The following is a 513,902-nucleotide window of genomic DNA, read 5'->3' on the forward strand; positions in this document are numbered from 1 at the left end:
GCTGTTTCTCTAAAGATACAATGCTGGGGAAAGCTCCTTGTGCTCAGTACCACCACTAATGGGCACTTGCTTACCAGTCAATAATTCCCAAGCATACTCTTGGGGTGCCTAGGTGGCTCAGTCGGTTAAGCCTTTGACTTCGGCTCAGGTCATGATCTCAGGGTCTGTGAGTTCGAGCCCCGCATCGGGCTCTGTGCTGACAGCCTGCAGCCTGCTTTGGATTCTGTGTCTCCCTCTCTCTCTGACCCTACCCCGTTCATGCTCTGTCTCTGTCTCAAAAATAAATAAAAATTAAAAAATAAAAATTCTCAAGCATACTTTAAGTTCTTAAAGAGCAGCAGGTTCAGACAGCTCCTTGAAAGCGCCACCTGCTGGTAGTAACTTAACCGCATCCCAAAGCCGACTGGAATAATTTGTGCTGTGCTGATGGCCAGTGCTAACACATAACACCTTCTCCAAGGTAGACTCAGACTTCCCTTTTCTCGTCCCTTCTGAGAACTAGTTTCTTCAGTTCCTGGAGAAAGCAATGCCTACCTTGCCTTCTTATAGGAATGCTGAAATGTGATATCCCTGAGCATTGGAAATCATATAAACATGTAAGGAGTTCTTATGATTATTTTTTTAAGCATCTTATCTCTCCTGCTTTATCAACTTCTTTCTTTCTGCCTCCAAACATGCAGAAGTCTCCATTAATTGGACAAAAAAAAAAAAAAAAAGCCAAATATCACAGAACTTTTCAATGGATTTTTCTCCAAAAATCACTGCTAAACCTCTCAAAGGCTTAGTCTGCTCCCTTTTTAGAATTTTCTTTTCCTCCATTTGTCCATGGACTCCCCCTCACCAGACTGCTGCACAGATATCTTCATGGAACTTATTTAGAAAGAAAATAAGGAATGAATAAAATGATTGCTCAGCAGCAGAGGCCACTTGATGTTGGTTGGCATGATTTGGCATTGTTCTCATTTTACACACAAAGACCCTGATGATCAGAAAGGGCTCAAAGGAAGGAAGGGGGCCTAGAATCACACAGAAAGAAGTAGCCAAGGCCACCTGTACAATTTGAGGGTCCCAGTATAAGATGAAAATGTAGACCTGCTTATTCAAAAAGTAAGAAAAGGTGAGGTATTAAAACATAAAAACCTTTTCATTTCTTCTGTGGTCTCTTCCTCAACTTGCAATGGTGTTTTTTACTTGCTATTTTTAATGTTATTCTAAGTCAAGGAAAATCAAAGGTTTAAATTAATGGCGTGAATTTTACCATTCATCTTCATTTAGTGCAATGCTAGTTTTAAATGCTAATACAAGGGCACTTAATTCATATGTAGAATCACCAAGACCACGCAGTTTGTTTTTCAGATCTCATACATGCATGTATACTTTGTTCTTATCAGAACATTGGAAATGCAGTGCAAAACAAACTCAATTGTTATTTTACTTTTTGACATGTGTGTATTCTACCAACACTCTCTACCTTTGCTTACTGAAGAGTAAGAAAAGCCTGAATGGAAAAGGAGCTATGGGTTATCCTGCATTTCCCCTTCCTTCTGTGTCATCATATTTAGTTTAAGTCATTGGCTAATAACATGAACAAGAAAGAATATGATGAGTTTCCTCTGTCATTTGTGTTTCTTAGAATGCCATTGTGGTGGTTGTTTGTTTGTTTTTGCATTCAAACCAAGTTCTGGCTCCAAAGGAATATATGGCCTCTAAAGGCTGTCAGCACCCTGCTTGTTGAGTCATAGACATGACATACTTACTTTGTATTCACTTTGAGTCTCCCTAAACTGCATTGTGGGTCCACTGGTATTCTGTGTGTATGGGGTATCGTGAATGCTCTATGTGAATGGGGTGAAAAGGAATGGTGGGCACATGTGTTTGCACATATCTCCTCTGTTCACCTACATGCTCCATTTCCCCATCAGACTTATAAGACACAGGTTCAAAGATATAACTATTAATAAATTCAGAAGTGTGGGCCCTTCTGAGTGCTGGGCCCTCTGTGACTGCACAAGCTGCATGTCCACGAAGCCAGCTCTGGAGTAGCGAAGCCAGGAGCAGAGCCATATATGACTCCAAAGTCTCTTAACATCACATGGAGTCTCTTCAAATAACACAGGGCAAGTAGCAAAGGGATTGCAATCTGGGAGGAGAATGATAAGGATGGGAAGATGGTTGTCAAAAGGACACAATAGCTCAGTTACTTTAGGCAGACGTACAGACTGGCATGAGCTAGGAGATATGACCTGGAAGCAAGCCAGCTCCCACAAGGGTGGAACAGACAGTGTCCTAGCTTGTAGATGCTTAGAAAGCATTCCTTTTGGCAGCCAGCATCTACAGGGCACTTTCAAAACGAGGCAAAAGAGAGGCAGCCAGTATCAGGCGTCTAAGAAAGTGATATCTTAACAGGTAGGTCATGTTGGAAAGCGTTCCTCAAGAGGCCAGGCAGAAAATCACATTAAGATGGACTATTGGCAACTAGGTAGGACCTACCTAACTATACGGCTGAGGTCAGGGGATGGCCATGATGGAGGAAGGGTCTCTGATCAAGAAACAGACCAGGAGGGGGAGTCATCATTTAATGGGCACAGAGTTTTTGTTACAAATCATTAAAAGGTTTGGGGTATAAATGATATTGAAGGTTACACAACATTGTGAATGTATTTAATGCCACTGGGTTGTATACTTATGAGTGGTTAAAATAATATTATGTTATATATATTTTACTATAATTTTTTTAAGCTGCAAAGAAAAAAGAAAGATAGACCAGGGAGGAGGCAGACATTCAAAGATCAGAATTGAGGCATATATAATATGAGCAAGGAGAAGTAGATGCCAAATCCTATACCACATGTACTCAGCACTTAATAACATCTTGCCTCTAGACCACATAGAATCACTTCTGGAAGTTCTGCACTTTTCCCTTAAGAAAATAAGATCTTGGGGGATGATGGATGTGATCTGGCTGGGGTGAGGGTAGGGCCTCTTAAAAGCTTTTCCCTACTCTGTTAGGGGAGCAAGAAAGGCAGTTCAGTGTGGACATCTCTGGTGGCCTCTTCACTTGCTTGGACAGGTTTCCTCATCTGAGCAGCTACTATGCCAGCTACTGTGGGACAGAACCTGGGGCTGAGACCATAGGGATCTGGGAAAGAGGGAGGGCTAATTCTGCCACATAAGGGGGGGATCCTGTGCACCAAGCCCTGGCACAGGCCATGGGTAAGGGGCACCTTGAGAACTGCTAAGACCATGGTTTGGGCTTGGAATTGTCTCTCAGAATTCCCCAAGGGTCCTTGGAACCCCAGCCCCAGGTGCCACATGGGATCTAGCTTCAAGTGCACTTGGCGAGAAGGCCTGTATTAGCATCCTAGCTCTCCCTTTTAAGAATAATGTCCTTCACCCTTGTGAAATTGGTGGAGTGCATGCCAGGTATCCCTGGTTTAGGAATGAAGGATGTGGTGGACAGGGATGGGAATGTTGCAGAGGCTGGGATGAGATAGGGAGATGGCTGGGCTGTCATTAGGGATGGAGAGAGATGAAGGATGGCTTAATCAGATGGAGAAGTCTGATAGCAGGAATAATCTATAAAGGATGGAGAAGAGAAAGAGAGAAGAGAGAATTGAGATTTAGGTATGCCTGCAGTCAACCATTCAACAAATGTTCACTGGGCACCTAAAATGTACCAGACAGTGGTTGGGGCAGCAATGGGGAACTAGACAGGATGTTCAAGGAACTTGGGGTCTAGTGTTGAAGACAGACCATCAAATGAACAGTTAAACCAAACTGTGATGAGCGTTATGACAGGGGAGCTACACAGGGCCAGAGAAAGAAAATGAGTTTATAATAATCAGAATTAGGTTCTGCTGTATATAACACGCAATCAAAATCCCTGTTGCCCAAATGAGGTATATGTTTATTTCTTTCTCACATAAAAGAAGTCCAAGGCTGCAATGGCATTTCCATATGTCCTCAGAGGCAGGGGCCATTATTTTTTTGTTCCACCATGCTATCACCTAGCTTCCATCTTCAGTGTTACCTCATGGTCCATGTTGGCTGCTGGAACTCCAGCCATTGTTTGTAGGATGAGGGCTGCAAAAAGGAAGGCAGAAAAGAGATCCCTCCCTGTTGAATCCACTTGCTTTGAGCAGCCTTCTCCAAAGTCCCATACATACATTTCATGAAGAGACTTGGGAATAGGCTGTGCCCAACTTCAAGGGAAATGAAGGCCAGCTAAAATTCAGGTTTTGATAATAAGGAGGAAAGAAAGAATGAATTCCAGGTTAGTTAGTACTCGCTGACACAAGTGTTTTCATCTTTTGCGTTCCATATTCCTGAATATCAAAACATGATGTTGAATTCTAGCAGAACTCCCAAAGATTATTATTTTTGGCAATACAGAGTATTCTTTTGTAAGGAAAGGCAGAATTCATAAATATATTTAAATATTTCATTTTAAGACCTTGAGCTTATGGGGGGGGGGGAGGTGAATTTTTCTGCCAGGAATGTACTCAACTAAGGAGATCTTTTCTCTGGCCATCAGTAGCCAGAGATGAGCAAACCACCACAAAGATACTCAAGGCAAGGGCAAGGACCCGGGGCCAAACAGTACAAATCAGGGTATCAGGTCAAGTTTGGTCAAGCACACCTTGCTATTACAAAATTATCTCAGTTGCAGAAAAAAGGAAATTTCTATTGACAACAGTGGTAGGTGGTGTTTTGGAATTTTTCTGTTTTTCTGCTTCAGCAGTCACTTCTTATTGCCATCTCAGTGCCCGCCACCTGAGTCAATGCTAATAACTGTGGGCTGAATGAACACTGGCAATGAATTTGTCTCTGAGAGATTCCCTCTTTTTACTTGCTTTAATATAGAATGACTTGAAATCCATAACTTCAAGTTGCCATAGTATTTCAAAGGAGTCAAGGAGCTGAGTACAAACCTAAAGGTTTAGTTATGGTGCCAGAATTTGGGGTTGATGTCTAGGTTTGGATCTCTACTACAGGGCTTGCTCCAGGGCCCTCACTTCTAATAAAAGCATTAGAAACAAATTAGAAATAAAAGTGGGCACCATAAATAGGAGCAGTTCACTGCTTTTGATTCATCTGTTTAATAACCTCTTTCTTTTTTTAGGTAACCATTTATTTAGTGGGTTTATAATTGGGACAGCCAATCAAAAGTGAGTGACCCCATTACTGTTTTTAAAATGGAAATCAATTCCCAAGTAAGGTTAAGTGTGCTTTTATTCTACTTGAGGCCTTAATTAAAAGCATAAATAATACACATAAATCTTATGAATGCTGAACTCTGAAGGAAATGAAACCGAGCCTATTCCAATATATGAAGGAAGAAGTTAAGATCTATGTGAAGCCTCTGTCCAAAAGGCAATTAGCTGTCATTGCTGGCCGGTTACTCAAGCCAGTGAGAATTGTTACCAAATAATGCGTCTCATTGAGGCAAATCGTGCCACTGAAAAAGACTTCTATCTGAACTTTTCTTAAAATGCTTTTTGAACAAAAGTGAATCCAAATCTATGATTCTCTCAAATAATTAAAGTATTTAGAAGAATATAATTTATGAAGCATCCTTACTATGTCATCCTGTACATTTGTATTTATTTAAACATTCATTCTTGTGCAAGGTGTTTTCACATCCATGATCTCATTTGGGCTTTACAACTCTAAACATGGTGGTTAGGATAAATGTTGAGTTCAGAGAAGCCAGGTGACTTGCTCAGGCTACACAGCCAAGTATGAGCCATTCCTGAGCTCGCATTGAGACCATGCGTTTGTTTGACAGTCGTGCACACACTCTGGGCAGGCAGGTGCCGAGGATGCAATCATAGAGACAGTCGCTGCTGCTCTCAGGGAGGAGCTTCAGTGTGTGGACTCGTGAATGAGTCTGCTGGGGTTGGGTCCTGGTTCTGCTACTCACTGTTTGACTTGCACAAATTAATCGCTGTGTGCCTCAGTTTCTCTATCCGTAAAGGGAGAACAAATGAAATATCTACTTCATAGGGTTCTCGTGAAAATTAGGTAAATGAATTCTTGCAAAAAGCTTAGGATGGATCTGACCTTGATTAAGTCCTCAGTAAATGTTAGGTCGGATTAGTAGGAGAGACAGACATTAGCTATATAAGCATGCTTATGAGTGTAATGATAGACTTGAGATAAATAGAAAGGAAAGTAACAGTTCTATCAGGGCTTGGGGCTAATAGAAGGTTCCCCAAGAAAATGGCTCTCACTGGAACTCTGAAAGACAAACTGGTGTTAACTATATGGTCATTCCAGACTGAGATTTGGGGTTTTAATTCCTGGATTACATATTCATTTTTAAATATACTGCAACTCTTAGTACAATTTATTTAAGACCAATTTGTTGATCTAAAGCATATGGAATCGATTATTTTCTATAGTGAAAAGAACACAAGCCTAAAAGTCAAAAGACCAAAGTTCTAGGTTTAGGTCTGCCATCAACTCACTGTAAGACTGGGAAGGGTCCTTTAGTCTGCTTCTAGGAATAATTTAGAAGTTCAAAAGAATGTTTACCTCTAAGCCTACTAGGGTCTGGCCGCAATAAACTGTCCATGGTTTCCCCTTTCCATATTTATGCTGTTTTATCATCATAAAATACTCCAGTCGTTATTTCTACTTGTGAAAATCCTACCCATTCTCTGAGATCCATTCCAAATGTCCAGAGTGATGTGGGGGTGGGACAGAGATGATTTTATCTGCCAATCCTCCTACTTTTACAGAGGAGGGGACTTCCACTGCCCTCCCCAACATTAGCTAGTACAAGACTTTTCTTTGTTTTGAGGTGAAATTCATATAACATAAAGTTAACCATTTTTAAGTGAACAATTCAGTGGTATTCAGGACACTCACAATATTATGCAATTACTACCTTTATCTAATTCCAAAATATTTTCATTGCTCAAAAAACAAAACAAAACAAAAAACAAAAAGCCCTTACCCATCAGGCAGTTACTCCACATCTCTCGCAGCCCCCAACCCCACCACTGGCAACTACCAGTCTTGTGCTTCTGTGGATTAATTTAAGGAAGACTTCCCTCAACTCCCACCATTCCCAACAAAAATATGACCTTATTCTCACCTAAACTTCCATTCCTTTTCTCTGGTGATACGTTAATTATATACAACTTGAGAGTCTCTCACTCCTTCCCCCTCACCCCAATCTTCCCTGATGTCAGATCCTTTTGCATTAAGGGCAGTGTTCGTGCCACATTAAAGTGAATTGTGTGTAGTGGATTTACCATTAGATTTCTCAGCCCTTGACTCTGGTGCCACATATTTACCTACTTACTTAGGAACTTTAGTGTGGGAAACTGTCCCTCTTAATTGACTCTTGCCACATTGTTGTCTCCGACCAGGAAACTGTCTTTGTGCACCTGGAGCTGCAGCACATCAGCAACACACAGACCTGTGAGGGGTGACAGCGCACAGAAGCACATTAGGGGGCCCCCAGGGTACTTCTTCTTCTCCAAAATTCTTGTATTTTACTTGGAGGAAGAGAAAAAGACGATATTGAGTTTCCTTTTTTTTCCCCCTATATTTCTCTCTTCTTCTTGAAAGTTCTACTTAGTGATGCTTATTTCTCGAATCAATCAATACTTAGTCTACCACCACGGGCCACTGTTCTAGCTAATGCAGATACAACAGTGAACAAGACAGGCAAAATCTTCCCTCTAGTCACGAAGACATAAACAATATGTGATAAACTATGAGGCAGTGACACATATAAAGAAGATAAGGTCCGGTACACAGGTTGGTCAGGGGAAGCCCGGAACCTGTGGCAGAGTGAGCCACGGGGCTATCTGGCGGGCAGGCCTTTGTCTTCAACATTCAAATAATGGCCATAAACAAAGAGGCCTTATTATGATTATTTGTAAAGTTAAAAAAGTACCCTTTTGGTTATAGGAAAAATCAAACTTATATAAACAGTAGAAAGAATGGCATAATGAACCTCCACGTTCCCACTACCCAGCTCAGTGATTATTATCAACTCATGGCCAGTTTTGTTTCCTCTGTACCCATCTCTCCTGAACTTCCTGAAATATCTTGAGGCAAATCTCAGTATCACATTATTTTCTCTGTCAATATTTCAGCATATATCTCTCAAAGACAATAACTTCTGTTTTTTTAACCTCACTGTCAAAAACAATGAGAGTTTTTAGTATCATCAAATATCCACTCAGTGTTCACATTTGCACCACTAGTTTGTGAACTTCAGCCACCACCACCACAACAAAACATTAGTAACTTCCATTAGCCTGAAAATCATTTCCTTAAGGCACTGGATAAAAATATTAAGTACACACGCACAACATTTTTTTAGGCACAGTCTATTCAGCTCCAGGTATAGGCCTGAATGTTCTTAGCTTGCAATGATTGCTAAATCAGGGAATGATGGCAATGCATCCTGGTGATTCATGTGCACTTTTTCCCCTAACACTTCAATATTTTTGGCCACCATGTAATAGGAGCTGAACACAAGTACATTACTCAGCTGAAAGCAGCCAGCAAATGAGGAACCGAGTACTATGACACAACGTCCATTTGCCCCACATATTTTCATCGGCTCCATTTGGCCATCAGCTTCCCCAGACGTCTACACATTTCTCCATAACTCAGCCACCACAGCCATCCCTCACACAACCTTCTGTTTAGCTACCTTTACTTGTGTTCTTTTTAAAGATTAAAGTACTGTATGTGCTATAACATTTTCTGTTAGAATTTAATATCTTTGGAACTTTATCAGACTATTGTTCTTTTGTTGCTGTTGTTAGTGCTCTGGTTACAAAATTGCATAGTTGTTTTTTTTTTTTTTTTTTTTTTAGCAGTCTGTCTCCATTTTTCAGTGTCTCTATTTTTCAGTGTAGCCAAAGACATTAATACATTATGGAAACCATTTAATGGGTGAAATATTGAATTATAAAAAATGAAATAACATTTTTTTTTTAATTTGAGAGAGAGAGAAGGTGTGCACAAATGGGGGTGTGTGAGCTGGGGAAAGGGAGAGAGAGAGAAAAAAAAAAAAAAATCCCAAGTAGGCTCCATGGTCAGGCAGAGCCTGATGTGGGGCTTGATCTCACAACCCTGGAATCACGACCTGAGCTGAAATCAAGAGTCAGATGCTCAACCAACTGAGCCACCCAGGCACCCTTCAAATAAATATCCTTAAAAATAATTTACAAATGATATTGATTTGCACTGTTACCCATAGTTTGAGGGAAAACTCAGTAATGAGTCCTGTTTTTATCTTCCACCTCAACCTCCCAGCAAATCATAACAGTTTTAGGAAAGTAGGAACTTCAAACTGTGGCTCATATAATGATGGCTTACAAAAACATTAAATGAACAAAATATGTTCAAAAACATATAGATAAATCTTTTTCATACGAGCTTACAATGAGAGTCTAAAATATGCTATTGCCAAAGTTCTGGATAAACCGTCAATAAAATGATAAACATATTGCAATGAATAAACTGCTCCTTAATTCAGTATATCATACTAGCTGTTTACCTTGATTTGAGATGCCAACACCTTGAATTTCCCAGGTAGTTAGAGAATCAGGTAGCGTCAACTCTATCTGATGCCTAGAAAATAAAATATTTCACAGCTATCACACACAGGTGAGCCTTAGTTAACCTGGAACCAATTTAACATGGTCTATTAATCAGAAATGTTTACAGTTTTCACATATGGGCTCTTGAAGCAAATCACAAGAAAACAAAGTTAAATCAGTGACCATAGGTGGGGAGAAAGTCAAGAAAAGAACAAAGGACAACAAGGGACTCCTACATTCTCAGGATAATTGCCTATACACCAATTAAGTTGAAATATATGAAATTGCTGTGTGGGTCAAGACTGCTTGGTTACAGGCATATACATATGGTTTGGCATGGATTGAATGTTTGCATCCCCCCCAAAATTCATATGTTGAAATATAATCCCCAGTGTGATGGCATTTAGACGGGAGATCTTTGGGAAGTGCTCAGGTCATGAGGGTGGAGCCCTCATGAACTGAATTAGTGTCCTTACAGAAGAGGTCCTGGGGAATTCCCTCATTCCTTCTGTCATGGCTATCCGTGAACCAGAAAGTGGGCTCTCACTGAACATTAAATCTGCCAGTGCCTTGATCTTGGACTTCTCAGCCTCCATAACTATGAGAAATAAATGTCTTGTTTATAAGTCACCCAGTCAGTGGTTTTCTGTTATAGCAGCCCAGATGGATTAAGACATGGTTCAACATACTCCCATGTTTTGTTTTCATTGCCCTACTTTTATAAACTGAAAGGGCTGTGATAAGTTATCAAATTAAAATTATATTATTTTCAGTGAACTCTACTTTTAAGAAAAGTAGAGTAATCAAAAACAATTGAAACAAAAAGGAATTTTCAGAATATCAAAGTCCATTTAGTCTAAACAGTACATTTCCTAAGTGCCTATCATGTGCATGGCACAGTCCTAAGACTAAATACAGGGATAAGTAACAAGCTGTCTGCCTCAAATAACTTATTCTAGAAGAGGAGAGAAATATGTAAACAAATACATGATCACAGAGGTAATAAGGGCTTCAATACAAGCATGTACAAACTACAGTAAGAACGCAGAGAGGTAAGTATTTAATTCTTTGGGGGCCACTTTCTGGTGAACCCAGTGTCTGAGTTGGTTGTCAAATGTGAAATGCCTTTTGTTAGGAGTGGAGGGTTAAGAAAGAGGATTTCCAGGAAAAGTTAAGAAAACTGCACAGACCAAGTACTGCTGGAGCACAGAGGGCACAATAAAGGATAGTGGCAAGGGCTGCTGGGAGATGGGCTGGAGCCATTGGCAAGAGCAGTGGATGAGAGGGTCTTAATCTACATTGATTTTGCCTGATGGGTCATGGAGAAATGGTTTTAGGTGGGGAAATGGCATGATCAGATTTGGATTTTAACATAATCACATGGGTGGCTGTGCTTAGAGAGTGAATCAGAGAAGTGGATAGAGCTGGAATCAGGGAGAGTAAAGGAGGCTGTTGGACATCAGGCAAGTCATGATAACTGAAGAAAAACTGATCATTTCTCAAACCTTATGGATAATCGGTTATTTACAGCGTGTGTTTATAATACAAGGAAAATATTGCCTTCTCTTATTTGTTACGTAGATAAATAGCATTGGAAATAGATACCTAAATGGATGATATACATTGTTGGTGTGTTTGTTACACACCAGAGTCTGTTTAGAAGTACTGAAACAACTACACAGAAGTATAATGCCCAGATATCACCCCAAACTACATGCTCAGTATAAGTTCAAGGTAAGTGAAATGGCATTCTTCTACAAAGATCAGTGCTCAGTTAACCCTGCTATTGAGGGAAAAACCAGCCCAATAGCCAACCAAATTAACCTTGATCAAATGTCAGTGCTATCTTTAATAATCAAAGAAACCCTCTGAAGATTGACAGACCACTTATATATCATATTTGAATATTTTTTAAAATTCCTAAGGAAAAGACAATAAAATCTTAGAATACCTTTTAGAGACATGATGTACTTCCCATAACCCATTTTCTAAAAAAGTGCTTCTTTCAAACATTATTGGGTACCTGCTTGGTGCATCTAAATTAAAAATATGAAAACACAGGGTAAACATAACATACAATAGAGTTACATGTTAAAGCATGATGGCTAACTTTAAATTAAATATTTTAATGAATTTGATCAAACATTTAATTTTTGTAATATCAAAATAGGAAAATAAAATCCTCGATTTAAGGTGTCTAATATGCATTACATGCAAAAAGCAAAATACAAAATGGTAACCTCCCATAGGTATGAAACAAAATGTTATACAGAGATACAGCTACAGGTGTAGACATAAATATTTACATAGGCAGAGAAAATTTCTGGAAAGATAAAAAATTTTAAACAATGGCAATGTCTTACTTAGAAAGCAGGTAGTACAGGGGTCAGGAATTTTTTACCTTGTACTTCACACTCTTCTATTACAGTATTGTTTTTGTAATGAAAACTAGTGCAAATTTTTAATAAAAGTGTAAAGAAGGATGTGCCAAAGCAAATCAACAAAAGGCAAGAAAGGATATAAAGAAACAATAAGGAAGCATATTCAACAGAAAATATAAGAGAACATGAATAAGTATAAACTCAACAAACTTGAGTGGGCTTAAAATATCTCATTAAAAGTTAGACATTCTCAAAACAGGTTAAGAAAAGAAAACTTATCTAGAAACAGATTTCAAAGCTATACAACAGCACCAAGTGATAGAGAAAAGTTTAAAATAAAGGGATAGAAAACCATATACAGGCCAAATACTGACAAAAGATAAGCTAGTAGTTAAATAATAACTTCTGATAAAACAGAATTCAGAACAATTTAAATGGGGTAAAAAAATATTTTATGTGGATAGAGTTACATTTTGCTAAAAAGAAGAGGTAGGCATAAACTATGTACTTAAGAACACAGCTTTGAAGTACATACAGCAAAAACTGTAAAAAATACAAGGAGACACCTGAATCAATAATTCATATGAAAAATAAATGTAATTAACTTACAAAGTTAGAAAAAGAACAATAAAACAAAAAAAAAAGTAGAAGGTAGAGATTAATGGACCATAGAAAACAGAAAACAATTATAGACGTAATCAACAAAACTAAAAAATTGTTTCTTTAAAAAGATCAATATAATAGAGAAAGCTCTGGCAAGTTTGAGAAGAAAAGAGGACATGAATTAACATGGAAGGCATTATGCTAAGTAAAATAAGTCAGGCTAAGAAGGACAAATATCATATGATTCCACTCATAAATGAAATCTAAACAAAACAAAAACAAAACAGTAAGCAAACAAAAAGCAGGATCAGACCTATAAACACAGAGAACAAACTGATGGTTGCCAGAGGGAAAGGAAGTAAGGAGTTAGAAAAAAATGGGTGAAGGGGAGAGGGAGGTACAGGCCTCTCCAGACAGGCAATGAATAAGTCATGGGAACACAAGGCAGAGCATAAGGAAAACAGTCAACTGACAGAGGTTTTTTTAATGTTTATTCTTAAATATTTTGTTGATTTTCCTCTAAATTTTATTATTTGGCTTTTTTAAGCCTATAGGTTATATTACTTTCATATATTTTTTAACTAATAAAAATATTTCAGTCATATGCATTCATAAGTTTAGGAGGATTTCCCAGCAATATCACTATTATTGAAGATTTAAGATAAGTTTTATATTTTTCAGAGCTTACTTGTTTATACACTTTTATAAGTTCATGGAAAGGCACAAGGAAGTTATTAAATCCTTTTTTTAAAAAACGTTATTTAACAAGGAAAAAAATTGTAAGTATGAGAGGTAACAGATGGTAACTGAACTTACTGTGGTAAACAGTATTTCACTATATATACATAATCCAAATGATTATGTTGTGCACCTTAAACTTACACAATGTTACATGCCCATTATATCTCAATAAAATTGGAAAAAAACTAAAAATAAAAAATTTAAAAAATAATGTAAAAGTTACTGACTTTTTAAAGTACCAGATTAAACTAACATTGCAATATTTTTCTTAATTATGATCATGCCTTAACTTGCATGATCTGCACAGTACGGCAGTTAAGTAGAATTCAGATGAAACCAAGGAAAATAGGTGGAAAAGGTTATTAAAATTAAACAAAATTGTAATAAAAGTTGTACTCATCAGGATTTTCCATGAAACCATGTGAAATTGAAGTAAAGGAAACTCTTTTCTGTATATACTTACTGGGATTTCTTCTACTTCTAAAATTTCTTATTGGTTATGCTTTGTGGCAGAATCAATAATGATATTTTGATTCTTCAAAGTCTCCTATTGTCTCTTTGCAAGATTTTAAGTATCACGTGTGGTCAATGATGTGTGTACAAAATGAGTATCACAGAATCATTCAGTCAAGTATTTCCATTTCACAAACTAGCTCTTAGAGGATAAATAACGACCTGCAACGCTACACACTGAGTTAGTGAGAAAGCTGGTCAGTGGGACTAGTGGGACTAGTGGTATCCAAACTAGTATTATTGCCACTGACCACTCTGTTTTTTTCAAGCCAAATTGGCAGGAGTTCATACTGCATCTTTTCTACGTTAAGCCAAATTTGGAAGTACTTCTTCCAATGGCAGCACAGACTCTGCTTGCACCCTCTTACTGTACTGCACACAAAACAGGAGCGCTTACACATACCATGCCTTCCGATCATTACATAGATGTAAGACGACTCCTCCCGCAGTTGATTTGCCAGCTCACAACACTGAGAGAAAGCTCTGGAACAACGTGGGCCAAGGGTAATCTTTGCAGCTCTCTGCTCACAGCTCTCCTCGCTTTTAAAGGCTCCGTCATAACAGCACTTCTGGATCAATGGGTGTTTGAACGTGGATGCTGAGATAATACAACTGCTCTTAGTCAAGTACAGATTCAAAGTCTTGGGGCTAGACTTACAGGCTCTGGTTCATCTTCCTCCCTGGTACCCCCGGCTCCACCTGCTCCAGCACCAATGGTCAACCAGCCCCTGCTGGAACAGCTATCAGAATGGGAAGCTGCTTCCTCTCCAGGCAACCTGTTCCATTTCAGAGAGCTCTAATTGCTGAAAAACTCTTCCTGACATCTTCTAAATGAAACTCTCACTCCTATTTCTTTATAGGTACTCATGGAATTAATCCTCTTGTGCGGCAAAAGTCACATAACCACCACTTCCTTGAATATTTGAAGACAGTCATCATGACTACCTAAATCTCATCCTTTCTCCAGTAAACATCCCTGAGGCTTTTTTATTTGGACCATGTTTTCACAGGATATGGTTTCAAAGCCCTTGTACAGTCACTCTCCCCTGGACACGCATTTGGCCAAGAAGGTCAAGCCAGCCAGCACAAAGTCTGAGTGAGTGAATAGAAGAGTAAGAACTTTCACTGAGGTTGCCCTCCTGTTTTCTCAAAAACCTCTGAAAGGGACCTTAGACTTGGTCATGTCTTCTCTGTCATTTAGAAAGGAGGAAATAATAGTACAGATAGGGGAAGAGACTTGTCCCAGTGGGTGTAGCTGCTAAGAGGCAGAGCCAGGGCTGGAGCTAAGAGGCAGCATCATGTAGTGAAAAGGCCACTGGGCCACAGAATAGAAGCTCTGACACTTGTGGCTGCCCCACCTCTTCCAGTCATCTGGACTTTGCAACACAGTTCAGTTTTCAGAAACTCATTTTGCCATCATTAAATGATTATAGTTTCTGCCTCGCCTAGGTCAGAGTGTGGCTTTGGTGAGAAAGAGCTTTAAAAAGAATGAAGCACTGGGGCACCTGGGTGGCTCATTTGGTTAAGTATCTGACTTCGGCTCAGATCATGATCTCGCGGTTCGTGGGTTTGAGCCCTGCATCAGGCTGTGTGCTGACAGCTCAGAGCCTGGAGCCTACTTTGGATTCTGTGTCTCCCCCTCTCTGTACCCCCCCTCGCTCATTTTCTCTCTCTCTCTCACTCAAAAATAAATAGGCATCAAAAAATTTAAAGCAATAAAAAATAAAAAGAATAAAGCATTAAACATTAGTTCCTCCTAAGCTAAGTGCTTTACCTGTACAATCTCATTCAATTCTCCTAAGAGCAGAGCAGAGAGAAATTATCTCCATTTAACTTGGCAAAGATCACTTAGCTGTAAGTAGTAAGCTGAGACCCAAACCTGGTCTCTAATTCTAAACACATTGTTTTATGTGATGCCTTCTAAATATGCTTTTGTGGCAAATCCCTGCTGGAAATGGAGGGGGGGGCACTTTATAATAATGTTATTATCATCATTATTCTACTAATAATATTATCATCATTATTATTAATGACATATACTAATGACAATATTATCATCGTTATTATTAAAGCACAATATCTGTAACTCCTTGACATTATTGATAGTATAACTAAAATGTAAGTGCTATATTAAAATCAGTTCTCTCTGTCTCAAAAATAAATAAATGTTAAAAAAAAAAAGGGGCGCCTGGGTGGCTCAGTCGGTTGAGCGTCCGACTTCAGCTCAGGTCACGATCTCGCGGTCCGTGAGTTCGAGCCCCGCGTCAGGCTCTGTGCTGATGGCTCAGAGCCTGGAGCCTGCTTCCGATTCTGTGTCTCCCTCTCTCTCTTCCCCTCCCCCGTTCATGCTCTGTCTCTCTCTGTCTCAAAAATAAATAAATGTTAAAAAAAAAAATTTAAAATCAGTTCTTTCACACACATCTTCCAAGTGACCCGGACAGGTTCTGAACATCCAAAGGATAGAAGTAGTGCCCAGCAGAGCATAGCAGTCACTAGTGTAGTGGGCTTTGCTGTCAATCTGACCTATGCCACTCACTAGCCCAAGATGTTGGACATGTTACTTATTATTAAATTCTCTGGGCCTTGATGATTTCATCTGGAAAATGGAGGTAATAAGAGTACCTACTGCATGAGATTGGTGTGAGTGTTCAAGGAGAAAATCTGATTATGAGGCATCCACAGTGCCTGGCATGTAGTAAGTCCTCAATTAGCATTAGCTATTATTTCAACCTAAAGTTCATCAGACCTAGCTTTTGTGAGAATGTGGGGGGAAGCTACACATTTAACTGCTGCACCAGCTACTCTGAGAGAGAGGAAGATCTATGAGACAATTAGAAAGCAACTCTATCATCACTATAGAGAATGGCTATGGTGGTGACTTATTTCTTTTAAGTTAAGACTCTGTGGAGTAAATGTGTGTTAATTTAACCAGTTTGCTTCACTTGTATAAAGATCAAAAGCTGGGTGTGCCTACAGATCTTTTCATCTGGTCTACATCAATTAGCTAGAATGAGAAAATGTAGCAGATCCTGGATCACTTCATCATAACCTCTGAAAACAACATGAAGCTTTGGAGCACCTAGACTTTCTATTTTGTCTTTTAATTCTCTTCTTGATCTGGGAATTTTCTCCAACAATCCACCTGTTAAAAAACAGAGAGAGAGAGAGAACATACCTCAGAATAAATGCTTCCATCAGATTATCTAAATTACCAGTTCACAGAATGGACTGTGTATATTTTATCAGAGATCTGTTCTATTTCCCACAACAATTCTGATCTGTATACCAGTAAAACAGAGATGTACAAGAGCAGAGTAAGCATATTTTTTGGTAGCACTATTATTATTTGTTCTTTGCTAAAGTATGACCTCAAGAAGCTCAAACATAATAAGACAGAAAGTATAAAATACACACATTTTTAAGGTGTTTGTTCATCTGTTTAAAACACTTAGTGAGTGCCTTTTGTCTCCCAGTTAGGAAACAACAAAAATCAGTAAAATCCTGTCCCTATCCTGGATATCACAAAAATCTAAAGACACGAAATATGGTGGCACAAAGACAGACACTCAGATCAATGGAATAGAGAGCCCAGAAATGGACCCACAAACGTATGGCCAACGAGTCTTTGACAAAGCAGGAAAGAATATCCAATGGAATAAAGACAGTCTATTCAGCAAGTAGTGCTGGGAAAACTGGACAGCGACGTGCAGAAGAATGAACCTAGACTACTTTCTTACACCATACACAAAAATACACTCAAAATGGATGAAAGACCTAAATGTAAGGAAGCCATCAAAATCCTTGAGGAGAAAGCAGGCAAAAACTTCTTTGATCTTGGCCGCAGCAACTTTTTACGCAACATGTCTCCAGAGGCAAGGGAAACAAAAGCAAAAATGAACTATTGGGACCTCATCAAAATAAAAAGTTCCTGCACAGCAAAGAAAAAAATCAGCAAAACTAAAAGGCAACCAACAGAATGGGAGAAGATATTTGCAAACTACATATCAGATAAAGGGTTAGTATCCAAAATCTATAAAGAACTTACAAACTCAACACCCAAAAAACAAATAATCCAGTGAAGAAATGGGCAAAAGACATGAATAGACACTTCTCCAAAGATGACATCCAGATGGCCAACTGACACATGAAAAAATGCTCCACATCACTCATCATCAGGGAAATACAAATCAAAACCACAATGAGATACCACCTTACACCTGTCAGAATGGCTAACATTAACAACTCAGGCAACAACAGATGTTGGTGAGGATGTGGAGAAAAAAGATCTCTTTTGCATTGTTGGTGGGAATGCAAGCTGGTGCAGCCACTCTGGAAAACAGTATGGTGGTTCCTCAAAAAATTAAAAATAGAACTACCCTAGACCCAGCAATTGCACTACTAGGTATTTATCCAAGGATACAGGGATGCTGTTTCAAAGGGGCACATGCACCCCAATGTTTATAGCAGCACTATCAACAATACCCAATGTATGTAAAGAGCCCAAATGTCCATCGATGTATGAATGGATAAAGAAGGTGCAGTATATATACACAACAGAGTATTACTTGGCAATCAAAAAGAATGAAATCTTGCCATTTGCAACTATGTGGATGGAACTAGATGGTATTATGCTAAGCAAAATTAGTCACTCAGAGAAAGACAAACATCATATGACTTCACTCATATGATGTTTAAGACACAGAACAGATGAACATAAGGGAAGGGAAGCAAAAATAATATAAAAACAAGGAGGGGGACAAAACATAAGAGACTTAAATATGGAGAACAAACAGAGGGTTACTGTAGGGGTTGTGGGAGGGGGGAAGGGCTAAATGGGTAAGGGGCATTAAGGAATCTACTCCTGAAATCATTGTTGCACTATATGTTAACTAATTGATATAAATTTAAAAAATAAAATTAAAATTAAAAAAGAATTAAAAAAGAAAGACATGAAATAGGGGTTTCATTCTATTAATATTATAATGTCAGACTGAGTATAAAGGGAGTGTTAGGTGCTGAATCCAGTTTTCCTCCACAAATTCATATGTTAAAGCCCTAACCCCCTGTACCTCAAAATATTTGGAGATGAGGTTTTTAAAGAGGTAATTAAAGTTAAATTAGGTCATTGGGTGGGCCTTAATCCAATATTGGATGGGTCCTTATAAGAAGAGATTAGAACACAGATACATACAGAAGAAAGACTGTGTGAGGACTCAGGGAGAAAGTGGCCATGTGTAAGCCAAGGAGAGAAGGCTTAGAAGAAATCTATCCTACTGACACCTTGACCTTGAACTTCTAGTCTCTAAAAACTGTGGGGAAACAGTTTCTGTTGTTTAACCCACCTGGTCTGTACTACTTTCTTTTGACAACCCTAGCAAATTAGCACAGGGGGAGAGGTCATTCTCCAAGGCCAGCTTGGGAATGGGGTTGGAAGAAAAGGTGAAGCTTGAGCTTTTATGGCAAATGATAGGAGAAAGGCATGCTAGGCAGTGGTTTGACAGAACAAGACCCCCTCTAAGGTGCTCCCCAAGAAGACAAGTGAGGTCTGATCACAGGGCCCTAAAGCAATGCAAGAAAGGAAAAGATCCGGAAGCAGTTTAATCTGACCTAAGACAGACTCTCTTCCTTAGAGGGACTTGGATGCTGGTGGGGGGAGGGGGGGGTTCATGCAGAGCGCTGACAAGCTTATCAGAAATGTGTTGTGGGAGTACAGGATGGAAAAAGATATCCCATGCAAATGGTAATCAAAAGAGAGCAAGGGCAGCTATACTTAGACAAAATAGACTAAGTCAAAATTGTCACAGGAGACAAAGAAGGATATTATATAACAATAAATAAAGTCAATCTACAGGAATATATAACAACTAAATATGCATTTAACATCAGAACACCTAAATATATAAAGCAAATATTGACAGAACTGAAGGGAGAAATAGGCAGCAATATAGTAATAGGAGGAGACTTCAGTATCACACTTTCAATAATGGGTAGAACATCCAGACAGAAAATCAATAAGGAAACAGAGGACTTAAACAACACTATAGACCAAATAGACCTAACAAACATATACAGAGCATACTAACCAACAACAGCAGAATATATATTAATCTCAAAGGCACACAATCCTTCTCCAGAATAGGTCATATGTTAGGTCACAAAATAAGTTTTAACAAATTTAAGAAGACTGAAATTATACCAAGTATCTTTTATGACCACAATGGAATGAAACTAGAAATCAATAACAGAAGGATAACTGGAAAATTCACAAGTATGTGCAAATTAAACAGCATACTCTTGAACAACCATTAGGTCAAAGAAGAAATCAAAAAGGAAATTAGATAATACTTCAAGAAATAAAAACAAAAATTCAACATGCCAAAACTTATAGGATGCAGCAAAAGCAGTACTAAGAGGGAAGTTCATAGCAATAAATGCCTAATTTAAGAAAGAAGACAGATCTCAAATAAACAACCTAATGTTACACCTCAAAGAACTAGAAAAAGACCAAGCCAAATCCAAAGTCAGTAAAAAAAGAAAAAAAAGGAAAAAAAAGAAAAGAACAAAGATTACAGCAGAAATAAATGAAATATTAAAAAAAAATCAATGAAACTAAGACTTGGTATTTTGAAAAGATAAACAAAATTGGCAAACCTTTAGCTAGCCTAACTAAGAAAAAAAGAAGACCCAGATAAGTAAAATCAGAAATGAAAAAGGAGACGTTACAACTAATGCCACACAAATAAAAAGGATCATAAGAGACTACTATGAACAGTTGCATGCTAACAAACTGGATGACTCAGAAGAAATTAAATGGATAAATTCCTAGAAACATAAAACCTACCAAGATTAAATCATGAATAAACAGAAGGACCAAAAACCCCTATAACTAGTACAGATTTTGGGTCAATAATCAAAAACCTCCCTGAAACCAAAAGTCCAGACCAGATGGCTTTACTGGTGAATTCTACCAAACATGTAAAGATAAATTAATTCTAAGCCTTCTCAAACTCTTCTCAAAATTAAATAGGAAGGACACTTCCAAACTCATTTAATGAGGCCGAAATTACCATGATACCAAAGACAAAGACACCAACAAGAAAATAAAATTCCTTGATGAATATAAGTACAAAAATCCTCAACAAAATACTAGCAAACAGAATCCAACAGCATAGGAAAAGGCTCAAACACCATGACTAAGTGGGATTTATACCTGGGATGTAAGGGTGGTTCAACATATGAAAATCAATTAATGTGATGCACAGTGATGCACCACATTAACAAATAAAGAAATAAAAGCTACACAATTGTCTCAATAGATACAGAAAAAGCATTTGACAAAATTCATCATTCTTTCATGATAAAAAAGTCTCAACAAACTGGGAATAGAAGGAAAGTACCTGAACATAATAAGGGCCATATATAAAAAGCCCACAGGTAACATCATACTAACATCATACTAAATAGTAAAAAACTGAAAAGGGGACGCCTGGGTGGCTCAGTCGGTTGAGTGTCTGACTTTGGCTCAGGTCATGATCTCACAGCTCATGATTTCGAGCCCCTTGTCGGGCTCTGTGCCGACAGCTCAGAGCCTGGAGCCTGCTTTGGATTCTGTGTTTCCTTCTCTCTCTGCCCCTAACCCACTCGCATTCTGTCTCTGTCTCTTTCAAAAATAAATAAACATAAAAAAAAAAAAAGAAAAAACTTAAAAGCATTTCCTTTAAGATCAGGAACAAGATAATGATTCCTACTCTCCATCATTTCGATTTAACATACTGCTGGAAGTTCTAGCCAGAGTGATTAGGCAAGAAAAAAAAAAAGGCATTCAAACCAGAAAGGAAGAAGTAAAATTGTCCTTGTTTGCAGATAAAATGGTTATATATATATAGAAAAAAAAACTGCATAAAAAACTATTACACTAATAAACTTATTCAGTAAAGTTGCAGGATAAAAAAAAATCTACATAATCAGTGGTGTTTCTATACAGTAACAATGAACTATCCAAAGATGAAATTATGAAAACAATTTAATTTACAATAGTACCTCTCCATAAAAACCTTAAGAATAAACCTAGTTAAGGAGGTGAAATATGTGCTTGCTGAAAGCTACAAATACTGATGAAAGAAATGAAAGAAGACACAAACAAGTGGAAAGACATCCCATGTTCACAGACTAGAAGACTTAATATTGTTAAAATGTTTGTACTACCAAAAATGATCTACAGATTAGATGCAATCTATCAAAATCCCAATGGCATTTTTTTCATAGAAACAGAAAAAGCAATTCTATAGTTCATATGGAAGCACAAAAGACCATGAATAGCCAAATCAATCCTGAGAAAGAAGAATAAAGCTGGAGGTATCACACTTTCTGATTTCAAGCGATATTACAAAGCTACAGTAATCAAACAGTATGATCCCAATATAAAGACAGACATGCAGACCAATGGAACAGAATAGAGAGCCCAAAACCAAATTCATGCATATATGGCCAACTGATGTTCAATAAGAGTGCCAAGAGTACACAATGGAGAAAGGAAGTTCTCTAACAAATGGTGTTGGGGAAATAGGATGCCCACATGCAAAAAAATAAAATTGGGCCCTTGTTTTATACCATATACAAAAATCAACTCAAAATGAATACAGATGTAAATGTAAGATTTACAACCCCCAAATTCCTAGAAGAAAACATACGGGAAAAGCTTCATGACATTGGTTATAACAATGATTTCATGGATATGATATCAAAAGCACAGCAACACCATTTGCAATGACATGCAAGGAGCTAGAGTGTATTATGCTAAGTGAAATAAGTCAGAGAAAGACAAATACCATATGATTTCACTCATATGTGGAATTTAAGAAACAAAATAGATGAACATTTGGGAGGGGGGCAAGAAAGAGAGAGAGGGAAACAAGTCATAACAGGCTTTTAACAATAGAGAACAAACAGGGTTGATGGAGGGAGGTGGGTAGAAGATGGGCTAGATGGGTGATGGGTATTGAGGGCACTTGTTATGATGAACACTGGGTGTTGTATGTAAGTGATGAATCACTGGATTCTACTGCTGAAACCAGTATTGCACTGTATGTTAACTAGAATTTAAATAAAAATTTGAAGAAAAAAAATATTTCTGAGGAGCTACAAAATAAAAATAAAACAACAAAAGAACAGCAACAGAAATGATAAACAAGTAGAATCGCATCAAACTAAAAAGCACAGCAAAGGAAGCAACTAACAGAGTGAACAGACAACCTAGGAAAGGGAAGAAAATATTTGCAAACTATATATGTGATAAAAGGTTAATCTCCAAAATACATAAAGAACTCCTAGAACTCAATAGCAAAAAACCTAATAACCCAATTGAAAAGTGGGTTAAGGACTCAAATAGATATTTCTCCAAAGAAGATATACACATGGCCAACAGGTATATGAAAACATACTCAATGTTACTAATCAGAGAAATGCAAATCAAAACCACAATGAGAAATCACATCTGTCAAACTGGGTATGATGAAAAAAAAAAAGATAAATGTTGGCAAGAATGTGGAGAAACTTGAACCCTTACACACTGTTGGTGGGAATGCAAAGTAAGGCAGTGAAAAACAGTATAGAAGTTCTTCAAAAAATAAAAATAGAACTACCATATGATCCAGCAATCCCACTTCTAGATACTTATCTAAGAAGAACTGAAATCAGGATCTCAAAGAGATGCTAGCACTCCTGTGTTCATTGTAACACCCATTCACAAAAGCCAAGGTATAGAAACAACTTACATGTCCATTAACAGAGGAATGAATAAAGAGTGTGTATGTATAGTATTCCATTGTGTGTATGTATATATACACACACATTATATATATATATATATATATATATACACACACACACAACATATATGTGTGCATATGTATACATGTAATACTATTTAGCCTTAAAAGAGAAGAAAATTCTGCAATATGCACTAACATGGATGAACCTTGAAGATATTAAGCTAAATGAAATAAGCCAGTCACAGAAAGGCAACCAGCATGGTTCCACTTATATGAGCTATCTAAAATAGCCAAGTTCATAGAATCAAAGAGTGGAATGGTGGTTGCCAAGTGCTGGGGGAGGAGACAATAGGGAGTCACTAATCAAAAGGAATAAAGTTTCAGTTAAGCAAGACAAATAAGCTCTAGAGATCTGCTGTACAACACTGTACCTATAGTCAACAATAATGTATTTAACACCTCACTTAATTTGTTAGTAGGGTAGATCTCATGTTCGGAGTTTTACCACAATAATATAATTTTTTTTTTTTTTTAGTTAAAAAAATTACGCAGTGGAACAGGGAGGATTTGGAGGGAGAATTAGTATGGGTCCAGGAAAAGAGGTGTATTTTCATAACAAGAATATTCAGGTTAGTTGGTTGAAAACAGTTAATTACCATCTTGTTGGGAGTCATCTCCATTTGCATTGGTGAGGACAGTGAGTCCTGCTAAGTCAAACACTTCAGCATTATTCCTGCCACCACTTCCTCCACAGTCCTGGCCACTTTTATCAAAAGATTGCAGTATCTGTTGAGAAAGGAAATCATTCCCCACCCCCCAAGAAAAACAGTTAGTGGCCATTATGAGGAATTCTTGAATTGGGAATAATGTTAGTTGTAAGTCTCTCACTTATTAAATGTTAAAATCTAGTTCCCTGGTTTTCCCAAACCCTACTGCATTTCACTGGGTTTCACTTCTTGAATATATACTATCAAAATTCATTCAATATAACTTTGATATGGAAGTTCTTAGGAAACAGCTTACATTCTCCCTTCTTAGAGCTTTGTACAGTACATTGAATTAATAAAATATCCTTTGCATAAATGTATGAGTGAATGAATGAGTAAACAAAACATTCACTACCTCTCATGGTCCTTTTCTAGCTCTAAATTTTGAGGGGGATCAGACCCCAGGTTTTGTTGCTCTACCCAAGATAGGGCAGAGCATTAAAATCGGTTAGGGATACCCAACGAATTATTTTTGATGACGAGGGTTGGCTCCTCTAAAGAGTTTGTGACCATGACCCAAGTGGCCCCTGAGAGTGGCTGGGGAAGGGGCAGGAGCAGACAAAACAACTATTCATGGCCACAGTGTTCATGTGTAGCCACATAGTCTCCCCCACCCCCTGTTTTTCTGCTCCCCTCTCCATACCTCTTCATTGACTTTAATATATTCAACTCACCAAAACCCCAGCATTTTTATTCATATCCCTGCCCTGGAGTAAGAAATTTAATTTTATAGATTTGCTTAAAAGGTATCCACACACACATGCTGCTCTCTGAGAGTCAATAATGTTATTTTTAAAAAATGGTTTAGTAAACAAGATGATGTCATCAGTCTCTGAAAGGAAGCTAGTTTGGAATTGATTGCATCTGAAGGTTTCTGAATGTGGATCTAATTACATTTTAGTTTATTCCCAGAGAAAACTGCATTTTAGCATTTAACTGAAGATATTCCCAAATAAAGTGTGTTCATATAAAACAAAATAAATTGGAGAGTAAGTTAACTGGATAATTATCCTTTATATGTCTACAAGGATAACCAAAATGGGTAACTCAGATCAAACAAGTTCACTCGATTATATCCTGTGCTGGGATTCTACTCAGGTCACAAGAAACCTAATCTGTGACTTAGTTTTCCTCATTCATAACACAGGAACTCCACTAATAAGGACTCAATACATTTTAAATATCTTTATTGTTGGTTTTTATCTCATAGGATTGTTGTAAATATTCAATGGTATAATAAATTAAAAGGTCTTACAATAATACTCAGCATATAGTGTTCAATGAATGTTAGCTGCTGGTATTGCTATCCTTAAATTTAGCTGAGAAGATAGACATTGGTGCAACCATATCTTTTTCCTTTATTTTTCTCCCATGAGTGACCCACAGAACAACGAGAGAACCATGGTGGCCACCTGGCCCCAAGCCATGTAGTAACATGTAACGACATGTAACGACAGGAATGACAGCATTTATTCTACTTAACTCTTTCCATGTTATTTTTGCTTCTTTCTTGGATGCTATTTATAGCACGGCTCACTGATGATAACGCTACCCACGATTCTGACTGAGTTTCCATAGTGAGAGATACAATTTCGCCTGGAGAATATATATCTTTATTTGGAGACAGATAGATCTAAAATGAATTGAAAAAAAAAAAAAGTATCTCAAGGTGAAATTAAACAGTTACTCAGGATGACCTCAGGCTAGGGAGAGTATCTGTGGCTCACCTGAAGCTGGTTTCTACATTTTTCTTCAATATTTAGACAGACTGAGTCAGATACTAATTCTGTTATCTGCTGTCCTGTGACAATGTAATATACCAGGAGACGGGCTGTAGGAACCATGTGCTGAGTCACAGAAAGGTTTAAAAGCTGGTAAGATGAACCTGGGAGTTTCTTCTCTGTGCCAAAGTGTATGATTTTGCCCTTAGATGAAATCTAAAAATACATAACAACAAACATCTATCAAAGTGGGCTTAAAGTTGGACTAGTAATTAGGCAGTGATTAAAAAAAAAAAAAAGAATTACTATCCCTTGGGCATCTACTATGCATTAGGTATATATAGATGGACATATTTAATCCTCACAATTGTATGTTGTGATTTTATTTATTAGCCCATTTAGAAGTTGTAGAAATTGAAGCTCAGAGATGTAAACTGCCCCATTATCTTAAAAGTTTCCTCTCTCAGAATTGATAAGGTTATTGCTTACTCCAACAAATGGCTTAGTAAACAAGATGATGTTATCAGTCACTGAAAATAAGATAGGTTGGAACTATTTGCTTCTAAAGGTTTGTTTTTGAACATGGATTTATCCAGGAAGTGAACTCTGATCTTCCTGACTCAAAGCCCATGTCTTTTTCAATATATCATGCTGCCATCCTTGTTAGTTTGTATTTTAAACAGCAGTGAGCAATGTCTGGAATCATTATATCTGTTCTTGAGCACAGGACTTAAAGTCTTCCCTTTGTAAATAGGGCATGTTCTTAAGGAATGTTAGCAAGGCCTAGCAATCTAAAACGTGGTAATGCTCTGGTTGGTCATGAAACATTGCTGAGGTCACTGACTAGTCTGGAGACTGAATGAAGGCTGTGATCAACTCTTGGCATCATGCTGTGCAGAGAATATCAGTCCAAGATTCAGAAGACCTTGAACAAAATCCTAAACATACCACTAAAAACTTGTGCAAATGGCAGGTCATTTGACCTCTCCAATTGGTTCCATTGTCCACCGAGCTCAAAGAAGTGTTGTAAGCTCTGTTATGAGGATGTTTGTGAACGTACTTTACAGATTATAAAGTGCTATGTGAGTTCATCCATTCATTCACTAAATATCAATTGGGTACTACTTTGTGTCACGTAAGAAATCATTTAAAGGATTATTTGCATAAGTAAAGAAAATGTTGCAAGCAGGGGTCTAGGTGAATGTAAGATATTATTGAGCTTACCAAGTAATTGTAGTGTGTAATCTTGTCAACATATGGACTTTCAGGGGTAATAGTTATGCTCAGATGTTCTCCCACAAGCAAACTCTTGTGACTGTCTGTCCAGCTAAGGGAAAGGAAACTTTGGCTATGTGATGAGTAGGCCACAGCTTGATAGTCATTGCTGGCCTGATATTCTTCTGGAATGTCTGGATCATCAGTTCTGACCTAAAAAGACAGTGTCAAAAAAAGTACAACACTGAGGCTTAACGTGATGATGATGATGAAGATGGTAAATGTTAACACTTTTCTAGTACCCATTTACTGTCAGGTCTGGCTTTTAGCGCTTGACATGTGTGAATGTATCCATACACCTTATACATCTCTCAAGTTTCACAACATCTTATGAAAAGGCAAATTAGTATTCTACTGCCTTAACATCATGGTAAGCCACATTATCAAGAGATTACAGAAAAGGATGTTGATTTTAAAAATAATAAAGTTAACTATGAAAATCTAGGCTATTGTAGAAGAGTGCAGTGAAGTCAAAGAAAAGATCTTAGATCTAAAGTTGGCTCTCTTTCTTAAATGACATGCCAGCTTACTGACTCATTTCCTTCTGCCACAGGTTGGCAGGAACTAGGAATTTGGAGAGGGGGAAAATATGGGAAGGGATGTAGCAATAATTCTTTTTATAAAATTTTTTAATATTTATTTTTGAGAGAGAGAGAGAGTGAGTGTGTGAGTGCAAGTGAGTTGGGGAGGGGCAGAGAGAGAGGGAGACACAGAATCTGAAGCAGGCTCCAGGCTCTGAGTTGTCATCACAGAGCCGGACATGGGGCCCGAACCCATGAACCGTGAGATCAATAATTCTTAAAAGCTAATAGAGATATTGGTTGTGAATGGAAATGGTGGTGAATAATCTCAATTCTTAGGAGAGTAAACAAGATCTGTTCTTGAGGGTAAAGTTCAGGGTCACAGGGCACTCTTATAAATATATGTGCCATGCTGTGCCAGTTCTTGAACAAGAGATTACAACCATTTATGTTTTCCATGAAGCTGAAGAATTAGATGTCATTTGCTGGGGAAGGTAATTTGATAACATGTGTAAAGGAAAAATGGTTCATGCTATTAGAGGAAAGGGAGACTATAACATTTGGCCCTTGTTTAGGTTTGGAAATAGATATACATTCAGCCAATCAATGTTTAGTGGTCCCTAACATGTGTCAGGAACTATGCTAGTTGTTGGGGACACAACGGTGAACAATATAGACATAGCTCTTGCCCTTAAGGAATTTGAAAACTTGAGGCTTTCAGAGAGTAAAGGATACCTACCCCGATTAGCACAGGGTACTTAGAGAAGGCTTCTTGCAGGACACGATTTAAAAGCTGACCCCCAAATAAGCAGGAGCAAGGGAATCAGAGAAATGGGGTTGGACAGTCCAGGTAGGGTTACAAAGGCCTTGTGGCAACAGAGCACTGGGTGTTAGGGGGCTGCAAAATTTCCAGTGAAGCTGGAGTTTGAGGAGCCATAGGAACAGTGGCAAGCAATGAGTTTGGAGAAGGGAGCAAGGATAAGGTCAATTGAGGTCCTATTTGTGTCTCAGAAAGATCACTCCACCCCCTTTGCCTCAGTAAGGAGAGTGGGAGGAGAGCGAGGAACTGGTTTGCTGTGGGGCCATTCTCTGAACAGGGCACTGGGAGGAGGTCTAGGTTTGAGGTTGGTAGTGGTCCTCAGTTTTAGACAAAGCAATGTTTAGCTTCTTTGAAATATCCAAGAAAAAAATATGGTGAAAATGGTGTCTGTAGGAATCTTGTAGGATGAGTCTTCAGCACAAGGTATGAGAGCAGATGGAATGACAGAGGAAATATGTCAAATAAAAAATGTGTCACATAAGAAGAAAGGAAGCTCTGAATAGAACCCTAAGGTTCCACTTAGAGGGCAAACTAAGGATTATTAGTCCAAAATGGAGGCTATAAAGAAGGAAGCAAAGAAGAAAAATAAGAAAGAAGAAAATGTGGCATCACAGAGGCCATAACATTGTTTAAAGAAAAAGACAATTGTCAATCACACCAAATGTCTTAGAGATGGAAGAAAGACAAGAACTAAAAACTATCCAGTGGTCATAGCAAATGGCTGATGGATATCTTTGGTGAGAGCAGTTTGAATGATATGGTGGGGGCAGAAGCCAGATCTCAGCAGCCTGAGGAGGTATGGAACGGGGAGAAGAATGTAGGCTGTTCTTTAGCAGAATTAGCATGGGAACTGAGGGAGAGATGATAGCTGGAAATACTGGACAAGAGAAGACTGTATTCTTGTATCCTCCTGGCAATTCTTTTTCTAAACTTTCTAGATTTGAGTAGTATTTTGTTTAGCATAAGAAAAAATTATTTCCTAATTACAAAATTGACAGATTCACACCCTTTATGGAATGTTCAGTACACTACATGTTATTGCCTGTGCCTATAAGTCAAATGTCTGAGTTGTTCACTAGATTTGTGCATAAAATCTCACGTATCTTTCCTGTATACTCACTATGACACAGACTGAGGCGACATTTGAAAATACAACAAATGAGAATTCGGCTCACATTAAACTCCAGCGTTGTCACATCAGAGGGAACGTTAACCACAAATGAAGCTACTCCATCATTGTAATTTGTTGTGCTTTTTATTGGATCCAGTTCTCTCTTCTCCTGAGTTTTACCAACTGTTTTTGCTTTCAAGATTACCGCAATCCCTCCTACGAAATGGGTAGAGGCATCCTTCACCTGTACCTGTTGACCAAATCCATTTCATTGGTTGACATTGATTCTTTCCCAAAAGAAAACCCCTAAAATAATCCCCTCCTTCAGTCCCAAGCACAAATTTGTTAGGATTTAATTCAGCAAATGTGGTTCTCTTAAGGTCATGTTTTAACCACTCCAGGCATATATGATATGAATTACATTCAATCAGTGTACAGTTATTGAACATTTAATAAGAACAGAGCACTTCTCCATGTGCCCCATAAGCCATGGGTTGGAAGAAATTATTACCACGTCTGGATCAAGACCATTGTTTTCCTCACAGCATTCGTCATTGCCTTGTCTATTCCTCAACCTCTATTCATGTGTCTGTACTGAAGGTCACAGAGAAGCAAGATCTATCAGACACCCTTTTCCTCTGTCCTCCCACAGACCATAAAATCCACCATATTAGATTTTCTAATCATCTAACCTTGATGCAGTATTGAATTCCAGGCTTCAGGAAAAGAGGAGTAGCAACCAAATCCAGTGTGTAAGGTAAGAGGACGTATTTGATATCAGTCACTTTGGTTTCTTGGAAGAATGTACCTAAGGTAATAAAATGTGTCACTTAGAATTTGGCAAGTTCTACATTGTAGTACATAGACCTGCACGGGTACCCACTCCATCCCTCTGCATTTCTTTATTTGGATAAGGACAAGCTATCCATTCATTCTTTGGTCATTTCACACACAGTTATTAACCCAAGTCTCGATGATTGTTATGGTCGCCCTAGAAGAACCTGGCCACTCCATGACCAGTAAAGCACAGTTTGCAGGAGGTTGGGAAGACACCCATTCACCAGTTTCAGATAGTGTTCTCCTGTTCCAGACCACTTGTCAGATTATTTATCCCATTTTTAACTTAAAATAACTGAGCAGGGCCTCATGCCCTCAAGGAGTCAATAATCCTGTTAGAAGAGGCACTCACATGTAAAGTGGATGGTTCTCATTTCCAAGGCAACATCCAAACAAATACCAGGTAGTATGGTATAAGATATGTGTAAAATGTTTAAGAATAGGTAAGCAAGCACACAAATGACTCAGGGATGCTTTCATAATGTGAATAATTGTTGCAAGTAAAATTTTCTGGTACCATCATTTTATTCTTTTTGAAACATAAAAGTCTATCCTTAGCATGTGGGAGTAGGGCATCATCACTTTCATGAGCATTTCCCTTGCACAGAGCTGGTGGACATGTATTTTGGTGGAGCTCATCTGGCAAAGGCACTTCCCCAAAATGCACCAGTAATAAGCTGCAGATTTCTTTTTTTTTTTTTTTTCAACGTTTTTTATTTATTTTTGGGACAGAGAGAGACAGAGCATGAACGGGGGAGGGGCAGAGAGAGAGGGAGACACAGACTCAGAAACAGGCTCCAGGCTCTGAGCCATCAGCCCAGAGCCTGACGCGGGGCTCGAACTCACGGACCGCGAGATCGTGACCTGGCTGAAGTCGGACGCTTAACCGACTGCGCCACCCAGGCGCCCCGTAAGCTGCAGATTTCTATTCAAACTTTGTAACAAGAACTGTGAGAAATGAATTTGATAGATGAGTTTAAGAACTCACCTGTACTTTCTTGTACTTCCACAAAAATATTAAGATACTTGTTATTTAAATCTTCTAGACTTTTATATGACAGTTTCTTAATTGCCCTTGAAGTATTAAAATTAATTTGTGCAACTCCATCAATCAGCTGATTTTTTAGGGGGAACAAAAAGGTAGAAGTTATAATATTAGAGAAGAATTCATTGAGAGGGAATAACAAATTCTTTTACCAGCCTGCAAAATCTTCACCTGACAATGACATTGTAGTTACAACTTGTGGTAATACAAAGTATAAGCTTGATTCTACACTTATAACTGATTAATATTCAGGTCATTTCTTTCAGGCCTGAAGCTTCAGGCCATATTGCAGGATCAGAGATGGAACATCTCTGATTCGACATCACGTCTCATCCTATTCAGAATCTGAGGCTAGAATTTGGGTACTACTGTCTATCTGATGGAACCTTCTCCAGATTGAAGATAAATATCTCTGTAGCTTATCTGCTTTCACCAGTGGAACTTCTCAAAGCCCGAAGTTCTATTGGTTTGTTTTGTTCTCTTCTGTTTAATTCCGTGGACTCTTGAGGGTGAAAGCCCACTTTCGGTCTCCATGTGCTGGTGAACTGCCTCAGTTCTCCATGACTGTGAAGGTAGCTCAATCTCTCTTTACCTCTGTCTTCTGTGTTGCTTCATGCATCATTTCTTTTCCACTCCCATGTAAATCTTCTCTTATCCCAAAAAAGACAGAAACTTTAGCCTCTGTTACATTCTCACTATAAGAATATCTGTCAAAACGGAATATAATTAATTGCTTTTTGATAAAGCAGTTATAGTAATGACATACAGATAAAATGCGAAATTTGCTTTGTACTCTTGAACTGTGTACACAGTAGTACATCTCATTGTTACACTCTGCAGGTGCAGGGGAAAGTAAGTGTTTTTATTTCTATTGACAGATGATGAAATTGGTTCCCAGGGGGATAAAACAAACTTGCTCAACTTCCCACGGTTTTAAATTCACAGCAAGTTCATGGAGAAGTGAGCTTAGGACCCAGGTCTCTTTGTAAAGAGCCACCTTCTTCCATGACTGTGGCATGGTGTGGCAACAACAGGGAGCCACTCCCCAGTGCTCCTTTTAGCCAAAGGGGCAATATCACATCCAACCTGGAGACGTGTCATTTTCAGTTTAGCCCAATATTTGCCTTTGAGTCCATGAAAAACACAAACTTTCCCTATTTAAATATAAAACAGGCAAGTCTGTGTTCTCATTAGCTCATCTGCCAAGTATGACTTCTGAGCATTTTCAATCTGTTCTAGAACTGCTTTTGATAATTAAGTTGTATGATCAATTAATATTAATGAGGTCATGAATATAAAGAACTGAATGGTTTTTATATCATATTTTTAATACCTAACCAGTTACAGTCACCCGAATAGTCACCATGACTTCAATCTTTAGGGTTCTTTGCTTACAAGAATGTAGAATAACTACGAGACTGAACTCAGCCAATATACTTCAGGCAATTCTCCTTGAATCCACTTCCCACAGCTATTAGATATTATTAATCACAGTATTTTTTACATTGAACCTCAAAGTCTTTTTCAACATAGGACCTCAGGCAAGCACTACTAATCAGTCAACTTTGACTCTTGAAATTAAAGCTGTTTCACATTCAGGGGCTACATTAATCTGAAAATAGTTATTTTCTTACCTAGCTTTTATAGTAATCTTGAAGTCCTCAAAATTTTTATGGCTAATGAAGTAATTTTCTGGTTCTACTAAGATAAAGAAGTGTGGTTTCACTGAATGTAAATCTAGGCAAAAAAAAAAAAAAAAAAAGATATACAGTTTAAACTATGTTTCAAACAAGAAACTTTTCGGTACGTTGGGACTTAACAGTACCAGTCACACAGCCATCCTTCTTTATGACAATCATCAAGCTTCTGAAGCTTCTTTATCCTCAAATCAGGGATCAATCTCATCTTTCTGCTCTAGCAGTGATGCCCTTATTAAAGCACATGTGTTGCTATCAAAGTATGAGCTCCATGAAGACAAGCCCTGATCTTGTTAACCTGTATAAACCTTTGCCCAAGTGCCTTTCATATAGGGTTTGATAAATGTTTATTAAATTGGAAATTCTTTGCTCCTTTAGCATCTAGTGTTTGACTCTTCTTTTCTATTCAGTGTCCAAAATGTAAGTGTAAATCTTCAACTCTCAGGAAAGGCATCTTCTAGTTATTAGCTTTAGAAAATAACTTTCTTACAAAAATGAGAATTAGAACAAAGGGAAGTTTTAGACTGTGCAGCTCTTTGAGGCTATAACTCACAAAGAATCCTTTTTGACTGCTTACAGGACTATGTCTTTCACTTCTGCCCATTCAAAGAGTAACGTTAGGTTTCACAATCCTACTTATGCACTGCTCTGCAGACTGCTTAACCCAAAAGGAGAAGCTGCCTTTCAGAGAGAAGGGAGACTTGGCTCCATGGTGACCAGGACAAATTGGGAGGGGCTGGCTGCAGAAGGGCAAATCAAGTGTCTCACGTTCTGCCTGCCTTTTTTTTGTTGTTGTTGTTAATTTACTTTGAGAGAGAGTGAGAGAGCATGCATGAGCAGGAGAAGCTCAGAGAGAGAAGGAGAAAGAATTGCAAGCAGCACGGAGTCTGACACAGGGCTGGAACCCACAAACCATGAGATCATGACCTGAGCCAAGATCAAGAGTGGGAAGGTCAACCAACTGACCCACCCAGGCTCCCACTGGCTGCTTTTTTGTGTCAGAGAAAAATGCCCTCTGGTAGTGAAAAGATAGAGCAAGGACTTTGTAAATATGAACAGCGTCTAAGAGTGTCAACAAAGCAACTCTAAAATTCAGTTTAATTGCTTCAGAGGATATTCTGTTGCTGTGGTTTTAGCATGTTTAATAATTCAAATTTTTACATGGGATTGTTCTTCTCTCCTAATTATAAATACCTTTCTGTCTCCTCATCAACCTGGTAAGCAGAGAACATGGTTTAAGTAGTTGAGTAAGAAATTTATAGTCAATGAAACCAAGAGTTGTTTTTTTGAAAAAATAAACAAAATTGATAAACCTCTAGCCAGGCTTCTCAAAAAGAAAAGGGAGATGACACAAATAGATAAAATCATGAATGAAAATGGAATTATTACAACCAATCCCTTAGAAATACAAGCAATTATCAGGGAATACTATGAAAAATTATATGCCAACAAACTGGACAACCTGGAAGAAATGGACAAATTCCTAAACACCCACACACTTCCAAAACTCAAACAGGAAGAAATAGAAAGCTTGAACAGACCCATAACCAGTGAAGAAATTGAATCGGTTATCAAAAATCTCCCAACAAATAAGAGTCCAGGACCAGATGGCTTCCCAGGGGAAATCTACCAGACATTTAAAGCAGATATAATACCTATCCTTCTCAAGCTATTCCAAAAAATAGAAAGGGAAGGAAAACTTCCAGACTCATTCTATGAAGCCAGCATTCCTTTGATTCCTAAACCAGACAGAGACCCAGTAAAAAAAGAGAACTACAGGCCAATATCCCTGATGAATATGGATGTAAAAATTCTCAATAAGATACTAGCAAATTGAATTCAACAGCATATAAAAAGAATTATTCACCATGATCAAGTGGGATTCATTCCTGGGCTGCAAAACTGGTTCAACACTCGCAAATCAATCAATGTGATACATCACATTAATAAAAGAAAAGATAAGAACCATATGATCCTGTAATCGATGCAGAAAAAGCATTTGACAAAATTCAGCATCCTTTCTTAATAAAAACCCTCGAGAAAGTCGGGATAGAAGGAACATACTTAAACATCATAAAAGCCATTTATGAAAAGCCCACAGCTAATATCATCCTCAATGGGGAAAAACTGAGAGCTTTCTCCCTGAAATCAGGAACACGACAGGGATGTCCACTCTCACCTCTGTTGTTTAACATAGTGTTGGAAGTTCTAGCATCAGCAATCAGACAACAAAAGGAAATCAAAGGCATCAAAATTGGCAAAGATGAAGCTTTCACTTTTTTCAGATGACATGATATTATACACGGAAAATCTGATAGACTCCACAAAAAGTCTGCTAGAACTGATACATGAATTTAGCAAAGTTACAGGATACAAAATCAATGTACAGAAATCAGTTGCATTCTTATACACTAATAATGAAGCAACAGAAAGACAAATAAAGAAACTGATCCCATTCACAATTGCACCAAGAAGCATAAAATACCCAGGAATAAACCTAACCAAAGATGTAAAAGATTTGTATGCTGAAAACTATAGAAAGCTTATGAAGGAAATTGAAGAAGATATAAAGAAATGGAAAAACATTCCATGCTCGTGGATTGGAAGAATAAATATTGTTAAAATGTCAATATTACCCAAAGCGATCTACACATTCAATGCAATCCCAATCAAAATTGCACCAGCATTCTTCTCGAAGCTAGAACAAGCAATTCTAAAATTTGTATGGAACCACAAAAGGCCCTGAATAGCCAAAGTAATTTTGAAGAAGACCAAAGCAGGAGGTATCCCAATCCCAGACTTTAGCCTATACTACAAAGCTGTAATCATCAAGACAGCATGGTATCGGCACAAAAACAGACACATAGACCAATGGAAAAGAACAGAAACCCCAGAGCTAGACCCACAAAAATATGGCCAACTAATCTTTGACAAAGCAGGAAAGAATATCCAGTGGAAAAAAGACAGTCTTTTTAACAAATGGTGCTGGGAGAACTGGACAGCAACATGCAGAAAGATGAAACTAGACCACTTTCTTACACCATTCACAAAAACAAACTCAAAATGGATAAAGGACCTGAGTGTGAGACAGGAAACCATCAAAACCCTAGAGGAGAAAGCAGGGAAAAACCTCTCTGACCTCAGCCGCAGCCACTTCTTACTTGACACATCCCCAAAGGCAAGGGAATTAAAAGAAAAATGAACTATTGGGACCTCATGAAAATAAAAAAGCTTCTGCCCTGCAAAGGAAACAATCAACAAAATTAAAAGGCAACCAACATAATGGGAAAAGATATTTGCAAATGACATATCGGACAAAGAGCTAGTATCCAAAATCTATAAAGAGCTCACCAAACTCCACACCCGAAAACAAATAATCCAGTGAAGAAATGGGCAGAAAACATGAATAGACACTTCTCTAAAGAAGACATCTGGATGGCCAACAGGCACATGAAAAGATGCTCAACGTCGCTCCCCATCACGGAAATACAAATCAAAACCACACTCAGATATCACCTCACGCCAGTCAAGGTGACCAAAATGAACAAATCAGGAGACTAAAGATGCTGGAGAGGATGTGGAGAAATGGTAACCCTCTTGCACTGTTGGTGGGAATGCAAATTGGTGCAGCCACTCTGGAAAACAGTGTGGAGGTTCCTCAAAAAATTAAAAATAGACCTACCCCAGCAATAGCACTGCTAGGAATTAACCAAGGGATACAGGAGTACTGATGCATAGGGGCACTTGTACCCCAATGTTTATAGCATCACTCTCAACAATAGCTAAATTATGGAAAGAGCCTAAGTGTCCATCAACTGATGAATGGATAAAGAAATTGTGGTTTATATACACAATGGAATACTACGTGGCAATGAGAAAGAATGAAATATGGCCTTTTGTAGCAACATGGATGGAACTGGAGACTGTTACGTTAAGTGAAATAAGTCATACAGAGAAGGACAGATTCCATATGTTTTCACTCCTATGTGGATCCTGAGAAACTTAACAGAAGACCATGGGGAAGGGGAAGGAAAAAAAAAATGGTTAGAGAGGGAGGGAGCCAAAACATAAGAGACTCCTAAAAACTGAGAACAAACTGAGGGTTTATGGAGGGTGGGAGGGAGGGGTGGGTGGGTGATGGGTATTGAGGAGGGTACCTGTTGGGATGAGTGAGCACTGGGTGTTGTATGGAAACCAATTTGACAATAAATTTCATATTTAAAAAAAAAAAAGAAATTTACATAAGAGCATACAAATTAATAATCTAGCCCCTATGAGAAATGAACAGAAGGAATTATTAATAAGTTAGTTATTAGTACAATTAATATTTCCAAAGTAAGTTATACTTTATTTTTTTTCTAAACATTGTAATTTTCCAAACACAGCATTGATTTTTACGGCTGATGGGAAAGAGCACTGGCTAAGTCGGAGGTGCCATTCTCCTTATCGGCCTGGACAAAGTGGTTGTGAAACCTAGACCAGTCTTCCCATTTCTCTGGGCCTGACCCTCCTCACCCGGCCTCATTTTCAGACAAGGGGGTCAGACTAGATGATCCCTAAGAGTGTCAGAGAACCATGTTTCTTGCAAGAACATTATCTAATCCTACCTCCTTACAGGACTTGATTCTCTGCAGAATGATGACAAGGGAACAAGGTTCAGAGCGTTCAGTGACCGAATTGAGGTGAGCCACACTAAGAGCCCCAGGTCTTTGGCCTTCTGTCCCCCAGTCCACTTCTGTCTACCACTCCTCACCGCTCTGTATTTATTCTTTAATGAGTCTTTAGTCTATGAAATCATTGAGAACAGTTTTCAAAAATACACATTGGAAATCTCAGTAATTTATGAGAAATTACCATGGCTTTTAACTTGAAACATTGCAACTGCTGTTGTTGTGAAGTCCTCTTTGTATTTAGCTTTAATTGTCCATGAACCGTATCTGTGAAAGAAATACATTTAAAACTTTAAGTATCACCAAGTAATGTATCTCTAACTCATCCAATGACTGTTGGTAACATTCAAATGAGCACTTAGTAAAGGCCAAACACTGTTTTAAGAGCTTTACATGGATTAACTCATTCAATCCTCAAAAAATACCATAGAACAAGTTATATTATTATCCCCATTTTATCATCAGAGAAATGAGGCTCACAGAGGTGAAGTAACTTACTCAGGGACACAGAGCTAGTAGGTGGTGGGACTGGGATTCAAACTTTGTTACTCTGGCTCCAAAACCCTTGACTACAACTTCATGTTTAGACAACCCTGACAGCAGTTTCAGATTTATGCACCACCTAATTAATATACTATTTTTGAAAGACGTTTTAAAATTATAAACAAAAATATGCATTTTGGGTGGAGTTGTAAATATATTGAAATTTATTTTCATATTACTGACTCACTCTCTAGTATATCATAGTATTTAGCTAGAAAATGTTTTTCATTTAAAGGCATTGTTTTTTCATTTGATGAACCAAGCTTAAAGTTTAAACATATTAATATATGTTACACTATATAACATGCCAGAAAGTCAAGGGTACACTTCTAGGACCATTTGATCAGGTGAAACTTATCAAAATGGTACAAATATATAGTTTTGAAAATTTTACAACTGAGGCCAGAGTGAAATTCCTTTTAGAGGGACAGTGTGGTAGAAGGAAAGAGTACGGATGAACCTGGCCAGAGAGATCTGGGTTCCCATTTCAGGTCCACCATTTAAAGTCGGGTGGTTTTGAACAAGCCTAAACATTTATCTGAGCCTTAATTTCTTTATCTTGAAAATGGCAATAAGAAAGAACTTAGCAGAGTGCTTGGTACACAGTAGAGGATCCATAAATGTCAGTTCTTTTACTGCAGTAAAATACCGCTTTGAGGTGTTACATTTTCAAGACGTTATGCAATGTAACTCTCAAATTGGATTTCAAAATATCTTCCAAGTTCTGGGAATAAATGTCAGAGAAAATTCCAAATCCACTGTAGAATATTAAACACATGTTAGTGGACTTCTTCCTTTTGTACATTTTTTTTCTTTCTTCTATTGTACTCTCAGCATTTAGGGGGTAGGGTCTGTCTCGCACAGTGTCTACTGCCTGGACTTTGTTGTAAAAGGTGCTCACTGAACTGAATACAGCAGACTAGCTTGGTGCTTACAGCTGGCATTATTACATCAGGCCCCCTTCCTCAATGCACAAGAGCCCAAGCAGGCTCCACCTTCCTTTCTGTTGGAAGGATACTCAATAGTGCCTGATAAGGATAGCCAGAACAAATCTTTGTGTACACCAGCACCTTTCAGTCACATGTAAATGGTTCCATAGACTGTTCAATTACCCCAGACACCTCCACTGCTTTTAAGAGAAACAACTTTACCCCAAAATAAGTTAAAATACTTAGGATTCCATGAAAATCCACTTGTTTTTAAACACATTGCCCTTCACTTTCATGTAAGAAGATACCAAGAAATAAAACACCTTCTCTTATGTCTGTACATAGTGGTCTCAGCAACTACACAGATCAATTATTCAATAAAAAAAACCATTATCTGCATAAAATAAAATAAAATAAAATAAAATAAAATAAAATAAAATAAAATAAAATAAATACTTAGGATTAACTGGAATCTTGAAGTCAGGAAAAGTGATAATTCCAGTATAATTTTTTTCTCCTACCATGGCAACTTCTGACCCTGCTGGATCCTTTGAGTGAAAAGAAAAGCAAGTTTTATTTTTTAAAACAACTATAAATACAGAAGTTACACATAAACATGACATGCGGTTGACAGTCTTATAGAAATATTCAGTAAATGCTAAGGAACTTTGTTGAAATTAAGCACATGCAATGTTGGCCTGGTATTGAGGTGATGACACCTGGTCAGGCTTGTTAACAAAGACTAACTTCTAAGGCACAAAAACATATTTTGAACAGGTGTGTAAGTAGTATAGTAAATATTTAAGATACATTAAGCAACTCCCAGCAAGGCTTTTTTTCCACCACCCTTCTTCCTGAACAGGACTTGTGGATAATCTTCAAACACTATTTTCATAATGTTGTGCCATGCGCACAAGGCTTCTTTGGCTCCATGTTTCTTCAAGATCAAACCTGAAAACATCAGGGCATGCCAAAGCAGCAGCCTCTGCCTGTTCAATGTCTTACCTCCAGGGGGACCTCTGACAAGAGAATGATGGGATTTGTGAAGAATCTCAACAGGTTCACTTGAGTCTGTCTGTCCCCCCACAGGTCCCCAAATGTAAAATAATGCTTCATTGTGGTCACTGTCTCTCCCTAAAGTGTTTCTGGGTCAGTCTGCTGTGGCCAAGCCACTGTCATGGTCATCTCCACATTGTGCTTCTTCCTGGCTCCATGACATCTGAGACATCATCCCACTTCTATCAAACCCTCTCCACGGTTTCCATTAAAACCAGCGCAGGACCAGGCTTTGTCCTTTCAGAAGTCCCTCTAGAATAATTTAGTAATCGTCTCTAGCTTTGCCTCCTGTTCGAGCTGGCCTGTTATTGACAATACATTATCCTTTACTTAGTTTACCATATTATGTATGCTTGTCAGGTTGGCTAAACTCAAATATCCACAGAAAGACACATCCCATAATCCCCCAAACAAATCAAGAGAGCTAAGTGCTAAGGTTCTGGAGACAGACAGACCTGGGTTTGAATCCTGATTCAACTCATTAGTATCAGTATGATCTCAGTGGTTACTTAACTTCTTTAACCCTCAGCATTTTCTTCCATAAAAAGGAAATAATTATATTGATTGTATAAGACTGTTGTAATGATATACTGCATGCCATGCACTTCTCAAGGTACCACAATTTATACTTCTAGAACCCTCACTACATCTGCCCATGCTTCTTCACAGATGGCAAGAGGATACAAACTAATTAACTACATCCACTTTGGAGATGGAGTCACTAAAGGGTGTTTTTTAATGGGGCCATATAAAATATATTTCACTATTTAATTTATACACAAAAATTAGCAATCAGGATAAAAGAAGCATAAGATTACCAGGTTGCACCCACAACAGGTGCTAAATAAATGCCTGCCGCTATACAATACTGAATAAATTAATGCCACATTGACTTGTGTTATAGTAAGGAAAACTATTCATATAATGAAAATGCCAAGGTTAAAATTTGATTTAAATTAAAGGCATACTCACTATAAAAGTTATGGTAACTTCTCTTTGTGATGGCTTTAAGTCTTCGTCCAATGAATAAATTCTAACTTTTACTACAAGAAAAAAAAATTTTCATTATTAGAAACTCTGTTCAACTCTTAAATGCTCTGACAATATCATTAATAACCCTATAACATGAGGGTCATGAAATCTATTTTAAAATTTAGAAACCCCAAACATAAAATCCTAGTTTAAAGGAAAAGATGAATTAGGGGTGTCTGGTTGGCTTAGTCAGTAGAATCACGTGGTTCTTCATCTCAGGGTCGTGAATTCAATTGAAGTCCCACTTTGCGCATAGAGCTTACTTTACCAAAAAAAAAAAAAAAAAAAAAAAAAAAAGGAAAAGATGAATTAGAATATTGGATGTGAACTTTAAAGTGAAAAAATAAAAAAAATGTTCTTTTACCAAAAATTTCCTGAATGGGTTCTTTTAAATATTCCTCTTTATGTACTTAAGATATGATTCAACTTACTATTTTCACTCAAACTTTTTAATTTTTTATTTCTTTTTAGTTTATTTTTATTTATTTTGAGAGACAGAGCAAGCAGGAGAGGGGAAGAGAGGGAGACAGAATACCAAGCAGGTTCCATGCCGTCAGCACAGAGCCTGATGAGGTGTTCAAATTCACAAACCATGAGATCATGACCTGAACGGAAATCAAGAGTTGGACACTTAACCGACTGAGTCACCCAGGCGCCCCATTAACTTTTTGTATTTTTTAACCACTGATAGATAAGAAAGACTGCAGCTCCCTGGTATCTGAAATTATTATAGAAGAGAGGAGGAACATAAGTGGTTAATTGTGTCAACAGACCCAGTGAAGCATTCTCTAACAGAAAAAATGCAGGCAAGAATCTGCATACCTCAAGGTGTAATGAAGTACCTAAATGCATAAGCAGGGGGAGAGTCTCATCTCTCCTTGGACACGCAGTGATTTTTGCAACAGGCTTCCAAGAAACAGCTCTGAGTGTCTAAAGAGCAGTTAATGTGTACTGGCAGGGAGCTTGTACTGTTGCTAAAATTATGGAGGTGACCTCCATCCTCGGTCACCTAATTAGCATCATCACCATCGCCATCATCTTTAATGGCAATTCAGAACGCACTGCAGCATTCAATATACCCGTTACTTCACCTGCCTTCTCTCCCTTTAGATAATTTCTAAAAGGGAATTTACTGGAAGAAGACTAAAGCTGTTTCGAACAGAAACACGGGAGACAAACATTGCTAGGTGCATTTTGTAATTTGGTTCACAATTTTCTACGTTAATGTGAAATTGAAATTCTATTCGTAAAAGAAGAGGATATTGAGAATAAACATGAGATTGTTTTCAAGTTAAAATTCAGCCTCTTGTATTAAGTTCTATAATATGTCACTTCAAATTAAAAAAAAAATTTAAAAGGAGACTTGGTATCATTCTAAGAAAGGTCTTCCTTACCTCCAAATTATATTCATATTTTGCTGATTCTTTGTTTTTATAATGTAAAATTTAACCTTTAGTTTGTCAACTCTAGTTTTGTGTATGGTATAAATTTGGGAATTAATTTCATCCCCCCCCCAAAGATAAAATCCATTGGTCTCAATACCATTAATTAGGTCATCCCACTTTTTTTCCCCCAGAAATTAAGATTCCCTCTCTATTATACCTGACTCATCTGAATTGTAAACAGACTTGTCCGTCTGAATGAGGATAAATCCATTGTCATAGCGGAGTGGAATTTTTGTTGCTTTTGAAAAATGATCACATACAACTTCTAAATACACATATGAAACTGCATTTGGTCCTCCAGATAAATCTTTTGGTTGTATCTGTTTAAAAACAAAGTTAAAGAAGGAATATTATATAATAATCTTAAGATAATAAAAGCATTTATCTTTTAGGTAGCTATGAAAATGAGTTGAATAATTGTTTATTTGTAACAAAAATTTTGTAAAATAAAACAGCAAATACAGAGGTGTTCCTGAAAAAATGTATTTCAGTTTCTTCTCAAATTTAGTTTGAAACAATTACTTCAAAAAATTATCCAGATTTAATGTCTGTTAAAAATGACAATCACTGAACAAAATTCAATTTTTAATAGAACATATCTATTAAAGGGTGAGGAAAAGGGTTGTGGACATGTCTCTAATTTTCCTTGAACGTTGTTCACAAATCTGTTTGAAAAAACTTACTTGATTCAAATCCAAACTGAAAGTACAAAAAGCCTATGATAGGTATATACTTTAGGAGAAAATTAATTTTGTAGAACAAAGAGGTTAAAACGTTGTACATAATTCAGGAAAACAAATGTTCAAATTGTTCTCCGTTCACTTCTTTGAGTTTTTTAGATCAACAGAGTCAAATCTATGTCTCTGTTTCTCTTCCTCTTATTTTTTTCCTCTGAATATATAAAATTTAAGTATTTAATTATTTCTTTCTGGTGCAGTTTATGCGTGGAGGATACATTACAAGACTAGGTGCCTGAAGCTGTGGATAGTACAAACTCTATAAATATTGTTTTTTTTCCTATACATAATACCTATGATAAAGTTTAGTATGTAAATTAGGCACAGTAAGAGATTACCATAACTAATAATAAAATAGAATTATAACAATATACTGTAATAAATGTTATACACACGTGGTCTCTTTTTCTCTCAAAATATCTTACTGTACTATACTCACCCTTCTCCTTGTAATGATGTGAGATGATAAAATGCCTATGTGACAGGATGAAGTGAGGTGAACGACGCAAACACATGACATAGTGTTAGACAACTATTGACCTGATGATACGTCAGAAGAACGACCATCTGCTTCTGGACACCATGGTTCACCATGGTTAACTCAAACCACAAAAAGTAAAAAACAGCTGATGGGGCGGGGGGGGGGGGGGCACCACTGTATTTATCTTGAAATTTTTTAAGCAGGTATATGTGGTGGCTGATTTTGTTTTCACCTCATGTCATCAAATCTTTTCATATTAATAACCTTAATCTGCTTCATTCACACTTTTACATTTCTTTACATTGCCTGCAAATCAGAAGCAGATTCTTAACATTTCCCACTTACTTACGTGTATAAACATATGACACTTATCTCTTCTCAACTAGTAAATGCACTTAATAGTATGATGTAACACATTTTTATATCTACATGTAAAAAAGGATCAATGTGTGTTTTATAAAGAAACACTTGGCATATAAAAGAAACTATGATAAGAATACATACAATTAAGTTTACAGAGCTTTGGAATTTATTTTCTGGAGACAAAGTAACTTGGCCAAAAGAATATGTAAAACTTTTATCGGGATAACTTTTAATAGCAATGGTCACAGCAAATGAGTCCATGTATCCATGAACTTGAATTACTACATTTTCAGAGGCTCCAACATAGAATACTTTAGGTGCTGAGACAACATACCTGTTGAAACAGTAAAATTACAGAGTCAGACTGTTAATAAAACATAATTTTTTAAAAACATTTCACTTAGGAGAATCAACTGAAATTAGCACCGTTTCTTATATTTAACAACATATATTTTATTTCTCAATGTTTTATTATCTATGATGAAGCCAGGATAGCTTCCTGAAAGTATCCAAAGGATGAGATTTCAAGGAGGCAGATCCAAGTGGTTTTGATCAGTTGCAGCCAGGGGGGGATGTAATAGAGTCCACTATAAGAAATGCAAATAGGGATCATGCTTCTGTCTTTTGAAGAACCTTTTTTAATCAAAATACCAATCAGAAAGTTACCCTTCCCCGGAGCAAAGGTAACAGCTTGGGAAAAATACAAAGTTTTTGAATACAAGTCATGTGGTGTTCACAAAATACTCATACAGAAAACAGAGTAACGGTATTGGACAATAGAGAAAAGAAGAAGCTAACCTGGAGTTTTCAGAAGTAGAAAATTAATTTCATGTGGCAGTGATTGAGTTCTGTTTTCTATAAAAGCATAACCAAAACACGTTGCAAATGAAAACAGGATTTTTCACTTACGTTTGCTCTTGTGCCCAACTTTTTCCCAAGTAGAAAAAAATACAGACTACACTTAAAATGTCCATGCCTGGGGTAGCATTAAGCTGTTGACAACTTTCTGGAAATTGTCCTCCTTTTTGTGAACTCAGCTTGAAAATTTTGGTTAAATTAGTCTTCAGGTTAATTATTAACATTAGATAGTGGGATCACTGAGAAGGAAAGCTAAGAATTTAAATCATAACCTTTGAATGTCTACAAGTAATTTTGGGATTTGAAATATAAAGCAGATATTGATGAGTAAAGCAGAAAAGACACCCAAATGGGAGTCTCTAGAAAAATGTGTCAAAGCTGGACACAGACACAAAATACTTGGAGGCTGCTCTGGTCTTGCACATTTTCTGGGTGTAGTAGATGCAGTTAATGCCATGACCAGATCCCCCTTACTGGGCTTGGTGCAACCATTCTTTAGATACCTTGAGTGCTGGCTGTTAAAGTTTCTCACTTGCCCCCTTCTCCAAGTAATTCACCTCAGCCATAGATGACAGCTTGCCCAGAAATGCTTGAGATGTTACATCCTCTGTCTGGGATTGGTTCGTAGTCAATAAGTGATTGATTCTGGGGGCACAATAGCCTACCTTCTTTGCTTCAAGGTGGGATAACTTCGTGGTAGCATCCATGCTACAGAGCACCCTGGTAGGGTCGGGGTGAAGCTAGACCTCAGCTGATACCACATCTTTGCTTAGTTCTTGCCCTGCCCTGTGCAGCTTCCCTTACTGTTTACAGGTTTCTCTTGAGAGAAGTCTTGTAATAAACTCACTTGCATGGAATGTCTCCCTGTCTCAGGCTCTACATTCTAATTTTAAGGAGCATGGGAAGGGACTATCATCCTGGATCTCAGGTAGAATGTCTCAGATATGGAAGTGGTTCTGGGGCTTCCATGGAATGGGTCTGGTTGAATGGGGCCCATGAGGTCTGTACTGATCCACTTTAGAGCAGGTCTAAAGTCCCAAGGCAGCTCCCCAAATGCTGAAATGTTCCCAGGGAACTCTAGGACTAGAAATGACTCCTCAAGGTCGACAACCAGGGCATGGGCAAGGGAGCAATGAAGCTATTGCTGTCTTAGGCTTCCTTAAGTCTGCATTCAATTGCACGCATGGTCCCATCCTGAACTGCAAGTCTCTAGGTATATTGGGTGGCTAGTAGTTAGGTTATTGGGTTTTGTAATTGCCTCTTCACTTGACTGTTTTTCTCTCTAGACTGTAAGTTCCATGAGGACAGGTACTGGGTCTAACATATATAATGGGGATATACCCCAGAACTTATTACACTGTCCAAAGGATACTTAGACATTCAACAAGTTGTTGCCAAATGAATGAATGAAAAGGTGCCAAGGAAGATAATGTTGAAAGGCAGGCTGAGGGCAGGTTGTGGATGGCCCTGAATGCCAAGTTAATGAGCCTGGATTTCATTTTGTATGCAACAGGAAACAAAGAATTTCGACATTGCTTCTCTGACCCTGGGGATGTTGCCATCTCCTTATGACTTACTGTTCTTTGTTCCATGGAAATAATAGGTAGTACATTTTATGCAAAGTATTAGTGAAAATGTTCTCTAAGGTAAAATGCAAGCAGAAATTGATAAAATTCTGAGATGCCAAATGTTCATTCACAACAGCAACTTTAAAAACTGTTCTATCATAACAGTTTTAGATTTTGATAAGCAAGAGGTTTATAGCTGTAATGTTAGACTTTATACTTTTGTCGGGACTAATGGCCTTGTGTGAGTAGTTAATGAACTCTCTCATGAAGTGATGTTGCTGACATACATGTTGTTGCAACACATTTTTTTTGAACAGGGGCCTGTAAGCTAATATTTAAACCATTGATTGAGTTCTAAACCATGTCAAGCAGGAGCAATGATAGGAAAATTAGTAAGCAACAATGTATTGAAAAGGATCATTTAATGTAAAAAGACCTTAAGATTGTAGCTGCATAGATCCAGTCCAGAACATTTTCAAACGAACAGTGTCAAAAACACTCTCATCAGAGATGAGACTAATTTTAGCTTTGTTTTAATTTTTGGCCAACCATCTCAGTTACTGAAGCCATCTGAAAGGAAAAATCACTTTATTTCAAGGGCACATTTAATATATATCTTCTTCTCATATAGGTTCAAAATTTGGGCCACAAAAGGACAATCTGTGTTACTCGTTTTGTACTCAGTCCCATGCATGGACTCACATGATTACTAAGAAGGAACAAATACAATGACAAAGATCGGGAACGAAAAAAGTGTCAGGTCAAATTTCACACTATTATCACTTTTTTTTTAAGCATTTTAAAATATATTTTTGAGAAACAGAGAGACAGAGCACGAACAGGGAAGGGGCAGAGAGAGAGGAGACACAGAATCTGAAGCAGACTCCAGGCTCTGAGCTGTTAGCACAGAGCCTGATGCAGGGCTCGAACCCATGAACCATGAGATCATGACCTGAACTGAAGTCGGACACTTGACTGATGCTTGACCAACTGACCCACCCAGGTGCCCCTATTATCAGTACTTCTTAAACCTAAATAGGCCACATACATTTAATATTCCCTAATACTGAAACTTTCAGAGTTTTCTCCCCCCAACCTCGTGATAAATGGGAAGAGAAATTACACAGGTGGAGCTATCTCAAGGCTTCTCAACCACAGCACTACTGACATTTTGGGCAGAGTGATTATAATGGGCAGCTGCCGTGTACATTGTAGGCTGTTTAGCAGCATGTCTGGCCTCCAATCCCACTAGATGTCAGCAGAACCTTCTTCCTAGTCACGGCCACAAAATGTCCCCGACACTACCAAATGTCCCCTGATGGGAAGCAGGGCAAAATGGTCTCTGGTTGAGAATCACTAGATTGCTGTATGTTTTAGTATTTAAGGAGAGAATGAGGAAGGTACTTACTTGTGCCTCTATCAAAGATACAGGGGTGCCTGGGTGGCTCAGTTGGTTAAGCATCTGACTTTGGCTCAGGTCATAATCTCACGGTTTTTGAGTTCAAGCCCTGCATCAGGCTCTGTGCTGACAGCTCAGAGCCTGGAGCTTGCTTTGGATTCTGTCTCCCCCTCTCTCTGTCCCTCCCATGCTCATGCTCTCTCTCTCTCTCAATAATAAATAAACATTAAGAGAAAATTTTTTTTAATAAAAAAAAGATACAGAATTCAGTAGGCTCTTCATTTGAGCTATTTGGCTACTTTAAGCTACCATGGAAATCTGTAATTCCCTTAGTTTCTTCCACAAACAGGAATGTCATTATTTCATTTCTTAATTTAAAAAAAAATTGTTTTAGAGAGAGAGAGTGCAAGCGGGAAGAGAGGCAGAGGGAGAAAGAGAATCTTAAGCAGGCTCCATGTTCAGTGTGGAGTCCAATGGGGGACTCGATTCCATGACTCTGGGATCATGACCTGAGCTGAAATCAAGAGTCAGACACTCAACTGACTGAGTCACCCAGGCACCACTGGAAAGTCATTATTTCAAAGACCACTGATGGCTTCCAAATTTATATCTCCAATTGATATCTGAATGTTGGAGTGCCCCAGGGTTTGGGCCCTTTTCTACTTTTTTTTTAAAAAAAAATTTTTTTTTTAATTTTTTTTATTATTTTTTTTTTTATTTAAAAAAAAATTTTTTTTTCAACGTTTATTTATTTTTGGGACAGAGGGAGACAGAGCATGAACGGGGGAGGGGCAGAGAGAGAGGGAGACACAGAATCGGAAACAGGCTCCAGGCTCTGAGCCATCAGCCCAGAGCCTGAAGCGGGGCTCGAACCCACGGACCGCGAGATCGTGACCTGGCTGAAGTCGGACGCTTAACCGACTGCGCCACCCAGGCGCCCCCCAAAAAATTTTTTTTTAACATTTATTTATTTTTGAGACAGAGAGAGACAGAGCATGAATGGGGGAGGGTCAGAGAGAGGGAGACACAGAATCTGAAACAGGCTCTGGGCTCTGAGCTGTCAGCACAGAGCCTGACACGGGGCTCGAACTCACGGACTGCGAGATCATGACCTGAGCCGAAGTCGGCTGTTTAACCGACTGAGCCACCCAGGCGCCCCCCTTTTCTACTTTTTAATGTGCATTCACCCACTAAGCAATCTCATCCAATCACATGAATTTGAATACTGTCTACATACACTAATGCACTTAAATTTCATTCTCTGGACCACGCCCCTAAGCCCTAGAGTTCTATATCTAATTGCCTTACTTATAACCGACACTTGGATATCTAATTAGCATCTTAAACTTACTACATTCACAACAACTTTAAAGATCTCCTTGCTCTACAACAGAATATCAAAAAATTAGGACAGCTTCTAACATATATGATAAGGATTGAAACATTCAGAAAAAAAAAAACTTGGATATACAGGTTATGCAAAGTGAAGAAAACTATTCATCTACCCCCCCAAAAAAAAACCTCCCTTAATATACTCATAAAAAAAAGAGAAAATATTGCAATCATGAAGCAAGAACAGGATACCATAAAAAAGGAACATTCAGAGAACAAAATGAGCTCTTAGGTATTAAAAACATATAAGAAACTGGAATATAAAGTTGAGTAAATCTTCAAAAAAGCAAAGAGATGGTAAATAGGAGAAAAAAGGATAAATTGATTAGGATAAGATAAAGAAGGATAAAATAAGAGGATTAGGAGGTCCAGCAGCTGAATAATGAGAAATGAGAGCTCCAGAAAGATAGGAGGGAGCTTATTATCAGTGAAATAATTTAGAAAATTTTCCAGAAAAGAAGGATGGGAGTTGTCAGATTAGAAGATCCTTCCAAGGGCCAAGTAAAAAGATGAAAATATATTGATACCAAGGCACATCATCTGGAACTTTGGAGGCACTGAGGACAAGAAATAGATCCTAATAGTTTCCAAGGAAAGAGAGACAGACAGACAGAAAGACACAGAGAGAAATATGACATATAAAGGATTAAGAGTTAGAAGGATTAAGAAGGATTATGAGTTAGAATGGAGAATGGTCTGAACTTTCAATAGCCACAGGGAAGCAAGAAGACAATGGAGGGATACCTTCAAATTTCTAAAGGAAAATTATTTCTAGTTTCTACATTCAATCAAACCATCCATGAGGTGTTAAGGGTAGAATAAAGACATTTTCAGAAATGCAAGGCTTTAAAAAAAATTGCCTCCTATATGTCTGACTTCAATGTGCTAGGAGAATGTGCTCTACCAAAATAAGAGTATAAACCAAGAAAATAAAGATATGCAGGAGGTCCAATGCAGGCTTGAGGCAAAAGGATTTCTCAATGGGATAGTGAAGGGAAAGTCCAGGATGACAACTATGCACAAGATATACAGGAAATCCAAACACTTGTAGCAGTTGAGACTCAAGGGACAGATTTGTTGAGGATTTTCATCATCCAGATCCATGTTGCTGGTTTTTAAAAAAATTTTTTAACATTTATTTATTTTGAGAGAGAGACACACACAGATAGACAGAGCCTGAGCAGGGGAGGGGCAGAGAGAGAGGGAGACACAGAATCTGAAGCAGGCTCCAGGCTCTGAGCTGTCAACACGGAGCCTGACGCGGGGCTCGAACCACAAACTGCGAGATCATGACCTGAGCCAAAGTTGGACCCTCAACCGACTGAGCCACCCAGGTGCCCCCATTCTGCTCTTATATCATCTTTTTCACTTGAGGTCAGAATGCCCAGGTGAACCTGACCCAGATTCTTATTTGTACTTGGCTTGTTGCAATTTGTTCTGATGAAATTCCTACTCTCCATTCCTGATCTACACTACCCCCAACCAGACGCCCAAATGCAGTAACTTCTGTGCTTATCATAACTCACTACATTTACCATGTACACAGACACAGACATTCCCCAATGTGGCTCTTGTAAATTCTCAAGAGATAAAACTAGGTTGTGACCCAGAAACTATTCACCTATCTACTCTAGGAATACTTCATCTACTAATGGCAATCTTGACTTTTCCTTAGTAACTATATTTGGCTTTGTATTCAGTTATTCAAAAGTAAACATTATACAAATTAAGGATAAACATACACCTGGTAAAACTATAATGAAAAGCAAGGAAATTATTCATATGCAACGATTATTAATATAAAAGTCATCCTTTTTTGGGGAAGAGGATGGGACACCATATAAAGAATGGGTACATACAGGCACACAGAGAGCTTCTATTTCTTAACCTGGGTGCCCTGTATGCAAGTATTCAATATGTTATTATTCTCCAAGCTATACTTATATGTTTTACAATCTCTTCTTTATTTATGATAAATATAGTAATAAATACCCTGCAAAAGAAAATTAAATAATGCATTTTGAGAGTGATGAGACTTCTGACACATCAAATTTAAATGAAAAGTAAATATAACATACTTTACAAATATATATTTGTTTTTTCTTCTCAGCTTATTTAATAATCTTATATTTTATAAGGTAATAATTATGTTAAAGCATTGGTGTGTTTGTAGCATATATTTAGGCACGAAGTATAATAACAGCACAAAAAGGAGAAAGAGGAAAGCTTATGAGAACAACATTTTTATGTATCGGTACAGTTAGGTTAGCATAAATATGAAGTAGATTCAGATAAGTTATGGTAAGCCATAGAGAAATCATTAAGAAAATAACTTCTAGAGACACCTGGGTGGCTCAGTTGTTTAAGCATCTGACTCTTGATTTTGGCTCAGGTCATGAGATCAAGCCCTGTGTTGGACTCTGTGCTGAAAGCAGGGAGCCTGCTTGGGATTCTCTCTGTCCCTCTCTCTCTGCCCCCTCCACTCATGCTCCTGATCTCTCACTCAAAATAAATAAATAAATATTAAAAAAGAAAAGAAAATAACTTCTAAAAATAGAGTAAAATTACAGGAATTAAAACTAACACTAGAAAATAGTCATTTAATGTTTTAAAAAAAGCTATAAGGGAGGAATAGAGAAACAAAAAATACATGATATATAGAAAACAAAAAGTAAAGTGGCAGATATAAATTTAGATATATCAATAATCACATGAAATGTTAGTAGGTTAAATTACACAATCAAAAGGTAAAGATTGTCTGGCTGGATTTTTACAAAAACAAGACCCAACTATATGCTGTCTACAGGACACACTTTTGATTCAAAGATACAAATAGGTTTTGGGTAAAAAAAGATATATAACAGCAACCATAAGAAAACTGGAGTGACTATATCATATCAGACCAGGACATATATAACAAGAAGCATTCTCCATTCTCTCATATGGTAGGCTACAAAACAAGCCTCAATAGGGGCGCCTGGGTGGCGCAGTCGGTTAAGCGTCCGACTTCAGCCAGGTCACGATCTCGCACTCCGTGAGTTCGAGCCCCGCGTCAGGCTCTGGGCTGATGGCTCGGAGCCTGGAGCCTGTTTCCGATTCTGTGTCTCCCTCTCTCTCTGCCCCTCCCCCGTTCATGCTCTGTCTCTCTCTGTCCCAAAAATAAATAAACGTTGAAAAAAAAAAATTAAAAAAAAAAAAAAAAACAAGCCTCAATAAATTTAAAAGAATTTAAATTACATAGAATACATTCTCTGATCACAGTGGAGTGAAAGTAGACATTAATAACAAAAAAAATTGGGAATTCACAAATGTGTGGACATTTTTTTTTTTTACCATTTTTTAATGTTTACTTATTTTTGAGAGAATGTGTGAGTGGGGGAGGAGCAGAGAGGGAGACACAGAATTTGAAGCAGGTTCTAGGCTCTGAGCTGTCAGCACAGTCTGACGTGGGACTGGAACCCACAAGCCGTGAGATCATGACCTGAGCTGAAGTCGGACGCTTAACCGACTGAGCCACCCAGGCACCCCACAAATGTGTGGAAATTTAACAACACGTTCCTAAATAACGAATGGTTCAAAGAAAAAATATCACAAAGGAAATTGGAAAACACTTTGAGATGAGTAAAAATGAGGACAACATACCAAAATATATGGGATGCAACAAAAGCAGTGCTTAGAGGAAATTCTGTAACTGTAAACATCTACATTAAAAAAGAAGATCTCAAATCAACAACCTAATCTCCATCTTAAGACAGAAGAGAAGAGAAAACTAAGTACAAAGCAAGTAGAAGAAAGGAAAAAACACCAATTAGAGTTGGAATTCTAGAATAGGAAAACAATAGAGAAAGTCAAACCTAACCAAAAGTTGGTTCTTTAAAAAAAAAAAAAAAAAAATCAACAAATTAGTCAAATCTTTAAGCTCTCCAAGAAAAAAGTATTGTCAGAGTTTTTTAATTTTTATTCACTAAATATTTTTATTCACTAAATTTTTATTCACTAAGATAATGAATAAAGAGGAGACATTATTCACAATATTCCATTAATGGAAAGGATTATAAGGGAATGCTATGTATAACTGTATGCTAACAGATGAAATAAAAAAACAGATGAAATAGAAAAGTTCCTAGAAATACATAAACTACTAAAATTGAAGAAGAGATAGACGATCAGGAAAGACCTATAATAAGTAAAGAAATTCAATTAGCAATTTAAAAACTACACACAAAGCCCAAGTCCAACGACTTCACTGGTGAATTTCTATCAAACATATAAAGAAGAATTAATGCCAGTTCTTCTCAAACTCTTACTAAAAAATATAAGAGGAGTGAACACTTCCCAATTCATTCTATCAGATCAGTGTTACCCTGATACCCAAACCAAAGACATCATAGGAAAACTATAGAACAATATCACTTATACATATAAATGCAAAAATTCTCAACAATGCTACAAACTAAATACTACAAACTAAATTAAGCAGCATATAAAAAGGATTATAAGCCATGAGGAAGTGGGATTTATCCCAGGAATGTAAAGTTGGTTTAACATCCCAAAATTAATTAATGTAAAACACTGTAACACCAGAATGAAGAACAAAACCCATGGTCATCTCAACAGATGCAGAAGAAAACATTTGACAAATTCAATCCTCTCTCATGATTAAAAAAAAAAAAAAAGTCAACAAGCTAGAAATAGAAGAAAACTTCCTCAACCTGATAACAGCATCTAAGAAAAATCCACACTTAACATAATATTTAAATGATGAAAGACTGAATGCTTTCCTCCTAAGATCAGGAAAAAGCACTTGCATTCAAAATTATACTGAAAGTTCTCATCAGGAAAATTAGGTGAGAAAAATAAACAAAAGGCATCAATACTGAAAAGGAAGAAGTAAAACTATCTCTATTTTCAAATGACATGATCTTGTATTAGAAAATCCTAAGGAATCCACTTAAAAAACAAACAAACAAACAAAAAACCATTAGAACTAAGAAATCGGTTCAGCCAGGTTGTAGGACACTGGATCTATACACAAATGTAGATTGTATTTCTATATAGCAGCAATGACTAAACTGAAATTAAGAAAACAGTTCCATTTATAATAGCATCAAAGAAAATAAAGTTACTTAGGAAAAAACCCAAAAGAAGTATAAGTTATACTCTGAAAACTATAAAACATGTTGAAAGAAATTTAAAAAAACCTAAATAAATGGAAAGACATCCCATGCTTATGAGTTGGAAGACTTCATATTGTTAAGATTGCAATATGCCCCAAACTGATCTACAGATTTAACACCTAATATGGCTCATCTGAGCCCCTTTGGCTGTGGCACCTAATTTATGGCTTTACTGCTCCAACTGTGCTCTAGCCCTGCTGATGAACTTCTGGTTTCCTCAAGTTGCTCTCTCAAATATCTTTGGTCCTCGCACAAGCTACCTATTCCTTTTGCCTTAGATGCTCATCTCAACTTTTTCATGTGGCTAACTTCCACAGGTTGTCCTCAGGTCTCAGCTTACAAACCCTATTTTCTAAGATATCTTCCTTGATCTACTCTGAAGAGGATAAATGCCTCTTTCTGTGTGTGCCTTTACGACCCATTCTTACTGATTTCAACACTTCCTATACAATTCTGCCAATCTCGTTTTATATTCTACTTGTCTGTATTGCCTTAATGAAATGTAGTCATATCTGGTAGACAGGGCTGAGTCATATTTGCCATATTCATTGAACAGATAAATTGAACAAATCGAAGAACTCACATGTTGATTTTGTCAAATGATGCTCCTTTCTTTGGCTTCCATCACCACCAAGAGTAGTGGTTCTCAGTCTTACCTGCACATCAGGATCATCTTGGGAGTTTTAAAAAATCTTGAGTCCTAGGTCATACCTTGGTCTGATTAAATCAAGGTCTCTGAATAGGGTGGGGTGGGCAGGCATTACCTCGGGTAATTAAATATGTAGCCAAAGCTAAGAACCACTGTACTAGAAGTAAATTCTCTTCTATGGGACCATCTTCTAAGATTAGTTTGGTCTCTTTTACTTTACTTTTTAGAGTATGAGCTGGAATCTAAGTGTCACCCTAAGTGAGGGCCATCTAAGGCATAATTACTAAGGAGGTCCTCAGAAGTCATTATAAGAGGAAGTTAAGAGGAGTTCAAGTTCCTGCATCAGTCTACATGGAGATGGGGAGAGGACTCTGACAATACATATTGTCATCCTGGCTTTCCTTGGGTTCAGCTTCAATAGGCCTATGCTTAAGTTCCCAGGAAACCCCAATAACAGGTTAGCTGAAATTGTTTAAGTCTCCATGGGGAATTGAGAGACAAGAAGAGCTCAGTAGTATGCTTTTGATTGATTTTACATAGTAGTGATCAGCATTAACAATGAGAAAGAGTCAGTTATATCTGTAAAGGACATAAAGGGGAAAAAAAGAAATAATGACAAGAGGCCAGGACCTCTTGGTTCAGGAGACTCCTCCCTCAGTACAGAAGCACACATATCATCAGACACCAACTCCCTCAGCACATATGCACTTTGGCAACAGAGTGGTATCTTTGGTTGATCAACAGCAGTGTGGCAACCATGAAGATGGTCTGCTTGGATTTCCCTTAAAGAAAGAACTTGCTGGGCGCATGGGTGGCTCAGTCAGTTAAGCGTCCGACTTTGGCTCAGGTCACGATCTCAAGGTTTGTGGGTTCGAATCCCGCATCGAGCTCTGTGCTGATAGCTCAGATTGTGGAACCTGCTTCCGATTCTGTGTCTCCCTCTCTTTGTGGCCCTCCCCCCACTCCCAGCTCATGCTCTCGCACTCTCTCTCTCTCAAAAATAAATAAACATAAAAAGAAAGAGCTTGCCATCCAGCTTCAAGGAGCATATTAGTTAACAGCTTCCAGTTGTCAATGCTTTCAAGACCCACATTAGCTTTCAAGCTGTGCTCTTCCCAGGCAGCCTTCAGCCAATGACTTAACACTAGAACCTGGCCATTTCTAGGTACGAAAATAACTTTATCTTTTAAGACTGAAAGATGATAATGTTAACTGTAAATTGAAGGAGGTTAGCTAGAGGATATGACCAAACCCTGAGATTCTCTCTAGTTCTTACATTCTATAAATCTGTTGAAAAGAATCCGGGAAAGTTTTATATGAATAGTTAATCTTGCTCATCTCTGATTCACCTGGCAATACAAATACATTGTTTTCCTTCTTCTAGAAATTTGTTTCTAGTTCACTTCCTTTTCTGATGCTATCCTGAATTTATTCCCTTTTGCTGATATCTGTACACGATATTTTGAGACCAAGTGAATATATTATTCCCCAACTGTCTTTCACGTAATGGTTTTAATACCTATTGATGATCTTTGAATCAAATATGTTGAGGGTGGCAAAATGGCAATTTGCTAACTTGAGCATTTCATCTATAGCTGGAATGCTTCTGAAAGAAAGGGTTTCCCTTTTGTAGAAATTCAAAATGTTAACTTACAAAAGCTTTAAAATAGGAAGTTACAGGAATTTAGAGCTTAAAATATTTCAAAGCTAGATACAAGCCAATAGTATTTGGAGGCTGTTTTGGTCTCAAATATTCTCTGGTCACACGGGAAAGCCACTCTAACCCTGAAGAGGTAAATGATAGATAATAGTGTGGATTCAGGTGGTATGATTCAGAGACAGAGGAGTTCAGGATCTGCTTGAGTGGGTCTGGTTTGGACCTGAGCACAAAAAGCCTGTTACTGGCCTTTAGATCTGAGCTCACAGAGCAGGCCTCAAATTCTTCAAGTCTCGGTGTCTTTTTTTTTTTTTTAATTTTTTTTTTCAACGTTTATTTATTTTTGGGACAGAGAGAGACAGAGCATGAACGGGGGAGGGGCAGAGAGAGAGGGAGACACAGAATCGGAAACAGGCTCCAGGCTCTGAGCCATCAGCCCAGAGCCTGACGCGGGGCTCGAACTCACAGAACGCGAGATCGTGACCTGGCTGAAGTCGGACGCTTAACCGACTGCGCCACCCAGACGCCCCAAGTCTCGGTGTCTTTACCAACCTTGGCACTGGAAACAGCCCAAGGTTAACCTGGATGGGGTTGTTATAAATCACTGGATATTACAGGCCCTTCCCATTCTGGATTCAACCCATACACAAATTCACATTAGAACTTTAGTGGAACACCACCAAGTCTCTAATTCTATTCCATTATCAGAGTGTCTTACTTTTCTGTATTTCCCACTAGATTGCAATCTTTTTGAGGGTAAAAACTATCTCTTTCACCACTGCATTCCCACAGATCTGGCACATAATAGGGTTTTAATATATATAGGAAAAATGAATAGAGAGGAAAGCCAAGGACAGATGAACAACAATAAAAACAAAAAATGAACCCACTACATTGAGACAAGATGATCAACAGTTTTGCAAACCAAGCCCAACGAATTTGGTATTTTGCAGACAGGTCATTGTACATTATTGTATAGAGTTAGGTTATTTTCACATATCAATATTCATAGGTGTCTAATGCAAAATTTGCATTTAGACAAAGTACATGATTTGTTTTTCTATTGCAAATTATACCTTACTCTGTGAGATTAAAAAAAAACAAACAAGCATTTATTTAAAAATACATCCGTAATTTAGTTAACTTTCAAAAGTCACAGGCAGAAATGGCAGTAATGGAAACTGCTGTCCCTGTCTGATCAGCTAGTCTGATTCTCCTCTAAAGCAAATCTGCGAAATGATTAAACTGGGTTTCATAACATGAGGCAAGTTCAAACAAACAGAATAACTTTGCTATCATTGGGAAAGAACCGTGGGACAGCTAAGTCATTCTACCGTGGCTAATATTTGGATTGTAAATGCAACTCAGAAGAGAAACAACTTTTTCATGTTATCAGATAAATACACATTGGCGTGGAATGAATGAGTTACCCTCACTCCTTTCCAATTTTCACTCTTGCTTTAGGGAGGGAGGTTCCTGTAGCATGCTAAGAGAGGCAGTTAATATTCAAATTACCTAGAGAAAGGTTTCCCCTCTGACATCTTCAAGGCCTAAGGTCTGCCCAACACCTTCATGCTAGACACTTAAATAGAGGGTACTGTATCTGGTTGAAGGAGGAAAATTGGCAATAAGGGACTGGAGAGTATCCATCAAGGCTGACTGGATATGGACTGAGAGACTACCCACAGGAAAAGGAAAAGTGTTTCGCACCATCCTCTGGACTTTGTGTATATTTTTGGTGGCTACTGATAACATTGATAATGAACTATACCAGCACACCATGTGTTGATATTGGAACCCACCTGAATATCGTTGCAGACTGTGAGGCATAGCAGTGAGGTTACGCGATAAATCCAATTCTCTGGGGGAAAAGAAAAAGAAAGGAGTGTCAAAACAAACAAACAAACAAAATGACCGAACAGAAATTCAGCAACGTGCACGTTATTATTCCAAGCTAATTTCAACCTAATTCCCATTAAAAAAATGAATACCTCTTCCTCTTAAATTTAAAACCTGGAGCTTTCCAGGAATTTCACCTTTTCAACAACTCCAAGGGCTTCCTTCTGTGTTGCATAAATAGCGGGAGACAGGTGGGGAAGCATCATTCATGAAAATGTGAAGGCAATATTGCCCCCTGTTGGAAGTCACCTGAATTTCTTATTGAAGTGAATCCACCTGACTTGAAAAACTAGAAGGGCCCAGTGTGGCTTGTAATATGGCTCCTCTTCCACCTTCTTCTTCTTCTTCTTCTTTTTTTTTTTTTTTTTTTAGCTTTTTCATTCCAGATTTTTGCATTAAATATAATGACCTACTTAGCAACCAGCTGATTTTCAAGCTATGTTTTCCCTCCTCCTGGGGTTTGCACAAGCTGTCCCCCTTCGCCAAGCAAATTCTTCCCCCACTCTCCCACACCTTGACTAAATTCTTCTCCTCTTTCAGGCTCACCTCTTCCGGGAAACCTTTGCCTGATAATAAAATACCGAAAACATACTGAGAACTTACTGTGGGACAGGCACTTTTCTAAGTTCTTTCACGGGCATTAACTTGTGTAATTATGAGGAAAACTGTAGGAAGTAGGTGTGATTATCCCATTTCGTGGAGGAGGAAACCGAGACACAGATGGGGGGAAATTTCTAAAAGTGTTACAAAGATGGACCATGAACTCTGACGAAGGAAGAATCTGTGAGCAAATGCCTAAGAACTAGGGATGGGGGGCGGGGGGAAGGAGGTCATAACGAAGTTAAAGATTATGCCGGGATGTTGGTCTTTTGCGCAAACGAGATTCGAAGATTACGGTAAAAGAGAGGTAGTGACTGCACTGGAGATTTCTGGAGATGGTGCAGCCTCTGATGGTGACACGGTTCAAGGTACAAACAGGGGAGTGGGAGGCTGGGGGTGGGAGGGGGGTTAGGTGTTCTTGAGAATGTTTCCTAATTCACAATATCCGCCAAATTCTACTTAAATGAATGCTGAATGTATGTGGTGAAACGTAGCACTTCCAGGAAAGCCCTAACCCACGTCTCCTCAGAAGCTGCTTGCTTTTGCTTCTCGGTCCCCAACCGGAGGAATATTCTGCACAGCGCACGAGAACGTTCGCTGCCCGGTTTCCCGGGCCCGGCTCGCTCCCTGACTGGCCCCGGAAGGAGAGCCCTCGCCTCAGAAACAGGCCGCGCCAGGAGAAGCTGCGGCCAGCACCGAAAGGGCGGTTGCGCGGCGACTGCGCTAAGTCGGTCTCTCAGGTCGGCCTCCGGCTCAGCCCACCAGGAGCGTGTCCGAGGTCTGGCGTGAGGCAGCTGCGGCTTCGCCCCAGGGAAGGGAGATGGGCTGTCGGCGACTGCAGCAGGAAAGCTCGCGTCCACTGGCAGCCAAGGACGCCAAGGCGCCCCGCGACCCAGGGCGCCACGGTTCGGGGCGGCAAAGGCGGCGGGAAGCCGTGCCCCGCCCACTCAACGGCCCCAGGAGAGGCGTGGCCGCGGCAGGCCCCGCCCACACCGCGCGCGCGGCCCCTGGGCAACCGGCACAACACAACAAAATGGCCGCCGCATCGCTGGACGCCTGAAGGGAACAACCTGCGCGTCTCCCGCCCCGCCTCGTCCCGCGGGCCCGCTCGGATCGGCTCCTCGGCGGTGAGTGCCAGGCCGGGTCGAGGCCGTTCTCCGGCATCGGGCGGAGCGGTGGGGGCTGGCGACGAAGGCGGGAAGGCCTGGAGCGAGCGTGGGGTGGGACGGCTCGGGATGGATCCGGGGGCGGGGGCGTGTGCCTGGAAATTGGGATTGGATGAGAAGGAGGGGAGGGCCGGAACGGGCGTGGGGAGGAGGATGAAGGAGGGAGGTTTGGATGAGAAGTGAGAAGGTCACTGGTGGGCATGGGTGTGGGGAGCAGTTGGGAATGGAGAACCAGACTGCGGGGAGGTGTGGACGTTGGGTGCGGCTCCGAGAAGGATGGGGGTCCTGACACCCGGAGGAGGAGGAGGAGGAGGAGGAGGGAGAGGCAGGGGTGTGCCAAGTGTCTGCGGGGAATGGCAGGAATAAAGGACGGCTTGGGTGTCACCGGCTTGGGTGTCCTTACGAGTGTCCTGGTATCCGACAGAATACAGTACGTGGAGAATGATGAAAGTTAGGGTATTGGGAAGAAATGTTGAAAGGAAAAGCAAATACTTTGTTGTATAATGGTTAAAGGATGGGTGAATCCTGATGTCAAAACTTGGGTTCAAGTCTTGGTTCTACCAACTTGTGTTACTTAACCCGCTCTGTGACTTTGGGCATGTACCTTAATCTTCCTGAGCATGTTTTCTCATTTGTAAAAATAACTGCTAATCACCTTAGAGTGTACAGTATGTGTCAAATTCTGCCCTAAGCCCTTCGCGTGTATTAACTAATTGAGAATTTAAAATAACCTGTATGAAGTGACCATCTTCATTTTAAAGTTGAAGAAACTGCGGACCAGAGAGGTTAAGTAATTTGCCTAATGTCACACAGTAAATAGAGAAGCAGGATTTGAACTCCCGCTGTTTAGTTCCAGAATTCAAGCTCTTAATTCTCAATGACATACTGCCACTTGTAAATGAGATGAATAATTCTCACCTTATACATCATCTGTGAGAATTTAAATTTGCTAATGTCTTTAAGAGTGCTTAGCACTGTGCTCTTTTCATTCAACAAATATTTATTGTGCATGCAACAACAGAATCTCTGCTGTCTTGTAGCTTGGAAACAAGCAATAATCAAGTTGTGGCGCAAATGATCATTTAATTGTAATTGTGAGATGTTCTAAAGGAGACTACTTGGTGCAGGGACTGTATATAATAGGGAGATGTAATCCTTTTGTGCATCTTGAGTGTAGAAACCCTGCCTTCTCAGCATTATTTTTTGAGCCTCACAGTTCTTAGTGCATAAAAGTCACTCAATAAAACTGAGTTACTGAATAAATTAATTAATGGGAAGAGATGGGCAGCTTGTGTTTTAGGATACCTGAGTAGAATGGAGAGAGATAGGAGAGGAGAACCCGGAATGTTAATAGGGTGAAAAAGGACATGGAGGTCAGGGTGTTGGAAGGGAACGGCTAGTATCCAAACAATCACATTGGGATGGAGAGGAATGGGTAGAGGTTTGGCTATTTTGTTGGGGGAGAATAATTTGAAGTCAGAGTATAATAACAGAGATTAGGATGTCAGGGTATTTGCTGAGATGAGTAATTTGGGGAGCCAAGATGGATATAGAAGCGTTGAGATAGGATGCTGGAAAGAACTGCAGAGGAAAGGAGGCTAATACAGCGTTTGGGAATTGGGACAGTGTTTGTGGGGGAACTCGGCAATGAGAATGGGATGAAGTATGGGAGGCAGAGGCTGACAAGCACAGGAGTGGAGGATTGCCTTTGGAGAGGAGTGGGAATCAGCATATTCGAAAGGGCCAGAGAAAGTTAGAGTATTTAAATGGCTCAATGTGCATGGGATGAAGTAGAATTGTAGGGAAAGTGCGGAGATGTGATTCAAGGGCTACAGGATGGAGGGGGATGTGGAGGTCAAGAAATGGGGATCAATGTTTGCATATTGAGGTGGGCTGGGAAGAAAGAGGGAGGGTTTGGGGGAGAATGGAAGTCTGTCTCATTTGGAGAAGATCAAACAAGATGGAAAGTTAGAAGTGCGGGGAAAGGCTGAATAGAGGGGGAGGTATGGTCTTTCCTAAGCTGTGTATCAGGGCAAGGGGGTGACAAGATGGATGGTGTTTTCTGACCTGGTCATTTGATTCTGATAATCCCATCATTCCAATAACTTTCTCTTGCTGCGGCAGACCTCCTTCTGGGCCTTCGAAATATGTCTCCAGCTCTGGACTTGTTTTCCCTTCTCTTTATCCTGCCCCTTCACACATTCTAGCCCTGCCTCTAAGTGTCTTATTTCTCTGGCTTGGTCTTTATGGGATTGCAAACTTCATCTAGGGTCAAACAGCATCCCCATCCCTCCCTTAAAATTGTAATTGACAATTTACTATGTCCAGGTGCTAGTCTCTGAGATAATGCCAGCTGCTCTCAAGCACAGCCTAGCTCACTATTACTGAGTTAGCTGTTTTATGAGATTGTAATACATATCTGTTGTTCGAATGTCCAAGTCTTACAGGAGCTATGGCGACCCAGAGAGGGGACCTGAGAATGCATTGTGACTTTGGAGCCATCACTTGGTCTTTCACGTTACAATTCATCAAAGAAAGGAGTTGACCTAGATTTCCCAAATCCATTGTAAGATATTTTTTTAAAACTATAAATGAGTAAAGGTTTTTCTGATCAGAGTTTTTCTGATCGCGAGAGGTAGCAGAGGACTTCATGATAGTCTAGTGAGGTCCAGAAGGTCTTAGTCCTTAGGATGTTATGAGGAGAATTCAGGATGGTTCAGTTCAATATTTTAAGAATTTAGAGAGAAGACTAAGATGTGGGATACGAAATAATTGCATTGCATAGAAATATAAGATGTGCTTTTTTTTTAGCCACGAAACTAAAAAATCTATAAAGCATATCTCTGTAGCATGTGGCACACACTATTATTCTAATTATGTAATTTTCTATCATGTTATAGGATAGAGAAAGATACATAGACGTGACAACTGGGCCCTCCCTGTTCCTCCCCTCTTTTATTTTTTTAATCTCTTGCCCTTATGAAAATTACATTTTAATTCAGGAGTAAATACAATTTTTAACTAATTAGTTAATTAGTTTTTATCATTTTATTTTTAAAGCACATGCCTCTTAGCTGTCCTCAAATTTGAACATACTAATCTTATTTAAGAAGAGAAGCCATTTCAGCTTATTACAGAACCAATAGTATTCCTAAGAGACTGGTTTCCATGGCAGAGTAGTGTGATAGTAACACAAGTTTTTTGCCACACTTGTGAAATTAGGACCAAAAGCCTTGTTACTGGCATAACGAGCTGTTATGTGACTTGGAGGAGGCTTTTCTGAACCATATGGATAGTTTAACATGAAAAAATGAAAGAGAGGGGTGCCCAGGTGGCCCAGGGGGTTAAGCGTCTGACTGTAGCTCAGGTCATGATCTCATTCATGGTACAAGAGTTCAAGCCTCACATCGGGCTCTCTGCTGTCAGCTGAGAGCCTGCTTCGGGTCCTCCGCCTCACCCTCTCTCTGCCCCTCCCCTGCTCGTGCTCTCTCTCTGTCTCAAAAATAAATAAACATTAAAAAAAATGAAAGAGAAAGTAAAGACACATAGAAGTTTGTAGTTTAAAGTGAGCCAGACTATTGATATAAGGAAGTTGCCATATTGTAATATATAATTGTGAAATAATCACTTAAAAATTTTTTCATGTTTATTTATTTTTGAAAGAGAGAGGGAGGGGGCAGAGAGAGAGGGAGACACAGAATCTGAAACAGGCCCCAGGCTCTGCACTGTTAGCACAGAGCCCTATGCGGGACTTGAACTCAGGAGATCGAACCGTGAGATCATGATCTGAGCCAAAGTCGGACGCTCAACAGACTGAGCCACCCAGGCACCCCAAAATAATCCCTTTTTAAAAACAAATGTAACAGGTTTTTTTTTTCTCTCTTCAAACTAGTCACCTTAAGAAACTAGATCATAAATAAGTTCAGTGATGCTGTTGTATTAAATTTTCTGTTTTTCCTCCAGGAATTGTTCTTACATTACATGTTATTCATTGATCAAGGTCCTTTAGTGGCATTTTTTCTGGTCTATTTCGTGTGAGGCACCATGCTAGGCTCTAGAGAGCAAATCAAACATCTGGACTCCAGAAAACTCACCAATATGACACAGTAATGAAGACACGGGCTTTGGAATCAGATCAGGATTCAAGCCTTGGCTTAACCAATTATTTCTGGGACTTTGAACAAATTACTTAACCTTTTAATCTTTATGGGGGGGGGAATAATAACAGCTATTTCGTGGAATTGTATTTATTCCTTCTACTGTGATGATACATGTAAGAGCTTATCACAGTATTTGACACTTGGTAAAGTTAATGATCAAACTGGGAAAGGAAAAAGTTGTAGCTGAAGTAATGGGTCTGATTTTCTTGTGAGATGTATAAATTAATTCTGAAAGCAGGACCCAAAAAAGAATTCTAGAAATGTTTTTGCGTAAGATCAGCATTCCTAGAATGACTATATAGTCATTGAAAGGTGTTACATCTGCCAATTGTTGGTTAATTGATTGACTATATTAATGGCAGCTCTCTTTTTTTTTTTTATTTTTTTTTATTTTTTTTTTTTAAATTTTTTTTTTTTCAACGTTTATTTATTTTTGGGACAGAGAGAGAGAGAGAGAGCATGAACGGGGGAGGGGCAGAGAGAGAGGGAGACACAGAATCGGAAACAGGCTCCAGGCTCCAAGCCATCAGCCCAGAGCCCGACGCGGGGCTCGAACTCACGGACCGCGAGATCGTGACCTGGCTGAAGTCGGACGCTTAACCGACTGCGCCACCCAGGCGCCCCCTCTCTTTTACCTATATTGTGTATGTTCCAACCATTTAACAAATAAATTTCTTCATAATCCCAGCCTGTATAATAATACCCATATACCTGTGAAGGTTTTCACACATCAAACCATTATAATATCTCTTTCTAATACCAATTTATATAGCATTAACGTTTGAGCTGCCCCAAATCTTTGAATTGAAAACTACTTTTCTAAAAATTAATTTGTGTTTTGTCTTAATATTTTAAGAGGGGAGAGTAGGAGAGATTATGGATGTTGAATAAAAATAGGATCATTGTAGGGGCGCCTGGGTGGCGCAGTCGGTTAAGCGTCCGACTTCAGCCAGGTCACGATCTCGCGGTCCGTGAGTTCGAGCCCCGCGTCGGGCTCTGGGCTGATGGCTCAGAGCCTGGACCCTGTTTCTGATTCTGTGTCTCCCTCTCTCTCTGCCCCTCCCCCGTTCACGCTCTGTCTCTCTCTGTCCCAAAAAAATAAATAAACGTTAAAAAAAAAAAAAAAAATTAAAAAAAAAAAAATAGGATCATTGTTAATGCACCCTTGCTCAGGGCCTGTCCATTTTATAAGATTTTTTTTGCCTAAAAGTTTGTCAAACTTATAATTTTTGCAATGCTTTTAGAATGATTATACTTCTAAGAGCAATTGTGTATCATGACAATCTGTTTTGCATAAACCTAACCTTGCATAGTAGGAGTCTTGGGGTTGAGGACTAATATTGCTCAAGAAGATATCCTTTGCTGAGGTACTAAATATCATTTTGTCAGTTCCAAGTTCTTCATGAAGAATTCATTAGGTAAATATTACTTATCTGCTTTCTGCTAAGCTCTGTCCTAGGCCTGGAATAAATCAGTGAACAGTATCCCTACTTTCGTGGAACTTACATTCTACTAGGTTAATTATGTTATTTGTGTTACAAATTAGTTTGAGAAGAGAACTGATTCTCATGGTTAGTACAGCTAGCATTGTGTTTGACCAGGTCATTTACTGTTCTGGGCCTTAATTTCCTTTTATGAAAAGTAAAGGGATTTGACTAAGGCCCCTTTCATCAATAAATGCTTCGTTCCTTCTGGAAGATCTGAACTTCAACAAAATTGATTTTGGACAAGCAATAGAAGCCATGCGAGTTTGAAGTGATCAGATGTTTTTCAAATAGAATGAGACAAATGTGAATGAATATCTGAAGCATAATGTTTAACAAAGAAGGCAGATATAAAAGATACTCTATGATTTCATTTACATGCAGCTCAAAAATAGTTTCTGGGGCACCTGGCTGGCTCAGTTGGTAGAGTGTGCAACTCTTGATCTTCGGGTTGTGAGTTCAAGCCCCAGGTTGGGTCTAGGGATTACTCAAAAATCAAAATCTTTTTAAAAAATAGTTTAAAAAACCTCTGGCATTGGAAATCAGGATAGTGATTCCCCAGGTGTGGGGGTTAATGATTAGAAGGGGGCATGAGGAGGCTTCTGGGGTTCTGGTAATATTCTGTTTCTTGATCTGGATACTGGTTGTATTCAGTGTATAAAAATTCATGGAGCTGTACACTTATGTTTTGTGCATTGTTCTATATGGGAGGAAAATGGAGGTATGGGGGAAATGATAAATTCAGTTTGGACACGTTGAGTTACTAAGGCAATGAGATATCAAGGAGACAGTTGGGAATAGGAGTCTGGACCTCAAGAGAGAGGTTGGAATAAATATAAAAACATCACTATAGAGGTGACACTGGGAGCCATGGGTGTGCATTAGATTGTCTAACGTGAGATTAGAGAGAGTAAAAGAGACTTGAGGAGCTCTGACATTTGAGGATTGACTAGAGTGTGAACCAGCAAAGGAAGCCAAGGAGTGGCCACAGATGCAGGAGGATACCAAGAGAATGTGGTGTCCCAGAAGCGAAAGAAGAAACGTTATCAGGAGGAGAGAGTACTCATTAGTATGAAATACTGCTGGTTGCCAGATATTTCTACCTTCTTGCATTCTAGGACCTTTGTGGGTATGAGGGGTGTTGTGACTAGTTTGGCCCAATAGAGAACAGAAATGACAGGTAAAACTTCTGGGTGGAGCATGTGACAATACAAGACCCTCTGAAAGTCTGCTTTTCCTTTGGCCAGGTGATCAGCAGTGTCTGAAGCAGTGTCCGCTTCCATCTGCCTGGAATAGTATGGATCCTGGCATCTATAGCCTCTGAGTTTCTAATGTTGTCACCTTAAAAACACTAGAAAGAGGGGCGTGCCTGGCTGGCTCAGTCATTAGAGCCTACGAGTCTTGAACTTGGGGTCGTGAATTTGAGCCCCACTTAGGGCATAGAACTTACTTAAAAAATGCTAGAAATTAATAGTTTTGAGAACTCTAAAAAATTAACCTTATTAAATATGCTGAAAACTCTTCCAGGTTTTGATGGACACCTGGCTTTATTCTTGCCATGAAGAAAGGTTCTCAGCAAAAATTTTCCAAAGCAAAGATGCCCCCATCACCGCGTTCTCCTAGTTCACCATCCCTCATGTCCAATATGAGATCTAGGTCACTTTCACCTTTAAGTGGATCTGAGACTCTGCCTTTTCATTTTGGAGGACAGTGGCATGAGCAAGGTGAGATCACAGATGAAAACACTATGCTTCTGGACTACCAAGACCATAAAGGTAATGCTTTTTAATCTTAAGAATTTGAACACAGGGGCACCTGGGTGGCTCAATCGGTTAAGCGTCCAACTTTGGCTCAGGTCATGATCTCGCAGTTTGTGGGTTTGAGCCCCGTGTCGGGCTCTGTGCTGACAGCTCGGAGTCTGGAGCCTGTTTTGGGTTCTGTGTGTGTGTGTCTCTCTCTCTGCCCCTCCCCTGCTCACGCTCTGTCTCTGTCTCAAAAAGAAATAATAAACACTAAAAAAAAAATTTAAGAATTTGAACACATACTCTTGAGTAGAGATGGAAAATACTGAACGTACCTTTTTGGTCCAAGTGAAATACGTATCTTGGTACTAACACGACCTATTGTTTATGCCGACGGAAAGTGTCTAAGGACAGTGGAGGATGAAGTCTTCTGGGTGAGGGTGAAGCTGTCTGAAAGCTGAGGGCAAAGGAGAGCTTCCAGAAAGAGGAAGCTTTATTTCCTGTGGTGGGAGAGTGCCTTAGTGCTCATCTGCCAAATTTACCATCATCCTTGGTTAGAGGAAAAGCGTATGTGTTCACTTCAGAGTGGAGTGCCTTAATTCAGTGCAGAAATGTTATCCACCCTTGCACTATTCCAGTCTGCTTATTGACAGAGTGCCTGTCTGTGAACGGACTGATTTTCCTATAAGGGACATGTAAATATTCCACCAAGGTTTTGTTTTTATTTCTTTCTTAAAGACAGTCTGTTAGTGTGGGAATCTGTTTTCAGATTTTTTTTCAAAGAAACGATTTAATGTGACTAAATGTGAATGAAAACTATGTGATTTCTTTGTTAAGTCATGAAGTCATAGCTATCTATTTGATCGGTTTTTATTAATAAACCTTATCAGATCAGCAATTGAGTTTAGACTATACCCTTGCTGCCAGTTGGTACATTGCTGACTCTAATTTGATTAATATTTTAAAATATTAGTTTCTTTCCAAAGTAAAGGAAAATCATTTTATTTGGAACCAGAATAAACGTAATATTAACGTATTATAAACAGTCATAGGAAATCTTTGTCACACAGCCTGATTCGGGAACCCAGCATTAATTTTTTCTGACTCATAAAGAATTTTCTTTTTACAGCTGCTTTTGTAAAATGTAAGATGGCTTTAATAAACTTTGATAGCAATATGCAGGCTTAGGACAGGGTATGCAATCCATCACATTAGTCTTTATAAAATATGCGGTGTCATTCTCTATTTATAAGACCAACAAATTTGAGTTTCCCACCATTTAAGAAAAGATTTTTAAGAATTCCAGTGTTTCTCACAGACCAATGGAATAGAATAGAGACTCCAGAATTGGACCCACAAATGTATGGCCAACTAATCTTTGACAAACCAGGGAAGAATATCCAATGGAAAAAAGACAGTCTCTTTAACAAATGGTGCTGGGAGAACTGGACAGCAACATGCAGAAGAATGAAACTAGACCACTTTCTTACACCATTCACAAAAATAAACTCAAAATGGATGAAGGGCCTGAATGTGACACAGGAAACCATCAAAACCCTAGAGGAGAAAGCAGGAAAAAAAAACCTCTCTGACCTCAGCCACAGCAATTTCTTACTCGACACATCTCCAAAGGCAAGGGAATTAAAAGCAAAAATGACCTATTGGGACCTCATCAAGATAAAAAGCTTCTGCACTGAAAAGGAAACAGTCAACAAAACTAAAAGGCAACTGGCGGAATGGGAAAAGTTATTTGTAAAGAACTCACCAAACTTCACACCCGAAAAATAAATAATCCAGTGAAGAAATGGGCAAAAGACATGGACAGACACTTTTCTAAAGAAGACATCCCGATGGCCAACAGACAAATGAAAAGATGCTCAATGTCACTCCTCATCAGGGAAATATAGATCAAAGCCACACTGAGATACCACCACGCAGGTCAGAGTGGCTAAAATGAACAAATCAGGAGACTATAGATGCTGGAGAGGATGTGGAGAAACGGGAACCCTCTTGCACTGTTGGTGGGAATGCATACTGGTACGGCTGCTCTGGAAAACAGTGTGGAGGTTCCTCAATAAATTGAAAATAGATCTACCTTATGACCCAGCAAAAGCACTGCTAGGAATTTACCCAAGGGATACAGGAGTGTTGATACATAGGAGCACGTGTACCCCAGTGTTTATAGCAGTGCTTTCAACAGTGGCCAAATTATGGAAAGAGCCTAAATGTCCATCAACTGATGAATGGATAAAGAAATTGTGGTTTATATACAATGGAATACTACTTGGCAATGAGAAAGAATGAAATGTGGCCTTTTGTAGCAACGTGGATGGAACTGGAGAGTGTTATGCTAAGTGAAATAAGTCAGGCAGAGAAAGATACTGTATGTTTTCACTCCTATGTGGATCCTGAGAAACTTAACAGAAGACCATGGGGGAGGGGAAGGGGGAAAAAAGTTATAGAGAGGGAAGGAGGCAAACCATAAGAGACTCTTAAATACTGAGAACAAACTGAGGGTTGATGGCCGGTGGGGGAGAGGGGAAAGTGGATGATGGGCATTGAGGAGGGCACCTGTTGGGAGGAGCACTGGGTGTTGTATGGAAACCAATTTGACAATAAATTATGTATATGTATATATATATATATATATATATATATATATATATACACTCACAAATTATGTAGACAATAATTATATGTACACATATATGTATATATAAATATATATATATATATATATATATATATATATATATATATATGAAGAATTCCAGTGTTTTTGAACTTTAGGTTGGAGTTTAAAAAACAAACCCAGGTTAGTGCCAGTTTATTTAAAAAAAAAAAAGCTAACATCAAAATATTGCTGAAAACTTCAGTGCTGCATAATTATTTTTTTTTTAAATTTTTTTTTTTTTGAACGTTTATTTATTTTTGGGACAGAGAGAGACAGAGCATGAACGGGGGAGGGGCAGAGAGAGAGAGGGAGACACAGAATCGGAAACAGGCTCCAGGTTCTGAGCCATCAGCCCAGAGCCCGACGCGGGGCTCGAACTCACGGACCGCGAGATCGTGACCTGGCTGAAGTCGGACGCTTAACCGACTGAGCCACCCAGGCGCCCCAGTGCTGCATAATTATTAAAAGTGTAAGTTTTAGGGGTGCCTGGTGGCTCAGTTGGTTGAGCAGTTGACTTCAACTCAGGTCATGATCTCACGGTTCCTGAGTTTAAGCCCCTCGTTGGGCTCTGTGCTGACAGCTCAGAGCCTGGAGCCTGCTTTGGATTCTGTCTCTGTCTCTGTCTCTCTCTCTCTCTCTCTTCCCCTCCCCCACTCTCTCTTGTCTCTCAAAAAAATGAATAAACGTTAAATTTTTTTTCAAGTGTATGTTTTAGATTCATCTGCCTGCGTTCAAGCCTGGATTTGCACATCACTAGTTACAAGATCTTGAGCAAACTGTTATAATTTTTTAAAAATAAATAGATATAGTAATTTCTATTTCAAAAATTTGTCCTACAAATCAAATTTTGTAAGTGTAAAGCACTTAGCACAGCGTGGTACATGGTTAATATTTAGTGACATTATTATAGATGCTATATAATTATTATATAATGCTATATAGAGTAACATTTAAACATTGCAATTAGCACTAACCAGCTGTTTTTATATTTGCATGGCTTAAAACAATTTTTTTTTTGTTATATAACATCAAACTAATATGTTTTTCAGAAAATGTATGTCATCTACTGATGATGATCTGTTTCTCTAATTGCAGAAGCTGATTCACATGCAGGAGTCCGATATATTACAGAGGCCCTTGTTAAAAAACTTACTAAACAGGACAATTTGGCCTTGGTAAAATCTCTGAACCTTTCACTTGCTAAAGATGGTGGCAAGAAATTTAGGGTAAGTTATCAGCATTTCTAAATATGGGCATTGTTTTTAATTTTCCTGTGTTTTAAAACTGAAAATTAGGGGCGCCTGGGTGGCGCAGTCGGTTAAGCGTCCGACTTCAGCTCAGGTCACGATCTCGTGGTCCGTGAGTTCGAGCCCCGCGTCAGGCTCTGGGCTGATGGCTCGGAGCCTGGAGCCTGTTTCCGATTCTGTGTCTCCCTCTCTCTCTGCCCCTCCCCCGTTCATGCTCTGTCTCTCTCTGTCCCAAAAATAAATAAACGTTGAAAAAAAAAATTTTTTTTAAATAAAAAATAAAATAAAAAAAATAAAAAAAAAGAAAAAGAAAAAAATAAAATAAAATAAAAAACTGAAAATTAAAAGATTATATTAGATTTACAGTAACATCTCTTGCTAATTTGTAGCAGATATTGTATTGTTTCCAGTGAAAGTTCTGTCTGAACTATGACATTTTCACATTCATAAGCTGTTACTATTCTATATATTATTGGATTCTCTCTAGAGAAGTGATTGGCAAACTACAGCTTGTAAGGCCAAATCGGGCCTGCTGCCTATTTTTGTAAATAAAATTTTATTGGAACATAGCCACACTCATTTATCATGAATATTGTCTGTGGCTGTTTTTTATAAGGCCCACAAAGCCAAAAATATTCATTATGTGGCTTTTTCCAAAAAAGCTTGTTGATCCCTGCCCTAGAGTGTTTACTGCTTTATTCATAAACTATCCAATATGAACACATTGTAAAAGATGACTTAAATTTTTGAACTGGAAAATATATAAACTTAGATGCCTACTACAATAGTCACAAAAATTAATTCCAGAAGGTTGAATATCTTAATGAGACCAAAGCAAAATCAACCCACAAAAATACCGTAACAGTATTAGGAAAGAATATAAGAGAATATATTTTAGAAGAGTCGGGAAAGCCTTTTAAGCAAACACCAGCCTTAATGCCACTTAGAAAAATATTGACAGACTTAGCTTGTGTAAAGATTAAAAAGTGTTTAATGAAAGGTACCTTTTAAAAAGTTAAAAGCAACAAACTGGCAGGGACTGTTTTCAACATCTGTAACAATACCCATATAATGTAAAGAGCTTCTACAATTTGGTAAGAGAGACAACTCAGTGGAAAATGTGCAAAGGGTATGAACAAGGCATTCGCAAAAGTATTATAAATGACTAATGCTGACATGAAAATGTATTCAACTTAATTAACATCAAATAAATATGAAATAAAATAAGAGTTTGGTACCATTTTCCATCTTGTGTGTCTAATGGACAAGAATCAAAAGGATTATTTCATGTTCAGAAAGGTGTGGGAAGTGCATATTATCATATGGTCTTAGTGGGACATACAGATTGGTGCTGCATTTTATAAAGACTGGTAGCATTTATCCAAATGTCAAATGTACTTATTTGATCCAGAAATTGAGTTTATATTTACTGAATTTATACTTACTAACCCAGCAATTCTACTCCTCAATGTCTGTTGTACTTGATTTACGTATACATTTATCCAAAAGTATATAGGCATGTTTATTAAGCATTATTTAAAATAGAAAAGTTGAGGGGCGCCTGGGTGGCGCAGTCGGTTAAGCGTCCGACTTCAGCCAGGTCACGATCTCGCGGTCCGTGAGTTCGAGCCCCGCGTCAGGCTCTGGGCTGATGGCTCGGAGCCTGGAGCCTGTTTCCGATTCTGTGTCTCCCTCTCTCTCTGCCCCTCCCCCGTTCATGCTCTGTCTCTCTCTGTCCCAAAAATAAATAAAAAACGTTGAAGAAAAAAAAAAATTAAAAAAAAATAAATAAAATAGAAAAGTTGGAAATAACCAAATGTCAATAGGGGATTGGTTTTAAATGAATTATGATACAGTATACCATGAAATACTACCAAGTTTTTTAGAAAATTGAGTTAGAACTCTATGTATTAACATGAGAAAATGTCCAGTGTATTTAATAGGGAAAAAAAGCAAGTTCTAAAACATCTTGTATAGTAAGATCTAAAAATTCTGTTTTTATATATGTGTATGTATGGATGTAAATGAATTAAAAGGTGCAGATGTATTTCAACAATGGCTACCTTTGATCAGTGGGATCTTTTACATGGGCCTGGGGACGTGATGAAGAGAGCTTCTTATGTTTTGTTTGAAATTTTCATTAGAATATATTTATGTATTACTTAATGTAATTAAAAAGGAAACAGGAGAGGGCACCTGGGTGGCTCAGCTGTTGGCTCAATCCGACTCTTGATTTTGGCTCAGGTCATGATCTCATGGTCGTGGGATCAAGCCCCATGTAGGGCTCTGCACTGACAGTGCAGATTCTCTCTCCCACTCTCTGTCCCTATCCCCTTTCAAAATAAATAAATAAAAATTTTTAAAAAAGGAAAAAGGAGACATTCTGGAGTTTACAAGTTGCAAAAATGACACCAAAGTGGTAAATATTTACTGTATGCTTATTATATGCCAGGCATTATGTTAGTCTATAGGAACACCATACACAGGTAAATAAGCTCGGTTTCTGATCTCTGGGAACATAGAGCTTCCTAGAAGAATGCCTAGCATTAACAGGAGAAATAGTGAAGGGGAATCAGAGAAAGCACACAGAGGAGAGGCTGAAGGGGCTATGAGAACAGAAGATCTAAGAGTATGATGGAGAGAGGCCAATGGAGGGAGAACATCAAGCACGAACGGATGATGAAAAATGTCACGGAATCATTAAATAGGACTAAAGCTTAGAAGAAGTCATTTGGATCTGGTGTAAAAAGTCCTTCTGTTTCTCAAACCAACCAAGTTCATTCTTTTAGGGCCTTTGTATTTTTTCTTTTTTACTCTGCCTGTTCACACAGCTGGCTTTTTGTTATTTAGGTCTCAGCTCAGTGTACATCCTCTGTGTGCCACCCAGTTGCAATTAACTCCCTTCTCAGTGACTCCTCATTCTTTCAGTCACCGAGTATTTATTCAGTGCCCATTATGTGCCAGGCATTTATGCTATCACAGTGAACACAGCAGACAGATCTGCCCTCTGGATGCCTTGCATGCTGTCATGTCACGTTATCTTTCTTTTCTTGTGAATATGCTTCAACGTCTGAAAATGTTGTTTATTTCTTTACTGGCTTTCTCCGCGAATGAAAACAAGGACTTTGGTTTCCTTATTCAGCACTGTATTTCCAGTACCTAGAACAGTTCCTGGCACATAATCCATGTTTGAGAAATATGTGTAGAATGGATGAATGAATGGCAGTCTTAGAACTATTTGATTACCTAGTAAAGGCAGAAGATATACTGCCTTACCAATAGAGTAAGAGTAAATGGAAAGCAGAATGAACAAATGTACCCAACTCTTGTGAGGACGTGGTCACACATAAAGGAGATAAAATGATAGCTTGATAGGAAAACAGGTTCAGCGCGAGGTGATTTGCTTTATACAGAGGAGACTGAGCCTGTCGAAAAAAGGCTCCTGTAGCAAGGGGGATGGTCTAGTTCATTGGTATCCATTGCCTGGTGCTGTATCTGGTATGTAGTAACTGCATAAGAGCTGTCTTTTGAATAGTGACTTTTCAAAAAAGTTTATTTATTTTGAGAGAGAGAGATAGGGAGCCGGGGGGTAGGGGGAGGGCAGAGAGAGAGAGAGAGAGAGAGAGAGAGAGAGAGAGGGACAGAGAGAATCCCAAGCAGGCTCCAAGCTGTCCATGCAGAGCCTGATGAGGGGCTCGAGCCCATGAACCTTGAGATCACGACCTGAGCCAAAATCAAGAGTTGGACGCTCAACTGACCGAGCCACCCTGGTGCCTCTGAATAGTGACTTTTTAAATTTGATCCAGGAGAGATAGAGATTGAAGATGCAAGAGCATGGGGTGGGGGGAGGGGGGTAGATGAGATGATGCAAGGGTGTACGTACCTAGCTGAACTTTGAAGAAAGGAGAAGAGGGAGAGGGATAGAAAAGTTGAGGTGGAATTCTTGGTGGATAGTCTTGAGTGTCTCAGTACATAGGAAGTGTTGTCTGTCGAAGGGCAAGGAAAGTTTGGGGAGAGCTGCTATTCCTGGTCAAAGGAATCCCGTACCAAGGGATTGTCCAGGAGAGCAGTAAGGGTTTATTATTTTCTGGTGACTGATCAAAACAGCCCCTGATGCACATACATACACGGTGTACTTTATGTCAAAGAATCTGTTGTCTAAAGTATTCATTTGTTTCCAATTAGTATATCGAAAATTTGGAAAAATGTGTTAAACTTGAAGTACTGAATCTCAGCTATAATATAATAGGGAAGATTGAGAAGATGGACAAGCTGGTAAAATTACGTGAACTCAACTTATCATATAACAAAATCTGGTAAGTAAGTACTTCTTTAGGTAGCATTGCAGGGTTGTCTTTGTTAGAGAGATTAATGCCACTCACATTACTGAATTGAAAGAGTCCTTTGAAATAGCAGACACCTGGATCCTCATTCATTGCTAGCCTAGTGCTTCACATATAACTGCTTTTGTGTTTTGGCATTACTAAAGTGCAGAATAATATCTTTCTAGCGTTATCCAAGGAGATACATGAGTACCAAGTTTTATCTTAATTCTGTTTTTGACAGGAAGTTTTCACAGGTAGAGTCTTTGATCCACTGCCTTATTACATTAAGAAAGTTGACAGGAAGCAGTGTTTTAACCCTATCATTTTGATCCTAAAGATACTCCAATGTGTTTTGATCCTATGTGTTTATCCTGAAGTTTTTTGTTTATTGCTCTAAGAAATACACTCAGTCATGTTTCCACTTCATAGTATATATTACTGTGAGAAAGAAACATAATAAAACTGGCAGTGGCAAAAAAATACACATAGAAAACCTGTTATAAACAAAAGGATGCAATTGTCAAATCTTGAAAATATTTATATACTTTGCCCTGCCTTAGACTTGGTAGATACAGTGGCCAACAAAATAAAACAACTAACAGTGGCAGAGGCTCTAATACAGCAAAAATGGAATGGGGGAAAAAACCTGATTAATGAGTTAAATCCTTAACATAAGGTTTATATAAAAAATAATTGATCGTAATGAAAGCAATTTCAATAAAGTGAAAATGAAGATATAAAAGCTTGGAAATATTTGCCCATATAGAAAACTTACCAAGAAATTAATTTGACAATTCAGTTGGGAAAATGTTTCATCAGTGAAAATTCCTCAGTGTGAGTGATGCTTTATTGATTTAAATATTCTGACTGAAATATTTATGTTCATAAATATAGTGTTGTTTTAGGGAGGCCACAAGTTCAAAATGGCAGCCATATCTTGCTGGCATAGTGTGTGTGTGCTCTTGAGATTTTCAGCTCTCCTCTAGCTTCCCACTAGTGCTTCTCACAGTGATTATGCCACGGACAGACTCTTTTCTGTATTGTGGGATCCTAAAGTTTGATAGTAAGATACGTAGGATTCCTGACCCAGTAATGAAGAGTTGGCAGCTTAGCTGTTCTGATCAATTTCTTTTCAGCCACTTTTTGTTTGTTTCTCATTTATAAAAAGGGTTAACAAATTTTAATTACGAAAATTAACCCCACATAAAACCAAGGCAATTTATTCTAAACATACAAGGGAAGCACTGTATCATTATATTTACTAAATTTGATTTTATTTTTTCCAGCAAAATTGAAGGCATAGAAAATATGCATAATTTGCAAAAGCTAAACCTTGCAGGAAATGAAATCGAACATATCCCAATATGGTTAGGGAAGAAGTTAAAATCTTTGCGAATCCTCAATCTGAAAGGCAACAAGATATCATCGGTAAGTTATTCAGAGTAGCAAGGATGTTTTTCAAATTTTTAGACTTGTGGAAAAAAAAGTTAAAATCTAAGTTTTTTTTAAAAAAAATGAGATTTCTTCTTTCAAGGTTCTTGGTCCTGTGACCATTTATCGAATTCAGGCATAATCAAGGGACTCTCCAGGGTAAATACATATAGGCCTTTCTGGTTTTGCAAAGTTCCATGGTAACTGAGAGTTGGCCTCTTAGGATTTCTGCATCTACCATTTCATTTGAGCCTCAGAAAACTTTTTTTAAGGAGGCAGTAAAGGGATTATTTTTATAATACTATCAGATAGTATAGTCTTTTTTCCATTTTCGGGTTGAGTCTGTTACCCAAAGCACACAACGTGGGCCAAAATCCAGGTCACTGAATGTCAGGAACAGAGTTCTTTTTTTCAGGCTTACAAATTAAGCTTGATTATAATGTCAGGTGTTGTAGAAGGTTAATCACTAGCTCTTTATATTAGAACAATTTTGTTATCATGGCTCACACAATCTGATAATCCTGTATATTTTTCTTTGGAGTATAATTTATTATTTTCTTCTGACATTTACAAGGTGTTCAGTATGTATTTGTTAAGTAAAAACATTGATTTACTTAAATTTATATTAAAATGAGGAACAATCATGCCTAATTTAAAGAACATCAGTCATAGAATAGACAATAAAAGCTGTGCCTTCTGGGGCGCCTGGGTGGCTCAGTCAGTTAAGCTTCCGACTTCGGCTCAGGTCATGGTCTCATGGCTTGTGAGTTCGAGCCCCGCGTGGGGCTCTGTGCTGACAGCACAGAGCCTGGAGCCTCTTCAGATTCTGTGTCTTTCTTTCTCTCTCTCTCTGCTGCTCCCCTGCTCACACACTTTCTCTCTTTGTCTCTCAAAAATAAATAAACATTAAAAAAAAAAAAAAAAGCTGTGCCTTCTAATATGGGCCTAGACCTGCCTTCTGTGACCTTGGAAAATCCCTTTATCTGCCTAAAACTCATTGTTTAAATTGGAAAAAAAAACAAATTCTGCCCTGCCTTCTTTCCTTACCAGCATGTTATGGGGCTCAGATAAAATGATCGATGTGAAAATGCTTTAAAAACTTTAAAACACTAAATAACTCTTAGGGTTGTATTCCTTAAACCTTCACCAATGGAAGCCAATAATGATAATCAACATTTGTTTAATTGCGGTGCAATTCACATTGTCTATGCTTTTTTATTTCACCTTTTATAAAGTTGTGGTAAGATGACTCTGTGCCATTTCACTGCAACAGCCCAACAGCCTCAGAAGAGCCCAAGGCCTGTACTATGTTGCACAGCATCACTTTGGAGCTCTTGTGGCTCATGGAGTGATGGAAAGTGGGAGCCATGAATCTAAAATTTGCTAAAAATACTTCTCAAAGTAGTTGATTTTCAGATAGGATTTGGTGTCAGCTGATGTTAACAGGAAAATCATTCAATAAGTATTTATCATCATTTATAATTTTGCATGACTTTCTCATCCCAGTTTATATTTGACATTGACATCAGTAAGAGTGATACACATTCACTTGTGAGAGGATATTTATTTGTACTAGCTATTAAAAATAGTGTTTCTCGGAGCGCCTGGGTGGCTCAGTCAGTTAAGCATATGACTTTAGCTCAGGTCATAATCTCACGGCTTGTGGGTTCCAGCCCTACATCAGGCTTGGTGATGACAGTTCAGAGCCTGGAGCCTGCTTCAGATTCTGTCTCCCTCTTTCTCTGCTCCTTCCCTGCTCATGCTCACGCTCTCTCTCTCTCTCAAAAAATTAACAAACGTTAACAAAATTTTTTTTTTAAATAGTGTTTCTCAACCTTTTAAAATCCCTCTTTGGATAAACATAAAAATCATACTTCAAAAATGTGAGTAGCCCTCCATATTCTTATTTATTTTAACTATCAATTGTAACCGTTATCTGAAGATTTGCCAAAATCTTTTTTTATAGCCATTTATATTTTTGATGTGTTCAATCAGTACAGTGAAAAGATAATAGGTTTTAAGTTACACAGACTGGAATTCAGATCCTGTTTTGTTCATTTGTCAGCTCTGAGCTTTGGGCAAGTTATTTAACTTCTTTGAACCTCAGTTTCTTCATCTCCAGAATTATGGTGGTGTTTATATCATAGGTTATTGTGAGGAATCATGAATGAAATGGTATATGGAAAATGCCTAATACTCCTCTGATATACTCTAGATACTCAGATACTCCCTTTCTGTTCCTCCCCTCACACCAGTTTTGGATAATGGGTTCTATGCATAGGACCATGGGTTCCTTGCCATGCTGATAGCAATTTTCTTGATTTCTTACTTCCTTGGGTATGTTTTTATTTTAAAATTAACTTACACTAATACTAATGTTATATATCATTTCAGCTCCAAGATGTAAGCAAGTTGAAACCACTACAAGATTTGACTTCTCTGATCCTACTTGAAAATCCAGTTGTGGCCCTTCCTCATTACATCCAGTTTACCATTTTTCACCTTCGCTCATTAGAAAGTCTGGAAGGTCAGCCAGTAACTACTCAGGACAGACAGGAAGCTTTTGAGAGATTCAGTTTAGGTAAGGTGACATTTTTAAAAAACTAAATTTGGGTGGGGGAGGAATTTATTTGCAGGAGTTATCCAGAAAAATATATTGACATATGAACTTTATAATGCTATTACAATTTGCGTGGAAAATGCATCATAAATCAATTGACATCATTATACAACAATTGTACATTAACATTATTAAGACTTGGCAAATATTCATTGAGCACGTACTGTGAGCCAGGCACTGTGTCCGGCACCGAGGATACAATGGTGAACAAGATATTGGTACTGGCCTTCAGGCAGCTTGTGTTGTAGTGGAAAAGACAGACAAAAAGCAAGCAAACTCAGCTAAAATAACAGAGGAGGACACGCTTTTGGGTAAAGTGATGTAAAGGTATGGCTCTCTGAGGAAGTGACCTGTAAGCAGAAGGCAGAGGCAGGAGAGGATTAGCCATGTAAACAAAGGCATTCAAGGAGAGGGACAGCTTGCTTGCACTCTCAGTCTGGAAAGACCCTGGTAAATTAAGGAACTGGAAGATCAAGACGACTGCAGAGTCGCTCAAGCAAAAGTTGGGAGAGATGGGGGGAGGCATGAGATGACACAGGGCCTTGGGGCTTGGATTTTGTTTCAGGGGCAATGGGAAGCAATTGAGAATTTTTAGGCAGCAGTGGGACACAATCCAGTTTATATATTAATGATTATTTTTAGAGTACACTTAGCATGATGAGAGCACTGAGTAATGTGTAGAATTGTTGAATCACTGTATTATATACCTGAAACTAATATAACACTGTATGTTAAGAATACTGGATGGGCTGGGGCGCCTGGGTGGCGCAGTCGGTTAAGCGTCCGACTTCGGCCAGGTCACGATCTCGCGGTCCGTGAGTTCGAGCCCTGCGTCAGGCTCTGGGCTGATGGCTCGGAGCCTGGAGCCTGTTTCCGATTCTGTGTCTCCCTCTCTCTCTGCCCCTCCCCCGTTCATGCTCTGTCTCTCTCTGTCCCAAAAATAAATAAAAACGTTGAAAAAAAAAAATTAAAAAAAAAAAAAAAAAGAATACTGGATGGGCGCCTGGGTGGCTCAGTTGGTTGAGCATCTGACTTCGGCTCAGGTCATGGTCTCAGGGTTCGTGAGTTCGAGTCCCACATCGGGCTCTGTGCTGTTAGCGCAGATCCTGCTTCAGATCCTCTGTCCTCCTCTCTCCCTGCCCCTCCCCTGCTCATGCTTGCTTTCTCTCTCTCATTCTCAAAAATAAATAAACATTAAAAAAAAAATACTGGAACTAAAATTTTTTTTTAAACATGATTTTTAATGCAAGATGGAGATTGATTTAGAACAAGGTAAATGGAGATAAAAGGACTTGTTCAGAGGCTATTATGGTAATCTAGGCTAGAAATGGTGGCTTGTATTTAGGTGGTGGATGTGGAATAGACAGATCAGTTTTGGAGGTAGAATTAGCAACATTTTCTAATGAACTGGATATTTCCCAGGCTTCTGGCTTAAGTAAGTGATTCGATTGGTGATATTGTACATAAAAAAGGGAGAATTCAGAATGCTGAGTTTTGAATGGCTGTGAGACAACCAAGAAGAAGGTTGGAAATGTGCGTCTGAAGTTCAAAGAGATCTGTCCTAGAGATAATTGTTTGTCAGCATAACAGAATTTAATCCCACTGGAATTGATTGGCTCACTCAGACAGGCGTTGAGAGGAGCAAGAAGGTGAGCCACCTAAGAAGACTAAGAGAGGCCAACAAGGTAAGGAGAAACCCAGGAAGTAGTGGGTTGCAAAACCCCAAGATTTCATGAGAGGAAGTGGTCAGCTACGTTGAATGTTGCTAAGACATAAAGAGAAAATAAGATGAGCACAGAGAAGTGCTTTAGATGGGCAACATATAAGGAGTGGTTGGAAAAATGCTAGATTATATAGATCCAAGAGTGAATGGAAGGGAGACATTTGGGTGAATATTTGAAATTTTCTCCCATAATTTCTCTCTCCTAGTACCTAATAAATGATTTTTTAAATCATTTAAATTTAAATTTTTCAGTTAAGAAAATATATGTATGTATATATATATATGTATATATATATATACACACACACACATATATATATATATATATACACACATACATATATATATTTATTCGCTTATAGCTTCCATACCAGGAAATGGGCAGAACTGAATGCAGTAACCAAAGAAAGAAAGAGAATATTCAGGAGTGGAGTGGAGAGACAATCATGGCTCAATTCTTACAGCCCAAGATGGGATCAGAGAAAAAGGGGAAGGATTGCCTCTTGATAAGAGAGACACTTAATCAGAAGGGAGCAAAGATGTGTGCAGTTGTGGGTAGTTTTATTTCTTTGGTGGTAGGAAAATGAGAAAGTTCCCGGGGGGTGGGGTCTAAGTTTTCTCAGTGGAATATGAGGTCATCAGCTGAGAAAGAAAATGAAAGGAGTATGGGAGTCTTGAAAAGAAAGAGAAAGGTATGAAATCGTTATGTCAGAGCATTAGGAAATGAGTCTATGTTCTATCATTTGAAATTGATGTTAGTCCATTTTGACTTACGAAAACAGCAGTTTCATATGGTTTGATCTCATGCTTGCGAAATAGGACACATTTTTATTTATTTATTTTATTTTAACTCCATATTTGTTACCCTGGAGTTTATGTTTTGGAATCATTGAAAATATAAATAATGCAAAGGAAAGTCATCATATAAATACAGTTTTCGGGCAAATGTTTAAATTACTTATGAACATGACTTTGAATATTAATTAGGAGCCTTTAAGGCTTTTGGGGTCCAGTAGTGAACCAGACACATGCAGTTTCTGCTTTTACAAAGGTTTAGTGGGAAAGGCCGACAGCCTAGCTATTTGATCACATCTTACAACTCATTGGTGATGAAGGCCACAGCACAGATGCAGGGTAACCTAAGAGCATACCTAGGAAACATCACACCTGGGGAGAGGATCGAGTCAGAGCAGGCTTCTCAAAACATTTTCCAAAATCGAGACCTAGAGGATACAAAATAAGCCAGTAGGAGATAGAGGAAGAAAGTTCCAGGCAGAGGTGTGAATAAAAGCCCGCAGGTAAGAAGAGCCATCACAAATATGAAGGAGTAGAGTCACTTCAGAAAGGCTACAGTGGGGTGGACTTGACAATGAGGCTGGAGAGGGACTTTGGGACCAAATCATGAAGAGCTTTGTCAGTTCTTCATGTAAGCGTTTTGGATCCTATTCTAAGCATAGTTGGAAGCCTTTGAATGATTTTTAAGATCACACAGTATTTTACAAACACGCTTACGAATATGAAATAAAGTATTGCATGTATTTTAGTAGGAGACCTGGAAAAAACCCTCATTTACCAACATACTAATTGAATGAAATACTTGGAAGTAAAGTGTTACCTTTTAAAATTGTTATCCAAATGATAATGCCTTCTTACCTCTTAGTATAAATCACTTTCAAGCTCAAGATAGTCTTTTTTCCCCCAAAACCATAGTGAATAGTTTTCAAAGTAGAATTGTACCTATACTGTTGTAAGACTTCTTTTGCTATTATTTGAGAGATAGTCTTACCTTTATTCAAGTAGAAAATATAATGTTCAATAAACTATTACATTTGTGTTGGCAGAAGAGGTAGAGAGACTGGAAAGAGACCTGGAAAAGAAGACAACGGAAACTGAAGAGCTTCGGAGCGCACAGACAAGGTTCCTTGAGGAAATTAAAAGTCAAGATAAATTGAACAAATCACTGAAAGAGGAGGCCATGTTACAAAAACAGAGCTATGAGGAGCTGGAGAGTAACCTAAACACGAAAAATGAATTGGTAAGCCCATGTTTTACATTGCTTTGACTATGTTCTTTTGAGATAGAGAATTCTTTGTCCTTGGGTCTAAAAACAAAACTTCTTGGACATAAAATGGGGAAGGTGTGTTTTAACAGAAATTTGTGCAAAAGGTCTTACAAGTTGTAGGTAACTGTGTACTGTGTGAAATGGCTCCACAAAAGACGAACACTATCTTGGGCTGCATTATGTGAAGCTGGTATCCAAAACAGGAGGACGGTGAAGCCCCCCACTATGAGGAGTCAGACTGCCCCTAGATGTATGTATTTTGTTTTCAACAACAACATTGTTGGTGAGACTATACATTGGCAAAAACTTTTCAAATTGACAGGGGCGCCTGAGTGGCTCAGTCAGTTAAGCATCTGACTTCGGCTCAGACTTCAGATGGGCTCTGTGCTGACAGGTCAAAGCCTGGAGCCTGCTTCAGATTCTGTGTCTCCCTCTCTCTCTGCCCCTCCCCTGCTTGTGCTCTGTCTCTCTCTCTCTCTCTCTCTCTCTCTCTCTCTCACAAGAGTAAATAAACATTTACTCTATGTGGATCCTGAGAAACTTAACAGAAGACCATGGGGGAGGGGAAGAAAAAAAATGGTTAGAGAGGGAGGGAACCAAAACATAAGAGACTCCTAAAAACTGAGAACAAACTGAGGGTTTATGGGGGGTGGGTGATGGGTATTGAGGGCACCTGTTGGGATGAGCACTGGGTGTTGTATGGAGACCAATTTGACAATAAATTTCATAATAAAAATAAATAAATAAAATAAAACCAGGAGACTGAAAAATAAATAAATAATTAATTAATTAAAAAAAGAAGGCAAATTGACAAAATTATCCAAATTTAAATGGACGTGCCTATGTTCTACATATTGGAAATGTTACATATAATAGTTTTACATATAATACACATTTCTAATGCATTTTGTAGAAATGGTAGCAAGAATGTATGAAGATATTATATATGTACCTATACACACACACACACACACACACACGTGGACATTTGCTACAATATTGTTTATATAAGTAAACTATTGAAAATAGCTAACCTGTTCCTCAGTGGATATGCATCTGGTAGAATACTCGTGTTGCTAAAATGAGGTAGGGCTGTATGTCCTGATATGGAAGTATGTCTAATACATATTGCTACGTGGAAAAAGCAGGCTGTGAAAGAGTAGATCAAGTATGATGCTATATAAGTAGTATGTATGATGGTACAAGTATATATAGGGAAAAATGGTAACCCTTGACATTCTGGGGGGCGGAATTTTAAAGCACTTTCCAATTGCCATTTATGTACATCTATAATGTTTAAATTGTATATAATTTGGCTTTATGGTTGAAACAGGAATAAAAGATATTTTAAAAGAGATTTAGACAGATTAGATTTAGACAGCCTTATAGGGCACCTGGGTGGCCCAGTCAGTTGAGAGTCCAACTCTTGATTCGGCTCAGGTCATGATCTCACGGTTCATGAGATCAAGCCTTGCATTGGGCTCTGGCCAAGGGTGGAGCCTGCTTAGGATTCTCTCTCGGCCCCTCCCCAACTCTCTCTCTCTCAAAATAAACTTTGAACAAACAAACAAAAACCAACAAAAAAATAAAGGTCATTTAGTCCATCTCCCTATCTAATGTTTTTTCTCTTTTCTCTAAAACCTAAGCATATATGCCTGTTTTAGTGATAGCAATCACATTCCAGAGTTACCACATTTTATCTCAGGACAGCTATTAGAAATTTCTTCTTTATTACCGGATGAAAAACTGTTTTCTTATAATTCTATTTGCCATTTCTTAAATTTTTCTCTGGCACCTGGGTCAGTAACTTTAGTCCCTCTTCCATAAAACAGTCCTCTGACTCTCGAAGATAATTTTCATCGCTCACTAGATCTCCTCTTCTCCAGCTTGGACACCCCTGTTGCTTTGGCCATTCTTCACGGAACATGGACTCAAGGCCTCTGAAGTCTCTGGGTCTGGCACCTTCTGATCATAAGTTCATGACCTAAGCTGAAATCAAGAGTTGGCCGCTTAACCGACTGAGCCACCCAGGCACCCCAGAGTACATGACCTTTAAAGGCTTTTTCAACCCAGATAATTTGATTCTATAAAAAAATAGCTATTGCTTTTTTTTTCTTTTGACCATTCTTTTTTCTGCTCTGTTTATAACTTAGAGTATTTGATTTCTCATATAACTAGTAGAATCCTTGATACATTTATCTTTTTCTTGCACCACCCCCCTTTCAAGATTGGCATGCTGGCTTGAATGACTTGATTTGTTGACAAGAATTCTGCTTACGCACTTAAAGTTTTTAGTAAGAAAAGTGTTTCCTCCTCTGTGTAGAGATGGAAATTATTTCTTGAAATCTGAATACTTGACTACCTCCTTCTTGAGCTCTTCTTTGCCTGAGAAAAAAGATGATACAGGGGCACCTGGCTGACTCATTCAGAAGAGCATGTGATTCTTGATTTTGGGGTTATGAGTTTGAGCCCCATGCTGGGTGTAGAGATTACTTTAGAAAAATCTTAAAAAAGAAAAAAAGAAAAGATGATATATACCAGGAGGACATCATGAGAGACATATGTGATATTAGTAATCTGATAATTACCAGTAATTTTATACTATACACCTATCTGTTGCTCTCTATTTCATAATAGAGTGGATCGATGCCTAAACTAATCATTGGAAATTTTTGTGACGATCAGTTTTATTTTAGCAGTGCACTCTTTGGGCCACCACTTAGCATTTGTATTTAAAATGCAAATATAGGGGGGCGCCTGGGTGGCTCAGTTGGTTGAGTGTCCGATTTCAGCTCAGGTCACGATCTCTCAGTTGATGAGTTCGAGCCTCGCGTCGGGCTGTGTGCTGACAGCTCAGAGCCTGGAGCCTGCTTCCGATTCTGTGTCTCCCTCTCTGTCTGCCTCTCCCCCACTCATGCTCTGTCTTTCTCTGTCTCAAAAATAAAGATAAACGTTAAAAAAATTAAAAAAAAAATACAAATATAGGGCACCTGGGTCTCTCAGTCAGTTGTGTCTGACTCTTGATTTCATCATCTCACGGTTTGTGAGTTCAAGCCCTGTTTTGGGCTCTATGCTGACAGCAAGGAGCCTGCGTGGGATTCTCTCTCCCTCTTTCTCTGCCACTCTCCCGTTAGCATGCACACATACACTCTCTCTCTTTCTCAAAATAAATAAATAAACTTAAAAACAAAAAACAAATATAGGGGCGCCTGCCTGGCTCAGTCAATAGAGCACATGACTCTTGATCTTGAGTTCATGAGTTCAAGCCCCACGTTGGGCATGTAGCCTACTTAAAAATAAAAAATAAACCTTAAAAATAAAATACATATATAAAAGACAATACTTACTATGGTATGACTTTGACTTGATATTTATGAACATTTAATAAATTTTCCTGAGTTACTGATCTTTTTTATGTTTTGCTGTGAATAAATGTTTTGTTATTTGTCAACAGTTTTTGCTGGGCTTTTGTTCACTATTTTTGGCTAGAAGACATTGCTCTTATGATGTTATTTTTACCATTAACCATTTAAAAACATTTACATACAAAGTTATTATATATTTATCATAACAAATTTTGACAACACAAATGTATGCAGTAGACAATGAAGGTTTCACTCTTTCTCTTTCCTATTCCCTGGATGTTAATATATATTCTTTTTGTTTTCTATGCTTATAAAATACTATGTAATGTATATGTAATTGAATATATGTACCTCTAAATATTGTGTGATAAAAAAGAAGCTTCCTGTATTTTTGATTATGCATCTTATTCTTTACAAAACAATGTATATCATAGCTCTCCAAGTTAAAAAACATACCCACATGTGCATACACACGTACACACAAATCTATTTTTTCAAAGTCTGTATTGTGTTCCATTATATGGGTACTCCATAATTTAACCTACTCTTATTGATGAATATTTAGATTGCTTCCACTTTTTTATTAGAAACAATAATACAGAGAAAAATCCATGTGTGTATATTCCTATGCATTCATAATAGTAATTCCTTAGTATAAATCACTACAAGTTGGGGCATTTGACTGGCTCAGTTGGTAGAGCATGTGACTCTGAGTCTTGGGGTTATGAGTTCAAGAAAAAATTTAGGGGCACCTAGGTGGCTCAGTTGGTTGAACATCTGGCTCTTGATTTTGGTTCAGATCATGATCCCAGGGTTGTGGGATCAAGCACAGCATTGGGCTCCACACGGAGCGTGAAGTGTGCCTGAGATTCTCTCTCTTTCTCCCTCTGCCCATCTCCCCCACTCATTCTCTCTCTTTCTTTAATTTTAAAAAAATTAAAAGAAATCACAAGTGGAATTACTGTGTAATTTGCATCTTAAATTTTAGTAAGCATTAAAAGCTTATAACAGCTTTATACTTCTACAGCAGTGAGTGAAAGAGCCCAATTCCCCACTTGATATTATTATTTTGAACGTGTAAATAGGATAGGAAAAAAGTAGAATCTCATTGCTTTAATTTCACTTTTGTTTAGCTGTTGGAGAGTTGAGTATTGCATATGTATTTGCCTGTTCTTCTTTCATTATTCCAAAAGACTATACTATGTTACAGAAAGAATTCTGGATCTTATTCTAAGAGCCTACTTTTGAAAAACACTTTCTATTATCTTCTGCAGACTAGTTGGTGATAATATTTTCTTTAGTTGTATAATGCTTTCCAGTTTCATAAAGTAATTCTTCAGGTAGCCGGTCAATTAGCCTATAAAAGAAATGTAGTGACAATGAAGTAAAACTTCTGGTGCCATTTAAACTATAATAGTCCCCTTCTCCTGCCACCAACAAATATTAACTTTAATTAACTTTAATGTTAATATTACTCTTTGTCTTTTTGCAAGTCCTGCCAGCCTCACAGAGTCGTGAGGACCAAGTAAGGTAATACAGGTGAAAATAATTTGAGTTGAATTAATAGGTAATGGAAGATGGTACATCTGTAACCTAGTCAGAATGATGGTAAAATGTGTCCATATAAGAATGGTGCAGGTTCTAATAACATTATGTTCCTAAGGTAAGTTTTCAGTAAAGAGCAGCTTCTATTTAACTACAGCTTAACTCCCTAAAGTTCTCCAGGTGATGGTCTCTGTCTGCTTTTTTCTCCTTTTAGCCCTTGTCTTGGTTTCTTGCAGAGCATTTTCTGCCGATTCTTTATTCTTCCTTAAAGGTAGTTCCTTCAGGGATGAATTGCACACTGTGTTTTTCATGGTTTGCATGATACCTTGTATTAATATGCTTATGTACATTTTAAGTGTTGAATCTGGCTTGCCTTCTCAAGAAATGTGCTTGTGTGTGTGTGTGTGTGTGTGTGTGTGTGTGTGTAATTTTTTTAATTGATGTTTACATAGGACTGTGAATTTGTGAAGGAAAGAATTTGTATCATTTTTCTTATTGGTAAATATGTTAACTGCAGTCAACTCTTGGTTATCCACAGCTAGTACCATAACTACCTTACTTTCCAGGTCCTTAGACTCCTCATTTGCTCTCATTTATGCATTTCTTCAGCAGACATTTATTGAATGCTTACTAAATGCTACGCCTAGCTCTATAAGAGACACAAAGGTAATTTTAAGATGCACAGAGTATGTATCATTTGCCTGCAGAGACAAGTCCCTACATTGTCCATGGATCCCGTCACATTTGCCTTTGTTTTGGGCCTTACTGCCAATGATCTTTCTTTGGGAAGAGAAGCCCAAGATTAGTTGATGTTGTTGGTTGTGAGTTGCCTTCTTGAGATTCAGGGACTTAAGAGCGAGCATTCAGTGAGAACATCAATGTGGGTAATGAGCTGAACACCCTGCAGCAGCAGACAGAGTGTTGAATTTGAAATCCAGGAGACTTGGAATTGAAATCTGCCTCTTCCACTACAAGTTGTGCAATTGGGCAAGTTATCTAGCCTCCTGGTGCAGCCTTTATCATCTCATAGGGTAGTTGTGAAGATTCAGTGAGACAGCACACGTAAAAAAGGCTTAGCACAGTGTCTCCCATACAGTGAGTACTTGATCAAGATTACCTGTTATCCCAGTTAGCCTTACTTCCATTTTGATGGATAATCAGGAGATGACTGTAAGCTAAATCCTGCACGACTTTGATTTCCTGGGCCTTGTAAAATGTTTCTGTCTGTTTATGTCTTATTCTCTTCAGCTTGCATTTTTATATTAATGAAGTTTTTCTGCATGTTTTTGTCTGGTAACTACTATCAGACCCTGTCAAAAAATAAAAAAGACAAAAATCACTTAGCGGACCTTTGAAATGAACTCACCGGATTGGTTTAGTAGAAAGGGGGCTCGTAGTGGTAGTTAATAAAATATGTAGCATCTGCCACTAATCTCATGTGTAACTTTTGACAAGTCAGCTCACCAATCTAGGACTCAATTTCTTTATTTATATTTCAGAGAATTAAATTGGATGATCTCTTTTCTTCTAGCTCTAAAAATTTCTAAGAATAAACTGTAATTATAGTAGAATTATTTTATTAAAAATGTAATATTACATATTGGGATCTGATTGACATTATTTACATCCTTTATCCTCTATTACAAAGAATAATGTTCAGAACACTGAGATACTACAGCAACAACAGTACAACAATTAAAACCAGTCTCTTAATTTCCTCCTTCTCACTCCTTCTTCTGATTCCTTTGTAATTGATCCCAAATATCATTTCCATCCATAATTTGAAGCTGCTATTAAAATTGTAGAGTAAGTTAAATAAATTAGTGTTAATTATTGGAAAGTCTGGAAGCAGGTACTTAATAGATTACATAAAAATAATTGATACAGAATTATTTTCACATTTGGATAAAGCAAATTTAGATGAGTTTTTAAATCTTTATTCATTAAATCTTTATACCCTGAAATAGCATATAAACTTCAAAGGTCTTTTATGTGATCTCTTATGAAGTGGTAATTTTATATTGCATTCTTTATAATCCTTTAGAATGAAAACAAAATGCTGTGAGTGTTCTGCTATTTGCTGCGAGGTTTAAAACAATCTAATTATTAGCTATGATTAGAACTTGCCATACCATCATACTTGTATACTAACTTCCTGACACTGTATGTTGTTTCATATCAAATTGGACCAATAGCTAAAACAGAAGACCATGGAACTAATGCGAGCGTGTCAAAAACAGTATGAGATGGAACAGGAATTGGCCTTTTATAAAATTGATGCCAAATTTGAGCCACTAAATTATTATCCATCAGAGGTGAGTTAAACTTCTTAGTAATCCACAGTTAAAGCCAGCAGGGAGTGGAGTGGGGGGAGGCAGATGGTGGAAAGAAATGTTCAAAGGACTTTATCAGTAATCATTCCACTTTCAGAGTAAACATATTTTGCTTGAAACAGTGAATTTTTGGTTCAGTAAGTTAAAGCAGCCTCCAAAAAAGGTAAAAAGCCCCAAGGGAATCTGTGATTCCAATGAATATCGTAATATAATTTCATAAAAAAGTCAATTATTACCATTTATTAGGTGGGGTTTTACTTACATATCAGCTAAGAAACCAAAATAAAACACTGAAATTTCTGATTTGAGAGATTAAGCAATGCTAATAATCACATACCTGTAGGCAGTTCTTTAATCAACCAAGCTAAACCCACTCTTTGGGGATGGGAAGAGGAACACCTTGAGACCATTTTTTGTTTTAGTTCTTTTTTGGTATGTTAAGGGTAAGACAAAAAAAAAAAAAAAAAAAAGTATATATTTTTTACCTGGCTGCTTAGAAGTTACTTATTAAACCATAAATCTTTACTTATTTTGCTTTTAGTATGTCGAAATTGATAAAACCCCAGATGAAAGTCCCTACATTGGCAAATCCAGATATAAGAGAAATATGTTCACTACAGAGAGTTACATTATTCCAAATGCCCAGACCATAAACATCGTAAGGATGGAGCCAGATGAAGGGGAACAACTCAAAAATGAGCACGTGAACTTGAGAGCCCATATGCCACTGGACATACAATTGGAAGACAAAGAAAAAAAAATAAGTGCAGGTTAACAAAAGTTATTTTAAATTCTTTAAAAATGTAAAAAGATTGGATATATAGGCGAATTTCGTTTTACAATTCTTTTGAGTAATCATGCTGAAGGTTACTGTAGTGTTGTTTACATGAAAAGCCTAAAACAAAAGTAGTAATTCATGGAGCAAATTATTTTTTAATAATTCCTGTTACGTTGAAGAATGGGGTTCTTGACAGTAATTTGGTGGCAGTATGTCCAGGGGATCCAAGAATGCTTAAATCTTGACTGGCCAGCAGGTCCTTCTCACCATTGGAGCTGCACACTCAAAGGCTAATTGGTCATAATTGTAGCAAGTACACTTAACTGATTACTATACATGTAGCCAAAACCTAAAGCAGTACTTTGGATAAGCTGGATCAGTGCACCCTCCTCAGGCTTGGGCCTAAGACCAGCTTCTGACTCTTCCTAACCTGTCCCCAAACATCCGATTGAAAGGATCTTACCACTTCCTGGCAAGTCACAAAGAGGAAGAAGTCAATCCAAAAGGGTACTTAGAGACCCTGCTAATGGCAAACTCCACTTACTCGGTGGGCTTCATGGATACAGAAGCAGAAAGCAGAACTGAGTTTATGCATCCCCTTAGTAATTATGGTCCATGGTGGGGCTCTTTAACAATCCAGTGGAGTAGCTCATCTTTCCTTGGTTGGTAGCTAAATGGAAAACAGGAAAGGCCAGTAGAGAGGCTGACTTGGAGAGGGGAGAAGAGAGACCTGAGATATCCATCTCATACACTCTGTACAAAGTTCTGGAAGAGGAAAGCAGAAATAAATCAGATATTTGTGTAGACTAGCTTCAAGGGGCTCATGGTTTTATAGGAGGCAGTTTTATAGGAAGGGAAGGAGACAGAGAAATTAGAAGTTTGAGGTAGAGAGTAATTGACTGGAGATCACCCCCACCCCAAGCTGGAAGAGTGTTCAGTGGTGAATTTCTTGATTTTGAGCCCTATCATAAAGTAATTACCTCAAATACAGGGTTTTTGTTACAGCTTGAACTTAATTATAACTTAGTGACAAAGAAGTGTGTATCTATCAATAAAAACCTTATTTGCTCAAAAGAGTTTAGTATTGGACATAGCAAGTAAAGCCCCTTTAATGTTAAGAATTTTACAAATTATCAATTATAGTTCTATAGCCTATGATGAAACTAGAGATTAACTGAGAGGAAAACTGTCATAAATTACTTTTTTTAAATTTCTGTGATCTAGAATGACAATTTAATTGGGAGGAGGTGGTTATTGTGAAGAAAAAAAATCTCATAGAAATTTGAGAATTCAAGATTTTTCTTGTGTCTGTCTGCATGGTTTTTAAATTTGCAGCGCAAACTCGACTATCAGAACTACATGATGAAATAGAAAAGGCAGAACAACAAATTTTAAGAGCTACTGAGGAATTTAAACAACTGGAAGAAGCGATACAGCTTAAAAAAGTATGTAAACGCAAAGTAGCAATGCAAGAGGAAATGCAAAATATTAAAGGTTTTCTCCCTTCATAACCACGTAAAACATTTTAAATCAGTGTTGCCTAATTAATTATGGTGTAACAATTTTCAGAGTCAGCTTTGGTTCTAGCATTTTCCAATTACATTTTCCTTCCACCCATGATCACATCCTATTAGTGTTCTATAAAGTACGAAGAAGTAAATGACGTCTAATTTATGTAAAAATACGTGTTCAATAGGAAAGTGTCTCCTTTACCCAGGGAAGTTGCTGTTTCCTGTTGTATCTGTTGTAATCTGATTAAGCACTACCCACCTTTAAGATCCTGGGACCTAGGTTAAGAGTCAGAAGACATCTCTACTATACATGAACATTATCAAACACAAGCAGCAAAAATGTCAATGATATAAAGTATGGTAAACAAAAAGAAGTAATTAATACACTCTCGGAAAGTTTGTCATGCACAAGTAAGCAGCTCAAACCCATGATGTGATTGCACAGGGAGAAACTTAAAAAGGAAGTATTTTGACAGTTTTTCAGTGTGTAAAAGGTTTCAGTTATTTGCAACTTGTAAAAAGCAGTATTTCAAAATTATGATGTTAACTGCATTCATACCACAGTAGGTAAGGCAAGAATGTGAAGTTCAAATTGTAGATTATTTTAAAAGATACACTATTGTGATTTTAAAATCATATACTAACTAGAAATTGATTCAAGTTTATTGGAAGCTTACTATATGCTAGTCCCTGTCTGGGCTGGGCCCAGAGTGATGAATAAAACAGGTATGTTTCCCTCCCACATGCATAGGAAATAGGTAATGAACAGTAGAAAAAAAAAAGAAAAAGGAAAAAAATAATATAAACAACGTGTTATAGTAAAAAAATAGAAAATTAGGAAAGGCAGTAAAAAAGATATAATTTAGATTATGAGGACCACAGAGGCCTCTCTGAGGAGGTGACATTTAGGCTGAAACCCAAAGGATGACAAGGAGCCAGCGAGGCAGAGTTAGGGGGTCAGGTATTCCAGGCAGAAGTGAGAGTGTGCACAAAGACCTTGACACTAGAGATTGCTCTGTGGAGTGAGGGAGAGTGTTCCGGAAGTTGAGGGTAAAGAGTAAATAACCGGTTTCACAGGCTGTAGTAAGGGGTTTGGATTTTATTCGGAATGGAATGGGAAGCTTTTGAAGGACGTTAGGAAGTTAGAATGGCTAATTCTATTTGTGTTATTGTGAGGTCACTCTGGTTACTGCATGAGAGTAAAATGGGGTGAGGGAAATGGAAAGAATGGGGATGTGTCCCATGTCTCAGGGGGCTGTTGTTGAGTACAGGCAAGAGATGACAATGGTTTGGACCAGGAGGGTGACGGTGGATGCGGAGAGAATGCACACTGATTGTCAGCAAAATGTAGCAGTGAACTGATCAGACTTCAAAATGCATTGGAAGTGGGACCTGAGGTGAAGGGAGCCATCAAGAAGGAGCTTACTAATTAAAAAAGAATGTTTTATAATAAATGTTGGCCAGAGCTTATATAAATAGATTGATAGATGTAAATAATGTATATAATGTTGAAATACATGGATGCTTGTAAAATGTGCTTGAAAAAAATTATTTTAAATGAATACATATAAGCCTACATTTTTCATTACACTATTAATTTAGATGACATGCTAGTAACAAGGGTAAGGGCAAAGTCAACTACCATTAATGTTATGGTTATTATTAATAATTTACAAGTTGCTTATACTGAATGACAACTTCGTTTTTACCTATTATGAGTTTTCATAAACTTTTATAAAGTGAGATTTTCCTCATGTAATAAGCATAAAAGTATAAGATGAATGGAATGCCTAGGTGACTTTTACATTAACTTTTATTTAAAAAACTGGTAGAGCACAGAATACCTTTTAGAATTTTAGAAATCATCGTCTTTAAATTTGTAAATCACTGTTGCTATCCTCTGTTAATTCTGTTTTGGGGTGTGTGGGGGATTAGATTTCAGAAGCAGAGAAAGATCTTCTTTTCAAGCAGTTGGGTAGTAGGATACAACTTCTCAATAAGTTACGCCAAGAAGTTGTGGATCTCGAAACACAGATGGAAAAGCAAAGGCAAGAAATTGCTGAAAAGCAGAATGAGATCAAGGACCTGCAAATAGCCCTAGATAGCCTGGATTCCAGAGACCCAAAACATGTAAGCAAATGGAGAGATTTTGGCTTGTTTTATGGGGACTAGAATATCGTTCCATCTAGAAATTATGTCTCTTCATTTTAGGCCCAGAGTTCTTTCTGAAAGTCTTTGAGTTTGATGCACAGATTTGAGTGATATATATGTTTATGGATGTGTGTGTCTGTCATATATATCTGGTTGTGTATTTTATACCTGTGTGTGTGTGTGTGTGTGTGTGTGTGTGTGTGTGTGTGTCTATCACTGTGTTGAAAACAAAACCTAAGGCTTGAAGGAGATAGCTTTTAATAGAATGATAGATGCATGGTACTTATTTTTTTAAGTGACTGAGTTTCGTTGTATTTCAAATCAAGAGAAACCTGCTGCAAGGTGCTGTCCAAACCTTTACCCTTTCTCTTTTCTTGCCTTATTTTCTTAAGAACAAGGTGGTGAGATGGGAGAGCTGAAAAGGGTCCAGAATCCTTTTTCTACCTCTTTAATCCTTTATGCAAATATTCTAAAGCTATTTGTTTCATATTGTTTTGTTTCTTCCTTAAAAAAGGAAACATTTTTCTAGAGTGTGTCCTCCTATGTGGCCGTAGGTGGGCAGGTGGCTGCAGGATGGAGTTAAGTTGTCTCTGTCTTGAGAAGTCTTAGTAATAGCTTACATTTTGCCCGGTATTGGTAAAAAAGGAAGTAAAAAAAAAATTCCTGCATATTTTACTGGTATGCTTTGAATAATAATGTTATATTTTAAAGGAAGTTTAAAATCTCTGGATTAAGAGATATCATAGAATTTGACATGGTAAGAACAATACACTGTAATTACTTTCAATATTTGTTAAGTTATTTATCCTTTTAAACATTTTAATAAAATATCATAGATAATTTTGAGAAGAGGTAACCTTATCATTCACAGACATAAGGTGTTTTCTAACAAAAGCCTAAGACTAGTAAAATTGAAAGTAAAAGAGGACTTAATTATTTTAAAGAATTTTCCTTATGCGAAAAAATTGTAGATTTTCCAGTAATATGTCATATGGTCAATAATATATATATTTTAAGTTTATGTATTTTTGAGAGAGAGAGAGTAGGGGAGGGGGAGAGAGGATCCAAAGCAGTCTCTGCACTGGCAGCACAAAGTCTGACATGGGGCTTGCACCCACAAATGTGAGGTCATGACCTGAGCCAAAATCATGAGTCAGATGCCCAACCAACTGAGCCACCCAGGCTCCTTTTTGGTATCATTAAAGCTACTTAGTTTTTAAGGTTACAGCTTTAGCCAAAGCACCAGAGGATGTCTCTTTTTAATTTGTTCACCCTGAGGGAGCGTCTTTTTTCTGATTTGCACAAAGTCACCTTCTTGGCTAGGTTTAGGCTCCTCACATTCTACAAAATATAAACATTTTATGGGGCGCCTGGGTGGCGCAGTCGGTTAAGCGTCCGACTTCTGCCAGGTCACGATCTCGCGGTCCGTGAGTTTGAGCCCCGCGTCGGGCTCTGGGCTGATGGCTCAGAGCCTGGAGCCTGTTTCCGATTCTGTGTCTCCCTCTCTCTCTGCCCCTCCCCCGTTCATGCTCTGTCTGTCTCTGTCCCAAAAATAAATAAAAAACGTTGAAAAAAAAATTTAAAAAAAAAATAAAATAAAAATAAAAATAAAAAAAAAACATTTTAGCAAGAGGGAAGGAATCAGGAGTGGGATCCCAGCATACTTTTCTATAGGTGTGGATAGACTTTTATCCACTTGAGTTTTATTATCTAAGCAGATAGAGTATTTTTCTATGTAGCAAATAGAATTTAAAAATAAAAGTTTTTGAGAGATTAGAAAACAGTATGTCAGTCTGCAATTGGTGGAAAACAAATATATTAAGTGCCAATGATGTTTTCCATTAGGCTGGGGTTTTTTGCATATACTGGTGAGGAACTTTCTCACAGCGTCCATATGGTTGAGGACATTTTTTAAAATTTTGCGTAAGATGAAAGTGTGATTTTAAAAGATGAAATGATTTCCTAAAATCACCTTTTTAGGAAGAGGCTGAGCCCATGCTTTGCTACTACAATGATCCTTTCCCCACAAAGGAACTAAAGGTGTACAGGGATTAATTATTTTTAAAATTAGCTAAGAGCCAAACCTAGGCAAGTTTTCAACAAACGAAAGCTTTTAACTAGGTTTCTAAAGGAAAAAGTACTATTTAAAAATCAAATCCCATTTTAGCTATAAAAAAAAAAAACAAAACACCAAACTTCATAGGTAGAGGCACAAACACCACAGCAGCAAACATAATAAAGGAAGATTTGTGTTGTTCTTCCCTACCTGGCAATGCCCTGTGGAAGCAAAAGGTAACTGACTGACTGTTCTCTGTAGGGAATTAGCCTGTAGTAATCTGTTGCAAAGGCTGTGCGTGATTGGTCCTCGGAAGCTTCCTGTGTTGTGATTTAAAGCACGGAGGGTGGGGCCTGCCCGCAGAGGCTGCTCGTGATTGGATGGGTTGGGCTGCCGCTCACTCTCCGCCAAGAATGTGGTTTGAAGCCCTGGGAAGTTACTGAGACTCCAAGCCGATGACAAAAATGTGACTGTCAGAGAGGGAAGTACACGTGAATTTGAAAACAGCCTTAGAAAGTGTTCCGCCCACAGTTTCCCTGTTCTCAACGGCTCAGTTCTAACAGGACAAATGTTAAGTTAAGGTATGATCCTTTTCTCTCTCTCTGTGCAAAAGACTCGAAAGGAGGAGGAGTCAGAGATGTAAGTTCCTGTTTTTATAACTCTTGTGAGCGCCACAGTTGTGAAAATCGCAGAATCTACTTTTGCTCCCATGTGTTTAATGCAAATCATTGGCATATTGAGCTTTTTTGGGTTTTTTGCCCTGCGTGTAAAGAGATTTCAGTGGAATTTTTAATGGTGAATTTTAAAGGTTTATTAAGAGAGACATGAATGCAGGAGGTTTTTTGTTTTAATTCTTTCTTGAGCCATACAAATTCTAAATGTACTTAGAATTTAAGCTGTTATCTGCACTTACCTTTCCAGAAAGATTTCAGATTAGTGTTAGGAGGGCAGAGAAAGAAAAGTTTTGAAAATTCCACCAAGTTTCTATTAGTCGAACAAAAACCTTCTGACCAGGCTCTCATTCACTTGTTCCTTAAAAATGAAGAGACTTTTCTTTCTTGGCTTTGGTGGCAGCAGACATCTAAAATTGAGAAATGTTCTTTTATAATCAAATGGGTATTAGCCATGAGAGCCTGGGAGTTGGCTCTTCGGCCTGTGATGCACTTCTTTCTCCTGCTAACGTTCTCTTGGTTTATTTTTCTGTTCCTCTGATTCCGTGGGGGCAAACCGGAGCCCTGAGGGTGTCAGTGAGAGGGCAGAGGTTCTCTGGAGAATTATTTTGTCTCCACATGAACAGTTGCCTCTAAGGAAGACCTGGGCAAGTCGTTGGTACATCTGAGATTCCGTTTTCACATGTAAAAAGAAGGGTTAAACCAGACATTGATTCTCAATTGTTGTTTTTTCTTCCCTGAGCCCACCTGGAAGTACAGTCCAGTTTTCAGTTGACAGTAGCTCCCTAATGCGGTGGCTCTGGGGTGTGAGTGGCTGTGTGAATATGGGAAAACTCAGTTTTCCACCAGGGGCATATGTCTTGGTAGAGGAGTGTGCCTCCGTGTGGCCCTCCATCTTGACAGTGACTGGGCTGAATGGTGGAGGTCTCAGCTACCAGTGTATCGAACCTAAAAATCATGTGTTTCTTTGTCTAAGGAATCAAAAATACACTTGAATTCTAAGTAAGTATTTCTTCCATGTCTCTGTTTCTCCCTAAGAAACCTTTTTTTTAAAAGTGTGTTTAATGTGCTTTTCTGATTAAAAAGGTATTGTCTATTACAAAATGTTTAGTACTAAAAATATTCATTAAAAAAATCTGTAATCCTTCCACCCAGATATACTTCTTGTTAACATTTTAGAATACACTCATTTTCTATGGCTATACTGAGTATAAAAATCAGTTAACATTTTGGAAACCAATTTTAATTGGTTTTTAATGCCCTGCAGAGAATATTGAGCTTGACTACATTACCTTGTGGCTGTACCCTTGGAAAAATAATTTAATCTCCTTGATTTTCGATTTGCATATCTGTACAATGGAGGTGATTTTCAGATCAAGTTATCATGAGGTTTAAATGAAAACCACTGTGTGAAAACAACACAAGGCCTGACACAAATAGACTCAAAATGTTACATTTTATTTTCCATTCTGCCTTTAGAAATGGTAAGCATTATTTTTTTTTAAGAGTATAAGGAACTCAGGACTTTGTTAATTTTTATTTTTCAATTCAGTGCCATATGAAGGCTCAGAAAAGAGGTAAAGAACAACAACTTGACATCATGAACAAGCAGTACAAACAACTTGAAAGCCGTTTGGATGAGATACTTTCTAGAATTGCCAAAGAGACTGAAGAGATTAAGGACCTTGAACAACAGCTTACTGAAGGTGAGAATTTAAGGAAGATTTAAGGTAAATCAGTTCTAGTATTAATAAAAGACAAGTGACACTCAGGCAGGCATTAATCCTGATATGCCTCAGTTGTTCGTACTAGTGTTTGATAGGGAAATATTTGCAGAGTACCCAAAATACTTGTTTCATCAAAGTAAAAAGTAAAAAAAAAAAAAAATTCAATTTTAGTTTTGTTGTATTGATTCCTAGTGAGTCAGGTCATTGCATTCAGTAGGCTAGAAGCCAGTGTATAATCATGGTAAGCTGGGGCATGTCGCTCTCTTTCAAAGCATATAATCCTTTCAGGAACAAAGAGCCCATTGACACCGGGCATTCAGTTTCTAGTTATAAGGAGAGTATGGGAAGAATTTAGGACCTACATTTGCAATGCAGATTGAGATTGTGACTTTGCCATAACGGTGGGAAAGGAAGATAATATAGGTTGTAGTAGTGTAAAACGATCCCAATCCCCGTTTTGCCATTATCAGCTGTGTGGCCCGGGACAAGTTATTTCTGTCTCAGTCATTAGTTGTTGGCAAGATTAAACGAGGTAGTGTTCGTAAAGTGCCTGGCACATGGTAAGCACCCAGTATATGATTTGGTTGGTGGTTTGTTTTTTTTTTTTTACAAGTCTTCAAGTTACATGTTTATGCTGCCGGTCTTGGATTAGTCTTCTATGTTGAGTGGTTTTGTTTTGTGTATCTAGCGGCAAGAACTCACAGTGTTGCTGCACATTTTTCATTATTTTATTTGGAAATTTATTTAGAAAAGTTTACTTTCATTATTTTATTTTAAACTTTTTATAGCCTGAATTGAGCGTTTTATAAGCAATACCCACTGAATATACTGTTTTTATTGTGTAGCTACTTAGTAGTCCTGTACTGTAGACCAGAGAGGGGAAAAACTATCATTATATCTTGAAAAAGAAAAAATGAGATAGTACACCATTTACAATTTCATTCTTAGCCAGTAACAAATAACTAAGGAGACTAAATGCTGTAGTTCTATATCTTGAAAGCATTTTCTTGTATACATTGTCACCTTCCCTTTTTCCATTTTGCTTAGGACAAATAGCAGCAAATGAAGCCCTGAAGAAGGATTTAGAGAGTGTCATCAGTGGGTTACAAGAATACCTGGAGACTATCAAAGGCCAGGCAACCCAGGCCCAGAATGAGTGCAAAAAGCTACAGGATGAGAAAGAGACATTGCTCCAGAGATTGAGTGAGGTCGAGCAGGAAAGGGACCAACTGGAAATAGTTGCCATAGATGCAGAAAATATGAGGAAGGTATGATTTGTTTCTTTTTACCTGTTTCCTGAGCCTCAGAAGTAGGTGACGTCCAAATTAAGATAGCTAAGGAAGTTAGCAGCTGTGCAATCTGAAGTGACAAAAAGTTGCAGTGGCTATTTAGTGGGGTGCCCCCCTCCAGGTGTGACACACTTGGAATCATTATTTTTCCTTTACTAAGAAAAGGAAGGTTATTTTAGCTGAATTTCTATCCCTGAAATGTGTTATCCCATAACTCTAAACACTGCGAAATTGTAGCTGTTACATTAGCTGTATTAAGTGGTTGTTATTTGTACAGCAAAATTAAGCACAACATAATTTTCTTGTTCATAATTTTAACTATTTTAAAAATTTTTTTTTCAACGTTTTTTTTTATTTATTTTTGGGACAGAGAGAGACAGAGCATGAACGGGGGAGGGGCAGAGAGAGAGGGAGACACAGAATCGGAAACAGGCTCCAGGCTCCGAGCCATCAGCCCAGGGCCTGACGCGGGGCTCGAACTCCCGGACCGCGAGATCGTGACCTGGCTGAAGTCGGACGCTTAACCGACTGCGCCACCCAGGCGCCCCCATAATTTTAACTATTTACCAAACAAGAGGCCGTGTTGTAAACTCTACCCTTCTATACCTGGCTTGTTGCCATTCATTTGGAGATTTCACTTGATCTGTTTTAGTTGTTTGACAAACTTTATCTTGCATGAGAACCCATATTCCCAAATTTCATCCCTCGTAGGGTTTGTGCTGGAAGTTTGAGGTCATATATGCAGCATTATGAAATTTATCAGGCAGATAAAAATGTTAAAAATTGTTTTTAACACCATGCACTCACAACTCAGCTTACGAAATGAAACTATGGATATATTCGAAACCCTGTGTGTACCTCCTTACAGAGGTAACAGAATCTTGATACATTTATTTCCCTGCATCTCTCTTTTATTATATATAAAGTCATCCATAAGCAATATGTAGCATTGTTTTGCACAATTTTACGATTTATGTAAAAGATATCATACTGTACATATTCTTTGGTCACTTTTGTCTTCCTTCCTATTTATGTTTTGGGAAATTATACACGTTGATACATATAGCTCTGCTTTGCTTATTTTTGTGAGGGTATATAGCATTCCGTTGTAGGTAGCTACCACAAAGTTATTGCCTATCCGTTCTCCTCTTGGAGGACATTTAGGTGGTTTCTGGTCTTTTGCTATTACAGTGTTGAGCGTAACATCCTTGCACACAATCTTGAGCATGGGGACTATGTTCACATTGGAACTGTGAGTCAGAGGGTATGTGCCTGCTCAACTTCATTACATGTCAAATTACCATCCATAGTGATTCGATCAGTTTCCACTCCAACCAGCAATGCGAGGGCCACCACTATACCACATCCTTGCTAACACCTTAGTGTTGTCCAACTTTTATTTTTTAAAAAGCTTTTATTTTGAAATAATTTTAAATTCACAAGAGAGTTGCAAGAATAATCCACATAACTCACTGTACCCCGCATTCAGAGTCCTCAATGAATATTTTGCTACATCTGCTTTCTCTTCTTCTCATATATAATTTTTACATACTTTTATATGAATCTTTTTCTAACCATCTGAGAATTAGTTGTAGACCTCATCCTCCTTAGCTTCTAAATATTTCATCGTGTATTTCCTAGGAACAGGGACATTTTCTAACATAGAATATCTAAGAGAATAATTATCACATTCAGGAAATTTAACATTTTGTCAGTTTTATTGTTTGCCAGCCTGCTGAATTTGAAATGGTATCTTTTTATTATGAAAATTTTACATTTATAAGGAAAGTTGAGAGAATAGTTCAGCGAATATCTATATGCTCTCCCAGACTCAAAAAATACTTTGCTGTATTTGGTTTTTTTCCCCTGAGTTATTTGAAAGTTGGCAAACATCATGACATTGTCCCTTAAGTACATATCTCTTAAAAATCAGGACACTTTCTTACATCACTACGATACCATTATTATACCTGGAAAAATTAACAATAATTCCCTAATATCATCTAATATCTGAACCACGTTCAGATTTTGCCAGTTGTACCGAGAATGCCTTTTACAGCTGTGTGTGTAAATGTATGTGTAGAGACGAGGCCAGTGGTCCCATAGGGTGTCCCACATTCTGAATTTGTCTGCTGTTTTCTCGTGGTTTGTTCAGCTTGTTCCCCTATGCTCTAAATAAACTAGTATCTTGTTTTAACTGCATTTTCCCTTGAATACTGGAGAGACTGGGCACCTTCCATTTGTTAATTTGCTATTCAGCTTTCCTCTTCAGTGAATTCCCTATTCATGTTTTGTGTCCATTTTTTCTCCTGGATTGTCTGTCTTTTTCTTAATGATTTGTAGGAATTCTCTAAATATTCTGGACCTTTGTTGGTTATATATGGAGTTTGCATTTTGAACAAGCAACTCATATAATTCAGACCTCCCCGAGAAACTCTTCTGTGGAAGTTCTTATCACAAGAGCCTCCTCTTTAATCCAGAATCGTTTGATCCAATTCTTCGAGATCCCAAATAAATAGGTGAAAGCTGTAATGTTTAATCATAAAAAACAGACGGGCTAAAATGAATCAGAACTGTGGTACGCCAATCAGTATGTATTTCTTTTGTCAGTACTCACTCGAGTTACTCTGTCATCCTTAATATTAGCGCTAGTCCCATTTTGAACATGCTGTGGTTTAATAGAAGAGGGTGCGGGCTTTGGAGTCAGAGATCTGGGTTCATATCCTGTCTTTTTAACTGCGCAGCCCTGTGCAGTTTACTTACATTTTCGTTCTGTCCTCTTCTGTGAAATGAGGATAATGCCGTGCCTTACACGGTTACCGTGAAGGTTCAACAGAATACACGTGAAAGCATTTATTCCAGTGTCTGATGGAGAATAGGCCTAACGTTTTATACCCCTCTCTTCTTACATATTCAGGCACATTTAAAGTATCACACAGATGGTTACTTTGGAAAACATGTCGGTAGCTTACTGATTTTTCTGATTACATTTAGTCAGGACTTTGGTTTCCAGCCTGGATAAGCACAGCCTGTGGCTTCATTGTATTGTTAATGAGGGCTTTCTGTGCCAGGCCAGCATTGGCTGGCCATTTGGTTCACAGGGCTCAGGTTACTTATGATGGCTTGCGGATGCTTAGGCAGAACAGCGGGTTCCATAAACATACCGAATCCTTACAGGAGCTCGCAGAACTGGAGAGTGCCCTCCAGGAGCAGCATGAGGTGAATGTATCCCTGCAGCAGACCCAGGGAGATCTCAGTGCCTATGAGGCTGAGCTAGAGGCTCAGCTGAAAATACGGGATGCGGAAGCCAGCCAGCTCAAGGAGGAGTTGGAAAAACTTAGAAGGTTCAGCCAGGTAAGCAGCAGCATAAAGCCATCTAAAATCCAAGCCCTGTGGTCTTAGCATACCAGCCTTTCTTTAATTAAATGCAAGATTAAAGACTTTGTAATATACTGTATATGGAATGATGGGAAGAGTATACATTTTTGGAGTCAGATACTTTGAGTTCAGATACTACCTCTGTGAACCCCTGTGTGAGCATGCAGATCACGTCATAGCTCTTGAGCCTCTGAAAAATGCCTCCTTGTCTGTAAAAGGGGTTATAGTGAGGATAAGGGAAATACTGGGCACCAGAGCACCTTGTTCTATGTTATTTTGCTACTTTCTATTTGGGTTGGACGAAGTATCTACTAGTTTATATTGTACTTGCCAATTAGAGAAATAATTATTCACCCAAGAACCGCTTACTGATTGGCCTTTGAGGGCCAGGTGCTGTAGATGCTGCAGTGACCAGCACAGACACAGTCACTGTCCCTGTGGAGCTGACAGTGCGGTAGGTGACACGGGTGTGGGAGAAAGAAAGGGATAGCAGGGGAGGGGTGGTCAGGGAAGTCTGCCCTAGAGAAACTCACTGAAAGGGTGAGTTGGATTTTGCTGGGCAGAGGCAGCGGGGGTGCAAAGGGAAGGGGTAAAGGACGAATGTTCTAGGCAGAGGCAAGGAGAGGGAGCACAGTGCATTTGAAGTGCTGAAAGTATGGCTCTTGGATGCCAGGAGCAAGAAGAAGAGTAGGCAGGAATGTGAGAGATCAAGGCAGAGAGGCAGACAGGGGCCAGTTACAGTGTATTCTTACTCAGATTAAAAATGTCATTTTCTTCAGCTGTTAGTCACATAGGCTACATCTTTCGCCAGGAAGCCCATCGCGACCTTCCTCTTGTGCCTGCTGGAAATCTGGGTTCAGGATCCTGCTTTGGTTTTCCTATAGCCTGTGCTCAGTTAAAACATTTTATCATGTGTCTGATAATCATCTGTTCAGACTGTCTGTCTCTCTTGCTAGACCCAGAGCACAGTGAATACCCAGATTGTATATGCTTGTTTCTCTTTTCTCAGTGCCTGGTCACGAAGGGGGTCAGTATGCACTTATTGGATGAAAATGACATAAGATAGTTTAAATCCCAGGAATGTATGTAAAATAGCATTCGTGTGATTAGAAAAGGAAAAAAAAAAAGTCATGCTTATTATAGTAATTATGTTAATTTGTATCCCTTTACTTATCAGATATCAAAACCACTTGACAATTGTCAGGATTATATTTCTCAAGAGTACCAAGGTTTACAAAACTACAGTTGATAAGATCAGAGTGCAAAAATAGGAAGCTGGGGGAAAACAATTAAAATGCCAGAATAAATACAGATTTCTAAATAATGGTAAATAAAATGGCATCTCATTTCAAATAAAAAATAAATTCTCTTAAGTTTTCAAGCCAGCCTTTACTAGTTGAAGATCTATTCTCCGTTGTATTTCCATTGTCCTTTTCTTCCCCCTCGTGAGTCTTGACAGAAGTGTTATAGCAGCCTAGCCTTTTCACAGATTTACTGGGTATTGAAAGAGACTCTCCCCTTCTTGAAATCAGCACTGCCAGAATTGGTCTTCAAGCCATATGTTGAGGGTACGGAGCATAGCAGTCTCTCCCTGACCCACAGATCTCTAATTGGTGTACTTTAGCTCTATGAAGTCACTTGAGATGCTTGTTAAATGCAGATTCCTGGGCCCTGTCCTCGAGCTTCTGGCCCATTGAGTCTGAGAGGTAGTCTGGGCATCTGCATTTTCCACAAGCACACCAAGTGATTTTTGATGAGGACCACAGTTTGAGAAATACTGGTCTGAGGAAAAGAGGAGCAGTCTCTGTTGAATCACTCACAGAACTCTCAAAGGTAGGTCCGTGGGCCCAGCGCTGAGATTCTAATTTGGTATATCTGGGCTGAGCCCCTTGTGATGTCTACTCTTAAGTGTTAATAGTTGAAGGAGACATGTGAAAAAGATGAACTTGGGCTTTGAAATCTGAACGTACGGACATAAAATGGAGTTACTATGAAACCATAGCTAGCAAGGAATTGTGCGTGTATGTAAATTTATTTATGGCTTTTTAGATTGAAAAAGCTGTTGCTGTTTTATGTTTTCATATCGTTTGCTTCCCACGGCAATAGTTAGAACAGTCGGCCCTTCAAGCAGAACTTGAGAAGGAAAAGCAAGCCCTCAGGAATGCCCTCAGAAAAGCCCAGCTCTCCGAAGGAAAGGACCAAGAAAACAACGAGCTCCGCACACAACTTAAACAGCTGCAGGTAGAGACGCGTTCGTCCAGGGTGCATTCTCACGTAGGACACCCTAAGGTGTTGCTGCCTGTAGTCAGACCCTTAACAGCCTGTGCCAACATGTCGTAGGCTACTTGAATTATTAGAAGAGAAGAATTCTGGGTGGGACGGTACCAGAGCCTCTGTCCTCTTGTGAGCCCATCGTTGTAAAATTATGAATATGCGCATCTTTTGTGTTGTGGTGGTGATGTGAAGAGACGGAGGCAGTGTCAGGAGTAAAGAGCCAGTGCTGTGGAAACTCACGGGTGACAGCCATACCTTGCGTTTCTCTGAGAAGCAGATTTGTCACCAGACGGAGCTAAAAGGATCAGATGGGTGCATTCTTCTTCCCCTGAAATATCTTTGTGATTATCCAGGAATTTAGCTAGAGTGGGCTGCAGAACTTCTTAACTGTAAACAGTGTTCACAGTCGCCTTCTCAGAAAGGGTTCTACTAAAAATGCAGTCATTTTACATCTGTGGGGGTTTGCCTTGGCGGAATGTCTTTACTGCTACTGTCACAATAATCTGCCCAACAAACTGCCAGAGAAGCAGGTGGACAGGATTTTCCAGACAATTAAACTCTCTGAGAGAGCACAGATGTCTGAGTGAACAAGTACCTGGATCAACACTCAGGTCTCCAAATCTGTGAGGCCAAGGGCCACTTGGCTGACTGACAGGGCAGGTGTCATACTTCACCAGAAATAAAGGCGCAGAGTTGCCAAGGTCTTAAGGAAAGCTTCCAGGCAGGGGGGGTTTGTGACAAATAAGCCTGAACAGCTCACCCACATTCTCTCCCTTCTTTCAAGGCCTTGGATATTTTTTCCTTAAAGTTTAGGGAAATGTAACCTAGAATTTAATTTTTACCTCTCTCAGTTTAATTTCTGAAACAAGTATCAGAAAAGACCTGCACGTTTTCCATTCTCGTTTGAGTTGTGTGTGTGTTGGCTGCTCAATAGATTATTTTTTTATATTTACCATGGAAATTTTTGAATCACAAAAATTGAATAGTCTTATGTCCTTTTGTTTACCCTGCTGAAACAGTTAGCGGCATTCTGCCATTCTTGTTTTAGTTAGTCCCCTTTTATATTTTTTGGCTGGAACACTTCAAAAGAAAATCTCATACATCTTTATTTCACCCACATACTTCAGCATACGTCGCTTCAAGGGACTAAAATGTGTTCTTCGGGGGCCTTCTCCTCCAAGGTAGAAACCGAAGTCAGCTTTCCAGAACACTAGCCCATGCTGTGAGACTACCTTAGTTAAAACTAGGTCCTTGGCCTACTAACCTCCTGATAACAGAGTTCAAGTTAAGCTCACTCTGCATTTGTCTTTGTCAGACAATCATTTAGTTGCAGTGAACCAGAACCTACTAACACTAGCTCAAGAAAGGAGACAGAGCTGCTCTATCAGTCAGTCTTTCAGGAACTACATGGCTCTCTCATTCTCCTCTGTCTCTGTGGGTATTGTATTTGGCCCAGCATTGACTCCAGCCCTAAGCTGACATACCTTTACAAGGTCAGCTTTTACAGACTTGACGATGTACTGGATCTTGGTTCAAATTTTGGAGAGAGTGAGAACTTGTTTCCTGGCTAGTCTGTGGATTGTTTGGCCTTTGGTTTGATCACCTGTGCCCAGGATTAGACAGTAGTAGAAATACGGGCACCTCAGGGCAATGTTCAGGACAGTTTACAGATAACAGACTCCAGATGGGACAGGCAGTTAACATGTTCATTGCAATCCTGAATTCTCCATTTTAGTTAAGAGTGTTTCACTGAGTTTGAAGTAAATCACTTCAGGGCAATACAATCAATGTCTTAGGATGTAGAACAATTTTTCTTTACAATTTAGGGTGATTTTTAACCGTTTTCTTTTACTTTCTTTCACTCAGTTTGTCACCAGACTGAGCTAACAGGGTCAGATTGGTGCATTCTTCTTCCCCTGAAATATCTTTGTAATTATCCAGGAATTTAACGAGAGTGGGTTGCACTCTAATGCAACCCCTTTCAAGGGGCATTGTATGAATTTAATTCTTGGATCCACATATGTTTGTTTGTTAATAGTGAAAATATGCTGGCATGTAACAGATACTCCCACAGAGAATTATATAAGCTATTAGAGAAGCTTTAGTATTAGAGGTTTCAGTTTTTAGTTGCTTGGCAGAGAATTATGGGAAAGTTGTTGGTTTTGTTTTTTGTTTTTTGTTTTTTTTGGTTTTGTTTTTTAACTTCGAATTGTGGACATTTCAAACACATACAAAAGTAGAATACTAAAATGACTCCTCATATACATATTACCCATCTTCAACAGTTAGCAACCCGTGGCCAGTGTTACTCCATCCATAATGCCTGCCATACCCCAACCCTCCCACTTGTTCGCACACTGAATTATTTTGAAGTCAATCTGAACATCTTACTTTATCTGTAAATACTATACAGAGCCTTAAAAAAGAAAAAAAACCATAAACAGATACCTCTTTATATCTTAAAATTTTAAGCATTCCCTAACATCAAATTTTAAGATTATCTGTTTTTACAAGTGTTTGTTGGAACCAGGATCCAAATAAAGTGCACACATTGCATTTGGTTGACTTGGTTCTTAAGTCTCTTGTAGTCTATAGATGTCCTCCTCCTTTCCCCCTTTATGTTTTAAAGAAAACCAGGGGCACCTGGGTGGCTTAGTCGGTTAAGCGTCCAACTTTGGCTCAGGTCATGATCTCACAGTCCGTGGCTTCAAGCCCTGTGTCGGGCCCTGTGCTGACAACTCAGAGCCTGGAGCCTGCTTCAGATTCTGTGTCTCCCTCTCTCTCTGCTGCTCATACTCTCAATCTCTCTCTCTCTCTCTCTCTCTCTCTCTCTCTCTCTCTCTCTCAAAGATAGATAAAGATTTAAAAAAATTTAAAAATAAATAAAGAAAACCAGGTCTTTGTCCCTTGGAGTTTCGCATCCTAGATTTTGCTGGTAGCATCTTTTATGGTATTGATTAACATGTTCTTAAACAGAGGCTTATTTAGATTCATCTTAGTTACTTCTCAGCAAGAACATAGGTACTTGCTTTTGTATCACATCAGGAAACATCCTAATGCCTGGTTCTGTCTTTTGTGACTTTAGGTTGATCAGTAGATTCAGATACTGTCAGCCCAAGTAGAAAGGGTTTTTAAAAAAAATTGGTAAAGGGGGTGGAATAAAACTATCATATGACAAGTAATACAGGCTGTGTATGCGGATGTGCATGTATTTTAATTTCTTTTGGTAACATTTACCACCCCATTATACCACCATCCATAGGATGACAATGACCTGTTAAAACAGCAACTTAAAGATTTCCAGAATCACCTTAACCATGTGGTTGATGGTTTGATTCGTCCAGAAGACGTGGCAGCTCGCGTGGATGAGCTAAGGAAAAAACTGAAGTCAGGAGCCGGGGAAATGAGGTAATGGAAAATTGGGATGGGACCTCCTGGTGTTAAGATTGCCAAGTTATGAATGTGAGGTTCATATGGACTCACCTTCCTAAGTTACGCTAATGGCTGATTTCTTTTGTAAGGTTTCCCAAGTCATATTTCCATGATTGAGACACAAGATTGCTTCATTCAAATTGCCTGTCACTGATTTTTTTACATTTTAAATCTTTCATACTTTTAGGTATTCTTTAATTTAAATTAAATCATTTTAATTAATTTATTAATTTAATTACTTTAATTAATTTAATTTAATTAAAACAGAAGTTTTAAGAGTAACTCTTGAAAGTTCATTGCATGTGGTCAGGAAGTAGAGCCACATTATGCATTTTATTTTATTTTATTTTATTTTTTTTCCAACGTTTATTTATTTTTGGGACAGAGAGAGACAGAGCATGAACGGGGGAGGAGCAGAGAGAGAGGGAGACACAGAATCGGAAACAGGCTCCAGGCTCTGAGCCATCAGCCCAGAGCCTGACGCGGGGCTCGAACTCACGGACCGCGAGATCGTGACCTGGCTGAAGTCGGACGCTTAACCGACTGCGCCACCCAGGCGCCCCCACGTTATGCATTTTAAATAGAAAATCAATTTCAGAAGAAAGCCAAGGTGCATTTAAATATATGAAGGGGGCATTTATTCTTTGAGCAAGCATTGTTAGCCTGCTAGGAGCCTGTGTTTTCGGAGTGACGGCAGTCATTGGCTAAAACATTGATTCGCACTTAGGAGATGCTCAGTTGCTCTGTGTGCTGATTCCCGGTCACTGTTCCACGCAGCTCCTTTTAGTCCCGCACTGATGTTACCAACACAGTTTGCACCCAGTGTCTGGCATGAGAAAGAAGAGGTCACATACCGTCTTTTTTCCCCCCCTTACCAGAATCCATACTCCTTCAGATGTCTTAGGGAAAAGTCTTGCTGATTTGCAGAAACAGTTCAGTGAAATCCTTGCACGCTCCCAGTGGGAAAGACAGGAAGCACAAGTGAGAGAGAGAAAACTCCAGGAAGAAATGGCTCTGCAACAAGAGAAACTGGTGAACGGACAAGAGGAGTTCAGGCATGCCTGCGAGAGAGCCCTGGAAGCGAGAGTAAGAAAGGGGCCTGAGGCAGCTGGAGGGAAGCGTTTGGCCAATACTCCTGTTTTTCAACAAATTACAGTGCTTCCTTCCTCGCGTAAATACAGTATAATTACTGTTGTTTTCACTCTTAACCAGTCAGACTGCGTGCGACTAAAATTCAGCCCTGAATATGGTTACTGATATCAGTCAGGCTTCTTTGTGGCTGTGTTTTCCTTGTTCTGGAAGCAAGTGAGAAATGTTTCTGAACCTGTGGGTAAACAATACCATATTGCTAGGGTGCAGTATGATGCCAGAATCTGATTTTTCTGGATGTAATTATTTTAATGATGAGGCAAACATTAAAATGGATCCTAGAGAACATTCAAGATAAAACCGCCCCCTGTAACTCATTAGTACAAAATGTCATTACGCTCTTTAGTAAAATGAAATGTAGTTCTCTAAGAAGTTTATATTCTGCTTAAAAAATCATCTTCAAAACTTGATTTTCTCACAGATTAGTTTCGATAAGAGGCAGCACGAAGCGAGAATCCAACAGTTGGAGAATGAAATTCACTATTTGCAAGAAAATCTAAAAAGTATGGAGGAAATCCAAGGCCTTACAGATCTCCAACTTCAGGAAGCTGATGAAGAGAAGGAGAGAATTCTGGCCCAACTCCAGGAGTTAGAGAAAAAGGTGGGGAAGACTAAGGGAGTGTGCCATCTGTGTCCCTGTGGCTGGACCCTGCCCCCGGGGAGCAGGCCCACGGTCGCCTCCGGCAGCATTGCTGGCTCAGGGGAACTGGACCCAGGGGAACCCGGGATGCATTGTGGTTGAATCAAGGGCCCGAGACACGGAGGAGCCATGGTAGATGAAAACGAGAGAGCTGGCGTGCGAGGAGTGACTTTAGACTCTTGAGTGCCGTTGGCAGGAGTTTGCCTCCTCAGAAATCCTGTGCACAGTTGGACACATCCACGGGAAATTACTTTTTAACTCCTCATCTTCTAATCCTGCGGCCTCTCTTTGAGCTTCTCCATCCCCCCTCAGCCATCTCCTCCCGTGGTCACATCGTCGACCTTGTCCAGTTGAGAAATCGTGCCCACCCCCTCTGCGGTCCCGAACCACAGCACCCCTCTCTGTCTCTCTCACTGCGCCCCCACACTGACGATTTCTCAGCCTCCCTCACAGTTCCAGGGCATCAGCCCCACCTTTTCTGTCTGTTAGGCTTTCCTGGCCGTATACCTTGTCGTCCAATTTAAATTCCATGGTCCACCACTATAGCCGTTTTTGCAAAAGTCCTCAGATCCCTTGTCCTTTTCCGTCTCACTTACCTGACAAAACTGTAGCCAAAAGCTTTCTTTAGGCGGGTGCCCATGCTAAGCATTCCTGCAGAAAAACAGCAGCCACCAGGCATAGTGGTATCAGTGTCATCTCTTGGTCATCAGCCTCAAATGGGCAGCGTTCCCCTTCTCTCTGGGAAGTTCACTGTCCTACGCCTCACCGTTTCATACCTTGTCACTCCCCACACCTCCCTTCTCCCTTCTCGCAGCTTCAATGACGTGCTTCGTACTTCACTGAGAACCCTTCAGTTCCCAAGTCCTGTTCAGTCCACCCCCAAAATACATCTGGAATATAGGTCCTTTTTTTCTTCTCGGATGCCACCACCCCATCCAGCCATTACTTCTCGTCTGGACAGCTGGTGTGGCCATCTGACAGTTCTCCCACTCCCACTGATGACCCTGCTCCACAGAGCAGCCAACATGCTCTTTAAAAACATAAATTAAGGGGCGCCTGGGTGGCGCAGTCGGTTAAGCGTCCGACTTCAGCCGGGTCACGATCTCGCGCTCCGTGAGTTCGAGCCCCGCGTCAGGCTCTGGGCTGATGGCTCAGAACCTGGAGCCTGTTTCCGATTCTGTGTCTCCCTCTCTCTCTGCCCCTCCCCCGTTCATGCTCTGTCTCTCTCTGTCCCAAAAATAATAAACGTTAAAAAAAAATTAAAAAAAAAAAACATAAATTAAGGGGCACCTGGGTGTCTCAGTCAGTTGAGACAGTGTGGAGCCTGTTTGGGAGTCTCTCTCTTTCTGCCCCTAACCCCCTCCCCCAAATAAATAAATAAACTTTAAAACACTAACATGAATTGGCTCTTGTCAGCCCCCCTCATTTCCGCTTTCTTCAGCAACTTCTGTTGTTGTTATAAAAAAAAGACCCAAATTCTTAAGCCTATAAGGCCCAGCATGATTTGCCTCTCCTTAGCTCCCTCTTATTATCACCATGCTCCTTCTTTCAGTTCCTCAAAAATACTAAGTTCTCCTGACCTTCCCGCATGCCATTCCCTCTCCTGGACCACATTCTTCCACCCTCCTCTCTGACTGCTCCCTCCCTACCAATCTAGGTCTCTCCCACAGTCTCTCAAATAGTACTTCGTTCTGTCCCTTGATAGCACTGACCACCATTTTGGGTTATATGTTTTTCTGAGTATTTGTTTAATATCCATCTCTCATAAGCTCTTTGAGGCAAGTCTGTTTTATTTATCGCTGTATGCCCAGTGCCTGACCCAGTGATCCCAAGGGACTGGTCTATCACTTGGTGATGGTGCCAGGAAATGTTTTTCCAATGAATGAGTGAATCTATGATCACTGAGGTCCCTTTATAATGTTTTTTTTTTATGTTTATTTTTTAATTTTAATGTTTTTATTTATTTTTGAAGGAGAGAGAGAGAGACAGAGCATGAGCGGGGAGGAGCAGAGAGAGGGGGAGACACAGAATTCGAAGCAGGCTCCAGGCTCCCAGCTGTCAGCACAGAGCCCAATGCGGGGCTCGAACTCAAACTATGAGATCATGACCTGACCCGAAGTCAGATGCTCAACCAACTGAGCCACCTGGGAGCCCCTTTAATGTTTACTTTTGAGAGAGAGAGAGAGAGAAAGAGAGAGAGAGAGACCGTGAGTAGGTGAAGGGCAGAGAGAGAGGGAGACACAGAATCTGAAGCAGGCTCCAGGCTCTGAGCTGTCTGCACAGTGTCCGACGCAAGGCTCAAACCCATGAACCGTGAGATCATGACCTGACTCAAAATTGGGCACTCAGCAGACTGAGCCACCCAGGTGACCCTATGATCACTGAGGTTCTTGACTGATAAGACTGATTTCCTTCTAAGTTTACCATACAGTTTTGAGTTGGTTTTATTTATTCATTCACTCAGTGAATATGGAACACCTACTTTGTACCGTGTATTATTTTTTTTAAGTTTGTTTACTTTCGAGAGATCATAAGCCAGGGAGAGGCAGAGAGAGGGAGAGAGAGAACCCCAAGCAGGCTCCATGCCACCAGTGCGGAACCCAATGCCAGGCTCGATCCTACGAACTGTGAGATCAGACCTGAGCCAAAATCAAGAGTCAGACGCTCAACCGACTGAGCCACCCAGGCACCCCTGTACCATGTATTATTATTCTAGGCACAGACCATGCAGCAGTGAATGGAGTCCCTGCCCTCATGGAGATTATGTCTTAATTCATCGTTACCAAATGACTCATCTGTTTGTTTAATGTTTCTTTCACTTCAGAAGAAACTTGAAGATGCCAAATCTCAGGAGCAGCTTCTCGGCTTAGACAGAGAATTAAAGAAACTAAAGAAAGCCGTGGCCGCCTCTGATAAGCTGGCCACAGCTGAGCTCACCATTGCCAAAGACCAGCTCAGGTCCCTTCATGGAACTGTTATGAAAATTAACCAAGAGCGAGCAGAGGTGAGTCCACACGTGCAGAACAAGTTTCCACGGTGCTGCTGCTGTCCCCAAACCATAGCGGCTTGTGTCACTGCTCTTATAGGCTTTGGCTGATTTATAAACCACCGTAAAGTTGTCTGTTCCCCTTCAGACTGAAGATTGTATTTCTCCAGTCACAGCCCTGCCATGGGTCCCTCTACTGAGCCCTGACGAGAGCCATCAAATGAAACATACCATCCCCACCTCAAGGTGTAGAGCTCCACTTAGGGAGGTAGCTGCCCATACACACCTGAACTAAGGTTTTAAAGGCTTGCCACAGAATCTTTTTGAACCCCAGACTTTTCATCTTGTGCAGTCAGATAATATGTGACCTACAGGACTGTTTTGCCTCCTGACTGAGAGGGTATCTGTTAACGGTTTTAAAGAGTACAAATGCTCATGAGATTAGGACAGTAGATCATAGAGAAAATGTTATGATGAGAGTCCAGAGAGACCTCAGTCGTGGAAGGCTGTAGAACAGTGAAGAAAAAGCTAGCCCTTGCTCTTTCAGATGCATTCCCCTGCTCACGTGGCCCCCATAGAGGGGCGGAGCAGGCTGCCAAGTGATGGGAATAGCACAGGATGAGGTGGGACCAGGCGCCACGCACACATAGGGTGGCCAGGCAGGCAGTCGGACGAAAACAGAGGAGTCCGTCTGAGGGGCAGAAAGAAATGAAGACGACAACACGTGATGGCAGTGCTGCCTTTCTCATACCTCTGTCCCAGCAGGAGTTGCAGGAGACAGAGAAGTTCAGCAGACAGGCAGCGCAGGCGGCCAAGGATCTGACCCGAGCAGAAGCTGAGATTGAACTCCTGCAGAACCTTCTCAGAGATAAAGAGGAGCAGGTCAGTGCTGGTACCCTGACACCTTCCCCTTATTGGTCCTATATCAGCTCCCGAGAGACAATATTATTGGAAATATAGTCAGTAGTTCATCAGCACTTTGTCCTCTACCACGTGTCAGGCAGAGTGCAATTTAAATACAAGGAGTAATGCGTTTTCCTCATTAGTAAAGTGTAGGTAAAAGTTCTGGATTTACTAAATCAAATTGCAGGGTGCATCTGGGAAAGAATATTCGTTGGCAATTTTGTGTATGTGATTTTTTAAATAGTTTCGACTTGAGATGGAGAAAGTAGATGTAGGCCCTGGAGTAGCAAACTCACACGTGCTGGAGATGGAGAAACTGAATGAGACGATGGAGAGGCAAAGGACAGAGATCGCAAGGCTGCGGAATTTACTAGACCTCACCGGGGCTGGTAAAGTATTGGGCTTTGATTTTTTTTCGTTGTTTTGGGTTTTTTTTGTTAAAAACATTTATTTTTGAAAGAGAGAGTGTGAGCAGGGGAGGGGAAGGGTGAGGGGGACAGGATCCCAAGCAGGCTCTGCACTAACAGCAGAGATCCCGATGTGGGGCTCGAGCTCATGAACTGAACTGTGAGATCGTGACCTGAGCCAAAGTCGGACACTTAGCCGACTGAGCCACCCAAGGGCCCCTAGGCTTTGACTTTGGTTTTATAGTTCTAATGTCAGTTTATAGTGGTTTTATAGTTCTAATGTCAGATCATCTTTAAAAAAAAATCATCTTGTTTGTTTTTCACCTTAGCAATTTATTTAGCTCTGATAGATCAATTCCATGCTTGATTTCCAGAGCTGTGATAATTAGCTTAATGAATAAAAGCAAAGAATTTAAACATTTTATGTAAGTGAGGTATTAAGAAACTTGATTACAATGAGACAAGAAATTTTGAATTTTCAAAAGAAATAATGTTTACAAATCTGTTTGTTTTCTTTCTCTGCCTCCCTTTATAAATGAACAACAGAAGGGTACGTCTGTCCTCTTTGAGTGTTAGCAAAAACTTATTACCATGGGAGAGGCTGCAAAGTCAACTTTGAGGAGCCAAAATCATTGGCTGTCATGGAATCACTTGTGTAGGTTGAGAGGAGGGAGGTACATGATTTCATGCCCAACTTCACAGAATGGCTTTCCTTTGCAGGTAACAAAGGAAGCTTTGAAAATGTTTTGGAAGAAATTGCTGAACTTCGACGTGAAGTTTCTCATCAGAATGATTACATCAGCAGCATGGCAGATCCTTTCAGAAGACGAGGCTACTGGTACTTTATGCCACCACCATCATCATCAAAAGTAGGAAGTCTGTGATGCTGGGAATGTGTACTGAATTTTCTTGAAGGAAGTGTGACCATGTTCTCTTCCCCTAGTTTGTGAGCAGATGTCAAGAACAGTATGTCTAGACCAAGCCATGCATTGAGGTTCTTAAGTGTGTTTGATATGTGAGATGAAAATAGGACCTTCTTAAGGAATATTGCCATTGCCCATTGATGCTCCGGTGGTATGTTGTGGGTCCCTGATAGCAGATCCTGCAAGGGGATAAGGTGACTTGAGCCCAGAGAGCCTGTTGGAAATGGGTATAGAATGATGCAGAGGCTGATAGAGAACTGAGCACCTGGGTTTTATTTGATTTTAACCAGCATTTCATTCTGTATTTGCTGAAATCTAGGTCAGGTACTAGATGGGGCGGTCACCATGAGGAATGGTCAAGCCCTTGCTCTCAAAGGCTCATGCACTGGTGGGGAGACAGGGACACCAGGGCAGTTACAAACAGGGGCATGCATGTGACAACAGACTTGACCTGCGTGCTCTATTACAGAGAAGTGTTAGGGATTCCTCTCATTGGGGAAGTTCAGGAAGGAAGGCTTCACACAAAGCCATGAAGTCAGCACTTAGCTGTCAAGGGATGGGCTTTTAGGAGGGAAGAGACGTGTGGAAGGGGAGAGTTGGCTTAGCTATGGTGAGTGGTCTTGTGGGGCTGGAGGATTGGCTGGCAATGGTGAAAGGTGAGTCTGGAAAAGTAGTTTGGGCTCATGTTTTTCGCATAGGGGCTCAAAATGTCTCGCACTGACTTGTGGAGGCCTCAGGGATTTAGGATATGTATAATATAATCAGAGCTGTATTTTAAGGACAATAACTGGGCTGAGTGTGGAGGCCTGATTTGCGGTGGATAACTCGGGGAGGAGGGAGCAGGGTGCTGTTTGAACTCATTCCGTGAGGGACAGAAGCCGGCGCTAGAGCAGTAGAGCTGGAGGAGAAGAGGTGTCAGTGAGAGGGTGTTCAGGAAACAAACTGGTCAGGGCATGGGTCTTGAAAGTGGGACGTGAGGAGAGAACGGTAAGCAGCCTGCATCCAGAGCAGAGGGACTGGGTGACATCCTGCTACGATCAGCTGACAGGCAACCGTCAAGGAGAAGTAAGTGGCTATGACAAGTTAGGATCCAGCGCTGTGTAGAGTCAACCAGAGTCTACATCTAAACCTGCTTGACAACCAGGGCTGGAGGTGGAAGCTGTGTAGATATTCGACATTGTAACATTGTAAGGCCAAGCTGGGCAAGGGTTCGAAAGGTAGACCTATTTATGACTGGGAAGGAGGGAGAGTTAGGAGAGTAGAGCTTTTCAACCATGCCAGGCTCCCAGGATAGATCTCCCAAATGGCCTTGGAGACTGATCTCCCAAATGGCCTTGAAAATTCACTTGTTTCCTTTGCCTTCATCCGTGGGCCATCAAGGACAAGGCAAAAGAGGAGAAACCACCAGGAAAGAGGAGTACTGGAGAAGAGAGGCTGACACTCAGGCAGTTTACCTGACTGTGTAATCATGTCCCACTTCTCTCTGTGAAAAATGAGAATTGTGATCTGTGGAAAGAAACCAGTTCATTCTCAACTTTGCCACATCTCAACTTTGTTCTAGACTTTGGCATTTCTCCAACTCAGCCTTTTCATTTCTAATAGTGGGCTTTGCTGTCATTTATTTCAGGTTTCCAGCTATAGTTCCCAGGCCACCAAAGACTCTGGTGTAGGCCTAAAGTACACAGCCTCAACTCCTGTTAGAAAACCATGTCGCGGATGGCAGGATGGAAAGGAGGAGAGTGGGCCTCCACCTGTCTCAGGATACTGGGTTTATTCTCCCATCAGGAGTGGGTTACATAAATCGTTTTCAAATAGAGGTAAGTTAAATCACATAAGGGAAGTTGCATTTCTTTTATTGGTTTCCTGAAATCCATAAGACTGAGTCCAGGCTCCTTAGCTTGGTCTGCAAGGCCTTCTGCTGTGATCTTGGCCAGTGACCTCCCGTCTCACCTCCCATCACTGTTCTGCACATCAGTCCTACCCAGTTGCCTAAGATAGTCACAGCGTGCCATGTTCCTCCAGCCTCCATGCTTTAAACCCTCTCTTTAGGATGTCCTTCTCCTTCCTCTTCCAAACCTACTGCTGCTCGACTTTCAGCAAGACTCAGGCCCTCAAACACCACTCCTTTAGGGAGACTTCCTCCATCTTGCCTTACCCAGGCACACTGAGCGGCTTTTTCACCTGTGCTCCTGGAGCATGGCAGGTGCGTACATCCTTGTATCATGACATTGATTAGCTTGACTAAAATGAAATGTTCTAGGTCCATCTTCAAAAGCTCCAGGAGGAAGAGTCAATCAGACCTGGGGTAAATCCTCGCTCTTTGACCAAGCAGCTGTGTGATCCTAGGCAAATTATCTAGCTGCTCTTAGACTGTGAAGCCATAAAATGGGAATGTCCCCTTCTGAGAATTTCTTTATTCAAGAGCTACTTATTGAGTGCCTGCTGTGTGCTAGGTTGTCTGTCATCCGTGATAGACAAACATAGACCTGCTTATAGGGGAGGCGAGTAAGGAAGCCAGCACCTTGGAGAGTGCCGTGCATCATGGCACCCGTAGACACTGCGAGCCTTGGTGTCTCAGCACACATCTCCACTTCTCTGTCTTTATCCAGCCTGAGGCAGACACCCAAATGGTTGCCGAATAAATGAATGAATAAAGACAGAAAAAAGCAACTCAACACATAGGCATAAGAAGCACTCAAGTATCAGCCTCTGAAAATAATACGAATCCCTATTTTGACCTTTTCACAGAATTTTACTCCCAGTTCTTGGGGATCTTGTCCTAAATGCTCCTGTTCTCTACTAAACTTGTTTACCCAATAAGCCATGTGGGTAAAATACTCTTCTGTTTATTTCTGTCAAGATGCAGACAGTGGAGGAGATAGTCAGGAAGAGAGTGAGCTGGATGACCACGAGGAACGCCCATTTGTGCCTCCTTCTGGATACATGATGTACACTGTGTTTCCCGATGGTTCTCCTGTTCCCCAGGGCATGGCCCTGTACGCACCACCTCCTCCCCTGCCCAACAACAGCCAGCCTCTCAGCCCTGGCACTGTTGTTTATGGCCCACCTCCTGCTGGAGCCCCCATCGTGTATGGGCCTCCGCCCCCCAACTTCTCTGTCCCCCTCATCCCTGTGGGGGTGCTGCATTGCAACGTCCCGGAACACCATAACTTGGTAAGTGGAGAGACATGAGACCCCCGTCTACCCCGCTACCATGGGAGACTGAATAAGGTTGTGTATGTGATGATTTGACCTACTTATGAAGGGATTATGTCCCAAAGTATATTTGTAAAGTTGATGTTTAGAATGGAGCAAGCATTCTCTTACTAAAATATCCTTTTGGATGGGAGTTACGGCACCAGGCCAGACCACAAGATTGGTTTAACCACTTTGTAACAAAAATACTTTCAGTCCAGAAATTAACCATTTTTGGAGAGCTTATTGTATATTTTTCTATTGACAAGTATGATACTAATGTGTTCACGTAGTGGGGCTTGTACTTGTACACGCATGTGTATGTGTGTGTGCACGCATACACATGGATGTGCTTTGTGTATTCACACATAGGAGCAGTATATAGCAAGGTTGTGATGGGGATTATCTCTGGGTGGTAAGATTCATGATTCTTTTTTTCTTTTCATAATTCTTATTGTGCACACATTTCATATTCTCTTTTTCCCACTTAACATTACAAACATTTCCCTGTGGTTTTACAGATGTTTTTAAGTAGTATTTTAATGATTGCATAACATTTCTCTATTTGTAGGCAGTGTAGTTGACTCAACTGTGTAAATTTTTAGTGTATTTCATATTCTTTTCTAAGGCTACATTTCAAGAAATGATTACTTCCTAATCACCAGCTTATTTTGTAAACTTATGGTTCTAAAGAATTAAAATGCATGACAAACTCCTCCTTCAAACTCAAGATGCCTAGAGCTCTTTCTGTTTTCCTTTTCCTCCCAGCAGGTTAAGAGGAAGACAAGGACTAGGACCCCTGAGTGCTGGGCAGTAGGTCAGACTAGTTGCAGAGGGCCTGTGTGTGCTCACGTGGTTGGAACGATAGTCCCTCCCATTGCCCTGCAGTATCTCAGCGCATGTGTGTTTACGGCAGCGCCGTCAGCTCAGCCTGTCATCACCTCTCGGGCTGGTTCCTTTACCCACCAGCCGTCCCCAGCTGTTCTGTAGTTTCTCACATGCCCTCTTATACCTCCGTGCATTAGCAAGTGTTATTTCTTCAGGTTAGGTCTTCCCCATTTCACTTATTCTTCAAAACCCAGGCAAAACCCTCTCCCTCTGGGCAGCCTTCCAGGAAACTCCCCTCCCTATGCCTAGAGAGAGACCCCTGTGTCCTTCTCTTCTGCTACTTGCTGAACTCTGGAGGCAGAGATTATCCATAAGGGGTGCTTGGTGAATGTGTATCAACCATAGTTGGACTGATGGAAAAATTAAAAGCTCTGTTAGTTCATCAGTTTCATCTGTGGCATGTGAAAAAATTGGCCTGACTTGATTTTTCGTTTTCATACTGAAGTCTAGAAGCTACCATCATTTTCACGTCATAGGTAGCACTTTAAGCACAGTCGATTGCAGCTTTTGGCAGGAAAGAAGAGAAACATCAAGTGATGTTTCTCAGTATTGCATTTTTTTTTCCTTGTTCAGGAGAATGAAGTTTCTAGATTAGAAGACATCATGCAGCATTTAAAATCAGAGAAACAGGAGCAGTGCACGAGAGCATCCAAGCGGCAGTCGGTGAAAGAATTGGAAGAGCTGCATCGTAATATTGATGGTCTCTTGCAAGAGAAGAAAGACTTAGAGCATGAAGTAGAAGAATTACATGATACCATCCAGAAACATAAACAGCGAAAGTAACTATGATTATTAGCTATTTCACTTTTATAGTTCTGATAAACATGACATTGGCTTATTAAGGTAACCTGAATCGGTGTTGTCCAGTTGAACTTTCTGTGACCTTGGCAATGCTGTTGATCCATGCCATCCGAAACGGTAATCACCGGCCACGTGTGCCGATTGAGCACTTGAAGTGTGGCTAATGGAACTGAGGAATAGAGTTTAATTTAAAGTTGTAGCCACAGGTGACTCCCAAGTTGCACAGGGCAAGTCCAAGTTCTCTTGGCCCGTAATCCAAATGAGCTCTTCTTGTGGCCCCTCTTGGAGAATGGCATAACCCTCCGCCCTCCCCAGTTACTCTGGCTAAAAACAAGCCGGGTGTGTGCAGCTCTGCTTTCCTCGCTTTCCCAACCCTCCAGTTGGTCTCCGGGTCCTACAACTGTACACAAAGAGCTGTCAAACTGGTCCCCTTCTTTCATCTCCACCGCCCTGGCCTTTCATCATCTCCGCCCAGGTCGTCGTAATAGCTTCTACTTTGGCCTCCCGTGTCTAGGCTCTGTCTCCATTCTACCCTGAACGTGGCTACAGATCCGAGCTAGCCACTCTCCCATGTGACTCAGTCCCGTTAGAATGCACACCACCCTCTGGATCTGAACCTGCCTGCCTGTCTTATCCTTCTCTCCTACACGCAGTGTTTGTTCAGGCCCTACCTGCTTTTCTGTGGTTTCCCCCAACACCACATTCTCCCCTGCCTCTCCACCTTTGCACATACTATCCTAGCCTAAAATTGTTTCCCTGCCCCCTGCCTAACTCCACCCTGTCTATCCAGATAAAGGTCAGAGATCCCCTTTTACACAAAGCCTTCCTCATCTCTGGCTCCCACAGTTCGGGTTGGGAACCTTGGGTATAGTACTGTTCACACCGTGTTGTAAGGAGCCCAGGAAGGTGGTGGCTGGGCCTCTTTGTGCCCCAGCATCTGGCATAGGGTCCGTTTATGAAGGCAGTATCTGCTGAGAGGGCCAGATGGGTGCAGTGGTTCAGGAGTTATGACGGTCCCCAGCTTTTGTCGTGTCAGCCAGACTGGCCCAGGCACCAGGGTTGCGGGGAGATTGGTGGAGATCCCAGGGGTGAGTGAGCTATGGTCTCTGCCTTCTAGGAGCACACCTGTGACTGGCCGGTAGACCTGGCAGGGAAAAGCCAGGGTCACACTGAGAGAAGAAGATGGGGAATAAATGTGTGAGCGTTTTGGGGCACCTTGGTGGCTCAGTCGGTTGGGCGTCCGACTTGGCTCAGGTCATGATCTCGCAGTTCGTGAGTTTGAGCCCCATGTCGGGCTCTGTGCTGACAGCTCGGAGCCTGGAGCCAGCTTCAGATTCTGTGTCTCCCCTCTCTGTGTCTCTCCCTCTCTGCTCCTCCCCCACTCACGCTTTGTCTCTCTCTCTCAAAAATAAATAAAGCTTAAAAAGAAATTTAAAAAAATGTGTAAGCGTTTCAAGGATGGTTGCTTCTCTTAGTTTTGTAGGCATATGGTGGGGAGAGGTTAAAGTGAGATTTTTTTGAGGGAGGATGGTAGGGCAGTGGGGTAACCACTTCTTTTCCTAGTTATAAAAGTAAAATAAATGCTTACTTTAAGGAGTTTGGATAACACGAAAATGTCCGAAGAAAGGATATGTTTGCCTTCATTTAAAGAGAAACAACGTGTTAAATGTTGATGAACTTATTTTCATGTTTTCCTGTCATAGTTTCGTTTTCAAAGAATTTTGACATGTTAGCCTTGAGTTAGTGACTTCCGTGTCTTGCTTTCTGATTTGTCAAATATCGTTACTATCATTGTATCATTGAACAGTAAATCACAAAATTAGGAAGTCTTTGGGATGGTTGGTGAGCTGCGACTAGCAAGATAGATTTAGGGGAATGGATGATTATTATGGTGGTGGTTGGCTTTCTTTTTATACCATAGGAGAATAGAAACGACAACATTGCCTTGACCCAAGTGCTGACAAAAAAAATAATAATCAAAAAAGATAAAACAGCTGCATCGTACTTTGTATGCATTGTGCACTTACTGTCAGCAGCGTACCATGTTGAATAAAAGGGTAAACCTAGACCTTGAACATGGTCAAATGTAAATGTCTCTTCCGGCCCTTCTCATATGAGAGTAGAAAATCATCGTACATCTTTTTATCAGACTACAAGTGTCTGTATTGTCTACATTTAAAGACTCTTAATATGTTTGTATACGATTTTTTTAGAGACTTCCTTGATGGAAATGTCGAGAGTCTTATGAATGAACTAGAAATAGAGAAGTCACTCAAACACCATGAAGATATCGTGGATGAAATTAAGTGCATCGAGAAGACCCTTATGAAACGTCGAGCAGAACTCAGGGAAGCTGACCGGCTGCTGGCGGAGGCCGAAAGTGAACTTTCACGCACGAAGGAGAAAGTATGTTCTGCTGTGGTTTGGGGTGAGGCAGCTCACTGCCCGTGGCATGAAGGACTAGAAAGAAATCGTGATAAGAACATGGTCGCCCAAGGCGGACAGTTGGGTTCCAGGCTGCACGCTGCTAGTTAAGGAGCTGTGAGAATTCGGGCAAGCCACCTGACTCCCCAGCTTTGCTCCCCCTCACCTATCAGTTCAGGCAAAGAATACTTAGGCTGTTCAGGAAGACTTAAAAGCTGCCAAAATCATTCCGTTCCTAACACACCCTACTTCCTAATCCCGTGTGTGTCTTTAAATTATTTGGGCTCTGATATCTCTCTGTATTAAATAGGTCAATGCTAGATTCATCTAAAAGCAACAGTGGATCTCAGAAGACTTCTTCCTGGTATTACTTCATTCTCCAAGTTGATGATAGAAAATCAAGCATTTTTTGGTCTGAGGTAGTGTTCTTGTGACTACGATACAGAAAGAAATGAGGAAGAAAAGGAGCCCCTACTCTATTGGGCCCCTACTCTGACCACACATTGGCTATTTTATAAATACTGCTTCGTTAACCTTTCCTGGCAACTCTGTAAGATGGTGGTTAGCCCAGTTCACTGGTGGAGCTCAGAGAAGCTGGTAGCTGGCCCAGGGCCACACAGCTCAAGTTCTGCCTCACCAAGAGAGCTTTTTTTTTTTTTTAATGTTTTATTTATTTTTGAGAGACAGAGACAAAGCATGAGCAGGGGGAGGGGCAGAGAGAGAGAGAGAGAGAGCGAGATACAGAATCCAAAGCAGGTTCCAGGCTCTGAGTTGTTAGCACAGAGCCGGACCTAGGGCTCAAACCCACGAACCACGAGATCATAACCTGAGCTGAAGTTGGTCGCTTAACCAACTGTGCCACCCAGGCACCCCACCCAAGAGCTTTCTTAGTTTGAGGAGAATTCCAGGGTAAAAAAGTCCCATACCCACATGGAGCATCTCAGAAACTATTTTTATGTTATTTCAACATGGATGGATTTAAATGAATAGAAATCTGTAACCCAGGAACTGAAACAAAGGATTTATTAAAGATATTCTGTGAGTGATGGCTTTAATAAGAATGGAAAAACATCCTGGTGTCTTTTCAGATGATCAACTGATCATGTTCCTTCTGTCACATGTTAGACGATTGTGAGATAACATAGGCGTGAGCAGGACTAGAAAAAACTTTATCACTGGTATATAAAAGAATATTGATACCAGTGGTAGGCAGAAATAGTAAGTGAACTGAGGCTAGTAAGCTCTTCCCCTTTTGTCCTCCCAAAATGATTCAGGGAGGCAGCTTGCTAAGGAGGAAGAGCGAGGGAGAAGGTGGTGCATTTTGTGAGAAGGATGCCAGACATGTTAAAACCTAACATAGAAAGAGATAGAAAACTACTTAGAAATGTGACTTTCTGAAGCACGTAGTGCGTTTTGTCCAGTGCTTTGCTGATGAAACTGACAGAAACCAGGGATCTGGAATGGAAGGAAGTGTGGTGAGCTATCTAGCTGTTTGGGAGCTCGCCAGCCTTCTTGCATCCACACGGGAGATGTACTGGACTAGTTTAACAAGCCTGGGACTTTGGTGCAGCTGCACAGCTTGAGTATTTGGCCCGAAGGGGAGTCACTGTTCAACGAAGTGCAAAGCAAGCACTATTTTTGGACCTTTGGTGGCATTGTCTTAAACCTCTTATTTTAGACAGAAAAAGGAAACCAAGTTGATTTAAAAAAAAAAAAATCTGTTTTCGAAAAGAAAAAAAAAAAGTAATCTCTTTTTGCCAAATCCTGTACAGGAGGAGTTTTAAGTACTTCGACAAAAGTACTTAATGTTTGTGTTTCTCAGACATTATTAATTCATCTTTAAATGAAGGAGGTTTTATTTAACACAATCGGATCTAGAGTACAGTAATAATCTCTGTGAAGGAGGGACTGTTGGTAAAATCAGCTTGTTGTCACTTAATTGTGGAGATATTTTTAATTGAATAAGATAGCATAATAGTATACAGATTATTTTTAAGTAAAAGATCATTCACAGTGTCACCACCCTCAAGTGACTTTTTCTTTTTGCAGAGCCTTTCTGTCTTTGCAGACACAGATCTAATTGCACATAGTTGCCCTTAGAGTGCCATTTTAAATTTGTTTTTTTCAGCCAACATAATACCATTAACATTCTTCCATGTTGCTATATTGTCATCTTAAAGGCTACACAGTACTCCATTGTGTTGATGCTTTATCACTTAATCTATCACTTGTCAAGTTGTATTTCAGTACACAATGAGCATTTTTATGTAGTCATTTTTTTACTCCTGAATTCTCTTCTGAGAGTTGGAGAGTCAAAGTGAATGCACATTTTTATCAGTCTTTCTGTATGGCCTTGTCGATTTTCCTAAGAGGTGCAAAGAGAGTGTGGTAACTGAATCGCTTCTAATGACAGTGTCTTTTTTAGACAAAAGATGCCGTTGAGAAGTTCGCTGATGCCAAGAGAAATCTATTGCAAATTGAAAAAGATGCTGAGGAGTTAGAAAGGAGAGCCCAGGAAACTGCTGTTAACCTTGTCAAAGCTGACCAGCAGCTCAGGTAGGTGGAGTCCCTCTTGGCTATTGATGTATTCGGGGAGATCAATGACAAGTTCGGGGCTAAGGGAGTAGTAATCGCCTTAAGATAAATAATGCAGGCTAAGTCTAAGGGGCCTTGCAGAGTAAAGCAGTGTGTTGTAGATTACTCGAGGCTGACGCAAAGGGTTTGGAGCAGCACAAAATGGAGCAAGAAGAAACTTTGAAAGAAATAAACAAAGTTGTTGCAGCAAAAGACTCCGACTTCCAGTGCCTGAACAAGAAGAAGGAAGTCCTGACCGGAGAGTAAGTACAGCCTCTGGGGGGCCCAAGGGGCTTGTGCTGGAAGACCGCTCTTGGGGTTCAGCCTTCCTTCAGATCTGCTCCAGTGCTGCTGGTGTTTGTAGGCTGCAGAAATTGCAGAAGGACATCGAGGCTGCACAACACAATGAGGATCACCACCTGCACGTCCTGGAAGAGTCAGAGACCCTCCTGCAGGCCAAGAAAGCTGAGCTGGAAAAGCTGAAAAGCCAGGTATGGCAACCGATGCCTTGGAAAAGCAGTTCATGCTGCTTTGAAACCTGCGTTTCTGTTACGATTATAAAAAGTAATACATGTTTGATTGTAGAAAAGACTGGAAAATACAAAATAAGATATAAAGCATAAATGAGGCTCTGTATCCTAGTGATTAAGAGTAGAGTCCAACCCAAATTTGAATCGCAACTCAGTAGAACAAATAGGATATATTACTGAGTAAAAGAAGTGGGTCTAAAAATGGGATACACCCCTCAGTTGGCTGAGTGTCCGACTTTGGCTCAGGTCATGATCTTGCGGTTTGTGAGTTCCAGCCCCACGTCGGGCTCTGTGCTGACAGCGAGGAGCCCAGAGCCTGCTTCGGATTCTGTGTCTTCCTCTCTCTCTGCCCCTCCCCTGCTCACGCTCTGTATCTCTCTCATAAATCTAAATAAACACTAAAAAAAATAAATAAATAAAGTTTTTTAATAAAAAAAAAAAACAAACAGGATGCACCCTAAGATCATTTATGCTAAATGTGTTTATGAACACTCGTGCTTATATTTTTGGTCTGTATCAAAGCACAAAAGCAGTCATCTGATAAGGGGAGACAAATATTTTCTATTTTCTTCCTTTTGCACATCTGCATTTTCTGTTTTTTATATAAAATGTGTACTATTCTTAAAGTTGACATTTTTAAATTTACAAAATGAATAAATTTAAAAAATCCCTGCCTGACTTCCATTGCCCAGGTAATGGAATAAGGTATATAGACACACAAGTATTTTGAAAACCATAACCTGAGGGATATTCCTTATTATCATCTTGTTGTTTTTGCTATGATTTGATGGATATGCTTTTATGTATGCGAACTCGAGATCTTTATTAGGCATTTGATGCCTGTACCCCCAGCCTGGCCCTCCTGACTCCTGCAGCTGGGATAATTACAATTAGGCTAGCCCCTGATTTCCCCACTACCGTTAGCTGGACTGAATATTCTCCATCACAGCAAGCACGAAGGTTGTCAAGCTTTGCATCCTTCCCTTTTCTTGAACACAGGTATCCGATCAGCAGCAAGAACTGGCCGTCTTGGACAGGGAGTTAGGGCATAAAAAAGAAGAGCTGCGTCTACTCCAGGGAAGCATGGTCCAGGCCAAAGCTGACCTCCAGGAGGCGCTGAGACTGGGAGAAACCGAAGTAACTGAGAAGTGCAATCATATTAGGGTGTGTTCTTTACTAGTTTTCTTAAGAATCCAAGGGTGAGGGGCGCCTGGGTGGCGCAGTCGGTTAAGCGTCCGACTTCACCCAGGTCACGATCTCGCGGTCCGTGAGTTCGAGCCCCGCGTCGGGCTCTGGGCTGATGGCTCAGAGCCTGGAGCCTGTTTCCCATTCTGTGTCTCCCTCTCTCTCTGCCCCTCCCCCGTTCATGCTCTGTCTCTCTCTGTCCCAAAAATAAATAAACGTTAAAAAAAAAAAAAATTTAAAAAAGAATCCAAGGGTGATATTCTAGGTTTATCTTAACATATTTTAATTAGTTTTCTCTCCAAATGCAGCTCTAAATTCCTGAATCGTGAACCCTCTGTAACATCGGTTTGATGTACTGTTCTGTATCCAGGCTGTGGCTGCATGGATAGCTCTCCCATAGTATTTTCTGGACATACCCAAGGTTCTCGGCCTCTGTGCCTTTCTCATACCATTTCTTCTCCAGGAATTTCCTTTTTGGGAATGTCCAGATCCTAGCCATTTTTCCTGGTTCAGCTGCATGCCACTAAGTTGACTTTCCTGACTTTTCCTTTACCTTGGAAGGAATTTCTCTCTTCTGAGTTTGGAGGCACTCTGCAGGTTTCCTAGGGCGTCAGAGCCTTTCATGACCATGTTTATGCTCCTTGCTGATTTCCCCCAAGGTGCTCAGCCTCTTGAGGGCAGGAGATGTATCAGAGTCAGCCTTCTCTTTCTATAACACATTGCCTTGCACATAGTACGTACTGTTTATGCATTTTAAATGAAGACGATATGTGACTTCCTTACTTCCATGATACAGAAATATGTTAGTGGAAAATAAAATACAGTGCTGTTCTTGACATAAAAGGCAAAATTGAACTTGTTTCCAAATTGGAGTTTTTGTGAAATGAGATAGTTAATAACAAAACTGTTCTCAGTATAATTTCCATTCATAATTTTGTGGAGGGGAGTTGACTTTTTTTTTTTTTTTGGCACAGGAAGTAAAATCTCTTCTGGAAGAACTGAGTTTTCAGAAAGGAGAACTCAATGTCCAGATTAGTGAAAAAAAAACTCAACTTGCACTCATAAAGCAGGAAATTGAAAAAGAGGAAGAAAATCTTCAGGTAGTTTTAGGGCAGATGTCTAAACATAAAACTGGTAAGTTTAAAGGAAAACAATCATATAAAGTCAGAGTTTGGAAAAGTGTTTTTTCCAGATCACAGGAAAAATATGAATAGTGAAATAAACTTCTTTTAAAGATATGAAGGAAAGCAGTATGATAAAAGGAATACAATATTTTTTGTCATTCAAATCGATAAAGTTTATTTAAAAGCTAAATAGTCCTGATCATTGCTGACCAGAGCGTGGAGAAGGAAGAGCATTTATAGGCTGTTGATAGAAAAATAAATTGGACCAACCCCCCAGTGTTTCAGGACTGAAAATTCATACCTGTTAAACCATTTAGCTCAGTTCTAGCTTCTGAGGGCAAGCGTTCATGCACGTTGCAGCAGTGTTGGATTTATTTATTTATTTATGTAGTGAGCAAGTATTTCCTTGCTTCACAAATTAAGCTGGCTGAGTTGACTACTTACAGCAAAATTTATAATGACAAAATTTGGAACCATGGCCAATTTAAAAGCTATATTTCAAACATTGAAGGGCATGCAAAAATGCCGATGGGAAGACTGAAAAAATAGATAAAAACTGAATATAGAGTGGAGTCCCAAGTTATTTTGAAAATCTGTGTGGTACGTGTGCGTGCGTGTGTGCACGCTCCTGGGAGGAAATGCGTCAGGATGCTGTCGTCGTAGTGATCATATTTGGATAGTGGGATAATGATGGGTTTTCTTTTTTTTTTTTCTTTTTACTCTTTTCTTGAAATTTTCTATGGTGACCAAATATTTTTTTTAATCAGAAAAAAGTTAATACTTAAAAACCTATATTTTAAAATATAAAAAATTATTATCTGAATCTCAACTTACATATTTTGAAGTTTTTCCTATTTTTTTTTTAAATTCATTTAGATGGAGCACTTGCTCGTAGAACTAGATCTTTGTTATGTTTTGGGGTTAAAATTTTTAAACAAAATTTAACAAATTAATGTTTAACAAGATTTTAAAGAATTTTTTTAAGTTAAAATACAGTTAGCTCCAGTAATTCACACAACAGATATGTTTTGATGACCTATTGTTTCTTGTATCCATAGCACTATTTTCTGTTTCAGTTTGTAAGTGCTGTGAACTTCATTTAACAGCATGGACCATGTTCTGTTCCTCTTAGAACTAAAGAATATTCTGGACATGCTGCAACTTGAAAGCAAGGAGCTGCAAGGTTTGAAGCTACAACATGAGCAAAAGTTGTCCGAGTTAGAGAAGACTCAGGTCGAAGTGCTGGAGGTAATAAACAAAGCCGTTTTACCCCTAGCCAACTGCAGTCTTCCTCGGTGGGCACATGTGAGTCCCCTTTTATCTGACTTAGGAGAGACTGGAGTTAGAGAATCTGCAGCAGACAGCCCTGCAACAGAAAGGGGAAATTGAGTGGCAGAAGCAGGTCCTCGAGAGGGACAGACGGGAAATAGAGCGGGTAACTGCCGAGACCCGAGTGCTACAGTCGTGTGTTGAGTCTTTGAGCAAAGAAAAGGAAGATCTCGAAGAAAAATGTGACAGCTGGGAAAAGAAGTTGGCACAGAGCAAACGGTAAGAGCAAAAACCAGTAAGCTTGCAAGATCTCTTCTTCAAGGCTGAAGCATAATAAACACTATTTTAAAAAGAGTGGAAAATAGAGAAAAGGAAAAAAAAATACCCCACGAACTCAGTGTCACAATACAATTCATCAATACCATTTCTGGGGGAATTTCCTTTTAGGCTTTTTTCCCCCCAAAGCACTTTTTTAAATAACCTGTTGTGTGTGTGTTTAAGGAAAATAATGGATGCTGGAAGATATAAATAAATGGAGAGAGATACCTGTTTGTGGGTAGAAAGACAGTATAGTTAAGATTCCATTCTCCTCAAATTGATCTTTAGATTCAAAATAATAAAAATTGCAACATGCTTTTAAAATAGAAATTGAGGGGCGCCTGGGTGGCGCAGTTGGTTAAGCGTCCGACTTCAACCAGGTCACGATCTCGCGGTCCGTGAGTTCGAGCCCCGTGTCAGGCTCTGGGCTGATGGCTCAGAGCCTGGAGCCTGTTTCCGATTCTGTGTCTCCCTCTCTCTCTGCCCCTCCCCCGTTCATGCTCTGTCTCTCTCTGTCCCAAAAATAAATAAACGTTGAAAAAAAATAAAATAAAATAAAATAGAAATTGAGAGTCTGCTTCTGAAATTCGTGTGGAAATGCAAAGATTGGAGGTAGAATAGAATCTAAAACTTTTTAGATATGACACCAAAACAACTTTGAAAAAGAACAAATGTTCAGAGCTTAACACTGCCCTATTTCAAGACCCCACATACAGCTGTGGTGACTGAAATGCTGTCGTACAGATAGAAAGATAGACAAAGCAGTCCGTAGAACAGAACAGAAAGTCCAGAAGTAAACGCACGAATGTGTGGACAACCAATTTTGACTAAGATGCAAAGGCATCATCTTCAGTAGAGAAAAGGCAGAGTTTTCAAAAACTGTTGCTGAACCAATTGTATATCCAAAACCCCAAAAATGAACTTCAGTCCACACCCATGCTATAAATAGAAATTATCCCCAAAAGGACCATAAATATCAATGTGAAACCTAAATATAAAACTTTTAGGAGAACACAGGGAAAACACCTTGGTGACCTCGGGTTAGGCAGAATTTCCTAGATGTGACCCCAAAAGCATGATCCATAAAAGAATAAATTGGTAAAATTGGACTTCATCAGAATTTGAAACTTCTCCTCAAAAGACACTGTTAAGACAATGAAAAGACCTGTCCCAGCCTGGGAGAAGAACCTTTGCAACATGTATTCGATAAAGGAGTTGTACTCGGGGCCGCCTTCGGGGCTCAAGCCAGTAAGCGTCCGACTCTTGATTTCAGCTCAGGTCATGATCTCAGGGTTCGTGAGTTCCAACCCCGCATCTCACTTCACCCTGGCAGTGCAGAGCCTGCTTAGAATTCTCTCTCTCTCTCTCTCTCTCTCCCTCTCTCTCCGCACCTGCTTGCGCGCACTTGTTCTGTTTCAAAAAAAAAAAAAAAAAAAAAACTTAAAAAAAACCCTTTCCTCTTAAAAAAAAAAAAAGTACTTGTACCCAGAACGTATATCTTAAAGAGCTGTAATTAGAAAACGAACAACCCAGTTTTTTTAAAGGGGCAAAAGACTTGAAAAGACATTTTACTTAAGATGAATGGGTGGCAAATAAACACATTACAAGATGCTCAACATTATTAACCATTAGGAAAGTCCAAATTCTTAAAGTTTTATTTATTTTGAGAGAGAGAGCGAGCGAGCTTGTACACAAGCGGGGGAGGGGCAGAGAGAAGGAGAGACAGAATCCCAAGCAGGCTCCGCACCATCAGCGCAGAGCCTGATGTGGATCTCAAACTCATAAACTGTGACATCATGACCTGAGCTGAGATCAAGAGTCGGGGGGTGCCTGGGTGATTCAGTCGGTGCAACGTCCAACTCCTGAATTTATGAGTTCATAAAACTCATGAGTTTGAACCCCGCATCGGCTCTGGGCTGTGAGTACAGAGTCTGCTTGGGATTTGTGCTCTCTCTCTCTCTCTCTCTCTGTCCCTTCCCTGAGTGTGCTCTCCCTCTCTCTCTGTCTCAAAATAAATACATAAACAAAGAAAGAAAAATTTAAAAAAAGTCGCTTAACCAACTGCACCACACAGGCCCCGCAGAAAATGCAAATTAAAACCACAATGAGATATCATTACACACCTATTAGAAGGGCTAAAATTAAACACTGACCATACCAAATGTTCACGTATGAATTTTCATACACAGTTGCTGGGAGTGTAAATTTTTGGGCACTTCGGAGCATGGTTTGGCAGTTATTTTGGAAACTAACACCTACCGGAAGAGCTAGCCATTCCACTCCTAGATTGTTCTTCAGAAGTGAAAATGTACGTTTATACAAAGAATGACAGGCATTGATGTTCATGGCAGCTTTATTTGCAACAGCCCAAACCTGGAAACAACCTAAAAGTCCCATCAGCTGGTGAATGCATAGACCGATTCCAGTATACCCATCCCTTGGAATACCATGTAGCAATGGAAAGGGAATGCGGTGTTGCTTACACACAACAACATGAATGACTCAAAGTGACTACGCTCAGGGGGAGAAGCCAGACAAAAGCGAGCCCCTACTGTAGGACTCCATTTACGTAAAAGAAGTTATGCTCATGCCCGTCTGTCTTTTGGACAAATCCTATTACATGCACAATCGTGTTTCCTGCTTTCTCACTGATGAGAAGCTAGCGATCTGTTTTAATCGCCAGACTTTTGGAATTCTGAGTGCTGTCCATGTTTTTATCCCTGGTGTTTATAAAGCTTCAGTTTAGAGAGTCCCTTTTCCAAAAATCTCCTATTTGGAAAGCGGAAAACAAGACGTCTTTTGAAAAGGAGTTGAAGAGCCTTCGGTTTTGTTAAGATTTATGATCATTCGTAGTCCGTAACTACCCCGTGAGGGCAGAACACTCTTCCTCGGTTGTGTCTTGTGCGTGCTTGAACATTTTACGCTTCATAGTCTGACTTACTCTGCTTGGACGGTAGGGTTTTGGCAGCTGCAGAAGAGAATAGCAAAATGGAGCAGGCAAACTTAGAGAAGCTGGAATCGGATGTCAGAAACTTGCAGCAGGGGCTGGACCAACTGCACAGAGAGAAGCTCTCACTGCACAAAGACATGGCAGCCACGCAGCAGCAGCTCCGAGGTAGGCGGCCGCATGGTGGGAGAGACGAGGCTCTTTCCTGCTCTGGCTGCTGCTTTTCATTGTCTGCTTTTCTTATTCTAGAAATAACTCCTTGCTAATGGGCATGGGGTTTATTTTAGAAGTGACAAAAATGTTCTAAAATAGATGGTGGTGGTGTTTGCACGACTCCGTGAATGTACTTGAAGCCACTGAATTGCATAAACAGGTGAAAGGCATGGTGTGTGGATTCTGTCTCAATAGAGCCGCTTAAAAAATTAGTTGATGTTCCTTAAAGAACAATTTAAAAACATAGGTAAAAAAATGAAATAAACACCCTCAGAGGGAATTCCTGTTGACAGGTTGGTGAATATCTTTCCAGATTTTTTCCTTGGGCTGTGGGTGTGTGATTAAAAAAAAAAAATGCAGATGATGCCTTTATTACCAAATCTTTGTAAATATCCATGATTAGGAGAAGTTACTAAGTAATCCTGGCTAACAACATGCTTGTTAAGCACTTACTCTTAGACGTGATGCAGTTATTTGATATGCATTTTTTTCATTTAATCCTGGTAACATTTTTGTGAGACAGAAACTATTTCACCCATTTATAGATGAGGAAAGCTTAGTTTCCTTGTGACTTAACTCAAGTGAGAAGTGGCTTACAGCTAGTAAGTGACAAAGCCAGTATAGATATAAAACCTGTTCCCAAATTGTCTCCCTTTAAGGGTGTATCAAATTTACATTTCTGTCCACATTGTAGAAGGTACTCATTTCCGAGCCATGCACGTCATCAGTGCTAGGCATTGTCTAGAAACTGTTTTTATTGTGAGGTTTCGAACACGTAAGTCTTTATAAACCTGAGCGCCATGCCCAGGTGTATGTGCTGCACATGTCACTCTTTCTTCTGACCTTTTAGTAAGATGACACGGTATAAGCCATACATTTAACAGGTAAGTTTATGTTCACCTCCACTTTCTTTGGGGGGCCGATGGGGATTTGGAAAATGCATACGAATGTATTCGTTTTATGTAAATATTATTTCTATAGAAAAACAAGAAGCAGTAAACTCACTACAGAAAGAACTAGCTGATGTCCAAGACCATCTGAACCTAGCCAAACAGGTAAGCTCCGTAACAAATGCGATCTTCTAGTAGTGTCCTGAAGGCATGCAGACCACTGGTTCAAATAACAAACAAATCAAGTAGGTTGGTTCCTTGTCACGCCAGCAGGTCCCAGCGGGCCTTCATATGACAAAGACATACATACACACACCTTTTGGTGCAGAGCAGTGATTTTCTCATTTATTTTAAGTTTCAGTCAAAGGTTATAAGTAAGGTGGGAAGCTAGACCAGAGCCTAACCCTTCAGCAGCCCCTCTGGGGGCTTTAGGCACCAGATGGACCATCTCTTATCCATGACACAGACAAGGCCCCCAAAGGCTGGGCTTAGACGCGGTCATTCATTGAGCTGCACGGTAACTGCCACCTGCAGGGGATCTGGGCATCCATCTTATCAGATGTTCGTTGAGAGCTGTTCTTGACCCTTCTACTTCTGACAGTCTTCTTAAAGGTAACTGAGTGTTGTCCTGTGAGAACAGTGTGTGATTTAAGTTTCAGAGAACCTCAGGCAAGTTCTGGGCTTCGGTTTTCACTGTGTAGATTAGGAGTTCGATTAGACGTCTAAATCCTTCCATCTACCTTAAGGATTCTGTGTTTCTAAGATGTAGAAAACTTCAAATCAAAGTATCCCATCTTTAAAAAATTCATACACAGGCTCTCATGAGTATTTTCTGTGTTATTAGAAATGGAACTTTTTTTCAATTTGAGGGGCACCCGGATGGCGCAGTCGGTTGCGCGTCCAGCTCTTGATCTCGGCTCAGATCATGCTCTCACAGTTGGTGAGATCGAGCCCCATGTCAGGCTCTGTGCTCACAGCACAGGGCCTGCTTGGGATTCTCTCTCCTTCCTTTTCTCTCTGCCCCTCCCCCACTCATGCTCTTTCTTTCTCTTTCTCTTTCCCCCTCAAATAAACATTTTTAAAAGAAATGTTTAATTTGGATTCCTCGCAGAAAGAAGAAGTTACTGTTTTCTTGAGTTTTTCAACCCACATAAATATTTCAAATAGTAACAAAACCATGACTTTAGGTTCATTTTCAATAGGAATTAAGCCTTATTCACAGCTCTCCTTAATCTTCTTAGCGATCTTGTGAGGTGGGTGTTGTTTATTCCCACCTCAGTGACTAAGCAACTAAAGTTCAGAAGAACTGGGTCTCTTAGGTTTCAGCGTCTTCTGTCGTCTTACTCTTGAGACACTAAACAGAGGAAACCTGATGATTAAGTTGCACTTCGGGGGCCTTAAATAAGTTTGTTGAGGTAATAGAGGACGTGGGACTTCTGAGATGCTTCTCACGTCGTCAGACTTGACTGATGCCGGGAGGGGCACTGGCCAGCCCTGGAACGGATGGATGGCTTTGTTAGTAGCTTCCGTTTGTTCTGTCACACGAAGGACCTGCTTGACATCGCCGAGCAGAAGGACGTGCTGCTCAGTGAGCAGACCAGGCTCCAGAAGGACGTCGAGGAATGGAGGAAGAAGCTCGAAGACTGCCAGAAAGAAGGGGAGACAAAGCAACAACAGCTTCGAGTGCTTCAGACGGAGATTGAAGAAACCAAGGCGAAGCTAGCCCAACAAGAAACGGTACTGCACATCTATGGCGTGACAGAAAAGGACACGCTTTGTCACTCGGGTGTTTTCTCCCCAGGCGGAAGCTATGAGGGGTCCCCCATAGGACTAACTTCCCTTCACTGCTCTGTGTAACCGGGGAGGGTTTCACACCAGCACTTTGACTCTCTTGGCATTAATATTTGTGGACCATTAAGACCGCAGAACATCGCTCCCGGAAAGAATCTTGATGGCCACATGCCATTTGCTGCGTGAATCCCCGCCTCACGTGCCAGCCAAATAGTTTTCCAGCCCCCGCTGTCTGTCACTGTGGGATGTTTTCTGCTTTCTCTTGGACTTGAAAATATCTAGCGCCCATGAAGTTTCCCTCACCTGGGACACCTGTGTTTGTTATTTTATGACTAAGGTTATTCTCTGTTAAGATGTTTCAGAGACTCCAGAAAGAGACAGAATGTGAAGAAAAGAAGTTAGAAGCCAGTAAGGCGACTCTGAAGGAGCAGCAGCAAGAGCTGGAAAAGGAATTAACGAAGCAGAAGAGCAAGCTGGACCAGGTGCTCACAAAGGTGTTGGTGGCGGAGGAGCGTGTCAGGGCTTTGCAGGAAGAGGAGAGGTGGAGTGAGACCCTGGAGAAAGCGCTCTCCCAGACCAGTACGTATTCCCCAATGTGGCGGTCTGGCAAAGTGTGTCGGGGAGACCCGAGCCTGGCCCCGGCCCGGCAGGGCATCGGGAGGAGCACGGCGGGAAGGAGATGCCCCCTCCCCTCCCCCGGGGTCCTGCCGGCCCTGTGAGAGAGGACACGGGGTACTTGTCTCTGTGGAGACGGGATTTGACCCCGAGGCTGTCAGGTCTTTCTACTTGACCACGTTGCCTTCTTCCAGAATGCTGCCTCCAGGAAGAGCGACGTTCAGGCAGAGAGGTGCCAGAAGGCACTTGATCTAAAGGCTTTCTGTGAAGCAGTACGTTGTTTCGAGCTTTGGGAACAGTGTTCCATTTCATCTCAACCAATCAGAAAATAGTATTAACAGTTCCACTTCTGTCTCAGTTTGACCTAGTGAATGGTACCAAAATACAAAGGTGTTCGTTTTTGGGGCTGTCGGCGCTCTCCTGAGCCATATTTCAGTCAAGATGGAAGTCCAGGGTGAATCATTGTTCCCACATCAATGAGTGATTCTGTTCTTAGGCTTCAGGGTTTAGTAATGTTCAGAAAACTTTGGTCTCCCCGAGTGAACTCAGTGAAAGTGTTATTAGTCCTTTTTCCCCAGCAACTCTTGATACACGCAGACCCAGCCGTTTCATCGTGACAACGAAACTTCCCAGATGTGCTGCACCTGACCACACTAGACGTGTGAAAAGTAAAACCTGGACAGGGTGTTACTCCAAAGAGTATGATTAGAAAGACCTATTTTATTTATTTAAAAAAAATTTTTTTAATGTTTATTTTTGAGAGAGAGGGAGAGTGGGAGAAAGAGAGAGGGAGACGCAGAATCTGAAGCAGGCTCCAGGCTCTGAGCTTGTCAGCACAGAGCCCGATGCGGGGCTCGAACCCACGGACTGTGAGATCACGACCTGAGCCGAAGTCGGCTGCTTAACCGGTTGAACCACCCAGGTGTCCCAGAAAAATCTATTTTGAACATCAGTGTTTTTCATAAACATTATTTATGGAGTACTCACTAGGTACTTCGCGTTCGCATACACAATTCCTGTTAAACGCCAGGAAGTAGGCGCCTCCTGCACAGGGTAAGGCTCGTGCTGCTCCAGATCCCTTGTTCTTTGCACCGCGCTGCCTCCCGTGAAGGAGAAGCACTGGTGCACCTCCGTGCAGGTTTATAAGAAGCATTTCGGCCGTCTTTTCCAGGCCTCCTGCACCTCAGGACTGCTGTATTCTCACTGCTCTCAGACACCCAAAGGGAAGACAGTAGCTGTCTGTCACTCTGGGATCCGGCCCTCCAGGACCCAGTGATGTCAGGAGGCACCTTCATCTGGGCTCTGATGTGGGTCGGGGGGGAGTTGGAAGACTCCGTGATGCCCGAGCGGGTGACATGGCGTTACGCAACCCGCCCACAGCCAGCCCGGGGCCTCTGGCTAAACTACTCAAAATGCTCGTTTCAGAACGACAGCTTTCGGAACGGGAGCAGCAGCTAACGGAAAGGTCAAGTGAGCTACTGACTCTCCAGAAAGAGGCGGACTCTATGAGGGCAGACTTCAGCCTCTTGCGGAACCAGTTCTTGACAGAAAGGAAGAAAGCCGAGAAGCAGGTCGCCAGCCTGAAGGAAGCACTTCAGGTCCAGCGGAGCCAGCTGGAGAAGAACCTTCTGGTGAGTCCCCTCGGCCCTGGCAGCTGTCGCGGAATTCGCGCCCTTAAATCCTTCGACTAAAAACTGCTTCGGTGTAGACAGAATCAGTGACCTGTCAACCCGGTCCCTAACCCGACTGTTGTTTCTGGTGTGTCTGTGCCTGATTTGAGCTTGAAGCTGATGGTGTCTTGCCTGAGTCTGAGCCGCCAGCCCTAGAGGAGCCCGGCCGGCTGGAAAGATGGTCACGTGAGCAGACAGTGTCACCACAAAGCAGAGAGCGTTCTCCGCAAGGGAACCCCTGCCTGCGCCTCCACCCGCAGGGGCTGGAGAGGGTTCTGGGGGAGGAAGGCTTCTTCTGGAGACATCTTTGCCCCGCTGCAGTCAGCATTCACGGATCTCATCCTGCCCTTTTCAGTCAGCCTTCGCTTTAATTCATTATCGTCCTGAAACCAAGGAGTTCAGTCTCCCGGGCTTTTATCCCTAAAATACATTGAGGATAAAAATTTGGGGAGGTCCAAAACAGCTCACGGTGGGTGGAGGCAGATGGGCAGGAGTAGAGACTGTCATGGGAATGGACTTTTCTGACACCGCCTGAAGGAAATCGAGGTCACCCTGTTGTGTGAACGGGTGTGTCGCTCCCCAGAGGGTGCTGTATACACTGACAACTAGCGATTCGGCGACGTGATTGCAAAGATCTGGGCATCTAAATTTTCATCCTCCGGATGACTCTGTGATGAGGTAGTACCGTGCTCGTCACAGACAGTTAACGGAGGGGGAGAAACGGAAAGTAACGTGTTGTCACGGGTAAGGTTGCAGACGCAGAATTCCGACCGTGGGCTAACAGGCTCGGCCTGCGTATGGACCCCCAGCTCTGCCACAGCTGCTGAAGAAGGCAGGTGGCATTATCCCCACTTGACAGCTGGAGCCCAGATGGGAAGTGTCAGAACTAGTGGGCGTGTAAGGCCGTGATGCACGCACGCGTCCACGTGCCGGACCCCGGGGTCATTTTCCTCCTCCCGTGCCAGGAGCAAAAGCAGGAGAACAGCTGCATGCAGAAGGAAATGGCAACAATCGAACAGGTGGCCCAGGACAACCACGAGCGGGCCAGGCGCCTGATGAAGGAGCTCAGCCAGATGCAGCGCGAGTACGTGGATCTCAGGAAACAGGTGCGCGCCCGGACCCCACGGGCCGGCCGGGCAGACGACGCTCGCTGGGCTTGCTCACTCCCCGCGGGGCTCAGGTTTTTTTTCTTAAATAGCTCTTTGAATAGGAGCATTTCTTTGTGCAAGTTGTAAAAAGCCGATTCTGAGAATGTCCTTTAAATCAAATCTTTTTTTTCTAGTCTTAAAATTGAGAAATGCACCTCTACAAGAAAAAAGCATTCGTTCAAAATGTACTTCTAAAATCCCCTTAAGTGCGGCAGGCTTCTTCTGTTAGTTTTTGAAAGGAAAGTGGCAGTTCTTCAGCATGAAATTTTATCACGTCCCAACGAACTGTGTTGAAATGTTAGATTTTCTGCCAGAAACAAGTCTATGGGACCCAGATCCCCAGGCAAGAAGGAATGACCCCAGGAGAAAGCTCTGCCATCCTGTAACGTAACCAGGCTGAGAGCCGTTTACGCCAAGAGTGGGAGAGCTTAATTCTGCAGATGGAAAGTTCCAGACATATTTGATGCATTAAATAGTTCAGTTCCGTGTAAGTCCCAGACCTTACCCAATGGTATTTGACTCTCGCTCTTTAGATGACACACCAAAAAGATTTGGAGAGGAGACAAATGGAAATCAGTGAGGCGATGAGATCACTTAAATGTGAGGTGAAGGATGAAATCAGAACCAGCCTGAAGAATCTCAACCAGTTTCTTCCAGAACTACCAGCAGATCTGGAGGCTATTTGGGAAAGGAATGAAAACCTAGAGGGAGGGTTGGAAAGCTTGAAAGAAAACTTCCCATTCACCGTGAGTGAGAGACCATCACCTTTTGAAGAAAAACTGAATTTTTCCCAGATTCACATAATGGTAAGGTTTATCCCACTGATCTCTGGACTCTGAAGAAGGATGATTTTATTCCCACCTCCTCCCCCCCCCCCCCCAATTAAGCTGAAAACCAGAATGGGGCTGGGGGAGGGTGGGAGGAGAGAAAGGCTAGTGGTGTTTGGGACTCTGATGTTTCCCCGTCTCTGAAAAAGGATGAACACTGGCGTGGAGAGGCACTCCGAGAGAAACTGCGTCACCGTGAAGATCGACTCAAGGTTGCCCTTTATTATTTTTTATTTCTCTTTTATTTGTTTATTTTAGAGAGAGTGTGCATGTGTGCAAGTGGGGGAGGGGCAGAGGGCGAAAGGGAGAGAATATTAAGCAGGCTCCACGCTCAGCACAGAGCCCCATGCAGGGCTCAATCCCACGACCCTGGAATCATGACCTGAGCTGAAATCAAGAGTCGGACGCTTCGCTGACTGAACCACCCATGCGCCCTGCAAAGTCCCCCTTTGAAACGATATGGTAGGAGACCCTTGGCGTGTTGAGGAGAGTAGGGGAAATTGCTCACCTGCATGCACTGCTGTCATTCCCTCTGTTACGGCACCAGCAGTTTTCTAGATCGCATGGTCGAGGCTCAGAGAAGTTGGCATCGCACAGTCAGTACAGTATTGAAAACCATGAACTGTGGTGTTCGGCCCAGTGGTCTTAACCTGTGTAGTGCTGCTTTGCCTCACTACTGACAGAACCCGAGTACTTGGGACAGAAAGTAGAGATGCAGTGACGAACCAGAACGGGCTCACAGGCCAGTGGTTGGGGGAAAGACTGGGACTACTGGAAAAGTAGGCTTGGGTGTCAGACGGGAAGTTGTTAGGCTCAGAACACGCGGAGCCTGAAGGCCTGTGAGCCAACCAGGGCCGCTCTCTCCCTGGGTAGCTGCAGAGTCTGGGATTTAGCGGTCACTGTTGATCTAACGATTTGGGGGTGAAGGGTAGAGGTGGGAGTTGGAAAGTGGGAGGGGGATAGAATGAGAGGACAGGATGTGTCTTTGGAGAATGGCTCCATATACAGCATGGCTGAGGAGGAGCCGTGAACCATGTTGAGGGAGTGGAGGCCCTTGATGTGCGATAGCCTCCAGTCACGCGTGGCTGTTTAAATGTAAACGAATTGTAATTAAATCAGGTTAAAAATCGAGTGCTTCAGTTGTCACATTTTTAGTGACTCAGTAGCCACCTGTGGCTAGTGCTAACGCTTTTGGACAGCACAGATACAGAACATTCCCGTCATCACAGAAAGTTGTGTTAGAACCGCCGTAGCCTTGGAGAGAATCATTTTGAAGAAACAGCACAGGGGCAAGTCGCAAAGTAGTGTGGGGCTGAGGATTGAATATACTGTGAGAGACACTGAAGATATCACGTATAAACTCATCTTCTGCTAAGTCTGGGCGGAAAAGAGAGAGACGAGGTAGTCATTTAATGGGGAGGCCAGGGGTGCAGAAATCCTAAGCATTGTTACGGTGGAGAGAACAGGCCCAGCAAGAGGCCCAGGTCGGGGTGCCTGGGTGACTCAGTGAAGCGCCTCTTAATTGTGGCTCAGGTCATGATCCCAGGGTCGTGGGACCGAGCCCCACTTGGGGCTGAGTGCTGGGCACAGAGCCTGCTTAAGATTCTCTCTCTCCCCCTGCCCCTCCCCGCCTCTCTCAAAATAAACAAACATTAAAAAAAAAAAAAAAAAAGGCCCAGTTAATGACAACGCGGAATGGTCCAAGTTTTCCGCACACTGAGAGTAGCCACCAGCATCCTCCTGGATTTCTTTTTTTTCTTGAGGACAAGAGCATTTTCAGCAGCCATTCCTACTTTAGAATCGTCAGATTTGCCTATCGGTGTTAAGATGAGGAGGCTACTGATCGTTCAGGTACGTTGCTTCTGTGTAAAACCCTAAATTTCACCGTGACACTTTCAGGCCCAGCTTCGACACTGTATGTCCAAGCAAGCAGAAGTGTTAATTAAGGGGAAGCGGCAGACAGAGGGCACTTTACACAGCCTGAGGAGACAGGTCGATGCTCTGGGGGAATTGGTCACCAGCACCTCTGGAGACTCCACGGCGTCACCCAGTCTGTCTCAGACAGAGTCTTCCCTTGCTGAGGACTCTCAACCTGGACCGAGCCAGGTAAGAGGAGGCTCTGTTCTACACATGGGAAGTCTCTGAATGCTTTGGGGGCCACAATCTACACAGAGGAGACTCAGAACATAAATGCCACCTTCAAGTGTCTGGAAAACTTGTCTTACGGAAGACTTGCTTTTTTTAAATGGTCCCTGAGAAAACTGGAATCGGTTGGTTGGGAGACAGAAAGAGGATAAGGTGATGGCTTCGGGAACAGCCTAGAACTCGAGACTATCAGGGACGTAGTGAATCCTTTGCTGTGCTCCACCGGTGGATTCCCTTGTTCTCTGCTCCGTCAGTAGAGCATTCAGGCTGTGAGGCCTGTCCGGGTCCTGGTTTAGCTGGTCTGTCTCCCTCTCTCGTGGGGAAGAATGACTGGCGTGTGCCTACTCCGCCTCCTCAGCAAAAGTCTGAACTCAGGCCTCTTAGCGCAGGTCTTCAGAACCCCCGAAGTTCACGAAGGCATTCTGTGTGAGACGTAGACGAGGTTATTCATAGTTGAGGAGGACCATGAAACACACTCATGGAATTAGTAAATAGTGACCCAGAGATAGGGAACGGCTCCCACTTTTGAGCACCTACTGTGTGCATGTACGAAGCACTTTACATATATCATCTCATGTAGCCTTTGCCTCCTAGGAGATACCTCCTATCTGTAGATAAAGGAGTTGTGCACAATGAAAAATGTCCTGGCAAAAGACAAAACCAGGACTTCAGGGCTCATCTGTCACCACTGCAGAGCAGTATATAGCATGGCTGTGCCTCAAGGAACATTCAGAAGCAGTTGCCTCTTTCGTAGGCACATAGCTCTGCAGCAGCAAAGCAAGATTTGAACAGGATTCCCTTAACACCTGTGGTGGGACCAAGTCGGGTACAGGCCAGAACCAGAACCATCATGGGCCTCGGGCAGCCTTAAGAGTGTCGGAGGCACCGGGTGTTGGAAAGAAGGTGGCTTAGAGGGAAGACAGCCCACGGCAGAGGTTGAGTGCATCGGGGTTTAAGTGAAGAGTTCAACTGTCAGCTCACAGTGGTGGCCCCAGGGGTTGAGGTGCTCTGAATTCAAATTCAGGAGAGTAACAAGTGTTAGAGGAGGGGGGCGGGGGGAAGACTGTCAGAATTATCTTGGAGTCTGGGGTCGTAATCCAGGTGTGTGGGATGAAAGCCTGAACGGAGTTGGAGTTAGGGGCTGGCTTCTGAGCCCAGTGTTTTCATCTCCCTTTGCAGAGCTCCTTCCAGGTTCTACAGGGTCCGTCACAATTTCTGGACAGTTACCGACACTGATGCCATTCCCAGCTCCCGGCTCATGGGGGTACGTATCACAGAGTTCTTTTAACTACCACTGCCAGTTGGAGGACCTTCAATTCTGTCTTATAGTCTTAAGCTTTTCCCTTTACCCTTGGGTAATTTTACAGTGGTTCATCTCAAAACATTTTTCCAAAGAGGTACTCAAGTATGTCTTTTACCTGTTAGCCACGGTGCCGTCACTTGGTTCTGTTAATACTTTGGTTACTGTTGCAAGAATTCCTCCCTTTTGTCTTAACTGCAGGAAGAGAACTGTTCAGCCAGATGCGGAAACCTATCTGAGGAAATACCTTCTCTACCTCACTTCGTAACTGGAGTGCCGCTTGGTTTTTATCAAGATCCAGTGAACTCAGATGCTGCACCTCCACTGTAGCTTACCCCACCTGTATCGTTAAATGCCAGGGTTTTTGTAAATCACATGTACATATGGGAATCGTTGTGTACAACTTAAACCGGTCCTAGATGGCTGAGGGTTTTGGTTTTTTTTATCTTTGAATGTGTTGCCATAAAACTACCGCTGATTGTAATTGCAAATTGGAAGCTATAAACTGGTGAAATTATAGCTACGTAGAGAAAAAAACAATGTACTCAAGCCCTTCATTTATAGTGTCAAATTTTATTTTTGGATTTTGCTTAAAATCTATTTTCATATGAAAATAAAAGATAAAATAGTCTGTCATGTGACTTTACATTTCGTAGATCTACAGTAAAGCCATCAAATTTGTATCTTAACTCCAAGAAAACGGCCATCTTCCAAATGGTTTTCCATCTTTTGCCTGAAGTATGTTGTATCTGTCAATGAACATACACCATATGGAAATCTATTATAAAACTACACTTCGGGTGCTTTTTCTCAACCAAAAATATTCTTTGGTGGAAAATTAGTAGAATCTGACCCAATGGTAAATTCAAATTGTGTTCAGACTTTTAAGGTTTTGAACTACTATAATTAATGGCTCGACTCCATGATCTACAAATACATCATTTCAGAACAAGAATAGCAACTCCTGTCACAAAAAACCACGTGGCAACAGAATCACCCTCATGGTTAGGTGAAGTACGAAACTACAGGTTATAGATGAGGTTTTAAAATGCTGCCAAGGACTATTTTCTAGGCCCGTAGACAGCTTCTGAACCAGAACAGTACAGAACAGTGCAGTGCAGTAACCCCTCACCACTCACAGAGGTTTGTTATGCCCACGGTGTTTGGCCAGACCTGGACCAGTAAGATATGGGATAGACATAATTACAATAAAGATAATGAAAGTGGCATAAAATCTATTAACACTCAGAAAGTTCTAAAAGGCATCTGCTTCCAAAATAAAAATGGATTTGGTGGTGTCTTTTGTAATTACATTGTTTCATTTTCACAAGTCTTCGCAAAATGCTTTGAAGTCAGGCCTCTGCACAATTCTACTGAAATCCTTCAGGGACACATTTTCCCATTCTTCTTTCTAAACTGCCACGTGAACCCTCTCTATTCCCATGTTCTCCGGTTTAAGAAGGAGTGAATTGAACCACACACCTTTCTAAAAAGATCACACTTGAAACAATGGATATGTGAGCAAAAGAGTTCTCAAAACTATAGTCTGGAATTAGGTGAGGTAATCAATGTATGAAGCCAAACACCTGGTTCCAAAAGACAGCTTTCCAAAGAAACTTTACTACCTCTAGTAGGACATGAACATCACCACCAGAATTTTTTTTTTTTTTTTTTTAATCGAGGTTACTGCATCAAACACTTTATTATCCCTGAAAAACACCTGAACATTGTACTGGAACGTCTAACCCATAAAGAGTACTGAGCACCAAGTACTCATCAAGAGGGGCTCCTTGTAGGTGCACGGTTAACAACCCAGAGAACCGGGTGACCACAGAGGTAGTGAGCTCTCCTGGATTAAAGATTAAAAGAACTTCACTCTCTCTACTTGCCCAGTGTCTGGCACACGTGTGTTACAATATGACAATTTGCTCTTCTGTTTTTGAGCACCCAAGTTTATTATAGGGGGTTACACATGCAAATAACAGAATTTGGCCCCAAGTACAGTCAAGGGAGAACACTATCAGGCACCAAGGGTGCCGATCTCACGCTGAAAAAAGTCAACTTAAACACTGCAAGTGTGATCTGAACACAAGAATAAAAGTGTAGGTCAATTACTAAGCGATGTGGATTTATACGCTATATACACAGACTTCTCTTTATACAAGGACAGTTCTGCAATAAAAACTGACAGCTTTTGCCGGATAACAGTTTGCCTGAAGAAAATACGAAATCCTATTGTAATTCAGAAAATAATGCAAACCATTTTAATTTAATCTAGATACAGGTACTTTATTTACAAATATTTAGATTAATAGCATTTTGTTACATCAAATGAAGAGTACAGCAGTCTGAATAAATCCTGTCACAAAAACAATAAGACCCACTGTAACTAACTTTGGGAATCAGGGTATTGCACCTAAACAAGCCACAGTCTTTAGTTTGTGATTGCTACCTTATATCCCAATGGGTGGTTGGTTTTGTTTTTGAAAATATATACACACACCAGCAGGTCATGGTCCCTGGGCAAGTCCCTTGTGAAGCAACAGGGTAAGCAAAATGGGTCACTTTTAGGTCTTTAACAGAATATACCAATCTACTCCAGGAATCTTGTTTTTAAAAAAGTTCAACGAAGACAAAAATAAAGATGAGTCCACAAATCAATCCAATCCTATTTTCTGCACATTCCAGTTTTGGCTTTTATTTAACATTGACTATACAATACTCCAGTACTACCACATGTTTACAACCCAGAAAGTCATATTTTTTATTTTTACTTTAGTGTCTGTAAAGAGGGATTTAAAATGTGTATTTTAAACACAGCAGGTGAGCTGAGTGACTTTAGATAATACACTAAGGTTTACCTATCCTACTTCAAATAACCTCAATTCTCAGTCTGAACCATAAACTCCATCAGAAATCAATCAAAAGAAGTAAAGAACCTGGTGAAACAGAAGTTTGTTATCCAAAGAGATCGTTTCCCTTGCAACACAGTATTCTTTCAGTGGCCAAACCACCCAGTGCAAAGTAATAACTTACTTCGGATCGGATTGGTGCAAACACTGGCGCAAACACTGAAACACCGTTAGAAACACTTTCCCTTTTACAAAACAATTTATGCCCCCATGACATAAAATAGCCCCTTATACTAAGAACACAAGGGATACCTTAAATTATCTCACTGTAGTGTTAAAAATGCACAATTTAAAATCCCTTAACAGCAGACCTGCGGTTCTGACTGTCCGGTCCACAATCTCACCATTCCAAGAAGATAAAGGTATAAAAGCTTAAAATGTGCAATAATAAACCCAGCCTTTTTTCTTTTTCTATACAGTAAGGCAAGAAATGCAGCCTGTAATGCAAAACGTTTACAAAGAGAAAAGCAGGTTAGCACATTGTCGATTGCACAAGAACAGTTAAGAAAATCAGCAGGTAAGCCACGGTGCAAAGATGGAACAGAATCTGCTAGTGTTAATCCTCTCGTGCTAGGAGCTCCTTCCAGCATTGTGTCCCCAAACACTGCCAGCACCAGAGGGTGAAGCCAGTATTACCTGTGAACTGCAGTTGTGTCTATTTCCTTGTGTGAAATGGAAGGGAGTAACATGGTCACATATAGGTCATACTGTACAAACTGGTATTTTATACTGTTCCAATGCCAGTAATCAATTTATTTTCTTCATTAAAATAATATACACAGAATGTATTGTTAGTTCGGTTCCTTCAAATTTTATACATATTTACTTTCTGCTAAAGAGAAAAGGATAAAATGGTGTAAAAAAAAAAAAAAGATAAAGCTATTAATTAAGCACGAGAAAAGATAAGTGGATATTTCCCTGTGCAAGGCTAAGACAGAAGCAAACCTCCACGAGAAAAATGCCACCCACACGACAGAAAATTTATCCAACGAAAACAAAACAAAAGCAGTTATAGAGCCCATTCTCTATCATCAGAAGTCATTTCACAGCAATAAACTTACTGGTTACAACAGACATACTTGAACAGTTAAAGATGGGGAGAAAGGCTTAAGATATCAAATTAAACCATACAGTAAGACAAAGCCTTGCCAAAAAGAGGGAAGGATAAAAATCATTTAAGTCCAGCATCAGTGCTCAGTTTAAATCATGTACTGGTGACATACCTATCACGAGGACGATCAAGGGGGAAAAAAAAGTCTAGATTTACCATGCAGGAGAGATTTATTACTCTACTTGCCTTTGATAACCTGATTACACCTAGTTGTTTAGCAGTTTAGTATTGTGTTAAACTGTTTTTACAACAGAGTTGTTTTTTCCTTTTTTTTTTTTTTTTTAATTAAACCCAGTAAGATGTACAGAAGACAATGAGGCAGTAAAAAGTACTGCTTCCAACAGACAGGTGAAAGGTCACACGGGAGCTACGGCAAAGAGGTCACTAGCAGCCGCAGCCTTCTCTCTGGGGTTGGGGTTCACTGGTTAGCCGGCCTCCCTGCGGGGCTGAAGGCTTGTGTTGTACACCGGACTCAGCAGCATTCAGATCCAGGCTTCCATCCTGAATGTTCTGATAGATTTTCTTGGCAGCTTCAAGGAAAGCATCTTCTACATTCTCTCCCCTGAGAGGCAATCGACAACTTTATTCAAGAATCACAGCTCTCCACGAAATTTAGACATGATGCACTTTTGCTAACCTTTAGTCAACTGCCATGATGTCTTCAACTTAGCCAATGTCATCTAACAAGAGATTACCAAAGACTGAGCTAAGGAGAGCAACGTGGGGAAATAATTTCTGTGGAAAAGCACGTGAACGCGGTACCAAGAGCTGTTTCTACAAGCCCCAACTGGATAACAGGGTACGTTCTAATCATTAAAATGTTATACACTAATATATAATGAAAATGAAGAGCCAGTTTTGTAACTGTGAGAAGGCATTCCAAACACAAACATCTCAAAACATGCAGAACAGGATTCCAGGATTTGTATGGTCTGATTAGCCAAGCACCAACTATACTGTTTTTATCATGTGATGGCGATATATTCATGCTCGGCTATGTTCACACTTCAGTTCTCTTAATACTAACAATACAGATGGCACTGAACAAAGGGGCTAGCTTCTCACCAGCAAGAGATGTTTGACTTAATAAATGAAGATGGGAGGCCTGGGGTTCAATAATGGACACGGAGTAACAATCAGAAAATTAATTATGCTTCTAATTATTCTTAGACATTGTTTCCTTAGGTCATGCTTTTTAATCAGCAGTATTAAATGAACAGATTAACCAAGCTTGAGTCTAAGATGCCAAACTCAACCTCAGTTGTGAAAGTCAAACGCTTTTGAAATGCTAACACAACTTCATTTATTAACCTGGATTACCAACGGGAATAATCAAGGTACAATCTTTTAGGAAAAGTTAACAAAAAATATTACTTTTAAATGTGAAAAAGGAAACAAAGGGATGCGTGCTTACTATTCTTCCCACCATAAGCGTTATTACATGCAAATATATTAGAATCCATTTTCCTTATGTGTGGTTCTACTTTGAGAAGTTTGAATGTAATTAAACATAACTGAAAATGATTAATTTTAGCCATACGTACGTTTTTGCACTTGCTTCAAGGAACAATAAGCCTAAAAATAAAATTCAGACTTATGATTAAGACATTTCAAATTAACTCAAAAGGGGATTATCTTCAATAACACTTGAATAAAACTTTCCCATGAATAAAAGTTTCCCATCAGCTATCAGTACTCCTATCATAGTATTTTATGAAACAACACATGTTAGCTTGAGATGGCGGGGAATCTTTATATTTGTTATTAAATACTTGCACTACCCCCAACATGGAAAACAGGAATGTCAAATAGAAACATTTTATTTCCTCACTCTGGAAATGTAAGCAGTTGCCATTAAAAAAAAAAAAAAAAAAAAAAAAAGTCACATAATCTGCAGTATCAAAATCCCACCCTTCCTTAGAAATTCTACGTGTGAACCAAAACCCCCATTAAAAATCTTAAAAGAAACCCACCATTTTCTTCAGCAAACTGTTTGGCTTCTTCATATGTTACATCTCTCTGTGCCTCCAAATCTGCTTTATTTCCTATGAGAATTATTACCTAATTTGTGACCAAAAGAAAGACATCTTAAAACAAAAGCAACCATTTAAATCAACCATTAAATTTCTGAAATCCAAAAACCTTGACAGAAAAAACAAAGGGGCCTAAAAAGGACACCCAAGTACCAGCAATCTCATCTAGCAGACACATATGAAAAATCATCAAGTCAGTACTATTAACAGGGATCTCAGCAATTATTTAGGCCACGGGCTGACAAACTGTCTATAAAGGGCAAAGAGTAGATTTTTCAGGTGTGCAAGCCATTCAAAAACAAAACAGTCCATGAGGCACAACTGGTCTAGGCCAAAGGTTATGACTTATCTGAGTAAGCTTACTAAAGGGGTCACGGACAAGCTCCCGGGGATCTGCGAATGCGCTGAAAGTAAGCACAGAATGTTGTCAACAAGTACATTCCCTGGAAGAGAATGCTCATGGTTTTCATCAGATTTTCTAAAGTTTCTAGGACCCTCAAAAAGTTAAACTACTAGTTCAACTCCTTCAGGCTATAGGTAAGGAAATCAATGCTCAAATAAGGCAAAGGAATTTGTCAACGTTTACTCGGTGAGTCAGGGGGAGGAAGATAGTAGAACCGAGGCAGAAAACCCAAACTGTGACCTTGAAAAACTGTCCTTACACTAGCTAGCCCTAGGCAGGACTACATTTGTAGCAACTGATAACAAATGTCTGTGTTCTGTGGGGAACAGTGGTGGTGGGAAGAGGGAGTGGGGGGACACATATGCAGACAAGTTCAAATCCAAGGCAAAATACACACACTTATCTATACTCAGTTTGGAATCATTTATACAGGTGAAGTTAGGCCAAAGTTAAAGGCAGCTCTGAAAAGCTCTAAGAAAAAAGTCTGCAGCCTTGGAAACAGAGCTTTGATCGTTATGGTGCTTTGGGAGGGCGGGGAGGCATTTATGGATAAACTGTCTCTGTCCATATATAACCTTATTTCATACTAACGATCCCCCCTTCCTTTCCCTTCCAAACAGATGTGGTAATCCAGATGCAGACAGGAATGGATGGTTTCAACCAAAAGTGATTTCCACCATTAACTTTTTCTCATGTGACACTGCAGCACCTGGCTCTCCTGTTTCTAAAACACGATGTCTAACGAACTGAAGAACCACTGTGATCTGAATGTAAACCTTGAGCAAGAACACTTAAGCAGTGTAACAAATGTGAGCATTTTTCAATCAGTGTGGACAAGGGCCCACTAAAGAGGGAAAGATTTTCACATGGAGTCAGTCTTTTAAAGAATAAGGTAAGAACACTTAAAAAAGGAAATCAGCTTAAAAAAAAAAAATCAAGGCTGATAAAGTCATGGTGGCCTAATACAGAGCCATTATAAGACAAGTACTCAAAACAAGAAATGTTTTGTATGTCAACTATATTTCAGTTAAAAAAAAAAAAAAAAAAAAAACCCAGGGTGCGGCACCTGGGTGGCTCAGTCGATTAAACCTCTGACTCTTGATTTCAGCTCAGGCCATGATCTCATGGCTCATGAGTTCAAGCCCCATATCGGGCTCTGCACTAACAGCCATGGAGCCTGCTTGGGATTCTCTCCCCCTCTCTCTGCCCCTCCCCTGCACATGCATGCGCGCGCGCTCTCTCTCTCTCCCTCTCTCTCTCAAAATAAATAAACTTAAAAACAAAAAAAAAACCACACCAGGGTGCCTGGGTGGCTCAGTCAGTTAAGCATCCAACTCTTGATTTTGGCTCAGGTCATGACCTCACTCAGAGTCTGGGAGATGGAGCCCTGTGTCAGGCTCTGTACTAACAGTGCAGGGCCTGCTTGGGGTCCTCTCTCTGCCCCTCCCCAGCTCATGCACCTACATATACATGTGTGTGTGCTCTCTAATATTTAAAAAAAAAAATGGAACTGCACACCTTAAATGGGTAATTATGCTAATTTTATCGCAGTAAAGCTGTTTTTAAAAATAAAAGATAATTTAAGAAATTATTTTAGGGGCGCCTGGGTGGCGCAGTCGGTTAAGCGTCCGACTTCAGCCAGGTCACGATCTCGCGGTCCGGGAGTTCGAGCCCCGCGTCGGGCTCTGGGCTGATGGCTCAGAGCCTGGAGCCTGTTTCCGATTCTGTGTCTCCCTCTCTCTCTGCCCCTCCCCTGTTCATGCTCTGTCTCTCTCTGTCCCAAAAATAAATAAACGTTGAAAAAAAAAAAATTAAAAAAAAAAAAAAAAAAAAGAAATTATTTTAAATGCTAGCTGAATGGAAACGCTGCCTCCTCTCCCAATTCCTTAAGAAGTTCCAAGCCGTGCTTTACCTATCATCCTGAAAGGAGACATGAACAAGTAGCATGCTAACAAGACAGAGATACAAAATATACCAGACAAGATGGGAAGGTATGGAACCTCCATAGAGAAATTGAAGGCAACTTTATAGAAAATGTAACATTTGAGCTGGACCTTAAGAGATTTTCTTTTGTAGGGGAGCAAATTTTGCCACCTCAAGATAGGCCTCTTTGGAATATTAATTATCTTAAGCTAGTTTATTTTTAAGAAACACCAGACAGAGGTAAAGCTCTGAAAACCCAAAGTTACCCTTTACCTTAAGAGACATTTACACTTAGAAGAAAAATCTCCATTTGTAAGGGTATTTCCCTCTCAGTACCAGGGAGAGGGTACCGACTCAACCTCCAGAAACTTTTAACAACTCTGTCAATTTATTTCTTAGACCAACCAGAAGAATCTTGAAAGGTAGAGGAAAGTTTTTCCTCCATTAACACTTTCTTCTGAAGATGTGGTAAAATTTAAAGAGGCATAAATAAGACAGGAAAGACATGCCTAACTTGTCATTATACTCCTCTAAGAACCCTCTACAATGAGGCTTTTTTTTTCTTTTTAACATTTTTCTTGAAATAACTATAGGAAGCTTACAAAAGTAGAGATTCTAAAGACCCTTCACCAAGCTTCCTCAACAGTAGCATCTTACAGACTTTCAAAACCAGGGAAGTGACACTGGTGCACTCAATTTCACCAGCTGTACACTCTCATGTGTGTGCACAGTTCTATGCAATTTTATTACAGGTACAGATCTGTGTCACCACTATCAGGATACAGAACTGTTCCATCACTACAAAGGAAATTCTCTGTGCTGCCCTTTTTATAGTCATCCCACACCACTCATAGCCTTCACCCCCATCTGTTAACTCCTGGCAACAATTCTGTCTTTTTGAGAGTGTTTTTATAAATGGAGTCATTCAAAATGTAATTTTTTAAATTGACTTTTTTCACTCAGCATAATGTCCTTGAGAGCCATCTAAATTGCTATATGCATCAATAGTTCATTCCTTTGTTTCACTGAGGAGTATTCTGTAGTATGAATACACCAGATGGGTTAACCACTCACCTACTGATGGCCATCTAGGTTGTTTCCCATTATTGTAAATAAAGCTGTTATGAACATTTATCTATAGCTTTGTATGTATACCTACAGTGGGTTTAAAATGATAATTGATATGAAAATTCCAGGCACAGTCCTTGACATAAAAGGCAAATGACATTAACTTTCAGTTCCACCAATTGCTTGCTGTTCCTTGATTAAAAAAAAAAAAAGCCAATCTTACCACTGATAACAAAGCCAAGTAAGACACAGGCCTTATTCTGAAGAAGCTCAGAGTCAGTCACAGCTCACGGCCTTTCCTCACCTGTTCCTGGAAGCCTTATTCACCTCTACAGTCCCAGTTCAAACATCACTTTCTCTGTAAAGCTGGATTCTCCAGACAGCACTGCTTATCTGGAGCACTTCCAGTAACACACACACCAGTTGCTCCAACTCCTATTTCACTCTGCTTTTCAGCACAGTTAAACACATACGCACAGCTATCTCCTTACTAGACCATAACATTCCGTGGGCCAAGATGCACCTTTATCTTTGGCTACTACAGAGTCTAGCCTGGTAGTTGGCCTTTAAAATCTCAGTATCTTCTCACTCTGGCTAAGAAGCTAATTTTTATTTTCATTTTAAAAAGAAAAAAATTTTTTACAGTGCCTGGGTGACTCAGTCAGATAAGCATCTGACTCTTGATTTCAGCTCAGGTCATGATCCCAGGGTCATGAGATTGAGACCGAGTCAGACTCCACACCCAGTGGTTAAGATTCTCTCTCCTTTTCCCTCGGCCCTTCCCCAGCTCATGTTCTCTTTCAAAAAAAGTCTTTTTAATTTGCAGTTTGAAAATATAGCACAATAATGCTTACTTTTTGAATTTACTTTTTAATATTTAAGTATAGTTGAGATTTTTTTGGTAAAAAAATTTTTTTAATTAAAAAACTAATTTTTTAAAGCATGTAGAACTCTTTTATCTTTAATTGAAATTTTACTGAGATAATTGTAGATTCACAAGCAGTTAAGAATAGAGATCCAGAAACAAAGAAGATGAAATATAACAGATGAACATAGCGGAAGGGAAAAAAAATTAAGGTAAAACCAGAGAGAGAGGCAAATACTTAAGAGGCTCTTAACTATAGAGAACAAACTGAGGGTTGATGGAGGGAGGTGGATGGAGATGGGCTAGATGGGTGATGGGCACTAAGGCACTTGTTAAGAGCACTGGGTGTTGTATGTAAGTGACGATCCATTGAATTCTACACCTGAAATCAATACTACACTGTAAGTCAACTAATTTGAATTTAAATAAAATCTTGGGGACAAAAAAAAAGAAAAAATACGAGACCCTTTATATTTTTCCCAGTTTCTTCTAATGGTAAGATTTTATGTAACAAATGCAGATCCCTTTCAAAGTGATTGTTTCAGATTTCATAGTCTCCACCTCACAGGAGGTCACCACTCCATTCATAACATTTTTTTTTTTAACCACAAACATGAACAAAAACCAAGTATAAATACAAAACCTAGAGTAATTACTACTGGAAAAAAAGGTTAACTTCTCTTTAATTAATTTAAAAATAAAATATTCTCTCATTCTTAGTACTCAAATACAAAAATCCTATTAACAAATAACTTTCCTTTCAGGGTTAGTGTAGTTCTCAAATTTTCTGTAGAACAAAGGTTATTCAACTTACAGTATTTGGATTGGTGAGATTCCTTGCATCTGTCAACCAGCTGCTTAAGTGGTTATATGTACTTCTTCTGCAAAAATTAAAGTTTACGTGTATGACTACCACATACAATTGCCATTTCAATTTTTTAAAAACAAACTTCAATAAATATTTAAAATATTCACTTTTATCAAAATCTGTTGAATGTAAACACATATTTTCCAAAAATCTAGCCTAAACCTATTATTTTTAAATAAATAAACAATAATCCAACAACTTTCTAATTACATTTCAGGAGTAAACTGCTTGCATTTAAAAGTACATTCATAAAGCACACCAATAGGCAAGCAAGGAACAACACAGAAAATTAATGAAAACAATTCTGAACCCAGAATTTACAATCTGAAGTAAAAACTAAGATTATTTTTAAATCATCCAGATTTTCGACCACAAAATGGAGACATAGCACCAAAATGTCTCACAAATGGTGTATGTTCAGTGGCAAACATGTTTGCATCTGTCTTTTTCAAATTAGAAACCAAGACAGTCACACTATAGACAGATACAAAATTCACCTTTCCTTAAAGAGAAAGTTGAATACGACAGCATAAAAACTGGCTTTAGGGGTGCCTGGGTGGCTCAGTCGGTTAAGCATCTGACTTCGGCTCAGGTCGTGATCTCACAGTTTGTTAAGTTCAAGCCCTGTGTCATCAGGCTCTGTGCTGTCAACTCAGAGCCTGGAGCCTGCTTCAGATTCTGTGTCTCCCTCTCTCTCTGCCCCTCCCCTGCTTGTGCTCTCTCTCTGTCTCTCAAAAATTAATAAAAACATTAAGAAAATTTTAAAACAAACGTGGCCTTAAAAAGGCACTTAATACATCTGACTGGAAATTGAAGTCCCTAGATATCAGAGCAAGTTTATTCTAACTCTGTACTCTTATTTACCCAGCAGCTAAATCATTTTGGGATCCAGACTGCCTTATTTCTCCACTTTCTCCAAGCATTAGTTTAGAAACTCATAGGCTCATTTGCCCTAGCCAAACAGGCCCGAAGAGAGCAAGCAAATTTAAATAATATACAATATTAAATACAGTATAGTATTAATATTTCTCAGACTCTACCGAAAGGATCAAATAAAATTTTGAAGGTTAAAAATGTTTCGGATTGGGGGCACCTGGGTGGCTCAGTCGGCTAAGTGTCCAACTTCAGCTCAGGTCATGTTCTCACGGTTTGTGGGTTCGAGCCCCGCGTCAGGCTCTGTGCCAACAGCTCAGAGCCTGGAGGCTGCTTCAGATTCTGTCTCCCTCTCTCTCTGCCCCTCCCTCACTCACACTCTGTCTCTCTCTCTCAAAAATAAATATTAGAAAAGATTTTTTTAAAAAGGGGTTTCTGATTTAAATACATTCACAGAACTTTAATCCATCCTACTCATTTAACAGGTAAGTAAACAGAAGCCCCACAAAGATCCAAATGATTTCAGAGCCAGGCCCTGAACCCTTTGCACACACACTGTCCTCAAAGTGTTTCAAATTTAGCCTTGTGAATATATTCCATCATCTCCAGCTGTCAGTACCTATATAAAGTTGGAATATTCCAAACACTTAATCCTTTCCCAGTGGGAACTGAAAAGGAGTCCTAAGATTCTCTTTTTACTGTGCTAAATCATGTTACACACAAATCACCACCTAACTGTAAAAAAAAAAAAAAAAAAAATCAAATAAACAAAAGTAACATTTTCCTGACGTTTTATAATTTTCTAATGGTCAAATATTTTTAAAAAGCACAAGCCATATCACTTTACTCTTCAGTATTTGCAGCACTGACATACTTTGCTTTTACACATAAATTTATCCTACTTTGTGCACAAAAACTCAAATAGCACAAATACAAAAATATTTATACTGATTTTAGTAAATTTTAAAATGTCAAAGCTGGCAGGAACAGTGAATTACAAACTGCCATTACTTTGGTAAACAGAAATCTACACATCCTTTTTAAGTATACAGATCACGTAAACTTTAGTTTTAGTAATTATTTTATTAACTTAAATTCACCATAATTTCAAATCTATAAATACAGCAGCATCAGAATATTCATTAATTAGTGGTAATAGTGCTAAAAAAAAAAAAAAAAAAGTGCAACTATACCCCTAACTTTGGCATGGATGTTAAATCAAACAACTGATATAGCCAAAAAAATTGCCATGATAAGCTATGTTATCAATTTAGAAAAGTATCATGTAACAATTATAGTTAATGCCAAGAATAAAAAATATTACTAAAGCAGGAACTTTCAAGTTTGCAAAATGTCAAGGATTAATGCTACTATGAAATGTAGCATATGAAAAACACGGGTGTAAAGCCTGAAGTACTTTTTTTCAATAATACTTTTATTGGGATATGAACATACCATAAAGCTCATCCTTTTAAAGTATACAATGTATCAGTTTTTAGTATATATTCCAAAGTTGTGCAACAATCACCAGTATCTAACCCTACAACATTTTTATCACTCCCAAAAGAAACTCCGTACCCATCAGCATTCACTCTCTGTCCCCTGGCAATCTACTTTCTGTCTCTGTGAATTGGCCTATTCTGGATCTTTCATATAAATGGAATCATACATGTGGCCTTTTATGTCTAACTGCTTTCACTTAGCAAAATGTTTTCCAGACTCATCCACCTTATGGCATATATCGGAGTTTCTTTTCTTTTAATGGTTGAATTATGCTCCATTGCATGAATATACCCATTTGTCTATCTCTTCCTTAGTTGATGGGCATTTGGACAGTTTCCAGCCAAAGTACTTTTGATGACTTGAACAGACACATATTCTACCAAAAGTAGTTACTATGCTTAAAAGCAAACATGTATCAAATCATCACTTTGTAGATCTTAAACTTACACAATGTTATGTGTCAACTATATTATCAGTAAAGCTCAAGGGGGAAAAACACAAGCACACACAAAATAAAACAACTACATTACAGATTGATAACTCTAAGCACATATCAGCACATTTAAATTGATTAATAATGAATAGAGTTTTTAATTATGCAAAGTCTTCGGGAATGCACCCCTCATAAGGATGTCGTGTAGAGATGGCCAGGTTCTTTAATATTCTTCCCACAAAACTATTTACTTATCATGTTACCAGTTCCTGGCTATAAAGAAAAGCATTAAGGCTATTTCACTCCTTTTGCCCTGAGATCACCCAACTCTAGAACTCAATGAACTTCAAGCACTGTAATTATAATCAGCCGCTATCTTCATTCTAAGTCCACATTTCCCAGTGTGTTCCTCAATAAAATAAGCTTAGGAAACACCAAACTAAATTAAGTTAAAGAATTTTTCTGCAGAACTTCTCAGGGTGCTAACATGTTAATGTGCGCTGTATTGTGACTCTTCAAGAGCAAACATATAAAGCATTTCTCAAAAGGAAATATGCTTGAAAGTCTAATTATCATTTGGCCCCACTCACCCATCCCTACCTCCTCTCAAAAAAATAAGACAAGAGTCACAATGCTTTAAACTGGCACTCTGCGGGGCGCCTGGGGGCTCAGTTGGTTAAGCGTCCGACTCTTGGTTTTGGCTCAGGTCGTGGTCTCACGGTTCATGAGACTGAGCCCGGCACTGGGCTCGGAGCTGACAGTGCAGAGCCTGCTTGGGATTCTCTCTCTCCCTCCCCTGTTCACACACTCTTTAAATAAACAAATAAACTTTAAAAAAAATAATAATAAACTGGCACTCTGCGTTAATATGAAAGGTGATCCAGTTCATTTGCTAGCTTAGCACAGTTTAATGAAGTAGCCCAATTTTCCATGTTTTTCTCAACCCAAACAGGGTCCAGCTTTGTTATGTTGTATCAAGTGCTTTCAGTTTCCAGAAAGCCAAGCTCAAATAAACTTAATCTTGCTGCATGTGGTATTGCAAACCATTTCAATCCATTTTAGAGCAAAAAAGAATTTAAGTGAACGAACAATTAAATACCTCAAACACCTTCAGATGGAAGCATAAGAACTTTTTATAACCTACCATGTTGGATTAGCAAAACTACTTAATTCCTTCCCTGACCTTACTTTGAAAAAGTGTGTTTAACACTAGAGACTGAACAGAGTAAACTCAAGACTCGCTTGCTTTCTACTGAAGTGAAAAGAACAAAGTTTGGTATAAAATATTATTTCACCTCAAATAATTGAACAGATGCTGCTTTTCAGAATAGTATTCTTCTATTAGCTCCACCAGCATCTCCTAAAGTTTTTCTTCAGTCATATCCACTTTCAGAAAAGGAAATCAACATGTTACATACATCAAGTCTTATACAACAATTTAGAGAAGAAACCATAAAGCCCAAATAAGCTCATGTATAGGCACACAATCACAAACTAAAGAATGCCTACATTGATAAAAAAGGAGACCACGCTGCCTAAAGTAGACTTCTTTTTTCAAGTACGAAGTTTGAAAAACTATGAATCTCTTACCTAGTGATATCATACACCATAAGCGCTCCCGCAGCTCCTCTGTAGTAGCTCCGTGTAACAGCCCTAAACCTCTCCTGTCCTGCTGTATCCCAAATCTGCAGTTTGATTTTTTGGCCACTAACTTCAATTATTCTTGTACCAAATTCAACACCAATTGTGTGAGGACAATCAGCCATAACTGTTAGAGAGGAAAAGAAATAGAATATAATATTCCAACTTCCAGAAAGCTTCAGATTAAGACCAGCAGAAAAAAATCCACTGGATAATCAAATGACTTATTAAGGCTTGTAGGCTATGAATGGACTCAAGCTAGCGCTGAAAAAAAAATTAACAAAAACCCAGAGGTCAAAGAAATCTGACTAGACTAAAACAGAGGTGAGCAAACTTCTATAAAGAACCAAATAGGGGGACCTGGGTGGCTGAGTCAGTTAAGTGTTCAACTCCTGGTTTCGGCTCAGGTCATCATCTCAGGGCTTTGTGGGTTTGAGCCCAGTACTGGGCTCTGTGCTGGCAGTGTGGAGCCTGCTTGGGATTCTCTCTCTGCCCCTCCTCCACTTGCACCATCTCTGTCTCTCTCTCTCTAATAAATAAACTTAAAAAAAAAAAAAAAAAAAGGACCAAATAATAAATATTTAAGTTTTGTAGGCCAAAAGGTCTGTCACAACTTCTCAACTCTGCTGCGGAAGCACAAAAAGCAGCCAGAGACAGTAAGGAGAATGAGCATGGTTGTGGAAATAAAACCTTATTTACAAAAACAGGCAGTGACTGGATTTGGCCCACAGGCTACTGTTTGCTAACCCCTGGACTAAAAGAATCTGCAAATTAAAAATAAAGATTTTAATAAGTTCTTCATAATATCAACATTATACTATTTAGACTTCTGATAATCATTACATATAACAAACCAATCAATGGTTTTAAGACTCTAGGAGTTGTTGGTCAGATGTTTATCCTGGAAAATACTATCGATATCTCAAAGAAAAACACATTTAACATATACTTACAATCATATATTGGCAGGTTATATATGTCTAATCCAGTAGGACAAGCTTATTAGTCCTTTCCTTATAATTAGGCCACTGAAAACCTAAACCCACTACTCTGCGGTACAAGTACACACAGACTGCTGGAGCTTTCACAAAATGTTACATTAAGCAAAAACAAAACAAAACAAGCCATAAGAATAATTTCAACTATATGGAGACAATTTCAACTACATTCAGCCTATCAGTTACATAAAATAAGATGGTCTCTTCCTCTACCACCCAAGACAGAATTGTACTTCAAATATTAATAAACCAGTCCTGGCTACAGAAAGAATTTTATTTAAATATCTCCAATCTATTATTTAGTTGACAAATGATACATGCAGCAAATTTCTAATAATTTCTAAAATGGTGAAGTCACAGAAAAGATTATTTAAATCTGACACTGTAATATACATTTTAAAAAATTTCCTACCATCAAAACAAACTAAACAAGAAACTCAAATTATATATGGTATATAAAAATCAACACTCTGTACATGCAGGTGTATTTCACTATATATACACCTATTTAAATTCACTCTCTAAAGAAATGTTGTATTTAAATGCATATAGTGAAAATGGCACTTTTAGAAAAGTAGGAAAGTGACAATAAAGCATGTATTTATGTTTTACCTTATATATTGAACTTACATTTTTTTTCTGTAAATTGATGAAGTAAGCAAGATTTTCCTACTCCCATGTCCCCTGTTTCAAAAAAAAATTTCAAGTGGCAATTACATACTCAGTTTTATACTCTTATAATTATATACAATGATTGTTATATCCCCTACCATATCACATCACAAATTTCTGGGACATTTGAAGTTATATTTCCCTAATATATAATGAGTTTGAAAGATCATACAGGTCACTTTTCAATGTGATGTACAGACTGACGATTCCTAACCTTCAGTATGATAGAACTGAAGTTATAAATTATGTTAGTTAATAACCATCAGATAGGAAGTGCTTTCTAACAGAGAAACTATTGTAAGAGCATTTTCTACTTTGGGCTGTTTCAAAGTTTTGTATTGTTTTTTTCCCTTAATCCATGCATTAAAACAAAAGACTTCTGGGAGTAAACAGGGCAGCATATAACTAGCAGAAATAAAAAATTCTAGAAGTCTGATGGACTAGATCTCGTATTTTCTCATATTCCTTGTATTTCTTATAGAATTCCACAAAAGAAAAGCACGTACACTACATGAAAACCACAACAGAATAGATGCCATCTCCAATTGTACTATAGCAATTTAACCTTTGGTGAAGAAAAGTGTTACAATACAATCACATATGATCAACATGTGACAATCAGTACAATCGTCTAATATATAAAGTATATGTACTTTCAACTGAGCTCTTACAACTATACTTGGGTAAATAGCATTGTGTTTTAATTTGAGCAATTATCTTGAAACTTAATGGAAAAACTACCAATATCATATTATATATATTACACAATTACTCTGAATCAGTGTTCTCTATCACTTTTTGGAATCCAGGGGGCTCCAAGGGCTTTCATGATATTTTTGGAAAGTTATCAGTACTCCTAGCAAATCTGTCCCATTTCCAGGATTAACAGCTTTCAGGCAGTCCTCAAGAACAATCAACATCAGTTCAAAAGGTACCCACCACTGTACTATAGAAGTATCTATGGCCACAATGCAAAAAGTATATTACTGCAAAAATAAATGTTATTAAAGGAGCTTGAATTTTGCAGTGAAAAAAATCATACACTTCTTCTGGAGTGGTATCTTAAGTTTTAGTATATAAATATTTTATACATTGACTTTCTTTGCAGAACAAGAGTATAAGTTAAGTAAACTTACCGATAATAATATATTTAAAGATGTAAGAGTAGTTGTATGGTGCAGTTGCCATGGTGGCACTAAAAACAAAGAAAAGTGTGTTACTGCAGAAGGCAAGTATACACAAGTTACCCAGTTGACCGCTGCTAGCCTTTAAAGATATATAAAATACAGCATATGATTATAAACAAAATGTATGCATGCATACATTTCTCAAATTGACCAAATGCATAAATTCTCTTGGATGAATATTAACATTCTCACATACTATCCATAGAAATATTAAGAAACCATTATATCAGAACAATTCCAGTATCTCACTGTAGGAAACATCCAATAACAAAATTTCAAACAAGAAAATCTTTATAAACTTAAGTTAAATATCACTGTAGGGGCGCCTGGTTGGCTCAGTCCATTAAGCATCTGACTCTTGATTTCAGTTCAGGTTGCATCTCACAGTCCTGAGAGCCCCGCTTCAGGAAGCCTGCTTGGGATTCTCCCTCTCTTTCTGCCCCTCCCCTGCTAATGCTTCCTCTCTCTCTCGCTCGCTCTCAAAATAAAGAAACTTTACAAAATCCTTATTTTTTAGGAACAGTCCTCCCTCCTCTTTGAAGTCCCCACTCGTCAACTGATCAAATGAATTACTGATGTCCAACTTGTTCAGGACTCTTTGATTTCACAACAGAATGTTATAGAAAGTAACCACTAACTTATAAACATAAAATAACCCTTTTTAAAACTCTACTTTAAATCATGGTTAGCATAGCTTCCAAAGAAAGACCAATCATATGATTTCCAAACCAAATTACTGCCAGGATTAGATAAAACCACATGAAACTGTTGTTCTTGTATTTTTTAAAAAGTCATTTATTTTGCAGTTTTATATGGCTCAACCTAATACAGAATTTGAAGATTATGTCTCAAATGCCTACTACATACTACTCTAGAAGCTGAAATAATGGCATAAAATACCACTTACATTTATAAAAATTAGCAAGTTTATGTATTAGAAAATACATATTTTTTTAACATTTATTTATTTTTGTGAGACAAAGAGAGACAGAATGCAAGTGGGGGAGGGGCAGAGAGAGAGGGAGACACAGAATCTGAAACAGGCTCCAGGCTCTGAGCTGTCAGCACACAGCCCGATGCGGGGCTTGAACCCACGAACCGTGAGATCATGACCTGACAAGGCGGACGCTTAACTGACTGAGCCACCCAGGCGCCCCTGTATTAGAAAATATTTCTAAAGATCACAGCCTATTCTTTACCTTCAGATAGACTTAACCTAAATAATTCTAATTTCTTTCTACTTTAGTAACTTTAAAAAAAACCTCTCCAATTTATTCAAATGAATGCCTTGAATGTGTCAGACACTGTGCTAGGTGCTAGAAACAAGAAGTAAATTCTAATACTGGTAATGATTTCCTGTAACATTTATTCTCAAACCAGTTTTCAGCTTAAGGAAAAGATAAAAAATTATACACACACACACTTATAAATATTTGATCCCATTTCTAAAATTTTAATTTCCAGTATTTTTTAATCTGATTTTACTGTCATGGTCAATTGTCACATTATATAAGCCAGACATAAGACATTTGTAGAAGTTCAATTACTAAAACTAACAAAATTACTATATAATAAAATTTAACATGTAGAAAAAAATATATATTTAAAATAAGTATATAACTGCTATCAGGGAAGAGAAAAAAGTTCATTACAGTAAGGTATTAGACAATCAGGACACAGTAGAGTCTTCTCAATGAGCTGTAAGGATTATTTTAACAAAAGTGGATGCCCTGCTACCCATTCCAGCTTGACGTGTTGTAACATTTTTATCATCAGTCTTCAACATCACTGAAAACTCCCTTAACCAGTTCGTACAGGAAGGGAGTTTTTCTAGTTAGATTAACTGATTCTGAACATAATAATTTGTTTCCCTTTTTCCAGACAATGGGGACTCAAAACTTTTAAGAATGAACTTGGTTGGTCCTGAGGCTAAAATTGGTGTGGATTATTCACCAGATCCCAAACACAAGGAAGAAAATATTCTTTCACAATAAAAATGATATTTAAAGGTTATTAACTTCTTCATCTGTATTCTTCCCAGAACCCTGTAATTAACTTTTTTTTTTCCAACGTTTATTTATTTTTGGGACAGAGAGAGACAGAGCATGAACGGGCGAGGGGCAGAGAGAGAGGGAGACACAGAATCGGAAACAGGCTCCAGGCTCTGAGCCATCAGCCCAGAGCCCGACGCGGGGCTCGAACTCACAGACCGCGAGATCGTGACCTGGCTGAAGTCGGACGCTTAACCGACTGCGCCACCCAGGCGCCCCTGTAATTAACTTTTAACTTCCTTTTTAAGCTCCTCTTTTCCCATTCAAACTTGGGGAAAAGTAATCATTCAGTCACCTTGAAATTACTGTCTTTCATGTTCTTACCTTTCTGATTTTCCTATTTCCTTTCCCTCTTCTTACTGAAACTTGTAGCTATATATACTTTGCTGCCTTCCATTATACTATGTTGAAACCAAGGCCTCTAACAATCCTAATATCTTCTTGAAATGTTCTAAAGTCTAATCAGGAAATTATAAACCAATTCTAGTTGTATTAATTTGTGTGCGTGCTAGTCATCACACAAGCATTAATTATCTATACAATGACCAATTTTCAAAACATTTTTACAAAATATCAAGCATTAATTAGCACACACTATTCCCAAATAAAAGAGAATGACCACTATTTCACAGTGAATACCAGTGCCCTGTCTTTACCCCACCACACAATTTTCTGGTTCAAGTTTCTTAAAAATGACCCAAAAAGCAGAGTTAAAAAAGGAAACCTACTCAAACTTAGTAATTTCAGTAGACAATGAAGGCAGAAAATATCTACAACTGTAGTCACTAACATAACAGATCCTCCCTTTCTTATTATAAGCTAAGATACTACCTAGGTTTAAACATAATGTTATGCATAACATTCACTCAAAATTATGTATTTATAGTAGAATTATATTCAAGTGGTCTCCTTTTAAATATTAGCCATGCTTAATATGATTTTAAAAAAGTATTTTTCAACATCATTTCTTGCACATGGAATGAGACATACCACTGTTAAGGTGAAGAATGTACTTTTTAAAGTAGCTTTGGAAGGGGAAACAAGTTTTCTTCTTATCACCTAAGGATGCTTTTGCTTTACTCAAAAGTCAAAAACTGGAGGTCCAGTTCAAACACTGAGAACATGAGTTCATTCAACACTATAATCTCCACTAATTAAAAAACCTTAAAATACTCTGTAACTTGTACACAGCTACTGATGTGATTAAATGCACTTCTTTCCATGTGTTACAAAAGCATGTGAATAAAGTTCATATGAAGATAAGCTCTCATTCAATGCCTTTGATTTCCTTAAGAGTAGTACTACGTTCAGGGGCACCTGAGTGGTTTAGTCAGTTAGGTGTCCCAACTTCAGCTCAGGTCGTGATCTCATGGTTTGTGAGTTCAAGCCCAGCATCAGGCTGTCTGCTTTCACAACAGAGCCTGCTTTGGATCCTCTGTCCCCCTCTCTCTCTGCTCCTCCCCTGCTTGCACTCTCTAAAATAAACATTAAAAAAAAAAAAAAAAAAGTACTATACTGAGACAACAAGCATCATTAAATACAGGTGAATAACTTCTAAACTAATAACAAATGTAACTGTTACATTACCATTTATTAGGCACTTAATATGTACCAGGCAATGTTTTAAACGCTTTACATTCAATCTCAATTAATCTTTACTACTACACTCTTATAAAACATCTATAATCCTCATTTTATAGATCAAGACTCAATAGGTAAGTAACATGCCCAGGTCACAAAGCTAAGTGGTCAAGTCTATACTGAACCTGAGACTGTTTTGACTGCAGAGAACCCCCTCTAACCACTACACCATCCCACCTCCTCCATAGTTATGAGATGCACCATGAAACCCTTCTGTGATACTTAGGAAGACATATCTTTTTCAGTTCACTCACTTGGTTCTAATTTAATACTCTAAGTAGTACTAAAAAAATTATATTCAGAGGATGCATTGTAACCAGGATTTGTAGATATGGATAAATGATAACACTAATTCAAATTATATCTACTTACAAAAAAGTTTCTGAAATTAACATTCGCTGGGAGTAAACCATGGGATGATCAGGACTGTTTCCCTACTTTGTCTTAATATAATTCTTACTTAATTCTCACAACTCTGCAGAGTCATTATCATTATTAGGTTTATGTAAAAACTGAAAAAATTGAGGTTTGGAGAAATTCACTGATTTGGCTACTGCTACAAAGTTAGTAAAATGGCAGAGCTGGAATCTGAATTCAGGCCTGATTCCAAAGAACATGATTTTCTCTAAGGTAGCTATGTAGACTGATAAAATAAAATCAAAAACTCAAAAGAAAAATGGAGGATAATTACAATAAATATTTAGGGTCATAGTTTTACTATCAGCTCATCTAAAATTTAGCTCTGAGCTTCCTGGCTGTCAAGAGAAAGGATTAATAAGTGCACATTAAGCACTGATGATTGTTGTTTGGCCCCTTTTAAATATTAACTATGCTTAATATTGCTTTAACAAAAAATTTCCCTAGATTAACATCATCTCTTGAACAAGAAAAACATATCACCATTAAAGTAAGGAATATATTTAAAAATGGGGTATGCTACTGCATAAAACTATGCAGAGTGTTTTTCACCTAACAAAATCATTGATCTATTTCCAGGCCAATACACAGAGATCTATCTAAATAGTTACTAAGTGCACACTAAAAACTAATCATTGTTGCCCCCAAAATAAAATTGCATGGTCTCCATACAGTTAATCAAACATCTCTCCAAATAAGATTATACAGACATATAAATGACTGGATTTGAAATCTGCTGGTAGATGGGAAGGTTAGGTACTTTTCATACACTCAGCTTATGGAAGTATGAATTACCACATTTGGGGGGAAGTAATCAATATATTTTAAAACCTTAAAGATAATCCAAATCCCCCTTTGACCAAGAAGTAGCCTACAGATACAAAATCTTCAGTCCATAAGGTCCAAGGGCATTTAATGCAGCATTTTTACAGAAAAAACAACAACCCCAAAAACCAAAAACCCCAAAAACAAAACCTGGAGACAATCTATACTCCTATCAACAGGGAAATGATTAAATAGAGTACATCTGTATTATGAAATAATACGCATTTAGTTTAAAAACCATTTATATATATATACACGTATTATTAACCTGAAAACATATCCATGATTTTAAGTGAAAAAAAGTTGGCAGAATTTTATGCAATAGCATACACACATACACACACACTCTCTCTCTCTCAATCCTGTATACAGGTAATATGGAAGGATACACACCAAATTGTGAAAAATGAATACTTGGATTTAGAGCAGAAAAAGGATAGAAATTATTAACTTTATATATGCCTGGACTAACAGTACAAGCGTGTACTATATTCACTAGTAATGTTCTAAAGTATTCAAAGTAGAGACAATAAAAAACTATGAAATATTTAAGACATTTTAATATATAATTCTAATACAAAATAAAGACTAAACAGAACCAAAAAACTTCCCTTTCATAACACTTTCAACATTATTTCCACATTTACAATATGGGGAACATCATATGAAGTCAATCATATGATCATCCTCAAAAACCACTCCCTCCAATAATCGACAGTAATTTTCCCATTTTGTTTTTTTTTTTAAAATAGCTTGGCTTTTTTTACCGTGTTAACTTATGCACTATGTCTGACTAATCCTTTCACAACTGCTATATAGCTATTTTATTCTACTCCTTAGAACATGTTACCGTATAATTTTTACATAACTTATTCAAGACAACACAGGCCAAAAACAACCCACAAAATATTCCAGGTGATTTATATTCTGATCTGCACTGTTAAAATTAGTTAAGCTTGTTTTGTGTGTGTGTGTGTTTTACATGCAAGACATTTTGTTTAAATACCAGAGCCAAGATAGACTGCTTTTGTGATTCCAATACAGAAATATTTGTTGATCATCTACTAAGCACAAAGCCTTGGGACTAGGCTTGGACAATATAGTAATGATCACAAAAATCATTGTTCCTTGCCTTCATGAAACTTAAGAACAGAAGCAGTCTGATTTGTTTACAAGCCCTCTAACATGGAATGCTACTTGATCTGTCAGACAAGTGGACCCAAAACTTGGGCAGTTAATCTAATAATCTAACCTAACCAGCGAGAGTGGTCAATTTCCTTTCCTCAACAGTAATGCAATCTCTGAAAATAACCCACCCATTTGTAACATCCACTTAAAAAAACTCACTTTGGACAAGATATTTAATGTCATACTTGTATATAAATTAATATAAATTAGGAACTAGATCCCTTACTGTGTCAAGAAAAAGACAAAATTTTCCAGTTAATTATGATGGTATGCTATGAATAAGAAGTACTCCAATACTGCACCTCTGTTCACAGAATGAAAGTACTTAAAAGGGCAAAACACTAAAACCCTGTACTTACTACTAGAGTTAAAAGGTTTAGTAATAGCAAAAAAATTACTGATGAAATATGATGTCTGAAACTTGCTTCAAAATAATTTGGTGGAGAGGGTATAGGTGTATATAGATCAACAAGACTGATCACTGTTAACACTGGCTGATGGGTAGGAGAAGGCTCAGTGTATCACTCTCTTTTGTACATGTTTAAAGCTATCTAGAACATAAAGTTTTTTAAAAGTACAGTCTCTGATACTTCTATTTGTACACTGCTGTCTCCAACCATGCCTGACATTTCTAACCACACAAAAATGTTTCATGCTTTAAAAAAAAATAAAAAATCTCTCAGTTGCCCTAGTTTTAATATATTTGCCTTAACCAAAAGTTTCCCCTAATAGTACAAAATCTTACTAAGATTATGCAAAAATATTTAACACTGATAAAGATTAATTTTAAGAACACTCCAAATTCTGTCGCACAGTTCAAGTATGCCACAACAATAAAGTTTAACATGAAATTTAAAAAGCAAAAACTTTTTAAAAGGTAGCTTTAATTTCAAGGAATTTTTTTAGGTTATTAGAATCTAAAGAGATTTTACCTCTTTACAATAACTGCCACTTATTGAATGCCTAATATACGCCAGCTACTTTATACACAATCTCTAACCTAAAAATTCTTTTTACAGGTAAGGAAACCAACTAAGAGTTGATATATCCACAGTCCCACACTACCAAAGGGAAAATGAAGATTCAGGCCCAGGTCTAACTGGACAACTCTCTGATTTAATTGAATCAACAAATATTAAACAACCACTACATGCCTGGCACTGTTACAATGGAGCACCTACTATATGCCAGGCAAGGTGCTAAGGGTTTTTAATCCCATTTAATCCTCGCAACAGCTCTAAAATGTAGGTACAACTATCCCCTGTATAGATAAGGGCACTGACTCTGAGAGGCTAAGTCAATTCCTTAAGGTCACTCAACTAGAAAGCGGCAGTATTAGTGTAGAAACCCTCCAAAACTCTTAACCACCACATGCCTCGAGGCATGCACGAATAAAAGGGCCTAAGCAGAACTGTGGAAAAAAATACAGGCAAGTGTTGGGGGAAGGAGTGGGAGCTGGATTACTGCAAGGTCAAGTCTGTCTCCAATAACCACATACAAATAAAAGGCGGTTGTGACAGTAACAAAATGAGCAGTAAACTCTGCAAGAGTTCAGGTGAGCTGACACTTGTGTGGGACCACCAGAAAAGCACTTGGCCTCCGGGAACCCCAGTTTTGTCTTCAAATATACAATGAAAACCTTGCCATCTCCCCTCTGGAGTTGGGAGAATGAGGACTGGCAGTGGAGGAGTGACACTACAGACTTCCAGTTATAAAGAAGTCGTCAGTTGTCATCCAGTGCAAACGTAGGGAAAGAGGAATTAAGCTGTGGGTACATTTTACGTGGCCATGCCTGTAACCCTAGCCTAACTTGAGGGTAGTGGAGAAACACCAGGCACAGTGCAGGCAGAGGCCAGTCGGTAGGAAGCATCCTGAACCAACCGGTCACATCGTCACTTCAAGCCTCAGTTTCCTCCCTTGTAAATGAAGATAACTTTGCTTATCACCACGGGCTACTCGAAGAAAACCCTGTGGGAAGACACCTGGGCTGCACCCAGCACACGGTAAGGTGCCAACCATCAAAACAAACGCTGGCTTCGCCGTTTTTCCTTCCATTCTCAAAATGCCAAAACTTTTTTGGTCTTCTCCACCGCTTCTCCATGCTACCTAAGCTCGAGGCCTCGGAGGGTGTCCGGGGCCTTACAGGGCCTCACCCCAACCAGGACCTCGCAAGCATAAGACCCCTTCCCCAGCCCAAGTGCACGGTCTACCCACATCGACAAGGACACCGGGGCTAGTCCAAGATGCCGGAGAGGCTGCGAGGTGCTGCCTTTTGTACTCCGGGCAGACGCGGCCTCCGGGACGGGGAATGCCACGTCTGGGCTCGTGGGCTGCGAGGCGGCGCTGCCCGCGTGGATAAATACGGCGGGGGTGGTCCGCCAGAGCGGCAGCGGGGAGAGGGGCCTGCGGGAGGTGCGTGTGTGCCCGGTCCGGTCGAGGAGGCGGGGAAGGCGCGGCCGAACACACCCTTCCCCGCACGCCCCGCAGCTCTCGGCTGGGCGGGGAGGACCAGAGGCTCGGGCGGACGCAGCGCGGGGACACCCCCCGCCCCCGCACGGGAGTCCCGTCGGGCCGGGCGCCGAGGTGCCCGGCGCCGACTCCGGGCTCGCCGCGGCCTGGCAGGGCCGGCCCTGCGGCGCCACCCGCCCGCCGCCCTGCTCGCAGTCGTCCGCACCCCGGCCCCCGGCGAGCCGGGCGAGGAGGCCTCGGCCGGACGGACACTGCGGAAGGCCCGCGTTACCTGGGGGGTTGCTGGTGGCTGGGCAGCTTTCCGGGCGGGAGGGGGGCGTCAGGACGATGAAGAGGAGTGCGGGCGCAGCTGGAGAGGGGCAGGGGCGATCGGCCGAGGCCCCGGCAGCTAGCGGGCTGGCCGAGGAGGTGCAGACGCACTGGCAGCAGTAGCGGTGGCAGCGGCGACTGCTCCTGCGGCTCCCTCAGGATCTTCCTCGGGCAGGTCCAAGATGGCGGCGCTCCCTGCACAGGGTTTCCTGTCACCCTCGCAATGGGCCGGACCACAAAAGAAGGCGGGGAGGGGAGGGGGGAGAATGCGCGCGCAGCTGGCGGAGCCCCGGAAGAGGGTGGCCGGCGCCTGGCTCCCTAGCCACGCCCCTTCCTCAGCCCTTCCCTCTGGACTTGTCGCGCCGCCGCCGAGGCCCGCCCCACTGACCGTGGCGCCTGAAGGGGCGGAGGAAAGCGCTTCCGCGCAAGCGCGTTCGCGTGCTCTTGCCTTCTAGAGAAGTTACTGCGCAGGTTCGCGTGGAACCTACGGAGAGACCAGTAGGTCTTGGAGGGCTAGGTTTGTCACTTTTCTGGACTTTTTACAATTTTTAATGCCACCGAGTACTACTTACTGGACGCATGTGGTACACCGGCCACAATGCTAACCATACAATTACAGCGTTCACTCAACGTGTATGTATTGAACGATTCCTACGTAGCAGTGAGCACTTTGGTCCCTAACCAGGTCCCAGGTACCTATCCCCATTTTATCGATGGCGAAACTGAGGTTCACGTTGATCAAGTCACTGGTCCCAAAATCATGCGACTAGAACGTGGGCGCTTCCTATTGTTTCACCTTTGTCTTTTTAACCTCTCTTTTAGGATTCCTTTGATGGGAGCAGAGAAATTGTTACCACATTTTCCACAATTTGACCACCGCTTCCCACCCTCCAACTTGGTTTGCTATTCTCCCCTTCCCAGAAAGTTTAGCGCACTTCGCAAGGCCGCGTTATGACTTTCGTGGAACCGCGACACATTGGCCTTGTGTTTGTGGAGGTGGGTAGATAGGTAGGTAGATAGATAACATATACGTATGTATATTTATGTACAAACATGCATATTCTTATATAGCTCACATTTTACAACTAAATTGGTATAGAGATGAATATACCAATGTTGTACAGCAAAACATTTTCTTTGACCTACAAGTTCATCTTTTTTTCCCCCTGACTTTTAAAAGCACTTAAAACATTTTTGTGGGCACCGTGCCTGTTGTAGCTAATGGATAAGACTGCCCTGTCTCAGTCACCCAAAATGAAGTTCAAGCTCTCTCTAGACACCGAAGAGCTTTCATAAGCTATCTTTGCTACAGACAAGTGAGATTTCTTTGGGAAAGTGCATGACAGGTTACAAACCTCTTATTTTCAGAAAGACCTGTGTGCGAATACCTCATTTTCATCTTACAAATGGCCCACCATTGGGCATGTCACTTGATTTCTCAGATCCTCAATCTTTTCTGCAAAATAAGGATAATGATACCTATCACACATGGGTCCTTTTGAAAATTAAGTGAGGTAATATGTACAAAATGCTTGACATATAAATATTTAATACATAGGAATGGCTATTATGTGATAATCCAATATAAGGTAATATTGGAATCTCTTCTAGCCCTGTAGGTCTATGCTTCTATTCCTATATTCTTTTTTTCCCCTGTATTCTTTAACTCCAATAAGTATAGTTTGTTTGCGGTCACAATTTAACATCTCTGAAATCAAGAAATTCGCCTATGCCAAGTAAATATGAAAGCTGTGGACGAATTGCCTTTACTTGTCCAACTGTGAGCTTAGGTCTGGCTAGAGAGTTTCTATATATCCAATTGTCACCTGAATTGAAAACTTCATGTATAGCAAATGGTTAGGAAATGCTTCTGGAGTAAATGATTGCTCAGAGGCAGGGGAATGAAAGAGATGACCTTGAAAAAAATAATACCTAGGTTTCCATGTGCCATGCAGTGTTCTAAGCAGTTTCCTTGTATTGATGATTTGAGTTGGCAACCAAATTATAAGGTAGAGAGGACCATCATCCCCATTTTATTTATATTTTAGTTTTTTATTTTTATTTTTTGTCTCCCATTTTAAAGATAAGAAAACTGAGATCCAGAGAAGTAGAGTAACTTGCCTGAAGCCACAACTAGGAAGTGACAGACCCAGGACTTGAATCCAGACAGCCTGGCTCCCAAGTCCATTCTCTGCCTCTCCTCCCCGTCTTGGCCCCTGGGGGAATTTGCGTGCAGTCCCTCTGTGAAGTAGGAACTGACCTAGGAATCATGTATACTTTCTTATTTAATCCCTGCAACATCCCCATGAAGTCAGTACTATATTCACCCCATCTTATGAATGATAAAACTGTGTGTCATACAGGTCAGAAACTATAAAATACATAAATATTGGTAGCGCTGGGACTTGAACTCAGGCACATATATCTTCAGAGCACCCATTCCTAAGCCCCATTCTAGACTTCATCCCTTATTTCCACTTGTTAGCAGCTTAAGTGTAGATTCCTTTTATTTTTTTAATGTTTATTTAATTTCGAAGGAGAGAGAGAGCATGAGTGGGAGAGGGTGGGGGGGGGCAGAGATTGAGAGAGAGAGAGAGAGAGAAAGAGAATCCAAACCAGTCTCCAGGCTCTGGATTGTCGGCACAGAGCCTGACACAGGTTTGAACTCAGGTGAGAACATGACCTGAGCCAGTGGGCCCCATTAAGTATAGATTTCTAATCGTTACTTAAATCTGTGTGGAAGAGGTTACCCTGGATGCAGCATTGAAGAGAAACATTGTTGTGAATGTAATGTGTCTATTACATGCTAAGCAATACAATTAAAGACTATAGATATTGTCAATTCTTGTAATAAATCACAATTTTCAAAGGAGAGGTGTATGTGATCAACTGCAGCATAATTAGAACTGTCCATTGGATGCCTGTCTATTAGGGTTCCTAGTTAATTTTTTTCTTTAAGGCTGCTTATATGAAAAGAGATATATACACAAAATATTGGTTACAGCACTGTTTGTAAAAGACTAGAGACAAACCATCACTAGAGAGCTGTTATAATAAATTTTTTAATGTTTTTATTTATTTTTGAGACAGAGAGCATGAGTGGGGGAGGGGCAGAGAGGGAGGGAGACACAGAATCCAAAGCAGGCTCCAGGCTCCGAGCTGTCAGCACAAAGCCCGACGCGGGGTTTGAACTCACAGACTGTGAGATCATGACCTGAGCCGAAGTCAGACGTTCAACCGACTAAGCCACCCAGGCGCCCCTAATAAATTTTAATACATCCATATTGTGTAATATATGCAGCAATTAAAAGACTGAGGCACATAGTATGTCCTGATATGGAACTATCTTTAAGGAATACTTCAAGTGAAAAAAATAAGAAAAGCAAATAGTGTGCCAACATTCGTTAAACTATAAAAGAAAGGGGAGAGGCACCTGGGTGGCTGAGTCGGTTAAGCTTCTGGCTCTTGGTTTTGGCTTAGGTCGCGATCTCATGAACCATGAGGTGGAGCTCCACATGGGGCTCCGTGCTGACAGTGCAGAGCCTGCTTGGGATTCTCTCTCTCTCTCTCTCTCTCTCTCTCTCTCTCTCTCTGTGTGTGTGTGTGTGTGTGTGTGTGTGTGTGTGGCTCACCCACTCACACTTGCTCTCTCTCTCTCCCTCTCTCTCAAAATAGATGAATGGACACCTTTTTTGTAAGGGAGGGGGGAAGGGGAAATATATATATATATTTGTGTAAATGGACATTGAGAGGGATTTTTCCTACTGTCCTGAAACTGCTGCTGAGACCCAAATCTAAAAACCAAAAAGTACATAAGGTACCCACCGCCAGTTACTGGAACTAGCTGTCTTCCAGGAGGACATTTAAAGAGCCATTGATTGGAGAAACCAGCCCTTCCACCAAGCCCTATCTCCACTCCGATACGCCCCACCCATTCTCCATGCCCATCCCTTCTCCCCACAGATAAACCATCACCACTAATCAGTGGAAAGAATAGAGAGTTGACAGAGGAGTCAGCCTTTGGGAGAGTGGTGTTCTGGAAAGAGACGTATCCCTTCCTGTCTCTCCATGGGGGGATTATATCCCTTCCTAGAAGCAAGGGAACAGGGCTCCAAGGGAATCACTAGTGAAGACTAGGTGTGCCTATAGGAAGAGGAGACTGGCAACTCCCCAGTAGCTATTTGAGCATCAGACTTACTGATCTGCTCTATGCTGTTGCATCTCTGGCAAAGGAAAACACACGAGAGAGACCACATGGCAAGGGGCTTTGGATGGTATGGTGGAGGGCTGTAGATGGGGAGGCACTGAAACTGCCCCACCAACCCATACATACCTTGACTTTTCAGTCCTAGATTGGAGCGCAGCAAAGAGATGTTCATCATCAGCATGTGGTGTAAATGACACAAGCTGGCGGTCAGCTGGAAGATACAGCAAATGTACAAGGGGCTACCCATTCCTAGGGAGAGAGAATTGGGATCACTCCAGGTACTGATTCTTTGTCATATCTACCCATTCTTGTTTCATTTCTCCCTGTTTATATTTGTATAGTTTTTTAATAAAAATAGATGTTTTCCTAGTCTTTATCTTTCTCCAGAGCCTAAAAATTTGAAGTTATTTTCAGATCTATCTATTGTGTTTATTTAAACCAAATTAGTTCATCTCCTAATTGGTTTTATAGACTTAATTACATTGGTTAATTTTGCTCATGCATTTTAGAATTTTTGTTCCTAGTCTTAGGTTATATATTTTCTCTCTCTCTCTCTCTGTCTCTCTCTCTGTCTCTCTGTCTGTCTGTCTGTCTCTCTCTCTCCACTCACCCCGTTTTGTCCAGTGGTTTTGGAGTTGCCATAAATCTAGAACCAGATAGTAAAATCTTGGTATTCTAGTTCCTGGATGATATTGAAGACATAGCAAAACCAAAACAATCTGTACTCTGAATTTTATTTAAGAACCTAATTTTTAAGTGCATTTTTAAGTGTAGTTGGTTAATCTCCAGTGATACATAATTCAATTAAGTAAAAACAAACAAATAAAAAATACTACATCAACCAAAAAAGAAATAGCAATTGATGTACTTAAAAATTTAGCAGATTGACAGAGAAGTCATAATCAAGCGCATGAGACTTTTTAGTATCTGGATATGAAAAAGGATTCGATGCAAATTCATGATACAAAAGAAGAAAATAATGCATAAATGTAAGGATGAGTACATGATATACTCAATTGGAAAAGAAGTGTTTTGACCATTAAAATAGTCCCCTCTCCAACGTACCCATGGATCTTACACCAGTCCCCCCAAACTGTAATCCTCTGGCATCACAGTTTATTAGGGCATGACTTCTCCTAACAACCACAGCAGAATTACATAAGGTGAAAAGTATACTTAAATTCCTCAGGAAAGCTCCACACTAGAGACTGTTTATTGTTTCTTAGTTTTCCTCTGGTGTCAGATCTGATGGCCATCTCTTTGGCTGACCACCAAAAGAAGTGAGTGGTTTAGATTTAGAGGCCATGTTATGTGAAAAAAATGTGCATCTCTCTTTTTTTTTTTTTTAATTTTTTTTTCAACGTTTTTTATTTATTTTCGGACAGAGAGAGACAGAGCATGAACGGGGGAGGGGCAGAGAGAGAGGGAGACACAGAATCGGAAACAGGCTCCAGGCTCCGAGCCATCAGCCCAGAGCCTGACGCGGGGCTCGAACTCACGGACCGCGAGATCGTGACCTGGCTGAAGTCGGACGCTTAACCGACTGCGCCACCCAGGCGCCCCAGCATCTCTCTTTTTTTTAAAAAATGTTTCTTTATTTTTGACAGACACAGAGAGACAGAACATGAGTGGGGGAGGGGCAGAGAGAGGGGGAGACACAGAATCCAAAGCAGGCTCCAGGCTCCGAGCTATCAGCACAGAGCTCGATGTGGGGCTGAAACCCATGAACCATGAGATCATGACCTGAGCTGAAGTCTGACACTCAACCAGCTGAACCACCCAGGCACCCCTAAAAAATGTGCATCTTTCAACTTTAGAATCACACTTACTATGGCAAATGACCACACCAGGAGATCTACAGGATAAACTGAAATCTACTAAGAAAATAGCAGATTTGGCTCTTTTATCCCATGCAAAATAGTATGATTTTCTTTATTGCTCTGTTGACCTTTTACATTTAGTTGAAATAATGTAGGTTAAAAGCGTGTGTGATGTGACACAAGTGTATCAAACTGATGGTGACTGTCACCATGGTACAAATATGGCAGGTGCTGTCAAGAACTGAGATTTTACCTTAGTTGCAAGCTAATAATTTAGCCTAATGCAGTTTCCTGGACAGAAGCAGAAGACACAAAAAGACGCAAAACCTCTGGGTCAGAGACAAAGGACTGTATTATTCACAACAGTTCATGCAACACGTACATCAACACTTTTGCCTCAGTTCTTGGCTGTCTGAACACACAATATGTTACAGGAAGGGAACTCTGAGCTTAGGGAAACCAAATCTTTCCTAGTGGAGAGTGAGCATTTCTGTCCTTTACTCTGAAGGGAAACTATTTCTATTTTCGAAGGCTCTTTGGTATATAAACATCCTTGAAAAAATAGTCTGGGAGGGACACCTGGGTGACTCAGTCCGTTAAGCGTCCGACTTCGGCTCGGGTCATGGTCTCACGGCCCTGTGTCCGGTTCTGTGCTGACAGCTCAGAGCCCAGAGCCTGCTTCGGATTCTGTGTCTCCTTTTCTCTCTGTTCCTCCTCTGCTCTCTCTCTCTCATAAATAAATAAAGATTAAAAAAAGAAAAGAAAAAAATAGTCTGGGACAAACGATCGTCCTTGTGCTCACAAAGTGTGCAGAAACAACAAGAGACCCATGGAGGGTCGGCTTCCAATGGGGGCAAGATTTCATTGTGTTGTACAATATTTGGAGAGTGAGTAGTATGCTGCGGATGAAAGAATATGGTTTTAAGAAGCATGGTGACTGTAGCTCCATTTCTAGCAAACATTTTATTAGTTACCTGACATTAGTCAAATTACTTCTCAGATCCTAAACTACAAAATGGAATAATAAATGTACCCCAATGGGATTGTTGTCTAGGTCAACTGAGAAAGTGTAACTGAAAGTACCAGGCACAGTTATCTAGACTATTCCAAGTATCCAACAGATGCTCTATCCTTCTATCTTTCCCTTATTCACTGATTCCCTCATACATGTGAATCAGGCGCCAGAGCCTTACACCCCTCCTCGAAATCGGGAAGCAACTTCTTGGGCCCCTACCTGTGTTAGTTAGGATACATGGGTTCAGATGCTGTAACTATGGGACCGAAAAATGATAGAGACTTTCACAAGGTAGAAGTTTACTCCTCTCTCACATAAAAGTTTGGATAGGTAGTCTAGGGGTGATATGGCAGCTTTCAGGTGGCAATTTTTAAGCTCTTCCTTGGTTATTGCACTGCTACCCCCAAAACATAGCTTCCACCATCATGTCCCATTCCAGCCAGTAGAGGAGAGAAAAAGAAGTGGATAGAAAGTGACTTCTCTTTCACGTATGACACAGAAGTTGTGCTCATCACTTCTACTCACATGGCATCGATGAGTCACGTGGCCACACCTAAATGCAAGGGACATTGGGAAATCTAGTCTTTATTCTGGGGAGGACTATTATTAATAGAGGGAGAAAAGAACAGATACCGAGAAACCACTAGCCATTTCTGCCACACTGCCCTTTGCCTAAGAGGGGGCAGGCAATAGCGCTCGAAGGCCTGAGGAAGTTGGAGTTCTACTCTGAAGCCACCAAGGTAAGGATTGGAACTAGCAGCAGACCATGAAACTCTCCCACCAGTGTAATTCCCTCAGGCTACGCCATGTGGGCCCTCTGAGGGACTCTGAGTAAATAGCATCCCGATTACTTTGCCTGAGTTCTGAATAGGTTGGGGAAGAAAAGCCGCCAGGCTGGCAAAGAAGCTTTCAGAGCTGGTAGCTGAAGGGCACCACTAATAATGAATCCCAGACCTGGGCTGCAAAGACTAGGACAGCTCCCACTGCTAAAGGGGGGCAGAGCCCCAGGAGCGGCTCCCTCCCCGTAAGAAGGACAATGTTGAATAGGCACAACCGGGTGTTTTCAAATTTATCAAAAGAGCCGTCCCTCATCTACGCAGGAATGGATAAAGCAGGGAAAGGAAGCAGGAAATGAGGTTAGAAAAAAACCCTTCCCAATTGAAACCCAGACTGGAGAAAAGGGGTTCCCCTCTACCGTCTATGGTGAACAAAGAGCGAGGCTTAGAAACAGCGGAGGAAGCAACCATAACAGAACCAACAACTACAAGAAGGACCCAAACTGACAGGTCAGAAATTACCCAACACCATAATTGGATTTGAGCCCCAGCCTGGCCTCTTAGGAGCTGTATGCCTTTGGATAAGTTCCATGAGGTCTCTAATTCTTCATTTCCTTGCCTCCAAAATGAGGAAATCGTAGTATCTAATTCCTCTGGTGGTTGTGAAGAGAAAATGAGGTAAAGCATGCCAAGCTCTTAGCAGAGTGCCTGGTATGAAGAAGCCCATGGGAAACAGTAGCTGCAATTACATTTCTGAGGGCCCATCAATAGCTCCTGAAGCAGTCTCTCCATGTCTGTTGGGAAAGAAAAACACCTTTATCTGCTGTCACAGCATTCAACTGAGATCAGAAGAGTTTCTGCAGAATAATAAAAGTAATTGGGAGAGGGAAAGACAAGGGGACAAATGGAAGAACAAGACTCCTGTAGGTTCAGCTGATCAGAGAGACTGGCTGGAATAGGGTCCAGGGCAAAGGGTTGGGCCTTCTGTCTTCCGTTCCTGCTGTGCCGCCCCAAACACACACATTTTGGGAAGGGGTTGAGAGGGGATAGGGCCCACGTATTTGAACCTCCCTGGCATACTGTGAGGTCTAATTAGGTGGTCTCTGACCCTGTCAATTCCCTCCTTAAACACTCCCTCCCCCCCCCCCCCCCCCCGCCAAACCCTCACATAGCAGTTAATGTTTTAAGTTTTTTTTAATGGATGGTACTTCTGTTTAATCTTTAAAGTCTGCTGGATAAGGGAATCTGAGGTTTCAGAAGTTCTGTGTTCTCTTCCCAAGAAAGCTATGAGAGCCAAGCTATGAGAGGCTGCCAGGTGATCACACATCACAGTTAGCAAGGCATTCACTCGTCAGTGATTCACTCTTCAGTGACTAATGATTGTACTTGGACTTGAGCTCCTCTCTCCTCCTGTCCATCGGAGCCCCTCAGGGCCCCCATCCTGTTTTTCTGCTCAGCGTCGAATACTGGCAGACCAGAAAGGGTCCATGGACGCCTTTTGAGCCAAGCCTCCATTATGCAGAAGGGAAAACAGAGATCTGAGATGTTAACTGACTTGGTCAGCAGTTGCTCAGCAAGCCAGTTTAGACCTATGATGAAAAACCAGACTTTGGATTCCTAATCTATTGCTTTTCTAACACTTAAATTCCAACTCTGTAGCCTATTAGCTCTTAGATTTGGGCAAGCTTTTGAATCTCTCTGGGCCTTAGTTTCCTCGTCTGTAAAATAGGTATATGGTACCCCATATTGGATTGTTGTGAAGGTTAGGAATATATCTAAAATCCCTCTCCACCATAACCTGCCCCCCTTACTCCCATCCTTCTTGGGTGGCCACGATGTCAGGTCCCTCCTGGGGGAGATCCCTGCAGACTCCAAGCTTAAATCTGGGCACTGCCGCTGATTTCCCTGGGAGAAGAGGGACTAGCACCTCAGTATAGGTGAGGACTTAGTTATTTTAGAATCCCCAAAACACAGCATCTGTGACACAAATGAAACTTTTGAGAGCAGATAGACATAATTTTAATGAATTGTTAGGCTTAAAAGTCTTCATCTCTCATTCTTTGGTCTTGCTAAAGATCCTTTTCTTCAGATATTGGAGAGAAAACAGGGAAAAGGGAATGTGAAGGAAAAATTCTTTCTTGCCTTCGAATGTATTCTGGGTTTTACAGGTTTAATGTCTGACCTCCCTCACCGTGAACTAAGGAGGAGAGGTACATTTGTGTTACTGCTTTATACCTGATACAAGATGTAAAACAGAATGTATGTACAAGATGTAAAAACAGAAACAACAAATGATCTGTTTCATCGATAAATGAATACAGGGCAGCTGGTCTTCCCTAAGTGAAGGGTGCCTTCAAACAGTCTCTGGATTTTTTTTTTAAGCTTATTGTATTATTTGATGCCTTCAAACAATCTTTGTTTTTTAAGCATATTTAGTTTTGGGAGAGAGAGAGGGAGAGAGGTAGGGGAGGGGCACAGAGAGAGGGAGAGAGAGAGAGAATTCCCAAGCAGGCTCTGCATTCTCAGCCTGGAGCTGGACGCAGGGCTTGAACCCAGGAATAGCGAGATAATGACCTGAGCTGAAGTCAAGAGTCAGATGCTTAACCCACTGAGCCACCCAGGCGCCTCCAAACAGTCTCTGTTTTAGGACAATAGCTGGAGTTGCTGGTTTTCAAATCTGTTAGGACAATTACTTCCTGCTTCCGGGATTCCTACATCTATTCTGGTACCGAAATGAAAAAGCTGGCAGAACGGAGCATTTCAGACATGCTCCACAAGAGGGTGTAACAGGCCCATGCCAGGCCGGCTCCCCAGTCAGAACTCCTGGGCTTTGGTCAGTGGTCCCAGTTGTGTTGCACAGATCTGGTTTGGCAGTTGTATGTCCTTGGGCCTCTGTTTTAGTTCCTCTCTTTTCCGAACTCAGGAGGAAGTGCAGAAGCTTTGAGAGTCAAGTGTACTTGGATTAAAATCCTGGCTTTGTCTGTCATTTGTGGAGACGTTGGCCAATGAGTTAGCATCCTGAGCTATTGTATTAGTGATCGGTAACTTCTTCCCAAGGCTGGGGAATCACCGAAATATAGACTCTTGGTGCAAGAAGGGACCTTCAAGATTGGCCAGTAGAATCCCCACATTTCACATATGGGGAAACTGAGGCCCAGGCTAGACCAGAACCCAAGACTCTGAACACTTGAGCCTATGCTTTCCGTGCTATACCCAGCTGCCCCCTTCAAAAACACATCAAGCATTAGAGCATTCATCAATGAACAAATGAATGAAAGGTAAACAACCCCTTAACTAACAAGTCTGCGCCTTTGTAGAGCAAGGGATCCAGACAGAAGCATGGAGTGGAGTGCTACATCCATCATCCAGCTTCAGTGGTGACTAACTTGAGCAAGTTACTTGCCCTTTGGTACCTCACTTTCCTCATCACAGCAGGGAAGAGGGGAAATAATTGGGGATAATGATAATACCTACCTCAAAGGTATTGTGAGGATTCAGTGAGCTCACACATTAAGTGCTCAGCTCAGTGCCTGGCACCTAGTAGGCAATGGGGCAGTGTCAGTTCTTATCATCTAAGCCATGTAACCTTTCTGAGCCTCAGTGTTCTCATCTGTAGCGTGAGGTTTTTATATAATGTTGTGAGGAGGATTAAGTGGTTGAATCTTTCCTTGCCTCTTTTAGCTTCTGATGGTGGCTGTCAATCCTTGCTCTTGCTTGGCTTCAAGGTACATTGTTCCGATCTCTGCTTCTGTCATCAGCCACATGGCATTTTTCCGCTGGTGTTTCTGTGTCCCTTGTCTCTGCTTATAAGGACACAGTTCATATTGGATGAAGGGCCTCTCTTGCTCCAGCATGACCTCATCTTAATTGCATCTGCGAAGACTCTATTTCCAAATTAGGTCAAATTCACAGGTACTAAGGGTTAGGACTATTTCAACATACCTGATGTGGGACACAATTCAAGCCACAATGCCCATTAAAAGATTTTCAAAAAACTCTGAAATTTTACGAGTTCTTCCAATTTATTAATAATATTTATAATTTATGTATAAGTTAACATAATTACAATTAATTTTATTTTCTTGGTCTGTATAAATTAATGTTATTTATTATAAATATTATATAAATTCAAATTCTGTTAATAAAGTATTGATTAAATTATTTAAATCAAGTAGTTATAATTTGTGAACTGTTAGAACAGTTAATTAATTAAAAAAAAAAAAACGAGGTGTGTCAAACAAAGCATTTCTGTGGATCTGAAAGGTGCTCGGACCGTCACTTTTCAACCCCCGGTTCATGGACTGTCAGGGTGGTCTTCCCACAAAGCAAATATGATGCTGTTACTCCCTCCATGATGGCCAATAGCCGACAAATGGCCCCTTCCAAAGAACACTTTCAGCTACATCTCCCCAGTCCTCTTATAAAGCCTGTGCTCAGGTGTGGCTCCCCCGTCTTAACCTGACCCAGGACAGATCTTCACTGCCAGACCTTTACTTACGTGTTTCCTCCAGAAATAGTCCCCATCTTTCCCATCCCCCCTCCAACCACCAACATACCCCCAAGTTCCTTCTGCTACACATCATTCAAGGCCCAGCTCAAAAGCCACTTCCTCTGTGAAACCTGCCAGACTCAATTCTGTCCCCCCACCCCCAGGTCCATGTATTTGCAGTACCTCATTTGTGCATTTGCAGTACATCCCCCAGTTTTCCCAGTATCATAGTGAGGTTCTACCATTAGCTGCTTCTCCCACAAGGCTAGAACGCCTGGAAGTCAGGAACTTACTTTGGTCATTGTATTAATTTGCTGGGACTGTGACAAAAATTCTTTGCTTGAGCTAACTTTGGTCACCCTCCTGGACCTTCTCTTAGACCCATCTGTGCATTTTGCTATAAAATCCAGTTTTAGTAAGAACCCTACTAAGTCATTTTAGCAAGAACCCCCAACTCTTGATACCTGATCACCCTCACCGTCCAATCAGGTTCCTCATCCTCCACCATCCATCGAGTGATGTCTCAACACTGGGCCTGTCTTCAATTAAAATCCTGTTAGGTCGATATAGCCAGTAGCCCCCCTAATCCCTGTTGTTTCCTCTTAGTAAATTTCCATCCCCTGACCCCATGCTACTCCCTGGCTACAAATTCCTACTAGCCCGTGGTGTGCTTGGAGTTGAGCCCATCTCTCTCCCCCATTGTAAAATCCCATCACAGCCCCTATACCTAACACTAGTCCAGAATAAAGGCTTCCTTACCATCCTGAACAAGTGTTATTGAATTTTTTTTTTCATTTACAGATGCCATAACAAATATCACAGATTGGGTGGCTTAAACAACAGAAATTTGTTTTCTCACAATTCTGGAGGCTGAAAGTCCAAGACCAAGATGTCTGGGGGTTGGTTTCTTCTGAGGCCTCACTCCTCAGTTTGCTGATGGCCGTCTTCTCCCTGTGTCTTCACGTGGTCTTCCCTGTGTGTGTCTCTGGGTCCCAAATTTCCTCTGCCTATAAGGAGGCTAGTCGTGTTTGATTAGGGCCCATCCTGATGACCTCGTGTTGGCTTCATTACCTCTTAAAAACCTTATCTCCAGATACAGCCACATTCTCAGGTACTGACGTTAGGGCTATCATCATATGATTTGGGGATGGAACACAATTCAGCTCATGACCGTCATTTTTAATTTTTTAATAAGCCAAATAATATAGAAACATTATTATTATTATTACTACTACCTCAAACAATACAGGTAAAGCTAAAGTCCCCTGTTTCCCTACCTGACTCCACCCAATCATTAACACTGCTATCAGATCTATTTCTAAGCCTCTGTACGTATGGATGCATATACACGAAGATATAACTTTGCTGTTTTTTTCTTTTACGTAAACAAGATCATATTGTCCATTTTGTTTTTGCAAATCTCCTTCTCTTTCTTCTCCTCCTCCTCCTCCTTCTTCTTCTTCTTCTTCTTCTTCTTCTTCTTCTTCTTCTCCTTCTCCTTCTCCTCTTTTTTCTTCTCCTCCTCCTCTCCTCCTCCTCCTCCTCCTCCTTCTCCTTCTCCTTCTTCGTATGTATCTATCCCATTGCTGCCCTGCCCCAGGGCTTAAGCATGTTCAGGCATTTGTTGAAATATTGAAAAGAATGAAAGCATGGAGTATAATTTTGCTATGAATTTTCTGGCAGTCACCTAATATTATAGTCTCATTTTCCTTGTGTGTAAAGTGGAGGACAATAACTGTAATACTCATCTCCTCGTTGTTTGGCTATTAGTAGTTATCCTTCACCTTATTTATTTTTGTTTTTATTTGTTTATTTTTTTAAGTAGGCTTCACGCCCAACGTGGAGCCCAGTGTGGGGCCCAACATGGGGCCTGAACTCACAACCCTGAGATCAAGACCCAAGCTAAGATCAAGAGTCGGACGCTCAACCAACTGAGCCATCCAGGTGCACCAGTTATCCTTCACTTTAATACTCAGCCAGTATTGTCCAAACACCTGTCCTGCATGACCATCAGACGTCCAGTATCCTTATTCAGTTTTATTTCCTTGACATTTCTTCCAACCCAGGGAACGCTTTAATTTTCCACAAATCCATCCTAGTAGGTTGCTAATTTCTGTTGACCAGGCAGCTCGTCTGCTGGCCTGTCTGCAGCTGTTCTCTCCGCTCTTCTTTTTTTCAACGTTTTTTTTTTAATTTATTTTTGGGACAGAGAGAGACAGAGCATGAACGGGGGAGGGGCAGAGAGAGAGGGAGACACAGAATCGGAAACAGACTTCAGGCTCTGAGCCATCAGTCCAGAGCCCGACGCAGGGCTCGAACTCACGGACCGCGAGATCGTGACCTGGCTGAAGTCGGACGCTTAACCGACTGCGCCACCCAGGCGCCCCTCTCCGCTCTTCTTTTGCTCAGAGACCCAGACTACTAACTCAGTTCCCCAAAGAGCATACCTAACACTGCAAGGTTTAGCTTAAGGAATTTTACCAATGCCTTCCTGATAGCATCACTATCATCCTCATTATTATCACCATTATTATCTCTCAGAGAAGCCTCTGGGTTCACTTCTGCCAGCATTTCCCTTTCACAGGTAAGGAATCAGGCGTTCAGAGAGGGTGAGGGACTTTCCCAAAGTCACTCAGCTAGTTGGTGGGAGAGCAGGGCCCCGTCCAAAGTCTGGCTTATAGGGGAGGAACCACATCTCATTGGAGCTGCTTCACACAAAGGCATTAAGTCACTGAACCACATTGTGCGATAGTCATTCTATTTTTCATTATCTTCCATTTCCTCTGAATAAATCAGGAAAGCCTCCTGGAGTATCTAATATCCTTGTAAAAGTTCTCTAACACGTGCTAGTCTCCCTTTCTAACAAGAGAGTAGGCAACAGTATCTAGCTAGAGTTTAATCACACTGTTTTGTTTTCCTTGTATTTATTTTTATGGAAATGATGATTTCCCATTGATGTAACCTCATAAATGTCTTTATTATTGAAAGTGAGTAGACTTACAGAAAAATATTAAGTGAACAGTAATGTAGGTAGTCCATTGAAATGGCAAAATTGTGCAATTTGGGGCCTCAAGGCTAGGGAACACTGCACATAACAATGAGGAACTTAAGACCGGATGCCAGAATCCATGGCCTGGCCTGGCCTGGCCTGGCCTCCTCAGTCCCCGGGAAGGGAAGGGGGATGGCGCCTCTCTCCCCAGTTCCTGGCAGGAACCACAAGGAGAGGCCCCTTGACCCAGCCGAGCTCCAGCCCCAAGAAGAGCCAGTTCCAGACCCACCAGGAGCTCAGCCTTTCCTTTATGCCGCCTTATTGTCCCACAGGGCTCCATTTCAAGGGAGATCTCCATCTCTCTTCATGTAACAAGAGTCCCCAGCACTGTTTTTCCTCAAACAAAAAAAGTGCAGTCTGTTTTCTCTTCCAGTGTAATTAAAATGGCAGGCAGCTTTGCAATGGCAATTTATTAAAGGTCTGTAAAGTGTTCAATCACAAGAGTAGCCTCCCTTTCCCGGCCCAGCCACCAGGTGGGGGAGGGGTGTGCTAACAGCTCCCTCCCCCCCCAACCCCACCCCCTGCCCCATTCTGTGAGAAGACTTTTCCTAAAGCACAGCCCTGACCTTGGCCCTGGCTTGTTCTGTTCAACGTGCCTGCTTCCCTTGGGCTAGTCTTCTTGGCTTGGCATTGGAGGCCCCTCACAGTCAACCCACTATAGTGAGTAGAAGCTCATTGGGCCAGAACTTGGGATTCTGGGGTTCTAGTGCTAGAGTGACTCCTAATTTGCTCTGTGACCTCTGCTGTTTCCTTTCCCTCTCCAGGCTTGTTTTCATTTCAGTAGTAGGAAGGGATCAGAGTCTCCTCCAGGGCTGACTTTCTGTGGCTGGAGCCTGAATTAATTGACCAGCTCAAGATCAAAGAGGCTGAAAGAGCCAGCACTGAAGTCCAAGCCTCAGACTTGACCACCCCCAGCCCAGTCACTAAGAAGACTTTGAGGCTTTGCCCCTTGAGATTGTTCTGGGCCTGAGTGCCCTATGTCAGGAAAAACAGGTCTGCTGGTAATTAAACTGGGCTCCCCACTTCCCAAGGGGTTTCCTTACCTAAATAACCAAACACAGAGCCCTAGAGAGTGAGGAAGCTGCTCACACTTGACCTCTTTTAACTCTCTCTCATCCCATCCCAAATGACTGGTTCCAGCAGGAGAGTTTTCTGTTATGTCTTTTAAAAAGGAGAATGTTTTTGGGGCGCCTGGGTGGCTCAGTCGGTTAAACATCCGATTTCGGCTCGGGTCATGATCTCACGGTTTATGAGTTAGAGCCCCACTTTGGGCTCTGTGCTGACAGCTTGGAGCCTAGGGCCTGCTTCCGATTCTGTGTCCCCCCCCTCTCTCTGGCCCTTCCCCTCTTGAGCTCTGTCTCTCTCTCCCTCTCAAAAATAAATAAACATTAAAAAAAAAAAACTATGTTATTTAAAAAAAAATGAAAACTATGTAATTAAAAAAAGGAGAATGTTTTTGTTTTGTTTTTTTTTTTTTTTTTTTTTAATTTTTTTTTTCTCAACGTTTTTATTTATTTTTGGGACAGAGAGAGACAGAGCATGAACGGGGGAGGGGCAGAGAGAGAGGGAGACACAGAATCGGAAACAGGCTACAGGCTCCGAGCCATCGGCCCAGAGCCTGACGCGGGGCTCGAACTCACGGACTGCGAGATCGTGACCTGGCTGAAGTCGGACGCTTAACCGACTGCGCCACCCAGGCGCCCCTGTTTTGTTTTTTTTTAACTTGTCATAAAACAGATGTTCAGCATGAAAATTTTTGGACAGTATAGAAATGTACAAAGAAGAGAGTCAAAGTCAACTGAAATAGAGTAAAACCTTGGATTGCAAGTAACTTGTTCTGCGAGTGTTCCGCAAGACGGGCAAACATTTCTAATAAATTTTAACTTAATAAACAAGCGATGTCTTGCAATACAAGTAGTACAAAGAGGTAGTATGTGGCACTGAATGTCACATGATCACAGCTGAGCCAATAGTTCTTCTCTCTCTTTTCTCTCTTGCTGTGAGATTGTGGGTGATGTCTCCCATGCTCAGATGCTCGGTCTCAGGCTATGGTGTTTGGCAGAAATCAGTGATTTTTCAGAACGTTGGAAGGGGTGCCCACAACTGGCACTAGTGTATTTTTTGTAACTTCAGAGCACCTATGGACGGTCCTTTGCTTTTCCATAGAAGGATAAGCTTAGGAATGCTTTGCTTCATTCTAAGTCATTGAATAGGTTCCTTGTTAAAGTTGCATGAACAGAAGAAGATTCCATTGAGCCAATAGAGAGCAGTGATTCCATTGGTGACAGTGAAAGTCATCCTACACAATAACCCTCCTCTCTCTTGTCTCCCTCACACCAGCCACGAAGGTTTTCAAAGGGAAGTGCAGGTTAATTTATTTATTTTTCTTTATATTTGTATTTTCTTTATTATATTACAGTATTGCGATAATTTTTGTATGAATATTTTTGGGTTGTGGAACAAATCATCTGAGTTTCCATGATTTCTTCTGGGGAAATTTGTTTTGATATTCAAGTGCTTTGGCTTATAAGCATGTTTCCGGAACAATTTATGCTCGTGAACCAAGGTTTTACTGTATTATTTACCTACCCCTGCTCAAGATATTCTTTCTTTTTCAAGATTTTATTTTTAAGTAATCTCTATATCCAATGGGGAGCTCGAACTTACAACCCCTGAGATCAAGAGTCACACGCTCCACTGACAGCCAGCCAGGCACCCGCCTGAGATAGTCTTCATAAACATTTTTATGTTCATCCTTCTTGGCTTTCTCTAAGGAATATAAAGATATGTATCTCTATAGTGAAGATAGGATCATACTAGAAACACTGTTACAATTTTTAAAAAGTCAATATCGTGACTCGCTTACAAACATAAAATGAACACTTGTCAAAGATTGTAATTTTTTTAAAGATTTTATTTTTAAGTAATCTCTACATCGAACATGGGCCTCGAACTTAAAACCCTGAGATCAAGCATTGCATGCTCTACTGATTGAGCCAGCCAGGTGCCCCTGTCAAAGATTGTATTTAACAGTAATTAATGAAAGAACCAATAATAAACTAAAGCCAGTTTAAAGGAGAATCAGATCTATCTATATCTAGATCTATACATAAATTTGCCAATAGATGCAGAGTCAGTTATTATCTTTAGAGCAATAAAGTGGTGTTTGAAATCATCTCTTGAAATTGTACATTTTCAGGCCAAGATCAATTTGCATTTCTGTGGGCAAGAATAGTTCGCATTACCGTAACTTTTCTGAAATTTGCAGGGTTGTGAAATAGCCTAGTCAAAGACAGTGAAAGACTTAGACCCCTGTAGAATCAAGTATAGCATCCAATATTCCATTGAAAGGACACTCAGTAAACTTCCAAATGTTCACCCAAATGTATATTATGGTTATAATAGCTCATATTTTGGGGGTGCTTACTATGTGCCAGGCACAGAGATATGAGTATTATTTAATCCTCACAAGAAGACTGTGAGGTAGACTCCATCGTCACTCCATTTTTACTAATGAGAAAGATACAGAGAGGTTAAGTAACTTGCACGATGTCACATAGCTAGGAAGTGGGGAAGCCAGAATTCAACCCCCTGTTAAAGAACAAAAGTTCAAGTTAATTTTAAAGATCTAATTAGCTTTATGAATCGATTTGTGAATTGGGCAGCATCCCATCTAGCAAGTAGAGGGCAGCTCAAAGGGCTACAGAAAGGGACAGCTTTTTATTTGATGATGATTATTTTTTAATGTTTATTTTTGAAAGAGTGTACAAACAGGGGATGGGCAGAGAGAGAGGGAGCCAGAGAACCTGAAGCAGGCTCCACACTGTCAGCACAGAGCCCAACACGGGGCTAGAACCCACAAACTGTGGGATCATGACCTGAACCAAAGTCGGACGCTCAACTGACTGATCCACCCAGGCACCCCAAAAGGGAAAGGTTTTTAAAGACAGGGCAAGGAAATCATAACAGGAGAAAGGATTATTTTGGGTGAGGTCACCTTCCTTTGGGGGACAAAAGGGTCTTAATGGGTGGATTATCTCATCTCCCTTTGGGGACTGGAGAGGGCCCATGTGACAGATCAACTTATTGGTGCTGAGCATATTGCTAACTGACCTCTGAAAACTATCTCTGGGGGAGGTTGAGACTGCAATTAGGTTAGCTACTGAGCCCCAGTTTGGTGACATGGCCTAGTGTAACCGACTCTCTTTTGGACGTGTGGTTTTCTTTTTAACACCCCTAACTATGACATTATATCATCATTTATCCAACTTTTGATTGATGCATATTTGGGTTGTTTCCAGTTTTCTTTTTTTTTCAATGATGAACGTTTCAGAAAATATCTTTATGTCATCCTCTACTTTTCAGAATTCCTCGAAGTGGACTAGCTGGGTTCAAGGACGTGTGCATTTTACCCTCAATAAATGTGGCCAACATGCTCTCCTCCAAAAAGCGGAATCAATTTACACTCCCATTAGCAGCCAGCTTAGCAGAGTTTATTTTCCCACATCTTTGCCAACAGTGAGTAAGTACATCAATCTTTTCAGTGTTTGCCTGATAGATTACAAAAAAAAAAAGAAAAAAAAGATTTCTTGGTGTTATTTTAATTAACACTTCTTCTTAAGGCAAGAATTTTTCAGGACTCTTTTAGATGAATAATTGTCAATGCCAGAGATTACTTTGTACCCTCTCTCTTTGCCCTGTAGGGCAGATATTTAAACTGAGCAAGGTGCCCAGTGGGGAAAGGAACTGTGCAAGGCCATCCTGTGAGTTAGGGGCAGAACTGGGGCTCTCCTCAGAGTGTTCTGAATTCTTTCAGAAATAAATAGAGCCTTTCTTTTGAGCCTCTCTGACACCAGTGTTGTTTTTAGTCTGAATACCAGAGGGAGTAACGGGGACCCATCAGAAGTAAGCCCTTTGGATTAGTCCATCAATGGAGGTGATATAATTAGCTAGGCCATGTGAAAAAGAGAAAACTGAATTTACTACCTTATCACCAATGGACCAAACACTTAAATGTTTAAAAAAAATTTTTTTAAGATAAAATCAATAAATAAGTAGACTTTAGGAAAAATATGAGTAAATCAGTTCTATGATTTATAAAACAAATCATAAAGGTTTAACAAATTTGACTACTAAATGCCTTAAAACGTGTGGCAAAACCTCCACAAATGAGTTTGAAAGACAAAAGGATACTGTGCACAAGATCCCACTTGTTAAAACAAAAAACACACATCAGAAATTACTTAGGCACATACCAGTTGTTAGACCAATGATAAGACTGAAAAGGATAACGCCTGTGAACATGCTTTGCACAAAGGCAATTTTCCCCAATGTAGGCACGGTTGTTAGGACTGTTATCGTGATCTTTCTGGTTTCCAGTGATGGGGCCAAAATCTGTGCAAAAGCATCAGACAGGGGTGCAGGTATGAATCTAATGGGAGTCCTCTGTGCTTCCTGGATTTTGATGTCTGTGTCTTTCCCCACGTTAGGAAAGTTTTCCACTATGATTTGCTCACATAACCCTTCTACCCCTATTTCTCTCTCTTCCTCCTCTGGGACCCCTGTGAGTCTGATGTTGTTCCTTTTTAATGAGCCACTGACTTCTCTAATTCTTAAATCATGCTCTTTTGCCTTAATCTCCCTCTTTTTTCTGCTTCATTATTCTCCATAATTTGTTCTCTATATCACTGATTCTTTGTTCTGCCTCATCCATCCTTGCCACTGTGGCATCCATTCATGATTGCAGCTCAGTTATGGCATTTTTAATTTCATCCTAACTAGTTTTTACTTCTTGTATCTTCGCAGAAAGGGATTCTAATTATTTTCAACTCCAGCTAGTATTCTTATTATTGTGATTCTAAATTCTGGTTCAGACATCTTGCTTGTATCTGTGTTGGTTAAGTCCCTGGCTGTCGTTTCTTCTTGCTCTTTCTTTTGGGGTGAATTCCTTCGTTTCATCATTTTGAAGGGAGAAAAGGATTTAATGAGGTAGAAAAAATTTTTTAAAACTTAAAGTTAAAAAATATTAAAATCAAAAAATTAAACACACACACAAAATTGAATAAATGATGCTAGATCCTAAGTGTGTTTTGGTATGGGCATTGAAAGTGCTTGATAGATTAGAGAAAAAAGGGGAAAGAAGAAAAAAAAAGGAAATTGTTTGAAAATTTGAGAAAATGAATACACTGAAGTAGACTAAAATGAAATGATGGAAGTAAAATAGAATTTGAAAAAATTTACACAAAAGTAAAAAAAAAGTACAAAAATTAAAAATATTTTTAATAAAAATTGAAAATAAAAATGAATTTTTTCTCTTTCTGTATTCAAGAAAAAGAAAATAAATGAAAAGGAGAAAGAAAGAAAAAAGAAAATTAAATAGATGGACCTAACAGACTGACATATGACCGAAATTACTTCGTTTTCCCCTAGAAGTCAGACTATGAAGTGCTTTATAGTCCATAAACTAACCAGGCAGTGAGACTTCTGTTGAACAGCAAGGTTGGCCCAGTTGGGCGGGGCTTAGTGTAACAGCTACATTCTCCACTAGATGGCGCTGCTAGCCTACTGGGGTGGATTGTTGTGGCGCTTGTAGGTGCATACGAGCGTGCGCGGGAGTGTTGAAAATGGCATCACCCAGCTACTCAGTCTCTAGTATCGGAACTCTGTTCTCCCTGATCAGCAATTGCACATCTGTCCTTTGTCTTCAGTTTTCGTCCACTCCCAGCTTTTTACACTGTCCGTGACCAAGCCCCAGGTAGTACCTCTCTCCTGAGTTTTGTCTCAGATGTAGCTGTTTTCCGCGGCCCCTTACTTCTAAGGGATTGTGGCTTTGATCCATTCGCCCCTCTAGGGGAGGGTCTCACTGAGCAATGGCTGGGTGCCGGCTGCACCCAGGAACGTTTATGGGACCATGCTGCTGTCAAAGCCCAGAGACTGCGGCTGGGTACCAGCCCACCCAAGAAAAAGTTCGCTAGATAGTGTAACAGCAGGATTTCAGGGATTATGGAAAATCACAACACACATCTGGCACCAGGCTTCACTCTTAACGACCTTTTTCCAGCACCAGCGAATGTGGCCTTTCTCTGGGGTCTGCTGGGCCCAGGTGGCCTCAACAGTCTCTACCAAATGTCCTTCCAGCTGTGGAGCTGCTTCTCCCCATGTGGCCCAAGAACCTCCCGGACCCCACTCTGCTTCTGGGGATTCGCCCTTGCCACCAGAGCACTGCCAGGTATCGAGCTGTGGAGTTGCAGACTCTGCACTCCCCCTGTTTACAGTCTTCATGGAATTTAAACCCTCTCCTTTCTCCTTTCTCCCTTTTAAGTTCAGTCCCTGCGGCTGTTTCCAATTTTCCACTTTCTCTCCAGCTGCTTTTGGGGAGGGGTGCTTTTCCCGTGTTCTCCCCACCATCTCTGTCCTCTCTCCACATGCAAAAGCACCACCCTGCCCTCCACGGCTTCTCTCTCCCCAAGATCACCTCTCCACACCATGTACCTGCTGAGTTCTATGGTTCAGGTTGTGCAGGTTGTTGTAATAATCCTCAGATCAATTTTCTAGGTGTGCAGGATGGGTTAGTGTTGGTCTGGCTGTATTTCATGGACGTGAGACACACAGAAAACTTCCATGCTGTTTCGCCATCTTGGCTTCCTCCACAAGGGTGCAGGTATGAAGGGGACTATGGGGGTGTCTTTGAAAATAACCACGCTAGGGGCGCCTGGGTGGCGCAGTCGGTTAAGCGTCCGACTTCAGCCAGGTCACGATCTCGCGGTCCGTGAGTTCGAGCCCCGCGTCAGGCTCTGGGCTGATGGCTCAGAGCCTGGAGCCTGTTTCCGATTCTGTGTCTCCCTCTCTCTCTGCCCCTCCCCCGTTCATGCTCTGTCTCTCTCTGTCCCAAAAATAAATAAACGTTGAAAAAAAAAAATTTTAAAAAAGAAAATAACCACGCTAGGTTTGAATCCTGGCTTTGCTGGCATTTGCCAGTCCTTTGGCAAGATATGTAGCATCCAAATCCTCATCTCCTCATTTGTAAAATGGGGGTGGTGATACCCACATCTCACAGTATCTTTGAGGAATCAATAAGATGATGGATGTGGACTGCCTGGCACAGAGCCTGGCATTTATTAGACAGTTAAAAAAATGTGTGTTCCCTTTCCATTCTCTTCTCTGAGAACCCACAGGGATTTCCCAGACTCCTCATTCATTCAACAATGTCTATTTCATACTACACATGCTGGGCACCGTGCAGGTGCTAGGGATACCAGTGTGAATGTGAGAGAGGCAGTTCTTGGTCTCTTGGAGTTTATAGTCTAATGATGTTGGACACAGAACAGATACTTTTGCAAAAATGAATTATTTACAACTGAAGCAGAGCTATGAGGAAAAGAAACCCAGAATGCAGCAGGAGCCTTGAGAAAGCTGAGGAAGGGATCTGAGGCACAGGGGAAGCAGCATCAGTTAGAGTGAGGAGAGCCCCAAAACGCCCTGAGCAAGGTGGACCCGGGTTACCTGGAGAAACCAAAGGAAGGCCAATGTGACTGGAGTTTGGGCAGGGCATTCCCAGCTGGAGAATTTTGATTCTCGCATTCCAGACAGAAGTTCATCCCTGTATTGGTCTGGACATTCTATGACCAGGAACTCAATACTTAGGTAAGCTGGTCCATCTGGGCGATGGTTGGTGCCCCTAGAAACTCAGGTGCAACCTGTTGGCTACTGTACCATTGCATAGACCACTGGCGCCAACTACTTGCTCTTAACCTGAAGCGATCAGTCACTCCTTCACCGAGCCTCACTTGTCCTCTCTGGACAAATGTTGTAGTCACCTGCTCTTCTGTCTTCCTCCATTGTCTTATAAGCTCCCCATCAGAAAAGAATGTGTCTTTTTCCTCCCTCTGTCCGCAGCTCCTAGCACAGACTTTGCACATATGAGGTGCTGCTGAGTGTACGTTTGTTGAATGGATAAAAAGTGATGCTTTGCAAAGATTTGGTTGTTTGTTCTAAGTAACTATTACCCCCCAATACTAGCTGTGTTTTATTGAACATCTACTGTGTGCCAGGCCCATTATTAATGTTATCTCATCAAATAGCTTTTTAGGGACTGTCACTATTTTGTCTCCATTTTCCCCTCAGCTTTATATTTTAAGAAATTTAGATAAACAGAGAAGTTGGGAGAACTGTACAGTAAACCCCCACTTCGTGTAGGTTCACCAATTTTCCCATAGCTGCTTTATCCCTGTGTGCGTGTACACACACACACACACACACACACACACACACACACACACACACAGACTCACTTTTCCCCTGAACCATTTAAAAGCTACTGATGTGAAAACTCTTCACTCCTGAAATCTTCAGCATGTGTCTCCTACGAACAAAAACACTTCTCTCCACCATTATGATGTCACTGTCACACTCAACAAATACAAGATTGATAATACCTAAAAATAGTCCATGTTTGAATTTCTCCAGTCGGCCTGATTACATCCTTTATAGCTTTTTAGTTTTCATCTAGAAGTATAGAAAGCATTTAATTGCGATGTCTCTTTAGTCTCCATTAACCTGGAACAATTCTCCCCACTTCTGGCAGGGGGGCAGGTGGTCTTTCATGTGTTTGCCATTTCTGAAGAGTCTAGGACAGTTGTTTTAGAAAATGTCCTGCAATTTAGGCTCGTCTAGTATCGCCTCATTATTTGATCAAGTTATACATCTTTGGGCAAAAATGCTATTCAGATGATGCCATGTTTTCCTAGGGCATCGCATCAGAAGGCACATGTTGTCATGTGTGCCGTTGGTAGTGATGCTGAACTTGATCACTTGTGTGAGATCGTAGAAAATAGATATTGGTCTCTGCCCTTGGTTCCTGGAACAGGGCTCCTGAACCCCTTGTAATGTCCTTTTTCTAAAAAAATTTATTTAAATCCAAGTTAGTTAACATATAGTATGGTGATGGTTTCGGGAGTAGAATTTAGTGATTCATCACTTACATATAACACCCAGTGCTCATCCCAACAAGTGCCCTCGTTAATGCCCCTTGCCCATTTAGCCCATCTCCCCCACCCAACACCTTTCCAGCAACCCTCCATTGGTTCTCTGTATTTAAGAGTCTGTTATGGTTTGCCTCCCCTTGTAATTTCCTAAGTTATTGGAGCACTAGGATCGTGTTTTGTTCTAGTATTTGGTCTTTCACCCCAGGTCCTGACACTGAGCTCCTGAAACTCTTGTGATTTTCCTAGGGTGATAGGAGTGTCTTTTGCTCTAATGGTGGGCTCCTGGATGGCTCTTGGATGAGGGCTGGTCACCTGAAAGACAAAGCCATGATTAGATGTTTTGAGCTTTCAGCCCTGCCTCTCACTCCCTCTTGAGAAGAGAGAAGGGTCGGAAATGGAGTTAATGATCAACCATGCCTAGGTGATGAAGCCTCTACAGAAGTCCCCAGAGTATGGGGTTCAGAGTGCCTCCAGGTTTTCCAACACATCCACACATGGAGGATGACATATCCCAACTCCATGGCGACAGGAGTTCCTGTGCTCAGGACCCCTCCCAGAGCTCGCCCTATGGATGTTCATTTGGCTGTTCCATATCCTTCATCGTAGCTTGTCATAAACTGGTTAACACAAGTGTTTCCCTGAGTTCTGTGAGAAGCTCTAGCAAATTAATTGACACTGAGGATGGGGTTATGGGAGCTTTTAATTTGTTGCCAAATTGGACAGAAGTTGTGGGTAACCTGGGGACCTACTGCTTATGATTGGCATCAAAGTAGGGTGGGAGCAGTCTTGTGGGACTGGGCCCTTAATCTGGGATCTGATCTATCTCCAGATAGATAGTGTTAGAGTTGAGTTAAATCATAGGATACCCAACAGGTGTTACAGAGAATTTCTGGTGTGGACCACCCCACTCCTGCCTCAACCACACATTCAAAGTGTCAGAAGTGAAGTGTTGTGTGTGAGTCAAAAAGGGGACACACCGGACTGAGCTGAGTTTTTCTTATACAACTTGGTTAGGGTGGTGTCCACCAGATGTCTTCACTGTAAAGGTACATTTTCTCTTTGTAATTAATAAGTGATTTCTGGGGAGATACTTTAAGACTGTATGAGTATTTTGTTCCCCAACAATTTTTCACCAATGTTTTTCACATCCATGAATGATCTTACCTGAATCGATTATTACTATGGTGATTGCAAAATGATGATTTTCTAATTTCTTTTACATTTATTAGCTGACAGTCTTCTCTGTAGCAGAGCTCTCTCTCCATTCTTCTTTTTTCCTTCCTTCCTTTTTTTTTTTGATTGGAGTGTAGTTATGCACTCATGGATTACCTTTTTCTTTTATGGAATGCTTTCTGAATTTGCATGTTATCCTTGTGAAGGGCCATCTAATCTTCCCTGTATCATCCAATTTTAGTAGATGTGATGCTGAAGTGAACACTGGATTATTTTTTAATTTAATGTATAGCGATCCTTTATCACCATTGTTCATTTTGATGTTCAACTTGTCCCAGATTTGACCAGCGGGAGATGCTTTAAGCCAGGTTTTGTGTGCTTTAATGCGTCTCCAGTAGCTTTGAGCACTTCTTTGCTCTCTGGCACAACAAGATATTCTAGGTTTACTTTTACCCTTATTCTAAATAGCAGAAAAAGGAGGCCCAGAGAAGTAAAATGGCTTGCTGCCTCACGGTATTTGTGAGATACTAATCAAGCTCAGGACTTTAAATTCCAAATTTCTAGGAAAGTATTAAGCTGATAGGCCAGCCTTTCCTGTAGTGCAGAAGGGACCTTATCAAGACATGTAGACCCCCAAACCAGCTGAATCTTTAGCTGACTGCACTCAGAGCTTGCCTAATAAGATGAAAACATTTGGATTATAACTTTGAACTTAGACAATTAGCAACAGATTCCCAGGATATTTTTTTGATTGAGGAAGTTATAATTTGGGGGGAAAGAGCATAGGTTTTGGATTCCAAAAGAACCAAGTTTTCCTTTAAAACCCAGGCAGGTTCTTCCCTTGTATTTGTCTTTGGGCAAGTTACTTCACCACGTTGAATCCCAGGCTCTTCCATCTGTAAAATGGGTTCATTCATAGAAACTGCTTAGTCTAGTGTCTGATACATGTTAAATGTTCAATAAATGAAAGCTACTTTACCAACAAGACTGTTATTATTAAAATCTGAGAAAATTCTGTTATTCCGAATTCTGTTATTCTGGGTTAAGGTGATAGAAAAAGCAATGGATTTGGATTTGGATTTAGATTTTGAAGATCTTACTCCCTCTCTGTGACCTTAGACAACTCTTGTCCTCATAAATGAATTTCATTTTTCTCACTTGTAAATCAGGGCTCATGGTCCCTCCCCTGCAAACTTCACAGCATCACTCACCAGATTTCATGAGCACTTACTATATGCAGAATAATCAGAATCTTAACATTAAAAGCAAAAGGTAAACATCACTGTACCCCTCCTTTAACACATGATCGATTGGCAGGTTCAGAGCCACTGAGCAGGGATTCCATCCCGCTCTCTCAGACATGCCCTCTTTCCTTTACATCACAGTGTTCAGAAGAGCAAGTAAGAGCTGGATATGACAGTGTTCCGTAAAGCTGCAGCACGCTCTAAAGGTGATAGAGTATAATCAGCAATATAATTACATTCCTTCCATGGAAAACATCATTGGGAGGAGAGCAGGAGACTTCGGGTATTTTTTTCTTCTTCTTGTCTATCTTCAAGATAATTTGTGAGGGTCTTAGGTTGATGTTATCTACCAGGGGCCCTTACACTTCAAACAATAACTGGCTGAAGGTAGCAGAGATTCAAGCCAGTCCAGAAGCAAATACCTCAACTGAGAACACTGATAAGAAAATCTCTTTGAGGGGCGCCTGGGTGGCTCAGTCGGTTAAGCGGCCGACTTCGGCTCAGGTCATGATCTCACGGTCTGTGAGTTCGAGCCCCGCATCGGGCTCTGCGCTGACAGCTCAAAGCCTGGAGCCTGTTTCAGATTCTGTGTCTCCCTCTCTCTGACCCTCCCCCGTTCATGCTCTCTCTCTGTCTCAAAAATAAATAAACGTTAAAAAAAAATTAAAAAAAAAAAAAAAAGAAAAGCTCTTTGAAACTGTAGTTTATCTAGGATACCATTTCTTTTTTGTTTGTTTTTTTAATTTTCTTTTTATTATTTTTAAAAATTGTATTAATTTTTAAATTTTAATTCCAATATAGTTAACATACAGTGTTATGTTAGTTTCAGATGTACCATATAGGGATTCAACAGTTCCATACATGACTCAGTGTACTCTTTAATCCCTATCGCCTGTTTCACCCATCCCTCCACCCACCTCCTCTCTGATAATTATCAGTTTCTTCCATACAGTTAAGAGCCTGTTTCTAGATTTGTATTTTTCCTCTTTTTTTTTTTTTTTGGTTTGTTTTGTTTCTTAAATTCCACTATGAGTGAAATTGTGGTATTTGTCTTTCTCTGACTGACTCATTTCGCTTGGCATTATATCCTCTGGATCCATCCATGTTGTTGCAAATGGCAAGATTCATTCTTTTCTATGGCTGAGTAATATTCCATATATATATATGCATACCACATCTTCTTTATCCATTCATCTCTCGATGGACACCTGAACTGCTTCCATAATTTGACTATTGTAAATAATGCTGCAATAAACATAAGGGTGCATTTATCCTTTTGAATTAGTGTTTTTGTATTCTTTGGGCAAATACCCAGTAGTGGAATTACTGGATCATTAGTAGTTCTATTTTTGATTTTTTGAGGAACCACCATACTGTCTTCCAGAGTGGTTACACCAGTTTGCGTTCCTACCAACAGTGCACAAGGGTTTATTTTTCTTTACATCCTTGCCAACACTTGCTGTTTCTTGTGTTTTTTATGTTAGCCATTTTGATAAGCATGAGGTGATATCTCATTGTAGTTTTTGATTTGCATTTTCTTCATGGCAAGTGATGTTAAGCATCTTTTTATGTGTCTCTTGGCCATCTGTATGTTTTCTTTAGAGAAATGTCTGTTCATGTCTTCTGACCGTTTTTTAATTGCATTACAATAAAACCTTGGTTTGCAAGCATAATTTGGTCCAGAAGCATGCTTGTAACTCAAAGCAATTGTATATCAAAGCAAATTTCCCCATAAGAAATCATGGAAACTCTGATGATTTGTTCCACAACCCCAAAATATTAACATAAAAATGGTTACAATGCTGTAACATAATACAAAATAATAAAGAACACACAAAATATAAAGAAAAAGAAACAAATGAACCTGCCCTTCGCTTTGAAAACCTTCGTGGCTGGTGTGAGGGAGACAAGAGAGAGGAGGGTTATTGTGTAGGACGACTTTCACTGTCACCAATGGAATCACTGCTCTCTATTGGCTCAATGGAATCTTTTTCTTTTTGTGCAACTTTAACAAGACACCTGTCCATTGACACTTGCTTTTGTCTCTTTTTGAGGATCTTGTGGAAATGTGACATTGCATTGTCATTAAACAGATTCATTGCTCACACTGCTCTAGCCTTATTCGGATGGTGCTTTCCTACAAAATTTTGCACTGTTTCCCACATTTTACACATCTTTCTAATCTCATTTGAAGTGAGGGATTCCCCCGCCATTTTCTTCTCCTTCTCTGTAGACGAGATCTCCTCCATAACCTCTTGATGTTGCTCGAGATGCAGACCCATCAGTATGTCGGTGGTCAACTCCTGGCCATGTTCCTCCACCAGCTCTTCAATATCATCCGTATTCACCTCCAGTTCCATGGTCTTCCCCAAGGACACAGTTTCATTGACAACTAGCAGCTCCTATTCATGAGCAAGCCCTCTAAGCCATGTCCAAGAACACAATCAAGCCACAGCTTTCTCCAAGCAGAATTGAGGGTTCTCTTGGTGACCCTATAGCAGGCTTTATCCGTGATCTTGAGGCAATTCACAATGTGGAAATGATTTTTCCAAAACTCTCAGAGGGTTAGGTTTGTTCCTTTGGTCACCTTGAAGCATCGCTGAAATAGTGCTTTTGTGTAAAGCTTTTTAAAATTCGAAGTGACCTGCTGATCCATGGGCTGGAGGATTGGAGCAGTGTTGGAGGAAGGAACTTGATCTTAATGAATTCGAATTCCTCCAGTAAGTCGTCCTCAAAGCCTGGAGGATGAACAAGAGCATTATCCATAACCAGCCAGGCTTTGAGTGGCAGATTCTCTTCTAAAGTGTATTTCTTCACTGCAGGACCGAAAATCTTGTTGATGCTTTCAACAAACAAGATACGAGTGACCCAAGCCTTGCTGTGGGGCTTCCACAGAACATTTAACTGGCTCTTCTGCACCTTGCATTTCCCGAAGGCTCCTGGATTCTCAGAATGATACATGAGCAGGGACTTGACTTTGAAACCCCCGCTTGCATTAGCGCAAACGGGAGTGTTTCATGGGCTTGTGACCGGGCATTGCATTCTCTTCTTCTGTAATGTAGGTCCTCTTTGGCATCTCTTTCCAAAAAAGCCCCGTATCATTGCGTTTAAAAACTTGTTCCGGCAGGTAACACTCGGAAACCATAAGCTTCTGGAACTCAGAAGTGAACGCCTCAGCTGCCTTAGCATCCCAACTCACAGCCTCTCTGTGCCACAAACCTTATGGATGCCCCCTCTTCTCTTAAAGTTATCAAACCATCCTCTGCTTGCCTTGAAGTCTTCTTTTTCTGTTGACGTACCTGGCAGTTTACTTACGTCAGTGCACAAGGCCTTTGCCTTCTCTCAGATAAAGTTCTCGGTCGCAGTATTACCTGCTAGTTGCTTCTCATTTATTCAAAACACAGGCAACTTTTTTACATCTTCCAGAACATGTGGCCATTGCTTTGATATTCTCATGACTCCTTTTGCTGCATCTAGCCCCCTTCTTTCTTCTTTCTTCTTTAATACTATGTAAATGGTCAACATAGACTTCTTTTAAAATCTTGCACTTGCATACCTGTTCATACTTCTCGATGACTTCCTTCTTACCTTCCACCATAGTCATCTCCGTCTTCTTACTACCTTTCTTTTCAACCTTTTTCTGCATGGGGGCCATTATATACACTCACATGGATGTTGACTTCAGTACAGTATTAATGAACTCTTGTCATAGACTGTATTTAATGTAACTGGTAATAAGGCAGCAGAGAAAGGGGTCTATATCTAAAGGCAGCCTGACCTGGAATGAAGCAAAGCATTCCTAAGCTTTCTCTTCTATGGAAAAGCAAAGGACTGTCCAGAGGTGCTTTGAAGTGGCAAAAAATACACCAGTACCAATTGTGGGCACCTTCCAATGTTCTGAAAAATCAATGATTTCTGCCAAACAGCGCAGTCTGAGACTGAGCATCCAAGTATGGGAGATAATCACACACAATCCTGCAGCAAGATATAGGTAGGTAGGTAGATAGATAGATAGATAGAAGAAAAAATATTGGCTTAGCTGTGATCATGTGACCTTTGACATCACATACTACTTGTATTGAATGACATTGCTCATTTATCAAGTTAAAATTTATTAGAAATGTTTGCTTGTCTTGCAGAACAATCACAGAACAAGTTACTTGCAATCCAAGGTTTTACTGTATTTGGTTTTTTGTGTTGAGTTATATAAGTTCTTTATATATTTTGGATACTAATCCTTTATTGGATATGCCATTTTTTTTTAAGTGCATTCACTTATTTGGAGGCAGGGAAGGAATGCAAGCAGGAGAGGGACAGAGAATGAGGGAGGGAGAGAGAATCCCAAGCAGGCTCCGAGCTGCCAGTGCAGAGCCCTGTGCAAGGCTCTAACTAACAAATTGCAAGATCATGATCTGAGCCAAAACCAAGAGTCGGATGCTTAACTGACTGAGCCACCCAGGCACCCCTTGGATATGTCACTTGTAAATATCTTCTCCCATTCAGTAGGTTGTCTTTTAGTTTTGTTGATTGTTTCCTTCACTGTGCACAAGCTTTTTATGTCGTTATTTAGGACACTGTTTTGAAGAAGAAAGAGGATGAGGATGAGGATGAGGAGAAACAACCCTAAAATCCAAACCCAGTAACTTCAGTGAGTGTCAGACTTCTGGCCAATTCAACTGAGAGCTAGAAAGTGGGGAGGCAAAGTGATCAAAAAGGCTGGCCGATGTCATCACTCTGGGTGGCCGTGCACCCAGATATCAATTCTACTACATTAGATAGGAAAGGCTACTGGGAGACTATGAACAGTACCTGCCCACCTCTGTGTCCTGAAAAGAGAGAGACACAGGGAAATAGTCTCACATATGGGATACTGGCTCAAAGCATGGATCACTTCCACAGGACAGCAAGCAGTGGATCCCAGTGGATCCTGGGAGCCATCCTAGTGCTGTATAAGGCCAGCTGTTCCTGGATCATGGGCAGAGCCCATTAGGCACACAGTGAATCCTGCGGGCATTAGGCCATTGCCACTTTTGCTGTGAAGTGAATTCCTTAGCAAGAGGCTATGCTGTGTGTCATACCATGACAGAGTGAAAAGCTTTCTGTAAGCCCATGGGCTGTGGTGCTGGCAGAGGCAAAAAAAAAAAAAAAAAAAAAAGCACAGGAAAAGCAAATCCAAATAAAAAATAAATATAAAGTATTTCTGTGAGGACAATTTACTTGCTCCAGATGGAGTTAGTTACCGGCAGAACAACAGGCAGACATACGAGGGAAAGTGTTAGCTTCCTTCTTTGGGAGAGGGAGGTGCATAGGAAACACTGCGGACAGAAGACTGTTAGCGGGTCAGATTGTCCGGGTCCTCTGAGACCTCCAGACACCTGCATGTTTTCATAAAAGAAACCTGGCAAAGTCATGTGGTCAGCCAACACTGAACGACTTCTCGAATCCAACAACTTCTCGAATCAGAATTTGGCGTCCAGCCATCTCAAGCCCATGGCTTCAGTGGAAGATTCTTCACTCGGCCACAGAAAAGCCCTGAAATTTCAGTCTGTGCCCCGTAGCATGCATCTCAAGACTTGAGCCTCCCATTGTCTCAGTTGAAGATACCTAATGCCCTCAGAAGCAGTCACCTTACTGGTTGTATTATCTTTCCTCTCCCTTTTAGGTTGCTGAGAATTTGACTTCAGCTTTGTAAAAAGTCCCAAGAGAAAAAAACAAATCTGGATATTTTATAGAAGTGAACTCACACGGTAAAAAAAAAAAAAAAAAAAAAAAAAGTCCCAAGAGACCAAAAGAGATTATTTTGGTGATCACTGTTCCATGAGCTACTCCTAGTTCCCATATGGGAATATGGTCAGGATCCCAGTGCCTTGCATCTCAGCTCAATGACCATGGATCTGTTAGAGGTAGAGCTAAGTTTTTTTTTTTTTTTTTATTTTTTTTTTTAATGTTTATTTATTTTTGAGACAGAGGGAGACAGAGCATGAATGGGGGAGGGGCAGAGAGAGAGGGAGACACAGAATCGGATGCAGGCTCCAGGCTCTGAGCCATCAGCCCAGAGCCTGACGCGGGGCTCGAACTCACGAACCGTGAGATCGTGACCTGAGCCGAAGTCGGACGCTCAACCGACTGAGCCACCCAGGCGCCCCTGTTAGAGGTAGAGCTAAGTTTTTAGTAAAAGACAATCTAGGGGCACCTGGGTGGCTCAGTCGGTTAAGCATCTGACTCTTGCTTTCGGCTCAGGTCATGATCTCACGGTTCATGGGTTCAAACCCCACATCACTCTCTTCCCTGACAGCTTGGAACCTGCTTGGGAGTCTGTCTCCTTCTGTCTCTGCCCTTCCCCTGCTTTCTCTCTATCTCTCTCTCAAAATAAATAAAAATAAACTTTTAAAAAAAGTTTAAAAAAATGACAAAATGCCTAAAAAAAAAAAAAAAAGACAAACTAGAGTGGCCTGCTTTCCCTTGAGGTGAGTGATCCAGGGCAACAGCGACCTCTCCTCCTTTGCTGCGCAATCTTCGTGGCATCACAGGCTTTTCTTCTGCACAGATGAAGCCCTCGCATCTGGGTTCTAGTTGGCAATAAAGGAGACAAGAGTGGAGGAGTCTTGCTGGATATCTTAGAACTCAGACCCAGGAGTGGCCAGCGTCCTCTCACTTATCTTTCCGCCGGGGAGAAGTCAGATACGTGGCCACCCTGACCACAAGGGAAGCTGGCAGAGATGATCTAGTGGGACAGGCTTATGCCTGGCCACAAGGCTACTTGTAGGCAAAAGAGGGGAGAAGCATTTTGGTGAACAGCTAGCAATCCGCTATACATCATTCGAAATAGTGCATATTTCCTTGAGGGTCGGTATTAGTTTCCATGGGCTGCCAGAACAAAGTACCACAAACTCAGTGGCTTAAAACAAGAGAAACATATTGTCTCACATTCTGGAGGCCAGAACTCTGAAATCCACCCTGTTGACTGGGTCACGCTCCCTCTGAAGGTGCAGGGAAAGAACTGTTTTTCATGTCTCTTTCCTAACTTCTGGTCACTTTCAGGAGGTTATTTTTGTTTGTTTGTTTTGTTTTGTAGATAGGTGCATCACTCCAATTCTCTGTCTTGGTATGGCCTTTTCTCTATGTGTCTCTACATTGTCTTCCTTTTATATGTGTCCTAACTTCCTCTTTTTTTTTTTTGAGAAATGTTAAATATTCTTTATTTAATATTACACATAAACCACACTAAAATGTCTTTAAGCAAAAGGCACATTTTAAATGCAGGAGATTTTATTTAATTAATTAATTAATTAATTAATTAATTTTCCCCTACAGCATTGCCTGTGAAATGCAGGAGATTTTAATTAAATTGGCATAGTTAAGACCAAAAAGGTTAAGTGGACATTGCCAGCTATCTTGCCTTTAACAGGCTAACACACATAACTTGAAATACATCCGAGTCTTGCTGTTCTGAGACAGTGAAGGGATTTCCTCAGTATTTAAATATACTAATATAACCAGTCATATAAATCTAAATATAAAACCAATCTCCTGTAAGTTTAGAGATGGCATTTACCATCTCTGTCAAAAGCTGAACGTTACTAATCAATTCCAATCATATTTTTCGAAGGGGAAAACAACGATAGCACTTGCTGAACCAGAATTACTGTCAAAGTTCAAAAAGCTGATTATATGCATGTAACCACAAGCCAATATTATTCAAATAAGGACTGTCCAAAAGAAATATTCTGTCAGGCGTTCATGATCTGAATTCTGGGTATGAGACCAATTTAAACAAGTCATGAGACATTTTTGTTCTGTAATCAATAAGGCAAAGGCTAACTATTACTCCTTAGTGGCTTTTTTGAGATAAGCTATCTAGTCTGCTCTTTCCCTTGCCTTCTTAATGCCAGCAAAGATCATTTTTGTTTCAGGGATGTACTTCTTGGGGTTCTCCAAATACTCCATCAGTGTCTCCTCTCCCCAGGAGGTGCCTTTGGTCTGGTTGGCATCCATGTAAGAAAATCCAGGGGTTTGACCTGCCTTCCACCCAAATAAACCCTGGAGATTTGGCCCAGTCTTGTGCTTGCCTCCCTTTTCCGCGTCATGGCGCTGGGCACACTTCTGAACAAAACTCTTGCCCTGCTCAACGTCACCCATTTTTTTTTAATTAAAAAAAATTTTTTTTATATTTATTTATTTTTGAGAGAGAGATGAAGTGCGAGTGGGAGAAGGGCAGGGAGAGAGAGGGAGACACAGAATCCAAAACAGGCTTCAGGCTCTGAGCTGTCAGCACAGAGCCCAATGTGAGGCTTGAACTCGTGAACCAAGATCATGACCTGAGCAAAAGTCTGATGCCCAGCCAACTAAGCCACCCAGGCAATCTAACGCCACCCATTTTTAAATTGCTCTTTGGTCGCGCATGAAACGAAGGTGCCTGCTCACAAGCTAGATGCCCCACTCTCTCAATTTCCTCTTTTTTAGGAACCAGTCATTGGATTAGGGCTTACCTTATGACCTTATTTTAACTTGATTGCCTCTTTGAGACCCTATTTCCAAATAAGATTACTTTTGAAGGTACTAGGGTTAGACTTCAACCTATCTTTTTTTTTTTTTTTTTTTTTGGTGGGAGGGCTCAGAGCACACAATTCAACCCATAACAGGAAAAATTGTCTGCAACCGACCTTTGGACACTGATATCTGTGTCATTTGTAACAGAAGCACACCTAAGAAAACAAAGAGAATGTATTGGAAGGGTATTGGGTAGCTCCTGGAACCAAAGGAGAATTTGAACAAGCAGGCTTTGGGAACAGTAGAAATCTGGGCAGCTCCAGGAAAAAACACAGGGATGTCTCTTTAGGGCCTGCCTTCCAGATGACTCCGCTCCAGTGTCCTTCTGGCCAAGTGCCCCTTCTCTCAAGACACAAATGCCTGGAAGAGTCAGTTGGGTCAGCCTGTGGTGGAACCAGGGACTCTTTAGGGGTTTGTGAATTGGATCCAGTGATAGACAGTCCTGCCATGATCCCTGTGGGAAGGGCAGTTCCCCAAAAGAAAGAGAAGGGCAGCTTCTATCAGAGATGGGGGAAAGGATGTGTTGTGCAGGCAAAAAACCACAGCTGTTTGCTCCACGTTGTAATTCATTTGAGAAAGATATTTCAGCTCAGGCAGTTACATTTCTGAGTATATTGGCACTTAAAGGAGCCATTTAGTCATCTGGAAAATGCAGGGCTGTGGAAAAATGCAGTGTCACGTGGTAAAAGCATTTGTGGTGGAGTCAGGAGAACAGGTTTTTTGTTTTTTGTTAATTTGCAAGTGGGATAGCTCTACCCTGACAAGATCAAGAAAAGCTCTTGGAAACAACAAGAATGTTCAACCAAGTCTCAAGTTACTAAATGGAAATAAAAACCATATAATACAAATCAATTTGAAAAAAGGCATAACAGAACCGAAACCGTTATTCAAATCAGCTATCAAGGCAGTTTGTAAAGGAAAAACTCATCAAAAGTGCAAAGGGTTCTCTGTTAAGAAAAAAGAAAAAAAGACACTGGATTCTACTTTCAGGCATAAAAAATGGATGGGAAGACTTGAGATTATAAAGATGTCATTTCTCACTAAGTTGATTTATGCAGTGTAAAAATCTCAGCTAAAAAAAAAAATCACCTCAGCCAATCAAAATCTTAATTACGTTTTTAAACTTGAAAACGAGAGTCTAAAATTCCTAGGAAAATGTCAGGCCCTCATAGCCAACAAGCTTCCTCCCAAGGAACAGGGCCCAAGTTTTGATTCTGACTCTACCACTGAATGATCTGTGAGACTTTGAGCAAGTATATATATAACCTTTTGGCGTCTTATTTTCCTCATCTGTGAAGTGCAATAATTATATTTTCCTGCTTCACAGAGCTGTAGTAAGGATCACGTGAAAGAAAGTATTTGAAAGAGTTTTATAAACTGTAAGGCACTCTTCGTGTTATAACTGTGATTTTTTTTTTTTATTCCCCCAACAATGTTGGGTAAGTGCAAAAATCACAACTCCTCTTTTTTGCAAAAAACCAAACACCTTGTCTCTTATTAAACTCAGTTACATGATGATTCATAAACGCTGATTTCCATGGAGGGGAGAGAAAAGCTAATGGGCGTTGCTGTTGCGCTAGAGGGAGCAAGCGTTCACTTGGCCGCTCATGGGTCCTGTGAGCCCAACAAGATGTTTATGCCTCCCAGTGGCCCCCTCTTCTCCATCCCTCCATCCCGAATTCATTTCCCATTGGTAGAATGGAAGGTTTTGGACCTCATGGGGTTTGAGAGAAAAAAAACTTTGGAGTCTTTACAGATCTCAGTTTGTACCCTGGTGCCAGCATGTACCTTAGATAAGTCACCCTTTCTTTTCCTGGGTTTCAAAATCTATCAGATGGGGATGATAATATTTACTTCACCAAGAAGACTCGAGAATTAAATGTGATAATAAATACAAAGTGCCTGAAGCGTGGTAAATGCTTGATAAGTGGTAGCTCTTATACTTGCCATAATGTTAATCATACATATAAATTAATAAATATAAATTTTATTATTATTACCTCTAAGGGCCTGTGCAGCTCTGAAAGTCTAGGATAATATGTCGGAGCAAAGCTAAAACAGGGAGAAAACAGAAGATTCCCTTAATAGGACTTGAGTTAGTATTGCAAGTGGGACATTCTTCTGGAAGACAGGCTGTGTTCACAGGGCCTTATATAACCTTGGTGACTCACTACCAGAGCTTAGCTCAGCCTTGCCTCCTCTGAAAAAAGGGGAGAGAGGAGGGCAAAGCCATATGGTCTTGGACAGAGGAAGGCCCTGGTTGGGAGGCTGCAGCTGATGGTCCCTCAGAGAGTCTACTCTAACTAGATTTTTATTTTTATTTTTTATTTAATTTGTTTTCATGTCTATTTATTTTGAAGGACAGAGAGAGAGAGTGCATCATGTGCACACACACGAGGAGAGGAGGGGCAGAGAGAGAGGGAGAGAAAGAATCCCAAGCAGGCTCCACGCTGTCAGCAAAGAGCATAATGCAGGGCTCGCTCTCATGATCTCATGAGATCATGACCTGAGCTGAAGTCAAGAGTTGGACATTTACCCGACTGAGCCACCCGGGTGCCTAACTAGATTTTTAAATTCTTATAAAACGTGTATTTAACTGAGGGGTTTTCTTTTTCTGCAAATAATTTTTTAAAAGATGTTTGTTATGTTTTATGTTATGTTATGTTATGTTATGTTATGTTATGTTATGTTATGTTATGTTATGTTATGTTATGTTATGTTATGAAGGCTTCATGCCCAGCTCAGGGCCTAATGCAGGGCCCACACTCATGACCATAAGATCAAGACCTGAGCTGAGATCAAGAGTTAGATGCCCAACTGATTAAGCCACCCAGGTGCCCCAAGATTTTATTTTTAAGTAATCTCTACACCAAACGTGGGGCTCAAACTCACAACCCCAAGATCAAGAGTCAGATGCTCCACTGACTGTGCCCCTTCTGCAAATAACTTTTGAGGTAGGCACTATTGGTGGCCAATCCAAAGCTACAGCCCTCTACTTCTCTGAGGGCAGAACCCTGATATTGGTCAGGATCAGGCAGCTGTGTGGGTCAGGAGAGGATGCTGCAGCCTCAGGCCAAGGAGTAGGAGGAAGGTTGACTATTCTTGCCAATGATTGGTTTGAGAATGGCCACGTGACACAATTTGGGCCAATGCGATATGAGGGGATGCCTGTCCTGGGGCTTCCAGGAAAGTTTTCCTCATTCTTAAATGAAGGACACCCCTACACTTTTGGTGTAGTGTAATCCCTGTGGAGGGTGTATTAGTCTCCAATTGCTATGGTAACAAATTACCACAAACTTGGTGACTTTCAACAACACAAATTATCCTCTTAAGAGTTCTGGGAGTCAGAAGTCTCGCTGGGCTGAAACCAAGGCGTTGACAGGTGCTCTGCTCCCTCTGGAGGGTCCGGGGCGGGGGGGGGGGGGGGGGGATTCTCTTTCCTTGCCTTTTCCACCTTCTGGAGCTTCATTCCTTGAATTCCTTGGGACATTGCCCCTTCCTCCATCTTCACGGCCAGGAATGTAGCAGATCTCTCTCTGCTGTTTTCATGTGGTCTTCGCCATGGTAAAACCTCCCTCTGCCTCTCTTATAAGGATACTTAGGACTGCATTTAGGGCTTACCTGCATCAGCCAGGATTCTCTCCTTATCTCGAGATTCCTAGTGCATCTGCAAAATCCTGTTTGCCTTGTAAGGTGACATCCAGAGATTTCTGGAATTAGGACACAAATATCTGCGGGAGCCATTAATCATTCTACCATAAACAGGATTTGGGCAGCAATTAACAAAGTTACCTGTGCACTGTTTTTAAAGTCAGGTTTATTGAGGTATGGTTTACATTTAAAATTAACTCTTTAGAGTGTAGAGTTCTGAGCTTTGACAAACACATAACTACGCAATTACCACCACAGACAATGTACAGCAGTTCCATCAACCTAAGAAATTCCTATGTGGTGCCCCTTCGTGGTCAAACCATCCCCTGGCCTCAGCTCCTGGCAATCACTGATCTACTCTCTGTCCCTATAGTATTGCCTTTTAGAGAACGTCATATAAATGGAATCACGGAGTATGTAGCTTTTTAAATCTGGCTTCTTTCTCTTAAAATAATGCATTGGAAATACATCCATGTTGTGATGTATCAGTAGTTTGTTCTTTTTATTGCTGGGTGGCATTCGGTTGTAGAGGTGTATTACAATTTACCCATCAGGTGAAAGACACTTGAGTTGTTTCTAATATTCGGCAGTTATGAATAAAGCCTCTATAAATGTTCAGATATTGACATGGTTTCTGCGAATATAAATTTTCGTTTCTCTTGAGTAAATGTATAGGAAAGAAACTGCTGGGTTGTATTAGAAATGTATATTAAACTTCATAAGGGACTGCCAAAGTGTTTTTCAAAGCAGCTATGCTTTTGTACTCCTGTTAGTGATGTATGAGAGTTCCAGGTGCTCCACATCCTCATCAGCATTTGGTATTGTCATTGTTTCTCTCCTAATTTTAATCGTTCTGACAGGTTGCACAGCGATAAGGCAATCCCACTTCTAGAAATCTATCACAGGGATGCCCCGGCAAAAATGTGAAAAGATGTTCATACGAGGCTATCCATGCAGCTCTGTTTATAAGTGCAAGAGACTGAAAACAATCCAAAAGCCCATCAATAGAAGACTAATTGAATAAACTGTGGTACCTCCCCCAAATGGAGTATTATGGAGCTCTACCAAGGAGTAAGAAAATTCTCTATGATTATGGTGTGATGTCCAGGGTATTATATATATACATATTATATATATATGTGTGTGTGTATATATATATATATATATATATATATATATATATATACACACACACATACATACATATTTATGTATATACATATACATATATAAACATATATATAATATATATATAATGTATTTTATATGTTTTTTAATGTTTATTCATTTTTGAGAGACAGACACAGAGTGTGAGCAGGGGAGGGGCAGAGAGAGTGGGAGACAGAAATCTGAAGCAGGTTCTAGGTTCTGAGCTGTCAGCGCAGAGCCTGATGCAGGGCTCGAACCCATGAACTGTGTGACATCATGACCTGAGCCGAAGCTGGATGCTTCACCGACTGAGCCACTCAGACACCCCGCCAGGATATATTTTTAATAAAATGAGAAATGTAGAAAATAAGGTATAGAGTATGTAATCATTTAACTACAAATAAAAGAAGAAGCTATAAAAATTTAATACAACACTACAATAGCAGAGAGAGAGACTAGAGAGGATAAGGTAGAATCCAGACTTTAAAAACCTTGTTTTGTAGATTTAACTATGGATCCTTGTAAGTATTTTATATAAATTATAAACAAAATTAAATTAACAAAAACAATCCTTAGAAATTGAAAGTAAAATGAAATAAAGATGATCCTCCTTTGTACATTCAGTGGATGACATAACCACACAGAATGACTTTGAGTGACTTTTTTTTTTAGTTTATTTATTTTGAGAGAGAGAGAGAAAGCGTGAGTAGGGGAGGGGCAGAGAGAGAGGGAGAGCGAGAGAATCCTAAGCAGGCTCCGCATTCTCAGCCTGGAGCCTGATGCGGGGCTCGAACCCAGTAATGGTGGGATCGTGACCTGAGCCGAAGTTGGACGCTTAACTGAGCAAGCCACCGAGGCACCCCTGAGGGACTTTAAATCACCATCCCTAAAGGGATATATCCAAAGATGGAAAGACGTACATGTTATGGGATTAAAAGTAAGTAATTACATCCGTGTCCTTCAAAACTGAGACATTTGACTTAGAGATACAGATTAGGATTGATGAGGCTGAGTGAAAACTATAGTTCTGCATTTCAGTTGGAATTATCAGTATGAACATCCCATACCTTTTATCTTTGGAAAATAATATATATTTCCTTGCTATAACAACTAAAAAGAATTAACAAAATAATACATTTGGGTTTTTTTTTTATTTTTATGAATATACTTTATTGTCAAATTGGCTTACATATAACACCCCAGTGCTCATTCCAACAGGTGCCCTCCTCAACGCCCATCACCCACTTTCCCCTCTCTCCCACCGCCCCCCCATCCACCCTCGGTTTGTTCTCTGTATGTAAGAGTCTCTTACCGTTTGCCTCCCTCCCTCTCTGTTTGTAATTATTTTTTCCCCCATGGCCTTCTGTCAAGTTTCTCAAGATCCACATATGAGTGAAAACATATGATAACTGTCCTTCTCTGACTGACTCATTTCACTCAACATAATAAAAATAACACATTTTGAAGACAATCAGGGAAAAGGAGCCCTTTTGCAGATTTGATGGCACTGGGAAATGATTGTCAATATTTTTAGCTGTGATCATGATATTGTGATTACTTTTTAAAAAGGAACTTGTATCTTTTAGGCATATATTCTGAGATATTTACAGAAGAAGTAATGCAATGTCTAGGATTTGCCTTGAAATAATCTGAAAGGAGGGAAAAGGCATGTGAATATGTAGATGATACGGGGTGACCGTGCTGTGATAGCTGTGAGAGCTGGCTGATGAGTATGTTGGAGTCATTTTACAACTCTTTCTATTCTTAAGTGATTTAATTTTTTTCATACTATAGTAGAGTATTTGTAAAAAAAAGTTATATGAAAAAGTGTGAATATTGTGTGAGGATGTGATGCTTGGAGCTGCTGCAGCCATCTTGTGACCATAAGCATACAAGCCTGAAGTCAGAAGCATCCAAATTGATAGATATTTCATTTGTGTAAGTTCACACTTGTTAAACTGGCTAATTATAAAGCTAGTTAGTGAGGAAATGAGGTATTTTTGATGGATACAAATATTGAAATTTTTTGCAGTGTATGTACATGAGATTTCTTCTTTGGTTGCAACTAATAGACATGTTAGCTTAGCTTAGGCAAGATTTGGAGATTAATTCTGGGCATTCAGGGCTGTCTCCTGGAATTCTAGTACAGAAATACCACTGAGAGTCGTAAGAAACATAGTTCAAGATGTAAAGTCTGTCAGTATTCTTTCTCCATCTCATATCTCACTGCTCTATCTTGTTGCAGACCAGCTTTCTTCATTTTCCAGTCAACGTCACAGAACATATGCGCATCCATAGTTTCTGGTTTTACACACCTAAGTTCAGTCATCCAGACAGAGGCTGATTTTTGTCCCCTGGACCCTGTTTCCAAAAATTCTGGCGGAAGGGATTGATCAGTCTAGAAGCTGGGGCTGTCCTATCCAAGGATAAGGGCCTACTTCTAGGTTAGTCATGGTCAGGGCCCAAGGTGTGTGCAAAATGACTGATCTGATGGTTTCTGTGGTATTCATGTGAATGGAGTGGGTGGGAAGAACAATTCCCCGAGATGCGGGGGTGGGAAGCAACTGGGCAGACAGATGAAAGATATCAGGCTGAGTCAGGCCAGATCACGAAGTTTAGAGTGGGTTCAGAGATGGGTGAGAATGATGACTTGGACAGGCTTTATTTTGGGAAAAGCAAATGAGCGGTGCAGAAGCCATGCGTGGGACAAGGATACAGGTGAGGAGACTTGGCTCCCTGCTGCCCCTCAGTCCTCAAAGAGGCAAGCTCAAGTTCAGTGGTCAGTATAGTCCCTAAGGGGTTGGGAAGCAGCCAGGCCAGAGGTGCCCAGGCCAACCCTCAGGGCAAAGGCTGTGCCAGCACCCGAGCATCCATTTACTCCCACGTGAGAGAACCCTTGCCACACCACTGCCCAACATTTGTCCCACATTGTTCTATTTCTTACCATGCCATGAGACCTAAACCGGCCGCACCTGGTCTACTAGACAAGTGCAGCACGACAGCTGCAATCTTCCATCCGTGCAGCTTCTAATCCCATCCCTCCCACCTTCTATTTCGGTTACATGGTATTGAGAAAATCCTGATTCACATGGATAAGTAGTTGCAAACTGAAGCAGTTTTTCATCCCCTCCCACGGCAGCCTCCCGCTGAAGCCACTCTCCAATGAAACTCATCCAGAGCCTTGCATGAGAAGTACGAAGACATCTTCTGACATCACTAGTAATGGCTAACGGTTGTCGATAACTCCTTGCTCTTCATCAAAATCAGGAGGCCCCAAGATTTAAGGAGTACAAAAAAGTACCCCAAATTGAATAACGTTATCAAGTTTACTCACTCCTTACACTGTGATCCTAAAGAATCTCAATGTCAGCACTGCTCGACCTTCACAAGATTCTGGCAATGAGAAAGTGTAACTAAATCTACCTCACTGCCCCCCTGACTCCTGCCCCTGCAAGGGAGCCCAGACCAACAAAGGCGGTTCACTAAGACTGCAGTCTTAGTTAGGAGAACAAATACTACACGATGGCCAGTTAATAATAATGAATTTTTGCATAGAAATAACATAAAGCGCTTCCACATTCTTTTCTTGATTTGGTCTCCAACAGGTCGTTGAGTTGGTAGGATAGATGTTATTTTATAAAGGAGGAAACGGAGTCTCAGAGAAGTGCCATAACCTGTTCAAGCTGCTGACAGATAGAGGAGAAAGCAAGTGTAACTTCAAGTCCTTGGTTTTTCCTTAATCCTTTCTTCCCCTTCCTTCCTTCCTCCCTTCCATCCCACTCCCTCCCTCCCTCCTCCCTTCCCTTTCCTCCCCTTCCCTTTTCCCTTCCCTCTCCCTGCTTCTCCCTCCCTCTCTCCCTACATCCTTCCATGAGGATCTCTGGATTCCTACTAGGACTTAGGCCCTAGGGTTAGAACTGGGGATTTGAAGATAAATGAGATGGAGTGAGTGCTTTGAAAGAGAGCAGAGGAGGGGCACCTGGGTGGCTCAGTAGGTTAAGTGGCCGGCCGACTTCGGCTTGGGTCATGATCTCACGGTCCATAAGTTTGAGCCCCGCATCGGGCTCTGGGCTGACCACTCAGAGCCTGGAGCCTGTTTCAGATTCTGTGTCTCCCTCTCTCTCTGCCCCTCCCCTGCTCGTGCTCTGTCTCTCTCTGTCTCAAAAATAAATAAATGTTAAAAATAAAAATAAAAAAAAAAAAGAAAGAGAGCAGAGGAGACAGATGTCTCCAGAGCTAAAAATAGACACAATGTGGTGTCACCACAGAGGGAGGGAAGATATTTAACTGGACCTTGAAGGGTAAGTAGCATCACCAGGCAGAGGTAATGGAAATGGGAAGGGCACCCTGGGCAGAGGGAACAGAGAGAGTAAATGCTTGAGAAGATATAAAAGCGCTGAGTGCTGGTGAGGAGGCCATGGGGGAGAAGTGCAGGCGTCCAGGGAAGGAGAGCAAGTGAAGGTGCTGCTGGGCCGAGGAGGGCCTTGAAGGCTGTGCTGGGAAGTTTTTAAGCAGGGAACTGTTTAAAATTACACGCTGTTTAAAGAAAGATCATTTGGAAGCCCTGATTGGGTGGACGATTTGGAGGACGAAGTGAAACCAGGAGGCTCGGAGACCAGTTAAGAGGCGGTTGCAACAGTTCAGACCAAAGACGGTAAGGTAAGATCTGAGGCGATGAAGACGGGAGTGGGGGGGGCTATTTCACAAGAGATTTAGGAGATGCAGTAACTATGAAGTGGCCTCTGCCATTTTAGTTCTTTCCGGAATTCTGTGTCTTTATCATTTGTCCTTTTCAGAAGATATATTTATATGCTATCACTGTCTGGAGCAAGTTTCTCAAGAATGGTCCTCCCCTTTTCCTGGTTTTAGGTGGGGAGCAGTGGCCTTTTCTTCCCAGGCCCTATTTTGTGGTGCCTGGTTCCTCCATGAAGAAGGTCAGGGTGAGAAAGAGCCCCAGTATGTGGTGGGGGCGGGGTGGGGGGAGCTTTCCACCGCGGTCACCCATGATCAGGCCAGGTGGGCACGTGCTCATGATGGGCCAATTAGAGTCTTTCTCCAGGGTGTTGAACTTGGATCAAAGAAGCCAGCTGCTGCTTTCTGGAAAGGAGTTGGCAACTAGGTACCTGTTGGTTGATGGTTCAAGTGGTGGTTTTCTGAGAAGGAGAAAAAGCTAGTTTTCAGTGAGTGAGAATAATGAAGCATATGCCTGGAGAGAAACAGAGACAAAGGAAGAGAGGGCTGTGTGTGTTCTCCCAGCACTTGGAGATGTGCTTCCCCCTGATCCTGAAGTCCACATGTTTCCACACTTGGCTTCCCTTTGGCTCGAGCTAGCTCCCGGCAATGTTAACCGCACCCAAAGGGACTTTAGGACTTTTGTCTACAGACGCTGTTACAATGATCAAATCTTCCGGAAGTGCCTTTGTGTTTGTACACTTTACTCTCTAAGTACTTCCCTTTTTTGCTCATCACTGTTGTTTGTTTTTTAGAGTAAACTTTTTAATTGAAGGATAGCATACGTGTAGACAATGTTCCTTTTTAAAAGACCCATCTGTAATCATTTCTTAATTCATTATTCAAAATTAAGTATAGGACAGATTGGTCAATTCTCCCCAAAACATTTACTAGAAAATTTCCCAGTGTTGATAGATAATGGAGGAGTGGAGAGAAATAAGGTTTAGTCTGTATCATCCAGAGTTCACAACCTATTGGCGGTGGGTGGATGGGTGTGGAGAAAGACATACAATTAAATTATTGTCTGAAAAGTTCTAAACGCAAAGCATTTATTCAACAAATATTTGTCTAGTGCCCATGATGTACCAGGCACTGTGAAACATGCCAGGAAGTCAGTCCCATGGACCCTAAGTGCTAACGGAAGTATATGAAAATAGATGTGGCAGAACTGAAAAGGGTCAATTAACTGTATTCCTGAGGGATCAGGAATGGAGACGGTAACCTCTGAGCTGAGCTTAAAAGGAGAAGTAGAATGTTGGCAGATGAGGAAGATAGAAAAGGGGCATTTCGTGTTCAGGAACCAGCGTAGTAAGCAAAGGTATGGGGGTGCCCTGGTTCAAGGACATAACCGAGGAGCTGAGAGAAAATTCCTGCCACCACAGGTGGATTATGAGTTGGGAAGACAGAAGTGTCAGGAAATGAGGCTGGGGGCAGTCCTGGGAATAGGTCACAAAGGGAGTCTTGAATGCTAGGTATGACAGAGATGTTTACCGCTCCACAGACACTCATTTCCTCCCCACATTTCCCAGCCTTCTTGCACTTGGACGGAACCACATGACTGGGTTCACCACTGGGCTGTAAGTGGAGGTCACACATGTCAGTTCTGGGCTCAAGTATAAAAAAAGCAAGTTCTCCCTTAGTTCCCTGCGTTGCCACAGTGACCGGAGGAGGCTGCACGTCCCAAGTGGTGGCCTCTCTGTTGGTCTAGGTTCTCAAACGATTATGCAGAGCACATGTGTGGGACATGTACCATGAGCAAGAAATAAACTTTTATCGTGTGAAGTCATTGTGATTTGGGGTTAATTTGTTACTGCAGCCCAAGTTAGCCTATCCTGACTCCCCAGGCTGAGAACCCTAGAGGTAGAAAGCAGCCTTTAGAAGGCTATAAGCTAGTGAGCAGCACCGTCAGATCTGCTGCTATGCACATGGCCCCTATCCATGTGAAACCCTCAGTGTCACTGTCCCATCTCAGGAGGGATGGAGATCATCCAGTTCAGCTCCCGCTTTTCTCCTTCCCCCCTCCCCCCACCTGAGTATAGATGCCCAGAGCTTTCTTGTCACCACACCACTGAGTCCAGGGTCTCATTCCTTGCTTTGGGCTTATAGGTTTTGTCCTGGGGCATTATGTAGGTTTCTGTCACCTGGATAAATGGAGCAGGTTCAGGCTGACATCATATGGTATGGGTGGGCATCTCTCCAACTGGGCAGGCATCCAGTGAGTTACTGATGCTAACAGAGTGACCCATCCACCAGCTGCCCACAAAGGAATAATGTGTATAGGCTAACTTGGTGCAGGCACCTTGAGGTTCTCCCTCTGGTCATGGTTGAGCAATCTGAGGCAATGCCTCCACCCTCGCTCTGTTCCTCGATGCTCAAACAGTGTCCCTTGAAGCCTTCTTTGCTAGTTCCATTCACCTGCCTCAGTTGAGCTTTGGGTCCTCTTCCCTTTTGGTAAACTGCCCCAGATCAGCTCTCAGACCGGTTTGGTCCTTATGGCAAACCTCCCCGTCACTTTGCTCACCTCCAACCCTCTGCCCTTCTGGTTTAGAGAAAAATCTTTCTTTCTTCTTTTGGTCTCCCCCACAGTACTTCCTTCTTTCTCTATTCTAGTTCCTGTTCTCTAGTTCTTTAGCAGAAGACTTGGTGACCTACTAAATCTAGAGTCTGGATCATCAGCAATTAATACAAACAGACCAAGAAAGAGAAAGAAAAGATTTCCCTTTTCTTAAGGATAGGGAAGATTCAACACTCAAGCTGCAGAATAAGTGAGAGAAAATAGTTCTGGGCAAAGAAAAGGTCAACTATACACTGTCTTGGTTTTAAACCAGTTTGAGGCTTCACATCCTGCCACAGCCACAGTAGCAAGATTTGGGTCCCCCTAAAACCAGAGTCACTGGTCCTAAAGGCCTTCAGCCTTGTGCCATCATGGGGAGCTGTCTCAGCCCTGGAGGACCATTCTTATCTCCTGTTCTTATTAAGTCCCTCCTCTTTCCTTTTCTTTCCCCCCAATTCCCAGTGCCCCAAACTCCAGTTTCCTTGGGTAAAGAATTGCTTCAAATCAGAGCTACCTCTTCACCCAGAGAGGTCATCCTTTACTATTGGATGGTTTTAACCTTTCCCCTCCAGACTGGGCTCCGGGCTTTGGTTTGCACAGCCAGGAGGTCCTGAGACCTGAGAAAGCTTTTTCCCAACATGCAAGCGATTTTCTGCAGGAGGTGAGTTCTTCTATCTCTGGCAAAAAGCATATATAGCAATATTTTTGTGTCTCACAACTTGTGTTTTCTTTCTGTTCTTGTTATTACTTTGAATGGATGATACATTTACATGGTTTAAAATTCAAAGGCAACAAAGGGTATACACAGAAAAATCTCCTCTCTGCCCCGTCTACCAGCCACCAGAACTCTCCCCAGAGGCAACCCGTGTTACCAGTTTCTGATGTACCCTTACAAAGTATTTTATACAAGTGCAAGCAGACCCACATATCTCTTCTCTCTTCTTTATTACTCTTCACACACACGCTGGCATTCCATACATGTTGATTTGCACCTTGTTTTTTTCACTTAAACATATAGATAGAGGGGCACCTGGGTGGCTCAGTCGGTTGAGCATCTGACTTCAGCTCAGGTAATGATCTCACGGTTTGTGAGTTTGAGCCCCACATCGGGCTTTGTGCTGACACCCAGGAGGCTGCTTGGGATTCTCTGACTCCCTCTCTCTCTGTCCCTCCCCCGCTTGCACTCGTTCTCTCTCTCAAAAATAAACATTAAAAAAAATTTTTTTTTTAAAACATTTAATCCTTACACCAGCTCTCTACATAAAGCACTATTATTTCCAATTTACAGCTGAGAAAACTGAGATCAAAGATGACAAGTAGCCTGCTGAAGGTGGCATAACAAGGAAGTGTCAGAGCCAGGGTTCCATGGAAGTGTGTGACTCCAGAACGTTCCTCTCCCCCGAGTAGAGAGCCTCCTCCTATTAGCCTGCTGAACTGTTGAGAGCCCTGGGGAGGTGTCATTGGAGAGGAAGTGATTACAGTTGGTTATGGGTGAGGCTCAGGAGATGATATGATTTTTTTCAGAGGAAATATAAAGAATATATCGCGACAGGGAAAAATGTTTGCTACATGATACAATGAGGGGGGGGAAAGCTATGTGTGTGATTGTTTAGATGTGGTGATCACAGCTATGTAAAAATGGAAATACTTGTGAGTGTGTTGACTTCCCATCCAGAAAATTCTAGGACGTCCTGGGTTTAAGTTTCTGATTGTTGTCAGTCCTATATCAGTTGCTATGCTCTGACTTTAGGAAAGTTGGGGAAATATGGCTACTTTCCTTTAAAGACCATGTTGAAGACATTTAAGTAATTACTGTATTTGTAATGCCATGAGCACTTAAACATGTATATATTATGGAACAAATGCTGTGATTTGGGAGTACAGTAAGTAATATATGTTTTGGTCTTTGTCCCTGGCTCCTAGACAAAGATCTGAAAACCTTTGTAATTTCCTAAGCGATAAAGGTGCTGGGAACATCTTTTGTTCTAATATTTGGTCTTTGACCCTAGTTTCTGACACAGGGCTCCCGAATCCCTTGGAATTTCCTGGTCGATAGGAGCCTCTATTGTTCTACTGAGGAGACCCTTGGGGGGGGGGGGGAGCGGTCCTGGAGAGCTTCAGATGGTTCTGGTCACCAGAAAGACCAAGCCATGATTAGAAGCTTGAACTTTCAGCCCAAATCCCCCATCCCCTGGGAAGGGGAGAAGGACCGAGACTGAGTTAATAATTGATGGTGCCCACACGATAAGGCCTCCATAAAAATCCCTGAGCTGTGGGGTTCAGAGGGTTTACAGTTTGCCGAACACAGAGAGGTGTTGGGAGGTTAGTGCCTCTGGAGGGCACGGCTCCTCGCTCTTTCCTCCACACTCTGCTCCCTGCATGCCTCCACCTGCTGTCCCTGAGTTGTATCCTTTATAATACACTGGTAACCGAGTAAGTCCATTGTTTTCCTGAGTTCTGTGAGCTGTTCTAGCAAGTTATCGAACCTGAGAAGGGGGTGATGGGAACCCTTCATTTATAGCCTGGTGGGTCAGAAGTCCTGGAGGCATCCGCTTGCGATTGGCATCCAAAGTGGGGTGCAGACAGCTTTGTGGAACCGAACCTTAACCTGTGGGGGGCTTTGATGCTGTCTCCAGATATACAGTGTCAGAACAGAACTGAATTGTAGGATACCCTACTGGCATCACAGAATTGGTCAGTGTGGGGGGAAAAAACCCCTCACATTTGGTTTCAGAAGTAAATTTCTGTGTGAGTCGTAGAGAAGAAACAGTAGTTTCCCTTTACATACACACACACACACACACACACACACACACACACACACACACACACACATCACTGTTGTTACAGGGAATAAAGTTGTTTTAAAATATGAAACTTGGAAAAACTAAGTGTGATATTTGATACAAATCTGGAAGGTTAAGGAAGCAGACATTTTAAGAGGGTATCTTAGCCTTACTAATTACTGTAAATTGATATCAATGTCTTGCCTATTCATTAAGAGGCTACTCCAGTCATTGGATTTCTGTGGTGATTGTTTTTTAAAGGTTAGCCTTGACCGACTCCATTATAATTTTTTTCCAACAGTACCAGTGAACAGAATCAAGAGAGGAGCCTTATATTTATTTCAAACAGTGAAAGTAACAGCTGTCAAATGGTTGTTTCAGAAAGGTTGTTTGGAATTCCTTTATTTGATCATTTGTTCATCCCGCCTTCATGTTAGTTTTTTACAAGTCATTTCACTCATTCATTCACTCATTCCACATTTACTGATCTATTGTGTGCCAAGTTCTGTGCTGGGCACTAAGAGCAAACGGCCAATGAGATTTGGCCCCTGCCCACGAGGGATTCGCTGGTAGCACTAGAAACATAACATAAACAGATGATTGTAACAGTGTGGTAAGTGCCATTTCAGTTCAATCCAGTAAGTGCGTATTGAGGGTCTGTTCTGTCCAGGTTGCTGTGCTGGGCACTTTCATAGGCAGTAGAGAATGAACAATCTGGCCCTGCCTTCAGGGAGCTCACAGTCTAGTGGCGGGGGGGGGGGGGGGGTGGGCGAACAGTAAACAAACCAGTGACTAAATCATTACAAATAACCATCATTTATAAGGGGATTAAGCAGGGTTCTTGGATGAAGAATAACAGGACAGGGGAACCTATTTCTGCATTATTTTCTAGTTAGTGCTGTGATGGACGCATCACAGGGAACTGTGGGAGCAGGGAAGGGCAGCTAATATGAAATAACCTGGAGCAGTCATGGAAGGCTTTGCAAAGGAGCTTCCCCCGAAACTGAACCTGAACATATAGGGAAGGATTAAACAGGGGCAAAGGTCAAGATGGGCCATCCCAAGAGAGAGAACTGGGGTACAAGCACGTGGAGGTGTCAAGGTGACAGAGAGTAGGATCTGCTGGGAGATCAGCAGATGATTCAGTGACAGGTGGGAGGGGACGAGATAGAGCTGGAGAGATAAAGCAAGGTCAGATCATGTGTGGCCACCAGTGCCAGGCTGAAGCAACTTATCTGGATGGTGATAAAATGCAAAGCCTGCGGAGCCATGGCCCTTCGCACATAAGCTTCCCGTAGCTTCTCATGGGTTCCATAAAATGAGGCCGATTGTATTTTACGCCATGTATATTTTGAGAGAGGTGTCATAGGTTGCTTGCTGAACATTTAACTGGCTTTTTTTTTTTCCTTTTTTCATCTCTAGAGAAAGAGGAACTTAAAAGTCTTGGGATAATTCACCTTTTACTGCCTGAAGGTTGCTCCCTCATCTCTGAAGGGGGACATGGGAGGCACTTGGAGACCAAAAAAAGAGGGAGATTTGGAGTCCTTGAGGGCGGATATGCAGACAAATTGTGAGGTGGAGACTGGCAGGCCAGGACCCTGGAGAATGGCCATGTCAGAAACTTGAGTGCAGCGTCTGGGCTAAGCAGTGAGGGAGCTGGACTGCTCATGGAGGCCCCTGGCACCTGCCCAGGGACCTGGGTCTGAGGGGCATCTGTCTGAGGTTGGGGCTAAAACGGCAAGACTGTGCACCAGGGAAAAAGCAAAACTCCAGGTTGCCAGCTTGCTGTGGGTGTGGGCTGACCTTCCGTGCTGGGACGCGTCAGCCTTGGAGTTTGGGAACAAAGAAGAAAAGAAAAGCCCCATCAGGGAAAGTTCTTGTTTTCTTGTTCATCAGGCATTGGGTTTCTCAAGTCTGTGGCTTTGATTTGAAAAACAAGGTGGTTCAGTCAGTTAAGCTGCCGACTCTGGATTTCAGCTCAGGTCATGATCTCACGGTTCAAGAGCTCAAGCCCTGCATCAGGCTCTGTACTCACTGTGCAGAGCCTGCTTCAGATCCTCTGTCTCCCTCTTTCTGGCCCTCTCCCGCTCCCGCTCTCTCTCTCAAAAACAAATAAATGTTTAAAAAAAAAACACTTTTTTTAAAAGGAAAAGAATTGAAATGATTGCATTTGCACTGTGAGCATCTGAAGACATTTGTACAAATTGCAGCCATAAGGTAAGACAAGCTACAGTGGCTTGACCTAAAGACTAACTGGTGAAGGACAGTTTGCTAGATCTTATGAGAGCCAGATGTCCTCTGGCTCTCCCTGGGGCCAGTGCAGCAGAAGCAGGGGCTAAAAAATGCCTGGTTTTGTGAGCCAGCTATAACACCGCCTAGAGGTGGTTACTTCTACTGTCCCAGTTTGCAGATGGCATAATGGAGGCTCCGAGAAGTGAGTGGCTTGCCCTGGATCATCCTGCAAGAAAGAGGCAGGACAGGGTGTGAACTCAGGTATCCTAATTCCCCCAGGCGAGTCTATTTGGACTCCAGCAAAGTGCTGCTAATGCAGCATCCGTGGTGAGAAAGGGGAAGAGGACAGGGAGGAAGAGAGGGATGGGGGAAGAAAAAGAGAAGCACTGGGAGAAAGGAAAGGAAGAGGAGCCGAGTGGAGGACCCAGAACAACTTTTGACTAAAACCTTAATCCAATCAGCTATTCTAAGTGGTATGTATGTATGTGTTTATTTATATTTTTGTTTCTCCAAATTCCAAAGAGGGCAACGCTTTGCTGTCCTGATTGTGTTTCCACTACAACTTGCTACCCAAGATGCAGCACAACATTATTAAAAAAAAAAAAAAAAGCCCATTGTTCCGTGTTGTGATAATATAACTCTCTGTAAACGGTGCAGTCCAGTGGACAAAGTACTACCCTCTCCCACCCCACTGGTGACCTGCGGGGACAGCTGAATGCCTTCTGGTCCGCTGAGCCCAGAAGAGTGGGGCTGGGCTTTCAGAAACAGCTGGGCCGATTCATCTAGAACAAAAGCCAGCTCTTCCTGCTAAATCCCTGGCAGGCACGGGCTGTGGGGCCAGCGGGCCCTTGTCCCCTTCCGTGGAAACTTCTTCTTGAGCCGGCTCCAACAGTGTCAGTCTCCTGCACGAGAGCCTTCGACAACTTCCCGGCGGCCCCATGCCTTCCGGGCTGGCATGCTGTCGGTCCCACGCGGGAGATGGTGGCCTTGGAGTGAAATCTCAGTTCTCGTTCCATCTGTGCCATCTCCCAGCTGTGCAACATAAACAAGTGACGTCACCTCTCTGAGCCTCCGTTTCCCCGTCTCTGATCTGGGAGTGAGTATAGTTTCAGTCCGGGGAACTTGCTGTCAGATTTGAAGGATAGAATGCCTAGAACAGGCCCCTATGAATACTGCTGTCCTCCTGCTGCCTGGCTTCATTTCATTTTCCCACAACTCTTGGAGGTGGACACAGTTACCAGATGAAGAAACTGAGGCCCAGAGAAGTGTCCTCCAAGGCCTGGCTCATCTGCTTCTTTGCAAGCCTTCTTGGACCCTGTCTGTGTCCCTCAGCCTCATTCCATCCCCTCCCAAGCTTTCTCTGTCTTAGTCTTTATAACAGCCTATTGTAATTGTCGGTTTCCTTGGCCACAGGCCCTGCAAGGGTTGAGTCTATGGCTGATTCATCTCCATGCCCTTAGCCATAAGCGCAGGGCTCGGCACATAACTAGTACTCAGAAAAGCAGTAAGTAAATAATAAGTAAGGAAAAAACACAGACCATGCACTTCTTCTGTGGGTACATAAAAGAATATAAAAATAGCACTGCCTCAAAGATTTTTTTTTTTTTTTGGTGTGTGCACATTAGGGGCTTTATGAATTCTTATTTCTAAAGCACAGCAGTTTATAATCTTTCTTAAAATAGGTCTACATTTCTTAAACAACTCCAAATACCTTCCATATAAATAAATAGTAGTTGTTATAAAGCATTATAGGAAGTGTACAGGGAAGGGCCCAACATCAGGCCCTAACACTGTCAAGATGAAATTAAGTAATCCCTGATCCTCAATGAGAGGCCTGGGAGAAGCCTCACCTTCCCCCTGACTCCCTTCACCTTGGCTATAGAAAGAACCCGGGCTTGGGGTACCTGAGTGGCTTAGTTGGTTGAGCGTCTGACTTTGGCTCAGGTCATGATCTCACGGCTCGTGAGTTTGAGCCCCGCATCAGGCTCTGTGCTGATAGCTCAGAGCCTGGAACCTGCTTCAGATTCTGGGTCTCTCTCCCTCTCTGCCCCTCTCCCACTCATGCTGTCTCTCTCTCTCTCTCTCAAAAATAAAAAGAAACATTAAAAAAAAAAAAGTTAAAAAAAAAAAAAAAGAACCTGGGCTTTGGAGACATACCTGGATTTGGATTCCAGTTCTATCACTCGCCCAGCTGTGGAAACATAAGCGGGTTACTTTTCTGAGCCTGTTTATGTATTTGAAAACTTGAAGACTATACCTAACTTGGAGGTAGTTGTAAGGCTTAATTGATGTAATAAATTGGCATGATAACATGGCCAGGAAGCACTCAAAATGTGGCAGTTATAATTACAGTTTTAGTTTTTATTATCCCACTGTCATAGGGCCAGCTGTGTGTAGCTGTGGACAGGCTGTGTTTAACAACCAGCTGTCAAAATTCCTGGAAATTTACCGGCAGCTCTTGTGAGCTGATTGAAGCTAGTTCTAGCACATCACTGAAGGTGCCCAGACTCCCACCCGTCTTCCAGGCCTGTCTTCCTCTGACCTCCACACCTTTGCTTCTTCTGTGCCCAGAGCAGAAGATTCCAGCCCATTCCTCACCTCCGATCTTATTCTTTCTATCCTTTCAAGGCCAACTGAATCCTCCTGCCCAGTGACACTGTCTTCTCTGCCTGGTTTCCCTCCTCCTTTCTCTCCATCTACAGGTTATAGTGGGAGCAGCCAGGTTTGTGCAATATGACCCTGTCTCTGTGGCTAGAGTCAACTGGATAAAGGGTAGGCATCTGACCCAAGTTAGCATGTGGGCCACAAACAAAGATTCCGGTTCCCTGCTGGTAAAAGCCATTTTGTGCAAAGCAGAGATGCTTGTCCGTTTTGAGGCAGAACGGAAAACAGATGGGCAGAGATGGACAATGGAGCCAAAGCCCTTTCCAGGTAGCCTTTGTACTCGGGCCTGCATCTGGCCTGACCCCAAGGCCCAGCTGCATCCCTGTCCCAAGGCTCCTTGGGACATTGCAGGATCACCTAAGAGCATCTCTTCAATTAATCTTTTGCACAAAATCCTGATCTTATGCTCTGCTTCTAGGAACCTGCTGTAAGGCATTCAATGTTCAATAAATGCTTGTCCTAATAACTTATTTTTCTGAGGCCAGCTTCAGGAGAGCTCTGTATCCAAAAGAGCCCCAGTAGATCCCCAAGTCTTCCCCGGCCAGCCCAGCCTTCTCCTCTCTGAGTTTCTCCACACCGATTTACCCACATCCATCAAGCCATTTAGTGAGGGTCTCACTGGCTTTCTCTGTGGAAGATGGTCCCCTCAAAATGGTGGTCTTGGCCTTCAGAGATGGCCGGTTCCCACAGGCCCAGTTAATTAAACATAATCATCATAACCCAAACTTTAACTCCAAATTCTGGTAGTCCTGTTTGGTTTTTGTGTCTATTCCTAATACTGTCAGCTGTGTGTGGGGTGGGGTGGGGTTTATGGTACAAACACAGGTGCCAAGGGAGGGCCACTCCTGTGGGTGGAGAGAGACATTCTCACAAAGGGGAGCAACACCTCCAAATTACCGTGTAGCCTGTGTGTGGCCTTTGTTTCCCCCACCCTCACTCCTGGGTGGGGGGAGGTAGGTCTTCTGGCAAAAGGATACATCCAACTTCCACCATGAGAGGGGGTCCGTATTGTCAAGAACGAGAAGCCATTCACTCTGAAGGTGAGGGTCCAGGGCAGAAAAGGCCTTACTGATGCCTGTAGGTGGTGGGGAGCCAGTGGGGAGAGGAGTACAAACAGAAGTCTAGAGAGAAATGAGAAGATACCAACACAGAGGAGACTTCTTAGCACCCATGCGAGGTCAACTTGGCCCTGACTAAAAGGTCAGGCCAAGATCTATCCTGCCCAGCTGTGAAACACACGTGTTGATGTATGCAAAGCAAAGCACTAGGAACTTGCTTGTCCCTCCAGTAGAAGTTACCATCGTTGTCCTCATCACCATTATTTTTAATTCTTTCTGGCAGCACCTTATGCTCACGTGTCTCTCCAGTAAGTGGAACAATCACAGGGTTGTGTGTGAAAGCCTGTACTCCACTGGCCTCAGTTTCCCCATTTCTAAAGCGAGAGCCTGGTCCAGATGTTCCCAGATGTTTCCTGCATCTCAATCTGATGTTCTCCAGTTCTATGGAGACACAGATTCAGAGGTTTGCCTTTCTTTGCTGGAGAGAAGCTGCTAGGGTTGAAAATGATATGTTGGATAAACCCAAGGCATGTGTATGAGAGGGATTATAATCAAAGAGCTCAGAGCTGAATCGTGGGTCTCTGCCTTTCTCCCCACCCGGCGCACAGGCGGCCACAGGCAGCCTCTGAAAAAAGCAGAGAGTGGCGGAGAGAGGGGGTGAGCCTCTCTGTGGGGTGGGCACCCTGCTTCAGTCCTTAGAGAAAGTGGAGCTGAGTAGAGTTTCCCTAGCCAGGAAAGGTGGCAGTAGATGACAGAGGACATTGGATAAAGGAGAGAGGTCAAGGACTCAGGTGTGTCTGTTGTTACTTGTGTGAACTTGGGAGAGCTACTTAACCCTCCCTGTGCCTGGGCCTCCTCATCTGAAAGTCGGACAAGGTAACACCTACCTGGGGGGGATGTGGGTGGGGAGCTGAGGATGAAACTCGGGAGCACAAGGGAAGCCCAGAATATGGCCTGAGGTGTTCAAGGAATGGTTCCTGTAATTACTAGAGTTGCAGAAGGGAGTGGGGAAGGAAGAGCTGAGCCGGGATTCCCCAGGCCCTGTGGCTTCCCTGGCTGCCACTCCGTGGAAAAACCAGAAAAAAAAAAAAAAAAAAAACCAGGAAGTGAGTATGGCGTTCTTGCCTTCTCTGCTACTTAAACACCAGCTCTTCCTGCTCTGATCCCCAGAACCTGGCAGGTACTGACTTGGTACATTTTCCCTTGTGTCAGAGGGAGGTTTGACCCAGCTGAACAAGGGGCCGCCCCCAGCCCCTAGGCTGGCAATGGACATCTTGAGTCGTCTGGTCTGGTTTCCTGGTGTGGGAGTCCTCCCACTTGGAGGCACAGGGCAACTCAGGCAAGAGGCCTGAGAAACCACGTTCGCAGCGGGCCTGTTGGAAGGGAAGGCCGCCCTGTGCCCTGTGCCATCACACACGCCTGTTTCTCAAATCCACGTGAGAAGCTGCTGAGGTGAAGAAAACATTAACATTTGTTGAAAAGTGACCTCGCACTCATCTTTTTGACAACGAGGATGTTCTCGATCACGGAAAAGAACGTCTGCCCTCACACTGATAAGAACGACCATTTGTGGAGAAGCCACAGTACCTGCCCTTGTGCTCAGTCTTTCTTTCCTTGCGTCTTCCCAACAGCCCCACGAGGAGGCAATCATTATATCCATTTCACAAGGGACGAAGTGACACTTCAATAAAGTTGCTGTCACTTGCCCAAAGTTACAGGCCTGCTGAGTGTCGGCAGTTCCAAACAAGGCCTTATGATTCCAAAGGCCCTCAAGATTCTTTTTGAAGGTTCTGTTTGAAGGACAGGGATGCACTTGGCATTTCTTGTTCTTTCATTCTGAATGAAGTTGGGAAACGTTCTCCTTTCTTTCAGTGGGTCTAGCAGCTGCTTGCACATCTCCCTTCTTTTGCTGGTGGCCCATCTCAGGCTCTCCTGCAGGGGGCTTTGCCTCCTGAAGTCGGCACTCCCAGAAGCTGAAATCTGCCTGGTTGATCCCAGCTGAGCAAGGCGCGCCGCCCATCCCAGCCTCTTTGGCCCCAGGCCAGCCCAGGAGCTACTACTCTGGGTCTCTTCCCCCCGGCCCCCGACGCCCCCCAACCTCCTGGAGATCTCCCCGCGGTGCCCCGAAACTCCGTTTATTCCCGGGAAGGCAGGGTGCGGTTGTCTTCCTCGCGCGGATGTAGCGAGAGGGTTTGGCAAAGTAGTGCAGACCGCCCGGGACGAATGCAAGTCTGCAGCCGGAGTCGCCGTCCGCCCAGCGGCCTGCGTGGGGGGGCCGGCGCTCCTCCCCCACTCCCACCCCCCACCCCCCCACCCCGCCCCGGCCCCGCCGCCCCGCCCCGAGGGCGGCTCCCGCCCGCGCCCTGCCCACCGCGTCCGAAAGGGCGCACAGCCCCCGCTCCGCCGCCCGGAACCAGCTGAGCACAGCTGGACCCTGCAGCCGTCGTCCCCAGCGCCTCCGCAGCAGGTAAGGGAGGGGGGCGGCCACGGCCCCGGCCCCGGACGTCTTGGGGATCCCGGGCATCTGGGTCCTTCTCGCTCCCCTCTAGGTCGGAGCTCGTCCCGGCAGCGGGGCATCGCTGGAGAAGGGCTTCCTCCCTCACCCTGCTGGTCTCCCCAGGGAACCAAGAAGGGTTGGATTAGGGGGGCTAGGGCCGGGGAGGAGGGGGGCCGGGCCTCCACCTACAGGCCCCACTGTGCTGCAAGCACCTGAGCTAACCTTGACCCCACCCCCGCGGGTGAGGGACCTGGGCTCGGGGTCACCCCGGCGCTCGGGCACTCGGTGTATCCGACCCGGGCTTGCAGGTGGCCGCGCGTCTGCGGTTTGGGCGGTGGCTCCGCCGGAGAGTGTGCTCGGCGGAACCTCGACTCCAAGGTAACAATGCCTTCGCCTGCTCTCCCCGGGCGACGAGGAGCCCTCCGCCTCCTTCCTCTTTTTGGGCCCAGGTCTGTTAGAAACTTCTTCCTTGTACTCGCCGTCTGAAATCTGCTTGCAGTTGTTAACCTGACGGTGCCTTGTCCTCCTCGGCCCTGCAATGTACGCTAGTTTCTCTGACTCACACGGAAAACTTCGTTCAGAGTTGAAGACAGTGATTGGAGTCTCCCTTTCTCCCTGGGTCCCCATCTCTTCTGGGGGCTGATCACCACCCAGAATCTGGTCACAGCAGTGTCCCCCTGGCCCAGTGCAGGCCGGCTGCTCTGGGCGGTTGTCAAGGGCAAGTTTTTGGAAGGCACGGGGGAGACTTTGGGTGGGGAGGGGCCATTGGTTTCCTTTGTGGCCCTCTATGTGCCCAGGCATACACTCTTTATCCCGCCTTTATACCTTCCACAGAGCAGAGAGGGCATCTTTAAAACAGCCAGAACTCCAAAGAGCCAAAGGCATTCAAGGGCTATTCTGGGGGTGACTCCGGCTTTGTGGAAGTGGGGGCCCTGGGGAGGAGCCTGTGGTTTTGTTTGGCTCCTGGAGACTTTTCAAACACTTAATCCTGTAGGTCCTGTTCTCCCAGGACCACATTTCTGACCAGGGCACCGGGACCTCTTGCTGCACCCCTTTGCAGTGACCATAGCTTGCTGGAGTGTCGCCTCAACCCCATTCCACAGCTGAGACAACCGCAGGGCCAGAAAGTTTGTGATGGGCTCACAGTCACACGGGACAAAAGGGCAGGGCTAGGACCCAGTTCCAGTTGTCGTTTAAGCTGAGTGCTTTCTAGCTGGTGGAGCTTGTCACTCTTTCTTGAGTGTTCCATTCATTAAGACATCCTCTCCCCTCCCCATCCCTACACTTGGGGGTGCTGGTTGGTGTTTCTAGGGGATGTTAAGGGGAAGAGGCTTGGGCCTCTGAGAGAAGGAAGGGTGGGATGGGGGGGGACAGGCAGCATCCAACTCCCTTGAAATTCCACTTTCCTTTCTGAGGCCTTGCTATTTATAAATGCCAGGAAAATTGTAAACAGCCGGGGAGCTTGGGTTGGCACCCGGGGGCAGTTACACAGCAGCAAAGAAGGTTTCCGTGTGAATCAGGGAAGGGAACTTTACTCCAGAATTTTCCATAGTTTTTTTTTTTTTTTTTTTTTTTTTTTTTTTTTATTACGAACTAACACGAACCTAGGAAAGCAGGCAGCTCCCGGGAGCTGGGGGGGGGGGGGGGAGGAGGGGGTTTGCCTCTCATGGCATTTCCTTCCTGCCCTCCTTCCTCAATTCAACACTTTTCTGGGCCTGTGTCCTATACCTTGCCCTGTGAAGGCCCAAGACCCTCGAGGAGGACAAAGCTCTCTGTCCTCAAGATACTTCTCATCCATAGTGGTTGACACAATCATGTGATACCGAGAGTTATTTCAGTCCATAAAGGGGCGACTAAGAATGTTTGGGCGACCCAGGCCTCAGAAATCAGTAACAGGTTCCCAGGAGTTAAAGGAGTCGAGGGAAAAGACATTCTAAGAAACAGGAATAGCTTGTGCAAAGGTACTGAGGTTTCTTGAGCCATCCATGGCTAGAATAGCAGTGAAGGAAGGGTGCAGCTGTGGGGGTTGAGACTGTAAATAAAGATTGTAACCTAAGGGTTTGGACTTTATCCTGAAGGCAATGAGGAGCTGAGAAAGGTTTTCGACCACAGCAATTGATAAAAACTCTCACTGATCTGGTTGTTGATGTAGGGGATGCACTGGAAGGTGCAAACTGGAGGCAGGGGGAGCCTGAAGAGGCTGTTGCATGGTCCAGGGTAAAGACAGTGCAGGTCTGAACCAGAGCAGTGGCCACCACGACAGATCAGAGTTGCAGATTCTGGAAACCCAGGTGAAGGTGGGGTTTGGGAGTGGAGCTGCAGCCTTGGTTCTTCGGAGTGACCTGTGGCAACGCCTGGCTCTTTGGACCTCAGTTTCCTCATCTGTAAAATGGGGGGGGGGGGAGGTGGCGTTGGTTGGCATGATAATAATAATACACATTTTAGTGTACCAGCCGCTGGAACATTAATTACTTCTTTGATTCCTCGCAACTGTTCCTCTTAGGTACTACTGTTTCCCCCTTTTACAGATGAGGTACCCGAGCCTAAAAAATGTGTCTCGAGTTTCGTTGTTAAAGATAATGGGCGCCAGGATTCTGGAGTTCTGACTACAGAGCTGTTAATCCCTGCACTCATTGTTATCCTGAAGTTTCCTTGTAGTCCTGACATTATGAGCACTGCTGGGGGCTTCGCTGTGGCTGTGACAAGGGATCTGGGTCAGTGCACACAGCTTGGGGCGCTCAGCCCTGCAGCAGAGAGGCCTGAAGAACCTCCCGGTACTGTTTGGAAATTCATCCTTTTCTGTACTATCAACAGGACTCCAGAGCATAGGTCAGTCTCCCTTCCGTTTCAGGGAATCAAGGCTCTGAGAGAACACAAGATCACTTGTCCTAGGTCACTCGGTGAGTTGGGGTCCCAGCCAGGGCCATCTCCCCTTTGGTAGAAGCAAGCAGGGAAAAGCAGATCCCAGGAATTATGCATTTTGGCGGGGAGGGAAAGGGAGAGACCAGCGTTTAGGCAGCTGGGGTATGTTAAACAAAAATACCTCCTCCCTTTCAACTCAGTGAGCTTGTGTCATATTTCAGCCTGATGTGGTTTGTGAATTTGTAGACCACAGGCAGGCTGGGTTCCTGCTGCTCTCTGGCTTCCCCTTCCCTGTCCCCTTCCCCCACTCATGCTCCCCTACCATAGGCCTGCTCTCCCCTGTCCTGCCTGGGACCACATCAACAATTTGAGGGCAGGGCAGAGAAAATCAGCAGGCGTGGTGAGCGAGGCTGGGCAGCAGAAGGCCCGGACTTGGGTCCTGGTTTTGTCACTGGCAAAGTACTGAGTGACTTGTGCCCCCGTGTCCACCTTGTGCTAGAGGGGTGGGCAGGATAACATCAAGCTTTCCTGGCTCTGATGGGCTCTGAGTCAGAAGGCTTTGTGCTCAGTGTACAAACGTGCACCTCCAAGTGAGCCCATAGCCTATTATGTTTAACCTACTCCAGTGCTAGCTGGGGATCCAGCTGTTCATGAATTTGGTCTTCGTGGACTGAATTGGTTGCCCCATATTGCAGATAAGGAAGTTGAGGCCGAATATTCATTTAAGTATCTTATTCCCTGTTCTACAAGCAATAAGAATCATGGCCAACGTATGGAGCATGCTTGCTGTGTTCACTGTCTTGTTTAATCTTTTAACAGCCCTATTGTGGAGGAGATACTGACTCCATTTCACAGATGAGGAAACTGAGGCTCAGCCTAGAGAAATGAAATGATTTACCTTCTTTTCCTTGAGCCTCACAATAGCCCTGGGGTTGTCATGATGGGCTCCACTTTGTAGATAAGGAAAGTGAAGTGTGGAGACGTGAGCTCGCAGGGGCCACGTGGCCATCTAGCCTCCTTCCCGGCCTCCCCATCCTCGTCCCTCCTGTCCTCCCTCAGAGAGACCCTCTGCACCTCTTTCACCCAATGCTCAGATTAAGGGATAACAGCATCCCAGACGCTGGCTCTTCCGCAGGGGGCTCCAGAAATGGTTTCAGTCGTAGATTCTCTCCGGGAACTTCGCTGAAGGGGCCACGCCAGTGGGGGTGGATTTATTTATTCTGCTAAATTCACTTAAGCAAATAGTGCTATTACTTTCCCGCCTCTACAAGGATAACATCTGGGGCTGGCTTATTTACCAGGCATGGGAGAGACAGTATATGTGAGCCTTCCGGGTGGGGTCCGACCCTTACTGTAAGCGCCACGACGAGGCTGGGCCCTCAGTGGACACAGTAAACACTAGTTAACTTTTTGGGAGTGGCGAAGTGGGATGGGCGGTATACCCATAGGAAATGGGGTGTTTCTTCCAAGGACTTCCCCTCCCTTCTTTTTCTAATTATAATGAATACTTATGATAGGAAATTTAGAAAATAAAAAAAGAACTGTCCATAATTCTGCCAATGTGAGATAATCACTGCTAACATTTGGGGGCATTTCCTTCCCGATATTTTCAGCACTTTTTTTTTTTTCAACGTTTATTTATTTTTTCTGGGACAGAGAGAGACAGAGCATGAATGGGGGAGGGGCAGAGAGAGAGGGAGACACAGAATCAGAAACAGGCTCCAGGCTCTGAGCCATCAGCCCAGAGCCCGACGCGGGGCTCGAACTCACGGACCGCGAGATCGTGACCTGGCTGAAGTCGGACGCTTTAACCGACTGCGCCACCCAGGTGCCCCATCAGCACTTTTTTTTTTTTTTAGCCCTACGTAATGGTGGTCATACCACATTTATAATTTTTCTATTCTGACTTCTTTTTTTTTCTTCAGCATTGCGACAGACATATTTTCTCATGTTATTGAGGACTGTAAATTTAATTTGTAAAAGAGTTTGAGAAGTAGTCTCTACCTAAGTAGAGAAATGCGTGTTTATTTAAAATCTTTTATTCCAATAGTCTGGGGGATTGAAGAAATGAAATAATGTATTTGATTTGCAAAAAAAAAAAAAAAGTTTTAATTATTATTATTTTTTTAATGTTTATTTATTTATTTTGAGAGAGAGAGAGAGAGACAGTGTGTGTGTGTGCAAGCAGGGGAGGGGCAGACAGAGAGGGAGAGAGAGAGAGAATCCCTAGCAGGCTCCGCACTGTTAGCCCAGAGTGCAAATGGGGCTTGTTTTCACCAATGGTGACATCATGACCTGAGCCGAAATCAAGAGTCAGACCCTTAACCGACTGAGCCACCCGTGCACCCCAGAGACAGAAATTGATTGTCGTAAAGCACACAGCCAAAATGAGTTCAGTTGTTAAACCCAATGCCTGGGAAGATTAAACAACCTGACCATGGCCAGACCCCTAGTTTTCCTTGGCAGTGTCTTCTTGGGAAAGTCATTTCCCTCTCTGACTGGTCTCCCCCCAGTGGGAAATGGAGAATGGCACCTTCTCCGGTTCTCCTGGTTCTACCTCTCTGCCAGTTGAAGGTTTGATATCATGACCCAATGGCAGGTCTTGGTCTGTCGATTGTGCTTCCCAAATAGGGTGCTTTTTGAGCTCCCTGGTGCAGAGGGTAGGTCAGAGACTTAATCCTCTGACATGAAGAGAGATGTCTTTAAACCCTTTCTTTCAGGGCGCTGGGGTGGCTCAGTCGGTTAAGCGGCCGACTTCGGCTCAGGTCATGATCTCGCGGTCCGTGAGTTCGAGCCCCGCGTCGGGCTCTGTGCTGACAGCTCAGAGCCTGGAGCCTGTTTCGGATTCTGTCTCCCTCTCTCTGACCCTCCCCCATTCATGCTCTGTTTCTCTCTGTCTCAAAAATAAATAAACGTTAAAAAAAATAAATAAACCCTTTCTTTCCTTAAGGAAAGGGTTGTATTAACAATAATGTATGTGGACACGAAAGATGTTCTAGCAGATCTCAAGCTTATTGTGAACACGAATCACCTGGGGATTTTGTGAAAATGCAGATTCTGGTTCGTTAGGTCTGGGGTGGGGCCTGAGGCTCTGCGTTTCTCGTAGGATCCCAGGTAGCGCAGAAGTTGCTACAGAGTTAACACTTCGCCGAGTAAGATTCTAAATCCCGTATTAAGAGCCCAGACTAGAGCCTAGATCTTTGAGATTCTTCCTACCCATAGTATTTGCCTCCCTCTTCTGTTCCCAACATGGAGCCAGACGGTTTAGTCCACAGCTATGAGTTTCTAGAATCTGAACAGTCCTTGACATATTTTGCTGCCTAATTGCATAGCGAGGTAGGGGCCTTCTTTAGGAAAGAGCGACTCAGCAGGAAACCATCTGAACCAGGAGAAACACAGCTGAAGGACCTAGCATTTGTCTTAAACATTTCCAGCAGAAGTTTTTATACTTAAGATTATAGACATTCTTCTCTCATGTCTGTAGGCTGCAAACCACAGCCTCTGGGAGGCCCCAGCCTGTTTTTGTATGCCTCTGAGCTAAGAATGGTTTTTACATTGTAAAAGTTTGTTAAAAAAAAAAAAAAAAAGACACCCTGAAAACCCAAACAAAACAAAACAAAACTCAAACCTAAAACCAAACAAGGAAGAATATGCAACAGACAAGGTATGTGGCCTGCAAAGCGGAACATATTTACTAACATATTTACAGTAAAAATTTGCTAACCCCTGATCTAGAGTAACCAAAGCTTTATGTTTTTTTTTTTTTTTTTTTTTGTATGCATGAGGCCAAGCCTTAATGCTTGAAATTTAGCAAGACCAAGATGCCTGGAGGCAGCCTGACTTTGTGGGAACTGCACAGACATCTTGTGTGACCCTCAGCCCATGGTTTCACCTCTCTGAGCTTGTATCCTTCCTTCACAAAATAGGAACCATGATACCTGCCTGGCCGAGTATCATGGGGATGAGACATGAATGTATGTAAAGAGTCTGATACTTGGTAGGTGCACGGAAAATAACTGTTGTCATTGGGGTGGCCATTTGAACCCTTCTGGGATTACTAGACAGATATCATGTTTCTCCCACCAAATCTGAAACAGTCCTCCCAATATGCCGGGAGCAGTCTTTTAGGAGAAAAACACCTCTGGCTTCAGCTCCCCCCTGCCCCCCCCCCCAAACCCCCCCCCCCCCCCCCCAGGGCCGAAAGCTCCTCTTTAGCCACCTTAGACAAATGGGCTTCCTGGTGACTTACAATTTCACTAATAGTGAACTGTCTACACGAAGGTCAGCCTTTCCTGGGGTGGGCAGCTCTAACCTTCTGTGCCTTCTCCCTCTCTGAGATATAATCGAGCACAGGCGCCCCCAGGGCCCCAGGCTGGGATGGTGAGTGCTGGAAAGAAACATCTCTCTTTATGGCTCCCTCTGGAGCATGTGGGCGGTGGACTAGAGTCAGTGGTTTGTGGACCTTGTTTTTAAGTTGCTGCAGACTTAAGGTCCAGAACGGAAAATAGTCTAATTTGGAGCTCGCTGGAGTTAATTCTAAACCCAGCCAAATTTGCAACCCTGGGGCTCCCAGTGTCCCCAGCCTGGGAAAGAGTGTAATGCTCTTTTTGCCCATAGATGGCAGCACCTGTACTCTCAGCATCTGTGAACGTGTGCATGTGCATGAGTATATGTCTACGCACGTGTGCACACGTGTGTATATGCACATAGCTTCTTCCTTCGGTGACTCTTGAGCTATGGTGGCCTCGGCCTTAGGCTAGGTACTCGGATCCATGGGAGCAGATCTTAGTCTAACGGGGAAGGCTGACTTGGAAAGGGACCGTAAGTAATACAGTGTGAGAAGGAAGAGTAGAGGCCTGTGGGAGCTCCAAGGAGCTCACCCTCACAGGGGAGGGGAGGTTACAGCAGACTTCCTGGAGGAAAGCTGGGCTTGATCATGAGCGGAAGGAGAAGTGACGAACAGGGATGGAAGAGGGTTCTAGAACAGAGGAGACTCTGTGTGAAGATTACAAGAGGACTCGGGGCAGAGTGCGGCTTCGCCTGGCTGGAGCTTGGAAGGGTGTGGGTGGAAGACAGGAACTAAAGAGGCTGAAGCTCAGGGGACTGGCAGCGACAGATCATGAAGGGCGTTGAAAAGTTCGCTGAGGATCTTGGACTTGATCGGGGGGTGGGGGGCTCTAAGAGAACCATGGAAGAGTCTGAGCAGAGGAGTGGTGTGGTCGGGGCTTGCACCGTAGGGGAGAGAGGAGGTGGGGGGACCGGTCGGGAAGCAAGCACTGTAGTCACCCAGATGAGAGAGTGGTGGTGGCGCCTGGACCAGGATGTTGGCGGTGGGGGTGGGGACAAGACGATGCATCTGAGTAGAGCCGGCAGGACAGGGCTGGGCGAGGTGGTGTGGGAGGCATGAGTGCCAGAGCAGGGGAGGTTGAGGAGGGTGCTGCCCTGGGGTCTGGCCTGGCCCAGCATGTGGATGGTGGATGGTGGTGCTATTGTTTTTTTTTTTTTTTTTTTCAACGTTTATTTATTTTTGGGACAGAGAGAGACAGAGCATGAACGGGGGAGGGGCAGAGAGAGAGGGAGACACAGAATCGGAAACAGGCTCCAGGCTCCGAGCCATCAGCCCAGAGCCCGACGCGGGGCTCGAACTCACGGACCGCGAGATCGTGACCTGGCTGAAGTCGGACGCTCAACCGACTGCGCCACCCAGGCGCCCCATGGTGGTGCTATTGTTGAGATGGGGAGCACCAGGGGGAGGAGCAAGTTACATTCAGGAACAAACGTAGCACCACCAGTGAGGGTGAGGGTGTGATCTGGGGGTGTGTAGAAGAAAAGGGGGAGCGGATTTCGAAGGCTTATCCTCACACAGAATGAACAGGAAGTGAGAGGTCAGTAGTCATTTGCAGGAACACAGCCCAACCCAACTCTGCTTTGATCGATCCATGTGGATGGAACCAGGCACCTTCAGGTGGAACTCTCTGAGGAAGGCCACAGAGGTGGCACTATGGGGCCCCGAGAAGCACCCAGCCTCTTTTTCGGATGCCCTGCCTTGCTTATGTCTGCTGCTCACAATGCAGAAATACACCAGGAATGCCTGGGCCGTTGGCCGTCAGCTGAGAACAGGGCTCATTTGTGTCTTAATCCCTGGAGCCTGTAGGACGCCCCACTGCATTTGGGATCTTGGACTCTGTCCTTGGCTTGGAGCAGCTGGTTTGGGCCGAGAAATTTTCCAGGGCAGGCGGGAGCCAGGTTGCTTAGCTGCCCCCCTGAATGTAGATGCCTGGGGCTCTGGGGCGTTGGGGAAGGGTGAAGATCCAGTTTGTCCCTGAAAGGCGGGGGCCCAAAGGGCTGGGCTGCACCATCCACTGTGGGGCCAATCTTGGCTGGTCCTTTGTTCAGTCTTCTAGCACATATACTCACTGCTTTTGCTGTTTGCCAGCTCATGTGCGGGGCTTCAAAGACCAAGCTGTCTGGCAGGGCTCACAGCCTGGTGGGAGAGAAAGACCTATTGCCAGATAATGATAATATGGTCTTACAATAGTAGACCACGTAAACAGCTTGGGTTCCCAAGTTACACAAGTACAGAATGAGAAAAATATAATTTCTAAAAAAAGGCTTAGGGATTTAATTAAGTATCAGAGTAAACCTATGTACCGTACAAAACCCTTGACGTATTCTATCTCATTTAATCCTTATGATAGCCAATGGAATAAGTTCTGACCTAATCCTTCTTTTTACAGAGAAGAAATCTGAGACTCAGGGTGAAGTAACCTGATCAAGTTACACAGTTAGTTAAATGAGGGGTCATTTTGTCTAACTCCAGAATCCTGAACCACAGCTCTGACATTGACCCTAAGCAGAATTCAGACATGCCCTGGGGTTTGCCTACATGCAGATGGCATTTTAGGTTGGATGAACAGAGGCATGATATCTGGAATGATGGAGGTGAGAGTCTGCTTGCCCTGCCCTGGAGAGAGCTTGCCTGAATGTCAAATTCTGGGTCTTGTGCTGGCAGTAGGCACAAGGTTCATTTGGAGCTGACTGGGGAAGGTGAGGAGAGAGGGAACCAGACACCTCATCTCAGGAAAAGCTGGAGGAAAGGGGGTATAAGACCTGGGGGGCCCAAGATCACTGTCTTTGTCTCTAAGGAGCCATTGGGAAACAGGGTGACAGACCTCTTCCGGGTAATCCGAGCAGATAGAGCTCGGACCAGCAGGTCAAAGCCATAGGGAGAGAGACTTTAGCTCATCCTAACAAGGGTTCTTTCAACCAGCCAAACTCTTCAACAGATGGTCTTACGGCCTTGGCAGGAAGTGAGTTCCCCGTTGCTTGAGCTGTGCAAGCAGGGGCTGTGTGATTGTGGGTGGGGGGTTCTGGGGATGAGCAGAAGTATCAGATGTGGATTTGACCAGATGACCTGGAGTACCTGACCTTGAGATTCTTGGCCCCTTGTTTACAGGTCGTGCTGATAACCCCCCTTGTACATCAGTGCTTCTGCCGTGGTCCCAGCACCTCTGCCGGGAGCAGCCGTCTTCCCCCTCACAGCCCTGCAAGGTAGGTACAGCAGTGCAGACACCCCTGAGGCCTCCTAAGCCCAGCTCTGGCTGCCCAGGGGAGTCTGGAGGGGACAGTGGAAGCAGCCGCTGCTCACCACAGTGGATTCAAAGGGAGTCCCTGAGGTTTCTCTGGTAAAGCTCGGAGCACATTTCTGCCCATTGCCTCATTTGCTCCTCACCGGCGAGGGCGGGATCCTGTGGGGAAGAGACAAGGAAGGGCTGGGCTGGGCGCGGGGGCGCCTGGGCCCTATCCCGGCTGTGCTACTTCTCACAGTGTGGCTGGAGGAAAGTCGCTTTCCCTCTCAGGGCCTCTGTCAGCTCTTCCGTAAGAGGGTGGATTCCCTGGAGGTACAGGAATTCTCCCCGGAGGCTCTGGAGAGGTGAGAACATGCGGGGGCGTGGCTGCCAAGCCTCCAGCTTGTTGACCCTAAGAGGCGGACGCAAGCTGTGTGAGTCACAGGGCAGGTGGATGAGTCATCCCCACCTGGGACAGCTGGCAGGGTGGGGCCCACCTGACTATCAGATTCACTGACCCCCCCTTCCCCCCCTCCCCCTCCCCCCCCCCCCCCCCCCCCCCCGCCCCAGGAGGCTGCCATGCAGAGTTCTGGGCTGGAAGCAAGAGACCCACTTCATGACCCAGCTTGGGCCTCTGTTTCTCCCCCCATAAAATGGGTGTATTGGTCTCCCACCCACCCACCTAACAAGGTTGTCATGAGGACTGTAGAAGCTTATAGATGCTAACGAGCTTTGTGAACTGTGAAATGGGAAGGATCACGGCTAGGGGGCAAGCCCAGCTTCTAATGCGGCAGGAGAGGTGAATTTCCAATAGCAACGGTCTGGAGAGCCTGGAAAACACCCGTCCAGCTCATGACATCACCCTTGGTGGCCAAAAGGAGAAGGGGCTGAATGACTCCAGGGTTTACTCATCTGCTGTGACCCAACTGGCTTTGGGGGGGGGGGGTGCAGGGACAGTCGTCACTGCTGTTCCTCTTTCCCAGAGCTTAGATACAACTGCCTTTTGATGGTCTCCTGAATGCTTTGTCCACGAAGCCTGGGATTGCTAGAAGGCCTGCTAGGCCCAGAGATGGGACTTGGCTCACTTCAGCTGCACCTTAAGGGTTCTGCAGACGCAGGGCCAGCGCTGAGTCTGCCCAGAAAGGAGGGATCTGGGGCCTGTCTTGGTTCTGATGCTTCCGCTTTTGAAACTGAGGCCTGACAGCTCCCAAAACTGAATTGCCCCAAGTGATCTGTCACCAAAAAGAGTGTTAGGCCATGCCAGTGCCTTTGGCAACAGTGACAGAGGGACCTGTCTCCTGCTCTCCCCACTTCTGCAGACCGTGCAGGGCCAGACCGGCTCAGGCCCAGCTGCGTACCTGTTAACTAAGAGCTTTGCTACCCTGCCCCCTTCACTGCTGTCCCCTGGCAGTGTGCCCCCGCCTCATGCCCCCCTCTGCTGAACTCTGGTTCAGCCAGGGTGGCCCCAGTGACCTCCTACTTGTCAAAATCCGGTGGCATTTCTTCAGTTCTCCCCTTACCACCTCTCTGGTTACCTTCTTCTGGAAGCACTCCCTGCTTGTTGCTCCTGGGAGGCTGCCCCGTTCAGTTTATCTCCCTACTTCTCTGATCTTCTTAGTCGGGGCCCAGTTTTCCTGCATCCAATGTTCACCCGGAATCTAACCACCTTCTGGTCTTGAGTTACGCATATAGGTTCATTTGTTCATTCACTCATTCATTCAACCGTGTGTGTGTCGACAGATGCTTGGCCCGGAACTGGTGTTGGAGAATCAGCAAAGAACAAGATTTTCCCATCCCTCATGGGCCGTACCGTCTTGGGTCTGATAGTCAGCCGTTACACACGTAACAGATCCAGCCTTTCTTCAGCTGAGGAGGAAGTGACAGGGGTTATGAGAGCGCATGGAGTTGGTGGGCGTGGTGGCATCTTGTCCGGACACATGACTGAGGCCTCCCCGAGAAAGCCCAGACCTGGACAGGGGGCGCAGGTGGCTGCGTGAGCAGGGGAGGGAGCCCCCAGGCAGAGGGAATAGCGTTTGCATGTGGAGTCATTGAGGAACTGGAAGAAAGCCTGGCTGCAGAAGGAACTGGAGGCCAGGCAGCATCTGGGCATGCAGGCCCTCAAGGGCCAGAGTTTGGACTTTATCCTAAACCGCTGGGGCGCCACTGAAAGTTTTAAAGCAGGAGAGAGGACCTGCCCAGATTGCATGATTAGAAGGAGCCCTCGAAAGAGCTGGCTCCAGTTCCCACTCTGATGCGTCCTGAGGGTGTAATTTTTGTCTCTTCCACAGCGTGGTGTCCTGACCCTGTGCCTCAGTCAAGGCTTTGAGGCTTGGTGTTGGTCTGTCCTGGGAAATGTGCCCTTTTCAGCATTCTCTCTGCTCTTTGCAACTTTTCATTTACCCAGCCAACCCTTGCTGAGCTTCTGTGCTGCAGAGGGGAGGTGAATCAGACCCCACCCTGCACTTGGAGACCCAGATTTGCGGCGGCTGAGGCCCGGAGTGCACTGGGAGAAATGCCAGGGCCTCCAGGAGCCAGAGAGGGCTTCTCCTACTCTGTGCCAGGCACCGGGCTGAGGGGGCACTTGGACATTCTGGGCAAGGGAGTCGCGTGGGCAACGGCCACCTGGAGCCACTGTGCGTAGGGACTAGTGAGCCGTGTAGCTAAAGCAGGAATGTGGGGCTGAGGTGGGGAGTGGCCGGAGGTGCAGGGTCTCCGTCCTCTGGATGCCAGGGAGACGTGGACAGGTTTTGAGCTGAGGAGTGATTTGAACATTGGGATTTGAGAGCAGGTGAGAGGTGGGGAGGAGGGCAGACGGGAGGGGCAACATCGTAAATTGGTCGGAGAGAATGAGTGTCACTGGGCAAAGCCTTGTCACTCCCACGGTAAAACACTCTTCCCCTCTTTGTCCCCTGCCTTTGTTGGGTTATGTCCCTGTTGGTCGGCACTCCTGAGCCGCCGGCACCCATCTCACTGCGGCACCGAGTGTGGTTACATCCTGGGCTCCGGAGGCAACGGGTCTGAGCCTGAAACATCACTCTGGCCCCGACTTGCTAGTCACATCTCTTAATCCCTCAGCCTCAGTTTACTCCTCTGTGAGACGGGGAAAGGGGGTTGTTGAGGATTAACTGAGTGGGGAGTAAAGTTCTAAGCATATGCCTGGTGCACGCTGACAGCCTCTGTTATCTTTACTTCCCTGTCGGTTGATAACAGCCCCATCCATGTTGTAATCTGCCCCTTGGGGGGGTCCTGTGTGGCCACAAATCTGTAATCATCCCGCCAGCATCTTTATCTTATGGCTGAGGAATTTGGGGCCCAGAGAGAGATAGTGACTCATCTAAGGTCACCCAGCCTTTCAGTGACAGGGCAAAGACCTGTTCATTTCTCCCTTTTGCAATTCTCCTTTTTTTTTAAATGCTGATAATTGAAAAAAATTCCCAAGTCAACTGGAGAAGAGGCAACAATGGGATGGGCATTTGGGTGGGTAGGGGGTCTTCCAGATATTTCCAGGGAGTATCCTGACTAGAAGGGCCCTAAGAAAATCATCCAACCACCCTAGTTACGTTTGGGGAAATTGAGGCCCAGAGAGAGGTAGTGGCTTGCTCAGGGCCCCCAGAGTAGGGAGTAGAGAAGGGGTCACAAGGGCCACTGCCAGGAATCAGCAGGAGTTGGGTGGGCTCTTCTCCCTAACCCACTGCCTCTTGTTTAAGAAAGTGAATTAAAGCATGAAACAATGGTTTCCTGAGGAAGTTTTGGGTTTTAATGTGCCAATGTGTCAAGGACCATTTCCGGAACTGCGTGTGCCCATGTGATGCCTGTGGAGTTGGGCCTGGCACAGCTATTTCAGACTAAGCCACGGGGTCCTATTTATAGGCCTGCGCAATTAGGTCGATGTGGTCGGGAGAGGCTCGCCTACCCTCTGCCCGGCCCGGCGATGGCCGAGGAAGAGGCCCTTGGGGGAGACTCTGACCCATGGGTGAGTGGCAAGAGATCTGGGGTGGTCCCCGAAGCCTGCTCAGAGGAGGGGCTCCAGGTAGGCCTCAGGGGAAGTCCTACTCCTGACCCCCCGTGTCAGCGGCCAGCCAGGCCCTCTGCAGAGATGACACCAGCTCTGATCCTGTTCTCCCTCCTGCCTGGGAGCAGGCCAGGACTCCTGGCACTCGGGCCCTTTCCCCAGCCATGCCCCTCGAGTGTTTGCCTTGCTCTGTGTGGGTCACACCTCCCAGCCTTTGCCTTTGCTGTTCCCTCCTCCTGACTTGCCTGGTGGTTCCCAGCTCCCAGAGACAAACCTCCCTTCGTTCTTCAAGGCTCTGCACAAACGTTCCTCCTCCTTGTCTGGTTAGGCCCTGAGTGCTCCCTGCCTTGTGCTCCCACTGCCCAGAGCCCTTTGAGTGACTACCCAAGTTCCTGTGTGCTCCCCACGGGGCCGGGAGGTCCTGAAACAAGGCCTGACACAGAAAGGAGAGACGTGTTTGTAGCTGAGAACCTACCATGGCCTTTCACCTTATTTTTGTTGAGATGTGAACTGCATGCCAACACATGCAGGAGGTATGCTTTACAGGGGTGTAGGAGTGAGAGCAAGACTTCAGAGTTAGATAGCCCTAGATCCAGACCCTGCCCTGTACTTCCTAACTATGTGACCTGGGACTGAACCCCTCTGAGCCTTAGTTTCCCTGCCTGTAAAATGGGCATGATGCTAGCCATGGGTTTTGGGGAAGCATTACATAAGAAAAAGCTTACAAAAACTTATCATGTTGTGGGGTCCATAATAAGCTTCTACGTGCAGTAGTAGGTGCTGTTTCCAGGTGGGGAAACTGAGGCTCAGAGCAGGGAAGTGCCTTCTGTAGGGTCCCACACAAGTCAGTGGCCAGTAGGAGAGACCAAGTCTTTGTGGGGTCCTGGTCTCTACCTCCACCCTGTGTTCTTCTCTCCTCCCTCTCTTAGCCTCCTGGGCTTATTCTGTTCCGCACATCAGGGGAGGCTTTGTTTGGGGATTGTTTTTCCTAAGAAGTTTCCTCTGTGGTGCCACAGGATGACTCAGACCCCTGAGTCACCAGGAGGCTGAGGGCCAGGGAGGAGGAGGGAAACAGAGAAAGGACAGGGAAGGGGGCCCCAATTTCAGCCCTGGCTTCCCCACTGCTTGATTGACTGGGTCTGACAAGTCCCCTCTCCCGCCTGTGAAAGAAGATGCTGGGCTTTGATGAGTGGCTCCCAGTCCAGGCTAAGTCTCAGAATCCCAGGTGCCTGGGCCCCACCCTGACCTACACACCCAGAGGCTGGGCGTGGGGCCTGGGAATCCACGGGTTCTGGAGCTCCCTAAGGGATTCTGCTGCACACCTGGGCTGCAGAGGTGTTTGGGAACCTCCCCGTTCAAGGCTATTCCCGGCTGGGCCTCAGAGAGGTTGCTTAGCCTCTGTGACCGTCTGTACTCACTTTTTTGCTGCACGTTTTGGCAGAATGTTGCATAGGAAGTGCATGAGCTTTAAAAAGAACAACAATAACAACAACAGCAGCAGCAGCAGCTTTTTGGAAGTATAATTCCTGCAAGTTGTCAAAGTAATTTACATACACATAACTCACCTGTTCTAATGAATTCAGTGAGTTGTAGTAAATTTACAGAGCTCGGTCACCATCACCACAATGCAGTTGGACAGTATTTTCATCACCCCTGATCATCCCTAAGTGATGCCTGTCTCCACACCCACCCCACTAGCCCACCACTGATCTACTTTCTGTCCCTTTGAGTGCCCAGACGTGTGTGCCCCTCCAGGTTCACTCTTTCTAGCTATGTGACCTCATGCAGATTACTGCCCCTCTCTGAGCCTTGGATGTCTCCTCCACAGGAGAGGGGATAATCCTATCCTTCTTGTAGCTTATTGTTTGAATTTCGCTAATGTGGTGGAATGTCTGATGCATCGTGTGAGCCAGACATGTGGGAGCCTGGCACGCAGTATACAGGGGGCAGTACAGGTACCTGGGTGTGCTTGTAACAATGTTCACAAACATTGTATTGACTCACTTTGTGCCACGTGCTGGGCTTAGCATTTTAAATGCATGATCTCTTTTCATGCCCGCCACAACTCTTACTAGGTGAGCGTTCGTATCATTTTTATTTCATAGCCAAAGTTACTGAGGCACCGACTATGGAGGTAACTTCTCTCAAATAGGCAACAGTCAGAAGGGCTGGGAGTCTGGCCTCCTTAATCATTACACTAGAGATGGGAATCGCAGAGTGGGGGACACCTTTCACGGACTTAGCGCAAGGTTTGTGGCACACACTTTCAAGGGACAGGACCTGGTGTTTCGAAAGCTGGTATGTAGAGCAGAGGGCATCAGACAACTGTGTGACCTGGTGTATGGAGCATGATGTAAGGTGTAAGTGACATGGGACGCAGCGCATGGAACGCGCATCAGGGGGCGCACGCAGGACAAGGTATGAGGACCACAGGTCTGGTATGCGGCACAGAGAACATGGTGTACAGGGTGCTGGGACATAGGGCTTGAGACGTAGCAATGGAGCAGGCTCCTGGGTCACGGAGGGACCCTTTCCGTGTCAGTGCCTGGGGCTCCGGCACGAAGCAGCAGGAGCCAATTGTGTCTTCTCACAAAGGCCTGTCTGTTTTTTGCCTCCTCCTTCCTGTCTCTTTGGATGCCAGAGAGTGGGAGTGTCCGGGAGGAGTGGGGCCCAGGGTACCCCCTACCACCCTATGAGCTCAGACAGGGGTCAAGGCTTGGGACCAAGTCCCCGGCTCAGAAAGAGCCTGCCGGGCCCCCGCTTCTTTCAGAGGCAGCTGTGAGCACCAATGTTGGCTGGGCCAGACCCCAGTGATTTTCCTCTAAGCCACCCTCCCTCCTGCTTCCCCCTCTGGCTGCCGCTGCTGGCTGCAAGCACGTCTGCATTCCGGGGACTTAGGAGAGAGCACGCACAGCTGCTGGGGCTGAGAAGCAGATAGCCACCAGCTGCTGTGGGAGGGCAAGGAGAGGCTGCAGGTGCCTGGAGGGCGGCTCCAGGCTAGCACTTCCCGAGCCCCCTGGCGCCTGGCGCTCACCGCCTTATCTTGTCTGGTCTGCACTGGAGCCCCAAAAGCCTGATGAGGAGCCCGAGGCTCCGAGAGGCAAGGTCACACAGAGGCAGAGGCAGAGCTGAGGCTAGACCCCAGCTCTTCTAGAGGCCGGAAATTGGCATCTAGAGGCACGTTTAGGTGGCCCAGAGAGTGTTGCTGGAGGAGTCAGTGGGTGACGAGGCTGAAAGAGCATGGAGGGCCTGAAAGGCCACGCTTGGGGGTCCTGACTTCCAGTCCGCGCTGGGGGCCATGGAAGGGTCTTGAGTAAGCAGTGATGCGATCTCTATGGATAATGGCAGCGAGGAAGCTGGTGCAGTGGTTCCCGAGGACAGATGGAGACCCTGACCTAGCACAGTCCTGGGATGTGAGGTTGGGAAGTAGGGTGTGGGGTTGTGAGGCACAGAGTGTGTAGGGTGGAGCACGTCAGCTCTGGCTTCAGCCCTCCTGTCGTGTCTTGGTGGGATGACTGTGGTTAGGCCACAGTGTCACCGAGGGTTCCCCGAGCCCCCGGAGGGACAGATGCCTGCAGGGTGATGCTGGTCACCGGGCAGGTGCCTGGATGCAGGTGAAGCCCGGAGAGAAGACAGCACCCGTTCCGGAGCCCGACTGTGCCGGCCGTTGGGTAGTATGTGCTGAATCTTGTTTAATTCTTCCAGCTGGTTGTGATTATTTTCTGGGCCGGAAAAGGAACAAAAGCATTCCACTATTATACCTCTGCTTATGTTTAAGAGGGGAGAGTACTTAAAAAAAAAAAAAAAAAAAACCCACAAAACTATTACAATTAAAAGGATTAGTAGCAATAGGGGCGCCTGGGTGGCTTGGTCGGTTAAGCGTCCGACTTCAGCTCAGGTCATGATCTCATGGTCCGTGGGTTCAAGCCCCGCGTCGGGCTCTGTGCTGACAGCTCAGAGCCTGGAGCCTGTTTCGGATTCTGTGTCTCCCTCTCTCTCTGCCCCTCCCCTGTTCATGCTCTGTCTCTGTCTGTCTCAAAAATAAATAAACATTAAAAGGATTAGTAGCAATAAAAATATCTTTGCATCTCTGGAAGTTCTATGGTGGGTAAAAGTTTGAGCTAAATTGCAAAGAATCTCTCATCATGCTATGGGCTTAGGAATTTTTCCATAACTGACTTTGACTAGGATCAGGTTTTGGCAAGCCTGTGAGATCATCTGACCACTCTGTACTCAAGGACATAGGCTCAGAGAGGTTGAGTCACTTGCTCAGGGTCACCAGATAATGAGTGATAGGACTGGGATCAGATGGTGACTCCAGAGCCCTTGTTCTTTCTGGTGAGGGCAGACTAGAAAAGAGGGCAGGGTGTCATGAGGAGAGATTCATGGCGGCTGGAAGGCAAGGTGGGCTCTTTAGGTGCTGGCTGGAGGCCCTCTCCTGAGATGCCTCCCCATCCCTGGCATCAGCAACCATTCTGGGTCTCTGGGCCTTGGCTGGGCCCCCCAGCCCTCTCCTGTTTTGCATGGAAGGACACAGAGGTAGAGGTCGAGGGTGGATATGCGGCCGGTGAGCTGTGTGTATACAGGGCCTGGACATGGGCTGGGAGTTTGTCTTTGGATGTTACGTTATTGAACACCTGCTGCATGCCAAGCCTGGTGCCAGGGGCTCCTTCAATCCTCCCAGACACTTTACAGGGTAGGAATCATCACCCCATTTTATAGAGGAGGAAACTGAAGCACTGAAGAAAGGCCACGTTCCCAAGTGCCCTTGTGGTGGGGATCTGGGCTGTTCAGACTCACACTGCTCTGTTCAATATGAGGTTGTACAGTCTTCACCCTGCTGGTCATTCTTGGTGTCCTGAGCTCATGAGGGCTTGGCCTCCGCTCACGGACTCTGTCATCTCTCCTCTGCCCCACACCTGCCGCATTTGTGTTTCTTGAGAGTTCTGCCTGCAGGATGTAGACTGATACCCAGGTGGATAGGCTCGTGCTTCTTGCCTGAGCCCAGCGTGCGGAAGTCTTGGCCGTGGCTGGCTGTGCGAGGCTCAGGGACAAAGAAGGGCTTCGTTTGGAGCCTGCAGCAGAAGGGACATGTCACTATCTTCTGATGTCCTGTTGTCATTGTTCCCAGCATGATTATTAGCCTAGGGAGCTTCTAACGTGTCTGGTGGATCGTGGTGAAAGATCAACTTGACCCGCAGACTTGGCCAAATGCACAAACATTATTTGCCTTTGCCGTTTCTTTCAGAATCCTAGATCCCAGGGCCCAAAGGGTCCTTAGAGATGAGTTGGTTCATTTGTCACCTGAGTCCCCTTGGCTGGGTTACCACCGGGCGGCTCATTACTTCTCCAGAAGAGGAGGAAAGAAAGTGGCATTTTTGAACATGAGTTTTATGCTGGGCATGGTCTTAGAATCTTCCACATTTATGCTCGCATTCAGTCCCCTCCACTTGCCTTTGAGAAAGGTATTTTTACCCCAATTTTATATATAAGGAACTTCAGTCTCAGAGAGATACCTACCCATGCCACCAGCACACAATGACCAAAGTGTTTTTTAATAGCTGCCTACTGTATGCCCAACACATCGCTCAGCCTCGAGTGTATCTTACCTTACTGAATTCTCACAGCAACCCTAGGAAGGAGGTATTATAATCCCCATTTTACAGATGAGGAAATTGAGGCCCGGAGAGCAGAAGCTATTCGCTCAAAGGCACACAGCTAGGAAGTGCTAGGTCAGGGATCCAAACCCAGATTTTCCTGGCAGGTGCTCTTTCCACAATTATGCACATGGTTTTTCTCCCTCTTGGAAAGCCCTTCCTCTGTGGAGCAGGGGGCTGCCTCCCATGGCTTCTGCTCATTCTGGCTCTGGTTTGGGCCTCACAGGCCCTGCCTCCCCAGAGGTTTGCAGATGGAGACCGTGTCTGTGTCTTCTACTGGGCCCCATGGCTACAATGCCTGCAGTTGGGACCTCTTTGTCCTGCTGCACATTTGTGTCTGTGCCCGGGTCTCCCCTATTGGTGGGCTGTGGAGTGCCAAAGGGGCTGGGATACAGTTTTTGTCACTGTTTACAACCCCAGCCGCTGGCCTGCCAAGCCTCCCAGGGCCAGCTCCTCCCCTGGGGAAGGGGAGACAGACTGAGAAGTGGACCCTGGCAGGAAGGATGCTGGGCCACGGCCGTGGCCAAATCTGGCTGCTTCCAGGGCACGGGGTCAGGAAGTGGTGCGGCCAGGCCCCCTCTAAATGTCCCGTCTTGGTTCTCAGCACTAGGTGGGGTTACCTCCGGAAGCTGGAAAAGGGCCAGTGGCTTCAGTCCCTGAGATCGTTGGTCTCTTGGAGGTGGCGTCAGCCAAGCCCTACTGGCCGTCTCCCCAACAGCTGTCCACACCCGTGGTAGACTGGGCCAAGGCAGAGGTTCAGCTGGTTCTTCCAGGGAGCTCTATCCTGTCACGGGCTCAGGCTTCAGCTCTGGACCTGGGAGTCGAGAGCTGGGTTCTATGTCTGCCCTGCCAGGTACTTGCTGTGTGACTCTGAGAAGTGACAGTCTTGTCCTTGGAGTCCTTGTCTACGAAGAGTATGGACTAATGAACATGGCTGCTCACGAGTCCTTCTCTGCGTAACTCACGCCAGCATTCTGGCTCCAGAGCTCCCAACCATTCTTAACCGGGCCTCCCTATCCCTATTTACAGACCCAAGGCTCAGAGGGAAAGTAAGCTTTCCCAGGTCACACAGCTCAACTCAAGAGGCTGTCAAACCTGTCAGCTTTCTCCTGCACCGCACCCCCACACTGCTCGCACATGTCTCCATGCTGAACAGAGGCCTCTGTGCAAAGAAACCAGGCAGTTCAGGGAGAAGGATGCTGACTTTGCGGGGGGCTCTTCCTGTGTGTCAGGCCTCTGGGCTTCCTCGACTTTCTGAGAGCCAGGTGTTATCCTCCCATTTTATAGATAAGGAAGCTGAGGCCCTAATCACAGGAGCTGAGTTTCCCAGGTTCTGAAACGCGTGTTCTTTCAAGGCCACAGGCTCCCCACACCTCACGGAGGCCCTGCTCAGTTTCACTGGGTTTTATAACTGGCCTCTCTGTTTACTGACTATTGTCCCAATTAGCAAAATCCTGGGCCAGAGGGGTGGGTGTTCCCAGGAGGACCCAGAGAACAGCAGTGAGCCAGAAAGCAAACAAGCTCCAAGTGAGGGCTTCCCAGGAGTGGCCGGCTGCCTGAGAAATCAAGAACAACAGTGTTTGGGGTGAAGAGAAAAGAACAGGGTGGCGTCTTCCAGGCCCGGCCAAGGCCTTTTGTACACAGTGGCCGGGGGCGGAGGGCGAGGCCGCCTCCTCCAGTCTCTGGTAGCTGCCCTGGGAGGCCCAGAGAGACAGGAAGACCAGCTTGAGGTCACACAGGGAGCAGGGCCAAGCTAGTTGAGGGGGGTCTAGCGACAGGGGAGGGACATGGTTGTATAACTCCTTCCTGTGGAAGACACTGAAAAGCTGCCTACTATGTGCACGGCTCCGGGCAGGAACCAGGAACACCCAAGATCAAAGGTCAAAGGGACGTGTGAGTTCCAGAGGAGAGCAGGGACTAGGACATGTGCTCTCCGGACAAGTGGTGGCAGAGCCAGGCTACCTCCCGAGTCAGAGAAACCAGGCCCGACCCGAGTGTCTATGAGTGGCAGAGTCCGTCTGCTCAGTGGCCACAGCCCGGGGGTCTTCCTAGGACATGCCTTTGTCCTGGGTACTCATACAGGTGTGAGGGGGGCCTAGCAGGCTTTCCTGTGACCCCCTGCCCCAGCCTGGGAGGTGTGTGGGGAAGGGGGCGAGGTTGACTGCCTCAGAGATTGCTGGCTGTCGGGGCTGGCCTGGCCTTGATTGGCTTAGCGACTGCGGGGGTCACTGCCGCTCCCTGCCTAGGCTGGATGACTCCTGGAGGGTTCTGCCTCGTCTCCCCAGACAGCGCTTGGGGATTAGAGCCAGCCCGACGTGTGTTTGAGTCTCAGCGGTGCCTCTCTCCAGCTGAGTGGCCCTGAGCAAGTGACTGAAACTTGCGGAGTCTGTTTCCCCATCTGTGACATGGGAACTTCAATGCCTGTTTCCTCTGGTTGCTGTCAGGAGGCTCCATATTGGACCCCGCCTGCCTTTCCTCCCTCTCTTCTCCCAGAGATGTCTGGATCCAGAGGTGAGATGGCATGCTGCCATCGGTGATGGTGGTGCCTCCTTCTGCAGCTTAGGGGCCCTGGACCGTCTGAATGAGAGGGTCCTATGGAGGTGAGCTGGTCCAATGCCCCCATTTTACAGATGGGAACACTGAGGCTCACAGATGTGTAGGTTTGGGATATGGTTGCACAGACAGTTTCCAAGAATGCTGCCGCCAGGAAGGCATCTTAGAGCATGCTGCCCCAGTGCATAGAGCATATGGAGACTTGAGGCCCAGACAGGGACAGCGACTTATGCAAAGTCATCCAAGAAGTCAGTGGCAGAAGCAGGTCTAGCACTTGGGCCTCTTCATTTTTACCTAGGGGTCTTTCTTTTGCACTGAGATCCCCCACTGTCATGAACTCATACATCGTCTTCCAGGCGGGGAGCAGTGTGAGACCATATTGCCCCATCACAGCCCACACACATCACTGCCCTGTAGCAAGAGTTTCCAGGCTGCGGGCTCCCCAGAGGCTGGGGCCAGGGTCTCTTCACCAGGTCTCCAGTGCTGAGGACCCAGGCTCCAGAGCTGTAGGGCCTTGGTAATCAGTAACCTGGGGGCCAGGGACCCTGGGCTGGTAGTCGGTGACCCCCTGGGGCCAAGGCCAAGCCACAGCAGCCCTCTGTGAATCACCAACTGGCCAGGTCAGGGCTACTCTTCCAGAAGGGACCACTCAGCTGGGCCAGCTGCCAACTCACTTTCACTCTGGGGGCTGGGATGATGAGATTTCTTCTCCCTACTCGTTTGTCTTTTCTGAACTGTCCAATGAGTGGGCATTACTTTAAGTATATTTTCAGTGGTATTATTTCTTTTTTAAAAGAAACAAAAACTATCATGGATACATACCTGGAAATAGTTTTAAACCCTACAGCTAGTTTTATTTTCAGGTGAGTAGATTGAGGTGTAACTTCTATACGGTAACAATTTACCCATTGTGAGTGTTTAGGAGTCCGATTTTTAGTAGATTTTTCTGTTGTGTGATCATCACCATTATCTAGGGTTGGAATGTTTTCATCACCCTTAGGTGTCCTCCCAGGCTGACTGCAGTGACCCCAGCCTCAGGCAGGCACAGTAGGATTTGCAAGTGAAAGTCTCCCCCTTGGTTTGCCCCCTTTTAAGCACACTGCCTTGACAGTTTAGTGTTTACCCTCCTTGACTTTTGAAGGATGCATGCAAAAACCACCACCCTTATAAAAAAGAGGCGAGGAGTCATACGATAGTCCTCGTACAATTTGCTTCTTTTTGCGCTTAGAGGTCTCTCTCTGCTTACTGTGTGCCTACTGTGTGCCAGGCACAATCAGAGCTAGCTCATTCTTTTTTCACAGCTGCAGAGTGGTCTATTGTATGGCGGCTCCATAATTTATTTAACCAGGACATTTGGGTCCTTTCCAGTTTTCTTCGAACAATGCTTCAGTGAACATCCTTGCACGTATATTTTGGTGTTTCTCTGTAAGGAATACTGAAGGAAGTGGGACTTCTGTGGCCTTGTGTCTTTCGAATTCACAGAGCTAAATTGCTATGCAGAGAGGTGAAACCTGTTTATGCTTATGTGGAGAGCATCTGGGAACTGGGGGAGGTTGATAATCCTCTAAATCCCCAGGGAGAGGGAAGAGCCCTGAATTCAGCCTCTGCAGGCCAGGGCCTAGGCACACAGCCCTGAGCCCTCGGGCATCTCTCCGTGGCTCCCCGCAGACATTGGGATAAGTTGCAGACTCTTGTGGGGCTCCAGGGTCCCTGTGACCCTTGCCAGCCTCTCATCTCCTCTTGTTCCCTGTGTCTCAGACTGGACCCCTACTTACTCACTGGATGTGGCCTGTGTTTGCTTGTCCTTTGCCCAGGCTGTCCCCTCCCCTAGAATGTCTTTTATTCTCAATCTGCCTCCTCCTTGCTCTTTGAGGCCTGGGGCACAAGTCCTTTTTTTTTCATGAAGTCTTCTAGTAATCCCTACAGTCTGAATTGCCTTCTCTCTGTGTGTTCCCTTAGCTCTTTATCTGAACTACAGACCCCCTTAGGTGGGAGGAAGTTGTGGGTGGTACAGGGTAAACTTCAGCCTGATTCAATAGAAACTGGGCTCCATTGGGAGCTGGGATAGGTGACCATAGCTTTGCAGGAATGGGGACAGGAGCTCCCGTTTACCTAGTTGCAGGCCAGGCCCTTTTCATACACACAGACTGATTTAATCCTCAGTAACTACTGTACCCATTTAGTAGATGAGGAGACTGAGGCATGAAGTACCTTACACACAGTAGAGGCGGGGATCAAACCCAGGTCTCCAGCTCCCCAGTTCTCTTCCTCTCATTGCACTAGGCTATTAGGAGAGAGGAAGGGAAGAGAACCTGGAAACAGAGAAGTGGGTCCAGCAGAGTTGGGGGAGGGAAGAGAGAGGGGTTGGTGGAGGTGGGAAGCAGGCCTGCGTGAGTCAGAATAGCACTTGTCTGAACCCAATGACTGGGTGCCTCTAGCGGGACAGTGAAGGGGTGGGAAGGGAGCCTGGGAGTGGGGAAGAGACTTGAATCCTTGCCTTCCCCCCCCCCCCCCCCCAGGGGAGCCAATAGATAAGACCTTAAAGTGAAAAAAGAACCCTCTGGGCCCCCTCCCCCAAACCCCATAAAACAAACAAACAAACAAACTCTCAGAACCACCACCACCAACGACAAGAACCAATAAGGGCTTGTTATTTAAGATGTGAAGGTGAGCCCTGCAAGCATCAGCCAGCCCAGAGTGGGTAGATAGAAGTGGTTGTTTCTGGGGAGCAGTGAGTGGGGTTGACGGGGAACAACTTTGTACAAATAGGTGGCTGTAGGTTGTGATAAAAAGAAACACTTTTTATTTATTTTTTTTTTAATTTTTTTTTTTCAACGTTTATTTTTGGGACAGAGAGAGACAGAGCATGAACGGGGGAGGGGCAGAGAGAGAGGGAGACACAGAATCGGAAGCAGGCTCCAGGCTCTGAGCCATCAGACCAGAGCCCGACGCGGGGCTCGAACTCACGGAGCGCGAGATCGTGACCTGGTTGAAGTCGGACGCTTAACCGACTGCGCCACCCAGGCGCCCCAAGAAACACTTTTTAAAAGAAGGAAACAAGGGCGGTCTCAAGTAGAGTAGCGTGTGCAATCTCAGGACTGGAGAGCTCTACCCAGCCCCCGGGAGTCTTGTTTGCTCCCCGGTGCAGTAAAGGCAAGCCCCCTGCCCTCCTGCCCCCAGCTAGGCGCAGCTGCAGGCAGCCTAGGTGGGCCTCTCCCCCAGACTGCCTGGGTTCAAATCTGGGCTGTACCTTTTCCTAGTTGTGCGCAAGTTGCTTGACCACCCTGCACTCAGTTTTCCCCTCTGTAAAGTGGGGCTGTTCATAGGACCTGCTCTGTAAAGGATATTGTGAGGTGCTGGCCTTCATATGTGTGGAAAGCGTTCACAAAATAGAAGTTCCTGTTATCGTTTTACTGGAGATGTTAGGGGCAGAGAGGGGAGGGGGCTCGTGTGGGGCACACAGGAGGCCGAGCTGGGTTCCCCGCCTTTGGTGCCTGCACGCACCCATGTAGTGTGCATTGCGTGGGCGCCTGCTGAATTCCCTGGGCCGGTTGCTTCGTTGCCGCCCCGGAGCAGGAGTGAAGGGGCAGCCACGCCCGGTTGGGTCGGTGCGGGTTGAATCCCTCATGTCTCCAACCGCCCGGCCAAATCCCCGCCCCTCCGGGGCCCCGCGCCCTCCCTGAGGGGCGGTCCCGGCTTGAGTGGGAAGGGCAGGCGGCTATAAAGGGTCGGTGAACCGGGGATCGCGGCTGCGGGCTGGGGTCTTCTGCCGCCGTCGCTGCCATGGCGCCGCACCACTCTGTACCTGCGCTGCTCTGCGCGCTGGTCCTGGCGCTGTGCGCGCTGTCGCCGCTGGCTCGCGCGGCCACCGCGTCGCGGGGGGCGTCCCAGGCAAGGGCGTCCCAGGCAAGGGCGTCCCAGGGGCGGGTGCCCGAGGCGCGGGTGAGTGCCCGGGGGGCCCGGGGCTCCCGGAGTAACTCTCTATTGTAAGTTCTTGCAGATACAGCGCTAGGAAAAGGGGAGTAATTCAGGTCTAGAATGGAAAAACTGTTTTGTTGCTTTGTAAGTATCTCTTGCTGCTTCCGGGGCTCCGGTGGAAGGGGGTGGGAGCCTCAGGGGGCCTGGCTGTTTCCCTCCCTAGAGGCTAACCTCACCTTGGCCGGATTTCTTGTTCCCCTCCTGACTGCTCCTTTTCCTGGTCTAATTTCTCTTTCTGCCTGCCTGATTTCTCTCCCTTCTTCTGATTTCTGATTTCATTTCAGATACCTCTTTCTTGTCTGATTTTTCTCTCCCTGTCCAGGATTTCCCCCCTCTTTCTTGTATGATCTCACTTCTGCCTGCTTATGCTCATTCCTATTATTTATTCTCCCTTCTCTGTTGTCTCTTCTGTCCTGTCTGGTTTCTCCTCCTCTCTCCTGTTTTCCCTTTGTGTTTCTCCACCCCTCTGCCTGAGATCCCCCCATCTGGTTCCTCTTAGATCCGTCCTCCGGCCCGAGGTGACCTGTGCCTGCTGATTTCTGCCCTCCAGCTCCAGGCTAACCATCCTGCCTCTGCCCCATCTCTAGCCCCTGTGCATGTCTGATGTCCTTCCCCAGATCCTTGACCGCCTCCTCTCCAACAGGCTCCTGCAGACCCCGGCTGCGTCCTCTCCGCCTTTTCCAAGAAATGGAATTTGGGGGTGGGACGTTGGGGGGGGGGCAGGAGGGAGGAGGCAGACAGCGCAGGAGGCCACTTGGGCTCAGTCATCTAGGCCCTTCTTGGGAGGGTGATGGGGACATGGATGGGGTATGGGAAATCTTCCAAAGAGCAAAAGCAAAAGGCTGTGTGACCGTGGGCCACTACCCTCCCCCATTTGGGCCTCAATTTCCCTATCTGCAGAATGGGGTTGCATAATGAGCTCTCTGAGGACCCTTCTAGTTCTAGGAGCCACTGAGGTGTTGGAAGGGAACCCACTGAACCCCTGGGGACCCCCAGATTTACCCTTGCCATGTGAGGGGGTCTCCCTTTCGTTCCAGAGCTTATGCTCTTGGGGCTTACAGCAGTTCCCTGTGCCGCTTCCTAGCTGGGGGTCCTTGGCAGAGTCACTTCACCTCTCCGTGCCTCAGCTGTCCCATCCAATTGGCACTAAGAAGGGAGGGGAGAAGAGAGGTAGAGCCCTCTGTCCCTGCATCACCGGTGAGCTGAGTAGGCGAGACAGACTCTGGTCAAGGACAGGGTTTGGAGCCTAAACTCCGCCCTGTTTGCTCGCTGGCTCACAGAGACGGGGGTAGACTCTCCTCAGGGGTGGGGAGATTCAGAGGCTCAAGTGAGATGCTCTTGGGGCTGGAAACCACCCTCCCTCGTGCCCCGGGGTCTCTCCCCACCGAGGCTCCTGCCCCCGCTCAGGCCATGCCTGTCTCTTGCAGCCCAGCAGCATGGTGGTGGAGCACCCCGAGTTCCTCAAGGCAGGGAAGGAGCCCGGCCTGCAGATCTGGCGTGTGGAGAAGTTTGACCTGGTGCCCGTGCCCCCCAACCTTTATGGAGACTTCTTCACAGGCGACGCCTATGTCATCCTGAAGACGGTGCAGCTGAGGAATGGCAACTTGCAGTATGACCTCCACTACTGGCTGGGTGAGGCCACCCCTTCCCCGTAAAGCACAGACCTTGAGGCACAGTCCCCCAGGAGGACTTAGTGACTGCTGAGCATAGAGCGTGTGCCTGCCCCTTGGCTAGACATTGCGGGTCTGGAAACACTAGAGCCCGCCTGCCCCCGTTCAGACCCCAGCTCTGCCCTTTGGCGGGCCACTCAGTGCCTCTGGAAAGGGCACACCCTACCTCCCAGGAATGTCTTGAGGGTTAGACAGGTTACCGTGGCACTCAGAGCTGGGCTGACCTGGGGCCCCCGGGCCCCCTCCACACTTCCCTGGTCCAGCTCCAGCCACACCCCGGTTTGCCCTGCAGAGTCAGGAGCCTGGAGCCCCTGCTCTGCTCCGGGACTCGGTAAGTCCCCCCCCATCTCCGCACCTCACTTTGTTAATCTGTGAACTGAGCCACTGCTCCCAGGCCTGACTTCATGTGTAGAGGTCTGAGAGGGAGTGCAGGGGAACGAGTGAGAGGTGAGTGTAGGAGGATGTGTCAGAGCTGAGAGGGCTCTTGGAGACTCGTGGAGTCCGGCCTCCCGCCGTCCCCTTATACAGATTGGTTAACTGAGGCCCAAAGAAGGTAGGGGCTTGCCCAGCTTCTACAGCCAGGCCTGGACAGTGCTGGGGGCTCAGGACTCCTCCTCCTTGGGAGGCTGGGTCCACTTTCGGGAAGCCAGGCTCATGCTGCTCTGACGCCCCCTAGGCAATGAGTGCAGCCAGGACGAGAGCGGGGCAGCCGCCATCTTCACCGTGCAGCTGGACGACTACCTGAATGGTCGAGCCGTGCAGCACCGTGAGGTCCAGGGCTTCGAGTCAGCCACTTTCCTGGGCTACTTCAAGTCTGGCCTCAAGTACAAGGTAGGTCTGGGTGCCAGGGATGGATGCACCAATGGCAGAGCTTGCTCAGGCCCATCCATCTTCCAGCCTTGTAGGTTGGGGTGGCAGACAGGTCAGAGCTCGGCTTTTGGAGTTGGCTAGCCCTGGGTTTGAATCCTGGGCCTTCCTAGCTGTGTGACCTTAGACAAATTACATTCCCTCTCTGAGCTTCTGCTTTCTTATCTTAAAATGGAGAGAAGAAAATGTGTCACTTCACAGGATTGTCTTCCTAGCCCCAGCAGTGAGGGGTGGGCCATGGGTGGACATCCAGCCGCTTGCTTCCCCAGGGCAAGGCCCAGTCCTGCTCCCGCACCTCTCAGTTCGTAGGTCCTGCCAACAGAAGGCCCCATATAGGGTATTTGAAAGGGCAGCCTTGACTTCATTCCTCATTATGTTCATTAGAATCCTCTTTGACCTTGAACTCTGAGGAGTCTGAACCCACACAGCCCTTACCCCCAATCCTCGGCCAGGTGGGGCTGAGCAAAACCAAGCTAGGAGCCCTGAGAGGCTCTGCCCTGCTGTGCTGTGTGACAAGCAAGCCACTTGGCCTCTCCAAGCCTCCTTTCCTCTCTGGATGCATGAGAGCCAGTGGTACCTGCCCTTCAGGCCTGGAGACAGGATTTGGTGAAGGGTGGCTGGGAAATACCGTGCACAGGGCTGGCACCTTGGAAGCGCTCAGGGAAAGGTGTGGTTTTACAAAGCCGGGGTTGTCTTCGGTCAGGATAGGGAGGGGATCACGAGCTTTGGTAGCCAGACGGGCCTTAATGTCAGAGTGCAAAAATCTTATTTTAAGGTAGGGAGGGAAACTGAGGCACAGAGCGGTTAAGCAACTGGCCCAGGGTCAACCAGCAAGTCAGTCCTAGAGGCAGGACCAGAGCCAAGATCTTCTGACTCCCAGCATTCTTTCCACTACACCAACCTGCCTCTCGTGAGCCAGGGTCTGTCATAGGGGTGAAGCCCTGTCTGTGCTGTTGATGTGCTGTGTGACCTTAGAGAAGTCATTGCCCCCGTCAGGGCCTTAGGGTCCTCTGTGCCAACTGGGTGGTATTTGGGGGTCTGAGCAGGAGTCTGCTCAGGTGAGGCGCAGGGGACTGGACAATGGGAAAGCAGGCTGCGACCGAGATAGCAAAGAGTAGGGTGTGTTCTGGGAACAGGGACTCAGGCCCGGGCTGGGTGGAGCTAGGCTGGATGCCCCAGTACCTATCCAGCGCCCCCTGTTGGCCAGTTTCTCTGTACCCACAGCTCCTCCTACTGAGCTGACCTGCTCCCCCTTCTTCCTATAGCCCTTTAGGAGGCTTTGGTACCTTAAAAAACAGGTGAGAAGCTTGGGACCCAGACCCCAGAGCTGGAGAAGAACCAGGCCTTTTTGTAGTTCTTGGAACAGGAAGTGGAAAGAGCACTTGACCAGGAGTCAGGGAGATTGAGGTTCAGGCCCCAAGGCTACCCCCTCTAACTGCTGTGAGGCTTTGGGCCGGTCGCGTGCCTCTGGGTGTATGCTCTCGCACATTTATCAAGCCCTTGTAACAGCAGTGCCTGCTTGTTGTTGCTGTTGTGTGGACACAGCAGCTTAACTTCGGGACAAGGTTAGCAGCTTCCGCAGCTGGTAGGTGACGGAGCTGGGACTCAGTGTGAAGCGCCCAGCACAGAACTGGCTCACAGTGGACGCTCTGAACTCCCTGGTCCCTGATCTTAGTGCAGACGGGGCCTAGGAATCTGCATGTGTAGCAAGTATCCGCTACCCTCTGGTGCGTTTTCCAGGATGTTCTTGGACCATATTCTGCCGAATGCTCTGTGGGGTGAGTTCCTGGCCGGCCCTGGATTTGGGACTTCAGTCCTGAAAGGCCCAGGCTCCTCCTGGTGGAAATGGGAGGTCCAAGGCCAGTCCTGTTTGCTGCCTTCTGCAAGTCCTCCAGCTGCCCCCGCACTTGGCAGGCCCAAGCTTCCTGGCCTGGAGCCCTCATCAATTATAGATCCCTAAGGAGCAGACTTTGTTACGCAAGACTTGTTCCTGTGAAAGCCTGCTCCTCAGAACCAGTTCTGTCCTCGGGGTGTGAGAAGGGGCACGGAGGGGACAGGAGGGCCTAGAAAGGGCTGTCATATGTCATAGGCCCTGGCCCCTCTGGTTCTGCAACCCCCCTTCCCTGAAAAGTATTGCAATTTTCAGAATCTGGAGATCCCCCCCTCCTCCTCCTCTGCCTCTCAGACAGAACCCTAGAGACCCCTCATGGCTGGGTGATTTGAAACCCTTTGTTCAAACAAAACCTGGGCTGGGCTGAGTCATAGAAGCCCCTGGCCCCACAGAATCAGTTGAGTCCTTCCTGGACTCCCTCCCATTTCTTAGATAAGTAACCTAGAGTTCAAGAGAGGGAGGGGACCAGCCCCAATCAGTACATTTTTCTTTGTCTTATAAACTGTTTGACATTAAAAAAAATGTAAATCTGTATAGCTTTTTTTTCTTCTTCTGATTATAAGAGTAATACAAGCTTATTTTTTTTTAATTTTTTTTTTCAACGTTTTTTATTTATTTTTGGGACAGAGAGAGACAGAGCATGAACGGGGGAGGGGCAGAGAGAGAGGGAGACACAGAATCGGAAACAGGCTCCAGGCTCTGAGCCATCAGCCCAGAGCCCGACGCGAGGCTCGAACCAACGGACCGCGAGATCGTGACCTGGCTGAAGTCGGACGCTTAACCGACTGCGCCACCCAGGCGCCCCAATACAAGCTTATTGAAAAATGTCAAACATTATAGAAAGACAGGTTTTAGAAAGTATAAGTCCCCTGTGGTTTTACTTTTAGAGATATACACCAAATGATGGATAATACTTTTCACTGTATGTGTGAATGAATAGCTGTGTAGATTCATGTATACATAGGGAACTCTGTCTATCTGTCATCTATATAGCATCACTTTAACTTGGAATGTGACTTTTAGGACCATTTATCCTGTTGAATTTTGTTCAAATAATGTGATGCCAATCTCTGCCCCCCGAATGACTAGGCCATAGAAAGCAATAATCACTTGTAAAGAGTATAGTGAAAATTTCCATCCCCTGCAGTTGTAGACCCACTAATGCCTTCCAAGATCTTGCTTTTATCTTTTTGTTAACGTTTCCAAGTCTAATTTCGTAGGATGGTAAGGTTAGAGGAGTTAATTAATCAGGAGATTCATGTCCACAATCATGAGACATCAAGCATTCTTTTCCTTTATAAATTCAGAGAGAGTTTATTTATTGTTTTAAAAATGTTTATTTATTTTTGAGAGAGAGAGAGAGGAAGAGAGAACGTGAGTGGGGGAGGGGCAGAGAGAGAGGATCCCAAGTGGGCTCTCCACTGACAGCAGAGAGCCCGATGCAGGCCTCGAACTCACAAACCGTGAGATTATGACCTGAGCCAAAGTCGGATGCTTTAAACGACTGAGCCAGCCAGGTGCCCCCAAAGAGTTTATTGAAACCAAAATTTATGACCTAAAACAACCCTTTTCCTTTTTATTTTATTATTTTTTTTAACATTTATTTATTTTTTGAGAGAGAGAGAGAGAGTAGGGGAAGGGTAGAGAAACAGGGAGACAGAGAATCCCAAGCAGGCTCCATGCCACCAGTGCAGAGCCTACTGTGAGGCTCGAACCCACAGACTGTGAGTTCATGACCTGAGCCAAAATCAGAGTCTGGACTTGCCACACCACAGTCCTTTTCCTTTTTTAAAAAAAATGTTTCGGGGCGCCTGGGTGGCGTAGTCGGTTAAGTGTCCGACTTCAGCCAGGTCACGATCTCGCGGTCTGTGAGTTCGAGCCCCGCGTCAGGCTCTGGGCTGATGGCTCGGAGCCTGCAGCCTGTTTCCGATTCTGTGTCTCCCTCTCTCTCTGCCCCTCCCCCGTTCATGCTCTGTCTCTCTCTGTCCCAAAAATAAAAAAAAAAAAAAAAAAACATTGAAAAAAAATGTTTCTACAAGTAAAAGGCACACTTGAACAAGTGAAATAGTTTGGAAACATAAAAAAGAATTAAGGGCCTTTCTCTTCTTCCGCGTCTGCATTTTCTTGTCTCTGAGGAATCCGTGGTAAAGGTTGGTGTGTCCTTTTAACACTTTCTGGAGAAGTTGTTCAGATCCACTGTCTCTGTGCCTCCAGCTGTACCAAGTCCTTGGGTCAGGGCTGTCCACGGACACTCAGGCGTTCCTGGGCTGGCAGACGGGCGAGGCTGGGTCCCTGGAGGACGAACTTGGGAGTAAAACCAGCACTGCCACTCACTAGCTGAGACCCTGGGCGCAGAGTTGAACCTCTTTGTGCCTCAGTTTTCTTGTCTCACCTTTTTGAAGTGGGGTAACGAGAGCCCCTACCTCAAGGGCTTGCTGTGAGGATTGAATTGCATGTCTGTAAAGCAGGTGCCTCAGCCCCCCTGGCATGGGCTTGCTGAGTGGCAGCCTCTGCGGTCATTACCGCGTGAACGCCGGGTTTGCATCTTTATCCTCAGCTGCCCTTCCTCACCTGCTCCCCAGCAAGAGGACCCTTGAAGCAGAGGAAGGAAAGGCTCCGTGAATCCCTCCCTGGTAGCCCAGCTCAGCCCAAGGGGATCCTCTTGAGAGGCCTCATGCTGGTACCAAGAAAGGACACCAGAGGGCGCTTCACTCACAACAACAAAACCCAGCTTGCTTCTTGAAGGCCTGTGCTCTGAGCAGTGGCTTGTTTCTGCCTCCGGTCCTGGGTGACCATAGTTACCTTTGCTCTAAGAAAACCTGATTTGGGGTCAATAATGTTGGTATTTTAGACGTAGTCACACCTGGGTGTGAATCCCAGTTCTGACATTAACTAGCTGTGAGCTCTTGGGCAAGTCCCTTCACTTCTGGACTCTACTTTCCTCATCTGTAAGATGGGGTTGACTGACACCTTCCTCACGGAAGAGGCAGGCAAGATGCCCAGCACAGGGGGCATGGCATTGTGATTTCAGACACACTTTTGATATTGCTTACTGTGTGTAGACATAGTAAGAGCCCAGTTGAAACTCGCTCCCTTTGTCCACCTGCCCTCATGGAGTCTGTGCAGCAAGTCAGACCTCAAAGTGTCAAATCAGACACCTCAAAGGGAGGTGGCGGAGAGGGGCCACATTTCTGGCCTTAGTGGGAGCCCTTCTCGCTCCACCCCGTGACACGTGGAGCCAGGCTGGGAACAGGAGGCGGGGTTTCAAGCCTTAACATTGCCACACATGAGCTGACTGCCCTTGAGTCAGTCGCTTCACAGCTTTGGGCTTCAGTTTACCGCGAGTAAAATAGGAAGCCCTCTTAAGGACCTTCTCGACTCTGACTTGTCATCCTGGGGGTAGGGCCTGCTCACGAGAAAGCCAGCGATTTTCCTTGGCATTTCCTGAGCCAAGGGCTGTTCTGACCGCTGTAGGGCAGCCTTCCTGAAGGCCCCTTCCCTGGGACTTGGTGACGACTGCAGAGGGTGGCAGAATAGGGACTTACGTCCTCATTTCAGAAAGGAGAGGACTGAGGCTCAGAGAGGGATAGAGACTTACCCAGAGTCACCCAGCACTGTTGTGGCAGGGCAAGGACTTGACCCTGAGGTTGTACTTTACCCACAACTGTCTCTGAAGGCATAGCCGGGGGTTCCTTCTGCAGATGGAGGGAGAACTGGGTGTGGGTCGGGAGCCATCTTCCTGGAGAGCCTTGAAGGACGGGAAAGCTTGGGGTTAGCATTTCTCAAAATGTTTTGCAGAACACTTGAGCTGTAGGCAGGATGCGGTAGAGAAGGCAGTTCTTGATTCCATAAGGTAGGGAAACACCGTATAAAGCAAAAGGAAAACCTATTTATTTTACCCTGGGACTTCTCAGAGCCTTTATTATGCTGATGTGCATTGTGTAAGGCAGTAAGAAGCATTCCCTGAGCTTCTTTGATCATGGAACCCTTTCCTTGCAGAATAACCTGGAAGACCAAAGTTCCTTAGAACATCCCTTAGGAAATGCAGTTCCTCAGTGTTTTGAGAAAGGAATGTCTGTAGCTTTTTGGTCCAGGCAAGTGACCCCCGGGGTCTTTGTTAGCGGAGTGAGTATGAGATTCAGAGGGGTGGCAGTAAGCAGAATCTGACCAGGGAATCTGCTGGAAGGCTACTGGTCGATAGGCCAGAATCTCCTTCATTTCACCTCTCTCCCCTGCCCCCATATCTGCTTCCCTGGACCCTTTGCCCTGGACTGACACTGTCTCCTTGACCCAACAGAAAGGAGGCGTGGCATCAGGATTCAAACACGTGGTGCCCAATGAGGTGGTGGTGCAGAGACTCTTCCAGGTCAAAGGGCGGCGTGTGGTCCGTGCCACCGAGGTGCCTGTGTCCTGGGAGAGCTTCAACAATGGCGACTGCTTCATCTTGGACCTGGGCAATGTGAGTCCTGCCCTGCCCTTTCCCAGGGGCCACTGAGATGCTTCTGGCCTGGCCAGGCCTGACTCTGGGGAGGTGGACGCACTGATGCGAACGCAGACAAAGACGCGGGAAGGGCAGGCCCCAGGGACATCAGTTCCTGCGTTCACACGTGTTCTGTGCGCGAGTCAGACACACCTGCAGGGACTCGAGTCAGACACACCTGCAGGCACTCGAGTACAGATGTGCCCAGCACGCATAGACTCGTGTGTGTAGACCCAAGCCCACCACACACAGGCGCACAGACCTCATGCGCAGCATCCTCCAGCTTTGATTGACATACGGGTTCCCTGACATCTTGCGTTCACACGCCCATTTCACGTACCTCTTGACATATGGTCACTTACAAATGCAGGCACGTGCGAAAACTCTCGGCTCTTGCCCACCAGGCCTGGGCACGCCCCATGATGAGTGCCTACACACATCGACTTGGGTGTGTGTCACACGTGTAGTTGTACACGCACAGCTGCATATGGCCACGTGTGCGGGATGCACTTACCCCAGCCCGGTTTACAGATGTGGGATGCTGTGTACACGTTCCTGACACCCGTGTGCACTCAGACCTGCAAGTGGGCGTGGCCAGACATTCTACCCCGACCTCCTAGGTACACGTGCTGTAATGTCCTTGCAAGTGTTGGGAGATACATTTTGTGTAAGCTTTTTATTAGAGCCTAATAGGTACACAAAAGTGTGTGCGAATCCTGAGTGCACAGCTCGGTGGGTGTCTCGAAGTGAATACACCTGTGTAACCGACACCCAGGTTAAGAAACAGAACATCATCAACCCGTAGAAGGGCCCTCCTGTGCTCTTCCGGTCCCTTCAATCCCGCGGGTAGCCATCATCCTGAACTCTCTGGAATTACGTGGTTCCAGTAGTTTCTGAACTTTGCGTGCATGGAATCATTCTTTCTTGCGCCTGCTGCCTTTTGATCAACACTCCATTTCTGAGATCTGTCCATATGGCATTTGGTTATAGATGGTTCATTCTCCTTGATGTGTAAGATTTCACTGGGCTGATGTGCCCCAATAACGCTTTTTTTGTTTATGTTTCTGGTCGTTTCTGGCTTGAGGCTCCTGCAGGTTGTGCTCCCCAGAGTGTTCTCGCACAGGCCGTTCGGTGCACACGCAAATGCCCTTCTGTCGGGTGTACCTCTGGGAAAGGTACTGCGGGGTCACGGGATAGCAGTCTGCGGAGCTTTGGTAGCCAAAACCAAATGGTTTTCCAAGGCGGTTGTGCCAATTTCCGCTCCCACCGGCAGGCAGACGGGTTTATACACGTTGTATGTGTAGTTGAACCTGTGAGAAAGCACATATTCCAAGCTGCACACTCACATATCGTGGTGCACACAGATCACGCCCAGTGTGCCCGGCCGTGTGCCCGGCCGCGCTCCAGCGGCTGCATCTGGGCACGCAGAGAACGAGGTGAGCTTACACACGCCCCACAGTCTCCTCCGTGTCATTGGGCCGGGCTTAAGTGAAGGCTGGGGCACTGCCTGACACAGGGTCCCCGTCTCACAGGACATCTACCAGTGGTGTGGCTCCAACAGCAACCGATTCGAGAGGCTGAAGGCCACGCAGGTGTCCAAGGGCATCCGGGACAACGAGCGGAGTGGCCGGGCCCGAGTGCATGTGTCGGAGGAGGGCGCGGAGCCCGAGGCGATGCTCCAGGTACCCATGGCCACATCCCAGGGGTGCGGGGTGGGGCCGAGCATAGAGGTGGGATGCTTATTCTTTCCCCTCCATTGGTTAGGCAGTTGTGAGGTGAATTTGTTTTTCTACTGAGCTGGAACTCGTCGGGAGGTGGGGAAGAGCAACTTCCCTGACAAATCCCAGACTCTCCTGAGAGGTGGGGCTGGAATCCCAGGGCCTGGTGCATGCTGGGGTTGTGAGCCACACCCTCTCGCTGGGAGGGCCAGGTCTTTCCAGGGAGCTGAGGAGGAGGGTGGTGGCGGGGAGAACAATCCCCGTGCTGGAGCCTGATCAGAAAGAGACAACTGACCCAAGCCCCTCTCTCCTCTTCTGATCATTCCTAGTGATTTATGGTCCATTTAGGCAACTGCAGGATGGCTTTGCCAGCCATCGTGCTTTGAGGACGTGTCAATGGAGGCAGAGTTGACCAGGAGGAGGAGGAGACCATGAGCTCTGTTCCATGCCTTTTGCTTCCTACTTGTCTGGGGGCATTTGAGTTCCAGTTTTTGGGAAGAGTAGAAGATAATTATTATGGGGAGGAGCCTGGATACCAACTATGGCTTGGAAAGGGCTGTAGCTGGGGCTGCTGAGTCTGATGGTGTAGCCTAGACGGAGGAGTAAAAATAGACTGAGAAGGGATACAGGTTCAAATTCTGAATTAGCTACCTCATAGCTGCGCGTACAAGTTACCCCATCTCTCTGGACTTCAGCTGCCTCTTCTATAAAATGAGAGCGATAATCTGTGCCTCCTAGCATGGGTGTGGGGATTAAGTGGGATCATTTGAAGGCATGTGGTGGAAGGTGTTTGCCATTCTTAGAGAGCCGGGGAGGAAATGGTAGAATAAATGTCTGAAGGACTGTCCCGAGGCGGAGGAGTGGGGTGTTCTCACGGAGCTCCTGCAGACAGGGCAACAGGGAGGGAAGGACTTGCCAGGCAGGTCTGGTTGAGATCCGCACACCAGAGACATAGGAAGAGATACAGGACGTCCTCAGAGGAGGCTCTACCCTAAGTGGAGGGTCCCGGCGGATGCCCGAGTGGTCCTTGCCTGCCGGGAGAGGGAGCTCTCTCAGGAACCCAAGCCCCTCGCTGCGGGAGGGGGCTGCCGGGAGCTCACGGCCACCCTTTCTTCCGTGTCTCATCTCCTACAGGTGCTGGGCCCTAAGCCGACCCTGCCTGCAGGTGCAGAGGACACAGCCAAGGAGGATGCAGCCAACCGCAAGCTGGCCAAGCTCTACAAGGTAAGTCTCAGCTGCTCTGTTCCCTGCGTGTGGGGTTAGGACGGGGAAGCAGCTCCTGGCCATGGGACCCTGAGCAAAGCGCCCTCCATCAGGGGCTCGGCTTCCGCACGTCTCCGGCGGGTGCCCGTCTACTCCCTTTGCCTTCCTGCACCGAGAATAAGAGAATTTGATCAACCGTGGACACACTTATGTCCTGCTCTTCTGTGGGGTCTTGGGCAACACATATCCCTTCTCTGGGTCTCAGTTTCCTCATCTGTCAGTTAGGGAGAAGGGCGGTAAGGTCAACTTTGCAGGATTTCTAGGGAGTCCACAGAGAAAACTGGGGGGGAAATGTTTTAGGAAAATACTACAGAAATGGCCACACATGCGTGTATAGTTATTTCATTTAGAATTTGTTTCTTGTGATCTTTGTTATATGTATGTATTTTTTATTTTAGAGAAAGAGAGAGAGTTCACATGAGTTGGGGAGAGGGGCAGAGGGAGAGAGAGAGAATCTTAAGCAGGCTGCATGCTCAGCACAGAGCTCGACGCAGGGCTCGATCCCACCACCCGGGATCATGACCTGAACCCAAACCAAGAGTCGGACGCTCCACTGACTGAACCACCCAGGCCCCCTTGTATTTTGTGATTTTTATTTTTTTTATTTATTTTTTTTTAATTTTTTTTTTTTTTCAACGTTTATTTATTTTTGGGACAGAGAGAGACAGAGCATGAACGGGGGAGGGGCAGAGAGAGAGGGAGACACAGAATCGGAAACAGGCTCCAGGCTCTGAGCCATCAGCCCAGAGCCTGACGCGGGGCTCGAACTCACGGACCGCGAGATCGTGTATTTTGTGATTTTTAAAACTCAGGCTGATCTTGAGCTAAGGAACTCTGGCTTCAGGGCAAGAGCTCTGGGGGAAAGCCCAGCCTACGCCATGATGCTCATGTTGCGCCCTCAGCTTATTTTGGTAAAAGAACAACAAAATGGGGTACAGATTCCTATCACCTTCGAAGAATAACCACACTGATTTTTACTCTGATTATAAAGTAATGTATGTTCATTGAAAAAAGTAGCAATACTCCAGAACATAAAAAGAAATGCAATTCCACTGGTTTAAGATAAGTACCATTTTTAAAATGTTTTAATTATAAAAGTAACAATACTCAAGTTTTAAAAAAATCAGCCTCTCCTGCACCCTTTTTAAGGTTACCATGGTTACACGGTGACCGTTTTAGTGAAAGAAAGTCCAGATTACATCTTTTTGTATCTAATTACACACTTTTCCATCTCTATTTGATATAAATGGATCCAAATTATTCACGCTTTCCTGTGACCTTCTTCCCTCTCAGCGTGGTCAGGAATATCTTTCTACAACCGAAATCTAGATGCCCTTGGCTAGTGGCTCTGTTGTGTGCTATTTTATGAAGGTTAAGAATTTCAACAGACCCCCTAAGTGATGGATGTTAGGATGTGTCCACCTTTCCTGATTGCAGACGGTCCCTCTTTGTACACTTGTACTGAGTATGGCCTTAGAACAAATTCCCAGACGTGGATTATTAGGTCAAAGCCTGAAGACGATGTCAGTGATTGAAAATACCAGTTCCGGAGTCAGATCACCTGGCTTTGAATCCCGGGTCTGCCTTCTAGCTGTGTAGTTACTTAGCCTCTCTGTGTTCTGGTGTCCTTGTGAATAAAATGGGGATATTAGTAGAGGTTTCACAGGGCTGTTGGAAGGATTAAAGGAGTTCTAAAATGACATAAGTTATTAAATTATACAAATTGTTCAGAGCAGTGCCTGGCAGGTAGGAAGCACTCAGTAAGGATAGAACATTTGTTCCTTAAGGTTCTGAATAGCATATTACTAAACAGCACTCTGGAAGGGCTCCTGAATTACCCTCACCACGAGTCCTAAAGTACCTGCTTACCCAGAATTTTGTCAACACGGGGTATTGCCAATTTTGTCTTTGAGTTTTGGCTAGTGTGGTACACTTTGATGAATTTAGTGAAAAATTTTTATTTTGAAATAAATTTAGGGTGTACAGAAGAATTGCAAAGAAAGGATAGAGGGTTCCCACATTCCCTTTAACCAGCGTCTCCTTAACATCTTAACATAACCAGAGACGTTTGTCAAAACTAAGAAATTCACACTGGTTCGGTCCCGTTAACTAAACTACAGACTTTCTTCAGGTTTCCCCCATTTCTCATTCCCGATTCCAATCTGGGATACCACATTTCATCCGCATCCACATCGTTTATTTCCTTTTTTGTTTGTTTGTTTTCTACTAATGAGATTGACTGTCTCCTCGGCCAGTTATACAATTCTTCTCCCATGCCACCTGCATGCCTGAATTTTACATCCCCCCCGCCTTCCCTTCCGTGTGCAGTTTCTATGTTACACGTGGGTGTAGGTTACAGATGTGGTTGTGGCAAAGCAGGATGTGCCTCAGATCTTGGGGACACAAGTCCAGGTGTTACTCTGGGGTGTCATGGGGGGGAGGGGGCAGCTGGGATGTAGACCGACCAGTGTGTCAGCTGGGGGGCGCCACCTGGGAAGGCCCAAGCGGTGGGAGTCGCTCACGTTCCGGACCTCCTGTCCCTGGTCCCCTCAGGTCTCCAATGGCGCGGGCACCATGTCGGTCTCCCTTGTGGCTGATGAGAACCCCTTCGCCCAGGGGGCTTTGAGGTCAGAGGACTGCTTCATCCTGGACCATGGCAGAGATGGGAAAATCTTTGTCTGGAAAGGTATGGGGGACGGGGAAAGGGTTGCTAACCAACTCCCAGCCCCTTGGGTGGGAGGTCCCACAGCCCTGGCAGGGCAGGGTCTGTGGTGCAGGCACCCTGGGGCATGGTAGGCTCCTGAATAGAAAATGAATCTTGTTCTGAAGCCCTGACTTTGCGACTGACTTGCTCTGTGATCTTGGGCACTTCACTCACCCTCTCTGGGCCTCCGATTTCCCATTTGGGCTAAAATCAGTGTTCCCGCACATGTTATAAAACCAGTTCTCTCAGAGGTAAATTGGCATCATGTAAAAAAAAAAAAGTACAGGTCTGTGGTCAGATAAGTTTATGGGCAACACTGGGTTAAATAATGTCACCAGGCTTGTTTACTGCAGGACTTTGAAGAGCCTTTAACCTGCTAATGTATGTTGGTTGGGGCTTTTCATGAAGGTGATCTGGCTTCTGTTTAGGAAACGCTGTGCCAGGGGACTGATGGTGAGAGGCTCTTGGAAAACATTGGCCCAGATGCTTCTGAGAGGACCCCTCGGCATCTTCCTCCAGTGTTCTCTTAGTCCAGAGGAAGAGGGCAGAAGGGGGAGGGAGGCAATAGGTACACAGAGAAGGGCAGAGAGGGAGAGAGAGACTGAGCACTCAGGGCTGTCGTCATCGTCATTATCATCTGGGCCCCTCAGCCTTGCCAATAAGAAGGCTGGGAACTGTGGGCTGGCACATGCTGGCCAGGAGCCTTGCAGGCATGGGGAGGCTCTCGGGTTGGGGCAGACTTCAGACGGTGGGGAGGGAGGGGGCCCCCGTGGTGGACACATGACCTAGGGGAGAGAAGGGGCTTGAGGGTATGGGGCATAGGCTACAGAGTTGAAGGGGCAGAGTCTGAGTCGCGTCTTTCCCACTTGCTGTGTGGCCTTGGTCAAGTCACCTGACCTCTCTAAGACCCCGGTTTCCTTATATGTAAATGGGGCATGATAACAATGACCTTTATCACAAACGGCCGTTGTGTGGATTAAACGAACGCAGCTGTGTACATTTCGGAGCACAAAATACACGCTCAGTAAATGGACCACGACGGTTGCTACAGTGACTGTTGTCAGCCAGGACCCCCAGCTGGAATCCCAGGAGTTCTAGGAGCGGTCATCTCTGGGGGTCTCTGGCCTTGGCTATCCACAGCCTAAGAGGAATAGGGAGGGAGGTTCACCTGCTGCTTCCCCTGGACTATTGGACATTAGGGCACAGCACTCACCCCGGGCCCCTCACCCCCTCCATCTGCCGACAGGCAAGCAGGCCAACACGGAGGAGAGGAAGGCCGCCCTCAAAACGGCCTCCGACTTCATCTCCAAGATGGACTACCCCAGGCAGACCCAGGTGAGCTAGAGCCGGACAGCACAGTGAGGATGGGTCCATTTTGGGTGGGGAAGGGCCGGGGTGGGGTAGGTGTCCCACCCCAGTGTGCGCTGGGTGTCTGAGTCTCCCCCGAGGACCTCTGTTGGGCGGCCCCTGTCCTCCGGGCACCCGAGCCCAGCCACAGCCTGCTCTTCCTTCCCCTTTCCAGGTCTCTGTCCTTCCCGAGGGTGGTGAGACCCCGCTGTTCAAGCAGTTCTTCAAGAACTGGCGGGACCCAGACCAGACGGACGGCCCAGGCTTGACCTACCTCTCCAGCCACATTGCCAACGTGGAGCGCGTGCCCTTCGATGCTGCCACCCTGCACACTTCCACTGCCATGGCGGCCCAGCACAGCATGGATGACGATGGCAGGGGCCAGAAACAGGTGCCTGGGGGCGGGGCGTGGGGGAGGGCATCCAGGCCCCTTCCGTGCTCCCTCCTGGGCACTTCTAGCTCATGCGTTGCCTCCTGCTCTCCTGAGGACGTTTCTCTGTGAGGTTTGGACCCTGGTTTTGGTGGATGGGATTCTTTTGCCTTGGTTCATTTTCATAGCCAACATACCCTAAGCACCTGCTGTTTGCCCGGCCCCGTACCATGTGTCTCGTACCTCACCCTGCCAGCGAGGAGTCCCTGGTCTAAGCACAGCCATAGCTAATTGTGGAAGATTGGAAGCCAGCACACAGATTATGGGAACAGAGGAAGGACAAGGGGGGCAGGGTGGTTGCAGAGAAGGGGACCCTTCGGTTGGGCCTCAGAGGATAAGTAGAAGTTTGCTGCCAGAGGGGAAGAATGGTGGCTATTCCAGGCAGGAAACTGCCCCCAAGAGCCTGGGGCTTGACTGCTTTCTCGAGGAGGGGCCTTGAATGCCAGGTCCAAGGCTGTGGACTTGATCCTGTAACCAGTGGGTGCTAGTGAGGGTTTTTTCTTTTTTTTTGCTTCGAAAGCAGAAATGCGACAAGCTCAGTTCTGTGCTTTTGAAACTTGCTGTGAAAATGGATTCGAGGTGGGAAAAATGAAGGTTGAGACTCCTCAACCTGAGGAGACTGTTATAATAGTTTAGGTGAGAGAAGACAGCCTTGACCCCAGGAAGGTCACAGTGAAAAGATGGAGAGGTGGGGGCTGGAGTCCTGAGATGTTTATGAAGTAGAGTTTGCTGCAGGCAACCGTTGTTCTGCATGATAGAAACAGCAGAAGTGTTCATTTTTACTTATTACTTATTACGATAATAAGTCATTGGTATTATTATCACTTGTTCATTCATTCATTCCTCCAGTGGGGAAGGAAAGACACAGTGGACATGTTCAGGGTGGGCAGTATGGAATCAGCTCCAGCAGCCCGGCTGTGTGACCTCAGATGAGTCACTTAACCTCTTTGAGCCTCACTTTCCTTGCCTGTAAAATGGGACTTAATCCCACTCCTTCGCCTAGAATTTTCAAGGTCGGGAGGTTCTTCTTGGTCTTGGAGGGCTCAGTGTCTCTGCAACACCACCAGGTGGCGCTGCAGGGCCTCATGCCGGCTTGGAAAAACTGTCACTGGAGCTCTGCTAAGAGATCATTCGGAGGTCACCCAGGGATGGCCCTACTTCTGGAGTGATCTGTAAAATCCAGATGACTCAATAATCATACAGTGAACGGTATTATTAGCAATGACGATGATAACAATTCTGATTAGAGTGGCTGCAGTCTGCATGGCTGTCACCCTGTGCCGGGCACGGTGCGAGATTTTCATGAATAAACTCACCTGATCCTTGCGAGACCTCCAGGTAGGCACTCGCAGTGTTACGCTCACTAAAAGCACATTCTGAATACCACCATGCAGCTACCGGTCCCTGTGCTGATCGCTCTGGTGGTGGCGGGGGTGGAGAACTACGGGGTCAGGTGGCGGTATGGTATAGGGATCCAGGGCAAGAGACCTGGGGGTTTGAATCCTAGCGGGTCAGGGATTGGGGCAAATTATTTAACTTTCAGTCTGAGCCCAAGTGGAGCCACGTATAAAAAGCTCATCCCGTAGTGTAACCATGACCTGTCACACCACGGTTTCCCCACTGGCCTGAGTTGGGGGGTGGGGATGCCACACCGTGTCTGAGCCCAGCCTTGCCTTGGCAGATCTGGAGAATTGAAGGCTCCAACAAAGTGCCTGTGGACCCCGCCACGTACGGGCAGTTCTACGGTGGGGACAGCTACATCATTCTGTACAACTACCGTCATGGTGGCCGGCAGGGACAGATCATCTACAACTGGTGAGGCTGTGGGCCATTGCTGTGGGCAGAGTGTGGGGGTCACTGGCTGGGCCCTGGGCACAGCATGGGGCTGAGAGGGCTGAGGGAAGCCTGGGCCTGTGTGGGCCACGCTGTTAGGAGAGGCTCCTCTCTGTAGGGCAACACCACTTGTCTTATTTCTTGAAACAGCTTTTAAACTATTGTTCCAGAAATACTACATGTCCATTGTAGGAGATGCAGTGAATACGGAGAAACACACAGAAAATCTCTCCCGCAATTCCACATTAAGTATTGTAATGTATTTTCTAATTGAAAATTATTTTAATTCCTTTAAAATGGGTAACACATTCACATAATTCAAAATCAAGACAGAATAACGAGGTATCTATTGAGAAATCTTGTTCCCACCCCCCCTTCACCCCATTCTCCAACCTCTGCCCCTCCATGAGTAACTGTTTCCATTAGTTTCTTATATATTCTTCCAGTAATTGTTCATGCAAATATGACTGTATTCTTAGTTTCCTCCCTTCCTTACTCAAAGGGTAGCATACTGTGTATATGGTCCTGCACTTTGCTTTTTTTGTTTAATACTTCCTGGGGATCAATCTATGTCAGCACATAGAATGCTTCCTTGCCTTTTTTTTTCTACAGCTGCATAATATTCCACTGTGTGGCTACACTGTAGCCTGTTTAACAAATTCCTTGCTAATGCACACTTGGATTGCTTCCAGTCTTTTGCTATTCCCAGTATTGCTGTGATTAGTGACCTTAAACAAACATCATTTTAAATGTGTAGGGAGGGGCTCCTGGGTGGCTCAGTCAGTTGGGCTTCCGACCTCAGCTCAGGTCATGATCTCACAGCTTGTGAGTTCAAGTCCTGCATCGGGCTCTGTGGTGATGGCTCAGAGCCTGGAGCCTGCTTCGGATTCTGTGACTCGCTTTCTCGGCCCCTCCCCCATCTGTGCATACCCTCTCTCTCTCTGTCTCTGTCTCTGTCTTTCTCTTTCTCTCTCAAAAATAAACATTAAAAAAACAAATAAGTATGTAGAGAAATGTCTGTAGGGTAGGCTCCCAGAAGTGGGATTGCTGGATCAAAGGGTAAATGCGCTCGTCATTGTGATACGTGGTGCCCATTTCCCCTAGATGCGCTTTGTAGCATTTTGTGTTCCTAACAGCAACGAGCAAGACAGCCTCACTGATGGACTGTGTTCTCAAACTTTTATCTCCCTTATCGTTTACAAAATGGTATCTCAGTAGATTAAAAAAAAATTTTTTTTAAGTTTTTTAAAAAAAATGTTTATTTTTGGGAGAGAGAGCGTGAGCAGTGCAGGGACAGAAAGAGAGGGGGACAGAGGATCCGAAGCGGGATCTGTGCTGACAGCAGTGAGCCTGATGTGGGGCTCAAACCCACGAACCATGAGATAGTGACATGAGCCAAAGCTGGACACTCAACCGACTGAGCCACCCAGCTGCCCCATCAGTATATTTTTAACTTGTATTTCTCTTACTGTACAGTCTCAGCACTTCTTGATGATTGTTGGATTTCTTCCTCTTTAAGCTTTTTGTTTTGAAATAATTTTGGGTTTCCCAAAATGTTGCAAATGTGGTACAGACAGTTCCATGAACCTATTACACATCTCCCTCGATTACCTAACCATAGCACGATGATCCAAACCAGGAAATTAACATTGGTACGATTCTCTTTACCAATCTGTAGACCTTAGTTTGACTTCACCAGTTGCCCCACCAACGTCCGTTTTCTGGTCTAGGATCTAACTCAGGATCCCACCTGACACTTAGCCATCGTGACTTGTTCGTGGCATTTAATCACCATGTCTTAATCTGTGACAGCCCCTCAGTCTTCACTTTTCTTTCATAACCTTAACTGCTTTGGGAGTGTGCCGGTCAGTTGTTTTGCAGAATGCCTCTCAATTCAACAACTTCAGACTTTTAAAAGCAGCTTAAAGGAGGGGCGCCTGGGTGGCTCAGTCGAGTAAGTGGTCTGACTCTTGATTTCGGCTCAGGTCATGATCTCAGGGTCGTGAGATTGAGCCCCGAGTTGGGCTCTGTGCGTGGAGTCTGTTTAAGATTCTCTCTCTCTTTCTCTCTCCGCATCTCTCCCCCTCAATCACATGTGCACTCTCTCTCTAAAAACAAAACAAAACAAGGCAGCTTAAAGAAAAATTTTTTTTGACTAGGTAACACTTACACATGGTACAGAATTCAGAAGGCATTTTTTGAAAATGATAGCTGCATCACACATTGATTTATCATATTTTGCTTGCTTATACAGATAACACATGTCAGTTGCAGGAAATTGGGACAGTATAGGAAAAGATGGGTCAGAAAACCAAAGCCGCCTTACCCAATCTCCCCTCTCAGGGCAATCACCATGGGCCTTTTGGAGGACATCTGCACAGACGTCTCTGTGCAGATTCACATGAGGCTAAGTCCCGATGTCTTTTCCTGCAAATGGGCTCGTGTTGCACTCTGACTTGCCTCTCCCCCCATGAGAATTGTCCCGGCCGCCTTTCTACATCTTGGCCTCTCAGAGCACCTTCTCTTGTGGCTGCCCAGCCCGGGATGAACCGGCCGGTCCCCTTGGGGCACATTTAGGATAAAGAAGGCCGTTGCCTTTGTTCAGGTCTCAGAAGAAGGCTAAGTGCTGAGCTGGGGGTGTGGCACGTTGGTTTGGTTCCTGGCACTGGTTGCTCGTGAGAAAATCCCTTTCCCTCTCAGTTTCATTACCTGTAATGTGGAGATTTGTGGGTTTCTCAGGCCCAGGGCAAAGGAGACACTCTGGGTTCTGTGCAAACCTCGGTGCTATCACTTCCTCTTCCAGGCAGGGCGCCCAGTCCACACAGGATGAGGTCGCCGCATCTGCCATCCTGACCGCCCAGCTGGATGAGGAGCTAGGAGGGACCCCTGTCCAGGTGAGGCCAGCCCAGTGTCCCACTGGGCCACACCCTGCATCTTGTCCATCTGGTCACTCCACTCTCTGACTGTCCATCCTCCCATCCCGCAAACATTTACGTGGGGCTCCCCGTGTGCCCGACAGCATCCGCAGCCGTGAACACGCAGGTCCCGCCCCTCTGCTGATGCAGTTTATGGTCTTGCGGGGAGAAAGATGCTCGGCAGACACTCAGGCAAATGCGACATGGAGACAGTAGCAGTAGAGGCATTGTGGCAGCACAGTCGGAGGGGGGATGTGGAGCCGGCCTGCTTGGGCTTGAATCCTGTCTCACCTCTGGGCGACCATGGACAGGTTGCTCAGCCTCTCTATGCCTGTGCATTCTCTGAGTATCCTCTCTCTGCCACAGGATTGCCGTGTGTACGAAGAGTTCGTGTTAGTAAAGCATTTAGAGCCATGCCTGGCCCATAATAGCCCCCTTACATGTATATGTTAAGTGTAAGAACATAGAGATCCCAGGCAGGATCTAACTGGATTAGACAAGGACCTCCTTCGGAAGATACTTTTCTGTTGGGACCTGATGGATGAGAAAGATTTGGGCAAGCACATTTCAGGCAGAGGGAAGGATATATGCAAAGGCCCTGAGGTGGGAGGGAGCATTGAGTGTTAGAACAAAGGACGGAGTGCCATGACAGAAATCTGGAGAGGTGCTCGGAGGGGCCAGACCACCGGAAGCCGTAATGAGGAATTTGACCTTAACCCTGGAAACAAAGGGATATTGCTACATAATAGATGTGATATGAAGGGATTTATGGGTTTAAAAGGTTGCTCTGTCTATGCAAGAGGGGTCTCTCCATATCTAGAAGGCTCTATTCTCATCACTCTGCCGTCTTTCCTGCCCTGGACTGACGTCACCATTCTGGAAGAATGTCCACGAACAACCCATGTGCTTCCATTTAAGGGAACATTTGCAAACATGGGTTCTCTTGGTTCTTGGACTAGAGTCAGGGTCAGCAAGGCAGGTCCTCATGGGAGGGGAGAGCAGCTGAGGCAGTGCCCGGGGGACCTGCGGCCATGGGGCCGTCTCCAGCTTTCCTGGAGCTCCCGTTTCTCTGCCCAGACCCTGTGTGCTGCAGGCCCGTGCTTCATCCCACAGGAGACACCAGCGTGATGGCCTTGTCTGGGGAAGGGGCCCAGGCCAGGGTGGCTGGGGTAGGGGTTGAACACAGAAGCACTATTGCCCCCACTCTCCTTTCTTGACCTGCTCTCGTATCTCGCTGCCAGAGCCGCGTGGTCCAAGGCAAGGAGCCCGCCCACCTCATGAGCCTGTTTGGCGGAAAGCCCATGATCATCTACAAGGGCGGCACCTCCCGTGAGGGTGGGCAGACGGCCCCTGCCAGTACCCGCCTCTTCCAGGTCCGGGCCAGCAGCTCTGGAGCCACAAGAGCCGTTGAGGTAATGCCCTGGCCCTGGACCTCCGGAACGTTTCGCCTACTTGAAACCCCCCGGACTCGATGGGCAGATCTCTGGGCACAGGACTGGGTGGGGTGGGGGCAGGAGTTAAGAGGCATCTTATTGCACCTTCCCTGCCCTGGGAAGCAGAATTGTATGTCTTAGACTTCCTCTTGTTTCAAGGATGCCCAGAGCCCCTTGCATACCTGCCATAATGGGAAGCTCACTACCTAACAGTCCATTCTTCACCATCTGGACACTTCCTGATTGTATTCCAGACGGCTCCTATCCCTTTTATGATGGAAGGTGCAGACCTGAAGGTGCAGGGCACTCAACTTCTGTTAATGTAGCCCAGAATTCTAGAATTACCTTGACGAGCCACAGTGCATTAGTGAATCATGGGAGTGAATCAACTAAGCCCCTCCTTGTCCAATGTGCCCTCAGTTGTGATGGGTATATTCTTCCAAGTGTCCACCTAAGAGCTGGTCCTGCTGCAGGGTCTCCTGGGAAGTAAGGAGGGGACTGAGGACTTTCTGTCTGGTTTCTGATTAATCGGACTCTGCCTTCCCAGATAATTCCTAAAGCTGGTGCACTGAACTCCAATGATGCCTTTGTCCTGAAAACCCCCTCAGCCGCCTACCTGTGGGTGGGGGCAGGAGCCAGCGACGCAGAGAAGACAGGAGCCCAGGAGCTGCTCAGGGTACTTCGGGCCCAACCTGTGCAGGTGGCAGAAGGCAGCGAGCCAGGTAGGAGCTGGGGGCATCGGGGCCTGTTGCTTGCTGAGGACTGTGGCTGTTAGATCTCCCTCCCTCCTTTCTGCTTTTGGGGGGGCTCCTTACTCCTGCCTTTCTCCGTACCTGTCCCCTTTTGTGTGTTCAACAAAAGCAGGTTGGCTTAAAGTGAGGGCTATGGTCAGTGAGAGGGAGGCCCTCCAGGAGTTAAGAGAAAGCAGAGCTCAGTCTGGGCTGGGGCATTCGGGGAAGGCTGCTGGAGGAGGTGGTCACTTGCGAGGAGGCTTTGAAAAACAGGCAGAGTAACAGCCTCATGGGGGCAGAGTCTCTCCTAACCTTTAGAATTTCTGTGGGCAGAAATGCCAAAGCCTGCTCTGTTTTTCAGAATACAGGTAGGAACATCTTTATGCCAGCCCTCACTCAGTCTTTCTGCTATGCCTTTGAGTCTATGCCTTCCCGCCTGATGCTTAGTAGAAATGGGGAAGAGTAGCTGTGCTTTCCGAGATGATGGACATATTCATACCCGCCATGTCCAATTTGGTGGCCACTAGTCGCATGTGGCTAATGAGCGCTTGAAATACGAATGCTGGGAATTAATGAGACCGAGGAACTGTGTGCTTAATTGTTTTTCATTTTAGTGAACTTAAATAGCTACATGTGGACAAAGCAGGTGTAGTGGAAAGAATAGGGGGATTAGAGTCAGATAAGATTTGTATCCTGCCTTTACTCCTTGTTAGCTGTGTGATGTTGGGTGAGTTGCTTAACCTCTCTGAGCCGCAGTTACCTTGTTTGTGGAGCGGGAGTAATTATCCCCATCCTGCAGTGCTGTCGTCATTCCTGGCTGTGTGTCGTGCCAAGTCTGCCCTCTCTGGGCCCCTGTTTCATCACCTTGAAATTCCCTCAGGCCCCTTCCCAGTTGCCCCCCCCCCTGCCCCCCCCCCCCCCCCCCGCCATCCCCACCGGGATTTGAAGGCAGAGGGTGGATTGAGAGCAGTCAGCCGTGCTAGGGCAGGGTTTGTCGTGGGGTCTGATGAGAAGGGCTGGCGGGAGGCGGTATCTGTTGGCAACTGGCGCGGCCTCCCCCCCTCACAGACAGCTTCTGGGAGGCGCTGGGCGGGAAGGCCGCCTACCGCACGTCCCCGCGACTGAAGGACAAGAAGATGGACGCCCACCCTCCTCGCCTCTTTGCCTGCTCCAACAAGATCGGCCGTTTTGTGGTGAGCCCCGGCGGAGGTCTCTGCCTCTGCTTACCCACTGGGAGGCGGGCTTGCAGGGCTTGCAAGGCGTGTGGCGTCAGCAGCAGGGCAGGGAGAAGCCCTTGACGCAGGGCAGGGAGGAAGGATCCCCTGCCGGCTGGAGCACAGTGAGGCCGCCCAGGGGAAGGAAGACCTCTGCATCACCGGTGTGCTTTCGTTAACCCTTCTGTTCCTTCCCAGATCGAAGAGGTTCCTGGCGAGCTTATGCAGGAAGACCTGGCCACAGATGACGTCATGCTCCTGGACACCTGGGACCAGGTGGGTGGAGGACAGAAGGCGTAGGCTGTTTGGGATGAGGGAGGTGCTAGACTGCAGCTCTTAGATCAGTTGCCAGAAGGGCTTAAAAGAGCCAGATGTTGCTGGAAAGGTCCCTGAGGTGTTGCGAGGCACTTTCCCTTTCTGGGCCTCCATTTCCCCATCTGCAAAATGGGAGTGATGGGACCTACCTTGCCTAATTGTACGAGGTGAGGTGTAGATAAGATCACCTTGCACACTGTGAAGCACCATATAGATGCAAATCGGATGGCCAGCGTTCTCTCCTGGGCCTTAGGGCAGTGTGAACTCCTCCCTTAAATCTATTGGTAGAGAAACTTGAACTTAGCATATCATATGCGGGCATAAACAGTCTACAGAGGGTCACCTGGGCGTTTTGAAGGGCATCTCCTTCTGTTTTAGAGGGCTCTGAGCTCTCTCTGCTTCACCTCCCGGGGAAGGCTGTTGTGTAGGACTGGTAGGAATGGTGGTGCCATTCCTTCAGTCGACCAGTATTAACTGAGCACCTGCTTTGTGCTAGACACTGCTCTAGATGCTAGGAAGAGAGCAGTAAATAAAGCAGACATTCCCCTGCCCTCACAGGGCTTCACATTCTCTCGGGGGATGGCAGTCGATAACCCTTCCTGTCAGAGTTATCAAAATTACAGATGGCAGCCACAGAGACATAAGGTTCCCCTCTGTCTCTTCTTCTGGGGATGCCCGGTTGGAAGATCAATACCAGAATGTTTGTAGCTTGAGCCATCCAGCTGCCGTCGTCGATTGCTCCTCTGGCCACCTAATCTATTCGTTCATCCATTTCTTCATTCACTCAGCCCACATTTAGTGCACACCAGTGTCTTCCAGGAAAAAATGCTGGAATCCTACGATGAGCAGGGTAGACATAGTACCTGCCGTGAAGGGGCTTCTAGTTTAGCAGGGAACACGTTTGTAAATAATTAAGAGAAAGACTGGTATTTTATTATCTGATATCATCTTATCAATGACAGGGGCTCTTTAAAATATTTTTAAAAAAATTTTTTTAACATTTATTCATTTTCAAGAGAGGGGCAGAGTGCAAGCAGGGGAGGGGCAGAGAGAGAGGGAGACATAGAATCGGAAGCAGCCTCCAGGCCCTGAGCTGTCAGCACAGAGCCTGATGTGGGACTCAAACCCATGAGATCGTGACCTGAGCTGAAGTCGACGCTTAACCGGCTGAGCCACCCGGCGCCCCTTTAAGATATCTTAGATACACCTAAAAATTGTTGTATTACACGACTTGTATTAAGGCTCACAACGGTGGTAGTGGTGGTAACTTGTTTTTATTCCAAGCCTTAGACCCGTGCGGCCCAGAGCAGACTTAGTGCCTGTTTGGTGTGAGCATATGTTTGGCTGCTCATTGGTTGAGCAAACAAATGCCAGAGAGGGATAATTCATGAACTTCTAGAGAAGGGTCTCAAACTCATTGGTTAAGCAATGTTAGCGAGTGAGGGGGCTGGGGTGGAGGGACACGGCGTGGCGGGTCCTGAGGCAAACTGGAAATGCTGGTCTAAATCGGCGGTGGGGGTGGGGGTGGGGGTGCCGCCACTCAGCCTCATCCACATGAGCGTGAAGGCCCGTGGTCGCCAGATCCTCCAAGTTTTCAAGAGAATGCGGAATTCTAGATTTTAACGCAAGCTGGTAACTAAACTTGGCTACACGGGCATTATAGACCGAGCTGTGGTGGTGGGTGGGCCAAGAAAGCGTGTGTGAAGGTCACCAGTTTGCAAGCTCTGTTCCAAGTCCTTCCAGTCCTGGTCTGTGGGCCGTGTCCGGTCCCGGCTGGGCCCCAGGAGCCTCCCCATTCTTCTCCAGCGGTGCGTGTGGGCAGCGCCCTCATGTACACTTTTCATTTCACGCCTCACTCCAGGTCTTTGTCTGGGTTGGAAAGGATTCTCAAGAAGAGGAAAAGACAGAAGCCCTGAGCTCTGGTGAGGACCACGTGTGCCTGTGGGGCTCTTTCCTGCGGTGCAGTGGGAACAGCTTCCCGCATGGGTCTGGGAGTTCGTGACGGCGGGGTGGCACTTCCTCATCTGTGGTCAGCCCCTCGGGAGCCCTGCCCGGGGCACTGGAAGAGCAGATCAGCTCCTACAGAAAGCTTCAGGTCATGCCAGGGAAAGGCTACTCTAAGTTTGCCCAAGGACCCAACTTGTCAGGGTTTGGATGTCGGAAAGCAGATCTCTGGTAGCTGACCAGATCTGACTTGGGAGGCAGAACCCTCAAGCTGGTTTGTTAATATCTCCCACTAGGGGAGAGCAAGAGAGCAAAGTGATACAAACTTTGTGAAGCAGGGAGTTAAACCGTGACCCCGGGCCCTTCCGGCGTTCCTGGGCAGGGTGGTCGGGGAGCCGTGTGCGGTCATTGCTAAGGGATGCTAGCGTCTAGTGCAGGGACTGGCCATCAGAGACACTAGGACCAAAAGCCATCGTAGGCAGCTTCTGCCCTGAACCACCTCTCCCTGGTGAAGGACGCACGAAGCATTCCTGGGGTTTTCTTTTCCTGCATGTGTGTCTGCAGCTAAGCGGTATATTGAGACGGACCCGGCTAATCGCGACAGGAGGACCCCCATCACCATCGTGAAGCAAGGCTTTGAACCTCCCTCCTTCGTGGGCTGGTTCCTCGGCTGGGATGACAGCTACTGGTCTATGGATCCCTTGGACAGGGCCATGGCTGAGCTGGCTGCCTGAGGACAGGCAGGCCCCACCCCTGTCACTGGTCAGTGCCTTTTTATAACAGTCCATCCTTCAGAGACCTTACAGAGAGCAGGGCCACTCTGGTGTGCGTGTGTTTTTACAGTAGCCAAAAACAGCCATGCAGAAATTCAGGGTCCTTGCACAATTGTCTCAAGTATCTGTCCTTTTGGAAATTGAATCCAATAAAAGCTTTTTGAAGTGTGTTAGCCTGTCGTGGCTCAATATGTCTCGGTAATTATTCTGGGAATTCCCAGGGAGGGGCCTGGCATGTGCCTGTGAGCTGGTGGCTAAGCTTCCTTCACTCTGTGTGAATCCTGGACCTCCGAGAAGCAGGTGCCAGGATGAGGTGGGATGCACCCAGGTGGCCCCAGGGGAACTGCCTGTGTGAAAGGAAATTGGGACGGAACCGGGGAACTGAGGGAGCCGCCGGACTGAGGTGCACGTCTGACCCCAAGTGAAGGAGAAGAGGGAGAAGGTTGGGCGGAAGCCGTCCCAGATGGCCGTGCCGTCCAGGAAAGTTCGGCAAAGCTTTCAGGGAATGCTTGAACCAAAGTAAAAAAATAAAAAATGAAAATAAAAAAACTCTTTTTTAATGGTATGTGGTATGGTCCCATTTTTCTTTTTTTGTTATTTTTAAAATTATATTATATTATAAATTATTAAATAAATTATAAATAAATAATATAAATAAATTATTATTATATATTATAAATTATATTATAAAATTATATTTTAATTTACATCCAAGTTAGCATATAGTGCAACAATGATTTCAGGTGTAGATTCCTTAGTGCCCCTTAACCCATTTAGACCATCCCCCCCTCCCACAACCCCTCCAGTAACCCTCGGTTTGTTCTCCATGTTTATGAGTCACGTAATATATATGTCCCCTTCCCTGTTTTTGTATTATTTTTGTTTCCCTTCCCTTATGTTCATCTGTTCTGTGTCTTAAAGTCCTCATAGGAGCGAAGTCATATGGTATTTGTCTTTCTTTGACTAATTTCGCTGAGCATAATACCCTCCAGTTCCATCCACGTAGTTGCAAATGGCAAGGTTTCATTCTTTTTGATTGCCGAGTAATACTCCATTGTATATATGCCACATCCTCTTTATCCATTCATCCATTGATGGACATTTGGGCTCTTTCCATACTTTGGCTATTGTTGATAGTGCTGCTATAAACATGGGGGTGCATGTGTCCCTTTGAAAGAGCACACCAGTATCCCTTGGATAAATGCCTAGTAGTGCAATTGCTGGGTCGTAGGGTAGTTCTATTTTTAATTTTTTGAGGAACCTCCATAGTGTTTTCCAGAGTGCCTGCACCAGTTTGCATTCCCACCAACAATGAAAAAGATATCCTCTTTCTCCGCATCCTCGCCAGCATCTGTTGTTGCCTGAGTTGTTAATGTTAGCCATTCTGACAGATGTGAGGTGGTATCTCATTGTGGTTTTGATTTGTATTTCCCTGATGATGAGGGATGTGGAGCATTTTTTCATGTGTCGGTTGGCCATCTGGATGTCTTCTTTGGAGAAGTGTCTATTCGTGTCTTTTGCCCATTTCTTCACTGGATTATTTGGTTTTTGGGTGTTGAGTTTGATAAGTTCTTTATAGATTTTGGATACTAATCCTTTATCTAATACGTCATTTGCAGATATCTTCTCCCATTCTGTCGGTTACCTTTTAGTTTTGCCGATTGTTTCTTTTGCTGTGCAGAAGCTTTTTATCTTGACGTCCCAATAGTTCATTTTTGCTTTGGTTTCCCTTGCCTCCAGAGACGTGTTGAGTAAGAAGTTGCTGTGGCCAAGGTCACAGAGGTTTTTGCCTGCTTTCTCCTTGAGGATTTTGATGGCTTCCTGTCGTACGTTGAGGTCTTTCATCCATTTTGAGTTTATTTTGGGGTATGGTCTAAGAAAGTGGTCCAGGTTCATTCTTCTGCATGTTGCTGTTGAGTTTTCCCAGCACCACTTGCTGAAGAGACTGTCTTTATTCCATTGGATATTCTTTCCTGCTTTGTCAAAGATTAGTTGGCCATCCATTTGTGGGTCCATTTCTGGGTTCGCTATTCTGTTCCATTGATCTGAGTGTCTGTGTTTGTGCGAGTACCATACTGTCTTAATGATTACAGCTTTGTAACACAGCTTGAAGTCTGGGATTGTGATGCCTCCAGCTTTGGTTTTCTTTTTCAAGATTTCTTTGGCTATTCGGGGTCTTTTCTGGTTCCATACAAATTTTAGGACTGTTTGTTCTAGCTCTGTGAAGAATGCTGGTGTTACTTTGATAGGGATTGCGTTGAATACATAGATTGCTTTGGGTAGTATCGACATTTTAACAATATTTGTTCTTCCTCTCCAGGAGCATGGAATCTTTCTCCATTTCTTTGTGTCTTCCTCAATTTCTTTCATAAACTTTCTATAGTTTTCAGTGTGTGGGTTTTTCACCTCTTTGGTTAGATTTATTCCTAGGTATTTTCTGGTTTTTGGTGTATTTTTTATCATGGTAAATGATACATAATAATCATTTTGACTATTTCTAAGCAGCATGCAGTGTCATTACATACATTTACAGTGTTGTGGAGTCAGCACCATTTATTTATTTTGAGAGAGAGAGAGAGTGCCAGCAGGGGAGGGGCAGAGAGACAAAGAGGGAGAGAACCCCAAGCAGGCTCAGCGCTGTCAGCGCAGAGCCCAATGGGAGCTCAAACTCATGAACCATGAGATCATGACCTGAGCCGAAAGCACGAGCCAGACGCCTAACCGACTGAGCCACCCGGGGCCCCTTTGCTCCTTGTAACCTTTATGTGACTTTCTGTCTCTATGGATTTGCCTTTTCTCATACAGTATTTGTCCTCTGTGTCGGGCTTATTTCACTTAGCATAATGTTTTCTCAAGATTCATACATGTTATAGCAAATATCAAAATTTCCTTTTTGTGGCTGAATAATACTCCATTGTGCATATACACATTTTGCTTAACCATTCATCCAGTGGCGGGGACTCAGGTCGTTTCCACCTTTTGGCTATTGTGAACCAGGCTGCTGTGAACACTGGGGCGCAAACAGCTCTTTGATTCAAAGAGTTTTTGAGCCACAGTCCAATCAGCCAGTGAAGGCGCTGTGTGCCTCCCAGGAGCAGGTACAATGTGTCTTGTCTCCCCACTGCATTCAGTCGTCGGGAGGTGAGGCTTTGGTGCACCTGTGGGGACCAGCACTCAAAGCCAGCAGCTGGGGCCCTTAGTCATTTATATTCCCCTGCAGTAGAAGTCTGGGCAAGGTGCGTCCTCACAGCTGCCATAACCTGTAACTAATCTGCCTACACCTCCCTGGCTTCCCCTGTATTCCGTTGAGTCATTCTGCTGCCCCGAGCTCTTTGCAGAAATCTGCTCCTGCATTTACCGTCACGAGAGGTGCCCCTGAATGCTCCCAAAGTTGTGGGAGAGGGACTTCCTCTGTGCCCCGCTTTGTGCCCCCGGGACCCTGAATCTCTGTTCATATTCAGGGCGTCACAAAGTCCCTCTTAGCCTTTCCCATGATCTTCTCCTAAACCTTTTCTCCATGGATGTTCCAACCGGGGCAAGGAACTGCTGCGGGACAGACCCCCTTTCCTCCCCTCTCGTCTTCTGGTCTTTTCTCATGTTGCCCCTGCTTTTGTTCTGCACCACCTCCCCCAACCTGATCTCCAACCATAAGAGACTCCCATGCATAGGACTGTAGAACAGAAGCCAGTGTGAAGGTGTAGATGCTGGGAAGGGTGTGCATGTGTGTTTACACTGCTATTTCCAAAGCTGCTGATCACTCGGATTGCCCAGGGAGCTTTTTAGGCCCCAGGGGCCCTACGTCTAGAGATTGTGATTCATTGCAGAGGTGATGAGGGGAGAGGAGAAGGAATTTTCCAGGTGAGACATGGGGGCCGGAGGGGCAGGGAGTCATCTCAGAGTGTGCAGCAAGTACAGAGGGGGTCATGGGGGAGCAGGTGGAGAGTGCTAGGCCTCACATCGTGAGAGGTAGGCCGGGCCCACCTCAACTGCCATGCTGAGAGATTTGGACGGGATCCTGTAACTCCCACCTCACTTACCCAAAGAGTTACTTGCAGTCAAAGCAATCACTTTGACAGATGCAAAGTCCTGGGACAAAAGCAGCATTTACAGCCTAGAGCTTCCAAGGGCCTTCCCTCAAGGCAGACGGAGTCCTGTCTGGACAAGCCAGCTCCCCTCCTGCAAACCTGTGGGAGGTCAAATTGCAGGGGACCTACCCCTGAATTCTTCATTTCTTCTACTGGCACGCAAGGTGGTTTATTAGCCAATTTCAGTTTATTGGTGGCTGTGGCCTCCTAACTCTACAGTGCTCCGAAAAAGGAAGTTGCCCGGGGCAAGAGTTGCTGGGACTTCATATTTTTCTCTCGAAGTTCAACCACGTAGTTTCTCCTAACAACTTTCTCCCCCCAAAACATGACCTTGGATTTTGTCGTCTACCACATAGAAGTCATCGTGAGGCGCCATGACAGGTGACGAAAAGGCCGGCCTGGGCTTGGATCCTGTGTCTGACTTTGGGCTGGTCAATAGGTACCTGTTGTGTGCCTTGGGCCAGGCAGCCTGCAAGGCATTGGAGCTGTAACAGACCACGGGGTGACAGAAGTGAGTTCCTGTCCTGCTTGGATTAGGGCAAAGGGTGATTAAACTAGCAAAGGATTCAGGGTGTCCATGGATCTCGAACTCCCAGGGAAAATATATGGGCAGGTGCTCCAGAAGGGGCCTAGGCAAGAAAGACGGCAGTTGGGCAACTTTAACCTCTCCGCATTTTTTGGCCCACATAAAGCACACCGAGAAGCCAATGCAGCCAGCCCGGGACCGGAGGATCACGTGCCATTTCTGAAAAATGAAACCCACAGACACTAAATCCAGGCAGAAACAGACTCTCACCCAAAGAAAATGAGTAAAAGTGCACGCTTTATTATGTACAGCATTGGAAAGGGAGGCCACGTGGAGAACACTCTTGCACCAGAGCTCATCCTAGACCCCTTTTATGCTTCCTCCCTCTCAAGCAATTTAATCCCAACCTATTGGGCTATGAATCCACAAGGCAGAGAGGCGAAGACTGGTATCTGGAAATAGGGACACTCAAAGGAGCAGAAAGCACTGTTACTCTAAGCCTGAGAAGAGGTTTTCAGCCAGGTTATGGGGCTGTTTCCTGGTCCTCACTGGTCGAGGGTGAGTCACCGCACAAAAGAGAGAAAATCATTAGTTAAAAAATTATAAATAGAAATGTAACTTGAGTTCCAAGTCAAAATGCTCCATATACATGTAATAAACTCAGCTGAGAACATGGATGCGCGGTTCAAGGTTTTCTAAAATAAGCTTGGAAATGGGCGATCGGGGAGGGGACATTCATAGTCTGGGACAGACAGAGGGATGCAGCTAAGGACCAATATGAAGGGTGGCTCTGGGTAAGGAAGCTGCCATTCCCAAGACCTCTCTAGGTGAACTCGGAGCCACGAGGAGGAAGTGGTTTAAGTGTCACCAGCCAGGTTGTCGGACCAACAGGAAGAATGCCAGGTTGTTCAGACTCACGGGCATTTGCAAAATTCACAGGCATTTGCAAAAGGCTTCCTACCATTGTGGAACAAGGAACTGGGTAGGAGGGGCTGCCCACTTCCTCTCTGGGCACTGACCACACGTGATAGAAAAGGAGGACTCGGCAAATTAAAAAAAAAACAAAAACCCTCCATCTATATATCTTACGTCTGACAGTGTGTTCCCAAGCTCATTGGTTATTATGTGCCCAATATATTGTGAATTCCTCAAAATATTTAATGAATGGGCCTGGTAACCAAGGTATTTCACAGTGTCCAATAGTTAATAGCATGCAGACAATAAAAGAGAATTGCTTTACCTATTTTTTAGAAAAAAGGATTAGTCCTTAAGCCATTCAAATGGGTATACAAAGAATTGTGTATAGAACTTAGAGAACATTTTATTTAAAAATCAGAACTATTTAGAACCTGATATATGAAAATAGGCAAAAGTGAGGAAAAAGCACTTTTGTGACAAGTTTTTAGCTGGTTTGAAAGACCACAGAGGAATCACTGAGTCATAAAGAGGCTAAAAGAAGTTTAAAAGAGAGAACTATTCTTATTATTCTTAAAGGATCTTTGTGATAGTAGGTTTAGAAGTCTTTTCAAGGGTTAAGATCATCTTTTTCACCGACCTTGACCATTTCCTCCAGTGTTGACAGGTATAGGCACAAAAATGCCAACTCTCAAGTGAGGATTATTTTGAAATGTGGTCTGGGCTTAGAAAGTAAACGGATGGTAGGAACGTTTCCTTAAGATTCCCCAGAGGTAAGGCACATATGGCCCAGAGGAGCTGGTTGTAGCCTAAGGTCCCTGCTTTCTGCAAAGCATTTGTCCAGCCAGGGTGTCCTGTTTTCTTGCCTTTGGTCTGGCTGCAGAATGACCCAGGGAAAGTCAAAAGAAGGGGGATTTAGCCTATTACCTAATGATCTAAACGTATGAACTTTAAATATTTTAAAAGAGTTAAGAAATGATCGAAATGATCTTACAGATCACCAATTGCCAACCCCCTCCCCACATCCCTTCTCTTTCTCAGTATTTACAAGCTAACAATCCTCATCTGTATCTGTGGCTAGGATCACTACACATTCTAAGCACCTCGCAGTCAACGTACGGAAAAGGAAAGGAAGGAGGAATAGTCAAGGTCCCGCCCTACTTGCTCCTTACAGGTTAAAGGCTGATTTGGTCCCCACTCTACCCTGGCAGGGAAGGGCGCGTCTCTGCGTTGGCCTCTGTGGCTCACTTCTTTGCCCCCACGATGCCTTGCAACATGTCTATGGGCAGGGGGAAGACGATCGTGGAGTTTTTCTCAGCAGCAATGGTGGTCAGTGTCTGGAGGTACCGCAGCTGAAGGGCCGCGGGAGACTCAGTGATGACCATGGAGGCTTCTTTCAGAGCCCTGGATGCATTCATTTCTCCCTCGGCTGCAATGACCTATGGAACAGGAGGAGGGAGTGGTCAGACTGGAGAAAATACAGGTGTCAAGGGGCAGTCTTCAAACCAGGGTGTGCACACAAAGCCTTCTCCAGGAATGCGCCAGAATAGTTTTAAGGAAATCCATTTCCGGTTACCCCATTTCCATACGTCCTTTTTCCTATGTCTGATTTGCCTGACTATGTGCCTGAGATCGAGACATCGTCTTTTACTGTGGCTTTTCTTGCATGCTTCAGGGGACCGAACAGAGGGGCAACTCAAAATAGGGGTTGAACTAGTGAATGGACACAAATCCTTTTGCAAGTCACATGAATTTCCAGTTATTTATTGATTGAGAGAGAGAGAGAGAGAGAGAGAGAGAGAGAGAGAATCTTAAGCAGGCTCTACACCCAGCCCAGTGCCCAACACGGGGCTTGATCTCAAGACTGTGAGATCATGACCTGAGCCAAAATCAAGAATCAGTCACTCAACCGACTGAGCCACCCAGGCGTTCAATTTCCAGTTGTTTGATTTTAAAGAAAGGACAGAGGACCTTATGGAACTGAAAGCTGATGACCATTAAACATATTTTTAAATGAAAGATCACTGTATGATTTTTAACACGTAATTCAGAAACAGTATGAAGGACTGCATGGCATGACTTTAAACACAACTTTCATCTCCACCTACTTATTTATGTAAACAAAAGTTCTCAGTCCTTAGAGGTACAAAAATGAAAAGTTAACACTAGAACTGATGTTTAATCTTGTCTCATTCTGGCAATACGTGACAGCCAGCTGCAAACACAGGAATTCTTTATCTTGTTAAGATAAGCATTTCTAGTGAAAGAAAAAAATTATTTGGGAGAAATTCTGAAACATTTAAATGCCTTATTTGTAGTCACAGGAAATGTTTAAAATATCAATTTTAACTTCAGTACTAGGGATGCCTGGGTGGCTGAGTCAGTTAAGCGTCCGACTCTTGATTTCGGCTCAGGTCATGATCTCACGGTTGGTGGGCTTGAGCCCCATCAAGGGCTTTGTGATGACGGCAAGGGGCCTGCTGGGGATTCTCTCTCTCCCTCTCTACCCCTCCCCTGAACGTGCTCACTCTCTCTCTCAAAATAAATAAACTTAAAAAAAAAAACCACTTCAATGCTAAATGTGTTGCGGTAGGAGTAATAAAGTAATTCATGACAAAATATATTGTATTAGGAAAAGACTCCATGAGGAGGCAGAGTGGAAATACAAGTCCAAGGAGAAAAGAAAAGGGACAATGAAACATGCCTATTGAAAGAGCTTATTTACGTATTTTAAACAGATGATGGAATCATTATGTTGTTTCAATTTCACTGGATACATTGAAATGAGTGATGTGAAGTTTTAATTAATTAATTAATTTTTTTAAAGTTTATTTATTTTTTTAGTAATCTCTGTACCCAACCTGGGTCTCAAACTCATGACCCCAAGATCAGGAGTTGCGTGTTCCTCCAACCGAGCCAGCCAGGTGCCCCAGTCAGTTAAGCATCTGACTCTTGATTTCGGCTCAGGTCACGATCTCACAATTCGTTAGTTTGAGCCCCACGTTGGGCTCCTTGCTGACAGCGCAGAGCCTGCTTGGGATTCTCTCTCTCTCTCTCTCTCTCTCTCTGCCCCTCACCTTCTATCTCTCTCTCAAAAATAAACATTTAAAATAAAATAAAATAAAATAAAATAAAATAAAATAAAATGTCAATATTTAAAACATGTCAGATTATATGCTTAGCCAAGTATATAAATTCAAATGAAAATTGTCACATGTCTACTTAAAACGTGTGATGGGACATATAGTTTGTCTAAATTCCTCTTGAGGTTACATGGGCATAAAAGTGTGAACATCACTGGGGTCGGGGAGAAAAGCAGGGGCTTTGGAGTGGGACAGGCTTGTACTCAAATTCCAAACCTAACCCTCACCAGCTGAGTGTCCTCAGAGAGGTTATTTAACATTCTGAGCTCTGGTTTCTTACTCTTAAAACGGGATAGTACCTGCCTTTTAGGGCCATTGTGAGGAAGACAGAAAGGTACATTAAGTGTGAAATGTATAAACGGAGGCTATCGTATAGGAAAGGCATGTGGGAAGTCAAGACCTGGTTTTTGAATCCAGCTATGCCTTAATGTATAAAGGATTCAGAAGCCAATCAAGGCGGTGAGTTACTCTTCCTCCATAATCCTAGAAGAGGGAGTGAAGATACCATGCTCACTAAGCTTAACGGCGCAGTTCCAACTGGGTTGTTTTCACAGGGATCTCAAAATATTCATGGTTCAGAATACTCCCATGAATATCCGAGTTGAACACGATAGTCTCACGACCAGTGGAGTTTCATTCACTTCTAGAGTAAATGCTGGGAGCCGCCTAGGGGTCGAGCCCTGTGCAGTAGCTAAGGAAGAGAGTGGACCCCCTTGCCTCCTTTGGCTCCCGGTCAAGCAGGGGAGACAGACATGGGAACGGATCACTTCATTCCAGTGTGAGAAATGTAGACAGACAGGTACAAGGCACAGGGCCAGCACTCAGCAAAGCAGGCTTTGCAGAACATGAGCTGATGGGATTATGGAAGTTGAATAGGACAGGATGAAAGCTTTGTCGTTTGGCCACAGATGAAGAGGAATACTTCAGGCAGCACACACGTCAAGGTACCAAGGTTTTAAAAAACTGGTATATTCCAGAAAAATCTAAGTGGCCGAGTGCAGTGTGAGGCAGAGGAGAGGCTGGGGTGTTTCGTCTGCAGTCTGGAGGCAGAGGGAAGCTGCTGAACAGTTTTGAGCAAGGAACCTCATCAGATCCAGTGGGAGAAAACACACGGACAGACGACAGAGGATGGATGAGAAGAGGAGACACTGAGAGCTGCTAACAGGACGGCCTCAGAGTGACTGGTGCGACTGGCTGGTAATGGGGATGCGGGGTTGGAGGGGGAAATGGGCCGGGGTCGGTGCTTTTCAGGAGAGTCAGCAGTTTGGAGGCTGGCTGGGTACGGGGAGGAAGAGGAACAGAGGCTGAGCCGTGGGTTTCTAGGTTTCGGTTGCCTGGGGGGTGCCATTAGGTGAGACGGGTGATACAGGATATGGTGTCACCGAGAGAAGGCACTCAGTTTAGAGGATAAAAACCTTAGTTTGTCAAGATACCCAGAACGTCCTACCTAGGTCTGTGAGAGGGGGCACTCCAGGTGCCCTCAAAAAGATGCACGTAACCGTGTGCTCCAAGGCAAACCCTGTACGTACAGAATGCAAAACAAGCTCCTGCCCGAGAACGGCAGGCTGTGGCTTTTTCCGCGTCATCTCAGAGGTCCAATTAGGCACTTTGTTTTTGGTCTGGCGATGGACCGGCTGCAGAGATGTCTAATCTCCCACTACTGTCAATATACGAGCTCTTGGCCGAGAAGCCAGACCCACCAGACTAGGCACACGGGCTGTTAACAGGAAAGCTGGTCTGAGGACGCTGCCCAAGATGTGAAGGCAGTAACCACCGGCTCGGTCTGAACACAGGCCACGTAGATGCCATGAATCGGCCCTCAGAAGGCAAAGCAAGATGCCTGTGGCGGTGTGGGGCTTCTGCCAATGCCCAGCAACCCCATGTCGATCCCCACTTCCATGTTTACAGACCGTCCCTTGACAACCAGCCATTTTCAGGTCTGTGAGGTTGGTACTGTTGTCTCCTTCTGTAGCCCAGGCGGGCTGGCCCGCGAAGGGCAGAGAAAGGGGATCTGCATCCCTATACTCCACCTTCTCAGTGAATAGAGGATGAGACCCAGGAATGTGCGCCCGAAAGCACGTGGCAGGCATTTTTCTGAGAGTTATGAGCGAGGAAATCAGGATGGACGCCAAGTGTAAAAGGTATCACATTTCAAGTTGTTAAGAGCTGGTCTAAAACATTGAAAAAGAGGTTCGACTAACACACGGTCAAGCTTGTGGGAGAATCTTTTGTGCCTGGCTCCTTTCTCTCAAACCATATTTGCCAGCACTTTCATGTTCATTCTCTTCGTGGCATGGTGTTCCTTCGTGTGAACGAAGCACACTTTATGCATTCAACCACAAGGGACATGTGGGCAGTTTCCAGGTTGAGGTAATACAAAGTGCTGCTGTGAACATTCTAGTACACGCCTTGTGTGTTTTGGTAAACACACAAGTGCGTTTCTGTTGGATACACACTACCAGACAGTTTTCCAAAATGGTGTTACCAAATCTGTGGTCTCACTGACAAAACAGGAGTATGAGTTCTTCCCTCGTCCACACTGGGCTCTTTTCTTTTTAGCCATCCTGGTAGATGTCTAGTGTGGCATCTGCCTGTGATTTGAATTTGCATTTCCCTGATGGCTATGTAATGGAAATTCCTTCAGAGAGGGATTTCTCTCTGAAGGCTCTTAATCTATAGGCTCTCTTACCCTTTTCTTTCACAATTTATTTGTTGAAGAAATGGACTCCCTACTTTCCATGAGAACCTGACTGTACCATTTTGAATATATAAGCCTTATGGTTGTTGCAGGGTTACTGTGTTTTACAGAAAGGATCGACTCCTTGCGATTCGATGTGTTCACCCTAATCTTAAAGACAGATACTGCCCAGGTCCACGAGACTGTTCCAGACGATCCCCACAGTCTCATCCAGGTGGAGCACAGTCATTCAGAATTCTAACCGGCTTCCTTCATCTCTTCCCATTGTTATCAGGACTTCTCTTTCCTAACTGGTGAAAGCACTTGCCCAAGGGGCTTAGTCCATCATGGAAAGCCCAGAGGAGCCAGAGGGGAATTCTGATTTCCACTGCCACTAATCGACCGTGTGACCTTGAGGAAAATCACATGAATTTTCTGGGCTCAATCTTTTCATCTGAATAGTGGGATGGCAAATAAGTTTCATTTTTAGGGCCAAGGCCAAGCAGTTGAGGACTGTTACCTGAAGGGCAACAGAAGGGTTCTGAGGTGAAGCCTAAGCTCAGCGGAAAAACAGTGCTGTGCTTGCTTCCCGGCAGGGGAATAGGAGGGTGCAGGGGCAGCCTCTGGACCAGGTTATCTGTCAGCTTCAGAAGATAATCTCTAAGGACCCTTCAGGCCCTGACATTCTAAGTAGTCTCTTCAGTATGGCTTGGAATGGGGCTGTTGGTTAATGATGTAATCTAGATAAAAGCGATTCCTGTTTTTCAAAATACCAGCTCGATTACAGTAGGGCGTACTTAATGTTACCAGAAATACCACTGAGTCTTCTCAATGTGATGGCAGTACTGGAGGTTCCACAGAATTACCAGGTTGCCCTCATGAGCATCAATTATCACATTAGGAAAAGCTAACAATTCTGGTTAGTAGAAAATTCTGGGTATAGTGTCAAAGGAGCTGCTGTTCTATTTGATGCTGGCTAAGAAATTATAGTCCCCAATGTGTGGCTTAAAGGGCATCCTACTAGAAGGGCAGGGCTCTGTGCTTAGTCAATTATCACCAGCTACTACTATTTTCTTTCTTTAAAAAAAATTTTTTTTATGTTTATTTATTTTTGAGGCGGGGGGAGGGGCAGAGAGAGAGGGAGCCACAGAATCCAAAGCAGACTCCAGTCTCTGAGCTGTCAGCACGGGGCCCCACGTGGGGCTCAAACTCATGAACGGTAAGATCGTGACCTGAGCTGAAGTTGGACGGTTACCCAACTGAGCCACCCAGGTGCCCTTATTACTATTTCCTAACAACAACAATGGATTGGTCTGCCCCTTGTGTCTTGGGAGATCTGTCAAGTCCACAGCAACCCCTCCGATGAAGACTGGCCCTCTTCCTTCACCCATTCACAGGCAAAGCGCTGTGGAACTTAATATCTGAGTTTGCCCTTTTTTTTAAAAAAGTGTTCTTAATGTTTATTTATTTTTGAGAGAGAGAGAGAGAGAGCGCCAGGAGGGCAGAGAGAGAAAGAGACAGAGTCCGAAGTAGTAGGCTCTGAGCCATCAGCACAGAGCCTGACGTGGGGCTCGAACCCACAAACCGTGAGATCATGACCTGAGCTGAAGTCAGACGCTTAACCGACTGAGCCACCCAGGCACCCCCTGAATTTGCCCTTTTGACCAAACTTTGGCCAAAGAGAATCTCTCTGCTATGAATCTGGAATCAAGGCGGGTCTGTCCCCTTTAGTGTTCAGCTGAGGGAAGTGTGTGAACTTGAGAGTTGACTCTGCCCTCCAGCTGTCAGCAGTGAGATGAGGCCCAGGAGATGGAATGATTAGCTCCCTTTGGTCTTGACCACACTGCAGTCCCTGGCTCTATTCCTGATGGGACTTGACTCTACTTCCCATCCTTGGGTTTGGTGAGATATGCCTGTGTCCTTATGAATTAGCTCCAGAGACCCTGTTTCCTAGGTTAGATTAATAGATATTTCCTCAACACTTCTCCTATGGGGCATGCACCCATGTGGGCTCAAAAAGCAGGCAGGGATGGTGATGACAAGAAGGAGGGGGAAAAGCAGACATGAGAGGAGTGAAAAAAAGAAGAGGACAGAGAGGAAGAGGGAACAGTAAGAAGGAAGAAGGTCCTGAGAAAAGAGAGAATGAAAGAGAAGACAAAAATAGGCAAGGATTAGCTCAGGCCATGATCTCACGGTTCGTGAGTTCAAGCCCTGCGTTGGGTTCCACGCTGTTTGGGATTCTCTCTCTCTCCCTCTCTCTCTACCCCTATCCCACATGCACTGTCACTCTCTCTAAGTAAATAAACTTCAAAAAAGAAGACAGGTAAGGAACAAATGGTAGGCACATGGACTGGACTGTCCACTTGCTCTAAGCCAGAACTGTTCCTTTGTCCTTAGTGGGGGACTTGGAGCATGAAGTATGAGACATGGCAGGGCGGGGGGGCGGGACATGCAGTCACAGAAGAATGACATGGCTCTGTACACACTGACGGGCTCACAGGATGATGTTAAGTGAAAGGATCAAGGAACAGAACGATACGTGGGTGTGACCATGCTTACGCAAAATAGGCCGGCAATCTAACACCCTAGTCAAATAAAACCCCGGTGTATATACTAAGCTGTCATGAGCGGTGGCCCCTTGGGGGGGCTTGTGGCTTGAAGTGATAGGGAGGCTTTCAACTTGGCTAAACCCGTTAAGATTATTTCCATTTTTATAACAACCATGCTTTCCTTAAAAAGAAAACTCGACAGGCAAAGCAAACTGAAAAAAAAAAGAGAAAGGAAGAAAAGAGAAAAACAAAGGAAAAGAAAAGAAAAAAAGAGAAAAGAAAAGAAAAGAGAAGAAAAGGAAAGAAAAGGAAAGAAAAGGAAAGGGAGGTTACCTTGGCTCGGGCCTCCCGAGATGCCTCCGCCTCTGCAGCCATCGCCCTCTGGAGCTGCACAGGCAGCTTCACGTCCTTAATTTCCACGCGCTCCACCTTTATTCCCCAGTCATCCGTGGCGTCATCCAGGGTACACTGTCAGGAAGAGAGAAGGCAAGCCAGGAATGCTCAGCCCAGCCCAGAGGCCTACGGTAGAGCACTGGGGTCTAGAGCAGACAGGGCGCTGGGGGAGAGCTGGGAGAGAGCTTACTTCTCCTGCGCTGGATGGAAGGCTGAGCTAGGGGGCTGGGTCCCAGGGAGCTGATCCTGATTCTATTCCTAAGAAGCTCATGCAGAGGTTGGCAAACTTTTCCTACAAGGGCCAGACAGTGATCGTTTACTTTCAGTGTCTGTTGCAACTGTGAACTGTGCCGATGTAGGTCAAAAACAGCTGTGGGTAATACCTAAGCCAATGGGAGTGGCTGTATCCCAATAAAACTTTACTGATAGAAACAGGTGGCCAGCTGGCTCCTGATCTAATATGACTCCACGTAAGCCACATTACTTCCTCCTGCTTCAACTTGGTCCCTTTACCATGGGTGGAATGAAATCCTACTTCCTGTCTCATATGGTGGCTGTGGACATCAGGTAAGGTCACAGATTCTACACACCATGACACTGATACGAGTAACAAGATCTCAGGTTAGAGTGCTTTATCTTTGTTGAGCAAGTCAGGTTTAATTTGTAATCTATTACCCAAGTAAGACTGGAAAGCATAGGAGTTCCAAGGGAAGTCATGGGACCCACACGAGAATTTAATAATACCTGCACTGTCTTGCAGAACGGCCTCTGGATTATTATGCTCAAGAAAAAGGTTAATGACTAATTCTCAGGAAACAAAACAAAACTACACTGAAGGGAATAAAAAAAAACGATGCATGCATCTGAGCTATTAACCCATGAGCTTTCTGTGTGAAAAATATTCCCTTCCACCAAATCAAGTTTGAGAAAACCTTTCTACGAAGGGAAGAAGGCAGGCCAGTGATCCCCCAGTTGGAATGAGTAACAAGCTGTCAAACAACCAATGACCCTTTGCTTCATCTTTTGATTTCTGGTGGGTATCAGCCCCGGCACACGCCTCACCTGCATGTTGTGTGCAATTTCTTCCCTGTCAGACAGGATCTGAGAGAGGTTCTTGGTGCCCAGAACGTTCCTCAGAGTCGTTTGTGCCAAAAGACGGGTTGCGGAGTCGGCGTTGGTGATATTTGCCACGGCCAGAGTTGCGTTCTGAACGCGGTAATAGACCACGCCATCCACACTAATGGTCACGGAATCCTTAGTGAGGATCTGTAACAGAAAGGGAGCGATTGCACACCGGCCGACCAACTCCTTCTTTAAGATGACTGCAAGGAATGTTGTTCTATGGAACATCTTGAACACTGGCCGATTTTCTTTAGTAAGCCCTATCGACTCAATGTCTGTGTTCCCTCATAATTCAGACGCGGAGGCCTCAGCCCCAACATGATGGCATTAGGAGGCGGGGCCTTTGAGACGCCCATCAGGTCAGGGTTGAACCCTCACGGCCATCTAGGATCTAGGAAGTGGACACTCCTCAGCCCCTGAGTCCAGCCTCCAGGACTGTGAGTAAGAAATCCTGCTGTTCCTGAGCCACCAATCTACAGGGTTTGGTTGGAGCAGCCCGGATGGACTAAGACAACAGAGCGTCAGGAAGTGGAGTGTGTATTTAGAATTTTAATAAAATACATTCACTTATTCCTTAATCCCATTAATTCATTCAGTTAGTCAACAAATACTGAGATACCGCTCAGCAGCAGGCACTGTTCCTTCAAAGCGGATGGGGAATGAAGGGAGACTTTATGGGACAAAGGAAGGACACTTGTAGGTGGCCGGGGTGGTGTGTGAACTGTGTCTTCAAGGAAGAAATAACATTTTTTTTTTTTAATTTTTAAATTAATTTTTTTTTTAATTTTATAAAATTGTTTTAATGTTTATTTATTTTTGAGAGAGAGACAGAATGTGAGCAGGCGAGGGGCAGAGAGAGAGGGAGACGCAGAATTTGAAGCGGGCTCCAGGGTCCGAGCTGTCGGCACAGAGCCCGACGTGGGGCTCGAACTCACGAACCGTGAGATCATGACCTGAGCCGAAGTTGGATGCTTAACCGACTGAGCCACCCAGGCACCCTTTACATTTTTTATTTCAGAGAGATAGAGAGAGAGAGAGTATGAGCAGGGGAGAGGGGCGGAGGGCAGGGGGAGGCAGAGAGAGAGAGAGAGAGAGAGAGAGAGAGAGAGAGAATCCCAAGCAGGCCCCACACTCAGTGCCGATGCAGGGCTCGATCTCACGACCCTGGAATCGAGCCAAAATCATGAGACGGACGCTCAACTGACTGAGCCACCCAGGCAACCTGAAATAACAATTTTCTGAGGGTGGCATGAAAGCATCCAAGGCAGAGACAATAATGCATGAAATGGCACAGAGCCATGGCACAGCCTAGGTTTGCTGAGCTATATATATATAAGCAGCACAGCATTGCTAGAACAAAAAGTGAACGGGGGACGTTGTTACAGGGGGAGATCAGGGTACAGACCCACTTTGTAGCACGCTCCATGAAGATGCTTACAAGCACAGAATTTGCCAATGCTCCTTCCTACCACCTTCAGGGCAGCGCCTTAGTTTGGTGTAGGCGTCCTCTGACTGCAGGCCCTTTGGCCTCACTCCGTCCCACGCCCTCCTGCACACCCTACACAGGACAAGGTGTGCGTCCCACATGCGCCACGTTGCATGTCCCAGGGCCTTCGTGCAGGTGTCCCCTCTGCTTGGATGTCCTCTCCCCTCTCTCTCCCGCGTGCCATGAGACTGGCACATTGTTACTCATCACTCAAGACACAGCTCAAGTGTCTTCTCCTCTGTGAACCTTGCCAGACGGGGCAGACTTAAACACTTTCCCCTTTGCGCTTTGCAAAGCGCTTTGCAAATACTGCCCCTTTGCAGCGGCCAGTATTGCTGACCTACATCACCGCTTCTCTGCTGGACTAGGCGTTTCTTTTTTTTTTCAATTTTTTTTCAACGTTTTTTATTTATTTTTGGGACAGAGAGAGACAGAGCACGAACGGGGGAGGGGCAGAGAGAGAGGGAGACACAGAATCGGAAACAGGCTCCAGGCTCTGAGCCATCAGCCCAGAGCCTGACACGGGGCTCGAACTCCCGGACCGCGAGATCGTGACCTGGCTGAAGTCGGACACTTAACCGACTGCGCCACCCAGGCGCCCCACTAGGCGTTTCCTAAGAGTAGTCTGTCTTTGTATCGCAAGCACTGGCAGAGGGATGGATCCACGGCAGGGGGTGAATAAATGAGAGATGACCTGAAACGCGATCCTGGGAATTTAGTGATTGGTGCCGGGGCTCTACCCCGCTTCGCTTTGTGACCCTAGTGAGGCTCTTAAACTGCTCGACCTAGAGATTCCTCATTTGTGAGATGGGGCTAATTACACTGCCCAATTCTGTGCAAGTTTCTTTGAAGATCTGGTAAGATGTTTGTGAATGAAGCTCTTTGGAAAGTGTAAAGGGGGGAGTCTGCATACCTCTGTCTGTTAAGCTCCTGATTCGATTTTGGCTCAGGTCATGATCTCAAGGTTCAGGAGTCCGGGCCCCGCCTCGGTCTCTGGGCTGACAGCTCAGGAGCCTGCTTGGAATTCTCTCTCTCTCTCCCACCGCCCCCCTCTCTCTCTGCCCCTCCCCTGCTCTCTCTCTCAATCAAAAATAAATACATAAACTTAACAAAAAAAAAAAAAAGGTGTAAAGAGCTATGTAAACGGCAAGTGATAACAACTAACAGTATTATATGGCTGTTTAGTCCCTGCTAGGCAGGAAAGCGGTAATCCTTTTTCTGATAATCTAAAAATACTTATAATAGTATATTACCATCTTGCATGAAAATTAATCAGTTCCCATGATGTGATGGGAAAATGTGTATCATTTCTAAACCATTTCTTGCCCTCGTGACTCTGCCACAGCCAGAGCTTTCTAAAGCTGCCGCCTCTCTTCCTACTGTTTATTGTAGGCAGAGTATTTATCTTCCTTCACATGAAGTTCACAGGGGATCGGAAAAAGGACTGCTCGCCAAGTTCCAATCTGCTCTGCATTCAGCAGCTCACAGGAGACAAGACAGCAGCTGGAAGGCAGAAGCTTACAGCAAGCCGGCCAGCTGCCCGTGATGTTTACAGAGGAAAATGCCAGGACTCCCAGCTACCCTGAAAGGGGCTCCTTCTGAGAGCCGATCTTCCCTGAGACATGGGAATCCGTGCAGAGAATACAGCACAGCTCCCAGCCTTGTTCTGGTGGGTAAAAGCGATTCCTGGTGTTCCTACGTACGTGTGGATTACAAAGTCTGACCTCACCCACTACTTGGATCAGTACCAGCAAGGAGGTTCCTGGGCTGGTTTCTGGATTTGGGAAAAAGAGAAAGCAACGTGGCCGGGCTCCACCGCCCTGCTGAGTAGCTGGCCTTTGGCCAGGAGACACTTGACATATTCTTCTATCCCTCCCTTCATCCTACTTTCAGGCTTTCTGTCTGCAAAGGTTAGGATGCCTCCCTGGACATGTGGACCAGGCTGGCTATCACTAGGTCACGGGCCAGGATGGAGCTAATGTGGATTGCATTTAGCATGCAGCGGTGGGAGAAGCATGAGGCGAGGACCCCAAAAGGCTAGATATTGGTCTGGCTCTGCCACTGTGGCCTGGAGGGATCCCTTTGCCCCATGGCAGCTACAAGCTTTCCAGGGATTCTGCTGTGAGTTTCAACTGTGATATTACTTGCGAAACAGTTTGAAATAGCATGAAGTAGTTACTATTCTAAAATATTATAGGCTTTATCTAAAATGCCAAATGAGCAGTTCCTAATTTTTGGGCTTCTAACCAATTAATCTAGAGTATAATCAAGAACCTTAAGAAGAAAAAGGTTAGAGAGGGAGGGAGCCAAACCATAAGAGACTCTTAAAAACTGAGAACTGAGGGTTGATGGGGGGTGGGAGGGAGGGGCGGGTAGGTGATGGGTATTGAGGAGGGCACCTGTTGGGATGAGCACTGGGTGATGTATGGAAACCAATTTGACAATAAATTTCATTAAAAAAAAAAAAAAACCTTAAGAAGAATATTGTACCAAGCTGGATTTTCTTTCTTTTTTTTTTAAATGTCTTATTTTTGAGAGACAGAGTGTATGCGAGTAGGGGAGGGGAAGAGAGAGAGAGGGAGACATGGAATCCGAAGCAGGCTCCAGGCTCTGAGCTGTCAGCACAGAGCCCGACGCGGGGCTCGAACCCGTGACCTGTGAGATCATGACCTGAGCCGAAGTCAGTTGCTTACCCGACTGAGCCACTCAGGTGCCCCCTAAGCTGGACTTTCTTTTTTCAATTTTTTTTTTTTTCAACGTTTATTTATTTTTGGGACAGAGAGAGACAGAGCATGAACGGGGGAGGGGCAGAGAGAGAGGGAGACACAGAATCGGAAACAGGCTCCAGGCTCTGAGCCATCAGCCCAGAGCCCGACGCGGGGCTCGAACTCACGGACCGCGAGATCGTGACCTGGCTGAAGTCGGACGCTTAACCGACTGCGCCACCCAGGCGCCCCTAAGCTGGATTTTCTATCAGAAACCAGCAGCAGAGAAATGTGGTAGTAAAAGTGATGACAAGTATGACAAGCTAACATTACACTTGAGTTAACATTGTGTTACTCTTCGTAGTAAGAAGCAGTTACATAGCACTTACTAACTTATCAGCCCCTGTTCTAAGCACTCTACACATAACCTCTCGTAGTCCCCACGAGAACGTTATAAAGTAGGTCCTACTGTTACAACCTCTATTTCACAGCTGAGGAAACTAAGGCACAGAGAAGTTGAGGAACTTGCTCAAAGTCACACAGCTGGAAAACGGTGACGGCCGACAGGCTCTCCACCTGTGCTCTCACCGCTCTCCTCTGCCTCGCTCATTGCTAAGTACTTTCACATGTGACATCTGTTACTCATGGCAAAAGACAACCTTACCTCCTGAGGGGGGATGTCAAATGAAATCGTTCTCATGTCCACTTTGATGAAGCTGTCCGTGCACGGCAGAATAAAAAATAAACCTGCAACAAAGAAACACAGAATGTTACGGAGAGACGCCAGCGCCGAATCCGTTCACCGTCAGAGAATCCACTTAGGCAACTGAAAGAAGCCAGTTCGTCTCAGTGCCTGAGCCAGACGCCAGGAATGCTATCCTCTTGCTTACTTCCCCCACCAAACTGTTGCCACTGAGGCCCGTGATTTCATTTCCTTACTCCGCTGTCACTGGCCGTCTTGTTTTCACTTAGACCAATGCAATCCTTCCCAAGTCTTTCTGTATCTTTCAGTTTCTCTCCTATGGCCCGTTTTCTCAGCCACAAGCACAAGTCTTTCCTGAACTGCAAAGCCCTGAACCCGTCACACGAGGTCCAGCCCAACCTGCCCAGGCCCCTCTGCAGCTCTTCTCCCGTCCTCGTGCTCTATGCTCTTGCTGGGCTGTTCCCTGCAGTTCCCTGGGTCTGCCGTGCCCCCTTCTACATCGCTCCGCGCCTGCTGCCGTTTCTGCGGGGAACACCTCCCCTCTGGCTGACACCTCTCCAGGCCTCAAGACTCAGCCGAGATGTCACCTTCAGCCCAGATGGTCTCCTCCTACTAATTCGGGTCAGTTACTTGTCTCTGGGTTTCCACAGCTATCTGCAATTACTTGATCCTCATACTTATCACACGGGGTTGTAACTGTTTTCCTTTTTGGTGTCCATTAGACAGCAAGATCCTTGAGGGCACAAACTATATTTTAGTCTCCCTTGAATTCCCAGAGCCTGGAATGCAGTAGGGGCTTAAGTGAAGTTTGCCAAAAGCGATGACTGAAAGCCTTTAGCATAATAGGAATTCTCATGCTCAGACTTCCATGGCTGCCGCTATTCTTGGCCTAAAATAATGTTATCAGCTTGGATGGGAAGGGGAGGGGAGCTAAGGGAAGGAAAGGGTGATTATGGCAAGACTGGCTCGTGCCACTGCTATTGTTACACATGCACTCTTTTCTAAGCCAACAGAGAAAGGGCCCTTGGAAGGGAATTCACATCAACAGGAGGAAGAATTCCAGTCTCCAGACAACCACCCAGAACCCTTATACTGACCAGGTCCTTTGGCTCCTCCTTGTAAAATGCGACCCAATCTAAAGATGATGGCTCTTTCATATTCTTTTATGATCTAGGTTAAAAACACAAATAATAATAATTTAACATGAGGAGTGCAAATATTTATATCCACTATTTATTTATACACAGCTTCTTTTTTTTTAAGTTTGTTTATTTTGAGAGAGAACGAGCACAAGTAGGAGAGGGGTAGAGACAGGGAGAGAGAAAATCCTAAGCAGGCTCTGCACCATCAACTTGGAGCCTGATGGGGGGCTTGAATTCACGAACTGTGAGATCATGACCTGAGCTAAAACCAGCAGTTGGATGCTTATCTGACAGATCTACCTAGGTGCCCCAACATAAACAGCTTCTCAAATATGTATTTCTGCCCTAAACAGATTAGATGCCTCTATTTTGTTTTTTTTTTTCTCTAAAATCCAGATAGCATCAGGGTGCCTGGGTGGCTCAGTTGGAAGGGCATGGGACCCTTAATCTTGAGGTCATGAGTTTGAGCCCCACGTCGGGTGTAGAGGTTACTTAAATACATAAAACTTAAATAAATAAATACATAAATACATAAATAAATAAATGGAGTTCCTGGGTGGCTCAGTTGGTTAAACATCTGACTCTTGATTTTGGCTCAGGTCATGATCTCACAGTGCATGGGTTTGAGCCCCATGTCGGGCTCTGTGCTGGGATACTCTCTCTCTCCCTCTCTCTCTCAAAAATAAATACACATTAAAAAAAACAATTAAAAATAAATAAATAAAATCCAAACAGTATCTATAAATCACATGTCCAATATTTTATTACCCCCACCAAGCATGATATGTATTTACTATTTTTTTAAGTTATTATAAAAGCAATACATATTCATGGTATAAAATTTGGGAAGTATAGAATAGTATACAGGAGCAAATCATCCATAACTTCACTCCTCAGCTGTTAACATCATCATTCAGTTACTCATGCATTGTGAATACAGAAAAAAAAAGAAAAGAAAGAAAGAAAAAAACTAAATTCCCCATAGTTTGTCTCCTGATATCTTAAATCATAACAATAAACTTATCTGAAAATTATAGAGCATATTTTATCTCTTTAGGAATATGTAAATGATAGTCATTTGTCACAGTATTAATAACTTCATGGAAAAAATAACCAGCATTTAGGGGGCATTTACCATGTGCCAGGCATTGGGATACACATGTTTAGATACATTATTTTAATCCTCACACTGGCCCTAGGAAGTGGGTGTTGTTACTTCCTCCCATTTCACAGGAAGGAAACATGGCAAAGGTCACATGGTGAACAATGGAGCCAGCAACCAAACCTCGGCCTCCTGAATCTGGACAGGAGCGTCCCACATCCTGAACTTCGATGGTAAGCCTTACTTTTGTTTTGGCGGTGGGAGAGCTTGAACATACCCACATGTTTTGGGGGGGGTGGTTTTAAGAGCGAGAGAGTGAGCTGGAAAGGGGCAGAGAGAGAGGAGGACAGAGAACCTGAAGAGGGTTCTGTGCTGACAGGATGACAGCAGCAAAGACCGATGTGGGGCTCGAACTCCCGGACCTGGAGATCACGACCTGAGCTGAAGTTGGACGCTCAACCGACAGAGCCACCCAGGCGCCCCAATGGTGATCCTTACTATAGGTATTTCTTACCTATAAGAAAGACCGCCTGAAAAGAAGTTCTAAAGTTCCATCACAATAGACTAGAGTGAATCTTCTAAAGGAGTCATGAAGGAAAAAGAACTACAGGCCAGCAGGTGTCTGTCTCTTTTACACACACACACACACACACACACACACACACAAAGGGGGTTTATGTAGTTAGGGCTTGACCCCTTTCCAGACGCAAGTGAAATATTCTTTACCTTTATGCACATCCATACCGATATTGGGAAGGTTATAACTGTGAACAAGAACGAGACAGCCACCAAAATCCAGCCACAAGGTCCAAGGCCCGTATTAGGGCTATCTGTGAAAACAAAAAATATACAACTCTTATCATGGTGATTAGCACACTCCGACCATCTTCAGCCTCTGTTCGCTGAACACACTTATGCTTGGAGTTTGGAGCTGGTTTACATGGATTTTCCCATGCAATCCTTACAACAACGCTGAAGTGCAGGGTGCTACTTTTTCTTTTTTTTTAAGTTTATTTATTTTGAGAGAGAGAGAGAATCAGAGCACACGAGTGGGGGAGGGGCAGAGAGAGAGGGAGAGAGAAAATCCCAAGTAGGCTCCGTGCTGCCAGTGCAGAGCCTGATGTGGGGCTCGAACTCAAGAACCACATGATCTTGACCTGAGCCCAGATCAAGAGTTAGATGCTTACCTGACTACCTGACTGAGCCACCCACATGCCCCGGTGCCACTTTTTCTAATCTCCTTAACATGACAAAGGCTGTCTATGTTAGTTTCTATCCTGCAGATATTTATTAGGCACCTAATATTTATTAGGGTTCGTGCTTTGCACTGAAGGGGTAAAAGGGAGTAAGACCCAATCCTGGCTATCAGGCAAGTTCAGCGGGCAGGACAGACAAACGGATCATTACAACACTGGGTGGTGAGTGCAGACATAGAGCACTCTGTTCGGAACATTTCGAAAACACGGCATAGGGGTAACTCACACCGGTGGGACAGAGTGGGGCTCGGATGGGTAGACAGTTCTCCTCCCACTTTTCTAATTGTTTCCTTTCCTGTAACACGAAATAGCTTTTCGTCTTGTTATAACGGTAATGCACGCCCTGCTGCAAGAAACTCAGAAAAGTATGGAGAAGAAGGGGAAACGTCCTCAGTCCACGCATGGTGAGTACGTTTCCAAACCTGTCTCTTGTACACATGCGTTTTATGAGTAAATAAAATGTGTGACCTATTTTCTCCCTTCTATTATTCTCACCTCCTTTTTCAGCCTTTGTTGCTATGTACCTGTGCTTGTTCTAATTTTTTTTTTTTAGCAGCTACACTTGCACAAAGTTTAAAAAGTCCAAAAGTTCTAGAAGACAAAAAGATGGCAGTCCCCTGCTTACCTCTTTCAGCTTTTCCTTCCTCAAAGGCAGCTGCTCTGGTGGCGGAGTATTTTGGTATACACTCCATGTTTCTAAATAACATGCTGATTTTGTTCCTTGTGGCTCTCTTCGTTTTGAGCATTACTTATTGACTTTCCACTGTGGAAGGGGATTTAGCTTTTCCTCCGCCCATAAATATACCCATCCTTCTAATTACATCGTAATTTTTGTATGGTCGTTACAGCATTTTATATTTCATGTATACGTCAATGCGATTCAAAGCTAAGCCACGCAGGGACGTCTAATTCATTTTTCTGTACCACACAACTTTTTGTTTTTCTTCACTGTCTTGCTTTTTCCCTTTGCTTAGGATTTTTTTTTTTAAGTTTATTTTATTTATTTATTTTGAGAGGGAGAGAGCAGGAGAGGCGCAGAGAGAGAGAAAGAATCCCAAGCAGGCTCTGCATTGTCAGCACAGAGCCCGATGCGGGGTTCGAACTCACAAACCATGAGATCACGACCTGAGCTGAAATCAAGTCGGACACTTACCCGACGGAGACACCCAGGCCACCCCTCACCTTTGCTTAGTGTTTAATGTACTCACTGATTCAGCCTCAAACCGCTCATCAATGACCTCAATCTCCTCTCTCAAGGTCAGGTACTCTACCAATTTCATCCTCCAAGAGAGTCTTTCTTGGAGCCATGTCTGGACTTGCTCTCTTGGGTGTTGTGAACAGCTGTCCCAGTGACTGGCTTTCACTACCATCCTGGGAAACCCTTTCACTTCCTGGCTTGTGTTTTTCCACTTTCTGTATCCAGAGTCTTCCTCATTTTTAGTTTGTTTTTCCTCTTTGTGGAGGGCAGAGGGACTTTGAAGGCCAAGGGATACTATCACTTTTCTTATCAACCACTGAAAGCATCTGTTCTATTTCTAGGAGCTGTTTTAACAACGAGAGGGAGATTGGCAACAGGGCAAGAGGCAGACCAGGGACCTGTTACGGCTCAGAAGGGCAAAGATGACAGTGAGACGGGCCTTTGAACAAATGGTGGGCCAAGAAATAAGCAGAGTTCAGGCTGAGACCTTAGGAGAGAAGAGACACAAGATGGCATCCAGGTCAAGTGCTCTGAAACACAGAATGAAAGACCAGGAATATACATTATATATTCTTTGTAGTTTTCTGATTCTGTGTCACAGTGGGAGATAAATAAACGTCCTACGCATACTTGAATAAAAGTGCTCTCAGTTAGTCTCCTGGAAGTTTCTAAGTTAAAATTTGTGGGGTCGTAGACATATTCACTGAGAGGATACGCCAAGCTCAAGGCCACAATGCTGCCTGTGCAGAAGGCTCCATCAGGCATTATCACAACTCTCAATAATCAGAGTGGCCATTTTTAGGTGGTTTGTTATAGGCACCGTATTCAATTACTTTAGATGTGTATCTCATTGTACTCTTTCCAAGCCCTGTGAAGTTACGTATTTTTAAAAAATATTAAAAAAAATGTTTTTAAAAAAAACATTTTTTTTAATGTTTATTTATTTTTGAGACAGAGAGAGACAGAGCATGAATGGGGGAGGGTCAGAGAGAGGGAGACACAGAATCTGAAACAGGCTCCAGGCTCCGAGCCATCAGCCCAGAGCCCGACACGGGGCTCGAACTCACGGACCGTGAGATCATGACCTGAGCCGAAGTCAGACGCTTAACCGACTGAGCCACCCAGGCACCCCCAAAATTTTTTTTTTAACGTTTATTTATTTTTGAGACAGAGAGAGACAGAGCATGAACGGGGGAGGGGCAGAGTGAGAGGGAGACACAGAATCGGAAGCAGGCTCCAGGCTCTGAGCCGTCAGCCCAGAGCCCGACGCGGGGCTCGAACTCACGGACCGTGAGATCGTGACCTGAGCTGAAGTTGGACACTACACCGACTGAGCCACCCAGGTGCCCCTTAAAAAATATTTTTACTGTTTTATTTATTGTTTTATTGTTTTTGAGAGAGGCAGACACAGGGTGCAAGTGGGGGAAGGGCGGAGAGAGGGGGAGACACAGAATCTGAAGCTGGCTTCAGGCTCTGAGCTGTCAGCACAGAGCCCGACATGGGGTTCAAACCCACAAACTGCGAGATCATGACCTGAGCCGAAGTCAGTTGTGCAACCGACTAAGCCAGCCAGGCGCCCCTAAGATATTGTTTAATGTATGTTTGTTTGTTTGTTTATTTTGAGAGAGAGAGAGAGAGAGAGAGAGAGAGCACAAGCAGGGGAGGGACAGAGTGAGAGACAGAGTCCCAAGCAGGCTCTGAGCTGTCAGCACAGAGCCCAATGTGGGTCTGGAACTCACCAACCACAAGATCATGACCTGAGCCGGAATCAAGAGTTGGACGCTCAACCGATTGAACCACCCAGGCGCCCCTGAAGTTAAGTATTTTTAATTTCATTTTACAAAGGAGGTAACTGAAACAACAAAACTTTCCCAAGGTCACATGAGGGAGGAAGATCTGGGATTCAAACATAGGACATCTTGCTCCAGAGCTCCTGTTCTAAGTCCATTCACTCCTTTGGTCCTTTGACTCTGAATTAAAAAAAAAAAAAAAATCAAAAAGAATTCTGGGGCTCCTGGGTGGCTCAGTCGATTAAGTATCTGACTTCGGCTCAGGTCATGATCTCACAGTTTGTGAGTTCGAGCCCCACGTCGGGCTCTGTGCTGACAGCTCAGAGCCTGGAACCTGCTTCGATTTTGTGTCTCCCTCTCTCTGACCCTCCCCACTTGCACTCTGTCTCTGTCTCTGTCTCTCTCTCTCTCTCTCTCTCTCTCTCTCTCAGAAATAAACATTAAAAAAAATTTTTTTAAATAATAAAAAAAAAATCCTCATCAAAGACATTTTTGTGTCTGGAGCACTTTCTCAAGAGAGTATGCAAACTTGGAAAGCATGGTAGGAGTTCTGAGAATGAAATCTGATGTCCCTACAGAGGAAGACCTCTTAATTCCAGCTGTGCCTATTTATAGCAAAATGGTCTGAAGGCTCTCTGCCAGGCTCAGGTCTAGGTTTCCAAAGTGAAATGGATTGCAAATAAGGAACACACTGGCCAAATACTTCTCTGACAGCATTTGGTGCTTTCTAAAATACTGCCCCAAACCTCCTATCTCCAGGCAAAGTACAAACCTCTGCATCCTGAATATATAAGACTAGAAACTTTTGGAAGGATGGGATGTTTATTCTTATTCTCGCCCAGTCTTTTTGTATGTACATGTGTGCATGCACTCTGTTTCTGTCGTGACATTATTCTTGAAATCCTCAAATGAATATACGAGTTTACAAACCAAGGGCAGTAAGAAATGAAGTGCGTATCTGGAAAACTGGACTTGGACTTTCACATTTCAAAGGCTCAGCTAGAAGTAATCCATGTAGGGGCACCTGGGTGGCTCCGTTGGCTAAGTGCCTGACTCTTGATCCCAGCTCCCGTCATGATCTCACTGTTTGTGAGTTCGAGCCCCGTGTGGGGCTCTAAGCTGGCAGTGCAGGAGCCTGCTTGGGATTCTCTCTCTCCCTCTCTGCCCCTCCCCTGCTCACTCTCACTCAAAATAAATAAACTTTGAAAAATCAATAAAAAATAATCTCTTTATACGCTGGGGAAATGGCACCATTTCAGATTATTCTGGTGCCTCTAGAACTATCTCATTCTCAACCCTTGAAATTCTTCCTTATCTGGTTATAGCTCATAAAGGTACATAGTCACATTCCTCAGAGAGGTGAGGCTTATCCTTCACCAAGGTACTAACGAGTTCTTAGTCATCTACCATTCACGGGCCAAAGAGGAAGAGAAATTCTCAGTTACTCCCCCAAATTTCATGAAATTCATTTCCTTCAAGTTCCTCATTCATTAGCTTGAAGATTGAATACCTCCCAGCTGTAGGAGGTAAAAGATAAATGATGAGCAGTCAGTATTCCTGAGATATTTTGGTTGATATACTAGTTGGTACTTGGCTGGGTGGGAATACTCGTAAAGATTGGTGACCCCATGACACTTGGTTGTAAATACTACTTGGCCATAGTTTTTATCTTTTCTTTTACTACAAAACTCTTCTGAAAACTGCATTAAAGTAATTTTTGTAATCTTTATTTATTTTTGAGAGGGGGGAGGGGCAAAGAGAAAGGGGAATGAGGATCCGAAGCAGGCTCCGTGCCAACCGCAGCGAGCCCGATGTGGGGCTCGAACCCACAACCCACATGAACCCAACGGTGAGATCACGACCTGAGCTGAAGTTGGATGCTCAACTGACTGAGCCACCCAGGTGCCCCAAAATAAAATTTTAACTAATCAAAGCAAGGTTTTGAAAATGGATATAAGTTTATACATCAACACTGTTTAACTGAATATTCAAATGGGGCTTATCTCCAGGGGACTAACATGAATTTTTAAAAACATCATTTTTTTCTCTTATTTTAAAAGAAAAATTATCTATACCTTCATTTTCTCTAGATGGCGATTATTTTCTACCTTGCTATTTGTCCTTTAAACCTTTCCTATCTGCTTTTTTTAAAAAATAAAATAAAATAAAATAATGGTATACATAATTATTTTAAACCTGCTTTCCCCCCAATTGTGAGTATCTTTTCATGTCAGTACATATTCTTTATTATTAAAGGTTGAATAATATTCCATTGTTCCATCTAATGAACAATTAGGTTCCAATTTTCTCAAATAGAAACTTGCTGCAATGCATATATGCTTAGCAAAACTTCCATGCATCCTTCCTGTGTAAACGAATTTTGTTGAAAAGATAAAATCACACAATTCTTAAATTTTTCTCATTCTGGAGGTATATTTTATAATTAATAATAACCATTTGTTGAATGTTTATCACATGTCGGCCACAAGCAGGTTCCTCACATACCTTCTTTCTAACATTTACAAAAATTTGTAAAGTAGGTATGAAAAACTCCTCCTGGACTCCCAAAGTAATAAAAGCAAAAGACTTTCTGGGAAGAGACAGAAGGAAACAAACAAAATCACGAAACAAACAAACAAAAGTTGCACAGTAATTTTTGTTGGGTTGGCTCCCAAAAAAGCAGTAAAATAATCTTTTCAAGAGGATGACGCAGGCATAATTTCAGAGCACTCCATGTTGTTAATGATACTGTATCAGCTGATTCACTTTAAGATCTACTGAACTTGGCATTGCTGGAGATCGTGTGGATTAATAATAAATTCCATTTATCTTTGGTATTTTATTCTAAAGTTCAAAAGATTAGATGTCCTCTTCAGGGAAAGGCCAGAAAAGTCTTCCACAATATCTGAAAATCTAACTCAGGGTCATTTGTATCATTATACACAAAAAAGAAAAGAACCAGCCCAAGGATTGTTGCAATGCCTGAAAAGCAGCATTTCAAGGACAATCTTTTCCTTCCCCTTTCCCGGAATGCAAGAGAAACACTTCACTTTGTGTTGTCAAATGCCAAGAACAGTGCAGTTTGGGTGGGGAGAGACAAGAGGGCTAGGCGTTTGGCCTCAAAAACACATACTAACAGCATGGTCTTAACAGCACTTTTTTAAGGGGCAACAGTTGGTGGAAGTGAAAGGTCTGGGCAATTTTTCATTTTTCTTAAAAGCATAAATATTCAGGATATAAGTGTTCTTTTTGGCCACCACTATCCCCCACCAGAGATTCTACATCAGGATTTGCCACACTTTTCTGTAAAGGACCAGAAACGTTAGGCTTTGTAGGCCATAAGGTCTGTTGCAATTACTGTGCACCACAGAAGCAGTCACAGGCAATATGCCCATGGGTGGGCAGGCTGTGCTCAAGTGAAACTCATGGGTATGGAAATCTGCATCTCATATAATTTTCATGGATAACAAAATATTCTCCTTTTTAAACAAAAAAAAAAAAAACAGCTTATTTATTTTAAGAGAGAGAGAGAGCGCGCGCGCGCACGCGCACGCATGCAGGGGAGCGGCAGAGAGAGGGAGAGACAGAATCCCGCGTACCATTAGTGCAGCCTCGATCTCTAGAACTGTGAGATCATGACCTGAGCCGAGATCAGATGCTCAACTGACTGCACCACCGGGGTGCCCCAATATTCTTTTTTGAAAAGACCACTTATAAATTTTTTTTTTAATGTTCATTTATTTTTGAGAGAGACACAGACAGAATGCGAGTGGGTTGGGGCAGAGAGAGGGGGAGGCACAGAATCCAAAGCAGGCTCCAGGCTCCGAGCTGTCAGCACAGAGCCTGACGCGGGGCTTGAACTCACAAGCTGTGAGATCATGATCTGAGCTGAAGTCGGACGCTCAACCAACTGATGCTCAACCGACTGAGCCACCCAGGCACCCCTGAAAAAACCACTTAAAAATATAAAAACTATTCTTAGCTTATGGGCTATGGCCCACAGGCAATAGCCAGGCAATCAGCCTGGCAATCAAAAACAGCAATCAGCCAGATCTGGTCCACAGGCTATATGGCCCGTCCCTGGTCCAAGTCCTACAGCTATGTATTTGAGGAGAACATCATGAGTTAAATAATAGATTTGATCTTTCAGGTTTTCAAGTAAGGCTACAGTTTTCATTCAGATCCTCTGTTTCTCTCTCCTTTGTTTTGAAACAAGGGCTTTAAAAGACTTGATGAAGTAAAAATTCAAGGTAGGCCAAACAGGCCAAAGGGCAGGGAAATATGCAAATGTCAATATAAGACATATTTCATTAATGATGACATATACCAATTAATCAAAATTTTACTACGACTGAGTTTTTCAAATGCCTGGAATTTACAAAGAAAGGCAAAGAAGGGAAGGAAACAACAGAAGAAAAGGACAAGAAGAGAAATGGAGGAAAATAAAGGGAAGAAAAAACAAAAATGAAGGCAGCACTCTACAGAAACATTACACCAGGTGGGGTGGGAGACGGGCAGAGCTTAGCACACAATAGGGGCTCAATAAATTCATGTTAAAGAAACAATGGTATTTAGTTGGAGGCTTTCAAAGCAAAGGAGTGCACACACTGTAACCCGCCTTTCAAATGATTATTTTAATTACAGTTCTTCGAATGCCCTAATCCTGAAGCCTCTAGGGAAGAAATTATTCTCTGGGCCAGAGTGGCTACAGGCCAGATGATATCAAGTTAAGAGCCATGACTGGAGATCCTACTTTTTCTTCCTTATTATAAACCATCCATGGCTACAAATACTGGATGAAAAGAACCGACACTGGGGCGCCAGTGTGGCTCAGTCAGTTAAGTGTCCTACTCTTCGCTTCGGTTCAGGTCATGATTTCACGGTCTGTGGGATGGAGCCCTGCTTTGGGCTGCGTGCATACAGAGCAGAGCCTGCTTGGGATCCTCTCTTCCTGTCTCTCTCAAAATAAATAAATAAACATAAAAAAAAAAAAAAAAAGAACCAATCCTGGTGAACCATTATGGGATCTGAATCACAAATCTTAAACTGTATTTACCATGAGATATTAGAAAAAGGGAATGGACAATTCCTTTTAAGAAAGATTTCCAGTACAAGTTGAAATAAAGGGAGTCTTTTGCTTCGCTCAAAAAAGAGTAAGGAACTTAAATATGTGTAAATATTTTATTTCCCAAGCATCTTGGGGATTTTCTGTAGCTTTCCTTCATTTGACTATTTCCAGCCATAAAGCAGGAGGAAAAAGAGGTTGAGTGTCATGAATAATTTTAAATTTGAACCTTCTGAGTCTTAAATAGGGCCCCCCCCCTCTCCTAATTGCCTATTACACTTCACCCTCTCTAAAAAGGTGAGAGCGCCTGGCTGGCTCAGTAGGGTAGAGCGTGCGACTCTTGATCCCAGGGTCATGAGTTCAAGCTCCACATTGGACGTGGCGCCTATTTAAAAAAAAAAAATCGCATTTATAATTATTCTTTTCAAGGTCCATCTTCTTCACAGATTTTGGTCTTCTTAAAACAGTATAGCATGATGGCTTCAAAGCTGGCTTTGCCACTTATTAGCTGTGTGATTTTGTGAAAGTATCGGACTTCTCTGCACTTTAGTCTACTTGCTTAAAAATAGAGCTAATAAGAGTACCTCCTCAGAGGGTTATCGTGAAGAGTAAATGAGCTAATACAATAGACATCTAGAGCATAACAGGTACTCAAAAAACATTTGTCAAGTAAATAATTGCTGAATGTGCTGAGGGATTCCGCTGTTTCTTCGGGGGAAAGGAAAGCCTTTACATGAGGCAAACTTGATCTACACGTCAGCAGACAAGACCCAAGAATACAGTGTAGACCATCCTCTCTCCCAAAGCAGTTGTCAGAGTGAATACGTGTGACCTGAATATGGCCCACAGCTGGCAAGATAAAAACAGTCATTTCCAGAAAAACTGGAGAGAAAAACAATTTCATAATGGTATTAAGTTAATTACATTTAGACTAGTCCTGAGATCTATTAAGAGAACAAAATGCTCCTACTTCTGCTGTTGTTTTGGTTGTTTTTCCCAGCTCCTTTTCTTGGACATCTTAAAAGCATCTAGAATTAAGTTTTTCCCATAAAAGTCTTTGGAGGGCAACATCATTTTAACTACAGAGTGAGAAACCAGGGGCTCCTGGCTCGCTCAGTCAGCAGAACATTGAAACTCTTGATCTTGGGGTCATGAATTCAAGCTCCACACTGGGCATAGAGCTTACGTTAAAAACAAAATGGGGAAGGGGCGCCTGGGTGGCGCAGTCGGTTAAGCGTCCGACTTCAGCCAGGTCACGATCTTGCGGTCCGTGAGTTCGAGCCCCGCGTCAGGCTCTGGGCTGATGGCTCAGAGCCTGGAGCCTGTTTCCGATTCTGAGTCTCCCTCTCTCTCTGCCCCTCTCCCGTTCATGCTCTGTCTCTCTCTGTCCCAAAAATAAATAAACGTTGGAAAAAAAAAAAAAAGCTTTAAAAACAAAATGGGGAAGAGTTGCATAAGGAAACTAAATCATAAGGTTCCCCATTCTCAACTGAGGCCAAAAAGCTAAGCAGCGGCTAAGAGTTCAGGATTTCGGTGTCAGATTCCAATTCTACCACTAACTTTTCTCACCAGAAAAAGGAGGGAAAAGAACACTCATCCCATATAAAAACAAACGTAAAGTGCTTGACACTCAGGCAGTACTCACTAAATAGCAGCTGTTATTTTTATCACAACTTTCAGATCACACTGATACAGCTTACAGGAATAAACTTTTTAGTAAGTGAATTGCCTTCTGGGACCTGCACACCCCAAAGAAAATACCAAGGCTAACAATCTGCCTGGGGACTCTGTCTCTGGAGGAGAAACAGACCACATTTGGGCAGGTAAATCAGAGCTCTAAGCCTTCTTGGACCATCTTTCATACCACTCTTTGTCTATAAATTTTAGCTTCCTGCATAATTACCAGGTTTTCTGAACAGTCACTGTTAAATTTTCTCATTTGATTCTTGAAACCTTGGGAGACAGTTACTGTGGTAAGATTATGCCCAAGACAGAGATGAGGAATTGACTCCGGAGGCTGAGACTTGCCCAAGGTGACCCAGGTAGTAAGGGATGATATTGAGAGCTCAGTTCAGATCCTTGAATTTTGAATTCCACTCCCATTTCACTACACTATGCCATCTTACCATAAGTGCATTCACAACTGGGCAAGGTTGGTATAATTTTTATTGTGTGATATTTTGCAACAGATACTTTACCGCTCACATCTTCAAAGGCTAATCTACGGAAACGGCAGGCCAAATGCTTGGGGTTTAAGTTTCTTTACTAGCCCCGGAAGACAGACAACGATTCAGAAAGAATGGGGGAAGGAGAATTGACACATACTTCCTTTTTGCTATTGACTATAATTTCTACGTTTTCTCTTTCCACACTTCACAATGTATTATCATGGCAACCCAATATATATACATGTATCTACACACACACGCCAGCTTTAGTAGACTTGGTCACTGGTTTGAGTTAATTTATGACCATTGATGGTTTAACTTGGCTTAATTATTAAAGAAGTTACAAAGTTCTCCCCAATCTGATCAGCTGTAACAACTGAAATAAACAAATAAGTCCCTTGATTCTGCTTATGTTCAGGCATTCTCCCAAAGGGATATATTCTGTTGACAGGTCTCTCAATTATAATAATACATTTGTGATCCACCTGCATTATTTCATTACAAAGTGAATGCACTGGCTTTAAGAAAAAGTAATCTTGCCCTGAGTTTGGTCCCATTTACATTCCTAAGACTAATTGTTAGCAAAATCATAACAGGATAGAGTTTGGGCTTTTATATTCCACTGTTTCCTTCAGAAGCAGCCTTCTGGGGATGTCTTATTCAAGAGGTCTGTATTGAAGCTAGGTTCTTCTGGGCTTTCTTTGTTCTCCCTCCCCTTTAGTGAAGCACTGGTGTTTGACAAGGTCCTCTGTTCAGGTACACATTTAAAATTTTTTTTAATGTTTATTTTTGGAGAGAGAGAGAGCAAGTGGAGGAGGGACAGAGAGAGAGGGAGACGCAGAATGCAAAGCAGGCTCCAGGCTCTGAGCTGTCAGCACAGAGCCCGACGTGTGGCTTGAACTCACAGCCATGAGATCATGACCTTAGCTGAAGTGGGACACTTAACCCGACTGAGCCACCCAGGTGCTCCTGTTTGGGTACACATTTTGGAGGTAGCTCTAGGATAGGGAAAATGGTTTGGAGAAATCACAGAGCCCAGGTTTGAAACCTAGCTCTGAATCACACACATGTGTGATTTTCCTACTCTGAGCCCCGGTTTTCTTGCTGTGAAATGGTGGATAATGTCTTCCTTGTGGAGCCGTTAAGAGGATTGCAATTAGATAATGTTTGTAAAGCACTTAGGCTGTGTTTGACACATGGCAAGCACTCAATCAAATCTTTTTAATAAATTCTAGTAATGGCTTTTGTACCTGTGTTTACACACACACACGCACATATGTATTTATATTTACATATATATATATTAAAGAGGCAACCTAGACTATGCAAAATTTTTTTGGTATGTATAACTTTCTGAGGAGTTTTCATTAGATTCCGAAAAACATTTCTGTCTTAAAAAAAAAAAAAAAGTTAATCATAGAACCAAGAAAAAGAAATTAGAAATGGAAACTAGTCTGTGACGATGAAAAACAACTAAAAAAGGGGGATATGAAGTATAAATAAAAGTCACGTGTGTTCCCAAAGAACCTCTATAAACAGATATCTCACTGCAGTTTCACCAAACTGCTAAAACTGTCCTCACAGTCCTTCTGTCTCCCACCAGAAGGTCAGGGCACAGAGGAAGGGATCCCACCCACCTTCCTATCTAGGAAAAGACAACCAGCTATGAAAGAGGTGGACAGCAAGTTGTAGAGTCAAACTCAGATTTAAAATATGGCTCCAAGGGGCGCCTGGGTGGCGCAGTCGGTTAAGCGTCCGACTTCAGCCAGGTCACAATCTCGCGGTCCGTGAGTTCGAGCCCCGCGTCGGGCTCTGGGCTGATGGCTCAGAGCCTGGAGCCTGTTTCTGATTCTGTGTCTCCCTCTCTCTCTGCCCCTCCCCGGTTCATGCTCTGTCTCTCTCTGTCCCAAAAATAAATAAACGTTGAAAAAAAAATTTTTTTAAATATGGATGGCTCCATTACTTATCAACGATGTGACTCTGAAGTAACAACCTCTTTGAGTATCAGTTTCTTCAAATACAGCCTTCCTGTTACACTACTGATTTGGGAAGATAACTCTCCGAGGTGCTTAGCAGAGGAAAGTGAGGGATAATTCTGTTGATGCTCCTGGGAAGCATCACCGGGCAGAGGAAATGGGACTTAAATTAGATGGGTTGACAAGGCTGGCTTTACAAATAATCAGAATAAGTCAAGTCCATTGCAGTGTTCTCTGTGGGGTGCTGGAAAAGCCCACCCAGCCCCCTAAACTGTCTTTCACCATGTCTTCCGGCCTGAAATTCCATCCTTAGAAATAATTCCTTCGGATTGCTATGAGCCAGCTCCAGGGAGGGAACCAGCACCCCTGGAGGTTTGTCACCTCTGTTGGAACCCCCACCCCCAAGGAGTTAGCCAATAAGGGTTCAAGGTGACACCCCTCTCAAGAGTATTAGTTCCTTCACAGGGGAACAAGACTGAGCCACTCAAGACAGGGAAGGCCCCAGTAGGGTGGGGGTACTTATGAGTTCCTTGTGAGAAACAAAAGCCGCAAAGGCGAGGTCCCCAGGACAACTGGAGTAAAGAGGGGGCAAGATAGGGCAGAAAGTGAAGCTGGAAAGAGAGGGGAAGAATGTCAAAAAGAGACGTTCTTTTCTTCGCAAATATAGCAAATATACGTGAGGGGTTAGGGGAAAATCTCACAGGTCGGTCTTGCTTCTTGATATGAAATTGGCCAGGGGTGGGGCTGGGGGAGCAGGAGTTCCTTCCAGCTCCGGAGAAGGGGGGCTCACTCATGGGGTTAGCCGAAGGCTGGCTGGAGGAGATGACCTCCGAGGGGTGGGAAGGAAAGGGGAGTCGGGAGACAGGAGACGCGGGATCCTGAGTGTGGGGTGCAGATTCGCGCCCCGGCTTCACCACTCGCTGGCCCCGAGTCACTTGAGCATTTCCTTGCCCGCATGCGTGCCACGAGATAATGAACGCAAAGCGCTGGCACAGGGCCAGGCATCTGGCAACCGCTGGAGCACTCGAGCCTCTGCTATGGCTTTGGTATTGGAAACGTGCCCTGCAGTGGGTGCATCCTCTGTGTGCCAGGCACGCCGCTGTGCACTCTGCACCCTAACATCCCTAAACCTGACGCCCAGCCCGCGAAGCAGGGTTCGCTATTCTCAGCGTCACCGAAGCTTAAAGCAACGGTCGCACGGCTTAAAGCGGCGGAGACGAGCCTGGGACTCCCAGGCTGGGTCTCGTTCGCGAGGGAAAGGTTGGGGGGGGGGGGGGGCGGCGGGGGGCGGCGGAGACGGCGCGGGGCTCACCCCTGAAGGAGTCGGGGAGCCTCCGGGCTTCGGCATCCCCTGTGTGCCGCTTCTCAGACATGCTGCCGGAGCCGCAGACGCCGTTCTCGTCTCGTCGCCGAAGCTGGAGCCGCAGCCGCGAAGAATGCCCGGCGGAGACCCGGGGACAAGACCCAGGCTGCAATCCCGCCCCCGCGGGACTGGCCAATCCAAGCTCAGTACGGAAGAGGCCACGCCCCCGCGCCCCGCCCGTCTTCCCTCCCCTCCCGCGCAGCGGCTGAGTGGGTGCCTCCCACGCGGTCCGTGGACTGAGGGGCGTGGTGTGAGGGGCGCGCCGGCTGCAGGCTGGGGTCCCGGCCCAGGGGCGGCACCGGAAGGGAGGGGAGGGCGGCGCAGAGCGCGGGGCGGTGGCTGGAGATTTTGGGGAGGGGGCTGAGTTGGGGGGAGCCTGAGGAAAAGGGGCCAACGGGGGGAGAGCAGCCCTCTGGGCAGACGAGTTAGAGGAAAATGGCGCCCTCCCTGGCCGGGTGGGGTCCGCGTGGAGGCGAGGAGGCGGAGGGGCCCGGGTGTGGCGGAGAGGACGAGGTGCGAGGGGGAGGAACCGACGCGACGCCCTGGAGCTGGAGGGAGTGAATCTCAGGGAGGTGCGTTTATTCCACAGGCTGTAGAACACGTGGCCCGTGCCCAGCGGCGGGCTCGTGGTTGTGGGGTAGGGTGGGCGAGCGGCAGACGCGGTGCCCGCGCTCTTGGAGCTTATAGGCCGGCGGCGGGACGGGCCGCAAACAAGTAAACTAACCAGCTCTTTACACGAGCGAAGAATGCGGCGAAGGGACCGAGGTACTCGGAGAATAGCAGAGGGCGTCTGCTTGTTTAGGGAGCGCAGGGAAGGCCTCTCCGTAAAGAGGGGACATTGAGGTGTGACCTGAATTTGAGACGGGGGGGGGGGGGGGCGTCAGGCAGGGTTGGAGGTCAGAAAGGAAACCCCAGGCTCAGCAGCTGCAGGGGTGTTCCCAACCTCAAGTTTTGTGTTGGGTGGCGGCTGAAACCTTCCACTCGAAAACCAGGCTGTGTTTCTCCGTGACTTGTCCTGATGCCAGACAGTCAAAGAACGTGGATGTGCACAAGAAGGTGCACTTTTAAAAGCCATTTTATTTTGGGGCGCCTGGGTGGCGCAGTCGGTTAAGCGTCCGACTTCAGCCAGGTCACGATCTCGCGGTCCGTGAGTTCGAGCCCCGCGTTGGGCTCTGGGCTGACGGCTCAGAGCCTGGAGCCTGCTTCCGATTCTGTGTCTCCCTCTCTCTCTGCCCCTCCCCCGTTCATGCTCTGTCTCTCTCTGTCCCAAAAATAAACATTGAAAAAAAAAATTAAAAAAAAAAAAAGCCATTTTATTTTGAAATAAACAGGTATCACAAGTTGCAGGGAGTGTACGGAGAGGTTGTGTGTACTCTCTCTATCCACTTTCCCCCAGTGGTTACACCTTACTTACCTGGTAGGTATCAGAGTATGGAAATTGACAGTGGCACAAGGTGTGTGTGTGTGTGTGTGTGTGTGTGTGTGTAGTTCTGTGCCTTTCTATCCCGTGCTTAGATTGGTGTAACCACCACTGCAACCAAGTTCCAGAGCTATGCCATCACCACCAAGATGTCCCTTGTGAGGAGTACATTTTTCTTCTTTTTAGTCTGCTCAGTATTGGGTTGCTTCATACCCAACGCTTGTGGTATTTGGTTAATACGAAATGGTAGACTTTCTGATCTTAGGTCTGGAGGCTTGTGGCTGTCAGGATGGAAGGTGAAGCAGGCAGGGTTCTAACAGGTTGTTAAGACAGGGGCTGATCCTCTTTGCCAGTATGTGATCAAAGCCTGATGCAGAGCTGTAAAGTTGACTTCCGGTCACATATGGGCAAAGAACTCTTTGTATTTTCCTGGGTGTGGAGCACAGCTTGTGCAGTCGTTTGGTTTATAAGGCTCCTGGTGAAGATAAGGAGGGGAGTACAGTAATTAATGATCCGTCCTCTCTAAATCATCCTTGAGAAAATCCACAGCTTCATTTTTTCCATTCTGCAATGAATAAGCCCCAGAGGCATGTACTTCCTGTTTATGATGTGGTTCCCAGGAAAAAGGAGCAAACGCACCAGTAGCTGACGAATCGCTTCAGTAAAGGAGGGCTTGATTACAAACTGCATATCATGAAAAACCAGCTTTCATTTTGCTGGAAAAGAAAATGTTTCCAAATGATTTGGATGTTTTCTACTCCTACTTGCTCTCTTTGCTCAAGTCTCAAAGCAATCCCAACAGCATGACTCCTGGAGAATTAGAAAAGAGACTTCTCCCTTTGGGACAAAGACTTTGATAAACACTTGTTGGCTAGGGTTTCAGATTGCATCAGTTCAGGGAACTCATTCCAGGCCCCAGACCAAGAACAAGCTTTGACTTGATTTCTAAATTGCTTTCAGGATGATATTTCCAGATCTTGATTTTTAAAATGCCAAATTTTGCTTGCCCATGAAACTGGTGGATTCTGGTTTTCTCACGTGTATTCCTGTAAAAATGTATTAATTAAATATACTTTAAAAATAAATATCATCCTCTTCCTTTGGGAGAATTTTTAATGCTAAATTTTCTTCCAGTAATGATTAGAAGTTAGAATGGTTTTTGAGAACTTTATGTTGTAAAAATGGCTTATAAGAACTTACATAAAATTAAAAATAATTGGAAGAGAGAGTTATCTACAATCTTATCACCTCTAACAGAACTATTATAATTTCGGTGAATTTTTTGCTCTAGCAGTTGCTTAAAGGATATTTGCATGTAAGTTAAAATCATGTTTCCATGATTCTTTTATGTTTTATTTTGCTCTTATTTCCCTAGCATATTTAGGGAACCAAATTAAGTATTGATTGATGGTGATAGTGATGATATTAAGACATGGATTTGGTTTAAAGAAATACATGCACCATGAAGCCATGTAATTGAATAAGTCAGAAGGAAATTTAGTCTGTCTTTTTCCTGTGTCCACTCAAGACATGCTTTAATAACAACAGGAGAATCATTGTTTATTTTTTTCCTTTAAATTGTGAATCCAGGCCGTTCTCGATGCCGTTAGTGGCATCAGCCAGCCAAATACTTTGGAGGGAACATCAATACCAACAAGTTACATCTGTTTGTGGCATTTTCCTCAGGATGGGACTAACAAGTTTGATCTGTTTGTCTATGTGGATTAATTCACATTTATTGTATTACAGCAGCATTTTAATCTTATTAGCTCTTCTCTTTAGGAAATTACTCCTGGAATTGAATCATACCAAGAATTTCACCAGAGGATTTTATACATTTGGGCTGTGGCAGCAGACCAATTAAACCACAGAGCTGGTAAGAGCAGCGAGAGTCCAGGTTCTCAGGTCTTAGGAGTATAAAAAGCATTACTGAAACATTGATGGTATTTAATAGAGCATCTATAGGAAGGCTTTTATTACTCTGCTTTATTTATTAAGAAGCTCATTTAGCAAATATTTGTTGAGCACCTATTATGTGCTAGGCATCGCTCTAGGTACTTGGGATACATCAATGAACAAAAAAAGATGAAAAATCCTATCCTCCTGGAGCTTACATTCTAGTATTCCTTTCTAATTTTATTAGTTTGCTAGGGCTTACACAACAAGGTACCACAGGCTGGATGGCTTAAATAACAGAAGTTTATTTTTCTTACAGGTCTAGAGGTGAGAAGTCCAAGATCAAGAGTGAGCAGAGTTGGTTTCTTCTAAGGAGCCTGAGGGAAGAATCTGTTCCAGGTCTCTCTCCTTGACTTTTAGGTGGCCGTCTCCTCCTGTGTCTTCACACTGTCTCTTCTCTGTATGTGTCTATGACCACATTTACTCTTCTTACAAGGATGCCAGTCATCTGGATTAGGGCCCACCCTAATGATCTCATTTTGCCTTAAGTACCTCTTTCAAGACCTTGTCTTCAAATACAGTCACATTCTGAGGTTCTGGGGGTTAGGATTTCGACATACGAATTTTAGGGGGATAGCCCATAATATCCCATATGACTATGGCGATCCAAATTTTTGTCTTTCTCATATCCACATCTCTGAGATATTCAGAACCGTTTATGTTTCCCTGCAAAATGTGTCCAGGTGACCTGTAATTATGAGCAATTATTTTTCTGGACATGATATATTTTTAGTAAATATTAAAAGGAAAGTTCTTCATTCAGAAGGATGTCTCTACTTGAAATGTTGTTCCACCTAGCCCGTAGTCTACTATTTTGGCAAAGATATAAATAGAATAAAGAGGGACTAAGTTGAAGAAGGGATTTGACAGGTTATTGTTTGGAGGTTACTAGGATTCATGGTAAAAAAATTTTTTTTCAAACACTGTATATGAGGGAAAAGAGAGGCCTATATAATGACATTATTTTGGGTAATTCAAGGAATACCATTACCATCATTTACCATCCCCACTAGTTACTAATTATTATTATCCTGTGAGGAAACAGAGGGTTTACTCACTTGCCCAAGGTCTCACAGATTGTAGCTGGTGTCTGCCCCAAGTCTGTATGACTCCAGAGTTTAAACTCTTAACCGTTCAGAATAATAAAAAGAAACAAAAAGACTAAAATGTTCCTTACACATACACTTCTGAGGAGGCGATATATCTAAGTATACATAAATGAGTACTCCGGTTTGCCTTCAATCTTAATATATACTTATGTCTTGAGATGATACTTTTTGTTCAGTGTTTGTATCATTGTTGATTTCCTGTGTCACATGCATCTGTCTGTCTTAGATATTGAAGTTATAAAGGATAAAACCCACGACCAGGTCAGTATTTTATAGTTTATTTCATTGTATATCTTGAATTACATTGAAAATTTTAAATAACTGTTTAAAAGTTTGGCGTTTTTCTTATAACTTTATTTATTATTATTATTTTTAAAATATGATTTATTGTCAAGTTGGCGAACATACAGTGTATTGTCAAGTGGGGGTAGATTCCTGTGATTCATCGCTTACATACGACACACTGCTCATCCCAACAAGTGCCTTCTTCAACGTCCATCACCCATTTCCCCCTCCCCCCCATCAACCTTCAGTTTGTTCTCTGTATTTAAGAGTCTCATGGTTTGCCTCCCTCTCTGAAACTGTTTATTTCCCCTTCCCTTCCCCCATGGTCTTCTCTTAAGTTTCTCAAGTTCCACATATGAGTGAAAACATTATATCTGTCTTTCTCTGACTGACTTAATACCCTCCAGTTCTATCCACATTGTTGTAAATGGCAGGATTTTATTCTTTCTCATTGTCAGGTAGTATTCCATTGTATACCTAAAACACATTTTCTTTATCCATTCATCAGTTGATGGACCTTTGGGCCCTTTCCATAATTTGGCTATTGTTGAAAGCGCTGCTATAAACATTGAGGTACATGTGCCCCTATGAATCAGCACTCCTGTGTCCTTTGGATAAATTCCTAGTAGTGCTATTGCTGGGTCATAGGGCAGTTCTATTTTTAATTTTTTGAGGAACGCCCACACTGTTTTCCAGAGTGACTGCACCAGTTTGCATTCCCACCAACAGTGCAAGAGGGTTCCCATTTCTCCACATCTGCACCAGCGTCTGTTGTTTCATGAGTTGTCATTTTTGGCCACTCTGACCAGTGTGAGGTGGTATCTCAGTGTGGTTTTGATTTGTATTTCCCTGATGATGAGTGATGTTGAGCATCTTTTCATGTGTCTGTTGGCCATCTGGATGTCTTTTTGAAAAAGTGTCTATTCATGTCTTTTGCCCATTTCTTCACTGGATTATTTGTTTTTTGGGTGTTGGGTTTGGTTCTTTATAGATTATGGATTCTAACACTTTATCCGATATGTCATTTGCAAATATCTTTTCCCATTCTGTCAGTTGCCTTTTAGTTTTGCTGATTGTTTCCTTCGCTGTGCAGAAGCTTTTTATCTTGATGAGGTCCCAGTAGTTCATTTTTGCTTTTATTTCCCTTGCCTTCAGAGACGTGTCGAGCAAGAAATTGCTGCGGCTGAGGTCAAAGAGGTTGTTGCCTGTTTTCTCCGCTAGGGTTTTGATGGTCTCCTGTCTCACACTTAGGTCTTCCACCCAGTTTGAGTTTATTTTTGTGTATGCTATAAGAAAGTGGTCCAGTTTCATTCTCCTGCATGTTGCTGTCCAGTTCTCCCAGCACCATTTGCTAAAGAAACTTTTTTCCATTGGATGCTCTTTCCTGCTTTATCAAAGATCAGTTGGCCATTCATTTATGAGTCCACTTCTGGGTTCTCTATTCTATTCCATTGGTCTATGTCTCTGGTTTTATGCCAGTACCATGCTGTCTTGATGATTACAGCTTTGTAGTAGAAGCTAAAGTCCAGGATTGTGATTTCTCTCACTTTGGTTTTCTTTTTCAACATTACTTTGGCTATTCAGGGTCTTTCGTGGTTTCATACAAATTTTAGGATTGTTTGTTCTAGCTTTGAGAAGAATGCCAGTACAGCTGTGATTGTTATTGTATTGAATGTGTAGATTGCTTTGGGTAGTATTGTTAAAATGTCAATATTTTAACAATATTTGTTCTTCCAATCCATGAGCATGGAATATTTTTCTGTTTCTTTGTGTCTTTTTCAGTTTCTTTTATAAGTTTTCTATAGTTTTCAGCATACAGATCTTTTACATCTTTGGTTAGGTTTATTCCTAGGTATTTTATGGTTCTTGGTGCAATTGTGAATGGGACTGATTTCTTGATTTCTCTTTCTGTTGCTTCATTATTGGTGTATAGAAATGCAACCAATTTCTGTAAATTGATTTTGTATCCTGCGACTTTGCTGAATTCATGTATCAGTTCTAGCATCTTTTTGGTGGAGTCTTTTGGGTTTTCCATGTAGAGTATCATGTCATCTGTGAAAAGTGAAAGTATGACTTCTTCTTTGCCAATTTGGATGCCTTTTATTTCATTTTGTTGTCTGATTGCTGAGGTTAGGACTTCCAATGCTATGTTAAACAACAGTGGTGAGAGTGGACATCACTGTCATGTTCCTGATCTCAGGGGGAAAGCTCTCAGTTTTTCCCCATTGAGGATGATATTAGCTGTGGACTTTCCATATATGGCTTTTATGATATTAAGGTATGTTCCTTCTATCCCAACTGTCTTGAGGGTTTTTATTAAGAAAGGATGCTGTATTTTGTCAACTTCTTTTTCTGCATCTATTGACAGGATCATATGGTTCTTATCCTTTCTTCTGTTAATGTGATGTATCACATTGATTTGTGAATATTGAACCAGCTTTGCAGCCCAGGAATGAATCCCACTTGATCATGGTGAATAATTGTTTTAATATACTGTTGAATTCGATTTGCTAGTATCTTGTTGAGAATTTTTGCATCCATGTTCATCAGGGATATTGGTGTGTAATTCGCCTTTTTTTGTGGGGTCTCTGTCTGGTTTGGGAATCAAGGTAATGCTGGCTTCATAGAATGAGTCCAGAAGTTTTCCTCCCATTTCTATTTTTTGGAGCAGCTTGAGAAAGATAGGTGTTAACTCTGCTTTAAACATCTGGTAGAATTCCGCTGGGAAGCCATCTGGACCAGGACTCTTATTTGTTGGGAGATTTTTGATAACTGTTTCAGTTTCTTTGCTGGTTATGGGTCTGTTCAGATTTTCTATTTCTTCCCGTTTGAGTGTTGGTAATGTGTGTGTGTGTGTCTAGGAAGATGTCCATTTCTTCCAGATTGTCTAGTTTGTTGGCATATAATTTTTCATAGTATTCTCTGATAATTGCTTGTATTTCTGTGGTGTTGGTTGTGATCTATTCTCTTTCATTCATGATTTTATCTGTTTGGGTCCTCTCTCATTTCTTTTTGAGAAGTCTGGCTAGAAGTTTATCAATTTTGTTTATTTTTTCAAAAACCCAGGCCTTAGGTTCATTGATCTGTTCTACTGGTTTTTTTTGGGGGGGGGGATTCTATATTGTTTATTTCTGCTCTAATCTTTATTATTTCTCTTCTGCTGCCCTTGGGGTTTCTTTGCTGTTCTGCTTCTAGTTCCTTTAGGTGTGCTGTTAGATTTCGTATCTGGGACTATTCTTGTTTCTTGAGATAGGCCAAGGGGGCACCTGGGTGGCTCAGTCAGTTGCGCATCTGACTTCAGCTCAGGTCATGACCTCACAGTTTGTGAGTTCGAGCCCCAGAGCCTGCTTGGGTCCTCTGTCTCCCTCACTCTCTGCCCCTCCCCTGTGAGTGCTCTCTCTATGTCTCTCTCAAAAATAAATAAACATTTCTTGAGATAGGCCTGGATTGCAATGTAGTTTCCTCTTAGGACTGCCTTTGCTGCATTCCAAGGGTTTGGACTATTGTGTTTTCATTTTCATTTGCTTCTATCTATTTTTTAATTTCTTCTTTAATTGCCTGGTTGACCCATTCATTCTTTAGTAGGATATTCTTTAACCTCCATGCATTTGGAGGTTTTCCAAACTTTTTCTTGTGGTTGATTTCAAGTTTCATAGCATTGTGATCTGAAAATATGCTTGGTATGATCTCTTTTGTATTTATTGAAGGCTGTTTTGTGACCCAGTATGTAATCTGCCTTGGAGAATGTTCCATTTGCACTTAAGAAGAATGTTGATTCTGCTGCTTTTGGATGAAAAGTTCTGAATATACCTGTTAAGTCCACCTGGTCCAATGTGTCATTCAGGGCCATTGCTTCTTTATAGATTTTCTGTGTAGATAATCTGTCCGTTGTTGTAAGTGGAGTTTTAAAGTCACCTGCAATTACCATATTCTTATCAATAAGATTGTTTATGTTTGTGATTAATTGATTTATATATTTGGGTGCTTCCAAATTGGGGCATAAACATTTATAACTGTTAGTTCTTCCTGATGGATAGACCCTGCAATTATTATATAATGCCCTTCTTCATCTCTTGTTAGAGCCTTTAGTTTACAGTCTAGTTTGTTTGATACAAGTATGGCTACTCCAGCTTTCTTTTGATATCCAGTAGCATGATAGATAGTTCTCCATCCCCTCACGTTCAATCTGAAGGTGTCCTCCGGTCTAAAATGGTCTCTTGTAGACAGTATAAAGGTAGATCTTGGTTTTTTTTATCCATTCTGATACCCTGTGTCTTTTGATTGGAGTATTTAGTCCATTTCCGTTCAGCGTTATTATTGAAAGATATGGATTTAGTGTCGTTGTGTTATCTGTAGCCTTCATGCTTGTGGTGATGTCTCTGGTTTTTTGTAGTTTTGCAACATTCCACTCACAGAGTGCCTCTTGGGATCTCTTGCAGGGCTGTTTTAGCTCCTTCAGTTTTTGTTTGTCTTCTATTCTGAAAGATAGGCTTGCTGGATAAAGGATTCTTGGCTGCGTATTTTTCCTGTTCATCACATTGAATATTTCCTGCCACTCCTTTCTGGCCTGCCAAGTTTCAGTGGACAGGTCTGCTACTACCCTTATGTGTCTACCCTTGTAGGTTAAGGCCCACTTGTCTCTAGCTGCTTTCAGAATTCTCTCTGTATCTTTGTATCTTGCCAGTTTCACTATGATACGCCATGGAGAAGACCTATTCCTGTTACGTCTGAATGGAGTTCTCTGTCCCTCCTGGATTTGGATGTGTGCTTCCTTCCCCAGATTAGGGAAGTTCTCAGCTATACTTTGTTCAAGTGAACTTTCTGCCCCTTTCTCTCTTCTTCTTCTGGAACTCCTATCATACAGATATTATTCCATTTCATTGAGTCACTTAGTTCTCTAATTCTCCCCTCATGGTCTAGTATTTTTTTATCTCTCTTTTTCTCGGCTTCATCATTTTCCATAATTTTATCTTCTATTTCACTTATTCTTTCCTCTGCCTCTTCCATCCTTGTGGTCACCACATCTAGTTTATTTTGCACTTCATTTACAACATTTCTTAATTCATTTTGACTATTTTTTGTTCCTTGATCTCTGCAGCAATAGATTCTCTGCTGTCATCTATGCATTTTTCAAGCTCAGCGATTAATCTTATGACTATTGTAAGTCATAAGACTTGATCAGATATTATCTGTTTGATTTTGATCAAAATATATATGATCAGATATATCTGTTTGCAGCATTTCTTTAGCTGTCATTTCTTTGTGTAATTTCTTTTGAGGAGAATTCTTCCATTTTGTCATTTTGGCTAGTAATCTGTCCCTTATGTGTTTTAATAATTGTGTCTTGCACCTGTGAGCACTACTATATTGAAAAGGGGTCATACACTGCCCAGAGCCTGGCCCTCCAGGAAGTGTTTTTGGAGTGTGTTACATGCTCTCTGTTGTTGTGACTCTGGTTGCTTTATCTCCCTACTCATATTGATGTTTTGGACCCTGCACCAGGTGTGCTTTGATTTGTTCATTGAAGTAACTTTGGAAAAAAATTTTAAAAAAGAGGGTGGTGGTGGTAGAAGAAGCCTTATCTCATACAAAGAGAGAAATGACAGGGGTGGGGAAAAGGAAAAGAAAAGAAAATTGAAAGGCAGAGAAACTATATGGCTTAATCCAGAGAGAGAAGAAAATGAAGAAGAAGGAGATACAGAAGAGGTATAAAGAGAATACAAAAGAGGTATAAAAAGAATAGATTAAATATGTCTGCTTAAACAAACCAACAACCAGAATAACCAGACTACAGAAGGGAAGAAATAAGAGGAAGAAAAAGAAGAAAAAAATACACACACACACACACACACACACACACACACTACGAATTGACCAAGAATTAATTACATCAGAAAATGCAAAACCGCTGGCTGCACTGTCTGAAGGAGGGGCTGTCTGGCTCAGTCAGTGTCAGTCTTGCTCCCGCAGATACACAGTTACCAGGCACAAGGGGTGTGGTTTGGTGTGGATGGGTCCCGCCTCCATGGTAGCCCCTTGTCTCTTCCTTGAAGCCCCACCTTGTTGGTGATGGGGAGAAAAATGACAACACCCCAGTCTCTCCTCCCCAGACCGGTGTCCCAACCCACTCTGTTCAGGCCATCTTCACTGTGCTGCTGGGTGCTAGGGGACTGTTTTTTTCCACTCCACCGCACCTCCCAGGCGCTCAGCTGGGATTCAAACCCCGATGTCTTAAAGGATCCTGATCCCATGCTGCAGTTCTGGGGTAGAGCCACTCCACTCAGCCAGCTGACAAAGGGTCTCTGGCTGGCACGCAAGCAGGGTCTTTTGTCCTTGGAGCAGCTCTTTGCCATCTTCCCATAGCACTCACGGGAGGGGATTGCTTTCTCTGACTGTGGACTGCACCTCTGAGCTAGGTACCGAGCCCGGGGCTGGCCCTCTCCCTCTCCAGGCACAGGAACAGGGCCACCTGCCAGTCCAGAGAAAGCCCCGCAGTTAGAAATTGAATCTTTCTCTGTTTTTTTCCGTTCCCCTGTCTGTGGTTTTTTTCTTGTCCAAATACAACCCTACACTTCCACAGCCTCTCTTTCTCTTCCTTTTGTCTCACCACAGAAGGGGCTCCCTCTCCTCCATTCCTATGCTGCCCATTTTATCTTTCCTAGTGCAGCCACACAACTATGGTCCGCTAAGTTGTCTCTGTGAGCCCCTGGAGACATCTCTGTCACTCTGCATCCCAGACACTTGGAATTCCAAGTCCTCTGGTCTCAACACTGCTGTGTTTGAGGGACGAGGGATCTTTGGGTCCCCCTACTTCTCTGCCATATTGATCGGATCTGTTCTCATAATTTTAAAGAATAATTTTGTTTTTCATTTGTATATGATGAATAGGGCAGGTAAATTGCCTGGAGACATCAGGCAAGGCTTCTGTGGAAAGCCGAGTTTAGTGGGATAAATATAAGTTAGAAAAGGATACTTCAAGAATGCAGAAAAGCCCTGTACATGCATGGATATATGACAGAGCTTGATATTTTGGGGGAAAATGCAAGTAGTAAGGTACACAGGAAGTTGAGCAATGAGAGATGACCATGGACTAAATGGTACATGCCAAACTTAGAAGACAAACATGAAGCCTCTGGAAGATCTTAACAAGCGGGGTGGAATGAACCCTTCCTACCAAAGGTCATGTAATAGACCATCTGAATAGGCCTATAATTATTAAAGAAATGGAATCGATAATGAATAATCTAAAACGGAAAGCACAGGCCCAGATGGGTTCACCGGGGAATTCTGCCAAACATTTAAGAAAGAAATTACACCAATTCTCTACAATCTCTTCCAGAAGACAGAAGCAGAGGGAATACTTTCTAACTTATTCTATGAGGCTAGCATTATTCTAACACCAAAATCAGACAAAGACATTATTAAAAAAAACTACAGAACAATATCTCTCATGAATATAAAGTCTTCAAGTGTAAAGGTCTTCCACAAAATATTAGCAAATCAACCCCCAGAAGGTATAAAAAAATTATATACTGTTTCATGTAAAACGGTTCAACATTTGGAAGTCAGTTAATGTGATCCATCGTGTCAACAGACTTAAGAAAAATCACATGGTTATATCAATAGATGCGGAGGAATTATTTGACAAAACCCAATACTCATTCCTCATAAAAAGTCTTAGTAAACTAGGAATTGAGGAGAACTTCCTCAACTTAGTAAAGAACATGTACAAAAACTTACAGTGAACGGCATGCTTAATGGTGGGAAACTTGAAGCATTCCTGCTAAGATCAGGAACAAGGCAAGGATGACTTCCTCACCACTCCTTTTCAGCATCGCACTGGCAGTCCCAGATAATGGAATAAGACAAGCAGAGGAAGTAAAAGTATCCAGATTGGGAAGAGAGAAAATAAAACTCTGTTTGCAGAAGACATTATTGTCTACATAGAAAATCTATACTTGCACGCCTATGTTATTGCATGAGGAAGCAAAAGAAAAGGGGAAGTTACATAAATAAATGAAAGACCCAGAGCAAATAGTTTCACATTAAATATGGTATTATCTTGTTGTAGTTTTATCAGCTAATATATGAACATAAGGTTATTGAAATATATCAATCCCAGTATATCATTTGTGACTAGCTGAGCATAAAATATTTTTCACTACCTGTGAAGTCTTTTTTTTTTCTTGGACCTTCAGACATAATGGCCTTGAAGCTGCTGAATGCAATTACTAAATCATTGGGAATTTTATGGGTGGTATTTGTTAGTACACTGTATCTTTATTTTTAAAAACCTATTTTAAGAAGTCAGCAATGGTCATTTCAATATTGGCCTTTAAGTAATGCAAGGATAGTAATGTAGAAGTTGATTATTGTATCTGTGTTACCTATCTTTGTTCAGTACTGAATTCACGTAGGTCATGACAAATATTTTTTTTCCATGTTGACTAGTGTTCGTTTATAGAAGAGGCCAAGGAGTGGCATATTTGCTACTAAAAAATAATAGCTATCATATTTTAAGTACCTGCTATATGCCAGGAATCATGTTAATTGCTTTACCCAATTATCTCCTTTAATCCTTATGAAAACACTGCCTAGTAGCTCTCAACCCATTCTAAACGGAGGAAACTGAGATTCAAAGGAGTCAAGTAACTTGGTCAAGGTCACATGGGGGAGCAGTATGAGTAGTGGTTAAGAGCACAGGCTTTGTGGCTCTATTGCCTGCATTAGATTTCTTACTCTGCCGTTTCCTAGCTCTGTGATCTTGGGCAACTTACTTAACTTCTTTAAATTTCATGTTTCTCATCTGTAAAATGGAAATAAAATAATCCATGTAGTATTCTCAGCTCAGTGTCTGGTATATAGTAAGTACTTCAAAAGTGTTAGCAGTTATTAAAGGAATTGTATGTTACACAGGCATGCATTAATTTTATTATTAGAACAAAAAAGTGACACCACAGGTTTAAACTTAGGTCTCTCTGACCCTAAAGCTCCCTCATTTCCCTCAATTTAACACCATTTCTGTAAATGTTTAGAGATGGAACTCATTCTCTTTCAGTTGCTTAGATTCTGTGGAAAAAAAAAAAAAAGCTTTGCCAGTTTATAAGTCAGGATGGAGTAGATTATGTTGCATTAATAAACAAGTTTCATACATTTAAAAAAAATATCTTCACATTTTATTTATTTATTCCTTCATTCATTTTTACATAAATTCTATGCCCAACATGGGGCTTCATTCAACTCATGACCCTAAGATCATTAGTCACATGCTCTACCAACTGAGCCAGCCAGGTGCCCTGAACAACTTTCATATTTTAATGATTTATCGTAAAAATTATTTCTTATTCCCATTTCATGTCCTACATGAGATGACAGGGGCTTTTCGTCATAGTCCCCTAAGGATCTTGGCAGACAGAGGCTCCGTCTTGACGTGTCTCCACCATCACCAAGCCAGGGAAAAGGTTATGTAGCGATTTGTGCCCTGTCTCTTGAAGACGTCTGCTTGGAAGTGACTGCTGCTTCTATTTCATTGGCCAAGCCAGTATCATGGCCGGAACTAACTTTAAGTGAACAGGGGAAAGTATAGTTTTCTGGGTTCAGGGAAGAGGAGAACAGACATCAGTGAGCAGCATTAATGACTACTATACCAATAATTTGAACTCTAACTTCCTGATTTGATACTGATCTTTTCCATTTCTAAACCTGCCCCCATCTCTTCTTCTGTGTATAAATTCTTCGGTAAAAGCCTAAATATAGTTTTCAAAAAATGCCTTTCTTAGAGAGGCCCCACCCAAGGACTAGTGAATTGAAATATCAAAGAGTCAAACTCTGGATGCGTGTATTTTGAGAAACCTTCCCAGATGGTTCTGGTTTGCTCCCTGTTGTGACTATGCAGTTGTAAACTCATATTCATTTTCAGGGGTTACTCTTACAACAGATGGGAGGTGAAAACAGCTCTGAGACAGAGTTGAAAGGAGTGGAAAGAAGAAGGCATCAGGACAAAAATTATAAGTCAATCCCGCAAGGTTCTCAGCTCAGGCTTAACTGTGTTCACCGCAGAAGTCCATGTATCTTGGGCAAGCCTAGATGACTCCAGCGTTTCTTGTACGTAAGGGAATACCAATCCTCATTGAAAAAGACCTACCTCGTAATAAATCAAGGGAGACTTTACCCCTGCCCCAACTTTTTATTGAAAAAAGTTCAATCATATGGAAGGTTGAATGCATTGACCCACTACTTAATTCAACCAGCACTAGCATTTTGCTATATTTGTTTTATTTGCTAATTTTTTGATATCCACTGGTAAATGTTGCCTGAATCAATTATTTTATTGAGGGGCAGGGTTTGCCAAACAGTGATTTTCTGATTTTATTATTCCGTGTATGTTTAGTATCTAGCATTCTTCAATAAAGAAGAGCTTTCCTTTATCAACTGGAGATGAATTAAGTTTTTCCTAAAAAGGCAGAGTAAATGCTTGCCTCTTTAAAATAAGGAAGATTTTTCAGGAGCCTGTATTTGATTTAAGGACACTCAGCCAGCACTGTAGTAGACAGATGATTTGAGTATAGCAGAAGTGTATGCATATAGTTCTATGCCCAACTGTCAGACTCAGAATAGTAAACCATGGTGAGCTGCAGCGACAAATGGTGTAGAAATGATAGTGGCTGTATCACTGAAAACAGAAGTCAGCAGCATTAGTGGCAAGGCTTTGGAATTGTCAAAGGACAGGACCCACGGCACAGACAGCGGTGGTTCCGTGAGCCCCGGTCCCAGTTGGTGAGTCCCAGTGGCTGTAGTGCCATCAGTGTGCTTGGCAGCATGCCACTGTTTTGTTCATTAGCCACGGCAGGGAAGGTCACCAGCAGAGGAGCAAAATAGTGCCAACCAGAGGGTAACCAAGAGGATTTTTCTGTAGAGCATCCATGAAGCAGAGAGACTGGAGCTCTTAACGCGCGTGAAGAGGCAGAATCTGTGGCAGAGACGTGTCGGGCTGGTGTGATCGGAGAAGAAGTGCTGCATCTTACCAAGAACAGATCACACCAAAGAAAGGATCCTTTTCAGGCAAAGGAAACTCAAAGGAGAATGTGACGTCGGGAGTTGGAAAGTGATATACGGTGATGGCAAGTGGCTCAGGTTGAAAGAAATTCGAAGATACTAGTTGACTCGGTGAGGGAGGCAGGGGAGCTACAATAGTTGAGGAGTCAGTTCTGTGATCACAAATAGGATGCATCTCTCCATTTCTTCAAGTCTTCTTCTACTCACTGCCTTGTGGTTTTTTATGGTAGACCCTCAGATTCAAGAAAAGATAAATCCACATTTTGTTCCTGATAGAATTTACATCCCCTGAAAAGTTAAAATGGTCTAAATACGAAGTTTAATTTTAATCTGTACTGAACGTAGGAGTTGTGGTTACTACAAGTTAGCCAAACCATATAGAGCAATTAAGGAAATAATGATTGCTTTTTTTCCCTTTCCCTTTTAGCTTTTTTTTTAAAATATAAGAACAAAGTAACTATTTTTGTTACTGCACATTTCCTCTAAACATTGGTTTCTTGATGGAGAAAAGGAGACTTTTTCTACCGGAAGAGAAGCAGTTGAGAATTATTTCTGTGTTTAGTTCTGTTTTTACTATTTATTAACCAAATGTGCATACACCACAAGGAAAATAAAAAGGCAAGCCATGCACTAAATCATGGCAAACAATCTGCATTGTAATTTGCATGTCATAAAATTAAGGGGTAATTTTACACAAATTTCCTCAAAAAGCAATGAATTTAAATTATTCTTAGAATTCAACAAAGTGATTATAATGCAGTGTAGTTGAACTTTTACCTTTTTTAATTGTAAAAGCTACCATATTTTTATAGAGTGGCAATACAATAAGTAATAAAAGTGTTCGGTCGTGTCAGTGATTTTTTTCCCCCTTGAGTGAGGCTAATCCATTTCATGTTCCATAGGCACTCACTGAACCATTCCTAGCTCTATTAAAAGGTAATTTATTCAAGTGTTGAAATCATCACAAGATTTTTCTGAGCATTCTAGACCTTCCAAAGTGGCAGAAAGTTCGTTGTTGCCTCAGCAGTATCAGAGCATTGGGTGTGCACAGTTGTGTGACCACAAGGAAAGTGAGCAGTGTGGTAGTTGTATTCAGCAGAGTTCCTGTTTGAAAGACGCCTTCTCTCTGAGTCCTTCCTGTAAACCTTAATTTAGAAACAGATGAACCATAGCACTAACTGGAGAGCAGGGGGTGAGGTGTGGAAACAAGAGAAAAGGATGCTTTATTCTAAGTTTTGAAGCAACCCTAGGCAGTTTGCAAAGTGGGCCATTTTGTCCTTGACATCCTGTCCCTGCTCTTCCCCGCTTTTCCTCTACTTCATAGTGCAGTGGTGCGAACTTACCCTAATCATCACATTGCCCCAATCCAGCCAAGCATGTTTTCTGCCTCCAAAGCTCTCTTTGCACCAGAATTACCTACATTCCTCTCCCGGCGAGTCTCTGATATTCGAAAAATTCATTGAATTGAAATTTCATTGAATTGATTTGCCCTAACAAGTCTATGGATTATTAATAGCCAACCTCCTAACATTTTCAGATATAATTATTATTTTTGTGAAAAATACCCACTCACACCTAATTAGTTTAAATTTGAAGAAATTGCTTTTATTATAATGATGTATAAAGTTATATAAGCAGTTTCCAAAAAGGGCGTTTTTGGGGTTTCCTGGAAGACCGGTTCTACATGTGTTAGCAACCTAAGCTGTTCCAGCTTTTCCACAGCCTACATTCCTATGCATATAAGCCTGTGTGTTTTCAAGCTCTCAGTTATTTCACCCTTGATGATGGTAGTGGGGATGTTGGTTTTACTGTAGGAGTTGCTTGAGTTCTTTCCTATACCTTGGTTACAAGTTTGCTAAGTGCCTTTGTTACTAGGTTTCTGTCTTTTTTAAAAGTAATCTCTACATTCAGCGTGGGGCTCGAACCTACAAACCTGAGATCAAGATAGGTTTCTGTCCTGAATGACTCAGTCAAGGAAAAACAGATGAAGAAAAACATGTAATAAGCACTCTAATGAAGTGTCTTAAAGGCATTGAAATTTGGCTTTATTAATTTGCTCAGTAAATATTAACTAGATGCCTACTATGTGTCAAGAATAGCCTAAGTCCTGGGGATATAGTGAAAACAGACATGGTTCCTCCATGGAGCTTACTGTCTAATGGTTCCAGACAGTGGATTGCAGGTAACACGTCTTCAGGGAAATAGTAATTACATAGAGATCAGGCAAGAGGCAGAGACTTCCTTTCATATTTCATGATGGTAAAGTGGCATTTCATACTATGAAATGACAAAATAGCTAATCAAGTTATCTTGTGTGGTATTGGACTGTGTACTCACTGAGGAGGAAGTTCTGGGGAACCAGATGACTTTTGCCATAGAGCAATTTAAAAGGGAAGAGGAGTGATTGAACCATGAACTTTAATGATGTGGGATGATATAAAGCAAGCAGGTGACGTACTCAGCTGGCAAAAATATTTCCTTAGTGGAATGACTGTCAGAACTTTATGAGATAGTGTTGCAAAAAATCTCGTACGGTCATAGGGTTTTCAGAGGTATCTGAAAACCAAATTCAGAGATTGATTCCATGGTTTAGTAAATTATGTTAGTACGTGAATTCACATACTTTGCCAAGTATTTTATATGAATGTTGGGTTAAACCCACTTGGGGAAGAGAGGGATCTTGACAAATGGAATAGTGATACATGACAGAAACCAAGGCTTAGAGAACCCCCAAACTCCTAGGTTTATCTAAAACAGTTCTCAATTGTGGCACATCCATAGTTGAGTGTTACATCCACAAAAATTATAGGAGGATGCTCACTTATGCCATGAAAATATGGAGAATATTTGCAGGGATGGATTTGAGGGTTCTTGACCAAGAAAATGGAAATGGAATTTTTAGATGAAGCCAAATTAATCGATAAGATCACACTTGTCACTGTGGTTGCCTGGGTAGCCAGCTATATTTCTAACAGTGTACTGAGCTGGTTAATCCCCACAACACTGCAAAGCTGGGAATAATTTGGGCCAAAAGAAGGGATAAAAAATTTTAGGGGATAGCAGTGTGGGTTTAGATCTGTCGTGCAATCTGTCCCTGGACCCCTCAGAGGTGCCCTAATGTATTCGAGAAGACTCTCAGTTTAATTTTGCCACAAGGAATGGATTAGTGAAGGAGGTATCAGAATCTTTAAAAAGCACTTGACTGGCTGCCCTTTCTAGGCTGAGGATGCTGATGGATAGGGCCACATAATCTCAGTAGGGGTGGCAGAGTCCTATGACACAGAGGAATGAGTGGAGGGCATGGTCATCCCATAGCAAGGTAAATGCGAGGATCGAATCTCAGGGGAATCTTACCATAGTGAGTTTATGAAAATTTATTTTTGATTGTAGGGGCTATATGTGACTATTTTATATTGCTAAAAATTAAAACAAAATAAAGAGAATTTAAAAAATAAGAATCCATAAGATACGAATAAGAAAATAGATAAAAAGCAAAGCCTCCCTAGATGCCTCCCTCTAGTGCCTCTCACTTTTGTGAAATGCTCAGCAGAAATTCTCCACTGCAGAAGAGGTTCTTGATACTAAGACGTTCAAGATGGCTCACTCTGTAAATGCAGGTTCTCTTTTGTCTCCAGCCAGCCCGCTGCTTGCTGAAGGGACTTGTCAACACAGTGGCCCTGGTGTCGGTGGTAGAGGCTCTGCATGGGCTTCAACAACTTGGACTTTCTGTCTCCAAGGCTGCCCTGGTCCGTGCAAAGGCTGAGGGCTCAGGTGGCCAGCAACGGCGACCAGTTCGGACTTCTGGACTTAGCATTACACCTCCAGGCACCTTGCCAGTTCTCTGCTGGCAGATATGTTACGGTGGATCTCTTCCATCGTGGGGAGTGGAGAGCAGTAATTTTAGATCTTATGTAATGACTTCCTTTATGATAGCTGAGGGTCATCTCTCATCCTGCCATCCTCTCTGCTTCCCTTCTGTATCCTTTCAACATAACTTCTGATTGAGTCAGTATTCAGTATTTACACAATACCTATGCAAATATTATGCAGAGTCAAGCATCATAATATATTATGATCATATTTCTTATTTTGTGCTTTTCCTGAGGTTAAAAATTGCTCATTTAATTTTTTTTTCTTGTCTTTCTTTGTGCCAGTTACTGATTTAAATTGCCTTTCAGTATAATTTTATGTGTCCCAGGATAAATACTAATGGAGACCTACACACCACATGTCTAAATGTTCAAAAGCTGTAAATCAAACTACTAAATAAAATCTCTTTTCTTCTCTAGACTTGACATATATATATACCTTTACAACAAAACAAAATTATCTCAAGCTGTGGTTTTTGAGATAATGATGCCTGTGAATTATTAGACAACTGAATTTTAATTTTCATTGCAAATGTCTGTGTTAGTGATGTTTGGGTAAGTAGTAAAGGCTTGCCAAACGAATAAATCATTATGTTCTTTTCTATAAATTTTGTTTTTCTTAATTTCAGCAAAATGTTACCCTGAAACTTCACATAAAATTTGATTTATTGACAATAATGCTATATTAGACCTTTCTTGAGTTATGGTAGACCTTACTAATTTTTCTTTTAAAACATTCAAGATAATCTATTAAAACTAAAAGATAAGATTCTGACTATAATCAACAAGTATATAAATTTTAAATACAATGGTTTTTAAAGTTGGAATTTTCAATTTAATATTTTGACATTTTAATTAAATCATATTAAACATTTTATAAAAGTAAAACTAATTCTTGGGGCGCCTGGCTGGCTCAGTCAGAAGAGCATGCAACTGTTCATCTCAGGGTCATGACTTTGAGCCCGACGTGGGGTATATAGATCACTGAAATGAAAAAAAAAGTAAAACTAATTACAATTCTAGAATTAGTATCCATCAGTATAAAATATGAATACTTGCTTCCCACATATTACTGCTAGACATATGCACAGATTTAAGAATAATATGAATTATGTAGTATTATTTAAAATTACAAAATGTTTCTCAGCTGTGTAACAGTGTTGAATAGTATGCTAATTAGCATTCTATTAGAACGCTATTAGAATTCTCCAAATGGAATCCAAAATGAGATTTAAAAAAAAAAAAGGATATTCCACCCTCTGAGACTTTAATATTCAAGTATCTATTTCATTCATGCTTTCAGAGAGGAAGGATTTGTCATACTAGATAATTCGTATTTTCTTTTACCAAAGTGCTTCTGCTGTGCAAACTCTCTCTGTAGCAAAGTGTGTCTGTGACAGCAGAAGCACAGCCCACACACCTACATTGCATTCAGGGACAGTCATCTTTTATTTTGAGCAGAAAGGAGGATAAGAGCAAGAGAAGTGGGGAAGCATCTCCCTGAGCCTAAATGGAGTTAGTGTCAGGAAATGAAATATCTAAGGTTATAGATTGCACTGTGCCAGCACTGAGTGCTGGGTGTTGAGTGATAACGGTACCCATGTATTCCTTCATCAGTGTTTGCTCCCTCTCTCTCTCTCCCTCTCTCTTTCATATGTAGGGCCTCTACCCTGTGGGGCTCTGATGCCTGGTTCTAAGGCATATTGGGTCTTAGCATTAAGTATGCACATACTTAGGGGCACCTGGGTGGCTCAGTCAGTTGAGTGACCGACTTCGGCTCAGGTCATGATCTCATGGTTTGTGAGTTCGAGCCCTGCGTCAGGGTCTGTGCTGACAGCTCGGAACCTGGTCTGTGCTGACAGCTCGGAACCTGGAGCCTGCTTCAGATTCTGTCTATCTCTCTCTCTCTCTCTCTCTCTCTTTCTCTCTGTCTCTGTCTCTCTGCCCCTCCCCCACTCATGCTCTGTTTCTCTCTGTCTCAGAAATAAAGAAACATTAAAAATTTTTTTAATCTTTAAAATAAATAAATAAATAAAATTTAAAATTAAAAAAAATCTTTAAAAAGTATGCACATACTTAGGTCATACTCCTGTTTTCTAGTAGGATACTTCTTCCCACAGCTGTTCTGTCCTTCTCCATTCACCAGTTCTAGTCTTCTGCAGGAGTAGTTACCAGTGCAGGAAGGGAATGCGAGCTCTATCTCATTTCCTGATTTTTGTATTTTAAAATCTTTTTATTTGGAAATAATTTTAGATTTACAAAAAAGTTGCAAAGACAGTATGGAGTTCCTGTATATTGTTCCCAAGGCTTCTCATGTTAACTAACGTCTCTTATGATCAAGCTGCACTTACCAAAACAGAAATTAACGTGAGGATAATAGTGTTAACTAAACCACAGACTTTATTTGGATTTCACCCGTTTTTCCATGATGCCTTTTTTCTGTTTCAGGATATCAGATTGCATTCAGTCATCGTGTTCCATTCGTCTCCATTCTGTGACCATTGTTTGATCTTTCCTGACCATAACAGTTTCAAAGAGTGCTGGTCAGGTATTTTGTAGGCTGTCCCTCAGTTTGGGTTTGCCTGCTGGTTGGGTTTGCTGTGGCTACATCGGGAATACGGATTTGGGGGAAGACTACCACACAGACAAACTGACCTTTTCACTGCATCATATTAGGGGTACATGGCATCAATGTGACTTAGGATTGGTGATCTTAACCTTAAGCGTTTGGCTAGGGTAGTATCTCGGGTTTCTCTACTTACTGTTTCTCTTTCCATGCACTGTTCTTTAGAAGAGAGTCATTAAATCCAGTTCACACTCGAGGTCGGGGCGGGGGGGGGGTGGTGGTGTATTTTAAAACTGCATTCTATCAACGCTTATCTAATATCCCTTTTTACCTCCCACTTCCAAAAGTCCACTCTGTTCCTGAGCAAAGCTTTGGAAGATTCTGTGATACATTTCAGTTCAGTTCTTGGCTTTCTCCACTATATCCCAAGTCACTTGTCTGCATCCCGGCTTCCAAATTTTTGTTGCTATTGTCTCCTCTCCTCTTTGTATTTACGGTTTTATGGGCTTTGAAAAAAATCCCTTTACGGTAGTTTTAGTGAGCTTTCAAAGGAAGTGACATTGAATTAGTATGTTCCATCTGCCATCTTTATCTGGAAGCCTTGGGGGAAACATTTTTTAATCATCAGAATTGACATTTAAGCTGTTTGGATTTGCCATTTCTATTTGTTATAATTCCACCATTAATATAATCCATGAAATCACTGAATGCTTTTTTGGTATCATTGTGGTATCATTGTTGCATTTCATGAAACACTGTGATCCGTCACGAAACTCAGTTCGAGGCACCTGGGTGGCTCAGTTGGTTAAGGGTCCAACTTCTGCTCAGGTCATGATCTCACGGTTTGTGGGTTTGAGCCCCGCATCAGATTCTGTGTCTCCCTGACTCTCTGCCCCTCCTCTGTTTGTGTTCTGTCTCTCTGTCTCTCTCAAAAATAAATAAACATTAAAAAAAGAAGAAGAAGAGGAAGAAAGAAACTCAGTTCACAGCTAGAGAAGTAAGGCTTCTAATGTTGGTTGGCATGATTGGCCCTGATTATCAAAGGTAAATTAGGGTTACTGCTGTAAAACCAGGCTTATGCAGAGTATGGAATGCTTCTTTTAACATGCCCAGCTATTAAATCTAACAAAAAACAAGACAGACTTGGATACCTCAGGAATCTAAGTTTGAGTTATTCAACTTGGCAAAGAACCTTAACTGGCTTATGCTAGCCAAGGGCAACCAAAACTTGAATGGGTAGAGGTAGGGAGTCAAAAGACCCACAATGGCTTCTTTAACAGTAGCAGAAATGAGGACTGGAGTCCTTTGCTGTCTTTCTTTTCCTCTCCCTGGTCTTTCATCTTTATGTTTCTAAAACAGTGTTAGGTTTACAGCACAATTGAGAGGAAGGTACAGAGATTTCCCACATATTCCCTACCCCCACACATGCATAGCCTCCCCCAATCACTAGAATGGTACATTTTTATTTTAATCAATCAATCAATCAATTAATTGCCAAGGATGCACCCATACTGACATATCATAATCACCCAAAGTCCGTAGTTTGCCTCAGGGTTCACTTTTGGTGTTGTACATTTCATGGGTTTGGACAAATGTGTAATGACATATGTCTATCATTATAATATCGTAGAGAGTATTTTCACTGCCCTAAAAATCCTCTGTGCTCTGCCTGTTTATCCCTCCAATCCCTTGACAACCACTGATCTTTTTATTATCTCCATAGTTTTGCCTTTTTCGGAATGTCATCGAGTTGAAATCATACAGTATATAGTCTTTATTCATCTTTTACTTTCCTACAATTTTAAACAAAGTATTTTGATATTGGTTTTGCTTGTCATTTAGCGACTAGGTTGCACTTGTTTCTTTTTTTATGCATTTTTATAGTTTCTGTTACTTTTTCTATTGGTAATGTGACTCTATGGCTCAAAAGCCAAACAACACAAAGTGTGTACTAAGAATACTCCCTCCTACCTCTGTCTACCTTGTTCTCCTTCACCTTACCCACTGTAGGTAACCACTTGTATTACTTTTGTGTGTGTGTTTCTTTATGCGAGTACAAACTTATATTCTTATTCTTTCTCTTCTTACACAAAAGATAACACACGACTTCTATTCCGTGCTCTCTTCACTGAATAATTTGTGTTCGTTCATAGGGGTTTTCCTTGTTCTTTTTCACAGCTCTGTAGATGTCCCAGTATTTATTTAACCAGTTCCCTTACAGAAAGTGATGTGTTTGTTTCTCAATTTTGGCTTTGCAAACAATCCTGCAGTGAATAACCTTTTACAAACCTCATTTTGTAAGTGTGTAGATATATTTTTAATAAATTCCCAGAAGGGAGAAAGTTTTAGAATATTGATAGCATTATAATGGATGGGATTATACATTACAATGTATAGCATTATAATGTATGGGAGTGGGATTAGCGGTCATCTGTTTTAATAGTCAGGGACAACCAGGAAAATAGCAACCGTGTTTTAGTATTTACAACAGAGAAAATATAATACAAGGAAATGGCTACCCTATAGAACTGAGCACCTAACTGAGAAAATGAAGCAACTCAAAGGTTAGTAACAGTGGAAGAACCACTGCTTGTATCCCGGAGAGACAAAAGTGAGAAAGCTGTGTTACTGAATCCCGGAGCTGGGGCTCATCTGTTGGAGGTTAGGACCTCAAAGACCTGTCTAGTGAGTACTGGGGCCCCTAAGGAGTTACAGTCCCTGCCAGAGAAGTGCCTGAGGTAGAAGAGAGAGGGAGAGGGGCGCCTGGCTGGCCCAGTCAGTTGAGCGTCCAACTCTTGATCTTGGCTCAGGTCATGATCTGGCAGTTCGTGGGTTCGAGCCCCACAGCAGGCTCTCTACTGACAGTGTGGAGCCTGCTTGGGATTCTCCGTCTCTGTCTCTGTCTCTCTCTCAGCCTTGCCGTCTCAAAATAAATAAACTTAAAAGGAGAGAGAGAAAGGGAGACTGGCTTAGCCCTTCTTGCCCTTTTCCTGTAGTCCTTCAGAAACCAGCTGATAGTGAGTCTGGGCACCACATCTGAGAGAAGTCAGCACCCCCATCATACATTGCAGAGCACCAGAAGGACAGACATGAATTTGAGGGCAAATGGACTCAGCATCTATATAGCCCACCCTTTTTACTACTTAGCATTTAAGTTCACTCTTCTTCTACTCCTGTTCAATACTTTCCTCCTGCTGCCTGTCATACAAAGACACTCTCTCCTTCTCCCCAAAGAAGAGAGGCTCAGAATCCCATTAGTCCTCATATCCTTCTCAAGTTCAGGATCTACTGGTGATCCTCATTCCTCTCCAGAGAGTCCAGAGGTGAGTTTTTGTGGCCTGGTGACCTATGAACAAAATTGTAAATTAAGTTCCACCCATACTCCATACAAAACTGTAAAGGGGAGGGGAAAAACATACAAATCATTGTTTAATATGTACGTGACAAAAACACGCCTTAATGGTATAGTCTTTGTTGCTGTAAAAAGTCCTAGCTGGTCATAGGTCATAGTCAATATTTATCGTTTCCCTTTTCTACCACTTATTTCATATTTCCTTTGTTTTTAGCTAGCACTGCAGGTGGTTAGGGTTCTTTACTTAGCAGGGTGACTGTATTGGTCGGGATACGTTCAGGACAACAGAAAACACACCTTGGCATTTCAACAGAATTTAATATAGGAAATTTGTTCAGCAGTTTTGGAGAACTGAAAAGGCAAAGAAGGAGATACTGAGCTTAACCCAGAGAGAGGAACTCCAGGATGAAGCTGTGCTCTAGGCTTGGGGAGACAACAGGAAGCTCCAAGGAGGGGCCCTCAGGCTGCTGGGCAGGGGCCATGGCCTAACTGTCACTGATGTCTTTGATTAGGCATGCTGAGGCTGGTTCTGGAAGTGCCTCCCCAAAAGTTGAGTGTTATCATCGCTAACCACTTGTCAGGAAAGGAGTGCTTTCCTTTTCCCGCCTCCTGCCTTGCAGAATTGAACAGCCAGTCGACTGACAACATAGACATAGAGTTCTCATAATCCCACCCCTGGCATTGCAAAGCAGAACGTAAAAGTAGGTTTGGACGGAGAGGCAATGGTTTAATGACTGGGACAGCTCATGATGTTGCCTACTCCATAGCCATTTACAACTTCCTACATATATTTCAACTTCTGAGGCAGCAATAACAAATTCCAGCCATTTTTTTGACAAGATCCAACTATCCTTTGTAGAAATAGGCCCTCTCACCTTTTCTCCAAAAAGGAAGGGTCCCAAATGTCATTACATTAATCTCTGGATGATGTGAATTACTCAAGTTCAGTGGGAATCCCTCTTGAATATTCTGTAACCTAAAAATGAAATTGTAAAGCTAACCACTGCCATTAATTCTTAAAATTACAATGGGAAAGGAGAAGGGAAAAAAACTAGTTAACATATACCAAAATACATAAACATACACATACGTACACACACATTAAGCAAAGAAGAAAAGAATGTCCAGATATTAGTCCTTTTCTCTATCTGGTCATGAGCCTGTAATTGATGTTTATAACTTCCTTCCTCAAGCCCTAATTCATTTCATCTTCCCTTTGCTCTGAGACAGCGCCTATACTGGGTGATGTGAACCAAAGCTTCATTTCTGAAGGCTCTGAATCTTCAGTGGTCCCATCTCTTCTTGATCACTGTAGTTTTCCACTAACTTTTACAGTGAGCACATTGAGGGGAAAATGAATATAGGTGACACAAAGGAGACAGAATGGACAGACTAGGTGATGACCCTGTGTGAAATGGGAAGAGAGAATAAAAATCTACATGTGTGCTAAAAATTTTTCACTCATGTGACAGTTCTGATCTGAGTTTGAAGGGAGAGGAGACAGATCTGTCGTCTGTAAAGTTACCAACTGTCCTAGTTTACCCCGGATGGAGGGATTTCCTGGAACCGGAGACTTCCTATGCTAAAACTGGGAAAGTCCCTGGCAACCTGGACAAGTCGGTCACCCTGGCCTGGTATGAACTGGCAGGGCAGATTAGTGACAGCAGCTTCTTGGCAGGAACACTGAGTCGCGTCACCTTGTGGGATAACCAGTCCTTAGGGAGTGAGCAGTCAAGAAGCCTTAAACTTGGCCGGGTAAGAGGCCATTAGTAGTTCAGGGAAACAGTGATTCTTAGTAATCCCCTGGTAGCTGTCATTCAAACCATCCCTAACCCATAGACCCCATGGGTCCAATGTGGGCTCTAGGGGGAGAGAGGAGGTGGGAGTAAAATCTGTGAAATCTACCTGAGTGTAACCTAAAGGGGACAGATTCTTTCTCTCCACAGACCACCCTACAGCTCTGAAAACTTGAGGGCTTTAGTGAGTGGTGACTTCAATTGAAGATAGGTTGGGGATTGAAAGGGATGGCGGGGAGGAACTGGGTAACATGTATTGACATGTTCTGTACTAGCACATATGGAAGAACTGAAATGCAGAATAACATTTATGCAGGTGGGGCATACATCAGTGAAATTTGAATTATTACAGCAAACAACATCAACGGCCTGGGAAGTGGGGAGGCCAGAGGAAACACTGGCTTTTCTGGAAAGGATGGGTTGATTAGGGTTACTTTCCTTGTAATATTTCGCCATCTAGTGTTAGTTTTAATGTATTTCTTTTGTCCTAGTTCTAACTAATGAAAAGAAAGCGGATGAACTAAGAATCTGAGAACAGTTTCCAAAGTCATCACTCATTTGTCTGTTTTTTCATTTAACAAATACTGATTGAATACTCTATATGCAAATTACTTTTCTAGGGATTGAAATTAAAGCTGTGACAAAAGCCCTGAATTTATGGAAGCTTCATTCTTGTGAGAATAAAGACAATGAATAAGTAAAATTGTATCATATGCTATATAGCTATAAACGTGAAGGAGAAAAAATAAATAAAGGAAGAATTAAGTTAAAAGTTTTGTGGGCATAGGTCTATAATTTTAAATCAGGTGGTCAGGGACCTCTGAGTAAAAAACAGATGGTGAGATAGCATTTCAGGCAGAGGAAATAGTCAGTGCAAAAGCCCTGAGGTGGAAACATGCCTGGCGAGTCCAAGGAACAGCGAGAAGGAACACACAGAGATAGAGGGGGAGAGTATTAGGAGATAAGAGCCTTTAAGGATCACAGTAAGTACTATCACATTTATTTTGAGATTGGAAATCATAACAGAGTTTCGAGCAGGGACATGGTCTCATGTACCATTTAATAGGATCCCCTTGGCTGCTGTGTTAAGAACAGATTGGAAGGAGGCAGGGGCAGAAGCAGGGAGGGCAGTAAGATGCTATTTTAATAATCCAGGTGAGAGATTACAGCTTGAGCCAGAGGGCTGACACTGAAGGAGTGGAGTGGGTGTGAGGTTGTTGATGCCTGTTTTGCTTTGCCCTACCCCAAGACTCTAGGACTTATTCAGGAAAATAAGGAAAAAGAAGGAAGGGGACACTTGTAGGTTTTTAATTCATCTGGAATTGGTTTCTGTGTTAGGTGAGAGAGAGCACAGTTTCCTTTTTTCCAGAGGAATATTCTGTTTTCCCAGCACCATTTACTGAAAAGATCATCTTTTTTTTTTTTCAAATAACCATGCCTGTCATGTATGAAGTGTTCATTTATGTGTGAGTCATTGCATATCTTAGTTGTGTTCCACTGATTTATTTGTCAATTTCTTTAACAATATTAGGATGTCTTAATTATTTTTTTTTTACTTTATAATCAGTCTTAATATTTGATACAGCAGGACCTCTCAGCTTATTTTTTTTTTAATTTTTTTAAATGTTTATTTATTTCTGAGGCAGAGAGAGACAGAGCGTGAGTGGGGAAGGGGCAGACACAGAGAGGGAGACACAGAATCCGAAGCAGGCTCCAGGCTCCGAGCTGTCAGCACAGAGCCCGACATGGGGCTCGATCTCACAGATCGCGGGATCATGACCTGAGCTGAAGCCGGACGCTCAACCGACTGAGCCACCCAGGTGCCCCAACAGCTTTTTTTTTTTTTTTTTTTAATTTTTTCAACGTTTTTATTTATTTTTGGGACAGAGAGAGACAGAGCATGAACCGGGGAGGGGCAGAGAGAGAGGGAGACACAGAATCGGAAACAGGCTCCAGGCTCTGAGCCATCAGCCCAGAGCCTGACGCGGGGCTCGAACTCATGGAGCGCGAGATCGTGACCTGGCTGAAGTCGGACGCTTAACCGACTGCGCCACCCAGGCGCCCCCTTTTTTTTTTTTTTTTAAGTGTTCTGGATATTCTTGGTCCTTAAAGTTTCCATAAAGTTTTAAGTGGGCTTGTCAAATTCTTAAAACAACAACAATAACAACAACAACACCTCAAAACCAAAAGCAACAAACTAAACCTGTTGGGAATTTTAATTAGTATTGATTTGAATTGGCAAATGGTTTTTGAGTGAATTGACATTTTTAGCCCTATCAAGTCTTCCAATTCACCATTTATTTTAGTCTATTTAGTGTCTTTCAATAGATACAGAGGTGTTGCATATCTTTTGATAGGTTTATTTCTAAATACTTGATTTTTTATGCTCTTGTAAAAAGACATCTTTTAACAATTTATCGTTGGTATTTGGAAATGCAGTTGATTGTGGTATAGTAATTCTTCATCTAGAAATTTTACTAAATGCTCTTATTAATTCTACTGGCTCATCTTTTGGAGGGAGGTTTCTATGTACATAATATAGCATCTGTAGATAATTATACCTTTTATTTGTTTTCCTTGACCTTCATGTACTGGCTGGAATCTCTAGCACAACACAGAATAGAAGTAGTGATATCGGGAAACCTTTAATTGCTCTTTTCAGAGGAAAAGCTTCCAACATTCAACATTGAGCAAACGGTAAGTTTACTTTGGTTTTTAATAGACATTCTTGATTGGATTAAGGAAATTCCAATTTTTTTGGAAAGTTTTAAATAAAGTCATGAATGAGTGTTGACTTTTATCAAAAGCTTTTTAAAAATTTACATCTATGTAGAAATGCTATGATTTTTTTTCCCCCTGCTTTTATTTTTTAATGTGGTAGATCTCACTGTTTGATTTCCTAATGCTAAACTGACCTTATATTCCTGAGATAAATCTACCTTGGTCATGATGGATTATCTTTTAATATATTTCTCAATTTGGGTCCCTAGAATTTTCTTTAACACTTTTTGCATTTATGTCTATGAAGGAGATTGGCCTGTAACTTTCGTTGTCTCTGTCAACTCAAGGAAGTCCGAGAGCACTATCAGGTTTTGGTATCAGAGTTTGCCAGCTTCCTAAAGCGACTTGATCAACCTCTCTCTTTTTGCCATTCCAGAGCTTGTGTAATTATGGCATTATTTCTTCTTTGAATTTGCTGGAGCACACATCAGAGCTTGGAGTTATTTTTAATATTAATTAATTTGTCTTAACTTCATTAAGATATAGTTCACAAATCAGAGAGTTTACCCATTTCAAGCATACAACTCAATGGCTTTTTAGTATAGTTACAAATATGTGGAACCATCACTACAGTCACCTCTAGAACATTTTCATCACCACAAAGGGAGGCCATGTACCCTTTAGCTGTCAGCCCTTGTGCCTCTGTAAAACCCCAGCCCTAAGCTACCAGTGACCTATCTTCTGTCTTATATGTGTGCCTATTCTGGACATCTCATGTAAATGGAATCGTATGGTAGGCAGTCTTTTGTAACTGGCTTCTTTCACTTACCATAACATTTTCAAGTTCATCCATGCTAGAGCAGGTATCCGTCCTTCATTCCGGTAATGGCTGAAAAATATTCTGTGTGTGTGTGTGTGTGTGTGTGTGTGTGTGTGCGCGTGCGCGCACGCGCGCGCGCGTGTGTGCATAAACCACATTCCGTTTATTGTTCATCCACTGATGGACATTTGGGTTGTTTTCACTTTTTGGCTATTCTGAATAGCGCTGCTATGAACATTCATGTACAAGTTTTTGTGTGAACACCTGTTTTCAGTTCTTTTGGATATATACCCAGGAGTGGAGTTTCTGGGCCATATGGTAATTCTATATGTAACTTTTTGAGGAATTGCTACAATGTTTTCCATAGCAGCTGCACAATTTTACATTCTCAGAGCAATGTACAAGGGTCCTGACTTCTCTACACTCTTTTTGACAATCATTCTATTCCATCTTTTAAAATTACAGCCATCCTAGTGGGTGTGAAGTTATATCTCAGTGTTTGGAATTTCATTTCTTCAATGACAATGATATTAAGCATGTTTCATGTGCTTGTTGGCCACTTGTATATACAGTTTTAGAAAAATACCCATTCATTTTTAAATTGGGTTGTTTGTCCTTTTTTTTTTTTTTGAGCTGTAAGAATTGTTTAAAAAAATTTTTTTAATGTTTGTTTATTTTTGAGAGAGAGAGAGACAGAGACAGATAGAACACGAGTGGGGGAGGGGTAGAGAGAGCAAGCGAGACAGAGAATCCTAAGCAGGTTTCAAGCTCTGAGCTGTCAGCACAGAGCCTGATGTGGGACTTGAACTCACAAACCTTGAAATCATGACCTGAGCTGAAGTTGGTCACCCAACCGACTAAGTCACCCAGGTGCCCCAAGCCATAAGAATTCTTTATATAGGTAAGTCTAGATACTAGACTTCACAGACAAATGATCTGCAAATATTTTTTTCCCATTCTGTGATTGTCCTTTCGCTTTCTTGATCATGTCCTTTGATGTACAAGTTTTGTACTTTGGTGAAGTTCAATTTATTTTTTCTTTTGCTTGTGTTTTTCATGTCATACATAGAAAACCATTGCCAAATCCAAGGCCATAATTTGTCCCTATGTTTTCTTCTAAGAATTTTGTAGTTTTAGTACTTACATTTATTATTATTTTTTTTTAGTTTATTTATTTATTTTGAGAGAGCGAGCACAAGCAGGGGAAGGGCAGAGAGAGAGGGAGAGAGAAAATCCCAAACAGGCTCCACACTGTCAGCACAAATCCTGATGTGGGGCTCAAACCCACGAATCATGAGATCATGACCTGAGCCGAAACCAAGAGTCAGATGCTTAACCGACTGAGCTACCCAGGTGCCCCTAGCTTTTCCATTTAGATTTTTGATCCATTTTGAGTTAACTTTTGTTAATGGTATGAGGTGAGGGCCTATTTTCTTAATGTTACATATTTTTTTAAATTTTAATTCCAGTATCATGAACATACTGTGTTATATAGGTTTCAAGCGTGCAATATGGTGATTCAACAATTCTGTACACGACTCAATGTACATATAAGTGTACTCTTAATCCCTTTCACATTCCTCCCAGGGCCCACTTATTTTTGAGGAACAACTCGTTTCCCTTCTCTACTCAATTTCTTTAAGATATTTTATTTTTCTGTTTCTTCTTGTGTCCTTTGCAATTTTATATTTTTCTTTAACAATTTACATTTCTTCCATATATTCAAATTTATTAGAAGTGTTTGTTTCATGGTATCCTTTTATTATATTTGAAATATCTGTATTGGTAATGTCTCTCTTCTTATTTATGACACTGGATATTTGTGTTTTCTCTTTTTTTCTTGTCTAACTTTGTGAGTGTCACTTTTATTACTCTTTTTAAATAGAAATTGCTACCTCAGTTAAGAAATAGAACGTTGACAATCTTTCTTCTAAGGTACTGGTGTTGTTTTAGATTTTATCATAGATAGTGACTATACATATATATTATATGTATAAATAATATATATTGTTTCTTTGAAATATATTCATTTTGTATAGTCTTTGGTAGGGGCAATAGATTTCATAACTTAAAAGCTTTAAAGGCTACAGCAAAGATTAACATGAAGCTCTAAAGCTTTGTTTAACGTATTGAGTGAAAACTTTTAAACTACAGGAGACAGAGGTCACTCAGAGTTTTTCAATAAAGTCATTTTTTAAATTATATTTCACACATAAAAATGTAAAGACTGTTATAATGAACACCCTAGTACTGATAACCAAGCTTAGGAAATAAAACGTTTCACATACCGATGAAATATATTGTGTGTCCCTTCCTTTTTTTTTTTTTTTTTAAATTTTTTTTTTTTAACGTTTATTTATTTTTGAGACAGGGAGAGACAGCATGAATGGGGGAGGGTCAGAGAGAGAGGGAGACACAGAATTTGAAACAGGCTCCAGGCTCCGAGCTGTCAGCACAGAGCCCGATGCGGGGCTCGAACTCACGGACCGCGAGATCATGACCTGAGCTGAAGTCGGATGCTTAACCGACTGAGCCACCCAGGTGCCCTTGTGTGTCTCTTTCTGATTGCATTTCCTTTCTATCACCAAATCACAAATTTGGTGATTGTCTTTGCAATTCATGTTTTTATATTTTTGCCTATGTGTATATATCCCTAAGCAGTAGGTACTGCTACTTTGCATTCTGTAAAGTGAAATATAAATGATAGTACACGGTATGTGTTCTCCCACGGATAGTTTTTGCTAAATATTATTCATTTAATAAACATTTTTGCTGACGTTTTCTATTTTTTTTAATTTCTTTTGAGATAATTTGGAATTGCTTGTTGAAGCTTTTTTTTTTAAGTGATCTCCGTGCCTAACGTGGGGCTCATACTCCCAACCCTGAGATCTAGAGTCGTGTGCTCCACCAACTGAGCCAGCCAGGCACCCGTTGAAGCATTTTTTATGATGTCTGCTCTAAAATCCTTGTCCGATATACTTACCTGGCAGGGGAGATACCATGATCACGAAGGTGGTTTTCCCAGGGCGAGGCTTATCCATTGCACTCCGGATGTGCTGACCCCTGCGATTTCCCCAAATGTGGGAAACTCGACTGCATAATTTGTGGTAGTGGGGGACTGCGTTCGCGCTTTCCCCTGAAAAAAAAAAAATAAATAAATAAATAAATAAAATAAAATAAAATCCTTGTCCGATAATTCCAGCATCTGATTTACCTCTATATTGGCATCAGTTGATTACCTTTTCTCATTTGGGTTGTGGCTTTCCTTGTCCTTGGTATGAATTTATTTATTTTTTTTTTTTTGTATCCTGGAAATTTTGAATATTAAGTTTTGAAATCCTGGATCCTCTTTAAGTCTTTTATTTCAGCAGGCAGTCACCCTGTTTATGTTTAGTGCACAGTCCCTGGCTTTCTTTTCTGGGCTGTGGTTCCAATGATAACATAGAATTCAGAGCCTATATAGTGCTGTTCTGCACCCCCCCCCACCCTTTTTAAGTTTATTTATTTATTTTGAAAGAGACAGAGACAGTACAAGTGGAGGAGGAGCAGAGAGAGAGAGGGAGAGAGAGAATCCCAAGCAGGCTCCACACTGCCAGCATAGAACCTGATGCAGGGCTCAAACTCATGAAATCGTGAGATCATGACCTGAGCTGAAACCAAAAGTCAGACGCTTAAATGACTGAGCCATCCAGGCGCCCCAGCTCTGGCCCATTTCATTCACCTGGCACCATCAGGGCTCCTGCTTGATCGTGCAGGTGCCATCTGTAGGGTGGAGGGTACTTCCCCAGGCAGGTCCTGCTAAGGGGAGTGTGGAAGATACTAGGCTAAGGGGCTGTGGGTGCTTCCCTGAGCCTGCTCTCCGAGCCACCCAATGCCTGCCTCATCGCTGCTGTATTGTCTGAAGGAGTGGAAGGTGCTTTCCTGGGCTCCCCAGTGCCTCCGGGTGGTGGGTGGAGGATGCTGGACATGTGAGACAGGGTGTTGTTTTCCAGGACCTTCTCTCTAGGTCATCTGGTGCTGATAAGCTTCTTATTCTATCTCTGTCAGTGCCCCTGAGGGAGAGAAGCATGCACCTGGGCCTCCTTCTGCCTCTGGTGGTAGTGGGGTGGGGGGGGTCATCTTTCACTGGGTGGAGGCCAGGAGATGCCGGAATGGGTCTCCCTCTACTGCTCTGTGGAGGGCCGGGAGACACTGGGCCTCTCGGCGCTCCTGGGAGGAATTCTCTGCCTGCTCTTTGCGGGTGCTGCTGGTGTAGATAGAGTAGGCCAGCCAGATAAGGCGTGGAGATGGGGTTCCTCACTAAGTCTCTGATGAGCTGCCTCTTTCCTGGGCCTTCAGCCAGAAAAAAAGCTGGCTTTTCCTACAGCTTTTTCTGTCTGTGCTTTTGGTGGTTCTGAGCTGTGTGCCTTTCCAGTGCCCACTCTGAGGTACATGGGAGAGGAAAGAACTCTCAGGGAATGGGGCATTGCTTCTCAAGTCCGAAGGTCCCTAGCCAATCTGCTATCTTCCCTCTACCTCTCAGAATCCTCTTATGGTTGTCTGTCATTATTTCCAGGAGTTTTTAGTTGTATTTGGAGGTGAATAACAGGGAAAAGTGGGTCTATGTCTCTTGTCTAGGACCAAAAGTCTCAAAGAGAGAAGCCCATTTTATTTTACAGTTCTTTCCTCAATCCCCCTCTCCTCTCACATTTTACTACAAACAGCAAGAAGAAAGCTTAGAAATCTCTTTGTATCACCAAGCTCATGGGTACACATTCTGTTTTCCATATAACTGGTGTAGGCAGTGTTGTCACAAAGATCCCCCTTCCTCCAGTTTCCAGAAATATGTTCCTCACTTCCTTTTGAGCTGCCCCTGGCAGTGTCCTCCAAGTCCAGATTTCTATCAACCATCTGTTCAAAGCAATTCAGGCTTGGGGCGCCTGGGTGGCGCAGTCGGTTAAGCGTCCGACTTCAGCCAGGTCACGATCTCGCGGTCCGTGAGTTCGAGCCCCGCCTCGGGCTCTGTGCTGATGGCTCAGAGCCTGGAGCCTGCTTCCGATTCTGTGTCTCCCTCTCTCTGACCCTCCCCCATTCATGCTCTGTCTCTCTCTGTCTCAAAATAAATAAACGTTAAAAAAAAAAAATTTAAAAAAAAAAAAAAAGCAATTCAGGCTTTCTCTATCATGCTCTAAAAAATCCTTCCGGCTTCCACCCACTGCCCAATTCCAAAACCACTCCAATTGTAGGTATTTTTTTATGTCACCACCCCACTTTCAAGTGCAAAATCTGTATGAGTTAGCTATTTATCCATAACAAATTAAAACAACGTAACAAACTTAAAACAGCACATGTTCATTATCTCTCAATGTCTGTGGTCCAGGAATCTGGGCATGACTTAGCTGGATCTTCTACTTGGGGCTCTCTCACAAGGCTGCAATCAAGGTGTTGGCCGGAGATAAGGTCTCATCTGAAGACTCAACTAGGGAAAGATCTTTCAAGCTCATGTACGTGGTTGTTGGCAGCATGTAGTTCCTTGAGGGTTGTTGGACTGACTATTCTGGCTATTGCCTCACTTCCTTTCTGGCTGTTGTCTGAGGACGGCCCTCAGTTCCTTGTTGTGAGGAACATTTCACAATTGAGGAAATCCAACATTTCAACTTGCTTAGTCAAAGGCAGTAATAAATAGAGTCAGCTAGTAAGACAGAGGTGACAATCTGATGTAACCTAATCATGAAAGTGATAGTCCATTACCTTTGTCATATTCTATTGGTTAGAAGCAAGTCACTATATTCAGCTCATACTGAAAGTAAGGGTGGTAGGGGGTGGACAGGAACACCAGGATAGGTGGGTTATTGGGGACCATCGTAAGATCTGCCTGCCATAATTGTTATCAATATTACTTACAGGGGCACCTGGATGGCTCAGTCAGTTAAGTGTCCAACTGCAGCTCAGGTCACGATCTCATGGTTTGTGAGTTTGGAGCCCCACATCGGCCTCTGTGCTATTAGATCATCTGTCTCTCTCTCTCTTTCTCTCTCTCTCTCTCTCTGCCCTTCCCTACTCATGCACGTGCACTTTCTCACTCTCAAAAATAAACATTTAAAAATTACTTTAAAAATATTCCTTTAAAGGGGCGCCTGGGTGGCGCAGTCGGTTAAGCGTCCGACTTCAGCCAGGTCACGATCTCGCGGTCCCTGAGTTCGAGCCCCGCGTCAGGCTCTGGGCTGATGGCTCAGAACCTGGAGCCTGTTTCCGATTCTGTGTCTCCCTCTCTCTCTGCCCCTCCCCCGTTCATGCTCTGTCTCTCTCTGTCCCAAAAATAAAATAAACGTTGAAAAAAAAATTAAAAAAAAAAAATATTCCTTTATAATTTTAGTGTTCTTTAAAATACTTTTTTAATGTTTATTTATTTTGAGAGAGAGAAAGACAGCATGAGTGGGGAAGTGACAGAGAGAGGGAGACACAGAATCTGAAACAGGCTCCAGGCTCTGAGCTGTCAGCACAGAACCTGATGTGGGGCTCGAACTTAGGAACTGCAAGATCATGACCTGAGTGGAAGTTGGACACTTAACCACTGATCCACCCAGGTGCCCCAATTTTAGTGTTTTAATAGCCAATAATCTTTATCTTTTATAGAACACTTACTAAACCTTAGTTTTTAGCCAACAAAAAAGGATTAAAATAATAACTTATTGTGACTTTAGAACCTCCAGTTATTATAACTATGCTATAATGCTTCATTCATTTGTGGAAGCATGTTGATGTGACTACATAGTAAAGGTTCTTCTGAGGTAGTTGCTTCCTTTCTTGAACCACTACGGCAGTTTGGCCATGTCTTCCTTACGTTTTAGCACTTCTAAATTTCCAAAAGAGATATTTATAGTTTTATCTCCCCTGCTGGACCATAGGCTGCTTGAGGTAAATTTTATAAAATGTATAGTCTCTCTCTATATATCTTAACATTTTTTCTATCCCTGACTGCACCTAAAAGAATATATTTACCATGGAGTTAAATTGATAGCTCTTTACAAAAGAGTCCCTGGGGCTCCCGGGTGGCCCAGTTAGTTGAGTGTCTAACTCCTGATTTCGGCTCAGGTCATGATCCCAGGGTCGTGGGATCAAGCACCTCATCAGACTCTGCTGAGCATGGAGCCTGCTTGGGATTCTCTCTCTCTTTCCTTCTGCCCCTCTCCCCCACTCGCGCGCTCTCTCTCTCTCTCATAAATAAATAAATAAATAAATAAATAAATAAATAAATAAATAAATTCCTGTAGCATTAAAAACCATGCACCCAACATCATTGCAACCATAAAAGTAAGATGTATTTGGTAGAATGTCTCTAGTTCACCTAAGTTCAATCAGATACTAGACAGATTAAATGCTAATTGAGAATACTTACAAGCACTGTATCTCCCAACACTGAAAAACAGAGTTTTTAATGAGTGAGTTGATGAATATTTTTTCCCTTTACATATATCCCTTTGACATTGTGTGTGTGCGTGCGTGTGTGTGTGTGTGTGTGTGTACACGTGTATCTATCTATCCATCTACCCATCTTTATTTTCTGAACCAGGAGTGTTTCTTCATTTTGTGCCTCCAAAAGTATTTCCACATTATTTATAATATGTAGCTAATAACACCACTGTGCGTTAATATTAAATTAACACCCATTTATTCTTACTCCAATTTAGGTAGATTTAGATGGTTTAAAACTGCAAGGAGAAAAACAATTTATTTTGGAAGATTGCACATTTTTGTAAGTTTCCAAAAACACGGAGACGTTTAATGTTTCGTAGTTCAGGAATTATTGTGATTCACTTATTAATCCATAAACCTAATGATACAACCATCAAATGCTCTTTGAATGCCATGCTATCTTCACATGTTTAATTTGTGGGGGAGTTCTAAAATTTGGATCCCAATTGTATTCTGGTGATAACAACTTAGTGGGTTTATTGATAAACAAATATTTGTTTAAATAATGTTCATATATGCTCTTGAGTCCATTTCTGTTGTCACTGGTAACTCCTTTTTGATATTCTTTAATGAAGGCTAAAACCTCACGGGGTGTGCCACCAAAAACTGCACTCTGGTAATAGAAATCTCCCTCTCCAAAAGGGATGAAAGCTGCTGATTTAGGTCTTCTCTCATAGGGGAAATTTTCAGCATGTCTAAAATACCACCATGCATGGAGTTGAGCTACAGACTCGCCCAGGGTTTCCACCCCAAAGTCATTCTTGAAGATCTGGTTTACAGTCATACTGAAGAGAAAGTCGACTTCATGTTGGATATGTTCTATGATGTACGTATCCAAGTTTTTCATGTATATGTAATTGAAGTCTTTCCACACATGTTGTTTGAGTACAGTACATAGTTTAAATGTTCGAAGGGGCCCTAACTCTATGGGAGGTAGTTTGGAGAAGTCATCCATCAAGATGTAAAAGATAACATTGTAGCCAGTCATGAAGTGCTTATTAGCAGACTGGAGGAACTTTTCCGGGTACTGATCCACAAACCTGTGAAACACGGAAGACCAAACATTCACTTTGCTAAAACTCATCAGGAGAAGACATGTCACTTAAACTTGCAAGAGAACATTGTTGCTAAAGAACTACCAGTAGGAAGGTGGGTAGAAATTGCATTTAGAGCTTAACTGTGTTGGTTAGCGAAAGAGAGTGTAGTGAGCTTGGGGAGCGGGGGCTGAGAAAAGCCATAAAATTTATTGAGAAGAAAGGAAAAGTGAGCTAAGTGGATATTAATAGAAAGATTCCAAGTCGTGTTAAGAAATCAGCCATGGCTGGAGAAAATAACCACTACAAATAATTATGCAGACCAGCCAGAAATCATGATTAGGGTTAATTATGAGTGGCTGTTTGGATGTAGAGAGTTCACGGGTGCTTATCCATATGTTTCCAAAATAAAAAAGGATGAATGTTAGTAGCACCTACTTTCCAGTAGCAAATACAGCCAAGCCTATGGTAATGTTCAGCCTTTTGTAGTACTTTTCCAGGACTTGTCTGTTGTAAGTTCCTTCCCAGATGATCGGCGCAAACCAATCAGTTGTCGTTTTCACATCAGGACGTTTTCTGTTGAACAAACAAGAAAAACGATTAAGAGAGTACCACTTATTATGACAGCAAATGTTGTCCTCCAAGTGATAGTAGCTAATCATTATAAAGTACTTAACTAAGTGCCAGGCATGGTGATTAAGTGCTTTACACTATTTATTTAATCCTTGCAATGTCCTATAATATAAATTCCATCATTATCTCTATTTTTCATATGAAGAAACTTGGGCGCAGATTGGTTGAGTAAATTACTTAGTGTCACACAGCTAATAAATGGCAGAATCAGGATTCATAATCAGCCAGTTGGCTTTCCGAATCTGTGCTTTGGTCATTATACCAAACTGCCTTTTGAGGGGCGCATGGCCGGCTCAGTCAGTAGAGCATGGAGTTGTAGGTTTGAGCCCCATGTTGGGTGTAGAGATCACAAAAAAACCTTGCCCTTTGAGCCCAGGGATTTTTTTCCTTGAGCTCTGACTATAGCTTAAACCGACAGCTCGTTGTCTGAACATTTCTCTGATTATTGCCTAAAACAGAAAGCACTACTGTCTGCTTATGTCTTCCTTTCTTTTTACCCCTTTCTCATCTTTCTCTTCCTTTTTCTTTTCCTAGAGTACCTTCTTTCTACCCTTCCTAATGCTGTAGGCCCATCAGTGCAACCTGGAAGAAAATAAGATTAGTCCAAAAGGGGAGATGATATTACATTTGCTTCTAATAATAACAAAATAACAGCAGAAGCAGAATTAGGAATAATAAACAATCCCCCAAAAAACAAAATAAGGAAACAAAAGTAATAATAAACAGTTTGGTTGGAGGGAGGACATTAAACTATTTAAGCAAATTAAGGCCAGGGTGCCTGGGTGGCTCAGTAGGTTAAGCTTTCGACTTCAGCTCAGGTCATGATCTCATGGTTTGTGGGTTCGAGACCCACATCAGGCTCTGTGCTGACAGCTCAGAGCCTGGATCCTGCTTCACATTCTGTATCTCGCTCTCTCTCTGCCCCTCCCCTGCTCATGCTCTCTCTCTCTCTCTCTCAAAAATAAATAAATGTTAAAGTTTTTTTTTAATTTTTAATAAAAATAAAAATAAAGCAACTTAAGGCCTTCATTTTGGAAGGAATTGAACACAAAGTGTGAAGCCATTTTGCTTTTGGTAATTACAGGTTTTAATTACAAATCTAGACCCAGACAAGGGTAGAATTTGGCAACCCTTAATAGTACATTAATAATAATAACAAAATTCTTGAAAAGTACCCCCTTTTACTATTTTAAGGATTTTTTCAAACTTACACATTTATTTGTTTTTTTTTTTATACATTTACTTTTAAACCCTTCTTATACTTAGAATTTATGGCCATACACTTGTATTTGACTCAAAAGTCTCAGACTCCACTTTAATATTGGACAGATGTACCCTTATCACAGTGATGATGCTTATAAATTAGGCACATCACAGAGGCTAATCAGTATCTATTTGAGAATGGGAAAGGGTCTGAAGATTAAAGATTTGCTATTAGAACGAAAGAAAAAGCCTCTGAAAGCAGAAGGCAGTTAAAAACTTGTGTTTAGAAATTATTTGATAAAACAGAAGAGGAAGGAGTGGAAGAGATTTAGAGTCATTAGGTTTCTCTTACAGGTACGAAACTCTTTACCTGGAAGGTAAATGCTGCCCAGGGGGCATTCTCTGCAAAGGACATGCTCAGCAATCAGGGGGATAAGATAATCTGCCCTCTGGGTGTCAGTCAGACACCTTGCCCGGTCTCCCTTGTGACTGACTTAGTGTCTCTGTATAAAGTGGCCCCAGCTACTTGGAGTCCAATGGGGATTATGCACGGCCTCAGTGACATGGACATCCCATTGCTAAGACCAAGCTAGAGCCAGTGCTGAGCACCCAGCTTGCCAACAGCAGGGGCCAATTGGAGCCCACAGGGTGACACCATTTCCCATGGGAACCAGCCAGCCAAATGATGGCTGGTTGATTATATTAGACCCCATAAAGAAAGGGGCAACACTTTTCCCTCAGGGGAACGTTTTATGCTCTGGGTAGGGATTTGCTTTTCATACCTACAAATCTGCCAACTTTGTTGACTTGCAGAATATCTTATTAGTTGCCTTCGTATCACACATAACTTTGCCTCTGTCTAAGCTACCCATTTCATGGCGAGAGTAGTGTGGCAGTTGGCCATTTCCACAAAGTTCTCTGGTCTGTGTGCCTCCCTGTGTTGAGGCACCTGGCCTGGTAGAATGTGGACTAGCCAGGGAAATCTCATTTTCAGTGTTAGTTCCGAGACAACTCCCTGAAAAGGCCGAGGTACTTTTCTGTAGTAGTTCGCCATTCCCGCTTTGACTCAATGAGCAGCGTGAGATACTGTACCTTCCAAAGCTAGAATGCACAGTTCACAAAACAAGGTGGATGTGAGGATGTCCCTGCTCACGATTACATCCAATAATTCACTTATAGAATGTTTGCTTGCTGTTGTTGTGACTTTGGGTCCAGTGTGTTTAGAGTTCTCAGTTCCCAAGGGAGGAGTCTTTGCTCTAGGGAGAAAGTCATGGTTCTGTGAAACTGATGGTTCCTCATGCTGCTGAGCCAACAGGCAGAAAATGGCATTACTGTACTGGTTGGCATGACTGATCTTCATCACCGAGAAGATAGGAAGATGCGGTTATACAAGGATGGCAAGCAGGGCTTCATATGGAATGCAAAGGACTCTCTGGGAGTGCCCCCAGCTACCTCATTTCCAGTAATAATGGTCAGTGGGAAATTGGGGCAACTCAGTAAGGTCAGACCACTGAGGGAACCAGACTCTCCAGGGATGGAGGTTTGAGTAACCCTATCGAATAGAAACTCTGACCATCAAAGGGATTAGCAGAGGATAAAGAAACCATGGAATGGTGATTATTAACTGCCTCCTTTTGTTGCCCGCCTCCTGAACAGCTACAGAGGTAGGACTGTAGTCGTGATCCGCTATGTTAATTATTTTCTCCCCTTTGCCACCTTACATGAAGAATACTAGAGATGGCAGATGTTACGATCTAGGTTTCCAGTGGGAATATGGCTAGATTTCCATCACCTCGATGATACCCGCTAGCTGATGTGACTTTGTTTCTCGTGTTTGGGGAACATGAGCTTCTCCATCTAAGTCAGAAAGGTGGATTGTGTTAGTTATTCTCCATTTACAATTCCCCTGTCCATCCTTAGCCTTCTCTACCTGGCCTGCCTTGGGAGCAGACTGATCACCCAATGTTCCCTGCCCTGTGGCTTGCAGTGGGTTCTGCTAATGGGAGGTACCCACGTAAGATCAGAGGGCAGGAAAACAAATTGTCTCTTTTCCTCTTTTCTCTCCCAGCTTTGTTGAGATCTTGCCAGTGGCTGTGTCCATATGCAGCTACAGCTTCTGTTGGGCAGCTCTTTCATGGTTCCAGAAATCTCTGGTCTCCAGGAGCACCATCCCTTCCCTTGTCCCTTTGGGCCGAGGGTGATAAGAGCTTCTTACTGTTGAAGCCTCTGGATGCTTCCATGTCCTTTGTTGGGTCTCTTAACCTTGTTCCAATCTCTGCCAACCATTCCTTCACTAAAGTTACGTCATCTTAGTTGAGTTGTTTCTCTCATACCCTGATAGATTCAGTATCTGAGGAGCTTAGGAAATACCTCACCATGCCCAAGCAGAGGGTGTTCAACAGGATACAAAATGACCTGCTCATAAGTATATTGCTTACAATGAAAATTTGCAGAAGGAAGGTACACAGATAGTATGCTCAAGTGTCATAGTACTGTAGACTATCATAGGTGTGACTTACAAAGAAGTATACTAACGAAGGAGGGAAATCATATATATGGGCTAAGATATCCACATTCGTAATAAAAAGAGAATAGGTGCTACACTGAATTAGAAGTGATTTCAATGCTAGAAGGTGTTCCTAAGATTTGCTGAGATGGGATTCATGACAGTAATATGGGAGGTTATAATTTGTTCGAAAAATAGATCTGGAGAGAGAGGATGGGGACTCTTCCTGTAAATCAAGGCTATATTGACCTATATACAGTTTTAAGGAACTGTGCATGAGTCTATAAAGTGTAAGAAGCTAAAGTGATATAGCAGAGATAAATATACCATAAGCAGACAGAACCATGAGAGTACTAGAGCATTTCCAGGGTGTATGTTTCCCACATCTACCCCTGCATCACGTCACGTAGCTTTCCACTTTCCTCTTCCTAGCCGCTGGCCTGCCATATTTGCAGCCTCATCTGTGCTCTTTTCTTTTTCCCTCCATATTCATATCCAATTGTATAGATAACATGTGCACAATATGCACACATACATAAGTACGCACACATATGCAGGCTTTAAAAATCTTGTTTATTTTGGAGCGCCTGGGTGGCTCAGTAGGTTGAGCGTCCAATTCGTGATTTTGGCTCAGGTCATAATCTCACGGTTGGTGAGATCGAGCCCAGAGTCAGGCTCTGGGCTAACAGCATGGAGCCTGCTTGGGGTTCTCTCTTTCCCTCTCTCTGCCCCTCCCTCGCTCATGCACGAATTCTCTCTTTCCCTCTCTCGAAAATAAGTAAATAAATTTTTTTAAAATCTTGTTTATTATGATGAGATAACGCATACTTTCCTGCAGCTTGTCTTTCTACTCATCACAACCTTGTGGGAATCCTTCCAGGTTATCTGGACTAGTTCTTATTCACTCTTTGTAATGGCTGCATAATATTCCAAGGTGTGGACAGTTTGTTTAGCCATTTTCTTATGACTAGGTATATACATTTTATTCCTGGAATGTCTGTCATTATAAAAACTGATGCAACAAACCTTAATCTTATGTCCTTAGGTATTGTTGCTATTATCTTTTAAAAAAATTTTTAATGTTTATTCTTGAGAGAGAGAGAGAGAGAGAGAGAGACAGAGCATGGGAAGGGGAGGTGCAGAGAGGGAGACACAGAATCAGAAGCGGGCTGCAGGCTCTGAGCTGTCAACACAGAGCCCAATGTGGGGCTTGAACCCATGAACCGTGGGATCATGACCTGAGCTGAAGTCGGATGCTCGACAGACTGAGCCACCCACGCTCCCCTTGTTGCTGTTATTTTTAATGGCTAGTCCCAGGAATAGGATTGCTGTATATGTATGTTCATTAAAAAATATTTTTTTTAAAGAGAGAGTGCAAGCACATGTGTGCACACGTGTGAGCAGGGGAGGGGCAGAAAGAAAGGGAGAGAGAGAGAATCCCAGGCAGGCTCCACAGTGGCAGTGGAGAGCCTGATGTGGGGCTCTAACTCACAAACTTCAAGATCATGACCTGAGCCGAAATCAAGAGTCAGACACTTAACTGACTGAGCCACCCAGGAACCTCATGTGTTCATCTTTCATAGTTTTTACCCAATTATTTTTTAAAAGGCTGAAATACTTCACCTTCCCACCAGCATTTTCCCTATACTATTAGATTATGGCTTTAAAAAGATTCCAGTAGCTCATTACTACATTATTTTACATTTCTCTAATTTCTAGTGAACTTGAGTATCTTTTCTTATACGCGTTGGCTACCTCTAATGTGAGTTTCATGTTTTTCTATTGTTAATTTGTTTTTAAACCAAATCAAAGTTTAAAATTTGTATATAGTGAAATACATCTTTTTAAATAGGTGGTAGGTTTTCAGCATGGATTAAGAGGATTTCCTTCTTACCTAGACTTTACATGTTGTCTTATTGATTTTCTTTTTTTTTTTTAATTTTTTTTTAACGTTTATTTATTTTTGAGACAGAGAGAGACAGAGCATGAACGGGGGAGGGTCAGAGAGAGAGGGAGACACAGAATCTGAAACAGGCTCCAGGCTCTGAGCAGTCAGCACAGAGCCCGACGTGGGGCTCGAACTCACGGACCGCGAGATCATGACCTGAGCCGAAGTCGGACGCTAAACCGACTGAGCCACTCAGGCGCCCCTGTCTTACTGATTTTCTAGCAAGATTTTTTTTATTGCTTTATTTTTTACACTTAAATCTGTAGTCTATCAGGAATTTATCTTTATGCCATAGGATTAATGCCCCATTTTGCCCCCACTTAGATCACCAATAGTGTCAGTATAATTTATGAACTAATCTGTCCTTTCCTCACTGATTTTTAAGATGCCATTTTTGTTATATATCAACTTTGATACATACTGTGACCTAATTCTGGATTTACTACTCCTTTGATCTATTCCATGTTGATTTGATCACAATGATGTCAAAATATGTTTGACTATTTAAGGCAAAACCCTCTCTTTTAAAAATTTTATTTTTGAGAGAGAGAGAGAGAGAGAGCATGAGAGACAGAGCATGAGCAGGGTGGGGCAGAGGGGGAAAGAGAATCTTAAGCAGACTCCACCCCCAGTGTGGAGCCCAGTGTGGGGCTCGATCTCATGATCATGAGATCGTGACCTTGGCTGAAATCAAGAGTTGGACATTTAGCCAACTGAGCCACTCAGGTGCCCCTAGGCAAAATCCTTTTAACTTTCTTATTTTTTCACACTTTCTTGGCTATTCTGAGACATTTATTCCCACATATTTACTTTAAGCTTATAGTTTTTTGTACTTAATAAGAACCAAAAATGAGCTTCTTCCCTCATATCTCCATAATGCAGAGGTCATTTCATTTTAAACTAAAAGCCAATATGATGCTTAATGATAAAGTGCAGTGCCTTCTCCCACTACTTTTACATTGTTATGAAGGTGCTGTCACTTCAATTAGACAGAAGATCTCATGTATTTATCTATTCTACAAATATTGAACCCCTACTATATCTAGGCTTTTTTTTTTTTTCTAGGCACACTCTTGTGGGAAAGGCAGATAGTAAATGAATAAGCAAGCAAATATACAGTATGTCAGATGTTGGGGAGAGCAACTGAGAACAATAAATCTGGGTAAGGGAGAAAGGGAGTAGCTAGAGAAGACTTCACTGATAAAACAGCGTTTGAAGGGAGTGGGAGAATGAGCCATTTGGCTGCTTGGAGGGTAAGCAGTCCGTGCAGAGAGCACAGAAGGTGCAAAGTCCCGAGGTGAGAGCTTGCTTGGTGTTTCTGAGGAACAACAAGGAGCCAGTATGATTGGAGGAGTGGGTGAGGGACACAATGGTTGAAGATGAGGTCAGAGAAAGAATCGGGCAGCTATTTTATCTACGTTTTTTTTTTTCCTATCGTAAACACATTCTTTGGAAAGGCCTCTTACAAGAGTGTTACCTCTTAAGGCTCAAAATAACAAAAATCTAGACGCAGTCCAAGTGCCCACTGATAAGGCAGGGGATGAGCAAACTGTGGTATATTTCTACAGTTAACTGTAATGCCGCCATCAAAATGAATGACAGTCATATGCAATTTGGATGAATCTTAGCAATCTAATATTAAGGGTCAAAATGAGTCCCTGGAGATTACACGTGGTATTATATCTTCTTTAAAAAATTACAAACAGCTGTAATTTTAAAATATACTTGTTCCAGAATACAAATGGAAGATATACACTTAAAACAAGAGAAAGCAAGGGGATGATGAAGCAGGATTCGGGATGGAGGTTGTTTCAAGGCTAGAGGGTGAGGAGACAGAATGGGGGTCCTAGGAAAGACAGAGGTGGATAGCTGGATGTTGAAGTTATTGAATGTTGAGGTTTTGTTTCACTAAAAATAAGCAAGAGAGGCACCTGGGTGGCTCAGTCAGTTCAGCATCTGACTCTTGGTTTCGGCTCAGGTCATGATCTCATGGTTCCTGAATTTGAGCCCCGAGGCGGGCTCTGTGCTGACAGTGCGGAGCCTGCTTGGTTTTCTCTCTCTCCCTCTCTCTCTCTCTGCCCCTCCCCTGCTTGCTCTGTTTTTCTCAAAATAAATAAAAGAAAACAGAAATAAATGAGAAAGCACATAAATAAATAATGACTGGGCTTTGAAAAACCTAATGATGAGAGTGAGTCATGTAGCAAAGATTATTATTTAAATTTTTTTATTAAAAAATTTTTTTTTTAATTATTATTAAAAAAATGTTTATTTTTGAGACAGAGAGAGACAGAGCACAAGGCAGGGAGGGACAGAGAGAGAGGGAGACACAGAATCTGAAACAGACTCCAGGCTCTGAGTTGTCAGCACAGAGTCTCATGCGGGGCTCAAACTCATGAACCTGTGAGATCATGACCTGAGCTGAAGTCGGATGCCCAACCAACTGAACCACCCAGGCACCCCACAAAGATTGTTATTAATCTAATTGTGTGCACGTAAGGTTATTTAAAAAATATAAATATGAAAAAGGAATTCACAGAAGATGAAATATAAATAACACATATAAAAGATGATCAAATTGAACAATAATTATGGAAGTGCAAAATGAATTGAGATATTTTAACTAATAGTTTTGCCAATAAAAAAATGTTTGATACAACTAAAATAAAATTGAAATTTATAAAACAAATAAAATTAACATTCACCCACTATAGATTAAAAAATAAATGGTATAATTATTAAAAGGCAATTTAGCAACCTGAGTAAAAATTTAAAATGTCTGCATCTCATTTTTTAAAATTTTTAAATCTTTTTTTTAAGCTTATTTATTTATTTTGAGAGATAGAGAGGGGAGGGGAGGTGGGAGAGAGTGGGGCAGAGAAAGAGGGAGAGAGAGAATCCCAAGCAGGTTCCACACTATCCGTGCAGAGCCTACTAGGGGGCTTGAATCACAAACTGTGAAATCACGACCTGAGCAGAAATCAACAGTTGGATGCTTACCCAACTAAGCCACCCAAGTGCTCCTAAAATGTCTATATCTCTTAATCTAATGATGCTACAATAGGAATTTATCATATGGATAAGTTCACACAAGAGTGTACAAAAATATATGTGCAAAGATATTCATCAAAAAATTATTAACAATAGCCTTCAAACTGCAAATGATTCAAAACCAATAGGGAACTGACTAAATAAATTATGGTATGTAGCCGTAAAATAGAATACTAGATAGCCATCATAAAGAATAAGATTCTCTGGGGCACCTGGGTAGCTTAGTTGGTTAGGTTAAGCATTCAGTTCCTGATTTTGGCTCAGGTCATGATCCCAGGGTTGTGGGATTGAGCCCTGTGTCAAGCTCTGTGTTGGATTCTACACTGGGTGTGGAGCCTGCTTAAGATTCTGTCTTCCCCTGGAGCGCCTGGGTGGCTCAGTCAGCTGAGCGTCTGCTTCGGCTCAGGTCAGGATCTCGCGGTTCGTGAGCTTGAGCCCCGCGTCGGGCTCTGTGCTGACAGCTCAGAGCCTGGAGCTGGCTTCGGATTCTGTGTCTCCCTCTCTGCCCCTCCCCTGCTCACGCTCTGTCTCTCCCTCTCTCTCAAAAATAAATAAACATAAAGAATTAAAAAAAAAAAAAAAGATTCTCTCTTTCCCTCTCCCTCTGCCCCTCCCCCACCTCAAAAAAGAAAAAAAAAAAAAAAAGAATGAGATTTTCCCCCAAGTATTAATGCCAAAATCAAGAGGAGTCATTAATGGCATTTTTGGGCTGTTACTAAAAAGATTTTTTTTCTTTCTCCTAATAAAACCAGGAACATTAAACTAGATAACAGTTTTCTCATTATGACCCTCAATTGCCTGATTCTAGATAAATAGACACTAGGTTTATATATAAAAGACTTTAAACTAAAAACTGCCAAGGCCTGGAAAGCTCCCAGGATAGGTACAATTTGATGATGGAAAAAAATCCTCCCCCATTTAAATTGAGTTGTTGTTGCTGTTATCATTAGTGTGTGTTTGTGTAGAATATTCTTTCTTACTTGGGATTAAACCAGTCTGAGAGCCGAAGTTCTTTTTCATTTTCCCTGGGTACAAAGAGAAAGTCAAGTTAAGAGTAATCCATTTACTCAGCAAATAATTATTGTGTCCCTGTAACACGGCAGGCACTGTTTGATGCTGGTTCTAGAACTGTGAACATTTAGATCAGTTCCTGCCCTCTAAAAGCCAATAGACTAGCTGAAAAGACAACATTAAATAGATGATTATAGTGCAGAGTGGTAACTGCTAATAGGAAAACACAGATCTCCATGGGAGCATATAGATGGGGCATCCAACCTAAATGTGGGGTTAAGGGAAGCTACTTGGAGATGAAATATGTAAACTGGGTCTGGAAGGATAAGGGTTATTTCAGGAAAGAGATGTGGGGTGAAGAGGTCATAGCCAAAGGTGGGAAGGCAGGGAACAGTATGGTTCTTGAGTGGGGGATATATTTTAAAAATTAACAAAGCAGGAAAAATAATGTGTATTCAGACAAAAATACAGATTTATGTAATTCATTTATCAAGTATTAGTAGCTTACTATGTGATAGACACTTTATTACATGTTAAAATAAAGGGGTTGGAGTAGGGGGTCTAGATGTTTGTCTTTGATTTTCATTTAAAAATAGGACCTACCTAAGTTTTTGTTGTGCTTTTAAGTTAACTATTTAATTAACAAGGTTATAAGGGGGCTTCTCTTTCATAAGTTGGGGATATTTTGTAAAATAAGAATAACTTTAAGTGATTTGTACTTCCAGAAAGATGGACTAGGTACTCAGTTTCCCTATCCTGCCACTAAGTATAGCTAAAAACCCAGGACATTATATGTGAAGTAAACAAATGAGTGAAAGGCAAAGAGAAGAAAACAGATCAGGTAGGTGCACTGGGACTCAAGGATCGACATGGCAGTGGGTTCCCTGGGTTTTCTGCCACATGTATCTCAGATTAGGTGCGACTCAGAAATGCCAATGGGTATAGACAAAAAAAGAGCCCTGAGAAAAAGCTGCTCTTAATAGCCAAAGGGCCAGGAATAGGGCATCCTAGCAAGGCAAAGAATCTGTAGACACTACTCACTGTTCTCCAACCCAATACCACAGGAAAATCCGTGGCTCTATTTCCATCCCTCCAGCAAAGGCCAAGTAGGGAGCCTAGACGTGTACTCTCACCAGGCCATAATGGGGATTCCCTTCCTTCCTCACTGGTGTGGAGTTAGAGGGGATTAGTGGGTATTAAAACAGTCACCACTACTCAGTCCCCCTGTGGTTGTATCAATGGAGAGCACATGGGGATCCCCAACTCCCATCCCTGCTCATTAGTAACAAGGAGCCCCTCCCCACTGGGTTTCAAGGGAGGCAGAGTCAAGAACCTAAAATTTCATCCCTCAACCGACAGTAATGCAGGGGTGCCACCCTATTTCCCAGCTAGCACCGTGTTAAGAGGATGCCTATGAAAACACAAGATTTAAATAAGATCCAGTCTCATAATACCCCCAAATTGTCCAAGAAAAGATCTCAACTTGAATGAGAAAGGATAATCTACAGGTGCCATGATAACACAGATATTAGAATTGTCTAACAAGGATATCTGACAAAGGCAGTGTTCAATGAGCGATTACAAACACTTGAAATGTATGAAAAAATAGGAAGTCACAGTAAAGAAATAGAAAGTCTTATTGAAGATATGGAAGATATAAAGAAGAACCAAATGGAAATTTTAGAACTTAAAAATATAACACTGAAATAAAAACCCAATAAATAGTCTTCACAGCAGAATGGAGAGGATGGAGGAAGAATCAGTGAACTTGCAGACCGAATAACAGAAAAAATTGAAGAAAAAAAAAGAACAAGCCTCGGGGACACATGGAACAAAAACAAAAGATCTAACATTCATGTAATTGGAACCCCAGAAGGAAAGAAAGAGAATGGGGCTGAAAAACAATTAAAAATATGGCTGAACATGCCCCCAAATTTGGCAAAAGACGTAAACATACAGATTCAAGAAGCTGAATGAACCCCAAACAGGATAAACCTAAAATAAAAAAATCCATGCTGGGGTGCCTGAATGGCTCAGTAAGTGAAGTATCTGACTCTTGACCTTAGGTCAGGTCTTGATCTCAGGGTCATGAGTTTAAGCCCCGTGTTGGACTCCATGCTGGGTGTGAAGCGTACTTCAAAAAGAATCCATGCTAAGGCACATGATAGCCAATTTTCTGAAAGCTAAAGGTGAAAAGAATCTTGAAAACAAGCAGAAAGAAATGATTCACCTAGAGGGGAAAAATAATTTGAATGAAATGGATGTTTTTAATTAGAAACTATGGACCCAAAAGGAAGTGGAAAAATCTTTTTCAGGTGCTGGAAGAAAAGAATTGTCACCCAAAATGTCCCCCAGTAGGTGAAGGGTTAAGCAAACTTTGGTACGTCCCTTTACGGAATACTACACAGCAATAAAAAAGGAGTGATTTATTGAGATACACTACAAGGTGGTTGGATCCCAAGAGCATTATCCTGAGTGAAAAAAGCTCATCTCAATAGATCATACACTGTATGATTCCATTTATAAAACATTCTCAAAATGACAAAATTGTAAAGATAAAAATAGATTAATGGTACTAGTGATTAGAAGGGTTGAGGAGAGGAGGTTGGGGTGCGTATAAATGGTAGCTCAGAGGAGATCTTTGTGGTGATGGAATCATTTTGTATCTTGATTACCTTGGTGATCTACAAATCTACACATGTGATAAAATGTTATACAATTATATCCATACATTGTCCCAGCATCAATTTCCTATTTTGATATTGCATGACAGTTACGTAAGATGTAACTCTGGGGGAAATTGAGTGAAAGGTACATGTGACCTCTTTGTACTATCTTTGCAACTTCCTATGAATCTGTAATTATTTCAAAATCAAATATTAAAAAATGACTTTGAAAGCGCATCCCATCTTGACATTTCGGAGGTGTTTTTAACCAAAGATATTTTAATATAGGATTGCTAAAGACTCATACTCTTTCGAAATCCAAATTTTCCATGCCTAACTGCACTAAACATGTAGAGTGACAAAAGGAGAACTTTTTTTTTTTTAATTTTTTTTTTTCAAACGTTTATTTATTTTTGGGACAGAGAGAGACAGAGCGTGAACGGGGGAGGGGCAGAGAGAGAGGGAGACACAGAATCGGAAGCAGGCTCCAGGCTCTGAGCCATCAGCCCAGAGCCTGACGTGGGGCTCGAACCCACGGACCGCGAGATCGTGACCTGGCTGAAGTCGGACGCTTAACCGACTGCGCCACCCAGGCGCCCCAAGGAGAACTTTTAAGAACAGGTTTTTTTTTTTTTTTGAGGTTTGGTTTTAATAATTTTTTGGGTCCTACACAATGGTCGATGGTAGAAAATGTGGTGGACCACAGATGGCTGTCAATCTAAAGAAAAATATCCTGGACAGAGGTACTTCAAATATAGCAAATGTCTAAAATTTATCTGGTATAAGCAGGTAAATGTGTTGAAGGAGCAAAATTTGGAGATGTGCACATATACATGTCCATACAAACTCACATACATGTGTATATGCACATGCACCGATTATTTCTGAACTGATACCCAAGAAATTTGTCAGTGGTTGTCTCTGGAGAATTCAGTTTTATGTGCCTTCCGGTTGCCATTACCATTAGAACTCATTCGACTCCAGCCAGTTTGCCCTCAATACAGTTTGTAGAATATTTACAGAACAGATTCTTACCAGCAGAGATCTATCTTCTCTAGGTGGTTCTTTATTCTTCACATAAATAAAAAGAGACATTTTAGTGTTAAATTTGAACAAACGCCTATTGCAATTGGAATAACAAAAAATCTAGAATTCAGTTCCATTCATTTACTCATTTGTTAGCCGAGTGATTACTAAACACCTACTACATGCCAGGCATAATGCTACAGTTCTGGAATGCATAGCATCTGGTTCTGATGGGACATTCCAGTTCTGGAATCCGGGCCTGCAATGAGCTTCTGATCTATTATCTCCTTTTTGACTAAGATAGACCTTTCTATTAAGGCATAACACCCTAGGAGGACAAATAACATGTAGAACATGATACCAAAACAATACGGTTAATTTTTAAAGACATTAGCTCCCACAATATAGCTGATTTTCAAATAGCATTCGGTAACATTGCATTGCTTATTTAAAAAGACCATAAAGATGAGGAAGGCATGGAGGAGGTAAGAATGTGAATTTTTCTATAAGAGAACTTTAGCAGGTTAACAGATGTGTTCTCCAGTACAGTTATATTTCGATAGTAGTTTTCTTTGAGTCGTGTTCTTATTGTCATAGCTTAAGATGTATCTAAAATAGTCCCCCAACACTCTCTGTTCTCTGATCTTGCTTTATTTCTTTCTTTGTAGCCTTATTATATAAAATACAAAGCTCCTGGGGTGCGTCGGTGGCTCAGTCAGTTGAGAGTCTGACTTCGGTTCAGGTCATGATCTCGTGGTTCATGGGTTCCACCCCACGTTGGGCTCTGGGCTGACAGCTCGGAGCCTGGAGCCTGCTTCAGATTCTGTCTCCCTCTCTCTCTCTGTCTCTCCCCCACTCATGCTCTGTCTCTCTATCTCAAAAATAAACATTAAAACCAATACAAAGCTCCTAACATTGTATTATAGGTTTCTTTGCTTATCGTCCATCTTCTCGACCTGGAATGTAAAGCTGCATAAGTTCCCAGCACCTAGGACAGGACCTGGCACCAAAAAGGTACTCAATAAATATTTGTTGAATGTTGAAAAATGAAAGAATTAATATATTTATAATTTAATCAGTTCCTCAAAGAGGAGATACTCTCTGATTAATTTAGGGAGTGTTTATTAACCTTTTTTGGACAAAACTCATCATTTTAGGTCAACTCTGCCAATCATTAAAGATGATGATTCATCAATCTTGTATATTTACCGGGAGCGATGCTTAATCAACATCAGCAATAAAGCAAATGAAGTTAATAACAGCATTTTCCACTTAGAATTCATTCTCTCCTAGAAAAAAAAAAGAGAAGAAAAGGAGTTTTTTGGAAAGTAAGAAACAACTTCCTTGCCATCTTCTAGTGACTAATTAATTATAAAATTAATTTATGGAAATTTGGCTGAGTCTAGAATGCTTGGCCTAAGGAAGAAGGCAGATTTAGGGAAACCTAAGTTTTGTGTGAAGTGCTTACAAAGATCCCTTTTAGTATGCCAACTGATACTTTTTAGATTAGGTACAGTGTGATGTTCCTTTTGTATTTCTTTATCACCCTGAATAAGGAAATTCAATAAAACTCTCATTCTATTTCATTTGTGCTTCTGTGAAAAGAAAATGAGGTCCTTATGAAGATGTTTTTATGTATTGGAATACATTCTACCTCCAAAGTTGGTTTTTATATAGTTTTTCCTCACAAAGGTATTGAGACTAATAATTTACTCAAAGACTATAGGTCAAGTAAACTAAAAATATATACGAGCTCTCTGAAAGGTATATTCTTGTAAACAGTGATTAAAAATCTAAATTAAAGGCATTAAGCACTAACGTGGAATATTTGGCTCTAGCCAATGCACTGAGCTTATGTTAAAGGTGTTAAATAGGATTTCTGTTTACCCATGGGGCACCTGGCTGGTTCAGTTGGTGGAGCATGTGACTCTTGATCTTGGGGTCGTGACTTTGAGCCCCATATTGAAGTGTCATCTATTTTGCACAATATACTTTCAAGGCCAAGGTTTGGGGATGACCCCTACGTATGATTTTACCAGATCACCCAACCTTTCATAGTTTCTTCCTAAGAGCCTTACCATTAGTTTTCGTGATGTTAGAAGTCCTAGGATGTTTCCCAATCATCATATTTTTGGGTCTTCATAAAAAAAATCAGATATTGTAAAATACTCTCCTGGTGTTTGAATCTTTTGCTAATGGTGATGTCACCAGACTCTTTTGATGATGAGAGCGTTCAAAAGTCACAATGATACTGTCATAATGATTCATGTGGTTGCAAGTTCACATTGCTACCAGATGGTAGAACTTTGTCCCATTTGAAAAAGGATTTTAAAAGATGGTTTGCTTTTAGTTTCTTTTGTTGTACTTCCTTACTTACCTTTTTTCCTTCCTTCCTTCCTTTCTTTCTTTCTTTCTTTCTTTCTCTCTTTCTTTCTTTCTTTCTTAAAGATTTTCTATTTTTTTTAAGCTTATTTATTTTGGGAGAGAGAGGGAGAGGCAGAGAGAGGGGGGAGAGAGAGAGAATCCCAAGCAGCTCCGTACTAACATGGAGCCCAATGTGGGACTCAATCTCACCAACTGTGAGATCAAAACCTGAGCCAAAATCAAGAGTCAGGCATTTTACCACTGAGCCACCTAGACACCCCTTAAAGATTTTATTTTTAAATAATCTCTACACCCAGTGTGGGGCTCCAACTTACAACCCCGAGATCAAGAGTTGCATGCTTGGGGTGCCTGGGTGGCTCAGTTGGTTAAGCGTCCAACTTTGGGTCAGGTCATGATCTTGCAGCTGTCAGGCTCTGTGCTGACAACTTGGAGCCTGGAGCCTGCTTTGGATTCTGTGTCTCCCTCTCTTTCTTCCCCTCCCCCACTTGCACATGTGCTCTCTTTCTCTCTCAAAAACTGAATAAACATTTAAAAAAAATTATTAAAAAAAAAGTTGCATGCTCTACTGACTGAGGCAGCCAGGCACCCTTTCCTTACCTTTCTTGATGACTGATTTTTACTTGCAGAAATATATTTTGAATTGTGTGCTGTGTGTATATATGTGTAAATGAATGATCAAAAAAAAAGTACACCATCTTTTTCTTCATCCTCTTTTAGCCATTGTCCAATTAGGTAAAGTTAATCCCTTCTTACCCTTTTCTAGAATGTTTTAAGAGTACTTAGTTTTCTGATTATAGAAATAGCACATTTTCATGTTATAAAATTGGTTAAGTGCTTAAAAGCATAAAGAAGAAAATGATAATCAAATATAATCACCCTCTCCTGAGATAATCACTCTTGTTTTAAGATGGCATACCTTTAGTATATATTTCTTTTTTTTTTTAACTTTAGCATCTATTTTTGAGAGAAAGAGACAGAGCATGAGGGGGAGAGGTGCAGAGAGAGAGGGAGACACAGAATTGGAAGCAGGCTCCAGGCTCTGAGCTGTCAGCACAGAGCCTGATGCGGGGCTCGAACTCACGAACCGTGAGATCAGACCTGAACCGAAGTCAGATGCTTAACTGACTGAGCCATCCAGGCACCCCTAGTATACATTTCTTTTAAAATAGATTTTCTAATTGAAACACACACACACACACACACACACACACACACACACAGCAAAAAAATTCAAACAGAGGAGAAGTTATATAATGCTTATCTTCTCCCTCAGCACTGACTCCATTATCTCATCCCCAAGGACAGCCACTGTTCAGTTTTATATTCCATAACTATTCTGCACCTATAAGGGCATATATATTTTTTAATGTGTATAGGTTTCCTTTTCACACAAATGGCAGCATCCTAAAATAATTCTTCAGCACTTTGAATATCTCACTTATCAGTATATTTTGAAGATCATTCCATTACATTTCATACATCTAACTTATTCTTTTGCTAGTGAAATGTGGTTTATTATAGGACTTTATCATTTATGTAACCAGTTCTCTATTGCTGGACATTTTGGTTGTTTATTGTCTTTGCCATTATAAGAAATGCCACAGTGGAAATAGTTGAACATGATCTGTGAACACTTATTGAACTATATTGCAGGATAAATTTCTAGAAACAGACTTGCTGGGTCAAAGGTTATACCCATTTAACAAATGAGTAAATGTTGCCAAATTGTTTTCCACAGGGGTCGTTCCAATTTAACTCATGCCACCAGTGGGTAAAAGTACCCATTTTCATACATCCTTATCAATATAAAGTGTGTCGTTAAAGTTTTTGGTATTTGAAAATTTGAGGGTGTGAATTGTATCTTAACTCAGCCTTAATTTGTGTTTGTTTTATTATGGCTGATGTTGAGAATCTTCTTGCACATTTAAGAGCCATTGTAATTCCTTCTCTGTAAACTGACCATAGCTTTTGTTCATTTTCAGTTAGGTCTCTATCTTTTTGCATTTTTAAATAAGCTTTCTATTTTGGCATAATTTTAGATTTAAAGATACAGTAATTAATGCCATATGGTTTAAGATAGACATACAGATCATTGGGACAAACTCAGGAGTCTAGAAATAGATCTACACGTATATGGATGATTGATTTTTGACAAATAAGAAAAGGTAATTCAGTAGTGAATGGATAGTCTTTTTAAAAAATGGGTCTAGGGGCGCCTGGGTAGCGCAGTCGGTTAAGCGTCTGACTTCAGCCAGGTCACGATCTCGCGGTCCGTGAGTTCGAGCCCCGCATCAGGCTCTGGGCTGATGGCTCGGAGCCTGAAGCCTGTTTCCGATTCTGTGTCTCCCTCTCTCTCTGCCCCTCCCCCGTTCATGCTCTGTCTCTCTCTGTCCCAAAAATAAATACGCGTTGAAAAAAAAATTAAAAAAAAAAATGGGTCTAGGACAATTGGATATCCATATGCAAAAAAAACACAAAAAACAAAAAACAAAAAACAAAACCCAAACAAACAAAAGAAAAAACAAAACAAAACAAACTTTGATCAGTACTTTGCACCAGGTATAAAAATTAACCCCAAATGGATGACTAACCTAAATGTAAAATCTAAAACAATAGAATGTATAGTAGAAAACAGGAGCAGAAACAGTTACGACAATGAAAAGGAAACTTCAGATTGCAAGAAATACATTAAAAATGGGCAAAGTATTTGAGCAGACATTTTGCAAAACAAAACACATTCAGAAGGCAAATAAGTATATGAAAAAATCATATTAGTCTTCAGGCAAATGGAAATTAAAACCACAATAATATACCACCACGTACCTATTAGAATGGCTAAAATTAAGAAAACTGGCCATACCAAGCATTATGACAATTGGAGAATTGGAGCTCTCATCCATGGTTGGTGGGAATGTAAAATGGCACAACCATCTTGGAAAAGAGTTTGGCAGTTTCTTAACAGTTCAAGCACACACTTACCGGACAATCCAGCAATTCCACTCCTAGATATTTACCCAAGAGAAATAGAAGCACATGTCCAGAAAAAGCTGTTCATGACTGCTCTTGGTAGCTTTCTTGGCAGTAGCCAAAAGGTAGAGACTACAAATGTTCATCAACAAGTGAATGGCTAAGCAAATGTGGCATGTCCTTACAATGGAATAGTACTCAGCACTGATATGTGCAACAACTTAAATGGACCTTTGCATAATGATACTGTGAAAGAAGCCAGGCCAAAAAGGGGCACATGCTGTATAAATCTGTTTATATATAATTTGTAAATATGCAAATCATTGAAACGATACAGGGCACATTTTTGTTTGGGCTGCCCAGAAACCTGAACACCCCTCATTTACAGGGAATCTTAAATTCAAGAAGAAACAGCATCCTTCTGCCAAGTGTGAAAGCTGAAAGAGGCAGAAATTTCCTCTTCCTGCCCTTTGCAACTAAACCATGGGCACATGACCTAAACTACCTGGCATGCTAATCAGATTCTCTTCTTACCTGGGATTTTGAACCTTAGGGGGGTTCAATTTGAAATTATTTGTAATAAAATCAAGGACTAATGTTCTGGAAGATGTTTTCAAGGGTATGGAGATCAGCAGGGAGATAATGAGTGATGGGATCAGGATTGGTATTCAAACAGATTACCCCTGTGGCAGGATCTTGTCTGTGTATTCCCTCCCTTTGCCCCTTTATATTAGCAGCTATTGGCTAAGGACTGGGCGCTGTTTCTGTGGTAAACGTTGTTGCTGATCAACACTATCTGGTTCTCCCTTCCTTTGCAGAGAAGACTCTATCTTCTAGCCCAGGGCATGGTTTAAGTCCAGGCTGAGGCACTGAAAAGCCCCTGCATGATTCTCTAGTGTCTTCCCCTGACATTGTGACTAGGAATGTCACAGATAGTGGACCCTCCATCGTTCTGGGTCCCCAAGTGACAATATGGAGGAGACTTCCTGGTTCCCACCCTCACTGGAAATGTAGGGTGAGTGAGAAACTTGTTTTTGTGTTAAGACTACTAAGATTTGAGGGTTCAATTTTCTTACCCAACATGCCATTTTATAAATTCTTTGTTTAGATGAATTAGAATCAGGTTTTAGTACCAAAGAGAGGGTTGGTTTGTAGGCAACTACACTCAGGGAAATAGGGGGAATCTAGAATTTGTTTTCAGGCCTTGTTTGGGTCTAAAGTCAATTAAAAAAATAAAAACACGACATTAATATTCAGAGATAGGTTTCTGGCAGCCTGTGTAATATAGCAGTAAACAGGACATTGTCCCTGGGCTCTCATTGAATGAGGTGCTCATCAAAGGCAAAGGCTTTGGGGCAATGATAGTTTTTGCCATAAAAATATATGATAATGATGACTTATAACACTTATGCACCAGACACTGAACTATGCACATACACTAACTTATTTAATGAAATAAGTTAAATGTTAACTTGCTCAACAAGCAGGTGAAATGGCTGTATTTAATGGCACTAGTGAGCTTAAAGAAAAAGTGTAACGCCAAAGTTAAAGTCTACTTTGTGACTGCACCTCCCACCAGATAGCTGTGCCCTTCGTGGTTGCAGTGGGTTCCAGCCCCCACTGATGACCCTGGCTTCTGGCCTTTGGTACCACCACCTTCCTGTGCCCTTCTGGCTCTTGGGATGGCCGCAGCTTCTCAGTTTCCTCACTATCCCATCTAGCTCCTTCGCAATTCTATCACCTGTGTAACCAGTTCTCAAAATCCCCCATTTGAAATACCCAGATTTTCCTGATTGGACCCTGACTGATAATAATAGTTCCCAAGACTAGAAGTGCTCTGAAATCAGTTAATTTTTGCTGTATAACAACCCACCCAAACCTTAATAGCTTAAAGCAATGATGCTTTATTTTTGCTCATGAGTCTAGGGTCCTTTGCTGCTGTTCTGGGCCAGGCTTAGCTGATCTCATCTCAGAGTACTCATGTAGCTACAGTACTCTGGTCAGTTGGTTGAGAGCTTGCTGTTCTATATTCACATGTCTGGCTGTTGGAGAACATCTACTGGGGCTATATAAAATGGGCATGGATACAGAGAGAGGATAATAATATTCACTTTTGCTTTAAGCTATATTACAAAGCTGTAGTCATGAAGACAGTATGGTTTTGACACAAAAAACAGACACACAGATCAATGGAACAGAATAGAAAGCCCAGAAATGGACCCACAACTATATATATGGTCAATTAATCTTTGACAAAGGAGGAATGAATATACAATGGGAAAAAGACAGTCTCTTCAACAAATGGTGCTGGGAAAATTGGACAGCAACATGCAAAAGAATGAAACTGGACCACTTCCTTACACCATACACAAAAATAAATTCAAAATGGATGAAAAACCTAAATGTGAGATAGGAAACCATCAAATACTGACATGGAAATGGACTCTCAGATTTCAATGAGAATTGTGGGGTTTACATTACTGGGGAACCTCTAGACCCGGTGAGCAGAAACTTGACTTCAGTTGCCATGATAACAGGTTATGGTGTCTCATGTTCCCACACCTAAGCCAGTTTACAGACCTGGAGTCCCTCGATTGAAGAGGAGTCTATGTCACCCCAAGGGAGGATCTGTGGTCGTATAGTAGGATGACTGTGTCCTTGGAGGAAAATGCAGAATGGACATTAGATCTGAGTTGACAATAATTTCTAGAGGCTAGAAGTAGCATGGTGATCTACTCAACAGAGTGAGTAGAAATCCATTTCCACTCACTTTAGTGTAAATCCACTAAAATGGTAAATCAAAAGTTATATAACCCCGGGGCATCTGGGTGGCTCAGTTGGTTAAGCGTCCGACTCCGGTTCAGGTCATGATCTCACGGTGTGTGTTTCAGCCCCACGTCGGGCTCTGCGCTGACAGCTCAGAGCCTGGAGCCTGCTTCAGATTCTGTGTCTCCCTTTCTCAAAAATAAACGCCCCTGCTCATGCTCTGTCTCTCTCTCTCTCTCAAAAATAAACAAACATTTAAGAAAAAAGTTATATAACACCTCCCTGTGGAGATTGTAAAGATTAGTGTTACCATTAAACACTCAAACACTGCAGGCTGTTGATTCCTGTCACATCCTTGTTTAATATCTAATAATATTAGATTAAGACAAATGGAATTGGATTGAGCTGAAGTTCTGAAGCTATTGAAACAGGTACACTTACCTGAGATTGTTTGATACCTTTGCTTGTTTGGCCGGTATAAGAGACAGATTCATTGGTTGAATGCCTGGGAATCATTGTAAAGTTTCTCAAGTGGTGACTTCAATCACAGTAACTTCTGGTGTCGTATGTTTGCTAGAGCAAATGAACACAGTCCCTGTTGTGTGGTCTACAGGTGACAGATGCTTTTCCTTATATCAGTTAGTGTGGATTACCAAAAGCAGTTTGCTTTTACCTGGCAGAGACATCAGTAAACCTCCGAGTTATGTGAACTCTCCTGTGTTGTCATAATATTATCCACAGCATCCTCGACCATGTGGACATCTCACAGGATACCATTATTAACATCATGCTGAGCATTTTGAGCAGAAAGAAGCAAGAATCTCAGATGTCATGCTAATACAAATGTGTGCCAGGAGGTGGAAGAGAAACCCCATAAAAATTCAGGGGCCTGACACACATCAGTGACGTTTCTGAGGAGCATGTAGGGTTGTTGGTTCTAGGCAAATTACTGCACCTTGAACTACATATCACCAAATCAGAGGCCTAAATATGCTCAGTGGGACTTTTTGGATATTAAAAGCAAGGTGTATTGTGCTTGAGTGCCACTCAGACATGTGTGTTGAGAAACCAATACCGTGCCAATTTTGAGTGAGACCCAGGGTGAGAGAAGGCCCTATGTCAGGCATTGTCTGCCAAGAAAAGTTCTGTGACCCTGAACAGGTTCACGTGGCAAATATAGATACTGGATAGGGCATTTTCCACGGCCATGTAGAGAATACTAGGCACATGGGATTCTAAATTTACCTGAACTATGTCCTCTCCTACCCATTGTGAACTTAATGCTTTCTGATCCAACAAAAAGCTTGGGTGTATGCAGCTGTAACCCATTATCAGTGGAAGTCATTTCTGTGAGATTGGACTCAGGCAGATTGAAAACTCAGTGACAAGAAAGTCTGAAGTTCTCTATGGGCTTCTGAAATAGGTACAGAGTGTAAGGATGTGAGTGTCCCATGAAAATACTCACCAAAGAGCAATCTTGGTAGATGAGACTCTCAATAATCAAGTAGAGAAAAATCTGTTCCGTGATGTCAGCCAGCCTCTTTCTGCAGCCATCACAGTGCTTTCTTTTTTTTAAGAATTTTTTTTTCAACGTTTATTTATTTTTGGGACAGAGAGAGACAGAGCGTGAACGGGGGAGGGGCAGAGAGAGAGGGAGACACAGAATCAGAAACAGGCTCCAGGCTCCGAGCCAACAGCCCAGAGCCTGACGCGGGGCTCGAACTCACGGACCGCGAGATCGTGACCTGGCTGAAGTCGGACGCTTAACCGACTGCGCCACCCAGGCGCCCCTTTCATCACAGTGCTTTCTTGATGGCCCATGTACAAAGTGGCCTTGGTGGCAGAGACAGAGGCTATCCAGTGGCTCAGTAAGATAGACTTCCTCTCATCAGTGACGATCTGGCTTTCTCTGCTGCTAAACGTGCAACCACCCGGCGGCAGAGGCCTCCCTGAGTACATCATATGACACCTTTCTTCTGAGGGACTGTCTGGCCCCTGGCAGCATATTGGTAACCTTGGAGCTTTTCCATAAGGGAAGGAGAAGAAATTTGTCCCCAAACAAATATATTCTGGGTACAGATATACCTTCCTTTCCCATAGTGCTTCTTCTAGCACTACCACTTGCGGACTTACAGAATGTTTTCTTCATTGCCTCTGCCAAAGAGAGAGAGTTTATTGGCAACTAAGTGCAACAGTGGGCTTCTGTCCATGGAATTCACTGGTGTTACCTTATAACTCATGACCCAGAAGCAGCTAACTTTGTGAAGCAGCCTACTGAAGCCTCAGTCACAGAATCAGCTCTAAGACAACACCTGGTGAGGTCGGGGTGCCATTCTAAAGGAATGTTCTAAAGGAATTAAATAGTAGTCACTAGGTCATATCGTCTTCCTCAAAGCCACAGTGCATGGGTCCTGGAACCAAGAAGTAGAGATGTGAGGCTTTGTTTTACAATTACACCAGATAATCTGCTGGAACCATTTTAAAAAAAAATTTTTTTTAACGTTTATTTGTTTTTGAGATAGAGAGAGACAGAGCATGAACGGGGAGGGTCACAGAGAGAGGGAGACACAGAATCTGAAACAGGCTCCAGGCTCTGAGCTGTCAGCACAAAGCCCGACGCGGGGCTCGAACCCACGGACCGTGAGATCATGACCTGAGCCAAAGTCAGACGCTTAACCGACTGAGCCACCCAGGCGCCCTTGCTGGAACCATTTTTACTTTCTTCTCTGCAACCTTGGGCTCGATGAGTTTGAAGGTTCTCGTGTACAAGGAAACAAAATGATGGTCCTGTTGAATGGGCATCTGAGACTCCCCCCTGGCCATTTTTCATTCTCATTGTGCTGGATCAGCAGCCAGAGAAGGGGTCTCTGTACTGGATCAGGGAACTGATTATCAAGATGAAAGTCGGTTGCTATGCCACAATGGTGGAATGAGGGCTGTATCTAGAGTTCGAGGTGTTCCCTGGGAGCCTCTTAAACTACTTTAAGGGAAAGCTGTTAAGGGAAAGCTGTGGCAATCTGATAAAGACCCACTAAAGACTCAGATTCTAAAGATTATAAGACTCAGAGTATAAAGAAGCTTTATATCATCTTCCTAGTAAGGAACCCTACTCATCTGAGCTTCCAGCAGAAAGTAAAGAATGTGGAATGGGTGGTAAAAGAAAGGAGTGATCAATATGAACTTGACCTTGGAACCAGCTACAGAAATGAGGACCACAGAAGGCATGTATATTTTTCTTATGTTTATATTATAAGCATAAGTATACATTATCATATATATGTACCTTTTTATGTGTTAACCAATTATTTTCCCCTTTTCCTTCTCTTACAATTTTTTTTTTTTTCTAAATGAGTAGTATTAGTTATTCTTTACAATTTGGATCAGAGCTCACCAAACAGTGAAGAGCCACATAGAGTCCTGAGGGAGAGGACCTCATATCATCCTGGATTCTTGGACATAATGAGGGAAACTATGTCAGGCATTACTTCGGATTTCACCCTTCTGGGTGTGATTATTTACACAAAAGCTGGTTGCGTTTTGCGTGGTAGAAACATGAAGTCATTTTATGGGAGTTAGGAGGAAGAGGATGAGTGCTTTGTGGCAACATGGGTGGACTGTGGTAGCCATTTGTCTGTTTACTCTCAGATTTCGATCTCATTTTCCCCACACTCTGCTCGGTGTGGCAGGGACCTCCATTTCCTAGACTCCACTGCATCCGACTACTGGATGGCACTGGCCAGTGGAAACAAAGGCAGACAGGACAGGAGAAGGAGAAAAGTCTGTACATTTCTCTCTCGTCTCTGTCTCCTTTGGGTGACATCCTTAGCAGTGACTAGACTCCTCTCTTTGTTGTCCCCACCCGTGCCAGGCAGCTCATGCTAGGTTCTGGCTCTTTGTGGACATTCTACAATTGTCCCTTCAGCCTTAGGAGTGCTATTGCCTTCATTAAAATAAAAATTAGGGGCACCTGGGTGGCTCTGTTGGTTGTGTCTCACTTCAGCTCAGGTCATGATCTCACAGTTTGTGGATTTGAGCCCTGCGTCGGGCTCTGTGCTGACAGCTCAGAGCCTGGAGCCTGCTTCGGATTCTGTGTTTCCCTCTCTCTCTCTGCCCCTTCCCCACTCTCTCTCTTTCTCTCTCTCTCTCCAAAATAAACATTAAAATTTTTTTTTTAATTATGGGTTGCTTCACTTTCTCTTGTGTGCACTTCAGCTCTGTTATGAGCTCCTGTATGTCCAGTTCCCTGTGTTAAATCTCCACTGTTAAATACTGAGGATAGCATTATCTGTTTTCCTAACTGGGCCCTGACTAGTGGTAAAATCCTTGTGTGTGCCTGTATGTGTGCATGTGTGTGATATGAATCAATTTGTGTAAAACACAAGTGTCACTGTGTGTGTGGGTGTTCATGTGGTGGGTATATAAATGCATATAAAAGGAATAGTGAGGGATAGGTTTTCAAAGGGAGAGTAAAGGAGGGGCTTTCAATTTTCTCTGTATTTATTACATTTTCTTTTAGTTTTTATAACAATCAATCTCATAGTTTTAAAACGCCTAGTTCTTTTTGAGTGACTCAGTTTCCTAAGTAATGATCCGTCCATCTGATGGCAGCTTTAACATCTTTAATGTTTTGCATAGACAGGATATTACTATAGTTGCGGTGACTTCTTATCCACACCTCCAGACAATCCCCTTTCTTTTTTATTTTTATTTTATTTTGTTAATTTTTTAGATTTAATCTTATTTGAGAGAGAGAGATGGGGGAAGAGGCAGAGGGAGAGAGAGAGAGAGAGAAAGAGGTAAAGAGAGAGAGAGACACACAGAGAGAGAGAATCTTAAGCAGGCTCCATGCTCAGCACAGAGCTTGACGGGAGCCTTGATCCAACAACCCTGGAATCCTGACCTGAGCCAAAATCAAGAGTTGGACCGGCTGAGCCACCCAGGCACCCTGACAACCCCCTTTCTTAAGCAGTATGAGAAATGTGTATCTACATGGATCAATAAAAATATTTCAGGTTTCATTTTCTTGTGACAGATTCTATTTTGTTCAACAAATAATATCTCCTCAATATTCACACAGGATATGAAATCATTGTATCTCCATCTGACGTCAGTACATTCATTCTGCAATTGCTGTATCCCATCTTATACAATTCACAATGAATATGAGAAGTATGACTATTCCATATTGGCGGTCTTGCCATTTTGCTAGTGATTTTTTTTTTTTAGTGCTAAAATTTATCAACTGCTAATTTTCTAAGGAATAAGACAAAAATGATGCTCTTATTTTCAGAAATCTGAAGGAAGTGCTATAAAACTACAATTTCACCCTAAGATGTTTATAATCCTTTTTAGCCCAAGAGAGTTTGATATTATGAATATTAATGATATCTGTTCTAGTAAAATCCCAGCAATATTCCGGTGATAAGAGCTTAGCAGGTTTGTGGAGAAAGAAATACTTATTTAAGTGGCTTTCATCATGCCATACTGCTTCAATGCTGTTTTTCTTGTCATTCATGATTCCTTTCAAGCACTCCCTGGCAATATTGAGAACTTGGGTAGGAGTGCCACCAAATACAGCAGCGTGGTAATAAAAATCTCCCATGCCAGTAGGTATATATGCTTCTGATAACTCACTTCTTTCATATGGCACCTTTATCAGATCTGCCTTGTACCAGTAAGCATGTAACTGAGCCACTGACTCCCCCAGAGTCTCCACTCCATATTTCCTTACGAAGACTTGATCTACATCCATGCAGAAGAGAAAGTCGACTTCACACTGGATATGATCTACAACATGTTCACTAATAGTCTTCATGCGCATCATGCTGACATCTTGCCATCTCTTCTCTCGCTTAATTTCAAACACTTTGATTGTACGGAGGGGACTCAGCTGTATCCAAGGCATCCTGGAGAAGTCATCTATCAGGACATAAATTATGACTTTATGGCCAACCATAAAAAACATATCTGCAGATAGTATAAATTTCCTCAAATAGTGGTCGATATATCTGTGAAGTAAACGAGAAATGATTAAGTTCTTTGTCTTCTATTGCAGTGAAATGCATACTACTTAAGTTACACTGGTAGTAGTTTGTCCAGAAATACTAGTAGGCAAACTAAATATTAGATACGCTTCTTGAGTTATATTTAAGTAGCATAAAAGAAAGTGAAATTATCTGCCTTTCCTCTCCCTGATGGGGTTCTGTGGATCATGAGAAAAGAGGACTTCCTTACGAGGGGGAATGAAACATGGTGAGATCAGTAAATGGCACAGAGCCCTGTCGCAAGATGAGAGCCAGAGTCTTTAGGGTTGTCTGGGAGGAAGGAGCTTGTGTTGGGGATTGTAGGCAAGAAGGTCTTGGGTCCTTGCACGAGCAGTGATTGATGTCCGTGGCTTGCTTTATGAGGAGGAATTTATGAGGAGTCAATAATGCAGACATACAAGCCTCAGCTTCAGATAATGTTTATATAATCATTAAAAATAAGTTCTGGGGGCGCCTGGGTGGCGCAGTCGGTTAAGCGTCCGACTTCAGCCAGGTCACGATCTCGCGGTCCGTGAGTTCGAGCCCCAGGTCAGGCTCTGGGCTGATGGCTCAGAGCCTGGAGCCTGTTTCCGATTCTGTGTCTCCCTCTCTCTCTGCCCCTCCCCCGTTCATGCTCTGTCTCTCTCTGTCCCAAAAATAAATAAACGTTGAAAAAAAAAATTAAAAAAAAAAAAGTTCTGGGTATTGATCAAAGTTTTAAGAAACATAGTAGGTGGAGTCGGGAGAAAACTTTCTAGTTTGGAATATCTGAAGTTATGGTAATTTAATAATTAAAGCAAGATAAATTATGACAAATACCTCTTAAAATATTCTACTGAGTTGGAAGCTAGCAACCCAAATACAAAGAGATACCATTTATCCGCATTTTTTTATGGTTAATGCTTTTGTACTGTGTTCCAGAAATCCTTGCCTCCTCAAGGTAGTGAAAGTATGCTTCTATATTTTCTTTTAGTTGCTTTATTGTTTTCACTTTCACATTTAAGCCAGTTATCCATTTGAATTAATTTCTGTGTATGGTATAATACAGGGCTCTTTGGTATTGGTCTTTGCCTTCGATAGTAATCCTATTGGCCAAGAATGCCTGGGACTCACCTAGGCCCCTGCTGCTTGTGGTGAGACCCCCACAGACATTTCTCTTACCAGCCAATGTTGTGGCTGGACCAGCCCACACTTACAAGATACTCCTCAGCAGCAACCATCAGAGAACTTTGAAAAAACAAAGTTCGTTACTCACAAGTCCTGGAGGGTACAAGGTAGGCCCAGGGCCACAGAACGAGGTCTTAGGTAAAGGGAGAGAAGGGGGCGATCCTTGGGGATTCTGCCTTTATTTGGCTGGGGGATGGGGTGCCAAGGCTTTCACAGCTTCACTCTTTATTACAGAATTTGAAACCTAAGAGCAGGAATGAAAGTGCAGGAAGGAAAGTGCGGGGTCACTCAGGTGGTCAGTTACATAGGTTACCCAGGCCTTTCTAAACGGGGAATTTCACAGGAGGGCCGACCTGCCTCTTTACCCAGTTGTTTAGTTAGTGACCAACCATGTTATAGCCCGCAGTATGTTTATTCAAGTTGGATGTCTTTGAAATGAGTGCCTCAGTAATCAAAAGTGTAATGTCAGGCATTCACAAGAAAAAAAAGGTTATCATCAGGCACTTTCACTACTATGGTGAACTTATTTTTTTTAATTTTTTGAAAACTTTCTATTTTGGAATGATATTAGATTTATGTAACAGGTGTAACTGTATTATACAGAGTTCCCATATACACTCTATGCATCTTCCCCTAATGTTAGTATCTTATATAATCATAGTACATTTGTCAAAAGTAGGAAATTATCAGTGGTTAAATACTATAACTTAACCACAGATTTTGATTTTTTTCACCTGTTTTGCCCCTAACGGGCTTCTAGTTTGCAAGATCCAATCCAGAATACACATTGCATTTAGTCATTATGTCTTGTTAGGCTCCTCCAATCTGTCTCCATGTCTCTCCTTGTCGTTTATAACCCTGACCATTTTGAAGAGTACTGATCAGGTATTTTGTAGAATGGCCCTCAATTTGGGTTTTTCTGATGTTTTCTTAGGTGGATATAATTTCAATACAGTCACATTTGTCAACCTCTTCCTTTATGATTAGTATTTTCTGTATCTTGATGAAGAAATCCTTTTCTGTCTTGATTTCATTCAGATACACTGCGGTTTGCCCTTTAACTTTTGGTCTTTAAACTACTTGGGAAGTATGTCTGTATATGCTTGTATATGGAATGCTGTAGAAAGGTGCAATTGTGATTTTCCCATGCTGACATCAACTTTCTCCAGCATCATTTATGAAAGTCTTTCCCTACAGATCCACAATGTCATAGCCATGGTCTTTCACATTTGCGTGGGTGTTTCTGTTTTATCATATTGGCTTATTTGCTCATCCCTGGATGATTGTGAATTTTATATTGATTTTTTTTCAAAGAACCAGCTTTTTGATTCTTTGATTTTACTCTATGGATTTTCTGTTTTCAGTTGCATGGATTTCTGTTCTCATCTTTACTATTTCCTTACTTCTGTTTACTTTGGCTTTATTCCGTTCCACTTTTTCTAGATTTTTGAGGTGGGATTATTGATAATCTCCTATTTTCTATAATAAAAAGCTTGAATGTAAAGGACATTTGGCATTACCTACCTTCCTACGGCAAACACGGTCAGCCCCACGGTAATTTTATGTTTGGCATAATACTGTTCCAAAACTTCTTCATTGAAAGTGCCATGCCACACAACTGGAGCTGACCAGTTGGTGGTGGTCAGGTTCATGGACTGACTGTAAGAAAGACATAAGAATTGTGAACAAGATACCTTTTAATAAAACTGTGGTAGATGTTACCAATATATAGAGCCTGTGTCTGGTTGCAGCATTTACTTACTCCTAATCCAAAGCCTTGATGGTTATGACAACCCGGAGAAACAGCTTGTCAGAAATGGCCAGATCATTACAAAAGTACGTGTACAGGTTAGTTACACTGTGATTCCAAGATCTTTGAGGACACAGTTAAAATGTCACCCTAAGTATAAAGTAACAATAACTCTTATATTTGGACAAAATCTCCTGGTCTTAGGCTTTTTGACATTAATTACTTTCAGAGACCATATTTTGAAAAATGACCTTCCTAGGTTCATAATCTAAAATGCTGCCAGTGCTAGTATTACTGCATACTGTCAGAATCAACTTTGTCAGAACTCTAGAAGGTAGCCAAAAGTTTAGAGCAATCAAGCAAAAGTTAAATCAAGAAAAGGACGACTCAACACAATAGAAGGAAAGGTTTGTGGTATTTTAACTTAGCCTTTGCACCAACTCACTCCCAGTATGACATTGGTGTTGAAAACAGCAAACCATGTTCTCAGTTTGAGTATCTGCTTTGGGATGGAGAAGAGTGGATCTAATTCCAAAGGAAATGTATTTGTCCATTTTGGCCCTAGAAGTCCCCAAAGGACTGGACTCCTAGTGCTTCCTTTTGTTTCACTTAACTCAGAACTCTCTCAAAATGGAAAGGTGGGTAAGTAGAGGGGAATTCTTGAAAACATTTTAAAAACAAACAAGCCCCTGCCATCTGAGGCAAGAAATTACGGTTGGAATAAACACTAGATATGCTGAAATCCTGGGAGGAGAAAATTGGGAGAGAGTTCTTTGAAAAGTAAAGGCTTTAACAAGACCCCTTGTATAACGAGGAATTAAGGAATCCATACACGTGTTCAGGATTACATGCTCAGAAAAGATCCCTGAAGATCCTAAGATTTCACCTCTGGCTGATATTTAGGCTCAGTGTAAGCAGGAAGTGAAGACTAATGCAGAGTTGTAAACAACTGGGCTGTGTTGAAGGAGGGCCCAAACACAGAGCCAATCTTCAAAGACTGTAAGAGGGTTATTTTTTTCCCTCTTTCTTTTCCTTTCCCTTCTCTTCCCTTCCATTTCCTCCTTTCCTTTCCTTTCCTTTCCTTTCCTTTCCTTTCCTTTCCTTTCCTTCCCTTTTTCTCCTTCCCCTCCTCCTCTTCCTCCTCCCCCTTGGAATTCTCCTCCTCCTCTGCCACCGTCATCTTCTTCTTCTTCTTCTTCTTCTTCTTCTTCTTCTTCATCATCATCTCCTCATCCTCCTCTTACTCCTCCAATTATCCTCCAACCACCACCACAACCACCACCACTATGGCTCTAGGTATTTAAGGATATCTTTAACAAACCAGTAGCTGACCATAAGCTAAAGGAACAGAGACCTCTCAGACCAAACAAGACAAAGAATACAGTCTTTAAAAATAGTCTGGAAAAGTCACCAAACAGACAAAGAACTACAATCCACAGCAAGCAAGAACAACAAACTCTGAGGAGGCAAAAGAATCAGAATTCCAAAGTAACGACATTATAGTATACAAAATGCCTGTTTTCAACTAAAAATTATGAGGCATACAAGGAAACAAGAATGTGTGGTCCATTGATGGGAGGAAAGAATTAACAAAAACTGTCCCTGGGGAAGCCAGACATTGGGCTTACTATAACAAGACTTTAAATCAACTATTTTAAATATGCCGAAAGAGCCAAAGAAAACCATGGAAAAAGAACTAAAGGAAATCAGGAGAACGAAGGCTTAACAAGCAGAGGATGTGAATAAAGAGATAGAATATAAAAAGGAACCAAATAGAAGTTCTGAAGCTGAGAAGTATAGTAGCTGAAATAAAAAAACTTGCCATAGGATTTCAACAGCAGACCTGAGCAGACATACATAGAACATTTTAACCAACAACACATGGGACATTTTCCAGGATAGATCATATGTTAGGCCATAAAATAAATCTCAATAAACTTAAAATGGTTGGAAACATACAAACTATCTTTTCCATTGACAGTGGAATGAAATTAACAGCAGAAGGAAACCTGTAAAGTTCATAAATAAATGGAAATTAAACAAAACACTCTGAAACAACCAATGGGTCAAAGAAAAAAAAATCACAAAAGGAATTAGAAAATACATTGAGATGAATAAAAATGAAAATACAACATACTAAAACTTATGGGATGCAGTGAAAAGCAGTACTCAGAAGGAAGCGTATAGCTGTAAACATCTGTATTAAACAAGAAGAAAGATACCATATTGATAACCTAACCTTCCACCTTTAAGGACCTAGAAAAAAATAGCAAACTAAACCCAAAGCAAGAAGAAGGAAGAAATAATAAGGCCTGGAGCAGAGACAGTGGACATAGAGGAAAAGAAAAACATGACAGAATTAATGAAGCCAATAATTGGTTCTTTGAGAATATCGATAAAATTGACCAATTTTTTTTTTTAATTTTTTTTTTCAACGTTTATTTATTTTTGGGACAGAGAGAGACAGAGCATGAACGGGGGAGGGGCAGAGAGAGAGGGAGACACAGAATCGGAAACAGGCTCCAGGCTCTGAGCCATCAGCCCAGAGCCTGACGCGGGGCTCGAACTCATGGACCGCGAGATCGTGACCTGGCTGAAGTCGGACGCTTAACCGACTGCGCCACCCAGGCGCCCCAAAATTGACCAATTTTTAACTAGACTGACTGAAACCAAAAATCCAGAAATGACTCCTATTATTAAAATCAGGAGTGGAAATGGAGACACTACTACAGACCTTACAGATAGAAAAAGCATTATAAGAGAATACTATGAGCAATTGTACATGACCTTATTAGATAAATAGATGAAATGGACAAATTCCTAGAAACACACGAACTACCAAAACTAGTTGAAGAAGAAATAGAAAAATTTAACAGGCCTGGAACAAGGCAACAGAATTAATAAAAATAATTGGATTGGTAATCAAAATTCTCCCAACAAAGAAAAGCCCAGGACAAGATGGCTTCATTGGTGAATTCTACCAAACATCTAACAGATTAACACCAATCGTTCTCAAAGTCTTCCAAAGAAATTGAAGAAGAGAGAGCATTTTCTAACTCATTCTATGTGGCCAGAATTACTGATACAAAAGCCAGGAAAAAACACCTCAGGAAAACTGTAGACTAATATCCATTATGAATAAAAATGCAAAAATCCTCAACAAAATATTTGTAAACTGAATCCAACAGTATATTAAAATCTGAAGTGAGATTTATTCCAGGAATGCAGGCTGGTTCAACCTACAAATACCAAAAACAAACAAAACAAAACAAAACAAAACACAAACAAATACCAATCTATGTAAAACACCATATTAATAAAATGGAAGTAAAAAACCCACATGATCATCTTAGGTGATGTAGAAAAGGCATTTGACAAAATTCCCACAATCCTGCATGATAAAAATACCCAACAAACTAGGAACAGAAGGGAAATTCCTCTACATGATAAAGGGCATCTTATGTAAAACTCACAGTTGACATCATACTTATTTTTGAGAGACTGAAAACTTTTCCCCTAAAATCAGGAACCAGACAAGGCTGTCTGTTTTATCCACTTCCTTTCAACATTGTACTGGAGGTTTAGGGAAGTTGGGCAAGAAAAGGAAATAAAAGGCATCCAAATTGGAAAGAAAGAAGTAAAACTATCTCTACTAATAGAGAAGATTCTAACCAGTCTTCCAAAAAAAATCTATTAGAACCAGTAATTGTTGCAGTATACAAGATCAACATGCAAAAATCATTTATATTTCCATACACTAGAAACGAACCATCTGAAAATAAAATTAAGAAAACATTTTCATTTATAACAGGAACAAAAAGAATAAAATATTTAGGAATACACACAACCAAAGGAGGTGCAAGACTGATACAATGAAAACTATAAGACATTGTTGAAAAAGATTAAAGAAGGCCTAAATAAATGGAAAGACATCATGTTTATGGATTGGAGACTTCATATTGTTAAGATGGTAATACGCCCCAAAGTGAGCTACAGATTCAATGTCATTCCTACATGTACTGCATTGAATAGTAACCCTCCCCCCAATTCAAATCCACTTGGAACTTCAGAATGTTACCTTATTTAGAAATAGTGTCTTTGCAGATGTAATTAATTATGATGACATCATTCTGAATTAGGTTGGGCTTGTGAATCCAATGACAGGTGTTCTTTTAAGATGAAAGGGCACATAGAGGAGAGATACAGATAAGGCCATGTAGAGACAAAGGCAGAGACTGGAGCTATGCTTTCACGCCAAAGAATGCCTGGGGCCACCAGAGTCTTCAAGAGATAGGAAGAATTCTTCTTTTGGGCTTTAGAGGGAACGTGGCCCTGCTGACACCTTGATTTTGGATTTCTGGACTCGAGTTGTGAAGAAATTAATTTATGTTGTTTTAAGTCATGTAGTTTGTTGTGATTTGTTATAGCAACCCTGGGAAGGTAATACACTATCACTTTTCTAACTGCTAATTTAATTTAATTTAATTTAATTTAATTTAATTTAATTAATTATTTTTACTGAAATGAACAAACTGAGCCTAAAATTCATAAGGAATTATAAGGAACCTCAAATAGCCAAAACGATCTTGAAAAAGAAGAACAAAATTGGAGGACTCACACTTCCCGATTTCAAAGCTTACTGCAAAGATACAATAATCAAACCAGTGTGTTATTGACATAAGGATAGACATATATAGGTCAATGGAATAGAACTGAGTCTGTAAAAAGCCCATACAACTATGATTAGTTAATTTTAAATAAAGGGTGCCAAGACCATTCAATGGGGGAAAATAGTCTTTCTAACAAATTGTGCTGAGACCACTGGATATCTACATTTAAAAAAAAATGAAGTTGCACTTATCTCCCACCATGGATAAACGTTAATGCAAAATGGATCAAAGATTTAAATGTAAGAGCAAAAGTTATAAAACTCTTAGAAGAAAACTACAGTAAATTTTCATGATCTTAGATTTGGTAATCATTTCTTAGATGTGACACCAAAAGCATGGACATCAAAAGAAAAAAAATTAGATAAATTAGACTTCCGCAGAAAACAAAATTTTGTGCATCCAAGGACACTAACAAGAAAGCAGAAAGGAGACCCACAGATAGAAACTGGCATTTTACAAAAGTAAATATCCAAGTGGCCAATATTCATGGGAAAAGGTGTTCAACCTTGATGGTCATCAAGGAAAAGAATGAAAACAGAATGAGAATTGTTGTACAGTTGGAAGAAAAAGATTCTATTGGGGCGTCTGGGTGAGTCAGTCAGTTAAGTGTCCAACTCTTGGTTTCAGCTCAGGTCATGATTTCTTGGTTTCATGGGTTTGAGCCTTGCATCTGGCTCCGTGCTGACAGTGTGGAGCCTGCTTGGGATTCTCTGTCTCCCTCTCCCTCTCTGTCCCTCCCCGACTCATGCTGTCTCTGTCTCTGTCAAAATAAACAAATATATTTTTAAAAAAAGATTCTATTAACTATTTCAGAAGCTGTTATGGACTGAACACTGTCTCCCCCAAATTCATATGTTGAAACCCTAATCCCCATTGTGGCTATTTAGAGACAGGGCCTTCAGGGAGGTAATTCAGGTTAAATGAGGTCATAAGGGTGGGGCCCAAATTCAATAGGACTGGTGTCCTTAAAAGAAGAGACACCATGGATGCTTGTGGATGATGGCACACAGAAAAAAGTCCCGGTGAGGACAAGAAAGCCCAGGAGAGAAGCCTCAGGGGAAACCGAACTTCCCACACCTTGACCATCCACTTCTAGCCTCCAGAAGTGGGAAGAAATAAATTTATATTGTTTAAGCCAAAAAAAAAAAAAATGCGGTGAAAACTGAATTTTATTGGTAGTCAATTTGGAATCTGTGTAAATGATTATATGGTTTTCTCCTTTGTTCAATTGTTGTGATGAATCATCACGCTGACTTACAAGGATATGCCTTACTTGTCTTGTGAGTGGGATCCTGTGCCAGTTATTAAGCTAACATCTTTCGTAACTAAACCCACCGCACTATGCTGGGCTTTCTTATATTGAGCCAGGACTCCGCAAACCACATCTCTTCTTTGCCAGCAGGCACCCTGTTAGGCTCTGCTAATAGAGGGCACTGGAGGAAAATTACAAGCCTGGGGGAAGAAGGAACTTGCTCTTTCCGGTTTCCAGGGGGATCCGTATCTGCCTCCTCCTCCTGCAAGTCTCCACCACCGAGATATAGTTCCATCTGGATCCAGATTTCAGCTTTTCCAACACTGTCAAACCCAGCCTCATTGTGCCCCTCCGTAGAGGTCTGGCTCCTTGTCCCAAAAGGCCTTTCTGGAGCCTGGTGGTACCAGCACCAGTTGAGTGGGTCTTAAGCTCACTGAGTTTAAGCTCTCCAAGTTTCTAGGGTTTCACAATTTTGGCCTCTTCCTTCTGTTTCTTCAGCCCTTTTCCTGGGGAAAATAGTTACTTCCTGTGGTTGTTCCCCCCATTACACCTTAGAATTCTCTTTCCAGACTTTCCAGTTACTTATACTAGTTAACCACTAACTAGGTAACTTTATACTAGTTAACAGTTCTTTGTATGAAATGCTTTTTTAAAATAACCGGTGTGCTTTATGTGTCCTTGTTAGATCTGACAAAAGTTGTAATATCATAGGAGGATGGTTCATGGACCATTATCCAATCATGATCTTAGCTGGACATCTCCTTTCAAAGTTTTAATTCAGACAAGTCCTGAAGCCCTGCACCACCAAGGAGAAAGACACGTGGGTACAGTAAGGAGCGGGAGGCAGAGAGGCTGGAGGAAAGCTGCTGTATTAAAGTGTGAAGTGCACAGACGACCCATCTATCTGACTTGGGCTTTGGTTCCCTCGTTGGCGAAATGAGGAGAATCAAGCAAATGATCAAACATGGACCCTTCACATTTTGACCTGCCATAATGTTAGGTTTGGGTTTCTGTTGGGTTTCTGTCATCTATACTCTCACTTATGAAGGATGTGGGCCTTAATGTCCACTGGGACACTGCTTATTTTTTTGTAAGGTAATCAAAGATCAATCTCCCGCCCAACAGTTGGAAGGCCAGTTGTAAGTATTATTGACACAGTGTTAGTTTCTACTGGGCAATCTATGGATTAATCTCACATGTGTTTGACTTGGAGTTCTTACCTGGGAGAAAACCAGTCTGAAAGCTTTAATTCCTTTGATGGACTGTTCATAGACCTATCAGAAGAAATAGTGCAAAGAATCACACTATATCTAGTTGAGCTTGAGATGATTGAATGTCTACCAAATCTAGGGTTATATTATGATATGATGTAAAATGCGAGATAAGCATGAAGCAGTAAGAAAAGCAGTGATGAACTTTGAAGGTAGTGGCATGGAAAATCATGATTTCTAACCTTGACTGAGGCTCTGTGCTGCCCAGAAATCTTTATGTGTTTCTACAGTGCTCATTCTCCTTCTTCTCACTGATAAATAGCAGTCATCACATGAAACCTCCTTCAATTTTCAGCCACCTCGCCTCCAAATTCATCTAGAGTACTGATTCCCCCCCCCCCTCTATTGCATTGGAAATAGATCCCTACTATCTGTCTAAGGTTAGCCTTAAATATCCTGTCTGCTCAGAAGCCCTGATTTGAGAGTCATTCTCAGAAAGGTTTTTCCTAGGCTTTCTATTTGATCGATTGACATGCTTGCAGGCATTTTCCTGTGGCTTCAAATTTGTATGTGCAACTAGACTTCTCCCGGGAATTTAAGACTCAGACATCCAACTGCATTCTGAAGTCTCCTGCTTGAAGTTCGCACAGATACCACGAGAAGAAGATGCTTAATGTGGAAGTCATCATGTCTTCCCTACAGTAGGAACCCTTCAAATGTTGCTTTATCTCACTGGCTCCACTTGGATTAGCAAGGCAGAAGTGTGAGAATCATTCTACACTCAGAGCATTCCCTAAATCCCAGCCCCAAATCCATCTTTAAACCCTGCTGGTTTTATCTCCAAAACGTCTCTCAAATCCATTCCCTATCTTCATTCTCTGCCACCGCATGACTCCAAGTCACCACCGTCTCTTATTCGGGCTATTGCAGTAGCCTTCTAATTGGTCTCATCGTCTGTGCACTTTAATCAAGACTTTGCAGTATGAAAAATGTTAAAGGTGTGCAAACTGAAAGAGAATAGTATAATGACCCTCCATATTCCGATCCCCCCAAATTAACACTGTGATACCCTCTCTGCCTGTCCTTGTCCTGGCCCTTTGCAACCCATTCTCCATATGTCCACTCTGCTTCCTCTATCATGTTCCTGAAGCTCCAGTTGCTCCCATGTTATTCTTCTGTTTAACAGTGTTCAGTGGCTTCCCATTGGCCTAAGGATCATGTTCACACTCCTTCTATGGCCATAACATTCTGCATAATCTGACCCTTCACCTTGTTCTAGCCACATCTCCTACAGGGCCCCACAATTAGAATGTTCCAGACTCACTGGCCTTTTTTAAGTTTCCTTAAACACTCCACGCTTCAACCAGCTAATTCTCACACAGCCTTTAGGTCTTATTTTAAATATCCTCACCTAAGGGAAGTATTCCCTAGCCAGCTAGAGGAGGTTAGATTCCCTTCATTAATAGCTAATACTTATGGAATACTTTCCCGAGTGTTATCTAATTTAATCCACCCCTATGAGATAGGTACTGCTATTATTATCATCCTCAATTTACTAGACAAGGAAACTGAGGCACGTGGACCTTTTATTCTCTTGTCCATAGTCACACAGCAGGTGGAAAGACCAGAAGTTGGGCTGGGGTCCTTACTTCATCCTTGCTATACACTCTAATGGCACCCCGGCTAACACATCTTTGGAGAGTTGATCCTGGGCTGAGTTAACGAGAGGCAGCTGTGGAGCTGAGTCGTACATCACAAGTCCGTCTTTGTGCCTGTGTACACAGATAGGAGCACTGCGGCATCCAGGGTGTGACTGAGACGTGGACTTCTACGCAGGCACCCGCCTTATCGACAGCAAGGCCTTTGGTTACTGAGTATCGGTGTATTAAGGCTTTAGAATCATGATGCGAAGAAGACCTAATATTAATGATGGGATGATTGTCAGATTGTGTTGCATTGTGTACATTTTATCAGAAAACATTTTAATTCATTTTTTCTCCCAGCCTCTGCTGCAGCAGACCTTCCTTGCACGTTCCCACCTTTGTCTACAGGTTTTCCTGCTGTTTTCAGGTGGTTGACTGTGAGCCACGGCTCCGTCTGGGGGAAACATACACTCCCATGAAAACCATCTTACTACATTATTTTCATGCACAGAGCAGCTCACCTGCATGTAGAGTCATGGTCTTAGCGGGGGTGTTGGACCGCATAGAACCAACTGAGACAAGGCCCTTGGACACAACAAGCATCAGAAAGGAAGCTTCTTGCACTTCATTAGGAATTTGGGTCTTACACAATCTTTGGGGAAGTTTTCCTCTCCGCGTACATTCTGATAGTGTGATTTTGTAGGGGGCTTGTGGTTAATACAATCTCCCAAGAGTCTTTTGGCTGAAACTTTTCTCCTGTGTGATTTCCCAGAGCTTTAAAAGACCCAAGATTCCTGGAAGCTGGGTTCTGTTTCCTGTAACACGTTTCCTCTAACCAGTTCTAACTCCTCCATTACAGATGGCACCCCGCCAGTCTGCTCTACTTTGACTCCTAGTACTCTGACCCTAAAGGAGCATCTCCAACATACGTCAGTAAAATTGCTTTGGTTTACTGTTGCCTGGAGGAACCAAGGACTTGCAGGTACTCCACTGCCCCCAACGGGTTTCGTCCTCAAAGAAGGGGTCATAGCATATTTGTAAATCGGACTTACCAGCACCGATATATCTTCTGTAGTTTCTTTGTGCTTAGGATAAACAAAAAACATTACATTACTTTTAAACTTACATAAGATGTTTCCATATTTAAGATGACTAGAGTTATACTCCAGCAATCCATTCATCTTATTCCCTAACATTACCAAATATTCAATGAACACATAATATGGACAAAATATTTGTGTCCCCCTCAAATTTGAAGGTTGACATCCTAACCCCCAACATGATGGCATTAGGAAGTGGGGCCTTTAGGACATGATTGGGTTATGAGGTTGGAGCCCTCATGAGTGGGATTAGTGGCCTTACAAAAGTGATACCAGAGAACTCCCTTGTCCCTTCAACCATGTGAGGACACAGCAAGAAGGTGGCTGTCCATGAACCAGGGCACCAAGTCTGCCAGCGCCTTGATCTTGGACCTCTCAGCCTCCAGAACTGTGAGAAATAAATTTCTGGCGTTCATAAGCCATCCCGTCCATGGTATTCTGTTATAGCAGCTCGGACGGACTAAGACATGTACCATGTGCCAAGGACATTATTGGTTGCAGACATACAGTAATGAGCATGATAAAAAATCACCACAGTTAAGGACTTCACACACTAGATCTTAAAAAAGAAAACCTAATTCTTTGAGTTACAAATGAAAGAAAAACTTAATACTCGAAACGATGGAACTTGCTGATGGCCAATGAAATCTTTCTGCTTGTGTACGTATGTGGACTGCAAATACCATACCTAGTGCCAGAAGCCACCAATATTAGGGATGTCTCTTTAAAAAGATGCCGCCTATTTAACAATGGCACTTCCTCCAACACTTACTAACTGCCTTAATTACATGGTTACTGTGTTGGTAGCTTAACATTCCTTGTTCTCACACAAACGGGCCTACAAACATTGTGGTCAGCCCTGATCCCATTAGAAACTAAGAACTTTTATGCTGAAGGTTATGTTTATGCTGATATATTTGAATGCCATTTGGATATTTTGGGGTATATTGGATTGGTATATATATACGGGGGTATATTTGGAGGCTGATTTTATTCAGAGGGTGAACCTATCACCTTTCTGACATACTAGATCTTTATCAAACCCCAGAATAAAATATACATTACTTTTTAAAAATTACCTGACATGATACTGTCTGTACAAAGCCCATAAAAACAATAAAAGTAATAGCAGTTGACTTGTTTTTCTTCTGTATTTCATCCTTTCCTAAGAGGAAAAAGAAACAGATAAAAATAGATTAAATATAGTACAATGAATACAGAGTAAGCTGTGTTGAATTGTGACTCTCCATGACTTTAACTAGCTGATTTAATATATATTGGCTAGGAATTAAGGCACCTCTGGTCCTTGGATGTCTCTCTATATGAAAATAGAGTTAAGCCTGCGGAGACACTTTTTATGGGAGCCAGCTGCCCGAAGCCAGGACATTAGCTTGTCTAAGCTGGCCTTGATGCAAGAGATTTTATAAACTTCATTTGTCTTTTCTAGAGTACACAAGGCTTTTCCTGCAGAAGAGAAAAATACAAATGCCACTTCCCAGCCTAACTCACGGAGCGTGGTGTCAGAGAAAAGAGAAAATTGAGAAAATACTTGGACTTCAAAGAGGTATGTAGTTATGAAGGAACTATCTTTAGTGAAATAGTATTATGAAGTTCATCATCCCAAGACAGATGATAGGACTGATAACAGCATAAAATAGATGCTCCTTCTCAAAAGTATTTGAATATAAAATTGATTCCAAGCATGGGCTAGAGGCTAAACTATAAAGTTTAGATTATTTGTACATTGACTTGATATTTTAGCCATCAAGTTTGTAAAGCTCCTTTGTGATATTTCGTCTATGCAATATGAAATTGTGTGCAGAGAAGGAGTTGAATGTATCTCGATTTGGTTGAAATGAAGGACAAACTCTTACCTTTTGTTTCCCTAAGATCATAGAGGACTTTTACACAGTTTCTTCCTTGGAGACTCAACACTTATGGCATGGTGGTTTGGGAAGACATGTGGAAAATCTCAAGTGGGCAGACAGTTTTCAAGCAGGACCTTCTGAGACCTTTGAAAAGTCATGAATCAGATACCCTGGTAGTGGTTCTTCGGCACTCCCCAGTTTGCCTGCTTATTATTTCAGTCTTCTGGGAATGATGATGTCATCACATTCTCTTTTGATGATGAAAGAATTAGATACTTAGAATCATAACAATTCATAAGCCAGTAGCTTCTCTTTGACATTACCAAGGGACTAGATTTTTCTCCCATTTAGGAAACAAACAAACACAGGATCATTGAAGTTCTTTTCTTTACTTGAGGTTTTTAAGCCTTCTACTACATTTTTAATTTAAGTACAACTTACATAACGTAAAACACATGCAATTTAGGTGTACAGTTTATTGTGTTTTTTTTACACATGTCCATGTATATGTAAAAACTATTAATTAAGACACAGAACGTCTCCAGGACCCCAGTATTTTTTTCTTGTGCCCCTTTGAGTCAGTACCGTCTCCCCGCCCAGGAAATCAGTGTTCTGATTTCTATGACTACAGCTGAGTTATTCCTGCTATGGAAGGTCATATAAATAGTGTTGTATGACAGGTACTCTGCATTTGGTTTTTTTTCACTCATGGTTTTGCAACTCATGTATGTTGTGTGTATCTTATACATACCAAAAAGTTAATTCAAAACAAATTATAGATCGAACCGTACGAGCTAAAGCCACAAGCTTTTAGAGAAAAACATAGGAGGATATCTTTCTAACTTGGGGATAGATAAAGGTCTCTTAGGAGGTGACAGAAGACAATAACTAAAAAAATGATAAGTTGTTACCTCATTATAATTAGAAGACTTTTGCTTGTCAAAAGACACCATTAATAAATTAATAATGATCCATTACTACTCACAAATGGTTTATAGTAACCTAAATGATACACACCAATACATGATTCGTTCAGGAAATAAAATCCGTATTAATGTTAGAAGGTTTGTTTGTTTGTTTGTTTATTGTTTTTTTATTTAGAGAGGGAGAGAGAGTGTGAGCAGGGGAAGGGCAGAGAGGGGGGTAGGGGAGAGAGAATCCTAAGCTGTGCTGACAACACAGAGCCTAATGAGGGGCTTAAACCCATGAACCGTGAGATCATGACCTGTACCAAAATCGAGAGTCAGCAGCTTAACAGACTGAGCCACCCAGGTGCCCCTAATGTTAGAAGTTTTCTGTTGATCTCCATTAATCCTCGAAAAAAAGGAGGGTGGTGAAGGATGATAACAAAATTAAATTAATACAGAATTAGAATGTTTTGACTCATAGGAAAGTAAATTATACAGTCCAATGCCCCCAGAGATGACAGTCATGAATTCTAGAAGGGAAAATAAAATAAAAATTAAATAAATCTATTTGAAGGCAAAAGAGATGGACTGAAACCAGGCTGCTCCTTGAAAGAAGGGAAATGTATTGGGTAAAGTTTACATTTATACAACTTTTCATTTTGAGGTTATCTCCCAATTTACACGGAAGTGGGTAGCTAGAACTCAGAGAAAGACTTGAGTCAGTATGAAACTGGTAGATGTCAAGGAGGCTGAAAAGTAATAAGAAAATCCCAGAAAGAGGAACACAGAATGGAGAACCCCCAAATCTGCATAGAAACTGACTTAAATCCTGGATGACAACTAAACTGTCCATGAAGAGGAAAAACTACAGTTTCCCCAGGAAATAGCAACATTGGAAATTGAGCAATTTCCACTTACGCCCCCTGTAGGGTAAATGGAGTTTGGAATTTGAGTCCAGCCCAGGTAACTATCTGTCCACACAAGAATCAACACTCTTCAGAGGAAAATGAGAGAATCCCGAGTCTCTACGTGTCATCTATAATGTCAGGCATACATTTCGGAAAAGTTGACAGACATGCAAAGAAACAGAAATACGTGACCCATAGTGAAGAGAAAGAGATCCCAATATAACTCAGGTGTTAGAAATGGTAAACGCAGGGGCTCCTGGGTGGCTCAGTCGGTTGAGCCTCCGACTTCGGCTCAGGTCATGATCTCACAGTCCGTGAGTTTGAGCCCCGTGTCGGGCTCTGTGCTGACAGCTCAGAGCCTGGAGCCTGTTTCAGATTCTGTGTCTCCCTCTCTCTCTGCCCCTCCCCTATTCATGCTCTGTCTCTCTCTGTCTCAAAAATAAATAAACATTAAAAAAAAAAAAAGAAATGGTAAACACAGATCTTAAAGCAACAATTATAAAAATTTTTGAGGGTTTATTGGAAAACTTGGCTAAAACAAATGAACATACAGGAATTTCTCAGCAAAGAAATGGAAGCTATTTAAAAACAGACATTCTAGGGACACTTGGGTGGCTCAGTCAGTTAGTTAAATGTCTGACTCTTGATTTCGGCTCAGGTCATGATCTCATGGTTCGTGGGATCAAGCCCCATGTCGGGCTCCCTGCTGTCAGCGCAGAACCCGCATGGAATCCTGTGTTCCCCCCCTCTCTCTGCCCCTCCCCTGCTCACACTCCCTCTCTCAAAAATTAATCAACATTTTAAAGAAATCTAAGAAAAATGGACATTCTAGAACTTTAAAAGTACCATATTTGAAATGAGGATGTCAGTGGATGGGTTTACAAATGGATTGTATACAGTAGAAGAAAAGGTCAGTGAAATGAAAGACAGATCAATGTTAACCATCTGTGAAAAAGAGAGGAAATGAAAATCCATGTACATTTACACTGCAATCAGAAGCCACCTTAGCCATCCACATGCAGAAATTTCCACACTCTCTCATTACGAGAGTCTCTCCAAGAGGAGGGCCTTCTGGAGGAGGGAAAAAGAAGGGGAAGCAGTGTCTGGTGGTTCAGCAAATAGGATGGCGAGGCATGAGCCGGCATAAGAATGTTCAAAACCTGTTTTAAAGCCCATCCACTTTCAGGAGGTGTTTGGGATGGCTTACTATTAAGAAGGTATAAGCAGGGATGCAACACAAGCGTTTTTTTTTAAGGCAACAGAAAAAGAAACATTTATTTAGTCACTTAGGTAGGTGTTTTCACATGACCTTGGGCGTCCTTGCCACGTCATCAGAATGAAGGTTTAACCTTCATGTAAGTACTGTAAGGAGGGACTTACTTCTATCATTTAGCTATTTGTTTTCTATATGCCTTGTACCTTTTTTTTTTTTTGTTCCTTATTTTCTGCATTACTGTCTTCTTTCATGTTTAATTTTTTGTGGTGAAGGATTTAAGTTCTTTTTGCATTTCCTTTTGTGTGTGTTCTGTGGCTATTTTCTTCATGGTTATTATGGGGATTACATTTCAATTCCTGAAGTTATTACACTCAAGTTAGAATTTATACCACCTTAACTTCAATAACATACCGAAACTGTTCCTTCACACCCCTGTCCCCACCTCTCTTGATTGTTGATGTCACAAAATTACATCTTTATACATGGTGTCTCCAAAACCATAAACAAATGACTCTTTGAAATCCATTAGCCTCTTAAATTATGTAGCAAACAAAATTTGGAGTTACAAACCAAAGTTATAATAATACTAGCCTTTAGACTAGTAATTTTTAAGACTCTATTAGTCTCTAAAGTAACATGGGAAACAGAAACTAGAGTTATACACTGTCGTTACAATACTGGCTTTTATAATTGCCCATGTATTTTATTTTATTTTTCTAAGTTTATTTATTATTTATTTTGAGAAAGAGAGAGAGAGAGAGAAAGGGGGGGAAGGAGAGGGGGAAGAGAGAGAGGGCAAGAGAGAGAATCCCAAGTAGGCTCCACACTGTCAGTGCAGAGGTGATGTAGGACTCAAACCCACAAAGCATGAGATCATGACCTGAGCTGAAGTCAGATGCTTAACTTACTGAGCCACCCAGGCAACCCTATTTTTTATTTTTTTAATGTATACATTTTTAATGTTTATTTATTTTTGAGAGAGAAGAGGGAGCACTAGCAGGGGAGGGGCAGAGAGAGAGGGGGGACAGAGGAACTGAAGAGGGCTCTGCACCGACAGTGGAGAGCCTGATGCGGGGCTCAAACTCACAAACTGAGAGATCATGACCTGAGCCGGAGTCAGATGCAACCAGCTGAGCCAACCAGGTGCCCTGCCCATGTGTTTACTTTGATGAATATCTTTACTTTTCCATGTAGCTTTGAGTTACTATCTAATGTCCTTTCATTTCACCCTGCAAGACTCTCTTCTGACTTTCAGTTTCTAATGAGAAATCTGCCAGTAATCTTATTGAGGATCCCTTGTATGTGATGAGTCATTTCTCTCTTGCTGTTTTCAAGATTCTCTTTATCTTTATCTTAATTTTTCAAAAGTTTGATTATAATGTGTCTCAGTGTAGGATCTTTTTCGGTTCGTCTTACTTGGAGTTGATTGAGCTTCGTGGATGTTTATATTCATCTCTTTCATCAAACTTGGGATGTTTTCATGCATTATTTCTTGACATATTCTCTCTTTCTCTTCTTCTGGGATGCCCCCAACGCATATGTTGCTCTGCTCAATGATGTCCCATGTTTCTTAGGCTCTGTTCACTTTTCTTCAATCTTTTTACTTTCCATTCCTCAAACTCGATATTTATTGTCCTGTCTTCAGGCTCACTGATTCTTCCTTTTGCCTGCTTAAATCTGCCTTTAAATCCCTCTAGTGAATATTTCATTTTAGTTATTGTCATTTTCAGCTCTAGGATTTCTTTTTGGTTGCTCTTTAGGCTTTCTCTCTCTTTATTTTACTTCTATTTTGTTCATACATCATTTTCTTGACTTCTCCCACATCTTCTTTTCATTCTCTGAGCATCTTTGACAGTTGTCTTTGTCTAGTATATTGGCCATCAGGCCTTTTTCAGGAACAATTTCTGTTTATTTTTTTCCTTTGAATGAGCCATACTTTTCTGTTTCCTTGTATGCCTTGTGATTTTTTTCTTGAAAACTGGACATTTAAATCTAATACTGTGATACCTCTGGAAGTTAGATTTTCCTCTTTCCCCAGGGTTAGCTGTTTTTTGTTATTGTTTTCATTTATTGTTTTTGCTTTTTTTTTTTCTTTTTAATTATAGGCTGCCTCTGTGCCAAGGATCAGGATAAGTTGTAAATTTAACATCTTCTAGGTCTTTTCTGAGTATTTCCTTGGGTATGCATGGTCACTTACTAATTTCCCTGTATATGTAGTCTTTATCGAGTCTCCTAGTCTTTAGTATCTGGCTCCCCAAAGAGGAAAAGGGAAAAATGAGAAGAGCGAAAAGGAGTGCTGGCCCTTTAAATCCCCTGGCTGTCACTTCAGCTGAGGGGGGAGGGGCTGGCAACAATGCGGAAGGGGCAGCAATAGATGCCCGCCTCTTTGTCTGCACCTCTGTGATCCTAAGCAGCAATTAGTGATCAGAGCCCATTCTGGCTCCCATAAGCTGCCAGGAACATGTGCACAACTGCCTGCCACATGGCTGGGGGTGGAGAATAGGTGGCCGCTACTGTGCTAAGAGCTGAAATTGGCCAAAATTCATCTTAATCTACCATCCAAGCCCTCCCTTGGAAGTTGCAAGCTTTCAATGACTCCAGAGTTCCAAACTGGTTACGTCAGACACATTCTGCCAGTGCAATTATTGTCTAGGTGGGGAGACAGATTCCTGGTGTTTCCTATTCCACCATGTTCCCAGAATCATCTTTACCTGGGAAGTTTTTAGAAGTCCTAACACCCATCCAATTGAATCAGAATTCTGGGGGTTGGAACCAGGCATCAATATTAGTTCTCCAGGTAATTCCAGGATGCAGCCAGGTTTGAGAACCAGGGCTTTATACTCCCTACAGCCACGAGAGAGGCATAACTCCTATGGGCTAGTTTGGATTTTGGAATCAGGTGCCCTGCGCATGAGGATATCCAGCTGCCTTGCATTTGCCTGATAATATAAAAGCTGTAACCTTCAGTGAGATCTGGGACAAGAGAAAGTTCTCCAGCTGGTCCAGCTTGCGGGCCAGTTGCCCTGCTACTGAACTCTTAGGGCCAATCCCATCTTACATAGTTCAAAGAATCTGTAGAATGGGACGATGGGTGAAGACTGTGAAGCCTTGATGGAAAACTTAGAGCAGAGGCCCATTGAATTCCAAGGTGAGGAAATGCCTCTGGAGCACATAACCGTCATGTCCTTCTTTTAAACGGTGTTGCTATAATTTTTCCTTTTTCCTTCGTTGTGATTCACCACTGACTCTAGTGTATGTGGGTGTGAGCTATGTTTACCCCTTATTTTACAGATTGTTGATAGTCCAATGGGTTCTCTAAGGAACCAAAGGGGGGAAATAGTTATAACCTGGGGTCCGTAGTCTTTGAGAAGCCTGGCCTTCTGATGTTATCTGTGGATTCTGTGGTCTGGTATTAGGAGAGGGGACTGTGCTCAGGTGGTACATAACATTTTTGGATCACGGTAGCAGGGAATGTTTTAGATATTTTAGATACCTATTTTAGAAGTGATTGACAGCTAGACAGCTGTAAGTGGAATGTGGGAGACACTCGGAGAGGCACCTACCCAGCTCACAACAATATGTCCTTCGAACTGCCCTGCAGTGTGATCCACAGCCGCTGGGAGCAGGGTCGATGCTGTGCTGTTTGGGTTTTCTTTTCCAGGAATTTAAAGGTTGGGTTTTTTTTTAAATGTTTTATTTATTTTTGAGAGAGAAAGCACCAGTGGGGGGAGGGGCAGAGAACGGGGGTGGGGACAGAGGATCCAAAGCAGGCTCTGCACTGACAGCAGTGAGCCCCATGCAGGGATCGAACCCACAAACCTCGTGATCATGACCCAAGCTGAAGTCGGACGCTCAACCGACTGAGCCACCCAGGTGCCCCAGGAATTTAAAGTTTTGAAGGAAGAAACCCTGAGTCTGGAAATAGTGGGGGGCCAAGCTATGCTGACAGATCCCTAGGGAAAGTTCACAAGTTTTAGCTGTTGAAGCTCTTCGAACTTCCCTGGCTCTTGCTCATGGCCTGGTTATAGTGATGGGCCAGGAAATTTTTATACAACCAACTCCTAAAAAAGAAAAATGGAAGACGAAGCAAAAGAAACAAGAAGCCTGCAATGTTTGTTGACCCCCATGGTATAAACATGCCCACTGGGGCCCATATCAAGCTCCCACGGTGAGGTTACCACACAGGGAGTTGGGGGGCAAGGAGGTATGCCACAGTGGTCAACTCTTTCTTGTATTCAGTGGAACTTTCCCTACCAAAAAATAACCTCCCCCAAATCTCCCTTTCAGATTTAGACAGCTCAGGGGGATGTCTGTTCCTTGCAATAAAAATACTTTTCCCTAAAATACCTAGCTAGCATAACCACGTTTCATTCTGAACAGTTAGTCAATTCACTCAAAGTATCTTCTGATTTTGGCTGGTTTTTCACAGGCACATTCTTTAGATGTTTTTAGCTATTTTCATTTATTCATATCTTTTTCTACAATTGTGCAGTCTTCATATCTAGAGAGGAATGTGGTTTTTTTTTTTTTTTGAAAGTTTATTTATTTATTTTGAAAGAGAACGTGAGCAGAGAAGGGACAGAGAAAGAGGGAGAAAGAGAATCCCAAACAGGCTCCACGGAGCCCACTGCAGGGCTAGATGTGGGGCTCCATACGGGGCTTGATCCCATAACCCTGGGATCATGACCTGAGCCAAGATTTGGATTTGGCAGCTCAACTGACTGAGCCAGCCAGGCGCCCTAGAATGTTTTTAATGGCTGCAGTAGCTTAGGCTAAGTGTTAACTTTGGAAATTCCTGCCCTCCAGTGTCCAGTATACAGAACTACTTCTGTCTTAGCTGTGAAATGTTACAGGAGTAAGAAGAGGTGAGTTAGAGGCTCTTGACACTCATCAGGGACTATTCCTAGGGTATAGGCCATTAGGTATTGTGCATATTGACTCCCCAGTGTTTCTTAGTTAATGAAGTCCAAAGGAAATTTTACACCATGGTTTCTCAACCTTGTCACTATTGACATTTTGAGCCAGATAATTATTGGGTGTGTGTGCGGGGGGCGGGGGGCTGTCCTGTGCATTGTAGGAGGTTTAGCAACATCCCTGGCCTCTACCCACTAAATATGAATAGCATCCCCAGCCCCCAAGTTAACCAACGATATCTTTGACATTGCCAAACATCCCTGGGGTCAGGGCAGGGGGGATGGTGGTCCTGTAAAATGATCCTGGTTTCTGGCTGAGAGGTGCCTGAGTGACTTGGTAGGTTAAGCATCTGACTCTGGCTCAGGTCATGATCTCGCTGTTCATGAGTTCAGGCCCCATGTTGGGCTCTGTGTTGATAGCTCAAAGCCTGGAGCCTGCTTCTGATTCTGTGTCTAGCTTCTCTCTCTGCCTCTTCCCTGCTTGTACTCTGTCTCTCCAAAATAAATAGACATTAAAAAATAAAATAAAATAAAATAAAATAAAATAAAATAAAATAATCATGGTTGAGAACCACTGCTCCACATTGATGAACCCAATTTAACCCAGCAGCACTGAACTTAAGCAGCACTGAACCTAGCAGGTTATGGCCCCAGGTTAGAGCCCGAAGCACAGGTCCCCATACTGTGTACGACATACAGGATGGAAAGTTCCAGGTGCCAGATGTGAAAGCATCTGCTTTGTGGTAGGACATAGAGTCTACAATCAAAATTTAAAATTTTTAAATTAAAAACAATCATTTCTTATTAGGCATGATGGGAGTGGGTGTGATGATTCATTCATTCATTCATTCATTCATTCATTTAGTAGCTATGCATTAAGTGATGTCTCTGAGGTAGGTGATGTAATAAGGGCTGGAACTGATGCAAAGGCAAACTATGGACCTGCTTTAAGCAGCTAACAATTCTAGAAGGGTTCAACGGGGATATCTTCAGTTACAAGAGAAAGCCCATTTCCATCTGACTTAATAATGGGACTCACACATTTGAAAAGCCCACAAGCAGTGCAGGCTTCAGGTAAGGCTGGAGCCAGGGACTCAGGTTGTCATCAAGGACTGCATTTCCTTCAGCGTCCCTGTTTCTCGTGTCCTATTGTCCATTTCATCCTAACTCTGACCTCCCTGCGGTCAAGCTCCCAATACAACATGTGTCCTCATTTCCCAAGAGAACCTGAGATTCGCTTTCATTGGACCAATTTAGGTCACCTGCCCACCACTGAATCAACCACTGCCACCAAGGGCATGGGAAGTGCTGATCGGCTTAGTCTGGATCCTTTGCTCCATAGAAATCATGGAGACTCCATAAAGGAGCCCAGGCATTGCTGGGAGGGGAGAAAGAGAGCCACAAATGCTACACATATGTGGAGTCCTCATCCAGCCAAAGTGCTCACATGTTCTTTACCACTTTCCACGCAGGCTCTACCAGGTGATTTCGTCCAGTACCAAGGCCCCGGCACCATCTGTGTGGGTCTCCGAGAAGGTCTGCTGGTAGTCCTCTGTGCTTCACATCTGCTGCTCTTCCCCCTGGAACCCATTCCATCTCCACTCCTCAGTCACCCCCTTCTCTTCTCTCAAAGCTCAGTTCAGAGTCAGCCCCTCTGACGCAGTCTCCTCCTCCCTTTCCCCATGCTTCCCTGGGCCCTGTATTGCTCATGTATCATTTGTCTGCTTCTCCAGCTTGGCTCTATGATGGCTTTAGACCTACATTCTAAGAGTTTTTGGTCTACTAAATTCTCTCTTGAATGCCTCATAAAGGAATTGAGAGCTTTTGGTGGTGATTACTTTGGTGTCCTCCAGTTTCAAAAACAAGATAGTAAAATGTGTGTGTGTGTGTGTGTGTGTGTGTGTGTGTGTGTGTGTGTATTTGCATGCACATACATGAAAGAGAGAGTGGGGGAAGCAGATGGGAGCTGTGGAAAGAGCAAAGGCTTTAGACAGTCCTGGGTTTGAATCCTAGTCTGTGTCCTTACAGATCTGAGGCTTTGACGGCTGGATCCTCACTTAACTCTGCTTTCTCTCCTTAAAAAGTATACATCGCATGTTACGCATTCACTTTCTATGAGGCTTCACCCCTGTTGGTTTGCTATTGTGCCTATGTTCATTTATGCATATTCATTTATGTAAGGTACATTTAACAAATAGTGCATTTAATAAATACTTGTTAACTGTAAGTATTGCCATAACTGTGATTCCCTTATCAGTAAATCACATGGTGACTTTGGCTGGGAGGCATCAAAGATGGTGTCATTCCAAGGATAAGAGAAGTGAGGCTCTTCAGGGCTTGAAGAAACCTGTCCCCTTCCAGCTGCATGGGGCCCCCAGGTTAGAGAAGGAGTGGAAGGAGGAGGCATGGCTGTCCCTTCCACCTGCCCCCTCTGCCCAATCATGCCCTCCAAGGCACTGCCTTGGCACAACAGCTCAGTGTGTGTCCATAGGGATTGCATCAGCCCTGCATGCACAAAGTAAAGATAAGAATTATCACAGGGGCGCCTGGGTGGCTCAGTTGGTTAAGCATCCAACTTGATTTCAGCTCAGGCCTGATCTCACAGTTCGTAAGTTTGAGCCCTGCTTTGGGCTCTGCGCTGCCTGTACGGAGTCTATTGGGAATTCTCTCTCTCCTTCTCTGCCCCTTCCCTGCTAGTTCTCTCTCTCTCTCTCAAAATAAAATTTAAAAAGAAAAATGTTTTATTTTTTAAAGAGAATGATCACAGTCTTTATTTATTTTTTATATGATCCATTTTAAATAATTTAATGCATTTGGGGAGGTTTCATGCAGAAAAAGTGGGAAATAGTACAACAGGCTTGGGGACACACTTAGTTTTTATTTAAAAAATTTTTTTAATGTTTATTTATTTTTGAGAGGGAGAGGGAGAGAAAGATAGAGAGAGAGAGAGAGCAAGTGGGGAAGGGGCAGAGAGAGAGGGAGACACGGAATCCGAAGCAGGCTCCAGGCTCTGAGCTGCCAGCACAGAGCCTGACACAGGGCTCGAACCCACGAACCACCAGATCATGACCTGAGCAGAAGTTGGATGCTTAACCGACTGAGCCACCCAGGTGCCCCTTACACACCTAATTTTTAAAATATTCTTATGGAAAAATGCCCCTTTATAAGATACTTCTATAAAGTTGCATCTTCCGGGACGTCTGAGTGGCTCAGTCGGTTAGGCTGCTATTGATTTCGGCTCAGGTCATGGTCTCATGGTTCGTAGGTTCGAGCCCCGAGTCGGGGTCTGGTGCTGACAGCGTGAAGCCTGCTTGGGATTCTCTCTCTCCCCTTCTCTCTCTGTTCCTCCCCCACTTGTGCTCTCTCTCTCAAAATGAATAAACTAAAAAACAAATAAAGTTGCATTTTCCTTGATATGAAACACACGCAGCCCTTCGTATGTGTATGTTAACACATTTATCCTTGCCAGCTTCTCTGGTTTGAGCTTCAGCTCAGTCATTTGCTAGCTGGGTGGCTAACCTTGCTGAATATCACTCTGCTTATCTATAAAATGAAAATAATTCTCTCCAATGAGGGAATGATGCCCTGTTGTATATCCAGTGTGCCACACTACATCAGTCTGGTCGGTTTTCATCTTTCCATTTATTACAAATACACCCGCCCTGACTTTGCTGGAGATCCAGCCTTTTTCCAGCGCCTCCTTGGCCACATATATTCCCCAGAGGTCAGGACTAATAATCCCCAGATGTAGTTATGACATTGTTTTCTCCCTCTGTGCTGGCGCCCCACCCTGGGGTTGAGGGGCAAGCCTTTTTCTTTCTGGTTCCTCCACTGGCAGTGAATTATTTCAATGCACCACTTTGGAAAGCTCTCCATAAGCACTTATTGTTTTGAAAGCTTGGGACTCTCAACCATGTTCTATCTTTGTAATAGTGAACACATTTTTAAGAGGACATCAGGACTTTTTGGAGTCCAAGAATTTAAAATGTTACAACTGACGATCCTGAACATCTTTGGGAGAAAATGCACAATCCATGACCAGACCAGGATCTATTGAGAAAATAATTTATTCAATTGTGAATTGTGAATTTTATTTTTTTTTTTTTAATGTTTAAGAATAACTATCAATGAGATCTGGAGTTTGTTTGGGGATTTAAATTTAAATGAGTAAAAAAAATATCCAGATTCCCTCAAAAGTAAACATCAACTCTCTTCCCTAATCTTTTAAGAGAGATCATTTCTTTGGTTTAGGATTTAAATGCTTAACTGTCTCTACTCCAGAATGGATGGATCCCAGGAAAGGTCAGTTCTGGAGAGGCAGCGTCCTGACATGCGGTCTCCGTTTTCTTTTACAAAGCCCATTTCTTCAGAATTTTTGTTGTTGTTGTCGTTGTTGGTTTTGCTTCATTTTGCTGGATTGTGAGATTTTCTGGCACGGATTGAAGAGTAGGAGGCACAGTGACATGGTAGAAAAAAATGTAGGTTTCACTGTATCAAATAAGCCCATTGTGCTGAACACCAAGTGCGGTGGCTCTTCAAATAAATCACTTAAAAGTGGAAACAAATGACCAAAACTGGAACATGAGCAAACTATAAATACACCTGCATATGTAAATGCTGCCTCCTAACTCCTGTACATCGAATTGCTCAACTTGAAGTAATGCGTAGGATTCCATAGCTTCTCTTAGAGAAGGGCATTGTATGTTAAGCTGTTCATTCATGAGGACTGGGTCTCTCACCGCCATCCCCTCTGCTTTCGATATAAAATCAATTAGCCATTTTATTAAATGTATCTGGTTGTCACACTTCAGTAGTGCAGACAGGGCAGGGGAAAATGAAAAGTTACTTGACCCGAGGGCTTTCCAAACTCCTTGATGTCAGCCCTCCAGGTTGGGGCGTAACGGGCTGCGGGGACCCTGAGGGTTAGAGCAGGTGGCAGCAGGGCATGTTGATGACTTATTGTCATGAAGCCCGGGTTTGGGAAACGTAACTCCTTGCAAGCCTCTTCAGTCCACTGCGGGCCGTTGCCTTCTCTGACACCATCCACTTCTCCGGCCAAGGAACCGAAGACCGGAGTCTGGCGGACTGAATGCGCCTTGGGCAAAACAAGAAACATCTTCCACTCAAGTCCCCGCAGTGCTGGTCGTCGCGGGTCTGCGGAAGCCAGAGACTACCCACCCTGCCCCCCACTCAGCGCCCGGATCCATGCTGTGTTTAAGGACCAGCCCCATGCCCTGGGCCCCTCCGAGGTGGCCCACAGATATCAGCCTCCTCTTTTTCCACTCTCTTTGCTTTTCCATGGCAAACTCAACTCTGAGTCTGTTTTCACTCCATGCTGAGCAACCACTGGCTCATTCAGATTCCCCGTGACTCCAAACACGCGCCACCATGGTCTCCCTTGGGAATCTCCACCAGGAAGATTCTGCACGGGAGCCAAACAACATTTTCCCGATGGGAAAAGAACACGGGTGGCAAATGGCCTGAAGCAGTCTGCCAGTGAAACCATGTGAGGATTGCCAAGGTGGACCGTGCCCTTACTCAGAGTTCTTCTGTCGCCAAGCAACTCGATGATGCTTGGGACTCAGCAGAGACACTGAAGTCAAGGGGATGACCCCCTCCCCCCACAATCGTATCTTGCTGCCAAACACTTCCCTTAGCACCCTTTTCTCCAGTACATTATCTGGCACATGTAGAGTGTTTCTGGCTTTTTCTTTGCCTGTGTCAATTTTTTGGTGAGCGTTTGGTCCAGTTGATAGTATTTCCCCCAAACCCAGAAGAGATCAGAAATCACTGGGAATTTACATCTGATTCCTGTAGGTTTCATCCTCCCATAATGCAAGGTTCAAAGTTACCAGGAAGAAGAGAAGTTGGCGGTTTGTTAGTATTGTTTAAAAGTTAAAATTAAGTGTTACTTTTCTGAGGAAGTAGCCAGAATACTACTCTCTCAAATTCAGAAACCTACCGGCACAATTTAAAATCAGATATTATTTCTAACCAAATTATACTCTTTCGTCTGCCAAGATATCTTGACAATCTTAATATCTGAAGGCAAGCCTATATGATAATCCCAACAATATTCTGGGGATAAAATTTTAGTGGGTTTGTTGAGAAGGAAATACTTATTTAGGTGGCTTTCATCATGCCACTCGGCTTCTATGTCATTTTTCTTGTCCTGGAGAATTCCCTTGAAGCACTCCTGGGTGATGTTTAGGACCTGAGTGGGCGTTCCTCCAAAAATGGCAGCGTGGTAATAAAAATCTCCCTCGCCGAACGGAATGTATGCTGCGGATTCCTTCCGCCTCTCATAGGTAAACTCGTCAGGATCTGCCTTGTACCACCAGGCCTGTAGCTGAGCCACCGACTGGCCCAGGGTCTCCACTCCAAAGCTATCTTGGAAGACCTGGTCCACGTCCATGCAGAAGAGGAAGTCCACCTCATGCTGGATGTGGGCCACAATGTGCTCCCCGATGATCTTCATGCGCATCATGCTGATGTCCTGCCACCTCTTCTCAGGCTTGATCTCAAACACTTTGAAGGAACGCAGAGGACCCAGCTCTATCAAGGGCATCTTGGAGACATCGTCCACCATGATGTAAAATATGACTTTGTGGCCAACCATGAAGTACCTATTAGCAGATATTAAGAACTCCTCCAAGTAATGCTCAATGTATCTGAAACAAAGGAGAAGGGGACAAATTTAACCACTGGGATTTGTACAGGAGGCTGCGTGCTATTCTAATCATCGTTTTGTTTTGTTTTGTTTTGTTTTGTTTTGTTTTGGTTTTGCAGTTTAGGGGAGGAATGGTTTCCCCTCTCCCAGACATGTGTTTTCCACATCTGATAGTGTAACATTCCTGGCTGCCTTCCACCATTCATTCGCTCCACTTTGGGGAAGAGGAGTGACTTACCTGCTGATTTTGGAAGAGTGACGGGGCCTCTGCAGCCCTGCCCCCACCACTCTGCCTCTTGGAAATGGCCACCAGCAGGTGGGGAGAGTCTGTGCTCCGAACAGCACAGCTCGGGGCCTTAAAGTGAGCCCTAGTGAGACAGGCCCTACTCCACATCTGGAAGCCTGGGTACCTAATCTTTCAGATTCCGTGATTCAGTAGCAGGAGACCTAGGGTCTGCAAATAGAAGCCACTTTCCCCGGCACCAGCTTTAACTGTGATAAAGGTGATGCTCACTATCATCTATCTTATTTAGCCTTTTGCCTTGTTTATCAGTTGGGCCAGACTGGGGGCAGGCAGAGTGGGTGCTAGTTATTTTTCCCCCAGCTTTACTGAGGTGGAATTGACATAGAGCAACGTGGGAGTGTCGGGCGTCCAAAGTGTTGATCTGACATGCTTATATATTACGCAATGATTACCACTATAGCCTTAGCTGATACCTCCATCGTGTCACATAACTACCGTCTCTTTTTTGTGGTGAGAACATTGGAGGTCTATTCTCTTAACAACTTTCAAGTGTATAATACGGTTTTATTAGCTATAATCACCAGGATATACACCAGATCCCTCGAACTTACTCATCTTATAGCTGGAAATTTGTGTATCCTCTGCCCAACAGCAGGGGACACCACTTCTCCCTCAAACTATACCCAACGTTGCTCCTGCCCTACCAGATGCAAGAGTGACATCTGGGTCCTTTGGGGATGTATTAAGCCTAACCATCACCATTCTTATATCCTCCTCTGGGACCCAGAGAATGGGTTATGGGACGGGGATATCCCTCCATATTACATATTCACCCCGTGAGCCTCCCACTGCTCACCCCAAACGCCGATCCACTGTTAAGACACCACCCTCGTAAGACTCATCCAAACACCAGAGCAAACAACCCCTGACTTAAGCTTGGTTTAACTATCTTTTCCTTGTTTTTCACAATACATTTTATTTCTTGGAGCATTTTTAGGTTCACAGCAAAACTGAGCTGAAAGCACAGAAAGTTCCCATGTACCTTCCCTGCCCCCACTCCATGGCTTCCCCCCCCACTATCAATATCTAGCATCAGGGTGATACATGCCTTGCAATCCATGAGCCTACACTGACATGTCCTTATCACCTCCTGGTTTACACTAAGATCCATTCTTGGTGTTGTACATTCCATGGATTTGGACAAATGTACAGTGCCATGTATCCGTCACTGTGTATGGTATTATATGGAGTATTTTCACTGCCCTAAAAATCCTGTGTGCTGCCTGTTCATCCACCCCCGGCAACTACTGATCTTTCCCTGTCTCCAGAGTTTTGCCTTTTCCAGAATGTCACAGAGTTGGAACCATACAGTATACAGCCCCTTTAGATTGGTTTCTGTCACTAAGTAACACGCATTCAAGGTTCCTTCATATCTTTGCCTGGCTTGATAGCTTATTTCTTTTTAGCACTGATAATATTCCAGATGTTACAGTTTATTTATCCACTCACCTACCGAAGGACATCTTGGTGGCCTGCAAGTTTTGGCCATTAGGAATAAAGCTGCCGTAAACATCTGTGTATAGGGTTGTTTTGTAGACATAAGTTTCCAGCTCCTTTGGCTGAACACCAAGGAGGGCCCTTGCTGGACTGCGTGGTACCATTAATGTTTAGTTTTGTAAGAATCTGCCAAACCATCTTCCAAATGGTTTGCACCGCTTTACGTTCCTACCAGTAATGAATGAGCGTCTCTGTCGCTCCACACCCTTGCCAGCATTTGGCATTGTCAGTGTTTTGGATCTGGGCCATTCTAATGGGTGGGTGGCGATGTTTCAGCTATGTATGTATTCATTCAAGACACATCGTGTTGGTGTCTCCCGCGACCCAGGCTACGCAGTAGTAGTCAGACAGCTTAATGCGACTCATGCAGACCCCAGACTCAGGCCCAGCTCAGTGAATGTGGACTGACTTTAATTTGTGGATCATGCCAGCAGCCAATCAAGATGTTTTGTGAGCCATCATAACCGGCACTCTGTTTTGCTTTTTGGTTGCTGCCTGGATTTCCTTTCTTTACTACCAAAATAAAGTGTGCTTTTAATGCCGCCCTCTAGAAGCCCGAGAGTTTACGGTACTGATTCATTTAAATGGAAAGAAGAGATCTGAGCAGTACAAACAGGGAGTTTAACACGGCTCTGTGGCCGGTTGCCAGGAAATTCTTGGGCACTCTGGAACTTTAAGAAAAATCTATTGTGTTCTGAAGCTTCGGAGACAATCCAGGGGCAAGGGAGGGAGCCCCTGGAGGTTTAACATTGTTTAGGGATTAAAACACTGCTGTTGGCTTCCTGCATTGTTATTTGAAAACAAACCAAACATCACACCTCCTAAAAGTCCAGATCCACTCTTGTGAGGATTTATTGCTGCTGAGTACCTCTCATGCCTCACAGCTGAGAGCATTAGGGCTTTCCCCAGGATACGGGATTTACAAATAGGGCTTTCTCCAGGATATGCGATTTACGGCTTGGTTCTGCAGAGTCGCAAACTGGACGGTGAAGCCATTGTGGAGTGTTCTGTGCTTTTGGGGAACACCCGCATCGAATCCCTCTACCACATTCGTGTCGCGGGCTTAGGTGAGCTGAGTATCGCCTCCTGACTCAGAACGGTACAGATTCTCCCGAGGAAAATGTCAAAACGCCAGAGTCAGCTGTCTCTATTAGAGATGCCGCCCAGGTGACTAACCAGGTCACCGTACCTGATTAGTATTGCAACAGCAGTGGCTTCTGGCCTCTGGGTTGGAGGTCTCAGGAGCTTCACGGAGCTCTCCTTCAGGTCCTACAGTGGGCAGAGCCCAAGCTCAGATCAGCCGAGGCCTTTGACACTCTTTGTACAGGCCGAGGGATCAACTTCCCGTGTGGTTTCCAGGAGAGGAACCGGAGGAAAGGCCCACAGCGGGGGTGGGGGAAGAGGCAAATCGAACTCTTGCTTTTGTTTGGGGGAAACAAACCCACAGAAACTCTCCAAGAGAGCAAAATGGGTTACACTTTAAAACTAATATTACGGCTACTAATTTCGAGTAAGAATGATTGCAGCTTTGGAAGGGGGGTTCTAAACGAGGAAATGGAATCTGAATCGGGAACCTCCCCAACGTCTGGAAGAGGAAGTTCTGGCTGGCTGAATCTCCGGGAGCCAAGGAAGGCCCGAGGAACCCAAGGAAGAGCGGTCAGCCATGTTCCAACGTGGAGAACCACCCCTGTTGGGTCAGTCTGGATCCAGAGCTTGCTGTAGATCCTTCAGTCCTCGGTCCTGGGCTTGAGAGTGTAGGGCAAAGAGTGACACGTGTTTGGGCCCACAGCTGCCATTTTTGGAACTTCCAGAGAAAGCCATGGAGGTCAGGAAGGAGGTTGTTGTGGGTGGACTGCGGACTCTAGGCTCGGTGGGTGTAGCAGACATTTTTACCTGCAACCCGAGACCCTCACTTTGAGGTGGGAAGGAGTCGACTCACCTACTATTGTTTTGCTCTGTCAGCCTTTTGGGGGCCTCAGCAGAAACAAGACTAAAACGGTCCTGTTCTCACATTCTCCTATTTAATAATTCAGACAAGGCAGGAAGCGCTCCGTAAGCCCAGGGGGCCCCTCACAAACATCTGGACAATGAAACAAGAAAAGACGGAGGTCGACTTTATTAGGGACACTTACCTTCCGACAGCAAAGACCGTTAGACCCACGGTAATTTTCTGTCTGGCGTAATAATTTTCTAAGATGGCTTTGTTGTAAGTGCCTTCCCACACGACCGGCGCCTTCCATTCGGTCACCGTCACAACATCGGGACGTTTCCTGGTGACAAAACATAGGGCCCCATGAGGCAGGACAGCTTTCCTAAGGTGGGGCAGAGGCTGTCCAAGGAAAAACTGGGGTCAGCTATGATATGCTGAGATTGTCCCTGGATCTGGACTGAGCCCCAGGCAGTTGGCTGGGTGGTGGGACATTTGCAGGGGCAGCATCTTCTGAGTGAGGGACAGGAGGCTCTCAGGTGCCTTTGAAGGCTGTCTTGGGGCCCTTATGGGGGGATCTTACCGGTATCTCTCATTCCCTCTGTCCTCTTTTGCTGCTTTCCTAGCCCTCTTCTTCCTTCTGGATCCCTTCTGCTATCTCCCGGCCCCTTTCTAAACTGCCTGTGGCATCTGTGGGTGTCATTTATCCCTGTGGGTGCCACCTGCACCTAAGGAGGTCCTAATTCTTGACTCGGGAGAACGGCAGAGTGACACTGGAGCCAAAAGACAGCCATCTAGTTTAATCTGCCTTTTGCCGGAAAGGGATTTCTGGGTAAAAACTTGGTGATAGGCCAGAAAGGGCCCCAGACTGAAGGGGATTCCGGTGTTATCATTCGTTTTACAAACAAGGAGTCAGAGTCACCCCGAATAGAAGGGATTCAACAGAGGGCCCCCAAGGCCAAGGCCAGAACATGGGGCTCTAGCACAGACCCTCTGCTCAGACCACATTGCCTCTTTGGTAGGAGAGCAGGGTGGGGGTGGGGGGGAAGGAGAGGCATGTTTTCTGCACTCAGAATGCTTGCAAGGGACTTGGCAAAGCCAATAAAAAAACACAGGAAGCAACACAAGAGCATCGGCAAACTGACCGACTGCAGAGGGTAGACACGCGGAAAGGCTGAGTAGCCGCTGGGGCTCAGCGGGAGGGGGTGACACAGACTCAGCTCTGACCCCCATTTGCTCAGGAAGTGGCTGCATTTCCCCTGCTGGGAGGCAGAGACTGCAACATAGTCATGAGACTTGATCCCCAGTGCGAACGGCGGGTCCCGCCCGTCCCCTTTAGGCATTTGCTTATACTTCATCCACCGAGGGGAGATGGCCAGTGACTGGGGCAAAGTCCTGCTGGTCCCTGCTGGGTCCCTGCTGGCAGCATGCATGTGGCCCTGGCGAGGCTGTTGGGGAGATGTCAGCAAATCGATGGAGCGATGAGAACTCCCCCCACCCCGCCCGCCCCAGTCCTGCACATCAGTGGGGGGAGGGTTTGCACAAAACTGCTCCTATCGCCTCAGCAAAGCTGGGGTTTCCACAGTGAGGTTGGGCAAGGCTGGGTCGACCCCCATCTGGCCCCAGCCCCGGCCCCAGAGTGGAAAAGAGCCTCAGGAAACTCCTCCTCCTGTCCATCTGTCACCAAGCTCTTCGCTCTAATTCTTGAGATGATAATCCCTCCCTTCTGGAGCCCGTGCCCGCTTCCGGCCTCCTCCCTCCTCCTGCACAGCCGAATCGCCCCCAGAGGTGGGAGGGGGGCGCTCCGAGGCTGCTGTCCCGGCCCTCCCCCATCTGTCTGCAGTCTCAGCTTGGCCCTCGCACCCCACGTGTGCTGGCCGCACAGAGAACAGCTGCTCTTGGTTTCCTTCAATCGTGAAATGAAAGCACCTTCACCTACACTTTCTCGTTTAGTGCTTGCAACGGTCCTGCCACATATGTCCATTGTGCAGGTAAGAAAACCAAGGCTGGTCCAAGGTCACACAGCTGGCTGCCGCTGATGGTAACTAAGATCCGCTGAGCACTTCCTGTGAGAGCAGGCACCGTCGTGCTAAGGGCGTCGCCCTCCAGAGGTGCTATGCTGATCCCCATTTTATCCATGAGTGGCACAGAGAGGTTAATTAACTTGTCCAAAGTCACACAGCTAGTAAGGGGCAAAGCCGGTTTTGGAACCCAGGTGGTCCCACTCTGGAGTCCATGGTCTGAGCTATCACCCTACATTGCGGCTTCTATGGACACTTACTCCCTGTGCTGACGAAGCTGGGGGTAAAACCCACGTATGTCATGTTTTAACTTTAAGCTAAGGTTTCACTGAACTTAGCGACTCTGGCATTCTTACCAGTGTGCAATGAGAAAGAGCGAGCTTCTGTTTTGTTATGTTTTTAGTCATATAACCACCCCCCCCCCCACCGCTTTGTTGAATGGCAGGATTTCAAACCACAAAACACCACACACACACATACACACACACACACACACACGCACGCATGACTTACACATCTATAACCAACATTTCTGAACTTAAATTCTCCCCTGTATCACTGCCTCGTTCATTGTCGTCCTTAGTTTTAGCCCGTTGAGGATACTTAAGCAGTTCTGACCCAGCCCGCTAGCTAAGTCTTACAGCTGTGTATGAGCTGGACACGTTGTAAGCGGGTAATACTATTAAAAAACAAAAAACAAAAAACAGGGTGCCGGGGTGGCTCAGTCGGTTAAGCAACCGACTTCAGCTCAGGTCATGATCTCACGGTTTGTGGATTCAAGCCCCACATCAGGCTCTGTGCTGACAGCTCAGGGCCTGGAGCCTGCTTCAGATTCTGTGTCTCCCTCTCTCTCTGCCCCTCCCCTGCTTTTCTCACTCTGTCTCTCTCTCAAAAATAAATAAACATTAAAAAAAATTTTTTTTTCAATAAAAAAAAAAGGAAGGGGAGAGAAGGAAAGCAGCAGCTGACCAGATGTACTTATTTAATATTCATGGTGCACGGGGGCTCAGTACCAGACTTTCACTCTCTCACTTAACCCTCACATTCACCTTATAAAGTGGATGCTATCCTCACCCGCATTTTACAAATAAAGAAAGCAGGGGGAGGCGAACAGAAGGGAGCTGCACCTTCTGCCATTTGATTTATAGAAGGGCCAGACCAGGGCACTCAAGGCCTCACCGCATGGCTACTAAGTTGCTGTCGTGCACACCAGACTGGCTGCGGAGCATGACGGGAGAAAGGAGGCCCCGTCCGACCCCTGGAGAATCTCACAGTCCCAACCGGTGGCCAGCCTGCTATGCAACAGCCCCACCGCTCGGTCCACATCTTCTAGAAAGACTGAGTCAGAAAAGCAGTACCCACTTTGGTTTGCTTGGCCGGGAAGATTCCTTCCAGCGGGGGGGAAGAAAAAAAAAAAAGGTAGCGATATTAAAAATTAATGTTTACTTCAAAATTAAAATGTTCTATTTCCCAGCTGTTAATTATTAAGTCTCACTGGCAGTCCCCACATGTCATTGACCCTAAGGAGCCAGATGACAGCCTGAAAACGCAGGCAGGGGGGGCAGGGGAGGAGCGAGGCTGAGCACCAGATCAGCTGGGATGAGCCTCTGTCTCAAGGAGGCTCAGTCAGCAACATCACCCACTGCCTCCCGCAAACGAAGTGACACAGGGCAGGCCACCCACGCGTGAGAGCTAGTCCTTGCTACCATCAAGTGCCAGAAGCGTCCAAAGTCACAAAGATGGGGCTCTAGAAAGAAGGAAAGGTCCCAGGACAGACTCCGAGCTGCCCAAACGCCTTTCTTCCACGCACGACACCCACCCCGTCAGCCTGTGTGACTCCACTATAGGGCAAAGGCTTCCACGGAATAAAACGGCCTCTATCACCAAAACACACACCTACCGAGGTCACTGCTAGCTTTTGAATCTTACGTACTCATTAACGGGTACAGGATGGGCCCCAAGCGTCGGGTAGAGAAAGCGTTAAACTTCTATCAACATGAACCAGGTCAAAAAAGATGTGTTCAGCGTGTTCTTTACTGAACTCTCGATAGGCATCGGCATGCCAGGGGATGAGCCGGCAAAGAGCCGATGGAAGGAGGGTGGGGCTGTGGAATGCAGAGAAGGAGCCGATGTGGGAAGGACTTTGGAGGAAGGATTAACAGAACACATTAATCAATTAGACTGTGGGGTGGGTGGAGGAAAAGGATGAACCAGAGAGGTATTCCGGACTCTGGCTTGAGGTGGGAAATGAGGACAAGGGTGGGGTAGAACGCGGAAACCCATTTGGGTCACGGGAGACGTGTACAGAGATGTCAGGCGGGCAGTTAGATCCAAGTCAGGGCTCAGGAAATCTTCGGGCTGAAGATCGGAATGTGGAGAGTCACACGCCCCGGTGTCTACGGCCATGGAAATGGATGAGAGCACAGTGGAAGATGGTGTATAAAGAAAAGAGACGAGAATACTGGATGTTGTCTCCAGAAACTCTACTATATGACGAGGGAGAGGCCCTTATGGAGGAGACCAAGAAGGGAGAATAGAGAAGGAGGAGGGAAAGCCAGAGGATGTGTTGTCACAGAAGCTAAGAGAGCTTGATGTGGAAATGTGTGCACGATACCTGGTAATGTATTGTAGGTCGTCTACATGAGAGGATACATTTATATGGATATATTTATTTGTTCATTCAATTGTGTATCTAATCGTTCACTCATCTAAGAAATATACTTTGGTGCCCTGGGAAGGCTTAAATTTGGAGCCTCTTCAAACCAATAGTCTTTAAGTATCTGCTCACCATTTGTGTGGAGGAAAAGCTGAGCCATGCACGGGGGAGAGTGGGGAGTGACAGCTGGTGGCCACGATCGGGCTCTCCTCTTTGTCTCAGCCCTCACCCCGCCTCCCAAGTCCCGCTCCCGGAGCACAAATGCCACGGTTAAAGTATACCAGCCTCCTGAGAAAGGAGCTTGGCGACTACCTCTTGCTCATCTAGCCCACCTTTTGGTGGAGGTCTCCCTGTCCCCCTGCCCCAAACACACACACATTAAGGGGCTCATCAAAGCGACAATGCCTCCATGTTCTTGTGTTTCCAGTAATGGTTTAGTATCTCACAGATGGCCACCCTGGTGCCTAGCCCATTGAATGACACATGGGTGGGGGGTTGTGGGGGGAGGGCAAAATTCCCATCCTTCCACACTAGTGTGACCCCCCTCCCCCCAAACAAAAAGAGAGCTTTCCAGAACATACTCAGTCTTTCCAGAGCTCACTCCCCTCTTACCAGAATAGTTGCTATTCTCTCCCTGTCCTCCTCCTCTATAGCTCCTCCTGCCCCCTTTCAGACTCCTCTTCCTTCACTGGCCCCATAAGTGCTGACATCAGGATGTGGTTCTAGTCCCCTGCTTGGATGACCCCCTCACTCTGATGGCTCTTCACCCCACATCTCTACCACACATCTTCCAAGGAGCTCAAGGGCACCGCTATAGACTGACCATCTGTGCCCGCCCTCCAGAATTCCTACGTTGAAACCCAGTCCCGGGTGTGATGGTATTTGGAGGTGGGGTCTTTGGGAGGTGCTTCGTTCATGGGGGTGGAGCCCTCACTAATGGAATTAGTGCCCTTATGAAAGAGGTCTCAGAGAGCTCCCCGCCCCTTCCACTGTGGGAGCACAGAGAAGATGGCTGTCTGTGACCCAGGAAGTGGGCTCTCACCAGTCACCAGAGCTGCTGGTGCTTTGATCGTGGACTTCCCAGCCTCCAGAACTCTGAGAAATACATTTCTGTTGTTTATAAGCCATCCAGTCTGTGGTGTTTTGTTATAACAGCCCGAAGAGACTAAGACAGGCCCTCTGTGAATTTCTGTCCCAACGCCCCACAAGTACCTGAACCCACATACATCCCTCGTAGAGCTCATCCCCTGCTCCGACCCCTAGACCTGGCTGTCTTCCTCCGGTCCCTATCCTGGTCAATGGCACCACCCCCCACAAGTCTCTCAGGCTTCAAGGTCATCTGATGATCCTGGACAGCTCCCGCCTCTGTACTCCCCAGACACATTCTTCTAAGTCCGATCAACCACGCCTCCTTCCCGGTTTTGGCAAATACTACTCGCACGTCTCCTGCCCCTACAAGACCAGGAACTTCTTGAACATAACCTTATGGATTGATTCCTCCTATCTCCTGTGCCTCACACGACATCTAGTACAGCATTTTTGACCACGACTCCCAGTGAGAAATGCATTTTACATCGCAACAAAATGCATGCACATACACATATACACAGAAACAGTAATTCAACCAAACAGTGTTTATCCTTCCACTTCATGTGATGCCCTCTGATTTTCTACTTGGTTTCAATTTTTTTTTTAAAAAGCCCATTTTGGGGGCGCCTGGGTGGCGCAGTCGGTTGAGCGTCCGACTTCAGCCAGGTCACGATCTTGCGGTCCGTGAGTTCGAGCCCCGCGTCAGGCTCTGGGCTGATGGCTCAGAGCCTGGAGCCTGTTTCCGATTCTGTGTCTCCCTCTCTCTCTGCCCCTCCCCCGTTCATGCTCTGTCTCTCTCTGTCCCCCAAAAAATAAATAAACGTTGAAAAAAAAATTAAAAAAAATAAAAAGCCCATTTTGTCCCATGAAGCTAGTTTCCTGAACATATTAATGGATAGTGACTGGTAGTTTCAAAAATGCCAGCTGGCAGATCATAGGTGTTTGATAAACATTTGTCGTATGATCGCCTAATGATGCATGCACGGCCCCATGAGAGTTTTCATCATCATTGCCATGTTTTCAGATGAGTTAGCTGAATCTCAGAGAGGATTCTCCTGCTCCGACCCTACATGCTGTCGTTTTCCACAACACCTCGTGGTCAGTGAGACCCCTTCCAGCCTCAGGATTTTGTGATTCAGCTGCCGCCTTCCGACAACTGCTGTCAGAATCACTGTGCCTCTGCTCAAGCATCTGAGTCAAAACATCCAGACTCTGGGATTCTCATCTAATCTATGGTGAACGTCTGACAGATGCTAAGACTCTGTATCCCCAATCAGGAATGTTCTCAATGGCATTGTTGCCTACACAGTCCCCGCCACCTCCGACGGGGGCTAATGGATTTATTGCACGTGGCGAGACGCTTCTTTTCTTACTGTGGATTAAACCAGTCTGACAGCTGAAGTTCTTCGCTGTTTTCCTTTCTTTGTTCATCTCCCTTGTCTACGGCTTCCTCTTCTGGGTAACTGTGGGTCCTACGTACAAAGGGAAAGCAAGCAGAGTGAGACAGAGGTGGATCTATGGCGTCGAGACAGCCCACGAATGGCTCGTGAAAATGCGCTCCGAGGCGGAGAACATGTGCAGTGAAAAAATGTCTGGAGAAAGCTTCATAATACGAAACGTTTATTCGTAAACACACACTGTTGGTGAACAGGCTCAGGTCTCCCCTTTTCTGTTTTTCTTCCGAGTCAGTGCAGTTAGCAATTTAGTGACCTAGAACCTTCAGGTTATTTCAGGGGGCAAGGGAACTTGCTGGAACAGTCCTCCTGTGATAGATAGTCTTTCCCGCAGCCGAAACTTCAGCCCAAGCCCCACTCACCCCCGAATTAAATGGACAAACGTGACCATAACCCCCAAGCTTCAATATACTCGTCCCAACCAGGGAATAGATTCCTTGTATGACTTCAACAGGCCAAAAAGACGAGTGACCGTGAAGGTCATGACCATGAGACCATTTTGTTTTGACTCTGTAAGCGTCAGGTGGGTGGACAAACACAGAGGGTCACCCCATCCATCACCTTACCTATTGTTAAACCAGCTTGGAAACCACCAGCCCTTCTGCGTGCTGCTATCACCCACCTCTGGGTTTCTAAGAAATGAAAGAGATGACAAACATTTTTAGAAGATGAGGCAGTCCCAGACTGGGTGGAGGCAGGGTGGGGGTGGGGTGGGGTTTCCAAACTCTTCATGGCAGAAAATTACTTAAATTTCCTTCCTTCTTTCTTTCTCTTTCTTTCTTTTCTTTCTTTCTTTCTTTTTCTTTCTTTCTTTCTTTCTTTCTTTCTTTCTTTCTTTCTTTTGTTCTTTCTTTTTCTTTCTTTCTCCCTCTCTTTCTTCTTTTCTCTCTTTTGTTTGTTTGTTGGTTTCTCTCTCTCCCTCTCTTTCTTTCAGTTCAGAAAACAGAACTTCAGTTCATAAAACAGGAGTGAAGCTATTCTCTACCGGGTGATGAATGGAAGTGTTGAATCACTATATTGTACACCTGAAACAAATATAACACTGTCTGTTAACTAACTGGAATTAAAATAAACACTAAAAAAAAAGAAGAAGAAAAGAAGTCAAGCTTCTCTAGATGAATGAGGGAAAGATACCCCAATAGCGCCTGGACCTCTCCTCCGTGGTGCAGCCCCTTGTGCTCAGCTCATCCAGGGAGCCCCGGCAGGGAGAGAGGAGGCAAGAGGAAATAACAAGTCGGGGAACACTGATACATAAGCCTGGGACATGGGTCTGCCACTAACTCGTGGTGTAACTGTGACGGACCTTTTCCCTCACGGAATCTCGGTTTTTTCCTCTGAAGAGTCAGATATGTGATAATAATAAGGATGGTGACAATCACAGTGATAATAAACCGAACATGGAGGTGGAGGTGGCTTTGAAAAATAAACGAAATAGCATACATCAAAGAGCTTTATCAAAGTTGAAAATTGCTGTAAAAAGTTGTGATCTCAATTAAAAAAAAAAAAAAAAAAAGACCAGTGTATATTTCCAAGAATGATCTCTTTTGCTAAGCTAGAGTTCAAGTTGCTACAAAGGTCAGCAGTGACAGCCTCAGGAAATCTGAGGGTCTCTGAAGCAGAAACTCAGGAAACTGTAATCAGAAGCCACCCTCACCACCCACATGTGGAAATTTCCAGACTCTCTCATTGTGAGAGTCTCTCCAGGGAGGGGACTTTCTGGAGAAGGGGAAAGAGGGGGAAGGCAGGGGTGCAGTGGCCTGTGGTTGGACAAATAAGACAGAGAGCCACGAACAGGCTTAATAATATTAAGACACATGTTTTAGGGGCACCTGGGTGGCTCAGTCAGTTAAGCTCAGGTCATAGTCTCGTGGTTCGTGAGTTCGAGGCCCGCGACGGGCTCTGTGCTGACAGCTCGGAGCCTGGAGCCTGCTTCGGATCCTGTGTCTCCCTCTCTCTCTGCCCCTCCCCACCCCAAAATAAATAAACATTAAAAAAAAAAAAAAAGAAACCTGTTTTAAAGCTCATCTACTTTCAGGAGGTGTGTCAGATGCTTGACTATTAAAAAGGAGTGGTCACCATACGCAGGGAGACAACAGAAGACTTAATAAACAAAAGGGAACAGAAAGAGAAATATTTACTTACTCGTGTAGGTATTTTCATATGAGCCTGGTCACCCCCAACTACTCGTGAGAGTAAAGGTTTCATCTTTATGTTCATTTTATAGCTGAGAATTTGGCCAAGTGGGGTTGGGCAAATTGCTAAGATCCCACAGAATGTAAGTGCAAAAGCCAGGATTTAACACCAGAGAATCAATTATATCAGAAATGAAGGCTGACGAAAGTATAAGCAGTTAAGCACAAGACTTTGCTCTGAGCTTCCTGGCAGCCAAGCCAAAGATCGAGAAATGAAGGCTTGGGCTCTGAGTGGCTCAGTCGTTAGGCATCTGACTTCGACTCAGGTCATGATCTCACGGTTCGTGAGTTCGAGTCCCGCATCGGGTATGCTCGAGCCCCGCTTCAGGTGAGCCCCACTTCTCCTTCAATCTCTCTCTCTTTCTCTCTCTCTCTTCCCCCTGCCCCTCCTGGGATTCTCTCTCTGCCCCTCACATCGTACTGTGGGATTCTCTCCCTGCCCCTCACTTATACTCTCTCTCTCTCTCTCTCTCTCCAAAAAAAAAAAAAAAAAAAAAAAAAAGAAGGCTTACATAGTTCTCGCTGCCTTTGGCAATAATAATAATAATAATAATAAATACTAGTTCATCGGGAGACCTTAACTTCTTTCCTGGTCCTTTGTCTCAAAGGAATTTCTTGCAAGGGTCTTTATAGAACACATACTGGGCAGCATAATGAAAAATATCTATCCTGATTCTTTTCATCAGCAAGGCAGAACGTTCTCCAAATGACACCACTTAAACCCGTGATGAGAATCAAGGGCAAAACACAAGTCACAGTTCTTGTATAAAGGCCTGCCTAGGGAATGGGAGGCAGGTGGTCCAGATCCCTGGGAAACCACCCTTCCCCTCTGCCCTTGACCGGAGCTCCCCTACTTGCCGCGGTGCTAAAAACGGGCTGTAGGGGGTGCCAGGGTGGACACGGGAGACATCCCATACATCTCTAGAATTCAAAGCACTTACTTTGAGTGATATATCCACAAGAAAGAGCCTTCGGGGCTGAAAGCAAATGAGAAATAAAAACATATCATGTTACTTTTAATTCCGAGAAAAGCTATTTTGCAATCATTACCATTGATGCCCCCCGGCTGAGCTGAGAGCCTGGGTTTTGTCTACTCCTAGGTTTCTACTTTTCTTTGAGGTACAGCCAAAGGTATCGAGGGACTGGGTATTTTCAGTGGCAGTCCCTTCAGGGTTGTTCAGAGCAAGGGGTGGGAAAGAGGTTACTGGAGTCTCTCAAATCTTCATAAAAAAAAAATAAGAAAAAGGTGAGACCTCTCCATTGGCTAGAGGTGGCCTCACTGAGGGAGGGGTTCCATCTCTGAAGCTAGTGGAGGCAGTGAGTTGGTCTGTAGGGACCTACAAGGCTGGGCCAGGGAATACATGACTCCTCCGTTGAGCCATCTCTAGTCATTCAGCAGATACTTGCTGAGCATAATTACGTGCCGAGTACTGGGCACACAGCACTGGCTAACACAGACACAAGACCTATGTCCATGTGTCCTTGTGCTACACTCAAACTAGCAGGGAAGGCACACCCTATTCAGGCAATCACACGGCTACACGACCTCAAACTCCAAGCTATTGAAAAAAAAAAAAAAAAAAAAAAGCATATGTACTCCAAGCAGTTAACAGGAAGACCTGGAAGGCTTCCTGGAGGAGGTGGGAATGTTTGAGCTGAGATCTGAAGGATAAATGGAGTCCAGGTGAAGGGGATGTGAGAAGAGTGTTCCAGACAAGAGTGAAAAGATACACAAAGACGGTGAGGAAAAAAGGAGGCATTTAAATGTGCAAGAAAGTGGCAGAGAAGTCACCGGAAGCCAGACCTTGCTGGGGCCTACTGGGGATTCTGCCCTGGAAGGGTTTTGGGCAGGGGAGGGACAGGGTCTTGCAGGCAACTGAAGAAGGTCACCGGAGATGAGATGGCGGGGGTGAGGAGTGAATGTGGGTGACCCGTTCGGAGGTGATGGCTGTCGCCCAGGCACAAAGCAAGGCGGCCAACCAGATGGAGAGAAGGACTTGAGAGGCATTTTGGGAGGTAGAGTGGCAGGACTTGTCATATGGCATCACTCCACTGCTCTGTGCAGGGAAGCTGTGCCCCAGAGCTAAGCCTGGTGCCCCCTTCTCCTCCCTGTGAATAAACGGGGGTACAGCCTGGTAGGAAGAGTTCTACACTTGAGCTCAGGCACCTGCCGTGGCTCAATTCCTGCCTGGCCCCAGTTTTCTCAACCCTGAAAAAAAAAAGGGGGCTCACAGTTGTTTCACACTCTGTAGTCTCTTATCCCCTCCTCCTGCCTTCTCCTCATGGCGGGGCGGGGGGGGGGGGTCCTGCATCTCCTTGTAGGAATAAAATGCATGCTTTGTCACCACCTATGCTTTCTCCTCTGAGCCCAAGACTCAAGGACCACGCTCGAAAATTTCTTGTTCCTATACTGATTCTGACAATATCCATCAGAGCTAACCCTTAGCCAGGTACCCTTCTAAGCAACTGACATAGATCAGCTCATCGAAACCTCACAACAATCCAGTCTTCTCATCCTACAGAGGCGGAAGCTGACGCACAGAAGCATTAAGCAATTTGCCCAAGGTCCTACTGCTGGTGAGGAGTGGAGCCAGTATTTGAACCTGGGGGATCAGACTCCAGGTCCTACAAGAAGTGGAAGGGGGAGGGGAACGGAGAGGAAGAGGGGGAGGGTCTGCTGCCACCCATTACTCAGATGGCCATCCTGGCACTCAGGGCACTAGCTTCTGGATTCAGCTTTGCGACCTTGTCACGTCTCTTTACTAACCTGTCCTTCGTCCCCTCCTCTCCCAGAATCCTTCCGCATCTCAGTGGTCGCAGCAATAACATATTCATCCTTCAGGGCTCACATGCCATCTCCTCTGTGCCTTTCTTGATATGATCCTAGCCTGGCACATAGTAGGTGCTCAAGAAACAGTTGTACCTAAGTGCAAACAGTAGATCCCCCTCCAAAGCCAAATATAATCTTAGCCTCCTTAACTCTGACAGTTCCTTTTCTCTACCCTGACAGTCTTCCTCTTCTACCGCTGGTTATTTATATGCCTATCTTCTTGCTCCGTCTAGATCATAACCCCCTGAGGGTAGGACTTGCACTTGTATCCCTGATCGGTTGATGGGCTCCATTTAGTTATTTTGAAATCCTTTTTAGCTCGGTGCTGTCCACCTGTCTAAGGCTAGTGCCCTCAGCTCACCTCAGGCCATCACATGGCCAATTCACAAGGTGCCACAGGGTTTGCTGCCTTTTATGCCTCTTGCAGACATTCAGTAGATGCCTCACGTTGAAAAATGCGTGCCCTGAGTCTGGGTGCCAAACCATGGCCCCGGAGAGCGGCCAGAACCCGCTCCAGCTACCGTGTGGAGAGTGCCCAGCACTCCAAAATCACCCTCGTTATGGGAGGTCAGTGCCAGAATGCACACTGGGGTCTTTGGCTCCCATCTTTTAATTTTGTGAACCACCCAAAATATGGAAGTACGACTCTGGCTGAGATTCCAAACACCAAGCTTAAACAATCAAGCATTCAGAGCTTGTAGGTTATCAGCACAAGGATCTCAATCAACTCAGGGCAGGGACTCGAAAGACTGTTTGTTCTTCAGTTGGATTCTTCCAACCACTAGAGCTCTTCCTTCTACTTGTCAAAACCCCCTGTCTTGTTCTGCCCTCTGGAGCAGAGGAAGAGGAGGAAGAGGAGGAGGAGGAGGAGGAGGAGGAGGAGAAAGAGAAGGAGGAGGAGGAGGAGAAGAAAGAGGAGGAGAAGAAGGATGAGGAGAAGGAGGAGGAGGAGGAGGAGGGAGAGGAGGAGGAGGAGGAAAAGAAGGAGGAGGGAGAGGAGGAGGAGCAGGGAGAGGAGGAGGAGGAGGAGAAGGAGGAGGAGGAGGAGGGAGAAGAGGAGGAGGAGAAGGAGGAGAAGGAGGAGAAGAAGGAGGAGGGAGAGGAGGAGGAGAAGAAGGAGGAGGGAGAGGAGGAGGAGGAGGAGAAGGAGGAGGAGGAGGAGGGAGAAGAGGAGGAGGAGAAGGAGGAGAAGGAGGAGAAGAAGGAAGAGGGAGAGGAGGAGGAGAAGAAGGAGGAGGGAGAGGAGGAGAAGGAGGGGCAGGGAGAGGAAGAGGAGGAGGGAGAGGATGGCAGCTAGCATTCACTAAGTGCTTATTAACTCCCAGGCATTGCCCTAAATGTTTTATATACAATAACTTACTGAATCCTCCCAATGAGGTACCTATGAAGCAGGTACTATTATTATCCCCTCATTTTTAAAGAGAGGGAAACTGAGGAACAGAGTTGCTGAGTAACTTGCCCAGGGCCACAGAGGAGGTGAATGGTGTCACAGAACCAGTTCCAGGCAGCCCAGCTCCAGACTCCAGACAAGATATTTCCTCTGCCCTCAAGTACCCAAGGGATCCCAGGGTCCCTGCACCTGACTCTGAATTACCTTGCCTCAGGACTAAGTATGTCCAGTTTCCTCAATTCAAAAGACAGACGGGGTTTGTAGACTCCTTGAACTTGACCACATCCTAGCTTGTCTCGATTTTGTTAAAATGAGTTGTTCAGAATGAAACAGAATAACGCTCCAGAAGGGGTTAGATCTACTCTGCACTCCAGGGAGTAACAGCTCCCACGCTCTGGAGTCTTCCTTCTACTGATGTACTTAAAGGTACAGATCCCTTTTTTTAGTAGCCAAGATGGTCCTGCAGGCTTAAGCTTTAAGAGCAGAAGGAATTTAACTGTTAATCCAGGCTGTCACCTTTAACTTCGGGGCTACTAACGGGCTTCATCATGAAAATATTAGTGGTGTCAGGACAGCTCCCCCGCCCAGAATTGTGTTGTGGACTTCTTGGATAAAGTTCCTCCTAAGTCAAAGGGATCATGCATTTTTGTAGCTGTTTGCACAGACTACTTTCTGTCAGGAGCCTCTCCAGCTGGAATCTCTGAGACGCTGGATTTTCCAAAAGCACAGAAGCACGCATATTTGGGGGGGAATCCACTGATGCATTTGAAAACTCAGAAGTGTTTCATTCATTTTGCCTTCCAGAGTTACAAAACAAAACAAAACAAGACAAGACACCCAAGCATGTTAGCCAGGCACAAATGAATCACTAGCCGCTCAGAGTGGATCGTATAGCGAAAGTCAACAACTTAAGTTATGCCTTTCAACCCTGAAAATATCTTAGAATTGGAAGATGTGGGGTGGATTTCTCATGGCATTCCTGTCTGAAATTTCTTAAGGTAATTTCCACAGCTCGTCATACCAATGATGAAAGTTACATTTGGGCTTAGGATGGCCTCGCTGTTTCTGCACATAACCCACCCAGAACAGCAAAGGTACAAAAGTCAAGACATTAGGAATGTGACAGGAAGGAAGGGGATTAATTAGCCAGAAGGTACTTGTCGATCTAATGATTTTAAATATAGTCCAGGGCTCAGGGATACAGGAAGGGTGGAATCTCTTCTTCATTGTTAATCTCAGTTTTAATTTCAACCTGGTCACGTGGCTGACACGAGGAGACTCAAGTCCAAGGTGGGTGTCACACTCCACAATTACCTGTTGATATATTCCCAAAACACAACAATTACAGTCGAGACAACCAGCATTGACAGAATCACTTTTCCTTTGACATTCATTATTTTCTCCTGGGGAGACAAAAAAAAAAATAAGGAGAAAGGAAAAAGCAGATTAAATAAACACAAAGTGAGGCATGGTTTTCTAAGAAAGGCTGCCACCTTCAGAGAGGAAAAGCTCATAAATATTTAGCTAGCACGAAGGAGTGCCATTAGCTAGCTCAATGGCAAAGTAGTAATTCAATGAGTTGGCAGGGCCGCCCGGGTGGGAAGGGGGCTTAGGTCACTCTGGCGCTGAGAGGGAAGGTATTGCAACTGATCCCGGTCCGCCATGGATGTGGGTGGGCGAGGGTGTAGCTAGAAACCGTTCCCATGGACCCTCGCTGCCTCCTGACCCAGATTATGGGAAACCATCCTTTCCCTGGCTCTGCTGCCGTTGACATACTGACCACAGGCCCCATCCTCAGAGGGGAAGACAACCCTGGTCCCTTAAAGTCTAGGCTCTCCCATTCTCAGCCCCATCCGGCTTTTCCCCACCACACCCACAATCAATCAATCAATCAATCAATCAGTGCACGGTGGGTACTTAAATATGTCTTGATCGCTGCATGAAGTCATGGTTGGAGAGGGGCTGGGTGCCAGGTGGGGAACGACAGGTTGCAAAGTACTTTAATTTGGGCGGTGAGGGAAGACCTTGCTGGGGAGGTGACGAAAGCTTCCCAAGGGATGAAGACAGAAGGCAAAAGGACGAGAAGTGCAAGGCAAGTCCCACACTTGGGAGCAAACAGATCTAGATCGGGACTGTGCCCACCCGTCATAATGATGAGATGTCTTCACTCCCAGAGAAGGGTGGATTTGGGTGCCAGCCCTCATACACACAGAGCTGGAAGACCTTGAACATGGGGCAGCTCCTCGGGTCCTCATCCACAGCTCCAAAAAGCTCCGAGGACCAAAGGCCTTTTTATAATTTATTTGGCACCAAGATCCTAACTGATATGAGGCTATTTATAATCTTTATCCCACTTGGTGATGCTGTTCACATGTTTCTTTGCAGAAATATTGATGGATTTCATTACGTCGTGCAGCATAATACACAATTATGGGCGTTCCATAATACACGATATATTATCTGCGCCCCCCAAAATTCTGAATCCCAACATACCTGGCCCCAGAGTTTCAGAAAAGGGATTGTGGATCGCTAACTGAATTGGTTCCTTCATCTCTAAAACGGGGACGGAAGTGGTGATGATCGCAAGAGGTAACGTCCACAAAATGCTTCACATTGCGCCTCACACTATATACATGCGCCCCAAAATGCTAGTTCTGGTTACCAGGCTGTTGGGAGGCTCCAATGGGACAGCACGGTGCCTGGTACTCGGTAAGAGCTCAAAACGTATATGAGGAAAAGGAGTGAGAACGTGTTAAACAACGAGGTGCAAATAAATGCAGATCGGGGACTGTAACGGTTTATCCATCTGTTCGGTGCCACAGCCTGATTAAGAGCTCCTGGGAAGCGGGAGGCACCCGGAGTTTCTCCGATCGAGCCCAGGGCCCTGTTACAGTCCTGCTACAATACCTGTGTGTGCGGAGGAGGTGACAACGTTGCATCCTGAGCTTTATCAATGCCACCTGCTGAGGATCCAACGCCAACTGCTTCCCGGTGGAAGAAACACTGAACGCTAAACCGAGGAACGCCCCAACTCCCGGCGTGGAGAACAATGACACGCTGGGCAGCGCCCAAATCAGACACACCTCCCAACCCCCTCTCCCAGTATGCGCATAACTTTTTAATTCCAGAAACTAGCATCAGAGGCAACTCTCGAAGCCCATATCTTTCTGGAGATCGCTTGAACCTGCTTATGTTTTGCTGGAGACTTACGCCTGGAGGCCAGGTGGGTGAGCCAATACCGGGTCTCTTTTTGTTGTTGTTTGTTAACTTTCTTTATTCTGAGAGAGACAGAGAGAGCGAGCGGGGGAGGGGCAGAGAGAGAGAAAGAGGGAGCATCCCAAGCTGGCTCCACGCTGTCAGCACAGAGCGTGATGCAGGGCTCGAACTCACGAACCTGTGAGATCATGACCTGAGCCGAAACCAAGAGTCGGATGCTCAACCGACTGAGTCACCCAGGCGCCACCCCCCCACCCCCCACCCAATACTGCGTGTTTTAGCAAGCCACTAGAAATGGGTGTATCCATGCTTCCTGGGATCTGGAATCCAAGTCCCCAGGGAAGGAAGGGTTGGCAGGGTGGCCAACAGAGCTTTTAAAACATTTTCATTTCTCTCTCTGGACACAAGTGAGGCATTTGGCAGTCAGCACGGTCTAAAAGTCCTTCTCTTATGTTTCTGTCTCAGAATTTTCAAAACTGTATAATTCTGAAAATTGGTGGTTGGCTATCTGACCCACCAAGCAGGAAATGTGGGATGGCTTCTACATTCCTTCGTGTAAGGGGTAGAGCACGGAAATGGGACCTGCTGAAAACTGACACCGTGTCTCACACGGGGGAGTGTAGGTCTAGGTCACCTGGGTGCCTCCTTTCCCAAGATTTAGCCAGTTCTGCCAGAATCCACCCCCCCCCCCACACCTCCCAGGCCTTCTTGTCACACTTGTGATTTTTCCCTAAGTCTGTCCTACCCCAGGCACGGGCTGCCCCAGGGCCAATCCTAGACAGCGACCCTCACAACGGCTCCCACGTGAAGTGTGACCCATAAATTAATTCTTCCGTACCCACCCCATCCTGTGCCCCCCACCCCAACAACAACCACACACACACGCACCCTTCAGAGAATCTCAGAATTACACCCCAACTGGGCTAAGTCAAGGTATTCCTTCCAAACTGAATTCCTCTCTGAAAGGAATTCTGGTGAACCATGTTTTCTCCATCTTGTGTCAGGGGAAAAGGTAAACGTCTCAGCTGAACAACAGAGCACTCAGAAACTCTGGAAAAGCCATTATTTCGGGAGAACGGGAATTGGGCAGGGAGAAAGCAGTGCTGGAGGAAAGCAAACCTTCCCACAGGTTAACAAATCCTCCTGTCTGCCTCCGATTCCTCCCCCGGCCCAGGGAACCCAAGCCCTCCTCCCTGCGAAGCTGCTTCTGCGAGCCTAGTAGCTTCTGGAATGTTGCACTGAAGTCAAGAGACTCAAAAGGATCCAGGTCAGGTAGTGACAAGTGTTGCACAAGAACACAACTCAGGTAAGGGGACAGGGGAGGGACACAGGCACCAACTGGGTGTTCATGACCTTGGACAGAACTGGAGTTCTCCACACCCCCCTCGGGGACGCTCAGACCCGGGAGGAAACTAGACCAGCACTGAGACTCTGGAGTCAGCGGTCCTGGATGTCTGCCTTGGGTGAGTAGTCTGAGCCCCTAGTTACATATACAAAATGGAGCTTGAAACACCCTCCTCCGGGGTTCTAGAAAGGACTGAAGGAGATCGTGTATACGAAGCACATGGTGCCTGGTGGTCAGAAAATGCTCCACACCTGGCAGCCGTCAGGACACTGATGCTTTCTAATGGGAGAGTTTCTAAAATGCGTACTCTAGAGCAGAGCCGTGCTGTACCTGAGGGAGTCTGGGTCCCCCAGAAGAGTCAAGGGTGAGCCCACCCCCCACCGCGAACTGTGACTGTCCTCAGCGCTCCCTCCCCACTGTCTGCAGCCTGGGACCCGGCTACTCATCGCGTCTGCCCCCCCTGCCTGGTGCTCGAGGCAGGCGGGCAGGCGAGGAAGGGGAGGTTCATAGGTGTAGCGGACCTACGGGTCAGCCCCAGACCCTCCACAAAGCCGGCTTTGTAACCCAGGATCACGAGTTTCTCTGGCCTCAGTCTCTCCGTCTGTGAAACCAGTTTTGTGGACTTAACTTCCCACGACGGGCTTTCCATCGATGGACCCGGGACGTGGAAGAGAAATCAAGCAGAGAGCTGGAAGTCTCGGCTTACGAAGGCGGTTCACTGAGACCCACCGGGAGCTCCTGGTGCCGTGGCCCGTGTGGATTCCTTGACGCGATGACAGCATGGCGGGAGCACCAACCCGCACGCATTGAGCGCCGAGGCTGACTTACTCAGAAGCTGATGAAGCCTGGGCATCCTGCCCCCTTGCGAGCCGGGACCTGACCTTCTGTTGCGGGTGGGGGGTGGGTCAGGAAGGCCTCCTAGAGGCAAAGAGTGCTGCCGCTGTCTGAGGGGATCATTCCAGCCTTGGGGCCTGTCCTGGGGCTACAGGTGGGGCCGGGGGACTGAACCCACTACCTGCCCGCCCACCTGGGTCCCAGTAACAACCTGTCCCACAGGCGCCCTGTTGGGCACCCAGGAGCGCCCCCCTTGGGTCCCAGGAGGAAGGGCTCGAACCCCATGCTGCTCTGTGCCCCGCTCAGGGGCCACCTTGTGCCTGACCCCTGCCCCATCTAGGATCAAAGAGCTGGGTTCTCTGGGTGAGAAACAGCCGAAAGATTTACAGATGCGGCACCACCAACACTAAGTTGTGAAGCTGGAAGAGACATTTCTAAAGTCTCAGTGATAAGAAGGAAGGTCGATTCACCAGGCCAGAGGCCAGACGGATTCGTCTCCCTTTGGTCTCTATTGAAAATGATACTGCAGAATCATCCTAACACAAAGAGGCCATCCAAGACTATGCAGCCAAACGATGACAGGTGCATTAGACAGCTAAGCACTACTAATGGTTTTTATAGTGTTTTCACATCGTTTTATTATGACGTCGTTTTCCTGGGTCTTTTCCTGTTTGAAGTATTTGTCAGTTTTTGTTATTTGCTGTGGTATCTCTTCTCATATCCTAGTATTCACTTCCATGCCTAATACTGTGGGTGCAGCTCTGCCTTCTGTCTCTTGAAGACGGCTCTGAAAACGGAATAAACGTCAGGCCCTTGGACGCTCCCCAGAGGAACTAGGCCAGGCCCCGGGCCAAATGTTTTCCCAGTAGTCTCTCCACTAAGCCCCACGGTTACCCTGTGAAGTTACTCTAGTGTCATCCCCGTTTTAAAGATAGGAAAACAGAGGGGCGCCTGGGTGGCTCAGTCGGTTACGCGTCCGACTTCAGCTCAGGTCATGATCTCGTGGTCCGTGAGTTCAAGCCCCATGTCAGGCTCTGTTGCTGACAGCTCGGAGCCTGGAGCCTGCTTCGGATTCTGTGCCTCCCTCTCTCTGTGCCCCTCCCCTGCTCACACTCTGTCTCTCTCGAAAATAAAGAAACATTAAAAACAAATTTTTAAAAAAGATAAGGAAATAGAGGCTCAGAAAGATTAAGTAACGTGCCCAATGTCACACAGCATAACTTGGTGGAGATGGGATTCTGGTCCCGGGAGCTGGGCTTCAGTGCCCACCCTTGTGAACACTCTTTTCTCAATAAGCATGAAGGTTCACCCGTGGACTAATCACCTGGGCCTCTCTGGCACATCCTCTCATTTTGCCTTTCTTGATTATCACGTGAGAGTCGCTTGGGTCACAACTGACCCCAAGCTGGCCACTCACAGGCTAGACTCGCTGAGGGGCTAGCTTCCCCGGACCAGCTTGAGCCTCGGCAGGCGCCTGCTGTGTGTCGGCTGGGGCCTTCCTCGCCCCCCGCCCCCCTTGTTCATCCCTCGTCACGGCCAGAGTCCAGAGTCGTGGCTTTTGGTGGCGGAGACTGAGGTTTAACACAGACTGAGGTTACTGCGTTCACCCAGAAGAACCGGGGGGAGGGGCGGTGCTGACTTTGAAAAGCAGACCCTTGGCCTCGCAGGCCCAGCTCTTGGAAGGGGGTGGTGCTGGGGGGGTTCCGGAGGGGAGTGCCACTTTCTCCGCACCCCCTGCTAAAATGGTGGGCATCACAGGGAAGAGCTCCCCATTGGAAGAAACATGGTGCAATTTGTGGGGAAAAAAAATAGATATGTAGAAAGCTGCTTCCAGTGATGTTTTCCATTATGAGGGTCAGAGTAAACACAGACGGAGGAAACAAAGAGTCAGGTCTCAGACTAAATACACAGCTAATTGTCGCTCCAGCCATCACAAACGGAACAACCTGTTCTCTGAAGTCCATCTTGTGGTGACTTTTCTTGAATCCCCTCCAGGAAATCTGAAGCCTGTATCCAGCCAGCTTTTCCTTACTGCCTGGCTCCGGAGTTACTGTGCAAGGGTTTTTTTCCAAGAGAAATAAGGTAAACGAAGTGTCTGCACTGCCCTGAGGGGGCTCTGCCTCAACGTCAGCCCAGAGCCCTCCTGCCTCCGCATTGTCACTCTGAATCCTGTAGAGAAAACCCCAGGCCGTGGCCACACCAGCCAGCCACAGCCCCGTGAGGTCCTGCCGGGGGGGGGGGGGGGAGCAAAATAAAGCAGAACTTACAGTGAAACCTCTGAGCCAGCATCCCACCAGCTCCTGCTTCTAGACGGGGGAGAGAAGGACTTTGTCTTCTTCCAGAACTACTGAGGGCACCAGCAAGAGGGGCAGGGGAGACGAGGTTCCTCCCTGCCAGACCCTGCTCACAACTCCCCCATGGACCCCGACAAGGCAGAAGTAAATCATTCCAGCATCTCGACATACCTCATCGTCTGCTTCTCTCCCCGCAGAGTAAAAGGCAGAACAACAAAGTTCTATTGAGCTCCGCTCTGCAGAAGGAGGCAGGGCCGGGAGGAAGGGGAAGGTGCTGTGTTCCAACTCCTGTCAAAAGAATAAACAGCTGTTTCAGGAAGGGGGGGGGTGGGGAGACAGATCCCGTAGCAGCCAGGGGCTTTGTTCCTCGCTGGCCCCGGGAAGTGGGCTGTTTATCAGGCCTGTTGACTCCGAGGTACATGCCAAGGCAGAGACGTCTCTCTCTGGGCCCACGAACGGCCCAGCCTCCCTCCCCGAGCGAAACTACAGGCCCAAACTAGGCCTGGCGTTGGAGGAGGCAAGGCCACCACCCTTCAGAGGGACACACAGGCCGCCCACGTCACCCACTCCTTGGCAGAAATGGGAACTGTTCTGAATCCAAACAACCCCAAGTAACTACTATAAGGAACAGCCAATGAGAGGTCTAAAAAAAAAAAAAAAAAAAAAAAAAAATGCAGGGGTGGGTGGGGTGGGTGAAGGAGAGAGTCCTCAAGACTCTAGTCGAAATGCCACCTGAACGTTCCTCAAGGTTGAGCCTCTCCTCCACATCTTTTGAACCTCGGAAGTTGTTTTGTTTGAACACTATTTTTATAGAATGTTATGAGATCTCCCGCATCGAAAACCGAGCTATAAGAACTTTAAAAGGTCACGGAGCCCCAACCCTGCGCTTTGGCTGAATAATGCTTAACCCTTCCCACACCCACCTCCTGCTCCTAAAATAGAATTTTCCAGCTGGAAAGGACCTTAGAACAGTGGATTTCTCAAACGTCAAAACAGCTAGAAACTTTTATTAAAAAAAAAAAAAGAAAAAGAAAAAAACCCACAGGAAGTCATTCTCAGAACCCCACCGTGCAAGATGGAGTGTACAAACTGCTTTGGCCGAAGCAGGGAAAGGAAGCGCAAAGAGCCCCCCGCCCCAACCCCAGCCCTCCCGAGGGGCCCCACACCCCTCACCTCCCGCGAGGATAGTCTGGCAACCCCAGACTTAGAAGAGGGGGCCAAAGTCCAGGAGCCCCATCAAGTGATGCCTCATCTAGCCACTTGCAGCTTGCTGTTAACAAAATCTCACAGCCCCTCCTCCGGGGGCCTGAGTTGTTTGACCACAGCGTTCAGCACCTGAAGTTCCAACAACATGCTTAAATCTAGTAAAGCTGAACAAAAGTGCACCTGGCAACCCATCACTGCACTGTTGGTCTGGACACCACGGCAAATGTGCATAAGCCCACCAAGAGACGCAGACAGCAACGTTCCCGGCAGAGCAAAAACTGGAAACAACCCCAAAGACGATCATCGGAGCAGATCGGTAAGGCCCTAGAGCGGGATTCCAGGCACAGCAATAAGAATGAGCCAGCTGTAGCTGTTAGCAGCCACGGGATGGATCTCACACTCATCATGTGCAGAGAAAGAAGCCTTGGATGAGTCCCTTTATGTAAAGCTCGAGAACAGGCAAATCCGTCTGTGATGCTGAGATTCGGAAGGGGCCCAGAGAAGCTCCTGTGGGGCCGGTCATGCTGCTGCTTAAGTCGGGTAGTGGATACACGGGGGTGTCCACTTGGTGAAAATTCATCACAAATGCGCCTTTTCTGTGTGAATGCTAAGAACAGAAACCAACAGAAAACTTTCTGCTGAAAACTGCCTTATCTGCCTTATTCTGTCTTCCCCTGACCCTGGCTCGAGGGCCACAGGCCCTACTTTTTCCTTCTTTTGGGTTCCCCGCCACAAATACCAAGCATCACCGAGCACCTCCCTACGGGTCCAGGGAGGATTTGCTGCATTACGCGATCTAGAAATCTGGAGCGATTGTCAGTGTGAAAGGGAAAGATAGCAGAGCCTAGACGCTAAGATAAGCTGGTCCTTTTCACAAGCAAACGCCTCCCACAGGTCAGAAGGGGCTCGCACTTCACGATTTGCAAAATCAGCCTCTCTCGGTGATCCTCGGGGTCACCCACAAAGCGGTCGGGGAGCAGAAGGAGGCTCTGGGAGTCTCAGTGATTTGCTCAAGGTCCACAGCGGGCGAGTCGGAGGAGCTGTGCTTTCTCCCCTAAGCTGCCTCCAGGGGGGAACACTCAGCAAGCTGGTGGAGTTAGAGTCTCCAGGCTGGTTAACCACAGCTCGACACAGTGTGCAAACCTAGAAGGCAGAACGTTTAACTTCTAAGGATCCAACATGGTTTTCCTCCTTCCCTGACACAGTCATGCTCAGACCCTCAAAACAAAGGGGCACACACTTGCGGTCATTCCTTAATCGAGAGGCAGAGAACCTAGCAAATGAGCCTCGGACGTGCTAATCAGAGGAGGCCAGAGGCTGCATGGGTAAGGGCTCACCACCGGGCCGGCTGGGCTGGCTAATCTCATCATCTGATGGTCGCTAGGGCTCCTTCCAGTCCCAGCAGCCCATGAATCTATCAGTTAGCGGCCAGCATTCAGTACCTGTCCACTGGCCACACCTCAAGGCAGGATGGCAGGGCCTCAGAGTTGTGGCCAAGGTGACTGTAAGCCCAGGTGTGGGAATCCCTGGCTTTGCATCCAAGACCACTTCCGGTTGGGAAAAACAATGAAGGTCAAGATCCTGCCCGCGAGTACGAGGTATTCTTGACAAAGAACAAAAAGGCTGCAGGTTGTCAGCATTTGATTCATCCCAAATTTTTCACAAAAGACATTCTTGGGGGCCCCTGGGTGGCACAGTCGGTTAAGCGTCCGACTTCAGCCAGGTCACGATCTCGCGGTCCGGGAGTTCGAGCCCCGCGTCAGGCTCTGGGCTGATGGCTCAGAGCCTCGAGCCTGTTTCCGATTCTGTGTCTCCCTCTCTCTCTGCCCCTCCCCCGTTCATGCTCTGTCTCTCTCTGTCCCCCAAAAAATAAATAAACGTTGAAAAAAAAATTAAAAAAAAAAAAAGACATTCTTGCTTGTAAGCGACAGAGCCAATTGGCTGGTTTCTCCCTCCGTGTCAAGGATAATCATCCTCCCTCACCTCGTGGGGTGGGTGAGGGGCTGTAGAGAGTGGTGGTTGTAGAAGTACAGACTCTGGAGGCAGGCTGCCTGGCTTTGAGTCCTAGCTCCGCCCCCTATGCTGTGCAATCCTGGGCGACTGGCTTAACTTCTCTGTGCCTCCATTTCTCCATCTGTAGCCAGGCACCATGGAATGAACCACAGGCGAGGGAGTGAAACAGTAAGTGTAAGGACCTCTCTCCAGCAGCCTGCCCGGGAAGGGTAGGAGAGAGGGTGCCAGCTGGTGGGGCCGGCTGAGGATGGAAAACCTTCCTGGGACAGAGCCGAGGAGAGAGAGGGTTTGAAGATTCAGAAAGGGGGCAGGACAAGTGTGGAAGAGCATCCCTGTGGGGGGAGGATCGAGGGGTGCCCCTAGGACAGGCAGAGGTGCTTCCGTTTGTGCAGAAGCAAAGGAGACAGGATGCGTGGGCTCGTGATAAGTTTTGGGGGACACGGGCAGTCGGGAAACTGACAAGCTCCAATCCGGAGTGGCTAAGGGTGGAGGACGGAGTGGGTGGGTGGGGAGAAAGGAGCTGGAGGGCCACACAGAGTCTTATCACCAGGAGTCGGAGCCTCACCACACCGAGGAATCTGCATTTCATCCTGAGGGTTCTGGGGAACCCTTGAATGACATTAGGCAAGAGAGTTACTGATTTGCTCTGCAGAGTTACTTGGGCTGCAGGGCGAGGGTGGGTGGGAGAAGGAAAATCTCCAGCCAGGGAGACCCACGGGGAGGCTGCTGGCCCATGTCCTGGTGAGATCGGAGACCTAGACAATGGAAGTTGCTAGAAGATAAGAAAGCACCAGCTGTCTGAGATAAATGAAGGAAAGGGCACCTTGAGAGCTTGGATTACATGAAGTAAATTCTCCCTCAACTTCTCTTAAGTGTCAGCCTTGTCGGTGAGCAACTCCCGGATTTAAAATGACTTTCTTTTCATAGGTTCCTTATTGATCTTTTAAATATCGTTCTTCTCCTCCCAGAATGTCAAGTCCATGCGCAGATACTTGCGTATGTTTTGGCCCAAAGTGAAAGTGCCTATGACATCAGCCCATGTTCAATGCGGCCCTGTAGGCTACGACGCATGCCTGGTCCACGCGCTTGGCACCTGTGTGTTCAATACATGTTAACTATTCCAAAAATGGAAGGCAGTGAGCCTCACCAATCGCAGTGAGCAGTAGGGTGAAGAGAGCGAGGCAGACGTGGGTGTCGTTCCTGCCCCTCCAGGCGTGGACCCTGGGGTGGGCAGTGCGGGCCCAGGATGAGTGTCTGCACGAGGAGTCCGGTGATCCGGGTGCTGGCTGCCGTTGCAAACTCTGCAAGTTCTGGGTAAATGGCGGAGTGAAACGATGTTCCTACCAAAGAATGGTGTGTAAGGTTGGGAGTGGGGGGAACCGGTGAGCCCCGTTCTAGACGCATTGGGTTTGAAGAACCTGCTGGAACCAGCTCAGCAGCGAGGCTGGGAGGAGTCTGATTTGGGAGTTGTCAGTACACAGGCAAGAGCGGGCAGGTCCGCTGGGTGCTGAGGCAGAGGAAGCACAGAAGACAGAGAAGGGCGTCCCTAACAGGCACTGCCCTGAAGCCGGGGGGGGGGGGGGGGGCACCGCAAGGAGGTAGGAGGTGGAGCCAGGAACAAAAGGAATCATGGGGGCGCCTGGGTGGCTCAGTCGGTTGAGCGTCTGACTCTTGATTTCAGCTCAGGTCATGATCTCATGAGTTCGTGAGTTCGAGCCCCGCGTCAGGCTCAGCGCTGACGGTGCAGAGTCTGCTTGGGATTCTCTCTCTCCCTCTTTCTCTCTGTCCCTCTCCCTCCCTCTCTCTCTAAGTAAATAAATAAACTTTAAAAAAAAAAAAAAAGGAATCACGAAAGCCAGACGAGACCCAGTACAGCCAAGAGAGTGGCGTGAGGGCTGCGAGCTGAGTCTGGGGAGCCCATCTGGATTCTCAGCTCGGCGCCACACTCCCATCTGACCGTCTCTGAGCGCCCCCCCGCCCCCCCCCCCCCCCACTGCCTAGAGAGGAGATGGCCACAAACATGTGCGTGGGCAAAGCTGTTGCTCTCCGAGGCTCCCAGGGAGTGCCAGGCAGGGAGGTTCTGTTCCCGGCTCTGCCTCCGACTCCAGGCAGCTCTCCTGGAGTGTGCACGGTTGGTTCCCACGCCAGCTCCCACCTCCCCCCGCCCTCCGCCTCCTGGCAGACAAAAAGCTTGGGCTAGTGTCTCTTACTCTGCATTGCACCCCAGCTCTGCGGGGTCTCGGCACCCCTCAAGGCCTGCCACGGACCCTGGCTGCAGGCCTCTGCACAGGGGTGGCTGGTGCTTTCAGACAGAAGGGGACACAGAAGGGGAGGCCCCAGCCTGTGGGTGGAGGAGGGGCCCTCTGGGTAGGAGGCCAGAGCCAACAGGTGTGCCTAATCCAAGGCTTTATCTGGCTGCGATCAGAGCATCAGAACCGCTGAGAGGCAAGTTCCACGAGGCCGGCCTTCTCCTCCCTCGGCCACCACAGGAGGCCCTGGAACCAGCAAGGAAGCATTTCACAGGCAGAGAAGGGAATGTTTGCAGGCCTGTCTCCGCCTGGGTACTGTTCTCCCTCCCAGGGCAGAGCCTGTCTCTCAGGGGGCCGGCTTGAGTCCCCGCCCCGCTGTGTCCAGCTAGCCCAGCCCACCTCCCAAAGGTGGCCACCCATTTACGGCATCCACGCCAGGCAGCCCCTGCTTGGAGCCTTCTAGTGGCGGGAACTCTGCCCCATCTCTACGCTTCCCTGATTCTAAGGCACATCTTTTCAGTGTGGAAGTGATCCCTGCTTCCCAGAACGTTATCACAGCAATAAAGGCCACCATTCATTTACATACACCATTTCACTGGACCCTTTCTGTGGTCAGCGACCATCCTCTCCATCTCGGCCAGGGAGCCGAGGCTCAGAGGTTGAGGAACCCGGACAAGATCACGCAGCCAATAAGCTCTGCCTGTCCGTGCAGCCGCATCTTCCCTGCTGAACCTGACAGGTCCTCAGAGACAGGGCTGCTGACCCTTTCCTCCGCACATCCCATCTCCCCTGGCCATGCCATCAGCATTTATTCCATCAATAGACATTTGGGGGGCACTTCTTCGGAGCCAGGCACCGCGTTGGGATGGGGACACATGCCGCACAGAATGAATGAGACCCACTGCCTCCACTTTTCAAGTCCGAGTCTGCTGAGAGGGACATGTGTGTCCACAAACGCCCAGATGCCATCTGTAGATGTCAGCTACTGCCATCAGACTACCCAGGCTGGCCCTCACACACGTCCACCAGCTGAAGTCAGGGCTCCTGACCACATCGGGGTCCCTCTCCTGTTGCTTTATTCTGTTTTTACCGTCCTCCTATTTCCACTACCTGTGCTTTGCTTTTCTGCAGCCTTTGCCTTTGCCTGGTGTGGGCAAGAAAGGCCCTGCAAAATCAGGGTGACCATTCACACTGCTTTCCCTAGGACGGTTCTGGTTTATATCCGTCGGGGAGCAGTTAACAGGTTGACGTTTTAGGGTCCCCTCGCACTTTCAAAAGTGTGCCAGTCCGGAGGATAAATCATAGGGTCACTATGATGTAATGCCTGTTCAATAGAATAAAGAGAGTTCAATGATGTCTTTTCAAGATCCTTTCCAGCTAAGATCCGGGGCTTGTGGTTACCACCTGCTGGTCCCTTAGGATCCCCCTCTCCGGCGCCCAGAGTCTTTCCTGCAGCTGCTCAGAGTCCCTCCAGGTGCCCCTCTGCTCCACCCCTGCCCTCAACCTGTCCTGCTCAGTGCCTTGGCTGGGATCACCTCGACTCTCCCTCCTTCCTCTGTGCAGGCCAGGAGGTATTCAGAGGCTAAGAATTTACTGGAAAATCCTGAGGTTGTTTTGCCTTATTCCACCCCCCGCCCCCGCCCCAACATTAGGTTTTCTTAGGTCTCTTGTAATAAATTGGCTTGAAACTTCCAAGAATGAATCTCAAAAGGTGCGGTTCCAGGAACTCTAGCCATAAGCTAAAAAATGAAATAAAACAACTTTTAGTTGAGGTGGCTTTTTCTTCTCCTGTTCTTGGAATGAGACAGGTCTGGACTCCAATCCCAGCCCTGTTGACTTTTTTTTTTTTTTTTTTTTTGCTATTTTGGCCCTGGATAAATCACTTCACACTCTATGAGCCTCAGCTTCCTCATCTGTAAAACAGGGACGATTCCTTGCTCCTTGGGTTGTTGAAAGGATGAGCAACGATGTGTATAAAGCTCCTGGTCCCTTGCAGGTACTTAGGAAGAGGGAGCTCGTGTTATCATCACTGATGTCTAAGACACAAGGTCTGTCTCAGCCTCGTCATAGTGGTAGGAGGCAGTGTGGCACAGAGGTGAAAGCCTGCATTGGAGTGAGACAGGCCCGGCATTGACTAAATGGGTGACCTTGCGCAAATCATGCGAGCCTTCTGAGACTTGGTCTCTCTCCTCTGTAAAATGAGAGTAACATTGCCTTTCTCTTCGACCACGGTGAACGGGATGGCGCACATAAAGCGCCAGGCATAGGCCCTGACGTTGGAATAGGTGCCCAGTAAATGGCAGCTACTCCACTCCTAATAATAATTATTCCAGAAACCTCCCCCTCACAGGCTTTGGCATCACCTGCTCTGTGTCCCCAAAGAGTGTACCACGATCCCGTGTCCTAAAAACCACCAGCCCTTCCTTTGCGTGGGGCATTTTCAAATCTTCCCACCTGCTGGAGCCTCCCCAGCCCGCAAAGCAGGGTAAGCGCTGCTCTTTTCCACCAGCAGAGGAGGAGGCAGGTGACTTGGCCAAGGTGACTGTCCTGGAAGCTGGGTTTGGGTGGAGCCAAGGCCGTCTCCAACCTCCTTCTTCCCCGTAGGGAGTCTGAAAGTCACTGATTCAGTCAAAGTGGAAGGGAATTGTGTATTCGCTTGCTTATTCGTTCATTAAATAAGCATTTATTTCGTGCCAATATTGGCACCTACCGCGTGCCAGGCACTGTTCGGCCCACTAGGTCTACAAGGATTAGCCAATATGGCCTCTCCCTCATGGAGCGCCAGTGCAAGGCTGAGCCCAGAAACCAAGCGTCATGCCACGAAAGCCATTCTTCAACTGAGGGGAATGTCCTGAGACAGAAAAGACACAGGAGCCCCCCAACATTCAGTCACTCCCTTACTCTCAGCTGCATGGATTTCCAGCGGAATCAGAAAAAACAATCTCACAGGCCACCCTTCCCATGTGGCTGCAGGAACATCCTTACTGACCAGGGTCACTCTACTCTCAAGCATGCCCCCCAAGTCTTCTGGGCTGCTTCATTTTTCTCTTTTCTTTTTGACATGTATTTATTTTTGAGAGACAGAGGGAGACAGAGTGCAAGCCGGGGACGGGCAGAGAGAGAGGGAGACACAGAATCCCCAGCAGGCTCCAGGCTCGGATCCGTCAGCACAGAGCCCGACGTGGGACTCGGACCCACAAACCGTGAGATCATGACCTGAGCTGAAGTCCGAGGCTTAACCGGCTGAGCCACCCAGGCACCCCGAGCTGCATTTTCTAGATGAGGAAACTGAGGCCCCAAGGGTGATAAATGACTGATCCAGGGCCACCTGGCAATGAAGTAAGGCGACCAAAGCTGGTACCCAGGTGTCTGGCATCTCTCCAGGATGAGATGCCTTGTAACCACAGCACAGGAAATCGAAGGGCTGAGGGAGGGGCTGGAGGCTGCAGTCAACCGTCTTCTTCCCAAGTTTCCTTATCTGTGGCCAAGAAAACCCCAGAAACCTCTGCCAGGAATGGCCACATCACTGTCCTTCCCTTTCCCCAGCTCCACTGTTCTTGAACGATCCGGGGAGGCCATGGTGGGCTTGCTGATGTGAGCACAGAGACGGTGCTGGGAAGAGGTGAGCACCGGATGGCCTGAAGCTAGCGAGGCATCCGATTTAGAAAAAACATCCTCACCGAAGCATGAACGTAAAAAGAGCTCAGGAATGGAGCAAAACCACCTAACTACGAGCTCCACTTAAGAAGCATCGCATGGGTCTGTTACGACAAATGTGGCATCAATTCCCCAATCCGACCCTGTTGCCTTTGCCTTCCCCACGAATTTAAGGCCCAGAGCTCTCAGGGAGGCATCACCTGCCCTCTTCGTGGCCACAGCTTCTTCTCTGAGCTTCTGCTTTTGTTCCCCCGAGATGTTGTCAGTTTTGCAGCCGGCTGAGAAGTGGCTTTGGGGTTTTTGCTCTGGGTGTGGTTTCCTTGCACTCACAAGGCTCTGTCTGCACGACCCAGGCTGCTAACCTCAGGCACAGAAGGGAATATCCCACTGAGGTAGTCATTAATGCTGTTCCACCAAATATGTCCAGCTCTCCCCCTTCACCGTAGGATTTCATTTCCTGGGGCCCTTGGGGTCAGGGACTAGTGACTAGTCTGACCAGTATAATAAGAGCGGGCTATTCAATTGCCAAGACCTCCTAGGGCTCTTTTTCTCTGTGCTCTGGAGTACATACAAAAAGGTGTTCCATCAGGGGCGTCTGGGGGGCTCAGTTGGTTAAGCATTGACTCCTGATGTTGACTCAGGTCACAGTCTCGTGGTTCATAGGATCGAACCCCGTGGCAGGCTCTGCGTTGACAATGCAAGGCCTGCTAGGGACTCTCTCTCTCCCTCTCTCTCTGCCCCCTCCCCTGCTCATGCTTTCTTTCTCTCCCTCAAAATAAATAAATAAACTTAAAAAAAAAAAAAAAAAAGGTGTTCCATCAGCCTGGGTCTGTGAGTGAAGGGCACAGCCACGAGCTGGCCCAGGATGCTCATATCCATGAGAGTAGGAAATCAGCCTTTATGGGTTTGGCCCTTAGGATCTAGGGGCTGTTTGTTACTGCAGTATAACCTGCTCCATCCTGACTGATACACTGCCCATCTCACACAGAGCACGAGCTTCTCTAGGTCTACCCTCTTCTCTGGGAAACCTTCACTGTCCTCATCAGTGAGGGCCATGCATGAACAAAGGCAAGTAAAATGGAGGCAAGAACATTTCTTTAATGTCCTGGGGAGATTTTCTCCTTAAGACCCGAAGACAGGTGAGCATTCAGCTACATTTGAAAAGAATGAGAAGGAAGTTGAGAGTGTTGTTCTCTAAGGCCTTCCTTTCCTATGAAGAAGCTGATCACTTGATAAGAGCAAGTGGGGCTGCAGCCTGAGAGCCCTCCAGGTTAGCAGCAGGTGCCGTGGACACTGGGAGGGGACACTGGCTGGGAGGTAAGGGCACAGGGTGCCAAGCAGCACTGTAAGCCTGCTGGAGTTGGCACTGAGCCAGCCACCCGGTCCCATTCACCAGCCCGGGGACAGTGGCAGAGATGGAAACTTGCCTGATTCGTTGCAGTCAGGGATTGAACCGGCCGGGGCGGGTGGGCCAGAAAGACGAGCAGGGGGATGTGGTCCATGCAGTAAAGGACATGTGACTTAACCGATCCATCATTGGAGGAGAGGAGGCGGAACTCACAACATCCTGTACAGTAGATTCTCCTGTTACCTCATTTTACGGAGAAAGACAACTGAGGCCCAGAGAGACGGTACCGCTCGCCCAGCTCCGACAGCTAAGGGTCAGAGCCAGAACCAACCGAAACCTGGCCGGCCCCAAAGCTTGGCCGCTACCTGGTACTCTTTTAGCCAGAAGCCACGTCACTCCCTTTTGAGCTCCTCTTAGCCCTTCATCGGGCTTTTCGTCTACACCTTAACGGCTCCTTTTAATTACTAGTTCACACAGACATACTCTCCCAACCCAGACTGTGAGCTCCTGAAGGGCAGGAATCTGTATTTTATATAATAGTTCATAACAGCAGTAGTAGCAACCGCAAACGCCACTCTTTGTGCTGAACGCACACAACGTGCCAAGCTGTGTTCTGAGCACAGGACACCCACCACTCAATTCCCACGGCCCTCTGTGAAGACAGGTGCCGAAATCATCCCCATCTTGCAGATGAGAAAAGATCTCCGTTGGGCTGGGCTGAAATTCAACCCCGACTATTAATATTTTCATAACTAGAGTTCAACTCGACTCGTTTCTTCTATAATCCCATTTATTTCATTTTATTTCTTATATTTTCAAACATTCTCAGAAGGAGTCTATGGGCTTCTCCGGATGCCAAAGGCGCCCATGGCAAAGGTGGCTGCCAGGATTCCAGAGGCAGGGTTCTGTGCCCAGCGATCCCGCAGAACCCAGAGCTCCTGGCTGGTACAGGGTAAGGGACCCTATGCCATCTTCACGCAAGGATAGGGAGAGAATAATCGCTACGTTAGCCCATCGGCACATCATAAATACCTAACTAGCATAAATACTCTGACGTCAGCAGCGTGAGCCCCTGGATAACGTTCATCGTAATAAACAAGTCACTTGTTCCCCCCGCCCAAAAAAAACACCATAGTTTTTACTGTCCAGTGTGCTCATTAGAAAAGCATCAGCTGTGGATCACAAATTGGGATCATAGGAGGGTTTGTAGCAGCTGCCTCTGGATATAATGCTGGCTGACCCCAGGCCCAGACTATGCCTCCTTGAGGGTCGACTAGCTGGCCTTCCCCCGTTAGACTTGTTTTCTTAGCATCTGGGCACTGGCTCAGTCTAAATAGCGCTAACGTGATATCCCATCCTCTATATGCTTACGGTTTATAAAGTAAATTGCAGGCGTCCAAACAGGCACACTGAATCACAAGCCAGGCAGAACTTTCTAGATTTCAGAAAATCCGGGCTATTATCGGACTCGGGGATAGGGCAGCCGGGGCCAACGCTCCCTGCCCAGACCAGACAGCTGTCCTCTTTGCCAGCTGGCCCGTGCCGAGTGCTGAGCCTCAGGACACCTGGTGCCAGTCCAGACACCGCTCTGATGGGCTACATGACCTTCCATAAGTTGCTATCTGATTTTTTTATCCTCCAAATACGGAGTGTGTACCAGATCCAATTCCAGTCAATAATCACAAAGCACCCAGTGTGTGCACGGAACTGTGGGGGATGCAGAGACCATACAAGCTTACATACTGGTCGGGGAGCCGGTGCTGGAAGCAATGAACTATTTGTTACCTGCGACGGAAAGAAGTCAGTGCGAGTAGGGATGGAAGTGATGTGTTCTGTTCTGGGGCCACAGAGGAAGGAGTAAGCCGTCTGCACAGGGCTGGGCAGCCAGGCTTCAAAGAGGAAGGGGCTCCGTTTGAACTGGGCCTCAAAGGGTGAGTGGGTGGGGAACAGCATTCAGGGTTGAAGGACAAGCAAGCGACAATGCAGGGGGCTGGAATGTGAGCACCCCACATTGCCCAGTGTGGACTGCGGAGCAAGGAATCCAGTCCTGGTGTCTCCCTACATCTACTGCCTTGGAGTCCAGAAGACTCCCAGGAACCTTATTTTTACAAGCTTCTTAAGTGATTCCAACATGCAGGCAGTAGGTGCTACATGTTGAGAAAAAAAAAAAAAAAAAAAATGAATGAGTACAAGAATGAACTTGACCTCAGGTAAGTCCCTTCCAGTCCCGAGATGTCATCCCTTCTTTAAAATAAAGGCGCCGGGTCAGCCTGGTGGTTTTTCAAATTGTGTTCTGGAGAACCCGGGAATCTCCCAAAGTGCCTCAGACACCACAGAGGGGGAGATGGGGTGCCGAGAGAGCAGAACTCTGAGCCCCCATCCACACTTCTTTAGTTCATCTTCCCTTTTATCTGTTTGCTATTATATGCTGTGCTTCTAAGCACCATTTTGTTTCTAGTAAAGTTTCTTTGGCTACAAAGAACTTTTTTTTTTTTTTTTTACATTTATTATTTTTGAGAGACAGAGTCAGAGCGTGAGCAGGGGAGGGGTAGGGAGAGAGGGAGATAAATCCGAAGCAGGCTCCAGGCTCCGCACTGTCAGCACAGAGCCCGACGCGGGGCTCGAACTCATGAACTGCGAGATCATGACCCAAGCCAAAGTAGGACGCTTAACCAACTGAGCCACCCAGGCACCCTGGCTACAAAGAACTTTAAAAAAAATTTTTTTTAAGGCTTATTTATTTTTTGATAGAACACAAGCGGGGTAGGAAAAGAGAGAGAGGGAGGCACAGAATCTGAAGCAGGCTCCAGGCTCTGAGCTGTCAGCACAGAGCCTGATGTGTGGATCGAACCCACAGACCGTGAAATTGCGACCTGAGCGAAAGTCGGATACTTAACCAACTGAGCCACCCAGGCACTCTGGCTACCTGGAGTAGAAAGAAATTTTAAAACTACTGAATTGGCTGATCATCCAAGAATCCCCGAAGAGAAATTTTTAAATTTTTTTTTTCAACGTTTATTTATTTTTGGGACAGAGAGAGACAGAGCATGAACAGGGGAGGGGCAGAGAGAGAGGGAGACACAGAATGGGAAACAGGCTCCAGGCTCTGAGCCATCAGCCCAGAGCCCGACGCGGGGCTCGAACTCACGGACCGCGAGATCGTGACCTGGCTGAAGTCGGACGCTTAACCGACTGCGCCACCCAGGCGCCCCGAAAAATATTTAAATTCCTTAAAGGCAGTTAACCTATCTTTGTTGAATATTTCTCAAACAGGTGTGGACACAGCATGGAGCCTGCTTACCAGCTCTTTCTTTGACCATCATGATTTAAAATCTTTTGGTGTGGTCCAGAAATCAATGAGTGGAGGGGGGAAATGTGGATAGCAATGCAATAGAATATTACACAAACTTAAAAAAATGTTTTTGAAGAATAGCTAATAAAATGGAACATTAAATGAGAAAGCCAGATACCAAACTGCACAAAGGCTATGATCTCAGCTCTGGATCTAATACATCAGAATTGCTGGACAAGTGGGGGGCCTGGGTGGTGCAGTCGGTTAAGCGTCCGACTTCAGCCAGGTCACGATCTCGCGGTCCGTGAGTTCGAGCCCCGCGTCGGGCTCTGGGCTGATGGCTCAGAGCCTGGAGCCTGTTTCCGATTCTGTGTCTCCCTCTCTCTCTGCCCCTCCCCCGTTCATGCTCTGTGTCTCTCTGTACCAAAAATAAATAAACGTTGAAAAAAAAATTAAAAAAAAAAAAAAAGAATTACTGGACAAGTATGGCGGTTCCTCAAAAAATTAAACATGGAATTCTCTATACCCAAAAGAATTGAGGACGGAGACTTGAAGTGAGATTTGTACACCAAGGTCTAGGCAGCATTATTCACAATAGCCAAAAAGGTAGAAACAACTCAGATGTCCACTGACGAATGCACGGATAAACAAAATATGGTGTATACATACAGTGGAGTATTCTTTAGCCTTGAAAAGGAACGAGATTCTGACACCCGCTTCAACGGCGATAAACCTTGAAAACGTGCCAAGTGAAATAAGCCAGACACAAAAGGCCGAACACTGGATGATGTTACTTACATGAGGTGTGTAGTCAAATTCCTGGAGGTGGAGAGCAGAGTGGGGGATACCACGGCCTGGGGTGTGGAGGGTATGAGCAGTTTATTGCTTCCGGGGGACAGAGTGTCTGTTTTGGATGATGGAAATGTTCCAGAGATGGACGGCAGGGATGGTTGCACAATAATGTAAGTGTATTTAGTGCTACTGAATGGTACACTCAAAAAATGTTATAATGGTAAATTTTATGTCATGTATATTTCACCACAATAAAAAAAAAAAATACCAGCCAGTGTGTGCGATGAGACTGTGGCAGACTGATCACTTTATTCTTTCCACTTCTCTGCATTTTCAAATGTTCTACAACGAGAATAAACTACTCCCGAAACCGGACAAACAGCTATTTAATTAAACAAATCTGGTGGTTCTCTGACACTTCCCAAAAATGCCTTGTTGTCCTTTACGTAAATGGGGGCAATACTTTATGTACTTAATACAAGGAGCCAAGTTCAAGGATGCCAACTCAAGTATACACCAAGCTGCTCAGTCAAAATAAATGACAGGCAGACTGCCTCCCCTTTTTAAGACTAGTTGTCCTCAGCTATATTTAAATAAGTTTCAAATAAAAATGGAACCAAAATAAATCTTCTAATGAGCTTCCCAAGAAGCTGTCTGGCTTGGAGATACTCAAATGCAAACTGAAGAGAAAGAAAGCTGCAGAAAAGTGGGAGACAGCCAACGTTTTCCCCAGGACAGTAAGGCACTGCAGCTGGGGAAGTGACTTTGTCAGTGAATTTCTATCCCGTCTGCTTCTGGAAGATGTCCTTGGGTAGAAAGGATTCAGTATCCAGAAGAGTCCCTTTGTATTCACTGCAAATCCACCCCCTCCAACATCCCCCACCCCACATAAATGTTGACCAAATATTCCAAGGATATTAATGGTTGGAAAGGCAGCCAATGTGTCTACCTGCCAGGGTGCCCTCCGCCCTAGACCGCCTGGGTCCACTTTTCCTGGCTCTTGGGCCCTCTGCCTGCCCACAGAGTGCTTCCTCACTGGCCATGTGACCTCAGGCAGTGTCCTTACCCAACCAATGGGAAGAAAGGCACCCACCTTGTAGGGCTATGGTAGGGGTTAAACGATGTCGCCTGTGTAAAGCGTCACTGAGATGTTGGGCGCATGGTAGGTGCTCACAAGCTTCTTCCTTTGCACCCTAGTTCACTGTTCAAGATTCACGCGTGTCTCGGTGGAACGTTGAAGAGTAATGCCAAAGGTAGTTAATGCTGAGTGGCAGGTTTTAGAATTACGGTACAACAGTAGGGAGAAGAGAGGCTCTTTCAGACCTGGGGTTCAAGGATGGCCCTGGAAGGCAGGCGAAGGGAGCCCAGCAGCCCCATGGAGCCCAGCTCTAGCTCCCACATTGGCCAGCATAAAGCTCTTTCATGGGAGTCTGTGTGAAATCCTCAGAGAAGGAAGATGGGCTCCATTTCACGGATGAAGAAACAGAAGCTCAAAAAGGCTGTCTTTTTCAGAGGCACACAGTTGGGGAATAACCAGATACAGGGTTTTCTCAAACTCCCTTGGCGTGAAATGGCGGAGGGGGGGCTGATAATTCCAGCTCTGCCACAAAGTCCTTTGTTTAGTTAGGTGCTAGTCTCTTGCCCCTCTCCTTAAAAGAAAAAAAAAAAATTTAAAGAAAAGGTGAGGAGGGGACAGGAAGAAAAATTCTTTGAGGCACTACACTAGGTTCATTTCCAATCTCTGGGCTTTGGCGTTCTCATGTATAAAATAAGGCACTTCCTGCCTGAAGACATTGCCACCGGCTCTCCCCTCTGCCTGGGACACCTTTCCCGGCCCCCTCACACCCATGCACCCTCCTTCCGGTCCTTAAGCTTCAATGACAATGTCACCCCCCAAGGGAAGGCTTCCCCGTTCTATTCTTACTCTCCTTTGTAGCACCCTACGTCCTTCCGTTGGGGCACTGACCCCTATTTGGACACCTAGGTGTGATTCTTTGATTGACACACATCTCTCCATGAGACGGAGATTAATTCGCTGGCAGAGAGGCGGCAGTCAATGGCATTTGTTGTATGTTGACTCAAAAAGCGAGTTCTTCTCAGGGCTCTGTTCTTCAGAAAGTGCCCTCCCATCCCCACCCCCTCCTCAGGCTCTCATCTGCAAAACATAGGGAGGTGGATGGGGCACCTCTTAGATTTCTGCCAGCTCACACATTCTATGATTTTATCACCTCAACAGACAAACGAACAAGGGACAAACCAAACCCAAACCTACAACCATTGTGATTCCAGCTCCCTGGACAAGTTCGTAGAACAGGTTCTTACACTCTCGGGCCTCAGTGTCCCTAGCTACAGAACGAAGCATTCAGGTACAGCCTTCTAGGCTCTTCCCATCACCGACAATGGTAATTCCAGTAAGAAGGCTCCTCCCTCCCCTTGCCTTTCACCAAGAGCTGTACCTCATTCCGGGCACACAAACAGGAAATGTGACATCCAGGAGCTGATGAGCGGCTTGTTTCTCTGAAGCCTGGGCGGGTGACTGGGGGAACGACCAGTTTCTGAACCTTCTACCGAAGCTGAGAGTCCGTGCCAAAGACATTTCTCCAACAGTGTGGGCGGAGGGCACTACGGGTGCCTACCTGGGCCCCCTACGTCACCCCCACCCTGGTGCATTCGCAGGGGCCATGCAGCCCAGAATGAGCAGATTAACAGTCTTGAGGGGGTCCCTGTGACAGTTCCTCTGAAGGCAGTGAATCCCGGGACAGAGCAGAAGGTGGAGGGCAGGACACCTAGGCTCTGGCTCACGCCTCTCTCTGGGCCTGGGTTTCCCCATCTGTTGAGTAAGGGGACTGAATTCGGGACTGTGCCACGTCCCTGCCCACTCTGTTTTTTCTTCCGGGAGGCGGTGTGGTGCCATGATGAAGGGCATCGCCCCCTGCCCGTATCTGAGAATCAAATCTCTCCTTCACCGGGTGGCCCTGGGAAATTTCTTAATCTTTCTGTGCCTCAGTTTCCTCATTTGTAAAACTGGGGTTTCTCGATGAGGAACAGGCAGGGCTCCTGTAGAGCTCCTAGACAGCATCTGACGTGAATAAGTGGCCAGTAAGTGTGAGCTGTTTTTTTTATCATCACCCTGGCTTCTGGATCACTTCCCTTTCTCGCCCTGCCCATACACAGACCAGGCCGGCCGTGAGGACCACGGCGGCAGCCCCGTCCCTCAGAGGAAGCAGATCCCAGAACCCGGCCCGGCCTCAGTGTCCTCCCCAGCACAGGCAGGACACAAAATACCTGCTTCTGCCAGCCGCTGTGGGAACAAAAAGGAGCCTTGACCTACGTCCCCCAGGGCTGTGGCTCTCAAAGCATGGCCCGCAGAAGGATGCCGTTTTTTCCTCCGTGAGGAGGCGGAGAAGTTGAGAGTATGTTCAATTGGCTGTATTTTAACAAAATATCATCCGTGGAGGATTAGTCACAAAGAAGGATGGTTCTTCCACATCAAGGATTCAGGCATGGTGCAGGAGACACAGGGTCATTGCTCTGTCTCCTGCGGCTGCCCCACTTGGCTCCAGTGGGCTCTGTGTCCAAGGTGGAGTTCTGGGCTCCTATCTTTCTAGAATGACTCACCCAGGCAGACTGCCCGTCTTGACCCGAGAGCATTTCACCCAGTGGCAAATGCAATGGGTCTCGAAATATCTGTTGCCACTGAATAGGCAGCGACTGGCTCTCAGCAGAGCCCAGAGGGCTGGGCAGGGACCAGTCATGGCTGCTCAAGGAGAGTCACTGGCACTCAGTGTTTTAAAAAGCTGTCCACAGAGGAAAAGAATAAAACTGACGGTCCTCAAAACCCAGGCACTAGCTCCTACCCTTGAAGATGCTCAGTTGCGAATCTGTTTGGCAGCCATGTTCGGAAGGGATGTCTTTCTCAGGGATCGAGCCTTTTTATAGCTGAAGGGAACCTTAGGGGCCTCTGCTCAAATCCTTTTCTTTCACAGATGAAGGAAAAGGTTCAAGGAAAGATGACTTTTATAGCAGAGGCAGGATTTGAACCCTTGAAGGCTCCTTGACTTACTTCCATTTGTTCAACGGACCCATGGTTACTGAAGGCCTGCTACATCGATGCACTCAGGACTCGACAGCGAACCAAAGAGGTAAGTACTCTATTCTCACAGAGCTCACCTTCCAGTTGGTAAGCAAATAAAATTAATAGTTGTAATTAACAAATAATTAAGGATATATAATTTCAGTGGAAGTATAACATATATTACATAGAATATATTAATACATTACTCATTAAATATTGTTTGGTAATATTATCAAAATTAATTAATATATTAATATAATATAAACTCGGCGGTGGAAAGGGTTATAAAGCAAATAAAAGATGTCGACATGTTGGAGACTGACTCGGGGGTGAGGGAGCTGCTGTCTGGGGATCCTCCTTGCGCCAGCCTCTCTCTCCGGGGTCCCCAGGGACCTCCCAAGCCAGTAGTGTGCTGTAGCTGGCTCACGTTGGCTTGCAAGGGCCAACCGTTCAATTTTTAGGAATTTGGCAAGTGAGCCGTTAAATACAGCCGTCATTAAAAATTCAATTATATAAACTTATAATTAAATGAGTCCTATTAAGAACAAAAGTATCCATCAAAACCCATCGCTTCCTAATTGTTTCATTACATGGTATACTCCTGAGGTTATGTGCACCAATTGTGTTGAGACATAGCGGAAAATGCTATAGAAAAGTAGGCTCCCTCAAGTGGCGGCTTGAACGTGGTCATGGTGTAAATATTTACACTGTGGAGACTGGCAAACACCACATATCAGGGCTTTCAATTCTCCGGGAGCTAGTCACACTGTCTGGATCTAATCCGGGCCTTCTGTGTTCGTGGGAGTCTGTGTTCTTCCGGCCAGAGGGTGTGCGATGTAGCCCCAACTCCCCTGGGGTTGTGGGGGCGGGGGGTGCGGGGAGCTTCCAGTCACATGGCCTGAACTTTCTCTTCCCTTTTTAAGGTTTCCACGGTGAGGAAGCAAGACTGGGATCTGTAAACGGATCTGTCTGCTTCTGCAAAACCGCGGCTCTGGTCAACAATATTCATCAAGGGTCTCTAAGATGGTGATTCATTCGTTCATTTGTTTATTTGGTTTTGATACAATTAAGTCCCGTGGTAAGTGTCCCGAGGAGGTAAAAATTTTTATTTATTGATTGTTTGTTTTTAAGTGTTTATTTCGAGAGAAAGAGCACGAGTGGGAGCAAGGAAGGGGCAGAGAGAGAGAGAGTGAATCCCCAGCAGGCTCCGCTCTGTCAGCGGAGAACCCGAGACGGGGCTCGATCTCACAAGCCGTAAGGCCCCGACCTGAGCCAAAATCAAGGGTTGGATGCTTACCCGACTGAGCCACCCAGCTGCCCCAGAAGGTAAAAACTTAAAGGAACTCCTGCAGAGAATCTGTAGAAGTGTGTGTCTTACTTCTGGATTTTCATGTTAGGTTTCCTTCCTTTAAATACATAACTGTTCTGATAACAGCTGAGTGAAGATACTAGACTTCCACTGATAATAATGATAAGGGTAGCTGCCATTTAATAGCATCATGTCACGAGACACATTTGTCTCTGAAATCCACACCAACCCATCTTACACCTGGGAACGTTGAGGTCCGGAGGTTCAATAACTTGACCAAGGCCAGGCTGCCCTTCCGAGAGTTCCCCAGAAGCCTTCTCCTGCCCGCAGTTACAGCTGTGTGACTCTCCTTAGACCTGCAGGATTCTATGGCCCTAAGGGGGCCCCAACTCTCGTGGCTTTGGCGAATTCTGCAGCTTCTCAGCTTAGCATCAGGAATCCCCTCCCGCCACCAGAGCAGAACAGGTCAGACACTTTCCCATGTGTCCATATGCACCTGGAATGCAGGTGAGTCACCTAGGCCTGACCAGTTAGTGGTGTTACATCCTAAAGAAATGGCACGAAGGTTCGGACGCCATGAAATGTTACAGCGGCCTCAGGGGCAGCGAGAGTTAGAATTAGCTGCTATGCAAGGCGCCTGGGTGGCTCAGTCGGTCGGGCGTCTGACTTCGGCTCAGGTCATGATCTCACAGTCTGTGAGTTCGAGCCCCGCATCGGGCTCTGTGCTGACAGCTCGGAGCCTGGAGCCTGCTTCGGATTCTGTGTCTCCCTCTCTCTCTGCCCCTCCCTCGCTCGTGCTCCGTCTCTCTGTCTCACAGAAATGAATAAACATTTTAAAAAATTAGAATTAATTGCCATACAAGACTCTGTGTTATCTACGGCCCAACTTCTACTGATTCTTGCCAGCTTGGTTTTCTAGCCTTCCCAGGGATACTGTGAGCAATAAAAGAAATCCTTCCAATGCATGCCTTTTCTGCCGCAGCAAGCTAGAATCTCCATCTGTTGCTTGCAACCTTGATCTCTGACCAGTACACGGTCCATGTGCTACTCAATACATCAGCCTCGAACATTTACTGAGCACTTGCACGCCAAGGAACGAATTCCCAAGCTCTCAATTAAATTTGCACATAAGAACATTAATTTTCCCTTCCTTTGCACAGCTCTGGCTAACATCTGAAAACAGAATTTGCTATGCAAAATATCACCGTGTAGACCACGAAAGAGTTAGTCAACCGAGCAAACGAAGACCAGTCCTTGCGTTCAGGGAGCCATGCCCCCCTTCCAGGAACCCCTGCCCCTGATTCTGAGCAGTTTCTATGCCTTCCCCACAGATGCCAGGCAAGTCGTTCTCAGGGACAGCCTGCCGGCCACTTGAGGACTCGTGGTTCCCTGAGAAGGGAGGGGGGGGCAGCAGTGCTTTTGCACACAGATGCTACCAACCCCAACAACGTCATCCCTCTGGGCACCTGGCCCGTTGTCCCGGGCTTGCTTCCTCCTCTGTGCTCCCCTGGCCACCAAGGCTGTCTGGGCTCTGGAACAGCCAGAGGGATATCAGGATGATTGGTTCTCACAGCTTCTTCCCTCTGCCTGAAACCCTCTTCCCTCTTTACCCCCTGACTCCCACAGGGCTCAGCGTACAGGGCGCTTCCTCAAGGAAGCTCCCCCAACTACCTCCCCCAACAGGTTCAGGCCCCTGTGACACCCACCCTGCTCTCCTTCATGGCTCTCGCTGTGCGGTCGTTTTTTTTGTTGTTGTTTTTTTTGTTTTTTTTTTTAACGACTATCTCTCAAGCGAATCCCAGCGTCCCCGTGGGCGGGGACTGTGTCTCTGTTCACTGCCACCTTCTAACATAGCACACGGCAACTGCCCAACGTATTCTGGGTGTGTCAGTAAATGAGTGAGTGAATTTCTGGTGGCTCAGTGAATGCTGAATGAATAGCTAATTTCAAAGCATGAGTCTCTGGAACAGGTGCATCTCCCAGAACCACGGTCCCCGGTGTCCCATCTGGCAAATGGGAGCCACAACCTCGGGCTCCCTCCGGGCACAACAGCTCCTCCTCCCCTTTGGCTTTTAGTTCGAGTGTTCATTTCCTGGGGGTTTGGACTTGCTGTTTTAACAGCAGGAGTTGCTCAGAGAGAAGTTTGCTAGATCACGGCCTCGGGGCCATTTTGCTGCCAGGGAAACTGAGGCCCCAGCGGCTCCGACCGCTGGGAGCACCAGTACAGGATGGGGCTGGGCCAGCTCACTTTCAGCCCAGACTCTTTTCAGTGTCCTGCTCATCAGTGGACATTTAAAGCAAGGGTCCTGAAGACAAGAGCAGGGATGGAATTAAGAACTTTCCTTAAGAACTAATCACAAGACCTGGCCTCCCTCTCCTAGCCTCTTCCAGAAGCTGCCTTTCACCCTCTGGTTGATTGCTGTCTGAGCAGCACCAGGCAGGAGCCCTGTCCTGGGCGAGACATGGATCTGGGGCCCAGCATCCCTGGGCCTTCGGAACCACCTTTGCTCTCCCTGCCTGCCCCCCGCCAGGGTCTCCAGGCCATACTATATTTGGAGTCCGGACCTGGCTTCCGTGCCCTCGTTCTGCCATTCATTCTTGAGAGACTTTGGCCAAAACATTAGAAGTCCATCCTTCGGTTTCCCCCCACATAACTCAGGGGAATTATTTCTAATTTTCTGACCCTCACAGTGCTTTTGTGGTGCTCAAACAAGATGGAAACACGACCTCACTCTTCAAACTGCCGACTAGCGTAGACAACCCCAATAATAATAATTCCATAATTATTTTTCTGTTTCCCCGGGGTTTTGCTGTCAACCCATAGCCAGCTGACCTCCTTCCAGGGCTCATTCTCCCCACCCAGCCTCTCAGTGCCATTCAACCCTCTTGCCAACATCCTCCCGGGAACCCCGCTCTGCCCCCGGCTTCCCAGACATGCTCTGCCCGGGGCCCTCCTCCTCCCTCTCAGATCACTCACTCCCCTGAGTTGGGACCTGCCTCAAGGGGCAGCACCGCGCTCTCTCCTGCCATTGCCATCTGCCAAGCACGCGTGGCTTCAGAGAGGAGCCACAGGAAGCACATGCCCACCACCCAGCTCCCTCGGGGAATGCCTGCGTGGGCTTTCCCCGGCGCCCAGAAATGTGAGCGCACGTCGTGGGGTCTCCACCCCGCCACCGGCCATCACCACCTCTCCCTCACGGAAACTCTATGTGGCAATAAAAATGAGCACAGTGGTTGCTGGAGGCCGCGTCCTGGCAGCTCCGCCCCGGCCGGGTCTGATTGCATGCAGCCGACCTCTGCGGCCTCCATGCTGGGTTTGGACAAGCCGAGCGGAGAGTAGCTCTCCGGCCGGAGATTTAAACGACATTTTTTTACTTCCTCTTTTTCGAACGGAAAGGCCTTTTCGAAGTTATTCTGGGTTGAGTATACTAAATGATGACCCCTTTGCTTTTCGTACACGGACCGGACTCTCTCTCAGTGTGACTTCCCAAACTAACCCACCTGGCCTCCCTCTCCGAGGGGCGAGATGAAGCTCCTGTGAGCCGGCCGTTCAGCCCAGGCAGAGAGGTGAGGGGTCTTGCTTCGGGCCTGACAGCTACTAAGGGTGCACACTCAGCAGGGGGCCTCCGGAGGCCACACTTAACCACCAGAGCAGGTCAGTAAAGAGGGCAGTGGTCGTGTGCAGCGTGCCCTCTGGCTCCTGCGGCTCACAGAGAAAGGAAGAAAGGACCACATGTGACGGAATGTTAAGTTCAGGATGCCCCGGGGGGCGGGGGAGGGGGGGCGGGGGGGGCGGGGGAGGGCCGAATTCACGGGAGGCTGGATGGAGAAACTGGCTTTTCACCGAGAAGATGATGATTGAGCTGGGTCTTGAAGGATGAGTAGGAGTCTGCAGGTGGATTTGGGGAGGAAGGGAGGAGGGGGTTCCAGGCAGAGGGGGTAGCATGGGAAAAAGCCCAGGGGCATAAAGCCAGGAGAGGGTGTCAGGAACTGTAGGAGATCCCTGAAGCTGGAGCAGAAAGCCGAAGGGATAGGGTGATGGGAAGAAAGCTGTTCGGAGAGCGGCTCGTGCGGGATCTCGGATGTCACGTAAAGGAACATGTAACCTACTCTGAGGGCAGAGTGGAGCCTGGGAGCGATCCAAAACCCAGTCAGTGTGGTGTCTGGGAAGGCTTAGGCTGCGGGGACCAAATGTACTGGAGGTGACAGCAGCCCAGCCTCTCCGGGCTGGAGAGGGGTGCAGGTGCACCTCAACTAAGCCGGAGCAGAGGGACGGAAGTAAAAGGACAACAAAGAGGTAGGACTGCCTAGATCATAGATTTGGGGGTGGGGCGGGGGGGCGGGGAGACTCCCAGACAGAGGGATTGTGTGTGCAGAAATACAGCGATTTGAAAGCACACCACCATGCTTGAAGAGAGAGCAACTGTACCAAGGAGTAGGTCGGCCGTGCGGGGAGGGGGATTAGTTCAGAGAGAGAAGAATAAATGGAGACTCGTATCGGGGAGTTCTTAACAAATATATGTGGTCATTTGGATTACTGTTCCCAAGCATCATTCTCTGCCAGACAGCAAAGGCAGAGGGCTGTCAAGGGCTGCCTTGACGTTGGTTGCTGAAGGGTGGGGTGGCTCTGGCAATTTCTTAAAATAAGACACCGGTGCAGTGAGCTCCATCAATTGACTCTCCCTTATGAGAATGATTTCTCTGTAGCATGTGATATTGTTCGATAGCATTTTACCCACATTAGGACTTCTTTTAAAATTGAAGCCGGTCCTCTCAAGCCCTGCCGCTGCTCCATCAACCAAGCTGATGTGATATTCTAAATCCTTTGTTGTCATTTCAACCATCTTCACGGCCTCTTCACCAGTAGATGCTATCTCGAGGAACCGCTTTCTTTGCTCATCCATAAGAAGCAGCTTCTCATCTGCCAAGGTTCTCTCATGAGATTGCAGCAATGCAAATACAGTAATAGTGAAAGCGTTTGTTGAAATCATGAAGAAATTGCAAGAATGACCAAAAGGTGCCGTGAGCAAATGCTGTTGCCGTAAACGGCGCACCTAGACTTTCTGGACCCAGGGTTGCCACAAACCTTCAATTTGTAAAAAAAAAAAAAAAAAAAAAAAAAATGCAATATCTGCAAAGCACAATAAAACAAATGTGCCTGTATATACATCTGTCCCATTGCCTCTGGGCATGGACATATTGCTGGCTTTGACCAGCAGCATGTGGGTAGAAGTGACAGTGTGCCAGTTTAGAGTAAAGGCTTTAAGAGGCATTACATCATTTCCTTCTTCCTCCAACTCTAACCATGAACATGACATATACCAGATAGAAGCAGCTCCTTCAGCCTATGTCCTGCAATGAGAAGACACATGGGCAGATCTTCTGGCTGGCTGGCACTTGCAGCACAGCCACAAAACCATGTATCACAATGGCTCTCCAGCCGTCATGTAAGGTGAACAATAAACTTTCATGGTCAGAAGTTAAGATTGGGGGTTGTTTGTTATGCAGCATAGCTGCAGCAAAAGCTAGCTGATACACCCTCCATGAGACATACTATAGCATGTCTCATATAGTGATACTCTATGATAGTATCATGTGATGCACACTATATGAGACACAAAGGGAGCAGATGGTGAAGAACTTTCCACGTCATGATTAAGAGTTGTGCACATGGAAGGTCAACAGAGAATTCTGTAGTTGATACACATTGGAACCTTCATTCACTCACACCCAGTCACAGAGGTGGAGACATCCATCCTTCTGCTCATCTAGAATTTTGCCCTATTGGCCATCTCTTACCTCTCTTAGACTGAGTCCTTCCCCTGGCCTGTATCTCCCTTGTCTTTTTCGTCCTAAAATCCTTCCCTTCACCTTCACCTTCCTACAACTGTAGCTCAATCTCCCTCTGGCCTTTTCACACAAATTTCTTGAAAGTATTGCCTGTACTCACCATCTCCACTTCTTTCTCTCTCCTATCTCAGCAATCTAACTTGTCTGTCCTCCATCCCCCCAAAATTACTCCCAGCAGATTTCAGTAATCTCCTAACTGCCCAGTGCATCTTCCTGCCCTTATCTTCCCAGGCTGCTCCACACCATTTAGCGTGGAACCAAATACATTATCTCTGCCCTTGACCCAAATGTTCCTCGTTATGTATTCTCTCAGCTAGTGGTGCCATCATTCATCCAGTGACCCATGACAGAAAGCCAATACGAGATAATGAGTTGTGTCCGGCCTTGCCAAGTTTGTAGCATCTTTGAGACATCCAAGAAGAGATGCCCAGCGGGCGGTGAAACATGTGAATCGGGGACCCAAAACAGAGATGTGAACTGGAGATAAAGATGACTGCTCTGGAGGTAGCATTTAAAGTCATTGGCATGGGGGCACCTGGGTGGCTCAGTCAGTTAAGTGTCTGGCTCTTGCTTTCCAGGTCAGATCATGATCTCACAGTTCATGAGTTCGAGCCCCCATTGCACTCTGTGCTGACAGCATGGAGCCTGCTTGGGATTCTTTCTCTCTCCCTCTCTCAACCCTCCCCCCCCCTTTCTCAAAATAAATAAATAGACTTTAAAAACAATTAAAAAAAAAAAAGCCATAAGCGTGGACAAACTTGCTTAGTTTATAGAGTAAAAGTACCAGGTCTTAAATTGCAGGTGATACACAGAGAGCTCTCCTAAGCCCAGAATTTCCTATTCCTAATGTCACAATTCCAACCATTCCATTAGGTTCCTTCCCTCCGGAGGCATGGCTTCTAGTGGCCTCCACACCACCATCTTATTTTATGTTCTGCCCCCTGTTCGTGCTGTCTTCTCCAACAGCCCTTAAAATTCCATCATAAAAATAGAAGATATAAGATACCATCACCCTGCCACTAAAATGGCTAAAATCAAAACGACTAAAATAAAATCAACACCGAATATCATCAAGCAGGTGGAATAATTGCAAGAGCCTGACGTGGCTGTGGGAAGGTAAAATGGTATGCCCTATGACCACGGATTTCAGTCCTACATGAAAACCAATGTCCACAAAAGAATTCTACAAGAAATAAGAGCTCAAACTGGAAATAACCCGACGCGTTCCTCAATAAGGGAATAAATAAGCAAACCGTGGTATACCCATCCAACAGAATAAACTACCACCCAAGCAATAAAAAGGAACAGACTACTCATATATGCAGCAACACAGGTGAATTTGGAAACCACGACGTCAAGTGAAATAAACCAGAGATAGACAGTATGATTCTATTTACACGAAGTACAAGAGCAGGCAAAATTAATCAATGGTAATAAAATCAGGAAATGGTTGTCCGGGAGGGACAGAAGGAAAATTAGTTGGAAATGGAAACTTTCCAGGATGTTGCAAATATTTACCTGTCACTTTGGGTGGTGGTTGCATAGGTGTGAACAGCTGTCAAAACATGTTTGAACTGAAGACTGAAGATTTGTGGATACTATTGTATCTAGATGATACTTTAATTAAAAATTAGAAAAATAATTTGTAAGGATCTACCAAAAAACACTAAAATGAAAAGAACGTACGGGGCAGAAAACACACTCATTTCAAATACAATTATATTTATAGTGTGAATGTCCCTATATGAATGCCCAGTCTCCCGCTTAATGCTGTCCCCTTTCAGCTATTCTCGCTCACTCTTGCTCCCATCTTAATGATGTCTGTCCATTAGCTGTTTTCGAACCATCAGGAGAGATGATGTAATATAAAGAGCACAAGCCTTAGAGTCAGACAGGGCTGCATTCAAATCCCAGCCTTGAGTTAGAAGCTGAGCATCCGTGGGTGAGTTACTTGGCCTCTCTGAACTTCATTTCCTTTACTATAAAATGAGGTAACAAGATCCCCCACCCTGTTGGGTTGGGCTAAGATAAGGGCAGTGTGCTGACTAGCTCCTGGGGAACCTAATGCTTTTTGATCTTAGCCTATGAACAAACTGTTAGTTCTACTCGCATCTAAAGGCCCCACAAAAGTCCGAAAACATCTCAGAGGATGTGATTCATGGCTTCTTCTCCCAGAAGGGTAAGAAGGTGAACCAGAGGCCTTGGAATTAGGATCCAGGTGAGCTGGTGCTAACAGCTGGAGAAATGGCTGCTCGGAGCCACCATGGCCAAGGGAAAGGTGCTCGTGGCCCATGACTCAGGAGACAGGCTTCCTGGCAAGGCTTGGCCACCAGAGAATCTTACACAAACCACTTTGCATACCTCTTGACTCAGTTTCTCAAAGCAGACTGGATCTGAGGAATCTGATAACAAAAACAGCCCCTGGGGTTTCCCAATGTACATAGGAGAGATAAAGGCAGAAGGGAGCTTGTTCGGTCTGAAAGAAGGAAGGAGGGGTCAGAGCCCTGCCCTGTAGGCCCCCCTCCCCCACTACGGTGGCTCCAGAGCCAGGATCAAGACTCCCAGGAGCACAGTCTGCAACCTCCTGGACCAAGGTAAACCCCAGGGGCATTCCCAGCTCTGCTTTATTAAGTCATTGAATACCTGCCACTTCTAACCACAATTGAGATCTGCACCTGCCCCCCCCTCCCCTGCCATCTGGTAGGAGAGACACGGTACACCCAGCAATAACTCAGAACCAGGGAGAAAGTGCTTGCTTAGTGCAGCCAAAGAGGCACAGAAGTGCAACAGAATAACCATGTCCCCACCGCAGGACACACACGCTGGCATTTTCTTACTCAGAGCAGCACCCCCATTTCATAGTTGCATTAACAGGCTTCCCCGGGATAGCGTCTCCCAGCTAAGAAGCAGTGAGGCCTGGGGTCCCCGGCATCTCCTGCCTCCTGAGACATACCTATTTCCAGGTAAATGAAGAAGGCAACGAGGCCTGCGCCAGATCCAGAAGGAGTGCAAACGGCGAGCAAAGCCACAGAAGCAGCCGCCTGGTCCCGGTTCCTTCCGGGGGCGGGATGGGAGAGGTGCAGGGGCGGCGGGGGAGGGGATGGGGGGGGGGGAGGAGGAGAGGCGCTGACACCCTCCTCGCCTTCCTCCTCCTCCCCGGCCCGGCCAGCGGGAAGATTGGGAAATCTCAAGTCGCTCTGCTTTCTCTCCTGCAGCGCTAACAATTTTTTCCACTTTACTGTTTTTTGGATGCCTTTCAAGAGTTTGTGCAATCATTCTGTTTAGCTGTTTTTCTGCCATTTTCAACGGCGGGGTGGTGTCCCTTTCGAGCAGGAACGGGGCTGTTTGTAAAGTTGAAGGGACCCTGTCTCCTCCCTCCACCCCAGTGCAGCAGGCCCTTTTGCTGCCAAAGTTACAAATGTTTGAAACTTTCGCTGTGCCGAGTTTGGCTGGGTCCGCGCTCTCGGACCACTCCTCCTCCGTGCCCCAGCTTTCAGGGGCTCCGGCGCCCCCTCTCGTCACCCTCTCAGGCTCCCCCTTCTCAGGGACATCCTCTTCCCAAGTAGTCCAGGGCGAGAGCCCTCCCTCTGTCCTGTCCCACGGGCGAGGACAGACCCCTCACTCCTTTCGAGATTTCCCCAGGGGCGGGGGTCCGACCGCGTACCCCCCGGGGCTCCTCTTTCCCGCCCCCACCCCGTCGGCCCCGTGGGGAGACCTCGGCCCGCCGCCCCTCCGGCGAGTCTGCAGGCTGGGCAGAGGCAGCGACAGGGACAGGATGGGGACAGGGACCGGGGCAGAGAGAGAGAGCGACAAGAACAAAAGCGGGGACACAGGCAGGGCAGAAACAGGGCAGGGCCGGAGCGGTGGCCCCGCTCCTCTTCCCCGCCGCCCCCCAAGCCACGCCCGCAGCCCCCGGGCCGGGCCCAGCTCCCACCTCCCGGGGCTCGGGCGGCGCCCCGCGGGACCCACCTGATCCGCAGAGCCTGGGCGCACTCGGGGCCGGACCGCGCCTCGGCCCCCGGCCCGGCGGCGCCCTCGGCGGCCCGCACGGTGGCCGCGCCGCCTCTGCCCGAGCCCCGCGGGGCGCGCCGGGGCGGGGTGTGCAGCCTGCGCTCCGGGCCGGGCCGGCCGCGGGGCGCTGCTCCCGGGCGGCGGGCGGCGGGCAGGGGCGCGCGGGAGCCGGCGAGCGCTCGACAGACAGCGGCGGCGCTCCCCGCTCTGCGCCGCCCGCGGCTGTGTGTGCAGAGCCGGGCCCGCCCCGGACACTGGCGGCCGGGAGGCCGGCCGCGCGAGTGCGTGAGTGCGGGTGCGTGTGTCTGCCGGCGGGGAGGCGGAGGGGGTGTCTGTTTCATTTTCACTCAGGCAGAAAAAAGCCTGCAACCAGCAAAAAAAGAAAAGAAAATCCCTGGTGAGGGCGGCTGGGCCTCTTTGCCTTCTCGGGCTGCACGTGGTGGGGGTGGGGGTGGGGGTGGGGTGGGGTGGGGTGGGGGGACCCGGAGCTTTGGAGGGTGGGGTGGGGTCTGTCACCCAGTGGTGCAGGGAGGGGCCTCGGGGCCCTGGCGCGCCGCCAGACACTGGGGAGGCGGAGAGCCTGGGAGGTCTGATCCACCATTTGTTTCCTGGGGAAGGAAGAGTGCAGATGGAGACAGCGACAGGCGGGCGGGCCGGAGCCTGAGCCGCCCTGCCGGGGTCCCCCCAAGTCCAAAGCTCCGGAAGTGGGGGCTGGTCACCGGGCACCCAGCGCGGGTCCTGCCCGCGCATGTTCGCAGACTTGAGCCCGAGTTTCCCTACACACCCCCTGGGCTTCTCCACTGGAATTATTTAAAAGAGAACCCCCCAAAATGTACTTGAGAGTTCCGCGCCCAGCATGACGGCGATTCACTTCTGGTGAGTTGATGTAGGCACATCCGGCGGCCCTTGCCCTGCGCTGATAACGGACAACAGGCATCTTACTCCCACACTCGGGCTCACGGCCGGGTATTTTGCCGGTGGAAACTCAAAACTTCCTTTTTCCTGGGTCATTTGTCATTGAACATCAACTTGAGAGACTGAGAAACTAGCTTCTTAAGTATTTTAATGCATTGGAACTATACTTTGACGAAAGCGGCACAAAACAGGAGTGTGATGTATAATTTTAATTGTTTCATTCCGATGAGAAAGGAACAGAGGACTGATTGAATACTTGAAGCATGCACAGAGGCCACGAAGTGGGCCAGGTGACGCCTTGGAGCTTGGGAGAATGAAGTTTCCTGATGGGTCCAGTGGAGTAAAGCGGTGGGAGAATTGAATCATCAGCCCCACACAGCAGCTCAGGAATGAGGAGCCCCATGGCAATGACCACAATGGGTCCTTTGCTAGAGTATAAACGGGGCCATTATTGTCTTTGGTGAACTTGTAGTCACTCATCAGTAGTGTAGTGAGTATCACCGTAAACATACAATGAGCGATGTTATACTCAGGGCATTATTTCCAAGTTTTCATTATTGCATTTGAGAATGCATTGTTTAAATTGCTCGCCCATCAAACTGGATTATAAACGAGTTTTGTGTGTGTGTGTGTATGTTTTAAGAAAACGATGACAGTAACTCTGACAGTGGCCCAAGTGGTGGTTCACCGTGATCAAAATCAAAAGACGAGGACACCGGAAACATAAAACATGTGAAAACATTACTCTGCTACTGTTACACCTGGCGTCCGATGTCTGATTTCAGCAACGCATCTTCAGCCCTATTAATTTAATTTGGATTTTCTTGCTTTCGTGGTTGTGTTTCTGTTTTCTTAGAAGATTTGTGTGGGCTTTATGGTTGGTTTATAGAGCTGTGAGCATGAGGAGTTCGTGCTTAATTTTAGGCTTATACATATTTCAGTAACAATAAGATAAATATAACTTAAGTCCACACTGTGGGTCTAGAAGTTTTCTTGTTTTGCTTTGAGAGGATCCATGTGGTGCTCAAAATTTAACTTCAGTCTTGCTGACGGAACATCTGAGCCGGAAAACACCTTAAAGACCATACTCACTTTGTCTGGGGGTCAGGAGTTCTAGGTTTAAGGATTAGTCATTCTTCCCTTCTGAGATTCATTTGCCTTATATGCAAAATGAGATAAGATGACTAGTTCACGGGGAAGGTAAAGTCAAAAGTAGATAATTGTTGGTGATGGGGCTGTGGAACCTGCTGCCACATCACAAGAGTGTGAGGCTGAATGTTCATGGAGAGGAAGGGTGGGTCAGGGAGGCGCCAGCTCCGATCACTTGCCAGGGTTGGCTCCAAGTGCTCCACCTGTACCTGAGCCCACATAATTTTCAGCACACCCTGATCACATCCCCATTTTCCAGGGAAGAAAGCAGAGGCACAGACAAGTGATGTGACTTTGTTCACCATCTCTCCACATATGGCCAGAGTGCTCCGGGGCCCCAAGACCCTCTTCTCTTTACCTCCTTCTTTCTTGTGACAAATATTTATCAGAACCCTACTACGTGTCAGCCCCTCGTCTTCAAGTGGAAGGACACCAAGCAAACAAGGCTGGGGGAGTCAACAGCCCAGACAATGACATGCCCAGTTAATGATTTCCGGGCAAATGATCTGGGCTCTGAGGGGGAAATACAGATATAGAGGACCTTGAGACTGGGGGGAGGAGGAATTTGCTAGGTGAAGGGTTGGGGGAGAGAGACCCAAACAGTCACGTGCAAAAGTCCTGAGGTGGGAAGAAAAGGACCCATGTGTGTGCTGGGAAGCTTCATCATTGTAAATGGCAATTTATTCTCTTCAAACCAACCTCTCGATCCACAACAAAGCTCGACAGAGTTTTCGTGGAACTTGACGAGCTGCTCCCCAGGCCAAGGGCCAGGTTTAAACCAAGACGGTTTTGACAAAGCAGGGAGGGAGGAGTTGAGCACTTGCTCGACCAGATATCACAATGTACCATGAAGCTCTGACAACGGACGCTGGTATGGGGGTGGATTATCGGACCGATGGAACGAAGTAAGTAGCCTAGCCAGAGATCCCCCCTGTACGGAAACGCAGTGTCTGAGAGGTGGAGCTACAGATCAGTGGCGGGGGGTGGGGGACCCAAACTGTTCAGAAAGTGTTGCTGGACCCCAAAGAATTGAAAACAGGTATGCAGACAAAAATGTGTACAGGCATGTTCCCAGCATTACCATTTAGAATCGTGAAGAAGTGGAAACAGCCCAATTGTCCATCGACCGATGAATGGACAGGCAAAATGTGATACATCCTCGCAGTGGAATATTATTCGGCATCAAAAGGAGGGAAATCCTGGTTCGTATCGCCACCTGGATGAACCTGGTGAAATGCGAAGTGAAAAAAGCCAGACGCAAAAGGCCGCGGGTTGTACGATGCGATTTGTGTGAAATCCCCCAAACAGGCACATTTATCCAGCCGGAAAGCAGATAAGGGGCTGCCATGGGCTGATGTTGGGGGAAGCGGGAGGGACTGTTGAATGGGCTCACGGTTTCCTTTCGGGCTGATGAACAACACCGTGGAACTACATGTGCCAGTGGAGGCAAAACACGGTGAATGTGCTACGTGCTACTAAGCAGTGCACTTACACTCAACCTAACCATTTTAGATGTGGATTTTATGTTATAAAATTAGATTCCTAACACACACATACACACCCCGTAACAGACGGGTCAACCCAAAGAGAATCTTCAAAACCTTTAGAGGAAAACATCGTTATTTGACTTCAATCATTATTACCTCAAAAAAAAGGTAAGGGTTTGGGGCACCTGGGTGGCTCAGTCGGTTGAGCGTCCAGCTCTTGATTTGGGCTCAGGTCATGATCCCAGGGTGGTGGGATCGAGCCCCGCTTTGGGCTCCACGCTGAGCGTGGAGCCTGCTTGAGGTTCTCTCTCTCTCTCTCTCTCTCTCTCTCTCTCCCCCTCCCTCTGCCCTTCTCCCCTACTCACACACACACTCTCTCTCTCTCAAATTCAAAAAAGAAAAAAAAAGTTAAGGGTTTTTAAAACACACGTGCACAGCACTGACCGTCAAGAAAAATATGGATAAATTCAACTACATTAAAATGCAAATCATACAGGAAAGATACCCCAACACATTAATGGACAAACCAGAGATTGGGAGATGTTTACAATCTAGATAACTGACAGAGGACTGGTATCCAGAATATCCAAGGAAGTCCTGCAAATAAACAGGAAAAGACAAATATTCTTCCGTCTTCACACCTGACTCACGTCCTGCGTGAAATGTCAGTGGGTCAGGGTCCTCGTACGTCCCCTTCACGGCACTTAGCGTAAGCGTATGGAATAATCTAGTGTAGCAGCATGCCCCATTAAGTCAATGGCCATATCTATCCTGCCACACGGCATACCCAGCACATGCCTGGCACACGAGAGACTTGTGGGGAAAGTGTATTGACTGAACGGAGAAAGGTGTGCATAGATCGATGAAGAAGGCATCATAAGGTTCTACACAGAGCTAGCCTTCACCCTCTCATCTACCCCTGTCTTAACAAGGTCCCTCCTTCCTCAGATTCTCCAGGTCCAAAACCCGGAAGTGAGTTGACCCCGGCAGGCAGAGTTTGGAATGTGAATCAGAAAACTCTGGGCAGAGAAAATTGCCTTGAGGCCTTGGGGGGAGGGGGTAAGAGAAATGTCAACAAGGGTGGGTTTGGGGGGAGGACCGAGGTCCCCAGAGTTTAATGAGCCCTTCCCACAAGGGCACAGGCTCAGAGGACAGGACAAGCGAGGTCCCCACGCAGGAGGGCACTGGGCCATCAGCCCTCTGGGGCTCGGAGGTCAAGCTGGAGTCGTATCAGGGAGGCTTGAAGTGGAAGGCCAAGATTCAGTTTCTCCTTCCCAGAGAAGGAAGCCTTTGGTGGATCCTTCCAGAGAAGGTATGATGGAGGTTGTGTTTGAGGGATTACTCCCACCCCCCGTATCACGGTCACCTCTGAAAAACAAAGTTACAAGGGAAGGAGATAGAGAAGGAAGGGAAGAAGGAAAAGAGGGAGAAAGTGAGAGCCAGGAAGGAATGAAAGGAAGAAGGCAAGGGAGGGAAGGAAGGAAGGGAGGAAGGAAGGACTTTCTGACTTGAGGCTGGCATCGGATAATTGCTTTCTTCCAGCTTGACGATAAATAAGCTGAAGGAATTGACAAGCCCAGGAGACTTGGCTCCTTAGAGGCCCATCAACCTCTCCACCCTTATTGAACCAAGGAGATGCTGTTAAAAATCATCATTTCCGCAGAGGGATATATCCTATCTTTTCTCTGGGTTTTGTATTTGGAAGTCATTTGTTTTCCAATGATATTAAATTCTGCCTCTGACACTTATATATATATTTAACTTTAAGAGGCAGAAACAGGGAGAAAGCCAAGTATTTCAGTGCTCTCACAAATAAAATAAAATAAAATAAAATAAAATAAAATAAAATAAAATAAAATAAAATAAAATAAAAACACAACTAAAAATAAGCTGAAAATACTGGGTCTTTAAGAGTCTGAATGCTGTCTTCGGGGCTTTAGAAATCAAACTAGTAGAACAAGCCTGGAATAGTCTGGGCTCCGATTCTGTTCCTACAATTCCACAAGCTTTGTGACCTTGAGGGGAAAAAAAATCACTCAGCCTCTCTGAGCCTCAGCTATCTTAAATGGGATACTTATCTCTATCTCTCAGGGATTTTGTAAAGGTAAAAGATGAGATAAGGTGTGTTCTTGCAAAAGGGGCCTTAAGTACAACAGGGCACCCAGTCAATGGGTGCTGTTATCATGGAGTATATTGAAGAGATTCTTTGGATTCTTCAGTCACTAACCCCTGCAGGAAGGGGGCCATCCTACCCCTCCTCCTGTTCCCTCTGCTCCTGGCTACCTCGTCCTCAGTCCTCACCCTGCAGATCTCAGCCCCGGGTACAACCTGGCTTTCTGGCCCCACATCTCCCCCCACTCTCCCCTGCTCCTGGGCTCCAGGCACACTCTCCATCCCTCGAACAGGTCAAGCACAATCCAAACCTGGGCCTTTCTTTGTACCTCCCGTTGCAGAGAACCAGGGGGGTTCCTGGGATGCTCTCGCACCCCTGCCAAAGTCATTTCTCTACTTATTATAAGCATGTACTTCTTAGATGTTTTTTGAACTTAAAAACAAGCAAGAAACCTTAGACTAAGAAGGTGTATTGAAATCTGCAGGTCCTTGATCTATGAGGCTGTCAAGAAAACACGTGCAGACAGCCAGTTCTGTTTTTCTGCACTGGAAGCCCATCGGGAAGTCCCCGCTCAGAAGCTCTGTGCCTGGGTTTGCGTGTCCTCGTTAAGCGTCATCGTCCCCCTCCACGTCTTCACCTTCTGTCTTACCACCTGCGGTGCCCTAGGCTCACATACCTGGCTCCCTGGAGGCGTCCCACAGGAGAGCCTTGTGCCACCCCAGTCCTGGAGGCGGAAGTCACTGGGTGGAGGAAGCCAGAACTGCCAGCGGTAGTCCCGGTAAAGAGAGAAAGTCCTGAATCCTAACAAAGTTGGGCCCCATCTTGGTTCGATCGTGACTAGCTGGGGTTTCAGGCAAGATGCTGCCTTTTCCAGAAACTCAGTCTCTTTATTTGTACAGCAGGGACTCCCCCCTCACAGGGTCCCCTGGGCTGAGGTGTGTGAGGCACTTGGCCGTACAAAGTGATAGCTTTGATGGTTATCAGGACACGGAGGAATGAGCCTCAAAGCGGTAGAATGTCAGGAATTGGAAGAGGCAATTGGGAAGACACTGCGGCGGGGGGCCGGGTGGATGGGCGTTCTTGGGCCATCTCAAATTGTAACTCTGGGCAACAACCAACCGGTGGTACCCAGGAATCCAGTCCGGTGTCTCTCTTTGCACAGATGGTGGGGGGACAACTTCCATTTTGGCTGCTCACCGTGGCAGCTGGTCTCTCCCCACCCCGTGCATGGCACCTGCTGGGGTCCTGGACAAAAGCAAACGGCTGTCTTGAGCACAGATCGTTTCTAGAGGACGTCGCTGTTTTTGTCCATCTTAGAGCTGACCCTGACTTTTTTCTCTCTGTAAGGTGGCACAGTTCTTTCCAAACGCTTACTGTGCACCTACTCTATGCCACCCCCTACAACTGGGATACAAGTTCACACGCCTGTGTGCAATGGGTGGGCAATCTGTATGTTGAGGGCACTTGACCTCTTTCTGAAGCCTTGGGTTCTGTCTCCTTTCCAGGACAGTGGGGCTACCAGCATGCCTGAGCCCCTGCTGGGTGCCCATCTTTGTGCCGTAAGCTGGGCAAGTAGCATTTCACGTACATTCTCTGACTGTCTCCTTCCATCTTGGAGAGCCCTAGCTGGATGGCGCGTGAGCTTTGGAGCTCTCCCTAGAAGAGATCTTGCTGCCATCTTTGCTCTGAGCTGAGCAAGTCCCTTCCTTGGGGCTCAGATGTTCCATATCTGTACAGTGACCCAGAAAGTGGAAGGATCTCCCCAGGTCCTCCCTGCGTCAGCTTCCTGCCCAGGGGGTATCTGTGAGTCTGTGTAATGTCTTGTCTGAGTTTGCCGGGCACCATTACTAGTTATGTGATCTTTTTTTTTTTTTTTTTTAATTTTTTTCAACGTTTTTTATTTATTTTTGGGACAGAGAGAGACAGAGCATGAACGGGCATGAACGGGGGAGGGGCAGAGAGAGAGGGAGACACAGAATCGGAAACAGGCTCCAGGCTCTGAGCCATCAGCCCAGAGCCTGACGCGGGGCTCGAACTCACGGACCGCGAGATCGTGACCTGGCTGAAGTCGGACGCTTAACCGACTGCGCCACCCAGGCGCCCCACTAGTTATGTGATCTTAAGCCAGTGAGGTATCACCTCTGAATGCCTTGGATACCTCATGTGCAAAATGAGAGTAATTGTTTAGTAAAGAGTTTAGAACAGAGCTTGGCACGATATGTGAGCTGCTACCCTCATCATTAACCCCACAACCGTCACCATTATTACCAGCATCACCACCACCACCATCATTATTATCATTAGCCATTAGGCTATCAATCAGCGTGGCTGGGCTGGGGAAAACTGCCCAGCACAGGAGAGACAGACCTGGATACAAGCCCTTGCTCGAGCAAGTTTTTGCCTCTTCCCTTGCCTCAATCTTTTCTTCCTAAGGTGAGGGGCTTGGGCCTGACAGTTAGGGCGAGGGATGCACCCTGTGGCCAAAGACTAGATCCTTTTCTTGTCCCTCAAGATTGCCAACCAAATTCTTCCAATCTGGGGTTCCAGGAAAGACTTCATCGGGTCATCAGCGTCTGGCCCTGCCTTCTAACGGCCCATCGGGTTGATCTGAACAAAAGAAAACGGGTTGGAGCAACACAGGGGAAGACAGAAACCCAGGCGCAGGAGATTTGCAGGTGCAATTTCATACAAATGTAACCGCATCGTGGCCACCCCTTCCCTGAGAAAGATAGGAGGCCAACAGGAGAAGTGGGGGAGGGGGAGAGGTAAAAGGGGAGGGGACAGCGGGAAAAGGATGTGGGAAGGGTTGCAGGGAGAGGTGGCCAAAACAAGATCTCTCTGGAAACAATACCCCTCTGCCATATTCGCCTCCCAAGGAATCAGACTGGGTGTGTGGTCAATTATATCTCGGTAAAACTGGAAGAAAAAAACTGGGCGTGTGCCGGGAGAGCAGTTATATGTGTTTTTGACGTGTGTGAGTGTGTGCGTACGTGTCTGTGTCTCCGTGACTGTGTGTGTGCTTGAGTGTGCATCTGGGCGTGCGCAGATATGTTTGAATGTGTCTGTGTGTCTGTGTAGCTGCATGCCTAGACAGCGTCTGGCACGTATTAGGGCACGATCAATATCTGAGAATTGAAGGAATACACATGAGAAAGTATGTGGCGTTCCTGAGTAAGTACGGTTACACACGTTACGTGGCTGTCCGTGTGTTCCTGTATGTTTATCGGAATGTGTCTGTTTGTGCCTCGTGGTAGGAGAGAAGCATAGAGGTATATTGGTGCCTGACTGTGTGCTGTCGTCACATATGGGTGTGCAGGTACGTGTGAAGTGTGAGTGATCGTTTCAAGGGTGCATGTGCGGCTCAGTCGGTTAAGCGTCCGACTCTTGATTTCCGCTCAGGTCATGATCTCACGGGTTCGTGCGGCTTCATGACTGAGCGTGAGGGAGTAGGTGTTTGCGTGCATCTGCGAGCCTGTCTGCAAGGGTGGTGTGTGTGTGTGTGAGTGTGTGTGTGCACACGAGTGTGCTGTGAGAGTGTGCGTCTGGGCACCTGCGGGTGAGCCTGCCAGTCCTGGGTTTCTTGCCCTTTCCCTAAGTCAGGAAGTGCTGGTGGTTTACACGATCGGTCAGTTCCCCTTTCACACCTGCGGGAGCCAGAAGGGCCCCTGAAAGCCTCTCACCCACTCGGTTATTTCTGCTTCCTTTGTGGGAAGCAGAAAGGACCAATTTGCAAGAGTTCAACTGAAGCTGCTCCCCAGGCCCCAGCACTGAGGGTCCGGAGGAAACACCGCAGCTCTGGCCCCAGAGAGGGAGCCCCTGTTGTACCCCTCTCCCTTGTCGCTCTCAGATCCCCTGCTGGACGACAGGGGGAGGCCCTTCCCCGGGCCGGTGAGCCTCAGCGCCAGTGGGAATGAGCAGGACGGGAGATCTGGAGGCAGACAACCTGGGTTCAAGTCCTGATCGCACCCTCCGGTGAAGTGGGAGGCTTTGGACAAGAAGCTGAAATTCTCTGAGATTTCACAGCCTCACTGACAAAATGGGGCGCCTGATAACAAGGGTGATCCCTGCTGATTTCAGCGGGTCTGAACTGAGACGGTGAACACGAGCAGCGGATCCTACCGAGGCACCCATCTCCGGCCTCTGGGAATCCTGGCTTCTCAGGTCCCAGCTGCCCGCTTCTTGACCTCAGCCAAACAGATGTCGTCTGCCGGGGAGGCTGAGTCCCTCCTCCAGAGCGCCCAGCAGCCCATGACTACTGACTCCAATGGGCTATAGAAAGTTCGCTCTCTTGCCTCAAGGTAGAAGCCGCTCCATGATACGGTCCACACTCTAGAGCTCCCGTGGGATCAGGTTAAGCTGATCACCACAGCCTTCCCTAGCTTTCTTTCCTGGCTTCCACCCTGCAGCCTTCAACCCCTGAGCCCCAGAACAGGCCCCCAACAAGCTGCTTTCACAAGAAGCCCCTCCAACGCTCTGCTGAGAAGCCCTGTAGAAAGCACTTTTACCAGACTCATTTCATACACATGAAAGGTCCATGAGCTGGGGTATGAGTTAGCTATTATCATCCCATTTGAAGGTAGGAAGGTGGAGGTTAGTGGAGGAAAAAAAATGAAATAATAAAGAGCAAAATGTTCAGAGTTGAGTAGTCAGCTCGGGCCTCTCAGACAACAGCCAACTGGCTGCTTTATCCCGTTTTCCCTCTCGCGTCTTGGGATCAAAGGGAACGTGAAAGCTCGTCTGAGACACTTATCCCATGTGCGACTCCCCCCGAGACAGATGTTCTTTTCAGGCAAATGTCCAGTTGCATTTGAATGCTCCTCACTGATGGAGGGCTCACTCCCTCCAAAGAAGTGCCTTCGGCTTTTGAACGGTGCAACTGTCCATTTGCCGTTGGGCAGATATTTTTAAGGACCTACTGTGTGCCGGGCACGATGCTCAGCACTGAGGATGCAGGGGTGAGCAAAAGCCAGCACAGCAGCACGCGCCTGCCCTCAGGGAGCTTACAGACTGTTGGGAGAGAGAACCGAGCACAAACGACCACAGAAGTAGGAACTGCAACCAGGAAATGTGGTGTGAGACCCTGTACAGGGTGTCCGGGAGGGGCTCTGCGTGGGGGAAGTCTAGACTCCTGTAGGGAGGCCGGGGGAGGCTTTCTTGAGGGCATGATCACTACGCTGGCTCCTGGAGGATGAGTGAAAGGTAACCAGGGGCTGAGAGAGGGAAGGGTGTTCGAGAGGGAGGGAACAGCATGTGCAAAGCCCTGAGGTGGGCCGGGAGAGAAGGGCACACAGGTGGCGCTGAATGCAAGCTGACGAGGCAGGTCAGACGCCGGCAAGGGGAGAGCAGGCTGGGAAGTGGCTGAGAGGCGGGGTGGGGCTCAAACTCATTGTTTCCCCAAGAGCAGTAGAGGCTGGCAGTTTTAGGCAGGGGCCTCCTCGTCTGGGTCTTCAGAGTCTTGCTTTCTAATTCTTCTCCTGACAAAATGACTCCTCTCCAAATGATTGCGACATCGCTCTCCCACGGGGTTCTTCTGCGTGCTTCAGCAGGCCCCCTACGTGCCCTTGAGTGACTCAGGATGCAGGCATTTCAGGACCTCAAGGAGACACACGTAGAAACATCTATTGTCCCCATGAGTTGCACCCATGACCAAGGTCTCGTCCACGGTCTCCAGGCGACCAGGGGGGCACAGGACTGTGGGAACAGAAAGGAGAGTTTCTGGGAGTCAGGAGAACCCACCTCAGAAGCCTGGGGGCTCTCTCCTGAGGGCAGCCAGCCTGCCTCCCCATTCCCTGCCTTCCTTATGCAAACACATACCCACACTTCAGCCCTGGCTTTTAAATCACCTGCCATGAATTGGGCCACCCGCCCTGGCCCTGCTCTGGGGTATCCGGCTTCTCTGAGCAGGAGGAGGGGGATAGGGCCGTGGAGGCTGCAGGGGAAGGAGGTCCTTTGGAAGCAAATGGGTGTGTGGAGCACTGACCAGCAGCACCCCCAGCCTTGCTTTCTCTTGGTCCCCACTTCCTGCCTCCCCTCTGCCCCACTGTAAAATGCAGACTCCTGAGCCACAGAGAGAGTTATTCCACCCACATCTGCAGGGGGGGTCCATCACAACAAGACGTGGAAGCAGAATACTGGCCCCCCGAAACATCCACATCTGAATTGTCCCTCCTCCCCAAACCTGAGTATGTTATGTTAGAACCAAGGCCATGGGTGGAATTAAGGTTTCTAGTCAGCTGACCTCAAAAATAAAATGGGGCGCCTGGGTGGCTCAGGCAGTTAAGCGTCCGACTTCGGCTCCGGTCATGATCTCACGGTCCGTGGGTTTGAGCCCCACGTTGGGCTCTGTGCTGACAGCTTGGAGCCTGGAGCCCGCTTCAGATTCTGTGTCTCCCTCTCTCTGCTCCTCCCCCACTCACGCTTTGTCTCTCTCTCTGTTTATTAAAAACATAAATAAATAAATAATAAAATGTGAAAACCTGGACCATCAGGGTGAGCCCAAGACAAGAGTCTTTACCAGTGAAAGACGGAGGCAGAAGGATCCAGGAAGGAGGAGCGGTTGGAGGGGTGTGATGCCAGGACTCAGCCATTCCCCGTCGGCTTTGAGGACCAAGGCACCACAAGCAGCCTCTGGAACCGGAAAAGGCCAGGAAACGGATGCTCCTCTCGAGCCTCCAGAAGGGAACACGGCCCTGCCGACGCCTTGATTTTAGGCCAATGAGACTGCGTCAGACTTCTGACCTTGGAACGGTGGGATCATAAAAGCACGTGTTTTAAGCCTCTCGGTGTTGGGTAGGTGTCACAGCCGCGAGTAGAAAACTAACACACAGGGTCCTGGCAATTCTGGTGCATCGTCTGGGAAGTGCCAGGCTGGGCTGTAGGACTAGGACTCTCCAGCCCGGGCAGAGGCAGAGGGTGCTGTAGGCACAGGGGACCTTCCTATGTAAACCACATGGCCTGCTTTGAGACAGGACAAGCCGGAGTCCTGGTCTTGTGTAACCCGGACAAGCTGCTTCCTTCCCGGAGCTTGGATTCCCCACGTGAGAGTGGACCCCCCCTCCCTCTTTCTGTCCTCCTCTTTCTGCCCTGAATTGCAGGAGACAGGTGGGGCTGTCCTGATGGCTGCTCGTCCAGAAACATGTCTAAGCACCAACTACATGCTCCCCTCCGTCTGGAGCTGTCGCGCGGGCACATTTCCAATTATTCCTCAAACACCCTAAAGCGCTTCCGTGAACCAGGCTAGACGCAGCACAACTATCATGTGATTGCAGTGCCAGGAGGACTCAGAGTGGTCAAGTTCAAAGAGCTGGAGAGGAGAATAGGGGTAATCGTGCGCAATGGGAGGGGAAATGGGGAGTGATTACTTAATGGGTACAGAGTTTGGTTTGGGGTGATACAAATGTTCTGGAGATGGATGGTGGAGATGGTCGCACATGTACTAATGTCACCGAATACCCAAAATGTTACAGTGGTAAATTTCTGTTACATTTTACCGCAGTAAACATTTTTTTTTTAATTTTTTTTTCAACGTTTATTTATTTTTGAGACAGAGAGAGACAGAGCATGAACAGGGGAGGGGCGGAGAGAGAGGGAGACACAGAATCGGAAACAGGCTCCAGGCTCTGAGCTGTCAGCACAGAGCCCGACGCGGGGCTCGAACTCACGGACCGTGAGATCATGACCTGAGCCGAAGGCGGACGCTCAACCGACCGAGCCACCCAGGCGCCCCTGCAGTAAACATTTTTAAAAAGTTTAGTGTTTATTTATTTTTGAGAGAGACAGAGACAGTGCGAGCGGAGGAAGGGCAGAGAGAGAAGGAGACACAGAATCCGAAGCAGGCTCCAGGCTCCGAGCTGTCAGCACAGAGCCCGACGCGGGGCTCGAACCCACAAACTGCAGCATCATGACCTGAGCAGAAGTCGGACACTTGCCCGACTGAGCCACCCAGGTGCCCCTCCACAGCCAACATTGTTTGAAACTCTCTAAAGTGGAGATGATTGGCCCCATTTTGCAGATGAGGAAACTGAGGCTCGAAGAGATAATTGACTTGCCCAGCATGGTGGTGGCTAAAGAAAGCCGAGTTGGGATTTGAACCCAGGTCTGACTCTAAATCCAGAGCCTATTCTCCCAGTATCTTCTCTCCATTCTTTCCAAAGGCCCTTTGGGAGCATCTGCTCAGGGGGAGACCCTGCAGTTTCTCCACAGAGAAGCAGAGGAAGGGATAGAAGAATGAGGCCGAGGGTGGTCCCAGGGGAGCAATCGGAGGAAATGAGAACAGGACTCAGCTCTTGAGCTCGTGTTTGGGCCCAAAGCGGGAGGCTGAGGCCTGGCTGTCTCACTCTCAGCCCCCCACAACTTGACTGCTTCTCTGAGCTTCCCTTGGCAATCCTCACTTACCATGGGCAACGGTAGAAGCAGCCGGCCCCGGAGACCAGCGAGCCAGAAGCTCCTTTCCAGGGAGGCAAAGCTGTAAGACACTGTTCCTGGTTTGCAGCAACGGCCCTGAGAGAGCGCTCAGCATCCCCGGGGAATCCTGCCCCCCCGACGGAGGTAGCAGGAGGGGGCTCAAATGGCCACCCAGAGTTACAGCAAACCCGCAGAGGTTTCCAGCATCGGCACCCTCCAAGACCCAACTCTCGGCTGGGCTGTCACCCTCCATCCAAAGGAGATGTCCCAGAGTCAGAGGATGGCAGGAGACCCTGTCGGGTGGACACGTGCTGCCCTGCTCCAGAAGAGCCTAGAAAATTGATGGACAGGGGGGTTGGGGACCAGACCTACTGACTGCAAGCAAAGCAGAAGACCGAGGAGCCCGGGAGCACCAGGGCTGGTGAGGGAAGGGGGGACGCCACTGGAAGAGTTCTCTTCCTGTTGCTTGACGAATTATACCAACACTTAGTGGCTTAAAATAACAAATGGTAATTATCTCCCCGTTTCTGGGGCAGAAAGCTGGGCGCGGCTCAGGTGGGGTGCCTCGGGCTCAGATGTCCCCTGAGGCTGGCACCAAGCTGCAATTTCTACTGCAGCCTCCCTTGGGGAGGACCCGGTTTGAAGCTCACTCAGGTGCTTGTTGGCAGGATTCATTTGCTCCGGAGCTGTGGACCGAGGGTCTTAGCTCCTCCCTGCTTGTTGCTGGGGGGGGGGGGGGGGGGGGGGGGGGGGGGGGCTTCCCGAGCTCCTGGGCCTCACGGGCCCCTCCACAGAGCAGCTCGCAACAAGGTAACTGGTCCCCCCCCCCCCCCCCCCCCCCCCCCCCCCCCCCCCCCGAGTAAGAGGTGAGAGAGCGAGAGAGAGCCCTTCAGATGGAAGGCACAGTTGTTTCGGAATCGAACGCACGCCACAACAGGGGACTTGCACACCTGCAGGGAGACCCTCCATTTGTCGACACTGGTCCACACTCTCCCTGTGCACAGTGACCCCAGGCACGTGGATCAGTGTGGGGCTGTCCTCACGAGGCAAGCCCAGGACCACCGGGCAGAGAATTCTGGGCTTCCAAGGCGTGGGTCCAGGAAGAGGACAATGCAAGATAAGAAGATATGTCCCTGTGGACCCAGGACTCCTCACTGCACAGAGAGGGCACGGCTGGAGGAGGACTGAAGGGTAATCTGTGGTCTCAGAGCAGCACCACAGGGGTCTCCCACCTTCTCGAAGACCCTGACAGCAGTCCATCTACATCACACTCTTCCTGCCTACCGCCACGACTTCCAAATTCCACACTGCATCCACATTTTCACTTTCCACAGCATTCCCAGCCCAGCCTGGCTGCCGCTGTCCCCCCCACCCCCCCCCGCCCTGGGCCACTGTTCTCAACTTCCTATGTTTGTACAAGTGACAGAATGGCATTCAAACACCCATGTGACACTAGATTGATGAAAAAGACTGACAGTAAGTGGAGCTTCTGGAACAAGCTGACAATACGAGCTTTACTTCTGTGTTACCGTCGATGTGGGGTGCCCAAAAGGAAAGGATTCTGATAGAAAACAATGATACAACCGTGAAATTGCCCCCCCAAAATTTTTAAATAGATACATATAAATCTGCATGTGTCCTTCGGGTTTTTTGAATTTGTATTGCATAGTTTATACAGACAAAATAAATGTCACGTTATGAAGTCACGAGACAAACACCTGCATTTCAGCACCTGTGCCGGACCCCAGGGAGTGACCAATGCTGTCAGAGCCACCGGGGTCCCTCCGCAGCTTGCCCCTGACCTCCCTGCAGCTGTAACCACCACCTAAACTGTGTCCGATCTCGTCATTTTCAAGAATAGTTTGACCACAGATCTATCTGCCCCTAAACAATGTATTCTCTGTTGTGCTTGATGTTGAAGCTTTCATACACATAGTATGGTGGCTTACACCTTCTGTGATTGTCTCTTTCCCTCGGTACTATGTTTCTTAAAAAAAAACTTTTTAAAAAAAAAATCTTTATTCGGGGCGCCTGGGTGGCGCAGTCGGTTGAGCGTCAGACTTCAGCCAGGTCACGATCTCGCGGTCCGTGAGTTCAAGCCCCGCGTCGGGCTCTGGGCTGATGGCTCAGAGCCTGGAGCCTGTTTCCGATTCTGTGTCTCCCCTCTCTCTCTGCCCCTCCCCCGTTCATGGCTCTGTCTCTCTCTGTCCCCAAAAATAAATAAACATTGAAAAATAAAATTAAAAAAAAAATCTTTATTCACTTTGAGAGACAGAGACACAGCATGAGCGGGGGGGAGGGAGCCAAAGTCGGAGGCCTCGACGGGGCTGAGCCACCCACGTACCCCCTCCCCCACCCCATACTATGTTTCTAAGGTTCATCTACCTCCTTGTTTCCAGTGTGATTCCTTCATATCCACTACCCATTATGGGAACAGAAACTGGAGACATAAATTGTGATCTATTCTGGATTTTTTTTTCCTTCTTGAAATGTGATTGCTAAATCCTCTCTTGGGAAGGGCTGTGAGTATGTTCTTCCTTCCTTGTTTGGTGTTAAACTTACTTTGATCCCGGCAGATTTTTTTTTTTTTTTTTTAATTTTTATTTTAGTGGTTCGTGAGACTCAGAGCCTGGAGTCCACGAATCTTCAGCAACCTCGTCGTTTATCCTATAGGGCCAGGTTCTCACTATTTCCTGAAGGGCTCTGACTCTAGAAAGTTCTTTCTTGGGTTGAAGGAGAATCCGCCTCCCTGTGGCTTTCTCCCACTGGTCCTGAATTCCACCCCCTGCCCCCAACTGCCCTGAGGCTGTATGATGTCTCCACCTTCTGCACCTTGACAGCCATACAGAGGAGAGTAATCTTTCTCTCCCACCCCCAGCATTGCACTCCCCCCCCACCCCTACCCCTCCCCAGGCTCCACCAAATCCTACACCCTATCCTCACACAAGACAGAGTTTCCAGTTCTCTACCCATCTGATTGCTATCCTGTATCAGCTCCAATCTTATTTTGATGTGATCCAATGTTCTCAGGTCTTGCCAGCTATGGAAATGGATAACGTCCCGCTGATAGTTAATCTTCAATGCTGAGAGCTGGAAACCTCCCACCTGCTCATCCCATCCCCGAGGAGTGTGATAGAATCACTCTTGAGTCAGCCCTGGCGGCCACTTCCCGCCACAGCCACGGTCAATGCTCTCGCAGTTAGAAAGTGAGGGATGCTGATGGCGTCATGGCTGCTGACCGAGCAGGAGACATCGCCTGCCACAGGCGTCCCTCTGCCTCTCTGAGGCTCTGCCATCAAGATTCAGCCTGTAGCACCGCCACTTACACTCACAGACCTCACAGCGCTGCCACGGCTTCTCATATGACCGCAGAAGAGAAGGCTCCCTTCTCTCTGGGGCCAGGCCCTGTCTGGGAGCCCCGCGGCAAGGCCGTATTAGAGTTTGGTGAGGCAGGTCCTGTGGTTCCCACGAGGACCACCAGGATGAAGGCGGGTTCTGACAGCTGCCACTCAGGCGCTGCGTCCCCCTTCCCGGCCTTGCGGCTGAGTGCGCTGTTCCACACTGAATCCCTTGCCCTCTGGAAGAAACCCTTGAGCACCTGACCCGCTGGTCCCTCCCTCCTCCTCCACCCTACTCTGCCACCGTGCAACTGATTGTGGCCACGGGTCTCCTCCCAGGTACCTCCTCAGCCCTCGTGTAAATCCATGGGTGTAAATACCACAAGGCTGGATGGGGCACAGGTACAAAGGTGTCAGAATCTCAACTCTGAACAGCTAGGACACCTGGGACACAGGGATGATGGTGTCCCTGTCCTATCCCCTGCTAATAACTGGATGAGCCCACACTTTTGGGTAAATGAAGACAAGAGGAGAAAAGACAGTTTTTGAAACTTCCGTTTGTTTAGTATAAGCCCCTAAGAGTTTTCCATCTCCTTCTGATGAAGGGAGATTAGCACTGACTTGAAAATAGTCAATCCAAGGGGCGCCTGGGTGACTCAGTCGGTTAAGTGTCAGACTCTTGATGTCAGCTCAGGTCATGATCTCACAGTTTGTGAGTTCGAGCCCCGCATCGGGCTCTGTGCTGATGGTGCAGAGCCTGCTTGGGATTCTCTCCCCTCTCTCTCTGCCTCTCCTCCACTCTGTCTATCTCAAAATAAATAAACTTTAAAAAAAAATCGTCAATCCAAAAAGTGAGGGCTATATGCTCAGCCCCGGGTGCAGGAAGTACAGAAGAAACGTGGTTTAAGAAAGTCATATTCCATCTGAGGAAATGCAGTGTTTTGCCAGCTCTCTTTCTGTGGTTCTTACAGTCTCTGCCTTGGAGTCCCTTCTTTACGTGAGAGACTTAACTCATATGTACCCATGAACCTCTGGAAGGCAGGATCCGTGTTTGACTCTCTGTATCTCTCCCAGGACCCAGCCTGGGGCTAGGCTCATAATAAACACATAATCATAGGAATCCAGAGCGTTGGGGAAGGAAAAACCATCTGGGACCTGGCCGTGTCTCCTCCCTGCTCAGAAACCTTCCACGGCTCCTCGTTAATGCCAGGATGAATTGTAAGCCCTTGGCTGGACATTCATGACTTTCAGCTCCTGGGGTCCCAGCCCACCTCTCTATCCTCACGTTTCATCACACACCCCCACGTTCCCAGTTCTCCAGTCCCCAGTCACACACGAGGAGTCAGGGCATCCGCTGGGGTTCTTTGGAGAAACAGAACCACTAGGAGTGGTAGAGAATGGGGATGTATGATAGGGAGCCGACCTTACGCAATTATAGGAGCATAGCAGCCGCGTGAACCACTCATGCACAGCTGTGGCCTCCCCATCCGGTGCCAGGTCTGAGGCCAGCAGGGCAGGCAATGGAGAAGGAGAGCGGTCAGGAGCTGGGGAGAGCCAGGCCACGCTGGAGCCCATGAGAACAAACTGGAACCCGCACCGGTTTCTCATTGTGTCCACGTCTCCAGCTTCCATCCTGGGACGGACCTGCGGGGAGAAGCTGGAGACTCTGTCGGCGAAATTGGCCCAAGGGATAAGGAAACTGAAGGAGAAGATCCAGCGAGAGCTGGAGCAGGTGCAGGCTGTTGCCACCTCCCCCCCTCCCCCCGCCAGACACAGACACGAAGAGCCAGCAGATCTATCCCAACATGAATGGGCTACAAGTACCTCCACTGATGGGCTAAGCGGAAACACGACACGGCCGCGTTCACTTCTACTTTCCAAACCTCATGCAGATTTTTCTCATGGCCAAGCCCAACCCAGAGGAAATTCCAGAAGACGTAGTTCCAACGCAGCTGAATTTGACCAGCCACATACTTCCCCAGTCTGTTTCCTTTGCCTAGAATATGCTTCCTCATTCTCCTCCTAACTCCTACTCATCTGCCAGGGCTCCATACAAATGGCTGTCCATCCCTCAAGTGTCCCTTATCATCCCCGAGCGCCCGCATTCAGCCCCTCCTTGCGTGGCTGGCACCTGTCAGAACCAACCTCCATTGGACCCTTAACCCATCACGTTTCAGAGAGCTGTCCTCGCACGTGAGCCTGGATCTGTGTCATCTCCGTGACCCAAGGGACGAGATAACACTAAGCGTACTTCAGTCAATCTTCACACCAATCCTCTGAGGCAAAATGTTTTTATTGTCTCCACGTTACAGCCGCGGAAACAGACTCCAGAAGGAACGATCACCTGCTCAGTGCTGCACAGACCACAAGGGGCAGAGGCAGGGCCCAACTATCTGACTCCAGAGCCAAAATTCTTAATCACCGAGCAACCGTTAAGGTAGAAAATCCTAAAAGTCTAAATCCTAAAATCCTAAAATCCTAAAATCCTAAAAATCTCTCACCATAGGTGAGAGAGGGGTGACCAACTGGCCTGGTTTGCGTGGAACCAAGGTGCGTTCCTGGAGTTCTGGGCTTTCCACTGAGAACCGGGATCGTCCCGGCCAAACGATGATGAGCTGGTCACTCCAGGAGAAAGTGGTCCGGCTGTTCAAAGGTGAGAGAGGGAACACCCTGGGGAGGGGCCACCCTGAAGCACTGACCTTGTGTCACCCCAAGAGCAGAACAAGAGGAGAGTTTTGGGATTGGCTTTGTCATCCAAACTCTTCCTTTCTCGGAAACTCAGCCCTCTTGGTTGTCTGGAAAGCAATTTCGGGCCATTGTAGTTTGATGTTTGCTAGTTGTGTGTAGACTGCGGTTGGGGGAGATGTGGGGAAGGGGTAGCAGGAAATATGTCTCCCTTCCCGCAAAATCCACCAGGAATCTGTGGACAGGGAGTCAAAACAGATGCACGGAGTCTGAAGGGGCTGGGGCTCAGGATGGGGGGGGGGAAGGGGGGTGGGAATCCTCCCTGGATCCTGCCCTCCAGCGATGGCTAAAAAAGCACCAGCAGGCTCCGTGAAGATCAAAGTCCAGCCTCCTAGCCATCAGCATTGGAAGGAATTGTTCCATCCAACCCACTGGTTCAGCCCTGGGAAGGGATTTATCCAAGGTCATAGAGTCATCAGGAGCAGAGCTGGAGCTAAGCCCCGGGTTTCCAGGCTTCTGCTCCCAAGTGGGGAGACCACTTGGGCAGGGGACAGTGGCCTGGCACACTGCCAACTTGAGGCAGTTAGCTTCTCTGTCCCTCATGCTCCTTTTCTTCATCTGCAAAATAAGGAGAGAACTTCCAGGTCAAAGAAGAAGAAAGTCACAGCCCTGGAACCCTGCAGAGCTCCTGAGAACGTCAACGCCCTTCTCCAGCCGCACCCAGGGCTGCAGCCTGGGGTTCTCGAACCAAGATTCTGTGAATCACCGGCTGTGCAATTCAGCAAGTTTTTCCTTCTCTTTAGTGCCGGTTTTCTCCCGCAGAAAGTGGGGTAGCCATGCCTACTCCCAGAGTTACTAAGAACACGAACAAAGAAAGTTGTTCTAACAGCTGGCGCCTCTCATCTTAACAGCTGGGGACTGTCTTTGTTTGACCTAAACACCTTGATCAGCTTCTTGGCTTATCAACACCGGCTGGGTGTGGCACAGTGGGACCTCTCTAGCGTGGCACACTGCCAGGCTCTGGGGGGGGCAGGGAGCTCTTGAAAGGGAGAATAAGAAATGGGGCGGGAGGTGTGGAAAACAGAATGGAGTTTCTGCGGAAGTTAAAAATAGGAGGACACCTGGGTGGCTCAGTCGGTTAAGCGTCTGACTCTTGGTTTCAGCTCTGGTCACCATCTCACGGTTCATGGGTCTGAGGCCCTCATCCGGCCGTGTGCTGACAGCACGGAGCCTACTTGGGATTCTCTGTCTCCCTCTCTCTCTCTCTCTCTGCCGCTCCCCTGCCCATACGCACATGCACCCTCACACGTTCTCTCTCTCAAAAAAATAAACATTAAAAAAATTAAAGATAGAATTACCATATGACCCAGTAATTCCACTCCTGGGTATTTACCCAAAGAACACAAAAACACTGGGGCACCTGGGCGGCTCGGTCGGTTAAGCTTCCAACTTCAGCTCAGGTCATGATCTCGTGATTCATGAGTTCGAGTCTCACTTTGGGCTCTCTGCTGTCAGCACAGAGCCTGCTTTGGGTCCTCTGTCTCCCTCTCTCTCTGCCCCTTCCCCTGCTCACTCTCTCTCTCTCTAGAAAATAAATAAATAAACTTAAGAAAAAAAGAATACATAACCACTAATTCGAAAAGATACATGCATCCCTATGTTCATTGCAGCATTATTTACAATAGCCAAGATATGGAAGTAACCCAAGTGTCCATCAAGAGATGAATGGATAGGGGCGCCTGGGTGGCGCAGTCGGTTGAGCTTCCGACTTCAGCCAGGTCACGATCTCACGGTCCGTGAGTTCGAGCCCCGCGTCGGGCTCTGGGCTGATGGCTCAGAGCCTGGAGCCTGTTTCCGATTCTGTGTCTCCCTCTCTCTCTCTGCCCCTCCCCCGTTCATGCTGTGTCTCTCTCTGTCCCAAAAATAAATAAACGTTGAGAAAAAAAAAAAAAATTTAAAAGAGATGAATGGATAAAGAAGATGTGAGATAGATATAGATATAGACACAGATACTGATATAAGGGAATACTACTCAGCCATAAAAAGAATGAAATCTTGCCATGTGTACAACATGGATAGACCTAGAGGGTATAATGCAAATTGAAATAACTTAGTCGGAGAAAGACAAGTATCGTATGATTCCACTCATATGTGGAATTTAAGAAACAAAACAAGTGACACGAAGGAAAAAAAGAGACAAACGAAGAAACAGACTCTTACCTATAGAGAACAAACTGAGGGTTAGCAGAGGGGAGGTGGGTGGGTGGATGGGTGACACAGGCAATGGGGATTAAGTGCACACTCACCGTGATGAGCGCTGCGTCGTGTAAAGAATTGTTGAATCCCTATATTGTGCACCTGAATCTGATATAAAACTGTGCGTTAATCATACTAGACTTAAAAGTAAACTTTTTAAAAAAGGAAAAAAAAGAGATGGGGTGAGAATAAGGAAAGGAAGGGGCAGGCAGAAGAGCCAGTATGATGGAAAGAGCCAGCACCAGGGATGGGGCACCAGCTAGACCTCCAGGCAGCCGTGGGGGACTGAAAGAGAGCACTGCCTGCCCCTCTTCCCCAGAAGCTATAACACTGCCCCATCCCTTCTGCGTCCTCAAATCATCAGGAACACTGCCAGTCCCACAAGTTCTTATCCAAACTCTGCGTGTGTGTGTGTGTGTGTGCGCGTGTGTGTAAATCGAAGAGAGCTAAATTTCCCGTCCAAGTCAAGGCAATGAGAAACAGAGACCACACATAAGGGAGACAAAGCCAAGGGTTTGAGAAAGTTTGGTTTGACAGAGATCACCAGCTATCGGTGCGAAGCCGCCCCCCACTTCCTGGGCTCACAGCTCTGCGGTCTTCCCCAGCCTCCCTTGCTGTTAGGTGTGGCCAAACTATGGAGCTGGGGCCAGGCGCTTGTGTATGGAAGCGATTAGTGCCACTTCCAGGCCTGGCCCAGAAAAACCTCCGGCTCCAGCCCCTCCCTGCCTCTCCTTCCTGCCGTGGGGGCCGTGTGTTGACAATAGCAGATCTGCCGTAGGCCTGGGCCCCACCCCCACTCCAACCAACCTGGGACCTCCTAGATCTTATCAGGGGAGAAAAACAAACTTCTATTGTGTTAGGTCATTACATTCTGGGTCTAATTATTAAAGAAATTTATAGCTGACCCAAAGCGATAAACTTGCAGAAGGCTTTAGAATTCCAGGGACTATGAAATCAGGGTGGAGGGTGCCGGCCACATTTCAGCAGCTCTCTGGGACGGGCAATGCCAACGGGTAGGTGGGTTCCATATCTCAAGTGGTTTGTATGCACTCCACAAGTGACAGCCGTTCTGATCATGATGATGTTCATCGGAAGAGCTGTCTATCCCTAAAATAGATCCATAAACCCCACCTCTCAGGCATGTTTGGGGGCTGCTTTGGGCTAGTGGATAGTGTCATTGGCATGAGAAAACAGTCCAGAGGGAGCTTGACTTGAGTTCTGTTTTCTCGAAGCCAGGGGAAGAAATCTCCTTCACCGAGTTGGTGGGAGCTGGTGTGTGTGGCGGGAGCACAGATTGTTTGGCTCTGGAAGGAATGAAAGTGATTCTTACCCTCTGGGAGGCCTGAGCAGCCTCCCCACCAGGGACGGTAGACCAGCCTGTGCATTTCTAAGTTCTTGGCCTCCCTGAGAAGTCGCGAAGCCCCACGAAAGAGAAAGGGGCAGAGCATGCCCTTAATGTCTCTAGACTGCTGGATGGCACCCTAGAAACGGATAGCACCCTGCCTCTGAGAAGGCCCCTGAAGGTCCCCTCGCTGCCCCTCCCGCTGCCCCCGAGGCCTTGTGTGGTGTGGACGCCGAGGCTTTGAGGCGCCCTGGCGGCTGAACTCGGCCCAGTGGGGATGGAGTTGCACCCTGTCTTTGGGAGGGTCAGGGCGGCCTGGGCCAGAAACTGGGCGACACAAGCCAGGTACAGCAGACAGACGTCGAGGACCAGCACCCAAGCAGCACCATGTGGCAGTGACCATGGCTTCACCGGCAGCGGGAGCAAGACACCCAGCTGCATCCGGGAGTCCCCTCCCCACGAGTGTGATCGAGACTTCCGTTCAGAGGGGGCGCAACTGAGTTTGAAGAACAGAGATGGGGTACAGATTTGCAGTCAGAGGTGGAAGAGTCCCTACGTGTCACCAGAACTTAGCAGAAGAGAGGGCCACTGGTCTCTGGTGACAGCTGGGGGACCAGGGGCAGGCTGGGTCCACCGGCCCAAGCCAAGCAACCTTTCCTCTGCCCAGTGCTGCTCCAAGCTGAGGCTCTCAGCACCTCCTGGCATCTCAGGAACCTCGGGGACTGTCTGACTGTCCGCGAGCAAAGCAGCCCAGGCGAGTAGGAGCTCAGGGCAGGCCTGGGCCCCCAGACGAGCATCCTGGGCCCCAAACACTGAGCAGGCGGTGGGAGCGGGGGTAGGGGAGGCAGAGCAACAGTGGAAGGAAATGAGCTTCCCTGTTCGGTGAAGGCTCATTATTAAGGGAAAGTCTTGGGATGGGGGAGAGGGGTGTGTGGGCGACTAACATCGCCAAGACGACCCGGGGCTCAAACATCCACCAGGCGCACTCTCCTTGCAGACAAGCTCGTTCCCGTCCAGTGCGAAATGATGAGCAGCAGCACTCAAAGATGCTGGGAGAGACAACCCGAGTGCTGTACAAAGAAGCTCGGAATGCAAAATCGGCACCTCTCGTGGTTCCCTGCCTCCCGGAAGGCACAGCCAGCGTTCCGGGGGAACTTGGCTCCCAGGACCCATAGGTCTTCTGTTGGAAGAACACAGGCCCTGGAGTCGGGCCAGCCAGGAGCTGAGGCCCAGCTCTTTCACTTACTAGCACGGCTTGGGCAAAGTGCGTCCCACCTCTCTGAGTCTCAGTTTCCACATCTACACAATGGGGATTATGATACTGACCCAGTAGGGCCGTTGCGGGGAATCGGCAGAAATAGAATAGAGCAATCTGTCATGGTCGTGCTCACTGTGACTTAAAAAGTAAGCCTTTGCTCCGTGACGGGCCCTTTCCCCGAATTATCTGATTCAGTCCTCTCCGTGACAGATGAGAATGCCAGAGCCCAGAGAGGCCGAGTGATTTTCCCCAGTGTCCCTCAGCTTTAAAGTGGCTGCACCTGGGGGCACCTGGGTGGCTCAGTGGGTTAAGCGTCTGACTTCGGCTCAGGTCCTGATCTCACTGTTCGTGGGTTCGAGCCCCGCGTCGGGCTCTGTGCTGACAGCTCAGAGCCTGGAGCCTGCTTCTGATTCTGTGTCTCCCTCTCTCTCTGCCCCTCCCCTGCTCACACTTTGTCTCTCTCTGTGTCTCAAAAGTAAATAAGTGTAAAAAAAATTTTTTTAATAAATAAATAAATAAAGTGGCCGTGCCTGGCCTGAAACCCGGGTAGTCTGACCCCAGCATCCAGACCCTGGGTGGTCTGTTCCCATACTTCGAACATAAAGCTGGTTGTCACTGGTGCTCAGAGTGAGGCTGAAACCTACAGCAGGAGTGTGAAGAAAAGGAGGTGACATTCCTAGAAAGGTTTCTGGAGGGGGCAGGATGGGAGCCGAAATTTTCTAAGGAAAAGTGGGGTATGAGCAGGAGGAAAGGGGTGGGGAGGGGGGAGGCGCCGCCAGGCCACCCCCACAGTGGGAGCAAAGGCAGGAAAGTAGAGACACGAGGCAGACAGAGGGGGACAGGTATACCCTGTGGCTGCAGCTGAGGCCTCCAGGCAGAGAACCTGGTGGGGGCGTCACGCTGGAGCCTTTTCTTTACAGAAAGGAGCAGTCGTTTTTCTCTGGGACAAATCCATCAGAATACCAGCCTCACGAGGGCAAGGACTAGGTCTGTGGTCTCCCCTGCTGCAGCCTCGGTGCCTGGCCTGGTGCCTGGACCATGGTAGGCACCAGAGAAACACTTGCCGGATGAACCGCAAGGGGGAAGGTATGTCTTCTCATCCGTCTCCTGTGTTGGCAGAATTGCACCTGGGTTGTCATACAATCCCCTCCCCGCAAAGGAGGTGGACTGTAATGGGGAGGGGGAGGGGGGTTGGGGGCGGGACACGGATGCAACTCAGCCCCACTGATTAGACTCCAGGGGACAGAAACCAGGGCCCTCTCCTCTCCCCTCCACCTGTTCACCAGGATATTGCCGGGAGTCAATTTCTTTTTTTTTTTTTTTTTTTTTTTTTTTTTTTTTTTTTTTAAAGTGAAAACACTTCTAATTCTGATCACTGGAACAACTGCCTGGCTATTTTATTTTATTTATTTATTTTTATTTATTTATTTTTGGGACAGAGAGAGACAGAGCATGAATGGGGGAGGGGCAGAGAGAGAGGGAGACACGGAATCGGAAACAGGCTCCAGGCTCCGAGCCATCAGCCCAGAGCCTGACGCGGGGCTCGAACTCACGGACCGCGAGATCGTGACCTGGCTGAAGTCGGACGCTTAACCGACTGCGCCACCCAGGCGCCCCGCCGGGAGTCAATTTCAAGTCTTGCAAGCGGAGACCCTGACTGCCCCTTGTTTAGACCATTTTTCCAAGGATGTTTGCACATTGAACAGCCGTGGAAGATGGACTTTTCTCTGAATCAAAAGGCAGGCATGCTTACTGCCCTTTATAAAAACTTCAGTTTCTCTCCGTTCAGGGATCATCTCCTGTATTACCACCCACTGCCTGTGAGGCATCCAGATGGACCCTATTAATCGCCTATTAAAATACAGGACACCCAGTTACACTTGGATGTCAGGAGAACAATGAATACTTTTTAAATATAAGTATGTCCCATGCACTATTTGAGACATACACAAAAAAGCCTTGGTTGTTTCTCTGAAATTCAACTTTCACTGGGTGCCCTACGTGTTTGTTCTCTAAGCTGGGCGACCCTACCCGCCATGGGACCCAGGGGGAAAAGGAACTGGTACGAATATCCTGATGCGGGTGCCGCGAATAATGGAAGTCCTTTGTCTCCGACCCTAGAGTCCCGTGTTTCCTGCCAGCATCCAAATTAGTTAACAAGTAGGGCAAAATGTCATACCCCTTCCCAGCTCTTGATAGGTATCCCCAGGCTAAGCTTGGAATCTGGCATAGAGTTAGCAGCCCCAAATATCTGTGGGATGAATGGTTGTCAATCCTGTAGGAATTGCTACCAACTACACAGAATTCCTCAGGGATTGAGAATGGGTTCCTGGTGGCTGGTGCCTCGCTTTACATTTCACTAACTCGTTGTTACCATGGTTACTGTAACTACATAGGGCTTCTCGGCTCCCAGAGAGCATTTCCATGCATTATCTTCTTCCATTTCCCAATGACTCGCTGAAATATGCATGATTATTCTTACTTTAGGAACTGGAAAACTGCAGTTCGGGTTCAAGAAGTCTATTGCGCAAGTTCACACAGTTAGCAGCACAGCTGGGATCACCTCACCAGAGAGCATGAAGACCTACTATGTGCCTGGCCCTGGGCTAAGCTCATTACCTACTTCATCTCGTCTACGTCTTGTAACTTCCTTATGATGAGGGCTTAGTTAACCCAAAAAGGGGTCTTATAACTCATCCGGATTCACAGCGTGGGGAAGTGGCCGATTCAAAGGGGGAAGCTACTTCTGTTTAATGCTAAAGCCTGAGCAAAAATACAGGAGGTTGCCGGGGATGGAGAAAGAGATGAGAGGTGGCAAGTAGCCTTCCAGGGCTCAGCAACCACACATCTTAGGGCTTCAACAAATACCACAGTTCATTCCAGGGCCCACAGGCTGGTGGCCTGAGCTGCACCGGGATCCCCACAGTCTCAGGGATGGAACAGTGATTTAAGCTGGGAGGGACAGGATGGGGACCAAGCTGTTGTCTATACATCCTTGGGGAAAGTTGGCTCTGGGGGCGGGGAGGTGGGGGAGGGGGACACACTCTTTTGTGCCAGTTTCCCAAAGGGTGTTTCCTGAGACATTACTTTCAACAAAAGGGAAAAAGGAAATTCTATAGTGAAAGAAATTTGAAAGCCGGCCACAGCTCATTTCTGCCTCTTAGATTTATGGAGCCTTCAGTATATTAAAGGCTCTGACAAGTCCTGGAGCAGAAGAACCTGCTACATTTTACTTAACCTGGAATTTCCTGAAAATATCTGATTGGGACTTTCGTTCTCATTTTTAAAAATAATTTATTGGGGGGGGGCACCTTGGTGGCTCAGCCGGTTAAGCATTCGACTCTTGATTTTGGCTTAGATCATGATCTCTCAGTGGGTGAGTTCAAGGCCCACGTCGGGCTCTGTGCTGACAGTGCTGAGCCTGCTTGGGATTTTCTCTCTCCCTCTCTCTCTCTGCCCCCCCGCACTCTCTATCTCAAAATAAATTTTAGAGAATCCAACTTTAAAATGTACATTTTTTTAAAAAGGACATTTTGGGAAATGTTGGAATTTCAAGAATCCGGAAGCATAATGTTGCTTAAAATTCACCCTTTGCCTTGTTTTCAGCAGAACGAAGCCTTAATTTTTGGCTCAGGAAATGGAAAGAGGCAACACCAGTATCACTCAGTTGCACAATTTCAGGGGACTCTACTAGCAAAGAATCCAGGGAAGGAGCATATCTGGTATTTCACAAATTCTCTCTAAGAACAGTGCCTCTTGGAATTGCGTGACGTAACAGCTCTGGGCAGCATTTCTCATAAAAAGAGGTGTCCTTTTTAAAAAATGTTTATTTATATATTTTTGAGAGAGAGAGAGAGAGAGAGGGAGGGAGAGAATGAGGATCCCAGGCAGGTTCTGAGCTGTCAGTACAAAGCCTGATGCAGGGCTGGATCCCACACACCATGAGACCATGACCTGAGCCGAAATCAAGAGTTGGACACTTAACTGACTGAGCCACCCAGGTGCCCCCAAAAGAGGTGTTCTTAGGGACACCTGGGTGGCTCAGTTGGTTGGGCGTCCGACTTCAGCTCAGGTCATGATCTCGTGGTTTGTGAGTTCGAGCCCCGCATCGGGCTCTGTGCTGACAGCTCAGAGCCTGGAGCCTGCTTCAGATTCTGTCTCTCCCTCTCTCTCTCTGTCCCTCCCCGACTCACGCTCTGTCTGCCTCTCTCTCTCTAAAATAAAGAAACATTAAAAAAAAAAAAAAAAAGAGGTATTCTTACAGAGCATCCCTATCTCTGGGGCCTTTGGTATGGTTCCCATAATGCTGTGTGGGGGACATTTTCTGATTGCAGGGGAATCAGAACAAAAGCAGCTGAGGCCAAACTCCGCCCATGTCATGTAAAAGAGGACGAGCATGATCTTGCCTCTCCAATCAGAATCAGCCACAGGGAGCGAAAGAAGTGACATTGACTGACTTTGACCTGCAGGGGCCAGGCAGCTCCTATGCCATTGCCTACTCCCTGGTAGCCCTCCCAGGCTCTGAAGTCCCCACTGCCAGAGTCACCCTTTTGGCCCGTGGAAGGTTTCCAGGCTGCAAGCCTCCCAGGAAGATGTAATTACCCCCCAAAAGAAAGACCCTCTGGGTCACATTGTCCCTGAAAACCCAAGGGCAACATTCAGGTATGGCCCAAAGAACTAATACATGGGATGTTAGCAAATGGTGCAAGAAAAAAACGGTTCCATGCTTGCCTAAGTTTGGGCAACTCAGCATCCCCTGGATGCTCTGTGGAAAGTCACGGAGCACATGACAGTGCTGAAGTCCTGAGGGAGAGAGGCTTTGACCGATGTGAACATAAAATAGCTATGGGAAATGCTGGACATTGGAGATGTGGTCAACAATCCATTAACAACCAGGCTCACAGGAGCAGACCATGGGAGCAGGGAGAAAGTTCTGCCAAATGCATAGCCATGTGGAGACTCAGATGTTACACAGCCCCGAGTTCCAATCTTGCTTCACAGTTTAGGACCACGCAGCCTTGGGCAACAACCAGACTTCCCAGACTAGTTCATCCGTAAAGTAAGAAAGATAAAGGTTCCCACGGCAGGTGGTTTTGTAAGGACAATGAGCTAATGCGCATGGCAAGTGACTGGTGAGTGGTTGTGGCCATTATTGTTGTTGCTGTGTTTGCTTATTGGTGTTTGTGGACATGGAAGGGAGATGTAGGTAGCAAGAAGGGGAAGGAATCCTGGACGGTGACGAGGGAGAAGGTCAAACACACATATAGCTCGCTGCCTTTGTTATGTGTCTTCCAGCAGCCGGGCTGGAAGAGCCTTCTCTTGCTCGTGAAGTTAAGACAACTCAAGTGACTCCCCGCCCCCATCACACCCCGAGTTAGTCTCAAGCCAAGAATTCATTCATCCCTCGGCTATTTACTGAGCACCTACTCTATGTGTGGAAGCAATTTGCATAATCCAAGAAACAAATACAGCCCACGCCAGAAATCTCATGCTTGGAATTTCCCTTAAAGAAACTTTTGCCAAATGTTTTTAAGATAAATGTATTTTTTTTTTTTTTTTTTTTTTTTTTTTTTTTTTTTTTTTTTTTTAGGGAGCATAAGAAAATACACATGCATCTATTCATTGGAGCAAAAGAAACAGAGTAAGGCTAAACGAGCCCTAATGGGATTGGTTATCTGCAGGGCGTAGGTGAAGATAGGGTGGAAAGAAGGGGAAAGGGAAACAGGATGGGAGAGATAAGGGCGAGCGTCATTTCTCTGTGTCTACTTTTGTATAGTTCTGCCTCTTAGGGCCACGGTAATGTTCCACAACTCCCCAAACTGACTAAATAAAAGCAACCAGGATGCAGGGGGGACCCCCAAATGCGGTGCCAACAGATGAACCTAACAGTATGACACATGAATAATGCCACCACACTGGAAGCCATGTGGACGAAAAGTATGAACTTCAGCCACTTCGGAAACCGGTAATTCTGACCGGATTATAGACACACCGTCTGCGAGACGAAACACAGAGAACTGTGCACCAAGATTGTATTCACGTTAGCAAATCTATTTTTTCACAGCGGGGTGGGTTAGCCATTCTGAAACTGCTTTATGCATATACTGGGATTGAGCGAGTGAGGCCATGCGTCATGGGGCCAGGCTTCACGCTAATGGAGGAAAGAGACAGAAACAAGTAGAGAAGAAAGAAAGGCTGAAATGAATTTTGTGGTGTTGGACTGGAATCAGAGGCATCAATGTGTGTGTGCATGTGTGTGTGTATAAATATACATTTGCATCCTGTTAAAGTATCTCTCCACAAGACACTTACTAATCACAAATGATAAATAGTAATTTTATGGGGGAGAAACACGACAGATGCCTCCTGACTCAAGTGAGCAAAACTGACATCACCAGTAATAAGGACTTTCTGATATGAGGCACTGAGAAGGACCCAGCATCGCTCCCGTGGTAGTCTTGCCAAAAAAACCCCCACAATTTAATCATGACGGAACATCAGATAAATACACATGGAGGTACATTCTACAAAATCACTGGCTAAAACTCTGCAAAGGTGTCAAGGTCATGAAAGACAAAGACTGAGGTATTGTCACAGATGGGAGGAGACCAAGGAGGCAGGACAACTGAATGCCACGTGGGATCTTGGGTTGGATCCTACTAGAGAAAGGACTTTGATGGGAAACCTGTGGGTTGTACTGCGTGTGTGATGTTAATTTCCTAAGTTGGGTAATTGGACTCTGACCCTCTAAGATTAGGGGAAGCTCCGTGAAGACTGGACTATTTTTTGGCAACTTTTCTGTAAGTCTACACTTATTGCAAAAGAAACCGTTTTTAAAGAGATCAAGAAGAATGTTCTCTGCAGCATTATTTGCAGCAGTGAAAAACTGTAAACAAGAGAGGTCATCAGTAAGCAATATTTATTGATGTGCATAAAGCCTTTCCCCCCTTCCCCATCCGCGGAAAGAATCATGACAAACTAACAATGGAACAGAGATCGTCGAAGAGAGAGACCTTGGTTTTCATTCTGCCCCTGTCCACACTGTTTGCATTTTCTAAGCTGATTTATTTTTTATTTTTTATTTTTTTACATTTATTTATTTTTGAGAAACAGAGTGAGACAAAGCGTGAGTGGGGGAGGGGCAGAGAGAGGACACACAGAATCTGAAGCAGGCTCCAGGCTCTGAGCAAGCGGTCAGCACAGAGCCTGATGCGGGGCTCGAACCCACAGACTGTGAGATCATGACCTAAGCCGAAGTCGGACGCTCAACCGACTGAGCCACCCAGGCGCCCCTAAGCTGATTTTTTACATATGATTTCAACATTGATTGCCTGAAGACAGGATTATAGGCCATTTTAATTTTCTTCTTTACATTTCTTTGTATATATGTTATTTGTATAATATACAAGTATATATATTCTTTGTATATATATGTATATACATTACTTCTCTAGTTTACAATTTTTTTTTTTAATGCTTATTTATTTTTGAGAGAAAGAGAGACAAGAGCGTGACTGGTAGAGGGGCAGAGAGAGAGGGGGGGGGGACACAGAATCCGAAGCAGGCTCCAGGCTCTGAGCTGTCAGCACAGAGCCTGACACGGGGCTTGAACTCACCAACTGTGAGATCATGACTTGAGCTGAAGTTAGACGCTTAACTGACTGAACTACCCAGATGCCCTTACTTCTCTAGTTTTAATTGAGCATTTATTATGCTTCCATTGTCCATCTTCTCTTAGCCTATCAGTTACGCTTTAAAAAATAATTTCTTTGGCAGCTACCCTAGAGATTGCAACATACATTCACAATTAATCTAAATGGGCTTTCCAATAACACAGGGCGGTGAAGTTACCCTACAACACTGGAATTCGGAGAGCCCCCTCCCTGTCTCGTCCATATACCCGAGGAGACAACACTCCTCTGCTTTAATCATCCCAGGGCCAGATGCCAGGCAATTAAAGGCCATCCCTTCAGCCTGAAGCCCCCGCCCCCAATTATTCAAACCAGTCAATCATAAGCTGCTCACTCTGCCCGTGGAACCCCCCGATGAAGGCCATGGACGGAGCACTGCCCTCACTTGCCTTCTCCCGCCTGACCACGCCGGTGTCCCTCCCAAGGGGCCCTGCGAGCCATGTGCTCTGTGTCTCCTGTCTCTAGCATCTGGGAGTGTAATGAACTTTGCTCTTTTGACGTCTCCTGTGTCTCCTCTTGCAGCCACACCTGGCTGACCCGGTAAAAGATGACACAACACCTTCTCTGACCTTCTGTCTTTATACAGATTCAAGTTTCCACTTGCATCATTACCCTTCTCTCTGAAGAACTTCCGGTACCATTTCTTCCAAAGCAGGTATACTGGCCACAAATTCCCCGTTTTGTCAGTCTGAGAAAACCTGTATTTCTCTTTCCCTTCTAAAGGATAGTTTCCCTGTGGACAGAACTCTAGTTGGGGGGTGGGGGCGGGGTGGGTGTCTGCTTTCTTTCAACATTGTAACTATTTCACTCCAACCTCTTCTCTCTTGTGTGGTTTCTGACAAGAAGTCCACTGTAATTGGATATAATTCTCATCGTTGTTGCTCCGTAGGTAAGTAAGGTGGTTTTCATTTCTGGCCTCTGGCCGCTTTCTAAGATTTTCTCTTGTCTCTAGGTTTCTGCTGTCATGTTTTTGTTTGTTTTTGTTTGTTCGTTGTTGTTGTTGGGGTTTTGTTGTTGTTGTTGTTTTTCGTTTTTGTTTTGCTTTTTTGGCATTTATCTGATTAATGTTCTCCGAGCTTCCCAGATCTGTGGTTTAGGGCATGTCATTAACTGGGAAAATTCTCAGCCATTGCTACTTCCAAATTTTCTTCTGCTCCTTCCCCTCTTTCCCCTCTTTCCAGTGTTCCTGGGACACATACGTTATACCTTTTTAATTGTCCCACAGTGTTTGACAATCTGTTCCTGGTCTTTTTCCATTCTCTTTACTCTTTGCATTTTGGTTTGGGATGGTGCCACTGACCTGTCTTTGAGCTCACTGACTCCTTCCGTGGCTGTGTCTCGTCCGCTATTGAGACCGTCAAAGGCAGTCTTCATTTTTGGTTACAGTGTTTTGATTTCTAGCATTTTCTTTTGATTTTTCCTTAGAGTTTCTATCTATCTCTGTGCTATTGCCCATCTGTTCTTGCATGCTGGACACTTTTTCCATTAGGGCCCTGAACATATTATTCACAGTTATTTCACATTCTTTATCTGATAATTCTAAAATCTGTATCATATCGGAGTGTTCTTCTGATGCCTGATTTGTCTCTTCACACTTTTTTTTTTTGTCTTTAGGATGCCTTGTAACTTTTTGTTGAAAGCCGACTATGATGTATCTGGTACTAGAAACTGAGCTAATCAGGCTTTTAGGGTGAGATTCAATGTCAAGCTGGCTACGAGCAGGGTTGTCTTTGATGTTTGTTGCAGCTATAGGGGCCAGAGGCTTTGGGGTTTTTTTTCTAGGTCCTTGCTCTTTTCTCTCCGGTTGTCTTTGGTTTTCCTTACGAAGTCTTTCTTTTTCTTTTCTTTTTAAAAGACTTTATTTTTAAGTAATCTCTACGCCCAGTGTGGGGCTCCAACCCCAAACCCCAAGATCAAAAGTCACATGCTCTACCGACTGAATCAGCCAGGTGTCCCCCTTAAGAGAGAAGTCTTTCTAAAATAGTGTCTTTATCTTATAGCTTTCTAGCCTGTGGTCTACTGTGACTATACCTGTTGATGGGTTGGGAAGGTGTTGGGGAGGGGAAGCATTCTATAATCTTACATGATTGAATCTCATTTGCTTTTTGTTTTGCTTTGTTTTGTTTTAGCAGGGCCTGAGTCCCTGCTGAGGAACTGTGACCTTCAGAAACATTTCTTAGCTGCCCCTACCCTTCCCATGTGAGACAGGAAGGCTGGAAGAGGCTGGAGCTGTCTAATTGCCCTTTGCCCAGATCAGATAAGACTCTGGTAAAGCAGTTTTCCTTGGGGGCAGGCCTTTGTTACAGACAGCAGTTTGGATGGATTTCAAAATGGTTACTCTTCTGTTGTGCTCTGCTAGAGGCACGGGGGGGGGGGGGGGGGGGGGGGGGGGGGGGGGGGGCGGGATTTCTCTCCATTCTTCACTGTGAGCCCCTGGTCAGGTCCTGGAGCTAAAATGCACAAACACGTGAGGGCTTGAAGACTGAGCCCCTAGGAGTTTTTAACTCTCCACTTGGTCTACACTGAGCATCCAGCCAGCAACAGTTACCATCAGAAGTGTTCCTGCCAGTTATGGTTCCAGTGCCTGCAGTGGTTTCTGCTCCCCTGAGAAGCTAATCTGCGTGTGATTCTCTGCACCCCTCGTCCCTCCGGTGTTTAGGGTTTGCCCTGTGACCTCAGCTCTCTGATGGATCTGAGATTTGCAGTTTGTTCCGGCTTTTTCTTTTTCTTTTTTTTTTTTTTTAATTTTTTTTCAACATTTTTATTTATTTTTGGAACAGAGACAGAGCATGAACGGGGGAGGGGCAGAGAGAGAGGGAGACACAGAATCGGAAACAGGCTCCAGGCTCCGAGCCATCAGCCCAGAGCTTGACGCGGGGCTCGAACTCACGGACCGCGAGATCGTGACCTGGCTGAAGTCGGACGCTTAACCGACTGCGCCACCCAGGTGCCCCATGCTCCGGCTTTTTCTTAATGCGAGGAGGGGAAGGGATGACTTCTGGGCTGTTCGCGTGTTGGAACTGGAACGGAAGTCCGTGTGTGTGTGCGCAGATATATACGTGATTGTCTTAAACATTTAGTAAATGTCATCCTAGACACTTCCGGTTATTGTTATTAGCAAGCTGACAGACTCCTGCCCTTGAGGCACTTGCAATTTGGAGAGGGAGGCAGGGAGACGCTGTCATTAATTTGGAAAGTTCTCGGCCATTGTTGCTTCCAAAATGTCTTCTGCTCCGTCCTGTTTCTTCTCCTTCGGTATTCCCATGACACATATGTTGCACCTTTCAATTGTCCCGTTGTTTTTGATATGTTGTTCCTTTTAAAAAACTTTTGCATTCTTTTTGTCTCTGCATCTTAGTTTGGGACGTAAATAGGGGCATCGGGAAGTAAACCATCTAAATGGTGACGAGGGCTGAGAAGCGCCCCGGGAAGGTCTACGAGGGAACCTGACTTACGCAGGTGGAGGCTGGGCCAGCAAAGCCTGTCCTGCTGCAGTGCCCGTCCAGCTGGGGTCTGAAGGGTGTTTGGGCAGGGGAGAGGCAGGAGGGGACGGCCTTGAGGAGGGGGCAGGCCCACTGCCTTGTCCTCCATCCTTAGCTCTCCCCCACCCCCACTCACTCTCGCCTTCAGCTAGCTTTGTCTTGTTCTACTGCTTTCAACAGGACCGTTGATTTGGGGTAAGGTTTCCCAGCGGAGCTGGGGTCCAGAGCCTATGCTGGGCGTGGGGGGCGGGGTCTGATAACGCTCCTCCCCTCTTCTCTGACTAAAGCTGCACCGGGGAGTGCAGGTGAGTGATTCTGGGAGAAGAAGCCTGCCCGGGTCCGGCTCCCACCAGCCTTGAGAAAGGCAAGAGGTCAGAGCTAGCATCCTGTTTGTTGCTGTATGTCCTTGTACGTGTTAGGCTCTCTTCCTTGACAGCCTATCCTGTGAGATAAGCATTATTGGCCCCATTTTACAGGCGAGAAAACTGAGACTCAAGGGGGTCCTCATTTGCCCGGTCTCCAGGCCGCTAGAAAGATGCGGGGCTGGGATTCAAACCCAAGTGTCCTGACTTCAGGTCTAAGTTCCCTCCCCTCCACCCCCCATGAGGGCCCAAGGCATAACCAGTGTGAGAGAGGCTGTGGCCTCGGCTGCCAGCATCTGTCCCCAGATATATAGGCAGATGCTGTGGGGGATTTAACAGCAGGCCTCTTGGAAATTTGGCTTGGAGCCTCCATTGTCTCAGCATTTTGTAATCTGGCCTGGGCAGGGGGCTAGGGGTGGAGGCCACTTTTCGTGGGAACTGAGGCGAGCAGGGAGTGTGAACCATCAGGCTAGGACCCAGGCCAAGATAGCGAGAAGAAAGCTGAGGCTTGGCCAAGGCTCTGGGCCCTTGGGAGCATCCAGCTGGTTGGGGCCTTGTGGGCTGGGCCAGATGTGGGCCCGGGAAGGCTGCTGGCCAGTCCTTGCCTGCAGGGGAGAGAGACAAAGAGCAAACTGAATGACAATCCAGGGGGCAAACACATCCCTGCCATCCAGGGAAACACCGGAGCCTCTGGGCACAGGTAAGGGGAGTCTGTTGATAAGAACAGGTGTGACCCATTTGGGGAAGTTCACTTTCAAGCAGTTCAGTGTCTCCTGAGTGTCACATGTGAAACACAGCATAGCCGGAAGTGAATTTTATATATATATAAAATTGCTTATCTGAAAATTCAATTTAACTGGACATTCTGTATTTTTATTGGCTAAATCTGGCATCTCTAGCCTTGGAGGGATGGGTGCATTTGGACTTAATTCCTAGGTAGTGGGGAGCCATCAGAGGCTCTTCAGGAGGGGATGGTGTGATGAGCTTTGCCTTCTAAGGAGACTGGCAGCATGTGGCCTGAAGGGGACCAGACTGAAGGCAAGGACGCCTGCCAAGAGAGAAGCTGTGGGGATGAAGAGGGGATAGGCAGATGGGGATTTATCACAGAGGTCAAGTCAGTGGGCCTTGGTGATCAACCGAGTGTGGAAATTGAGAAAATGGGGCAGTCAAAGTTGACATCCACATGTCAGGGCAACTAGACAGATGGTGGTGACCTTTCCTGGGCTGGGACCGTAGAAGGAGGAACGCTTTTGGGAGGAGCTTTGAATGCAGGGAGCCCGAGTGGCCTGAGGGTCC

General features: G+C 44.1%; 10 protein-coding genes, 4 long non-coding RNA genes, 2 other non-coding genes and 1 pseudogene across 51 annotated transcripts; 5 read left to right on the top strand and 12 right to left on the bottom strand.

Moving 5' to 3' along the window:
• Nucleotides 1-3,884: 3,884 nt before the first annotated feature.
• LOC112850736 (complement C5-like) lies at nt 3,885-45,681 on the bottom strand. The gene is made up of 21 exons (XM_086683886.1): nt 45,543-45,681; nt 44,775-44,967; nt 43,210-43,372; nt 41,548-41,618; nt 39,976-40,067; nt 38,232-38,314; nt 33,315-33,417; nt 32,273-32,387; nt 31,624-31,750; nt 30,491-30,606; nt 29,863-30,048; nt 27,296-27,499; nt 26,078-26,287; nt 25,834-25,983; nt 24,240-24,369; nt 16,893-16,955; nt 14,217-14,411; nt 11,527-11,611; nt 9,533-9,606; nt 7,313-7,429; nt 3,885-4,083 (listed from the first exon to the last, which is right to left on the bottom strand). The coding sequence occupies exons 1-20, from the start codon at nt 45,605-45,607 to the stop codon at nt 7,344-7,346; spliced, it is 2,511 nt and encodes an 836-aa protein (XP_086540012.1). The 5' UTR covers nt 45,608-45,681; the 3' UTR covers nt 3,885-4,083; nt 7,313-7,343.
• Nucleotides 45,682-58,998: 13,317 nt separating this feature from the next.
• LOC147575027 (uncharacterized) lies at nt 58,999-61,256 on the bottom strand. Of its 4 annotated transcripts, none has more exons than XR_015243000.1 (2): nt 59,836-61,256; nt 58,999-59,194 (listed from the first exon to the last, which is right to left on the bottom strand). XR_015243000.1 is itself a non-coding variant. In XM_086683887.1 (2 exons), the coding sequence occupies exons 1-2, from the start codon at nt 61,198-61,200 to the stop codon at nt 59,174-59,176; spliced, it is 627 nt and encodes a 208-aa protein (XP_086540013.1). In that variant the 5' UTR covers nt 61,201-61,256; the 3' UTR covers nt 58,999-59,173. The 4 variants fall into 4 exon arrangements, 1 of the variants encoding a protein (XP_086540013.1); XR_015242998.1 differs by having other exon boundaries at nt 59,370-61,256; XR_015242999.1 differs by having other exon boundaries at nt 59,325-61,256.
• On the top strand, nt 60,826-146,469 carry CNTRL (centriolin). 11 transcript variants are annotated; one of them, XM_086683876.1, is made up of 46 exons: nt 60,851-60,959; nt 63,438-63,564; nt 68,170-68,417; nt 72,154-72,284; nt 76,491-76,621; nt 77,917-78,058; nt 80,456-80,642; nt 84,246-84,439; nt 89,591-89,647; nt 91,572-91,691; nt 92,251-92,479; nt 93,823-93,932; nt 95,934-96,128; nt 100,429-100,582; nt 101,651-101,871; nt 105,070-105,246; nt 107,377-107,511; nt 110,807-110,952; nt 111,855-112,062; nt 112,547-112,726; nt 115,590-115,769; nt 116,514-116,633; nt 116,899-117,043; nt 117,782-117,930; nt 119,612-119,801; nt 120,845-121,158; nt 122,641-122,846; nt 125,082-125,274; nt 127,718-127,848; nt 127,989-128,129; nt 128,231-128,357; nt 129,396-129,560; nt 130,556-130,715; nt 131,838-131,953; nt 132,036-132,253; nt 135,250-135,407; nt 136,434-136,507; nt 137,891-138,079; nt 138,487-138,712; nt 140,174-140,379; nt 141,384-141,524; nt 142,100-142,372; nt 142,543-142,605; nt 144,293-144,499; nt 145,718-145,802; nt 146,040-146,469. In XM_086683876.1, exons 3-45 carry the CDS (start codon nt 68,201-68,203, stop codon nt 145,772-145,774), a joined length of 7,083 nt encoding a protein of 2,360 aa, XP_086540002.1. In that variant the 5' UTR covers nt 60,851-60,959; nt 63,438-63,564; nt 68,170-68,200; the 3' UTR covers nt 145,775-145,802; nt 146,040-146,469. The 11 variants fall into 11 exon arrangements, with proteins under 11 accessions (XP_086540001.1, XP_086540003.1, XP_086540004.1 ...); XM_086683875.1 differs by lacking the exon at nt 63,438-63,564 and having other exon boundaries at nt 60,826-60,959; XM_086683877.1 differs by lacking the exon at nt 63,438-63,564 and having other exon boundaries at nt 60,826-60,959; nt 116,517-116,633.
• On the bottom strand, nt 85,812-98,697 carry LOC147575028 (uncharacterized). Of its 3 annotated transcripts, none has more exons than XR_015243004.1 (3): nt 98,416-98,697; nt 90,494-93,157; nt 85,812-86,455 (listed from the first exon to the last, which is right to left on the bottom strand). It is a non-coding gene; the product is annotated as an uncharacterized LOC147575028 (long non-coding RNA). The 3 variants fall into 3 exon arrangements; XR_015243003.1 differs by lacking the exon at nt 85,812-86,455 and adding an exon at nt 88,798-89,188; XR_015243002.1 differs by lacking the exon at nt 85,812-86,455 and having other exon boundaries at nt 88,798-93,157.
• Nucleotides 146,470-148,100: 1,631 nt separating the features above from the next.
• RAB14 (RAB14, member RAS oncogene family) lies at nt 148,101-173,325 on the bottom strand. Its single transcript, XM_025933623.2, has 8 exons — nt 173,191-173,325; nt 164,278-164,336; nt 163,100-163,153; nt 161,421-161,598; nt 156,968-157,034; nt 151,835-151,922; nt 151,406-151,436; nt 148,101-150,423 (listed from the first exon to the last, which is right to left on the bottom strand). The coding sequence occupies exons 2-8, from the start codon at nt 164,327-164,329 to the stop codon at nt 150,246-150,248; spliced, it is 648 nt and encodes a 215-aa protein (XP_025789408.1). The 5' UTR covers nt 164,330-164,336; nt 173,191-173,325; the 3' UTR covers nt 148,101-150,245.
• On the top strand, nt 172,120-209,040 carry LOC147575029 (uncharacterized). 2 transcript variants are annotated; one of them, XM_086683888.1, is made up of 6 exons: nt 172,120-173,861; nt 174,051-174,224; nt 177,575-177,713; nt 187,358-187,551; nt 192,950-193,106; nt 208,898-209,040. In XM_086683888.1, exon 1 carries the CDS (start codon nt 172,694-172,696, stop codon nt 173,309-173,311), a length of 618 nt encoding a protein of 205 aa, XP_086540014.1. In that variant the 5' UTR covers nt 172,120-172,693; the 3' UTR covers nt 173,312-173,861; nt 174,051-174,224; nt 177,575-177,713; nt 187,358-187,551; nt 192,950-193,106; nt 208,898-209,040. The 2 variants fall into 2 exon arrangements, with proteins under 2 accessions (XP_086540014.1, XP_086540015.1); XM_086683889.1 differs by lacking the exons at nt 187,358-187,551; nt 192,950-193,106.
• On the bottom strand, nt 199,902-200,005 carry LOC112851776 (U6 spliceosomal RNA). The gene has a single exon (XR_003222816.1). It is a non-coding gene; the product is annotated as a U6 spliceosomal RNA (small nuclear RNA).
• Nucleotides 208,809-209,123, bottom strand: LOC112870556 (cytochrome c pseudogene; annotated as a pseudogene).
• Nucleotides 209,124-224,723: 15,600 nt separating this feature from the next.
• LOC147575030 (uncharacterized) lies at nt 224,724-232,417 on the bottom strand. 2 transcript variants are annotated; one of them, XR_015243016.1, is made up of 2 exons: nt 231,548-232,417; nt 224,724-227,669 (listed from the first exon to the last, which is right to left on the bottom strand). It is a non-coding gene; the product is annotated as an uncharacterized LOC147575030 (long non-coding RNA). The 2 variants fall into 2 exon arrangements; XR_015243017.1 differs by having other exon boundaries at nt 224,724-230,422.
• A 275-nt stretch (nt 232,418-232,692) lies between these two features.
• On the top strand, nt 232,693-287,187 carry GSN (gelsolin). 5 transcript variants are annotated; one of them, XM_086683890.1, is made up of 18 exons: nt 232,693-232,826; nt 243,175-243,269; nt 260,914-261,118; nt 261,833-261,987; nt 268,212-268,373; nt 269,927-270,076; nt 271,247-271,336; nt 273,929-274,061; nt 275,326-275,414; nt 275,602-275,817; nt 277,538-277,671; nt 280,493-280,583; nt 281,846-282,016; nt 282,585-282,759; nt 283,837-283,961; nt 284,181-284,258; nt 286,159-286,219; nt 286,806-287,187. In XM_086683890.1, exons 3-18 carry the CDS (start codon nt 260,923-260,925, stop codon nt 286,973-286,975), a joined length of 2,196 nt encoding a protein of 731 aa, XP_086540016.1. In that variant the 5' UTR covers nt 232,693-232,826; nt 243,175-243,269; nt 260,914-260,922; the 3' UTR covers nt 286,976-287,187. The 5 variants fall into 5 exon arrangements, with proteins under 5 accessions (XP_086540016.1, XP_025778987.2, XP_025778817.1 ...); XM_025923202.2 differs by lacking the exons at nt 232,693-232,826; nt 243,175-243,269 and adding an exon at nt 247,121-247,259; XM_025923032.2 differs by lacking the exons at nt 232,693-232,826; nt 243,175-243,269 and adding an exon at nt 259,244-259,450.
• A 4,718-nt stretch (nt 287,188-291,905) lies between these two features.
• On the bottom strand, nt 291,906-324,483 carry STOM (stomatin). Its single transcript, XM_025926616.2, has 7 exons — nt 324,328-324,483; nt 310,289-310,392; nt 308,416-308,488; nt 307,280-307,362; nt 302,365-302,568; nt 301,243-301,377; nt 291,906-293,979 (listed from the first exon to the last, which is right to left on the bottom strand). Exons 1-7 carry the CDS (start codon nt 324,386-324,388, stop codon nt 293,785-293,787), a joined length of 855 nt encoding a protein of 284 aa, XP_025782401.1. The 5' UTR covers nt 324,389-324,483; the 3' UTR covers nt 291,906-293,784.
• Nucleotides 318,974-322,755, bottom strand: LOC147575031 (uncharacterized). Its single transcript, XR_015243005.1, has 2 exons — nt 321,070-322,755; nt 318,974-319,256 (listed from the first exon to the last, which is right to left on the bottom strand). It is a non-coding gene; the product is annotated as an uncharacterized LOC147575031 (long non-coding RNA).
• Nucleotides 324,484-324,738: 255 nt separating the features above from the next.
• LOC147575032 (uncharacterized) lies at nt 324,739-423,628 on the top strand. 9 transcript variants are annotated; one of them, XR_015243011.1, is made up of 10 exons: nt 324,739-324,950; nt 325,371-325,434; nt 327,581-327,674; nt 328,014-328,093; nt 353,433-353,606; nt 354,395-354,483; nt 378,784-378,871; nt 404,551-404,673; nt 406,239-406,355; nt 421,394-423,628. It is a non-coding gene; the product is annotated as an uncharacterized LOC147575032 (long non-coding RNA). The 9 variants fall into 9 exon arrangements; XR_015243012.1 differs by lacking the exon at nt 325,371-325,434 and having other exon boundaries at nt 324,740-324,950; nt 327,568-327,674; XR_015243009.1 differs by lacking the exon at nt 325,371-325,434 and having other exon boundaries at nt 324,740-324,950.
• Nucleotides 358,303-358,466, top strand: LOC147575033 (U1 spliceosomal RNA). The gene has a single exon (XR_015243599.1). It is a non-coding gene; the product is annotated as a U1 spliceosomal RNA (small nuclear RNA).
• Nucleotides 362,956-387,543, bottom strand: LOC112850931 (glycosyltransferase 6 domain-containing protein 1-like). 3 transcript variants are annotated; one of them, XM_086683893.1, is made up of 7 exons: nt 387,441-387,543; nt 386,417-386,548; nt 379,067-379,146; nt 377,867-377,902; nt 374,135-374,179; nt 364,255-364,392; nt 362,956-363,822 (listed from the first exon to the last, which is right to left on the bottom strand). In XM_086683893.1, exons 2-7 carry the CDS (start codon nt 386,489-386,491, stop codon nt 363,156-363,158), a joined length of 1,041 nt encoding a protein of 346 aa, XP_086540019.1. In that variant the 5' UTR covers nt 386,492-386,548; nt 387,441-387,543; the 3' UTR covers nt 362,956-363,155. The 3 variants fall into 3 exon arrangements, with proteins under 3 accessions (XP_086540019.1, XP_025770227.2, XP_086540020.1); XM_025914442.2 differs by lacking the exon at nt 387,441-387,543 and having other exon boundaries at nt 386,417-386,681; XM_086683894.1 differs by lacking the exons at nt 386,417-386,548; nt 387,441-387,543 and adding an exon at nt 379,936-380,193.
• Nucleotides 390,989-406,955, bottom strand: LOC112850725 (N-acetyllactosaminide alpha-1,3-galactosyltransferase-like). Of its 3 annotated transcripts, XM_086683895.1 has the most exons (6): nt 406,666-406,955; nt 405,871-405,956; nt 404,744-404,776; nt 402,058-402,111; nt 394,690-394,824; nt 390,989-391,983 (listed from the first exon to the last, which is right to left on the bottom strand). In XM_086683895.1, the coding sequence occupies exons 1-6, from the start codon at nt 406,684-406,686 to the stop codon at nt 391,290-391,292; spliced, it is 1,023 nt and encodes a 340-aa protein (XP_086540021.1). In that variant the 5' UTR covers nt 406,687-406,955; the 3' UTR covers nt 390,989-391,289. The 3 variants fall into 3 exon arrangements, with proteins under 3 accessions (XP_086540021.1, XP_086540022.1, XP_025770044.2); XM_086683896.1 differs by lacking the exon at nt 404,744-404,776; XM_025914259.2 differs by lacking the exons at nt 404,744-404,776; nt 405,871-405,956; nt 406,666-406,955 and adding an exon at nt 403,698-404,576.
• On the bottom strand, nt 418,228-476,527 carry GGTA1 (glycoprotein alpha-galactosyltransferase 1 (inactive)). 3 transcript variants are annotated; one of them, XM_086683891.1, is made up of 8 exons: nt 476,084-476,527; nt 446,495-446,611; nt 439,949-440,037; nt 435,356-435,391; nt 432,789-432,854; nt 432,142-432,240; nt 425,208-425,345; nt 418,228-421,275 (listed from the first exon to the last, which is right to left on the bottom strand). In XM_086683891.1, the coding sequence occupies exons 3-8, from the start codon at nt 440,026-440,028 to the stop codon at nt 420,582-420,584; spliced, it is 1,113 nt and encodes a 370-aa protein (XP_086540017.1). In that variant the 5' UTR covers nt 440,029-440,037; nt 446,495-446,611; nt 476,084-476,527; the 3' UTR covers nt 418,228-420,581. The 3 variants fall into 3 exon arrangements, with proteins under 3 accessions (XP_086540017.1, XP_086540018.1, XP_025783550.1); XM_086683892.1 differs by lacking the exon at nt 476,084-476,527 and adding an exon at nt 475,068-475,208; XM_025927765.2 differs by lacking the exons at nt 446,495-446,611; nt 476,084-476,527 and adding an exon at nt 446,297-446,471.
• Between the last annotated feature and the right edge of the window lie 37,375 nt (nt 476,528-513,902).

This window comes from Puma concolor, chromosome D4 (assembly GCF_028749965.1).
Source record: "Puma concolor isolate L17-30 chromosome D4, mPumCon1.1.hap2, whole genome shotgun sequence".
NCBI lineage: Eukaryota > Metazoa > Chordata > Mammalia > Carnivora > Felidae > Puma > Puma concolor.

Coding starts and splice junctions, on each gene's coding strand:
- LOC112850736 (XM_086683886.1), bottom strand. CDS start 45,607: ATGGACATTTTAAGTGTAGTCTGTATTTTTTTCTACTTGGGAAAAAGT. Junction 43,373..44,774: donor AAAGCTCTGTAAACTTAATT/GTATGTATTCTT, acceptor GTTTTTAAACAG/ATACAACCAAAAGATTTATC. Junction 30,607..31,623: donor GGAAGTACAAGAAAGTACAG/GTGAGTTCTTAA, acceptor TTATTACCTTAG/GTACATTCTTCCAAGAAACC.
- LOC147575027 (XM_086683887.1), bottom strand. CDS start 61,200: ATGCCCACCAGTGACCTTCTCACTTCTCATCCAAACCTCCCTCCTTCA. Junction 59,195..60,594: donor AGACCTCGGACACGCTCCTG/GTGGGCTGAGCC, acceptor CTTTTCCCCCAG/AGAATTGGATTTATCGCGTA.
- CNTRL (XM_086683875.1), top strand. CDS start 68,201: ATGAAGAAAGGTTCTCAGCAAAAATTTTCCAAAGCAAAGATGCCCCCA. Junction 76,622..77,916: donor TTATCATATAACAAAATCTG/GTAAGTAAGTAC, acceptor TATTTTTTCCAG/CAAAATTGAAGGCATAGAAA. Junction 136,508..137,890: donor ATCTGAACCTAGCCAAACAG/GTAAGCTCCGTA, acceptor TGTCACACGAAG/GACCTGCTTGACATCGCCGA.
- RAB14 (XM_025933623.2), bottom strand. CDS start 164,329: ATGGCAACTGCACCATACAACTACTCTTACATCTTTAAATATATTATT. Junction 157,035..161,420: donor ATGGTGTATGATATCACTAG/GTAAGAGATTCA, acceptor TAATTTTTGCAG/AAGAAGTACATATAACCACT. Junction 150,424..151,405: donor CTTGAAGCAAGTGCAAAAAC/GTACGTATGGCT, acceptor ATTGCCTCTCAG/GGGAGAGAATGTAGAAGATG.
- LOC147575029 (XM_086683888.1), top strand. CDS start 172,694: ATGCCGGAGAGGCTGCGAGGTGCTGCCTTTTGTACTCCGGGCAGACGC.
- GSN (XM_025923032.2), top strand. CDS start 259,292: ATGGCGCCGCACCACTCTGTACCTGCGCTGCTCTGCGCGCTGGTCCTG. Junction 280,584..281,845: donor TAGGAGGGACCCCTGTCCAG/GTGAGGCCAGCC, acceptor TCTCGCTGCCAG/AGCCGCGTGGTCCAAGGCAA. Junction 282,017..282,584: donor GAGCCACAAGAGCCGTTGAG/GTAATGCCCTGG, acceptor CTGCCTTCCCAG/ATAATTCCTAAAGCTGGTGC.
- STOM (XM_025926616.2), bottom strand. CDS start 324,388: ATGTCTGAGAAGCGGCACACAGGGGATGCCGAAGCCCGGAGGCTCCCC. Junction 308,489..310,288: donor CGGTATGGATGTGCATAAAG/GTAAAGAATATT, acceptor TTTTTAACCTAG/ATCATAAAAGAATATGAAAG. Junction 302,569..307,279: donor TTGACATCCCCCCTCAGGAG/GTAAGGTTGTCT, acceptor TTTCTGTTACAG/ATCCTCACTAAGGATTCCGT.
- LOC112850931 (XM_086683893.1), bottom strand. CDS start 386,491: ATGATTCCCAGGCATTCAACCAATGAATCTGTCTCTTATACCGGCCAA. Junction 379,147..386,416: donor AAGGTATCAAACAATCTCAG/GTAAGTGTACCT, acceptor TTTTTTTTCTAG/GAGAGAATGAATTCTAAGTG. Junction 377,903..379,066: donor TTGATTAAGCATCGCTCCCG/GTAAATATACAA, acceptor ATTTATGTGAAG/AATAAAGAACCACCTAGAGA.
- LOC112850725 (XM_086683895.1), bottom strand. CDS start 406,686: ATGATCTTAGGGAAACAAAAG. Junction 404,777..405,870: donor TACAGACAGTATCATGTCAG/GTAATTTTTAAA, acceptor GTTTATCCTAAG/CACAAAGAAACTACAGAAGA. Junction 394,825..402,057: donor TCAGACTGGTTTTCTCCCAG/GTAAGAACTCCA, acceptor TCTTTCTTACAG/TCAGTCCATGAACCTGACCA.
- GGTA1 (XM_086683891.1), bottom strand. CDS start 440,028: ATGAATGTCAAAGGAAAAGTGATTCTGTCAATGCTGGTTGTCTCGACT. Junction 435,392..439,948: donor TTTTGGGAATATATCAACAG/GTAATTGTGGAG, acceptor ATTTGCTTTCAG/CCCCGAAGGCTCTTTCTTGT. Junction 425,346..432,141: donor TCAGACTGGTTTAATCCACA/GTAAGAAAAGAA, acceptor TTTTGTCACCAG/GAAACGTCCCGATGTTGTGA.